At 46.0% G+C, this 572340-nt stretch overlaps 9 protein-coding genes, 2 long non-coding RNA genes, 1 other non-coding gene and 1 pseudogene across 40 annotated transcripts; 8 read left to right on the forward strand and 5 right to left on the reverse strand.

The window, feature by feature from the left end:
- The first annotated feature begins 25250 nt into the window (after positions 1 to 25250).
- On the forward strand, positions 25251 to 42931 carry RHEX (regulator of hemoglobinization and erythroid cell expansion). Its single transcript, XM_032318965.1, has 6 exons — positions 25251 to 25343; positions 38484 to 38744; positions 38954 to 39054; positions 40138 to 40275; positions 41550 to 41620; positions 42156 to 42931. Exons 1-6 carry the CDS (start codon positions 25324 to 25326, stop codon positions 42354 to 42356), a joined length of 792 nt encoding a protein of 263 aa, XP_032174856.1. The 5' UTR covers positions 25251 to 25323; the 3' UTR covers positions 42357 to 42931.
- A 6143-nt stretch (positions 42932 to 49074) lies between these two features.
- On the reverse strand, positions 49075 to 54032 carry AVPR1B (arginine vasopressin receptor 1B). The gene is made up of 2 exons (XM_032317560.1): positions 53093 to 54032; positions 49075 to 49400 (listed from the first exon to the last, which is right to left on the reverse strand). The coding sequence occupies exons 1-2, from the start codon at positions 54030 to 54032 to the stop codon at positions 49075 to 49077; spliced, it is 1266 nt and encodes a 421-aa protein (XP_032173451.1).
- Positions 54033 to 101509: 47477 nt separating this feature from the next.
- FAM72A (family with sequence similarity 72 member A) lies at positions 101510 to 114298 on the reverse strand. The gene is made up of 4 exons (XM_032318991.1): positions 112737 to 114298; positions 110183 to 110260; positions 106647 to 106771; positions 101510 to 102618 (listed from the first exon to the last, which is right to left on the reverse strand). The coding sequence occupies exons 1-4, from the start codon at positions 112886 to 112888 to the stop codon at positions 102524 to 102526; spliced, it is 450 nt and encodes a 149-aa protein (XP_032174882.1). The 5' UTR covers positions 112889 to 114298; the 3' UTR covers positions 101510 to 102523.
- A 33-nt stretch (positions 114299 to 114331) lies between these two features.
- Positions 114332 to 344877, forward strand: SRGAP2 (SLIT-ROBO Rho GTPase activating protein 2). 11 transcript variants are annotated; one of them, XM_032318985.1, is made up of 25 exons: positions 114332 to 114487; positions 116257 to 116869; positions 202376 to 202568; positions 228431 to 228593; positions 266573 to 266635; positions 273789 to 274004; positions 274582 to 274710; positions 282744 to 282968; positions 286661 to 286762; positions 287792 to 287989; positions 296673 to 296757; positions 299472 to 299499; positions 301249 to 301273; positions 308763 to 308823; positions 315245 to 315322; positions 316209 to 316343; positions 318535 to 318640; positions 327309 to 327533; positions 331443 to 331522; positions 333801 to 333981; positions 335532 to 335678; positions 338854 to 338892; positions 339109 to 339433; positions 340056 to 340150; positions 341494 to 341584. In XM_032318985.1, exons 2-24 carry the CDS (start codon positions 116803 to 116805, stop codon positions 340143 to 340145), a joined length of 2961 nt encoding a protein of 986 aa, XP_032174876.1. In that variant the 5' UTR covers positions 114332 to 114487; positions 116257 to 116802; the 3' UTR covers positions 340146 to 340150; positions 341494 to 341584. The 11 variants fall into 11 exon arrangements, with proteins under 11 accessions (XP_032174876.1, XP_032174870.1, XP_032174871.1 ...); XM_032318979.1 differs by lacking the exon at positions 340056 to 340150 and having other exon boundaries at positions 341494 to 344877; XM_032318980.1 differs by lacking the exon at positions 340056 to 340150 and having other exon boundaries at positions 282747 to 282968; positions 341494 to 344877.
- LOC116576585 lies at positions 171892 to 173618 on the forward strand. Its single transcript, XR_004280212.1, has 2 exons — positions 171892 to 172458; positions 172516 to 173618. It is a non-coding gene; the product is annotated as an uncharacterized LOC116576585 (long non-coding RNA).
- Positions 344878 to 351016: 6139 nt separating the features above from the next.
- Positions 351017 to 373504, forward strand: IKBKE (inhibitor of nuclear factor kappa B kinase subunit epsilon). 12 transcript variants are annotated; one of them, XM_032318021.1, is made up of 21 exons: positions 351017 to 351100; positions 352917 to 353026; positions 353712 to 353852; positions 354235 to 354364; positions 354899 to 355185; positions 355723 to 355883; positions 356693 to 356803; positions 357100 to 357279; positions 357892 to 358088; positions 358758 to 358822; positions 358912 to 359003; positions 359149 to 359235; positions 362944 to 363019; positions 363145 to 363257; positions 365328 to 365404; positions 367839 to 367878; positions 368609 to 368713; positions 369978 to 370074; positions 370774 to 370886; positions 371082 to 371153; positions 372741 to 373504. In XM_032318021.1, the coding sequence occupies exons 2-21, from the start codon at positions 352940 to 352942 to the stop codon at positions 372772 to 372774; spliced, it is 2265 nt and encodes a 754-aa protein (XP_032173912.1). In that variant the 5' UTR covers positions 351017 to 351100; positions 352917 to 352939; the 3' UTR covers positions 372775 to 373504. The 12 variants fall into 12 exon arrangements, with proteins under 12 accessions (XP_032173912.1, XP_032173915.1, XP_032173913.1 ...); XM_032318024.1 differs by having other exon boundaries at positions 368621 to 368713; XM_032318022.1 differs by having other exon boundaries at positions 362950 to 363019.
- Positions 373505 to 380735: 7231 nt separating this feature from the next.
- On the reverse strand, positions 380736 to 382715 carry LOC116576099 (translation initiation factor IF-2-like). 2 transcript variants are annotated; one of them, XM_032317912.1, is made up of 3 exons: positions 382312 to 382715; positions 381960 to 382080; positions 380736 to 381825 (listed from the first exon to the last, which is right to left on the reverse strand). In XM_032317912.1, the coding sequence occupies exons 1-3, from the start codon at positions 382696 to 382698 to the stop codon at positions 381722 to 381724; spliced, it is 612 nt and encodes a 203-aa protein (XP_032173803.1). In that variant the 5' UTR covers positions 382699 to 382715; the 3' UTR covers positions 380736 to 381721. The 2 variants fall into 2 exon arrangements, with proteins under 2 accessions (XP_032173803.1, XP_032173802.1); XM_032317911.1 differs by having other exon boundaries at positions 381960 to 382715.
- On the forward strand, positions 382659 to 447754 carry RASSF5 (Ras association domain family member 5). 2 transcript variants are annotated; one of them, XM_032317906.1, is made up of 6 exons: positions 382659 to 383129; positions 407140 to 407261; positions 441558 to 441671; positions 442798 to 443095; positions 443563 to 443678; positions 445331 to 447754. In XM_032317906.1, exons 1-6 carry the CDS (start codon positions 382676 to 382678, stop codon positions 445481 to 445483), a joined length of 1257 nt encoding a protein of 418 aa, XP_032173797.1. In that variant the 5' UTR covers positions 382659 to 382675; the 3' UTR covers positions 445484 to 447754. The 2 variants fall into 2 exon arrangements, with proteins under 2 accessions (XP_032173797.1, XP_032173798.1); XM_032317907.1 differs by lacking the exons at positions 382659 to 383129; positions 407140 to 407261 and adding an exon at positions 418784 to 419737.
- Positions 447755 to 450523: 2769 nt separating this feature from the next.
- On the reverse strand, positions 450524 to 468975 carry EIF2D (eukaryotic translation initiation factor 2D). 3 transcript variants are annotated; one of them, XM_032317904.1, is made up of 15 exons: positions 468711 to 468975; positions 467639 to 467829; positions 466542 to 466625; positions 465946 to 466036; positions 462645 to 462752; positions 460878 to 461137; positions 460256 to 460373; positions 458595 to 458640; positions 457923 to 458026; positions 457648 to 457797; positions 457170 to 457259; positions 456359 to 456454; positions 455196 to 455316; positions 452191 to 452365; positions 450524 to 450726 (listed from the first exon to the last, which is right to left on the reverse strand). In XM_032317904.1, exons 1-15 carry the CDS (start codon positions 468764 to 468766, stop codon positions 450656 to 450658), a joined length of 1761 nt encoding a protein of 586 aa, XP_032173795.1. In that variant the 5' UTR covers positions 468767 to 468975; the 3' UTR covers positions 450524 to 450655. The 3 variants fall into 3 exon arrangements, with proteins under 3 accessions (XP_032173795.1, XP_032173793.1, XP_032173794.1); XM_032317902.1 differs by lacking the exon at positions 468711 to 468975 and adding an exon at positions 468331 to 468401; XM_032317903.1 differs by lacking the exons at positions 466542 to 466625; positions 468711 to 468975 and adding an exon at positions 468331 to 468401.
- A 5169-nt stretch (positions 468976 to 474144) lies between these two features.
- On the reverse strand, positions 474145 to 550789 carry LOC116576090 (complement factor H-like). 4 transcript variants are annotated; one of them, XM_032317896.1, is made up of 22 exons: positions 550511 to 550787; positions 531059 to 531244; positions 530613 to 530718; positions 526967 to 527043; positions 525172 to 525363; positions 523294 to 523464; positions 520608 to 520781; positions 514784 to 514978; positions 514189 to 514365; positions 498017 to 498199; positions 496048 to 496221; positions 493073 to 493249; positions 492137 to 492319; positions 491848 to 492030; positions 489300 to 489470; positions 485825 to 486007; positions 485148 to 485357; positions 480946 to 481122; positions 480044 to 480220; positions 478880 to 479053; positions 474992 to 475174; positions 474145 to 474560 (listed from the first exon to the last, which is right to left on the reverse strand). In XM_032317896.1, exons 1-22 carry the CDS (start codon positions 550566 to 550568, stop codon positions 474364 to 474366), a joined length of 3708 nt encoding a protein of 1235 aa, XP_032173787.1. In that variant the 5' UTR covers positions 550569 to 550787; the 3' UTR covers positions 474145 to 474363. The 4 variants fall into 4 exon arrangements, with proteins under 4 accessions (XP_032173787.1, XP_032173788.1, XP_032173789.1 ...); XM_032317897.1 differs by lacking the exon at positions 496048 to 496221; XM_032317898.1 differs by lacking the exons at positions 489300 to 489470; positions 491848 to 492030 and having other exon boundaries at positions 550511 to 550788.
- Positions 483137 to 484171, forward strand: LOC116576097 (annotated as a pseudogene).
- LOC116576104 lies at positions 510568 to 517797 on the forward strand. Its single transcript, XR_004280047.1, has 3 exons — positions 510568 to 510737; positions 513200 to 513201; positions 517763 to 517797. It is a non-coding gene; the product is annotated as an uncharacterized LOC116576104 (long non-coding RNA).
- Positions 525598 to 525704, forward strand: LOC116576857. Its single transcript, XR_004280316.1, has one exon. It is a non-coding gene; the product is annotated as a U6 spliceosomal RNA (small nuclear RNA).
- Positions 550790 to 572340: the final 21551 nt, after the last annotated feature.

Raw genomic sequence — 572340 nt, forward strand, 5'->3', positions numbered from 1 at the left:
AAGTGTGCGGTGGTATCTCACTGTGGTTTTGAATTGCATTTCCCAGATGATGAGTGATGTTAAGCATCTTTTCATGTGTCCGTTGGCCATCTGTATGTTTCCTTTGGAAAAATGTCTATTCAAGTCCTCTGCCCATTTTTAATCAGATTCTTTCTTTTTCTTTTCTTTTCTTTCTTTCCTTTTGTTGTTGAGTTGCGTAAGTTCTTTATATATTATAGGTGTTAACCCCCTTATCAGGTATATTATTTGCAAATATCCTTCTCCCATTCAGTACATTGTCTTTGCTGTGTAAAATCTTCTAATTTTGGTTTAGTCCCAATAATTTATTTTTGCTTTTGCTTTCCTTGTCCAAAGAGACATATCTAGAAAAATGCTCCTACACCTGATGTCAAAGAAATTATTGCCTACATTTTCTTCTAGGAGTTTTGTGGCTTCAGGTCTTACATTTAGGTCTTTAATCCATTTTGAGTTTAGTTTTGTGTGTGGTGTAGGAAAGTGGTCCAGTTTCATTCCTTTGCATCTTGCTGTCCAGTTTTCCCAACAGCACTTGTTGAGGAAGAGACTTTCCCCATTGTATATTCTTCCTTCCTTGCTCATAGATTAACTGACCATGCAAGCGTTGGTTTATACCTGGACTCTGTATTCTGTTCCATTGTCTACTTTTGTGCTGGTCCCACACTGTTTTGATTATTACAGCTTGGTATTGTATCTTGAAGTTTGGAATTGTGATGCCTCCTGCTTCATCCTCCCTTCTCAAGATTGCATTGGCTATTCAGGGTTTTGAACCTGTTTCTTTCTTGAGTGTGCTTATCAGCATCAAGTTCCTGTCACTCAACACATTCCGTGACTACTAACTAATCAAGGACCGTTGCTCGAAACTGGGTAGCTGCAAATAAAAAGAGGGAAACATTTCATATGAACGAAAGCCCTGTTAAGTTACTTCTGGAAAACGACCTCTTTTGAAGATCTTTCAACCTGTCAGGGTGCCTGGGTGGCTCAGTGGGTTAAGCCTCTGCCTTCAGCTCAGGTCATGATCCCAGAGTCATGGGATGGAGCCCTGCATCGGGCTCCCTGCTCATAGGGGAGCCTCCTTCTCCTTTTCTCTCTGCCCCTCTTCTCCACTTGTGCGCTCTCTCTCTCTCTTTCAAATAAATAAATAAGATCTTTAAAAAAAAATCTTTTAACATGTCACCAATGAAGATCAAGATATATGTTACCCTTGAATTAATTTTTTTTTTCTGTGAAAATCCGGAAGTAAAGAATCTGTTGGTCAACTTTGCAGGCAGCAGCTCTGATGGGGAGGAAAAGACAGTGATGTTGTTCCGCTTTGCTAAAGCCCGTTATCTATATCCTCCTAAAAGATCATAACCTTCAGACTGTATCTCAAAACAAACAAATAAACCAACAAAACTCCAAAGGAAAAGGACAAGGCTCACTATTAACATGGCTACCAGGACATGTCATCCACGGCACAGTGTGGCACTTTCAAATTTACGTGTGCTTTTAACTGGGTTGAGAGCCTTCCAAGGCAGGGAGCACACAGTAGGCACTCAATAGATGCTGAATAATCAGGATGTGGTAGGGAGCCAGCCCTTGGCTGATTTGTCATTCTTGAGGCTCTTGCTGGTTCCTGGAGCTGCTTCTGAAGCACCCCGCATCCTCTAAATCACAGAAGGGAGTGAGGTGCATTCAGGTTCCTTCCTCACAGTGACATCCCCATTTAGATGCAAGTCTTGAGATCCTTGGCAGTGCTGCCCAGGGCATCCCTGGGCGGGGACGGAGATGAGAGAGGGAGGGAGGAAGGGTGTTGGAAGGAGCGCTGTTCGGGCGCGGCGCGGGTGGTGGCTGATGGTGCTCTGGACGGGCCTGGAAGGCTTCTGAGGGACAAGGTCATGTTCCTCCTCCCTCTGGGCCATCCAGCAAGTCCTTCCTACTAGTAGCACAGACAGAGAAAGACGAAGGCAGACTGGCCTCCGGTGGGGGACGGAGGGATGGGTCAGACAGGAGGGTGGGAGGCAGGAGAATCTGGGACTAAACGGGGCGGTCCCTGTGGATTCTTCCCGGGCCTCCGGCCACGCTCTCCTGCTCCCTCTTTCACAGCGGGGCCCCTGTCTTACTTATTTAGCATCTACTCTGCCGGCAGCTCTGGATTTCAAAATGAGCTAAATGTAAAGTGACTCCAGCGAGGTTCAGGCACCGGGTGCACCTGATGAAGGTGACGTTTACTGGAATGTTTTAAAATAGGGTCTCAGGAACCTGGAGATCGTCCAACCCTCGCTCATCACGTATCAAAATCGATACACGGCAACAAACAAACAAAACAGCCAACAACCCAGGTTCACTGCGCAGCTGCATCACTGACCTACATTAAGAGCAGGCAGTACTAGAAGGAGGTCAGAGCCGCACGTGCATCCGGGCTTCACCAGAGGCAAGAAGGGGAGATGCTCTGTGCGCAGAAGGGGAAACCCAGGGTTGTTGAAAGACCCTTGACCCTCACGAGAAATTTTTATTCTCCTCCAGGCGCTGGGTTTGCAGGCAGCTTCAAGGATGCCCGGGCTGCTTCTGGCAATTCCATTCGCCTCTGAATCCTTCTTGTTAAAAACAGTCTTCACTTTCCAACGCTTCTGTTCCATCAGAAGTGGCCTCTTAGGGTTCTCGACTCAGGCACCTCACACCGGCTTCCTCTCCTTTATCTTGATTCCCTCCCTTTTTTGAGGCTCACTGCCCCTTCATCTCCAGCCTGATGGGGGGAGGCCAGCTCTCTCCCCACCTTGCCCTCTCTCCTTTGCTCTTTTCCCCTCTCCTCTTTCTTGGTCCCCTTCCCCTTTTTTTAAAAAAATATTTTATTTATGTATTTGACAGACAGAGATCACAAGTAGGCAGAGAGGCAGGCAGAGAGAGAGGGGGAAACAGGCTCCCTGCTGAGCAGAGAGCCCTTTGCGGGGCTCGATCCCAGGACCCTGAGATCATGACCTGAGCCGAAGGCAGAGGCTTTACCCCACTGAGCCACCCAGGCTCCCCCCCCCCACTCTCTTTTAACATGGTAAATGCTCACTGCAGAAGAATTGAAAAACATGGAGAAGTAAGAAAGAAGAAAAGGAAACTCACCAGAAACCTCACCACCCCAAGATAATTATTGCTAACATTTGGGTACTTACTTTTCCCTTATGTGGACTGGAAAGATGGCCATAATATGTGGCCAAGTGGGGGAAAAAGTATACTCAGGGCACACATGCACAGACACACATGCGTCTGGCGTATTGATTTTAATGGGACATATCTGACATTCTGCTGTGTTATCTGTCTTTTATGGACTTGACACAAGGGTGTAAGCCTCTTCCCCCGTTAATAAATGAGTTTTTATAGATCACTTTAATGGTCAAATGTTATTTCACTTCATGGATGTCCTACAATCCATTTCTCGGTATTAAAGACATGTCTCAACTGCTGCCGTTGTAAATGACTTAACAGTCATAGTCTGACACCCAATGTTTGCATATCGTTAGAAAACAAAATTCAAGGGGTGCTTGGGTGGCTCAGTTGGTTAAGTGTCCAACTCTTGATTTTGGCTCAGGTCATGATCTCAGGGTCCTGGGAGCATTTCCTGCGTGGGGAACTGGCATGGAGCCTGTGTAAGATTCTCTCCCCTCTCCCTCTCCCTCTGCGCCTCCCTCCTGCTCTCTCTCCCTCCCCCGTCCCCTCCCCTTACACACACACACACACACACACACACACACACACACACACATTCCAAGTGAGTAAATCTGAAGATCTAATTAGCTTTATTCAGTGATTCATGAACTGGGCAGCATCTCTTCTAGCAAGTAGAGGGGAGCTCCAAAGTGTTACAGAAAGGGAAAGGTTTTTAAAGGCAGAACAAAGAAGTCATAAATAGAAAAAAAAAAAAATGAGTTCAGGAGAGGTCACTTTCATGTGGGGATAAAAGGGTATTAAAAGGTAGATTAGTTGATCTTCCTTTGGGGGAGGGAGAGAACCGATGTGACAGTTTGTCTTCTTGGTCTTGACGGGAAAACTCTGACTGGTTGAGACTAGATTTCTGGGGCAGATGGAAACTGCAGTTCCAGTAGGCTTCAAGTCCCCGTTTGGAGACTTGGCCTTAGGGACACTATTCTGGGTCTGTGGTTTTCTTTCGAACAACCCACATTCTTGGCTATTTTCTTAGGATAAATTCCTTTCAGTGAAGTTGCTGGGCCAAAGAAATAGGGTCATCTGTAGAGTCTTCTGATATACACCACTGAATTTCCCTTCACAAAGATTCTAACAACTGACTTCCTGCCAGAGTGTCCAACCCTAGAACATTTGCCAGGACTGAGCCTTTTCCTTCTTAAAAACAAAACAAAAACAAGACAAAACAAACAAACAGAAAAACGGTTTTCAGTTGTCTTAATTTAACTGCTTTGCTTCTGACTGAGTTATACCTTCTTTCATAGATGTTTTATAGATGGATCTGGCCATTTGCATGTCTTTGTCCAGACATATCTTGAACATGGGTTCAGCGCTGGAGACTGGGAAATAGGGCAGCGTGCAACGATTCATGAGACACGGCTGGTCTTAGAATTCATGGTTGAGATGACTCTTCTCTTTCCTTTTTCTACAATTTTTTCTTTTGGAGAAGTTGTTATCAATGTCAAGAGACTACAGTTTTTTTAGATTCATATTCAAACTCTATGTCATGTGTTTGGGTTCTTTGCATTTTTTCCTAATTCTTCTTGGAATCTGTCAGTTATGGTTGACAATGGGGCCAAAAGGTAATTTCACATCCTGCTCACATTTCTGTTGAGAGACTCATGCAACCAACGTTAGTGTGCTCTTTTATTACTTTTTTCGACTTTTACCTCTTTCTCCCCACTTTTATTCAAAAATTCAAAGCATTTCGTTTCTTCTATAGGCAGCTTTTCATTTCCCATTTATCATTCAATACCTTTTTTTTTCTACTCCAATATCTTAGAAAAGCAGCATATGAACCTAGTATTTAATTTTGATATTTGTAACTTTAAAAAATAGTATGTAGCAAGCTATGACATTTAATAGCAATTAATTTTTATCTTGAAGAAATTTCCTTTTACAACCCATAAATAATAGCTGTGCTTTTTTTTTTTTTTAAAGATCTTATTTATTTAATTGACAGAGAGAGACAGCACAAGCAGGGGGAGTGAGAGAGGGAAAAGCAGGCTCACCACTGAGCAAGGAGCCCGATGTGGGACTCGATCCCAGGACCCTGGGGTCATGACCTGAGCCAAAGGCAGATGCTTAACAGCCGAGCCACCCAGGTGCCCAAAAGCTGTGCTTTAATTCGCAGTCCATTATATAGACACTTCTAATGTATGGTAATTAAAATTAAAAGAATAATATTAAAATCAAGATACTAATGTTAAAAAGAAATGAAATACTAAAAATAATTAAAGTAATTATTTTACGGAGACAAAATAAAATGAGCATTAGTTGTTACAAACATGAGTTATGGTATAATGAAAGCTGATAGATTATCATTCAGAGCTCCAAGCTACCATTCAGGCATCCATTTGAATTTTAGTGCAGAATTTCAAATTTACTGATACACCAATACTAATAGAGGATTTATTTATTTATTACTATTTTTTTTAGTTGAGGTAAAAATCAAAATAGCCGTGGGAAAAGCAGCTCTTGTTTTGAAACAGTTAATGTAGATGTCTCAGATCAGCGAGCTCTTTATCAACTCATTCTGCTTCATTGTGTGAAGTAAGTAAATGTCAACACTGTTAGTGTTTTTATTTCCACTGTAAAAGTTTTTATTTCCATGTGTCAGAAACTTATCATAATAAATGGATTTGGTTAGATTTTAGACTTTTTTTTTTGTTGTTATCCGCCAGAAAATTAATAAGAATATAAACACCTCGGGCACCCATGTGGTGCAGTTGGTTGACCAGAGAATTCTTGGTTTCTGCTCAGGTCCTGATTTTGGGGTCTTGAGCTCGGTCACTGGTTCAGGCTCTATGCTCAGTGCAGAGTGTGGTTGGGGTTCTCTCTCCCTCTCCTTTGCCTCCTCCCCTGGGCTCTCTCTCTCTCAAGTAAATAAATAAATCTTAAAAATATATATAATAATATATAGTAATATAATATATTATACTATATATATTTATATCTAGTATATAGGTATAGGTGTATATATACTCCTACCTATGGAATGAGCAGTTAAATAAAAATGTGAAAAAATTTCAAAATTATAAGGATGTTTCTGAAGTCGGTAGTTGTCTTAGATGCCATGCGCTTGAGCAATAAGCAACTTGAACAACCGTGCTTCGCTACTCTAGACATTTATGTGGCCATTACAGGGAATACAGTGTTCCCACGTGCATAGAAACAGCCCACATAGGAAATGCAGGAGTGACTACGGGATCGTGATGCCAGTCACCCTGTTTGCTGTGACCTTGGGCAGTTCACTCACTACTCCCTAGGAAACCTTAGTCACCCCATCTACAGATGAGAGTAAGTACTATCAGCCAAGAAGCTGATATTCTGATTTTCTTAGGAAGCGAAGGTTAAGGCAATTGTCGGAGGCTTGCGAATAAGCCACCGTGCAAACTGAAAGCCTAAAGATCTTTAAAGCAGCCTCCAACCAATAAATGGCCTTGTCACAAACCTCAAGAACACACGGGTTTCTATTCTGAGAAATGAAATTTGGCAAAAACAACCTGAAAACAACAGTCAAAGTCCCAGAAATGGTGAGAGTATTTACTTCAGAGGAAACCAGGAGGAAATGGGCTTAAATGTCTTTCCCCCGCCATCTCCGGGCCCTGTCTGCGCTGCTGACCCCGCTCTATGACAGTGACACGTGTGTGTCCTTGGCCATCCCGGGGAAAAGGAATGTGTCCAAGGTTCCAGCGCTTCGTCAAGCGCTCACCGTGGCCGGCTCCGTTCCAGGCGCTGGCCTAGCCCTGGGGCAGATAAATCAAGTCAGACAGGACCTCGGTCCGCGCGGGCGGGGCTCTTGAAGTCGAGGTTGTGAATGGTCTTTCCTTCACCCTGTCCTGCTGGGTTCTGTCCCTCCTTCCTTCCACTCTCCAAGGCCGCAGGTTCCCTCCCTCCCTCAGGAGTTCGGCGCTCCTTCTTTCAGTGTCGCTTGTAGCTCTCTGGCATGTCGTGACCCCAGCACCGCCCAGTTATCTTGCCATTGTCCAGCCCCAGCACGAACGCCACCTCCCCCGACCCCACGCCAGCCTTGCCTTGTCACCCAAGCTGGAAAGGAACCGTCTTTCCTCTCTGACGCAAGAGCCGTTTGTCTGTGTGTCACTCTCACACTGACCCACACCTGCCCTTGGTTACAGCTGTTGGAGTCCCCGTCTCTCTTCCCTGGGGTGGGAGGGGGGATCTGGGAGCTCCCTGTCTGTGCCAGGGCCATGTCCAGCTCCTCCCTGACTCTGCCCGGAATTAGCTCGATTACGTCCTTCTGTGGGAGGCTCTCTGCCCTCCTGAGTCCAGGCATGGCTCTTATGGCTTATTCATGTATTATTGTTTGGTCTCCTATATTGCCGCATGCCCGTTCCCTCCCACTCAACCACCCCACTCCCACCATTGTTTTATTAATAAAAGCACAACCTCTAATCTATCTAAACAACCATAAAGTTATTTACACGTTTGTGTCAGCTTGAATGACTCTTGATGTTGTTTTGGAGTGAATTTGCCTATTGACTAAGGGAATGAAACACCGCCTTGGAATTTCAGGCACCGGTAGCCGCCCAGGAAGGGTTCCGGGCAGGGCAGGTGACCCTGGGAATTTCAGTGGGAGGCGGTCAGCAGCTTAGCCTGGTGTGTGCCTCTTTTCCTCCCCAGACTTCCTAGACTTCAGAGCCGTGTTTCCCCCACCCCTGGTGTCTACCCGCTCTAGCGGGGCTGTCTACACGCCTGCCGCATTGTCAGCCAGGAGGCTTGGAGAGTTTTCTGTTCCAAGAGATTCTGTCCTTGACATATATAGCCTTTCGAGGACAGCTAAGTCTGACTCTCCTGTGGCTTGTGGTTTGCACCGCTTGCAGAAATGCCCCCCTCCCACTCTCTGGTGCAAATACACCATGAGTCCCCCAGACCAGAGGTTCTCAAACTTTTTGTCTCAAGGTCCCTCTATTCTCTTAAACATTATTATTATTTTTTAAAGGTTTTGTTTATTTATTCGAGAGAGAGACAGTGAGAGAGAGCATGAGAGGGAGAAGGTCAGAGGGAGAAGCAGACTCCCTGTGGAGCTGGGAGCCCAATGCGGGACTCGATCCTGGGACTCTGGGATCATGACCTGAGCCGAACATTATTAAGGAACCCAAAAAGCTATTGTTTATGCAGGTTATATCTATCTATAGTTTCCATTTTAGAGATGAAAACCAAGAATATTTTTTCAAAGATTTTATTTATTTGACAGCGAGTGAGCACAAGTGAGGGAGCAGCCGGGAGAGGGAGAGGGAGAGGGAGAAGCAGGCTCCCTGCTGAGCAGAGAGCCCGATGCGGGTGTCCATCTCAGGACCCTGGGATCATGATCTGAGCTGATGGCAGACGCTCAATCGACTGAGCCACCCAGGTGCCCACCAAGAACATATTTAACTATTTAATTTAATAAAAAATAATACTAAAACTATTTTGTATTAATATAAATAACATAGTTTTATGAAAAAATTTACCTCATTTCCCAAGATATGAAAACTGCAGTGAGAAGAGAGGCATTGATTTACGTTTTTGCCAATCTCATTATTAATATCTGGCTTGATCATTGGGAGCTAGATTCTCAGATACGTTTCTGCATTCAGTCTGTTGCCCAATCACATGGCATGCAGCCTTGGGAAATTACACTTGAGTACAAAGGACTCTCAACAGTTGAGAAAGGCAACCAGCATCTTAGTACTGCTATGGGTATAGTTTTGACTTCACCAACCCTCTGAAAAGATCTCTGGAACCCCCAGGGAGTCCCCGGACTCTACTTTGAGAACTGTCTGCTGCTTGATACCATTGGTTTCTTGATGGCAAGGCCACCTTTTTTCATCCTTATAGTCTGGGTTTTAAGCAAATTATGGTGATGACTCAGTAAATCTTGTTTGAAATACTTGGAAATATCCGTGACATTGGGGGAACCCCCCCTTCCCCCGCCATGGCAGTAGCCCAACAGGGGAAATACTGCGCTTATTTAGGTGATGTTACAGAGGCCGACAGCATTTGGATTCTTTGGGGGGCCAGCCTCAAGAGGCGCCGGCAGTTCTGTTTTGTACTCTCTGTGCTCTCAGATCTCTGTGTTTTGAGAAGCATTTTGATTTGGGGGAACAGCCAAAGGCCATGTAGAGTGAAATCTGGCTAATAATATGCGTAGCCAATTGGGTAACACTACATTTTGGATTTCGACTCCTTACAATTTGGATTGCAAGTCTACCTTAATAGCCATCCGCCGGGTCTACACCAATGTTTATATGTGTGCAAAGCGAGGTTCGAGCATGTTTGAGAATTGTGCCATCATTTGGAGAGCAGACATTGGAAACTATCTCCATGTCTACTACCAGAGACCCGTTTAATAAATGGTGGGCATCCGTGGAATAGAACACTCAGCAGCTGAAAGAAAGAAAGTTCTGGAACTTGTTGATAATAAGTTAACTCCAGGATATATTCAGTGAAATAGCAGAGGCAGAACAACAGATACAGCATGCTATCACCTGGCGGAAAAAAACTGTTTTGCTTGTGTGTGTCTGTATGTCTGCGTGTGTCTGTCTGTCTGCTTATGTATACACAAGCTGTACGCTAAACTGGAAATGCTGGTTACCTCCAGGGAGGGGAACAGGCTGACTGGGGTGAAAGGTGTGGGGAAGCAGTGTTTCAGAGACTCTCCTTTTGTAACTTTTAAATTCTGAATGATCTGAAAGCTCCCTGATGAAACAGGAACTTTTCACCGATAAATAAATAAATAAATAAATAAATAAATAAAATAAGTAACATAAAAACTTTGAAAGAAGCCCCAAACCGAAAAGATGAAGTATGTTTCCTCCTCCCTTCAAAATTAAAAATAAAACGATTCCTAACTCTTAGAAAGGCTATTCTCCAAAGAGTCCTCAGTACTACGTGAGTGGTGGGACTATGAGAAGGAATGTATAATGTGCATGGGGCCATGTGCAGAGGGGACACGAGAAGGAGGCAAGGACATGCGTTGGTGACAAGAACCGGCTATCTCTGCAGTGGTGCCTTAATCTCGTCACCCTGGCCCCGTTTCACAAATAGGGCGATGGAGTCCAGGCAGGCTCCGTGACTCACCCCCATCACCTGGGCTTTTGGTTCTAAATCTTGCCTTATTAAGGGATTTCCCTTCTACTTCTGCAGGTCTTTGGGGGGGGGGGGATTGTGGGGGACAGAAGGGGACAGATCCTCTTTTATTTGGTCTTAAACCTACTCTGTCCTCGCCTCAAACCCTGAACACGGGCTGAGCAGCTGCAATGGCGCCCGGTGGCCTGCGTCTGTCTGACTCTACCCCACGCCCAGGAAGGGCGTCCTCCTGCAGGTGCCTCCAGGACACCGCTCTCGGTGTGTGGTAGGCTCAGCTCCCCTGTTTCCCAAACCGGCATTCCCCACTTTATCACTTTGCCACGCCCATCTCTACTTTATCACTCGGTTTGGTTGTTTCGGGGGGACTTGGGGTGGTTTCAAATCAACTTCTCTTTCAAAAGGTAAAGATCTGCCAGCAACAAGGGAGGAGGCTCACCCCGGCTTCAATCGTTGGAGGCTCCGGGTGCTAGAGAGCCATCTCTGGCTTCTGTTTGTTGGTTGGACAGATACATACGGAGGCTGTTGGGTGCAAAGGCACTGCGGGAGGCCCTGGGGCTGGAGGGGGGGTGGATGGACAGCAGTTAAATCCCAGATATGCCAGTGAGACAAATCCATACACTAGCAGATCAGAGGGTGCCATCACAGGGGGAGGCTGGGGGGTGCACTCCAGGCCGCACGTTTGCCAAAGGCCTAGCTGAAGATGCTTTGCTTCAGAAAGAAATGTTCTTGCAATGCTTTTGGGGGTTCTCCCCTGCAGCAGGGAGATGCTGATGTCCGCCCCACCCCGCGGGCTCCCGAGATGGAATGAGAAAAGTGGAGAAGAGAGGGGTACCCTGGGGTTCCGTGTCTGCCAGCTGCTGCTAAATACCTCTGAGAAACTCTGTTTCCAGCTAAAGGAGACCACCTGTCAGGACCCGGCCCAGGAACAGGCTGGGTGGACTTCCTGGCAAAATGAATTGGACCAACTGTAGGTTCCAGAACACCAGAGCCAGCAGCAATGCCTTCCTGGATGAACCCATACCACGGCTCTGCTCCGGTAAGACCAGCTGAAAACCAGCCCGAGGCCAAGGCGCTATGATTCACTGTTAAACCATATAGTCAGAACACCTAGTTCTCAACCCTGTACGTGGGTATTCTAACTATGCCCATTTCACAGATGAAGAAAATGAGGCTCAGTGACTGTGCTAAGATCACACAGTTAGGAAGTGCCCCGAAGCCCTAGAGCTCAGGCTCATTCATGACCCTCTTCATGCTGGTCCTCCTCACCTCCACTGACCCTCCTCTGCCTTCCCAGCTATGTCCTTGCCTTCTTAACCCTCTGCTCTCTGTCCTCCTCATTACAAACAAGGGTGCTCTATCCCAGCCAGCCCCCCCACCCCAACTGGTGCCCCCGGCTCCCCTCTCACAGCTCCAGGCTTACGTGTGACTTCTCACCCCCCCATCCCCCACACCAAGCCCTATGGCTTGGTTCCTCATCTTCAGTGTTGGTGTCACAGGCACAGGGAAGATCTGGTTTCCGAATCCCCTCCCTACCCCTCACTCGGAAGGTGGGCAGGAGCTTGTCAAAGAGAAACTTGGTGAGGTCAACTGTCTTACTCAAAAGGGGGACAGAAGGAAAGGCAGAGGGGAAGTGGACCATTAAGGTGCGTGATGCAATTCTGTTTGGCTGTAGAGCCCCAAGAGGCTGGGATGCTTAATGGGTCCGCTCCTAGGTGACCCTAGCGGACATCGGGTCATCCTAGGGATGCCTTAGGTTCCCTTCGCCCAACCTGTGGGTGTATGCAAGCCAGCTCCCACGGTGTGTCTGGAGAGGTGCTCCCTGCCTTCGGGGCTGGATTGGACAGCCCCACTTTATGGGGGGAAGGAAGTGGAGGGACCTAAGTGCACACAAAGAGAGCTTTGGGTTTGGAGTCCAAGACTCAGTCCACGGCTCCAGCCCCTGTGTGAGCCACGTGGCTCGTGCTGAAGCTTCTCACATGCGTGGTGGGAGGGTTTGACGGGGTATGTTTTAAGATCCCTTCTAACTCTTGAGAATCCAGGGATGGGCTGTGTCTGGAGAGGGGATGGACCTGGTGTCTCCATCCCTTGATGCGGGAGAAATGGTATCATAGTGTGGAGAATAGCACACCCTCCCCGCCCCCCCCCCGCCCTGAATTTGGGAAAGCTCTCACATAACACCCTCTAGTTCCATCCATGTCACTACAAATGGCAAGATTTCATTTTTGATGGCCGAGTAGTATTCCGTGATAGATATTAGATAGGTGGATGGTTAGATAGAGAGATAGATGGTTACAGAGAGATACAGCTAGATACAGACACAGATCTCTATATCTATCTGTCTGTCCCATACATCTTCTTGATCCTTTCATCTGTGGATGGACATCTAGGTTCTCTCCATAGTTTGGCTATTATGGGCATTGCTGCTATAAATATTGGGGTACAGGTGCCCCTTCACCTGCTACCTCCACCCAGTATCAGCCTACCTTTCCAGGGTCCTGACCCCTTCCTGTCCCACCACATGGTCCTCTCTGGGTACCCCTCATTTGCCTTGTTTTGGTTATCTTTTTTCTGGACATCCTGTCATATCTGGTGTCCCTTAATCCTTTGTAAGGGGGCGAACATGAGAGTGAAATAACCACATAAAGACAACAAAGGGTAACATGCATACACACACAATTTAAAGTCCAAGACATGTGGGTTCAAGTCCCAACACTGCCCCTCACTTGTACTGAGACCTTGAGCAAGTGTGATCTGTGTCTGAACTGGTTTTTTTTACTAACAATTGCTCCTGTCTCATTGTCTGTTTATGAAGACTGGCAGAGATACTGAATGTGCCTGGCATATGTTAAGTCCCAGTAAACGGTAACTGATAAGACATTGATGTCCTGTAGAGCTCACTTGCAATGTGTGCTGTGAGTCCTTTCGGACTGCTCTGACAAATGACCGTAGACTGGGTGGCTGGTAAGCAACAGAAATTTGTTTCTTAGAGTTCTAGATGCTGGTAGATCCAAGATCAAGGCACTAGCACATTCAGTGTCTGGTGAGAGCCCACTTCCTGGTTCATAAATAGTAACCATCTCCCCCCTCCCTCATGTCCTCACATGGTGGAAGGGGTCAGGGGGCTTTATGGGGGTCTCTTTCATCAGGGCACTAATCCTATTCACGAGGGTTCTACCTCATGACCTACTTACCTCCCCAAGGCCCCATTTCCTAAAACCATCACCCTGGGGCTTAGCAGTTAACATACGAATTTTGGCAGGACACAAACATTCAGTCTGTAACATGTGTGTAAAAGTCTTCTCAGATTTCCTTTCCGTTTCTTTTCTGCAGAGAACTTCACAACCCTGAAGCCAGAGGCTAAATCTGATGAGCTTAGCAGGTAGGTGAGAGGAGGGCTGGACCCGTGGGTGAGACGTACTGGGGACTGGGGAGGAGGGGTCTGCCTGGCTTGGGTGCGGGGACTTGGGTGTGGGACCATGGCTCTCTGGAGGTTGGGGCAGAGGAGAGAGGCTCAAAATGGAGGCAGGAAATGGGTAGGAATTGGATACATGGAAGCCCGGAGATGGAAGAACTCCTCCAAGTGTCGGAGGCCCCAGGGCAATTCTGTGGGTGGTCACAGACCCTGGGTCAAGCAGCTGGAACACCTTCATTTCTCCCATTTGCTTCTCCCAGCTTGGGCACCGTGGCCACAGCCATTTCTGGCTCCGTCGGTGTTGTGGCTCTCATCTTGCTCCTGGTGGGTCTCTTGTCCATGACCCTGAAGAAGTGGAGACATGAGAGTGAGTTGAACAAGCTGGCCCTGGAACTGGGGGGTGGAGATGGGGGTGTCTCTCCCAGGGGCCGGCCTTGGGGGACGGCAGGAGACGGGGAGCTATGGCCTCTGTGGCTCAGACCTACCAGACAGACTCTGCATAGAGCAACAGATTTATTTATGGTGCAAATTCTTTATGCTGAGAGTCATAGAGAAGCAATCTGCATATATACTTATGGTTTATAACATCAATGAAAAGAAATATTGATGCCACATAACCTCATCAAAGTAATAACCCGGATTATGAAGTTTACCAATAGTGCGCACTCTCCCATCGCATTCCGGGCATTTTGCTTCCTCTCAGGAGCCCTGTGGGTTCAATACAGTGAACTTGACATTTCAAGCAGAAGTCCAGCAATCAACCAAATCAAGATGGTTACTGTGTCCACTCAAGCTGACTCTGAATGTATTTGTTTTTCTAGGACTGTTTCAGAAACAACTGAGGCACCAGACCGACTTTCTCCATAAAACTTCGGTAAGGAGATCGTCATCGTACCTAGAGGAGTGTCTGGTCACCTCCGCCACAATTCCAGGCTGTTTCCTATGTAGATGCCATGGAGGGAGTAGTGGGATGAGGCAGAAAACAGCCCTAAAAGAAGATAGAAGGAAATCTGAGTTTGTTCGGCAAAAACCCAATACTCCACTTGCAGTTCTGCAGGGGGCCAGTAGCTGGGGTATCATGTCTGGAAGTCTCCAGTGCGTAGGTCTCTGTGTCTAACTGGGGTCCTGTCTCTGAAGGAGCTTTCCTGCCATGCTGATGCCATATATTCCAACGTGATCAACCTGGATCCCTGGAAAGAGGACAATTTTGCTGTCTATGGCAACGTGCCCCCTTTCGATCGCCCCAGGAAGACGTCCCCAGACCGAGTGGAATATGCCTCCATTGTATTCCGCTGATGGGAGACTGGCGACATGCTTCAGGTGGAGTGTCAGACCCACACCCCAGCGGGATCCTGAGTCAGCTTGTGCTTCAGATGGGTGATGTGTGTGTGTGTGTGTGTGTACGCATGCGCACGCGTGTGTGTTTAGAAATATGCATAAAACATATTCTAATGGCTGTAAATGGCTGGTATTTCTTCTAATTTATTGGAAATAAAATGCAGTTCTAATGGAAAGGAGTGGCATACGAGAGACAAGGACATGCTGGTCCAAGCCACCTCGGCCCCAGAAGTAGATTCCTGAGACAGACGGGCCAACAAAGAAGACTTCTCTAGTTCTTGCCTTTCTTGAGGCAGGGTTCATACTAGTCAGGGCTCAGCTTCTGGTTTGTGTCTCTCTTATTCTGCCTTGTCAAGAATGAACACCTTGCTGGCGTCTGTGGAGATGTGAATGGTTGCCTACCTTGTACTCCTGCCCAACAGAACCGCTGGGCAGTATAGCAAGAGTGGGGGGGGGGGTGCAGCGGAGGCCTGGTGAGTGCCCGCAGGCAGGGAGGGCCCTCCGGGGAAAGGAGTGTGGAAGGAATGTCACACTGTCACCACTGACCAGGGACAGCTCTGCGGGAACTTTGGAAGATGTCCGGAATTACGATTGAGTGTCTCCTTTTCTTCGTTTAAAAACATGTATTAAGGTGGCGCCTGGGTGGCTCAGTGGGTTAAAGCCTCTGCCTTCGGCTCAGGTCGTGATCCCAGGGTCCTGGGATCGAACTCCACATTGGGCTCTCTGCTCAGCAGGGAGCCTGCTTTCTCCTTTCTCTCTGCCTGCCTGCCTCTCTGCTACTTGTGATCTCTGTCTGTCAAATAAATAAATAAAATCTTTAAAAAAAAAATGTATTAAACCTCCCATGTTCTAGACTCTGGGAATCTAGCTGTGACCTCCAAAAGACAAAACCTTGTCCTCACAGAGCTTACCTTCTAGAAGGGGGAAATAGTCAATGAACAATTGAGCACATATGCAAACTGTCCGATGGGGCTGTATGCTGTGGGGAAAAATAAAGCAAATCGTGAAACATAGGCAAGGCCAGGTGGCTGTGGGGTGCTGTTTTGCGTTGGATGACCAGGGGAGGCCTCACCATTGCTTGACCTAAAGGTAGTGACAGTAAATAGGGAAGAACATTCTGGGAAGAAGGATTATCAAGTGCAAAGGCCCTGGGGTGGAAGGACACCGTACATGGTCAGAGAATAGCAAGGAGGTGAGTGTGTTTGTAGCGAAAGGGAAACAGAGTGAGGAGATGAGGTTTGGGCAACAAATCAGCCCCTAAGTTTGGGAATTAGGGATCCAAGGCAGCATTTCCCATAGCATCTTCCATGGGATGTTAGTTCGGAGCAGCCTGGTTTGGGAGGGATTGTGCCTCTGGCTGTATGTACCACTCTCTGTATTCCCATTCCTCTTCTCTGTGGATCTCCAGCATTCTCCTCACTTACAGGGGGACCCCTGGACCCCAGGCCTGATCTGCATGTCACCCTAACCCTGTCGTCACCCAAGGTGATTTAAGTGGCAAAGTAGACAGTCCTCCCTGCCTCTGAGCTCAGAGTCCCCCACAGTGTGTCCTTCTAGTAACAGGAAACACATATCGATGTAGGGATAAAGAGATTAAACAAGATCTAGGACCCAATAAGTTTGGGAAATAATGAATAAGCAAAGAGTAGTGGCAAAAAAGAAAGTTCCACTTAAAACCAAAGCTGATGAAAGCCACGGCTTGTCTTCAGAGCGGGGAGGCGGCCTGGTTTATGTCAATGACACCATGTCCTATGCCTCCATTCCATTCATAAGGAAGGAGGAGTGGAGGAGGTAGAGAGGAAGCACTGATATTTCCAACCCTCTGCCACCTTTTCTGTGTCAGTCAAGGGCAAGTCCAGGAGCAGACAGCCCTTTGTTTCAGCAGAGACAGTATGCTTATCACGTGCCCTGGTGGGCTGGGGATTTTCCTAGCATACACCCGCTGTCCCAGCGACATTTCTATGAGATCCCCTTTCGTTCTGAAATATTGTAGTTTGTATGGGACAGTATGCGGAGACCCATTAACAAGACAAAAGTGCAAAGAAGGTCTAAGGCCAAGTAAGGAGGGGAAAGTCAAGATGGTTTGCACCATTAAGAAAGAGTGAGTTGGGTGGGGGTGGAGGAGCCTGGGAGAATCATGAGTTAGGGGGGATAATGGGGAAAGTTTTGAGGGGAAGGTGGGGCTAAAGTCAGATAAAAGACTTCTACCACTACAGACCTCAGGAAAGCCTGCTGAACACACCAATGCCTGGTGTAGGTGTTTTGGGGAAGGGGAAAGGGGACTGAAATGCGCCTCTTGGTCAGCACAGAGCAGAAATAAGAGGGAAGTGGTAAAAGGTGCTCTATGAATGAGCTGGACAAGTCGGTGGGGAGGCTGAACTCAGAGCTGGAAGTGAGAACACAAACCCTCTGGAAACTCTCAGAAATCTCGGGGAGGGCCCCAGAGTTTCCAAAGAACCAACAGCTAGAATATTGAGTGAGTAGTATTTAAATCTTAATGGGTAGATTGACCCCCTACATCAATCTGGCTTGTAAAATTTAAACAGGATTCTTTATTGCAGGACTTCTCAGAGCCTTCAATATGTAATGTATTCTGTGAATGGCCATGTAGTGGCCTTTAAACTCCTTTTCATTCCCCAAGGAGCATCCCATAGGACAGCAAATATTCCTTATAGCACCTGTGGGAAGAGTTGGTGGCAGTGTCACAGAGAGACCCCAGGGACCAGGCTAATTCTGCTTCTGCCCAGGGAGGGTGCACAGTAGCCATTAGACTTTCATGGTGGCAAATGGAGTGTCTGCTCAGCCTGAAGCCAGGATACCCCCTCTACCAGCCTTGGTCTGTGACAACAACTCCAAATTCTTAGTGAAGCAGCATGAGACATCTCTCTATGGTAGTAGCTCTCAGCTGGGAGAAAATTCACTTCCCCTTCCAGGGGACATTTGAAATATCTGAAGACATTTTTGATGGTTACAATGAGGTGGGGTGTGTGTGTTACTGGCATACATTGGGTAGAGGCCAGGATGCTGTGGAACATCCTATGATGCATTGCCCCCCCCTTCCCCCCAACTAGAATTATCCTTCAGCAGCACTGCTCTTCAGAAATCCTACTCTAAGGTCTTCCTGGAGCCCATGTGCAAGCCCATCCCCCCCCCCACCCCCCACCCCCCCCGTGCTGGCTCCTATAGCTCTCTAAACTGAAGATACTGCTTTGCTTTCTCTGACCCAATCTTGGGGCCCATGGTGATTTTAACACCAGTAAAACGAACACTTAATAGTCATTAAGAAATGTTAGCACCTGGAATGAAGCATCCCAATTTGCTGGGGACTGTCCTAGTCCCCTAGCCCCGCTGAGAATTCTAGGTTCCAGGAAACCTCTCAGGTATGGGCTAATAGCTGGGACTCCAGTACTAAATCAACCTTTGTGACTTTGGAGGAAATGGCTGCCCTACCCAGTTTGGATGGGAGAATTCTGGATATCTCCAGCTAAAGCCTGGAGGGCAAATGAGTTAGTTATGTGCTCTAAGAAGGTCCAGATCTTGGGCATTAAGACAAAGTCCTCCAACTCCAGCTCATCCTCAGAAGAAGTTGTCCGCAGCTCAACAGCCTTCCTCTCTTTGCCCTCCACCCGCACCCATGACTCCTGCCCGTCTCTGAGGAGCTGCTCAGAGCATTTTGCTGAGTGACTGAATGGATGCTGATCTTCTAGAAGATTCTTGGGAAATTCTGTTAAGTAGGTTGAGTAGCTTCTAGACGTTGTGGCAACTGTTCTTTCTTTTGGAAAAGCATAATCCTGCAGGGCTCTGAAAACCCTCAAAGAAAGTGTATCTGTTTTAACAAGGACAGGGATTTAGAACATGAAATACTTTGCGAAGTCCTAAGAGAAATCTCTCTGTGACCGGACATGAGGCTTACTTCCTCTCTTAATGTTTTATGACAGGAAAGAAAAGGCCAGAATTACTGGTGCATGGTGATAATAAAAAATAGGTCGCCTTTTGTTTTATTTTATTGTTCTATTTATTTATTATTATTGTTTTATTATTTATTTGTTTGTTTATTGTTTTATCGTATTGTATTGTATTTGTTTTATTGTTTTGAAATCCTCTATAGACAACGCAGCCTTCTAATGCCTGCTTCGGGGATAGACGCTCCCACGGCCACCCGCACCACCCCCTTGGGTCACCACTGTCGGCTCTCCATCTCAGCCCTTCGGTTACTGTGCTCAGCCTTTGCCAAATAAACTAATTTCCCTGAGTCCAGGCTTTCTCATCTGTAAAACGGAAATACTAATGGCTACTTCAACAGGTGCCGTCTGATGATGTTACATGAAAATATTCTATAAACTAAAAGATGCTACAGAATATGTGAATTACCAACTGGTTATTACAATTGATTATGTTATCAGAAGTTGTTTCTCATTGATTAGTTGAGTGAACTAGATTGGCGGGACTGTGTTGCCATCATGAGAAGGGACTGGCCATTATCCATTAACACATATTCCTTTGTTTTGAAAACGTACCTCAACTATCATTCAGCAGCAGCTCCTCATAAGCAGGAAATCAGCAAATAAATAAATCGCATGATTCCCAATTTTTCACTTCCTTAGGAGCTGATCATCTAAGTGGGGAGCTAAAATAGACACAAAACAGTGGAAGAAAATTCATGTGCAAGGTAGGCTAGCCCAGATGGAGGAAAGAACACAACATACAAAGATCCAAACTTAACAAGGAATGTCCTTAATTTTCAAAGGATTCTTGTTTTAGAAAAGGATGTACTTCGGGCTTTGCAAAAAAATGTGTACTGTACTAATACACTCTGAAAATATGTTCCTGGGCATGGAATGTTGAAAACTAGATCTAGTAAATTCATCGACACCTGGAAACACACCAGCTGGGGCAATCCTGATTGCACAAGGAAAGTGGGGGGACAGCTGGGGGTTCCGACATGTTGAATGGATGTTCCTTGAGGCCTGGTGTCTGTGCACTCCCGTTCCTTTCCTGCTATGTCTTCACTGTGCTTTTGGGATCTCTTGGTCAGGCTCCACCTGATATTGGAGCCCCTGGGGCCTCTCTCTCAGGACCTTTGTCCTTTCGCTTTACTCCCAGAGGCTTCAGGAACATTGGCCTGCTCGCCATGGAAGTCTGCCTCTCTAACGGCAGACAGAAGCTGGGGATTCTCTGACCAGAGACTGTGATAAGCCCCTCAGTTGCCTGTTCCCTGCCCCCTTTTAACTTTCCAGAACACAGCATTCATCACATCTTTATGTGATTTCTTTTTATCTATCTATCTATCTATCTATCTATCTATCTATCTATCTATTTATTTATATTTTTTGAGAAAGGTGGGGCTGAGGGAGAGGGTGAGAGAGAATTTTAAGTGGGCTCAGGATTTGAGCTCAAGATCCTGAGGTCCTGAGGTCATGACCAGAGATGAAATCAAGAGTCGGATGCCTAAGCAACTGAGCCACCCAGGAGCCCCCTTCTGTGCGATTTCTTCTCTGACATCCATGGTCCCAATCACATGAGGGCGAGGACCATGTCTGTCTTCTTCACTCCGTATCCCAAGTGCTTGGCACGGGGCCAGGCACATCACAGACCATCCAGAAATAACCCGCAGAATGAATGAATGGCAGAGCCGTTTGGAAGGAAATGACACAGTGGCCATCGTAGGAAAGCCCTCAGTCTTCCAGAATTCTTTTTTAATGGCACTTTCTTGGGGTAGAATTCACATACCATACAATTCACTCGTTAACACGCACGAGGTTTTTGGTGTATCCACAGAGATGTGAAACTAGTACCACAATCCATTTTAGAACATTTTGCATCATCCCGGCCCCTGGCAGCTGGCGCTCTCCATTTCCTTGCAGGTTATTTTTGAAAGATGATGCAGCTTGGGATGGAGTCCCAGATCGGGACTCCGCGCCCATCGGGGAGACTGCCTGAGATTCTCTTCCTCTCCCTCTGCCCCTCCCCTTCTCCCACGAGCTCTTTCTCTCTAAAATAAATTTAAAAATCTTTTAGAAAGCAAGGGGGTGGGGAGGATAATACAACCTACCATTTGCAGAGTGTTTTGTCGTTCATAGAGTACATTGCATGGACTCGTTGATTCTTGGACAACTCTATAAGGCGGGCATTTTAGGGCATCTGTCCCTGAGGTTAAGCTTCAGGTTTTGGAATGAGACCACCAGTCAACAAAAAGTTGCAGCTGGAAGGGAGGACAGGGGTGGTGGTGGCGGGGCGGCTGGGGGCAGGAAGCTCCTGGCGGTGGACTGCGGACTCTGGAAAGGCCTGGGGCTGGGTGCTTCGTATGCTCGGTCATGTGAACGTAGGGCTGTGCACTGCACCCTGCTCGTGGTGCACTGACCTACTCCCCGATGCACAAAGGCCATTAGGGCATAGAGAAGGCACACAAATATTGCATAAAGCAAATGGATTTTGAAATCATAGAAGATGTGAATGTGAAACCTGGTTCTGCTTCTTACAACGATCCTAAAGTTGAGAGCCTCCCCAGTTTTCAGTTTCTTTATTTTAAAACGGGATCCTCTGTATAAGTTTGTTGTGAGGATTAAATGAATTCATGTATGGGAAGCAACTGGTACAGTTGCTGGCGCTCAATAAATACCAAAACATTTTTTTACTAGTGGTGAGAAGATTTGAAAAAAATAAAACCCTTGTGGCAGTAACACTATCATTACTGAAAAATGATAATTCATGGCTCTCCAGATTGTAGATAAATGGACACGCTCAAATATTGCTAGTGGAACTTATCTTCTAAAAGCAGAAGGTCAATATGATGCAAGAACTGTAAGCACTTTCCTTGGACTTAGATATTCACTTCCAGAACTTAATCCTAAGGAAATAGTCTGAAATAAGGGGGGAAAAAAAGTCTGTGTGTACAAAGTTATCCATAACGGTGATGGTGTTATCTGCACTAGTAAAAACATTGGAAACAACTGAGTAGATGACCCAGGGGATGGTTTGAGATTTAGGGTTAGACCAGCAAGGTGGACTATTAGGTAGCCATTAAAAATGCAGTGAAGGGGCGCCTGGGTGGCTCAGTGGGTTAAGCCTCTGCCTTCGGCTCAGGTCATGAAATCAGGGTCCTGGGATCGAGCCCTGCATTGGGCTCTCTGCTCGTCAGGGAGCCTGCCTCTCCTCTCTCTGTGCCTGCCTCTCTGCCTACTTGTGATTTCTGTCTGTCAAATAAATAAAAAAAATCTTTTTTAAAAAAATGCAGTGAAGGGGCACCTGGTTGCCTCAGTTGGTAAGCATGCAACTCTTGATCTCAGGGTTGTGAGTTCAAGCCCCACACTGGGTGTAGAGATTACTTAAAAATAAAATCTTTTTTAAAAAAATAGCACAAGGGGCGCCTGGGTGGCTCAGTGGGTTAAAGCCTCTGCTTTCGGCTCAGGTCATGGTCCTGGGATCGAGCCCCACATCGGGTTCTCTGCTCAGCGGGGAGCCTGCTTCCTCCTCTCTCTGCCTGCCTCTCAGCCTACTTGTGATCTCTACCTGTCAAATAAATAAATAAAATCTTAAAAAAAAAAAAAAAAAGCAAGTAGGCAGGGGGAGTAGTAGGGGAAAGTGTATTAGGGTGATTGCCTAGCGAGCAAGGTGTTTTCCCTTTGCCAGAACATTCCCTACTCCTGTTGACACACCATTTTCCTCCCTTCAAGATGGAGAGAGAAAACAGTTTCTCCTGCAGAGAGTAGCTGTGTTCTCTGGGACACCTTGTATCCCGCAGCCGTTGGAGGCATTGCATGGGGAAAGGGCTTTGGAAGGGATGCGGTCTTATGAACCCCGGGGAGGGTAGGGGAAAGTGTGTTATCGACGTCCATCAGCCTCTCCAGCAGGTGATAAACTATCAAAAATAGCTTCCTGTTGCTGTTACAGATGTTATGACTTCTTTTATCACCGTTCTGATCTCCCCTCAGATCCTGCCTTTGGGGCTGGAGTTCGTCGAGCTCAAAGTAGAAAGAGGAGGGCCATATCATGTGGGGTTTAGCAAACGTGCCCTGGACGGGGGACCATGTGAGGAACCCATTCCCAGTGGCCTCGGGCAGGAGCAGGCTAAGTGCCCTTGTGGGTGAATCCTCAGCTTCTCTTCGGCAGGTGTCTGCCGTCAGGTGAGGGGGTGTGTGAGCTGCTGGTGTATCCCGGGCACGTGTAACAGAGCACTTGGCTTTAGTCCCTCTCTTCTCCATGCCACCAACCTACTAAAGCACAGGGGCAGAAGGAGCTCTGGCCGCCCAGGACACAGAGACCCTCAATAAATCGTACTTGGCTCCGTAAAGCCCAGTCATGTGTGATCTAGTCAAAACTCCCTCCAATTCTGTATGAGAAAAATGCAGTCCAGAGAAGTCAAATGCCTCGAATCTCTAGGGCACTAACTTCCAAGTCAAGTGGATTTTCTATGGTTCTTTCACTGTCTAGTGAAAATGCACACACAGAAGACCCCGAATATGTCCCGTTCAAACAAAGATCCTTAATAACGACACGGCACTCTGAGCCTCAGAGTGGTATCATGGAAGGTTCTGGTCCAAAAGTGGTCCACACAGAAGCACAGAGCTGCGTGAAGCTTACACAGCTCTGGCTGCCGCCGTAGCTACACCAGGTTCACGCCCAAGGGTAATCGCAGAGTCAAGACTCCCCTTGATCCCCGTAAGTTAACTGTAGCTCAAGTTCATTACTTAGAGGTCGCGGCAGAGACGGGAGGGGAGAGGAGTGTTTTTGACACTGGCAGGTGAACTGGGAGGGTGTGGAGAGCCTCATTAGGAAATCACTCTTGTGGGCTCTTCAATCTTGACTGATAACAGGGCTCGATGTTCTTAACACAACTCATGCGAAAGGGAAGAAACGGCAGCTCCAGCCACAGATGTATTTCCACGGTGAGCCAAGGACACATCAAGGACCATAAAACACTGAGCAGGACTCAGCCTAAGGGAAGGCTTTCTAACCTTTTTAGAGAATATAAAGATAGATCACTGCCATTTGTTGTTTACCCCAGAAAGGAGCTTCTGTTAAGTGTTTTGCCTATTTATTTGTATTCTTTAACTTTAAACAAAGTTATGAGGTTTTTTTTTTCCCAAAAAATTGGGTATATATATATATATTTTAAAAGATTTTATTTACTTATTTGACAGAGATCACAAGTAGGCAGAGAGGCAGGCAGAGAGAGAGGAGGAAGCAGGCTCCCCGCTGAGCAGAGAGCCCGATGGGGGACTCGATCCCAGGACTCTGGGATCATGACCTGAGCTGAAGGCAGAGGCTTTAACCCACTGAGCCACCCAGGCGCCCCAATTGGGTATATATTATTAACCCAATTTTACAAGTAAAAAAACTGAGGATCAGAGAGGTTTAACAACTTCCCTCAAGTCACACAGCTACCAAGTAGTGTAGCAGGGTTTAAATCTGAATATATCTGATTCTGAAGCCATGATTCTACGGTGATTAATCTGTCGTGAACAGAGAGGTGACATCCCAGAGACCTATAAAATTCTGCTTTCTTTGTTTGACAGTTTAAGATCATTTCACCCTCATGTCTTCTCCACTACCAAATCTCAAGGGGTTTAGCTTGTGACCTACCAAAAGCCTGCGACTGACCTTCCTTGCCTTCCTGGTATGATCACAGAAACCGCAACAAGCGTCTTAGGTTGGTGTCATTTAAGGCTTAACAGCAAAGAAATTGTTCTTGCAAAATGGTCCTCATTCGTTGACCTCTATCCTATCCACAATCCCTTAATCTAGGGCCACATCACACACAGATTCAAAGATGGGCCAGGCTGGAAGGACCTTTGCCAATATTTAGAGACCTGCTTCTTCATTTTCTAGAAGAAGAGCAGGAGTTACCTGATGGGAACGTGGGTTGTCAGAACTCATGCAGCAAGTGAAAGCTCGAGGTGGGACTCGAACCCAGGTCTCTGGATTACCCTACCAGTGCTCTTTCCATGCTAGCAGGCCTCGTGCGTATTTGTGGTATTTAAATACGAGTTCACATGGAGATAAAGAAACTACTAATCTCCTCCATCTACGTAAACCGTCTGCAGAGAGGAGCAGGGTAGAGCCCTGCAGAGAAAGATAGAAGGTGCTATCTGCTGCTTCACTCCGCTCTCCACAACTGAGCTAGATGATAATCTCTGAGCAGCTTGCCCCCGCCCGGTTGGAAATGGTGAAACATTTGTGACTGACCTCCAATGACCAAGAAGCTTCTGGGTGGGGCTGGCGCGCGAGGTTGGGGGGGGGGGTTGGTGGGGACGCTGTTTCCATTAGGACGGTGCCGAAACACAAGCTGGGGTCAGATGTTGCTTGTGGTCCTGCGGTAAGTAGCCTCTGGGGAGGTGGATTTTTAAATTAGTTGGAAGAGTGTGTGTCTGTGAACATAGAGTGCGGAGTTCTCGGAGGGGATTCTATGCCTGTGTGCTGGGATTGCAGAGTGTGGAATTCACTTGTATTTGTCTTGGAGTGGACCTAAGATTGAACGGTTTGTACTAGATAGACATTAGTCTCTTATTCCCGAGACCTAAGATGCGTGTGTGGTAACAGCTGTGGCAATCAGAGCTCCAGCTAGAAGCTGCGTAGACCTTGGATCCAGTCAGAGCTAGATCCAAGGAACTCTGCTAAACCTGTGTAAGCCTCAGTTTCTCCATCTGTAAAATGGGTGTACAACCACCTACCTTCCACCGTTGCTCTGAGGATAACAGACAAGTAGTACATTTGATGCCTAGTGAAGCAGTCAGTCAATAATAGCTATTAATTAATCCTTCTTGTTAAGTCAATGGGGAACTCGATCCCAGAGAATGTCGCCCTGCGGGAGAACTGTCTTTAAGATTTGTTCCAAGTTGCAAAAGACTGGCATATGTGGAGGGAAGGGACTGGGGTGGCAATTTGAACACGATATGAGTGGGAGTCAGAGACTGCACACCGTCACAAGGAAAGTTGTGGAACAACGGCAAAGAGTGATACGTGACCCTTACGTAGAGTTTATCCTGCACCCAGAACCGTCCTAAGAGCTTTACATAGACTAATTCATTTTGTCCACAGAGCAGCCCTGAAGATGCTGGTGCTATTAACAGCTTCTCTTACAGTTAAGGCAACTGAGGCACAGAGGAGTTAAGTGACTTGACTGAAGTCAAACAGGGAAAGAAAATCTTCTGGAGAACATTAGTGTCCAAGAGCGTGCTTAGAGCCGTCCTCTGGGAGTTCAGGAGGCGCAGCGCTCACGAGTGCCCATGAGGCTCTCACAGAGGACTTGGTGATGGGACAATCTGTTTCTCACTCTGTATACTGACCTTGTTGTTTGAGCTGCGGCAACTCTGCTCAAAACGATACAGTGAGTGGAATAGGCTGTGCAATTGGCGGGACCCAGGGCAAATGAAAATCTGGGGTTCCTTGTTAAAAAATGATTAAGGATCTAGAGATGGCAAGAGCAGAGTCATAAACCAATCCAGGGACCCTCGCCCAGCTAGACTACATAGGTGGCAGGCCCTGAGACCCAACTGTGAGGCAGAAACAGTGGAAGCTTCCACAGTCTCACTTACCCCCTGTGATAAACTCTAGGAGGGAGACATTTGACTTCCCAATTAGCAGGGGGGAAACTGAGACTCAGGGACGTTGAGTGGCTCCTGCAAGCCTAAATAGTGTTTCTTCTAGATAAATGGCTTGAATTGCAGTGTGTACAGAATGACAAAACGCGACAGAATGATTTGGCCCTTTCACTTTACCAGGAGCTTTGTGGGGCCAGCAAAACAAATCTATGAATACTGCTGAAGTTGCTTGCGATTCCCCGGGTACTTGCTGATTTAGGCTTAGAACTAAGTCGCATTCAGGTTGCATTGATCTCAAGTAATTGCTGATAGAAAATGCCTTCCCCCAGACTACGAATTAGAGATTTTGAGTAATCTGTTTTCCTTCTTAAAACTTGGCTGTGCCTGTCCCTATAAATGTGTACTACCAGAGATGCGGCAAATCTGGTGAAACTCAGACTTGCTATTTCTGGTTGATTTGAGTCTCTCATCATTTATGTCCATGTTACACTCAGGGAATTCTAGAACAACAACACATCGGAACTGGATCTATTTAGCACACCAACCCCCCTCGGTTTTAGACAGAGAAACTGAGGCTCAGAAAGAAGTGACATGCCCAAGGCGGCTGAATTTGCAAAGTCACCAAGCTGGACAGTTGGTTGGGGTTTTCCTTTCTCATTCCAGATTATGTCCCAGCCTCCTGGGGTGAGACCCCTGCCATGGTAACCAGCGCTGGAGGGAATCCAGAGAAGATCTTTCTGACGCCCAGGACAAAGGTGATGCCTTACTCTCTGTTGTCCCCTTCCCCACGGTGTCTTGCAGACCTCACTCCTCCCTTCTCACTGTTGGGTACTTTGGCCTTCTCTGTCCGCTGGTGCATGGACATGGCAATAGTCATGGGAGTAGGGACTGTTTAGGACTAAGGACTTCCCAGGACCATATGGCTTTGTATCTTTGGTTGCTTTTAACTCTCATTTAAAAATCATGGGTGAAGGGCGCCTGGGTGGCTCAGTCGGCTAAAGCCTCTGCCTTCAGCTCAGGTCATGATCCCAGGGTCCTGGGATCAAGCCCCCCATTGGGCTCTCTGCTCAGCATGGAGCCTGCTTCTACTCACCCCCCGCACCTGCCTCTCTGCCTACTTGTGATCTCTAATAAATAAATAAAATCTCTAAAAAAATTTTTTTAAAAAGTAAAAATCATGGGGGAGCCCTGTTTTCTTACAGGGCCCATTAGAAATGGGTGCATTGTAATAGGTAAGCCGGTTTGTGTTCAATCCTCTGTTTGGCTCTGAGGATCCCTCCCTGTTGAGCACCTCTACATGCAGCACTTGACTAACCTTCTTAAATATTGCGTGCAGTACGGTAAAGGCTCTGGCCCCAAAATAGCGTTTGAAATCTGTCCTCTCCTTGGGGGATGAAAGTCCGGTTTTCTCATATGTAAAATTGGGACAACAACAGTAGCTACCTTGTAAGTTTGTTATCCTGATGTTTAAGCAAGATAATTTATAGGGCCATCTGGCTGGCTCATCTGGCTGGCTCGTGACTCTCAATCTGGGGTCCTGAGTTCGAGCCCCACATTGGGCACAGAGCCTCCTTTACAAAAATTCAAAAAATAAAAAACAGTAAGATAATTTATGCCAAGTGTTTTTGCATGATGCCAGCATATAACAAGCCCCCATAACGTGTGTGAGTTAAGAAAATGAAGCAGGTGCTGTCCCCATTTTTCAGATAGAACACTGAGGCCCAGGGAGAGAAAGCAGCTCATAGCGAGGAAGGTCAGAGCTTAAATTCCAAACCGAAGCCATCTAGCCACCACCGTCTGCCTGTACCTACCCGTAAGGCTGCCTTGCAGTGAGTGCATCCAGCTTCCTCCCACAGTATCTTATTTACGTGCGGCCAAATCTGTGTGGAAGCCTGCGGAAGACAGCAGCTTCCCCTGCAGTCAGGGCTGACAGGCGCATTTCGCCGGACTGCTCCGTCCCTCCTTCTCCGTCACCCATTGCCTGTTCTTCGAAGTTCCCACTCGGACTCCTCTCTGAGTGTTCTGTGCAGGGGGGATCAATTTTTCCTCCAAGACAGTACATAAAAATTACAGACATCAGGCCTTCCTCCAACTTTGTTGTGACGTCTCTTCTGCTTTTCGATTTTTTTGTATGTTAATGTCTTGGTTTTTCAGGTACAATGAGAGCTTTTGAATGTTCAGATGGCGTTCTCCCGTTCGTCCTGTCCGTCAGACTACTTCACACAGAGCCACACACCTAGACCACTCACTATATATTTAATTGGAACTCACACACGGAGCTGATCTCTCAATGTTTTATTAACACAGTAAGATACAATTTATGTAAATAAACTTTTTATGTAGATAAATTTAGTACTAGGCTAATTGAGGGACTCAGAGTTTCTGGACTTATTTCAATATTCTTATTTTTTTTCCTGGGGCGCCTCAGTGGCTAAGCCGTTAAGCATATGCCTTCGGCTCAGGTCATGATCTCAGGGTCCTGGGATTGAGCCCCACTTCCGGCTCCCTGCTTAGCAGGAAGCCTGCTTCTCCCTCTCCCACTCCCCCTGCTTGTGTTCCCTCTCTCGCTGTGTCTCTCTCTGTCAAATAAATAAATGTAAGTAAAATCTTTTTTTAAAAAGTATTCTTTTTCTGATTAGAAAAAAGATACGTTAACTACCGAAAACTTTGACAGTGACAGATAGTATAAAGAGTTAAATAAAACATCACCCACAATACCCAGTTTTGTTAACATTTAAGTATATTTTCTTCTACTTCCCCTTTTCGAACAAAGTACATTTAAATGAAATCCCTGATTCAATTTCCATAAGTTTATATTTGTGAACAAATCTATATTTGATATGCAAAATTACTGTCAATGAACTATTCTGGATTTGATGAACCGAATCAGGTGACTGGGGCTATTACTAAACTAATGTAAAAGACAAAAGAGTTGAATGACCCCAAATGTTCTTTTTTGTACAAGGTTTTATTCTTTTAATATTTTTAATATGTTTTGTATGTAGCTAAATATAAGTGCATGATATATCTTCATGGAACAGACTCCTTTCCCAGATTAATTTTTTCTCAATGTAATTTTAAATGTTGGTGTAACATTCCATTCTGTACCTTCACTGTGATTTATTTAATCTTTGTTTTTCAATGAAATAGTTTCCCATTTTCACTTTTATAATTGGTAGTGGTAAGACTACGTTGTAATAGCAGCTTTGGTCCCATTCCGGATTGTTTGTAAATTGTTCCATGCCTTTTACCCATTTACCAATTGGAGGTGTAAGGGTTTTTCTTAAGAATTTTTGGGAAGAAAAATCTGAAACCTTTTAAAGTTATACATAGTACACGCTCGTTCTAGTGTTTTTATCATCTATTTGCCTTTAAATTTATTTGACTTAAACATATGAAGTTTTAATATTTTCGAGTCAAATCTATTTTTCCTGTTTCTTTGTGATTTCTTCCATTGCATATAAGCTGAGAAAGTTTTCTCTCATGTAGGATTTAAGAACTATTACTGAATTTGTGAACATCCAACCTATTTCCTTCTAGTTAATGTCTACTTGAAAATATTTACTTCTTTAATTCCTTTGGAATTATTTTGTTACATCCCATCTGGATGCAAGCTATTCTTTGTTTTTCTTATAGGTAGCTAATTCATTATTCTGTGTGTGACATTTCTAAATGACGCTTTCCTTTCCTCCCAGTGCTTTGTGAGCCACTTTTGTGATTTATTTATTATACATCCTAGCAAAGTTTTTTCAAGTCTATACCACCCTTTAAAAGTGGTATGTTAGGGGCACCTGGGTGACTCAGTGGGTTAGGCCCCTGCCTTCAGCTCGGGTCATGATCTCGGGGTCTTGGGATCAAGTCCCACATCGGGCTCTCTGCTCAGCAGGGAGCCTGCTTCCCTCTCTCTCTCTCTCTCTGCCTGCCTCTCTATCTACTTGTGATCTCTCTCTGTCAAATAAATAAATAAATAATCTTTAAAAAAAAAAAAAATAAAGGTGGTATGTTAGGAGGTTCCTGGGTGGCTCAGGCCTTAGGCATCTGTCTTCGGCTCAGGTCATGATCCCAGGGTACTGGGATAGAGCCCCGTGTCGGGCTCCGTGCTCAGTGTGAAGCCTCCTCTGTCTCTCCCACTCCTTCTACTTCTGTTCCGTCTCTTGCTATCTCTCTCTCTCTGTGTCAGATAAATAAATAAAATCTTTAAAAAATAAAAAAAAATTTTTTTTTAAGTGGTATGTCACGGGGCACCCGGGAGATGCAGTTGACTGAGCGACCAGCTCTTGGTTTGGGCTCAGGTCATGATCTCAGGGTGGCGAGATGGAGCTCCATGAGTTTCTCTCTCTCTCTCTGTTCCCCCTGCGCTGTCTCTCTCTCTCTCTCTCTCTCTTTCACACACTCAGATAAATAAATAAATCTTTTTTTTAAAAAAGTAGTATGTCAGGAACCTGCCTGGTCACAATTCCTTTTCACATATGTTTTAGCTCTTCTCAACTGTTATTCTTTCCCCTGGGAAAATTTGAGATTTCGTTTGGAGTTGTAAAAAATTCTCACTGTAGTTTTGATTGGAGTTATTCAGAACCAACAAATTCATTTCCAAGTGATCTTTTTCAGTCTTCTGGATTCCTGATCTGAAATATCATGTGTCTATTAGTTTATGTCTTTTTTAATTTTTTATTTCTTTTTTTTAAAGACTTTATTTTTAAGTTTCTGCACCCAACGTGGGGCTCAAACTCACAACCCTGAGCTTAAGAGTCTTGTGTTCCCCTGAATGAGCCAGTCGGATGCCCCAATTTTTAGATATCTCAGTACATTTTTATTACTTTCTTCAAATTATTCTTCAAATTATTCTCAGCTCTATCTGGTGTGAGGGCTGCTGAGGCTCCTGGTTCTCCCTCCCTGCAATTCCATTTCCTAACTGGTTATGGCTGATCTAATAGGGAGAAGAACTGATAATTTTAGAATATTACCATGCCCGGGTGCGCCTGGGTGGCTCAGCGGGTTAAAGCCTCTGCCTTCAGCTCAGGTCATGATCCCAGGGTCTTGGGATCAAGCCCCACATCGGGCTCTCTGCTCGGCGGGGAGCCTGCTTCCTCCTCTCTCTGCCTGTCTCTCTGCCTACTTGTGATTTCTGTCTGTCAAATAAATAAAATAAAATCTTTAAAAAAAAAAAAGAATATTACCATGCCCTCAGGACTTTCTCATGTACTCTCATCAATTCCACTACTTTTTCAATCAGTTCTTTGGGGATTTCTAGGTATATAACCATGTCTTTTGCAAATAAGAATGAATTTGACTTGCCTTTGCCCCAAACCATGACTTTATTGCTTTCATGTATCAGTTAATAGCTCAGCTGCAGCACGAGCCTGCCTGGGCACCAAGCCCTGTTACCTCTTCTTATAGTCTTGAGCAAGTTATTTAACCTCTCCTTGTCTTCGTTTTGCCCTCTGTAAAACAGAAATAATAATTATACCTGAATTTTTTTAAAAAGAAAAGGAAAAGGAAAAATAGTACCTCCCTCTTCGGTGGCTGTGAGAATTAGACGAATGTTATATAGAAAAGTGTCCCCAAGCCTGCCCAGTAACTATTCCAGACCCTTATGATTACTGGAGGTTGGAGGCTGGAAGGACTTCCTACTTCCCAGAGTTATAATCGCGAGGATTAATTTTTTAAAATGGTTACAGTAGATATCCTTGTTCTCAAATAACCACTAAAACATTTTACCGCTTGGTAAGATGTTGATTATTGGTATAGAAGAGATAGTCTTTATTATGGCAAGAAATAAGTCTCATATTCTTATTTTATCAACTTATGAAAAAAGAAACGAGTATCTGACTTCATCCGACGATGGTGTTTGCATATTATGGAGATCATCATTGCAAAAACTCCATTTACTGCATTACTCTTTGTATTCTGTAACAGGCAGTTCCCTGTAATGACTGAGAGCTGAGCTTGGTTTGCTGTTTGGCTCTTCCAGCAGCGGGGGAGGGGGTGTGGGGAAGCGGGGTGGGGACCAGGGAAAATTGCTCACCCTTCCCAAGCCTTTTATGGTCCCGTTAGGAAATCGGGATCATGTCTATTCTTGCAGAGCGAGAGCTCAAAAGAGCATGGTAAATACTCAACACCAGTTTTCATTATTGTCATAGTTGACTTCCTGGATGTCCCTGGAGTAACTTCTTGATATTATCTTGTATTTACTTCTGTATTCTTAAGTGATATGATCCAGCAGAGTTTTCCATCTTTTTCTGTGCCCTGGAACTGTATAATAGCACGGAAATTACATGTTCCTTAGAAGTTTAAAATAACTCTGGGGCACCTGGGTGGCTCAGTGGGTTAAGGCCTCTGCTTTCAGCTCAGGTCATGATCTCAAGGTCCTGGGATTGAGTCCCGCATCGGGCTTTCTGCTCAGTGGGGGGAGCTTGCTTCCCGCCCGCCCCTGCCTGCCTCTCTGCCTACTTGTGATCTCTATCTAATAAATAGACAAAATCTTTAAAAAATAAAAAAGAAGTTTAAAATAACTTATTTTCTAATACTATTTGGACACAAATTTTGAGTCGATTAATTGCAATAATGCTTTTATTTTCTAGAGTCATTTATTGCATGCTTATTATTATTATGTGACAAAAGCTATAATAAGTACTTCACGTAGCTCCTCTTGTCATCCTCAGAAGCAAGTATCATTTATATTTGTCTTACTGAAACCTGGGAACTAGTTATTATTGGTCCCATCATACAGATAAGAAAACTGAGGCTTTGAAGAGTTCAAGAACTAGACCAAGTTCATGCAGGAATGAGCGGGGACGTGAACCCAAGCTGACTGCTGTTCTGTGCTTTTTGTGGCTAAATAGCACGCTGCCTGCAGAAGTCTTTCTTGTTACTTTGTTTTGATTTTGGTCTCTAAGTTTCCTGTGCCTTATGGAATCAATTTTTCTAATTTATATTTTTCTAGGAAATCATTATTTTTATTGATATTTCATTTTTAAAAACACCTTAGTAGCCTCATAATTTTTGATCTCCTCTGTTTCTGTGGCTTTATTCATAATGAGTTTGGCTTATATATGTTACCTCCTTTTCTTGATTATTTCAAAGTGCATTTTAAGTTAGGGGATTAAAGTCTAGTAATGTGAAGGAGAATGGATGATATTATAAAATGGAAACAGATTTTTTTCTTTTAAAATATCCCATTTCCATCCAAATTTGTTTCTCTTCCCCGCTTCCTTACTTCAGTCTTTTTTTTTTTTTTTTTTTAAGATTTCATTAACTTATTTGACAGATAGAACACAAGGAAGGAGCGTGGCAGGCAAAGTGAGAAGCAGGCTCCCCACTGAGCAGGGAGGCTAATGTGGGGCTCGATCCCAGGACCCTGGGATCATGATCTGAGCTGAAGGCAGACGCTTAGCTGACGGAGCCACTTAGGCACCCCTTACTTCAGTCTTTAAAAAAACAGAATACTTGGATCTCAAAAGAGCCCGAGGAGGACTTTCGAGTGTCCGGCCGTTCATTCGCCAGGGCCTAGAAAGGATGTCTACTTGTCTCAGCTCCACAGTGAGGGAGCGGCAGGGCTGGGAGAAGCAGCTCGGCTCTCATCTCTTTGGCTTTGTTCTCTCTCCACACCATTCAGCTATGCCATGGCTCAAAATTTTAATTTTAAAAATAAGCTAATGAAGATTGCAGAAAAAGTCTTTTTAAGGGATGCCTGGGTGGGTCAGTCAGTTAAGTGTCTGCCTTTTGCTCTGGTCATGATCCCAGGATCCTGGGATCGAGTCCCCGGGCATTGGGCTCTGCTCAGTGGAGACACTGCTTCCTCCTCTCCCTCTGCCTGTTGCTTCCCCAGCTTCTGCTCATTCTCTCTCTCTGTCAAAAAAAAAAAAAAGAAATCAATAAAGCCCTAACTATATTGATAGCAATTATTGATTATTGCAATCTGTGTGGTTTTCATAGAAATCTTCTATTGTGCTCTTGTTTTAAACCACTCTTCATAGAGTGACTCTCTCCAAAGAAAGCATGTCAGGCAGGAACGCAGTGTGTCCCTACTATTTCACGTCAATGTTGGGTTGTACCAACTAAAGGCTCCTCTATCATTAGAAAGGGGAAGCAGAAAGATGGGATCCAGGTGTACCCGGAAGTCTTGGGATTTCCAGGCGGGCCTGAAGTGAACAGAGGAAATGCTTCCAGCACTCTTCTGGACTGTGGTTGGCAGGTCCTTGGCTGGATGCTGCATTAGTGTTGGTTCATGTGTCAAAACTCAGCAGGTCAAAGAGGGCAAGACAGTCCCAATCTCGATGATGGGATGAGCCAGTGGCAAACTCTCTCATGGTCCAGGCACTGTTTTTCACAACCTAATTACCCTAATTTGCTCATTTCCTGGTTATTTGGTATGTGTGTGGGGGGGAGGTGCAAATGAGCAGAAGCTTTTGCCCACTGTCTGATCAGCAAATCTGCAATTAGACCCCAAGGAACAACCTGTTCATTGTGGTTAGGGGCCATTAGTCACTTAAATAATGACATCTGTCATCATTTTTGTACCTCATCCTGTCCCAGTTCTTATCTTCAAACTATACTCAACATGAGTGCCTGAGTTTCCTCAAATAGACCGGCTCAATTCTAATAGCTCTACTCTAGGTGCCATCTTGGTGAAGTGTTTCAGATCTTCCTCCATTTACAGTGGGGTTAGGTCCCGATAATCCCACTGCAAATTGAAAGCGTCTGAAGCCTGAACTGCATTTACTCTACCTAACCTATCAAACATGGCTTCGCCTTGCTCATCTTAAACAAGCTCAGAACACTATGGTTGGGCAAAGATCATCCAACACAGAGCCTATTGTATAATAAAGTGTTGAATATCTCATGTAGCTTATTGAACCCAGCACTGAAAGCAAACAACAGAATGCGTATGGGGGTGTGGAAGGGTCGTGAGTGTATCGGTTGTTGACCCTTGTGATGGCACAGCTGACAGGGTACCGCACCGTGCCTGGCCAGCCCGCAAACAGATCCAGATGCAAAATTCCAAGAACAATTTCTACTGAGTGGGTGTCTTTTCCACCACTGTCACGTCTAAAAGCCAAGTCAAATTGTCAAGAGTGCCCAACCATAATCACTGAGTGCTTCCCCCATGCCTGGCATTGTATACCGGTCTTTAGAAATAGCATAACGCACCGAGTGCACACAAGAACTCGGTGAGGCAGAGGCTGTCATTCTCCCCATCTCACAGGTACAGAGGCTGAGGTACTGAGAAGTTTAATAATTCCCAGTTGGAAGGGAAGAGAACTTGGACTCTATCCGACATCTGTTGGACTTTAGGCTTGATCCTCGCACAGGTACAGTGTGTCATTTGGCTGGTAAGATGTTTGTAATATATGAAAACGATGGAAGGAAGTAGAGGCACTATAATTTAATAAAAGAGCCTAAAGAAGGTATCGGTTTCAAAACAATGGAACATTGATTTAATGCAGTGATTCTCAACTGGGGGCAAGAGTTGCTGCCTCGGGGTGGGGCTTTTGGAAATGTGTAGGGCCTTTCTCAGTCATTTTGGTTGTCCCATTAACCTATTAGGATGGTGGTCTCTTGGGATGTCAAAATGTCCAGCACAGCGGAAAAGAGTTCTAGACAACAATGAAAGATCTATTGGAGCTAGATCTCAGAAAAAGTGCTCAGAAATACTGATAAAGAGGAATAGTAGTAACTCACAATGATGCCATCAAACTCAAGGGTAGCACACTCAAATGGCTTCAGGGGTCAATCAGGGCCTCCAAATCCAACTCTTGACAAAACCTCATCAAACAGAATCACCGAGGCACCAAATTTGGTCTGTGGGCCTCCAGTTTGGAGCTTTGTAATGGAGGTTTTTCTGATCTGGAAACATGTTTACGATACATTCAGTGACAAGGAAAAGCTGCCGATCAGTACGATGCTGTGTTTAGAAAAGACTGTATACGTGTACACATGTATTTACACGTGCACATAGAAAGAGTACCTATAGTTATGAGAATATGTAGAAAATGTTACAGAATAAAATGCGGGTGATTTTGTGAAATGTTTTGCTTATTTGCATTTTAAATTCCACCACAAATGTCCGTTGGTTGTTTAATTTTTAATAAATAAGGAGAGAAAGGAGCCTTAAAAAAATATTAAAATTCAAGTGTGGTTTCAGAACACAGCCCTTAGTGGCTTTCTGGCCATTCCCTCCGATGAAAGAAAAAGAATAATTTCTGTGATTAAGGACAAATGAGACATTGAAGATGAGGTAATCAATACTAAAGCACCAGAGCGCCTTTGAAACTGGAACAACACTGTTGGTTTCCCAGACACACTGTCTTGGCTTCTAGCTCCTTCCTGTGATGTTCACGTCTTTTGTGATTCAGTAAAGCTCTTCTGTCAAAGTCCAATCTCCCTTTTGCCACTGCCCCAGAAATCAATACTGGAATTGGCTTCAGAAATCAATACCTGTCAAAATTTTAGGCGGGCTTATCCAAAATAAGTCAAGAGCAAGGCATTAAAACTCTCATCTGTGCCTTTTTTCAAATCAAGTGGCCCCCACCCCTTGAAGATCATTGTTTTTTCCTGAAAAACCCCCATTTTGCTTCATCTCCACCGTTTTTGTGTTTTGTGGTTTTGTTTTGTTTTTTTTCCAGCTCTGTAAATTTTATTTTGTGCACAAGTCACTTTTAACTGAGCTTTCTTTCTGGAGTTTGCTGATCACTGGGGGCAGGGGGTGGGGGCGATACTGGATTTTCTACGCACTTGTCTATGGACTTTGGGAACTGCCTGGAGTGTTTTCTCACCTGCCCGTCTGGGTTGTGTCTACTTCCCGCTCCCCTGAACCCCTTCTAACCAGCGCATGATACTCATAAGGCAACCCACCGCGTTCAACTTGAAAAGCAAAGGGTAATATTAGGTGCTCTCGGGAGAAGTAGCTAGAACTTATTATATAGGAAACGGGATGGGTTAAGGACGTAGGATGAATAAATTGGATATGTGTTGTTTCCAACATTTTGATCTTGTGAAGTCACGGCCAAGGACTAGCTTGATACTGTGTGAAAGAAGATGGTGGTATTTTTCTCTCTGGAAACTTCCAACTGGCCAACACCCACAGCCCTGGAGAGGCCTTCGTGGCAAACCCCACACATCTTCCTGCCCAACACGGCCTTCTCTCTCTTTTGACTCTTGGTCCCAGTTCTGATCTTAGAAAGCCCCTGTGTGAGAACCACAATCAAAACAAAAGTTTTCAGGACTTTCCACAGCACCCTTAGCCCTTGGAAATCTCAATGACAGTAAAAGTCTTGTAAAGGTTTACAGTGTACAGCAGGACAACTCGGGGGTTGTGCCCCTCATCTCAGGACAGTGTAAGTAAGTATCCTTTCAAAAGTTTTGAAGTTGCCCTGCCTTTGTCTTAGAGTAAACACCATATTCAGCAAAATGCTGATGAAATCCATACGCTGATTTTTTAAAATCCGCATATCTGTGGGCATACATCCAGAGTCTTGGTCCTAAAACGCCACAAAGCCGCACCCGGTGTGCGTGTGAGTGTGTGTGCGTATGTGTGTGTATTTAAGATTTGGGTTTCTTCCATGACTCCCTCTCATTGCATTTGCTTGAGTGGAACCCTTGGCACTTCCAGCAGCAGGCTCCCCGGGAGCCGGGACCAGTGGTGGGACTTGTAGGCTTGAGTTTAGAGCCCAAAGCTAGGCCCGGCCGCGTACTGGCTGCGTGACCTCAGCTGTGTCCCTCTGCTCTCTGAATCCCACAAGTTTGTTATGGGGGGGGGGGGTCTCACAATCTCTCAGCCCTGGGCCGCGTGAAAGAGGTAGGAGGGGGCTCAGCGCTGTGGCCGGCATCGAGTGGCTGCCCCATGACCTCCACCCCGCCACCCGCTGTTGGGTACAAATACCTAACGACTAGTTACTCCTTCTTTGTATATTCAGAAACTGCAATCTGGGGAGAGGAAAGCCAGTGCTCCCCCGCCCCCAGCAGCCAAGTTTGCCTGAGTGGAGCTGGGGGGTAGAGCCCCCGAGTCCTAGCAGCCGCCTTGCCTCCTGTGTTTCTCCTGGACGGTCCTGTGGGTGCCCTGCGTGCAAACCAGGTGCCCAGCCTGGTGCCCCGCACGTCTCCTCCTTCTGCCCCTGGAAGAGCCCGAGTCTCACTGGCGACCCGCGGCCGCCCTGCAAGCCCATCATGCTGACAGAGTGAGTGGGGTTTTCCAATCAGACTCACAGGTGTAGCTGACTTCTGAGCACGCACACCACCCTCCCTGGCTGCCCAGAGAGGCAAAGGCACCAGCTCTGAGACACACAGCATCAACTGAGGGCTGTCTCTGGCTGGGAGCCGGGATGGGTGTGTGGCTCTATGAGAATCTCTGCAGCCTCTGACTCCGACCCTTCTCCTGTCCCAACAGAGACATGAAGCTCTGGCACGGCTTAGTGATTGCAGTGGTGTCCCTCATCCTACAGGCCTGCCTCTTTGCGGCCATCAGCTACCTGCTCAGCAGGCACATGGGTAGGTGGCCTTGCATTCCCTTCTCTCCTAGCCACTTGCAGGGACCATACCCGAGCCTCCAGCAAGACAAGCCCCTGAACACCCCTGGAATACCTATTTGAGAATCCACTGGCCAGATCACCCCTTCCTGGGGAATCCCCACTCTGACCCGACCTGTTTCTGGTTGGGGATGGCGGCCCACAGTCCTTCCACTATCCAGACCTTCTACCCAGAGACCAGCTCCTGCAGTGCTCTCGGGGGTGGGCGCATTCAGCCGGGGTCTGACTCATCTTCTTCATCGCCGCGGAAGGACTCAAGGGCGAAGACATGGCTCTGGGTATGACTGGACTAAGAGAGTGGCTTGCATTCTTGAAGTGATTCTCGATGGAAAATAGAGAAGTTCTGTTCTGGGATGGCATTATAATTAGGGAAAGTAAAATAAAGGCAGTCTAGAATAAAGAAATAAAGGAAGTAAATAATGAAAGGCTTTTCAAGCCATCCATCCCAGCCATCCATCCCAGCCGGCCAACCAGCCATTCGTTCATTCATCACAACAGGGAACAAAACAAAATTCCCCGTCCTTCTATAACTTGCATTCATGGGGGGAACAGACAACAAACCAGATAAACAGGTAATACACACGCGTGTTGGATTATGGTGAATGCTAGGGAAGAAGACGATGAAGCAAGGCCAGGAGATAGGAAAGGGATGATGGCCAGCATCACTGACACTGACATGCCGACATTTGCATATAAATCTCTGGAAGTGAGGGATCCGAGATGCATCTGCAAAGGCCCTGAGACAGCGAGATGCGTCTGCAAAGGCCCTGAGGCAGAAAGGTGTTTGGTAGCGAACAGCAGGAGCAGAGAGGCCAAGGTGGCTGGAACTGAGAGGGATAGTGACGCCATGGAGGTCCTTGGAGGCTGGGACTTCAGCTTGTACTCTGAGCTAGGCGAGGGCTGCTGCAGGGTTTTGAATGGAGGCCTGAACTTTGAAGAGGTCCCTCCAAATGTTTTTGCCCTATTGAGGGCAGTGCTCAGAGACAGTGTGTGCTTGCTTGACCTAGAGAGCTGCCACTGTTGACCCTTGCCTTGTCCCCTTTAGCCAAGGAGAGTGAGCGGCTACTGAAAGGGGCCAGGCTCCAGGCCCCGAACCCCAGCCCTGCCCACCATCAGCCACTTGCTGCCAAGGAGGAGACTCCCAGCAACTCTGTGTCTGAGCCCCATTATAGGCGTTATAGGCGTGAGTAATGGGGAGGAAGAAGCGGGGGTGGGAGGGAGCGAACTTGTCCTAAAGCTTCTTCTGCTCTGTCTGGGCGCCCAGGGAGCCGCCCTACAGTGGCCCTGCTCTGTCCCCGTCTGCCCAAGGAGGATTTCTTGCACCCACCTCAGGGAAGGCCTTGCCAAGCCTACCTTTTGCAGTAAGCTGCTCTTCCTATCACACGGGGCGCATCTCGCTGGGTTTGTGTGGATCTGGGTTTGGTCCAGTGTAAGCCACTGCAGAAGGGGTTTGGGGCTGTCTCTGTTCTGTCTCTGTAATACTATGGCGCCGGTCAGTGGGGCGGCCAAGATATCAACCGCCTCTGGCCATGGGATCCGGGTGTTTTAATAAACACGAGTCTTGGTGATGGTTCAAATCCCCATTCCCCACGGGCGAGTGAACCAACAGGGACACCACCCTCTTGCTTTCTCTCAGGGCTGGGGAGATGCACCAGGCCACCGTTCACACCAGTGGAAATGGCTGCTTCCACAGCAAGACCACAGCCCCGCTCTACTCACTCCCCAGAGATCACACTGTTTCTTATGGTTTATCGCTTGGCTGATTTGCATTTGCTCCATCTAATTTTAGTTTTTCAGTTGGAGGGATCTGGTGGTCAGGCTTCCCCCCGGCGCTGAGATAAGAGCCTGTGGGGACCAGAAGAGAGCACTCATGTGAACTGAGTGTTTCTGTGGGAGCGAAGGGGCCCTGGTGTCACTGGGACCCTGGCCGGAGAGCTTCACTGGAGCCCTGGCCAGAGACTCAGCGACACTTTGGCTCTTAGGGACCTGGGAGGTGTCATCCAACCCTCTTGCTTCACGGAAAGCAAAACCAGACACAAAGAGGGATGTCACCTGCCTAGAGCTAGCGGTGGGTCTAGATCAAAGCCTGCGCCGGTGAGGTCACCACGGAGGCCCCCGAGCTGTTTGCCAGGGGCTGCTCTGTGTCCGTGTGTCTCTGCTTGCCCCTCCCAACACAGCCCAGCCCCAGGGTGTCAGCTACTGGTTTTAGATGGAACTGGACAGAGCAGTGGTGCCGGGACTCCTGGGCGCATTCCTGACTATTTTGGGGGACCCTTTCTCCTCCCCCTTTCTTCAGTTCCTTTTTTCTCTTTTAGGGGGGCTCTGTATTTCTCTTCCCCGCTCGGCTTCGCGAGGCTGGCTCTGCCTGTCTTTGTTTCCTTCTCCCTTCCATTGTGTCCATCCCCCCCACAACACTCCCTGGATCTCCCTGGAAGAACAGTTTCTATTTCTCCCTAGATGACAGCAACACATCCTCCGGTAGCTCTGACAGCTCGAACAGCTCAGGCAGCTCGTCTCCAACCTGTCAGGTAACAGACGCCCCCAGCAAGCCCAGCCCATCCTTTGCCATTAGGGTCCTTGTTGCACAAGACTTAGCACCACCCAGGCTGCCCCAGCTACAGAGATGGGAGCAGGGCAGGCAGGCTTCTTGAACATCCTTAGGGGATGGGTGGGGGGGGGGGGGTGCGGGCAGGCTTACAGCAACGCAGATCTTCCACACAAAAGGGGGTCTGAGTGGGTAAAAAGGCAAGTGCAAATGGGTCACCTCCTCCTCCCCGTACCCCAGTCACTGAGCCAAAGTCCCCTTTGAGTCCTGACCTCACTGGGATTCAGTTTCCACATCTTTGCTTAAACCCATGAATCCCCTACAGACAGGAGGCACGAGCCCCGGGCAGCCCTCCCCATCTCCCCCTTCCCTGCTCTCCAACCCGGGCGCCTTTCCCTTGCAGCTTGAGCTTGGGGAGCCAAGCCTCCTTGAGTGAGAGTTCTGTCCTGGGGTTCTCCCCTCCTCTGACCTTGGTAGGAATCTTGACTCCCATGCCTCTGCTTTTTCTTCCCTCTAAGGCCACGAAGAATATGAATTATGCACAAGTGGTCTTTTCCGCCACCAAAGGACTAAAAAGTGAATCTTCCCTGGACTATGAGAACATCAAGGAAACCACAGATTATGTGAACGTCAATCCAAAAAGCCACAAACCCAATTTCTGGGCTTTTGCGAAGCCTGATGACTCTGAGCCGGTGGAGTACACGCAGGTGGCCCTGTGAGGTCTAGGTCTTTAAGGGGGTGCTGTTCTCCAGAAATTCTCGCACTCACCTTGCAGGGGAATGACTTTTTTTTTTTTTTTAGCTCACTCAGCAAGAAAGAGCCAGATCAGCTATCAGGAAGAACTTCCACGATCAGTATGGACGAGGGGAGATATCAGTAGAGAAAGCAGGAACGTCTTTCTCCATAGAAAAGTGTGAAAAAAAATTTTTTTAGTCAACTGTACTGGAGTTCTGTTTGGCAATCTTACCATTAAATGACTCTTGGAGCTCTTTACTGTTTGGCAACAAGCAACTTCCTTAAAAGTTTTAAATAAAATGGTCTTGGTTTCCTCTTGCCCAACCCGGCGAGCGGCCCCCTTCCAGAGCTGCATCTTGCTGAGTCGTGCTACCCTGCCCTCAGCACTTTAAAGTAGGTCACTTAGAAAGCTCCCCATCATTCAACCTTTGAATTCCCCGTTTCTTAGGAACGAAAGCTGACAGGGCCTTGGTAAATACCAACTAGCAGCCCAATCTGTGATTCCAGGGGACAAAAAATTCTCCCCCAATTCAACCCAATAAAGTGCAATCTTCTTTTCTGGTTTGTTGTTTTTGTTTGTATTAAAACAATGAGGAATAAAAAGGCACTTTCTTAACTGCGTGAAGCCCAGCTTGTCTCAAATCAGCCGACGCCGTGGTATTTATGGGTAAGGTCCTAGACACAGTTTGACTGAGTCATGAATGGAGTAAAAGTGTCCACAAGCCTGTCATTTCCTTCCTCTGACACTGCCTAGAAGTTCTCATCGGTGAAACATCAGAGTCAACAAAAATAAGGACTGTCCCTGTTGGAAAGGAGGATAAAATTCGTCATCATTTGTAGCTACAAAACCTCAGAGGATTTACCTCACATGTTCTAAAATTGATGATGAGATACACATACCATATACTTTTTCCAACAGGCAATTAAGCCACAAAGTGAAATTTTTTTTTTTTTTTGCTCACAACAGCTAAACATCTCAAACAGTGGACGCCCCAGGACCTCCCCTAACCAAATTCACCAACCCCGGAGGAGGGGCATGCAGGACTTCGAGAGGACTCTATCGGTACCTGTGCCCCACCTGCTGGCAGCAAACGACCCTTTGCGTCCTGGCACGGAGCGCAGTGGGCCGCTTTCATCTTCCCAGGCTCCTGGTCCCCAAGATGATCTGAAGACGGGGGTTCTGGTTTGCGTTTCTGGGGCCGCGCAGTTCTGCCTGTTCATACATCCCTCCACCGCTTGGCTCTCATTGCGGTTCCTCTCCCGCTCCAATTCGGATGTCTGTGCCCCCTTAAATTCCTATGTCGAAATCGTAACCCCCACGGTGGTGGCATTAAGGGTGAGGCCTCTGGGTGCGATTCGATGGGGAGGGTGGTGCTCTCCTGGATGGAATTAGTGCTTTTGTCAAAAAAAGACCCCGCAGAACTCCTTAGCTCCTTTTGCTTTGTGAGAATACAACCCACCTGACGGCTTCCACCCAGAAGACAGTCGTCACTCTGCCTCGCTGACACCCTGATTTTGGACTTCCAGCCTCCAAAGCTGAGAGAAAGAAAGTTCTGTTCTTTATAAGCCCCCCAGTTTGTGGCATTTTTTTTATGGTAACCGGAATGGATGAAGACATCTGCTTAGAGCGCTTTTCTTAGTGGGAAAAAGAATTTTTATTGATCAGAGGGGCAGAATGAGGAAGAAACACCAACAACATCACCACCAGCAACACTGTCTTTGTATCTAGAACTGAAACTCCACTTCTTATTGATCTCTTTTTAAAAAAGAAAATAAAAAAGAGAATTTAAGGGTGTGCGGAAGAGGTTCAGATGAGTTATCATACACCCAAGGGAGGCTGGGCAGGCCCACCGCGGAGACAGGTCCCACACCAGGAGAGGGGACAAATGAAATAGTGCAGGTAGAGGGCCTCCTTTCTGCAGGATTCTGGAAGGGCCCCGGAATCCAGAGAACCACACATTAAAAGAACACTTGAACATCTGGGTGGGTGAGGTCAAAGCACTTAGACCCAGCTGTGGGGACAGGTAAGAGCTTGTACCAAACATGTGACAGAAGGAAATGAACACAGAGCAATGAAAACAGACCTTATAAATGTTTGGGCAGATTGGGTATGGAATGTTGAAATCAGACATCGTCAGCAAAAATATCCCAGAGAAGGGTGACTTCTGACCTCAGTTTAGAATGAAGGCTGAAAAGTCAATTGAAGGGAGAAGAGGCAGAAGGAAAGGTAGCAGGCCTGCCCAGCGCTGGCTTTCCATAAATGCTCCAGGAACTGACCTGTCCTGAACCACAGGAGTCTGTGCCAGGGCCGCCTGGAGCGGGGAGCTGATGTCAGTGAACACAGAGACCTGAATGCCACTGACCATCTCATTAAGGTCTGTAAGGAACTCTGTTATGACTGGCTTCCAAGGTATGATACTTGTAGCAAATAAATATATCCTGGAGGTTAATTAGCCCCCGCCCCCATTGCTGGTCCATTCTCGGAGGGTCCTGTCTCTAACTAGGGAGGAACGTGAGACTGCCCAGTGACTAATGGAGATTGGTGCCCATCGATGGTGCAGATGATTTCTCAGATGCCCTGATAAGGGAAGAGGAGGGCTGATTTCCCGTCCTAAGGAGTTTGGGCCAACACGCTGATGGCTGAGGCCAGCTAACAATGTGAAGTGACCCACAAGTTCATTATACCATGTTGCGGGAAATACAGTGTCCTTTTTACCCCCGTGAACTTGGAAAGTCAGCTATGTAAATGTGTACGAACGGTCGCCTGTATGAGTAATCACCTTTTGAGGAGCTCAGTGTTCAGCAAAACGAAGTCACTTTCTTCCATGTCATACACTAGCCATCCAAGAACGACCATGCCGCCCCACTCTGGATTCCCCCGCGAGTGTGGACCGAATTAAAAATCTCTTCAACTTTCTCTTACAAGATACAGAGAAACTGATCTGCTACCGGCAACGAGTGGTTGATGACATGCCAGTTATGAACTGGGACTCTCTAGTGGACCAGAATTAACATGACCTGTCATCAACAGAGGTTGGTCTAACGGAGCTAGCATCCTAATGCCCACTACAACCACAGCCGAACTCCATGAGCGATGCTGTGTTCCCGGCCAACGAGACCCACTAGGGTGAGGAGGTGTTTTATGCCCACCATCAGTGGGCTTTTTGCTCCTGGGATCAGGATGCATTTCTGGGCTCAGGGGACTCTCAAAAGGCCTCCTACCCCAAGGCCCAGCCTCTAAACTGAGCACATTATAATAACTTCAGCTCCTCTGTGTTTTTGAGGTCCCATTCGCTCTCTCAAGCACTCATCTTCTCAGGCAACAGTCTCTACACGCAGTCCCTCCCCGTGACCTTGTTCTTCGTCCTTTCTTTTTGTTGTTGTTGTTTAGAAGATTTTATTTATTTATTTACTTATTTATTTAAGAGAGAGGTCAGCGGGGGAAGCAGAATCCCGGCTGAGCAGGGAGCCCGATGTCGGCCTCGATGTCAGACTCGATCCCGGGACTCCAGGATCATGCCCTGAGCCAAAGGCAGTCGCTTAACCAACTGAGCCACCCAGGCGCCCTTCTTTGTGCTTTCTTGACAAATACATCCTCCATGAACTCAGAAGCATGTGTCCAGGTTATCTCCGGAGAACTGGGTGAAATGGAGGAGACAAAACTCCAGAACTTGTAGAGAAAGGTAACAGGTATGAGAGCAGAGAGGCAGGCTTCCCTGTGGGTCGGGTCAACTTCGGACTCACTTTCAGCTCCATACTGCCACCTTGTGATCCACAGGGCAAATCCCAGGACACTCATGTTTTCCTCTTAAGTGGGTGAAGATCCCTCCCCAGCCCCTCAAACTCTCTTCCCCATCGCCACCCGACTCAAGGGGAGCAAATCTTATTTCAGCTTGAATATCCCGTTGTCCCCGCTCCTAGGAAACAAACACGCCCAGAAACATCCTGGTTATGGAGTTTCATGGGCCACTTGTAACCCCATCTCCAGATTCCTGACCCAGCAGTAAGCTACTGCAGCCTGGGCTGAGTCTAGAGCCCCTTGATAAACAAAAGATCCATTTACATACAAAACACAGACCTGGACATCCGGAAACTCACTGGCCTATAAAAAACCATTCTGAGAAACCTTCAATCAACCAATTCCCTCTTGCCATTCTCCGCCCTGCCAACCCCTTACCTCCCTGCTTCCATGCAGGTTCTCTGGGACTGAGCACTATACTCCAGAGTCCACAGGAAGGCATAAACACTTCATCAAAGTGCCCAGCCCAGAGACAGCATGGTTCTATCTCTCCCGGGGTTTGCTGTCAAAGTGAGACTAACCCCAGACGACAGAGACCCTCTTTCATGCTTCCCATAGGAGGTTACTCACCAGGAGCAATCTGGAGCCGGGCCGTCATTATCCCCCCTGTAGAGTGTTCTACTGTCTACTGTCTTACAGCCCACCCTCCCCTCCCCCGGAAAGGTAGGCATTGTTGTTTCTAGTTGATATGGAACCCGTGGCTCAGAGATATTTGAGGACCTGCCCAAGATTATACAGATAGAAGAGGAACAAGAGCAGCACTCGAACCCAGGTCTTTGGAGTACAAAGGTGGTGTCCCTCCTACCTCCCAGTCATCACGATGAGCAACAGTTTACCCGGTATTGACTTGGGCACGAGGGACCGGACCTGTGGTGTGAAGAGGGGGGTGGCTTACACGCACAGGCAGGAGAAACTTCTGCCGCACTTGCTGGTGTGGGAAGCTCCTAAGCCCAGCTCCACCAGGACAGTTGGACAAGGAAGAAGAGGCTGGGTGTCAGGGACTGACATGGGCGACAGAACGTGGTGAAGAGAGACTGTGGGCCCTCACCTCTGCCTTGAGCCTTGGTCCCATTAGGTCTAGGTCCCATTAGGTCTAGGTCCCACTGCCCGGTTGTTTAGTACTGAAGGCTAGGGACACTTTGCTCATTTACAACACAGTTCAGGGTCTTTTTAAGGAAGCCGAAGGAAGCTTCTCAGAGCTGAGAGACCTCTTAAAGCTCAAAGTTACAGCCATTTCCTGCAGTTCCCTAGGAATAGAGGGCAGTCAACCTGGTCGCTGGGGCTGTTCTCAGGAGCTTTTCATTGCATCAGCAGCCCTGTCTTCTAGCAGAGAGCTCCTGGGTCTACCAACCACTTTTACACCCACAGTCCTATTTGACCCTCATAACAGAGATGAAGGATTAACCAGCATTCTCCCCACGGTGGCCATCAGTGGTGGCAGAACCGAGACACGGTTCTCCTGACTTTCCATCTGATGCTCTTTCCATCTCTTAGATTAGAACCGAAATTTGGGAGGGGAAGTCACCCCGGGGTCTCAATCCCACTGGAGATAATGAGGAGGAACAGGGCAAAGCCCCAGAGTCCACGTGCTTGGCTGCGGCTCCTAGTTTCAACATCACAGAACTGAGAGCAAAAGTAGACAGCACGGCCACGGCAGGACCCACAGTCACCAGAATTGAGTCCAAGGGTATAAATGTCATTGTCATGAAAATCCAGCAATTCTTCTTCTAGAGCCTGGTGGTTAGAAAAGGCTCTACTGTAGCCCCACGCCCAGTCTTGCAAAGTCATGACAGGGTAGAGATGGAAAAGATGAAGGCACATGATGATGCAAGTTGATCATCTCTGTCCTAACGGGCGAGAAGACAGAGGCCCGGAGAAGGGAGGGGACTTGCCCGGGGACACACAGGCACCTGAAGGCAGAGCTGAGTCTCAAACCCTGGGCTCCCGACTTCATCACGGCAGGCATGGCTCGCAGTAAAGCTGTGAAAAGCCTCAGGGAAATCCAGAGCATAGATCCAGCCAGACTTTCTGTAAGGATGTCTCCTCTGGGTGTCCCAGAGGAAGGCGCCGTGTGGGTCCGTTGGGGGAGGAAGGAGACTCAGCAAGCCATGCTGCCTCAGAGAAACTTCATCCACTCTCTTACTGGGCTCATTTTTTTCTTCTTTCCTCCCACTCTCACCGGCTCTCTCCCAACGTGCCCCACCCCTGAGGGTCTGCTTTGCCCTGGCACCCATCCTATAAAGGTGAATGATGGGGGGCGGGGAGAGAAACACTAGCATCCATGGATTTTTCCTAGCTACAGGTGCTGCACTAAGCCCCCCATCCCCCTTCAGCAGACAGGCCGGCACAGCGGGCAAAGCTGGTGCACCTGCCGTACCCCTCCTCCTCATTGGTTTCCTTCCTGAAAGAAGCCTCCCCGTAGAAAACAAACAAATCCAGGATCTGGGTAGAGAAATAGGACCCTTCCCGGGGGTTTTCACTTCTCCCCACTCCTGGTTGCACCAAGTGTGCTCTTCAGGGTAGGAGGGGGACAAAGGGTCAAGGCGGGAGACCAGCCAGAGTCCTTGCCCCCTGCTGGACCCCCTCTTGCCGTCCTAAGCCTGCCTGAGACCTGGGGCACCACGTGGACCACATGGGTGGGTTCCCAGGCACGCTGTGAATGCGCAGGGTCAGGGAAGCAGAAGCTTTGACTCTCCCCGATTCCCAAGGTGTGAGACTAGGAGCAAACGAGGGTCTGCCCGCATACCAGAGGCACCAGTAACACCAAAGGTAGGGCAGCCATTCTGGTCCCCTGACCCTGCCTCAAAGTGGGCTCCCCCTAACTCCAACCCGGGCCCTCCTAGCTTTTACAGCCAGTGCTGACACAGGCAGAGATCCTCGCTAGCCCCTCGGGCGACGGTTCCCTAAAAGGCGATGGTCTCAGTGGAGGCTTTGCCATGCACCTGCACTGAGCCCTTCCGGGAGCCTTCGGACCCGGGGCCCCCACGGAGCCTGGGGCTGAGCGTCAGGGTGGGCAGGCCGCTGGAGCAGGTCAGCAGCGTGGTGTGGCGTCCCGAGGGGCTGTCGCTGGAGAGCTGCGGGCAGGGCCGGGGCCGGGGTCCGCAGCAGGCCAGGCGGCGCAGGGGGCGCGGTCGCAGGTGACTGTTGAAACCCATGTAGACCCAGGGGTTGCAACAGCTGCTCAGGTTGCCCAGGAGCATGGAGATGGTGAAGGCCACGTTGGTTGAATCTGCAGAAGGAGAAACACAAGAAGCCTGAGAATTACCAAGCTGGGTGGGACCTGGGAGACATTCCAAGCCCCCACTGTGCAGAACTGAGTTCCCAGAGGGGAGAAAGGACTCCCTCGGGTTCTGGAAGCAGAAAGGAGCACAGCGGGACTTGGAGCTGGGACTCCGGCTCCAGACGCAGATGTCACTGGATCTCATCTGGGACCACAGGGTAAGGGTATGAGCTAAGGTTGCTCCAAGGTTGACTTTTGAGGTGTACACAGAGTCAGGGACAGGACTAGTCCAAACAGGAGACGGTGTCATTGTTCCAAAACCCAGAAGTTGCCTCACTTAATGGAAAATAACTATGATTTTAGAGCAAGTTCAGGCCCCTTTGACCCACATTCTCATTTATGTCGAAGATATGGGTGCACACTGTCTTGCGCTGTTCATCCTGCCATTCAGGAGTAGGGCACGGGAGCCCTGACAGTGCCAGGCCTCTGCTGGGGGCCTGGGAGGGCAATCAACCTCATGGGCCGCCGTGCAGGTCCCACGGCCTCATCTCTGACTGCAGTGGAGGGGCAGCTGCTAGGAACGGGGCCCCCAAGCATCCCGTTCCAGACGAATACTTGCTCGTATCCTCAGGGATTGTACCCAAGGAATGCACTGTCCTGCAGGGAAAAACTCATTTTTCTCTTGGACAGTCAAAATGGGAGCGTGCATACTGATAAGATCTCTCCCAGACACGAAATTCGTTCTGATGACCACATGGAGCCCCACAGGCCAGTGGGACGTCTTCCGGGAGGGGCTCTGACTGCCTGTGGGTTGCCCTACGTCCTGACCGTGGCACAGGTTGCACACTGCGGAACCTTCTGCAGAGGCTATGGAATCACTGAAAGCAAGGTCAAAGCTCTACAGAATCTTAGGGGTTGTGGCACAGACGTGAAGCCGACCGACCCCACCGACTCCAAGGCAGCCAACCTGCACTCTTGTGCAGTTTCAGCCAACAAACTCAAAGGCAAAACTCAACTGCCTACTCTGTAAAGCACGATGAGACCTTCAGAGACTCTGGTTCCTTGGGCACCTGGCCCATAGCTGTGTTCCGGGGTATGGTCCCAGCAAAGGGAAGGTGCGGGGTCAGGACGCTGGGGTGAAGACATAAAGCACAATGGTGAGAAGCTAAAGGCATCTGGGCCTGGATTGACCCATGTAGGGCAGAGAGTCAAGGGCAGCAGGGAGCACCTAGACGTGCAGGAGGGACCAACAACGAACGGAGCCTCCTTCATTTTCCCTACATTGGGGCCTGCTCCCCAGCTTACAACACCAGAAGCTGCAGAAGATGTGGGAAGTTGCTTTGGCTAAGGGGGTGGTGTTCACCCTATCCCTGCTCTCTTTGAGGACAGGGACTGAGGGTTTCCATGAGTGCCTTCACCTGGGAAACATCTGTTTGACCGGGCCCCCTCGGAGCCAGGCCCAGTGCAGGAGCTGGAAATGGGGCCCGAGCACCAGGGTCTGCAGAGCGTCCACCACTCAGGCCTAGAGGGCAGACCCGGACTGACCCGGACTGCTTCCTGGCAGGACCTCAGCAGACAGTCGGGGGCAGAGCAAGGGCAAGCAGATGGGCTCCAACCAGAGACTCACAGACAGGAGGCCAGGAAGCCGGAATGCTTTGGAAAGGAACTGGGTGTCCTGGAAAGCATGTTTAAAGTAATGGCGGATCTCAGCCCAACTAGAAGGGCCTCAAAGGGTTTCCAGTTTCCAGAGAGAGCACGTTGCCTTGTAAGGTAACACACTGTTCCTGCCCTCCCTGCTCAGAGCAACTCTGGGTTAGTGGTTAAGTCACTAGGCAGGTGAGGCGTGTAGGGACGTACTGAGGGGCAGGCTCAGGGGTAGTGACATGGGGGGCAAGTAGGGAAGCCCACACCGACGGGGTGGCAGGGTTTCCATCTTCTGGGAGGTTCTTCGATGAAGGGACAAATGACTCTCCACCACACCCACACCCCCACTGCCATTGGCTAAGCTGAATTGTTGGAAGTCAAGCCAGGTCTTGGCTAATGCTCGGACCATAATGACCTCGGTTCGGGTCCCGGCACCATGTCTTACTAGCAGTGGCACTATGGATGAGTTATTTCACCTCCTTGAGTCTCAGGTTACTCAGACATAAAGCAGAGAAGGCCTCCGGTAAGCACCGAGGACCAAATGTGTTTGGCACTATTCTTCTTTCTTCTATTCTGTGCTTGACTAGAGTGGGGGTGGGTGGGTTTCCTATGGTCAGTTAGAATCAATGCATTCATTGCTTAAAGGGTAATTTGCAAATAGCCTCCTGTCTGGAGGGATGTCCAAAAGAGGGAACAAATTGGGACCGTAATGGTTGGTGTTGTTTTCACACTTCTCTTGCGGGCTTGTGTTCAATTCTTGAACAGTCTGGCCCTTATTTAGTCTCTCCAGAAAAACAAAGTATTTGTCTTGAGTGTGTCCTAAGATGAGCAAAATGAGATTAGAAACAAAAGCACACCGCAATGGGGATCCACTGAGAGCTGGTAGGAATTGGTAGCCTGGGTCTGCTGGTCAGCAAACTCTCAGGAAGCTTCTGGAAGAACCTGTGCTTATGACCTCTCTTGGGAGGGTTACATATGCACCCATTATACATCCCGGGCCATGCACATGACTCGCACTGCATAGAAGCCAGACACCCCCATTCACAAACACGCAGACGAGTTAACTTGCTCTTGTCCCCACATCCCACTCTTCTTAGGGGAGCAGGAAGGGACGTCTTTGAACACTGTCTTCAACATTTAAGCTTCCCACACATAGCCCTACCTCCCAGAGTACACACTCATCCTCAGAAGGCTGGACTGTCCTGCAGTGTCTAAACCTCAGGAGGTTTCCCTCAACCTCACGCCAGAAAAATTACAGTAGCAAGGCCTCCTTTGTGCCCACTAGAACATGGTCTTCATGGAAGATCCCAGGAACCCATTTTGTTTTTCACGTAGGAAGAAGTCCTCGCTGCTCGCCATGTCCAGATCCAGGATTATGAGCAGAGCAGGAGGTGAGGGAAAAAAGACACAAGGGGATAGCAGGCCTACTTCCAACTTTTCACTTTGCTACCCCATGGCTATGTCCTGGGGGGTCCTGTGTCCTGGGCAAGTCACCTTTCCCCTCTGAGCCTCTCTGCCCTTTAGCAAAATGAAAGGGTTGAACTTGAAATTTCAGGGTTGTCATGTGCCAACAGGATAATTAATTGGAAGCGGTTGCTGAGAAGGAGTTCAAAGTCATGCCCAGTCTCGGGAGGGGAGAGTGCTAAGAGACACAGCTCTCGGCCGTGCTCGCCAATCGTCATCCCGGACAATTTGAAAATTTCAACCCAGTGATTCTCTGATTCTAATGCTCTTCTTTGAAACTGGAGGTACTTGGTTGGCCAAATCTGCCAACAGTCAGATTTTGCTAAGACCACGTAATATTTTAAAATGTTTAAATAGGTTCCCAAAATTTAAACTATGGAAATTTTACATAAAAGATATTCACAGACATCCGAGGGCTGGATGGGAGTTGTAGCCGCCCCTTTGTGCAGGGGACAGGCATCACCTTTGATAATTCCTTCGCTCATCTGTTACCGGCCAGGCCCTGGGAAGCTTGAGAAGAACCCGGTCCTAAGCCTGCCGTTCTCCCTTCCCTGTTCTTTTCCACTCCCCCTCCCCCACCAACACACACTTGCCTTCATCAGGGGCATTCTTGTCCCACACGGACCACATCTGGACGCTGAAGAAGGGCGCCCAGCAGGCGATGTACGCCAGCACGATGACAAAAGTCATTTTCACGGTTTGGATCTTGGCCCTGGAGATGGTGTTGATGCTGCTGACTCGGGATGGCAGCCCCCGTGTGGCCACAGCTGGGCCAGAAGGTGAGGTCCTGTCCCACGTCCTCCAGCCCCTTCCTTCCACCTTCCGGGCCTGTGTCTTGACTTTGAGGTTCTTACAGATCTCACGGTAGATGAGGCTGTAGCAGGCCGTGAGCATGGCCACGGGCAGGACAAAGATGGCCAGGGTGGTCCAGGTGATGTAGACGCGAGGCCCCCAAGGGACACGGAAGTGTGCCCAGCAGTCCAGCACCCCGGTGCCCTGGATCACCTCTCGCAGAGAAAAGATGAAGACTTGAGGCAGGCTGAAGACGGCAGCCAGCAGCCAGGGGGCGGCGATGAGTGGGTAGGCGGACTGGCTGGGCTGCTGGAGGCTGCGCAGCGGGTGACAAACCGCCAGGTAGCGGTCCAGCGTCATGGCCAGCAGCATGTAGGTGGAGGCAAACATGCTGAGCACCTGCAGGTACTTGACGGCCCGGCAGAGGAGGTCAGGGCCCTGGAAGCGGTAGGTGATGTCCCACAGCAGCTGGGGCAGCACCTGGAAGAGCGCCACGCCCAGGTCGGTCAGGGCCAGGTGCAGAACAAACAGGTGCATGCGGGAGCGCTTGCGGCTTCGCTGTCCCAGGGTCAGCAGCACGGTCAGATTGCCCCCTGTCGCCAGCACCAGGACGGTGGCCAGGACTCCGATCTCCGCCTTGGCCAGCTCCTCATCCCGGCCCAGCCAGGGTGTGGTGGCATTGGGGGCAGACAAGGTGCCCCGGGGAGTGGGGTTGGCAGCCCAGGCAGGCCCAGAATCCATGGTTGACTTTGCTGGGAGGGATGGGGAGGGGAAGAGAGAGGGGTGGACAGTGTGGGGGCAAGTGGAGGGGTTTGATGGGTGAAATGGAGTGGGAAGGGGAAGGTTTCCGTTGGCGAGAAAGCAGAAGGGGGAATGACAGGGAGAAGGTGAGAATAGGGAGAAATAGATACAGGGAGATAAGGAAGGAGAAGATGTTGATCACACAATGGGGGCAAGCTTAGGAGCAAAGGGCAAGAGGGATCAGGGAGGGAGACAGGCTGTCAGGAAATGAGGCTGTGTGCAGTGTGAGACTCGGGGAAGGGAAGGAGCTGCCACCGCTTCCCAATCCACCCCAAATTCACTTTCTCCCAACTTTTCTGGAAGCGGAAAGTAATGTCCGTAAGCCTGCTTGGAGGCTAGGTCGAGGCCAGCGGCGCCGCCCTCTGGACTGCAAGCCCCAGGGAAAACCGCGCCTGGTCAGGTACCCAGCGCAGCGGCTGGAGCCAAGCGGGTTTTATGCGCTTGCAGCGGGAGCCCCGCGGCCCCTCCGCGCTGGTTGGCTCCTGCAGAGGAGGGCGGAGTGAGGATCCCGGCACTCAGCCGGCAGGAGGACCGAGAGGCTGGGAAGAGGGGCGGGGCTGGGGCGACAGAAGGGACAGCGAGGCAGCGACAGAGCGAGAGAAGCAGAAGACAAGCACTCACAGGCCTGCCAGACCCTCGGGCCGTAGAGACTTTGCTTGCACCCCGGAGCCCCTCGGACAGGTGCACATGCAGCGGGGGGGGGGGGGGGGGGGGGTGTCACTCCGGAGGCGGGGCCCTAAGGCTGGCAGCGCTGTTAGAGGTGTCCCCGACCCAGGCTTCCTGTTAGCTCACGAAGGGTCCAGAATCTGCAGGGGTGGCCGGGTGGGCGAGTTGGCATCCCTAGACGGAGCCCTCAAGCCTTGGCCGGAGGCCTGACCGCAGCCACTGGTGGGAAACTTGGAGCCATAAGGCAGGAAGGAAGAGGGAGGACGCGTGTGGAGAGGGAGCGGTGGTGGGCATAGGACAGGCGCGCGGGGTGAAGGGGCTGGACCTGGAGGCCTGGGGCGCTGGGTGGGAGCAGCCCACGGGAGGAATTCCTGTGTGTGTCCCCAGAAGTCTTTTTTTTTTTTTTTTAAGATTTTATTTACTTATTTGAGAGACAATGAGAGAGAGCATGAGCAAGGAGAAGGTCAGAGAGAGAAGCAGACTCCCCGTGGAGCCGGAAGCCCCATGCGGAGCTCCATCCCAGGACTCCAGGATCATGACCTGAGCCAAAGGCAGTCGTCCAACCAACTGAGCCACCCAGGCGTCCCTGTCCCCAGAAGTCTTAACCCGCGGCCTCCCCAACAGTGCTTCATGGGCAAAATCACAAACGCAGTTAACCACCCTGAGGGGGAAGAAAACAGGCCTAGAGAAGCGGTGGGACTTGCTCTAGAAGGTTCCGGAACCAGAAGATCACAGAGGCAGGACTAACCTGAGCCCTGTGCCTTTCCCAGAGTGGACCTAACACCCAGTATGTGACAGGCACTGGTGCCCAGGGACAAATACACGTGGTAGATTATCGGGATTCTCTCTGGAACAGATTCCAAGTTCTTTGGGAGTGACAGCAGCGTAGTCTGCCACCCTCCGAGAGCACGGGGAGCATCCTTGGTCAGAGGTCCTCTTGTCCCTCTCTTGAATCAAACCAGATGCCCTTTTAGAGTGTCACCCACCCACGCAGTTAGCATCACCTCTTAAAGACCCCCCTCCTAGACACCTACAAACTCCACTTCGCCCCACTGCCATCGCTCAAACACCATCTCTCCCCAAAATACTGTGGGGTTCTCTCGTGGACTTCAGCCCAGGATCCACCTTCTCCAGGACTTTGGTCTCTGTGAATGATAATTTTAAGTCTCTTTACTGGTTCGTCTCTGTCTGCAGACAAACAAGCTCTAGTGTTGTTCATTAAAAAACAAGTCATAGGGCGCCTGGTGGCTCAGTTGGTTAAGCCACTGCCTTCAGCTCAGGTCATGATCCCAGAGTGCTGGGATCGAGTCCTGCATCAGGCTCCCTGCTCCATGGGGAGTCTGCTCCCTCTGACCTTCTCCCCTCTCATGCTCTCTCTCACTGTCTCTCTCTCAAATAAATAAATAAAATCTTTAAAAAAAAAAACAAAAAAAACAAGTCATAACCCTCCTCAGACACTATACCCCCACCCCTCGCTATAATTGTCTTTCCCCTTCACAGCAAAATTTTTATAAAGGGCTGCCTAGCTGGTCTCCATTTTCTTGTTCCCATTTTTTCTTTGATATATGCATTGATGTTACATATATTTACACGTTTTTAAAACATTATGTATTATATAACTGATACCATACTAGAAATACCACGCTAGAACACACTTTTTAAATTCTAGTTGATTTTTGAGATCTGTCCATGATCATACATAGGACAGATCTAGTTCATTTGGCTTAATTACTGCATGGTATTCAAGCACGTGAACTTAATACATTTTATTTTTCCTGAACCCTATTTTTATCATTGAGTTTCATTCCAGCTCCTTTTTTTTTTTTGCAATTTTTTTTTACAATATGTGTATTTATTTTTTTACAGATTTTATTTATTTTTTTGACAGAAAGAGATCAAAAGTAGGCAGAGAGGCAGGCAGAGAGAAGGGGGAGCAGGCTCTGAGCAGAGAGCCCGAAGTGGGGCTCGATCCCAGGACCCTGGAATCATGACCTGAGCCGAAGGCAGAGGCTTTAACCCACTAAGCCACCCAGGCGCCCTTTTTTGCAATTTTTTTAAAAATGCTACAACGAATATTCTTATGTATGCCTCCTTGTATCCGTATATGAGAATTTTCTGGGGTGTACTTCCAGAAGTGTATGCTGGGCATTGGTAGTCTTGGGTCATACAAAGTACGAATTTTCAATTAGGTGAGATATATCCTAACTTTTATCTCTAAATTCATTGTATTGATTTATTCTCCCACTGGCTACACGCAGCTTTCCTGACAGACTCACAGTCAGACTTCTTCATTTTCACGAATCTGATTGGTGTAAAACAGAATCTCATTTTGCTTTTATTTTTTCTCTGATTCCTGATTATTGGGGTGTCTTTCCATATATTTATTTGCAGTGTGGGTTTCCTCTTCTGTGAATTGTTCTTATTCTCTGCATCATTTTTGATCAGGATATTTTTCATACTTATGTGCAGGACATTTTACACATTCTGATATGAACTCTTATGTATTCTGGTAAGTCACAGATATTTTCTTCTATTTGCCATTTATCTTTTAACTTTGTTTAAGAGGTCATTTGTGACCCAGAAAATTTCGATTTTAATGTCATCAATACTTTCTTTAATCATTCCTGCTTTACTGGTTTGTGTTCCCTATCTTGATAACAGAGATATGCCCTCTATATTTCTTTCTAACATGTTTAACATTTGTTTTTCATATTTAGGTCTTTAATCCACCAGGAACTTATTTTTGTGTATGTGTCAGGTAAAACCCAACTTCATTTTTTCTCCCACATGGCAAAGCGATTTCTTCATTGATTGAGTTGTACATCATTTCTCAATTATTACCTGTATAATAAATATATCGAGTTCAAAATATGTGTGAGCTTATCCTGGGATCTCTGTTCTGTGCCATTGGTTTATTTTTTATCCCTGCTCTAACTATTTCATTATTTTATTACTAAGGCTTTATAATAAACCTTAATATATGATAAAAACAAGCCTTCCTCTTTTTCTTATTTTCAAAATGCTTTTCACGGTCTTAAAAGCTGTGAAATTGATATCAGCTTTTCTAGTTCCACAAAAAGTTCTGTTAAGCTTTTGGTTGGAAGTATTGAGTTTAGAAAATAATTTGGGGAGAATTCATGTTTTTTATTTTAATCAGATCTATTATTATGTCCTTCTATAATGTTTCATAATTTTCTTTGTAGATGTCCCATCTTTTGATAGAGCTCTTTCTCTATACCTAACAGTTTCTGTTGCCATTATATACAGAGTTTTGTTTTATCACATTTTCTGATTAGTTATGGGAACAATACTGATATTTGTCTCTTGCTCTTATGTTCAGCAATTTTGTCACACACTTTTATAAGTAAATTATTTTGAATTATCTGTGCATTTAATATTGTCTGCAAACAATGATCATTCTTGGTCTTTTATTTCCAGTCCATTTCCTTTTCTTGTCTTATTGTGATGGCTAAGACTCTACTACAAAGTTGAAAAGCAGGCATCATTGATATTTCTGACTTTAATGAGACTGCTTTTAAAGTTTCACCATTAAGTATTGTGTTTATGGTAGTCTTCTTCACTTTTAATTTTTAAATATACTTATTTTTACACATACATAGTATAAAGAGTCAAATAATTCTACAGTGGTTATGAAAAAAAGCAATCCCCCCCCAGAACTACTCTATTTTTTAACTCCTAGAGGTAGTAATTCTCTATTTTTAAAGATTTTTATTAAAAATTTTTAAACCATATACAAAAGTAGAGAGAATAGAACTTCACAGGAGAACATAGTTGTTCCTCTTTCCTTTTTGCAATTGCTTGTCACTCCAATTTGTGGATTTACCAAACTCTAGGCATTGAATCCCCTTTGATGGGGATTTTTGTTGAATCCAGTTTTGCTATTACAAATAGTGCTTCAATAAATTGCCTTGTATATTTCCTTCTATACTTTGCCAGTATATCTTTGTTGTAGGCTTCTAGAAATGAGATTGCTGGGTTAAAGGGTATTTACATTAACAGCTTTACTATATACTGTCAAATTCTATTCTCTAGGAGGTGGACCAGTTGCATTCTCACTAGGAATGTATGAGGGTACCCATTTCCCCATAGTGTTGCCAACACTGTGTTATTAAATTTTGGATTTTTTGACAATCTGGTAAGATAAAAACAGTATCTCAGTATTTTGTGTGCCTTTTATTATGAGTGAAGTTGAGTGTCTTAATGTCAAGAGCCATTCTTTTTTTAAGATTTATTTTATTTTAAAAAGGGAAAGACAGAGAGAGAGAGAGTGAGCATGGACAAGCAAGGGGAAAGGACAGAGGGAGAAGGAGAGAAGCAGGCTCCCCACTGCCTCACAACTCTGAGATCACGACCTGTGCTGAAATCAAGAGTTAGATGCACCACTGACTGAGCCACCAAGGTGTCCCTGTCAAGAGCCATTCTTATTTCTTTTTCTAATAGTTATTGATATCTCTAGTGAATTTTTCTGTGATTGTTGATCTTTTTATTTTCTCTTTTGGAAACTTTATATACTTCATTAATGAACCCTCGTCTGACATTCAAATTGCAAATATTTTTTCTTGTTTTGTCATTGATTTTTTTACTTGATTAATGGTATTTCTTGACAGAGGTCACCTTTTATTTTATGTTTTGTTTTGTTTTGCTTTATTAATTATTTTTATTAACATATAATGTTTTATTTGCCCCAGGGGTACAGGTCTGTGAATCGTCAGGCTTACACATTTCACAGCACTCACCATAGCACATAGCCTCTTCAATGTCCATCACCCAACCACCCTCTCCCTGTCCCCCTCCCCCCAACAACCCTCAGTTTATTTTGTGAGATTAAGAGTCTCTTATGGTTTGTCTCCCTCCCAATCCCATCTTGTAGAGGCTACCTTTTAAAACTCATCATTAGCTATATTTGCTATCAACGTCCATATTTCTAAGTAACAAACATACATTGCAATTTTTTCAGTTTTGCTTTTTAAGCATTACCTTCTGGCCTTCTGTTTGGTAGGTGAGCATATAGTAATCTCTCAAAACAGACCTACAACCCACCTACATACTTCCTGTATCCTCATCTTCCCAATGTAGTAATGAGAACAGTGACTTATGGGTCCCCACTGGAAACTGACCTTGTATAAATTGAAAGTTGAATCTTTAGGGAATAATAAAGTTTTGTAAAACCTTTCACCAAAACTATTTTAAAATTTGAAAAAGAGATGACTTCTCAAATAATTAAATCTAATCCTTTACAAAAGGATTTGCTTCCTAGGATTTAAATGTCCGTTTCTACATTACTGACTAGTAGACTAAGATGCAGAGAAATCAGAATCAAAATTGATAGGTGCCACTTCAATTAAAGAAGAAAGAAATGTTCCATTTCCACACATTCAACTTAAACACAGTGTTTTCAGGAATAGAGCTATCATGAAAAATGAAAATTTTCTTTATATATATATATATATTTTTTAAAGATTTTATTTATTTATTTGACAGAGAGAAATCACAAGTAGATGGAGAGGCAGGGAGAGAGAGAGAGGGAGGGAAGCAGGCTCCCTGCTGAGCAGAGAGCCCGATGCGGGGCTCGATCCCAGGACCCTGAGATCATGACCTGAGCCGAAGGCAGCGGCTTAACCCACTGAGCCACCCAGGTGCCCCGAAAATTTTCTTTATATATTTAAAAATATTTCTTCTCTTAATAATCTTCCATTTTGGCCAAAAGGGTGAACTCAAAATCCTTCCTGCATTATTACTAGCCAGCAAAGAGAGGAGTGTATGTCTCTCTTACGCCACAGCATAACCTGGATGGAAGAAAGTGGATAAGGACATTTTTCTCTCACAACCTCTGGGTGCCTGGCCTGCAGGGGTCTCTTCTTGGTTGTGACTCAGAACACGTTGAGTTAATTGCTAGAGCTGGGATTTCACAGAGAGGCCTGGTCCCTTCTTGTCCTACTCATCATCCATCAGGCACTGGCCTTTCTGCCTACCCGGGTAACCCTTGATTCACAGTCCCATAAACGTCTAGATGGAGGAAGTGGTCTGGGGAAGATGGGCCATTACTGGGACTAATGCATCTTTTACAGCCGGGAATGGGCCTTGCTGTTGCCACCATCTTCTGTTAAGTTGGTTTAACTCCAAGATTTATGGAAAGCCAATGAGTAAAAGGGGCGGATGTAGAGGACAGGAGCGTAGACTAATCAGTGTTGATTTCAGGGACTCCCAGAAAGTCTCTATTTATTCCCCTTGCCGTAAAATAGCTGGTATAGTCACAGAATGTTGGTGCTGAAAGGGACTTATTCTTTTGGTTCAGACCAAGAGGCTGAGGAGCAATGGAAAGGACCTCAGGGACAATCAAGTTCCATTCTCTCACTTTCCAGAAGGAAGTCCAACCTGAAAACCAGAGACACAAATGAGGTTCTCAACATCACATGGATATCGGAGGTGAGAGTCAGGACCCAAGCCCACCCATGTACGCTCTTCCCCATCACCCTCTCAGGGTGGTGGCTCTCCACTCCGGCCGTATGTGGGAATCTCCCGATCAAAGTGTAAATGCTCAGGGCTCATCCCAAAGATCTCATCCACTGCTGAGAAGCAAAAGATCCAGCCCTGAAGCTGATAAGGCCAACTCAGTGTTTGGTGTATAATAGAAGCTCAATAAACTTTTGTCAAATATGAATCACAATTTAATGGGCACAAATGAGTAAATGAAATATCTCTGCTGGTTAATGTTCCTTCATTTTTTTTCAACTTTTTTGCAGAAAATTTGAAATATCCCCTAGAGTAGAAAAAGGAGTATAAATGATGTGCATAGTATATAATCTGCCTTTTGACGTTTTCTGGAGAGTAGACGGAAGGAGTGACTCTAATGCCACTAAGAATTCCAACAGCCCCACTAGGCCAGGCTCTTTGGGAACCTCTCAGACCACATCTCCCTGAACATGTGGCTGTGCAAAGTACAGGTGAGGACATCCAGTGTCCAGACATCCGGGTATCAAGAAACATAGCAGGCAGCTAAAAATGAGTGACCCTTCATAAGGTCTGGTGTTCCCTTTGCCCAGCCCCAGGGCGGAGCACAGCTCCAAGTTAGTGCTGGACAATGTCACTGGTGCTGGGATTAAGTAAGTCTCCAAGGCCTGCTTAGCATTCTGGCATGGCTTCTTAGAACAGGAGATGACTCTATTACACTCAAATAACACCACCGTTGACTCCCTCTGCAGGACGGTTGAAACTTCTCCTATTTGTTATCATGAGTTCATGAGAAAATTTTAGCTTTTCTTTTAAGCTCATTGTAGCTATCAGATCTCATTAAGTGTTCTTGAAATTTAATAAAATGATGGCAATGACTCCCAGAGAATCAAGTGCACAACATAGCTTCCTAGTTTCTGGGAAAGCTGGTCCCCCGCTGACTTAGTGGGTTTGACTGTTTGAGGCTAGGAGCTGTGGAGAGAGTGGCCCTGGGGTGGGGACAGAAGTTAGGAGGGACACAGCTGCTGAGCCCAAGGTGGGGAATGGTGGGGGACAACTGTCAAGTTCCATTTTCTCCTCCAGGGATCCCCTTCCCCATCCCCAGAGAAGTAGTTTCAAGATGAATCCTTAGGAAGGCCCGTGTACCTGCCCACCACCTGCTTCATCTTATATGCAAGGTGTGGGGCCAGGGCGGAGGTTGTTCTCAGGGCCCTCACAAGCCTGTTTCCAGAGATCTGTCCTCTTTTTCCCTTCCTTCTTGCCCCACCCTCCCTCTACATTCCCAGTGTACTAACGTCATACCCGGCAGCCCAGGGACCCCCACGGCTTTACTGCCCAGGTTGGGCTGGTGGATGGGTAGACAGTAGTACACATTAGAGACACTCCTCTCCATTTATCTTCTCACTCATCAACACGTCCCTATTCTGTGCCCCACTGGTAGGTGGGCAATGGAGAGAGTTTGTTCATATTTCCAACGTGTACAGGTAGGCAGCACGAAATGACCAAAGGGGTCTATTTCTCGCCCTTGATAATAGCATCCCCAGCTCTTACCATGGTTCTTGGCACATGGTGGGTTCTCCATAAACACTTGTTGGAAAGATGGATCAAGAAAGATCATTGGCTCTGAAGCTGGGAAACCCACTCTTCCCTTGTTAGCATCAGTAGTTCGGTATGTCCGTGATGAGGTCCCCTCTTCACTCTGGCCTCAACTTCCTCTCATGTAAGCCGGGGTGGTTGGACTTGGTTGAGCTCTCAGGTACCTGCAGTGCCTCTTTTATGATTCCCTGGTGGAACAACTCCTCCCTATCCTGACCCATGTTGAGCCATTAAAGCCAAATGCTACCCCTCTTGGGAGGTAGCTTATATTTGAAACAGGCCACTTGAGAAAGAGGACCTAACCCAAGAAATAGCTCTGATTCTGAACATTCAGAGTCAAGAGGGCTAAAAATTCAAAGTCATGGGGCCAGATGAGCCTCAGTCCCAATCAGTGGCTGGTCTTGGCAGCTGACCCTCAGAGGACATTAGCATGTCACACGAGGGACGAGACCGCAGGGTATTGTGGGAACGTGAGGTGACAGAGCTCATCCTGAAAGGCCATGCCCATCTGTAAGACACCTCCCACCCTGGCTCTCACCCATATCCCCTGCCCAGGGCCAGACCTAAATTCACGCCTGAACTGAACATATTTTATTTTGGTCACCGTAGAGGCCGAGCTGAAGACGTGGAATGAGCTGTGGGCCAGAACTCCACCATGAAGCCAGGCTGCCCGGGGTTGAGCAAGGGCTTCTGGACGTCACACAGTGTGTGGGCTCAGCATTCAGGCAACCTTCTCCAGACCCCGAGGAGCACATGCTTCAGCTGCTCGCAAACTAAGTACAGAAGTCCCGAGCAGATCTCTTGGCCTCTGAAGGCCCCTCAAATGACGCCACGTTTTCTGCTGCCTGATTTCCTATCCCACTGTTCCCATCACAACCCTTCCCTGTGCATGTAGCCACATGGTTTTCTGCCTTTAAAAAATTTTTTTTTTAATTATTTATTTGATAGACAGAGATCACAAGTAGGCAGACAGGCAGGCAGAGAGAGAGGAGGAAGCAGGCTCCCCGCTGAGCAGAGAGCCTGATGCGGGGCTCGATCCCAGGACCCTGGGATCATGACCTGAGCTGAAGGCAGAGGCTTTAACCCACTAAGCCACCCAAGCGCCCTGGTTTTCTGCTGATTAAGTCACATGAAATTTCTCAAGCCTGGCCTCTGACACTGTTGTTCACGAAGTTTCTGCTTTCCCCAGGCTGGCCTCCTGTGGCTCTCCTGTCCACATGGCCGCCTTCATCCCCACGCCTTTGCTCTGATGCTCTCCTTACCTGAAAACACTGTCTCCCTGCCCCCCGACTTATCTGAGCCCTACCAGCTTTCAAGGCTCCCCTCATCCCCAGCCGTGAACTGCAGAAAAGTCTCTCCTTTCCAGCCGAACTGTGCAGGTTAACGGGTCTTGCCAGGAATTTGGTCCTGCTCGGTCGCCCATGCCTCCCCACCCGAGCAGTAAATGCAGCAGTAGCTGCAGAGAGCTGCTGATAGCTGTCTTGTGTGGCTTAACTAACTAAAGGCCACATGTCCCAGGCTTTCTGAGACATACTCAAATTTAAATGGTCTGCTTCTTAGATCACGCATCCTAATTTAGGATTCAGAGAACATAGGCTGTGTGCTAGCAGTGCAACTCAGTAAGTATACAGCAAGGGACACATTTGTATGCCCATGACCAATCTGGGCTGAGTGGCCTGGGTGTGGAATGGTAGGCTGGAGGCTCTGTTTGCTGGGGACCTTCACGGAGCGTTAATGGCTAGACCCACTGGGACTGATGGCTATTTGCAAGACTCAGACCCCGAGATGCTGGGGATCGATGACCTTTCCCAAGCTCCCAGACATTGTCCCCCATGGGAAGGAACTCCTCAAAGGAGGAAAGAGTGGCAGTCAATGCATGTGTATGAGCCTCTCGGAGCAGCACAGCAGAGTGGGCCCCAAAGCCAGCTGGGCAGGCAGGGATCCTCGGGAGATGAATATTTATGAAATCAAAGAGTAAGTTAAATGGAAGAGCCCTACCGCCAGACATGCTAGAGAACACAGAGCAGAGGCCACTCTGGCTGGGCACCTCGTGACAGATCCTAGCACTCAGGGGGTCACTCTGGAAGCCAAACAGGGAAGTGAACATGTCCACTTGGAGGCATGAGTGACATCCTTGTCATGCAACTGAGCATGTCAGTCCTGTGACAGGAGAGCCCAGGGTGGGGTGAGGCATGGAGGGGAGAAGGAGTGGGAAGGGTAGGAGGAGACGCCAGGAAGCATCTGGGAGCCACCAGGTGAGTATGGGGAACCCCAGAGAGGGAACCTCACCAGGTGGCCAAAAAGACGACAGCTCAGAAGTATAGGTGAGGAGGACGCCCCAAGATGAGCAGAGATTTCAAGCCTGAGATGACAGAAATTCTGCAGATGGCTGGTCTGAGCCAGAGAGGTATTTTTATTCCTGAGATACAGAAACTTGATCGGTTAAATGGAATCAGGGCCTGAGGCAGGGCCAGTACCTTTAATAACTCGTCTTTGGCTGGTGATAAATAGAACAGACTACAGAGCCCCCAACACGTCCACTCCTTTTGGGGGATATGGGTACATATGCAAGAAAAAGTCAGTCGGTGAACACTTAGGAACAGAAGGGCCATTTCCTACCTGTTTAGGAAGTACCTTGAGACTGAGTTTTTCCTCCCTCTTTTGGCCCTTTCCTTTTGGAGCTTCATGACAGACGTGCCTAAGGGTTGACTCTGGAATACGAGGATATGTCTTTATGCCGTTTTTTTTGTTTGGTTGGTTTTTGGGGTTTTTTTCCTAACTGCCCTTGCTTGAGTCATTGTGATGTCGTGGAAGGTAAGCAGGCAGTTTCTTTATCTATGCATTGGGGACACTTAATACCCCCTTGCAAGTTATTGTGAAGATTAAAGATTATGCGTGCGCGGTGCTTACCAGAGCGTAGTACATAGTAAGTCCTCAGTGAAAATGCCCAGTGCTGCTCTCTGCAGTTCCTTCTGGCTCTGGCTTTCTTTTCTCTTTTTAAAAAGTGAACATTCAGATGGAAGATTAGGGCCTAAAATATATTTCCACAAACTATAGCTACTTTTGGAATTGTGCAGTGGAGGGACAAATGGTGACGGGGCAAGCAGAGACGGGAGGGACTTACAGCTGGATGTCACAGATACCATGTGTCTCCCAAGTGTCACCTCACTACACCCCAGGGGTGCAGGGAAAGCCACGGAGATGCCCCCTTCCTCCTCTTCCCTTCTCCGAATATTTTAAAAAATCACTTCAGCACGAGATTAATCAACACTCTACCAGATGCTGGGGAGAAGGAAATGGGGACAAATAATCCTTTTGAGGCACCTGGGTGGCTCAGTTGGTTGAGCTGCCTTTGGCTCAGGTCATGATCTCAGGGTCCTGGGATCGAGCCCCGCATCGGGCTCTCTGCTGAGTGGCTGCTCCCTCTGCCCTTCCTCTAGCTTGTGCTTTCTCTCTCTCTCTCTCTCTCTCTCTCTCTGTGTGTGTCTCATAAATAAGTATTTTAAGAAAGGAAATAAAATCTTTTCAGGGCAGATAAAGTGAATTAATTTCAGAACAACTCAACTCAACTTCTATCCATTACCTATGTCCTGACCAGATTTCCAAGAAAACAGTTCTCAGCTTGTAGTCCATAGACCTCCAGCACCATGACTGCTGCAGGCACCAGCCTGGAAATCCAAGGCAGCGTCCTGACTTCAGCCTGGTCTCATCTGCGAGCGTCTCTGGAGACGAGAACCAGGTGGTCACATTTGAAGTAAGCTCCCCTCTGAAGTCTGAGCGTCACCAGGACCTTGGAAACACAGAGAAGTGTAGCTTATGTCTTAGGCAGCCTGCCACGCAGGTGGAAATGACCCCAAAGCAGGAAGGTAATATAATTACTGTGTGTTTTAGGAAGATGACTCGGGCAGCTGTGCCCAGGACGGCCTCGCGAGGGACGCTGGGAACAGGAAGTCATTCAGCGGTGTTGGCACTACGCCTGGCCGGAGGTAAGGGTAGGGACGCCGCACGGGAGGGACAGATGCCACATGGCAGTCCCCGTCATAGATGTGTTTTCTTTTATGGGAGGCTGTCACCAATTCCTTGTGGACGCTGGAAAGCTGTAGATGACAAACAAATAAAAATAGTCCAAAAATAGCGATTCCATTTACACTGGCAGAGGCCCCAAGCCCTGAAAAGAAGATGGATGGTCTGCCTTCTCCGCGTATAATCCAAAATAAACAACACTGAAGGTTCATGTGGATGTCGACGTTTAAAAAACTTCTTTCCAGATTCTACAGTTGAAGTTTTCGGGATACGTTCACCAGAGCTGTGCTTTCCTTATCTTTTTGGTTTCTGCGTTGCGGGGCCCTCCGTACGGGCTTAGCCTTTCTGGGAGGTTATCAGAACCAGCGAGTGAGGCCGGGCGGGTGGAAGGAAGTCAGGAGGTGCTTTGGGAGGGGGTGGGAGTGATGAGATTTGAGGCAGATTTGACATGGGATGATGAACTTGGGATAAAAGCAAGAAGGAAGGAAGTCCTTGTGGGAGGGAAGACTGACTGGGGAAAAGGAACTGCAGCTTCTGGATGGAGACGAATTGTTCTAGAACCTAAAAAATTGAGCTGGGTAAGAAATGGGAGCATCCCTCCAGAAGGGGGACAGGCGGTCTCTGACCTTGAGTTCCAATGCTGTCAGCATGGGTGCACAGCCTCTGAGACGTCAGAAAAATGTACCCCTTGACTCCGGGGAGAGGTCAGAAAGAGCCAGAGACGAACATGAAGCCAGAAGAGCAACTGAAAGTGGACACTCTTGGCCATCTTTAGACACTCATTTTGGACCATGCAATGAGACTGAGTTGGAGAACCAAATAGACATCAGTATCTATCAGTATTTACCTATCTTATCAATATCTAAAAGGTCCTGTTAAGTTCTTTAAAAAAACTTTTTTTAAAGATTTTATTTATTTATTTGAGAGCCAGAGAGAGCCAGAACATGAGCAGGGGGTGAGCCGCAGAGAGAGAAGCAGACTCCGTGCTGAGCAGGGAGCCCACGCAGGGCTCAATCCCAGGATCCCAGGAATCAAGACCCAAGCTGAAGGCAGAAGCTTAACCGACTAAGCTCCCCACTTGAAGGGCCCTGTGAAGTCCTATCATGAAACACCATCAAAAATCTGCTTGGTTTTTGCTGCTTATTTTACTTTTTTAAGCCAGCACTTTCTAAAACATGTCATCGTGGGATGACATGAGGCCACACGAGGCCCAAGTTTCAACTTGACTGACTGACAGAATCTAGCCCCGGCACGCTTACGGCAAAGTTGTAACCTTTCCAAAGGCTGTTATGTGGCTAACAAATGAATAGGTGTTCAGAAAGAAACTTTATCATGAAAAGAGTCGGCTCGAAGTGTTCTAGGTGTGGGGGGGCCTGAGCGGGGCTCCTCCTCTGTCTCTTCACAGAGTAAAACCTCCTTCTCTGTCCGCCCCCTCTTTGGGCTGATTCTGGGCTCACCAAGCAACGTCCTGGTTATAAATTCCATTCCAGCAAATGGGTGTCTCGGAAGGCAGGTGTGAATATCCTGGTTACCGGCCAGCCGTGCTCCTTCGTTACTCAGTTGCAAATTGGCCTCCGGCACCCCTGCTTCTTGGGAGGTGTGAGCAGCCCAGGCCTGTATCCCCAGAGACCTGAGCTCCTGACCTTGGACAGCTACGGAGCGGGATATTGACGAGCAGAATCCTCACAGAAGGGCAGAGTCACCTGCCAGCCCCCACCTCACCCTGCAGGGAGATGGGCCCGTCTGGGGTGACACCAGCCAGCCGCAGAGAGACGCGCCTGCTGGGGGTGTCACCTGTCAGCCGCAGGTCTGCAGCTGGAGGCCAGGGCTTCTAAGTGTCCCTGGTTGCAGGAGTCACTTGGACATTTCCTCCTGAGTTCTCACTGTCCCTGGGAGATACTACTGGCCTCCGACCCTGGGGAGCGCCCTGTGCTGTGCCCGACACAGAGAAACACCCTCTAAATGTCTGTGGGAAGGATTTCAAAAGGAAACATTTTGGCGGAAGTCGGTGAAGCCGGGTGAATCCCGCGCCCTCCCAGCCCCCATCAGCGACGCCCCGGGGGACTCTTGCTCTGCTTGGGAAGCTGTATTTCTTGCTTCCACAAGGCCCTTTCCTCTCAGGCTCTACAAGTCGGCTCCTAGGCTGACGACAGCAGAGTGCGGGGCGAGGAGAATCGGGAATAGCACTGGCTCCGGCCGGCGGCCGTCCAAGGGGAGTCTCTGAAGGGAAAGGGCAGTCTGGTCCCAGCAGGCCTCTGGAAGCTCCCTGGTGACAAGAGCCGCTCTCCTCGGATCCCTGGATACCCAGGAGATGAAGAAAAGCCAGACGGTGATCACGCAGCTCTCCTGTGGGTTCTCAGATGCCTGGTGAGAGCAGGGCGCCCAGGGGCTCCTGCCGACTCAGAGGAGACGGGCAGGAGAGGCCCACGGCCAACAAGGACGCTCCTGGGGCTCAGTACTTCGTGTTAACCAATGCTGTGCATCCTTTACCTCAGGAGAGCTTCAGGACGTCGTCTGGTGTCCTGCCAACACTGCGGGCAGTGAGTGGCTGGAGGGGATGCCAGACCACCGCCCCCCCCCTCACCCCACATGGCCTCTGGGCACTGCTCTGCTCCTGGCCTCTGAGGCCTCAGAGGAGAACTCAGTGGGTAACCTCTTCCTTCCTTCTGTGATGCCCATGTCTGGCATAGCCAAAAAGATCACTTTCGTGTTTTTCGGAAAGAATATTATGATAGTACCACCTGGTTGTAACATTATTTTCATGTTTCCACGTTTACTTCTTCTATGCAAACCCCAGACATCATGATAGGAATCTTTAAAAAAATAAGGACATTTCTCCCATAACTAGGATACCAATGACTTTCTCACAAAGCCATACCACCGTATCGTACCCAAGACAACGAGCAGTAAGTCCTTTGTTTCATCTAATGCCCAGTCTACATCCCAGTTTCCCTGATGGTCCCACAAATGAGTTTGTGTGGTTGGTTTGTTGGCAGCAGAGCCTTTTCAACGTGTTCCCAGCGTCCTCCGGCTTCTGCCCAAATATCTCAGAGACCAGCCCCAGCAAAGTAAGCATGAGGGGAAGGCCCAGGCCCCCTGGCCTGTTTTGGCCAGAGCAGGTTTTATTATTAGGAACAAAAGGGGTTTTCTGTTAAGACAAAAAACAAAAAAAAATTTTGAAAATCATTTCCATGAGGTATCACTTCTCTTGTACATTCAAAGAGAATGCCTATTGCCATAATTGCCTTAAATCAAAGGGACATTGGACACCCCAGGGGTGGGATCGTGGGAACTCAGGATTGGGGCAGGGAGGTTTGGCAGAGTCAAACAGTTATAGAAGGAGAGAGATTTTATTCCCATTGGACATGAACCTGGACTCACAACGTGGAATTTTCCAGAACCTGGAATACATTGTGTCCACTTGGTCGTTTCTCCCCTAGGTACTCACACACCTAACACTGTCACTCTTTCCTATCCAGGTACCTAGATCCTGCTCTGTGCACCCCACCTCATTCTGGCTTATTCCTAGGGCAGACTGGCCTGTTCAGAGCCAATGAATTTTGAAACCTCCCCTGCTCAGGTCATACTTCTGCTTGTTCTAGGTGAACTCTAAAGCACATGACCTCAGAGGAATGGCCTTCCAGAATTTTCATCATTACAGTTTGGCGTTACCAGAACAAGAGGACCACAGGCAGCTGCACCACAGCCCTGTCAGTAGCAAAGCAAGAGCCGTTCTGACCCAGAGGCAGCCTATGTGCAAGCAGAAGACGCTTTGTCACAGGAGCCTGAGCAGCGCAAGCCCATGTGAGAAGCACTAGGACCTTTTCAGGGAACCTTAATCATCATAGCTATCGAGAATAGCTTGAGCCCTTTCTCCTCTTCCAGGACAGGAGCCCAGATGAACCTGCCAAAATGTGCTTTTGAGTTCTTGAAGTTATTCTCCAAATGAGGATATTTGTTTGTCTTGTCTGTCCTGCTCGACTGCAGAATCGTAATCTCCACGCAGAGGGGAGGGGATATACACAAATATCTGCAAGGGCATGTTTATCCACTAATATGTGAATCAGACACAAATAAACCTAGTTTGGGTAGAGGAAAACTAAGGAACATTTGAAAGGAGTCATTCTTGGAGTGCCTGGTGGCTCAGTGGGTTAAAGCCTCTGCCGTCAGCTCAGGTCATAATCCCAGAGTCCTGGGATCGAGCCCCGCATCAGGCTTTCTGCTCAGCATCCCTTCCTCTCTCTCTGCCTGCCCCTCTGTCTACTTGTGATCTCTGTCTGTCAAATGAATAAATAAAATCTTTAAAAAAAAAAAGCAGTCATCCTTTCCCACCAGTAATATTTTTTTAATTTTTCAGTTAAAGTCTTTTAATATCTTAGCTTGCCTTTGAATCCAACTAATTTTTATGGCTATCTACTAAGTACCAAGTTCCCCAGGGCACCTGAGTGGTGCAGTCGATGAGCATCCAACTCTTGGTTTCAGCTCAGATTGTGATCTCAGGGTGATGAGATCAAGCCCCATGGTGGGCTCCACACTCAGTGCGGAGCGTGCTTCAGTTTTTCTGTTCCTCTCCCTCTGCCTCTCTCTCTCTCTCTCGTGCTCTCTCTCCCTCTCTAAAATACACAAATAAATCTTTTTTTAAAACTACCTTAGTTACCTTTGAATATAAGAGATGCATGAACCAAAGCCCCCTCCCTAGGATGTTCGCGATTCAGTTGGTGACACAAACTTGCCCATCAGAAAGATGAAACCATGTAGGACAGTAGACACTCTCCCCTCCTTGCCTGTTCAACACGGTCCTGGCCGGTCACCATGTCCAGATCAAATCTTCCCTTCACACTAAGCATTCCTCTACCCAGCCAGCCTCTATGCAGGACCTACTGATGGTCAAGAACAGTATTGAAACCAGAGGTAGAGCAGTGAAGGAAACAGCTGTGCCTCCTAGTCTAGGACTTAAACCGATCTTGAAAAGTGACCTGTCACATAGGTAGGCACACTTGTTACTATTTCAGTGGTTAGCTCCCACAGGGTGACGATGCTATCATCCACCCTTCTGTCATCCCCTCACTAGTTAGAATTTGGTCACAGAATTTACTAAATAAAGTTTGAAAGGTTGGGTTGTACAGAATTCTCAGGAAACATGAAAAGCTATAAATCAATAGCAAAATCTTAACGCAGGGGAATTGCAAAACACTAAGAACTTCCACTCACCCTTTAAAACACAGCTCTGAAGTTACCTCCTCCATGACGCCTGCCTTCACTTACTCAGGCGGACTTAAGTCCTAATTTCTCTCCGAGTCCGTACTACTTGGTGAAGACCTCTATAGATAAAATTCAGCGTAGTAACCGTAAGTATAAGTTGACCTGGTCTCCCCTGAGACAAGCACCTGAGTGTGTTGGGGAAGGGGAAGGAGAGCCCATACCCTGTCCAGAGAGACCGCTCCTCCGTGTCTCGGCGGATGGAGGGAGCATAGAGGATACACGGCTCTGGCAGGCGTTTTCCTGACAGGATGACAGATGTGCAAATAAACATTTGCAAACTTCCCCCTCCACGTAAATATGTCGCAGTCCTGCCGTCTCTCTTTCCTGAGAATATAAAGAAGAGGCGTTCTGAGGGGAAAGGAAGTGGGAGGTAAGCGGTCAAGTGTACCGAGTTTCAGCTACGCAAGATGAAGGAGACCTAGAGATCTACTGTACAGCATTGAGACGAGAGTTAGCAAGACTGTGTTGGAGACCTCAACTTTGGCCAAGAGGGTAGGTCTTAGTGAAGTATAATATAATAAGAGTAATAACAATGATACTAATAAAGAGGGTGGGAGGGAACTTTTGGAGAAGATACACTTCATTGTATCTCAATGAAGTGGTTTAAAGAAGAAGGGGGGGAGGGGGAGGGGGAAGGGGAGGAGCAGGAGAAGAAGAAGAAGAAGAAGAAGAGAGTTCCAGGCCTTTGAAAGAGAGAAAAAAAAGAGATGATCTAACCAGAGGCTGTAGATTTTGAGGTTGTGCTCACCCAACCAGAATGAAGGAAGGACACTTGGGACAGTGCTTACTCAGTTTTTCCAAAACAAGGAAGATGGTGGTAGTAAATAACACTGGCTGTCGCGAGAAGGGGGCGACATCTCCAAAGAATCTGATAGTAAGGGCCCCGGAAAAATTTTACCTGAGAAGGTGGGTGTCTGAGCAGGAGAGGTCTGGGAGCCACAGACATTGGTTTAGCGGACAAGGCCTGCGGAGGGGGAGGGGAGGCCATGGGCTGAGGGTCAGGAGGTAGAGGCAGGGACTTCCTTTTAACTTGGAGTTAAAAGGAAGCTTGAGATTCTCTCTTTCACTTCCTTGGACATTGAGGTTTTAAACTCATTTGTAAATGTTGGTTTGAGAGGAAATCTGGACTAGATGATGATCACAGGCTTGTGACTTTCACCTGAAGCCAAATTTCAAGGTTTTCTTGTACCCTGCCCAGTTAACTGGAAAATTTGAAAGTAAATACATTTTGAAGAGAGAAAAAAAAAAAAAAAAGATGTGAGCTGTGAGCTCCCACTGCTTCCTAGGAAGGCTTTGCAACCTGGGAGTTATGTCATTGTTTTGTTGCCTGTGAGAGAGCTGGATGGAAAGTTCTGTTTCCACTTTTTCCCAAAGCATTTATGTGTCCAGGAAGGTGGTCGTGGATCTCCAGGAATTGTTCCTTAACTGCCTTGGTGCCCTCCTTTGGAAAATGAAGGCACATTATCCAAGTAGAGCACTCAGCAAGGTGGCTCTGGGCACTGCCCCGCAGTGTTTGCTTTCTGCGGACATCAGGAGTGGGAGTCATGGTGACCGAGCATTTCTGACAGTCACACGTCTATGCCCCAGGACCTAGGGAGCCATCACATGGGTGCTGGATCAAACGAACATTTCAAAGCCCGCTAATGCACTCATCACAACGTATCCAACTTGTCTGACGGATCTGGTGTTTGAGTCGAAGGGGAGCGGACGCCTGCCCTACTGTTGGAACTGAGGGATTTCCTGGGACGTGGGAGTAAAACCAGGATAGTATCCCACAAACTGGGCTGGTGGCCACCCTACTATAGAGCACCCCTCTTTCCTACCATCAATGCCAAGAGAAGACCCAACGGAAGAGGAGAGACGCATATCCCTGCTCCTGTCAGACGGGAGCGTTTCTGGAGAGACAGTGCCAGGCCAGCCCGGCCAGGCACCCCGAGCAGGGCCTCCCAGGCCCCGGGGACGAGCTAGGGTCGTCATCCAAGTACAATGGCAAGCCACTGGGGCGGGGGGACATTACTGTTTGCGTTTTTATATATGTTTAAAATATTTTGGTGACTGTTGTGTGGAAATGGAGGTAGAAAGCATCTGGCTCAGGTCCTTCACCAAGGACACGTGAGAGTGAAGGGTTCAGGCACTGAGAAATCACAAGAACGTGTCCCCCGCGGGCAGCTGAGGCTCCGGAGGGGCTGCAGCTCTATGCGGAGGGGGGATGTCACCGCCCATCACACGGAGTCAAGGTGGCTGGGCTCGCATCTCCTTTGTGCCCCGCGTGGGCTAATTCCCCAGATATTGGGTTACGTACATTGGTTTCACACCTCTGCCTCTTCTCGGTGTGGACTGGGGCTAGAGGCCGTTCTAATGAGGGGGCAGCTTTGCAGTTCCCTGCTAGATGAGCTGGGCAGTCTGGGGCCGCCGGCCAAGCAGGGAAGTCCAAAGCCAGGCCCCGTGGCCCGGGGACTCGGGGGTCCCAGGTGCACGGCCATCTGCCGTCGCCCTTGGCCTTGTGTGGGGATTTGTCATCTATTGCCCAGATGGAGGGTTGCGTGAAATGGTTCTGGCAGGTATCCAGAGACCTGAGGTGGGGGGGCAGCAACATGGACAATCTGTGGAAAAGCCTGTCCTGAGCCAGCAGGTGCCGATGCCCTCAGGGCAAGAGAAGGTGGCCATCTCTCGATGCACCCATTTACTCTTTGTCACTCGAAAATCATTGCAGAATGTATATGAGCTGAGAGTAATGCTTCTTCTTCTTCTTCTTCTTCAGTAAATGAATATACCTCTTGTGGCCTTCCGTGGCCAAAACCTTAACCTTGTGTTTGTGGACTAAACCGGGATAGTGTCCCACATGCAAGGGAAGGAGAGAAGTCAGGGGCTGGCTCCGAGGAGGGCAGGCCTGCTTAGGCTTGCAGAGCAAGAGCTGAGATCAGGGGCCCGGGCTGCCCGTCCCCGGCACACTGCTTCCCTGTCGATGATGGGTCTATAAGGGAGGACTTTGTGCTAGGGGCTTTAGCCGGGGACACTTTGGAGCCTGAAGGAGGCAGAACTGGGGTGAAATGTGTGAAGATGGGTCCCGGTGAGGTATTCAGTAAACATTCACTAGCGGTGCTGGGGTAGGTGCTGGGAACAAGAGAAGCCCTGCCCCCTGCAAGGGAAAGAGATGCACTACCTACTTGCGTTGTCTCAACAGGAGACTCGGCCTCCACCTCTGGGAAGAAAGGCATGAGGTCCAGTAGGTGAGATGATGGGGGCACCTGGGTGGCTCAGTGGATTAAGCATCAGACTCTTGCTTTCGGCTCAGGTCATGACCTCTGGGCCCCCACGGTGGGTTCTGTGCTCGGCGGGGGGTCTGCTTGAAGATTCTCTCCCTCTGCCCCCCGCCCCCATGTGCCGTCTTGCTCTCTAAAATAAATATCTTTGGGGGAAAAAAAAAGAATAAGGGAGATGATGACGATTTGGGGAAAAAAAAAAAAAAGAGAGGTGAGGATAAAGAAAAAAAATGCAGAAACTCAGGAGGGAAAAAAACTAGAGAAAATGTAATCAGAGCACATTCCATGTCCTGGGGTCAGCAATCTTTCAGGGTCATAAAAACCTAACACTATGGCAGAAGCCAGAGAGAAGCTGGGAATGTGTAAGTGTGGGAAAGACTCATCTACCACCGCCGGAAATATATCATGTCCAAGTATGGAAGTTCCTCAAAAAATTAAAACTAGAATTATCATAGATCCAGTAATCTCACTACTGGGTATTTACCCAAAGAAAACACTAATTCAACCTATATTTACTGCAGCATTACTGACAATAGCCAAACTGTGGAAGCAGCCCAAGGGTCCATTGATAGGTGAATAGATAAAGAAGATGGGGCAGATATATACAATAAAGTACTATTCAGCCATAAAAAAGAATGAAATCCTGCTGTTTGCAACAACATGGATGGAGTTGGAGAGTCTAATGCTAAGCAAAACAAGCCAGTCAGAGAAAGATACTCCTATGTGGAATTTAAGAAACAAAACAGGGCGCCTGGGTGGCTCAGTAGGTTAAGTCTCTGCCTTTGGCTCCGGTCATGATCTCAGGGTCCTGGGATCGAGCCCCACATCGGGCTCTCTGCACAGCGGGGAGCCTACTTCCCCTCTCTCTCTGCTTGCCTTATGATCTCTCTCTCTGTGTTGAATAAATAAATAAAATCTTTGAGAAAAAAAAAAAAAAAAAAAAAAAAAAAAAAAAAAAAAAAAAAAAAGAAACAAAACAAATGAACAAAGGGGGAAAGAAAAAAAGAGACAAACCAAAACCAAAAACCAAAAAATCCTCCCCCACAAACCAGGCTGTTAACTATAGAGAACAAACAGATGTTTGTCAGAGGGGAGGCGGTGGGGGTGGGGTGGGGGACGTGAACCAGGTGATGGGGACTAAGAACACACTTAATCTTGATGAACACTGGGGAATATACGGAATTGCTGAATCACTGTATTTTGCACCTGAAATGAATACAACGCTGTATGTTAACACACCGGGATTCATTTTTTAAAAATAAGACGTCTAAAATTGAAAAATCCACACAAAGCATCAGACATTTATTTGTCAGATATATGAAGGACAAAGAGTTCAAATTGGCTGCCCTTGGGGAAAAGGACAGGAGATGCTCTAAAGACGTCCTCCAGCCCTGGGTTAGTCAACCGGGCCTGCAACTCTCCTCTGCTCACACCCAGGCAGCAGCCGGGTCTGAGTCCCCTGGCAACCAAGCCCTGTTACTGAAACAGAAGAGGCAAGAGCAGAGCTGTAAAATGGAGAACAAGGCAGGCCTTTGACTAGGAAGAGATCTTGAGGCACCCCAGGCAGCTGCAAGGCTAACTTCCAAAGCCGAGGCCTGTTAAAATGATACTTGATTTTCTAGGTTGAATGGGAAACGTCAAGTAAAAAAAAAATATATCTTCCTTGGGTAACAGCTAAAATAAGGGAGGAAGCCACAGGAGGTAGAAGGGGTCGGGTCATGTTCAAAGCCAGTCTTCAGGTTGCTCCTCGCTCAGATGGCCCAGTTTGCCCTGGATTAATTGGGCCTCACAGAGCCTGAAGACAAGGGGAAGAGGCTCTTATTAGACCGAAGCACAAAATGGGGGCAGGGAAGAGAATGCCAGGGCTGGAACCGTCTCTGCGACCATCTTTGCATGAAATGGAGGGTGGGAACATTCTGTGGTTGAGCAATCGCCAAGGACACAGAGGCAGATGGGCAGAGCCGCTGACACTGGGTGTTCTGACCCTTGTCTAGTTCTCTTTTCCTTTCCACACCACCGCAGAGAGAGCACTGTAAGCAGAACGATGGTCTGGTGCAGCGAGCCCTGCCTGGAAATCTGCAGACGGGCTCGAGGTGCGGATCCAACGAAAACCAATTGCTAAAACTTGGGCAAGCCGCTTAACTTTAAGCCTGGATTTTCTCATTTGTGGACTAGATGACATTTTATGAGGTTCTGATTTCACTCCCAGGTCAATTTCTAGCTTGGAGAAAGATGGTCCATACTCATGTCAAGCCTGGAAAGTCTAATTCCATATCTAGCAGGCCCCTACGCATCCAGGCCCAGATCCCACAACGAGAGAGCCAGATTCTAGGCCTGTAAGACAAGAATTCACATCGGGAGAAACTTTTCATGCCTAGAAAGTCAGATTTCATAGTTGGAGGGCCAAACTTTATGTCTACAAGGCCAGGTTTTGTGTGAAGGACCAGATCATATGCATGAAAAGGCAGAATCCACACATTAAAAAATCTAAACCAAGCCCGGAAGTTCAGATTTCCTACACAGAGCTCAGGTTCCACGCCCTTGGAACCTCCCTCCATAACTCATACACCAGCTTCCGTGTGTGGAGTGCCAGGCACCACACCTTTTAGGTCATTTTTCATGATGAGACATTGATTTCCACACAAAAAGTGCCAGATTCCCAGCTTGTAGATTAAGATTTTGCATATCTACAATAAGATTTTGCATATCTTGCATATAGAATACCAACTTTCCTGCTAATAGGGCAAGGTTTAATTTTCTTGAGAAGCAAACTTCTATTCTTGAATTCCCATGTGTCATACCTAAAGTGACAATAGCCCACATATATCAAGACACGTTCCGGAATTGGAGGTTCAGACTCTACCCATGGGGTGCCAGTTTCCATGTTGGTAGGGCTGTGCTCAATTTTTACAGACTAAGATCCCATACATGGATCACTAGTTTCCAGCTTTGGAGGATAAGTTCCACATCTTGGACTTTTAAATTTTTTTAAATTTTTTATTATTTTTTAAAATCTTTTTTATTTTAGGATTTTATTTATTTATTTGACAGGCAGAGATCACAAGTAGGCAGAGAGACAGGCAGAGAGAGAGGGGGAAGCAGATTCCCTGCCTAGCAGAGAACCCAATGCGGGGCTCAATCCCAGGACCCTGAGATCATGACCTGAGCAGAAGGCAGAGGCCCAACCCACTGAGCCACCCAGGCACCCCTAAAAGTGCTCCTTCTTAAGATTAATCTGCCTTCCAGTGCATCTGAAGTCAAGGTGCCACACTGGCTTACCTCGCTTGTAATTACTATTTTCCATTTTATTGAAACAGAATGACTGAATTGATGAATGAATGAGTGAGTGACTAACACTCCTCCTGAACTGAATTTGGAGCATTGCACTGAGGGGAATAAACTCCAGCGTAGTAGCAGAAAACTCAGCATATCGTACTTAGGGAAGGCTCCTTGATCCAAGACTGTCATCCTACCCCTAGCGCTGTGTATCTTTTTCTGTCTTATCCATATTTGTGAGGAGGGCGATAAGGGCATAGTGTAGAAAGGAGGTATTTTGGGATGTCCCAAATTCAGGTATGTTATAGAATGAAGTGGCAGGAAGGACAGCAAGTTTTCTTTGATGATCTTGCCTTTTCCACCCCTTGGTTGTTGTCAAAGAAGGCAATCCTACTAGAGTTCTAAGAGAGCAAAACTGAGAGGGTCAAACTATTGAACTTACCAGAGCCTTTTCATTCAGGTAACAAACTCATGGCAAGGCAATCCACCCCTCCCCCCCTCCCTCCCGTCCCCTCTTCCTAACTCTTGTCTGTCTTCCTATGCATCTTAGAATTAAGACATCAGAATGTATTTATTTCTCCAGCTACGTTGGAGAACAGGCGTATGCGGCAGCGTATGCGGCAAAATGTCACCAGCATTCGACCACACCTTAGTTGAACACTTTGTGTCATGTCCAAGAGGAGAAGACGAGAAGCCCCACATTTACTTTCCATGTGTCAGCATTAGATCTTCAAGTTGGGAAAGGACTGGAAATTAAGTAGAGGCACTCTGTATTTCCTTAAACACTCAGTGAGACTTGTGGAAAAAAAATTTTTTATTTATTTTGGCCAAAAGATTACTGATCTCATAGACCCACGTTCCGCTTTCACTTGGGTGAAAAATCTCCCACTATCCCTTATCAACCACTGCTCTGCTGGGCCAGGCGTCTGGACTATGTAAGAATTGGACTTAGATGAACTTGATGGAGATACATTGTGAATTCAACTGTAAATAATGCACTTAAAATAAGAATTAGTATGTCTTTTGTAAGCACCACGCTTATCAGTGGCTTAAAACCTTCTTTTCCTTTTGCTGTTTATTTCCGCGAGGTAGATTAGCCTGCACTCTTAACAGCAGAATGTTTACTTATGTAGAATAAAACGTTCCTAAAATGCATCTAACATGTAATGACCTGAGCACTTTAAAAAACCAGCTTCATTACATTTATTTTGGAAGTACATAAATTAAAATACTTAAAGACCATTACCTTAGAGACTATGAGGTCCTTTGCTTGGTCTCAAGGAGAAAGAGAGAGAGATAGGAAACCAAGCTCAGAGTGTGGGCAGCCAGAACTTATCTTGCTGCTGTTGTCCCCACCACTGGACAGGCCGAATGCCGGGCAGTGACAGGCTCCCAAACCCCTGCATCTACTTGGTCTGGAGGCCTGATGTCTCTGCCACCCCTACCCTCTCTCCTGCATGGGTCCCCCTCTTGGCCCCATCTTCATGACATTGTCTTCCACACTGAAGTCCCACACAGGAGCACCGATGGGGGGAGCCTGTGCCCATGCCTACACCTTGCTTTAAGGGAAGCTGGGGAAACTTGGCCTCTATTTTCTTTTTTTTTTTTTTTTAAGACTTTATTTATTTGACAGAGAGAGATCACAAGTAGGCAGAGAGGCAGGCAGAGAGAGAGAGAGAGAGAGATGGGGAAGCAGGCTCCCTACTGAGCAGACAGCCCAATGTGGGGCTCGATCCCAGGACCCTGAGATCATGACCTGAGCGGAAGGCAGAGACTTTAACCCACTGAGCCAACCAGGCACCTCAATTTGCTTCTATTTTCAAAAAACGGACTCACTACATGGGGGAGTTCCCAAGTATAGAGTTCCCAAAGCATGTAGATGCCTGAAAGGAATGATATATGTTACTACTCAAAGTATGTAATAACGACATGATTTTAAATACGAGTATTTAAATCAGCACATGATTGAGGATTGCAATTTAATGTTCATTTTACCACAACGCTTTATTGTAACAATGTCCTGCTTTTCCTCATTCCACAAATGATGTGTGCTTCTTAATTTACTTTAAATTAATTGCAGTAAAGGGAATGATTAGTCAACAAAGAAATCTTTAAACAAAGACCTGCTTTATAGTGTGTGGTCTGGGGCGTGCCTGTTAAAATACACATGGAAATTCAAGGCTTGCAATTTTATTCTCCCATTCTACATTTGAGAAACTCATCAACCTTTACAGAATTTTTTAAAAAATGAAGTTGATACCAATCCCACTTTAAGTATGGAAAGCCCTTGGGAGAACATAACAAACCTGGCAGGTGTCAGAAGCCACTGGTCAGGAAACACTGCTTTGCTCTTCTCTGGATGACGCGTGAATTTTAACCTCTCATAGCGTACTGAATCGGCCTGTGACATCATCACAGCTGGAATGGTGATAGCTAATCCCAGACCCACCCGCTCCTGAGATCCAGCTAAGTCACGCTTCCACCCTGTCTTCGCTTGCTTGATGTTTAAATCCCATCACATGCTTGAACTGACCAACCAATGGATCGCCAGGTTCATGTTGAGTGGCTGCCTTCTAACCCCCCCTCCCCCAAAACAACATGAAATGACCCAAACCAAGAAACCAGAGGCCTCTGCTGATGAAGAAATCCAGAGTGGACTAGAGCGCCCCTTACAGCCTGGAAATGGAACCTTAGAACCTGTCCTGCAGGGTCATGGGCAAGCAGTCCCGGGTGGACCTTACGATAGCCTATCCCATTTGGCTTTTCATTTCCTGGGAATGAAGACTCTTTATACCCAGGACGTGTTATTTGCTGAAAAGTACTTATAAATAGCAGCCTGTCATCTTTCATCATATTTGTTCATTTAGAAACAAAACGGTTGGGGCCTTATCTTTAGCTAATGCATATGGTATTCCGGTTGTAACCAGCGACCTTTTAGTTAAAAGAAAGTGACAGCAGCTTTTGCTTTCAACCAACCCATAAAACAGAGATGAGGAAACAGATTAAATGTTAAAACAGGGGCCTCATCCCTTAGCAGCCCGGTGGGAGTGAGAACGGAGACGTTCACTATGGAATAGACAGACCCCTCTTGGAAGTCACGCAAAACCCATGTTAGCAAGAATCCCATCTTATGGGCCACTTCTCCTTGAAGGACCCCCAGCCCAGAGTAGCCAGAGGCTGTGGTCGTGTAGACAGTGCCTAGAGAAGTGTGCCCTGAGCCTTCCATCCAGAGCCCAGCGCAAGTGTGGCTCCAGGATCTCTGAAGGCTTCCGGGCTATGCCCATCTATGTTGTGCTCACCTCTTACAATTCCTGCTTACCAGCCAGATCCACCATTCTGCCTTCATCAATGTGCCTTGTGCCATAGATTGCGTCACCTGTGTATGTCTCACGTCTCTTTAAGAGCGGTGTATGGTTGCTCTATTATGCTGATTATTGTCATATTAAATGATTGTCCTGCTGTGCACTGGTAATGGGTGGGTACTGGTTAAAAAGAAAAGCCACAGGGCCTGGGGCTCCTGGCCGGCTCAGGTGGTAGAGCGTGTGACTCCAGATGTCGGGGTCATGGGTTCGAACCCCAATCTGGGTGTGAAGATTACTAAAAAGAAACCTAAACCACAGACCCAAGAGGGTGTCACGTAAGCCAAGTTTCAACTCCTGCCCCCCTGAAATGCAGTCTTAACCGGGTCGGTCAGGAATCGTCTGATTAGCATGTATCGGTCTCGCATGATCTAGAGTCTTCCTACCTTTCTGGTTTTATCTTCTGCAGCTGCAACCACAATGCAGCGACCATTGATTCACGGTGAGCTTTTTCGAATCTCATCTGAGGTGTACGGCTACTCCTCCCTGGGACAAACTCATCCTTAGGCTTCAGGTTATAGTTTATGTTGCCTCTTCAAGGAAAATGTCCATGAGAGCATCTCAGTTTTCATTTCCTGCCATTCCTCTGGGGTCCCATTGTCCTAAGCTTCCCTCTTCTTGGCACTTACCACTCTGGGCTATAAACACCCGTTTGGCCGCCTGCCTCCCTCACTGGACTGGAAGCGTCTAGAGGCAGAACCAGCAGGTTTTTATCCTGTTATCCTTCTCAAGCCTCGGACAGTGCCTGGGATGCACAATGGGAACTCAGGTATCATCTACTGGCTGGAAGATTGAATGAATGATGCACGAGATTTCTGAATGGAGCCCGAGGCAGGCAATTTTGGGGTCTTTATAACACTTGGGCCCAAAGAAGACCAAGAGGAAAGTGCAGGTGTGGTGCACTGTGTTTCCCCATGGCCTGGGGAGACAGGGTTGCCAGCTGGCTGGCCAGCTTGGGGGGCAGCAGGCCTCTTTCACAGAACAGCCTGTGAAAACTGGAGTGAGTACTTGGCCTGAGGCCCCTGAGACTTTGCACATCCTGCTGTGGGGAGTTGACCTCAACTCCCTTTAGGTCCTGTTTCATAGATAAAATTCATGAAGTCACTTCTTCAGGGTTTGCTTAACAGGATCCCATTGGGGAACCAGATTCGAAAGGTTACAAAGAATATGGGGCATTGGGCTTCTTTAGCACTTCTTTGCTGGGTGACCCTAGGCAAGTCACCCATGTACTCTCCGGGCTTCAATGTCCCCGTGTACATGCCAGCCGAGTGTCCCTGGGCTTCCCACGCATGGATACCCGTGAGGTCACATTAACATCAGTGCTAGAACATGCTGACCTCTTGGTTCCAGCCGTTTAATAGCAGAGCCCGAGTGCCATGTTTTCCATTGCCTCCGTTATTTCTGGAGTCGAGAGGAAATCTCTCCCATATGTTCATGCTCTGCTGACAAATTATCTGCGGAGGATCCTTGGCCACTGTCACTGCTGCCAGGCCTGAGGTCTGATTTAAAAAGCAAGAAGTTTGGGGGCTCCTGGGTGGCTCAGTCGGTGAAGCATCTGCCTTCAGCTTGGATCATGGTCTCAGGGTCCTAGGATGGAGTCCCGCATTGGGCTCCCCGCTCAGCGGGGAGTCTGCTTCTCTTTCTCCCTCTGCTCCTCCCCACTACCGTCCTCTCTCTCTCAAATAAATAAGTAAAATCTTTAAAAATAAATAAATAAAAAATAAAAAGTTTGTATGAACTTTTCTTACTGACAAAACTTCAGAGAAACCCTCTTATGATGCATTTTCAAGGAACCAGACAAGATGTAGAAAACATGAAAACAGGGTCACCAAGAAGACACCTAAACCTATAAGCATAGCCCCAGGGAAACTCTTATGAGGACTGGAACTCTTGCCTGCTGAACCATGTTCAAAATGACGCCTCATCTTTTCCAAAGTTGTTTCTGGCTTAAGGACAGCAGGTGGCAGCAAAATCAAGCTTTTTGGTAGCAGAAACTTCTGGAGCTTCAATGGGTTCTCAGAAGGAGGAGCCGTTGCTTTCAGTGAAAACCTTTCATCTAAGAATCTACATTCAGCACAAGAACAAAAGCAAAACAGAGAGAACGGGCCACAATCAGCCTTAGTCTCTTCAGATCCCAAAGTCATTCCCTGCCGGCCACCCACAGAGCCACACCTTGTCCCTCCAAGGAATTCTGGGATGTCTGTGGACCCTGGCCAGGAGAGGAGCCCCAGGGTCCATCTCTCCTGGACTAGATATTGCATGGGATTCCAGTCCTGATGGTGCCCTTGTCATATGTTGAAGCTGGTTCACCAGGAAACAGACTGTGGTCAGGGTTGGGCTCCCTGGAGAGGTCAGCCCAAATTCAGAACTAATTTGTGTGTGAAGGAAGGTGTGTTTTTGTTTTTTAAGAAATTCTGTAGGCAATAAAAAGAAATAAAGTAAAGAGAATGTGCTACAACATGGATGAACCCCAAAGACATACATCATGCCGAGTGAGAAAGACAGTCGTAGAAGACCGCACAGTGCATGATGCCATTTAGAGGAAATGTCCACAATAGGCAAATCTAGAGAGAAAAAATAGATTAGTGGTTGTCTAGGGCTGGGAAGGTGGTGCTTGCAGAATGACTTCTAATGAGGACAAGGTTTCTTTTGGGGGTGTTGAAAGTGTTCTGAAATTAAGATATGGTGATGATTGCATAAATCACCAAAAATATACTATCAAATTATACACTTTAAATGGGTAAATTTTATGGGATATAAATGATCTCAGTAGAACTGCTTAAAAAAAGAAGAGGAAGGGGAAGTATACCTTGATCACTTATATATTTCAAGTGAAAATAAGCCTCAACTCACTATCCAAGAATGGAAAATTAGGTCAATAATAATATCAGGAGGAGGGGTCCCCTCTCCCTGGCTTCCTGAAGCACAAACCAGAGTGAGTTAGACGTCACTAACCTGGACAACAACAGTGGGATGGAAACACTGCTCCCACCAACACTACAGGTTTCAAGTTAGAGAATTTAAGGCATTATTGTCAAAAATATATCTAAAATGATGGAATATTAGGATACGATGTCAACGTGTTAGCCAGCATTGTGCTTTAAATTCATGTAAGTTATTAACTCCTCAGGCTTCTGACTAATTGGGGGTGGGCACGGTAAATTACACTGTTCATGGCATAATGGATAAGAAACTGGGCTTAGATCCCAGGCTGTGTCATTTCAAAACTTGGCTCTGTCTTCTGTGAAACCAGGTCAATTGAGGGAATAATCTTACCTACCTTCGAAGGTTTTTGTAAGGATTCTACATATTAATGTAAAGTGCTTGGCACATAGAAAGCACTCACTAAATGCATTAATTCAACAAATGTTTATTGAATACAGTGGAGGTTTAATACGTGACATTGCGTTAGATGTTGGGAACCCTAAGATCAATAAGACAGATTCAGTCCTTGTTCTCATGGAGCTTACTTCCTGGTGGGAAGTGGCAAACAGGAACAAACATTACATATATATTGCTATGTACTGAATTGTGTCTTCTTCCCCAATTCATATGTTGAAGCTCTAACCCACGGTGCAATGGTATTTACATGAGAAGCCTCTGGGAAGTAGTTATGGTTAGATGAGGTCATGAGGTTAGGGCCCTTATGGTAGCATTAGTGCCCTTGTAAGAAAAGGAAGAGATACCAGAGTGCTCTTTCCATCACATGAGGACACAACAAGAAGGTGGCCATCTATAAAATAAGAAGAGAGTCTTACCAGGAGCCAAATCTGCTGCCATCTTGATCCTGGACTTCCAACCTCCATGAAGAAAATAAATCTCCATGAGAAATAAATATCCATTGTTTAACCATCCAATCTATGTTATTTTGTTATAGCAGCCTGAGCGGACTCATACAGATGTGTATATTAATATATATTTGATATAGAAACCTTGTATGAGGGTGTGACTGGTTTTACTGATAGAGAGAGCCATATACTGACCCATGGTGAGGGCCCTGCTTTCCCATTTTAGCAATGACACCTGCTTTCTACAGTGTAGCCTTGGAGAAGGCACTGGGGGGCTCCTACGTCAGATTCCTGCATCTATATGTTGATGAACTGAAGGATCCTTGAAATGTTTGGTCCTGTCCATGTCGCAGTTGGAATAACAATTCACCCTTTAGACAAATCACACACCCGGGTATGCCAATACTCAGAGTGACAGAGAGGGTGCCTTTAGATTCAAATGTACTCTTTAGTGGAAGATTAATTAAATCCCTAAATTTGGATTTGACTTCCTAGTTAACAATGTTTCCTTTCTGGAAAATAAATAGTGTGTGTCAGACAGAACAGCTCCTTGGACCATTTTCCCCCTCTTCCTTGGATTGTTGTGAGCTCTGACTGTGTCGTTCTTCTGGAGTGTCTTCCTTCCCAGATAACAGCGGAGAGAACAGAGCTCATGGTTTCCCTGACGTGTTTTGTGTTTTAATAAACGACCGACATCTGATTGATCCATTCTCATCTCACTTGTTACTTGCACGAAAAAAACTGTAAGAAGTGTAATGGCACAAAAGAATCATTTTAAAGTTATTCAGACATGGGGCGTCTGCGGCTCAGGTCGAAGTGGGATCGAGCCCCACGCCGGGCTCCTTGCTCAGCGGGAAGCCTGCTTCTCCCTCTCCCTCTGCCCCTCTCCTGCTTGTGTTCTCTCTTTCTCTTGCTCTCTCTCAAATAAATAAATAAAATCTTCAAAAAATACTTTAAAATAGTTATAAAATTTTATTTTTCTGCTGCTCTCCCTTCTGAACACGTTCCGTGGGGTGTCTTGAATGTAAAAGATTTGCTTAGATTCTTTTGCTCTTGGATAATCCAGGTTCTCGGAGCAGGTGACAGCCTGTAGGAACCTTTCCAAGGAAGCATCTTATCATTTCCATCCACCGACCCCTGGGAAGCTTCCGCCACCAAATACACTGAAGGAAACCAAAGTCTTCTCCTGTTGTCGCTGGTGCAGTGGAATTGAGGGACAGCCACCAAGAATTCTGAGTATACAGGTAGCCCCTGCTTTTTAAAAGTTCCTCTCACACCACTTTGCCTTTATGAAAGATTGATGTTAGTACCTGTTTTGGCCAACTGAAAGAAATCCAAAGAGGACTTTTGGTTTTATAAAAAATGCTGGAAAGTGAAAATAACATTTCACTGGGAGCCCTTACAGAGGCAGTGGGCATCCCGGAAACAGCACTGAGGGGGTCCTGGCTCACTCCTTTCCCCTGGAACGATGTTCAGCACGTCAGCGTCCAGCCATTGGAGTTCTAAACTGGGTCTGTGAGTATCCCTGCCTTATCTCCATTTATTTTGTGCCTCCGTTAGCAAGATGTATGTCAAGGTATCAGAAAACCCTAAAGCTGGTTATTTTGGGGGTCTGAAAATGCTCAAAATTTTTTCCATATAAATTAACAGTAATTACATCTTTGCTTTACCCCATTTCAGGTTACAAAAGGTTTTGTAAGAAAGCTCTGTTTCAGATAGTGGGGGAAGCCTGTTTATTTCTACCTGTTTATTTCACAAGGTAGATTGTGATGGCAGAAATAATTTTTTTCTGGAGATTAGGCTAAAGGATCTTTGTAAAACAAGCATATGCATTATTTTTGCTCCTGAACAATCCATTTGATCATTGACTGTTTCTGAAAAAGGAACTAGAAGTGAGATTTTTAAAATATAAAAATATGCTTAATCTCTTAAGTGCAAACAAAAATTATAAGCGGATGTTTGGTGGATTGGCAAAAAAAAGGGGGGGGGGAATGAACAACCTCCTCTGTGGGCATTTCCACACAAAGGTTGTGGGTGTATCATTGTGTAGGGAGGGCAATTTGACAGTATCTACTACCAAATTTTATAGTGCCCAAAGCCTTGGATTCAGTGATTCCACTTTTAGAAATTTATTCCACAGATGTTCCAGATGTGCTCAAAGATGTAGGGATAAAGTTATTTATTGCAGAATTATTTATGAGAGCAAAACAAACAATCAAGCCCATAAACAAACACAGAAAAAAAAAATCCCTTCATGAAGAAGTTTGGTTAAATGAGACAGTAAGCTAGAGTGCATTCACACGATGGGATATTACTAAACAATGACCCTCCACCATGTATTGCTGAGGGGGGAAATGGTACAGAGACATTTGTTGGGAACCACATTTGTTTAATACACAGAAATTACTGGTGCAGGCTGCATATGGGGAGGGAAATTAGAAAACTGTTTTTCATTTACATCTTTATCTTTCATTTATGCCTTTTTTAGACATTTGGATTTCGTACCATTTGTATGTAGTGTATCTTCAAAGATAGTTAAAATTTCAACAGCCACAATAGTGACACAGAAATTCCATAGGAATAATATCTTACATTCATTGAATTTTGCTAGATGTCAGGTACTGATTTTCTAACACTTAGCATACATTTTTTTATTTGATTCAACCACAACCTTGTAAGGTGGATTTTATTTGTTTATTTGTTTGTTTTTTTAAGAGTGAGTGAGTGGGGAGGGGCAGAGGGAGAGGGAGAGGGAGAATCCCAAGCAGGCTCCACAACAAGTGCGGATCTCAGGATCCTGAGATAATGATCTGAGACAAAACCAGAAGTCAGATGCTTAGCTGACTGAGCCACCCAGGCACTCCAAATGGGTACTATTATCTGCATTTCACAGAGGAGGAAAATTGTGGTAGAGAGGGACTGAGTAACTTGCCCAAGAATTCACACCTTGTCAGTTGTTGAGCTTATGTGAACCCAGGCATTCTGGTTCCAGAGACCAGTCTCTTAGCCACTAGACTCCTGTATAATCTCAGACCTCCATAATGAACTCTTAATTATAGTGCAGCCAGTATAAAACTAAGATAACATGCTCAGAGGTGCAAGAAATACTCACTTCTTTATTTTCTTTGAATCAACTTACATCTGATTCTTAGTTCCCATCCACCTTTATTGGCAAAAAATATAATCTCAGTCATTCCTAGGGGCTCCTCCCTCCAAGGGTTATGCAAGGTCTTGAGGTCTTACTGGGCAGCAAGGCCTGGCAAAGACCCTGCCAGTAGTCAACCCTCAGTGATGACCCCAAAGATATCCACCAACCCAGACCAACACTCTCCAGCCACAGAATGGAGTCCTGCCCACTCTCCTGCCCAAGCTGCAAACATCTTTATATTCTCAGGAAATTGGTTCCTTTTCTTTCCCCACAGCCTTCAAAGGCATGAAGAACACTGTCTTCAATGAGCTCAGGTTTTATCTAAAGACAGCAAGATCATTCTGCAAAACATCTGTATGGTGACAAATTACTCAGGGCCTCTCTAACTTGCTTAGACAAAAGGGGAAGAGAAAAATTGGGAAAGAAATTCAAGAAATTCATATGTCAATAAATTATCCTGCCACAGAGTCATAGTCATGAAAAAACAATACTTTTGAATTGGGAGTTCATCTCTCTCATCATTTCCATCTTCAGGTGTTTGAACTTGTGTCGTTCTGGAATGATGACTGTAGTGGATCAATAAAACTATGTTCTCCCATTGGCACAAATTTAGACTGAGACATGAGACAGTTAGTACTCACAGTATGAATGCAAAGGCACACAGAGTATACTTTGCAGAAGGGACAAAAACCTAAATGGAAATGAGGATAGTTCCCCTTTACACCTTGAATATCCTCAAATAAAAATTAGATAGGTTCCCAGCCTCTGCTCAGCTAACCAGCCTCTAAGTGCAAAAAAGAAGACAAGATTGGAATCCAAAGCAGGAAGTGTTAGAATCCATGGGCCTGGAATCAAAGAAACAATGTTTAAATAGAAACCAGGTTGATAGAATTTTAACAGGGTTATAGCAGGCAGGAAAAGGAAGATGTATGATCTGAGCATAGGATCTTTTGACTGCAGGAGCCTGGGTGAGAGGTCTGCCCCAAATTCCATCTGCCACCAATGAAAGCAGAAAGGAAATGTGTAGAGAGAGAGCCAAGCCATGGGGAAAGTCTCCAAGATGGGTGTGCCTCGTGTGTGTTAAGTAATCATGTCCAACTCAGCAAATCCGAGTTTCTTTATTCTTTGGGCTACTTTCCATTTTAATGAGCAGGGAACATTTGATCTTAAGCAGTTTCCGCTACCCAGTTTTACCGTAGCCTTTGTAGAGGAGAAGAAATGGCTGCAGTGCTGGTCATATTTGCTTGTGAAGGCTCCTGGTCAGCTAATCCGCGGTCCTCTGCTCCACCTAGTGGATTTCCAGGTTAGAGAGGATTTGGAAAGAGACCACTGATTGGAAGAACATACCCTTGCTGATAAATCTGGACTTCTGTCAGGTTCTTTAGGGACGAGACCCTGTTCTACCCCCCCATCTGTCCTTGTTCATGTTGAATGAGCTCTTTTATTTGTTTCCATTCAAGCTGTGAGTCAGCAGAATCTAATGCATTCCTTTTCTCTCATATATATATATATATATATATATAATCGTACAGCATTATAGGAACAGAAGGCTCGTCAGCACAGAAGAACATATTCTACTCATAATTATATCCCCCAATGGCCAAACTCAATCAAACCTCCACAGGGTCACTTAATTAAATAATGGCCTACCTACTTGTTAATCCCCATGGGGTTCCTTTGAACAATAATTAGTTAAATAAGGTTTTTTTTTTTGAGAAGTTTCACATTCAATTATAAAAACAGATGAACGAATATTATAAAGCTTGGGAAAGTTAAAGATTTCAGATAGAAAGGGAGTCAGAGCTGACTCTTTACAAAAATCCATATATGGAGACAAAGGTAAGTACACTCTGTAGACTTAAATCATTAGTGTATACAAAATAAATTCAACAATCTATACTTATTTGCTAGCCTACCCTGCCCGTCAGTCACCAGCCTTAAAATCAATCAAGTCTTTGTTCTTTATTTCTTACATATAGTTGATGTTTAATTGCTGTTATGGATCGTATTGTGTCCCCTCAAATATTCGTGTGCTGGAGTCCTAACCTCCAGTACCTGAATGTGACCTCATTTGGAGATAAAGTCTTTACAGAGGTAATCAAGTAAAAAAATGAGGCCATCAGAGTGGGCCCAATGCCAAAATGACTGGTGTCCTTATGAAAGGGGGTATTTGGAGACAGACATGCATAAAAGGAAGAACACCATGTGAAGACAAAGATGGCCCTCTACAAGCCAAGGAGAGAGGTCTGGAACAGATCCTTCCCTCCTGGCCCTCAGAAGGAATCAACCTTCTCAACATCTTGCTTTTGGACTTCTAGTCTCCAGAACCACGAGACAATAAATTTCTATTGTTTACGCTACACAGTTTGTGGTACCTTGTTATGGCAGACCAAGCAAACTAGTAGAATTACCTCTGATAAATGATTAAAGAGCTCTCTGCAAAAAACAAACTTAATCCATAGAATGCCAGAAGCGGAAGGGATCTCTGAGAACATATTGCTTGACCCTCTTGCTCCGAAATGAGATGCCTGTGGTCACACAGCAAGTTGGTGACTGAGTCACCTTTTTAGTCCAACTTTAGTTGGTCATGTTCTGTCAGAGCCTGCCGGCCATTTCAAAGATGGCGGCAAGATCAGCCTATGATGGTGATTGGGCTAAAGCTTTGTTGGGAAGAACTTCCTGGGGGATACTACACAAGCTTTGACCTTTCCTAAGAATTGGCTAATGGAAGCTTGTGCTGAGTAGATGAATTAATTGCTGGTTGGATGCCAGCGAGAACACTGATACCCCGTGGAACAGTGAGACAGGTAACTTGACCTCTGGCTGGGCTGATAGGATCCATCCTCCCTTTTCAGGCAGGCCCTTGATGGTGAAGGCCTGGCTCTGGCTGGAAGGCTCCCCCCACCCCAACGAGCATGATTCACCAGAGTGACTTAATCATCTATGGGTCAGAAGCTCAGGTTCATGTGAGCAGGGTGGGGGCTGGGGAAATGGAGGCTGATGGAGGCTGAGTAATGCTTCGCAGTGGGTGTGGAGACTTGTTACAATGCTAAGCATGCTGTTGATTAAAGCACATGACACAAGTAATTGCTAGAGATCCCAAAACAGCTATCACCTAGGATTATGGAGATCTGATCTAATGTCAGACAGAAAGCCCAGTTTCGACTCTGCAGCAGAGGCCTTTGAAAAGTGTCCAGGAGTAATTGGCATTTAATCAATGCAATCATTATCACAGCACGTGGCTCTGGCCGCTTCAGGACCCCTTGCAACCACTGAACTGCAGAGGGTGGCTATGTCCACGCAATTTTTACCAGCAACAGCATTTGAGTCCCAGTCCCAGACGAGGTTCAAGTGGAAATGTATTCATATCTTTATATTTGAGAAACACAGGTTCACCGTCTGTAAGAATTCAGTCTGATATCAATGACGCTATAAACAGGAATGGTTACTCTCTTCTGTAGAGAGGCTTAATCAGCCTTAATTTGGATAGACAGGAGAGGAAAAGCTAGAGCAGGCTGCTAAGCATTTGCTTTTCATCCAATCTTCTCTAAACCTGCCAGGAAACACCGGGAAGAGTAGGACGGCTGGGCCCTCCCTGAGATATGGAAGGAGTCTAGACGACTTGTAATTGTAGACAAAGAGATACTGACTCTGCTCTCATCAACTGCTCTTTGCTTTATGAAGTGTTACTACTGGGCATCAGACTGGGTATTTAAAGGACAGTCTGCTCCTTTGGGAGGGAAGACACTATGCTCAGGCCTTACCCTCTCTCCTTTCCCTGGCAGGAGTTTATGGTTCACTCCCTACCCCCCTCCCCACCACCCTCTTACAAAAGGGGTTTAGAAAAAAGAGAAGGTCCAACTTCCCCTGTGAGCATCTAACAAGTCTATGCATGACTGATGAGAGGAAGTGGGGAGAAAGAAAAGAAGTATCCTTGAACTTAAGGACCCATAAGAGGTTTCCTAAGATGATCGTAATCTATTTCAGTGTTTTTCAAAGAGCACTTCCGAATTACCCATTTCAGAATGACCTACAGATTTTGCCAGTAATGCAGACTGCCAGGCCTCCTTATGTGCTCAAATCAGAATTGGAGGGAGTAGGATCCTGGAATTCACACTGTTAACCAGGGTCCCCAGGGACTCCCAGATATACTCAAATGGATTCTACTCCTCTTCCCCATCTCACTGTGCTGCGCTCCAAGTCTCAACCCCTTCTCTATCCACACTCATTCCCTTGATTACATCAAGTCTCATGCCTTTAAATGTTTTGATATGCAAATGGATCTCAGATTTATCTGCAGCCCACAGCTCTTCCCCCAAGCTCCAGAATTCTATATCTCATTGCCAAACTGATGTCTAATAGGCGCATCCAAAAACAAACTCTTGCATTTTCTCTCTGAACTTGTTCTTCCTCATCTCAGTAAATAGCACCACAACGCATGCCAGAACCTTGGAGTCATTCCTGACTCCATGCCTGGTATCTTCCTCACTTTCTCTTCTACTCACTTCCAGTCCATCAGAGTCCCTTGAGCTCTGCCAGGTCCTTCTCTGCCCTGTGGGCTACTTGGTCTCTCTGCTGGTTTTCTAGATCTGTCAGAGTTCAGTGGCAATAGCAGAAGCCATTCTAAGGGTTTGAAACAGAAAGGGATTTAATGCAGTTGTCGTAGATGGATGCTACAGTGGTCCTTTCCATCCACGTGCCTTTTCGGCAGTGTGGCTTTGCCACAACCCCCCAAAAGAAATGAAGTCTGATCTTCCCTTCTCTTGACCGTGGACCAGCCCTCTGGTTGACCACCAGAATGATGCAGCTGTGATGCTGTATGACCCCCAAGCCCTCAGACCTAGCCATAAAGAGGCTCTTGCCAGGCCTTTTTACCCTCTTGGAAGGCAGCCTTCATAGAAAGCAGCTCAGCTAGACAATCGAGTGACGAGAGACCTCATGGAGAGATAGGGCTCTGACTTAGGCATCCGTGCAAGATCCCAGACATGGGAAGGAGGCCATCTAGGACCTTCCAGCCTGGCATCGCTGACAGTCAAATGCACCCACATATGTGAGCCCAGAGGAGATCAGCAGAATATTAGGCCCAGCCAAGCTAAGTTTTTTGGTGGGGGGAAGGGGGTATTCATGACACAGCAATGGATACCTGAAATGTCAGCCAAGTTAGGGCTTGCAAAACCTTTGGAGCACTATAGGGGCAGGCTCTAGGCTAGGCCTCCCAGGGTATCTTCTAGAATGATACCGCAGAACTGGCCTGCCAGACATGTCGCTACTTCTGCCATAATCTAGAAGCTAATGGTCAGGAAGCCACCCACCGCTTTCTGGCACCAGAAACACACCGCCTCTGTTATGATCTGGACCTCAGGAAATCATCAGAAGATCTGCCAGCTGCAGAGCCGTACCATGGTCACGCCACGTTAGCAGAATGGAGAGTTCAGGTGCTGTCACCACTGTTCCCTTGTTTAAGCTAGTTCTGAATTCATCAGACTTAGGTGAGCGCATCAGATTGGCAAATGGTAAATCCTGTCTGAACTTTTGGTGGTGAGAGGATCTGGAAAAAATACTTCCTAGCTTTTTAGCCTGTGCACTGCTGAAAAGCACAGAAGGAAGGATTTTTAAAGATGTTTTGTTCACTATTATAGCACCTAATGCAAAATCTGCACCTAAGAGATGCTCACTGGGGCGCCTGGGTGGCTCAGTGGGTTAAGCCTCTGCCTTCAGCTCAGGTCATGGTCCTGGGGTCCTGGGATGGAGCCCTGCCTCGGGCAGGGAGCCTGCTTCCCTTCCTCTCTGCCTGCCTCTCGGCCTACTTGTGATCTCTCTCTGTCAAATAAATAAATAAAATCTTAAAAAAAAAAAGAGATGCTCATTAAATGTTTGTTACATGATCAAACTAAAGTCTGATAAAGGAAAGGCACAATTTAGAGATGATTGTCTCTAGTTAGCCCAGAGAATATTATTCTGTAGGTCTAGAACCCTGACTCTGTCATTCCCCTTTTTGACTACATCCTGGAATATAGAGAAAGATGTAGAACTCAAAAGACTTTTGGGTGCATGTGGGTGACTCAGTTGGTTAAGCATGAGTCTCTTGATTTGGGCTCAGGTCATGATCTCACGATTGTGAGATCGAGCCGTACTTGAAGAGTCTCTCCCTCTGCCTCTTCCCCGACTTGCACGTGCATACGCATGTACTCCCTCTCTCTAAAATAAATGAAAATAAAGAGAAAACGCAAATAGAATTTAAGCTGTCTTTCAGCTTAATACTTGCTCCCTTACCGTTACTGTAGAACCATCTTGAATCAGACACACTGAGCCCTTTTTTTGGTAATGAATTTTCATTTAAAAAGATAAATTTGGGAGGGTGGGAAGAAATCCTTGAAGGGCAATCTCTTCCATCATTCCGGCTTCCCATGGCTTTGGCCATCTCTCTTTGAGGGCTGTTCTTCAGGATACTGACAGCTTGATTTCTCTGGGTAACATCGTGCAAAGGAAATTAGCTCAGTGTGTCTTCTCCTGAATTCCATCTGTAGCTCAATGTTTTAAGGTATTTGTGAACAAGGCTGCACAGCGATTTCGATAAGACAAGGCAGCGTTCCAGTCTCTGAGAATATTTCTTCCGAAAAACCTTTTTTTTTAATGAAATACCACTGAGCAGCCTGAAAATCCACCCACACATGAGCAATCTCCTGCGATATACAGAAAGCCTTTCAGGTGTCACGGCCATAATAGCAGGTGGTTCTTTTGGGTAGAAAAATCATGGCAAGGATGTAGAGACAGAAAGCAAACTGTTTTGATATTCTGGGTACAGCTTTCCCCAAGTGAATCATTCCCATATGCCTTCTTTTACCATAGGCCCTTTTCCAGAGGAAGTGGGTTGTGTGAATAGAGGTGTAGAGATGGACTGTGGTGGGCAAACTTCTATGGTGCCCATATCTGGCAGGTCCAATTAATCTTTTGATATTTGTCATCCCACTCTTACACAAGTTAAGGCAAAACTCGAATATGGATTTTTTAAAAAAGATTTTATTTATTTATTTGACAGGCAGAGATCACAAGTAGGCAGAGTGGCAGGCAGAGAGAGAGAGGGGGAAGCAGGCTCCCTGCTGAGCAGAAAGCCCGACACGGGGCTCGATCCCAGGACCCTGGGATCATGACCTGAGCTGAAGGCAGAGGCTTAACCCACTGAGCCATAGGTGACCCTCGAATATGGATTTAATATCCGTTTTAATACCCTCAAAATAAATACCCAATCTCATTACAAAGATTCAGTAGTGCTAATCAGAGGCAACGCTGCTTCTGAAATTCCGTATAAATAGATATTTAAGACGAACTTTTAAGGAAGGTGGAAGCTGGAGCCATTTGTACAGATGATCATTTAATTCACTTTTTTATTATGAAATATTTGAGACATACAGAAAGTTTAAAGAACAGGTATATACTCCTTAGTGAACATTTGTTGCTTTTAAGATAAAAATCTGAATTAGTGAAAAAGACTTCATTTCCAGGTAGAAGTGCAGCAAAGCTGAAAATTGAGTTTTGCCTAAGATTTTTCCCCCCCTTTTTCCAGATTGTATAAGACTAGCATTCTTATCATGTACTGGCACACCAAGTCTCCCTTACCAAGAAGGGAGATATCATTTTAATTAAAAGGAAAAAAAGAAACCAAACCAGCAGCTAAGGTCTAACAGGGAAAGATGTGTATAGGAAGCTTGCTAATGGAAAACTTGACGTTTCTGAGGGGCACCTGGGTGGCTCAGTGGGTTAAGCCTCTGCCTTTGGCACAGGTCATGATCTCAGGGTCCTGGGATCGAGCCCCACATCAGGCTCTCTGCTGAGCAGGGAGCCTGTTTCGCCCTCTCTCTGCCTGCCTCTCTGCCTACTTGTGATCTCTGTCTGTCAAATAAATAAATAAAATCTTAAAAAAAAAAAAAAAGAAAACTTGACGTTTTTGGATGGAAGACAAGTACATTGAAGACCAGAAAGGACACATGGTCATTAAGCTCATTAATTCTAGGCCCTTCAAATCTTAGAGTGTCAGTTACTAGCTGTGTGACAATGGTCCAGCTCCTTAACCTCTCTGTACCTTAGTTTCATGAACTGTGTGGTGAATAGAGTAATAGAATTTGCCTCTTATGTTGTTACATGTCAAGCCCTTAGAATAGTAAGCCCTCAGCAAATGTTACCTCACTTTCTTTGTCCTCCTCGAAGGAAAGTTAACGTCACAGGAAAGCAAGAGCTGTCTTATTTAGATTCTGTGACCTTGGCTTCTATTTTTCCCACAGTGGGTGCTCATTAAACATTAGGAGGATGGATTAATTAATGACAACAGCTAGGCTTTGAGGCTGAACGTCAAACAGAATTTGTCCAACCTTTTATAGCTAGCAAGGGGGAAAATGGATGTTGGGTTTAGAATAATCTAGGGAAAGAGGAAAGAACCCTAAACTAAGATTAGAAGAACCGCATTCAAGTTTAAATTCTTAAAATTGTATTTTTATTAAAAAACATTTTTTTAAAGATTTTTTTTTTGTTTATTTGAGATGGGGAGGGCACAAGCAGGGTGGGAAGGGGCAGAGGGAGAGGAAGAAGCAGACTCCCCACTGAGCAGGGAGCCCTGTGTGGGGCTTGAGCCCCAGGAACCTGGGATCATGACCTAAGTCAAAAGGCAGATGCTTAACTGACTGAGCCACCCGGGCGCCCCTCCAGTTTAAATTCTTTCAGCTCGGGGCACCCGGGTGGCTCAGTGGGTTAAAGCCTCTGCCTTCGGCTCAGGTCATGATCCCAGGGTCCTGGGATCGAGCCCCACATCGGGCTCTCTGCTCAGACGGGAGCTGCTTCCCTTCCTCTCTACCTCTGCTGCCTGTCTGCCTACTTGTAATCTCTGCAAATAAATAAAATCTTAAAAAAATTTTTTTAATTAAAAGAAAATAAATTCTTTCAGCTCTTTGGGTGTTGAGATTAAGATTTTCTTTCTTAATTTGTAAAATGGGAATAATTCCCAAGGTTATTCTGAGGATTACGTCAAGGTGTATGTGAAAGCTCACAATAAATTATAAAGGGATAGACAAACACATGATATTATTAATTTTTATCTCAGTACGTTTACCCATTGGATGACAATAAAATGATTCTATGAGAGTCTTGGAAGAAAAAAGCTTTAGCTAACGATGTAAGTACTAAAAATATTCAACCCCAGAGGTACCACAGACATAGACTAATTTTTTCCATCTGTGCAGTTTAGGGTAGATTTGGCATACGCTCCATACCAGGCAAGAAAGAAACTATGGTTAGGCTGCTTTGAAAGTAAAGAAAAAAAAAAAAGCAGAAAAGGAAACTATTTCCTTTTATAAGCATGAATGTTAAAATAGGGAAAGCCCTCACCGAATAATTTACCCCTGAAGCAGGACTGTTGGAGCCATATCCTCACTTTCCCCACTCCCCACTTACGTTCTAATTAGTTCTCTCATACATCACGATTTATAGATTATGGTCACTTCCTCCTCACCGAGGAAAAACAACATAGATTACTCTTTATCAGTCATGGGTGACTCAGAGGTCAAAAGAGCAATTCTTTGTAGGGTACTCTCCCTAGATTAGTAGTATTGGAAGACCAGGGATTATTTAAAATATTAGGGCTTTGGGGCGCCTGGGTGGCTCAGTGGGTTGGGCCGCTGCCTTCGGCTCAGGTCATGATCTCAGGGTCCTGGTATCGAGTCCCACATCGGGCTCTCTGCTCAGCAGGGAGCCTGCTTCCTCCTCTCTCTCTCTGCCTGCCTCTCTGCCTACTTGTGATCTCTCTCTGTCAAATAAATAAATAAAATCTTAAAAAATAAAATATTAGGGCTTTGGGCGCTTGGGTGGCTCAGTGGGTTAAGCATCTGCCTTCGGCTCAGGTCATGATCTCAGGGTCCTGGGATTGACCCCCGCCCCCTCCGTCGGGCTCTCTGCTCAGCAGGGAGCCTGCCTCCCCCCTCTCTCCCTCTGCCTGCCTCTCTGTCTACTTGTGATTTCTGTCTATCAAATAAATAAATAAAATCTTTTAAAAAAGAAAAAAAAAGAAAAGAATAAAATAAAATATTATGGCTTTAAGATTAGGCCCCACCCAAGATGCCTCAACAGAGCCTGAGTTTGAGGTTGAGAAACTGACATGAGGAAAAAGATAGAGGAGCAAAAACAAACAAAAAAAAGCCATAGCGGGTGAGCTGATGAGTCACTGTCCCTTCCTTGAACTTTAGGAACGACAGGATGGAAGAGGGAAAAAAGAGGCGGTGCCCACTGCAGACCAGATGTTCCATGAAAGTCAAGAACTTCGGGGAACTTAATGAACTTCTTAGGGTAAAGGCAATAAATATAATTTCCATGGCTGAGTTGTTAATTGTATCCAGGAAAGGACACCAGGAGAACTAAGCTTGACTTCGCTTCATGCTCAGAGCGATCATCTTAAATCTCATCACTTTATTCTCTTGCTCAAAACCTTAATCACTCCACAGTGCTCCTGGAGTAAGTCTAAACCGAGCAATGGTGTAGACTATTCTTCACGACATCATCTCAACCTTCCTTGGTAGCTTCTTCTGTCAATTTCTTCTTCTTCTCCTCTTCCTCTTCCTCCTCCTCCTCCTTCGTTCCACACCCATGTGGAGCCCTGCATGGGGATTGAACTAACTACCCTGAGATCAAGATCTGAGCAGAGGGCGCCTGGGTGGCTCAGTGGGTTAAGCCGCTGCCTTTGGCTCAGGTCATGATCTCAGGGTCCTGGGATCGAGTCCCGCATCGGGCTCTCTGCTCAGCAGGGAGCCTGCTTCCCTCTCTCTCTGCCTGCCTCTCCATCTACTTGTGATTTCTCTCTGTCAAGTAAATAAATAAAAAAATCTTTAAAAAAAAAAAAAAAGATCTGAGCAGAGATCAAGAGTTGGACGCTTAACCGACTGAGCGACCCAGGTGCCCCCCCCTTGATTAATTCTTATCATATATCTTGGAACGTAGAGGGAACTACTTATAATTTACCAAATAAAGCCAGATACTTTTAAGTGCTGGTGCATTTGTTTATATATTCTCTCATCCCAGCTGGCAAACCCTTAACTGTACTTCAAAGCCTGGCAAAAGTATCATTTCTTGTCTGTAGCTTTCTCAACTCCCACTCTCTCCTACTACTCAGGATGATTGTTCTTTCATCTATGGTGTCATTGCACTCTGAGCATGTATCTGTTAAATCACTTACCCTGACGCATTAGGTAGATGCATCAGGTTTATCCTCTTCCCAACTCACTGCGTTCTCCAGGAACGCAAGTGTGAGCCCATCATTGTTCAATTCTTGGCACACCGTACAAACACAAGACAGATTTGTTGAACTGAATTAAAAATTAGAAGAGGGCAGAAATGGATTTTCTAGGCCTACGAATTATGCTAGGACTAGGAACTAGGACTAGGAACTATGTACTAATTCTTCATGTATGATTCTGCTTTTGGTCTTATCAGAGTGCATGTAACTTGCTTTTGTTAAGAAACAGTGTCAAAAATAAAAACCAGTGTCATGACTATGTTTCTTCAGATAAAACACTATTAATTCATTTATAGCTTAGAATTGCCCTTCCTATGACCCACTTAGCTAAAAGGTAGCTGAATAATTTGAAATATTCTCCAGCTGGAATGGGATTACGTTTGGGGTTTGCTTTCATCAGTGCACCCTCACCTTGTTTTTGCTCTTCAAAGAGCCCCCTTCAAAAGCAGGAACACAGTGGAAACTGGATGAACTCTGCCGAATTTCAAACTTGCCACTTTCTTTCTAGCATTAAACTTTTCTTCTCTAATTGAACAAGTTAACTTGTTTTTATATATATATATAAATTAATGTATATAATGTAGTATCAGTTTATTTTTTCACCTTGTTCCAAAAAATCCTTAAGAGAGGTTAAAGGAAAAAAAAAAAATCCAAATCCAAAACCAAGTTGTTCCACATCTGGTCCACATTCACCCACAGCATCCCAGGGCTGACCATTAGTCGGTGTGAAAGACATTCGGAAAAATTTTCCAAGTACTAGTAATAGCATTTCCTGAAGTTGGATGTTTGTTCACAGCAAAGGATTGTGTTGATGCCCACAGGTCGCTTCTACCTTATGACCCAGTATGAGTTTGTTCAACCTTGAAATCAGCCATGGAGGCCCCCTCCCAGGGTACATAACGAGGCCGTTGTTACCCAGCAGGCATTGCGGCTAAATAAAATTGTAGCTGACTCACGTCTGAAGGGGCATATGGGGTAGAGCATAAAGAGTAAGACCAGGAGTTCTGGAGTCAGTCTCTCTGTCTGTGTTTGAATCTGGCCACACCCCTGACTGGTGATGTGACCTTGGACAAGCTGTTTTAACTTCTCTATGCCTCAGCTGTGTCATCAATGAAAGCGGAATATTAAAATCTACCTTGTGGGTTTGTGGTGTGGGATAAGTGAATTAAATCTGTCAAGAGTTTAGAAGGGTGTCTGGTACATGGTGAGCACTCAGTGTTAGCTCTTGGGTTCTTTACTTTTCCATTTGGAGGTAAGAGAAGTGGGTACATTGAAAAATGAAAGGAAGGCTGGTATTTTTACAACAAAACTTTATTTACAGAAACGCAACTTAGACTGTTTTGGTATCGCTATTAACAAAATGCCTACAGCTGAGGTATTGCTAAAATCACAATCCAACACCATCCCTTTCTGTGTGGCTCTGAATGCAGCTTAAAACAAAAACAAAATTCTCTTTATAACATACAATGGCTTAAGAAAAGCCTTCTTTAGTTTTTTTCTATTTAAGAGTTGGAACAGAGACTGCTCATTTAAAATTTGCTATTTACAGAGAAAGTCCGAGAGAAGAGAATAATTTTAAGATGGAGGTTTAGTTGATCTGCTTTTATAACACAATAACCTTATGACTCTAGAAGAATGTAAATAATGTTGGTATACATACTGTTTACATACTGTTACATACTGTTGTGCCGAATTCATTTATCTAACATCGTGCTGAGGAATGAAGAGGATTTCTCCATAGATTTTCAACTTTCATCTTATTCTATTTGCTGATTCACAAAGTCTTGCTCTATTTTAAGGGGTTTTCACCAGTATAACACAGGAGAACCAGTATCTATGGAAACCTAACAGCTTGGTTCCTTTAAAAAAAATATGTATGCATGGTAATACCCATAGATATATGCTTGGTTGACATATACACATGAATATGTACGAACGCCCCTTATTCAAGAATGTAAAATTAAGAGTATCTGGTATCTAGTTGTAAGAAAAATTCCCCAAGATTGTGAGGTAGTTGAGTGACACATGTAATAATCTTTTCCAGTCTGAATTTAAGAATACACCTTTACTGCATGGAGAGTTGTATAGAGGAAGAGGAATCAATAGAAGAAAAGAATTACAGTGGCTCAAATTAAATTCAGGTAATGAGTCTGAGATAGTAAATAAATAAATCAACAGATGTCTCATTTTTCCCCCCAAAAGAGAAATCAGTAATAAATCCTTACTAATACTTCTAAAGTCAATCCATTAATATGTATTTTAAATAGGAAAAAGTCTGAATATTACACATGTCATTATCCCTCCCCTTCATCGAATCCAGTCCTCCGCTGAGATATCTAACGAGTCTTCGTCTGCGTTCTCCTCTATCTCTGGTAAGTTGCCCCACAGTAGGAAGTTTACACCTGAAAAGAAAAATCATAAAATTACTTAGTGCTGATTGCTATCACACCTCAGAACATGCTGTAGGAAACCTTATAGGTTAACATTCTTGTATGAAACCATAGTGTTAACAGTAAAAAGATATTAAAAAATATACCTCAGATTTAAAAAATTATCTAATATCATTCACCTAGGACATAAACATTTTTTAGGTCCTTTGAAGAAAGGGCTTGAATTCTAGAAACTTTGAATTCCAAAGGATCTTAAGAGTCCATTTTCTTAAACACTGCCCCCAGCTATATTATTGCATAATCACTCTACACTAATAATTTCCAAATCTATTTTAATGATTTTTAAGGATGGAGATCTCATAAGATTATTTTAGATCAAGTGTCTCTTTGGAGGGTCCAGGGAAAAGGCTTGAAATAAGTCTCTTCATTTCTTCAACCAGGATGGAAGTAGCTGGTGGCTTTTTCATGATTAAAAAGAAGCAAGGTTTTGAAGCCAGTTATCATCTGAACTGCAATCCTCACAACAGGTGGGTTTTGGTTTCGGGGGTATGAAGGTAGAACTTTGGGACCAGGTTGTAGCTGCCAACACAATAAACAAAACAACAATCTAGGGCGCCTGGGTGGCTCAGTGGGTTAAGCCGCTGCCTTCGGCTCAGGTCATGATCTCAGGGTCCTGGGATTGAGTCCCGCATCGGGCTCTCTGCTTGGCAGGGAGCCTGCTTCCTCCTCTCTCTCTCTCTGCCTGCCTCTCTGCCTACTTGTGATCTCTCTCTGTCAAATAAATAAATAAAATCTTTAAAAAAAAAACAACAACAATCTAAAGCCTCATAATGAAAGGACAGTCAGATTTCCTACTGAAGAACCTAACGTAGGTATGTAGTAAAATGACAGGAGCATGAGATGGTTTATTCTGGGCATGTACTCTATCATATAACTTGAAAGCCTAAATTGGGAAGAATACTATTATCAGTTGACTTCTAGGAGAGCCAATGGAGTCCAACAAGGAAATGGCCACACGGTAGAATGGAATGAGCCAGTATTTGGAGATTTGGTTTGGATCTAGTCACTGGTAGTAGCCACTACTACCAGGATACCATGGATGTTTTTGCTACCTCTACAACAAATATATGCAACTGCAGACAATATATATTACTTTTTGGGTGTATTTAAAATTTTTTATAGTGTGGCATTATCTGTATCCTTTCTAACTTGCTATTTTCATTTAACATTATGTTTTTGAGATTTACCTATATCCTTGTGTATAGATTTAGCTCATTTCTTTTTATTTCTGTATCCTGTTCTGTGAATTAAATGTGTATTTAGCAAATATATACATATATAGCAAATAGAGCGCATCTCTCATTGCTTCCTAACTTCCCATACTGCATAGGAATTCAAGGAGACATGTACAGTGAGGTGTACTGTTGCATTGTTGAAACAGTGGAAACAATCAACTGTCTCTCTTGGTTGAGATATTAGAATCTAATCAGGCAAGAAGTTAGCATCTCTTTCATGCTGGGGGGTGGATACAGATGTCTCTCATATTTTCTGTAATTTGTGTATGTGTGTTTGCGCTGTTTATAATAAAAAATATTTCCCCTCCAAGAATGAATGGCATTCTGCTTCTGGTAATATGGTGTTGATGAGATAACAAGATAATAAGGAATTACCAGGCCAAAACTTAAGGGATCGTTAGAACCCATAAGGGTAAATGAAGGCTGTAGTCAACTTGCCTTTGAGAACATTTGTCATTCCCAGGGAATTCGAACTGAGTTCTCTCAAGCATCCCCAGGAGAGCTTTGGGAAATCAGGTCAACATGTGAAGCCTAGTCTAGAACATAGACTTGGGGCCCTTTCAGTCTAAATATTCTAGAATTTCATAAAGCTTGTGTACGCACTCCTTTGATGCTGCTGATTCAGGTGATTCAAGGACAGTCCCAACATCATGAGGAACCCTGTTTTATACCAAGCCTCTAGAAGGTTTTACTTTAAATCACAATATTAGGGTTACAAAGGAGAAGTTTGATATTTCTGGAGTGAATACTCAAGAGACATGAGTAGCTTGGCACAATTGGTTCAAAGGAGAAAAAATAAACTAAGAGATTGGATCTGACAGAAGGAGCACCTTCCTTTCTCTGTTAAGGGAGGAAGGAAATCCTGTGATACATCTGTTCTCATGGATTAGATTCAATGCAAATGGAAGAATGCAGGGCTTTTATCTTTGAAAAATTGACCAATATTAAAAAGTAAATCAAAATGGAAAAATCTCCACCCTGTGTTTTGAATTCTGTGAAGCAGGAAAAATAGTATCAAAGCAGAAACTTCCTTTAATGTGTCCCATGATCAACACAAATATAAAACTGGAAGCCCAAGCTAGGAGCCCATATGGCAGGGGAATTCAGATAACTCCTTCCTCAAAAATGGCCCTCTTAACATCCCAGAGTCTGAAATTAAGACTTGCAAATGATGGGTTGAGAACTGCAATTGAACGCCAGGTGATTAAAAAAAAAAATCTGAGTCTATAAAAACCTAAGCATAATTGGTGGGTTTGAAGACCCTGAGAACCTAGCTTACAGTTCATGATCTTTAATCTGGGATGGCAAATCACCCTTAAGAAAAGAAATATGTTTTAGGTTGTGAAGAAGATTAAAACATACATCTAAAAATCTGAGAGTGTTAGTGCCAACCTGGATTGCTGAGTTCTTTATATTTGTTCTGCAAACTTTAGTTGCCACTAAAAAAATCCCACTCAGAGTCAACCTGGTCTGTTGTGTAAATAGATACCAGACAGAGAAAACTTGTGTCCTACAACAAAACCACATGGCTCTAGACAAGATAAAATGTATCATGTAAATATCCTTTAAGAATTGGTTGTATGCCGGCTCCTGGGTAGCTCAGTGGGTTAAAGCCTCTGCTTCAGCTTGGGTCATGACTCAGGGTCCTGGGATCGAGCCCCACATCGGGCTCTCTGCTCAGTGGGGAGCCTGCTTCCCCCTTTCTCTCTGCCCACCTCTCTGCCTTCTTGAGATCTCTCTCTGTCAAATAAATAAATAAAATCTTAAAAAAAAAAAAAAGAATTGGTTGTATGTTACCTAATTAGGACAACATACTGGTATTAAATATTTCCCTTTAATAATATTCCATCGTAATTTATTGCTATAGATGTCAAAATGTCTGTTTTTATCCTGGAGCAACATCACCAAATACAAGGATTACCCAGTCATCTTCCCTCCCACCTCCCCACTGTCCCAGCCTCCCCTCCCCGCTTTCTTACACACACACACACACACACACACGCACGCACAATTGACTATCAAATCTAAAATCTTCCAAAATTCTCTGGAGTTATAATATGTATCAAGGCAACATTTTAGTGCAACTAAAATATTAATTTAGGGGCACCTGGGTGGCTCAGTGGTTTAAGGCCTCTGCCTTAAATTTGCGGATCAAACCCCGCATTGGGCTCTCTGCTTGGCAGGGAGCCTGCTTCCCCCTCTCTCTCTGCCTACTTGTGAACTCTGTCTGTCAAATAAATAAATAAAATCTTTAAAAAATATATATATTAATTTAAAAAGATCTAGAAGAGGGGCGTCTGGGTGGCTCAGTCGTTAAGCTTCTGCCTTCGGCTCACGTCATGATCCCAGGGTCCTGGGATGGAGCCCCATATTGGGCTCCCTGCTCAGTGGAAGCTTGCTTCTGCCTCTCTCACTCCCCCTGCTTGTGTTCCCTCTCTCGCTGTGTCTCTCTCTGTCAAATAAATAAATAAAATCTAAAAAAAAAAACCAAAAAAACAAAACAAAAAAAAACCGAGAAGAGCCATGTTTGAGGCCTGATATACAATGATGACAATAGAAATGGCAATGAAGTTTGGCTAGTAGTTTCCCTAACTGAATGCTTGGGATCAAAGGACTCGAGTTTCACTCTTTCAACCCAGGTAAGAGGGTTTCAGAGGGAATCCTAAAACGATCTATTGGGAGTTTCACTCAGGTATTGATAGACAAATAAATGTTAGGGGAATTTCTAAGTCAGCTGTTTCTTACCGGTAGAGTCTAGTCTGTTAATATCATAAACTGCTTGGCTGTGAAACATCCAGAAGTGTCCGTTGTTGCAGGAAAGAAGGCAGGAACAACATGGAACGATCACATGATAACCTACAATGTTCCCACTGAGACAGAAAGTAAATACCAGTTAGATACTCCCTAATAACTGGCCATATAAGCATTTTATGTGCTAAAGTAAGTAGACAGACCATATGAAGACCTCATTTCCTCCTAACAACCTCCACTGCTAGGACCTTTGGGACAGGAGTCCCCCGGCAATGTTAAATTTGACAGTGCTACTGCCAAATGGGAAAATGGTCTTCCAGGTGAGTAAAACAATACTAACATATTCTCCATTTCTTTCCTGGGATTCCTTTAGGCATTCTCCTTAAGCTAGTTTCTAGATGCCAGGCCCTAGGGTCGTGATGTGCTCTGTAAAGCACCCACAGTTGATGTGTTATGCGGACATGAGACATGAGATCAACTCAGCTCTGTGGGTAAAAGGTTTTTGCTGGTCCCAGGACCGTGGCAGGTTGGGTTCTTCTATGTTCTAGTTCAGTGCCAGCACCTAAAAACTGTCTCAACAGATGGAGGAGTAGGAAGACAGCATGAGCCCCTGTAAACCAAACACAGGCTGGCTGCTCTAATTTTAGTTTTGGTGTTTTTGAAGGAATTCAGAAATAAAGCAAATCCATAGCTTCTTGAAAAAGTTGCAAAAGTTTTGACTGTCTTGTTCAAGAGTATCCATCTGATTATAAGTACCTCAGTTTCCACAGATATTTTTCTTCTATGTGGTCACTATTACATAGAGTGAATATAGAGGGAATGTCTTAGCTAGTGCTTAAAAAACATGACAACACAAGCTACTTATACCTTGGGTTGTAAAAATTCTTATTATAGCTTGTTCCCATCCTGGGAGATGTGGGAGTCAGTCATTTTTGTGAGGCCCTATAAAAAAAATACTATAAAAGGTACCAGCCTACCTAAAATATGGATTCTAATCATAATCTGCTTGAAAGGCAAACAAATGAAAGCAAGTTGTTCTTGGACCAGGACTGACAGTTATTTGTAAGACTATATTGCAAGAGTAAATTCTATGGCTTTAATCATCATCTATATTCATTCACTCATTCAGCTCATGTTTATTGAACATCTACTATGTGCCAAGTACTGTTGTAGGTACTGGGAATCCAACAGTAGACAAAGTCCTTATACTCACGGAACTAATATTCTAGTAGGGACACATCAGACCATTTTGCTCCCGTATTAAAACCTCTTCAGTGGTTTCCCATTGGCCAAAAATCAAAACAAAAAACCCCTTCATGGCAAGGTCTAGATCTGTGCTAATCCAAAATGTGGCTGTTAAGAACTTGAAGTTTGGCTAGACTGAATTGAAGTGTGTGTAAATAGAAAACATACACAAGATTTTAAAGACTATGAAGAAAAAAATAGAATGTAAAATATTGCATTAATAATTTTTTATGTTGGTTACATGTTGAAATAATATTTTGGTTATACTGGGTTAAATAGAACATACAACTTAAATTCATTTCCCTTGTTCCTTTTTTACTTTTTAAAATGTGGTTATTATTAGATTTTATTTATTCACTTATTATTTTTTAAAGAAGATTTTAAATTAGATATATGACTTGTAGATTTCTTTTTTTAACATTAAAGTTTTTTAATTTTATTAACATATAGTGTATTATTTGCTTCAGGGGTACAGGTCTGTGAATCATCAGTCTTACACAATTCACAGCATTCACCATAGCACATATCCTCCCCAATGTCCATAACCCAGCTACCCTTGTAGATTTCTATTGGATAGCGCTCATCTAGATTATCTGGATTCTGACTGTATCTCTAATTTACTCATACAACTCTTCCTTGATGTTCACAATGTCTTAGCCACTCGCCATTCTCTTCTTATTCCTTGAACATGTTAAGCTTCTTCTTGCCTTGGGTTCTCTACACTTGATGTTCCATCTGCCTAGAACATTTCCCCTTGGGGTCCTTCTCATCCTTTTGGATTCAACTCCAATGTTACCTTCTCATGAGAAGGCTTCCCTAAGCAAGCTTCCTCAAAGAGTTGTTGGTGTTTTTTTTTTTTTTTTTACCTCAAAGAGCTTTTACCTACTCCCCCAAACTCTACTATTCTCTATCATTTATTATAATAATTATATATATATAATATATATATAATATTATAATAATGATTTCCTTTGGAACACTTTCCACCCTATGATTTATTTTTTTTTTTAAGAAGTCTCCACACTCAGTGCAGGGCTTGAATTCACAACCCTGAGACCAAGAGTCGCATGCTCCACTGACTAAGCCAGCCGCGTACCCCAAACTTTATCTATCTATCTATCTATCTATCTACTTATTTATTTATTTAAAGGAGGCTCCACCTCCAACATGGGGTTTGAACTCACAACCCTGAGATCTAGAGTTGTGTGCTCTACTGACCGAGCCAGCTGGTATCCCTCATACTCTATTCAATATCTTATTTATTTAAATATCTGATTAACTGATTGTCTTCCCACTAGAATATAATGTCAGTGATTTTTGTCTATCTATTGCTGTGTTTCTAGCCCCCATATCAGTGGCTAGCACATAGTAGAACTTCAATAGATAGTTTGAATGAATGAAAGAATGAATTTAAATCATCATTAACACATAAGAATTTGAATTATTAGGATTATAATTTATAACCCAAACCCCATTTAAGTGTAAAAATAATCTCAGCTTTCTTCTCTCTAAAATGGGACTAATAATGCTCAAGTTTCCCTGCCTTTCAAAAAATAATAGTAATAGTTTTCATCTGTGTTATAATTCATGATCTAGGGGCGCCTGAGTGGCTCAGTGGGTTAAATCTCTACTTTTGGCTCAGCTCATGATCTCAGGGTCCTGGGATCGAGCCCTGCATCGGGTTTTCTGCTCAGCAGGGAGCCTGCACCCCTTCCGCCCGCCTTCTGCTCTGCCTACTCGTGATCTCTCTCTCTCTGTCAAATGAATAAATAAAATCTTTAAAAGAAATAATTTATGACCTATTAAGCCTTTTAACATTCATAACACTCCATAACGTAAACACAAAAGATATTTAAATTTCTATCTTCTTAAGTTAGAAGATAGTTTCTGTCTTCTAAAGATATAAATTAGACAAGGAAACAGAGGTTCAGGGGTTTCGATGTTTAAGGAGTTTACGTGAGATCACATTGAGAGTAAGTGTAGGACCAGAGCTCAAACCTGATTTGTTATGATTGTAACTGTGTTTTTCCCTCCTAAACTATCTTGCTTTTTTCTGAAAATGGAACCAGAGATTTGTCAATGTACTCTGAAAAATGATAAAATCATATACAAATGTGCCACAAGACCCTTCTAAAAAATTATTCTAAATAACAAATGGGTTTTCAATGGCTCATTGCATGGGTTATAACCAGTGCTTGATGCGGTCCACTGAAGCTTTCTCTGTGTTGTGGTGTTAACATCCATCTTCCAAATTCAGGGCTATCTAGAATCTTGCCAAAAATTACCATTTTAAGCATGCGATGTCCTTCAGTTTACATTTGCAGATTTCAGTGAAATAGCATCTTCCAATGAAGTCCACTGCACTGGAGAGAGAAACGTGCAGAAATAGTCAAGGTACGTTGAAAAAGATTGCTGTAAAAAATGCACATAATGTAAAATTTACCAATTTAGTCATTTTTTTAAGTGTACAGTTCCGAAGTGTTAAGTGTTGAGCAATGTTCTTCATTGTTGAGCAATGAACCTCCAGGCCATTTTCATATTGCAAAACTGAAACTCTCTACCCATTAAACAACTCCCCATTTCCCTCTGCAACCACCATCTACTTTCTGTTTCTATGAATCTATTTTATATAGCACATATAAGTGAAAGCACACAGTATTTGTCTTTTCGTGACTGGCTGATTCCATTTAGCATAATGTTCTCAAGGTCCATCCATGCTGTAGCAAGCAGCGGGATAGCCCTCCTTAATAAGGCTGAATAATACTATACTGTATGCATATACCACATTTTATTCATTCATCTGTTGATGAACATTTAGCATTTTTGTTTCCATCTCTCCATTACTGTGAATTATACTGTTGAGAACATGTGCATGCAAATATACCTTTTAAATCCTGCAATGAATTTTTTGGGATAGATATAACTAAATATAAGCACACACTCAGATATATACACACACCCAGAAGTGGGATTCCTGGATCATATGGTAATTCTATTTTCAGTTTCTCAGGAACTTCCATGCAATTTTCCATAGCAGCAGCACTATTCTATGTTCCTACCAGTGGTGCACAAGGGTTCCAATTTTTTCATATCCTTATCATTAAGTTACTTTTGCTTGTGATTTTGCATGAATTTTGTAGGCCCAAAGAGCTGAAAGAAACTCTGGAGTAGAACAATAGTAGATTTTAGGGGCACCTGGGTGGCTCAGTGGGTTAAAGCCTCTGCCTTCGGCTCAGGTCATGATCCCAGGGTCCCCGAGATCAAGCCCCACATCAGGCTCTCTGCTCAGCAGGGAGCCTGCTTCCTCCTCTCTCTGCCTGCCTCTCTGCCCGCTTGTGATCTGTCTGTCAAATAAATAAATAAAATACTTAAAAAAAAAAAAAGAATAATAGTATATTTTGTAAGAGTCAGTTAATACTTGTGAGCTTACATAAATACAACAAAACTTTCATTTTAAAAAATCTCATGTGTTCATTAATCATACATATCTTAGCATGTTAATCCATTACAGTCATAAACCCTTCAAGAAGAGCAGACAATAGAAAAAAACCTGGTTCCATTCTCAACTCTGGTTTTACCTCTAACAGTTCACATACCTGAGCCCTCATCTTACTGTTTACTACAGCCATTGCAAAGATGAATGGGTTAATATCTTAAATTTGTGTGCATCTGTGTGGATGCACTACAAAAAGGAAAAGCACTAGACAACAACTCATAGGATGTATGCAATAGTAGGTTCTAGATTTATTGTCTAGTTCTTTTTCTTTTTGCAACACACACACACACACACACACACACACACACACACGTATTCAAACTAGTAACCCAAATATCTTTGTATGACTACACTTAAACCACCTCAGAAAAGATTTCAAGAAAGGAAGAGTTTTACAGCTTGGAGTACGTTTTTTAAATGTTCAAGTTTCTATCATTGAAAAGTTCATTTTAAAGTGTTACGATTATTGGCCTGCTTCCTCTGGGTCTGTGTCCAAAGAATAGCTGTTTACCTGTATTTTGGATAATTACTCTTTCACTTTAATGATAAAGACCCAAATTTTGAAAATTATGTAAGGGCATATATATATGCTGACTATGGAAAGAGAAAGTACCTTTTAGAGCCCGAAATGGTACATTTGAGTCAAATAAAATCGCTATTCATCCAAATAGGTAGCAAATTCTTAAGGACTCTACCAACAAAAGTGGGTAGTGTCCGAAAACAGAATTTAAGAGGACTTAATTATGCAAATGGATAGTATCTGAAACAGTGAACAAGGATTGTTTCAGGGCGAAGTCTCTATTTCATCTCATACAAATTTATTTCTCGCTCACCAGGAGAGAGATTTTTGAGAAAAGAACACTGACTCACACGGACAATGAATCTGAATCAGCCTGCCAATTGCAAATAATGGCAGAAAATTATGAACATTTTTTGGCCTAAAACCTTATGGATAAAAATGAAAAACCTAGTGGCCTCTTCTTTCTCACAGTACGGAATATCTTGCCAGACTTTACCTAGAGTCTACGGTCTAAGTCCTGGCCTGGATCCAGTGAGATTAGGATGGTTGGGCAGGGCACAGCGCCAGGGATTCAGGTTCAGGGATGTGGTCACATGACTGTCATTGAACGAGAAGCATGACATCAGGACTGACCACTCTGGCTAAACCACAGACTTTGTCCAGACAGTCTGCCCACTTAGTTATACTCCAAAGGGATCATCAGACTCTTGGGAGTGGCTGGAACACCAAAATGATAACCTCCTTGTTGACTCCCCGAGGTCCAAACCATACACTTTTCCCATTTAGTTAAAGGCTACCGTTGCCCGCCACTAGCATGACTTACTTGGTAGGAGGGATGTCTGTAGAGAAAAGGTCTATTTCAGTATCAGCCAGCAAAACAGCCTTCATTCCCCTAGAGCTGAGCACTTGTTTACAGAATTTGCAACACAGGATGGACACGCACCGGTCCTTGAAACTACAGGTGCTGGTAGACATGGCGTCCCGGGAAGGATGCGGGGTGGGATTTTGAAAGAGGAGAGACAAGAGCAGCCCCTTTGCTCGTTTGATTCCCCCGGGGTCGACAATTAGATCGCGAGGTCTAGAGCTCTTCTAAGCTTCTAGTTGGGAAGGAAATGAGTTCTTTTCTGTTTCCCGTGGGAAGGTGAAAAGTAATATTTATTGAGGAGGCGCTCGGGGAAGGGAGTGGGGTTTGAAGCTGGGGAGGCGCGAGCTGCAAGGGGCCTCGGGAACTTCTCTACGGCCGGCTCCCCAGCCGCGAGGCTAAAAGGCTCCTCCACGCTTCAGCCCCCGCCCCTTGGAGCAATTCCCTAAGCTTTCCCCAGCCGCGCCTTCCGGAGAAAGCTCCCCTCCTAAGCCCCTCCCTCGGAGCTCTCCAAGTCCTCCTGCTCGGACCGCCGGCCAAGCGTCCCTGCTACCCACGCCTCGTCTTTGGAAGTCCTTCTCCTCTTCCCAGGATCCAGAAATCCCCTCAGCTTTTCCCAGGACCCCTGGTTGTCCTCAGTCCTCCCGGGAGCCTCCCCCGCTCTGCTCGCTCGCGAGCTCCCGCTTCTCTTCTCTCCAGGCAGCCCCCAGCCCTCAGCGTGCAGACGGGCTCTCGCGCCGTTTCTCTCGGTCCCCAGTCCCTCAGCTCTGCCTCGCGCCCCCCGCGGTCCCCTTAGGTCTCCCTCCGGGCGGCCGCTCCGGAGCGCGCGGTGGGGTTGGCGGGACGGGGCAGAGATCGCTTTGGGGGCTCAGCCGGCGTTGGGGTCTCTGTCACCGAACGCGTCGTTTTTTTGCTCCTTCTTCCGCTCTCTCTGCCTTTCCAACCGGCTGTCAGTTTGAATTGCCGGCGCCGCGCACCGATTGGGAGAACCAGAGTTCGCCCGCGTCCCGCATTGGAAGGCTCGGGAGCCTTCCCCTGCTGAGCTCTTAGTGGCTTGGAGACCGTACGCCCCGCCTCAGTAACGGTGCCGAGATCTGTTCAGCTTTCTGGTTGGTGGAGTTTGGCTCCGCCTCCGCTCTCATTGGCCGGTCCCTGGAGGCTTGGGCAAATCCTACTCCTGCCCCAGTGAAAGCGTCAAGGCACGCCCTTCGCGCTTCTTATTGGAAGATTTTCTACAGTCCCCGCCAGACTCTACTCTCTATTGGCTAAAATTCTCCGCAACGCCCCTCTTTTCTACCCCGGTCCAATTGGTCGTGCTTTCTCTCAAGAGTTTGTGTTTGGCTGTTAGTTCCATTTTAACCCCGCCCACTAATTCTACTTTAGGGTTAGGCAACCCTGGGAGGAGCTTACTTTGTGACCACGCCTCGGTGGTGCTAGTCACACCTCCGAGTTTCGCCAGCTCCTCCTCCTCATTCCTGTCCTCTCGGGATCAGCTATTCCTATTGGCTGTGGGCCCCATCGGTCGATAGACTACGGGCTGTGATTGGTAAGGGGGTGGGCTCTGCTTCCCGGCGGGGTCCTGCGGAGTTGGCGGAGGCTCCTCAGGGGACTAGGGGACCGATCTGCGTAGAAGCGGGTGGCGGGGAAGAGGGGTGGAGATCTCTGAGTGGGAAGCGGAGCCGGGGGCCCGGGACCCGTCGCGTCAGAGCCAGGTAAAGGCTCCTTCCCTCTCCCCTTTCCTCTTCCCGGCCGCCGGAGCCCTGTCTGAACAAACTCCGGCAGGGGCGGGAAGGAGAGGGCGCGGATGCTGCTTGCGGCATCGCCTAGCAGTGCCGCCCGGAATCCTTCAGACCCCCTCCCCCCCGACCCTCTCCAAAGCTTCCAGTACAGCCCATAATACTTCTCAAGACTGCATCTCTCTCTGCCGTTCACCGCACAGCCTGGGACTCTGCCCTGGGACTCTGCCGCCGCGAAGCCCTCGCCCAGCCCCCTCCCCAAGTCCTCTTCACACGGGCACCCTTGGTCCACTTTTGGGTAACCGTCGCTGGCATCACCCGTTACCATCGGCTACCGTCTTCCCCTGTCTCCAAGCCCTGGTAGACAGCCGGGTTACAGCCCAGGACCCAGGATAGTTGTTCGCCCTGCTTCCGGGGCTCTTGCCCTGTCCCAGTCCCCGGCCCGCCTGGAATGGCTCCTTTTATGCACCCCCGTTCCTAGACTCATAGCGGGTCCCCCAAGTTGCTAACATCCTTACGCACCATGTAACATCGTGGCCCGCGGCAGTCTCCTCACCCCCACTCCCTCCCTAGGTAATCTTCCCTGTGCCCTCTCTCTCCACCTCCCAAGCGCGTGCGGAGGCTCCAGTTATCCCCGGCTCCCGTGCAGCCTCTGGACCCCACCTCACATCCCCCTCCCCGCTTCCTGCCCGCCTGAACCACCACGCCGCCTGGGCTCCCTCTTCCTCCCGGCGCGGGAAGTGGGAGACACCGGCGGGAGCCCGCCCCCCTCACCCCCCAGCGGCCTCCTGACAAGGAGAGGGTAAGGGGCGACCAGGGAGGGAGGGTAGTCGCGGCGGCATGGTGGGGAGCGAGACGCCCGACTCTGCGCTCCGGCTGCTTCCCTCCCGCCTCCCGGGCCTGGGCCGGGGCGGGATTTCCTCCGGCACCTCCCGGTGCGAGGAGTCGGGACTGCGACCCTCCCGACCTCTCCTCCCCCAGCCAGGGTCTGGGTGCGGTATCGAGATACCGTGGGCATGGGTGACAAAAAAATATCTGGGGTGGTATTTAAGAGTCACTCTGGTCCCCGGCTTGGGGGAGGCGGTGGCTGCCTTCCGTCCCCCGCCCCCGGGTTTTCCCGACTCCGACCCTAGCCTCTAACCCGTTTCCTGCTTCTGTCGACCACATTGTTTTCCTGGATGTGCCCCGTGCCGAGCAGGCTTTTTCCTGCAGGTCTCCCCCCACCCCCGCAAACATTTTGCTGCCAAGAGAAGCTAGTAACCAAAAACAAAACAACTGGGAGGAGGGGCGGGAGGGGAAGAAAAGTTGTGCCCGGGTGGCTTGTCCCTCCCTGGCTTTGATCCCTTTTGAGGTCCAGGGAGTTGCCCCAGCCGGGGGTCAGGGGCCGCGTCGGAGCCACTGCCGAGAGTGCTGCTTTCGGCTGGCAGCTGCCCAGTGCTGGCGGGGCTCGGAGGCCGCCGAGGTGCCGCAGTCCCCGCCCGGAGCCCCGCGTTCCCGCCGCAGTCCCCACCCGAAGCCCGCGCAGGCGGCTGCTCCAAAGTGTTTTCTTCCAGCCTTAAAACAAAATCCGGAGGGAGCTTCCTTCCTCCGCACCTCGCCGCGCCGGGCTTTGTGGGCCGGGCGGTGTTTGGCCGAGATGAATGGGCCCTGGCCGGGCTTGGAACGACGTCCCCTACCCCACCCCCGCCGCGATTAGGATCTACGCTGGGGCTGATCGCCCCCTCCCCTTTTCCTTGCATTTACAGGCAAGTGAACCGGAGCAAACGACTTCCGATCCAGTCTGCGCTGCTGCGGCTCCCGTTTGGGATTTGATTTGCAGCATCTTCGAGCCTGTGCAACAAAAAAACCGCGAAGCACGCCCAGCCCTCCCCGGCACCCTGTTACGCACCCACTCCCTCCCGGGGACACAGCTGGGCGCGTCCACACCCCCGCACCCCCCACACCATGTTGTACGGAAGGACTTCCACTCCCTGCCTCTGTCGTTGATGTCAGACCCCAGGCCAGCCTCCGGGCGCTGCAGTTCTCCCGGCTAATGCTGAGGCTGCGGCTCCGGCTCTAGCACAGGAACCAGCCGCAGCTGCCGCGCCCGGCCCCAGCGTCCACCGTCTGCATGTGCCCGCCGTAGCCTTCTGCCCAGCCCGCAACCCGCGCTCCCCGGAGCGCTGGAGACCACCGCGGGGGGCCCCTTCTGCCCTTGGGAGAAGCGGTGTTGGAGGTATTGATCTCGGTGGTTGGATTTTTCTCGTGGATCTATCAGTTCACAATTTGAATTTGGAAGAAAGAAGGAAAACATGACGTCTCCGGCCAAATTCAAAAAGGATAAGGAGATCATAGCAGAGTACGATACTCAGGTCAAAGGTAAGGGCTTTGAAAAATAGCATAATGCATATGTTCTGTGGGCCATTGAGGCTTGCATTTCCATCCTGATTTGCAGGCTGTTCATTTCTTTGGGTGGAGCAGGTGGGGACAGGCTGAGCCCAGAGGTGGTTTCATAGGTGGGTTTGAGCCTCCGAGGGATGGACTGTGCCAGGGGCCACAGGCTCTGGAAAGGAATTTTTAGAGTGGGCTTTAGGTTTGCTCCTGGAGGGCTGGCCCTGATTTTGGCAGCCCTATCCCCCAAGCCTAGATCGGGTGGGGGGAGGGGCAAGAGGTTCTTGGAGAGAGAAAGGCTGCAGTTTGCCTCTGGGTCTCTGGGTCAGGTTTCCTTGAAGGACAACTGGAATCTGACAGGTGTTTGGGAATTTATTTCTGAGGTTGAAGAGGAGTGCAGGTAGAGAAAGGCAACCTTGAGAAGGTGTACTATTTGGGGAGACCCAGGAGAGGCAGGGGTTTTTTTTTTTTTTTTTTTTCCTGATGCACTATATCAAAAGGTGACATTTGCTGTGGCATCGGTTGCAGAAAGTCTCCAGCCACCTTGGGTGCTCCTTGTACCCGCCAGGTCTCCGGTTGCCTTGCATTCTGTCCGAGATGAGAGGACAGAAAGAATAAGGTCATTTCACACCCTGTCTCCGCCCTCACCTAAACATGAATGGAGTTGGCATGTTAGGGTTGCTGGGTGGTGCTGATTCTGGAGAATGGGAAGACATAATTGTTTAACCCTTCTGGGTTGTCACCCTCTGCTCCAGAATGCGTGCTTGTTAAAGGACCACTTCCCTCTGCAAAAATGCGAAGGGTAAAGCAGAAAGTGGACCCAGAGAAACCAGCTGAGCTGTCTGCAGGTTTAGTTGACTACCTGACTTGGTGCATGAATCCGAGCCCCTTCCCAGACAACCTTTTTTTAACCAGTCAATCCCACAGGAGGGGTTCCCGCCTGTTACAGAGCCCCAGGATGTGTTTGTGCAAGGCACTGTCCCTTCCTGGCCAGCTACTGGGAAGAGCCATGTGCTCCAGCCCATTGAGACTTCAGCTGGGGAGTGGGAGAGGTGGGTGGCCTTGAATGTTACACCACATGGTTGGAGCTCTGGGTTTTCCTTTGTTTCAGAGTACAGAGGGAGGGGCCCCTCCTTCTTTCCCTGCACCAATGCAAGGAGACCTTTTCCTATCATAGAGGACTTGGGAAGGGCCATGTCTCCCTTCTAATGATTGCCCGGGGTGGGGATAGTGTAGAGCTTGACATGGGCAGCTGCCTTATCTCTTGGAAGGTTGGAATGTAGTTTGAAGTCCCCATTTTGCCTGTAGGGTCTTTTTAATGTCTTCAGCTTGGTCATTGCTGGAGGTGCCCTGAGGGGCCTTCTATCCACTTGGCTGCAGATATTGGTGGGTTTATTACAGAGATGGGGGAGTTGATTGATTGATGGCTTCAGTTGAACAGGGATTGGGAAAGGTGTGGTTGTGAGTTATAATTGAGGTCTTGGCCTCTTGTCACTGTTCATAATCTGGGCCCGTTTTTGTAAACAATAGGCCACTGGCCTCTGTGTCCTGTCCAGATGACTGTATTCTGCTCCTGGAGTCCCCTTGCCATTTTAACCAGATATGTCACTCTATTTTTTTTTTTACATATCCTATTCTTAACTGTTGCCATAGGGAGCGTTAATAACTTTGACTTTCCCAGATTTCTCTCGAGAAGCACGCTATTTGACTAAGGTGCAAAGTGATTTTACACATTTATTTTTCAGAAGGTTCAGGGCTGATAGGTGTTAATAGAACCTTGTCTGCTGATTCCTATTGGTGAAAGATTTCTCACGAGTGTCTCAAAATTGAACAGTTGTGTATTTACAAACATTGCTCATTGAGATGATGTAATGCAGTTGGCTATTTGGGGTTTCTCTTCAACCTTGCCGCAAGCAGGAGGCTGTTTTGCTCTGCTCTGACATTTTCCATTGACACTCTTCAGAATCATAGAATTTTATAGGTGGCCGAGCATGATGTCTTACCCAGAGAAGGTGCCTGATAAAAAACTGATTTAAATGATTTAGTCCCTCATTTGATAGCGGAGGAGAGTACAGAGAAATTGAGAGGCTTGTCCAAGGTCACACAGCTAGGTGGTGGTAGTTGAAATGAGAAGGAGGTGACCGACTTCCCATTCTCTGCTTTATTCTATTCCTATGTACAATGAAACATCATCTGACCAGAACAGGAAACAAGAAATCCTTAAGAAGCCCAAATCTGTCAATGAATAATAGTAGTAGTGATAATAGTAATGGGTTACATTTTGGATGCCCATGATGTTCGAGCCTGTCTGAAGTGCTTTAATATATAAGTTGTCTTGTTTAATTCCCACATCAACCGGGAAGGTAGATACTATTTTACCCTCATTCACTGCATGAAGAAACAGGCTTAGAGAGGGTGAGAAACCTTCCCAAGGTCACACAGCTAAACCCTGCCAACTTGACTCCATTGCTCTATTCGTCAGCTCTTTATTTAGTGCCTTCTGTGTGTTCCAGGGACTGGCCATAGAGCAGTGAACAAGACAAAGACCCCCTCCCTTACGGAGCTAACATTCTAGAACCCAAGTTCTTCGTGGAAGAGCATCGAAATCGGAGACAAAGGACCCGGGTTCTAGGTTGGCTCTGCTCTCCCACTAGGTAGAAGCCGTCGGTCAGAATTCCGACTTTCAGGTTTTTCTGTGTTACACAGGAGTGGTACTGCTGCTCATCTTCTCTCCCAGATGCCAAGATAAAAAAGAAAATTGCTCTTTTGGTCTGGTGGCTGAGAGCACTGGTTTTTGAGTCGAAGGGACCGAGATTTCAAATCTTGGTTCAGTTGCTCTTTGGGCAAGTTCTGTGACTTGTCTGAGCCTTAGTTTCCTCTCCGGAAAATAAGCAAAATCCCGTGCATTTCCTATGGCAGGTGTTAGGAGTCAGTGGGATGGTGTAAGAAAAACCTTGAGCGTGGTGTGTGCTCACTAGTAGCGCGGGCTACCCCCCTGTTAGTGGGCCTCGCTTCCTGCTGCACTGGGCTAACCGGAAGGCCACACTGCCCATTCACCCCCAAAGTGCCAGCGGTTCCATGGGGGGACACAAGTCTGGGAATGAAACTTGAGTTCTAGTTTAGGTTCCTCCAGTCGTGGTGAAAGGTATCTTAAACCCTGTAGACCTCAGTTTCCCTTTGTGAACAGGTAGACTAATTGTTGGCCGCCGTTGCCTTATATTCTCTGACCTCCTGGGTTTTGCCTTTTTTGGTCAGAAACGGTTTGAATCCAGTGAACTCGAAATGGACTCTGTGGGACCTCGTCTACCTGTGGCTTTTGCCTCCCTTTCAACCACCTGCTTGCATGTGCCCCGAAGGGCTTCTGAGGCTGCAGCCCCAACCCTCCCCCAGCCGGCGTTTATGAGGGGCGTGCCTCCTTAGTCAGCCTGCCCTGTAGCCGCCTTCTTCAAAACCATCATTGTTTCTGGTTTGTGGGTGTTCAGATTCCTTTGAAAGTTCATGCCTCTCAATGTCTGACTCGAAAGCAATAATATTCTTAATGCTTTTACATCGCGCTTTCCAATTAATGAAACGCTTTCATACATATGAATGTGTGGAAATTCTCGACAACCCTGGTCAGGTTCACGGTCATAACCGGAGGCCTTTTGGCCTGTAGCCTGTTGGCTTCTTTCAAGACTGGAGCAGCACAAGGTGGTAGAGCGCAAGGCCTGGTTATTGGCGGCGGTTTCCCATCCCTGCGGGGTCTCCCGGCTCGCTGTCGACCTCTCCTTATTCAGGACCCCTTTGCTTTACCCTCCCATACCTTGAGTTTTTCTAGTGGCCCAGAAAGCTTGAGATTGACAGTTAGTGCACATATTCCAGGAGGAATCCTCTGAAACAGAGTGACACTGTGTGCTGAGCAAATTTTCTTTCTTGAGAACATTGGGGGGCTTGTCCTTTTTTTTTTTTTTTTTTTTTTTAAATGTCTTAGAAGGGCAATATGTGCACAGCCCAGAGCTGAGAAGTGAAATTCTGTAATTTCCATCTGGAGCATTTTGATAGAAAAGCCTCAGGCCTCCGCCTGGAACAATTTAACCCTTTTAGGACCCTTTCCGAGCAGGAGATGAAATTTCAAACTCAAACTCCGCACACATTGTGTGTGCACACGCACACTTGGGAATGTGGATTGCTGGTATTTAAACAAGCTCGTTCCCCTGGGAGGCCGGAGCGCTTCTTCACTCGTGCCAACAAAGGTCTTCTCCGAAGCCTCTTTCCTCCCAGCCCCCACTCCCCAAGGGAGCTTTAAATATAATCAGTTTGTGAAAAGCTGCAGTAAAACATCTCCTTGGAATCCCCAAGCAGATGCTATCATCTTCCTGCGAGATGATGGAAGGTTTCTCTTCCCTTGCTCAGGGAAAATAGGACTCTGCTGTCAGCCGAGCTTCTGGAAGGAAAGGAGGCTCTGGGAAGACCGGGAGGAAGGTGGTGGGCGAGGAGCTGGGGATGCCGTGTGCTGTGCGAAGCAGCAGCGTCAGGAGAGTGTCTGCGACGAGCTTTTTTGCAATTTCAGGCCTCCTCTTAGGGCTCGGGAACAGAAATGCCTTCGGAGAAGCCCAACTGGTGGTTATGACCACAAGGTCATGAACCGTCCAGGTTGAAGGCCAGGATGAGGCCCAATCATTTCTCTGCTATGAGGTTTACACAGTGGGACCTGGCCCTGATCCGTAGGGTCCACACCCTCTTAAATCAGCAGGTGCCCCGCTCCTGACTCACATGCTCCTCATTGTTCCCTCCCGATAAACACGGGCTGCCCCGGGTACCTGTAGAGCCCTTCTTCCAGAAGAGACCTTTTCTGCACGGGAATTGTGCCTACCTGCCACCCTAGGCCTCCGAGGGCTTTGTTAGGAAAGTATTAGGTCATGTGGCAGGTAAAAAGAAGTCAACGTGTAGATCTCTACTGGTAATAAAATGCAAGTAAACAGTGTCAGCTTTCAGACCTGGCCTTTGAGGGGATCTCAGAAAGTTACCTCAGAAGTTGTTTGATTGAAATAGCAAGGGGTGGGGTGCCTGGGTGGCTCAGTGGGTTAAAGCCTTTGCCTTCGGCTCGGGTCATGATCGCAGGGTCCTGGGATCGAGCCCCGCATCGGGCTCTCTGCTCAGCAGGGAGCCTACTCCCTCCTCTCTCTCTCTGCCTGCCTCTCTGCCTACTTGTGATCTCTGCCTATCAAATAAATAAATAAAATCTTAAAAAATAAAAAAGATAGCAAGTGGAACACTCAAAAAACCTTTTTAAGGGGGCCCCTGGTGGCTCAGTGGATTAAAGCCTCTGCCTTTGTCTCGGGTCATGATCTCAGGGTCCTGGAATCGAGCCCCAAGTCGGGCTCTCTGCTCAGTGGGGGGACCTGCTTCCCTCACCTCCCTACCTGCCTCTCTGCCTACTTGTGATCTCTGTCAAATGAATAAATAAAATCTTTAAAAAAAAAAAAAAACACCTTTTTAAGAATTACAAAATAACACCTTTACTGATTTTACAGTAATGTGTAGGAACTTTCCTCTCTTTTCGTGGTGGGAAATTTAAAATGTACTCTGTGAGCCATGCTTTAGTGGACAGATGGGGCGGTTAGAACATGCCCGTTGTGCAAACCAGCGCTACCGTCCGTCTCCAGAACTCTGCATCTTGCCTAGTTGAACTCTGTCCCCATCCAAACAGTCCCCGCTCGCCCTCCACCCTGTATCTAGGTCCCACATGTAAGTGGAATCAGGCTGTATTTGTCCTTTTGTAATTGGCTTATTTTACTCAGCGTAAGTCTTCAGGGCTCCTCCATGTGGTAGCATTTGTCAGAATTTTACTTCCTTTTTAAGGCTGTTGTATGTGTGTGCCACATTTTGTTTACGCATTTGTCTTTCTATGGACACTTGGGTGATGTCTACCTTTTAGCTATTACAAGTACTGCTGCTATGAACAGTACGATGTATCTCTATTTACCCTCTACCCAAGTTTTATAAACCTGTATATGCATTTCCCTATAATCTTGTGTCCTGATAAATCTTTTTAGAGTTAAGATTTAAATATACATGTTCACATTTTCATGTTATGAATGTATATTTATGTTCATGATATGAACCTTGTATGTGGATAGCAATTTTATACCTTTTAATAATTACATGGATTATTAAATTTTTATTGTATTTTTTTAACAGCTTTATTGAGGTTTAATTGACATGTAATAACCCACACATGTTTAAGGTGTACATTTAGATAAGCTTTGACATATGTTATACACCCATGAAATCATCGCGATCAAGATAAGTGAGCAGAACCGTCATCACCAAGAATGTCTTCATTATGATATATTATTAAATGAGTGATATAATAACCATATTATAGAAATGACATTAACTTAAAAATAAATCAGTAAAAGCCAGGTATTACCAGATTTAAAAACTATTTAAATAAATAGTGATCCAAGCAATCCAGATTGGTTCCTGGAAATTTATTTATTTATTGCCTTAGTGAATAAAGATAAACAGCCTCCCAGAGAAGTTGGATTAGTAACCGTGCCTCAGCCTGTAGTGTGTGTTTGTGGGGGGAAGGTACAGGGTAGAGGGAGAGAGAAAAGACAAAAAAATCTTGGACACGTTAGGCGTTGACGAGTGACAGGATCTGTTTTTCCTAAAGACCCTGCTTGAACCAGTCCCTAGGGCGTCGCACTTCTTCTGAAAGGGTCACAAGCGAGCCAGATGCCAAGGGGTGGGGCTGGGGGCTCCCCTGGGAGATCTCAGAATGCCCTGAATATGACTTATTTCCTGTCATGACTGATTGCCTGCTGAGAAGAGACCAACCTGCAGGTAAACATGAACTTGGTCCTCAGTCTGAGTCTCACTTGTATCATCAACCATCTTTCTCATTTCACTGTAAGAGAGGACTGGAGGCCTATTGGCACTCTTTGCCCTACTTGAACACATCTACTATTAGCTACTGTTCTGCTTGTTCGGGGACTTACCATGTACTTGTGCTAAATACTTGACACAGATTGTTCCTAACCCTCACACTAACCATAGGAGGAATACACTGCTCTTATCCCATTTCGCTGATGAATAAATTGAGGCGCAGGCAAATCAGTGACTCGCCCAGGGGCTGCTGCTGGTGAGTGATGGGACAGGAATTAGGACCTGGGCTGTTCCCAGAGTCTGAGTTTGAGTGCTGTTCCTGGGGTGCTCCTCTCTCCCCACCCAGTTCCACATCTTCACCTACTGAAATCTCACCCTGCTGGGTGCCTTCCTCCGTCGCCCTGACTAGAGAGGACCCTTCTCTCTGGGATGACTCACACAACGCTGTGGCACTCAACTCATACCGCCTGAAGTTCAAATATGTGTCTTTCAGCCTTCCCTCATCTCGACTTTGGGGGGAATGTTTGGAAGTTGTGTAGTGCCACGCAAAGAACCCAGGCTTTTGGGGATAGGCCCTCAGGGGGAACCTTGTCACCGTCACCTCCTTCCCCTGTGGCCTTGTTCATGTTACGCAGCTTTTCCTCCAAGCGTGCTCTCCTGGGACATGGAGATAGCCAGACCTACCTGGCTGGCTGATTGTGAATGTGTGTCAAGTATATGGCAAATTGTAAATGCTAAAGACATAGCTCTTATTATAGGGGACCCTTCAGGTAGGAGCGTGTTTAGAACAAGAGCCCTAAGTGGTGGCTCTTGGTGAACATTATCAGATAGAATGATGAATGCATAAGTACATGACCTGGAACTAGTACAAATGATTTATTTTTATTTTTATTTTTTTAAAGATTTTATTTATTTATTTGACAGAGAGAGATCACAAGTAGGCAGAGAGGCAGGCAGAGAGAAAGGGAGGAAGCAGGCTCCCTGCTGAGCAGAGAGCCTGATGCGGGGCTCGAGCCCAGGACCCTGGGATTACGACCTGAGCCGAAGGCAGAGGCTTTAATCCACTGAGCCACCCAGGTGCCCCTTTTTTTTTGATTTTTAAAAGATAGTTTCTTAATTTGATCTTGGCAGTCTATCTTATACAATACCACCAAGGTGACTTAAAACACACACACACACACACACACACACACACACACACACACACACACTCTATTATACTAAGATCATAGCATAGAAGACTATTTATACCCATCACTTGGCTCTGACCCTGCTTACGTTTTATACCATCACAAAGTGGAATTGTCTCCAGTTTCCTTCCCATATTACATTATTCTGTGCTTCTTGCTTTATCCATGTTGTCTCCCGTCTTTGGAATGGATCCTTTCCCTTGAACCTGGAAAGCTCAGTCGTCCTTTAAAAGCCAGCCCAGATGCCACCACCTCCAGAAAGTCTTCCCAACTTGTCCCTTCTCACTGCATGGAGATCCTGTGCGCAGGCTGCCTGGCGGGATTCCTCTGCATCTCCTCCTTGCTTTCTGCACAGGGTTAATCAGCGCACCCTGAGCACTTCCTCAGCAGTGTCCTCCTGGAGCTTCCATTACTGCATTCATTCTATTACATTGTAATCTCTTTGTTTACATCTTTTTATTTACAACTCACTGAGCACCTTGGGAATAGACCTATCTTATTCACTGCCATGTGTCCAGCTTCTGGCACAAAGAAACACAAAAAAATGCTTGTAAATAGAACCAGACGTTTTTTGAGTCGAGGTGGGATGTGACCCAGCCGTGCTTCTGCCTTTCTCCCCCTATTCCAGTAAAAAGCCTTCTCCTTATGTTACTGTTGTTTGAAATTCAGAGTGGATCAGAACATGGTGAAGATTGTCATTATGGAAGGGCAAGTACACAGTGTATAGCCTGTGAAGGCTCCCCAGTGTGGGGTGGTGGTGTTTTTCTTGATTTACATCGCCTCTACCCTCTTTAAAAATCACTGCCCTAAAGCTCTATTGAGTTGATCAGATTTCGTCAGTCATATTTCTTGCCTCAGAAACCGGGAAAAATATTAACTCTTAAATTGCAGAGCGTCAAACAAAGGTAGGGTTTTCTGTAATTGAAGCAAAACAAATTCTACATTTGTCCAGGATTCATTTGTTATTTTAAACAGATATTTGAGGTCCAAGGTTGAGGAAGTTGAGGTCCATTTTAAAACAGAGTTGATTCCACAAGGGGACTGTTGCATTACTTTTTTGAAGCGTGGGTTTGGAGAGAGCTATTGGCTCTTTGAAAGCATCTGTCTAATCTATGGAAAACAGGGAGGAAAGGTCCAAAGGGAGAAGCAGGGAGACCTCCCTCCCCTGACTTCAAGTCGTTGGGTATTCAGTAGCCTTGACCTTATTTATACATTATGAATGAATGGTTCTGAACTTGAAATTTATATTCGTGAGGAAGGCAAAACAGCTGGGGAGTGCGCCTTCTCCATTTCTGTGGGTATTTTAGGATGCCATCTGTTAGGGAGAAGGCAGTCTTTTAAAATAACCTTTTCTTCTGAAAATGCGCTAATCAGCGGGCAGGTGACCCGAGAGGCATGATGAAAGTTGGGACCTTATCCCAGATCCTGCTCTCTGATCCCAGATCCTGCATCTCAAATCATAGCTTGGCGGGCAGGGTCTGAGTGCTCTCCCTGGAGAGGATGACCTCACCAGCCATGGGCGTCCGGGTGGCCAGGGCTCCACAGGAAGACGAGGCACAGAATACAAAGGGATCCAAGAGCATGAGCTGGCCATGACTTGACATGCCATGAGCTTTTAAGAAATACATTCTGCTTCTAAAGGGTTGGCAACAGTTTCTCCTTGGGAGAGAGTTGGGCTCCTTCAGAGATCTCCGTTTTCCAGTTGTCTCTCTCCTGTGTTTTGATTGATTGATCGATTGTTGGGGTGGAGAGTATCGGGTCAGATCTTGTCGGATGAGTAGGCTGCTCTTTGGGGAGGCCTCCTGATGGGGTACCTATTTTGGAGCAGCCCTCCCTTTTGGTCATCACAAATTGAACTACATAGGATTCTGTGCAGGGAGAGTGGTTCCAAGGGAAGGAGTGCCATTTGGAGGCAGAAAGTTGGGTTTTAGTTTGGCTTTGCCATTTACCACTGTGATTTGGGGGCTAACTCACCTCAGGTCTCCAACCCCGTCGTGTCCTCATCTATGAAGTGGGGACAGTCATTCTTGGCCCTAGTTAACAACTGACGACGATGATGGTGGCTAACATTTACTGAGCGCTCCTTATGTTTAAGCTCTAAATGCTTTACGTACATTAACTCATGAATCTCCCAACAGCCCTATGAGGTAGCTGCTTTTATGATCCCCATTTCACAGATGAGGCATGGGGAGGCTGCCCAAGTTACTCCAAAGCACACAGCTGGTGAACGAGAGATGGAGAACGAACCCAAGGCGACTTGACCCTGTTCTAGTCCATAGTTCTCATTTCCTAGGATCATGATGCAAAATGGAGTTCAGGCCGTGTTCTAAATGTCTTTCCGGGACACACCGACTCCCCCCCCCCCCCCCCCCCCCCCCCGCCTTGGTTTTCTCATCTAGGAAATTAGGGCTTGAATCAGAATATTGCTAATGCCCTCCCAGCTTTCATGCTTATTCTTATTCTTGCTTACTTAAGATCTTGAAGATTTGCCCCTATTAAGCCGGCACACTCGTAAGAACAAAACCCGCTATGATCTCTGAAGTTTGCTTTCCCTGGTTCTAGAGCTTTGCTGCGTCTGCCTGGCTGCTGCTGCACGTATATGGGGCAGAAGGAAAAAGGAAGTGTGGGTTATTGTCTTTAGTTATGATTTAAGAAATAGGGAAATGGGAGGCTTTTAAATCCCTGACATCTGGGCTGGGACAAACTAAGGGGAGGCCGTGTGGATGTGGAACTGGGATAGGGTTAACGTAGACATCTGGGCCGTGGGGCCCAGGACTCCAGGCTCTCTGAGGATGTAGGATGGCCTCTTGCCACTTGTACCGCTCTTCCCGGGTTAGACCCTTTGTCCACCAAGGGGTTTTTGTGGGGATTGTGATGAGGTACGCTTTAACGTGGACTTGAAATGTTTTCGCTTTGATGTTTGTTTTCTTTTCACCTAATGAATAGGCTAAGAAACAGTCTGTTGTTTTTAAGTGAGTACTATTAATAATAATGACAGCTCATATTTTTATCATTACGGCACTTAAAAAAGATCATTCGCAGGGAGGCAGGGAAGGTTGTAGGATAATGGAGGACTGGCTGCATAATGTTGGACAAGCCCTTCCACCTTTGGTATTCCCATCTCAGTGGGAAGGTAGAAAGATGGGTCACTAGTTCTTTGCTTCATCATTTTTAGGGCCTGGGACCAAAAACTGGTTATTATAAAGAGAGTTGCTGGGTAGCGTTTCCGTGTTGATTATTGTCCCGAGGGACGGATAGAAACCAGAGAATAGATCCCATAGATTCTTTCTGCTCATCTCTCATACTCCTGGCTTAAAGTTTTATCTTTAAATGACATTAATAGGCTTTGTGTGTTAGTCACTGTTGGAGTCAGTTGTGCTGTATCTCTTGATCTCTCTCATTTATTCCATGATTTGTGGTGATGTAACTTATCTCAACTCTTTGCTGTCAGCAATTTTCAACCAAACATGGAAGCATTTTGGGTAGATGGTGTCTGTTGCCTTGATTCATGAGGTTCTCGATCTGGATATTTTAAGGTGGTTAACGACACAATTTAAACACATGTAATATTCCTTAAAAACTTCAGTAGCACTCCCCCTGCCAAAGCCTGAAACTGATTCGTACCACTTACCTCTTTTCAAGAGTCAGATGTGGGTGTGTGTGTGAGCTCTTATTTGCTCTTTTGAAGGGGGAGCAGGACTGCTAGTCCAGAAATGCCAGCTCTTCTGTGTTTAGCAGCAAGAAGAGTTAATCATTATCTAGGTAGAAACAGAACTCTCCCAAGTTTTTAACCTGATATGGCCTCACACCTCCTCCTCACTGCTCCTAGAAGACCAGGCTCTCATGGGTGCAGGCGTGTACACAAACACACACACACATGCACACACACACACTTTCTCTCTTTCTCTCTCTCTGTCACACATGCACACACACACAACTTAATGTAAAACGATGTCATGTTTATGAGAGCTGGAATTCCTTGGGAGGGATACTTGGGTTCGGTAGGCTCAGTGGACACGATGTGAAAGCAGGCCTATCTAGCCTTGGAGTTTCCAGATAAGAGAGTGATATGTAATTGAGTAAGAATTTGAAAAATTATCCGATAACATTAGAAGCAACAGAGTACTCACTTGTGTTTCTTTTTCTTTCTTTTATTTTCTCTTTCTTTCTTTCTTTCTCTCTTTCTTTTTTTGCTCAAAAACTATTCAGAAGAGGCGTAAGGAGCTAGCATCGTTTTCAGGGTGTGGGCACCCCCTCCCCACCCCACAAATCAAATATGTTTGCCCTGGCAGAGAGTGTGAGGTCTCCGAGAGATCTCGATAGATCGTGTAGTACATTCTTCTGCACCCTCTGGGCAAGTCTTCAGTCTAATCATAGGAAAAGAGCTGTCAGCTAACTTTTTAAAAATCTTTTCCAGAAGAGTACACCGCAGTCTACCTTCCCATCTTATTCCAGTGACCCAAAGTATAAGTGGTCTGTTCCTTCATTTGCAGAGCTTGAAACAGGATAAAAAGGAAGGCCTGATGAATTGAACTTGTGTTTTTGCTGCTGCCGCCACACCCTCTGTACGGACCTTTGCTTCGTTTGGGTTCTTGGGTTTGGGGAAGGAAGAGGCCACTGATGAAACTCTCCAGGCGTTGGCTTAGGCTTCTGGGGTGTTCTTTCCAGTTCCCTCCTCTCCTCACGTCTACCAGTGTGGGGATACTTTGTATTAAACACGGAAATCAGGAACTTGTTCCCACCAGCACCCATTATCTGGCACCTACTCTGCGGTTCTGTGCTAGGTTGTGGGCACAGAGAGATACAGAACAAGGTTTTGGCTTTCAGGAAGCTCCAGAGTATTAAAAGGGATGGGCAGATTGCACCAGTACAATGAAGGACTGCGGTAGAGGGCTGTGAAAGCCCGGTGACGAGAGAACGGTCTGACAGTGAGCAGTGGTTGGGGTGGAAGATGGTGATTGTACCTAGTATTAACCTTGAGCTTGGTGGTCTGCGAAGTGCCTTTCCATACTTTATGTCATTTAACCTCTGAATGGTGTGACAGCAGGACAGGGTGATGTTAGGCCTTTGACAAATTTTGGGGTATTTTTGAAATATTTTATTTTGGGATAATTACACATCCCTATGCAGTTGGAAGAAACAATAGATGGCAATACCCTTTACTTAGTTTCCCCCCATGGTTAAAGTCTTTCAACACCATAGTACACCAGGACACTGACGCTGATACAGTCAAAATACTGAACAGCCTCATTACTGCTGGGATCCCTCATGTTGATCTTTTATAATCCTGTCTCCCGCCCCATTATCCCCTCATCCCACCTCCCTTAATCCTTAGTCCTTAACTCCCGGAGCTGTCAGTCTGTTCTCATGACTATAGCCTTGTCATTTCCAGAATATCATATATGGAATCATATAGTATGTAGCCTTTTAGGATTGACTTTTTCTCACTCAGGGTTATTCTCTGGGGATTCATCTAAGTTGTTGGGGTATCACTAATTCCTTCCTTTTTATTATTGGCTAGAATCGCATGATAGGGATGGACATGGGTTTGCTAACCATTGACCGATTGAAGGACAGATGGGTTATTTCCAGTTTGGGGTTATTATGAATAAAGCTGCTATGAACATTCATGTATAGAATTTTGTGTGAACACGTATTTTCCTTTTAAAGTGGAGGCAGTTTCTTGTGTTTTTTAATGGAAAGATTATGGATTAGAAGGTAGAAAATCTAGGTTTTGCTTCTCACTAGGAAGTGCTGGATATCAGTCCCTGAATTTATCATTTGCCTTCTTGAGTCTCAATTTCCTTGTCAATAAAATGTTATACTATATGTTCTGCCTACATCCCAGGGTGGTGGTTAGATAAATTGAGATAGTAATATGATAACAAGTTTATAAGTAGTAATATAAACATATAGAAGTGGGATAAGATGCCGCGTCACTGTGTTTCTGTTCTTTACATTCTGGGAGAAGATGGGCTGGAACCTTCCCCAGAGTAGTTCTTGAACCACAATCTAGAGATGGCTCTTTTAGGTTCTTTTTCCTTTTCTTATTGCTTTATATGTATTTCTTATGTATCCTGGTTACCCTTCCTTTATTGGTGATACACAGAAGGGTTACTTACACCTCTCCCAGAGCTGGCTTATCTTTTCACTTTTTACTGGATTCTCTGATGTATAGGAAGTTTGGTTGTAAGATACTCACATCTATCTGGCTTTTTTTTTTTTAATTGTTTTAACTTTTTTTTTTTTTAACACATACATCCTTTTCTGTCCTGAAATTATAAGAATATTCGCCTGTATTTCTTCTAAAGGTTTTTAAGTTTTGCTTCTCACATATCTGTCTTGATTTAAATGAGGAATTTATTTTTGTGAATGGTGAGGTAGGGACCTAACTTTATTTTATATTCCGTATGGCTAGCCATTTCTAGTTTCACTTATTGAAAGGGTCCATCTCTTTCCCCATTAATTTGTAATGTCACATTAGTATGAATGTCAAGTTTGCACGCATTTATGGGCCAGACGAACCCTCCATCGAGCAGTAGAGGTATTAACACTGTGCCACCTGGGATGAGAACTTTCTCGTGCAAAAAATTTCCTAAGGCTTAAAACAACAATTTTAGCAAATTATGTTTTAAAAAATTTTTGGAGATGCTCAGGGGTCTTCTCCGTCATCTTGGGCTGGACACGGCGATACCTCTGTGGAAGCCAGGACCTCGCAGTGAGGAGGAGAGCAGGTGTTTGGCACTGTTAAAAGAATACAGATTTTGCGATTGTCCTTATTTCCAGATATATCACCTGTGCCACAAATAATTACTGTGTAGGTTCCGTGAGAGATTTAAGGGTGTCTGGAGTCTAGTCTTTATCCTCTCCAGCCATATAAACTGGTGGAGAAAAAAGTCAGCGTATACGAAAAGTATTAAAAAAAAATGAACCGACAGCAACACAAGAGATGATGTCAGCCAGTGGATGACTGCAAATGAGTAATGTTGATAAGAACTTGAGGAATTCCGAGATGGAGAGGTGTGGGCCCGCGTGAATAAGACCTTGACTGATGGAGTTGGCTTTGGCCGACTCCAGAGTAGGAGGGAAGAACAGAGGCAGTGTGTGCGCCTCCCCGGTGGTGTTCCCACAGCCCCCGCCATGCTGACCAGTCCCGTATCACCTCCTACACCCGAATACAAGGATGGTTTTATCCATCCTCCAACCCACCTCAAGCCCCTTTCCCCGGAAACACGCTCCCTACCAAAGGGACGCTTGTGAGCTCCTGAGGGTGGACAGCCCCTCACGGCCCTTTCCCGGCATCTGGTGCCATGTTTGCTTGTGGTCGGCGCCCGGGAAATGTTTGCTGAGTGAGTGAGCAGACGGACTCTGGTTGGAGCAGAGGAGGCTGAGACAGAGGAGGAGGATGGGGCTGGATGGTTCTGGATGATCTTAAAGGTCAGCCCGAGTCTGGCTCTGCGCTGAGGCCCGCAGCCAGGGGCAGTCTGATGGAGGCCTAGTGGGATGCGGTGGTGCTTCAGAGAGACTGCCTAGTGGGTCTAGGCGGGCAAGGGAGGCCTGCTCCTGGCCACGCAGTGGACGCTCGGGGGGTGCTGCAAGGGTGTTGCTAAAGGTGGCCAGTTCGTAGAGCCACCAGTGAGGGAAGCACAAATCTCCGTTAACTGAACTAGACAGTTTGATCCAAGGGGACTGGTGTCTCGGCCCAGGTCTCAGGCCTTTGATCAAGGGCACTCGGGCCTAGGTCTTTGTGGCTCCAAAGTCAGCTTGTTCCTTTACCCGCGGTCCGTGCTTGACCACACTGGAGTCCAGAGGTACTACTAAGACGGGGAGCTGAGCTGCAGAGATGGGCGTGGGAGCCACGGGTGAGCTGGGAGTCAGGCGGGCCTGAGGTTCCTAGCTCCAGGCCCCGGGGGGAGAAGGCTGGTGGCTATGGCAGAAATAGTCATGGAGAAGTCAGGAGAAGATGCTGTGCTTGGCAAGAGAGTGAGGGTTATTTTCGACTCCTGAGTTTAAGGTGACAGTTCCATTCAAGGAGGAATTTTATCAGGTAAGTGACAGTGCCAGCCCTTCCCCCCCCACCCTTCATTAAATCTGTCATTTTCCTTTCTTCTAAATTGGGAACACTGCAGAGAAACTGGGAGATAAATGGCACCTCGGTGTACATGCCAAATACCTGACCTCGTTTGCAGCTTTTTTACATTTCAGTTTGAGAAATGTTCCCCCCTCCTTCAAGGGGACTCACTGTTTGTGTTTGAGAATTAATAGCATTTTCTTTCCTCACACCCTGTAGGGGATGAGCCCTGGCGAAACAAGGAAAGCAAAAATTTGAGTTCTGAGCCTCTCTGCTCTGCTGATGAGCATCTCTCCTGCTCTGAGAAATAGAGAAAAGTGGATTGAAGCCCCCCCCCCCCACACCCCCTCCGCCCCCTCTAACTCCCATGGTTGACAGAGAGCTGGCTAATGAATAAGTTATTTTAAAAGCATCCCAGGGAGTGTGGGAGAGGCCGAGTTCAGCAAAACATGACTGGGTGGTGCAGGTGCTGTTTCGTTTCGAGGTGTGGAGTGGCTAATCACCTTAATTTGAATAGCTTTGGGATGGTGAGATAGCTCCTGGGTAGAGTTTCATTGGAGATTGTGATGTGGGATTTGTTGCGAGAGGGGATCAAGCTAAAGCTATTTATCGGCAAATATATTTTAGATATTGGCAGTAGCACTGAATGTATCCCATCATCACCTCCGAAGGCTTTGAATTTTTAGTGTTATTTCTATTCTGAACAGAATGGCCTGTGATTTACTGTCATCCAGTGTGTTGGGTCTAGCGAGACTGGAGGAATTACTGTCCTCCTTTTTATCTTTTCTTTCTAAGTAACAGACATGACCGACAGTTGGCTTGGGAATTTTAAGTCCCAATTTGGTAGAATGAAACACCCAACTGGAGATCGGAAGGCTTGAGTACCAGACCCAGCTCTGACCCGTGCCATTAATTGCGTACCCTACATAATTCCCTAAACTCTTCTGGCCTCAGCTTCTTCAGATAAAAGACGACCATATAATACTTAGAACTGAGGGTTGCTGTGTTGATTAAATGAGATAACCATTTCATAAATGCTTTGTAAATGACACAGCCCAAACAAATATAAACCAAGATTGCAGTTGCTGCGACAGGAGGTGGACAGTCTCTCGGACTTTGTTTTCATGGTACTAACCTACATAACATTGACTCAAGCGTGTTTGTTAGAGTGAATCACCTGCTGCTCTCTGGGCCACACTTGAAAGGACATGCTATCTATGGTGAACCCTTCTAGCACCACCCCAAGTTCAGGTTGCTCTTACACAATCTGGGCGAGATTTATGCACACACATTCTTCCCTCTTGGAAGCAAAACAGCGACTTGGGCAGGGTAGACATCAGGAAAGTGACTTAGCCAGCAAATATGTGATTAATAACATAGATTTGGCCTCCGTGTTGGTGTGAGGCTCTGTACACGGATGGGTAAACGATAAATAGCTAGTCTGCCAAATAGAGCGTGTTGGGGGAATCCACTGGGCTCTGTTTATGCTGGAAGCCTACTGTGCCAGGGCTGTGGTCGGTACTGAACTAAAGAAATTCATACCAGTCAGCTGTTCCGCATTTATTTATTTGTACACATCTTTCTTGCCTGCTCAGCTGTGAGCTCCTTAAAGGCGGGGACCATCCCCGCGTACCTTTGTTTTTCTGGCATCTAGTGTGGTGCTTGGCGCTTAGTGTTTCCTGGGTTGTCGGATGGAGGGATGAGACTCTTTGCACTTTTATTCAGTTAGAGGGATTTTTGCGGAAGTCACAGACGTGTGATTATTTGTGTGGTCCTCTGATAACGTTGTAGATGTCTTCTCAACCGTCGACCATCACTGAGTGGGGGAGACCGTATTCCTGCATAGCTGGGTCCTGCCTGCCCCCGCCTCCTGCTTCGGCTGCCTTGGCCTGATGGTGCAGTGGTGAGGGCTGACCGAACGCTCTTCCGCATGGACTCTACTGGAACTGTGCCCTCCCTCAGCCCCCAGCCCCCTCTGCCTCTCTGCCTAGGCTGGCAGCTCCGCTCATTCTCCATCAGGCAGTCTTGCTCATATGCATGTCCATCGTCTTCCTCACCCTCCTCTTTTCCAGGGCTTACCTAGCTATCAAGAGACTGTTCTCAGATCCTTCTGGATGGCATATTCCCCTTCATAGGTAAAACCCACACCAATCACTGGCAGGTGAACTTGAAGACGTGAAGACAGCCTGAAAGGGGGAACAGGCTCTCTGTGAGGTTGGCAGTGAAATGAAAACAATAAAAGCCCCAGGGCTGTCATGGTCTAGGGCTTCTACAGTGCCTCTGAGCCTCCTTTTGAATCACCAGAAGTTTCCCTTTACCTCCTCACCTTTCTCAAATGAAATTTCTTCTTTCTCAGATACCGGTCTTAAACAACAAAGCAAACAAAACACTCCACACCTATTTCTCATTCAGTTTGGTGCCAGTGGGTAGAGAACAGGATTTGTCACTGGAGCCTTGTGACTTTGAAGCAGTTTCAAGGCCTGTGCCTCAGTTTCCTCAGCCACTGGAGACGTTATCATTGTTCTACGAAACACCACCCATCCACAGTATCATGGTGACGTTTATGTATATGAGAAACTCGGTAACTAACAAAATACCGTTCGCACATTAGAAATTTCTGGTGCTAGGCCAGTTTTCTGGATCAGGTTTCACTGGCACACACTCACTATTTCAGTTACATTGTGGGCTAAGTCGGTTCTCTACCCACCTGAGAACTGAAACTGGTGAAGTATGTTTGAAATTACAAATACTCTTATTATGTAACAAATTCTGTTGGTAAATTAATTGAGGGCTATCTCTAGATTGTTAGGTGTGGATGATAAGGATTCTATTTTATACTTCTTTGGTACCCATCACTGGTGTTTAACGCAGTGCTGGGCATTGCAGGTGATCGTGACATACTGTGGTTGATTGTTTGAAAGCATCTTAATCATGACCGTGAGTCATTCTTATTTACAGCAATCTCAGTGTCTTGACCTAATGTTAAACAAAATTTATTTCACTGCTGAGAATGGACCATTGGAGGACCTTATAGATCTGTTTTGGTATTGCAAGCTCCAAAATTGGATAAATTTGAGTAAAGAAAATCAAATCTGTTTGCAAAAATGTTGCACAAAAAAGTGGTATGTGTCTGCCAGTACCTGTCAGGGCCTTTATTTTTTCTTTTTCTTTATTTTTTAAGAAATAAAAAAAATATTCTTCTTCTTTATTTAAGAAATGTGCCCACTCTATGCCCACCGTGGAGCCCAATGTGGGGCTTGAAATCAGGAGCCTGAGATCAAGACCTGAGCTGAGATCAGAGTTGGATGCTCAAGTGACTGAGCCACCTAGGTGCCCCCCCGCTTTTTTCTTCTGAAAGATGACATTCCTTCTCAATTACCCCAGGGAGCCATTTTCCCCACCTCTTATCTTATCGGGGTGTTTTAGAAAAAGACATACCAAGTGTGAGAACCTGGAAGCTTGGAGTTCATTAATCCGCTTAAAACCAGTTTTCCTTCAAATAGGTGATCTCGAAGGCAACTATTGTAGTTTTGTCCACGGGGACCAACTCAGGTTTGGTCCTGTCCTCAGGAAGAGGTTGAGAGGCAGGGTCAACATCAGGCAGAGACCCGGTGTTTGCCAAACAACAGGACGAAAGTATGAAGGAAGGCTGTTGAATAGTCTGTTCTGGAGACTTTAGAGAAGAGAAGAGAAGAGGTTGCTTTTTAAGGAAGGGTATGGTGGGCTTCTTCGGGGACGGAGGCCTAGGATCTTGAAGCCTTTGTTTCTTTTTAGAAGCTTTCTAAGTGTGTGCCAGGGTTGTATAATGGAATGGATTCTTGGTTAGGTTCCTTTTGCCTTATCTTGCAAGCATATCACTGTGCATACTTAAATCATTAACGACTCATTAAAACTCTTGGCCATTTTCATTTTCTACCCAGCTGAAGCCTGGGTGTGGTGGAAACCTGTGCTGGCCTGCTTGGCCCCGGCGCACCTGAGTGCCCGAGCAGTTCCCAGCACTCGGGCCGTCAAAGGCCACTGAGTCAACAGGCTGTTGCAGAGGGAGGCTGATCAGTGCGGATCCTTGAAAAGAAGAGCTAGGTGGCCGCGAGAAGCAGAGGGGGAGTCAAGGGTGGCTCTCCTCAGCCTGAAGGGCTCTTCAGCAATGAACACCTTGACTCTCTCTTTATGCAACATCCCCTCCCCCTACCCTTAGACACTGTATTTCTACTTGTCCCCCCCACCCCCCCCTTAAGGATCTCTATAGTTTATTTCTTTTAGGGTCTCAAAGTGCTCTTAGTTCTGTTAACTCATTTGTTCTCTGTAGGGTGAGGATTGAAGGTGTTGTTGGAGGTGCCTTCCTGGCCTTGGGGTTAATGTCCCACAGGCTTTGCAGTAGGATATTGACGTGCTGTTAGTTACTTTTGTCTAATTTATAGATACATACATCTGTAGGTAAATATGTTGTGTACTAATACATATACACACGTGTATACATCTTACCTTATTCCAAAGAAAAGGGCGACGGTGTCACAGTTTAGTGTCTCCTAAAAGAAAATTTTAAGTATTAGTAATTTTCTGTATTTTCAATATCTTGCTTAAGTCTTGTAAGGAAAGAAAGGAGAGACTTCCTGCCTCTGACTTAAGTTGTTGAGCTATTTGTCCCTTGGTAAGCTGATCAATTGCCACTTGGGTTGTGAGAAAGATGGGCAATCAATCAAAATATTTCTGCTACATTGGCATGCTTTGTAATGGAAATGAAAATGACAGCATGTTTTTGTCAGCTTAAATGAATAGGTTTCCTTCGGATCGATGTCAGAGTTGGAGTTATAGATATCACAGACGATGAGTGTCAATGATTAATTAGGGAGATGCCTGATGGAGGCACATGATCTCACCTCCCATCTTATAGATAGATTTTCCTGTTGGTAAAGTGTGTGCCAGTGTTGGCTTTCCTTGGGAGCATAGGCATGACCAAGGACGCTGTCTCTGTGGGCCCCACGAGAGGGCTTTACCCGATCTTGAAAGACCTTCTGTTCAGTTTGTATAAAAAATATTCGTTCATTCATTTTTTTTCATTCAGGTAGCCTACTGTGTGCCAGGCTCTGTCCTGGTGCTAGAGATAGAGTGAGCAGCAAGATGGGACGGCTCTGCTTTCGGGGAGCTGTCATCTTAGTGGGAGAAATATCCAGAAAACAGATGCATAAGCAGGGAAATTCAGGCAGTTGAGTGTAGTGAAGGAAATAAAAAGTAAGGCAGTGTGTTCAGCTTGGGGGGGGCGTGGGGGCAGGGCATGGCTTACTTAACCCACGTGTGGTCCCAGAAAGCCTGTTGGAGGTAACATCTGAGCTGCCCAGGGGATGGGAAGAAAGAATCAGCCGATGGCAGGTCTGGGGGCCGAGGGAGCAGCAGGTGCTAAGGTCTGAAGGTGCACAGATCTGTGCAAGTGTGAGGAGCAGAAATGTGTGCTCTTCTAGAAGGCAGAGAGAGCAAGCAGAGGGTCCGGAGGGAGGTGGAGCCAGCAGTCAGGGTCAGACCACACCGAGCCTAGAGAGCATGGCCAGGACTGTGCATTTGATTCCCAGGGCAGTGGGAAGCCACTGGAGGGCCATAAGCAGGGGAGTAACACATCTGATTTGTTTTTTTAAAGATCACACTTCTTGCTGTGGGGGAAATAGACGTTAGTGGGTAAAAACTGGAAAGAAGATGCCAGTTACAAGACTCTTGCAGGCAGGAATCAAGCGAGAGATGACGGTGGCTTTGACTAGGTCAAAAGTGGACCAAGAGACTTGCTTCCTCTCTTCACCCGGTGAAACCAGAGTGAATGGTATTCTGAAGACATGGATTTTAAGGGAGCATAGGCAAGGAGGGATGGCAGGGTGTGTCTGGAGCTCTGATTTCCATTTAGGCAAGACGAGTAACACACCTTTTCGTGGGACGGTGCTACCGCTTACAGCACAGGCTCTAGAAGATAAGGCGAGCTTGTGGTTAAGACCTGAGCTCTGCAGGCCCACTTGAGCTTCTTTGTTAGCCCACTTGAACTTATCTGGACAAGTTTCAAGCTTTTGTTCTCTATTTGCCTAAGGCTGGATAAAAAACCAGCTCCTGGATCTGATTTGGGGGCTGTTGTCAGGGCCCCTGCGTGAGGGTGGGCTGAAGAGATCTCTTGCACTCTTAACTTGACCTATTGAAAAATGGTCCCTTCCCTCATCTTACTCAAAAGTGCTATTTGTTTTTTTATACTTTAGTGTGAGGTCACATTTGTTTCCTGTAAGAGCTGTGGATAAGGGTCTAAGGCTATTAGCTGCCGGAGTGGAGAAAGACAGGATCTTAGGGAAAGTGACTGTAAATTGGGGGAGGTGGTTGTGGAAGGGTTGAAGCACCTGCATTGGAACAAATTTTGCTTAGCCTTGAACTTTTGTCCTCGCAGAGAAAAACCTAGGTGGTTTTTTTTGTTTGTTTGTTTTGTTTTGTTTTTAAATGAAGGAGCTGGATTAGATCATCTCAGTCCCTTTTAGCTATCCTTTCCAGCTGGATAGATTTGTACCCAACTGCCCAGGCTTCTGTGTTTTTTCCCCATTTTGTCGTTCAACGAGGAGCTCTCTGTAGCAATGCATAAAATGCCAACTCACTAGTTTCCCCAGAAAGGGAAGAGTCCTCAGTTTCAGAATGGTATCAGCCGTGGCGTCTGCGTTCTGGTCAAGCGGCTGTGTTCAGAGGTCTGTGCTCCCGTGTTGGGGTACTTCTTTGTGGGAGCTAGAAGGGCCTGTGCACCCACAGTCGGTCCCATTTACATAGGGAAGAGGTGGGCAAGCAGATAGCCAGGAGAAAGAATTCTCAGGTCAAGGTTTTCCAAGGGAAAGATTTCTGAACCATCAGCGATTAAATAGATCCAAATTTCGCCTCCAGACCCTAAGATGAGCAGGAAATACACTGCAAGGGATGTCCCAAGTGTTGTAGAACGAACATTAACTACAAGTACCTCATATTTGTTTAGCATCTTGTGCTTTGTGACGTAAATTTGCATATATGATGTCATTTGACCTCTAAAATCCTGTGAAGTGAGCAGGGCAAAAATTATTAACCATGTTTAACAGGTGGGAAAACTGAGGCATTAGGTAGACTAAGTGACTTGTCCAAGGTCGCACGGTTAATAAGGACAGAATTAGAATTTAGAATGCAGATTTTTTAATTTTTAAAACTTTATGGAGGTGTAATTTCTATACTATAAAATGCACCCATTTTAAACTTACAGCCCTGTTGAGTTCTGACCAGTGTGCATACTTGTATAACCACAGTCATAATCAGCATATTGAACATTTCTGTACTCAAAAGTTCCTTCATGTTCCTTTGCATTAATCAACCCCCCACCAAAATCTTTTGATGTGTAGTCCAATGCTCTTTTGCTGTCCCACACTCCAATTTGACAGCCTTTTTAGCTGTGTCCTTTTAGGGAGAATACTGGCTGGCAGGCAGCCAGCCAGCCTCATCATGTTGAGTTATGAGAATGAATGGGAAGTTGGTGGGTTGGTTACTCCATTGTTAGTTCCTTCCTTCCCTTCTTTTACCAGCTCCAGGCTATAGAAAGATAGTGTGGGCTTTCCTTGCCAGGAGAGCTTGAAGAACCAGACGCCCGCTCACCTGTCTGTACTGGCTTCCCTATAGTGTGCAAGGGGTAGGCGGGAGGTGATGGGCTGCTGGAGGGGACGACCTCTAGAGGAGGCCCTACTCCTGCATCATCTGCTCAGTCTCCTCCTTGGAAACCAGCTCTCCTGGTGTTTAGTTGTAATCCCCTAAGGCCTTAACCAGCCTGAACCCCGTATCTCAGGACTGGATCCCGAAGGTGTTGAAGGTCCCAGCTCTGAAAAATGAGCAGACCCTGGATTTTGTAGCTACGTCGAACAGGTCCTGGATAGAGCCACCCATTTGCACCTGAGTTAGGTTCTGTTCCCAAGTCCTGGATTTTGACCACAGTGTCCAGCATATTCCAGAGAATTAAGGTTTCTGGCCAGGTGTTGTGTGGCGTCCAGCAAAACCAGGGAGGGAGCCTGGGGCCTCTGAATGGCTCAGCTGCTTAGACACCAACTCTTTGATTTTGGCTCAGGTCCTGATCTCAAGGTCGTGAGTTCGAGCCCCATGCTGGGCTCCACACTGGCATGGAGCCTGCCTAAGATTCTCGCTCTCTCTCTAAAAAAAGAGGGGGGTGGTGAGCCTGATCCTTTTCATTGATGGCTTTGTCCCCAGACCAGCGGATAGAAGATGGTGTCCTAGCCAAGAGTGGCCGTGGGAGATGACTCGGAATGCGGTCTCTGCTTTTCTTGGTGGCATTGCTCCCATTTAGCCCCTTAGTGTGCAGACGGCCCGTGTGCTACTAGCTCTGATGATAGTCGCTTTGATTTGTTTTGGGCTCCATGGATTTATGGGACCCTTTCCTATCTCCTTGTTCTTCTTTGGTACCTTCTGTGAGGGTAAAAGCCTCTTCTCATCTGACCTAGGACAGCTGCAAGGACAGAACAGACTCGGATTTCTCTTCTGCCAAAGCTCATCTTAAATCTGGGGCCCTGCCGTATTGATTTTCTTCTGGTTATCTTTGCAAGTTTCCCTGGCTTTGCTGAAGGGGAGAAAATTCACCAGGCTGCATGCTTGAGCTTCAGGTTTCTCCTCAGCTGGCAACCCTGGGCAGAGAAAATTCTTTTTTTAAAGAATCGAACCCCAAGCACTGGACTCTCTTCCGTCTGGCTCCCCGCAGCTGGAGACCATCCCTCCGCTCTGAGTGTGCTGCCTACCTCAGCTCAGTGAGCCCCTGATCGCTGCCGTCTTTCCCCTCACAGGGGCCTCTTGCACTGTGTGGGCTTGGAAAACAGTGGGCTTCCTGTGTTTTGTCTACCAGCAAAGCTGGTTACCCCAAGGCCCATGTTGACAGCGCCACGTGTCTGACTCCAGGGTGCTGTGGGAAGACACTATGTGCGGAACAAAGACTTAGTTGAAAGCCCCAAATGTGGACATTTGAGGTGGTTGCACAGAGATGGGGGTCAAAGGGCTGCTCGTGTCTTCAGGGAGAGGGACAATTCCAGTTTTGCCGAGGTTACAGGCCATAGCAATGCTGTCTCTTGCATTTCCCATGGGGGTTAGGTGTTTAAAGGTCCGTGGAGGTTTTGTTCCTTTTCATGCCCCAAGAGAGCTTTCCATAGCAATGAAAGAAGTGCAGGAAATGGGTGGGATTATGGAGGGCCCAGGAAACAAAAGGACTGCATTTTAAAAGAAAACTTTGTGGACTTGTTCGGTAGGTGCTGCTGGTTACCTGGGAAGATCTTGGATTTATTTGACAATTCCGATCTTTCACTTTGGCTATATGTATACACTCTTTTGGGAACTAGGGAGGGGAATAACACCCTCCCCAAGGATCTGTGGCTGAGCTCCCAGTCCCCAGGACCAAATGGAGCTGCTACAGCTAAGAAGCAAATTGGCTCCATTCTCCCAGCAGAGCTCTGGGCTGTGTGGTTATTTCCTATCTTTTTCCCGCAGTATTTTCCTCTTTGCAGCCCTTGTCTTCTCTTTGGCACGGGAAGTCTCAGCTGCCTTGTCCACAGCCTCACCTGGGCCCAAATGGACTTCTGCTTCCTTCCCTTTTTCCTCATCCACTTTGTCACTTCTGGGTCGGAGACCCCCCCCCCCCCCCCCCCCCCCCCCCGGGAGGGAAGCAGGGTTTTGTTTTGTCACCCGCCTCCTGGAAGGGCTGCACCCCAGCAGGACAGATGGCTGCCTGGGCTATTTTTAACTGTCTCTAGGGAAGAAGATTCCACAGCCTATTTTGGAACCTGTTTCCCTGATTGACAGCTCTCAAATTAGGAATTTCTTGCTGATACCTGACTTAAAATTCAACAGCTGTAATTGAAACTCTCTCTCTCTCTCTTTTTTTTTTTTTCTTTTATTCCTTTGGAAGGAGAGAAATCCTGGAGGTCATCTAGGCTTACCCCTAATGAAGACAAGGCGACCCGCAGATTTTCTCACTCCAAATTGAACTGGAAACTAGCTCCTCATCCTCTCACTGGGGATCCCATCAGTTTTGGGATCTGCCTTTGAAAGTACACATTTGGGGGCCATTCTGTGAGACTCAATTTAATTTTCTCGGGGAAAAGCAAGTGATACTGGAGTTGGAAATTAGAGATAGAGAATGCAAGGCATTAACTGACTTCCTCTGTTTTGTTTCTAGGGAGAAAGTTAAATGATGCTTATAGAATTACCTTGCCTCTGTTGGCAGCGAGAGTAAAAATAAACTCAGCTCACAATGTACAAAGGTTCCCCCAGTGCTTTTCCCTCTTCTCCTACCAATCTCTTGTCTTTAAAGCAAAGAGAAGGGGGAGGGGTGGGGGGGTGGTATTTTTCTGTCTCCATCAGTGGGATTCTCTATATGTTAAATATCTCTTTTAAGAATGTCTGAGGATGGGCGCCTGGGTGGCTCAGTGGGTTAAAGCCTCTGCCTTTGGCTCAGGTCATGAACCCAAGGTTCTGGGATCGAGCCCCACATCTGCTCGGCAGGGAGCCTGCTTCTCCTTCTCTCTCTCTGCCTGCCTCTCTGCCTACTTGTGATCTCTGTCTGTCAAATAAGTAAATAAAAAATAAAAAAATCTTAAAAAAGAAAAAAAAGAATGTCTGAGGTCACTGAAACTGCTGGAGCCTCTGTTTTTCCCTTGCTCTGTGCTGGTGCAGAGTGCCCTCGGCAGGAGGCCCCGCACAGCCTCTCTTGACAGACTGCATCTGGACGGCATAAAGCTCCAGTGGGAAGTTGATCACGGCCCTTCAGTTTCAGTGTCTGGAATTGTCATGTGGCATAGAACGCTATGCAAATGAACGGAAACATACTAGACTGGTGGTCAAGGGGTCCTGGGATGGGATCTCACCCCTTGACACTCCTTGATACTTGGTATTGGTGCCTTTTCTCCATAAATCATCACGTGAGACATTGTCTCCTTGCAGAGATGGCATCCCAGGCCGGGCTGGAACAGCAGGTGTTGAATTAACCGATAGGCTGTGTCCAGACCTGCGGTCAAAGATGAGCTGGCCCTTGGGGACATCCCTCATCTCTCGGCCCATGCTTCAGACTACGAGTAGTCTGTATGGCTCATGCTTACCAGGATCAGCATCTCAGGGCTCTGGAAATAAGGCTAACACTCAGTATTCAACCCACCACACGTTTTCTGTATGGGAGGTATTTAACAGGTCAGTTCTATAAAATCCCAGGCCAATTTTCTCTGCTCCCTACTTAGATTGCACCAAGGGAACATAAACTCATTTTGCTATCGACCCAAGAGAAACAGGCAGGTAACAGAGGGAGCACCTTCTTATCTGGGGCAGTTGGACAAGTCGTTGGTCAGTCGATCTCAAAAGCCAGTGAAATCAGAGAATCTTAAAAACAAAATAGATACCGTTCCTAAGCGTTTTAACCTAAAAATATTTAAATGTACACACATTTCCAAATCTCTTGATGTGGGCCGGGGTTTTTTCTTCAAAAGTGGGTCTTCTGAATGGAGTTCTTTTGACTTTCTTTCATAAAGTACATCCTTAATACATTACCTGTGACTTCCAATTTCAGTTTCTCTAAGCGAAGTGCGTTCTTAAATACATTGAGAAATAAAATGCCGACTTTTTAAGCTCCACCACTCCAGTTTTTTACCATTGCCTCGCTCACGCCTAATTAACCCATCAAACAGTTTGTTTTTGGCAACTTGTCTTCATCAAGTCTTTCCAAAGCTTTCAACTTGTTTTTCGTAGAAATGCTTTTTTGGTACTCCTATTTAATCAGTTTAAGTGATGATTTAATATGTAATCCAAACGGAAAGTAATGTCTGTTCTGAACAGACTACTGACCCGGGAAAACACCTAGCCTGACGGCTCCCATCAGTCAGGCTCAGTATGGGGGCGGATACACAAGGTAAGGGCCTGCTAGCAACCCAACCTGTGTAGTGCAGAGTAAGTGAAGGCCAGGTCTTATTTATCTGTATGTCTCTAGTGCCTAGGGTAGTGCCTGGCTGCTAGGAGGTGCTCCAAAGTGTTAAAGTGTGTGTGTGTGTGTGTGTGTGTGTGTGTGTGTGTGATGTGTGTAGTGTGTACACAGAGTTGGTGCTAAACTGTTCTTTCTAGATAGACGGATCTATGTGTGTATCCCTGCACATAGTGTACTCCAAACCAAATAAGAATCTTTATTGTTTAGGGTGGGTTTTTTTTGTCATACTAGTTTTTTGTTTGCCTGAGAAACTGAAAACTGACTGTGGGATGTTTATACTTGGTTAGAATGACATGCCTTTTAGGAAGAGTTTTCTTTTCTCCTTTCTCTTTCTTTTTCTTGGTGGTTTTTATTTGATTTTTTTTTTTTTTTTTGGAGATGCAATAATAAATACATCTCATTTTTAGAATAATAAAACTGATCTCAATGATAACTACCTTATTGAGTTCAACCGATGTGCCGGGCAGGGTGCTAAGTTAACCAGCCCGCTCTGAAAGCAGACACAATGAAGCACGTGGCTGTTATTCCTCCTCAGGGTCAAGGAGCGTTGCGGGGCTGGTGAGGATGTGGGAGAAGGCCTCCTCTTTGAACAGTTGAGTAACGAGTAGTTGGTTTCCAGGGCGCTGCTTCTTATTGGAGGGATCATGGGTCCGTCTAGGGGGCGTGGAAAGGAGCTCTTGAATCTAAAGAGGCTGCCTGGAGGGAGAAACTGATACTTGCTTTTGGCTTTCTGGGAACCAGAGCCACTCAGAGCGTTTGAATAGCTTCTGGTAGGTGGTGAAGCGAAGCCAAAGCGGCAGTGGAAACCAGCTACTGTGGGATAGGAGATCCCGCCTGTCCCTTTCCTCCCGGGCCCCTCGCTTATTGGAGGGCCCTTCTGAACTCTCTCGTTCTCGTGGTCTGGATGTGTGCGAACAGGCTGCTTACAGGGGCCAATACAAACAGCAGTGTGGGTCCCGGGGGCCTGGGCTGGGAGCTGGGCAGAGCGGGGAGGGGCCCCGTTTTGGAGCAGCGATGGCGGAAGTAATTTTCCAAGCTGCTGGCATGGCTTTGGGTCCGGGCTGAACTTGAGAGAGAGAGAGGGAGTTGTGCTCTTTTGTCTTTCCACAGGTTGGGGATCCAGCAGATACCACAAACCTTGTCTTGACAGATTCACTCCGAGACAGAAATGAATTTGAAAAAGCCCGAGTCTGTGGGCCTCTTGTTCAGGAGGGTGGGGCCAGCAGCAAGGGCAACAAACAGACAGAGACACCCAGGGGCTGGCAAACAGAAGTGCTCTGCAGGGCAAAGTCTGCATGTCACACTCATCCCTCTTTTTTTTTTTTTGGGTTGGAAGAAGAGAGCGTTTAGAAGTCACCTTCTCTAATCCCCCTTCTCAAAAGAAAAGCGGTAGCTAATTTTGTGGTTAGCTTTAAATTAATCTAGACACCGTGGCCTAGATGTTAAATGAAAGAATTCTGAATGTATTTTTCAGCCAAAGGGATTTTCTGCTGCTGTGCGGCCGTTTTTCCTACTTGTCTGCAGCAGTTATAATTTTTGACAGATGTCTTGACAAGAGTGTAGATTTTGATTGAAGAGGGCGATTTTATTTAATAGCAATGCTGATTTCATGTTAGAGTGAATTCTCTGGATCCTTCTTGGATTCCTTTATGTTCTTTGAGAAGAGAGACATTGACTGGGCTTGGCAGTCTTTGGGTTTTTATCCTGAGTGGAATAGAGTTGGCTAACTCAGGAATTCTACAGTAGGGAATTTTGCAGTGGTGTGGATCACGGCTGTGGGAATGTGCCGTGTCCCTTATGGTGGATGGCTTCTCCAGTTTGGCTCCCTGAAATGCACACAGGCGGAAATTGTCCATGCCCAGGTTGAATCTAGATGTCTCCTCTTCTTCAGTTTCGTAGTTGGTTAGAATAAACTCATACAGCCCTCACAAAGCCACTGGCCTTAGCAGCTCCCCCAAAACATAATCCCCACAAGAGCCTTGGAAGGTGGATATTGATGTTTTTATCCTCATTTTACAAAGAGGAACCCGAGGCTCAGAGAAGTCACATGCCCGAGGACACATAGATCCTAGGAACTCGGAGATTTCAGGATTCCAAAGTCTGAGTTAAAGCCTGTGCTTTCCCCACAGGGATTTTGAACTTGACTTCAACCCTTTGCCATTTATGTTGCCTTTTGCATTCCTTGGAAGTAATGGACTGAAATGGGTTTGAGAGAAAAAAAGACAGAGAGAAACCTCACTGTGAGTGTTCAGTTAGGTGCTTGTGGAGGACCCTCGTTATCAGCCCGGAGCAGCCAACCCTGTCATTTTCATTGATGCTGACAGACTCATTCCTCCTCTGCTGGTGGCCAGGGGTGCCGAGCAGGGGAGAGAAGCTAAATGTGGCTTCCTGTGATTTACATAATAAAATAAGAATCTCCCTAGTGGTCTTTTCCTGTCTGCTGGTGGCTGTGGTGGACTGGGCCACCCTGGGGACAGCCTCAGTTAAGAGCCTCCCTGGGTCATCAGTCCCACAGAGGATCTTGGGATCAAATGTGCAGTTAAATTGATGAGAGCAATTCATTAGGATAAAGACTCCCTCTACTTCCAAAGCAGCATGGGGCTCGGGCCAGTCTCTCTCCTTTAGAAGTCAGCCTGAGATTTCATACCAGGAAGATATCTGTGCTGCCTTTTTCCACAGCTTTGATTATGTGACGGGAGGGAAAGATTTCGGGCAACATCAAAATATTCAACTTTGAAAGAAGAAATTTTGTTTTGAGGCTAGTTATCTACCTGCTCTTTCTTTCAGAAATGATTGCTCTGTAGGTTCAAAAGGTGACACAAGTGGCTTTTTTAAGTCTGGGAGGCGTTTTGCAGACTGTGTTTGTGTGTGTGTGTGTGTGTTTTACCTCCTTCAACTGCGACCGCCTGACAGCTGGCCTAATCTCTCCCCGGCTCTTGATCCTTTAATTCAACATTTAATTACCTATTTTGGTGCCCATATGAGGTTGGGTTTTTTTTTTTTTTTTTGGCTTTTTTTTGAACTCATAAAAGGCACCCCAGCCCCCAGAGGGAATAATGCCGCCCCTACTGCCCCTCCAGTGGACCCTCCTTTGCAAAAGACAAATGGGAGAGTGGTTTGGGTTTGTCTTCTTTGCTTCAGTTCACAAAACACCTTTCATTTCCTTTAGTCTTGATGGTCTTATACTTGTAAGGAAAATCAATTGAAATCAAAAGATGTTAAATTGAGAGAAAAAAAGATGTGGCCACACTCCCAGCTAGAGGCTGACTTCATAATTTCAGACTCATTTTGATTATAAAGCTTAGTGCCCTCCCTCCCTTTTTTATTCTGCTTTTCTTTCTAGTTCTATAATGAGAAGTCTGCTATCCTCTTTCTACTGCTATAATTAGTAGTCTGGTCTAAAATATAAGAACCTTAAAAGTTCTTAACAGAAATACCGGTAACTCACCTCATTTTACAGAACTCACTTCGCCTCTAAGGGTCATTCAGTCATTCAACAAACACCACTGAGCGCTGACTGTATGCATAAACTCTGCTGGGTGCTGGGGATTCAAAGACAAAGAGAACATGGTTCCTGCCCCCGAGTGTTGCAGTGTCTGATTGTGAGGCCTGCCTACGAACAACCAGGCGTATTCAGAGTGGGAATTGTTGTAATTGAGCTACATACAGAATTCTGATTTTGCACATGTCCATGGTGTAGCGGTTTCCATAGTGTGTTGTATTTGCCTGTTCACTTTCTTGTTCCTCTGTGAGCTCTCGAGGGCTAGGAATGGCTATGGATATGCATCGGGCTATGGCCTGAATGAGTGAAAGGTTATCTATTACCAATGTCAGGCCTGTCTTACAAGGTGCTCCATAGGTTTTAACGTTCCTGCAAAATGTTTTAGTTACTAAAGATGAAGTGGAAGTGGTCTTGGGATGGAGCCACCTGGGAGATAATGGCTTTTGCATTCTTTCTTTAGCAGAATGTCTGATTTGCTTTTTTTTTTTTTTTAAAGATTCTATTTATTTATTTATTTATTTATTTGACAGACAGAGATCACAAGTAGGCAGAGAGGCAGGCAGAGAGAGAGGGGGAAGCAGGCTCCCTGCCGAGCAGAGAGGCTGATGCAGGGCTTGATCCCAGGACCCTGGGATCATGACCTGAGCTGAAGGCAGAGGCTTAACCCACTGAGCCACCCATGTACCCCTGTCTGATTTGCTTTTTAGGATCCTTTTTGGTTAAATCTCATGGAATTGTCAGTTTGCAGGTAGTTTCATGCGGTTCAGATTAATATAAAGAGACCATTTTTGCGGCCTTCTGGTCTTTACGTTTAGGCCATGCACTGAGGTGAGGTTCTGGGCAGGGACTGGACATCCTAAACATGTCACTGCGGGGTTAGTATTTCTGAGTGTGTCTCCACTTGGAGCTTGAGAGAGGAAGCCTGTGCACCAGCTCTTCCTGTGACCCTCAGCTCGTGAGCGGAATTCCTCCAGGCAGTGCCTTTTTGCAGACTGGACAGGGAATGAAACTTTCTTTCTGTGCCTCTTTAAAAACATTTCCATTTACCTTGGAGAACGTACAAGAACAGGGTTTCCTGCATATAGGAGGGGACACAGCAAGTGAAAAGGGTGGGTAAGTACACAACAGCGTGTATGGACTGCTCTTCTTAGCTGGGGCTCTAACTGAGACAAGAACAGGACACCAGGTGCTTCTGATTGTGGATTCTGGTGGCTGTGGGTGAGAGCCGAGAGGCTTCAGGTCACAGGGGGACTCGTGACAGCTACTGGTGTCCTCTAGACTTTCCTTTTGTTGTAGAACATTTTTACATTCTCTGTGTCTTGGACTGAGACAGAGGAGGGGTGGCTCTCGCTTCCCAGGGGGTGTGGAGAGAAAGAGTAGGTCAAGTCTGGGGAAGCGGACTTCCCACTGCTTTCCTTCTGCCGCAGGGATGGTCTGGGTCTCCTTGGAATGTGGAGCAGCTCCTCTCGTTCTGAGAGCTTTAGCTCCTGAGAAGGAGAGGGGTGCCTTGGCCGACTGGACTAAACCTTCTTTGGCAGTTTAAGAATTCTTGGATTTGTCATTCTGTCTTTCGTGTTGGGGTTGAACCTGATTTGCTTTTGAAGCTTAAAGACCAGGAAGAGAAATGCTGGCCACTTTCTAGTTGCTCAGTGGCCACTGACTGATTGGAGTATATCAATGTCTGGAAGTTGGACCGATCCCAGCTTCCCTCTCTGAGCGTGTGAGTGATAGGGAGGGCTTTTCCCACAGCATTGGGGTGGTGATGGGATTAGTAGCCAGGCTCTGTGTTGTCACTGTCACAATCCCGGAATGATCTTTATCATGCACTTACTGAGGCTGGGTATATATAGTGAGGTGACATACATCTAGCCCCCATCTTATGTGCTTGTTGTCTAGCATTGACAATAGCTACAAGTCAGCATTTACGACAAAGGGCATGTCGTTACTTATTTATTTTTCTATTTATTTGTTTTTTTAAGTAAGTTCTATGCCTAACGTGATGCTCGAACTCACAACTTGGAGACCAAGAGTCATGTGCTCTGCTGGCTGAGCCAGCCAGGCACCCCCAAAGGGCTTATTTTTATTTTTATTTTTTTCCAAAGTCTTACTTTTAATTAGAGCCTGATATGAGATTTCTTTAAGAAGGGCCTGAAATTGTGGCATCACCGCCAAGCAGTCTCTCTGAAAGGGATGGGGTCTGTCTATAAACCATTTTACTTCCTCATTTCTCTAAACAGCAAAAAAAATCAACAAAAAAAAAACAACAAAAAAAACCCCAAAACTCATTTCCTTTCTTTATTTCCTACTCAGAGCACCAAGTCCATTCAGCCACCTCAGGAGACATGATAGCCAGGGCATGCCTCTTAGAAGTGAGGCTTTTTCTTCCTAGAGAGGGATGCATAGGAACCTCTCATTCTCCTTTGACTTCTCTCCTGATCTGGTTAAGATTTGAGTGAAATGAATGTTGGGAAGATATGGACTGCAGACAACTGCGAATCTGGGTAACAGCATGTTCCTCTTCGTGGTAACTATGTGCTCCGACTATGTGAGGTCCCCGTATTTTCCAGTTGTCACGCTATGTCACAGCTTCAGTCGTCTCCGTAGAGAAGACAGATACCGGTTAGCTGTCTTCATCTGATGGAGAGCTGGGTGGGAGAGGACAACTACTGTCAGCTTCTCCACGGAAGTGGTAACCATGTCAGAGCCAGGCCCTGGAGCCCTGGCTTGGAAAAGCACCGAAGTTCCTGCCAAGAGCCCCTGTAGACCCCTAGACCTGACCTTCTCAGTGCTGAGTTCCATGAGTCGTTTAGACTTGAGGTAAAGTCATTTCCCAGTAACTGGGAGAACCTGCCCAGTTTGGTGTGGACTGTATCACATTTACTTTCTCTGGCTTGTATTTGCTACTGAATTTTTTTTTTCTTTTCAAGAGTTTATTTATTTGTTTGACACAGAGAGAGAGAGAGAGACAGTGAGAGAGGGAGCACAAGCAGGGGGAGTGGGAGAGGGAGAACAGGCTTCCCGCTGAGCAGAGAGCCCGATGCAGGGCTCGATCCTAGAACCTTGGGATCATGACCTGAGCTGAAGGCAGATGCTTAACGACTGAGCCACCCAGGCACCCATTGGTACTGAATTTTTGTGTGAGACTTTTCCCCTGACTGCCGTCAGTGATGTCAGTGGCACCAAAGATTCCACTGAAGATAATTTTCTGTAAGTGCCATGGAAACAAGAGGGTGAGAGAATGAATCTTGCCCCGCTAGGTCATTGTCTCTGTGGGTGCAGAGTGTGTAAAGCCATCTGAAGTGAAGGCTGTCGGGACAGAAGAAATGATGTCTTTATTGGAGGCTGAAGGTCTCCTGATCTTCAGTAGCCATTCCTCCGCTGTGGGATGTATTTTGTCTAGCTAATTGGAAGTATGATCTGGTTGCTGTCGCGAGAGACACGGCTGTTGGCCTTGGACTACTTAACTCTCTTTGCTCACCAAATTGATGACATCAGTCATAAGGCATGAGATCTAACGTTTGGAGTATGTTTTGGGATTCTAGGTTCCTTGCTGAGTGGAGGGAGCTGGGGTGAGGTGGTATGGAGTAAGTAGAAACAAACGAAACCCTGGGGTCAGGTCCTGCCTGGCTGCATAAGGTGTATCGCTTTGGGTAAATTGCATCATCTCTCCGAACCTTAGTGTTCTCATTGCAAAATGTGAACAAAATGATTGGCTGCCTTTGGGGAGGGTGTGAGGTTAGTGAAGTGCCTGGTAAAGGCCTGGCATGTGGGAACACACGTCAGTTCTGGCCGTTTCTGTTATTAGCCACAGAGTTAGCCGTGCACATCTGTCCCTGCAGGCCTCCCCCTCTTCCATTTGTGAAATGAACTTGACATTCCTTACTCGGTGGTTGATAGGGAGCCAAGGGAGATATCTGAGCTGGTGGGGATGCATCCTGGAACCCTCAGTTGGGGCTCTCTACGTTGCCGAGTATTTTTAAGTTGAAGGACTCTATTAAAAACACAGCCTGCCTCTTCCCCCTTCTCAGCCTCCCATCCAGAGGGGGCTTGCTGGCTTTGTGCTTTAAATAGTCCTATAACTTGGAGAGTAGATATGCACAGTCCTTGTGAGTCCCATTTGCCCTGCGCTTGGATGCTCTATTCTTAGACCACAATCACCGGAATAGAAAGCCTGTGACCCGACATCCCACTGGAGCCATGTGTGCCTGGTTGTGGATTCTTTGGGAAGCAGGGACAAAGAACAGGGTCTGCTTCTGTCATTGAGTAGGCCGGGTCTTGGGCGGTCCCTTCCAAGCCAGTCTCCTCCTACTCGCTTACCTGCGACATCCCAACATTATGACCCTCATTAAAGTTCAGCCTGTTTACCCTGCTCCAGCCGAGAGGTTATAGGAAAAGAAAGACAGATAAGATATATACGGGTGAACCCTTTTCTGTTTCTTGTTTCTCTGGATCTGTGATTAAAGGATTGGCATTTACTGAGTAGAGCTCCGGGAGGGATCCTGGCTTTAGCTCTTATTTTGCTCCTTCTGTGAGCCCAGGGCTGTGCCGGCCACGTTTCGCGTGGTCCTTCATTTAAGCCTCAGGGTCTTGAGCCCCATAATATGGAGGTAATAATTGAGGGTCAGGACTTGCCCGGGGGTTCATGATCATGGCTCTTTACTACTTCATACCTTGCACGCCATCTCCTAATAGGCAACCCTGTGATCGTGTCGGGAAGATACTGGTGATTTAAAAGCATCACTGACTGTTTATGAGACATCTGAATGTAGCTATTATATATGTGAGATTGGGTTCACACATGGGGCTCCGGACGTTATCTGCAAATATGCTGGCTCTGACCCCGCGTTTGGCACCTTTTTGGTCACCCAACTCCAGAGGCTTGGCGCTGGGGAGTCTCCGTAATGTGGGACTGTTTCTAACAGCAGTCTGACCCTTTAATTATCTTACTAAAGACATTGTCTGCTGTTCGTGGAGTGTCTTTCTCCAGAAAACCCCTGGAGCTTCCAGAGACATGATCTCAGCTTCATAATATCCTTGTTAAGACCGGAGGGGCCTGGAATCATTTGCTGTCCTTTACAGTGAGCGGGAGACTCAGGCACAGATGGGAGACAGCGGCACAGGAGTTAAATAATTAGTCTGAGGTCACATCGAATGATTTCCGATTCAGCTGACAAATCCGTCCAGGACACGGTCTCCCAAATGTCACAGTTTCCCTTACGGTGTCGTTTGGTCTGCACCACGTTACATGTCTTCTCTTTCTTACTTCTTTTTCTAATTTGGTAAATAAGATGTTTTTCACACCTACTGCCTGATTAATGTTGGGTTTTAATTTAGCCTTTCAAGATGATCAATGACTTCATCGAGAAAACTGCTGCCAGAACGTGGTTTATAAAACACCTTTGTCGTTATTTCTCCCTGATGCAGAATTTTCTGCTCTTTAATTTTGCACACTGTCAGTCTCTGTGGGTTAAGAGCCTTGGGACTCTCAAGGACTCTCAGAGAGTCCTTGACAGAGAAGCTTCTAGAGTTGGGAATTGACACCCTTTTTTTCAGAGCAGTGGTATCGGGGCAGGGGGAGGGGCGAATGTAGGAATTCCTTAACTCGGCTTTACAGAGGAAGGGGAGCAGGTCAAGGGCAGCCTACCTGCTTGTCTCATAGGAATAGCACAGATTTGCCTTGTGTTTGCCTCGCTTGTTAAATAATAATATTACTATTCATAATTATACCTTCCTAGTTACCCTCATGACTCAGTATTCATAAAAACATGAGATTACTCATGAAACGTTTCTCCCTGTATTTTAGGTGGGAGTTGCTGAGGTGGTGTGAGGTTTGAAGAATACACATGGTCCCGTAGGGAAATGTCCAAGTTGTTCAGATGCTCAGCTGCCTTGTGTGAAGTTTTGGGTCGACTTTACTCCTTACTACTGTGAAGTAAATTATAAAGGGGAACTTTTTATAAAAAGAGAGTCCCCCAAGGGTGGGGGCTCCTTTGTAAACTATGGCTAGTTCCGAATGCTTTTGTCTCTGCATGACTTATGAAACTGCACATCTTGGCTTGGCTTTATAATATATTTTATTCTGAATTCATTCATTCAGCATTTTCTGCATACACATTATGTGTGAGGTAGCCTGTCAGACAACAGATGACAGAGGTAAAAACCCCTGAATCTTAGGATCTCACAGTGGATGTTGGCATTTAGTGTCGCTTGACTTCATTAGCTTCTGCAGTAGTTCCAAGATTTTTCCAGATCCTGTCCCCCACTGGCCTGTTGACCCTATTTCAGAGGGTGTCTTAGCCTCCTGAGTGTCTAAGACAGCAGCCACTCTGGGCCCATCTGCCATCATCTCTTACCTGCATGGTCCCAGTAACCTCCTATCTGGTTTCCCATGTTCACTCTTGTCTTCTTTGGGCTGTTCTCAGTACAGCAGCTAGCAGCAGCCTTTTAAAAATGGAGTTTTAGATCCTATTTTACTCCTCTGTTCAAACCACCAGTGGTTTTGCATTCCCTACATGCTCAGGCCCCACTGGCTGTCTGACCTTGCCTTGTGCTACTCCCCGCTCTGACTGGATTGGAGGGAATCTGAGAGACGGTTAGGCCCACTTCTGTCTTACTGATGTGAGAATAAGAGTCGAGAGGAAGTAGGGGAGTTACCCAGGGTCATAAAGCTGGTTAGGGGGGTCAATCTGAAATTAGGCCTTTGACATCTGGTTCCATTGTCCTTACTACATCTAGTCTCCCCTGGCTGAGAGAGTTCACAGGCTTTCCGATTTGATGGTTTTCTCTCTAGACTACAAAAAGGAGCTGAGATTTTTATCTGGATATTCTGGGTTAGTGTTAGACGGATGGTGACCCTGTAATATGTGGAAAATTCCAAAGATTGACCAGCGTGAATGGGAACTCCCTGAGACGTGCCAAGAACACCCCAGGCACGCTCACTCTTCCATTGGCAGGAGGATGTAGGGTGGAAAGGAAACCAACATCAAGATTCTTTGCCGCTCTAGTTGTTTTATTACATGTCACAGTCAGAACGTGTCTTCCATTTAAATTCAGAGTTTTTGATGAATGGCCAGACCAGCTGCAAGCCCTTTAGGCCTTGATCTCGCCAACTGTTCATTTTCTTGATGGACTTCCTTATTTCGGGCGCTCGTGTCTAGCTAGTCTATTGTGGACTTGTCAGAGGGGTGTAGAGCCCTCTCTTTGGGATAGTCAGTCCCCCCATGCAGCATGTGTCCTGAAGCTGGCTTGCCTCCATCCTCTTTTTAAGTGCGTGTGGTCTTTTGTTAAGTAGGGTGAAGTGAGAGAGGACTCTTAAGGAGAGGAAAAAAAAAAAAAACCCTCCTCCAGCATTTGCTAGAACATGTTTGCGAGCTGACAGAGCCGTAATTGGGATGGCAGAAAAAAAAGACTTAAATTTATTAATTTCTTGCCATCTGTTTTGTGATATAAGGTGCCCTGATTTGAGTTTAGGAGGCACTTAGATCAGACATGAAGTGTGTGTCGTTTTTAATTCTATGCAGTGTGACCTCTTTGATGCAATCATGCAAAAAGCCCATGTTCTTGCTGCATCTAGTTTTGCCCAAACAAAGGCTCTAGATTTTCTTCATTTATGTCAGTGTACTTCCAGTTTTCATACGAAATGGACTCTGGGGATGCTGATTTCCAGGTGGCTATTTTGGTGTCAAAGGAAGGTTAGTATCCTGAGTTCCAGTAGCCATACTACCTGGAGGGTTTCATTTTGGTTTGGTCACAAAATTTATTTTAGCTTCGTTTTCTTACATGAGGTGGGCAAAATAATAAAGGCTAGGAAGTTTAGGGCTGTGCCCTAAGATGCACAGCAAAATAATAAAACCTAGAATTAGGAATCAGGAGTTACTTTACTTGTAGATATTTTTCTTTTCAGGTTGGGGTAGTGGAGCTTCTGAGCACCACAATTCAATTCCCTTTTTACATCTTCAGATTTTGTAAGGTTACCTTTTAGCCCTCTGGGATTTAGGCAGTGCCTAGGTCCCGATCGCAGTCAGTCACGGGAGCCCAGGATGTGTACAAGGTGAACCTTGAGTAGTTGATTTCACACAACAAGGGAGACAAGCGAGGCTTTACTCCTGATTATGCACATATTCTTACCAAGGAGCTAGAGGAGCAATCTCAAGGTCAGGAGGACTCCCCCACAAGTTTTGGGTTGTTGGGGATTACACTGGATTCAGACTTGGGTTCTGTCATCAGATGCAGAATGCCCGGATCCTCAGACACAGAGGCAGCCTGTGGGGTCAGTGACCAGGAAATGGAATTCTTACCAATTCTTGTTTTCTATGCTAAAAGTTCTGCTTTGAAATTTGGGACCGTTTGCTTGCTTGCTTGCTTCCTACCTTCCTTTTCTTTTTTTGCAACAGTTTTAAATTGTCTATTCATTTAGACAAAGCAAGAGGATATTAACCCAACCTTGGATATAAACCCATAGAGTCTTTTCCCAGCTTTTCCTCTCCCCCACCCCCCATCTTGGTAGGAAGTTAATTGTATTTCCTCTCTCAACCTTCCCCCCTCCCCCATTTCTTTGGCAGACATTACTTGTCTTGGAAGAGCAGATGAAGAGCTGTTTTAGGACTTTTTGTAAGGGGACACAGTACAGATGACAGCCTCAGCTAATGGTAACCAGAGCCCGGGAGCTGGGCTTGGCCTTCGCAAAGCACTGAGTCTCAGTGGCAGCAATGCAGGTGACCACAGAGTGTTAAGCACATCTGGAAAGGGGTTCTGACATCCTCCCCGGCATCTGTGGGGAATACACACAGCCCGTAGACCCATTCCTCTTTGACCCTATAAGGATTCTTTAAAGAGTGATGCCCTGAGTGGTTTTCTGGCCAGCTTGCCTGCTCGTTTATCTTTGAGGAGATGGAAGGAGACAGCCTGCCTGTGCAGTTCCACGGGCCCCAGAGGTGAATGGATTCTGCATTGGAAATTGCTGAAGCTGAGAGACTGGATCTTAGGGGACCCCAAGGGATCTGCTTTTCCTCTGCTCATTGTCCCTGCAAAACTTTCCTGGCAGCCGGCATTGCTGTTTAGAAGGGCCGTTCTCTGCTGCTTCAGTTGTTTGGCAGCGGTGTATCAGGATGCGGGTTTTCTGAATGCTTTCCCAGCTGGTTGCTTGAGCGGTGGTTAGGGTGGGGCGTCCCGACCTGCCCAGGCTGGCTCCTGTCTGGATGCTCACAGGGGGACCCATGGGGACTACGCCTCCGTCCTCCGTCTTCATTCGGCTGCCTGGTTGCCCGTTTGGTGGTGCTGGCGGGTGGCCTTGAGATGCAGAGAAGGGGGAGTTTGGGGAATGATGAGGTCTATTTTGGTTTCTTTTGGTGAAGTAATCACCAATTCAGTGTGACTTTTACCCTTATTCTTGGCAGTCTGCGCTAGCCCTTGCCCCCTTCCTCGTGCCTTTAATTTTCCCGGCTCCTCTTGGTTGAACTTGTATGAAGCCTCCATTTTCAAGACTTTTTAGTTCCTAAGCCACTCAGGACTGAAAAGTGAGCTCTAGAAGCAGCCTCAGATTCTCCACCTGCAAACCGTGGACCCACCAACCTGAAATCTGGGGTTCCAGGTCAAGTGCTGGGCACCAGCCATGATGCCTCTGTGCCTTGGCCTCTCACGATATCCTTCCAGTTGGCTCAGCCCAGCAGGGCTAAAATTTCCCCTTATATCCTAGTCCCTCTCATAGGCAGAGGTCTTGCCTAAACCTTAAGGTCGTGATGTCAGTGGTGCGGTTTTCTATATACACAAAAGAAATAAAAGGAACCTCTATTTACCGAGCACCCAGATAAAGCAGTTATCCCATTTTGCCAGATTTGTTCAATCTTTTCCTAGCCCCCTGAACATTTACTTTTTCTTTTTTTTTTTTTAAAGATTTTATTTATTTATTTGTCAGAGAGAGTGGGCACAGGCAGACAGAGTGGCCGGCAGAGGCAGAGGGAGAAGCAGGCTCTCTGCTGAGCAAGGAGCCCGATGTGGGACTCCATCCCAGGACGCTAGGATCATGACCTGAGCTGAAAGCAGCCACTTAGCCAACTGAGCCACCCAGGCGTCCCTGAACATTTACTTTTATACAGGGAAGACTGGATAAATAAATAAATAACCGGATAAATTTCCCACCTTCTTTTAAAATCATTTTTCAGAACAGTGAATTAGTAACCTAGTAATCTCCAATGGTGACCAACACTTTTTTTTGTTTTTGTTTTTTCTAAATACCATTACGAACTCATAGATTTATTGTGTATTTCATGTGTTTCTACCCATTGCAGTCATTATTTATTAACTGTTTTGGGTGCTCACTATGTCTCATCTTAAGTCAGATGGCATCCCTTCAAGTTGACTCCTGTGTTCTTTTGACATGACCCTGTTTAACTTTGACAACTTTCTTGCTTTCTGGCACAGCACCATCTTCCAGACTCTGTATTCTGCAGCAGATGTGGAATCAGCCATTTCTTTGCCAGCCTTGATTCCTTTTAGTAGAGAACTCAGTCTAGGCTCTAGGGCTGAATTACATTTGTGATGCCCTCCCCCAATACACACACAGCCGACATCCTGCTCTGCTCATAGTCAGCATGACATTTTTGCTGGGAATGAAAGATCAACAATCAACCACTATGAATCTCTGGTAAAGATTCATCTCTGAGAATCTTGTGCTCTACCCCTGGTTCTGACACTTCTACTTCGATTCCCCCTGAATTTTGCTCGCCCTGTGTATGCCGTGCCTTCCCTGGTTAGAATAGTAATCCCAGCCCATGCTTCATACCCCATAAGAAAGGTTCTGTCTTGGCTCAGCTTAACTTCTGCCCTTTTGGGTCCTGTGTTCTGCCAGTTCCTAACATTTCATTTATCTCAGACTGTCCTTGTCCTCCTCAAAATCATATCCGGTCTTTCAAGATTTACTGCTGAAGAACCAGCTCCGGAGTTCCTGTTTCAGTCTGAGAACCTGTGGGTCTGTCTCATCAGTTTAGTATCAACCTCCCGAGGATCAGGCAGGGCTGGGGGGCGGGTTAGAGTGTGCTGTTGGCTCAGCATGTCGCTGGCCGACTTCTTCTTAACCTTTTCTTTCCTCTTGTAATCCACGGATTTAAGCATCTTCGGAGTGGTGTTTTATAGGTTATCCTGTTGATTTTCTGCCAGGGAGGAGCAGAGGGCTTTAAGGATAGGTAATGGGCTACCGTTTCGTTAAATGGAACAATAGGAGAAGATGGCCCTGTGAATGGACTTAGCAGCCGGGCTCATTTGAACGGTTGGTTCTTGGCTCCTGTGTTGGCACATCCTTGACAGGAATTTTGAATGGTCCCAGACCTGACAAATCACTGGTTCTTTCTTCAGAGGCAAGTCAGTAAGTCACCCTCAAGGTTGATTGTCTGACTGTCTTGAGTGTTAGTTTTGTGGATCTCTGGAGGTCCTGTCTATAAGGCTTAATTATTTAATCACCTTAGTTTAGCTTGCTTAGCTTCTTTACGTGGGACTAATAAATGTGGAAGAGAAGCAGACATTAAGGTTGGAAAACCCGGAGCCTTATTGCCCCCTCCCCTCTTTGGGTTGGGTGATTGGACCTCTCCGTAGCTGAGCGATGAAGAGCTAGGATCAAAATGAAGTCATCCCAGATCTAGGTCTGCTCTGTGCTTGCTCCAGTCCGCCAGATGGATTTGCTTGGAGGAGCACGTAGAGCCTCACTCAGGGCTGTGCTAATTTGCACTTCATTATATCACATGGGAGACCCGGTAATTTATAGCCTATCATTTTTGGAGACTGGAGATGGCTTAGCTTAGGCTTTGCTGAAACAGATTCTATTACATTAGAAGAGAACCTCGCTGGCTACACCCAAGATGCTAAGTGAGGAGGCCACGCAAAGGGAATAAAATCATGCTGGAACTCAATCCCCCACCTGAGAAGGAGAGTAATAACATTCTGGCTTGGCCTCTTTTCATTTCCCTTTGATTCTGAGTAATATATTCTCTCCCTACGTCCCACCTGAACGATTTGGGAGTCTGTATTCCCTAGAAAGACTCTATTCTTGCACCCATCAGACTGAATTAGGTGCCAACTCCTTGGCCTTAATGAATGTTGAAGGATTTCAAAGGGCTAATAGAAATTCTTCTAGAAGTAACAATTTCCATTCTATTGGTAAGGCAGTTCTGCAGAAATTCCCTGAATGCCTTGGGTTATTTTAGACAGCAAAACAGCTAGCGTTGGGTGTTTTTTGCTAATAGATGACAGAATGTGGACATTTGGAGTTCATGGAGAATCCCTAAGCTGCATCGTAGCCCGAGCTCTTTTTCCCTAACCCCTTACCAGAGCTGCTCACAGAGAAAGACCTAGAGAGATTGAATTTACTTCTCTCCCTGCTTCTCTCCCTACTTCTCTCCCACTGTTCTTTTAGAGTAGGGTGAGTAGCTGGCTGCCTGCCAGGTAGAAGCCAGGACAATATCTAAAGCCAGATTCAGAATTACAAGCATAGCCCCTGCCCAGGTTGCTTACAAAGCATGGAAAGGAAAGCAAAATCTTGCGTCGTTGGCTTTAAATTTGGTATTCACCAAGTTATCAATTCTAATTTAGCATTGTGCAAGTTGCTTTACCCCTGTTGATTGATCAATTTCGTTCAGTGTTTATGGAGCACCTATAGTGTTCCTGGCACTGTGCTGGGCACTTGAGGAGGAAAGATGAACAAGACGTGGTCCTTGCTGCCCTGAGGCCACAGTCTGCTGGGAGAGCATCAGAAAGTGTGATAAGAGCTATCCTGGCCGGATTGCATCATTGGCATTTGTATCCTAAAGCCAGTGGGGGGCCGCAGACCTATCCTGTGCAGGGGGCGTGACATGATCCAATTTGTATTTTAGAATGAGGATGCCAGTGACTTAGAGGTGGTCACATTTCAGATTGGAGCCTCTGCTTAGTGCTGGGCACAGTTCTAGGTGCTGGGAGCCTAGGGGCGAACGAATCACATTCTAGAGGTCATGTGAGGTTGGGTAGACAGACAATATACATGCGACAAATGGTGTTTTTCAGATGGTGATAAATAATTTGAAGAAAATAAATAGAGCCTTGGGAGTTAGAATGGGCGCTGGGGTGGGTGCTGACATATTGGCATAGTTTCAGTGAGGGCCCTTTTGGGGAAGTGACATTCAAACTGAGGCAACTATGGGGCGATCAGGGAGGAGTGGTCCGAATGGGGACAACAGCAAGTGCAGCAACCCTGGGAGGGGAATGCACTTGGCATAGTGTTTGAGTGCCGCAAAGAAGGTCGGGTGGTTGGAGGAGAGAGGGCAGGCGGTATTGAGATGAGGTTGGAGGGCCTGTGGGCCATGGGAAGGAATTCGGATTAATTCCGAAGGAGTGAGAAGCTGCCGTTAATTAAATCAGGGGTTGGCAAACTGCGGCCCCTGGGTCAAGTCTGGCCTGCTGCCTATTTTGGTAAATAAAGCATACTGGAACACAAGCACGCCCATTGGTTTACGTATCACCCGTGGCTGTTTTTACATTGGAAGAGCGAGTTAAGTAGTTGTGACAGAGAACATATGGCCTAGAAGCCTTAGATATTTACTTGCCGGCCCTTTATAGAAAGAGTTTGCTGACCTCTGAATTAAATGATCTATTTAATTTTTTGAGAAGCTACTCCTGGTGCTGTATAGAGAATGGTAGGAGACAAGAGTGTATGTAAATAGTCCAGAGAAGCCCCAACACCAGAAAGCTAGGAGCATACTGCTTTTCTTCTGTTGAAAAGTACCTAGCTATGACCTACGCACAGCAAATATGGTTGAATGAATGACGAGATACTGAGTAAGGCAGTGACCGTGAAAATGAAGAGAAAGCAAGGTCTGCAGAGATATTTAGGAGCTAAAAAGTCAGTACAGCTGATCATTGAGTGAGTGGATTGAAGTGGGGGCAAACAGAAGAAGTGTCAGAATTTGGTTTAGGTATTTCGGTGCCTGGCCGTATCATTAACCGAGACAGGGAAAGTAGAGCTAGAAAGAGCTTATGTTACCAGGGAGAAGGCTCTTGGGACATGGGACACCCAGCACATCCTGGAAGTGGTGTCAAAGGGTAGTTGAAACAGGTCTGGAGCTTAGTGGCATTAGCCCAGGCTGCTGTGGGGAGGGATTTTTTTTTAGTAAGATTTTATTTGTTTATTCTACAGAGGGAGATCACAAGCAGGCAGAGAGGCAGGGGGAGGCAGGCTCCCCACGGAGCAGAAAGCCCGATGTTGGGGCTCAATCCCAGGACCGTGGGATCATGACCTGAGCCGAACACAGAGGCTTTAACCCACTGAGCCACCCAGGCGCCCCTGCGGGGAGGGATCTTGAAGCGATCAGCTCATGCTTGCTCTCCCAGTAAGAGGGCAAGGGTAGATCTCACAGAGCATTTATTTCCTATACAGATTTGGATCTAGGTGGGAGGCAAAGCTAAAGTAACCGCCTGGGCAGTTTGTGTCAGTTAGTCATATTTTTTCTGTGGAGGCTGGTGGGCTCCCGTGAAGGCCTGTTTCACGTGCTCTTCTGGATGCCATCCTGCTTCTCCCCCGGTGGGGCTACTGGGGCAGCTCTGGGGACTCTTCCTTACCAGACTCCCTGCTAACACTGGCCTTTTGACTCTGCTCCTGATTCATGCGTGCATTTATATCTACTCGAGGGTGTGGATTGCTAGGAGTCTTTGTTGTCCCAGGAGTTTCACTGGAGCCAGAATTCTCTGATACTCGGGTTAGACAGTTGCCTTAATATCATTCATTTAGTGCCCCCATCTTAACTCACGAAGCTAGATAAACCTCCGACGTGCCCCTCTTCTTCTGTCTTTGTTTTTGTCTGGGGAAGGGGAGCCATGTAAATGGTTTATTAAAAAAATCACTTGTGCTGAAAGTAGCCTTAAGATAGTTGTAATTCTAGACATGGATGTAAATCTTCCGTTTTCACCAAAGTCCCTTATGAAACCCCAAGAATAAAAGCAAAATTGTAAAGGGAGGAGGAGGGCCGCTCTACCTGTTCTCTGCCACCCGCACCATAATTAGTGCAGTGTCACAATTCTGCTGGTTGCACATTTTTAGAAGGCCGGGTTAACCTCGTCTTACAGTGTTCAGATTTTATGTGCCCTTATGTGTGATCAGTTTCTCCTTCCCTAAGGAAACAGTCAAGTCACAGTCTTGACACTTTCCTGACCTAAAGTCAGAAAGTCAGAAGAAGAATGCTTTCCTGACCTAAAGTGTTACTGTCCTGTGGTTAGTGACTTCTAGCAGGCCGAGGTAAGAAGTCTGAAGGTTGATCACTTGGTCCCCAAAGTGATGGCAACAAAACCCCTCCCAGCCCCCCCACTAATGAAGTAGGTTGTAAAGAGAAATTAAAAACATGAAAAAATTGGGGTGCCTGGGTGGCTCAGTAGGTTAAAGCCTCTGCCTTCTGCTCAGGTCATGATCCCAGGGTCCTGGGATTGAGCCCCACATTGGGCTCTCTGCTCAGCGTGGAGCCTGCTTCCCTTCCTCTCTCTCTGCCTGCTTCTCTGCCTCCTTGTGATCTCTGTCTGTCAAAGAAATAAATAAAATCTTTAAAAAATAAAAAATAAAAACATGAAACAATTATTTTTGAAATGTGTGTTTTGAGAAGTGTTACTTCCTTCTCAGTTCTGGTCCACCTCCTAGATCTCCTATCCCTTATTATATGCCTCTCAGTAGTTCCTTACACAACTCTCTAGAGTTTCTTTATGTAAATACAAGCAAATGTGAATATGTGTTCTTATTCCTCCCACAACTCTCTCTCTCTCTCTCTTTTTTTTTTTTTTTAAAGATTTTATTTATTTGAGAGAGAGGGTGAGCGAGTCCGAGCAGGGGAAAAGGCAGAGGGAGAGGGAGAAGCAGGCTCTCCGCCGAGCGAGGAACCCAATGCGGGACTCGATCCTAGGACTCTGGGATCATGACCTGAGCCGAAGGCAGACGCTTAGCCTACTGAGCCACCCAGGCACCCACTCTTGCTACTCTTTTTTTATACAAAAGGCTGCGCATTATATACCCCGTTCTGTAGCTTGCTTTCTGTCCTTAGTGGTAAGTTCTAGGGATTGTTCCGTGGTGGTACAGAGAGTGTCGTGCTTCTTTTCTCAGAGCTGCATAGTATTCCGTTGTGTGGACGAGGGCCTCCTGGCTTACTGAACCAGTCCCTTCGAAGGACGCTTGCGCTGCTGCCAAGATTTGCCGTGATGAGCAATCCCTCCGTGAACAAAGGCAGCTTTGTAGAGAGTTATTCCTCGTTCTTAGAATGCTGGTTGGTTTTATTGGTTGATAAATTCCCAATTACTGGGATTCGTGAGTGCGGCATCGATGACGGGACCGACGTCCCTTCATCACTCGAGAGTCATTAGTACGACTGCCCCATGGCCACACTGCTCCTTCTCAGGTTTATTTTAATAATAAAACCTTTGGAAATTTTAATAATGAAACCTACTTAGGGCCCTGTGCTCAAGAAGTCTGAATCACTGATCACCGCAATTACTGCCGTGGCAGCTGTAGAGCAATTTAACAGGATAATAGTGAATAAGATAAATTACACTTCAGATTCTTAATGGATTGATGTGCAGAAGTATGTGAGGGAAGGTGGGGGCGGGGAGGAGTGCCTTTCCCATGGCTGCACATGGCTGTGTGAAGTAGGGAACTGGGCCACCGTAGCTACTACTTGGAGTGAGTCATTCCGTGCCAACCTCTGGGCTCTGTGGTGGGTAGAGCGTCCTGTTTACTCCAGACAACAAACTGCGTGAATTGTCTTGTTTGTGTGCCTCTGTGGAGTGGGTGGAAATTCTAGGTGACTTGCTAATTGTCTTATTTCAAGGACTCTCTAGTATTTCTACTAGAGAAATACTATCTTTGGTGTGAAAACGGGGAGACCGACCAGTTTTACAAACAGCTGCTGGCCAGGGGAATAGCAGTTCCTGCCAGGTGAGTGGTTAAAAAAAGGCAGACTGGAAAAAATCACTGTGGGATGGTAAGTGTTCTGCCCTTGTTTACAAAGCTCCCATAGTCTGCCTGTGTGTTGGGCATGGGGGGAGGGATAGATCAGTTAAGAAGTAAGTACAGTGCTGGCTTTGTATGCCCCTCAATTTGTGTTTAGGGGAGAATAGTAAGGATGTGGGTCACGTGGCGGGGGAGGGGCTCTCAAAGGGGCCAAAGGAAGCAAATCCAGAAGACTTGGCTGCCGTTCCAGCCGTACAGACATTCCTTGGCACCTCGTCACATCGTGGGTGCCACAACATCTGCGGGGTATTGATCTCGTACCTTTGCTCTGAGTACAAAACACTTAACACCCATTATCTTGTTCATCCTCACCAAAGCCCTGGGAACACAGGAGACGAGAGCAGAAAAATGAAGCCTTTTCTTTCTTAATGTTTAATCAGTATTAACACACCTTGAAGTGCTATTGGATTTGGAGTAGTGTTGTGTTAATATTCAAGCAAACTCAGTGGTCTTGAAATACGAAAAGTCTTCTTGGACAAAGGAGCAGGGTTAAGCTGAGAGAACGGGATAGGTAAAAGTGCTCTGTGCTCCTGTGAGCTGGAAAATCCTTGTGCCCAGGGAGGATGCCTCAGACAATATGGTCAGAGAATTTGGTGTTCAACTCTTAGCCCTGCCTCTTGTCTAGTTCTATAACATCTGATTTGCAATTATTTTAATCTGTAAAATAAGGAGAATGATCTCTACTGTGCAGAGTCTTAAAAATGATTCAGTGAGATTGAGAGATACCAAGGAGGGTCTTATAGGTGGTAGCTGGTACTATTATTAGCAGAGAATCTTCCAGAGGGGCTCATTTATAGATTTGGCGAGAAAGAAGGTGCTTGCTCTTGCAAGAGGAGACTGGTACTTCTGGCAGTAGATCAAGAGGGCTGCCTTGAAGATTCGGAAACATATTGACAGTTTGGAGGAAGGTGTTAGTTACCATGGCAACTTGGGAATTCATTTGGTGGGAGAGTTGTAACTGGAGGTGATCTCACTGTAAGAGACTGACGATGGAGGTGAAAAAAAGGCCCATCTAGCAGGAATGAAATCAACGTTTTATATCTGCAGGAAATACCAAGAGACATGCTCTAGAGAAAGTTCTGTACATGGTTCAGGCCTTCTTCAGTAGTAGGGGATGTGTCATAGTGGGCCCAAATGCTGCTGCTGGTTAATTGCTTTTGTTCATGTGTAGTGGGTAGAAAAAATAAATGTATGAATGGATTTTCAATTTTTTTTTTTTTAAACATCTGAAAACATGACATCAAACTGTTGCACGTTTTCCTACAGTTGGTTACTAGTTCCCAAGAGGGTTTCAGTTACAAAGAGCGTGTGTACTGAATGCACGGTAATCATTTAGTTTGTTCCTAAGGTAAATGACATAGTGAATACTGGTATTTCCTCTTGATTGGGCAATTAAGATGTATTTTCTTTTTATAAGGCTCTTGTAGTAATATCACTCAATTACTGATTTTGAAAAGCTTTTTGGTATGATGTATATAACGTCCATTTTTGGTTTGATGCATTAGTACATCTGCTGTTGCCTGTTACCTTTTGTTAATTGCAACCTTGCCCAGACATGGAGGAATGAACCAAATGAAAGCCTTTATAACAGCATGATTCTAGATTTGCTCTTTGATTCTCCATGGGCCTCCAGTGCACATCACATCCACTTCTCTTTGGATATTCCCTTTGCAGTTGCTTCTGCCCAGAAGGACCACATATGGCCCCATTTTGATGGCCCAAAAGCAAGTCACGTGGCCCTTCTGGGCAGAAGCAACTGCCAGTAGGAGACAACATAGCGTTCTCTTTTCCTGCCTTGGTAATGTGAAAGTTTGTAACTAGGTAGAGCCTCTGTCAACCTGGGTCCTTAAACAGCAATGATGGACATATTCTCCCCTCTTTACGCCTGTTGGTCACATATAATAAGGAAGAAATGAGCTTTTGTTGTGTTAAACCACTGAAATTTGGGGGATGTTTCTTACTGCAGCAGAACCCAGCTCATCCTCTCTACTTCAGCAGACATTTATTGAGTATTTATTACATGCTGGGCATTGTTAGGTTAGGGTATAACACTGAATAAGACAGATAAAACCTCTCTCCTTATAGAACGTTAAGATTCTATAAGAGGAGACAGACGACAGTAAATAAACAAATGAATAAAGATGATTACAAAGTGAGATAAGTGCTCTTAAGAAACAAGTTCATGTGATAAGCAAATATCCAAAGAGCAAAGAGGTCGTGAGAAGAAAATGACAGTCTCCTAGGATCCTTGTCACTGTCCTTTAACAGTTCCTGATATGTCTGAAGACTCTGGGTGCTTCTAGAGTAGTTTCTTTTGCCTTGGAAATAAGAGAGCACTAGAGGTAAGAGAGAAATGTGTTGCATTACTGGCGGCATTGTGACAAAATTAAGTAGCTGGTACATTTCAAAATAAAATGACAGCCGAGAATGAGATCAGTTTGCTTTTTTATCTTTGAAAACTCATTAGCATCCCACTGGGTTTACTGGAGATGAAATCTGAGTTTTGTTTATGTGTTGTGTGAAGTCTCTCCTGGAGAGCACCCATTTCTAGCTGCCAGCCTGTCCTGACATCTGCTTGCTTGGTGGATACTGGTCCAGTTTAGTGGTGTTAACCTGGCTCTTCAACTAAGGGGAAGTAGAACCGAAATAGACACAAATCCTTTTGCCTTATCTAAGATGATTTTGGAAGCAAAGAGAATGATGAAATATTTCCTTAAATTTTCCATAAATGTCCCCAGGAAAAATCTATGGACTGACTATACATTTTCTGAAAGAAGCTTAGGGATAGAGCTCAGGTCTGTTAGAGACATTGATTCCATTGCCTGGTGGCAGTGATTTGCTTCGTGGGACCGTGAGATGGTAAGAGGTCTCTTGGTACGAGAGTGGACAATACCTATTCTGGGAAGAAGTGGGAAGAAGTGAGAAAAGTGGTGCTTGGAGTTGCAATGGGGAGAGGGAGTTTTATCTGCTTTTCTTTTCGCTCTTTTCTTTGGGGCAAACCAGAGGATTGAGACTGGGAGAAGGTCAGGAGAGGAGGCATGTTTAAATGAGAGTTAAAAGGAGAACCGACTCATTCAAAGACTGGGTATTAGGAGAGGTGTGGACTGCTGAATTCTGTGTGCAAATTCAGAAAAATGCTTTTGTGACCACACTGAAAAGGACAGTAGAGGCTCCTGCATGCTGAAGTTTGCCCTTCATCAGTCAAACCAGTCTCTTGATCACCATCTTCAGAGGTAGATTAAGAATCTGTAAGCTGGAGCCTAGACCTTTTTTTCCCCCGTCTTGAATGTTTTAGTCATCTCATGTTGGCAAATGCTCTGAAAATCCCATCTGGGTGAAACTTCAGGGAAGTCGGAGAATGGATAAAATTAAGAACTACCCAGCATCAAAGATCTATATGTCCATGCAAATACATGGCTATGTTGATGTAGTGTAAATTTTCGTGCCAGGACACATGCCAATAATTTAATGATGTATATAGCAAAGTTCCTTGTTAGCCCCATTCAGAAACCCAAAAATGAATTGCAATACTGAAAGTATTGAAGCTGAAGGCCAAAAACAATGATCATGTTACCTAGGGTCTCATGAATAATTCAGCTGACTTTAATACTTTTTCCATGGTGAAAATAAAGCTGAAATATTTGGCATAATGCAGGCAAATTTTAACCTCTTTCGGGGGAGGAGATTTTTGGTTATGAGGAATGTGAGGAAGGGTGGAGAAAAATAAGGAATCTTTTCATATTTCTTTTAACCAAATATATGGAATCTCTCAACATTCCATGTCTAAAGAATATATAAAAATTCAAGTTGGGAGTTTAAAGGTGTTTCCTTTGAAAGCTCATTAATAGTGAAAGATTTTGTTTAGGCGTAAGAAACACTGAGAAAATTGCTCCTAAAGTCATAGAAGGGTAGTCATAGAAGGGTACCAAGAGAGAAGGAGTGCCTGATATACTTGGTGATATACAAGCCAAGAGTGTTGGGCTGTTTCAGGAAAATAATAATAAAGTAATAGTCCTTGGACATGAACAAAAAGAACTTACAGATGTTCTTGAAGGTGTGTGCAAATTGGGTTACTATAAATTGAATCATAATTGAATGAGTCTTTTTAGGAAGACATTATAACAAGGCATGCCAGAGATTAGAATTATTTTTTGTAAAGTGAACATGTTTTCTTCTCTCTAACTTTAAATCTCCAGAATTTTTCTCCAGACTTTTAAATCTAGATTTTAACTTAAATCGTGACTTTTGCTATCCTGAGGATAAAAGAGCTGGACATTCTGTATCTTCAGAGTCTAGTTCTTATCTCTTAAACAAATATATGAATTGTCCCATTTTTTTCCCTAACTTTCATCCTAAAAATAATGAGAAGACAAGTGAGTTAATAGACTCTTAAGAATGTTCTGGCTAAAGTAGCTTAGAGGTCATCTAGTGCAAGCCACTCACCTGACAGAAACTGAGGCCTAGAGAGGTTATGTGACTTGTCCAGAGTCTCCTCTTACCGTAGGGAAGGTGACTTCTTATGAATAGGGCAAAATAATTCAAAGGAAAAAATACCCAATTTACTAAAAAATATATGGAAAAGGGAATAGACGTGGTTGACATGGTCCATTTCTTTCATCCTCCATACTTTTTATTGCTTGGCTATGATGTGATGCCTGGAATTTCAGTTGCCATTTTGTGATATAATGTGTTATGCTAATTCACTAAAGAAGAACAGATGGTGCCCTGAATCCCTGATGACAACATCAAGGTGCTTAACCAGCTTTGCACTTCCTGCCTCCAGGCTTCTCTTTGAATTTCTTCTTTGAATATCATGGACAAGGTAATTCCACAGAGAAAACCAACAAATAGGACACAGCTTTTGAAAATCTGTTTGAAGTCATTGGAGAGCTAACAAAGCAATAAGATATGACGGGGCCAAGATTCTAGAGAACAAGGAAATGCAGAGTTGCATGGGGGCAACTTTCCCCCCTAGGGCATCTGTTGATTCTAGAAGAGGCAGCTGAGAGGATAGAAACTTTCAAACACTCGTGGGCTGAGGGGTAAAAAATTGTATTCAGAACCTGGCAGAAAGAGTGGGCTACAGTAAATGTCCTGAGCTTTGGGTTGGTACCTCTGTAGGGCTGAACTTTAGTATTAAGCATAACTGGAAATTGGCTAGTCTTCCCAAGGACTGAGGCTCGGCTTCATCTTTTCTCATTCCTTGATTGGATCAAGGATTTTGAATGGATGATCAGTTTCCCTGAATCCTCCTGTTTGGAGGAAAATAATGTCATTCTGTGTCTTATCTTATTATATAATCTTTTCATATAAAATGTTCAGGATACAATGAAAAATAACCAGACATACGAGATGATATGATGCCATGATTTGAAACCAAGAGAAAAAATAGGCAATAGAAACAGATCTACAGAGGATCTAGGTAATGGAGCTGTTGGACATGGATTAAGAGTAAGAAAAAAACCAAAATGAGTAATTCTGGCAGAGATCTGAAAACTAAAAAACCGATATGACAATTAGAAAAATAAAAAAATATGATAAATGAAAGTAAGAAGGTACTGACTGTGTCACACAGTTGAGAATAAGAAGAATTTGTAAGCTAATAATAGTAAAAGGAATAACAGACACCAAAAGTTTTTAAAAATATAAAAAAGATACTAGAGATACAAGAAATCTCCCATAGAAATGATCTAACACACTTAGCAATTGGGAGGCCTAGAACAAGAGAACAGAGACCAGGATAGAAACAATATTTAAACACATAATGCTGCATTGTTTTCCCAAACTACTAAGTATATCAAACTACAGATTCAAGAGGTATTTTGAATCATGCAGAATAAATCAAGAAAACCACACCATAGGCAATCATAGTAAAACTGACTAAGAAACAAAGACAATAAGAAAATCTTAAGAGCAACCAAAAGGAAAACAAAGATCTATTATTATCCTCAATGGAGAATCAATAAGACTGACAGCCGAATTTTCTATAGGGGTAGGTGGGGGAAGGAAACCATACAAAAGCAAGTTGATGTCTTCAAAGTGTTCATAGACTATTTTAAGATAGATTCAAAACAAAAACATGGGTAGGGATAAGAGGAGAAGAGTAATATATATAAATTGTCTATGTTCTGACAAATAGAAATAAAAATGAGAGTAGAAGAGGGGGAGGATATAGAAAAGAGAGAGAATAGAGTCAGACTGCCACAGAATTAATGCACAGGTGTCAAAAGAGTCCTTGAAAGCTGACAAGCCAAATAGAGGGAGATTAAGTAAGGAAAAAAGGGAGCTATGGATATTATAAAAGTATTAGTGTAAAGATAACCCCTAGAACAAAGTCTATACTCTTCCAAATAGGAAAAAAAAAAAAAAAAAGGCAAAAAAAAAAAAAAAAGGACAACTATAGAATGAATATAGCATAATGAAACAGCAAAAATAACATAAAATGTTGGAGTTGAGACTGAATGTATCAATCAGATACAAGTATAAATGAGCCAAAATTCACCTAAATAAAAGAAAAATATTTTCAGGTGGTTCTCCAGCAGAACACACCTCTACCGTATACAAGAGATATACCTAAAACCAAAGGATTCAGAATGGCTGAAGTTATCAGTAGACTGAAAAACATATACAAGGATGTTTTTAGTCACCAGAATGCCCATCAGAGGCGGAGTAGATAACAAGAGATTGTGGGTTAGTCGCACAGAGGAATGCTACGTCTGTACCCTAAGAATATATGAAGTGTGAGTACATACAACAACATGGATGTACTTCATGATCATGATTACGAGCAAAAGAAACATGAAACAAGAGTACGGGGTATATGATTTCACTGAAGAAGTTTTCTACTTTATTTATGTGTGTTTCATCTTTATTGAGGTAACCATTGACATATATAAAGTTGTATGATATTTGAAGTGTACACCATGGTGATTTGATATTTGATATTTGTGTAGATGGTTACTTAACACATTTATCACCTCACATAATTTGTCTTTTGGGGGGGAGAAGGGAAGCACATTTAAGTCCTATTTTCTTAGTGAATCATAATTATATAATACAGTGTTATATGTGATTATAATGACCATAGATTCCTTCTGCCCGTTTTTAAAATTTCACATTGATTCCATTTATATGAAGTTCATAAACAGGCAGGCAGAAGGCATCTGTGGCAATAGTCATCAGGATTGGGGGAGGATGATGGGAAAGGGGCCACAAAAGGGCTTCTAGAACCACCAGAGGACTCTTTCTTGATCTAGGTGCCGGTTGCATGATCTTGTTAACTGTGCTGAAAAAATTTTAAGCTGGATACCGAAGAGTTCTGTCTTTTCTTATATGTATGTTACATTTTAATAGCAGGTTTACATTTAAAAACATGAACTGTTTACAAGCAAAAAACAAAGCAATGGGTAAAGTCCCATGGACTATTGTATTTAGAGTCATTGGAGAGAGTGATTTTTAATTGCAACTTATATGAATACTGTCTTTAGGCTCTTGAAGGCCATATCCTTTTTCTTACCATACCTCAGGGTTGCTCCCTGAATTTGTTCTTGCCACCTTCACATTAAAAATAGAGCCCAGAAAAATAGCATAGAGAATTCAGAAGTCGATCTAAATCCATACAGGAATTTAGTGTCGAGTAAGAGCGTATTATTTCAAATTGTTGGGATAGGAGAGAAGAATGGATTTTTTAATAACTAGTTTTGAGACAACTGGGTAGCCGTTTAGAAAAATTTAAATTGGATCCTTATCTTCATCTTTAAATGAAAGTAAATTTTAGATGGGTTGAAATATACATGTAGTAAAACCGTAAAAATAGAAAAAACATGGGAGAATTTTTTGTTTGTTTGTTTGGGAGAACGTTTTTTTGTAAGACCAGTTTTCTAACTCCTGAGCTATGGAGCTGTCCCTTGTGAGAATGTTTTCTAAAACCATGGTGTATAATCTAAACAGGACAGAAAATTTAGAAACTATATGAGTAAAGATCGATACATTTTAAAAGTTCTTAATGATTAAATATATAGTAAAAATATGAAGTGGGAAATCTATTTGTAGCATATGGCAGAGCGCTCATTTCTTTTATGGATAAAGTGCTCACACAGTCAACAAAAGTTAAGGAGAAAAAAAAAAAGACCAGTAATCCAAAAGAAACTAGGAATAAAAAGCATAAACTGTTGTTTCAAAGAAACAAACAAAACACCGCGGCCGTATTGCAACATACAAGCATACCAATGTAGGAAAAGATGCCTGGATCTCACTCAGAGAAAAATACAAATTTAATTACACCTATAGTACTTAGTCATTTTGTACATATTAGATAAAAATATCTGCTAATACAGTGTGTTCTCAGGGTACAGGGCAGCAAGCAGTAGCGATCTCACTCACTGGTTGGGTAACATCTGAAAACATTTGAAATGCATACACCCTTTGACTGCAGTTCCCTTCCAAGACTTTATTCTCTGCATATACTCATGTGTGCCTTCAAAACAAAGATCTTATGATAGCAAAAAATGGGGGAACAATGGCAGGGACCATCCAAAGGGGACTGGTTGTATAAATGAGAGCATAGCTGTCCAGTGGAGTGCTGTGCAGCCCGTGGAAAGAAGGAGCAGACGGATGTGTGAAATGGAAAGAAACCTGGTGGAGAGCCGCATTTTAAAGAGGCGAGATGATGCCTGTACACCGATGCTTGTTTGTACACAGAAAATTTCTGGAAAGATACATAAGGAAATAATACCAGTGTTTGCTCAGAGGTATAGAACTTTGAGGCAGGGTGTGGGGAAGGAGAGGAACCTACTTCTTGTTTACTCCGAAAATGGCCTGTCCCTGTCCCTCTCTCCGCCCAGTGCATGTTATACCCATTCAGGAAAGCATAAGACAAGGCCACTTCTGTCCATGGCGATTCTTAGCAGAAATACTGTTGTCCTTCGGGGTTCTACTGTATTCCTATCCCTTCGAACTAAATGCCGGTAGCACTTCCCTCGTCATTGTGCAACCCTACAAGGCCCCTGTGGGTTCCTGAGCATCCCAGGCCATGGGTTGGCGGGGCGGGGGGGTGGTGCTGTCTGAGTTAAGAATCTAACTTCTCGGGGTGCCAGGGTGGTTCAGGGGGTTAAAGCCTCTGCCTTCGGCTCAGGTCATAATCCCAGGGTCCTGGGATTGAGCCCCACATCGGGCTCCTTGCTCAGCAGAGAGCCTGATTCCTCCTCTCTCTCTGCCTGCCATTTGCCTACTTGTGATCTCTGTCTGTCAAATAAATAAATAAAATCTTAAAAAAAAAAAAAAATCTAACTTCTCTTCAGGGTTTCTCAGGTCCCAGGTCTGTTGGCCTACCAAGGTCTCCATGTGGGCAGCTGTGGACGTTTACCTGAAGAAGAACCTCAGGAAATGTCCTTTCTGGAACTCAGGCTTTTCAGCCAGTAGCAGTGGACTGGTTAGGGAGCTCTAACTAGGCAGAATTACACCTTCACGAGGGAGAAGGGTAGTGCTCAGGCTTTGGTAATAATGGGCAGGAGTTTAGGAAGCAGGATTTTGGTTCTCTTCTCTTAAAAGGTATGGAGGATTGGTTGTATCCTGATAGGATTGGTTGATTTTTCCTGTGGTGCGCTTGGTAGCTTTCCTATAACAACAACAACAGAAATCCTCCCACACTGTTCTGTGCCAACAGTTTGCTGAGCTGGAAGGGACCGAGGTTGCAGTTGGGAAATTGGCATGTGTCTCGCCCTTCACTGTGGTGGATGCTTCCTCCAAGCCCAGGCCCATGAAACCTTGAATTAACATGATGTTTCTCGTGAGACTCATGGCGAAGAACTTGTCCGACTCTGGCCTTGCCGGAGTCCATAGGAAGAGCAAAGATGGAGGGTGGGCGGCAGCCTCCCCCAACAAGCGGGAATGGTGCTCCTGCCTTGTCCGCTTCACAGTGGCCAAGGGATGTTTCTGGCCCAGGAGGTGAGCTTTTGAGACACCAGAGACACCCTAAGCCTTTGGGGTTCTATTGTCTATCAGGGTCTTTCAGCCCAGTCATGTGCAGGGGTAAAACCATGTATTCTCAGAACATACCCAGAAATAGTGATTCTTTATTTTGAGGACTTTCTTGGGCAGTACATTGATCAGATGCCTTCGTTAGAATATATTTTCTCTCTAAGTGGCCCACTAAATCATAGGAAATTCCCACCTTTTCCCAGCTCCCTCCCCCCGATTTTCTCCTGTTTTAAAAAACTGGATTTTCTTTCATTCTTTCTCTTCCAGCGTCCCATCCCCTGCCTCCCCTCTCTCCACCAGCACCCATCACGCCTGCTCCAGGGTTGGGGCGCTGCCAGACCCCTGCCTCAGAGCATTGTGGGCCTCGTGCTTATACTGATTGTTAAAAACATTTTAAGTCACATGTATTGCTTTTTTTTTTCCTGATTGGAAAAGCAACATTTTTATCCTAGACAATTTAGAAAATACAGGAAAGCGAAATGAAGAAAATAATTATCAAGGAAGTCAGTACCCTTTTTCTTTTAAAGCATTGTTTTCTCTCCCTTTTTGCAGTCCAGACTCCTTCCCTGCTCATTTTAGATCTTTGAGCGTTTGGGAATTGGCGCAGAGTTGGAGGTCCCTGGAACTCTGTGTTATAATTGTACCGGGCTGTCACAGGCGGCCCCTGGCTGTCTCTGAAGCTTTGCAGAATGCAAGAGGACATTGCACGCCGGAGGACATTTGGCTTGTCACCTTCTAAAGAGAGTGGCTTCTGGAAGGGAGGAATGAGCGGAAGTAGTGGGTGCGCTAGACCATGCCGCACTTTTCCTTCTTGATACCTGGTCAGCTTTTGCTCTTGGGCAGGGAAAAGAGGGTGTCTGGGGATTTGTGTTTTCTACTAGAATTCAAAACTCTGTCACCCAGGCTCTAACTCTGTGTCCTTTCATTTTTACGGCAGAACCTTTTTGTTGTGAAATACTGCTTTTTCATGCTTTTGAATTTTTCAGGGAAGAACTGGGATCCAGGATGGGAACCCTTCTGCTGGAGGGCTCTGGACTGTTGTGCTTGGCTCATTCCCTGCAACGACGGGGAGGACTGGGTGGACTAATTGGCAGAGACGTCTGATGTCCCTTCAGTTTCAGACTGCCCCAGGCCCCAGAGCCCCTCTTGAGGACGGCAGTGTGAACGATCAAAAGAGATGTGCCCCTCACGTAGAGTTAAGGCTCCTGGGAGAACGTCTCTCCCTTCTGTGAGTAGTCATTATGTTTCGAGGTGGCAATTTACAAGCTTTTCCAGATGATGCCATTGCTATGGTGTCAGTTTCCACTGTTAGGTATTGACCTGAGGAGTGTAGGACATCGGGCCGGCAGCCTTGCAGAGTTCCTTTGCTTCCAAATGCTTTATTTTTTCCCGCCCTTTCCCCCAGTCGATTCTGATACCTTAGCATCCTTTCCTATACTGAATCGGGAGGTTATTTTTACTCCTTATTCTCTCTCTGAAAATTCTGTAACTTTCGGAACAGGGGAAAAGGGAAGCAAACAGGCTTCTTAGTAACTATGGTGGTTTGGAAAAAAAAAAAAAAGGTTGCAGATTCTAATTTTTCAGAGACGAATGTGATGTCAAGATTCTCTCTGCCACCCTTCCTGCCAGACGGCTTATCAGAAGTATACATTCCTGAGCACGCTGGCGGCCATCTGAGTTCTCTCTCCACTTTGGTCTGTCATTCTTTAACTTTCTTCTTGGTCTCTTCTGGGATGGGGCGGCACATGAATCCAGGAAGCTGTTAAGACAGTGGCCTTTAGCTGGGCCCAACTTCTTTACTATGTATCTCTAATTGAGAGCTTTGACTGCATTTCCCCAGAAGTCCTCTCTTGGCGTGTGGCTAGGAACCCACTGTGGTTTTGACTGATCAGGGCTCTGACCAATCACTTCTTGTCTTTCTCCACAGGGCAGAGTAGTAGGTGCTCAATCAAGAGTTATTGGATTAGAATTAAATCTGACTTGTATGTAATTTTATATTCAAATGAATCTGTTCCCAGTCTAAGTTACTTTTATAGATTGCTGCTCTGAAGATTGTCATTTCCCGAATTATCCTTTCTTGGTTCCTTTTCACCCGTTTGCTTCCACTGTTCCAAATTTAGGCATCTTGGAAGTGAGATTAGGTGGGTGTGGAAGGAACTTTGTGGAATTAAAACGTTCAGTTAGAGGGAAATACGGGAAATGGCTCAAACCATCAGAATCTTTTGTCTGGGTTTTAGGGTCAGAAAGTGGGAACCGTGTTGGAGCAAAGGTGACCGGAATACCTTGCTTTGCTTTAAATCCCAGTTTGCCTTAGAGCGTCCATTTGCCCCACGGTGACTGCAGACTTTCCAGAGTCCTTGAATTTACCCCCCACAGGCAACAGCAGCTCCTGTGGAATGGGTGGGGTGGGGACTACTGTTCCCTTCCATGGGGCCTTCCAGAGCCTTCTAGGCCTACCCTGGCCCCTTTTTCCTCCCCTTCAGCTCTTGGCCCTTGGTTTCCCACGTCCAGTCTGCACACACCTGCCCCATGAAAGTGAGGTAAAAAAGCCCTTATCTGTTTGCCCTGCTTTCAGTCCTCTTCCCAAGGTAGCAGGAAATACAATCCCAGGCCCTTTTCAGCCCCTTCTATGTGGGTTGTTAGACTGAGCGTTTAACTTCTCCTTCTTATGAAAATGCACATTAGCTATTCAGAGACTTAATCTCCTAATGATTTGTGTACATTGGTAAAGAGGAAAAGCCATCATCCCTGCCTGGTACACTCAGATGTTCCCTTTGGTACACTGATGGCAGGATTTCAGAAGCGAAGGACCATTTAATTTAATTTTGCAGATGGCAGGAGCTCCTGCAGGAAGCTTGGTCACAATATGCCCCTCCCAGGAGAGGAGCTCCGGCAAATTCAGGTTGCCTGAGGGCCTTGGCTATCCGGAATCTAACCCTCTGACTTAATTTCGCCTCCCCTCCATTATAAAAATCTGTTCTGGAGGAGAGGGAAGGGGAGGAGAAAAAATTGTCCCGGTTGAAAAGCCGGTGACTGCTGTGGGATTGCTATTTGTAGCGATGCTGTTCTGGACATATGGATTATGACCAGCTACAGATTACCCCTTTAACTGTTTTATGGCCTCGTCTTTCTGAAATTGCCCCCTCGTGGCCTGAAATCCTTCCTGGGGTTTTCCTTGGTCTGGGGACTGTGCTTGCCATTGAGAAATAAATCTCCCCTTTTCCTGGGCACTAGGTCCTCACTGACACGGAGGAGAGGACCAATGGGGAATGTTCTTTTCACTCTTAATTTTATTTTTAGGGGATGTCTTCCCATAGAGAAGCAGGCTCAGGCTCCTGAGTTGGTACAGCAAGCAGTGCTGCCCAGTCCTCTTAATGTGTCGGGAGTGGAAGTCCCAAGCTGTTGGGACAGCCCCCAAAATGTGTTTGTATGTCACCCTTGGGGCCAACAGACACACCCAGGATCTTGGTGGTTTTCTCGGGCTGGCCATTGGATAAATCTGATTTCAAACCTTGCCTGAGAGAGGTGTTTCTCTTCATGTTTCAGAGCCCTGAGGCTCTGTGAAGAAATCCGCATTGGAGAGCCACAAACCTTTTTCTTCATAGATCATTCTAGATGTGGCTATATGCATTCAGAGACTTGAACAAAAATATCTTCCTAAAACTTGTTTGTTCCTCTCTAGGAGAAGGTAAACATAAATAGCTCAAGAGTAAGTTGTGAGCTGTTAAAAGTTCTTGGTTTCTTGGAAACTTCTTTCCTTTCTTTGCTCTTTTCTCTTCATTTGTTGTGGCTGCCGTTCCCACCTGCAGAAAACTACGTGCGAACAGAGGAGGATCTGGTAGTATTAATTTCTACTTTTGGCTTAACCAGTATGGCCAAGGGTAACTGAACATTTGTACTTCAGTCACTGATTGATCTCCATGTGTGACAAGGAGCCCAGTTCTCATTTTAGCCATCACCAAGTAGGCGATGGGAGAGTAGTAATCTGTGCTATAGATTTATTCGTTTCTTTATTCCCTCGTGCATCTGTCCATTCAACAGGTAGTTATTGATCATCTATCATACCAGACACTACTGAGATGCATCATTTTATAAAACCAAGATCTCTGAGAGTAAACTTTTCTGCAGGGGAAGTAGGGGATAAACAGCACACATGATGAATATGTAAATTACTTAGTATTTAGAAGGTAATACGTACAATCAGGAGGGTCAGGATTGCTGGGTAGTGGGGTCAGGTTGCATTTTTAAATGGGGGTGTGGGAAGCTTTTAGGGGAGGCCTTATAAAGCAGGGCACATTTGTGCTAGGATTTGTGCAAAGATTTGAAGGAGGTGAGAGGGTGTAAGTGGATACTGGGGAGAACATTCCAGGTAGAGGCAGCAGCCAGTGAAAGGACCTGGGGGAGGGCCCCAAGGCTCAGGTGTGCTCGCTGTATTTGAGAAATAACAAGGAAGCCACTGTGGCTGAGCAGAGCGGTCTGGAAGGGAAGCGAGGACATAGCAGGAGGTGACAGCAGACGGTGGGGGGTGGATATAGAGGGGAAGGACATGTTTGATCATGTTACGCCATGTAGGCCTTTGGCTTTTACTCTGTAAATATCTTGTATATATCTGTATCTCTCCATCCACATTTATATCTGTATCCCTATCATTCTTGGTGTCATTAGATCTTACAGCTTTCCATCTCTTCCATATTTTTAACTCCATACCATCAGGTGTCTCTTAGGAGTTGGGGGTGGAGGGGAGTTTGATGATGAGGGGGAGGGTGTAGGAAGGCTTGCATTCAGACTTGCTGGAGACCTGGAACCTGTGCTTTTCTGACACTTGGCAAACTCATGAATCCCTCCCTTCCCCTTCCCTGACCCACAGAGCAGGAGGACTGCGTGGCTTTCTCTTCATCCAGCCTCTCCCCTTCTTCTGTTTCAAGAATCTCAACTATGATTTCTGGCATATCTGGCATAATTTTAGTCGCTTTCTCAAGGTGTTTCCCTGCTGTTAGCCCTTTTACCCCAGAGAGCATCCCGAAACACTTTTCCTTCTCCACCACCTATGCAATACTTTCTCATTCTCCTTTCCTGACAGCGAAGAAGTGAGGAAGTGGAAGCGAAAACACCCCGAAACTCCCAACTCCGGGAAGCGACGGGCTGGCGGCGTCACTCTTCCTTACGCACGTGCACGCCCACGGAAGCATAGTCAGAGGCTTAGTCATGAGGCGTTTCATTAGGGGAATGAGTTCTCTCTTGGCCTCACTGGGTGGCTGGTGGACGGGTCTGGGTCCAGTGTAGCGCCCGCCTTTTAACCAAGTTCCCCCTATTTCTTTGTGCTAAGAAGCGCAGGCGTGGTGTGGTTTTCCACGGGAGGATACGGAATGATTTATTCTAGGAGAGAATTTCATCTTGTGTCCCTGATTTTCTGTTTGTTTTCTTTTGAAAAGCTCTTGTGTTAACTGCCTGAAGTCTCCAAATGGTTCTTGAGAACACTGACCAGAGCCCTGTCCGTAGAGTGTTTTTCCAACTGCTGATTGTGACCCCTTTGCTGAATGGGTGGTGAAACCAATTTAATCCACCCTTACTAGCTTCTTTGAAAACGTAAATAGAATAGGAGGGGGAAAAAAGGATAGAAAATATCAAAGTGAATTGAATGTAGAAAAGATAAATGTTGCATCAGACTTAGGGATGTGTGTGTGTGTATGTGTGTGTGTGTGTGTGTGTGTGTGTGTGTGTGTGTGTCTGTGTGTGAGTGCACGTGCGTGTTTATACTGGAATCACAATGTAACGTGCATTGCTCGCTATGGGCCATAGTCAGCAAAAGTTAAACACTGTCTTAGGGTATCCAGAAGTCTTGTTTGCTTCATATGTGACTGGCGAGGATAAGATGAGCAGTGAGTTCTTCAGAATGTTCTATCTCCATGAGATAAAAGTAGAAGTTCAAATGACAGTTTTTCACTAGAAAAACAACCCAGATTAGGTTCATTACTCCTTTGTGAAGGTAGAATGTTATGCAGAATATTATGCTGTTCAGGTCAACAGGAACTAAGCTTGTTGTTTCTCTCTGCACAAAGAATTGTGCAATTTCCAGGGGAAACTCCCCTCTGGAGGTGGAGAGGGAAGGGGAAGGAAGAGCGGAGAAAGGAGGCAGTGAGGCAGGAATCTTCATTGTGAGTCAGGTTGACCAAGGATCTGCACATAGTTAACTTGAAGGCTTTGTTCGAATCTGCCAGAGATTCATTGTTGAAGACAGGGAAAGCACAACTCATTTCCATTTATTTCAATTCAACATTTATGCCAGCTCTGTGCTAGGTGCTGGGATGTAACAAAGAATAAGACATGGTCTTGGACTTGTGGCGCTCCTAGCCTGGCAGGGAAGACAGATGTAAATTGCTAATTACTGTACATTGTGCTGCGTGTCATAATAGTGAGTGTGTATAAAATGCTCCGGGATAGAGTTTATAAATTAGAGGAACTATGCTTTCAGGCTTTCTTTCTGAGAAATGTGCCGTTTAATAATAAAGAACTGGAATAGGGATTTCTTATCAGAAAGTTGGAGAAGACTCTCCACTGGAAAGGAAAATGAAATTTCTGATAGAATCACATTCGTCCAGTCAGGCTACTGTGTTATTTTGTGTCTTTTACTCTGAACATATTTTGATGTTTTAAAAAATTACTTTATTATTTTTTTTAAAGATTTTATTTATTTATTTAACAGAGATCACAAGTAGGCAGAGAGGCAGGGAGAGAGAGAGAGAGAGAGGAGGAAGCAGGCTCCCTGCTGAGCAGAGAGCCTGATGCGGGACTTGATCCCAGGACCCTGAGAGCATGACCTGAGCTGAAGGCAGAGGCTTAACCCACTGAGCCACCCAGGCGCCCTAAAAAATTACTTTATAATACATTTAGATGTAATCCCTGTCTGGAAAGTCTGGAGACACATAAAATAATTTATACAATGTCCTTAAAAAACACTGGCAAACATAACAGATAGGAACTTGAGTTCTTCCTCTGATGGAACCCACAGAGGTTTGTTTTCCTTTTCTCATTGATGTTTAAAATCAATAGTAACTTTTCGGGACATGTAACGTCATGACTAATTCTACATGAGAAATAAGAAGTCACAGAGTGTGTTCAAGGTCTAGAACGCGGGTCTTCCAAATCCAGGCTAATTTACTTCTATCAACTGCGTGTGGCCCATGACTGCAGAACCAGATTGAGTCAAGAGCTGAGTCTTAAGGTCTTTTATTTAATTTTTATTTTATGAAGTTTCAGTGGTGTTTGTTTTTATTTATTTATTTTTAAAGATTTGTTTATTTTCGGGAGGGGAGTGCAGAAGGAGAGAGCGAATCCCAAGCAGACTCTGTGCCCAGCTCTGAGCCCAACGTGGGGCTCGATCTCACGACCCTGAGATTACAACCTGAGCCGAAACCAAGCATTTCTAACTGACTGGGCCACCCAAGCACCCCTGTTTTTGTTTTTATTTTTATTTTTCAATTGTCCGCTGACTTCCCTGTGAATTTTGTTCCTGCTGACAAATTCTGAATACACCGATCTATGGATCTGAACAGCGGAGTATTTTTTTTCCCCGAGGTGTGGAGTGATTGGGCAGCCTCGTCGCTGTAGACATACTGTATATTCTGAAGCATTTTCTTCTTCTTGTTTCTTTCTGGGACTGAGTAAAAGCAGCTGGTAAAATCCTTTCCACTTACATCGTTGGAGACACGGCCTTCAAGTGGTGGGGTGGGTGGGCAGAAGATGAAGACTTAGCACAGTTTTTGGATGAGGAAAGTGAAACCCAGAGACCCGAATCTTCTGACTCGTGCAGATATCCTGCTGCGGTCTCTAAATGTCTAAAGGATGGCACTGCTCTACCCGTAAGATCCGAGCTTGTGTTGTTTTTGTTGTGGTCGTTTCGTTTTGTGTTGTGATCGTGTTTGGAAGCACTGGTCTTTCTGTGTCTTGGGAGGTCTTTGCATTTTACTTTATTTGGAAAATTCAGTTTGAGGCAATCATTATAAGAAGAGTTTTGGAAGCCTTGAACTCTCTGAAAATAAAAAGTCTCCCATTTCCCCTCTGCTTTGGCTCTCTGCTGGAGGAGAGCACTTATGTCACTAAAAACACTGTGGTTTGCTTATCTAATTTCTGCCCTGTGTTCATATTAATGGATTCCCATTGCTCTTAGCAAAAAATGCCCTTCTTCTTCAGACTATTTGCAGTACTCTCCAGGCTTCACCCCTGCCTCTCTCTTTAATCAGTCTTGTCTTTTTTCATTCTCCCACTTAAACTCTATGTTCCAGCTACTTTGAATTTCTTAGATTATTTCAATTCCTTGCATGTGTGTGGCTTCTTTTCTCTTGCTTCAGGGCCTTTGAACATGCTGTTCCCTTTGGGTTAGAACACTTTTCCTGCCATCTTCCTCTGGCTCACTGCAGTCCTCCATGTCTTCTGGGAGCCCTAGACTGTCCATTCCCACAGTGTCTGCTTTTCCTTTGTTAATGGGCTCATCTCATTGAAGTTTCTTTTTATAGTCTGTCTTTTCTGATAGACTAGTTTCCTTGGGAAGGCAGGCCTACCGTCAAGAGAAAGGAAACAAGTTAAAATTACTGTAGTCTGATTAAAAAGACTTTTATATTAGACTGGCATTGCACAACATTTTAAAATTTATGAAGTCCTTTCAGTGTAATATAATTTTGTGAACCCCCTCAGGAGTTTAAAAAATAATGGTGTCATTTTTATAAACTATGATAAAGAGGTGAATTTAGGTAAAACATTTTCTTTTATATCAACATTATTAAAATTATATTGCACAGTTTATTTTAATAGAGACTTAAATTTTTAATAGCTTCCATTGTATAGAAGGTAATTTTTTTCTTTCCTCACTGAACAAATGATGTGTACTTTTAAATTTTTTAGCATAAATGATGTAACAAAGACTGTGATTTGCCAAAAATAAATTTTAAAATAAAATATTGTGCTTCGTTTGGGACTAAATACGCATGAAAGGATAGTTGGAAATTTAATGACCTGTGAATACATTTTTTTAAAAAAATAAGAGAAACTTCTTCTTTTTTTTTTTTTTGACCTTGTGGTTAGAACTTTTGTATTTTGCACTCTATTTAAAAACAGCTTCTTGGGGCGCCTGGGTGGCTCAGTGGGTTAAGCCTCTGCCTTCGGCTCAGGTAGTGATCTCAGGGTCTTGGGATCGAGTCCCTGCATTGGGCTCTCTGCTCAGCAGGGAGCCTGCTTCCTCCTCTCTCTCTGCCTGCCTCTCTGCCTACTTGAGATGTCTCTCTGTCAAATAAATAAATAAAATCTTTAAAAAAAATGACTTCTTATATATAATTTTCAAGTTTTGTTTCTAAATGGTGGGATACCAAAAATGGTTCCAACTGTGTATCTGCAAGGCGGTAACACATTATAGGTAGGGAATGCCTTTCTTCCAGAACTGAAAAGCCAGTAAACTGTAGCATGCTCAAAAAGCACCTTGGCCTGAATGGAGTTTGCTAGGGGTTGGGGGGAGGGGAGAATGGGGAGTTGGTGTTTAATGGGGACAGAGTTTCAGCTGGGGAAGAGGCACACATTCTGGAGATGGATGGTGGTGACAGTCGCACGGCAGATGTGAATATATTTAATGCCACTGAACTGAACGCTTAAAAAATGGTTAAAATGGTAAAATTTATATTGTGTAAATTTTACCACAGGAAAAAACCACCTTGGCCTAGTTAGTGATGTTTGACTCATCACTCCCAACCGTTGTGTGCACTCACGTGATATACAGAGGCTCTAAACTGTCCAATTTTAAAAGGAAGATTGGGAAAACATTCCTGTTACTGATTTTTTAAAAAGACAATGGAGCAGCAGCCATTGGCTGTGTGAAGGCTTTGGAAGACATGTGTCCACTGCTGGGCATTCACAATCTACTGCTTGGTCGACAGCCTTAGCGAATGTCGGTGGAAGTATCAGGAGACCAGGTTTTGAGGTCTACCCAGAGATGGATGTCCTCTACGGTAAGCCCCATGATGCTAGGCTACTAGACCACTTTTCCAGAGAGGACAGGCTATTGCTGCTTCCTTCCTAATCATGAAAAGAGCGGAAGATATAGGTAATAGGGGACTGGATACGAAGGAGAGACACTGAAACCATGGCCTAGCTTTGTGTGCCACTCATACCTCCTATTTGCCATTGGCCGTCACTCATCAGTGACTGGGGATGGTCCTGTGCTCCCCTCCTTTCCCTGGGCCTCTTGGAGCGAGGAGGAAGCAGATCCTGCCACTTGCTAACTGACTCTGTGGGTGTTGCTGTGGGTCGGTGGAAGGGACAGGGACATGAACATTTCCTGGTGGTTATGTGTGTCACTAGGGTTCACAGGGGCCTTCTGTAATCTTCTCACGGGCCTGTGTGATCTTTGTAATTCTGTAACCCTGGTTGTTGATGTTTAGAAAGCGTGAGCTTATTGGAAAGCGATAGTCTTATCTTCTATGTAAGTATTACCAAAGACCATCACACCTTTTCATTTGTAGTATGCTTACAGATTCTGGCATCTGGATTATGGAATAATCCATATTCAGCAATACTGAAAAAAAGATTGCAAATGGGAAGTGATATTTAGGAAAACCCTGCCAATTCACATTCTCACAGGGGAGCCCTGTGTTCACCTTCTGGTCAGCCCTGGGCAATTAAAACTTTTGTTCCTGTAAAGTTTCCCCCTAAAAAGGTTTCATTGTGAAAAATGCCCTGTGGGCATTACATTGTGAACTCTTTTGTGGCTATCATAAATAATGGGGCAAAAACACTTGTCAGAATATGGTAGAGCTGATTAGATAATGCATCTCTCCTTTTAAATTTTTGGTTAGCTTTCTGTTTTCATTTTTAAAGGAATAGCTATTGCTTTCTTACAGAATGAGAAATGCTCATTATAAAAAATCTAAGCGAAACTGGGAAGTACAAAGAAATGAGCAATAAATTGTTACACCTCGCATTACACCAAGAGTTCTTTTTTTTTTCTTTTAAAGATTTTATTTATTTATTTGTCAGAGAGAGAGAGAGAGAGCACAGGCAGAGGCAGAGGGAGAAGCAGGCTCCCTGCCGAGCAAGGAGCCCGATGTGGGACTCGATCCCAGGATGCTGGAATCATGACCGGGGTTGAAGGCAGCGGCTTAACCAACTGAGCCACCTGGGCATCCCTACACCAAGAGTTCTTCATTCATTCATTTAATGAGTATTCCTTGAGTGCTCCCTATGTGTTAGGGACCAGGGATCAGCAAGGAATAAAGCGAAGTCCTTGCTATCATGGGGCTTCTGTTCCAGTGGAAGGATGAGATGATAAATAAATACCTAAATAGATTTATAAATGTCTTGAAGAAAAATATAATTGGGTAAGGACATAGAGGAGCTCTTTCAGGTGGGATGGCGCAAAGGCTACTTCAGAAGGTGACATCTGGGCTGAGAACAGAGTGAAGTTAGGGAGCTAACCATGTGAATGTTGGGGAAGCATGCTTCAAACCAAGGAAAGCATATGCAAAGGCCCTGAGGTGAGATTGTACTTGGAATGTTCTATGAACAGAGAGGCCAGTGTGGTTGGAGACCAGTGAGTAAGAGTGAATATAATGGAGAAACTGGTGAGACAGTCAGGGACTAGACCATGTCAGGCTTTAGAAATCCTTCAGCTTTTTTTCTCCAATGAGAAGCTGTTGGAGGGTGATGAGCAGGGGATAGGCTACAGGGGAGTGAAGGTGGCAGCAGCAGGACCCTTAAGAAGCTCCCACCGTAATCCAGAACAAAATGATGCTGATTTAGATTTAGTTGGGAATGGTGGGATTGGTGGAGGGGATAAGACACAATTGGATGCTGGACACATTTTGAAGGTAGAGCTAATTAAGGATTTGTTCTTGAATTAGATTGGGAGTTTGAGAGAGAGAAAAGAGTCAGTACTGACTCCTAAGTTTTTTGGTCTGACAGGTGAATGGGGGTGCTCTTAGTGAGATGGAGAATCAGGATGAGTATTGAGAGCTGAGTTTGGGCATGTTTAGTTCTAAGTACCTGTTAGCCATCCGAGAGGAACTAACTATTAAGGCATTTATAGGAGGCAGGAGTTCAGGAAGCGGTCTAGACTAGGGATTCAAATTGGGAAATTACCAGACACAGAACTGGAAGAGATCTACAGAGAGCAATTAGAGATGGAAGTGAGGTCCTAGAACTGAGCTCAGGGAGCAGTGAGAGGTTGGAAGGAATGGGGGAAGGTCCAGCCAAGGAGACTGAGAATGTGTCTTCAGGGGCATATTAGGAGAGGATGGTGTCCCAGGACCAGGGAGTGAGCCCCTCTCTCCGGTCTGGTGGCGTGGAGGAAGCCACATCCTGAGACTCGGCATTGTGTAGGTCATTCCTGTCACCACCACTGAGAGTGGACAAACACTGGCTCCAGTGAGCTAAAGAGAAAAAAGGAAGAGAGAAGGTGGAAGCAGAGAGTATGGACAACCATTTTGAGTTTTCTTGTAAGGAGAAGGCAAGATGGAAAAAGCTGAAAAGGAGCAGGGAGATCAAGGGAAATTGTGTGTGTGTGTGTGTGTGTGTGTGTGTGTATACACGGTTGTGTTTAATAAGATGGGGCAAATAGAGCCTGCTTGTTTGCTTATGGGAATGATCCAGTAGAGGGAAAAATGATGATATTAAACACAAGCATATGATTTTAGTGAGCAAGAACTAATTTTATAAGAATGGCATTAGGCCATATGTGCTTTAAAAATAAAAACAATTGAATTTAATTTTGCTTGAATTTAGAAGAAAAAAGAAATTGAAGTGAAGGTTAAGGACTTGCTGACCACCTCGTACATGTTTCTGTGCCTCAGAAGATCATAGCTCTTACAAGCTCTCCAAAGGCTAAGAAAATGATTAGGAAGATCTTGAGGAGGCTGAGGTCATTGTTAATATTTTAAACCATATTTTTAGCTCAGTCTTCACTTTGAGACAGATTGGCTGATTCCTTGCCTGGCAGGATTAGGTGATTCATATCCTTACACTTTCTTGTACCTCTCTTCCCCATCTCCTAATTTTTAGAGCTTATCTGGATTTTTTCTTTTTTTTCCTTGCTTGGCAGTATTGCTAACATTTACATTCTGCCCTGCACACTCTCCTGTTTGTTCTTGGCACTGTGTCTCCTGCCTCTTCTTTTACCACGGTGTCTCTCTGCTTGTGGTTTTATTTTGATTTATCTATTGGGTGCAGGATTTCTGTTTCACAGGAGGGGTTCATGGGTCTATATAGGCTGAGATCTTTCAAGTCTGCAGATGTTGGAGTCTTTTACACTTGACTCAGCTTGCCGTACTATTCTTGGATCACAGTTATTTTCCCTGATAACTTTTTTAGAACATGGCGCCATCATTTTCAGGCCTCTGTCATTGCTTTGGAGAAATCTGACCCCTGTTTTGTTAGGAATGTTGCTTTATTCTCCATTGATTCTTAAATGATTCTTTCTTTATCCTTGAGGTTAAAAAATGTAAACATCATATGTCCTGATATTGACAGTTTATGTACATTTCCTGGTCTACAGTATGCTTCTTCTACCTGCAGATTTAGTTCTTTCATTTTAAGGAAATAGATCTGTGTTCTCTATCTGGTTATTTGTTCTGTCCTATTGTCTTCTTTGGGTTTATGTATCTTAAGCTCCCCCCTTTTAAAAACATGCCATTAATTAGATTTTAAAAACCCTTTAATTGTGAAAAATTCTAAACATATAGAAACGTAGGTAGAATAGTGTTATTGACCCCCATGTACCCATCACCTTGCTCAGCTCACCGCAGGCCTGTTTTGTCTATATCCCCTCATCCCTCCCACTCCCTTCCATCACTTTGAAGCAAATACCAGACATTATTGATCCTTGAATATTTCAGTACTTGTCTCTAAGAGAAAAGAACTTTTTTTTTTAAACTTAACCACTAACAAAGTTCATCTCTTCTGTTTATAATTCATTTATTGTATATATAATGACATTACTCTGTTTTGTTAGATCAGCAGTATTTTTTTTTTCTTTTTTCCCTCCAAAGATATGATGGGTGACTGTAGTTGCTGGGCCTCAAAATCAGGAAGGCGAAACCAAGGGAACGAGCCAGGGAACACTCTCTCTGGTACAGATGGCACATCCGATCAGGCAGTCACAGAAGTTGTAGAGACGGGAAGTGCCTGCTGGTTCCTTGGTGGTCTACGAATTTCTAGTGTTCACGTGAACTGTGGAGGGAATGGGAGGAGGACCCAGAATGTACAGTTTCTTTTCCAGCAGGAAGTGAAACTTAGGCCTTTTCTGACTCAGTAATAACCGTGAAGAAGGAGCTGAGTGGTTTGAAGACTGTGTTCTAGTTCTGTTTTTCGTGGTCATGTGGTTTATTCTAGAGCTTTTTAATCTGTAGGTCGAGAAATCAGCAGGTCATGAAATGAAATTAGTGGGCTGTAGCTAGCATTTAAAAAGGCATGGAAGAGCGCCTGGGTGGCTCAGTTGGTTAAGCCTCTGCCTTCCGCTCAGATCATGGTCCTGGGGTCCTGGAATGAACCCGGCGTCAGGCTTCTTGCTCAGCAGGGAGTCTGCTTCTCCCTCTCCCTCTGCCTGCTGTTCCCTGTGCTTGTGCTTGCTCTTTTTATCAAATAATAAATGAAATCTTTTTTTAAAAAAAAGACATGGGGGTGCGCCTGGGTAGCTCAGTGGGTTAATAAGCCTCTGACTTCGGCTCAGGTCATGATCTCAGGGTCCTCGGATCGAGCCCTACATCGGGCTCTCTGCTCAGTGGGGAGTCAGCTTCCCCCCCCCCCACCTGCCTCTCTGCCTACTTGTGATCTCTCTGTCAAATAAATAAATAAAATCTTAAAAAAAAAAAAGACATGGAAAATATGAATTTATAGCATGTAGTAAGGATACATAGTTCATGAAACTTCTGAGGTGTGTGTGTGTGTGTGTGTGTGTGTGTGTGTGTGTGTTGTCTTGTAAAAGTTTGGAAGCCATTAATTTATTCTATTTGATACCTATGACTTTATGTACTTTCTTGTCTAGAGAGTTATAGGATTGCACAGCCCATGAGGCAGAGTTGGTTTGTGTGTTTAACAGAAATATATATAGTACAATGTACTTGGAACTGTTCTGATGAGTTTACAAATATTAACTCATTAAATCTCTAAGAGGGTATCATTATTGTGGAACTTTTACACATGGAGACATTTGGGCACAGAGCAGTTAACTAATTTGCCCAGAATCCCACAGCTAGTAAGTGGTAGAGCTGGCGTTTTGAGCCCAGCCAGACTGGTTTCCAAGTGGATTTTGCTCTGTGCCTCTCCAGTTGAAAGCATCTCTAGGTGGGGGCATGGACTTTTCCCTTTTGCCTTCAAGAGGAAATGAAAAAAGTTGTTTTCCTCCTCCTCCCTCTGCAATATACTTAAACATTCATAGCTGAGATAGTGCGAATGAGGACTTTTATTTATTCATTTATTTTTAAAAGAATTTTTATTTATTTGTCAGAGAGAGAGCGAGCACAAGCAGATGGAGTAGTAGGCAGAGGGAGAGGGAGAAGAAAGCTCCCTGCTGAGCCAGGAGCCGGACCCAGGGCTCGATCCCAGTTACTGGATCATGACCTCAGCGGAAGGCAGACGCTTAACTGACTGAGCCACCCAGGCGCCCCAGGACTTTTATTTGTTAAATTGAAGAAATTCAGAAGTTATTAACCAATCAACATTGCCAACTGGGAACTGAAGGGTTCCAGTGTGAAAGAGAACCAGACGAGTCCGTATCTCAGCTTAATACACAGAGGCAGGGGAGTGGTGAAGAGTGCGGCTTTTAGAAGTAAACATATCTGGTTCAAATCCTGTTGTGATCTTTAACTGTCTGGGTGACCTCGGGCAGTCCACTAATCTCTGAACCTCTGTGGTCCTTCATCTGTAAAAGTGGGAGGAGTCAAAGTTGACTTTTAATGGGGACTCACAGGGCACCCGGCACATAGTCAGCCCTTCATCTCTTCAGTTTTCGTAACAACCCACGGGTACGGCTGCTGTTACAAGCTCCATTTTATAGATAGTGAAACAGATTGACAGAGATTAAGCATTTAAAAAAATTTTTTTTAAAGATTTTATTTATTTATTTTACAGAGATCACAAGTAGGCAGAGAGGCAGGCAGAGAGAATGGGGGAAACAGGCTCCCTGCTGAGCAGAGAGCCTGACACGGGGCTCGATCCCAGGACCCTGAGATCATGACCTGAGCCAAAGGCAGAGGCTTAACCCACTGAGCCACCCAGGTGCCCCGAGATTAAGCATTTTATCCAGGGATGCACAGCTAGCTCTCGGCAGAGCCAGAGTCGAAGCTCTGGTCCCTCCGAATGCAGAGTCTGCACTCTTTAACCACTCGGCTTTCCTGCAAGCTTACCCCATTGGGATGTTTTAAGGATTAAATGAGATCATGTACCTTTACACTTGAATGGTGACTCGACTTTCTGTGAGCTTGTTTGGCTCATAGTAAGTACTTAATAAGTGGTTTCTATGATCCCTGTTGAATACCGTCTTATACAAGACAGTGCCTGTCCGTAACTTCAGTGGAGGCAGTTTTCCTTTCGAGAGAAAATAAGCTGTAGTCGACGACATTAGTTCTTATAACCAACCCATCGCTTGATGTATATGTTGACTTCTTGAAAAATAATCAGTTAGCAATTCTCAAGGATCTGCTTAGCAGAAGAGACGGTCTATGCAGCATCGAGAACAGTGCCTGGTACATGGTAAGTGTCTTCGTCTGGGTTTCTTAGAAAATAGAGCCAAACACACAGGCTTACACTTTCTTTGGGAGAGCCATCCCGGGGAAGCAGGAATGCGGAGGCAAGGGAAGTGATAAGTGGCAGGGAAAGAGAGCAAACGGAAGGGACCGCTTGTAAACTGGCGACAGCTTCACCAGAGTCTGATGGTTTGTCTCACGGGACATCTTCAGAGAAACTAGGGGAAGCTCCTGCGTCTCTGAGCCGTTCCTTGGGGCAAGGAGAGAGAAGATTCCATTTGCCCACTCCCATCTGTTGGTTAAGGGTTGACTTCATGGAGTTTCAGCTCTCCTGTGCTTCTTGGTCGCATGGCTGGTGGCTGGGGCAGTCTGTCCAAACCTCAGGCCTCCGTGGCAATGAGGAGTCCCTGGGGCGGGACGTGAGAGGCCTGCTGCACGGGTGCGGGGCCAGGCGCTGTCCGGCTTGAAGGCCAAGGCCCAGCCGCAGTAGCTGGAGCGGCATGAGCGGTTCCAGCCGGGCGGTTGTGCTGGTCTTGGGTGATGTATACACGGGGTCTGCCTAGCATGTTCTTGGTAGTGATTGACTGCTCTAACCACCCACGTTAGCAAACTGCCCGGCTCTCTTATTTAAGTGCTTTGCAGTTACTGACACTTGTAGATCTGTCTTTCATGCTCAGTCTACTTTCCCATCTCCTCTTCCTTTGCTTTCCACCTAAATGGAGGTGTCCGTAGGCCTAGGCTTACTTCTCGTTCATTCTGTATGCTTTCTGTGGGCAACTGTGTTCACTTTTATCGTTAACGTCATACTTCTGTCTATTTGCTGATGGCTCCCAAGTGCCTGTGTCCAGACTTGACCTTCTCCTGGGAGCTCCAGACTGGAAAATAAAGCTGCCTTTTCCAACAGGAAGTTCCACAGGCACTTCAAAGGCCAAGTGAATGTCTCGGTCCTCTGTAATCATCGTGGTTCCTCTCCCTGCCCCACAACGAGTGGGTGCTCAGTCCATGCTAGTTGAACTACACCTGGAATAACCTGTCGACCCCTCCTGCCAAGCTAGATCCTGTGCAGAAGGAGATAAGCCTTCCAGAGCCAGTTCTCTAGGAATTTAGGGTCTGGATTTTAATACTCATCTGGTTTGTATTTAGTTTGGCGGGAATCTTGAGCAGCCTACAGTTTACTGTTGTCCCTTACTATAGTGGACACGTTTGAAATTGACATTTTTTCTTTCGAAGCATTGTTCGATTGGAGATCGCTTGGGTTTGGACTCTGCTTGTGCCATCCTCTTGCTCTTCGAGACCCTTGCTTTATTTGCGGTTTACGGAGCCTTTATGAACTGCGTTTGTATCTGACCTGCATCTTGCTTTTCTGTTCCGCTCCTTGCCCCGCGATCCCATACTCTTCTGACCCAGAAGTGCTACTCAGAGCCTCCCGAGCCAGATCTGCCCAGTTCTGCCTCCTTGCCTTTGCCTTAGTAGCCACAGCCCTCCTTCCTTTGGCACCTTTATATCTCCGTAATCCTCCCCAGCTTGAGGCCCCAAGACTAACGCAGGTCCATGCTGGTTTATATTGATCTCGTCTCTGAGCATCTCAAACATTGTTTTGGTGCTTAGCACGCACAGGCTTATGCTGTTGAATACTATTGCATTTAGTCCTCCTCCCCCCCCCCCCCCCCCCCAGTTGGATGGTAAACTCCTTGAGAGTAAGACAGTGTGTTATATTTTCTTGTGTGGTCCTGTGATTCATTAGTCGGACCTTTGCACAGGGACAGTGCAAGATAAATATTTGTTGGATTTGTTGGTTGATTACTGTGGTCCTGGGGAACCGACTTCCAGTTGGCCTCCAGCACCGAAATGAGGGCCATCAGGTGACATTTCCCAGAGGAGCTGTTGGTCATGTCATTGGAGATCTTTAGTTTGTAATACAAGTTAATTCTAGACTTTGGACTTTGGGAATTTTGTTTCTTAAACATCTCAGGCAAGGCCTAGGAGCTAAAATTACTACTTTGGCATTTGATGTAGCAGCCTGTTCATTTGGGAACCTTTTTGTCTTTGACTTTCTGTTGAATCACTTGAAAGACCCAAGGCAGCTTGCCAGAGCAATTGCGATGATTCAAGTTCATTGAGATATTCCCCTTTGCACCCTCCTCCCCCTTGGCTTTACGAGGTTGCTTTCTGTGTTCACTGGGGGGCTTGCAAGTTAATGGATGACAGAGTGTCCTTTGGAAACTCCTAGGGCCATTTTTCTCCTCTTCCTTCCCATGGTCTGGTTTCCCTTTGTCTCCAGAGCGTGTGTGTTGTTTTTAGATGGTGTGAAGTTAATGCAAGGAGAAGAGAGGTTCTTTTTTCATAACTTTGGGATAATCTACTGCTCAGGCAGACAGTTAGGAAGATGGCCAAACTTAAAAGTACAACAGAAAGAACCGTGGTGAAAAGGGAAGCCAGGGGGACCAGAACTTCACTCCTGCCTTCCTCCTGCCAAGATCACTGTCTTACCTTTAGACCCAAAGATCTCTCTGACCTGTCCCCTCTGCTCACCACCGCCTAGGGAGGGATAGTTTAGAATCCCTAGCTTTAGGACCACTGGCTCTAAAGCGTGTATTATTACTAATAGTTAGAGCTGGTGTGGGCAGGGATTTTCCACTCATGGAATTCTCCTGCTCATGGTGACTTCTGTACCGTTCAGCCTGGATTGCACATTAATGCTCACTCCATCTCTTAATTTAGAAGGCCTAGGAACCCATCCAGCAGACCTCCTCTGATCTTCCTTCGGCTCTTTTTCATCATGACACACACTTTGACCAGCTCCATTTCTGGCTGCATGAAATCCAGACTCCTCTGTTAGCTTTTGAGCTGCTCCTCCCCACGTTACCCTTATCTCTGACCAGGCCTCAAGGTACCCTTTGTTCTAGCTCAACCATCCTCCTCACTACCTCACAGAAAGGCCATGTTCAAACATTCCCATTTCTTGGCTTAGGTCTTAATCTTCCTCTGGAATATGGCCTCTTCACCTTTCCACTTACTGAAATTCTACCCATCCTAGGAATACCAGTTCAGACTTCTGTGTCCTCCCTTCTTCTCTGCCTCTTTCTCCCCCCTCCCTTCTTCCCTCCACAAATTTGACAGCCTGCCAGATATTGCTCTGGGTCCCAGCGGTATGTTGGTGAACTGGAGAGACAAATTCTTCCTCTCAAGGACTTTAGTTTTCATCAAGAAGCCTTGCTTTAGTCATGTTAGTCCTCGCTACACTTTCTGAGTCCTCAAAACTTTTACTAGTAGTATTTATTCCTAAATTCAAGTATACATATACAGCACACACCATATAGTATACAATAACATGAAAATTTATGTAATACAGCTATCTAGCCCAAATATCTGTTAAATAAATACCGGGCATAATTTATGTAACATAATATCTAGCATAACTTAGGTAGTACATTAGTACATAAATTTCAAAAATGTATATTTTGATTCCGTCTTCACAATTAGATTATTAGTTCCTTGAGCATAGGGAACTTAATGATGCTTCCGAGCACTTTAGAATCCTTCACTTTATTCATGAGGACTCCTTTGTTTCTAAGGAACCAAAAATCCAATGCAAACTATTTTAAGCAAAAAAGTGAGTGAGTTGGCTTATGATGCTAAAGGGGCCAGGGATAAGCCTGGCATCTGGCCATGACTTGGTTCAAGGGCTTGCGTTTCCTTTTCCCAACTCTCAGCTCTGTTTTCTCCGGGTCAGCTCCATTCTCAAACCGGCTTTCCAGTCACGGTGGCAAAATGGCGGCCGCAGTCTCAGATTCTCATTGTCTTCAGCTCTTGGCCTGTAGGTAATATCCACCATCTTTGGAGAGGGCAGAGGTGGAATCCGCTTTACCAAAACGACATGGACTAAGAGTTGAGGAGGCTCTAGATGCAGAGAAGGAGAAAAGATAATTATCTATCACATCCCCTGTTCTGGAAGCTTCGTAGCTATTGTTGTTTGGTTGTTGGATTAACTCATGTCTAGTTCTATGTTGTGTTTAATAGGGTAAAGTAACGATGATAAAGGCCATCAGTCACTCTTCGAGGAGGAATATTTGCTGTTTTCTACTTTATCAAAAGTAGCTTGGTGATGGCCTTTTCTTGGAACAGTGACAACTCAGCCATAAGTGATAGTATCAGGCATTGAAAGAAGGGGTATGGCAGGTGGACTGAAGCTGATATATGTCTCCTTTTCCTCTATTACTGTGAGCATACCTTGTTTATTTCTACTATTATTTCTCCTTGTTTGATATAGGCTTTTTCACTGATTTCTTCGCTAGTGTTGTGCTAATTTGGAGTGAGGACTGCTGTCTTTCTATTCTTGGTGCACCCGTCAGGTGCACAAATACATTTTTATGATAAGAGTAGGTAAGAAAGGACAGTGGCTTGGGAACCCAATGACCTGGGTTTCAGTCTGACATCCACAGCTAAATAGCTATGTGATCTTTGGCAGTTCCTCTCCTTTCTCTGGGCTTAGGTTCTGTCATCTGTCCAACAAGGATTTTGGAAGACCCTCCCATTACTGAGTTTGTAGAAGAGCAAACCAGTAGGGTGAAGAGCCAGACTTGGCAGGGCATCCGAGCATTTTGTTTCCTGGGGAACAGTTTTGATAGGGGCTGATTACCCTTGAGATAAGAGGTCTTGGTAAGAGATACGCAGGGTAGAGCCTGATGAAAGCTTCAATTGTCTTCTTATATAACACTTGCTGGAAAGGTACTAGGAATTAATATTCCTGAGGTGGCTGAGGTGACATCATGTGTTTGTGAAAGGGCTAAAAGCAGGTAAGGCAGATTCTGTGGAAAAAGACTGGCAGTCAGTCCCAGTTCCAGTAGGGTACATGGACTGATCTCATGCCCTGTGTTCCAAACAGAACCTGTGGAAGTTGCAGCTCCTCTCCCTTAGGTGCCGGATCATCAAGGAGAAGGCGAGGGCCTGCCTGTGTAACCCTCCTGTGAGATTACATTTTTCTCCTGACCTACCCACCCACCCTCATTTTCTCCTCAGAAATGTGGGGCTCCTAGGAGGGGATTTTGTGTGACTTCATCAGAAAATTCCTGAAGAAGGAATTTTGAAAGAGGGGAAGAAAGGGACTAATATCTCTGGATTGAAAGCAACAGACTGAACAAAATTCTCCTCTGCTCTGCTGACTGGTGAAGTCCCTGGGTGTTCTCTGAAGTGAGGACAGTTTTCAGAGGACTGTGTTGCCTGTGTTGGCAGGTGTTCTGTAATTTAGCATCTACATGATTAGAAGTGTGGCAAGGCCCTGTTTTTATTAAATGATCAGTATCCTGTTAGGGCTAATTTTTCTTCTAATTTCATCCTTCTTGTGATCTTTCACCCTCTTTCCAAAATGGAAATGAGCCTCCTTCTAACTCCCAGGACAGGTGTACTTAGGATCTCAGCTGTGGCCAAGTGTGGACAAGGAGTCAGCACCTGCCGGGGGAAGGCTTGCTGAGTATGTCTGCCGATCCTATATTTGAACTCATGCATAAAAGCATTCCTTGCTGGTTTTAATCTGACACCGTTCGGAAATGATGGAACGATGGTCTGCCCGTGGAGTTCAATGTCATGGACAAGCTTTCCAGCCAGAGGGGCAGCTTCTGGTATAGGCTTTAAGAATATTCAGTGCAGAACTGAGATTCAGCCCATGCAAATGGAGAAATGGAAACCAAGAATTCCTTCCTCTTTTTGGTGCCACTTTGTTGGGCCATTTTCCCCTTAGCTGGCAGGATGGCGCTCAAAAGAACATGATTTTGGGGGGCGTTAAATTTTGTAAATGAGATGTAATTCACATACCACAAAATTCACCCTTTTAAAAGTACACGAATTCAGTGGGGTTGTTTTTCAGTGTGTGCACAAGCTTGTACAGTGATCACCACTGTCTAATTCCACAACGGTGGCATTAAATTTTGACTTGAATCTTTGAATGAAGTATCAACCAAAGGTCAACTCTGATGTTCAGGAAACTAGTTTTAAAACTTTTGTTCTTTTTTTCAAAGGAAACTACAGAAATGTCATTAAAAAAAAAGAAAAAAGTAATAGAAAAAAGAGCCAGAGGATGTTGAATTTTTCTTAGGCTTGTTTTTTTTTTTTGGTTTCTTTTGTCTCCTACTGATGATTTTTTTTCGTCCTTGGTCTTTGGGTTGGGACTTACTCCCGTGACTTTGCTATAATAACCAGTATTAAAAGTAAAAGCAATAAGACTGTCCTTGCTTTCTTTTCCTCTCTTTCTTTGTCAAGCCAGGCTTCGTTAGGGCAGGGCACAGGGTTGTTTCATTCATCCCCGCCATCACCTAGCTCAGGCTCTACTGTACAACAGGACTCAGTAAAGATTTAGTGAATAAATGGGCTGTGTTTGGTGCCCAGGGGAGGTCGTTTTGGCATGTATCACTCAAGGCTCATGGTGACCTTGTACTTGGGCTTTGTGGATGACCATGGAATTCATTTGCATCCCTTGAGGTACAGCTGCCTCTAGAAAATGAGAGCTTGACTTCTTCAAGTTCTAGGAACCGAACCTACAAGGACCCCATCACCTGCAGTTCCCAGGGACGCTCATCCAAACTGGACCTCACATGCCTCCCTGAGTGGATATGGTGAAGCACAGTGTGGGTGGTGCGAGTGTGTTTCTGAGTGTACACCCCGTGCACATGCGTACTCGTGTGAGCACACGATGGGATTGGAAGGAATTCCTCCGTGTTTTTATAAATTGCCCCTTTCTTCTTTCTGCCCCTGTAGTTTATTGGTAGGCCAGGGAACAGAGGGGCCTCCAGCCTGGGCACATGGCCCAGGCGAGCTGGCATTCAGTGGCCTATTGTTTCCTGCCCCTTCTGTGCATGGACAGAGGACTGGGGCTGGCACAGCTGCCTTCTTGGGGACCATTGTTTGTCTTTGCAGTAGCAGCAGCAGCAGCAGCAGCAGCAAAAGTCTGCACATTTTGTGCCGGACAGAGCAGCCATTCTGTCCTGGAGCTGCAGGCCTAGAGGTGGGGGTGGTTGGAGGCCCCCTTACATGTCGTGTGGGCATCCTGAGGCCAGCAGCCAGGGAGGTTTCTCCTTCTAGGCAGGTTGTGTGTGTGGGGGGAGATGCTCAGTGGAGGGGATCAGGAATCCACCGCAGTTGGAATCTAGTAGCAGAGACTCTACTTTTCCTGGATCAGGTAGGGGTGTCATTGCTTCCTCACTTTCTCTGCCCTCTGGGCATCCTGGCAGACCTCAGGGTGTGCTCCCAGGACAAAAAAAAAAAAAAAAAAAACCACTTTCTCCAAAGCTGCCCTGTAGAGTAGATGGAAGAAGCAGGGAAGGGGCCCAGACCAGTCGTGAGCTAGTCGGAACGAGGCTCGCTGTCGAGTCAGTGGGCCAGTCCAGACTTGATTCTGAATGATTTCTCAGCTAGAAGGTGGAAAAGGGGATGTTTCATAGGTGGGAGCTATAGAAACTGTAATTTACCCAGAAATACTTCCAGAGCCTCCAGGCTTATATTCTCTGTCTCTTGTTTCCCTGGTCCACAGTCAAGCTCTTTGGCAAGTTAGACCTTCATTTAGCTTCAGCCTCACTTGCCCCTGGTGGTATGACCCCTTGGTAAGTGACTTAACAGGTCTTCACTTTTCTTACCTGTGCTGTCAGGATAATTGGGGATACCTGATGGGCTAGTTGTGGAGATGAGGTGAGATGATGCATTTAAAGCCCCATGAAGGGTCCTCAGTAACCCTTCTTCCTCTCAGAGTCCCCTTGGGGATGCCCGAGAGTGGGGTGTACTTTGTATTACGCTGGCCACTTGAGGCACCCAGGAAAGGCAGGGGCATGTCTGTGTTGGCTGGATGTGCCTGGGTCCTTCTTAGATTGGTTCACATCTTTCAGAGGCCGCCTAGGAAGTGCTGGTTCCTTGGCCAGGGCAATCCTGGAGGGTTCTACCTCTGGAACTTCATGGGTATCTTGGGAATGTGCCTACACCCCTCTTTTTTTGTTGGAGCGTGATGCATAGTATGTTGTACTGTGTTCCTTTCTGCCCTCCTGGTTAGTGAGATTACTGAGGCCAAGTCTTAGGTGAATTTTAGGTGACTCCGAGGGGGCGGACAGACCCATTTCCCACCTACATCCTCTAGCAAATCTGAAACTGACTGGGTACCTGGAGAGCCTTTTGGCCCCACGATGCTCTGATTTTTCCCTAATGGGCAAGTTGTAAGTAATATCAGTGAGCAGCATGAATGCGCTCTCCACCCCCAGTCTGCCCATCCAGGGGCTACTACTGCCACGTTCTACTTCTGTCTACCAATAGGTAGAAGGGGGACAGATGCCTCTAGGAATAGTCTTGACAAGGGCTGTTCCCTTTAAGAGGCCCAGAAATCTCTGGCAAGAGCTAGATGCCTGACATTGCCCTCTGCACATCTTTCCCCAACACCCTTGTAATCAGACTCCCAAAAAACACAGAACAAGGGAGCTTTGATGAGTGATGAGGTAGGCGGCTTTTCAGCTCAGCCTTCTGTCTGCTTGAAACCATCCTCTGGGGCTCACTTTCAGTTCAGGTGAGGTTCCCGTAGGCCTGATTGGCATTGACGGTTGGCAAGGGGGAGGCATGGGGACGAAGAGGGCGAGAACTGCACTTACAGATCCCCCGAGATCACCCATAAAGAACCAGATACTTGTGCTACATTCTGATATGGGTGAAAACAGAGACAAAAATGAAGATAAGGATAGATTATAGACGCCCAGTCACTTCAAGGCGAAGCTAAAGGCACCATTTGCCCCTTGTCATTGCTTCCTAAGAGTGGTGGGCAAACCTTTCAGCCTCATAGCTCTGATCCTGGACTTGCCCCTGATTTATCCAGAGCTCAGATGAAAAGGCTAGATTTCCCTACCACCCTACCCCCTGCATTACATGGCATAGATAGAAAGCTTTGTTATGACTCCATGATTTGGGAATGACTTTGGGGCACGCCTAAGGAAAGGCATAATTACATAGGTGCTCTTTTCCCCTGGGATTGGAACCACCGTCCCAGCCTAACGCACTGGAGCTGAGCAGGCTTGCAGGGGAAAGGTGTGAAAGGATGGCTCCACTGCGACGGGACCGGGGGTTGGAACGTAGCTTCCGCAGCATGCGCACTGCGGGCCTTCTCTGAGCCGAAAGCAGTCTGGTTTTGGCAAGCTGCTCCCCGTGGGTGCCAGGGCTCTTGTCAGTAACAAATGCTGTGTCGTATTTGACACAGCTCTGGTTGCATCTGGAGCTGCGTTGCTGTGGTTCCAGAGAGGGTGTTGGCTAACCCTGGGTGAGGACTCTTGGCTAGGCAGAAATCCGCAAGCTAGGGCTTAGCCCGAAGTATTTCTAGCTTTGACACAAAAGAGGCTCTGAGCATCCTGAAGATGAAGCGACAGCAGTGTGAGTGGTTATTTCTTAGTGAAAAAAAAATCAGCTCCTTGAAGACTGGTTTACATTCTGTGAGATTGGAAACTATGAAATCTGATCGATGCTCAGAGGTTTGCTTGGCTAGAAGTCTGGTGCTTGTTGCGTTCTTGATCCCCACTGTTTGATCTGGGGCAGGACCCTGTGTATCTCCATTAAAATATCCCGACGGTCACTCACCCTCCTTCATGAAGATGCAGAAATACATCTTGAAACCATGGGAGAAAGTATAAAAAGTAGGAGCTTGGGCTCTAGAGTCAGTCTTTCTGGGTTTGGATCCCAGCTGCACTACATTAGCAGCTTGACTTCCTTAAGAGTCAGTTTTCTCATCTTTAAAATGGGGATGAAAGTAGTGCCTACGGAACAGGATGGCTGAGTAGTGCCTACGGAACAGGATGGCTGAGAGGTGAATCATTAGGCTTTCAGCCAAAAGAGAGCTCAAGTTCTGGCACTATGCCAGAAACACAGTAAGGTGCTCAGGACATGGTAACCCAAGAGCAGATGCCTGATAAGCAGTTTCTCTTAAATGATTCAGCAGATCCTGGTTCCAGTTTCTTAGTGGTCTCAGAAGGGTTGGTGGAATTTTTGGAGGTGCCTCATATCCTATGGCCATGTTAAGCTTGAGCCCCCCACCTTTTTTTTTAAATTAAAGGCTTTAAGTTCCTAACTAAATAAAAGGGGTAAATGTGGGTATGTATGTTTCTGTTTTGTTGTGTCTTGACTTTAGGGATCGCCGTCTGACGGTCTAGCCTTGCTTATGTTGCAGAGATCCGCGCCCAGCTCACGGAGCAGATGAAATGCCTGGATCAGCAGTGTGAGCTCCGGGTGCAGCTTCTCCAGGACCTCCAGGACTTCTTCCGGAAGAAGGCGGAGATCGAGATGGACTACTCCCGCAACCTGGAGAAGCTGGCCGAGCGCTTCCTGGCCAAGACGCGCAGCACCAAGGACCAGCAGTTCAAGTAGGGACCTTGGGAATGGGGCCGGGGAGGGGGTGAGGCGGGGTGTGACACCTAGATCCGTGCGCATTCTCGAAAGGTGCGCCAGGGACTTCTGACTGGCTAAAGGTAGAGAGCCCTTTGAAGGATGTCTTTCCGTATGGGTCGGATATGCAGGTCAGGATCCTAGAGGGGTCAGAAGAGATGGTGAACCGTGCTAATAATGACAGCACACACTTTCAGAGCGCTTCCTGTGTGCTAAGCGTGGTTCTAAGAGTATTATGTATTTAATTTAATGTATGTATTTAATTTAATCGTTTAATCTCCACAAGTTTGTGCATTGATTGTTGTTATATCCCCAATTTACGGATGAGGAAACCGTGTCATAAAGAAGTTAAGGAGGTTGCTTAAGATATCTCTGTCTCTTTCTCTCTCTCTCTCTCTCTCTCTCTCTCTCTCTCACACACACACACACACACACACACACCCCTCTAGTAAATCAATAGCAGAGCTGGGATTCAAACCCAGGCAGTCCGGCTCCAGAGTCTGTGTTCTTAACAAATGACCAAACTGTCTTCAATCGGAAGAAATGAATGGTGCTGTCGCCGTATGTCTGACTCACTGCCCACATGGTCTGTTCCTTGGGTAGCATTTCATGCAAGTGACCCTTTCACTCTGTCCTCACTGCCATGGCCCTCGTTTAGATCATCACCCCTGTTGTCTGAATGATTGCATTACTCATTATTATCCACAGCAGAGATTCTCGACTCTGCTTTCACATTAGAATTCTCTGGAGTACTTTTTTAAAATGCTGAAATCTGGGCCTCATTCCAGAGCAGTTAAGTCAGAATCTCTGGGAGCGGGGCCTGGGTAACGGCATGGTGTAAAAGCTTTGCAGGTGATTGTGACAAACAACTAGCGTCGGGGTCCACAGTGTATGGCTTCTCCCCATTCCGGTCTGCCCAACCCGCTCTTAGCAGATTTAGCCTTCCTGGAACACACTGGAAATTGGGTGGGTTCTCTGTGCAATGGCTTCCCACTGTCTATGTTCTTGATGCCCAGGGTGTGGTCTCCCGATATCGACACCACCTAGGATGTTGGAAATGTAGAATCTCTGGTCCCGTCCCCAGACCTACCCTGACAAGAGACTCCCGTGATTGGTATGCACTTTAAAGTTTGAGAAGTTCTGCTCTAGGCACAGAGGTATACACACCTGGGCTTTTTCTTCAAACCCCTCTACATCTGGCCCTGACTGGCTTTCCAACCTTACTTCTTGTTCTGCTTTGGTTTTTTTTCCCTCTACTGTACCTTAGCCAAATAAAACATCAGCTCCAACGGGCCTTTGCCCATCCTGTTATTTGAACTTAGGTCCCCATTCTTTATATCTCTGCATGTCAAAGACATACCTGAGATGTATGTCAGACATACCTGTGCTTTGAGACCCATCTCAGATGCATCATGGTCCAAGAAACTTTCTTGATTCTCCCAAAGGAAAGAATGCTCTCCCTTTTCTGATTTTTATAGCATTTTATTTGTTCTTTTATTGGGGCATTCTGGACTGTCTGCCTTTCATTTTCTTCCCTTCATGGATGGTGTAAGCATTTTCTGATTCATTTTTCAGCCTCCCACAGTGCCTGGTGCAGTATGTGGTGTATAATAGATGCTCATTAAACATTGTTGAATGAGTAAATGAATGAATGAATGTAGGAACTAATGCCAAGTATATCTTGTTTTCCCCCATTCTCTATTTTTATTTATCACTCTAATAATTTGGGACACAAATTTTCTTTTACGAACCAGCTTTGAGCAATGAATATAGAGGCTAAGTTTAAGGAGAACAGATGACACTCTCAGTATAAGCCAGAATGAGAATTTCCTCCAGATGTTTTGTCCTCAGAGCTCCTTATCTTTCCCAAGTCCTGTTCTCTTTATAATAAGCAATCCGGAGAGAATAAAATGTTATTTTAGTATATGATAAATGAAGATTTGGGAGAGAAATCATTTGCTTTAGAAAAATGACTCAATGTTGGATTTATTCTGTTGGTAAGCTACTCCTAAGTTTAAAATAGCATTTGATTTTTAGTACTATCATATTTTCAGCTTAAAGACATATTTACTATAAATTAAAGTACAGATGTGCTAATCTCTAAGTCAGCTGAATTGCTCTGATTAAGATCACATACAAGGGATAGGGTGTTTTGGAAGAATTGATTTCCCTTCTGATAAAGCTGGTACCTGGCTTCATCCCACTGCTCCCCCCAAACAACCAGTGAGTATTTAGTAAGAGCTGTCTGTGTACTCCGTATTGTACAGGCACTGGAAGATACAAGAGAATTTTATTTTGTGTCTCCACAGGGGGCCATATCTGGCTGGGGAGAAAAGATTTTTAATACAGGAAGCAACCAGAGAGCAAAGCAATACTGATCTCATTAAGAAATCATTGGTTTTGTGTGGAATATAGATGTGATAAGAGGTCAGAGAGAAATCATCAGAGATAGATAAAGGATCTGAACAGTCAGGAGAGTTTTCAGGAAGCAAGTGGGACTTGGGCAAGGTTTTGAGGGTAGATTTGTGTAGCAGAGAACAGCGCGTGTCCTTGAGAGGAAGCAGAAGCGTTTGCTGCGGAGGGGGTCCGGGGTACAGGGACGTGGGAGGGATCCACCTTCATTAGAAGGAAGTTTCTTTTCCATTCCTTCAACAAATATCCATTACACATTCCTTGAACTCCTTCAAGCCAGACACTATGCCATGGGTATAGCTGTGAACAAGCGCCGCGTCTAGCGTAGGACACTTCTAGCAGGATGAGGAAACGGACATTAAACAAATCACAGTTAGATGAGTTGAGGTAAGTGTTGCGGAACGGAAGTACAAGGTGCTCTAAGAGCTTGTAAGAGGGGACTTCACTCCTTTTGCTGTCCCTTGATGGGTAATTTACTTTAATAGCTTCCTATCTGATCTTATCCTGAGCAACAATCTACTTGCCCACCAACCCCCCTTTAAGTACCTGCTGGGTGCTGCGCTCTGTGCCGATTCCTCTGGAGGCTGAGGTAAGCTCTGGAACCCTCGCTAACAGGCAAGAGAGACGTGGAAACAATGTAACGTGAAAGGGGCTTCGGTGGAGGTCTGAGCAAAATATTACGAGATTTCAGATATTTTCAAAAGCAGTGAAAAATAAGGTTAGGGAAGTGGAGCAGACCCCAAATGACGGCACCTTGGCAGGCGGGCAGAGAGAGGAGCTCAGGTTTGATGCGACAGCGTGGTAGTGAGCCCTCTGGGTTCTTGCGTGGGGAGACCAGAAGGTAGAGTTTCTATTCATATAGGAGAAGAGGAAACATAGTAGGGGACTGTTTGCAGCCTTGCCACGGCATCTGTGAAAGACCATGTCCACCCTTCCATACAAAGCGCCATAAGTGCATAGGGAATAGACATCTCTTCTGGTTGCAGACTGGGCGGGGCTTCACGAAGGTGAAGGTCAGCGGATGGGAAATGGGAAAACACAAGTGCAGGTGCTAGGTACTGGTCCTGTGAGCTGAATTCAGTGGCGACAAGGCGGAAGTTGTAGAAGGAGGATAGACGGATGGGTGAAGGAAGCACTTCAGGCAGAAGAAACAGGGTAGGTGAAGGCACAGAGTTGCAAACACAAGACTTGTGGGTACCTCATCTGGAGGAATGGAATAATAAGTGCAATCGTGAAACAAGCTTGGAAAAGTTGGAAGGGGCCTGATCCTAGTAGCGCGGGACTGCCAGGCGACAGGGTTTATTCTACAAGCGTGGGGAGCCATTGATAGTTTTTGAGCAAGGAACCTAAATATGGCCGTGCTTCAGGACGGTAACTATGGCAACACCACAGAAGATCAGTCTCAGAGAAAGCCCGGGAAGCCCGAGGCCTGTTAAGAAGGTGTGGCGGGGAGCCGGAGCCGAAGGTTAACCTGGGCCTGACCCGAAGTCGTGCCCTCAGAAGTAGAGGCGTGAGGGCATGAAGCACTCCAGGCCAGAGAGGCTGGGCCAGAAGAAGGGCTGTGGGTTTCCTGGCTCTCGGGAGCGGCAGTTGTACTGTATTTTCATTCAGCCGGTGGAGTGTAGCCTCGATTTTGCTGACTCTAGGGCTGATCCCGAGAATAGTTCATTCTCTGCCCAGAGCGTCTCAGCGGGCACTCGTCGCCTCCCCCGGAGCTGTAGCAGCTGTTGGCCCAGCAATGCCATGGATTTGGCTCTCTGCGCTGCCAGGAGAGCAGCTGCCAACGGCAGCTCCGGGCAGACGCGGCTCAGGGCGGTGGAGACTCTCCAGGTCCGGCTGGGGCAGGGTGGCCGGGGCCGAGGTCCGTCTACAGGGACCCGCCCCGCCCTTTTCCAGGCCAGTTTCTCAGCCTGGCTCCATTTCAGCCTGTCGCACTCAGTTCGGTTGGGTATTCGGTTAGGGTTTTAAGTGACTGCATTTAGGGACAAACATTGCTGAGCTGCTTTTTTCTTCTTTTGGACAACTTCTTACCCAGGAAGCCATTAGGCTGTCACTCTTCGGCTTTGCTTCCCGTTCGACTTTGCTCCTGCTCACCTTTTGTCCTCTCCCGCACTGTGCTCCGAGCCAACATCCTCATTAAAGCCCTCCCAGCTCTGACTCCTTTGCAGAGGCTGACCCTGCGGTCCCATCACGCTCCTTCTCTTCCCCTCCCCCCGCAGAAAGAATGAGAGATGCTGCGGATGGAACTACATAGCGTTTATTTGATTCTACCGTATTCTGCTTTGTTTAAGAAGGGAACATGGCTTCCGCCTTCCCTTTGAATGGTGGGTGAACCTGCTCCTGTCTGAAATTCTATCCGCCTGGTTTGATTAAGAGCAGAGATAAAATACTATGTGAGGGTAGGAAGTCTTCCTAGGGAAGATGTTCTTGCATTTTCTTTGGCTCCTTGAAGAGTATAAATGTATTCCTACTTGCTGCTAAGCCTTTGATTGTCTCTTTTAAGTGGAATCTGTGTTAATATTGCCCAGCAGGACTCTAATTGATAATGCTTTGGCTGTGGCTGTGTTTTTTTTTTTTTTTTAACATAGACTTGTTGTAAATTACCTTTCAGTCATAGCTCACTTGGTTTTGATCTCCTACTTTTAATAGCTCAGTTCTTTCCTTCCTTTTTTTTTTTTTTTTTTTGGCCTGTCGAATCTTTAGAGGAATCCTCCTACATCTCTATCCTGCTGTGTTCTTTGCAGAGACCTTATGCTACTGTAAAACCCACTGCCAACATCTTTTCTTTCTTCCAGCTTTTCTTTTTCCTTAACAACAAATATTTGTTGAATATTTTTGAGATATTGTTCTAGACTCTTAGAGGAGGGAGATCCAAAGAAGTAGAAGGAGTGGTTCTTTCCCAAATGAATTTATTGTCCGGTTGGGGAGAAATTCTACCTGAATACTATAACACATCTTCAGTATAAGGCAACATGTGTGTGCTGCGGAAGGGAAGCAGCACAGTTGGCGTGATCAGGAGACTTCAGGGAAGAAATGGAATTTGAACCAGACATTGAAGAAAATAGGTAGGATTTTGATCGATGGAGAGAGGGGATGTTGTAGGCACGGAGGGGCACAGCAGGAGGAAAGTACAAAGTGCTTTTCAGGACGCAGCAAGTGGACTAGTTTGGCTGGTTAACAACGGTGTGTGGAGGAGTTGGGCAAAGGTAGATAGGGCCATATTGTGGAGGGCCTTGACTTTCGACAGAGATTTGGCACTATGCAATAGACACTGGAAACCTACAGGTTTGAACAGCTAGGATCCAAGCTGAGGTCTGAGTTCTGCTTACCAAAGCTTAACCTTAACCTTAATGGTGGTGTTTGACTAAAGGACTGGAAACTCGAGATAGTGAAACCCGTTGCCACAGCAGATAATGAGGATCTAAATTAGGGTGGGATGGTAGGAATGAAAAGGACAGAAATTGATCTCTCAGACCATTTAGCAAGTATGTATAGTGCTCTTCCCATGTGACTGACACATGCCAGGCAAAAGGAAAACTGTCCCCCTACAATCCTGGAGCTTCCACTCTAGAGACAGATGGAAAACACCTGGTGCAGGAAGAATCTACAGGAATTGCTGACAGATGGGATTCAGGTTTCAAGTGAACTTGGAAACACAAAAGAAGGAGGGCTGTTGAAGGTTCTATTGGACTTGGGTGACTGGTAGATTAATGGTGCCTTTAATAGAAATACCAAAGGTCGGAAGAGTTGTTTTTGAAGGGGTACAGTACGAGAAATTTGGCTTTTGGATGTTAAGTTTAAGATGCTAGAAGGATATTGAAGCTGAAATTTTCAGTAATTGAGAGAAAATCAATGGCTGTATTCAGGGCTAAAGGTCTGGGTTTGTGTTCAGGGCTGAAGTCTGGGTTTTGGGTAGATATTTGGGCATGTTCATAGCAAGGTGATGATCGAGGCTGTGGCAGTGTCTGATTTCCAACATTAAGGGTTTAGGAGGAAAAAAGAGGGAAACAGCCTTTGTATTGTCTGTGGTACTCAGATTGCAGAGAATGAAAAGTGATTTAAAAGATACATTTATTTGTGCATTCGTTCAGTACACATTTTGAGGACCGGGCATTGTGCTAGGTTGGGGATAGGAAGAAGACAATATCCTATTCTCACTAACATGAAATTAGCAGGACATTAAAGAGATACACTTGGGAGTTGTGCAACTCTGGGAAGGGAGGTGAGGGAGCAAGGGCCCAGTATCTCAGGAATCTCGCAGACATTCAACCTGCAATATGCCTTTCAGTGGGAGGTTAGATACACAATTAATTAGAGAGACATTCTTGTAGAGTCCATGTTCTTGGCCTCGGGCCCAGTATTTGATTGTGTACTGTCTCTGCAGTTACGTCACCTACCATCGATGGATTTTTCCTCTGGAGTTAACTTCAGAGCTGTTCCTCAGCCTGACAGGATAGCAGGGGGTTGAAAAGCAGAGTCAGTTGGCCATCGAGGTTGTTACAGCTGTGATTGCAAATCAGAAAAGGGTGGCGAACCAGAAAGTTCCTTCTTGAGTAGTGATGACTTTGAGGACGGAGGTAGGAGGAGGCCTGAAGCTGCCGGAAAGGAAGAACCCCTCACTTCCTGGGAGCAGTGTGTCACTCCTTCATTTTGGACATATTTGGGAGCTGTTTGTTCCCTTGGGGAAGTTTTTGCCCAGATGTAGCATCTGGTATTGAGCAAGGGTTGGCTTCTCTTTGCCATGGCTCAAGCTGTAATCTTTATTTAGAAACTAACAAAAGGTCCCCTGATGAGTGTCTTGTTGGCCTAGTCCATACAGAATTAGGTGGTGCTTGGGTCCTTTTTGGAAGACTTGGGAAGTCTCCTCACACATGGACAAAAGCAGGATAGAAGAGACACACGAAGGCAGTTTTGGGAGGGCAGGATGGAGGTCAGCAGGACAGGGTGCTGGCCAGTCTTTGGAACAAAGACAAAATTCATTCGAAAGCTCTTTGGTAGAGCTTAGTAGTAAAATGACTTAGTAGTAAAAGCTGAGAGCTTCATTATTATTTTTTATTTAATTTATTTTTTTTTAAGTTGAGAGCTTTAGTCCAGACACATTTGGGTCTGAGTCCTGTCTCTTCCACTGACAGCCCTGTGACCTTGAGCAAGTCGCTTAACCCCTTTTAGCTTCAGTTCACTCATCTGCGAAATGTAGAGACTAATAGTCACCTTGAAGTGTTGTTTAAGGATTAGATATAATACATACGAAGCACTATCGTAGTGCCTCTAACTTACAGATGCTCAAAAAAAAAAAGGTAGCTGATGTAATTATCACGACCACAGAAGGAGGATAACATGGCGGTCAAGATCACCAATTCTGGAAGCATATTTCCTGGGTTTGCAATCCTGGATTTCTCACTTACCAGCTGGGTGATTGTAGTGAAGGTTCTTGGTTGCCTCAGTTTCCTTGTCTGTAAATTCAGGGTCCTACCAGTGCCTGCCTCATGGAGCTGTTCTGCTGAGTAAGAGAATTAATGTACATGAAGCCCTTAGGACAGCACTTAGCACATGGAAATACAAGGGCTGCTCTTGTCCTCAGGAGATGGGATTGAACATACTTATCCCAGGTAAGACCTTGGTGGATTAGATTCCCTATTTATTCCCTGTGTGGAGTGAAGCATTCCTAAGCCTGGCCCCAGGCAGCATCATTTCCGTCTCCCTTTTCCTCAGTGACCCCTGTGTGTGGGCCCTTGTGAATGACCAAACTCATCCTCCTTCGTGATTTTTGTGATACGGCTGCACTGGGCGGGAACTATGCAATTATGTGACTCTCTATAATTGTACGTCCAGTTCCTATAAAAAGCAGTTGCACGTTTTGTCTTATAAGCTGTCATGTTCACAAGGGGTCATGAGCTACGTTGAACCAGGTAGTTAAGCCTGGTATGTTCCTTTTAGACCCAGGCTCATAATCATCAAAAGGAGGGCATTTGTCTTCCCTCTGATGTCTAATGGGCAAATCGTGGGTTTCCATAAATATGTGCTGAGGTCCTGATTGCAAGCCGGGTGGATGAAAGCACGCCAGGCCTGATCAGGTCTACCAGCAGCCTCAGTCGTGAGCATCTCAGATTGTGGTCTACTGGATTGGCTTATGAGGTCAAACAGAAGCTGCTACGTTTCTGCAACCATGGCTTTGTAGCATCCTTTTGGGGTATGGAATGATAGAGGGCATTTGGGAGCAAAACATGCTTTAATGAGCAGTTGGGACGATGCTGGGGCTTCCGGTGCCTCCGAGGCTCTGCCGTTGGAATGCTAGCAGGACACACCTCAGGCTTTCAGCTTGCCGGAGCCAGCCGCTGCTGATCGTGCCCCTTAACAACAGTGCTGGGGTGCAGGAAACTTTCAGTATTTGTTTTCTCGGCTGTCGTAAGTCCCATAATAATTCTGCGGTAGACACAGGAAGCAATGTGCGTCTGGTTCGAAGGATCTTTAATTTTCAGGAATTCGCAGCCAATTAAATGAATTGACTTTGATCCAGTTCCCTTTTAAAGGCAAAAGCCATGTCATCTTTATTGGGAGCTGACTGCGTTAAGTGGGAGGGTTTACAAGATAAGAAGAAAAGACAGTCTCTGCCATAAGGACTTTTCATAATTGAAATGGGGAACATCAGACGGGCTGACAGAGAATAATAAGAGCACATATGCGCATGGGCACATGATTCTAAAAATAGGACCCTGTCTGTGGCAGGTTCTAGTAGTCACCAGGAAGGGAAGGAAGGTGGATTACTCAGGAGGGACTTGTGCTTGGCTTAGGCAGGAAAAGGTAAAAGATAGCAGTTATGTTCTCAATTAGGTTTGGCCCCAAGTTAATTGAAGTAAAGACTTTAATATCCAGTTCCTTCGCTGTGCTGAGGCATCGTGCTGGGAAGAGACACAGAGTCATATGGGAAGAGCTCAGTGTTAATGAAGGATTTAGGGAGAATGAGAAAAAAAGGAGGGTTTGGATTTTTCAGAGTTGAAAAAGGATCATCTTTCCTGCTACCTCCTGGCCTTTTACACTGCCACCAATCACTGGATCATTGCCCCCTCGGGTTTTCAACTCAGGGAAGATCAATAAGCAGAGCTCTGCTTCTTAACATATTTTGGGTACAGCTGGTTAAAGAACCAGGATTAGAAAATGAATCGAACAAAGTAGGATTATCTTCAACGGTAGGATGCTGAGCTGTGTTTGCCAATTTCTACTTAAGCGGTCGAGACAAGGCATCCTTGCATGGAGTTTAGACATCCCTCCCTAGCAGCCTCTGTCTTCAAGGAGAGGTTGTGGAACAAGTCTGGCAGCTCTCAGCCTGCGCCCTTGTAAACAACAGATGTTCAGAACTACTGTGTTCCGGGGGTAGGGGCGGGGGTTTCTGTTGGTGCTTGAAATTCTTTGAATTTACAGGCAGCATCTTGAGGATTTAGCAAAAGGAGGAAGTCAGACGGACTTGATTCCACGGCATACAGGTGGAAATGATTCCTGAGACAGTTCCTTTGGAAAACAGAGCCCACGCTCCTGAGTAGACTCTGACAGAGAGCCGGGGAAGCCAGGCTGGCAGGCCCCATAAAGAAGGATCCGGCTTCTTTGGTGTATTGACTTTCTGCACTCCTCCCCGCCCTTCTTCCTATATAGATGCTCGACTGGTCAGCCCCCTCCTTGCTTCTGTTTTGTCTGGTCATGGGTGGAAACGTGTGCCCTTCCCAGCCACAGAGTCCCACGTACACACACATACAGACATTCAGGTGGGCGTGCCACAGAGACTTTTCCATTAGCACCTCCGGAGGCCGTTCGGGTTCTCGGAACGTGCGGATTACATGGTATTGTTAGGGCCTTTATCTTGGCTGCTAACTTAATTCATGTACATTTTCAGTGTTGGTTTTGCCAGGTCTCCGTACTGGAAAGTGAGTGAGGGTAATGTTCCCTGTAGAGAATTCAGCTAGACATCTTTTCTCCCCACCCCATTCCCAGCCCTGAAACTCACATACTGAGTTTCCTGCTAGCCGGCTAGGCTTTAGGACACCTTCCTTATGGCATAGTTCAGGGAAGCCACAAGGAAAAAAGATACATAATACATCTTTCTTTCTTTCTTTCTTTCTTTCTTTCTTTCTTTCTTTCTTTCTTTCTTTCTTTCTTTCTTTCAAGATCTGTGTGGGGGGCTTGAACTCACGAACCTGAGATCAAAAGTTTACCCTCTATTGGCTGTGCTAGCCAGGCGCCCCTATAATACATCTTTAGTAGGCTTTCTTGGTTCCAAATTAGAGAAGACTTTAGAAACATTCTCACCTTTAACCAAATGGAAAAAGCAATTTTTCAGGTCTGGGCCAGTTTTCAAGTCACTCTCATCAGTAAGTATTGGCTTGAAAATCTTTGATAAGCTCCTTATTATGTTGGGGACTTAAGAACATCCTTGTGCTTTTCTTTCTTCTGGAAAACAAGTCCATTCCTGGCCCTTTTGTTCATTAACACAGAAAGTTTTGGCGAACACCAGTCATGGTAAGTGAGGTTCACCTGTACACTTCAACAACATTTTTTCAGTGCTCAGTCTACACCAAGGGCGAATTAAATCCACACAGAATAAGCCACTGTTCTCATGGAGGTTCCCATTTAATGTGAAATATATTAAGGTTGTGTGTGTGTGTGTGTTCTGAGAAGGTGCAGAGTTCAAGGTTGAGGAATCAGCACTGTTGAGTGACCCTTTCAGTCACCCGTATTATATGTGATTCAGTCATAACACTTGGCTTCATCTTTATCCTCAGCCCTGACTAATGGGTTCTGGCAGGTACCTGGGGTCCCAGAGCCGTGTAGAACCCAGCTTCTGCCCTCAGGAGGCTCATTGTCTCATGTGGAAGACAGGAGGTTTATATGAAAAAAAGATAACACAAAGTCACATATATTTAGTGCCAAAGGCGAGATGGAGAAAGGGTTTCTTTTCACTTTTCTCCAGAATGGGATCTTTATAAACATTGTTTTTGGTATCATTTTAGATTTACAGAAAAGTTGCAGGAATGGCGGGAGAATTTCTGGCATTTACCAGATTGTCCGGAAATGTTAGCATATTACTGCATTTGCTTTCTACTTCTTTTTCTCTCCAGACACAGCTCATGCACGTGCATGTTTTTTTCCTGAAACACTTGAGCATAATTTGTAGACACGATGCCCCTTGACCTCCGTATACTCCAGTATATAGTCACTTACAGTAAGGTTGTACTATGACATAAGGACCAGTACAGTGACCAAAATCAGGGTATAAATATTGATAGAATAATATTGTATAATCCACAGATATTCAGGTTTACCATTTGTTCCCCCAGTTTTCTTTTTGGCCAAAGAGATTATGCATTTCATTCAGTTGGCTTGTCTCTTTAGTTGCCTTTGATGTGGAATGGTTTCCAGGTCTTTCATTGTAGTTCATGCCCTTGCTATTTCTGGGAGCATTCAGCTCAGTTATTTTGTAGAATGTCTCTTAACTTGGTGTCTCTGATACTGTCTGGTATTTCTTTATGATTATCTTTAGGTTATGTGCTTTGGGCAGAAATACCATGGGAGCGATGTTTTATTCTCAGCACCTAATATCAGGAGTCACTGGCTGATGATTTCCCACTACTGGTGATGTTAACTTTGATCATTTGCTTAGAGTGGTGTCTGCCGGATTTCTCTACCATAAAGTTATTCTAGTTTATGCTTTGTAATTAATGCATTTTGGAGAGATATTTTGAGACCATGTAAATATCATGTTGCTTTTCAAAACTTCCACTTATCGGTTGTAGCATGCGGTGATGACTCTTGCTTGAATCAATTATTATGATGATGGTCACCAAACGGTAATTATCCTAGTTTCCATATCATTTTTTTCTACATTTATCAGTTGGGATGCTACTGTAAGGAAGAACTTCTCCATCCCCCCCTCCCCCAGATATTTGTCTAGCTATTTCTGTATATCAGTTTAGACTCACGGATTCTGCTTTTATTCAATAGGTTATAATCCTTTTTTGAAAAAACAAGGTTTTATTTATTTGAGAGAGTGAGTGAGAGGGCAGGGAAGGAGGCTGGGGAGGGGAGGCAGAAGCGGACCCCCAGCTGAGCAGGGAGCCCACCATGGGGCTCCAGCCAGGGACTCCAGGATGATGACTGGAGCCAAAGGCAGATGCTTATCCGACTGAGCCCTCCAGGTGCCCCTAGCAGGTTTTCACGTCGTCCTTTACTGTCTTTATTTATTTTAATGTTCATTCCAGGCTGGTTCCTGTATCCTTTTGACATGTTCCCACCGTTCAGCTTTCTGGCCCAAAGTGATGTTCTAGCCTCAAATTGTCCTTTCCTTGCTTCACCTCAGGAGCCCTTTCTTCCAGGAGCCCTGGATCCTGTTCATGGCGAATGGTATTTAGAAACCGGGGATGCTAGATGTGCTCCTCGTTACTGAACTCCTACTGTTTGTGGTCCCTCTTGGCAGACAGAGGCAGTTGAACGGGTATGTGTGTGCACACATGCACATACCCACACACTTCTCTGGGTTATGTCTCTATCTATGGACTTATCTCTATTAAAGCCATAAGTCTCATCCATATCTTCCAATTCTAATCCAGCCCCACATGTTTTAGTCTATTTTCTCCCTTTCCACATCTATAACCCTGTTCTCTGAACAGTGAGAAATCTGGCACCCATTATCTGTAATGTGTGTATCTAATTGCCCAGTCCTAATATATCCACAAAATCGTTTCAGAACCGCTAACCCATGCCTCTGAAAAAGAAGATGACTAACTAGAATTTAATACTGCTTTAGAGGGTTTTGTTTGTCTGTTTGTTTATTTCCAGCCTTAAGGACCAAAACACGGTGTTCAAAAAGTTGAGTGCTAATTCCTTCTCTTCCAACCTCCAGACCTTCGGTGTGATTTCAGTAGTTATTTGGAATACCATTTGGTTTATTTCTTTCTGCTTGTATTTTATTTTTTCCCCTTCCAAATGAAGTCTTGATGAACATTTATCACCACCCAATCTTTTCTCTCAAGTTGAGACTGAGCAGCCGTGGGAGAAGTAAGAGACCTGCCTATCCATAGATGTACTTAGGGCATTGTCGGAAGTCAGTGCCGGGGCCTTAGACCGGACACAGGGCAGACCCTGAGGACCATCCTGAGGTCATTTCCCCCTCACTGCTGGGCCCATCGTGACTGTGGGAAAGCCACCGGATGGCTTATGACCCTCGCCACTTTCTCTCAATTCCCGCAGCTGTTCTCCATGAGCACCTTTCTCGTGTCTAGGAATCAAAAGTCCAGCTCTCATTGCAGGTCTAGGCTGACTGTGAAGTCCTTTACCAGCAACTCACGTAATATGCTTGACACTGTACCTTGAATGATCTTGGTCTGGTCCCTCAGAGGTGAGGCTGCAGGGTACTGCTCAGTGACATCCAGACTTGCGGAATTTGGGGCCCTGTTGCTGGCCTGTTTGCTGGCGCCCTGTTCTCACTCCCCCATTGTTTCTCTTTGGCATTCTGTGCTCAGATGCATAGAAAAAGTTCTTTTGCGTCAATTCCGACCTGGCCATTGTCTCCTCTCTGCCTGGGGATGGCTTCCAGATCCCCCTTCCTTTGCCCCATGTAACCCTTCACACTTACCCTACTCCTCTCCTTCCTCCAGACACATAAAACATGGTCAGTGCTGCTGATTCCAGCTGTTCTGAGTCTTGTCTGCAGCTTAAGTTCAAAAACAGATGGACCCAAAGCATCCTCGATGCTGTGCCAGTTTCCACCGCAGGAAAACAAGTTACTGAAAAGCATCAGGAAATTTAAGATAGTCTTGAAGTTTGATGCTCTGTCTTCTTAATAGTCCTGCCTGCCCGACTTCGCCATCTTTCCTGACCCTTCTCCACGTCACAGGTGCCGCATCGGACAAGGGCTGGCTTCTAAAGCCTTTGCTCCCAATTTCACCCTCACTTTGTGCGGCTCAGTCAGCCATTAGCATGAGACCATGTAGGGGATCAAGCTGGGCTGCTGCTCCTTTTCTCATGGTTTTCGCCTCTTCTGAATCTCCCATCCAGGGCTGAAGAATTTCTGTCCTTTTGGGCATAGGGAGAAGATGAGGCTGGGTCTCTGTGTTTATAAATGTGTGTGCATTTACTGGTCAAAGAAGTCACTAACTTGGGAATAAGCATGTTCTTCTGCTGACATTACCAGTAGGGATGCAGAAAGGCGCCAGTCCCACAGCCGACCCTTGCAGTGCTAGGGACAGGGAGCATGTTCCTTGGGGGAACACTGATGTTGTGACCACGCTACTGCTCCCCTCATTCTTGCCATTTGCTAATAGCTTTCTCCCAGTGTTCTGAGGGACACTGTTGATCTTCAACATTTCAAGTCACCCTGAATCTGAGAGAAAGAGAATCAACATGGTGAGGCCACTTAGGCAGATACTAGCAGTCATTTACCGAGCTTCCAGAGAAAGTCATTGAGACAGTCCGGAAATTATCAGGTGCGCACTGTGACCAGAGGACTAGGCTGCTGTCAGGAGTGTCCTCAAGAGAAGTCCTTAAGGCTGGAGCTTCTCAAAGTTTAGGGACCAATGACTCATACCTTATGGTGTGTGTGTGCGTAACACCTCCTCCCTCTCTCTCTCCTTCTCTCCTTCCTTTGGAGAATACTTGGAAGAGAATTCTTAGTTTCTCCAAAAGGATCTGGGGTAAGTAATCACCCCCAAAAAGATTTTATAAAAATATTTTGTAGTACAAGCTGGAATGCACACATGTATAGACATTTCACGGTGTATTTTTAATTAACTGAGAACAGCATTTTTGTAAAACAATCCCTATACGTCTTTGCTCTGTGTGTTGTACTCTGCTATTTTCTGCTTGGTTCTGTGTTATTATGTCCCACTGTTTTCTCTTTCATTTTTTTAAGAAATGCTGGGTGGTAACCTGCTAAATTGATTTATTAACCCTACTAATGGGTTGTATCCCAGTTTAAAAAACATTGCTTTAAGAGCATTGGTTCTTAACATTTTGGTGTGTATGATATTCCCTGGAGTGTGTATTTAAAATGCAGATTCCTGGGGTGCCTGGCTCACTCAGTCAGGAGTGTGTAACTCTTGATCTCGGGGTTATGAGTTCGAGCCCCATGTTGAGTATAGAGATTACTTAAATAAATAAAACTTTCAGTAAAATAAAATGCAGATTCCTGAGCATCACTCCACCCCTAGTAAAGCAGAAACTGGCAGAAGAGCACAGGAAACCGTACTTTTAAAAAAAAGCACCACAGGTGACTCTGATGCACAGTGATTTGGGGTCCTGAGGACTCACTCTTAGAGAAGCTGTGCTCAGACTTGGGAGCCTGGCTGCTCAAGGCTCCGGGCCCCATGCGCCTTGGAGACGGCAGATACTAGCGGCTCTCATCTGAATCCACACTGAGAATCTTGCCATGGATTGTTCCCTCTTGGATCTTGATTGCCCTGCGTAGTTCCCCAGTTCTAAGAACTGCTTTGACCCTGGTGGAAGCAGAGAAGGAGTTAACTCGAGGCCACAGAGCAGAGAGGGAAGGAACTCCAGGGTCATTTTACAGAGCGGCTAGGGTGTGGCCCGGGGCTTCAGTAGGTGCCCAGAGCCAGTCCCAAATTAGAATGGGGTGGGATTCAAAACTGCTTTTCCTAGTCACTTGCCTTTCATGTGTAACCACATGCAGCGTGTCAACATGCTTTCCGGCGCCGTCAGGCACCAGCAGTTTTGCTCCCTCCGGGTTCACGGACCCTTGGTATTCCGGTTATGTGCTGTCTTGGAATAGCTCTGTGCTCCGGGGCTCCGGCAGCTGAGCATTGTCCATTAACTCTTTCAGCACCAGGAATCCGCAGGTTTAGTGGAAATAGAGCAAATGTCACCATGAAATGAGGAAATGATGGCTATTCAGGAGAACTGAGTTCTCGCCCTGTTCCATTATTGGAGCCTCGGTTTCCTCGTTTAGAAAATGATGTTAGGTCTAGACTCTAGACCACCTAGAAAGTCTCTTCTAGATCTGAAGCTCTGTGATGTTACTTTTCGTACCCTCTGGCTTTTCTCTCTGCACTTGAACAAGTCTTTCTTCTCAATTCTCTTCTAGGTTGGACATAGGAGAGTCACTGAGTTGGGAAGTTTCCAGAGAAGCAGGATGAGAAGTTAATAACAACAGAATGTATTTTTTTCTTTAGTGTGCGCCAATGAAGTATCAAATTGATAAAGCCAAGTTCATTGCAAACTTGGGTATTAAGGCCTGGGAATTTTGAGACATCTTTGTCTTTTCAGACATGACTTAGCCACTTTGTTTTGTGGGTGTGAACCCATTGCATGGACTGTCAAGTGATAATAATAGTTATAACAGTGATAATAAACAATGACAATACTGATTCGTAGGAGTAGAGCGCTTTAGTGTTTGTGAGCTTTTTTAATGGGCATCACCTTGTTTGACTTGATCTTTATAATAGCCATGTGAGTTAGGCAGGGCGGGTCTGCTGTCCCTATTTATTCAGTTAAGTGGCTAAAGAAATGTTGAGGTCCAGAGTGCTTCTGTGGCTGATGCACGATTACCCTGCTCTAGCAAGTGCCAGAGTAAGACTAGACTCCAGGTCAGAGACATGGTTCAAGGTCTTTGCAGAGTGTACCGCCTCTCTGGGATGGGGTACTGTTGTTCATCCGTATTACTTACAGACCTGTAGAACTCAATCACCTGCTAACTGGAAATTGACCAGGGCATCTCTTACGCCACCCCAACCTGTAAAATTTTGCCAGAATAGTATCGGCCTGGTTAATAATATGCTGTCACTTAGAGCACACAGCCAGTGGGCGTGCAGACTCAGTCACTCAGTGACCGCCCAGATACATGGGACAGGGGTTGTTTGGCACGATTGATGGAGGTGGGTGATACTAACTATTCATTAAATGAGCTGTTTTACTGTGCTCAACATTTGCAAGATTTTTGTGACTGTGGCATCTGTCATTAGTCAGTGCTAATTAGGTACCTGCCCATTTCTTGGTGATAGATGTTCATTGACTATTCCAAAATATACCCTGTCCTCAAGAGCATTCCTTCCAGTCAGGCAAGATAAATACCAAAACAACACATGAGAGGGATGCCTGGGTGGTTCAGCCGATTAAATGTCTGCCTTCGGTTTGGGTCATGATCCCGGCGTCCTGGGATCGAGTCCCATGTCCGGGGAGCCCGCTTCTCCTCTGCCTCTGCCTCTCTTCTCTCTGTCTCTCATAAATAAATACATAAGAGCTTAAAACAAAAACAAAAACAAAACAAAACATGGGAACTGAGAGCGATGCATGTGCTGATCTGATGACTTTAGTCTGTTTAGCTCTGTAGTTTCAAAGAATCAAGTGCTGCTTCTTTATTCCTCCTTCTTCATTGTTGTCGTGAGCCGTGGAAGGGAGCTCATGGTCCCGTTCACAGGTATGCAGGAAAGGGAGGTCTGGAACTTAGGGATACCCTTTTTTCCCAGGTAGCCTGTTGGTACTTGGCATGCTTTGGCCAAGGCGGGAGTTACTGGCTGTAGGTCAAGGTTCTCCGCTTGTGACTGGTGCCGGGAAAATGCCTGCTCCCAAGGTAGTGGTTACTGCTTTGAAAATAAGTGTGTGGATTTTGGGGTGACGTCATTCCAGTTTGGCACAGACAGGTATTCTGTGGAATGAACTAGTAGGGAGGGGTGAGCCAGGCTGTCTGTCTCAGTCATCTCCCAAGATTTCATTCATTCAAAAAATCTGTTAACACATCTGCGTGTATTTTTTTTTTCGTATGTTTGTCTTGTGCTGTAATTACTTATGGGGTTTCTGGTGACATCTTAATTAACTAAAGAAGAAAAAACTAAAGATATACTTATAGAGTTATTCACAGATCATTCTATGGAATTATTATATAAGAGATATGTGTTAACTGTATTGTAGATGGTCATAAAATCTTTTTAAACGGCGCCTGAGTGGCTCAGTTGGTTAAGCATCTGCCTTCGGCTCAGGTCATGATCCCAGAGTCCTGGGATAGAGCCCCATGTCAGGCTTCCTGCTCTGCGGGAGCCTGCTTCTCCCTCTCCCTGTACTCTTTCTTGTACTCTTTCTCTCTCTCTCTCTCTCTGTGTCAAATAAATAAATAAAATCTTAAAAAAAACCTTTTTAATCTGAGAAACATATTTTTGTTCCTTGCACATCGGTCATACCTTTGTTATATCTTTTGCTTTTGCCGTGATGTTTTATTTTAAGTGAGTTAGCTCACACCTTTTGATATGATCACAGCCTATTTTGGGGGACTTTCAGGATGGAAATGTGATACATAAATGAATTTCTAGGCCTTTGGGTTTGTGGATTACACGGGGGGTGGGGTGCATAGTGTTTGTTCTCTAGTATTTAGAAAATGCCCAGAGGATGCAGAGGGAATTTACTAGCTCTTTGTTTATACCTCCCTACAGTTCTGAGAACGCTAGTGGCAAGACAGTATAAACAAAGGGAAGGTCCCAGGTCTGCAGAAGCCCTGGAAGGCTGCTGGGCAGGCAGATCTACGTCAGCAAAACCAGGGTTCCACAATGGGTCAGTGTCTACACGAGCATCAAGACTAGGATAATATGTGGGTTGTGGCTCGTGGAAGGTTCAGGAGCAAGAAGACCATGTGTTAGATCCAGGAGGTTCTGCAAATGTGGGAGAAGCTGGTCAGAAACAAGAAACGTTATCTCTGGTGCCCACGATAGTACCTGGCAGCTGGTAGGTGTTCAGTCAGTATTAGTTGAATGAATGAAATAAGAAGACTTTAGAGAAAGGACCTGACAATAAGATGTCAGAAACCTAGGCAAGAATCCTGAATGACAGAGATTTGAATCTTGTGTAGACACTCTCCATTGCTGCCGGGTCTGGTCTCATGGGGTCTGCAGAGCTGTCTTGAGTGATTAAACGAATCTCCAGCCTCCCTCTCCCTGCCGTGAGCACGGGCTGGGGTGGGGATGGTTGCAGGGAAAGCAAGGTGTCTTGCCTGTCATAAATTGATGGAGATATCTCCAGTTAGGGTCTGCGATGGCTTAGATTTGAGAACCCCTCCCAGTTCTCTGACCTAACCCAGGGGGAACGTTGGTCCTGTAATCATTCAGGAAATAGTTATTAAGATGTCAGACACGATGCCAGTTCTCAACTTCAAAGCAGACTCTTAAGCTCTCAGCTCGTGGACATGCCATGATCCCAGGGGTGTGGCTGGGCTCAGTGGAAGTAATCCAGAGCCACAAGAATTCCATTTCCATACAGTGCTTCCCCCAAACCTGATTATAGGGGACAATTGAGACTATTTTGAGGAAGGTGGGTACACCACTGCTTGAATCCTTTCTAATCATCTGTCTAGGCTCCCGAAGACAATTTGTGGGATGAACTTGTCCCTGAAAATGTGAAAGCTGGTTTCTCCATACATAGAATATACATTTTTGCCTTTGGCCCTTTTTCTGTCTCAGAGCTCTCCTACTCTGATCTCACTGCTGGCAAAGCTGAAGCGGAGCTGTGATAAGCCCCCAGAAGTGTGACTGCCCCCTCCCTCCCTGCCTGCTGTCTTTGAAAGATGCCTCCAGGCTGCCCCCCGCACTCCTGGGTCGTACAACCAGCGACCACCATTACAAGGAGAATCTTTTTCAAGTTGCTTCCCACCTTGGTGATTTTTTTTTTTCTCTCCCCTCCTTCTTTTAACATCTTCCCCAGCAAATCCCATCCATCCTCTGGCTTATCTGGGTCAGCAAGGGTCTGATTTTATGCATGGCGCTGTCAAACCATAAATCCGCCACAGCTTTCCCTCTCCATCCAGCCCGTCTGCTTCTGTCAGCATCAGCAAAATGCATAATAGAGAAAATAAGCCAGAAAGGCTAATAACATTCATCTGAATAAAATAATCTCTTTGGCTGCCTCAGTTCATTTCATTTTAATCAAGGTGCCAGGAGGGAATTTAGGCTTAAAAATCGGACTCCCTGCTTGTCACGAGTTCCCTGTCCGACTGTCACTAAATGATCTCTTTTATTAAGCAGGTACCTTTTTTTTTTTTGTCTTTTTATATCCTCTTCTTAGTTGGCTGCTCAAGAACATATATCGTATGTATTTAACTCATTTTGGGTTTCATCACTCATCACATATGTGTCTATTTTCGAATGTGAGGAATGCTGTTTTTCTTAGATAGATTGATATTTGCCATCCCCGTGGACAGAGTGGCACATTTGATAGGAATTCCAAGAAAGAGAGGCTCAGAGGAAGTTGAAGCATCTTGGGCTCTGGTGATCTGAGCTCCCTTTGGCTTCCTTCCTGTCTCCTGCAGCACACAGTTCCCCATGTGGAATGCACGACTGATTGTTCCACCCTGGCCCTCAGGGGAAGGACAGTGGAAGATTAAAAAGTCTGCTCTCCCGTTGGTATCTCTCACACGTCTTCCCAGAGACGTACAGCTGCTTGGTTAGTTGCCGATTGCTGCTGTCTTATCCCCACCGTTCTTGGCCAAGGGCTGTGCAATTGCAGCAGGCTGCCCTCTTGGCCCTGACCCAGGGCCGGGTGAGGAGCCTGTTGGAAATTGACGAAAGCTGATCCCAGTTTGTTTGGAAATGAAAATAATAATATTTCTTCACATTTGTTCGGTGCTTTACTGTTGATGTAATTCTTGTGCATTCGGCATCTCATTTTAACTGCACAACAGCCCCATAGGTGGGTGGGTCGGGGGCCATTGGCCCAAAAGGAAACGTACCTCTGTAGAATTAGTGAAGAAGCTCCAGCCCTCTGGTAATGCCAAGCTCGTGTCACGCGTCCCATCTGCAGAGCTGGGAGCACAGCAGTTCTTCCTTAAATGGCACCTTCGGCCAGAAGGCCTCCTGGGATTTTACAGTGAGGCTGGGCAGATCTTTAAGGAGTGAGACGGTACACCGACAGGGCGCGTGTCCATTTTATGGGGGCGACAACTGAAACGGAACAGAGGGGATACGGCAAAAAAGGGAAGTGTCATAGAGGCCAACTTGGACCTTTCTTGAGTTCTCTCTTTACCCGACGTGTTGTAGAGAAATCCCTTGGAGCATTTGCTGCTACATTTTCTTGAATTGTCCATGAATAGTCTGAAGTTGAAGTAGAAAAACCGGCCTAATGGATTTGAAATGAATGATTCCGCTGTGCAGGTTGATCTTTCAGTGCATTTAGAATGATGATCTCGTCTGTGGTTCTGCGGGGGCATGGCCAGCTTGTGACTTTATGGGCCTCCTCTCTTTCTCTTTTTTTCTTTTTTTTTTTTTTGGACTCCAGAGTAATTCCCTCTCAAGTGCCGTATTATGTTTTCTTGATCTGCCTCCTGAAAAAAAAAATTTAAGTAAGAAAAATACTTCTGGATATTTTGTCTGCTTTTTAGGGATTAGTGTTTGAGGAGGTTTGCAGCTGTTCAGTATATTTCTAAAGGGATACAGACCCTTTTCTTTAAATGCCCAAGTATTACACAACCTGACTCCAGGGGCAGGGAAAGTAAAGAAGCTGTACAAACAAATGATAGATGGAAAAGATATAAAGACAAATTTCAATCTCCTAACCAAACGAAGTTCCCTTGGCTCTGGGCAGCCCCACGTAAAATAATGGCTGCAAAGTTGCTGAAGCAGGAAACCACTCTAGCAGAACCTGAAAGCGCTCCCTATGAAATCACGTCTCGTTGACTTGCTTATTTTCCAGCCTGAAGTGTGTTTCATCTTTGTTCGTGTTGGCCGGGAAAATTGTCTCTATGATATATTTGTGTTCCCCTCCTACTACATGCCCTTCGCCTCTCCCGCTCTGCCGCTGCCCCAAAATAAATACATGCATTAATTAAAACCCCTCAGTTGAAAGGAGGAATATGTCCAAGAAAGCATACAAACTCAAAGAACTTAAAATATTGCCTGAGAAACTTCAGTAATAGTAAAAGAGACTAGGGACCCATAGGAGAAGCAAACGACAGAGTTTAATACTATCTTGAAAGGATTTTTTTTAAAGTAAAAATCGTGCATGGAACCCCCATGTGTGCAGCTGATCCAAAGCAGTGTTTTATTGGTGTAAATCCACTTTTAAAGTGCAGGTTTACGATGTGTACGCCATCACAGGGTCAGTCAGTGGGAGCAAGGAAGCTGTGTTCATGACCCCAAAATATTGAAATTGGGATTATAAATCAGAGTTGTAGTTTTATATCAGTTTCAGCATTTGGGTTATTTCTGGTTCTGATTTGGGTTGCCCAGTATCAAGAAAATCCTGATTCACACAGATGAATTATAATCTTGAGATAGTTTTAAATTGAAAAAGGATATTTTTGTTTTGAAGTTGAATCACTAACATTACCTAGCAGGTGTTCCATCCCCCATCATAAGTATTATTCGGTAAGCCCAAAAATGCATAACAAGCAAAAAAAATTGATAATGATGGGATGGTATTGAGCATTCTCACCACCCAGCCATTGTCTAACCTAAGCCCAGTCTAGGGCTCTGAGCCTTCTGTGGCATGTAATTGAACTTGGCCACTGTGTGTCAAATCATGTGCCCACCTGCACAGCTTTAACTAAGGAGGCACACAGGCTTGAATTAAAAATGAAACCTACGCAGAGCAACATCCGTTCTAACCAACAGCACAGTTTTCAGAAGTTCAAATACATGCCTCTGTTCCTTATTCCAAAGTTTGCACAGAACGAAGCTTGCCTAGTGGCCGGTGAGACATTGTGATAGCATCAACCGCAGGGAATCTGGATGCCTTACACGTTTCGCTGGGGTTGCTCATTTGAATGGATGTGTCACAGTTGTTTGAAATTGAAATGTGTTCCTCTAATTCTGGGGTTTCTCAGAACACACTTTGAAAACTGCTGCTCACTGAAACCAATCATAGTCACCCCACCACTGGATGGTAGTGTATGTGTTAAAAGTATGTTACCACCCTCGAACTTCCTGGATTAATTATAAATATATAATTCTGACTGCATTTACAAATTTATTGGTTTGAAGGCGTAAGGCTTTTTATTTTAAAAGATGCCCACTTCTGCCCATTCTTTTTATTAACTCATCTTTGTTTATTCATCCTTTCTTTTGAAGGTCCCCTGGGGATTTATGCTCTGAATCCTCTTCCATGGTATCCGATTGGTTTTGCCTCTCCTCCCTGCACTTGTGATCTGCCGTGTATGTTTGCAGGCTAGCTGGCCCTTTGTTCCTACCTCTGATGCTCTGCTGTGTTACAGGTCTTTCTTTCTCTCTCACACTGCTCTATGTTACCAGCACTTTTACAACTAAAAGCCCCTAATACTGTACTTTGTTCATTTCAGATACAAATGTTTACACACGTTTATGCATTTGTGAAACTGAGTTGTAGTATCATTGTTACATGTATGAGCCCTCTAGGGAAAGATCTAATAGAGGCCACCAAACCCAGGTCCACACATAAGCAGACCAAGCAGTCATCAAGCTCAGATCTTGTGAGATCTGCTCTTTTAAAAAAGCAAGTGTAATTGCCTGATCTATTCCATGCTTACTGAGGACATGGATACTTTGCCACCCAACAAAAATGTAAATTTGATTACTTAGGATTTGGTAACTGAAACTGATTTGGAATGCATTAGAAAGTTTTCTTGCACTGGAAACACCAAAGGTCACTGAACGCGTGTGTTCAACTTTGTGTTTAGGATTGTTTCTTATTCACTTTTTTTGGTTTGTTTTTCAGAGACTAAATATCTCTCTCTCTCTCTCTCTCTCTCTCTGGGCTAGTGTGTGTGTGTGTGTGTGTGTGTGTGTGTGTTTCCACAGAAATCTTTCAATTTCTCTAGAAAAGTAAGAGGACATAATACTGCTGAGGCAGTCTGAGCAGAAGTGTTTGGTGTTCTGCCTGCAGAGGTGTCATGCCTGGAGCAGAGGTGGCGGTCAGGAGAAGATAGAGAACAGCTTCAGTTTGGACTCTAACATTCATTGGTTTGAAGAAGCTGCTTAGTGCTGGCTAGACAGATATTTGATGTAATGGTCTGGTGTGTTCTGAAGCCAGAGGAAGTGATGAGTTGGGAATCATCACCTTACTACAGAATTGGAAAAGCCCCTTCTAAAGCTGAATTCCGTGCTCTACAAATCACAGCTGCCCGACGGCTTCCAGCTCTGAATGCAGGCAGTGCTGACTCAAGAACCAAGCCACTGTCCACTCATCTTCCTTTGCATTTAAGAGTCTGACTGTAGAGAGGGAAGGAGGGGAAGAGAAGTGAACAGGTTGTGATTCTTTGCAATGATTAAGACCCTTCTCTACACTTAACAGGACTTGGTTTTGAATTCCAGCTTTGCTACTTTTTAGCTATGTGACCTTGAAGAAGATATTTAACTTTTCTCAGTCAACTTCCCACATCTGCTGAATGTGGTTAATAATAGGCCCTTTACATCAGGTTGTTTTAGGGTTCAAGTTAAGTAATGTGAGTATAGGGCCCGACCATGTGCCAAGTGCACAGTAAGCCCTTGATAAGAAGTGTAACAAACACCCCCTACTTTCAGTTTCTCTTTTTAAAGAAATCCAGCTCGCAGTTGCAGAACTTTCTGGTGCTTAAATTGGTGCTTCGAACTGTGTAGATCACCAGTTGATTCTCTTGGATCACAGTGTTTTCATTACAAATGAACACCCAGGTTTGGCACTTAACTGCCCTGCTCAGACTGTGAAGTTTTAAGGATACACGTGTTCAGGTATGGTTTGTGCTTGGTTGTATGGGGCAAGACATAAGGGGTCAACCAGGGAGCTCAGCACCTCCTTACAGGGGTTCTGTGGGCCTGAGGAGGTTTTAGGGACTTTTTTTTTCATGGCATGGGCCTCAAAAGTTGTTGTCCTACTGAATCCTAATATGAATAATGTGTAGGGATGTGGTCTGTAGTGCTTTCATGATTTTTGTCTCTAGGACCTCTAAATTGTGTCTCCAAACCCAGACACAAACCAAATGTCTCAGTGGCTAAGGTTATGGATTTGGAGTCAGACAGCCTAGACCTGTCCTAGTCAGATGACGCAGAGCTGTCGCTCTAGTCCCTGACGCCCTCTTACTGTCTCTGTGACTTCTTACTAGTCGTGGGCAAGTGAGAACTTCTCCGAGTTTCAGTTTTCTGATTAGTAAAATGGGGATAACAGTAGTTCTTCTCTTACAGGGAAATGATGAAACTTTTGGGATAATACATATAAAACCTTCACCAAGTTCCTAGAACATAATGCATGCTCAGCAGATAATCTTGCTTTTCCTCTTTCTTCTCCTCTTTTCCTCTTCCTCTCTCCTCCCTCCTCTTCTCATGATTCTTATTTTCTCCACTGAGTTTTTAAATAAGAGAAAACTAGAAATGTAGGCTTCAGGAAAGATACCTGTTTCTGCCTTGCCTTTGATCACTGTGATTTTATGACACGGACTATATTCATAGCTGTTGAACCTGGCTACTCACCGACACTGATTTTTTTTTTTCTTGCTGTTTCTCTGCAGGAAGGATCAGAATGTTCTCTCTCCTGTCAACTGCTGGAATCTCCTCTTAAACCAGGTGAAGCGGGAGAGCAGGGACCATACCACCCTGAGTGACATCTACCTGAATAACATCATTCCTCGATTTGTCCAAGTCAGCGAGGACTCAGGAAGACTCTTTAAAAAGGTATATAGCTATTTCCGGGCACAGAAATACTTGGGTGGAGCAAATACTACCATCTTGTAAATAAGAGAAAGGCTACTGTTATTGGCCTAGTTAAAAGGCTTTCCACTGGTCATTCCTTACCCCGGTCTCATGGAGAAAAAATACTGACTAGTCATTCTTTTCTTCCTTTCTGAGTTGAATTAATAGTAGGCCTGGGAGAGGAACCATTTGCAAGGTACAACCCCACCCCTGGAAATACAATTCATAATCTGCATGTTTTAGTGATGATGGTGTTTGCTTGATTGATTTCCTTAAGTGATTTGTAAAGGCGTTGAGATTTGGGGTCCGTCAGTGTCATTTCAGGTTTTCCTCTTCTAGTTCATGTATGCTTGTGTGTTAGATTAGTTTTCTTCCTAAGTGCTCATCTTGGCCAAGGTGAACACATGAATTTAGTTATTCTTATCATGACATATCTTGGTCTTTGGGTCCCTGAATGCTTTTTGAAGCTCAGTTGTTTTTCACAATTCCTTGGATGTAAGTTGAAAAGTCTGACCAAGGGAAAAACTCAAAATTAATTGTGGTAATCTTAAGAAACTTCTGCAAAATGGACCTTACCTGTTAGTGGTGGAAATCATCTCTGGGAACTAAGGAAACGCTCTTCTAAGCTCTCTCAGCCTGAGCTCTCAATGGAGTCATCCATTCATGACTTTTAGTGACAATTGATGGCAAAAGCCCCAACCATTGTACATAATGTACCGTGTCTAACATCCAAGCTCTGATATCCCCCGAAGACTTTTCAGAAGGCAAATAATCCTCCCACAAGTTCTAGGTATAACGAGGGTGTGTAGGGCTATTTTTTTGGTTTCAAATAAAGGAAATTCATTGGTTTTCATTGAACAAAATCCAGTGTTGAAATCCGAGGCTGGTAGAGAAAGGACTTCAGTGAACAGGACTGTGGTCAGTCGTAGCTAGTATGCCAATTCCTAACATTAGGAAGTTTTCCAGATTTCAGTAGGTCTGGAATTAGAACCCAGTCTCTTCTGTTTACACCAGCATGAAAAAAAGAACTGATTTAGAATATCCCATCAACATAATGCATCTGTGTAGGGGCTTTTCCTGTGTCTTAGAGACAGGATATGAAGAGTAAAAAGCATCTGACAATGAAAAGAAGGAAGAGAAAGAGAGCTCCTCCCGGAGTTCATGGACTATTTTTAGTGGCCTGGCTCTGCTGCGGTTGGGGCTGTACTTCACTTAGGGGTGAAGGTGCTTTTCACCATTTCCTCATGGTTTCCAGCATCTGCTCTAGCTTCCTTATCATTCATCTGAATGATTCTGCAGCACTTGGTGATGTATGGGTGTGGCTAAAAAGAACGACTGTAGCTAAAACTGTCCTGAATGCTGGAAATATGCCAGGGAGTAGATTTCATGTGCTCTTTTCACACACACATGCAGGTAACTGTGAGGTGGTATGTGAGTTGGCTTGGCTGTAGTGATCTCTGCACTATGTACACATCTGTATCCAATCGTAATGTCGTACTCCATGGGGCGCCTAGGTAGGTCAGTGGGTTAAGCCTCTGCCCTCGGCTCGGGTCATCATCCCAGGGTCCTGGGATCAAGCCCCACATTGGGCTCTCTGCTCAACAGGGTGCCTGCTTGCTCCCCCCCCACCCCCCGCCCCCGCCGCCTACTGCTCTGTTTACTTATGATCTCTGTCTGTCAAATAAATAAATAAAATCTTAAAAATAAAATAATGCCATACTCCTTAAATATATAGCTTTTACTAGAAAAAAAATTAAACCTTTTTAGGTAGATGTAAGACAGATGCCACTTCAGCTCTTCTCTGTGACCTTGACAGCTACTTCAGTTATCTCTAGAAGGACGGGGCTAACTGATCATTTCCTCCTTCATTTTCTCTGTTCATCTATGAGGGACGTTCAGCTCTCTCGACCTCACCCAAGCCCCTCCATTCCCTTCACTCCCAACTTAAGAAGGTTAGAGAGGAGCCACGCTGGAAGAGTATTACGGCCCCTCCAGATCTCTGAGAGTGTGCACTGAAGGCAGTTGCTTACCAAAGCCATGGATGCTTCTGCTTCCTCAAGTACCTTTCATGTCTCACCAAGAGCCCAAGTGCATGGCTCATAGAGAAGATATGGGGTCTTTGCCCTTCAGAAGGAGAATTTGCCCGCGAATGATATTCCTAGCCATGGTCTCAAGAGTTGACCTCCATACACTGTGCATTGCTTTGCTGAGGGTGTAGGGAAGAACTTCTCATTCCTCATAGGACTATTTATATTTTATATTTCCCTGAAGAAAGAGGCACATTTCATGGGCTTAGAGCTACTTGCATTTTTACAAACCGAACACACCTAGTAACTAGAGCCCAGATCAAGAAACAGATGATTTCGCTGCCCTAGAAACTCTGCTTGGGCTTCCTCCCAGTCCTTGCGGGGTTGGGGGGGGGATTGGGGGGGGTTCAGAGGGGTGGTCCCAACCCCCAAGGATATACAAGTGTCCTGACTTTTAACAGCAGAGATGGGTTTTACTTGATTTCATACTTTATATAAATAGAACCATACAGTGTGTCCTCTTTTGTGTCTGGTTTCTGTCATTCAACATATGTTTGTGAGACTTACTCATATTGTATATGGTTGGAGCTCATAGGACTTTCTCTTGATCTTTGTAACATTTCATCAGTTAAATTATAGTTATTATGAGAGATATGCATGGGATTGCTGAATAGCCAATGTTTACTATCCCGCTGTGTGAATAATCTCTTTTCTCTCTCCCCTGGGGTCCATTGTAGTCTGAGTGTTCTAAGGTAGAAGCTGGCTTGGCTGATCACAAGTGTAAATTAATTCTGTTTTGGCTGGGAGAGAGCCTTTCTTGCTTTCTAGTAATGGACACAGAAGCATTTTGTCTCCATAACTTAATTTTTTTGTTCCCTTTTGTTTAAAGTGTGTTTCACATGAAGAATTAGAATCCCACTGGTTAAGATAGAGTAATCAGATAAGAGAACTAAGGAATGAGCCTGGCCTCGCTGTCAGTTAAGTGAAGCTTCCCAGGGCTTGCTTTGCTGTATCAAAGCAAAGGTCTCTTCCAAATGACCCTTTCTCTTGGGCTCAACTCTGGTAGCAGCTCTGAAACCTTGGACACTTACTTCTTTCTATGCCTTAGTTTCCTAAAGTTAAAAAAGTGCTTAACCTATCTGATCTTCATGCTGCCTTCAAAATTTAATATGTTATAATTCTGTGGTGAATTCTGTGATACCCAATATAGGGTATCCTGAGTTGGGGGCTTCCTTCTGGTGGTTGGGTGACCTTTGTTAAATTGTGATAAGGAAACTAGAATCCTCAAGACACAGACAAACAAAAGTGGGTGTGGGTATGGAGAGGGGGCTAGCTAGCTTAGGCAATTAAAGACCAAATTTCTTGAGGAATGAACCATTTTTTCAGATTCTTTTATCTATAATGGCCAGCAACCAAGATATGCCAAACAGGAATCCAAGTGTATAGAATAGTTAAACCTTTTGTTTTACCTGTAAATTTGGTGCCAGCCGCAAAAGGCAAATCCATATTTCTTTGGAGACACAGGCTTTAGGAACGATACCTTTATTTCTGGTTCAGCTATGGACACCTTTGAAAATTCACCTGAGCTTTATGTGAATTTGGATCTATTTCTCCCTGGCAAAAGTCATGGGTTTTCCTCCTTTTTACATTCTTTTTAAAAAAAACTCTATAAAACTTAATGATTCACTAGCAAAGGTTATGATAAAAAAAAACTCACATTTTTAGAACCCTTATGTGCTAGGTACAGTGCTAAACACTTTATATGCCTAATCTTTACAATAATTCCATGAAGTAGTTGCTATTAAGAACCCTATTTTATGAAGGAGGAAACTGAACCTTAGGGACATTAATCAAAAAAGGAGGTGAGGGGCGCCTGGGTGGCTCAGTGGGTTAAGCCGCTGCCTTCAGCTCAGATCATGATCAGGATCCTGTGATCGAGCCTCGCATGGGGCTCTCTGCTCAGCAAGGAGCCTGCTTCCCCCTTTCTCTCTGCCTGCCTCTCTGCCTACTTGTGATCTCTATCTGTCAAATAAATAAATAAAATCTTAAAAAAAAAAAAAAAAAAGGAGGTGAGGCTAGTAGTTAAATCCATTCATCTCCCTCTGGAACCTGAGATTTCCTCCTACATGCTGTGTTAGGTTAGGACTCTGGTTCTGGTGTGCCGAGTGGAGGGTATTCTGGATTTTCTTACTCTTTTCTGTTGAACCCAGATATTTCACTTAGTTCCAGAATTGACCTCACCTTTTCTCTTACACACAAACCTTCTAAAACTTTGGAGGTGTTAAACATCAACGTTGGGTTGTTTCTCCTACCTGGCGTCTGGGCAAGGCGCTGGAAGTTGACAGTGAAATAAATAGGACAGCAGGGTTTTCTCCCCAGGGGCAGGATCTCTAGTAAGGGGGAAACAAAGATTCATTAAATGCGAGAACTGGCCAGAAATCTGGCTCACAGATAACTCAGCTAATTTGGGGATGTCAGGGTGGCTGCACAATTGGCCCGTCTGTACTACTGAACCCCCTTCAGGGATGCTCCTTGCCGGCCCTCTGGCTTGTGGTTTTGTCTGCTGGGACATACTTTACATTTTGCATGAAGCCATAGTGGAGATTCCTTTAGCTAAATATAACATCTAGAGAAAGTAACCTCCTGTCCACAGCTTAGAAACAGACCCACTTTGTCTAGGACTCCGGGGGAAATGGAGCCCATTTGGGATTCCTGACATCTCCTTTCACGTAATGAAAGCTCAGTCTGTCTCACCCCTGTTGGAACCGAGGTTTAGGCAAATATTATTGCTGCCACCTTCATTTGTTTAATGCGGTAGCTTCAAAACCAGGAGCCAACCCTGCCAAGTTTGACTTCCAGCTCCACATCGTCTCTGTGAGAGATGTGTTCTACAGAATCTCACCAGGAGGAGAAATCATTTTCCCTACTTTTTCATTTGAACCAAAGTAAACTTGGGTGTGCTTTTTCCCACAGGGGAGAGGACAATCCTGTTCTCTCTTCTTCCTTTCACTTAGCTGGAACACACAGAAAGTACCTCGGACCTTGCTTTTCAGCTCACTGTTTCTAGCCCTTAGTTGCTCATGCGTTAGCCTTGGAAGCTGGTCAATTCAGATAGTCCCAAGGCTCTCAGTTTGCACTTTTTCTTCTTCTTTTTTTAACAGTATTTCAGTTGACTGTACTTTTTGTTTTGCCTTTAGTAACCTAAGTTCCATGGTAGAAAGGTTAAATTGAGCAAGTTAGGTCAGATTCCTGGTAGACCAGTAGTTCAGTAGTTCTCATCTTGGCCTGTGTGTGAGAGTCATTGGGGGAAGTTTAAAAAAAAAAAAAAAAAAAAAACTTTGTGACCTTGAAGAGACAGATTTCTTAGGATATAAAAAGCATGAACAGTAAAAGAAAAAAGATAAATTGGATACCATCAATTTTTGGACTTTTGCTCTTACAAAGACATTGTTAAGAAAATGAAAGACAAATCTCAGACTGTGAGAATATATTTGTGATACACAGAACTCAATAATCAGAAGACAAACTGCCCAAATTTTTTAAAAATAGGCAAAAGATTTTTAATAAACACTTCACTGAGAAGATATATAAATGACCAATAAACACATGAAGAGATGCTCATCATTAATCATTAAGAAAATGCAAATTAAAGCAGTAACAAGTGTGCTACATACTCACTAGAATGGTCAGAATTAAAAAGACTAAGAGCAACAAGTGTTAGTAAGGATGGTTGGAATTCTCATATGTTGTTGGTGAGAATATAGAATGGTACAACCACTTTGGAAAATAGTTTGGTAGTTTCTAATAAAGTATATGTACTAACCACATGACCTAGCAACTCCATGGATAGGTTACCCAAAGGATATAAAAGTACATATCTTGGGGCGCCTGGGAGGCTCAGTCGGTTAAACGTCTGCCTTTGGCTCAGGTCATGATCTTGGGGTCCTGGGATCGAGCCCCACATTGGGTTCCCTGCTCAGTGGGGAGCCTGCTTCTCCCCTTCTCTTTCTCCCAGTCTCTCATGAATAAATGAATAAAAAATATTTTTTAAAAATTTAAAAGTATTTTTTAAAAAATACTTTTTAAAAAAGTATATATATATATTTTAAAGATTTTATTTATTTATTTGATAGAGAGAGAGATGCAGAGAGAGAGGGAGGGAACCCAAGTAGGAGGAGGGAGAGAGGGAGAAGCATGCTTCCTGTCAAGCAGGGATGCCCCATGCAGGGCTTGATCCCAGGACCCTGAGATCATAAGCAGAAAACAGACGCTTAACCGACTGAGCCACCCAGGTGCCCCTAAAAGTATATATCCACACAAAGACGTGTATCTGATTTTTCATAATAGCTTTTGTTGTAGGCTGAGTAATGGTCCCCCTCCCAAAATATCCATGTCCTAATCCCTGGAACCCATGAACTTACTTGTCCATTTAAAGACTTTGCATTACGGCAAATTTGAGGATCTTGTAATAAGGATATTTTTTACTACCTAAGTGGGCTGTAATGCAATCATGAATGTCTTATCAGAGGGAGGTACAAGGAAAGTACAGACAAAAGAGAAGAAGGCCATGTGATGGAAGATGAGGAAAGCAGAGTCACAGAGAGAAGGTGGTAGGCCACTGGCTTTGAGGTTGAAGGAAGAGGCCATGAGCCAAGGAATGCAGCTCTAGAAGCGGGAAAATGCAAGGAAATGGATTCTGCCCGAAAGCATCCAGAGGGAACACAGCCCTGTTGACACCTTGGTTTTGTCCCGGTGAAACTGGTTTTGGACTTCTGACTTCTGACCTCCAGAACTATAAGAGATTAGAAATTGAAAATAGAACTATCATATGATCCAGCAATTCCACTTCTGGCGTGTCTATCCAAAGAAAACAAAAACACGAATTCCAAAAGATAGATGCATCCCTATGTTTATTGTAGCATGATTTGCAGTAGCCAAGATATGGAAGCCACATTAGTGTCCATCATTGGGTGAATGGATTGAGAAATTGTGTGTGTGTGTGTGTGTGGTGTGTCTGTGTGTGTGTGTATCTATATCTATAGATATAGATATAATGGATTATGATTCAGGCATAAAAATGAATGAGATCCTGCCACTTGCAACAACATGGGTGGGCCTTGAGGCCATTATGCCAAGTGGAATAAGACAGAGAAGGACAAATACCATGTGATTTTTTTTTTTCTTACAGGTAGAATCAACAAAAACAAAAAACCCTAAGCTTACAGATATAGAGAACAAATTGCTGGTTGCAAGAGGCAGGGGGATGGGGGTGTGGGAGATATGGGTGAAGTGGGTTTTTTTTGTTCATTTAGTTTAAGTAAATTGAATGCAAACTAAAAAAAAATGTTTTTTTAAGATTTTATTTATTTATTTTAGAGAGCGAGAGAGAGAGCAAGAAGGGGAGGAGTAGGGTAGGGAGAGAGGTGGGGGAAAGGATCCCAAGCAGGCTCTGCACTGAGTGTGGAGCCTGAAGTGGAGCTTCATCTCAACCAACAATCTTGAGGTCATGACCTGAGCTGAAACCAAGAGTCTGATGCTTAAACCAACTGAGCTACCCAGGTGACTGCAAATTTAAAAAAAAAGAGAATAAATTCATGTTGCTTTAAGTCACCAGCTTTGCAGTACTTTGTTATAACTGCCTTAGGAGATTCATACTGTATTCATCCTAGTCAAAACTGGAAACCACTCAAATATCCATCAACAGATGAATGGAAAAACATTGTGGTATATCCATATATGAATATAACTCAATAATAAGAAGAAAGGAAATGCTGATACATAAGATAATGTAGACAAACCCCAGAAACGTTATACTAAATAAAAGAAGCCAGACGTAATGAATACATTCTGTATGATTCTATATAGATGAAATTTTAGGAAAGTATAGCTGTTGAAAACAAATCAGTGATTTGCACTGGGGCCAGGGTGGGATAAGGGGTTGACTGCAAAAGGGACACAAGGGAGCTTGAGGGATTGTGGCAATGTCATACAGTCTTAATTATGATGACGGTTACATGAATGTGTGAATTTGTCAAAGCTTGTACATTTAAAATGCATACATTTTATTGCATGTAAATTAAGCCTCAATAAAGTTGATTTTTAAAAAAATTTTAAAAATAGCATCCTGGGCAATTGAATCAGAATCCATGGGACAGGGCCTAGGTGATTCTTGCATATGGCCAGGGTTGAGAACCATTGTTGTACGTATTCTGGTTCCTGTCTTGGGGAAACCCGAGACCACAGAGGACATCTGAGTCACAAGATCCTGTCTTTCTGTAACTGAGCCACATTTGCCCTGTAACAATGTTGACACATCAAGGCTAGTTTACCTAGGTAACCCATTGTGGCTTCCCTGAGGGTGACAAAAGTTAAGTTTGAATTCAGATAAATAAGTTACACTGCAGAAAGTGGGAGATACAAGAAGGATGCTGAGGAAGAAATGTAATAGGGCACAATTAATTCTTTCCTCTAGGGTCTTCAGATGTCCTTTCCCATTGGTTGATCAGTTACAAGAGACTTGTCATGACCACTCAGATTTCCGGTGGCACCAACGAAATGGGTCTGGCAGCAGAAGGATAAAGGGGGTTTCAAACTAAAAGCAGTACATGTTATCTGCCTACCTGTTTATCCCCAGTAGACAGGGACAGGATTTCCTAGAGTCTTTGAGGCCAGCAGCTTCCCATATGTGAAAAGACTGGATTTTATAAGGAGGCGCTTTTTGCGGTGGTGGTGTCATAATACAAAGTGATCCACAATGCCTGTATAGTTGAATGTCCCTGGTGGGTAGTGTTGATTGAATGAATGGAGAAAGAATGGCCTTCCATCCGTTGTGTTCTGCCCTTCCGAGAAAGAGTTTAACCTGGAGACATCTTTGGGAGAAGGAGTAGCTAGCTGACTGATTTACCCCAGCCTCTCTCCCCGAGTCCACGCAGCACCTCCTTGCAGTGGAACCCAGTATCTGCGATCGATTGGATATCCTCCGCGTTCTAACATGATCACGAACAACGTGGTGATCAGCTTTACAGACAGCTGGTCCCGTTGCCCAATTTGTCTTGGTGGTAGCAAAAATCTGTTCTCATTAATTGAGCTTTATTCTCTCATATCTGATGAAGAGATCCTCTTTGGAGAAAAGAATAGGATGGGAAGCTGAGCGTATTGGAGTAAGGGATGGAAGGCTGCCAGCTACTTCAAAGGTATCTCTGCAGATAAGGGGTGTCAGGTTCGCTGCCAAAGCCAACACGGAGGGGAGCTTTGCAGCTAGTGCCGTTGGTGCTGTTTAGCTTTGGTTTCTGTGACACTTAGGTCAGCAGCATCTGTATCCTCTCCCTTGGGGCCTCTCTCTGGGTGGTCCAGGCTTTTTTAGACGTAGGAAGATTCAGCTCAGAGGGAGCGTATGCCTCAAAGATGCCTGCACTCTTCTGCTTCAGTTTATGTGTTTGCCTTTTTGGTGTCTCAGTTCTCAGACATCTGTCTGCCTTTTTGGAAAGAGCCCAAGGTGTTTTATGTGGAACATTCGAAGGTGTAATGGTACTGCCATCCTCGTAAGTCAAGGAATGGCTAGGAGTAATTGCGTAAGGACAATTGCAAAATGGAGAGGGGAAGGTAGACAGTGCAGTGGATAGAAACAAGTGTCCAAATGCAACCTTGGTTCTGAATTCTATTCTAAACTGGGAAGGCATGCAGTCAATAAGTGTTTTAACAAAGACTATAAACACAGCACTGTGCAGGCTAAAAAGAGCTTAAAATGAAATTGATGGGGAAGGTTTGCCCCCAGGGAGCATAGGGTTCTCAGTCCCGCTCTTCAGAGGGCTTAGCTCTCCCCAGACTTTCTGTGGGATGATGATAATAAGACCAATAATAACATGCTTATAGGAAATGCCTGCTATCACTATTATACACTGTAGTAGGCCCTAAATGTATAATTTTCCTATATTTTGTGAGGGTTTTTTTTCCCCTTGGCTTTTTGCAGAAGTTTAAAATGCTTAGAAGAGTGCACATATTGGAAAGTGCTCAATGAATCTTTACAAACTGAAAATAGCTATGTAATGAGCACCCAGATAACGAAAAAGTGTTACCAGTGTCCCAGGAGCCGCACTCTAGTCCCCTTCCCTTCGTTTCCCCCTGAAAAGTAGTTACTATCCTGACTTCTGACACAATGGAAGCATTTGCCTGCCTTAAAAAAAACAAAACCTTGTATAAATGGAATCATAAAATATTCTTTCAGCAATTTTAATATGTCATTCTTTTGTTTCCTGGCTTCTGGGGCTTCTGATGAGAAGTCGGCTGTGTGATGCTAATTGTTTTTCCCTGTATGTAATGTTTTGGGGATTTCAGGGGCTGCTTTTTTTTTTTTTTAGTTGAAATACAATATTATATTAGTTTCAGTTACATAGTGTAGTGATTTGACAATCCTATACATTACAAAATGCTCACTATGGTAAGTGTCATTACCATGTGAAATTATTACAATATTATTGACTGTATTTTTGAGGCTGTACTTTTAATCCCTATAATTTATATATTTTATAACTGGAAGTTTGTATCTCTTAATCTTGAGGGCTGCATTAATTTTTTTTAAGATTGACTTATTTATTTGAGAGAGAGAGGGGAAGTGTGAGCCTGAGGGGAGGGGGAGAGGAGAGAATCCTCAAGCAGACTCCCCACTGAGAGTGGAACCTGATATGGGGTCCAGTCTCACAGACCATGAGACCAGGACCTGTGCTGAAACCAAGGGTCAGACACTTTTTTCTTTTTTAAGTTTATTTACAATCTCTACACCCTTGTGGGGCTTGAACTCACAACCCTGAGATCAAGAATTGTATGCTCTTCCTACTGAGCCAGCAAGACACCCCAATATTTTTTCTTCAGCACTTTGGGTATGATGAGTCTAAATATAGTTCCACTGTATTTCTTTGGCTTAGATAAGTGCAATATCTAAATATTCTGGATCTGTGGGTAGTAGTTTTCCTCAAGTTGAGGAAGTTTCTGGCAAATAAATACCCTTTTCCATCTCATTTTCTCTTCTTGCCTTGACTCCAACTGCACGTTCTTTAGACTGCTGGATATAGTCCCACAGGTCACTGAGGCATGCCTTTTTTTTTTTTTTTTTTTTTCCTATGTGCTACAGTTTAGATAATTTCTAAAGTTAACCAATCCTTTCTTTGTTGTGTACAATCTGCTAATAACACTATCCAATGAATTTTTTATTTTACATATTATATACTTTAGTTTTATGATTTCCACTTGGTTCTTTTTTTCAGTGTCCATGTACCTTCTGAAATTTCTCTTGTTGTCTTCAAAACATATGTGGCAATACTTAAAAATTGTTATCTGCTATTTTCAACACCCATATTATCTGTGGTTCTGTTTCTGTTTACTGGCTTTTCTCTTGACCATGAACTCATTTCTTTATTTTTTTCATGTTTATCAATTTTTGATGACATATTGGATGTTGTAGCTGATACATTATAGAGATTCTAGATGTCCTTATCTTCCTCTGAAAAGTGGAAAGTTTTGTTCTAGCAGCTAGTTAAATTACTGGTTGGTCACCTTGAACTTATGGGGAATTCATTTTATGCTTTGTTAAAGTGGGTCTAGTTTTGTTTTGTTTTTAGTTTTGGAACATATTCTGTATACTTAGGGCGTGACCTTTCTAGGGTTTCCATGGAAAGCAGGCCTTGAACTCCAAATGCTATTTTCTCTGCAGTGGGCAGCAACTAGGATAACCAGTAGTTCCAGTTTGCCTGGGGTTGATGGGGTTCCTGGGACATGAAACTTTCAGTTTTATCCATTCTACAGTTGATGGCATTTGTGAGTTTCCAGTCCTTGACTAGTATGGATCATGCTGCTCTGAACATTATATTGGAAGGTTATTTTTCTTCATTTTAGAGTTGAAAACATTAAAGCTCACATTGGTAAAATACTCTTTTGTAAGAGCCACAAAAAGATGACAATGGAATTTGAACTCCCTAGCTCTTTCTGCTATATCCCACTACCACCCATGTTTCGGGATTGATAGGTGGTATCTTAAGAAGATAGTTATTGGCACATTGTTGAGGATCAAAATCTGAGCTTTAAGAATAGTGAATTCAAAACCTGCTTCTCTCTTCACCCTACCCTCTCCCCTTCTACTCTTCCCCAATTTCCTCTCCCTCTCTCCTTCCACTCCTCCTGCCTTCCCTCTCCCCCTTTTATTCTTCCCCCTTTCTTCTGCCTCTTCTCTTTCCACTCCTCCTCACCTCTCTCCCCCTCCTTCTTTCTCTCTCTTTTTTCCTTTCTCTCTTCCTGCTCTCTATTTTGAATAATCTTTTCAAACATTATAGGATGTGTACACTGTAGGAAATATAAGAAGCAAATGTATGATAATGAAAAACCAAGTTCTAGTCTACAATTATTTTAGTCAAGCTTTTCACATTTCCAGGGTATCTGGCTGATTTAATTGGTAGAACTCAGGGTCATGAATTCGAGCCCCACACTGCGTGTGGAGCCAACTTAAAAAAAAAAAAATTACAAAAAAATAAAGATTAGCCACCTGGGTGGTGCACTTGGTTGAGTGTCCGACTCTTGGTTTCAGCTCAGGTCGTGATCTCATGGGTCATGGAATCTGCCCCTTGTGGGGTTCCACACTCAGCAGGGAGCTACCTCTCCCCACTGCGCATGCACTCTCTCTCTCTCTCTTTCTCTCTCTCAAATAAATAAATAAATAAATAATAAATATTTAAATTAGGAAAAAAAAGATCCTCACTTTCCCATTTTATCTCATCTTTATTTTCATCTCTGCTAATGGCCAGTCCATATATTTATCTAAGGATCTGAAGAATGTCCTTGAAACTGGTTTGTCCAAGCCAGTATCTCATGCACACTCATTTTTTTGTCCCTTAAGACTCCTTTAATTTAACGCTGTTCCTTTTCCAGGACACTGATTTGTTGAATTGATCAGGCCAGTTGTCTTGCAGCTTGCCCCACCTTCTAGATTTGTCCGGTTGCTTCCTTGTGTTGTTGCTTAACTTCTTCCTGTATCTTGTATTTCCTATAAATTGGAGGTTGATTCCATTGGCCAAATCTATTCAAGTTATACATTTTCGGCTAGGATGCATAACGGGCAATGTTATAACGTAATACTTACATTGTATTGCATTAGGAAATATATAATATCTGGTTAGCCGGCCGATGGTGATGCCAACATTGACCCTTCAGATTAGGGTGGCAACAGTTTGAACCTTTTGCACTCAGATTTTTTCCTCACATGATAAAAAAGCCATTGTATGGTGTTATATGTGACGCCATCATACAAAGGTCGGGGGTTAATTCAGTCATTCATCCAAGGGCTTTAACATCAGTGATAATTCCAGCCAAGTCACTTTAATATCATCTCCGTACTTCTTATGCTTGACTGTAAGATGCCTCTGTGAGAAAAGGAGTGGGTTATTAATACAACTCATCAGGCACCATGCAAATAGATAGTAGTTTATAAAAACTTAATACTCCCAAGAGAAATCCCACTAATGGTGTGGAAGCTGACTAGGTACCAATATTTTTTTTATTGTAAGAGTCACAGCAATAATAAAAATAATAGTAATTATAACATACTAAATGAATGCTCACTGTGCCCAGGGACTGTGCTAAGTACTTTATAGGTATTAACGTATTTAATCATCACAACAACCCTTCAAGATGGTTTCATCGTCTCCATTTGTAGGTAGACACAGAGCAGAGGGGCTAAGCTTTGACTCAGGGTTATGGAACTGGATAGGGGCAGAATTGGGAATCCATGTGTAGGCAGCCCGTTTCCCCGGAATCATCTCTTCATGTCACCACGCTCTTGCTGCCTACCCAGTAGCCTGGGGGCAGTGACTGGTCAATTGTGGGCCAGGGTTTGGGCAAGGAAATAAGAGCTTGTGCATTCTGTATTTAGATGCTCCTGCCAGGCCAGACTTCCTGTGGTGCTGTTCTGATTCTGCTTCTCGCCCAGCTTGTCCAGAGAAAGAGAGAGAAGCGTCTTTGATTTCAGCCTCCCTTCTTGCAGGACTGGCTTCTTTTGATTTTCCTATTTATCTGTGTCAAGAGTTTTCCTCTGAATTTTTCCCTGCTTGTCTGAGTGTGATTTTTGTATAAAATGGGGGGAAAAATAAATTCTCCTTCTCTTGAGATGACATCTTTAGTTTTCCCATTCTCATTTTCTTCTTTGGATATGAGAGTGGATTGTTTTCTGATCTCTTGGTTGTTTTACCTGATCCTACCTTTCTTTGCTTTTCAGCCTAGCTCTTAGGGTCCCCCCCCCCCGCCGCTTCTTTAACCCTGTGCTCTAGAAATCATTTCAGTCTGTTTCCAGCTTTTCCTAATATTTACTCATTATGAAATTGCCACTTACAGGTTAATTTTAATTGTCTGCACAAATTCTTGTCTTTAAGAGACCATTTGGAACCTGGGAGCATCCCTCCTCATGGTCTCAAGAGCTCTCGGAATCATCCTCTTGTTGAGCTAAGAAGTTATTGTTGAGACCTAGGGACAGGACTGTGAAGTCACAACAAAATAACAATTCTTTTTTTTCTGTCTCCTTTGATTTCTAAGCAGACAAAACCCCCCTGTAGCTTAGTTTTCTTTTTGCTTTTTACAGATTTTATTTATTTTTATTTTATTTAATTAAGTAAGTAAGTAAGTAATTTTTAGGGACAGAGTAAGAGAGAGCGAGCCATGGGGAGGGGCAGAGGGAGAGGGAGAGAAAGAATCTCAAGCAGACCCCCTGCTGCGTACAGACCCAGTACAGGGCTTGATCCCATGACCTGAGCTGAAATCAAGCCTCCAACATTTAACCAGCTATGCCACTGAGTCACCCCAGTTGGTTTTTTTTTTTTTTTTTTCAATTGTAAAAGTAATTAATACATCTTTTTTCAAGACATTGCAGGGAAACAAAAATAATAAAAAGAAAATAATGGGGATGCCAGGGGTGGCTCAGTTGGTTTAGAGTCTGCCTTTGCTCGGGTCATGATCCCAGAGTCCCTAGACCAAGCCTGCGTCAGGCTCCCCCTGCTCATACTCTCTATCTTTCTCTCAAATAAATAAATAAGATCTTTTTTAAAAATTAAAAAAAAAGAAAATAATGATTACCAGGAATCATTTATTCCAGTATTCTTTCTGTGTGCCTTTTTCTTTAGAAAATTAGGATTATATTGGATATTAAGTTTTGTGTACTTCTTTTCATTTAACATTTTAAGTGAGTACTATGTCTATGTCGTTGTGCCTTCTTTCAAAATACTGTTTTTGATGACTATGCAGGAGGCCATTCCCTGGCTATTCATAGCTCTTCATATATTTTCCTTATGGTTCTTTGGTTGTTTGGTTTTGACTCCACTGGACCATGTTCTGGTACATCTAGGAGAAATCCAAGATCGCCTGTGTTCTCCTTTGGAAATCCCCTACTTCTGATCTGAAACAAGGAGAGGGGGTTTCCCCCATTTCTTTCCCTTTGTCTTCCTCTTATACCTTCCTCATCGTCTCTGAGCTCTGCTGGGAATCTAAATCTCAGAGCTATGTCCGAGCCTGGGCCCTGGCTGGCTCAGTGGAGTACTTTTGCCGTGCTAAGTTTCAGTTTCCTTATCTCTACACTGCAGAAAGTGCTCATACCCTCACCCTGCCTTCCCAGAACGTCAGAAGAATCAGTAAAACCTGGGAAGCAAGGGCTCTGCCATTGTCAAAAAGACAAGAGATAACAAATGTTGGTGAGGACATGGACAGAAGGTTATACCCTGTTGGTGTGAATGCAAATTGGTGCAACCACTATGGAAAACAGTATAGTAGTTCCTCAGAAAATTATAAACTGAGCTATGATGTGATTCAGCACTTCCATTCCTGGGTGTGTATCTGAAGGGATTGAAGTCAGTATCCAAAAATATATCTGCACCCCCGTTCACTGCAGCGTTACTCACAGTAGCCAAGATAAGGAGATGAGCTACATGTCTTTTGACGGATGAACATGTAAAGCGAATGTGGTATGTATATATGCAATGGAATATTACTCAGTCATAAAAAAGAAGAAAACCCTGCCATTTGTGATAACATGGATGATTCTGAAGGGCATTATCCTAGGTGAAATAAGCCAGGCAGAGAAAGACAAATACTGCATGGTATTACTTATATAGATAATTTTTTAAAAATCCAATTTCATAGAAACAGAATCCAGGGGCTGTGGGAGGAATAAATGGGGTGATGTAGGTCAAAGGGCATGGATTTTTAGCTGTCAAAGTAAGTTCTGCAGGTCTAGGGTACAGCATACAGTTGATGACATAGTAAAACGCACTTGAAAGTTACAGAGAGTAGATCTTAAGCTTTCTCACCACACAGTCAAAGAGCTGACCGTGGGAAGTGATGGATGTGTTGATTATTTTGATCTCGGCAATCCTTCCACAATGTATGTGCATATCAGATCATCACGGTGTACACACTAAACGTGTACAATTCTATTTGCCGATTGTTCCTCGATTCAAGTTAAGATAAAAAGAAAGTGCTCTGTGAGGCTTGGTTCTGCTCACACAAGAGAGGGTGCCCTGTGCCTTCTCCGTGCTAGGGTGGGTCTCTGTGTCTCTAAGCTAATCTTTGTCAGCAGCGTGTTCTCCTAGAGGGTAGAGAGGAAAAAGAGAGGGCAAACTGGGAGACCCATTCTCTAGCTTTAGTCATCTCCTCTCCAAAGCCAAGATAATCCAAGCCTTCTGCCCACATAAGCATCGCTTCCCTTCCCACTTTGCCTCTCCCATGACCTTGTTTTCCTTTTGATGTTCATTTTGAGGGTGGAGAGTAGAAAAAAAAGCCTTCTCTTTTCGTAGCTGTCTGAGTCAGTGGCCTCCCTGGGCCTTTTGAGTTCTCAGGCAGGGAAACTACACAGCCCACCTGATTCTTCTTACAGGGACCTTAAAAGGGACGAGCGCTGCTTTATTTAAATCCTGGAGCACAAGTATCACTACTAGTTCATTCAGTCCAATGTAATAACTACTATTTGATTGTCTGTAATTGCTCAGTATTCAACTTGCCACTAGAGAAGTACGGTAGAGCAAGCTTTAAAACATGGTCAGGATCTTAGATTTTTTAATGTTTTAGCTGGATGGACAGGCCAGAGACTGCCGAAGCAGGTTATGACTTAAGACATCAATTTAAAGAGTGGTGCAGATAATGAGCTGTCGATAGGAGCTTGGAAAAGGAACAGATTCATGAGAGGTGATGGGACAAGTTTCAGAGAGGAGGAAGAGTTGGGCTGATGCTCTCTTAATTACATGCTGCCGGAATTCATAATTATTCATCCATTTCTTATGGAAGTATCTTCTGAATATTTCCATATTATCTAGTGCCAACTTCCTCTCCTACTCCTTTCCCCCTGTTAGAGATGCTCCCCGTAATACAGCAACAGAAGCTTCCTGTTGGCCAGGAAGGGGAGAAGTAGTGGGATGAGTTTGGAGCCTCATGCTTTGAAGGCCAACTCAAGGCAATTCAGCTACAGGTCAAAGAGAGCCATTGTTCATTCTAAGTAGGGCAATGGGATATTGAAGACCATGGTGTCTGCAGTGTTCAGTGTGGTTTAGGGTAGAAGAAAACTATTTGGGAGCCTACTGCAGTAATTCAGGGAGTAATGGAAGCCAGTTCTTGGGTCATGGCAGTGGGAACTAGAAGAATGGGACATACTAAAAGAGAGAGCAAAGAAATTATAGGTGGGAGTGAGTGACCTGACATGAGGTGGGAGGGGGTAAGTGCTAGAGAAGACTCAACATTCATTTAATCATTCAGCAGATAGGTATAGTGTGCCGCCCGTGTTCCAGGACAGCGATGGGCACTGTAATACAGCAGGTGACAGAGCGGAAAAGGTCTCTGCCTACGCTCTAGTTGGAGAAACACGCCATGTACAGATGAACCAGTGAATGGATCATGGGCCCCATGATGATAAAATAAAGCAGGGCAGGAGCATGGCGGTGCTGGGGTATTGCTGTTTTACAGAGGGTGGTCAGGGAAGGCTTCCCTGATCATTTGGCCTTTGAACTGCTCCTTAATGCAATTAGGGCTTTACTCTCTGAGGAAGGTCTTTCAGGCCAAGGGAACATGTCTAAGGCCATGAGAGGGGACTGTGGGCAGAGAAGCAACGAGGCCTTGTGTGCTGGAGGGAAGGGAAAGAGTGATAGACGTGGCTTGGGGGTAGGGGCTGGCTGCATCAGGAAGGGCCTCGGAGACCGCTGGAGAGGCCTATAAGGATCTGAAACAAAAAGGAATGATACAATCCGACTCCTGTTTCAGGAGGATTATTCTGGCTTCTGTGTGAAGACTGAGGGAGGAGCAAGGTGGGAGCGGAATAGGAGGAGCCGTTCCAGAGGCTTCTGTAAAGTCAGGCAGGAGGCGATGGCGGGTTGGAACAGAGTGGTGGCCGTGGAGGCTGGGAAAAGTGGTCAGATTCTGGGATGTCTTTTGAACCTGGAGCCAGTGGGAGCTGCTGCTGAACTGAACGTGCATGGGACCCCAAAAAAGCATCAAAGGTAACTGTTAGCATTTTCACCTAAGCCGTCCGAAGTTGGGGTGGCCATTTATTGGGGGAAGTATGTGAAAGAGCCGTTGATTCTAGTCCTGCCCTGTGATGAGCGAAGAGTGTAAGAGCCAGGAGGTAGTGACTTGCGTGAGGTCACCCAGGCAGGTGGTAGTAGAGCTGGGGCCAGACCTCCATGATGGGTCCCCAGGCCTCCTGGGTTCAGCGTCACACACGGCCCCGGGAGCGGGCAGCGAGGATGGGGGCCGGAAGGGAGAGCTGAACTCTGAGCACGTACTAAACTGATAGGTGAAGCCATGAAAGCAGAGAGGGCAGCTGAGGCCTAGAGAAAGGACGGGGGACCCAGCAAGGAGGACAGGCGAGCCTATTAAAATGGGGGGGGGGAGGAAAATGAGTAACACGGCTCGTAGAAGCCAGGGAAGAAGAAGCCGGCTCAGGGAGGGCCACTCTGAAGGGGTTTAGAAGAAAGGGATCTGAGCAGATGTCACTGGGTTTGGGTTTTGGAGCCCTGGGGCGCTGTGCTGTCCTCAGTAGGACCTCCACTGAGCATTGAACATTTTTCTTACCCTTTCTGCTAATGGTGAGAAGGATTACAATAGTGTAAGCCTGAGACAGGGAGTTCAGACCAAACCAAAAATCTCTTCCGACTCGAGCATTACCTTCTTGTGAGCCCTTACACAAGAATGTGGCCTTCCCAGACCTCTGTAAATGAAGGAGAGAGCATGCTCCTTGCCCACTCGGCCTCCTGGAAATGGTGTGAGGTTCAAGAAGACAAAGGCTATGAAACTCCTTTGGAAGAGGAACGTTACCCAAGTCAAGAAATCCTTTTTCTGGTTGATTTTTAGCGAGTTCTTAGTTCAAGAAAACTCTGATTCCAGCGTAAAAGAAACTTTGCATTCGGAATGTATTAAATGCCGAACACATTGACCAATAAAATAGCGATTCCTCCTTGAAACAACATAAAATATGTCCGTATCATTTTGATTAAATCTTGCTTAATTACTGTGTCCATTAGACTCCTATCAAATCCTGCCTGGGCTTTTTAATTTAATTTAATTCAATTCTGTAGTCACTGTTACCCAACCACAAAAGAATTAGCCTTGCCCCCAAGGCCACAGAGGTCTGGCAGGCACTGGGAGGGTTAGCATCGGTCCCTCCGAGGGAACACGGGGCGAGGCTGGCCATGCTGAGTTCTGAGCTGTCTGCCTCCTTCTCAGCTGCGGGCTGCAGCCCCAATGGAGTTTAATTTTGTCCTTCCAGTCCCCTTCACATAACAGTATATGAGGAGCAGGAATGGGAATTAATTGTACCTGCTGGCATTATTAAAGTTATCAGTGCATATCCTCTCCTGGGCCAGGAAGATTAAAAAGGGTGTTGTAATCAGAGCAGATGATTTCTGACACATGGGATGGGTTTCCTCCCCAGGTTAGATGTAAGGACCCGATGCGAGCTTGTTGCCTCTGGCCTGACAGTACGTAGCTCGGGGCTATGTAGAGGTCTGCCTCGTTCTCCCGCTAGCCTCCTCCTCTCCCTGGATCAGAGGTCGTTTCAGGAGGAAATCGGGCCTTCTCACCGCAGATGAATGTACTCCCTGCTGAACCTTCCTGACCACCAGCTACGGTCCGATGTCTTGGTTCAGCCAGGCCCGAGAGTCACACCTAGTTCAGTTAAGGCATCCTGTGGCTGCTCCCTGGTGATTCAGTTCATTTTAGCAAGCACTGATTAACTGCTCTCTGCCCTTACCCAGAACCTAGAGCCATAGGCTGTCTCAGGATTTGACGGGATTGGGAAAGCATTTTTTTTTTTTTAATCAGCTTTTCTGGAAAAGAGAAATTTTTGGCAAGTTGGCCAAAAGAAGGAGGGGGATGGGCAGAGAGCCAAATCTTACCTTAAGAAGCAGAAGAGGAGAGATGCTTATTTGAGAAGAGGGTAAGTGAACTTTCTGAGTACGGCTTTGCAAAGGAGTCGAAAAGCTTTTTAGGTTTTTTTTGTTTTGTTTTTGTTTTTGTTTTTGTTTTTTGACAAGGAGCTTACGTGGGTTTGTAGAATTCCATGAGAACTCTGGGATTAGCCTGAGCCTTCAGGGTTGTCCCGATCTCAGGCCACTTGCCTACTTGAGCCAGGCAGAAAGAGCTGGTATTAAGCTCCAGGTTCTTTTTGCTCCAAAAGCTCGGAAGGTGAACCCTTCTTACAGTCTGGAGTCCTGCGTGCTGGGTTTCTGCAAACCCCCTCATGGGCCGGGAAACAATAGCCCTTTGACTGCATTTCTATCCGTGGTGACGTGAGCTGATGAAACTGGCAAGCAGATAATGGAGGGAATGGGTTAGATGTCCTAGGCGGGAGCTCGTGGCAAAATGGATCAGTGGTTGACGAGAGGAATTTCAACACATATCCTAATCAGTTCTGCAGATAGGTTGTCTGAGATGCCCTGCCTCCTACCTTCCTTGAATCCTTCTGGTCCACAAGACTCGGGCTTCAGAGGTTCAGCAGGGCGTTTGCAAATCAGCCCAGCCAGTGGCAATGAGCAGTGAGGCTCTCTTTGGGAGACGCCACAGCACAGGGAAAGAACATGAGACTGGGAATCAGGTAGCCTGGGTGGGGACCAAGGGCTCCAGATGGCTTCTTTGTTTATTTTTTCTTATTGCTTTAATTCCCTACCACAATTTTGAGATTCTCTAGAGGTTGGCTGTGGCCAGAGAAGCAAATCTGAATAAAAATCTGGTTCTTAGATAGGACAGACTTCTCAGATTCTGCAAAATCACCATGAGTGGAAGGGAGACGGGGAGGAAGAGCAGGCAGCAAGCTCTGACTGTGGCAACAAGCTCTCTTCTAGTTCTGCATTCTAGAAACAGCCCTGATGAATTCTTTTTTTTTTTTTTTCTTTGCTCTTCCCCCCTTTGGCTTCTGAATGTCTGTGCACTTGCCCAAGAAAACATTTCTCAACCTCTTCAGAATATTTAGAATTAAATACAAATTATAAGAATATGTCACAACTTAGTGTACTCTTTATGGTTTGGGTTTACACAAAAAGTTGACCTGCTCTGGCTTGGAGACCCTGACCTCAGCTCTTCAACCTGCTGTCTTCGGCCCCACATATTTTGCTTCAAACCCCTAAGGCACGAAGAATGCGGAACTGACAAGTCCACCCCGACTACAGCTAGGACATCTTGATAAATTAGTGCGTGTGGAGGGGGGGTGGGGGTGTGCGGTGGAGAGAAAGGCACAGTGACACAAAGGGCGTTTTGAGGAGCCCGGTAGTGCTGTGGAGAATGAATGTTCTTGGTAAATATGGCCATGACCTGTAGGTCCACACATGCCAGAGACACAGCTCAGTTGTCCCCAGGTAGTTGGGGGCTGGGGATGATCAGGGGAAGAGGCCCGTCTGCAACCACACTCCCCATCCCCGAGTGGAGAGGGCAGCCCAGCATGGAAAGGCAGGAATGCCGGAAGGCCCACTGTTGCTTTCTTTTTTCTATAACTTTTACGGCAAGCGATTCTTTGATCATGGTCCTTGTTTGGGGTTTGGATCAAAAAGAGCCTTCCTTTTCCTTCCCTCTGCTTCTCAGTTCCCCACTGGGCAGTAAGGGAACTCCTGAAAGCATCCTTTGTTTCATGCCTCTTTCCACTCCCTTCCTGGGGGCTCCCCAAGAAGATGGGTGCCTGAACTCTGTAGGGCAGTGCCCCCAGGACAGTGCTCACCCTTGTCACGTACCACCGTCTTCATCCTATTCATCCTAAAGTCCCAAGACCAAAGGGAAGAACCGGTGGACCGGTGGACCATTGAAGGCTTCCACGCTGGCCGCCACGTAAGTGGAAGCACGGTTGTGGGTCAACCCCAGCTCAGCTCCATCCGCCCTGTGGTCAGGGTGCTCCTCAAAACGTGCGTGTGTCGTTTGCCCTTTGAACTTCCAGCCATCCAGATTCAGCAGAATGGTTTCTTTAAAAGCTGATTACGTTTTTGGATTCACTCACTGAGCATGGAGCCCAACACGGGGCTTGATCCCAGGACCCGAGATCACGACCTGAGCCGAACCGAGAGTCAGCCGCTGAACCACCCAGACGCCCCTCCCTTGCTTTTCTTAAATTACAGCTTCTAGTTAGTCACCTCTAAACAGCGTAATTTAATTTTGTGTCTTGCTTCTTTCGTTTGCCAAGTTTGTGCGTTCCACCCACGCTTTACCTTGTCTCTTTTCATTGCTGTAGGGGCCCATTTATGAATGTACCACAATTTACTTATCAATGTGCATTTTGTTATCAATGGGCCTTGGATTGTTTTGCTGGGGGACTATCGCAAACTGTGCTGCTGTGAACATTCTTATATGTGCACACCCGTGTCCACGTGGCCGGATTTCTAGGGTGTATGCCTAGTAATGGAATTGCTGAGTGAAAAAATAAACATATCTCCTTCTTTACTACGTAATGCCCAACTGTCTTCCATAACGTCAATAGTCACTTTCACCCCCACCAACAATGTATGAGTTTCATTTTTCTACATCCTTGCCAACATTTAGTCTGGTCAGATTTTTAATTTTAGCTCTAGTTTTATCTTTAACTGTTTCAATGTTAGCTCTTGTCAGATTAGTTTTAGTTTGCATTGTTCTGATTATTGCGATCAAGGGTCTTTCCTTATTTTTACTGACCATGTTAGATATATTCTCTAGTGAAGTACTAATATCCTGAATACTAGTCATTTTCCTGATTATATGTGGTAGACATATATTCTCCTACACTGTGACTTACCTGTTGTTGTTGTCTTTTTTAATATTTTCTACTGATTAGTAAACGTTCTTAATTTTAGTGTGGTTGCTCCCATTTTCTTTTATGGTTATTGCTACCATGTCGAAGAGAACGTTTCCTACCCTAAGGTCTTGAAGACACTCCATTGTATTATCTTCTATAAGTCATAGTTTTGTCTTTCACATTATGGTCTAAAGCCATGCCCATGAAACCAGTTTTTATATATAGTATGATCTATACTATATATATATGTGTGTGTGTGTGTGTGTGTGTGTGTGTGTGTATAATATTATATATACTAATATATATTGCAAGGTAGGGCACAATTTAATTTAAAAAATGTATGTAATTTCCCTATGATCATTGACTGAAAATTATATCCCTCCTCCCCCACAACTACACACTTGCCTTTTTTTTTTTCTTTAAGATTTTTTATATTTATTTGACGGAGAGAGAGCAAGAGCGAGCACAGGCAGGGGGAGTGGCGGCAGAGGGAGAGGGAGAAGCAGGCTCTCCGTGGAGCAGGGAGCCTGATGCAGGGCTTGATGCTGGGACTTGGGATCATGACTTGAGCCGAAGGCGGCAGACTCTTAACTGACTGAGCACCCAGGTGTCCCCCACACACTTGCTTTTCTAAAAAAGTTGTGTCGAAAATTTACCCCATGCCAGGCATGGTCCTAAATGCTTTCCATGCAGAAAGCAGAGAGGTGACATTTGAGCTGGATTTCTAGTGAATGAATAGGATTTTGTAATTAGAGATGGAAAAGGAAGGTGTTTGTGAGACTGTGTGGGGTGGGGAGAGTGGGGGAGCAGAGTGAAGGGACCTTCCATGTGGAAGGAACCAGCTTCAGGACAAAAGAGCACAGGCAGGAGGGAAGATTCTCCAGAGGGTGGTGAGTACAAGAGTTTAGCTAAATCGGAGTATTTATGAGGAAAGTAGTTGAAACAAAGCTGAGAAGAGCCCTGAATGCCCAATGAAGGAGTCTGAACTTTTTTCTGGAGAGCATTTAGGTACCGTGGAAGGTTTATTCATAGGAAAATGACATAATAGAGCCGCCGTTCAGCGGGCCTCTAATCCAGGCGCAGGGGAAGCAGTGCCAAGAGGGATGAAAAGGAGACAGACGTCAGATGTGTCATGAAGGAAAAGTCAACAGCTGATGGCCACTTATTGGAAAGAGAATTGGAAGTCAATGATTACTTCTTTCTGTTTTTATGCTACTGTCACAGAGTAAAGGCCAGTGTGGTGTTAAGGAATTTAGGATAGCTGGTGAGCCTGACATTGTCACATATGTCCCAGGAACTAGACGGCCAGACCTTCCTTGGAGCCCCACATGGCCCATTACAGGTGCTCATTTTTAGAACTTCATGTGAAGTTCCTCCATTCTGCGGACTCTGGGTCACCAGAGAATGCCCAAGGTGTGAACCTGGATTCTGAATCACTATGGCAAATTTTATAGGTTCCCTTCATGTGAGGTAGAGTGAGCCCCCTCCTGCCCTTGGGTGGACTGTGGTTTTTGAAAAGCCCCTAAGGAAGTAATGAGGAACCATATTTAAAACCTCAGATTTGCTTCTCTTTTGTTTTACCAGAATATTTTGGTCACCATGTCCTGGGAAATGGATAATTTTAAAACATAAATGTGGTAAGCCTTCATGTTCCCCAGTATCTGTGCATTCTTTCATACAGAACATATTTCGGTACTTGTTCCGAATCCAGTATTGCACTGGACCTGGTGAGGGCTACATGCAAACATAACATAATCTCTGTTTTCAGAGTTTAGACTTTGGGTTGTACTTCTAGAAATAGCAGTTTATGTAATTCAGACCAACCTTATGCTTCTTTGGAGCTGTTTTTCCCCAGGAGGCATCTACTATTCTAGAGAAGACCACTGAGGGCCAAGAAGCTGAGCAGAGCTTTCATTGCCTTGTAGGGCTAACAGGACAGAAACTGGAATACAAGGCCAAGGAAGGGGGACCCCTGGTAAACTTCTCAGGCTTTAGGATCCCACAGGTCTATAGCTTAGAAGTGAGGGGGAACCAGAAATAAGACTTCAGCCGTCTTATAGGACTGAAGCCTAGCTTCAAATTATCTTAATCTCTAATTGGATTAAGGTGATCTAGGACAGTAGTCACTAGAGGCAGATGTAAATCTTCTCTAGTGGAAGGTCCTATCCTCCTAGGTCTAACAGTTCCCACTCATCATTTTGTATGTCTAGTGCTGCTAAGGAAAACAATATACCCACAGGAGATCCATGTAATGGTTTTCAGACAAACCTTAAATTAACTATGTTTAATACATTCATGATATCAAATAATAGTAAGAAACTGGAAATTATAAAAAAGAATCAACTTAAAATGGAACAAAGATGTAACTCTAAGAGCTTAAACTCTTAGAGGAAAGCAGGCATAAATCTTTGACCTTGGATTAGGTAACATTTCTTAGATCTGACACCAAACACAAGCAGTAAAAGAAAAAAATACATAAATTGAACTTCATCAACATTATAAACTTGTGTGCATCAAAAGACACTGTCAAAGAGATTAAAAAGACGACCTATAGACTCAGAGAAATATATCTGATAAGGATCTAGAATTCAGAATATATAAGGAACCCTTAGAGCTCAACAACAAGAGGACAAACAACCCAATTTTGCAAAAGGTGAAAGGCTTACGTAGACATTTCTACGAAGAAGGTATCCAAATGGCCAATAAACAGAAGAAGATGCTCAGCAATGGTAGTCATTACGGAAGAGCAAATCAAAACCACAGTGAAATACCACTTCGTACCCACTGGGATGGCTGTCATGAAAGAAAATAAGAAAAGGAGGAGTTAGAGATGTTGGAACCTTCATATGTTGCTGGTGGGATTGTTAACTGGTGCAGATGCTGTGAAAAACAATTGGGCAGTTCTTCAAAAATGTCACCAAAAACTTATGCAAAAACATAGGAGTGACCCTATGACCCAGCAGTTCTGTTTCCCTACATCTATACCCAAGGAAATTGAAGACAGGCTCACTGAAGAACTTGTACATAAATGTTTATAGTGGCATTATTCATAATCACCCCCAAACGAAAACAATCCAAATATTCATCAGCTGATTAGTGGCTAAAAATAATGTGGCATATCCATGCACTGGAATATTTCTCACCCACAAAAAAGAAATAAGTACTGATACCAGCATGGAGGGACCTTGGAAACAATATGCCAGTTGAAAGAAGTCAGCCACATATTGTATGATTCCATTTGATAGGAAATATGGTCAAACCCAGAGAGACATTAGATTAGTGGTTATCAGGAGCTGAGGGGAAGAGGTGGTGGTGCTGGGAGTGAATACTAACAGGTATGAGTTTTCTGTTTGGGGTGATGGAATGTTCTGGAATTAGAGGGAAGTGATTATTGCACAACCTTGTGAATATCCTAAAAACCACTGAATCGTACACTGTATTTATTTATTTTCTTACTTAGATTTTATTTATTTATTTGACAAATGAAGATCACAAGTAGGCAGAGAAGCAGGCAGAGAGAGAGGAGGAAGCAGGCTCCCCGCTAAGCAGAGAGCCCGATGTAGGGCTCGATCCCAGGGATTGACTCTGGGATCATGACCTGAGCTGAAGGCAGAGGCCCTAGCCCACTGAGCCACCCTCGCACCCCTACTTTTTTATTTTTTAATTGTGCACTTTTATTTTATTGTTTGGTATGTGAATTTTATCTCTATTTAAAAAAGGAAGACTCCAGCAGAAATTTTAGTACTAAAAATGCACAGTAACTAAAATAGAGAGCTCAGTGTGTAAATTGAACGGATTAGATGAAGAGTAGAGAATTAGACAAAGAATAAAGAATTAATGAACAGAAAGGTAGGTCAGAATAAATAGATCTACTGAAGCTTAGAGAGATAAAAGGATGGGAAATACAAAAGAGAGCATAGAAGAATTATGGATATGGCAAATGGGCCTAACATGCATACACGTAAAGTTCCAGAAGAAGGGAGCAGAGAGAATGGGTAGAAACAATATTTGAAGAGGAAATGGTGGTGAATTGTCCAAACTAGAGAAAGATCTCAAGTTGTAGGTTGAAGAAGCATTATGAACCCCATGTAGGGTAAACAAAGAAAATTACCTGTGGGCACATGATATTAAAATTATCTCTCTCTGACAGAGAGAATCTAAAATTTTAAGACAGCTAGAGATAGTGAGGGAAAAAAGGCATATTACCTTCAAAGGAACAATAGGTTGACAGCTGAGTTCTCAGTAGAAATAGTGGAAAACAGGAGACAGTGGAATGAAAAGCTGAAAGAAATATCTTTAAAAAATGAAGGTGAACTAGGCATTTTTAGGCAAGAAAAAGGAGGAGACTTTATCACCAGCAGCCCTGCACTCAAAGGAAACTGAGTGGTATTCTTTATGCAGAAAGAAAATGACCCCAGATAGAAGCCTTGAGATGCCGGAAAAGAAACAGTGTCCACCTAAACGAATAGTGACTGTTTAAAAAAAAAATTTCATATGAGGTGTTAAGCACATATAAAATGAATGAAAATGGCAGCAATAGAGCCTATCTTTAGGTGGGGGTGGGGAAATAGGTTTAACAGTGTTGTGGAAAAAGCGGTAAGTATATTAATTTATTATTAGCCTTCGGCAAGTCAGGCATATACATTGTAATTTAGTTAGGGTTACCAGTAGAGAAATAGGATCTCTACCAATCTAAGAGAGGAGGAAACTCAGTTAATAAGAAATGGCCCCCCAGAAGATAAGGATGATTCTGGTAAAGGCAAAAGTGTTAGGACATGGGACACAGTGGTGGCTTCCAGGGCTTAAGGGTGGAAGAGTATGGAGGGGGGCAGCATGAGAGAATTTTTTTGGTAGATGATGGAACTGTCCTGTGTCTTAACTGTGGTGGATTTCACCAAACACACAGAATATGCCAGAAGAGTGACTCTCTATTTTTTAAAAATGGAAGAGAAAAAGAAAATAATAAATAAGAGGAAAGGAGGCTCTAGGGACAGTTAGAACAAATGGAATATAGCCGTTTGGTGGATTTGAATGTATCATCAATTAATTATAAGGATAAATCAACTCCTGTAAAATTAAAAGGTAGATTGTCAAACAGATTTTAAGGAAAACCAAAGTGTATGTTGCTTACAAGAGAAGACACATGACTTAAGTATAAGCATGTAGAAGGATTTAAAGCAGAATGATGGGAAAAGAAAGCTCGATAAGATCAGACCAACTAGATTTTAATTAAAAAATTATTATTAGAGATAAAGGGAGACATTTTATAATAATTGGAGATTTAAAGTTACCAGGAAGTAGTATATACTTAATAACGTAACCGTAAAATACATTAAGTCAAAAACAGACTATTAAAAGAAGGAACAGACAAACATCAACCCCAATGGGAGATTTAATAATACACATGTCTTGATGAGTGATTAAACAATTAGACCAAAAACAATTCAGTAAAGATGTCGAGAGTTGAAAACCAGTTAAACTGCCTAAATGGCATATATGGGCATGGTGCCTAACTGTAGGCAGACACACATTCTTTTCAAGCGTACCTGGAGCTTTTGTAAAGCCTGAATCAAATAGAAACATTGAAGCACTTGGTGAAAAATCAGAGCTGGAGATTGGAAATTGCCGATTTCCAAACTCTGGACATTTTCCTTCTTAGAGTTCAATGATTTTTCATCGGTACTGAGGTACTGGCAAGAGGGAAGGTGCCCTCTTCCAAGGATACAGGTTTTTTTTGTGTGTCTGAGTACCAGGCCGGATGGGAGTGGCAGTGGGGACGCAGTGCTGATGAAGACAAAAAGATCGCACACCCCCTCCTCCGTATCAGAACAGAGTTGTCCCAACCCAGGTCTCCACCCCAGCTCCAGGGAAGTGCGTTCTAGTTCTCTGCCAACAACGAGCTCTACTTGTCTCCTAGGGTTGGCCTTAGGTGACTCATGGGTCCAGCTCGGGCACCTGGAATGCCAAGAAAATGGTCTCTCCACTCTTGGACCTCCAGGAGCCTTTTCTCCTCGCTCGATGGTGGGATCTGAGGCAACTCCAGAAGCACTAAAACTACACAGATCCTTCAATGAATTGGCTTGGCTGCTGGGTTCCTCTTTCTCAAAGTATTTAATCAGCGATTTTCCCAGTGCCCCAGGCATTTCCTGTACGGGCGCTGCTGACTTTTACTTCCTACCAGGCCGCCCTCCTCTCTGTGTTCACGCTGCCAGCTTTCAGATGAGCTCTATTAACTCCTCTTCTCCCTGCCTTTCCCCAGCCATCTGGGAGCCACGCAGGCCTTCTTCCCATCCCCCAGCTCCTGGAATTCCTTATTGTGGGAGGACATATGTTTGCAAGCACCTTATCATTCTGCCTTTCCTCCCTCCCTCCTCCTTGCCCAGTTCCAAGCCATTGATTGTTTTTTCTCCAGCGTTCATTTTACAGTTGCTGAGAGATTTGTACTCTCATGTTGCCTGTTTGCCTTTGTGTCTTTTGTCCCCTGTGTCCTGGTCTCTCCAGGGCACTACAGTTACCTAGATACCATTTCTATGCCTTTAGTGTCCTGCCTTGGAGATCTTCAGTATGACCTCAAGAAATGCTTTGGCACTGGAGATCAGAGCCTGAAGACATTATTACACTCCTGCTAACATCTTTATCCAGAAGAGTTAAAGGTGGAAATGTGCCAAGAAAAGGATCACAGTGGTGATTTAAGAAATGAAGCCTCAGACTTGGTAGTCTCTTCCCTTTTAAGGGATGTTGCTTTCAGCTTATTTTCTTAGTATGAGAAGGGGACCTTCTCAGAGACGGAAACAACCATAGAGGAACATTCAGGTTGTTATAAGTCTGTGCCATCCGAGGTCCTAGGAGAGCAGGGGGCCTTCAGCTTCTTCCTGGCCCCCAGCCCCATCCCTGGCCCTGCCCCAGTCCAGTGGGATTCAGTCTTGTCTGAATTATGTGTTTCCATGGCAGGAGGTTCGGTTCCTTGTAACAGAGCAGATCAAGCATCTGAGGAAGGTAGGAGCTGAATCCGCAGAGTTCACTGTCATGCCAGAGAATGGATATTCTCCCAGGGCCACTAGTATTACTGCGGTTATTAAGTCTGGCGAGTCATACGTTTCGGAACTTTTGGGTGGAAAAGCCTTAAGGAAATGGCTTTCAGAAACAAGTGCCCTAGAGGAGAAAGCCCCTGGATTTCATTAAACCAGAACTTGGTAATGGGCAGTCTTTGATTTTTCTGACCTAGGCAGTAGGGAGCTCCTACCTTTGGACATTTAATTATGATACCCATTGAACGAAGTCCCAGTTGTGCAGTTGAGAAGGATTTTTTTTCTGTTTAATCTTCCTGAAGGGATAGAACGTAATTCTATCCTCCTTATTTTCCTTCTACATTACCTCCCTCCGCTCCCAGTTTCCTCCTTTCTGCTAAACACCTACTCCCCCCTCCTTGGGAAAAGTGCATATTTCTTAAGGAGTCATTGTTACTCTGGTTCTTACTGAAACTGAGGAGGAGAATGGATTGTGCAGCAGGGGGCATAGGGAAAAGCAAAGATTCTTCTTCCCCGTGGGTTGATAGAGCCCTTCCATCAGAGGGAGTTAGCTACAGTCCTGCCTGGTGATTGGCTTCTGGGACCTTCCCAGTTCCACCTAACACAGCTGTTATTGTATTGTGAGGGCCCAGAAGGAGGAGCACAGTGTGGTGGAGAGAGCGCTCAGGTGGGTGTTAGAGAGGGCTGGATTCTAATATCGTAATACCAAACCGTTACTGAACATACTCGGTGCCACATTTTGTTTCAAGGACTTTACATGGAGTATTATCTCCTTACTAACCCTATTTTGCAGATGTGGACACTAAGATATGGAGCAGTTAAGTAATTTACCCGAGGTCCTGTGATCAGGTAGTGGAAGCAGGATTCAAACCCTGCTCTATCCCGAGCCTGGATGTCTCTTCGCCCACCTCCAGGACTGCAGTCGTCCCAGGCAGGGTGCTGAAGAGCTGCATGACCCTGGAAAAGTCATTTCACCTTTTGTGGCTCATCTGTGAACTGTGACCTGAGGGAGTTTATGTGGGCAACTTCTGATGCAGTTTCCACTTTGAATAATTTGTACGCAGAAAAGGCAACTATGTTATTTTATTCTCGTGGTTAGGTGAAAGCACAGTGTTTTAAGTCTAAACTAAAATTTGATCTAATTGATTCAACAACTGATTACTTCCCAGTTCCTGTGCACAAAGCCGTGGGCTGGGCACTGTGGGAGACAGAAGGGGGCTTTTAAAGTTATACTCTGGGGTGCCTGGGTGGCTCAGTCAGTTAAGTGTCTGCGTTCAGCTCAGGTCATGATGTCAGAGTCCAGGGATCCAGCCCTACATAGGGCTCCCTGCTCCATGGGGAGTCTGCTTCTCCCTCTGCCCTTCTTCCTACTCATTCTCTCTCTCTCTCTCTCTCAAATAATAAATAAAATTAGAAAAAATAAAAGTTATAATCTGTTCTGTTGTTTAGGCTAAGAAATTCAGATAATTAAATAAGGATCTCATTGAGAAACCTGTTGCGTTAGAAGGTGAATTCCGAGACAGGTATTTTGGGTCTCAGACTGTAACCGGTTTTGGACATTTTCTTTTAAGTTATGACTCCTGTCACCAGGAGTGCTTAACTACACGCATTCACTTCTGAGTGAAGGAGCTACTGGTGAGATTAGTTTTTACAGTGCTGACAAGCTCAAGAGGTTCTTTAAAAGTGAAACATGCCTGCTTGGGGAGTCGCTGATACTGAAGCAATGTCATTATAACCTGAAATTTCTATCCTCATTTAGAAAGGCAAATTCAAAGAAAAAGGATATGTTGTAGAATACTTAGATTTTTTTGAAGTCGGATTTCTGTTTCTGGGCATGCTGGGTTCCCCATCTAACTTGCTCTGGGGTTAGGTTAAAGTGCAGAATCCTCATAGCTGAAATAGAAAAAAAAAAAAAAAAAAGATGGACCTCAAATAGAAAACTAGCTTGAGACTGTTCCCTTTCTAGTAAGGCCTTTGAGCCCAAAAGAATTGTGTTCTGATAGGCTTGGACATCAGGGTAATGTCGATCTTTCTCGGTGGCTTGTAAATGTTAAACTCTTCCGTGTTCTGCTATATTCCCAGTCAGACCACAAGTGCTTGACACATAATAGGCATTCCGTAAATATTTGCCAACAGACTCCTTGCTCACTCCTTGAAACCCAGCATTTCCCCCTTGCCAAGATCTAGGAGTTCAACCTGCTTCCAGACATCGGATTCCCCACCTTGAACGCAAGTCATTTAGCATCTTAGTTGGTGGGCTCTAGTCCCTAGCCCGCTATTTTCTTTATTAATTCCACAAGTTCAGCATACCCAGTCTTTTTAAACCTGTGCATAAAGATTCATTAATGGGTTATAAAATGAACTTAGTGAGTTATGACTAATATTAAAAAAAAAAGAAGAGAAGAGAAAAGAATAGGAAATAGCAGAATGCAGTGTGCCTAATAAGTACTTTCATTTAGACACACCATAATATATTGGATTGCAGTTCGAAAAATGTGTGATTCTGAAATCCCAGTCTCCCCTGTCTTTAGAAGGTAAAAGCACTTTAGGTGTCACTCTCACGGCAGCTCCCAGCCCACTTCTGTGTAAGTCTTGCAATTCAGTATATTTGTATTTTACCACTGGCCTGGGCTCCCCAGAGTATGAGGTCGCAACTGGAGCACAGCCTTGCTAGAACCATCACGTGGTACCCTAATGCGTGCACACCGACTAGAGACAGTCCCTCTGCATATACGTGAGCTGCGTAGCCGAGGGGACATGGAGAAGTGGTGTCTGAGCTCTGACCTCCAGGATCACCACCCGCAACTTCTGATGGGCCGAGGTGGGCTGGGGAAGGGCCAGACACGGAGTCTGCCATCCTGGAGCACCAGCCCTGCCGCCAAACACCCACTCCTTTTCCTCCTGTCCTCCCCACCAAAAAGCATTGTAGGCAGAGCGCCAGCTCATGAAACGGGGTCTCTTTGAAGTGCTGAATGAGTGTCCCTGCAGCTGTCACTCTACATCTGGTGGTGCTTCTCCTGCCAGAGCTTCATAGAGGCTTTGCATCCCTTTACTCAGAAAGCTCTACGTGTAAATTCAATTTTATTTTATTTTATTATTATTTTTAAATTTTAATTTATTTATTTGAGAGAGAGAGAAGTAGGGACAGTGAACCCAAGCAGGGGGAGAGGCAGGCAGAGGGAGAGAGAAGCAGACTCCCCACCAAGCAGGATGTCCGATGTGGGGCTTGGTCCCAGGACCCCAGGACCACGACCTGAGCCGAAGGCAGATGCCCAACCGACTGAGCCACCCAGGCACCCCGCAAATTCAGTTTTCTTTTCTTTCTTTTTTTTTTTTTTTTAAAGATTTTATTTATTTATCAGACAGAGAGAGGGGGAGAGAGCAAGCACAGGCAGACAGAATGGCAGGCAGAGGCAGAGGGAGAAGCAGGCTCCCTGCCGAGCAAGGAGCCCGATGTGGGACTCGATCCCAGGACGCTGGGATCATGACCTGAGCCGAAGGCAGCTGCTTAACCAACTGAGCCATCCAGGCGTCCCGCAAATTCAGTTTTCAACTGGATTTTTAACAGTTGGTCTCAGGAGTGTCTTTGGGGCTGGGGGGTGCTGGCGCTGGTGGAGGGAGACACATGCCCTTGAAAATTGGATTCTTTTTTGGAAAACTGCTGGCACGGGCTCATCGGCAGGGAACTAAATGAACCACTGTTTCTACCTGCTGACAAGCTAAGCCTTGGGACGGCGCTGAGATTAGCTCTCATCACATGGCCAATGCGTGCCTTCCTCTCTTCTTCCTTTCATACAGCCCGGGTAATTTTGTGCCTGTCAAATAATACAGCTTTGTAGTATAAATGCGTGTAAACAACAGCCCACCCACCCCACTAGTGCTGAGCAAAAGCACTAGAGGATAAATTAAAAGGTGGTCTTCCTGATGATGGCTGGTTTTAAAACCCTTTCGTAATCTGTGTTCTTTGGGAAATGCCGATAGATGAACACATGAACCCATCTGAGCTCTGGAGATGGAGCCATCCAGAGAACAGGGGCAACCCAGTACCGGGCGGCCTAGAGCACGTGGCCTCTTGCACTTCAGCGGCTCTGGTCTTCCTCTGTGGGAGGAGGCTTTGGCAGGTTACGGTCTGGGGGAAACAAGGCTGTGCATTTTCATTTCTGTCGTCCAGTGCTGCTATCTGTTGGAAGAGGAGGATTCCCTGCCCATTTGGTAAACGCACAGCTGGCAGGAGCTGTAGCAACCTCCGTAGGAGCAGGCCCGCCCCAGTGGCCTGGTGGAGTGCCCCCCCCAATCTCCCCCACCTTTCCCCACCTCCCCCCTACCTCCCTATCCCCCCCCAAACACACTCTGACCACAGGGTTGTGGGGAGCTTCAAAATAAAAGATCCCCGCCTGTCCCAGAGACCCGGCATTGTTCACTGTGCCACATTTCTATTCTAAATTTAGGCATCTTTTTTTTTTTCCAGGCAAAGATTACTATGCAAACATTTAAGAGAAAAAAAACTTTGCCCAAAGTAATTTTTTCCCTCGACTTCTATTTGGTTTCCTGCAATGTTTAGATGACTCATTCTCTTCCAAGAAATTTTAAAGAAAAGAGATGCAGGCTGTGTGATAGCGTACAAAGACTGCTCTGTAAATTCTTATGCCTCCCTGCCTAGAAAACCCATTGCATTTTTTTTTTTTTTTAAAAAGCAGGGAACGGAAAGGCCCTGCAGACTTCATTGTCATGTACTCGGCCTCTTCAGGTTTTGTTGTTCCCGGGATTAAATGTCCCTTTTGTGTTTGGGTGGGGTCCCCTTGTAGCTTCCCAGCTCTGACAGCCCTTCCTGGCTTGCTGCTGGGGCCACTCTTGCCCCCAGAGGCGCATAGTTAAGGTTTCTGAAACAGAGAACCGTGGCCTTTTAGCATCCGTGAGTGGAGAGGGAGGCACTGGCCATTTCCTGCCTCTCCTGGTGGCAGCATTGTTCCTGTTTGCTGGGGGCTTGGTGGGGCCACTGTAGCTGGGAGAGCTTCTCGTGTGTTCCCCGGCCCAGCCCTCAGCCACAGGGAGCCGTAAGTCAGAATCGCTTCAGCAGCCTGTTCAAATAAACAGGGATAATAGTTGAGTCGGTCCTTTTCCAGCTAATCGGTACACGAAAGGAAACATCTGCCTGGGCTTAATTGCTTTTTTATTGGTTATGCTTTTTCTCCTTCTCCTTTCCCCTTCCCCCCCCTCCTGTGGCTAAGTTATTTAAGTCCTGGGTAAGCAACAGGGTAGAGGAATGGAAGCCTTCTTCCAGCACCTCCACCATTAAACACGAGGAGGTGGTAAGGGAGGGAGGGAGGCTGGCAGGGGAGTTGGGACCTGGAGGGAGGGTCGGGTGTTTGGAGGGCAGGACACTTGGAAGTGATACTCGTGGTCACTTCCTGGCCTCCGTTGCTGACTCTGGGGCTGGATGGTGAGTCATTTTGCCTCACTTCACCTCCTTGGATCTCTCTGCTTCGGTGGACCTCAGCTCTCCCCCCATGATGGGAAGGAGAAGCCGGTATGTGAGAGTCTAGATGAAAGGCATTTCCTCTTGTGGCTCTTCCAGTGGTTGAGGCTATTGAATGAGAGACATTTAGAATGATAAATTTAAGACGGGCAAGCTACCCTGAAGCCTTCCATTTTGTAGAGCATCTCAGTCCCCGAGGAGAACTTGCTCATTATCTTCTGCTTTGGGAAGTGAAGCCGACCAGCCGTACGCAGAAGTGGGTGGAGGGTGCATCTAATACGGACTCAAGAGGCCAGGCAAAATATCATGAAGGATCCTGGAATGGCAGAGGTTGGGAGGGGCCTTGGAGTACGCTAGCCTTTCATTTTACGGAAAAGAAAACAGAGGCCCAGAGAGAGGAATCGATCGCATTGTTCAAAGTTATCTTCTTGATGGTGGAGGAGCCAAGAATAGGAAACTCGTGTGATGGCTTCTTCAAGGCTCTTCCCGCCGACTTCCACCCCACCAGGTGTAAAGAGTCTGTCTCCACACAACAAAGGTCACACAGATGTTGTGTTCCATAATTAATTCCTTAACAGAAAAAGGCAAAGCATTCAAGAGACACGAGAATGCTGAAAGAACATGTAAAAAAGAGAAAGTTCAAACTCACTACAGTCAAAGGACCGCAGGTCATGAGAAGGTACCTGCTGAATCATCAAGAAAAAAGGCTTCTGGTAGTGTTTTTCATTGGTACAGTTTTTCTCAAGGGCAGTGTAATGGCATGAATGAATAGTCTTTGACTCAGCAATGTGACTTCTGGGACAAAATGATGAAAGGTGTGTGCATAGGTGATGCAACAAATAATTTAATGGAGCATGTTTTATCATAAAAATTTGTAAGCAAAATGGATATCCAAGAATAGGAGCTGCGGCAATATCATCTTCCATAATGTTCTAGAAGAAGAATATGGGGGGAACTGTTCACAAACTTTTGTTTGGGTAAGTTGCAGAGTGTATAATGCAACCCCGATTTCATGAAAATCTTATGGAAGAAACTAGAAAAATAGATAAAGTCTCAAGTGGTGATTTCTTAGTGGTAGGAATTAAAAGTTGCTTTTCCTTTTTGCCCATCTTCTTGAGTTTTGGCTTTTTTGTTTTGTTTTTCTTTTTCCAGTCTTCTTATTAATTACAATAAACATATATTCCTTTTAGAATCAGAGAAAATAGTTTTAAAGTCATACGTCTTGAATAAAGCAAGATTGCAAATGATTATGCTTCGGACATGCAAGACCTCTTTCTTTCTTCCCCTGGGAGTGGAGCCACACCAGGGGTAGTATCTACCTGCTGTTAGAAGGGCATTGATGGTATCTGATGGGTAGGAAAGAACTAGAAGGAACTGGCAGAAGATAAAAGAGGGCTTCCCCTCTTGATGACCCAGTGATGCCAATTAGTTTTATCCCCTGCTCTCTTGGGCTCGGCATAGAACGCTCAGTACAGAAGGCATGGCTCTTTCCTCCTTCGTGCTTCTTCATCCTTCTTTATTTCTACTATTTTGTCTATGTCATTAGATGCCCGAGAACCACTACTACTTAGTACAGACAGGTTGGAGACCCCTTCACATGTATTATCCGAATCGGGTACCATGAGCTGATCTCCAAAGCAGTTATTACTGGGGTACCACTGCGCTGGGAGTTTGGGGCAGAAATAAATCAAGTAAGACCTATACTTCCTTCCTCCTTGGACATACCTATTTGGTGAGGTGCTTCGGAGCCCTTGGATGTTTATGTCCTTCTTTCTGTGGCGTCCTATTTCACATCTTTCTTCCACAATTCTCAAGAAGGCTCAAGTTCAAGTGTCCCAGAAGACTTACTCTGCCTAACAACAGTTGCTAGGTCAGATGTGGCTTTCAAGCCGGCTCTTCGGGGACCCACTGAAAAATCAAATCCTACACCCATTTGCCCTCCACACGACTGCCTTAACTAGGCTATAGAAGGGGCGCACTTCATTTTATTAAAACTCTTTGCGTAATCTGACCATAATTGAGTCTGATCGGAGTGGTTATCTGATTTGCTGGATTAAATAATGGGCCTTAATTGAGTCTGTGTTAGTTGTAGAGCCCATAATGCTGTTCTTGCTTTGTCGCCCCCTCCTCCCCCTTCTGGTTCCCAATTAACCTCTGTTCCTCTTTCCTTGCAGAGTAAAGAAGTCGGCCAGCAGCTCCAAGATGATCTGATGAAGGTCCTGAATGAGCTCTACTCGGTAAGTCAGATGGTGCCTGGCTCTTTAACAAGCAGGGAAAGCAGCATTTGGCAGCCTGCAGCTGAGTTCCCATCAGCGGCAGCACGGAGCTGAGCTTGAGGACGCTGCGTGGTCCCCACTGGGGGTGACTCCACCCATTTCTTTTCCTCACACTCTTATTTTCAAATCTGAACAAGCTCAAGCCCAAAAATCTCAAAATGAGCTCCCTAATCAGCTACACAAACTAACCGTGACCTTGTGGGGGCATAACCGCCGGAGACCGGCCAAGGCCTTCATCGGCACAACTGACCCCCGGTAGCAGCAAGCTGGGGACCCCAAAGCTAATGGCGAGGAACACAGCCTGCATTGAGCCATTAGTATGTGCCGGCCGGGAAGGACTTCATGTTCAGGGTTGTGCATCAGTTCCTGGCTCCATCTACGCATTTGCCACGAAAGCGGGTGCCCTAGAGGGCAGTCCAGGGTCCAAAATGCCCCTCATCGCAGGGGCTGATTCAGGCAGAGACTGGGCATCGACTCCCTGGGTTTTTAAAAGGCCTTTCAGGGCCCCCGTCTTCAGCGGGTCTGTGCCCAGCCTTTGTGTCATTGTCTAGGTTTGTACCATTCTGTCCTGGAGGTGAAATTGATTTCCTATGTTTACCGTGTTTATTCACTGTGTTTCCTCCCTTTCTTCCTTCCTCTCTCTCTCTTTCTTCCTTTCTTTCTTCACAGGAAGACAGGCAGTGGTGACATTCATCACAGCCATTTGGGATCAGAGAATTCCATGTTCTTGATCCAAAAGCCTAGGTGTGGCTCTTTTGTCATAGCAACTGTTAAGCAAGAAAATAGGGTAGAGTAGTCATCAGACTGGCCTCCAGTGACGCTCAGCTTGTTTGGACTTCTGCTCTGTGACTCTTCTGCTCCGAAGCCAAGCAGATAGACGGGACTCTTTAGTTCGACTCCCAAGTTCTCATTTCTTTCAAGTGCAGTTAAGGCTTTTTTATAAAAATAGAAGCCTGTTGATGTGAATCATTTACAGACTAGATGCATTTTCCTGAGCCCTGTTGTCTTTTTAATGTTTTACGTCTGCATTTTATTTTTAGAGCATCTTCTAGGCACCAAGAAGAGCTATTACTCCCTTTTCCTGGCAAAGAATTCACCAAGATAGAATATGACACATGAAGTCATTATATGAATCCTTTTATTTTCTCGTAAGCATCATGGGCCTCTGCTGTTTGCTCTTTCTGGGGAGGAGTAGGATGGATAGCCAGCAAACCCCAAACCAGCTCAAAACCAGGTTGCCACTTCTGCAGTGGGACTAGAGGGAACAACGAAAGAACAGTGCCCAGGGATCTGTTAGCTCTGCCTTGTGTCCGAGATCTCCCAATACGCTATGATTTTTTAAAAAGAAATAAGTGAAAGGGTATAGTTCGTGCAGGAATGAAGAAGAAAACTATGGAACTTGTTGCTCTGGTTTGAAGAGGCTAAACTGGCCAGTTGGACTGCAGTCTTCACACAGTCCAACATCAGCCAGTGCTTCCGTGCTGACGCAGAGCGCGGAATCTTCCCGCTGGCATACAGACTGAGAATTGGGTGGGCATGGAGTTTCCTGCCAGGAGGTGAATGGGTATACACTATTTTTATTTCTACTTCATTTTATTGTCATGTAGTTGACACCCAGTGTTACGATGGTTTCAGGCGTACAACACAGTAATTCAACAAGCGCTCACGAGTGCGCCTACCATTCGCTCCATACAATGCTATTATGACACCACTGTGTTCCCTGTGCTGTATCTTTTATCCCTGGATACACACTCGTTTAATTTGTCCAAGGCCAAAATACAAATTTGACTCAGGTCTCCACATACTTCGTGTCTCTCCAGTCACACTTCCTAAAATATCCGACAGTAGTTAAGGGTCAAGTGAGTTTGCAGATCCTGTAGGCCATTAGAAAGTTCAGAGGACAGAATTGAGTTGTTTCTTCTGTAGGGTGAGATGAGTGTAGGACTGGCTTCAGGAAGGCACCATGGCATTAGGGTCCCTGACTGTCCCAATTTGCCTAGAACTGAAGGGTTTTGGGGACATGAGACTTTGAGTGCTACACCTAGGAGAGCCCTTTGGTAAGCAAGGACAGTTGGTCACTCGACATTTGACAGTGCTTTCAATAAGGAAGAACTTGGCAGTCATATAATAGTGGCTTTGGGAAGCTACTTGCTGAATGTTCTCCTTCTCTCTCTTCAGAGGAGTTAAGAAGAGAACAAGGGAGACCTTTTTATAGAGAGCTCTCACCTTATTTGCTTTTTGGGAAGGCAAGAGGGCCTTTTGCTTCAGTGACCCCCATGAGCAGTGGAAGTTATTCGTGGGCCATGGGATAAAGGAAACCAAGGATATAAGGAACCCACCATGTTCAGTGCTCTCCTTGGCTTGTATCTCCCCTAATGCTCAAAATATTTCTTTTTGGGAGACTGATTACCCAAGGGTTGATAATTTAAGTACTTTTGAATCTTGTTGATCCAAGGGGCAGAGTCTCGGTGTTCCCAAATAAGGATGCCTTTGGGCAGGAGGCCCAGACTCATACCATAAGTGGCCAGCTGCCCCTCTGTACCTTCCTCTTTTCTGCCTGAAGGACCTTTGAATTTCCTGACTTGGCATTCTGTGCCAGGGGCTGCTTCCCACAGCTGCCATTCATAGAGCAGCCCTAGTGAGCTTTCTCCTCCATGTGTGTCTCCCCCCATATTGAGCTGGCTAGTTGGGAGGCTATGGTCATAAGCGGTTTTCATTTTCCAACTGGTGACCCAGGGATGCCTCTGAGGTTGGAGCATACTGCTTCCTGAAGAACTCTGGAATTCTCTGCCTCAGTTGTACTCACAGTTTGTATCTGAAAAAGTCCAGCAAGTACCCAAAGGAAGGAGGGTCTGTAGGGGCACAGAAGCCACATGGATTGGCTAAGTAAGAAGAGTCAAATAAGCCCTAGAATTGAGAAAGGAAGGAGAGGTGTTGTAATGCTGGGGTGTGGTTGCCCTAGAAGTTTCATGCTTCTATACTCCCCTTGAATATATGGCTGCTTGATCTGGTGCAGTAGCTGTCTGCTGGCCCAGCTGCCGCAGACTGGTACTGGGCACCTGCTCCCAGGAGACAGTGTCAGTGAATAGACAACCAGCTCTGCTTGCCTGTTTGTCCCCAGTACTAGGCACTAGAGATACAGACACAAATAAGAGATGTCCCTGAACTCAAGGCATTTAGTTTCAAGAGAAGAGACAGAAAAGTAAAGCAGCAAGTAAAGTATGAGGTGATGATATTTACATGAAGTCAGGCTTCTTAGAGAGAGATTTGAATTGAATCTTAATTGCCAAGAGGTCTTTTATTATTCCCCAAATGTTCCTTTTTGGTTGTATTCTGTTCTTGTTTCATGATGTCTTTTTGTTTTTCATTGACCTCTCTGGGGATATTATTGATTGCTTTTGAAGTTTTCTTCTTTCTGTATACTTTCTGTTCTCTCTTAATTGCTTGTTTTGGTCTTGGCCTTTCATAGTAGATATTTTCCTTAAATTTTTGGTACTCCTTAGCTGCCTTTTCTTATTCTAAAGTGAGGCATTGAAAAGCCGGTTGAAAGATTTGTGCTATCTGTGGTCTTTAGTGTAGGGTGATCTGACTGGTGTTTCCTTGGGGAAGCCCTGATAGTCACTAGTTCTAGGTCTTTTATCTTGGACAGTCAGATTCCCCAGACAAGGCTCTTTTGACTTCCTGCCTGTGTCTGGGGCCTGAGTTGTGTAAGAGGCCAGGGCCATCACAATGTTCAGTGTAGAATTTTCTGTTGATCTTCCTATTTTAAGTTCAGTACCCCTATTCTCAGCTTAGCCTGGTGTTCCCAATGTATAGGCCCTCTATAAGAGAAGGTGCCTCTAGTCTTCCCTGGAGGGGGAGAGGATGGGGTCTGGTAGTCCAGCAATTCTAGGCTTTCGGTAATTTCTCTTGTTTTAACTCCCATCTTCATCCCACTGCCACCAGTTCCTCTTAGGGCTTCAGTGATGTAAGTCAGCTTGCTTCTTGGCTCTGCCTTCATTTGGTTTAGGGTTTGGTGGATCATTCACTACTTGCCTCCCCGCTTTTTATGTGCTGTTTTCATTCTTTTTATTTTCCTCAGTTTATATCTAAGAAATAATAAAAACTCTTTTCTGTTATTTTAGTGTGGCTTGGGGAGAGATCAGGGCTAATGGCATAAATTAAGAATTTGTTTTTTGAAGTAAAGTGAATTCTCTTTGTATAACTGAGAATTTAGACTTCTGAGTTTTCCCCCTAGTTTATATTTGCCTCTCTCTCTCTCTATATATATATATATAAATATATATATATGTATGTATATAAATATATACACACACACATATATATATGTATATATGTCTATTTCTCCAAGTTTTGTCTTGACTTCCCTATTTTTCCCAATTGTTTTGGTATCACTTATTTAAGCTTTGACCCCTGGGTACCTCAGTTTTTCCTTGAGTTGAAGGATACTAGCTATACTTCTTCCATATTTCCATAGAGGACAGATTTGGTGTCATTAAGTCAAAGTCTTTCAGGCAACCACATTGATTGTAAAATTGTCAACTGTGGACATGACACATTTCCCAACTGTGGAGAAGAGAAGAAAACACAAAAGAGGAAGTGATGCTTACCTTTTGGAACTCATAGTTTCCTGGACTAGGTGGTGTTTTACTCTTTCACAGAGAGTTCTTTAGTGGAAAGGAGCAATATAAATCACTAAGTTTCATTACTTCATTGTTGTCTTCTTGGCATTATTCCTTTGAGTCCTTTTTTGACTTATATTCATTCATAGTGTTTCTTGTATCATTGTGAAATGAAAATTCACTTTTTTAAAAATCATTTTTTCAACTATTCATTCAAGCTTTTGAATCATATTCAGGTGAAAAGAAAGAAAAAGTAGTCTACCCTTCTTCAGCCTGGATAATACGTGCCTCTTCCTCACTTTCTAGTCACTCTGGAATCTAGGGGACGGTTTGAATTACTTAGAAAAGTTTTTAATGATACCAGTTACTAAATATCATTTCACCAGTATAGAAGAGTGGAGAGTTGATCTTATACTTACGGCAAATGATGTCAGGTTGAAAATAAGGTGAAGAGTAGATTTTAAAAGTTCTGTAGCCAAAATGAGACATTTAAACTGTAATGAACTTTGATTTTGTCGATGGCCTGATATTCTTTATTCTTTCCACCACTTCTTGCTGACCCATAAGGTCAATCCAGGATTTCTCAACCTCAGCACCATGGATGTTTTGGGCAGACAGTTTTGTGGTGGGTTGTCCCGTACCCTGGGTGGTTAGCAGCCTCCCTGGACTCTGTCCAGCAGATGCCAGTAGTAAACTCCCAAGTTGTGACAATCAAAAATGTCTCCAGGGGGCGCCTGGGTGGCTCAGTGGGTTAAAGTCTCTGCCTTCGGCTCAGGTCATGATCTCAGGGTCCTGAGACTGAGCCCCGCATCAGGCTCTCTGCTCAGCGGGGAGCCTGCTTCCACCGCCTCTCGCTCTGCCTGCCTCTCTGCCTACTTGTGATCTCTCTGTGTTAAATAAATAAAAATCTTTATTTAAAAAAAAAGTCTCCAGATTAGCCCCCCACTTAGGACCACTTCTCTAACACAAAGCCCTAATAAAACCAGCTCTTCTTTTCAACCCGGTCTTGATTAAACTAACCTTTCCTCCTAGCTAACCCAGCTCTGGTCCTGTTAAGAGGAAGATACTGGTGCCTAGTGGCTCAGAATGTGGACTTTGTGGTCTGACAGACCTGAGTTTGAATCCTGATTTTGCCATGTATGAGTGGTGTGACATTGTGTGGGATAGTTTAATCTCTTTGTGTCTCAGTTTCCCCATAGTTAAAAGTGGAGATAATCACATGTCTTTAATGGAGGAGTTGTGAGGGTTCAGTGAGACAGCTCACATAAAGCCTCTGACACGCAGCACGTACTAGGTAAGCAGTGGATATCATTGTCAGTATTACACCCTTACTCCCCGTTGTTCGGTCTGCACCCTGGGCTCCCACACTCTTTCTCCCTGTCAAAGAAATGAAAATGTCAGCACTCTCGAACTTGAGCTCGCTTGGTTGTAATCAGCATTTTTAATTCCCAGATAGAAGCCAGAGGCTCCCTGTGTAGAAACAGAGAGCTCCAGCAGGGATGAGCAGGCATCTTGTGGCTGGATGTACCTTTGGGAGGAAGCATGCACGAGTTCTAGCCTTCCCTGCCTCCTCTGTAAGAAAAGAGATTGGACCCCCAGACAGTGGCTTTGGTGGGAAATGTGAAAATTATTCTTTTCTCCTTTAATACTACTTCCTTCTTATGGCAGCTCTAGCTTTACCCGATGTGGGTTTTATTTCTTCTTGGGCTCTCACCTGAATTGCTGTGTGGGTTAACAGTCTTCATAGGTTGTTTTCTAGATCCCGGGGTCACTGTAAGGATGAAATGAGAAAATGTGTGTGTAGCACTTGGCACAAAGCCAAGCATATACTACATGCTCAAGAAACAAGAACTACCATTGTTCTTGCCCTTGCTGTCCTAATTAGCTCCCGTGAGGGAGGGTGCTTGACCCACATGAAGTGGGCCAGACGGATCCTTAGAATGCTAGGCCACTAGAAGGAGCTTTGGGAGCCTTTCTTCTTCCCCGTTTTGTATCTGAAAGGTCCCGAAAGTATTGACTGCTCCGTCTGTGTCTGTGCTGGACACTGGAGACTCCATCCCTCTCTGTGCTTTTTCCTCTCAGGGTTCCTGATCTGCCCCGGAAGGGCTTTGCTCTTGGGATCCAAGTGGTGGTGACGTACATATCCTGTGTACTTGACCTTGTGAGCTGGCTAAGCGATGGAAATCACTTAACTGATATAAGAGTCATGATTACAGGTGTTGATAAATAGAAGTAAATAACACATGATGGAAGATGTAAAGTCCTTTTAATAAGAAGACATTGGCTCCGTTCAAATGCTGCTTTCCTGTGCTTTGGGGTGGTCTTTAATATGCAGTGTTGGCTGAGCGGAACACTTAAGAACCTTTCCCTTAAGAGGGTGAGGATGTTGCTTCCTTCCTATGGCACAGGTCAGCTGAATCTGGTAGTCTGTAAAGCGGAGAATTGACCCTATTGGCTTGACCTCTGGGGGTGGGGGCGGGGGTGTCTTGCAGGTCATGAAGACCTATCACATGTACAATGCCGACAGCATCAGTGCTCAGAGCAAGCTAAAGGAGGCAGAGAAGCAGGAGGAGAAGCAATTTGGAAAATCGGTAAAGCAGGAAGACCGGCAGACCCCACGCTCCCCCGACTCCTCGTCCAATGTCCGCATTGAAGAGAAGCACGTCCGGAGGAGCTCGGTGAAGAAGATTGAGAAGATGAAGGAGAAGGTATGTATGCGTCCGCAACTGTAGGGGCTGGGGAGGAACACTGTGGAAGTCAGGACCAAGAGTTTTCCAGTAGGTGCTAGGAAGAGCGGAACAAAGAAACTCATTCCTTTAGTGCCTGATGGCCAAAAGTGAGTCCTTGCTATCTGCCCTGGAAGACATTGTAGGTACCAGAAGAACTTGGGTGTAGGGGCTCCAAGCTTTTGCCTGTAGCACATTCATAAGGATCAGAAGAAAGGCTTGGGAGAGGGACCACAAGACCTAGGGCTGGGCTTCAGCTGTGCCGTACTCAGGGGCAGATGTAGGGACCCCTTCTTCCAGCTGGTGGTAAAGGATGGAGAACAGTGTTTGCCGACAGAACCAAAGTGGGACATGCATCTAAAGTAGGGAGCCTCATTAACCTTTCCTGGATTGATCTACATTATGCCCTCATTAAACAGAATTAGAACCCAATTTAAGGCAGACGCGCACAGGGAGTAGCCGCACTATTGTGGTTCTCAAATGTACTGTACTTTCATCTTTTAGAGCACAATCTCCCCTTTTAAAAAAAAGTAGAATTGAACTTTTGTTCTGTTTTCAGCGCCAAGCCAAGTACACAGAGAATAAGTTGAAGGCCATTAAAGCCCGGAATGAGTACTTACTGGCTCTGGAAGCAACCAATGCATCTGTCTTCAAATACTACATCCACGACCTGTCTGACCTTATTGATGTAAGTGCTTCAAGCTGGGGGCTCAGGGGCGCCTTTTTCCTGGGTTTGGAGAACTGGTCAGGTGTTGCCCAGTTCTGTTGCTCGGCCTCTTGGAGCATTTTGAGAAGAATTATGACAACAGTAGCTGTGGTCCATTAGGGGCTTGCCATGTACCAGGCAAGAAGAGGTGAAGCCCTTTTTACTTTATCTTATTCAGTTCTTACTACAATTCTGGGAGAGGGCACTCTTTTCTTCGTTTTTACAGTTTAAAATTCAGAGTTTAGATGAGTTTACCCACAGTCAGCTAATAAGTGACAGAGGCAAGATTTGTCCCTAGGTCTGATGACGAACTCAATGCTCGTAGCTGCAGTGCACTTCTGTCTCTCAGAAACCGTTCCCTTAGGTCACTGCTTGCACACAGATGTGAATGGTTAGAGTTACAGAGGTAGAAAAGATCATGCCTTTCATTTAGCTGGTACTTGACGTCTCTTAGTATTACTTCATTTGACTATCCTGTCACCCTCTGGATCAGTGCTACTGTCTCCAATTTGAAGATTAGGAATCTATGGCTCAAGAAGGTTACCTGCCCGCAGTTACACTGCTCTCGAAGGTCCTGGTCAATAAGGTAGCTAGATGCCCTTGACCTATGGCCCGTGCTTTCTGATTTGTGACGCAAAGATGATGAGAGAAGCCGGTAAATAGGCACATGTGTTTTGCACGCATTAGGCACAAGGGATATGCTTTTTGTCTTTTGCCTTATGGGTCAACCTTGGCCTTGCTTCTCCTGCTGCTTTTCTTCAAACTTTACATTGAGTCTTACAGACGCCCACCTTGCCCTGTTCCTGAGCCAGCCCTGACTATAGCTGCAGGAATACACCTTTCCTTCTAGTCTTCAAGTGGGGGGCCGGGAGCCAGCTGACTCAGGTGTACCCGGGCTGGTCTCCTCTCTGAAGCCTGATATTGGCCTCTAGCTGTCTGCAGGTAGCCACTGGGCTTTAAAAGCTTCTGGCCAGACCTGGCACACCTGCCTGACTTGGTTTCTCAGTGAGTGAGCCTGCCACAATTCGCAACAGCATTTGGGGTCTGGTGTAAGATTCAGGTTCTCTGGGGCTGGTTACTGACCTGTTTTGGAACTCTGCCGTGCTGCCCTCTCCCCCACCTCTCTCTCCGGCAAACAGAGGAACTGGACTTGATCTTGGTGCTGAAATCTGGCTTCACATGCTTGGGGAACTTTTCCAAACTAGTTCCTCCAGCCAGGGACTTTTGATTTGGTAGACTTCTGCCTGTTCATGTCCTGGGTGTCGTGGTCCCACCCGGTAAGGGGAACCCTTAGGCCTATTCCAGGCACGACTTTCTCCTCTTTGCTTATTGATGCCAGTCTCAGCACCGTCCTTCGGTGGAAGTCAGAGCGCTAAACAGGATCCTTTCTCCTCAGGAGGGGAATGGCTCTTCACTGTCGGGAGCGACGCCTGTTCTCAGCACAAGAAAGAGAATCAGTTCTTTCTTATGTTCCATTTCTGCTATATATCTCACATTTGGTTAAAAAAAAAAAAGAATCAGGGGCATCTGGGTGGCTCAGTGGGTTAAAGCCTCTGCTTTCGGCTCAGGTCATGGTCTCAGGGTCCTGGGATTGAGCCCTGTGTCGGGCTCTCTGCTCAGCGGGGAACCTGCCTCCGCCTGCCTCTCTGCCTAGTTGTGATCTCTGTCTGTCAAATATATAAAATCTTTAAAAAAAAAAAAAAATCAGGCCATGCAGTCCATCACACCTCTTTGCCCCCAGAACAACAACTTGCCTGCCCCTTTTACCAGAATACTGACCTCAGACGGAGACAGGGGCTACAGCTGTGTCAGTCATCACCTTTGCAGTCCGAAGACCCTCCATCAGATGTGCGTGGGTGTTTTAAAATCAGTCCAAGAAGTAAGGTATTTTGCACCTTATTCTCAGTTAAAAAGAAAGATATTAGGGCCCATCTTCATGTATATGGTACAAAGTTTCATGAAAAAGCATCTTCTCGGCCTCCTTAGAGCTCAGCTCGGCTGTGGGTATAGGTTACTGTGGGCGGGTCCATGTTAGTAGCGTTCCAGGCCACTCAGACGGCCGAATCACTCTTGATGTGTTTGTTGTTTATTTTGTTTTCATTTTTCCTGAAGTGAGGACAGATTGATTTCTCTTTTTCCTTTTTAAAGCTGATAACATTATGTGGCTAAGTAAATATTTATTTGGAATGACGCTATGTGCTTAGCACCAAGGGTACAAAATGTATAAAATCATTTTTGCCCTAGAGGTGTTCATAGACCTACAAAAAGATAATTTCTGTGAAACTGGCTAACTGCAATGCTGAGGGAAGCCCGGGGGGCCCTAGGATTGTGTTCTTCAAACCATAGATCATGTTCCATTAGGGGGAGTCATGAAATCACTTTTATGCATTTGACTTGTTTGTTTGTTTTTTTAAATGAATAAACTAGAATAGAACAGAACAGACTAGAATAGAATGAGAAGGAAATTAGAATATCTAAGGTATATCATACTTAGATTAAGTTTTATTTTGTGAAACTGTCAGGTGTGGGGGGGGTGGTGTGTGACAAGATGTATTTCTTATTGGAAGCTGGAAGTAAAAAAAAGTTTGACTGACTGCACTAGGAACAGAGGAATGTTTCTTAGTGTCTGTATGCTCCATGAAGACGGGAACCAAGTCTTCTCTTTACCTTAATATAGAAACTGGGTCACCTGGCTGGCTCAGTTGGGAGAGCATACGACTCTTGATCTCGGGGTTGTGAGTTCAAGCCTCATGTTGGGCATAGAGATTTTATACACACACACACACACACACACACACACACACACACACTTTATATACTAAGGTTTCTCTTTTATTTATTTATTCATTAGAGATTTTATTTATTTGACAGAGAGAGAGAGAGATCACAAGTAGGCAGAGAAGCAGGCAGAGAGAGAGAGAGGGGGAAGCAGGCTCCCCGCTGAGCAGAGGGCCCTATACGGGGCTTGATCCCAGGACCCTGGGATCATGACCTGAGCCGAAGGCAGAGGCTTAACCCACTGAGCCACCCAGGCGCCCCTTCTCTTTTTTTTAAACATACACACAGTGCTTAATACACAGCTGACCACATAGTATATTCACTGAAGGAAGACAGGAGTAAAAGGAGTGGGAAGAAGGTCATTTCCTAAGGCAAGACTTTTTTTTTTCCTTTTGGTGTCTTTTAATACTGCCTAGAGATATAATTTATATACACCGCCTAAGAGTAAGTGTTACAGTTTCAAAAGTTAGGATAAATTCAGACACGCTTGTAACCTACATCTCTGTCAAGACTGAGAATATCTCCATTGCCTCAGAAAGTTCTTCTTTTCTCTTCCCAGTCAGTCCTCCCCCACCCAAAGCAACCACTGTTCTGATTTCTCTCACCATAGATTCGTTTCGCCCGTTGCAGGACGTCACAAAGATGGGGTTTTGTAGCACGTGCTCTTCAAACCTGGCCTTTTTTGTGCAGCCTGATGTCTCTGGTCGGCACCCCTGCTAGTGCCCGTATCAGTGGTTTCGGGATGATCAAGGCAATACAAACGGCCAAAGGACACCTGGGCCACACAGCAGCAGTGGGGGCAGGAGTGAGTGGGAGCCTGGGTACCTTGCCGTTCTGATCGTGACAGGATCCAGAACTTGCTTTAGGACAGGGGATGAATCTTGTGCCCGTCTGTTGCCCTCTGCGTGACGGACACCATGCTGCCTCCCTCCTCGTGGTGTGCAAGGGCGGTGTGTGTGAAGGCAGTGAGGTTGAGTGAAAAGTTACTTTTGTCGGTGCCAGGACACTGACACGAGGACTCGCCTTTGACTTCATTTTATAATATAACAAGATTGAAACTTGGACTGTAGAAACCCGCATGAGGCATCTGACACGTACCAGGAAACCTTGACTTCAGGCCAGAAAGACACTCTGAGCTGACTTAATGGAGTCTGAGAGCTGTAGGCTCGTTGGAATGTGGCTTTCCTCCCCCGTCCTCCTGTGGCTTTCCCAACCCAGGAGCAGATGGATGAATGAAGAACAGGGCATTGTCCTCAAGCATAGCTGGGGGCTTGTGAGGGCTCCGCGCTTGGGGAGAGAATCCGTGACACCACGAGCACCCAAGCCGGCCATGAAGGAATGCAGCTTCATAGGAAACTTACAAAGGGCATTTATTTTTCCCTTCTGTGTGAACTAGAAGTAGATCTTATGAAACACCCATGTTTCTTTTCTAGGCCTTCTCCAGAGTCTCTGGGTGAGGACGTGAGCTAGTAAAGGGTTAAGGAGCCGTCAACTCAAGTCCTCACACATCTGGATGGGCTATCATTAAATTCTTATAAAAATTTGATTTCCCCTGAGAGAGTTTTCATCAAACATTTATATAACCCAGAAATGGCCAGGGGAGCTCGGCATGGCCACGGAACTCATCAGAAGCCACTGAAAACGTACCTTGTCCCCATTGTGAGGGAAAATAATGTGCTGCCTCCACTCACTAGGATTCTCTTGGGAACAGAGATGAAATATTCAAATTCCGTTTACCTAACCTTGCCAGAAATTGCTTCTTTGCTAAGGCCTGTGTCCGGCTATCGTGCTTGCGGAAATCTGTGGATAGCCAAGGCTCTGTAAAACCTATCCTGGGTCTCCCTAGTTGGCTGGAGGCACAGAGGAGCCAGAGGCACACTGTGAGTCAGGCCCCCACTCAGTGGCACAGAGAAGCTACAGAACAGCTAGATCAAAGAGGCAGCAGGCAGCTGGAGAAGGCTCCCTACCTTCCATAGGCCGCACAGAGTGAGTGACACAAGGGGCTTTGGTGGCCACTCGTCCCTCTACTGATGTGTATGAAATGCCTACTACGAGCAAGGCCTTCTTGGGGTGGTGGAGGCTACCATGAAGGAATGACGCTGGCCAGGCCCTTTTTGAGGCTTGTCTTCTGGTGGGATAGAAAATGGTAAGTCTCAGAGTGAGGGAGTGTGTCCTGTGTCACGTGAGGGCTGGTGTGGTGTGGTCCTGAGTAGAGGCTAAGTTCAATGGATGCCAGGGTTGTAGGGCTGGCTGGCTTTCCAGAGGCTGGGGATTTGATTTGGATTTTGAAGATGGGGTCCATTTCCAACAAGAGAGAAGAGCGGGAAATACGTCAAGAAGGGAGGATGCTGGGTAAAGGGCAGTGGTCAGTGGATTTGGGGATCTTGGGGACTGATGTGGAAGTGTCTGCATGATGCCAGATGTGCCTCAGGACATTGCCTGTTACCAGCCTCATGACAACCGGTGAGGCCGGTGTTGTCCTCAGGGGAGGCTGAGAGAGGTTAAATTGCTCGCTCCGGGTGGTGCAGCTGACTTGAGGCCTGCTGCTGTCCCATACTCTGCCCTAAGCGGGAGCATGTCCTTGGTTAGAGCCTGAGGAAGGGAACGGAGGGAGATGGTATCGATGGTCAGACCGCAAGACAGATGAGAATTAGTTCTGGCTGGTGACCTCGCCTCACCGTTCTGGTCTGGGAAATGAAGATAATACCAGCCTCGCTGGGATTAGTATGAGGATTCAGACGTAGAACGTACATAAAGCACTTAGCACACGTCGGGCAGACGGTAAGCATACCGAGTAAAAAAAAAAAAAAGAGGTATTTTTAAATTCCCAAACTGAGCAAGGTTTGAACGCTAAAAGCTTCTGTAGGTTCTTCAGCAGGGGAATGGCCTAACAAAAGCCATCTTTGAAGACAGTGAAGCAGACAGCTCTGGTGTGGGATACGGGTCTGAATCGGGGCAGAGGTGCAGAGAATGGAGTCACCAGAAGTACAAAGGTGAGGAAGGGCGCCCCGCCCCCACCCCCCATTCTCTCCTGCACTAAAGAGCTCCCCACTCGCTCAGCCCTGCGCGCTGCCTTACTTCTGTTCACAGACTCGCAGGCACCCAGCTCATCATCAGCGTCTGCGCAGGGCTCGTCAGGAAGGTTTCCAAGTTCAAGGGCAGCCTGGCTAGCCCAGCAGCGCCTTTCAGAGGAGGAAGGGCTCCTGCACATGAAGTCTCCCAATCAGCTGCTTTTGTCTCGCTTCCATTTGCTCTTCCCTCCCAACTGGATTTGATGTCTTTCCATCCTCCGCCTCTAGTTAAGCTGTAACTGCTGTTCTTCCACGGCCGCCAGGCACCTGCCAGCGCCTGTTGGCAGCGACCCAGAGCCCAGCCCGACAGGCGCTCTGTCGCTGAGCTTCTTGTCAGATGCTCGGAGGAGGAGGCACGCCACGTGCTTTTTCTTCCCCAATCGTGGCTGCTCCCGATGTGAACATGATGAGGGGAGAGGCGGGGGGAAGTGAATGTGATGCCTGCCTGTGGAATGAAATAGCAGTCCGGCAGATGGTCTGACTCTACCCATGGATTCTTCTCTGACGTTTCTTCTCGGGTTCTGGATCCCAGAGCTGCTTGGGCAATAGAGGGGATAATGGATGGCCAAGGAATTTGGATCTCAGGGTCCTTTGGGAGGGTTGGGGAATATGGTCATAGAGTTACCAAATGCCACTGCTGAGGAAGGGCCGTAGAGATTATAATTAGTACAAGTATTTTCAGACTTTTTCTCGAGCAGAATTCTTTCTTCACATCAGACCTTACATAGAGCCCCAATCTACTGGGCGCCTGGGTGGCTCAGTCACTTAAGCGTCTGCCTTTGGCTCAGGTCATGATCCTGGAGTCCTGAGATTGAGTCCTGCATCGGGCTCTCTGCTCAGTGAGGAGCCTGCTTCTCCCACTACCCCTCCCCCAACTCATACTCTTTCTTTCTTTCTCTCTCAAAAATAACTAAATAAAGTCTGAAATTAAAAAGGATCCCAATCTGTTATGTAGATAAAAAAGCAGAGCTGGTTTGGTTGAACAGATAGGAGGCTCCAAGTCCTACTGGTTGCTGCCCTTTTACCCCCTTCTCGAGGGCAGCCTAAGCACTGGCATAGAACCTCAGAGCTCTCGGGGCACCTGGGTGACTCAGTGGGTTAAGGCCTCTGCGTTTGGCTCCGGTCATGATCCCTGGTTCTTGGGATCTAGCCCCATGTGGGGCTCTCTGCTCAGCGGGGAGCCTGCTTCCTCCTCTCTCTCTGCCTGCTTCTCTGCCTAGTTATAATCTCTATCTGTCAAATGAATAAATAAAATCTTTTTAAAAAAAATGCAATCTTTAAAAAACAAAAAACAAAAAACCTCAGAGCTCTCATCTGCAGCCTGAAAACCACCGACCTGGCCAAATCTGTTCATTTTGCAGCTGAGGGTACAGGTTCAGGGTTGGGGACTGGCTTTCCCAAGGTTGCTTGACTTCCTGTCAGTGCCCTTTTTTTTTTTTTTTTGGATACTATTGCCTTTCTCATACCTTTTTTTTTTTTTTTTCATTTTGCTTTAGAAAATCAGAATCCTTTACATGATCTGAATTTGCCCAGTTAAGACACTTAAAGAAGTTTTCCATCTTTTAAATGCTAAATCCGAATCTGCTGCTAAGGCCTGTCCTAGAACAGTGGGAGTGATGACAGACGACAGGGTCTCCTCTCCTCCCACTGGGGTTCAGTGTTGGTGTAAGTGAACTGCTCTTGGGAGATTTGTGAGTTGTGAACCTTAAATGCTGAGGTGGCCTGGTTTGGTTCATATGTCGTGACTTGACCACAGTGACCCTCGGGGAGTGGCAGGCTATATTTTCATTGTTGAATTTTGTTATAATGGTATCCCCAGTGAAACCCTAAGGTGGAAGAGGATTCCCTTCAACCCTCAGCTCTTCTGAGGGTTATTACTGGATAACCCTCATTGGATAGCCCTGTGCAGCGTGTGATGAAATAGTTTCCTTCTGTCCTGTTGAGTGCTCTCCTTCCCAGTCAGCCTGTAGTCCCCTGAGGTGTGTCTTCCACTGAATTGGGAGTAGAAACCAGAAATCTCACCTGGATTTTGGAAGTCAGGATGTCAGCCTTCTGGCTGCACAGCCAGTCGCTCTGATATGGTCAGAGATGTCCGGGGGCCACGTCCCTTCCTGCCAAGCCTTGGGACTGTCTATGGTTTGCTCATGTGCCTTCTCCGTCCCACAGCAGTGTTGTGACTTAGGCTACCATGCCAGCCTGAACCGGGCGCTACGCACCTTCCTCTCCGCTGAGCTGAATCTGGAGCAGTCAAAGCACGAGGGTCTGGATGCCATCGAGAATGCCGTAGAGAACCTGGATGCCACCAGTGACAAGCAGCGCCTCATGGAGATGTACAACAATGTCTTCTGCCCACCTATGAAGTTTGAGTTCCAGCCCCACATGGGGGACATGGTGAGGTCTTCTTCCCATCACCACACTCCCTAAGGAGCTTGAGCTCACTTGTGCCTGGATTCATACACTGAGGCCACATTATTCTGGGGAGAGCAAGGCCTGGGCTGGCTTCCTGTCAGGTGGGTGAGGAGCATTCCACTCATTCGGCAAATAGCTACGGAGCAGCAGGTAGCGACCGAGCACCTGCTGGGATTGACCGTGGACATGGGGATTAGGGCCCTCAGGGAGATTCCAGTCTAGTGTGTGGAGAGAGAGTTGGAAATATGCATAGGGAGGGGCACCCAGGGGGTCCAGCAGGATCAGAAGAGGTGAAAGACAGCAGGTGTATAAAAACCAACTGTTCAGTATGGGAAGAGGGAAAGATTTGGAGAAGGCCTCCAAATGGTGAGTCTGGAGGAAGGGCTAACATGGGGAAGATACTCGCAGCTTTTGACAGGGACGGAGGGCTAAGTGCGGCAGTAGTGATGTCATCCTTCGTCACTTGGCAGAGATCTAAAGGATCTCATTCTCTTGATATTCGAAGACTGCAATAAAAGGTGTAGCTTTGCTTGGGTATTGAACAAAAAAGAACGGCTAAGACGGACAAGAAGGAGCTAAGATGTCATCCCAGAGGCCTGATGCTGTCTGCCCAGGCTGGGGAACAGGAACATGGGGGCCCTGTTTTGAACTTTTCTCCTCCGAGACTGAAACAAGAAGGGCGTAAACCAAGTGAGAGGAACAAGAAGCTCTTTGGTTTTAATTACTCTGAATCTTTTAGTTCCACTTGGGGTGGTTTTGCATGCATATCGGAGTGAACCCTACTCCGGTCTATAGAAGCTACCCTTTACCTTCCGGGCTAAACCGGAAGGAGGATGTGTAGGCTTACATAATAGAAAGATCTTCAGGCATGGTTGGATTTAGGAGTCGGAAGTTATCAAGACTCCGATTTTTTTTTTTCTTTCTCTCGGCGTCACATCTTGTATCTTGGCTCTATTCTCAGGTAGGCTCTCCTCCCGTAAGGCCAAAATGACTATATTTCCAGCTGAATCTTCTTGTACATCCAAACCCAGTAGAAGGAGTATCTGCTTCCCTCCTAGAAACCCCCACAAAAGTCTCACTGTGTCTTCTTCGTTCTGATTGGCTGATGTGTTTATCCCTGAGCCACTGATCGTGGCTGCGGGTCTGCAGTTGGCTGATTGGCTAATGCCTAAGTCACGTGCTCCACCCCCGAGTCGGGGAGAGCCTCTTCCGAAATGCCTGACCTGAGCTGTGGGGTGGGAGGTTCCCCCAGAAGCTAGTCAGGCCCGAATTGCCAGAAGAAGGAGGAAGGGATGTGTGGTGACTGAGAAACAACCATGTCCTCTCAACAAGGGAATAGTATATCCAACAGGATTAGTATCCAGATGCTTTTTAGAAAACCCTGTCCCAGAATGACAACTGTTGGCAGTGTCACTAGAGGATTCGCTGTCATCGATAGTCCACAGTGGAGTATGGGACATTTCTATCGTAAAGACAAAAATGTAGAGATGATTTCTTTCCCCTCCTCAGGGAAAACCAAACCCTGCACAGTTTGTTTCCATTTCTGTGACTTAGGAAATGTCAGTGTCTGAACAGATGGGAAAGTGAAATGGCAGAGTGTGCAGTCAGAGGTGGGGGGGTGGGGGGGTGCCACCGAGCCCCAGGAAGCCCCATTCCTCACCTGCCCTGGCTTCTGGTCCAGCTTGTCTTCCAGTCCCCTCCTCCGGCTGCCACTGACATTCCTTCCCAAAAATCAGTGGAACTCTGGGACCAGCTGAGCAGAGTGATACATTTTTCTGGTGTTGACTGAGTCGCCTTCGGAGCCAAACAGCTTGTCTCCATAAAGGGAGAATGCGAATGCTGGGTGCTTGGGCCCCCTCGTAGCCTTGTCAGTGCCTCGGTTTCCTACCGCGGAGCACAGCTGGAACACATTACCGTGCACCCCGGTAGAGGACCTCGGCCAAGGCATGCATCAGCAGCCGTGCTGCTTCTTAAAGGCATAGGCATGGAGGTCCGTTTTGCGTACGTGGGTCCTCCCTGCTAGGTCTAGGTTGCTTTAAAATCAGTAGTTCACTCTCTGGCTTTGGCCCTCCTTCCCTGTGATACAGCTGACCAGCCACAGAGCCAGGCAGGGGCCAGGGTCAGCCCTAGATCTTGCAAAGGTTCTGCGTTCCAGCCCCGCCTTCCTAGGAATAGAAAAGAAAAAGAGATGAGAAGGCAAGTTTCTCTTGGTCCCCACAGCCTGTCTGTCCCCACCGGTGTGGGCTGTCTGTAGACTATGGAGGCAACAAGAGGGAACTGCCTGGAAGTCCTTGAATTAGGGCCAAGGTTCGGGTGGCATTTTGACCGGAAGCCCTGAAATTGGCCAAGGCCCCACACTGACGGGTGTTCGGGGGTGCTCGGCACATGAGTGGATGCCAAGCACTCTCAGATGTACTAGGAGGAGGCGCTTGGCTCTACCCTTGGTGCCCCCAGAGGCTTGTGGGGCTCTGGATGCCTGACCAGTGACATCAGGCAGCCAGAGAGTTTCACTCTTGGCTCTAACCCATCCTGGCCACTGAGCTCTCTCCATTGTGTCTGCTTATCCAAGAGCCAGAGTGAAGTCAGCTCTCTTCAGATCTGAGAGCTGGCTCAGGCCAGCCCCTCAGCTGGGGGAGGAGGTCAAGTCCGTTGGGAGCTTAAAAGCCAATGGAGGAAAAGGTCAAGTCCCAGCCCCCTCCATTTGAAGAGAGGTTTTGTCTTCCCAGCAAGAGAATGGTCTGTGGGCATGTGAATGTGCCCACTCATTGCTGAGGAAGAGGGAGACCAGTTCTATCCAGATGTCTCTCTGCAGACGAGAGGCGAAGGGACACGTGGTGGCAAGGTGACAGGAGCTGCCTCCATGTGGGTCCTGCCTCCTAATCTGCCAGCCTTCTGTTCCTCATCTGTCATCCTGGAGACTGTGGGTGATCTCGTGCCCATGCCACAGCCATGCCCCCATCGGGAGATGGTGGCTCGGCCATCTTGTCAGAGAAGGAAAAGCTCGTGGACTGCAGTCCTTAGGGGAAGGGCAGACTCCTCTCCTACACAGATCTGGTACGAACCTGGGGCAGAAGGTTGGCTCTTGGAAAGTGCCAAGTTTACCAGATTCTGTGCCCTCTGGGGCCCTCAAGCACAGCCCGTGGACTTGCTCCTGGCTTTACACTTTCTCTCGTTGAGTCAGAGCTCTCATGCATGGCCCAGATTTATAAACACATGCTGGCTGCCAGCAGCGGCAAGCTAGCCTCCTGACCCACTTCTCTGCTGCTTTCACTCTCGGACATGAAGGGGAATGAAGGAGGGGCCGGAGAGGTGGCCACTCGGACTCCTGGCAGGAAACCCTCCCTGCCAAAGCATTGTGTCTGTGGCGCTGGAGCACCCTGCGCTGGTCCTGCGCTGGCTTTTGCGGAGCCACAGAGCCCACCAGGCACTAGCCTGGGGATGGGCCCCCTATGGAGGGACCTGGTCTTTCCAAACAGGTCCCACTTCTCATTCCCTTCTTGTGCTGTTTGGTCCTGGCAGAGGTTCACACATGCTGCCTTGGGGTTTTTGTTTTCACAGAGAAACTGTGAGGCTTCCAGCTTGAACATGAGTACTTTTATTAGTAGTAATGGGACTCTGGAACCTCCAGAAGAACTGTGTCCTCTTCCTGACCTGGTGTTGCTTTCTTTTGGCAGGCTTCCCAGCTCTGTGCCCAGCAGCCTGTCCAGAGTGAGCTGGTTCAGCGATGCCAGCAACTGCAGTCCCGCCTGTCCACCCTGAAGATTGAGAACGAAGAGGTGAGTTTCCTGCTTAGGAGACTCGGAGCCCGCCTCCGAGTTTCCCCGTGGAACCTCTTTCTTGCTGCCCATCTGGGAGCAGGTGGAAGGAGCATGCAGAGAATGTCCGGGCTGCCGCAAGCGTTTCCTAGCCAAGCGTAGCCTTGGATTTTCCCCCTCTGCTACATCCTGCCCTTGAACTCCAGGAAGTTGCTCTTGCATTGCCAAAGGTTGAGCTCTATTTTGAGCTTTTGCAAAATGCTTTTTTTTTTTTTCCCCCTCTACACATTTAATCAAAATGGCACTTGGCAGCTGTGTGAACAATATTGTGTCTCTGAAACCACCCCCTCATGCCTGGCTTTTTCCAGCATTTTCAAACAAACAGAGGCCTTTGACTTTGACACTTAAAACATCTCCATCCTCTTAGAAAAGGGGGACTTTCTTCTGCACCCAGCGTCCTTGCTTTAAACAGCTAGTTCAAAAGGGCAGCATGATTAATTGTCCAGCTTCTTTCTTTTGTGCTCAGGAGACTTCTTACCTGGCATCTCAGTCTTACTCTTCCCAGGAGGATCAGGAAGGACCGGGTTGGGTGGGGGGGGGGGTGTCACTTCATTGGCCAATGGGGCAGCCAATCCACTGATTTGCTGAAGGTCATGAAACAGCATGGGGTGTGGTGGGACCAGGCCAATCTCACATTTTAACCAGCTCTTTACATCATGAGGTTGGTTTGGATTTGTTTTATTCTCCCCGTTAGCACTTCCATTGTAGCCCAGAGCTAATATTAAACTTAAAAAGTCAACATTAAATAAAAGAGCTGGGTCATATCACAGAGCCTGAGGAGGGGGATGGTTTTAGGTCTTCTGTAAAAAGAGAAGCACTGTAGAACAGAGTCCGTGTGATGGTGGTCACTCTCTCAGCACCGTCCGATGGGAAGCAGAGCTGCACCTTCTGACAGCAGCTCCCCAGTCCCCTCCAGCCCCTTCTCTCCCACTCCTCCCAACTTCTCCCTTACCTGCCCCTCACACGTTACATTGGCCCTTGTCGTGGCAGGTAAAGAAGACGATGGAAGCCACTCTCCAGACCATCCAGGACATTGTGACTGTTGAGGATTTTGACGTGTCCGACTGCTTCCAGTACAGCAACTCTATGGAATCCGTCAAGTCCACGGTCTCAGAAACCTTCATGAGCAAGCCCAGCATCGCTAAGAGGAGAGCCAACCAGCAAGAGACCGAGCAATTCTATTTCACGGTGAGGGGGCTTGATGGCTCTCAAGGAGCACCTGCAGCCCACAGGGAGACTTGGAACCCAGAGTCCTGGTCGAGTCTTGGAAGGGCAGACTTTGAATACTTTAATTTGGATCTGGGCATATTCAGAGACCATTCCTCAGCTTCAGTTAAGACACAGATATCTCTAAGTTGTAGGTATCAAACAGGGATCCCCCAAGAGAAAGGTGCTCCCAAGTACACTGCCAGGAAGATTTCTTTTCCTTTTTTTCCTTGCCCCGGAAGACTTTTCTTTTCTTTTCTTTTTCTTTTCTCTTCTTTTTTAAAGAATTTTTATTAACCAGCTAGTAGGCTTCTGTTGGAAAGTTTCCTTATCGGCCACGGGGAATCACGAAAGGAGATCTTTATTTCTTAGTTCTTGGGAATTATATCCAATGTATTCTGGCTAACACGTATCTTATTTCTGAAGTTGATAATCTCTTCTAGGTGATGCGATGACATTATTTTATAATTTTTGCTGATGGAAAATTATCTTTCATAAAAATGACTAAAATTCAAAAGGACAGGTCATGTGCAGTGTCATTGGTTTCCAGAGGATTCCAAAACACTGTATTTTCTTATCTGTGTATATCCTACTCTTCTGTTAGACAAACAGACCCGATTATTTTCAGGTTGTGTTAACAGTCCTTTGGAAGGTTGCTGGCTGGTCTTTGGTGCTGCTTTTTTAATAATTAAGTTATTTTGAGCTTGCCAAGTAGGATTCATTGCCTGGACTAAAATTTATTTTCTCATCTTCTGACAACCAAGAAAGGAGAAATTAAATTTGCAGATGTGAGATGAAATGTAGCTGGTGAATGTGCAAACTGATTCTGAATGAGAGGGATTAACTTGTTTTTTAGTCAAGAAACACAATCTGCATGCAGTAAATTGAATTTTTCCTCCCAACTGGAACAATTTGTTTAATTCTTCTTTGAACATTGTCCTTTTTCCATTAAGAACTAGTGATTTGCTATGTTTTCTAAAAAAAGAAATCTGGTTTTTTTTACTTAAAATTAAGAATTCTTCAGATTTTTTTTTTTTAAATCTTGGAGGAGACTTTGAAAAGGAGTGATTTAACAGTGTTATTCTTTTAAAATGACTTTTTTCTTGTTATATGAAGTAAAACATCCATATGATATTAGTTTAGAAACAAAAAGGAAGAAAGTAAGAATCATCCGTAATCGCACTACCTTGAGATAACAGTATTAGGGCGTATTCCCTTCCTGGTGTTTTTCTCTGCGCAGACAAACATCTCTGTGAATATGTATTTAGAATGTGTTACAAAAAGTGGGATGTTGGCTATGCACGCTGTTTTATGATCTGCTTTCATTTAACAAATGATTAGTATTTTCCCATTTCATTTCATCATAACATTCTTGAATATTTTATGAGTGAAATACTAAAATCTACACAGAGAAATAACGGAATGATATTTTGTCCCATTCATCCTTTTTGTAAAATATTTCGCACACTGCCTGGTCTGTACAGAGTGCTCATTAAGTGCTGAAAATTTATTGTCACTACAGTCATTATTAACTTATTCATTAATCATTATTGAATTACTCATCAGTAACTTATCAAGGATCTTCTTTGTGCTAAACATGGTGCCAAAGCTCGGAATACTGGGAGTGCAGAGTGCAGAGGGGAATGATGGGATTAGGCATCCGAAGGGAGAACCTCCATTTTCACTTTGTATGTTTCAAAACAGTTACAGTAAGTTGATTTTTGCAATCAAAAAAATAAGTATGAAAATTTTCAGCTACGTGCACAGGCACATGAATGGTGGCCAGGATGGGTGGAGTTGGCGAAACATCTCATACAAAGTGACTTTTGTGCTTGACCTTGAAGGATGAGTGAACCAGGCAGTGAATCAAGCAGAGAATGACATTCCTTGAGAAAAGAGCAGTCTGTACAAAGCATAAAGGCATGCAAAGCCCGGGCTAGACAGAACGAGAACTTCTTGTCTATCATGAGGGCTGTCTCACCACCCCAAGCTTTCTTATCTCAGGAGGTTGTTGAACACTCTAAAGGCTTTTAATAATAGGATTGTTTGGCTGGTCTGTCTGCACTGCTTAGATATAACACTACTTAATGACCCAATCTCATTACATTGCAGCAGATTTCCATTTTTCTTATTAAATAAGAAATTTTGACATAAAAATCTGTATTTAAGACTGTCAGAATTACTTTCTGGCTTTCAGCAAAGCAATGACATGCGTTCAAAGTTGACCCTTAGTAAGAGCAGGGATGACCATATCCAAACCGATGACCTCAAATCCTGCCCACCCTTTCGCTCCTAGTCCACTTCCTGTCTTTTGTGGCCGGAGGGCCTACTTACCAAAATTATGTCCAAATTTTCATGGCTAACAGGAGCACTTTTTTTGTCTGGGCTTCTGTAGTAATCGATGTATAAGAGAGTTCATCATTTTTGTAACTAGTGCTGGGAATGCACCAAATAATTCATTTCATGATAAAAGGGCTTTTTGGGGGGTAGCAAAATAGACATTTAAATAAGGGGGGGTGTGCATATTAGCATGACTACCTGTGTTTGCCACACTGTACGAAGCCCACAGAACTGTAGATGTGCTTTTCCTCGTCTGCTGCCTCCACAGACGTCGCCCCTGGTTTTTTCTGTGTCCTTCAGAAACATCAGAGTAGAGCATCCTAGAAGCTCCCCTCCCTTGGAAAGTTGGGAAGAGGTCCCCTACCATGGCTTTGACTTGTAGGTAGTGTGCCTAGCAACCCACAGGGCTGCTAGAAAGCTGTCTAGCCATTGTCGGCTGTCATCAAATTGATCTGCCAAGAGGACATCGATTGGAAATTTAAGCATGTTCTATAAAGGTCGGTCATTTGCAGGAGTCTCAAGAAAGTAAACATGGAATTTAAAAGCTTATAGTGATTTTTAGAAATCATCTAATCACATTCTCATTTGAAAGATGAAAAAACAAAACAAAACAAAACCAAAACCCCTCAATCCGGAGAAGTTGGGTAGCTGTTCCAAGGGACTCAGCAAGAGCTGAAGCTAGAACTTGGCCGAGTGCCTGGGTGGCTTACGTTGGTTAAGTGTCCAACTTTTGATTTCAGCTCAGGTCCTGATCTCAGGGTCACGGGATTAAGCCCCTTGACAGGCTCCACGCTGAGTGTGAAGCCTCTTTAGGATTCTTTCCCTCTGCACCACTGGCTGCCCCCCCCCACACCTCCCCCACCACACACGCACATGTTCTCTAAATAGGTAAATAAATAAAACTAAAACTCTGGTCAGCTGGTCTCAGGCCATTGGCTTCTTTCTGTCCTCTCTGCTGAAGAAGCTGAGGTGAAAGAAAGGCTCAGAAACAGGCCAGCTTTCTCCTCTCTCTTGCCCTAAGTGAGGTGATGTTTCCTGATCTTCTGGGCTGTGCATCTCTCATCTTTTGTAACACACAGCCCAGCAGTGTCTACTTTTTATCTCATTGCTTTTTTTTTACTGTGATTGTTAAAAATAAGGAAATTAAAAATATATATAGAATATATATAAATAAAATATAATATATAAATATATTAAAATATATATTTATCTATATAAATATATAAAATATATATAAATAAAATATATATATAAAATATATGTATTTGGGGAGATGCAAAGAGTTCAAAACAGTATACACAACAGGTCATGCTTCCTCCCCTTCTCGGGCCCTCACTTCCTCTCCCATCTTCCAGGGATTGAAACTGGTTTCTTCTGTGTTCTTCCAGAGATAGTCTCTGTGTAGACAACCATTGACTTTTCCTTTAATGCAATAGAATTACATTAGAAATACAATGAAATCAAATAAAGAGAAGTATAAATAGAAGTAGCCCAATTCATACTGTTCTTCACTTTGCTTTTTTCACTTAATTTTTTTCATATTAGTCCAAAGAGCTCTGCCTCCTTTTTAGATCGCTGCACAGAATTCCACTGTATGAATGGGTTCACCATCATTTTTATTTAACCAGTTCCCAGCTCATGGGAAGTAACACTCCCTGTTTAGCCCAGGACTGTCAAAGCCTTATAAGGCTGGCATTTCTCCTAAGTATTTCCCTGTATGGGGGTTGTTACGGGGTTCTTATATGGGGGAAGGAGTGAAGAAGGAGTTAAAGGTCATGGCTGATAAAGATAAACTGCCTGAATTCTTGGGTACAAAATTGGTAAGAACACAGGGGAGAAGATGATATCTTGGCCATTGGGGCAGTGCTCTAGACCTAGATCTGGTGTGGTCCAAGATCTTCTTTTTTTATCTTGGTCCTCTCCTAAAGGCACTCAGGAAATGTGTGCTAAGTAGGTCCCTACTGAGCCCCTACCCTGTCAGTTTAAGAGGGAGATGCCTGCCGTTTTACAGGTCTCCTCTGTTACGGATTCTGTCTGACAGCCGTTTCCGGCTTTACAAACTGACGAAGAGGAGAGAAACGTCAGGGTGCCTGGATGGCGGGGACGCAGCCACCCCATAATGACATTCATGTGTCTCTGTGCATGGGGCGGGCTCAACACGGCTCCCTCCTCCACCCACCGCACCCCTTTGTAGCAGTGGGTGCTTATGGCCTTCAGTTCACACAGATTAAATGCAAGGCGGAGGGCCACCTGGGTGGCTCAGTCGGTAAGCATCTGTCTTCGGCTCAGGTCAGGATCTCGGGGTCCTGGGATCAAGTCCTACATTGGCTCCTTGCTCGACAGGGGGTCTGCCTCTCCCTCTCTTCCCTGCTCATGCGCTCTCTCTCTCTCTCTCTCAAATAAATAAATAAATAATATATTTTTTTAAACAATCCAAGGTATCGACAGGGTCCATGAGATTTATACTTCCATCATACTAAAGGGAAGAGGTATTTTAAATTAATTGGAACAACATTCTTGGTGCCTCTTACTTTTTTGTTCTGAAGATCAGAAACCCGTTTTGATTCCACTGTCTTATATATTAGCACAAAGCAAAGAGGTTTGGGGAAGTTGTGTTTTTAGGCTATCTGAGCGGGTGATTCAGATACAAGGAAGGGATACTCCTGACTGCCGGATGATTGGGTTGTGAGCTATAATCATGGCCACGCTTGTCATCCTGTGCTGTCTGCTAACAGCCTTGGGGGACAGGTACATTATCCCGGTTTTTCCGATGGGGGGGGTAAGTGACTCGCCCAAGGTAAGCGGTAGGACTCCAGTTTCTCAACTAAGGCTCTTTCATCTTGCTGCAACAAAGTGTCTGTCAGGGAGGAAGGGCCCTGAGAGAAAAACTGTTCCACTAATACTTTTCAATAAATAAAATTCATCACCAGCAGTTAAGAATCAGTTAGGAATTGTTAAGAAGTAAATTAATGAGATCATAAAACTGAATTGAAGGCTTCTAGTGGCAAACAGCACCAAACCACTCAGTAGACTCTTGGCTCCCCTTCCTACTGTTTTTTTTTTTTTTTTAAGATTTTATTTATTTAGGGGCGCCTGGGGGGCTCAGTGGGTGAAGCCGCTGCCTTCGGCTCAGGTCGTGATCTCGGGGTCCTGGGATCGAGCCCCGCATCCGGCTCTCTGCTCAGCAGGGAGCCTGCTTCCCCCCGCCCCCTGCCTGCCTCTCTGTCTACTGTGATCTCTCTCTGTCAAATAAATAAATAAAATCTTTTTTAAAAAGATTATTTATTTGAAAGAGAATAAGAGAGAGAGAACCTGAGATGGGGGAGGGTCAGAGGGAGAAGCAGACTCCCCGCTGGGTGGGGAGCCTGATGTGGCACTCAGTGCTGGGACTCCAGGACCATGACCTGAGCCGAAGGCAGTTGGTTAACCAACTGAGCCACCCAGGCGCCCCAGCAGTTCTTTTCATAGCCTGCTGGTCTCCAGAAGTCATCAGAAAGCCGTTTATGCCTTCCTTGCCTTCAGCTGCCCTGGCTCCTTTCTATCCAGTCAGCAACCGAGGTCTTCTGCCAGCAAAGGCCAGGTCGTTTCTCCCAGCTTCTGTTTCATACAGACCAGGGCCGACTAACAGGAGGGAGAGGGAGGTGACAATATGCCTGTGAACTCCGGGACGGCTTTTCCCTCCCACCGCCTGCTTACCTACATGGAAAAACTTCTAACCAGTATTTCTGCTCTTAGGGATGCAGGTCAACCTCAGCATAGTGTTTGAACCTTCAGGATTTCAGGGGACCTGGAAAGGTGACCCATCATACATCTTTATCAGATTATTATTTATTTTAATGGTTCGCCAAGTGACAGCCAGAGTTAATTCTCAAACAGTGATGTGAATGAAAAATTCATTTCCGGAATCACAAGTAGAAACATGAGTGAGAGGAAGGAATTTGCATCCATCTTCTTTGAGAATATTGGCTGTTTTCTGAGCAGTCTGGTCTTGTCTTAAGGGTTACAGTTTTCTTGGTGAGGTTTTTTTTCCTCATTAGGAAACCGTTAGAGTTTCCTGGGGTGACCTGCCGAAGAGGGGCCTTTGAGGGTTGAGATGTTAGCAATAGATGTTTCCTGAATGTTTTCCACCTCTGGGTCCTGCCGTGCTGTTCCCAGCCCCACAGTGAGGCACTGGGTGGGGATTAGGCTGTCACCCAGGAAGGACCGACAGCAGGTGAGCAGGCAGCTGGAGCAGATGGAAAGGGGAAGGTGACAAGGGAGTCTTCTTGTCACACAGATGTTCTCGTGCACAGACACAAAGGAGCAGAGGGAACAGGTCAGAAGTAAAGCAACAGAAATGATTTGGCATAGGGTTTGTTTTTGTTTGCTTTAGACTTAATTGAGAGAGTAGGGCTACACTTGAGGGCTTGGATTGTGACGACTGAGGAAGGTTCTCTCAGAGGAGAATGAGACTGTTCGTGTCTTTCCTCATTCTTCAAGCATTTATTGAATGTCTCCTGTTAGCTGGGCATGGTACTAAGCATCAGGGATGCAAAGAATAATGACTTTCACCTTAGGGAAAAGGCAGTCTGGAGAGGAAGACACATGACTTGGAAGCTCTCTGTGCCCGGGCCATGTGCAGTTTGCAGAGGTACATGCAGGGGCACCCGGGGAACATGGGAAAGCCAGGATGTGCATCCCCGAGAAAGCAGGCTTTTTCTTTGTTTTTGCGTGAGAAAGAGAGAGAAGAAATACACACTCTTGGTTAAAATTTTACACTGTACAGAAAGGTACAGAGTAAAAGTAACTCCTATTTTTTTTCACCTTTCTTTCCTGCCTTCATCCTATGTGGTAATAGCCATAAAATCAGACACTTGATTATTGCTTAATACATCGAAAGAAGGACAGAAGTATTACAATTTGAAATGTTTTATCCAGTTTCCCTCCTCCACTATGTCGTGTGTCCCCAATGAGTCACGGATCATACCCAGGGCAACACTGCCAATTTGCGTCTGAGTTTAGACGTGGGCAGATGACCCCCAGCCCAGCAGACGCAAGCCATTGTATAAGGAGACAACCAGGGTGAACGATGGTCCCTGTGAACGGCTGCAGGGTAGTGTAGACAGACACCGTGTCAAGGCTCAAAATGGCCTGGCACTCCCATTTCCTAGCTGGCAGCGACCTGCAGTTCAGCCGCCGTCTCCCAAGGTCATCTTCTCATCTGTAGCATCTGTAGCAAGCAGCCAGCGATGTTGTCTTCCCTAACGTGCTCTGCAGAGTCACGTGGGTAATATGTGCTAAGGGGCTCTGAAAACTCCTGAACTGCTCCGCGTATATAAAGAATTAATACTCTGAAGTTTTGTTCTGCTCCTCCTTCTGCCAGGCACCCTGACGGACGGAGTGTGCTGTCTTGTCGGTTGAGCGCACGCCCCGAATTGTCAAACGACCTGTGTCTGGAAACTGACTCCACCGCTCACTCACTGTTTGACCTTGAGCAACCTGTTTAATCTCTCCAAATCTTGGTGCCCTCATCCGTAAAATGGGGATGTGCTTAATCCGAGTTCGTAGGGTTATTTTGAAGATTTGATGAATTGTCCAGGGAAATCGAGTCCCTCCCGGGGCAGATAAGGGCTGAGAGAGGTCAGATCAGAAAATGCTGCACAGCGATGGTGTTTTGACGGGTGGAACAGCTGGGAGTGTGTTTCCGTCACCTTGTCTTGTGTTGAGAACTGCCTTTACATGTATATGCGGGGCGGGGGGCCGCAGCCCCTCTCTCCAAATGCTCAGAAATCCCGAGCTCTCTGCCAAGACTCCGTGCAGAAGAGAGGAAGGAGCCGAGTAAGAGAGAGCTCAGACGGAGATGCTGTGCGTGCTGGGTCGCAGCCCTTGGCATTCGTCGTGATGTGCTGGAATGCACCCCAGAGAGGGGCCAGGGTGTGGCAGGATATCAGCGGAGGTGACAAGTGGCAGGTGTGTGTCCTCACACCAAGAGGATCTGGGCTCAGTGAGTCCCTCCACTCCACACCTGGCCCCTTGTTCTTCGGGGGAACCAGAAGGGATGGCTGAGGGGCTCTGAGAGATGGTTTGGGACTGGCCAGCATGGCGCTCGCTCCCCAGAGAACACAAAGGAGGAGACTCAGGCATCCTGGAAATCAGCAGCCGTCTAGATGCTCAGGGCCTGAGTAGAAACAAAGAGATAAAAAAGGCACCTAGTAGAAATCGGGTCAGAAACGAAATGCTCTCTTGTAAAAAGGAAATTGTACAGCTGAGCATCTGTGATATTTTTTCCCCCTCCTGCTGCTGCTTCTTCAGGAGTCTGACTGCTCCTTTTCTTCCTCCCTTACAGAAAATGAAGGAGTACCTGGAGGGCAGGAACCTCATCACCAAGCTACAAGCCAAGCACGACCTTCTCCAGAAAACCCTGGGAGAAAGTGAGTGTGGGAATTCGGCTGGAGGTTTGGCGATGAGGGGAAGGCCAGGCCCCGAGCTACCTGGCTGAGCCTCCATCCTGAGCCCCACGGGCCTGATCTTGTTATGTGAATGCATTGCTTTTCCTAGCCTGTTTGATGGGAAGTCGCTGCCCCAGTGACTACTTGAGTAATGGGAGGAGGCCGATGCTTAATGAAGCGCTGGTGTGCACCATCCATTGGTTTAAATGGCGCGTGCTTGCTCTCCCCCGGCCCCTTCTCTGCCACAGCTGGGGCACAGGAGCCGATGGGCCCCTTACTCTCCAGACACTTTGTGGAAACTCTCAGCTCCTCTGTAGCGGGACCGAGGCGGCAGCCGGCGGGCAGGGCCGGCGAGCCTGGTGAGCAGCGGCTCCGAGGAGAAGAGAGGCTTCTCGAAGGCAGGCCTGACCCCCAGACGCCTGTGTAGAGCAGCGCTTTCTTTCCGATTGGGAGGGTCCTGCGGCTCAGCGGCAGCCCTGTCCGCGTGGCCGCGCTGAGGCCGTGGTACTGAACGGCCTGTCTCGTCCAGGAATCAAGGATGATTTTACCCAGACCCTGGAAAGTAGCAGAGCAGGGGACTGGACTGGCACTCTGGACTTTGTCTCCTCAGCTGTCAAACAGAAGGCGAAGGCTGAGAGAGAAGCTTCCCTGGGGTTTTGGGCACCCTGCCCGGGTCCTGCCTAGCTCTCAGCATCCCATGGCTAATGGGGTTCCCAGGTTGGGGGTGCCTCTGAGTGCCCCCCCCACCCCGCCCTGCTCATCTCTCCACTCCGAGACGGGGCGAGGAGGCGACAGCAGTGTATGGCAGCACTGGCGGGAGGCAGACCAGCAGAGAAGGCACTCATAAAAGGAACCCTTGAGCGCTTTTCAGACAAACTGCAGAGTGAAGAGAAGCATGGGGGGTACTTGCTGGATCATTGGCATCAGGAATGAGAGCCACACTTGTCACACCGGAGCTCCCTCCCGCTCGTCCCATCCGATCCTCCTCCCGTGCTGGACGGTTCCCCCAGATGCTGAATTCTTTTTATCTCTGATATCTTTGATCCTGTGATTGTAGAGGCATTTTTTTTTTAATGTGAAGAATGCCTGTGAGGTCACTCCTGTTCTCTTTCCTCCCTGCCACCCAAGGGACTGAGGCTGAACAGGTTTGGGTGTTGGGAGCCCAGCTTTTCTTACAGAAAAATCTTCACTCTTGGGTTATCAGATGCTTCATAGGGTATCAGAGAAAAGAAAGCCCAGAACTATTTGAAGCAAGTTCTAACCTTTTTTTTTTTTTTTTTTGGCTAAAACAATCTGAACATAGCTCATAAGTGAAATGGGGAACAGGACCTTGGGAGTGTGTGTGTGTGTGTGTGTGTGAGTGTGAGTGGGTCTGCGCACACACAAACATGTACCAGATTTGCTGCTGCGGAGGGGCGAAGGTTGGCGTCCATTCATTAATGCTGCAAATTGCCTTCATCTAAAGATGACAAGCTCGAGCAGTAAGGAAAGAAATAGCCGCAGACCTTCCTGTGTGTAAGTCATCGCGGCCCGCCTTCTGAATGTATTTGTCACCGTAACGCGAGAGCCCCTTGTTCTTGCCACAGAGGGATAATTGATGTGTATGAGTATTCCAGAATGGAAATGGGACAGATGTTGAAAATAATGGCTCGGAATAATATTTTCGCAGATGAAAGCGGAGCCGTTAGTAATGAGAGGCTGTTAGGGGAGGGGGAGGATGTTGCTCAGGATGTGCCGAAGTGTAATCGACAATTAGCAACCTTTAACGGCAAACAGAAGCCCTTCCTCACACCCCCCACCCCGCGCCGGTCCTTGGAGTTGTTTTTCCAGGAGCGTGGAGGAGGCTGGTGGGGCGTGATCTCCCAGCTCAGCGCCGGCTGGCGTTGCCCTGGTTTATCGAACGCAGACCACGCTTGGTGAACTGAAAGCAAGCACATCACATCGTGGCCCATGTGCATATGCCTATGTATTTTTTTTTTTAAACATAAGAATTCTTAGAAACTTGAAGAGTTTCCTTTTTTTAAAGATGGCTGTGATCCATTAAACTTAGTATTAGGGCCTGCTATTGGATTGAGAACCACAAATTTGATAGCAATTAAATCTCATTTCTCCCTTGTCACCCCCAGCCAACCTAAGAGAATTTCATATGGATTGAAAACTAGAAGGTTCTTATCTGCTCCCTCCTCCCCGCAAACAATTCTTCCTTCTTCCTTCTTTCCTTGCCACTCTCACACCATGTGTATAGTGTGTGTGTGTGTGTGTGTGTGTGTGTGTGTGTGTCCGTTACTCTGGAGCAAGCAGACTCGTCCCTCCCTCGTCACACACACATCCACACACACAGAAGAGAAGCTGATTTCACCCCTGGGAAGACTTCTAGTAATTTGTTCTCTAAAACACAGTCCGCCTTGCTGTTGTTCCCCTACAGCCAGCCCGTTTTCCCTTTGGGGAGCGGGGCTGGCACACCTCAGCGTCAGGGACATAGCAGCAGCGCTGGGAACAAGCATGAGAACCAGCATTTGCCCAGGAAGAGGCTCTGGGCGTCTCTCTTCTTTTCTTCCTGGAAGGCCAGTCACTCCGTGAGGCTAGTGGCTTCCTGGGGAGAAGGGGAGGGCATTTCAGTCAACTCCTGGGAGTGAGTCTTCGTCTCTCTCTCCTTCTGCTTCCACGTGAGCTTTTTGCCTTTGTCTTTCCAACAGGTCAGCGGACAGATTGCAGTCTGGCAAGGTAGGTGTGGCCTGGGTCAGCCCGTGGGAGGGATGAAGAGAGGCCCATGGGGGTAGAGTGGTCCCACGGTGGGAAGGAGCGGAGGAGTTGAAGTGCAGAGGCGTTGGGTTTCTGTGCAAAGGAGGGGACTAGGGCGGGGACTGCTTCCTTTCCTTTGCCTTGCTGAACCCATCTGGCCTCAGATGGAAAAGGGGGTCTGCTGTGACTTGGGGCGAGAGCTGAACAGAATGGGATGAAGGGAGTTGTCATTTGCTGAAGTAGTTTCAGAGCTTCCCCAAAGCCATCCAGTCTGCAAGGAAAAGAAGTGTTTGGCTCTGGAAGAACCTGGTAACCTACCCTTAGCTGCTGGATGTCAGCATGTGGTTTGGGGATATCTCTGACCCAGAGAAGGAAGATCAGAAGATAGTGTTTGACCCGAGATTTTCTGCGTGGAAAAGATGACAGCACCTCACTGTTGCTGGATAATGAAATACTACTTTGCACTGGCTTGCCAGACAGCATTGGTAGAAATCCACGCCTGATGTACAAGTTTGCAGCCCTCCCAGTCTTTCCCCACCTCCCCCTCCCTCCCCGACCCCAGCCAAATATTTCCCTCCCAGTCATGTAGCTGCTCTGAGAAAACTCGTGAGCTGGCGGAGAGCAAGGCATGCATCCAGGCAGCGGTTCTCAGATGCCTAAAAATGTGCTGATTTAACTGGGGAGAGAGCTTTAATGGGCTGGACTCCTGAGAGACCCTGGGTTAGCCCATTATATCAACCACTTATATCTGCCAACACACACACAATAATCATGAGGCCATTTACAATTATAGGCTCATTATTTAGAAATAGCTTCATTTGGCTTTCATCGTTTTGTCACTGTGGATTATGGTAAAGATCCCATTAATATACCAGTCTTGTTGACTAGAGGGAACCAGGATAATGGAATCCCATGGAATGAATATCGTCTTGGTGATAGAGTCTTAATGTAAGTTCACCTGAAGCCCCATATCTGGGGAAGGCTCTGTGGGAGTGAATAAAAGCTGAGCTGAATTCCCTTATGGTGGGTGACCGTGGGCTGCTCTTTTCCCCGCTTCGAACTCCAGTTTCCTCCTCTATGAGACAAGAAAGAGCATTCCACTAGATCCGAGGAGCTCTGGGATTCCAAAGAGGTTCCTCAGGAGCGGCCTGGCAGAAGGGGCGGAGGGAGCCCAGCAGCCAGACTCTGGGCCTTCATGTCACCAAAGGCGGGGCTGCGCTGCTATCCTTGCTTGGGGAGATTGTGTCTGAGTCCCAGTCCCTTTGAGAAGAGGTGTCTAAAGTTCCATGCAGCTTTGCAAGACAGTCACACGAAGGATTGCCAAGGTTCCTTCCAGTCTGCTACTTTGTCCTTGAAACTCTAGGAAAATTGCTCCCTAAAGATTTCCAAGAGAAAGAAAACTGTAGCTTCCTTTGATGTTTCCTTGGGTCTCCTGCAAACAGAGAATCTTACTGTCCAACGCAGATACATGTTCCTGCACCTTGAACTAGTTCCTTCCTAGTCTGGTTTTGAATGGTGGCAGGTAGTAAGTACAGAGACCTCTGTTCTGAAGGAGCCTTATTGGGCTTAATTTGGAAAGTAACTCGGTAAGTCTCTTAGCTGGTTCTGACACTGAACTGAATAATACTGCTTGCTTCATTAATTAACACACAGATTGTTTTTAATCCCGTTTTCTCTTTTTTCTCCCTGGTGCTGGTCCGTTCCTCTCTGATTTGGCGGGATCAACCACAGGCGTAGCTCCACCGTGAGGAAGCAGGTAAGGGCCCAGCAAGAACCAGGCTGATCGGGTATGATGATCACATCGCATAGGTGTTTATGGAACCCTGCTGTGGGCAGGACAGACTTTCCTGACTTCTCGCCTGCATTTGGAAGATACCGTTCAGTCAGAGTACGCTTAACCGTACAGCGACTTCACTGATGTAGCCGGCTCAGCTGGATGGAGTCTTCCTGACATTCCTCCCTCTCTAGTCGTGCCTCCTCCTCCTCGTTGCTGGAGATTTGGTTTGACTTGGCAAATGCCCATGCTGTCGCTTCTCTAGGACACCGTGAAAAGGGCCTCACATTTTATAGTTAAGTTCCAAATGTGAGTAGCTCTCAGAAGCTGGTCACCTAGGTCAGACATCTACACCAGATGGCTGTAGGTGTGCAAATTTTTTTTTTGTTCTACTGGAGTTGTGGTCATCCTGGTTGCATCTCTTAGACATGCTAAAAATGCGAAGCTAAATCTGGCCCGAGAATGACTGGCCACCTGATGCTCAGCTCTGTGCTTTTGTGCGTGATCTTTGGGGTCGTACTAAAACCTGACGCTGGTCAGCCAGCTCTCGTTGCCAATCTCAGGGCAGCATCTTGGAAGGCAGGGCCAGGTAGTGCACATCAGTGGACAGTCTAAATAGTACTTGTGACTGTGCAAAAGAAAAAAATAATAATTACAGTATTTTCTGCAACAGCAAATTTTACTTCCTAATTATATTTTATCACAAATACTGAAATGATTTTGGGTCCCCGAAGCTCACACCAGCTATGTAGCAGGCCGTTAAGCAGGGAGGAGGGGGAGAGCGCTCCGCAGTGTCTTTTGTGTCTGCTGGGGGTGGGGAGAACTGATCCAGGCTTTAAAAAATCATTGTGGGTAATTCACAGTGGCGGTAGCCGCAGGGAGGTAATCGAATGTAGAGGGCACATGGTTTCTGTTGTGTCAGCGGCCCCGACAGCGTCTTCAGGCCCTGTGACGGCTCCACCAGCTGGGCACCCCCGCCAGATACTCGGATGGCAGTGTTCTCCCTTGTCCTAGCTTTTCTGTCACTGCTTTTTCCGCGTCCCTGCTTTGGATTTCATTGTAGTGATATAATTATACATTTTAAAATTTATAATTAAATATAATTACGTATAAATGTAATCAGATATAATTATACATTTTTTAATTTATACAAATTTTATTGCATCTTTTCTTCCTCTGGTTCCTCTGTTTCTTTCTTCTGCCCCTTCTCCCATCATTTCATTTAAAACTAGAGAAGAATGGGGGCACCAGGGTAGCTCAGTTGGCTAAGTATCCGACTCGGGTCAGGCTCTCAGGGTCACGAGATGGAGCTCCACGTTGGGGTCCATGCTCAGCTTGGAGTCTGCTTGAGATCCTCTCCCTCTCCCTCTCCTCCCGCTTCCCTGCTCACACACTCTCTCTCAAATGAATAAATAAATAAAATCTTTTTTTAAAAAAAAATCCCTAGAGAAGAATGGAGTGCCTTCCAAGGATAATCTTTTGCATTTAAAACTAATAGGTGGACACGGGAGCGCCTGGGTGGCTCAGTGGGTTAAGCCGCTGCCTTCGGCTCAGGTCATGATCCCAGGGTCCTGGGATCGAGCCCCGCATCGGGCTCTCTGCTCAGCAGGGAGCCTGCTTCCTCCTCTCTCTGCCTGCTTGTGATCTCTCTCTGTCAAATAAATAAATAAAATCTTCAAAAAAAAAAACAAACTAATAGGTGGACAGGTTTCAGCTCAAGTCATGATCTGAGCACTGTGGGATCGAGCCCCGCATCAGGCTCTATGCTCAGCAGGGAGTCTGCTTAAAGATCCCTCTCCCTCTGCCCCTCCCCCCACTTGCGGCGCGCGCGCGCGCACACACACACACACACACACACACTAGCATGCATGCTTTCTTTCTCTAAAACAAACAAATCTTCAAAAAAAATAAAATTAGTAGATGGATATTTTAAAGAGGGAGCTGGCTTTTTTCCCTTTGACACCAAGGATAGGGCTGAACTTAGCAATTGTTCGTTTCAGTTCCTGGGCTGAAACTGAGCATCCTGCATCTGGCTGGAACAGAGGTACGAGGTGTGGGGGCCTCCCAGCCTCCCCTGTGGCCATGGACGTGCGGGAGACCACGGTTAGGCGGGCAGTAGGCGGCCCTGGCCCGGCGCGCTGTCAGAGGGGAGCAGCGCCCATCCGGTGCCATCCTGCCACGTCTACACAGCGGCAGGCAGAGCACATGTGCCTGGTGCTGGGTTTGCGTAAGAGCTTCAGGATGCACCCAAAACCCAATCAGATAAAGACCTGTTTCCATTCTGCTGTCCCAGTTTCTCTCCAGCAGCTAAGATTTTTATTAAATTTTATTTTATTATTTTTTAATGAAAATATAATGTAGTATTTGTTCCAGGGTAGGGGCCTGTGAACCATCAGTCATACACATTTCTCAGCACTCAGCATAGCTCACACCCTCCCTGGTGTCCAGCCCCCAGCCACCCCAGCCCAGCAGCGGCTCAGATCTCATGGTGGGTCGGCAAAGAGTTGTTCTACACTCTGCAGGCAGGTGAATAGTCGTCTGGAAGATGAGCAGTCTTGTATAAGGAAATAAATAATTGTTTGTTTTTTTATGGCAAGTCAGCCAAACAAGACAAAGAATCTGGTAGCTTTTGAGGGTCCCTTGTGGGTTCCAGTTTTGACCCTAGCAAAGCCTGGGTTCAAACCACCCCAGCCTTTTCTTTTTTTTTTTTTTAAAGACTTTATTTATTTATTTGACAGAGATCACAAGTAGGCATAGAGGCATAGAGGCATAGAGGCAGGCAGAGAGAGAGAGGAGGAAGCAGGCTCCCCGCCAAGCAGAGAGCCCGATGTGGGACTTGATCCCAGGACCCTGAGATCATGACCTGAGCCGAAGGCAGTGGCTTAACCCACTGAGCCACCCAGGCGCCCCCACCCCAGCCTTTTCTGTCTCAGCTGCCTCTTCCCAGCTTTCCCTGCTACCCTCCAGCCCAGCATTTTCTCTTTCCCATCACTTTCGCCTCTTCCTTGTCATCTTTCCCCATTTCTCTAAGGGTAGGTTCACTCCCGAGGTTTGATGCCGTTTTGACTTTTATCCATATTCTTTCCCTTCTCGCTTCATTCCCTTAGAGGAACCTTCCTCTCCTAACTCAAGTGTCCATTGTTCTGAGTCTTTGGATCGAATGTCGAACTGATCGGCGGGACATGAGCTTGGGAGCTGAGATAGCGCTTCCTCCCCAGAGCATCCGTCTCACCTGCCCCCGCCCCATTCTAACTCCCTTAGCACATCCCCTAACTTCTCTGTTTCTCCTGATGGTGGAGGGGGGGCTCTCTGTTCCTCACATTCCCAAAGCCCTGGATATTATCTGTGACGCCTCTTTCTTTCCCATCACCCACATCTAATCAGTCGAATAGACTTGTATTTTCTCCCCTGGTAAAGTGGAAATCTAACAAATGTAATAGAGATCAGTCCCCGGCAAAAATCCTAACTCTCAACCTCAGGAGAAATTATGCCAAACCATAGCTTATTTAGGAACCATCTGGCCACATTCCTGATTGTTCTCTCCTACAAATCACAGGACCCCTGCTTTACTGTTTTCCAAGGGATGCCTGCTACCTTTCTCCCTCTGCCTTTGGTTGAAATGACGCTTAATCTGGTCCAATGGAGATTTGGCCCAATTGTCCTTAAAGGCCCCTTCCAGCCCAGGATTATACCACCACATATATCGCAAACTGAAGAATTAAACATTAGATTCTAACATTGGAGAAGAGAAGGAGAGAGGAAGAAGGGGAGAGACAGACCCAGGAAGAGAGCACACACGACGCTGCTAGGGGCAGAATCCGTGGTGTGCAGAATCAGTGGTGAAGGGAGGGTCTTCGGGGCCCCATGGGAGCACACAGGCACATCCTGGGGAAACGAATTCAGTCAGAGCTCAGAAGTATTACAAGGAGAGGGGTGGGCAGTAGGAGGGTTTGAGGCCTTCATGACATTGTCCAGTTTTTGCTCCCACTAGACTCTGTCTTGGGCTCCACTGGAGCAGTGGAGACTAGAAAAATAATGTTGTGTGGTGGGGCCGGTCTCTAGCCCACTCTTATCTGCCACTGATTGACCCTCTGGGCTACTTGCGACGTACCGCTGGTAACCGCGGACAGGCAGGCTTGTGTCTTGCTCTCTGCAGTGCTGCTTCCCTTGACTGTCACTGCTCCATTTCCTGCAAGTCTAGGCAGCACTGGGCAGTCCCATAACTTGCTGAAGCCAGTAACCCATGAGCTTCCCAAACTACCTCCTCTGGGTCTCTAAATACAAAGCTGGGGCCAGAAAACCTCTACAGACCCTCATATCACTAACCTCATTATCACTCTGACTACTCTTTAGAAGTGAAAACTGCAATAACGGGACACCTGAGTGGTGCCGTCAGTTAAGCGTCTGCCTTGGGCTCGGTCCTGGGATCAAGTCCCACGTCGGGCTCCCTGCTCAGTGGGGAGTCTGCTTTTCCTCTCCCTCTGCTTCTCTGCTCAGCTCCTGCTCTCTTTCTGTCTCAAATAAATAAATAAACTCTTTAAAAAAAAAAGAAAAGAAAAATGTAATAACAGTGTTGGTAAACATAAAAAGACCTCCAAAAAATGGAGATTGATTGATGGGTTGATTGATTTTTAATGGTGGAACCCAGTTTCTTCATCAGAGTATGGAAGGGCTGACGAAGATTCTTCCTCTCAGATCGCCCTGGACTGACTGGTGGAAGTCAGGGGTGGCAACAAGAGGGCAGATACCAGCTGCTATGGTGGGAAAACTGGAGGAGGCAGATGGGTTGGGGGTCATGACGACGAGCATTTGGGCCCCTGAGACCTTCCTGAGCCTTGCTGTACCTCGGCATCCTCACACCTTCCTTTGGCAGCAGTCCCAGTAAGCCTGGGAGTAAGAGGCCACAACACGCTTTCGGCAGCCTAATTTCTTCATGAAATCCAGCTCCTTCCCTGATCTTGGCCAAACCCCAGGGCCACAGCTGGAAACTTGAGGATGTAAGCAAACCTGTGAAAGGGGCAGAAGCCACAGGACCCATACCACTTAAGAACCAGTCTCTGTCCTAATCTTTTTATTTATTTTTTTTTTTTTAAGATTTTGTTTTGCTTGGGGGGCACCTGGGTGGCTCAGTCAATTAAGTGTTTTACTCTGGACTCTGGCTTGGTGTGAAGCATGCTTAATATTCTCTCTCCCTCTCTTTCCCTCTCTCTCTCCCCACTCCCTCTAAAATAATAATAAAAAATGAAACTAAGATTTTATTCTTTTTAAGTAATCTCTATATCCAACGTGGGGCTTGAACCCAAACCCCAAGATCAAGAGGCGCACTCTCCACCAATTGAATCAGCTAGGTGGCCGTGTCCTGAACTTCTACAGCCCTTTTTAGCTAGGTTTAGGGCCCTTTTTTTTTTTTATGTTTTTCTTCCCCATAGCTGAAATGTTTTGTGTTTAGCTATATTATAAAACCCTGCTGGTTTTTAGTAATGGCTTGGCATGCATATTGGGTAGTGTTTGCTGAGCTCCAGGGATGCAGGCTGGGTATACACACTTGACAGTGTGTAGGGGTGTAGGCTAGGTAACAGCGAGATGTGCAATTTCAGAGGGAGACTGCCTGTGTTTGATCCTGGCCCTGCCACTTACCGCCTGTGTCACTATAAGCAGCTGTTTCACCTTGCTAAGCCTTCATCTCCTCTTTTGTCCAATGAGAGTAACAATACACACCCGATGCGACTGTTACCAGGACTGATCCATCTAAAGCCCCTAGTATATCGCCCACCACCTCTATAAATTCCTCTGTAAATGGTAAGCACTAAGGTTCATGTGCCAGTAGGAAATACTACTCTCCTCACCACCCATCCCTCCCCAACTGGCAGACATCAAATTGGGGCCCAAAGAAGTTGAGTAAGGGGGCGCCTGGGTGGCTCCGTGGGTTAAGCCGCTGCCTTCGGCTCAGGTCATGATCTCGGGGTCCTGGGATCGAGCCCCGCATCGGGCTCTCTGCTCAGTGCAGAGCCTGCTTCTCTCTCTGCCTCTCTGCCTACTTGTGATCTCTGTCTCTCTCTCTGTCAAATAAATAAATAAATAAGTAAAATCTTAAAAAAAAAAAAAAAAGAAGTTAATTAAGTGGCAGGGACATGTAGGAAAATGGCAGAGCAAAGGTTGATATCCGGGAGGCCTGCTTCTTAGTTTAGTACCAATTAGTTCCCACAGTTTCTAAGAATTGGGTTTTTTTCTTTTTACCTTTTATGCCAAGTAAACCCCATTTCTTTTTTTCTTTTTCTTTTTCTTTTTTTCAAAGATTTTATTTATTTATTTGACAGAGAGAGAGATCACAAGTAGGCAGAGAGGCAGGCAGAGAGAGTGGGGGAAGCAGGCTCCCTGCTGAGCAGAGAGCCCGATGTGGGGCTCCATCCCAGGACCCCGAGATCATGACCTGAGCCGAAGGCAGAGGCTTAACCCACTGAGCCACCCAGCCACCTTGTAAACCCCATTTCTGATGTGCCCCTTGGTTCATTGTGCTATCCTCAACTGATATTAATCAGCACCTACCTTGTGAGAATATCATGGCCAGTCGTGGAGAGCCAAGAATTGACAGGATCTGCCCTGTGAAGCGTGAGCTATAGCGGTGGCAAATGCAAACAAGATATTTATACTCACACTATTAAATCACCATCAGGGTAGTGAGAGCCAAGCACAAGGTGCTGAGATCCTGTAGACAGGGGCCCTGATCTCATCTGGGAAGTCTAGCAAAGCATTCCTAAGAAAGTGATACTTGCACTGAGACCCTGAGGGGTGGGATCCCAGGGTGAGGAGAGCATTCTGGAAGCAGGAGCAGCTCATGCAAAGCCATGGACAAAGAACTGATCTAAGGAATGGAAAGAAAGTCGGTGTGGCTGAAACAGAGGGACTAGAGGAAGAGCAGAAGGGGATGAAGCCGGAGGCAAAGGCAGGACCCTGGACATGCAGGGCTGTGTAAAGACACTAACGGGAAGTCTTTGAGAGAAGTTAGCCTAGAAAGTGCGCAGTGGGTTGTGCGCGCTTTCAGAGATAACCTAGCCGCCACGGGAAGGAAGGATAACGTGGTCGGGAGAACGGCGAGGGTGGGAATTGAGATTCTGCTCTACGGACCGGATTGCTGGCAGTAGAGATGGAGAGAAGGAAGTGGACTTGAGCGGTATTTAGGAGGCAGACTTGACAGGACATAGTGATTGATGGATTTTGGGTGGCTGAGGGTGGGAAGCTGATTAGGGATGAAAGGTGATCAGCCGCATTTAGGATGTGCTGAGTTTACGGCATCCATGTGGCATTCCGAGGGGGTGGCCGTGGACGTGCTTTGGAACTTGGAGGACAGACCAGACGCTTCTTTGAGGACTGGCCGCTGAGCAGTCGAGACGAGTCCCGCACGGTCTGGCCCATTTTTTTCTGGCTGTGCTGTTTAAAGATTCTGATGTTATGTTTCTCTTTGGCTTTTCAGGATTCCAGCCAGGCAATTCCTCTGGTGGTAGAAAGCTGTATCCGGTTTATCAGCAGACACGGTAAGCAGGATTACAGTCTTGCCCATATTTGTGCAGAGTGGGGAAGAACTTCCAGGAATTCTTTGCAGAGTAAGAATAGTGATCGGCTCTTCATCCTGACATGCTCAGAAACGGAATAAAAGTCTTACTGGTTCACATAATGTTTGTTACCTCAGAATGGCCACAACTAGACATTGAGAGAAAGGCTTCACATGTTTTGACCCCAGCTGCCTCAGCCACTTACCACACTCCCTTTTCTAGCCCAAGAGTGACTTTTAAATTACGACCATGATGTGAGTACAGCCGGTAGGATGTGATGGTGGTTTCGCCATTACTCACCATCTTTACGTGTGTCCGTCTCCCACCACACAGCCTGAGTCCTTATGTCACACTGGCTTTCTGCATTAGACTGTTCTGAGAACTACTCCTTTCGTGATGTTGCACCGATTCCTAATAACATCCGGGTTTTGTTCTGGTTTGATCTCACTGGATACAACATCAACTGGGGCTCGGTGAGGAGTGGTTGGTCTTCGAGTTGTGACCAACAGATGAGAGTCTTTGGGGCCTGGCTCGTCCTCTGCCTAAGCTTGGATCACACTCTCTGCTCCTACATGAAGCGGGCTTTCATAAATCCATTCTTCACCAGCTCTCAGGCTGCTGGCACAGAATCTAGCGATGGAGAGGAACCGCCAGAGAATCAAGCTTCTAATTGTCAAGAGCGTGTAGGAGGCACAGATATCTGAGCAAGCAGCGTGAAGATTTCTAGGAACTGGACATCAGAAATTGTTTTTGGTTGCCGTCTTATCTGGTTATAGGAAAAGGGACAGAAAGACCTTCTTGCAGCTAGAGAGGTACAGAGATGATCCTTGGAGTCTGTGCAGGGGCAGACATTTTCTCTCCCTTCCTCCCAGTAGGCTGACACATCGCTTGGGTTCATTTTTGGAATAGTAATTATTTTAGCACGCTTACAGCTTATCTCATTCTAATCAGCTACAATTTTTTCATCTTGTCCCTATTTGCCTGAAGTAACAGCATCATATATCAACAGTCAACAAATATTTATCAAGCCCCTGATCAGTGCTGGGCGCTGTGCATTGTGAAACGGGAAAACAAAATACAGGGATTGTGCACTGTTCCTGTCTCTGTTTGATCTTATGATGCAGTTGGGAGAAAATAAATACTCAGTGGGAGAGCTAAATAAAAAGAGATAAGCAGTAGCCATTCAGAATGGCAGTATAAGAAATTTTACAAGAGAGTAATGATTAATGATCAGGCAATTGGCAAAGATAAGTCCTCCTGAGTACTGGGGAGGAAAATTATTTGTGTCTTAAGGACAGTAAGAAGAAGAGAGTCTGAACTCCTGTTCTTTCTGCTGTGCGGTCTCTTCGGTCATCCAGCAAATTTATAGAGAGAAAGAGATTGCTCATTGTGTGCCAAGAAAAAGTTTCTGCCTCTGTGAACCTTATATTCTACCGAAGGCCAGATAAATAGATGATCAGCTGGTCAGCTAATAAATAAACACAGTAACGTACTTTGTGTCTGGTGATGGTGAGTGTCCCTAAGAAAAACCAGGCAAAGAGCTAGAGAATGGACAGGGGACATGGTCTAGGTGGGTTGGTCAGGGAAAGGCCCTAAGGTCACCTTGGAGGGTGACATTGGAGTAGAGTCCTGAAGAAAAGTGAGGAAGTGAGCCACGTGGTATTTCAGAGAGAGGGAACATCAAGTGCAGAGATCCTTGGCAAATGCAGGGGCTGGCATGCAGGAGGCCCAGGAGGCCAGAGCAGAGAGAGGGGAGGGGGAGGGGCAGCAGACCAAGCCAGAGGCCAGATTCCTAGGGCTTCCTCACCTAAGGGAGGTGTTCAGATTTTATTCTGAGTGAGGCGGGAAGCTCCTGGAGAATTCTGAACAAAAAGAGCTCTTTAAAAAGAGCTGCTGGGGCACCTGGGTGGCTCAGTGGGTTAAACCTCTGCCTTCAGCTCAGGTCATGATCTCAGGGTCCTGGGATCGAGTCCCGCATCGGGCTCTCTGCTTAGCAGGGAGCCTGCGTCCCCCTCTGTCTCTGCCTACTTGTGATCTCTCTCTGTCAAATAAATAAATAAAATCTCTTAAAAAAAAAAAAAAAACAGCTGCTGGATAGAGACAAGGCCATGGGAGGAAAGAGGTGGCTGCAGCTTCCCAGGGAAGACACAACATGACTGTGGCCAGACCCAAAAGGGTAGTTCTGGAGGAGCCCAGGAGGGGACGCTTCCAGATCCTATGGCTCCAACGTTCCCGTCTCTGCCCTGCACATGCGCGGTGCATGCAGGGGCATTTCTGTGGTGTGGCTCTGGGGAAACAGGTGTGTTCCCACATTGCTGGTGGAGCTACAGACTAGTACAACCCTTCCAGAGGGGAATCTGGCGATACCTAATAGAACTACAGATGCATTTATCTTCTGATCCAGCAGTCCTTGTAGGAATTTACTCTGAAGATAGACCTCCGACACTATAAAGATCCATATGCTGGAGGTGATTTGTTGCAACTCATTTGTAGAAAATATAAAGAACAACCTCAGTACCGTCACACAGAAGAGTGGTTACATCAGCTCGACTCTACCTGAATAGGAGGCAGTTAGGAAAAAATAATGAGCATGATCTCCATGAAATTATGTGGAGGGATTTCCGGAACATGTTATCAAGCAAAAAAACAAAAAAAAAAAACCAGCAAAGTGGGAAAGAATATCTAGAGCATGCTACCTTCTTTGTAGAAAGAAGAAGATGAAAGAATGCACATGTGTCTTCTCACTTTGGCAAGAAGAAATGCAGGAAGGATGAGTCTGAAAACGAATACCCGATTGTTCCTGCACAGGACACGGGTGCAAGATGGGGTGCAAAGGAGGGGGGGCGGTGGGAGTGGGAGGGAAGTGACATTTCTCTGGACATCGTTTTTTGTGTAATTGTGACGTTTAGAACTGCATACGTGTTTCCCGTATTTGAGACATAGATACACAGATAAATAAAACAAGGATGTGGGTGAAACCCCAGGTGGAAAACAAAGACTAACAAATAAACCCAACGGCAGAACAAATGACTAGCATAGCCACACTGAGGAGAGGAGGAAGCAAGGAATCGAAGTAACTTTTTTTTTTTTTTTTAAAGATTTTATTTATTTATTTGACAGAGAGAAATCACAAGTACACTGAGAGGCAGGCAGAGAGAGAGAGAGAGAGAGAGGGAAGCAGGCTCCCCGCCGAGCAGAGAGCCCGATGCGGGACTCGATCCCAGGACCCTGAGACCATGACCTGAGCCGAAGGCAGCGGCTTAACCCACTGAGCCACCCAGGCGCCCCTGAAGTAACTTTTGAAAGCAGTGTTGTGATACTCTGCTGTAAGTCTAAAGACAAAAAGAGCTATAAACGGATTTAAAAAAAATTTTTTTTTTAGATTTTTATTTATTTGACAGACAGAGATCACAAGTAGGCAGAAAGGTAGGCGGAGGGTTAGGGGGGAAGCAGGCTCCTTGCTGAGCAGAGAGCCTGATGTGGAGCTTGATCCCAGGACCCTGGGATCATGACCTGAGCCGAAGGCAGAGGCTTTAACCCACTGAGCCACCCAGGTGCTCCTGTAAACAGATTTTTTATCACAAGGATATGTGCTATCAATTCTGAAGCCATCTTATGTGTATTCTAGACTGAACAAATAGATAAACATATTGTCGATTAAAAAAAAAAAAAAAAGCCCTCATACATAGTAGGTGTTCAAAAACCTTTATTCAGCTAAATTGAATTTTCCCCCCAAATAGGGACTCAGGGGATTCCTGAAATCCCTGTAAGTCAGGGTTAAAAATTGTTGTACACATGCATGCAGTGGAGATAGGTTCCATAACTCGGTTCCAAAAGGGTCTGTGACCCACCGGTGGCTGGAATGTGTCCATCGTTACTCTTCGTGTTCCCTGAGAGGTAGATGTTACTGTTCCCATTGTAGAGACGGGAAAGCTGAGGCTCAGCTGTAGGTGGTGGGTCGGGGTGACCTAGAGGGCTGCAGGGAATGACAGACTGCAGTAGGAGGGGAAGACCCCGCCTCGCTTGTGCGGAAGGGAGCCAAGTCCCGCCAGGCAGTATTAGAACAACCATTTCAAGAGTTGTGTCCGAGAGCACCTAGGGCAACAGCCGGGGCCAGGGCAGAAGGGAAGGTTTCGTGCCACCTCCGAGTAACTTAGCTGCATCCGACTGTTTTTTTGCTTTATGGTAGCGTGCACAGAGAGCAGATCCAAAACTTCGCAATGTGTTGGGTTAGTCATGTGGGGCCTTCCCTGCGTTCTAATAAAATGGCCCCACTTTTCCCCTTTACTTCTGGAACCCAACCGTTTATCAGTGCTCCTACTCTCAGAGTCATTAGATTAGACACTAAAGATTCTGTCTGCTGAGGGGCTCAGTGGGTTAAAGCCTCTGCCTTCAGCTCAGGTCATGATCTCAGTATCCTGGGATCGAGCCCCGCATCGGGCTCTCTGCTTGGCGGGAAGCCTGCTTCCCCCTCTCTCTCTGCCTGCTCTGCCTACTTGTGACCTCTCTCTCTCAAATAAATAAATAAATAAATAAATAAATAAATAAATAAATAAAATCTTTAAAAAAAAAAAATTCTGTCTGCTGAGCAAGAATATCATGATCCTTGTAAAGTGTAGGTTCTCGAAGAGAAATGGGAAGCGCCAGCCCGAGGGGGTCTCAGTGTGTGTTGAGCCTGCTGCCTGACTTCTAGTTAGCTCTTCTCTGTTCGCTTCCCATCCTGGGTCTGTGGGCCAAGGTGGCTTTTCGTTAATGGTCTAATCTACTATGAAGGACTGATGTGATCCTTTCTCAGCAAACTGTTGGCTTCCCCAAGGACACTGAGTAGGCTGGTCCCTAAGATGACATTTCCTTAGACTCTGCTGTGTTTTTGACAAGTAACAGGGCACATGACTGTTTCTGTCAGAACACTTGCTGTTTGCATTCTGTGTTTAAATGACATTATTTGGCTGTTACATCCCATTGGTAACTAATGCGGTATTATTACATTGGTACTAATGGGGTTTTAACGTTGCCTGCCATTCTCTGAGGAATATTCTGGAGATTCCCTTAGAGGAGCAGACAACTTAAGTCCTGTTACAAGCCAGGTAATTAAATTCCCCCTGCTTGCTTCTTAATATTGCTTCAATTGGATTCAAGATTGTAGTCCCGGTCTGCGTGATTTACCTTCTCCATTAGACCTTTGAGAATCCAGTCACCTCCTCACCAAGAGGATAGCCCAAAGACAGTGGGCAGTTCTATTTTCTTAAAAAGTAATTTGTTTGAGATTTCCCTGATAGGTCAAAGTTTTTGATGAATCACGCCATTACACAGGAACTTGGACAAGATGCCCAAGACGGGGACACAGGGATCCTGAGAAAGGCTGGCAAGCCCGATGTGGCTACAGATGCTAGTTCAGTCTGACCCCTGGGCCAACAGCATGTTTCCTGGATCTCCGGCTACCTCTGCGGCTCCCCATATGGGGTTGTGAGCCATATCCGTGTTCAGACTAACAAGCAGGTTCCTGCCTTCTCTGTACTTTGCCTCTGGCAGGCCCCACAAGTCTGGTGTCGAGGAGTGAGTACATGATTGCAAACAGAAGGCATGGGCTGACCTCCTGGCTCTTGTTCTTGTCACCTCTATAACCTAAGGCTGGTCAGCACCCATCACTTCCTTTACCTGGGAGTGGATGTGCTGGTGACCCCTCCCTTAGCAGCTGTTGTGAGAACCAATGGATTTATTTCTATGAAAGCATTTCTTAGCGGCAGTCACTGCACATGCATTGTATTTTTATGATTGTTTGTACTTTAACAAAACCCAAAGGGACTAGGTTTTCCTGCCCATTATCATGTCCAGGCACATTTGGGATGAAGGCCGCAGTCAAGGACCAGTGACTGGCACTTTTCCTTTACTGTCTTCTGATCACTTGCCTTTTCCTGTTCTCTCTCTTTCCTAAGGGTTCAAAACAGTGTGCCCTGGAAAGAGCCAAACGGTATTCGAAAAGCCAGAGCAATCACTCAGATCCCGGTCTCAGACCCGGGACTCATCCGATGGTATCTGATGGCCGGCCTGCTATGCCCCTACTTCCTGTTCCCAGCCCTGGGTGACCAGGTGCCAGGGGTCACTCCTGTCACTTTACAGATGGGAACAGAGAGGCAAAGGCAGGGGAAGGAACCAGCTTCCTAGTCTTCCTCGGAATCAGAAGACCTCTTTCCCCTTAAGCCTCTGACTCAGTGCTTTCTTATACCTCCTATCCGTTCTGGTGACTTCTCTAGCAGCCCTGCACGTACTTTCTCCTTCGGCCTGAAGAAGACGGGTGCTTACCTGTACACTGGCTGGAGGACATAGACGTTCAGCGAAGCTTGGAGCTGTGCTTGTGACTTGGTTTCTTCTTCTCCTTGATCACTTTTCCTTGTCTTTCCAGGACTACAGCATGAAGGAATTTTCCGGGTGTCGGGATCCCAGGTGGAAGTGAATGACATCAAAAACGCCTTTGAGAGAGGTAAGGAAACGGGCTTGGAGATCAGACCAGATGTGTGCCAGCCTCCGGGGCTAGTGGCTGCGCCCATTCCTGGCTAAGAGGTACCCAGAGGCTAGCAAACCACTCTTACTCCTGACGCCTTCTCCCTTGTAGACAGTCCTCCCCAAGTCCTCCTCAGCCCCATTCATCCTACCTCTGTCCTGCGGATGATCTGCCGAGACCCAAGAAGTTAACTAGGATACTGGGCGGTTTATGGCTTCATCCAGAACCCTCGGTGGCAGTTAATATCAAGGCTAATGCGCCTGTTCATCGTAGCCCATTTATTATCTTGTGGGCTATTAAGGTAATGGGCAAGCTTTGGCAATTTCCGTCACTGTAATGGATATATATAGTTTCAATTTGAGGTTGGTCCTATCATTAAATCTAATTACATCTGATATGAAATTTTCCATAGGGAGCTCCAGCGTGATTGTTCTCCTGTAAGTAGGTGTCCTTTGTTGCGAGCCAGGAGGAGTGAGGGCCAGTCAGAGGGGTGAGCCTCCTTGGCCCCATTTTCCTCCCCCAGAGGCTCAGTCCCAGCCTGGCTTCGTGATTCTTATGAGAGGGCCGGTTGCAGTGGCCCATTCCGGCCCCTACGGAATATCGCTGAGCTGGTCTAGCAGAAGCGAATTTATCCTAGTGGACCCTTGTGCCCTCCTCTAGCCGTGGGGCCCCTGGGTCTAAGTAGTCTTGGCTTTATCTAGTCTCTGGTCTGCCCTACTTATGGCCACCGTGCTGGGCAGAGAGCTGATGGACTCTGATGAGGACTGGGACAGGTCACCCCTTCCCCACCACTTCTGCTTTGTCCTGTGTGTTTTTACCTCTCTCACTCTCTCTTTCCTTTTTTGGGGGGGCTGCTTATCCTCAGGAGAGGACCCCCTGGCTGGAGACCAGAATGACCACGACATGGACTCCATTGCTGGCGTCCTGAAGCTTTACTTCCGGGGCCTAGAACATCCTCTCTTCCCCAAGGACATCTTCCACGACCTGATGGCTTGTGTCAGTAAGTACATCCTGACCTCAGCCAGGCTTCGGCAAGGACACCTTGTCACGACAGATAAGAAATGTCGTGGGGTCTTTTTTTCCCCATAAGCTTCTCAATAATATTTTTTCTTTTTCCTTTTTCTCTGTGAAGTTTCTCCTCCTCGCCCTCTGTCCTGCACCCCTGGTGGGAGGGAAGAAAGATGGCTTTTCTGTGAGAGTCTAGGACCACAAGTCAGAACCCCTGGCTTTTTCTTTCTGATTCGCCTTAAACTCCTTGCCTTGCTGGGCTTTATTTTTCTTTAGTAAAATATATTTCTATTTATATATGAGATACAGTGCTTTTCAGCTATTGGGAGCTCATGCATTAGTGCCTATGCTTTTTATGATATAAAGGGGAAATAGTTTCTACTTTGTTGCTTTATTTCTTTTATAATTAAGGTTCAAATGAATCTTTTATAAGATTGATTTTTTTTTTTATTTATTTATCTGACAGAGATCACAAGCAGGCAGAGAGGCAGGAGGGGAGGTGCGAGGGGGGGAAGCAGGCTCCCTGCTGAGCAGAGAGCCCGATGCGGGGCTTGATCCCAGGACTCTGGGATCATGACCTGAGCTGAAGGCAGAGGCTTTAACCCTCTGAGCCACCCAGGCGCCCCTATAAGATTGATTTTTAAGTGGAGGGGGCAGGACAGAGGGAGAGAGAGAATCGTAAGCAGGCTCCACACCCTACAACCCTGAGATCATGACCAGAGCCAAAATCCAGAGTCAGACCCCGAACCAACTGAGCCACCCAGGTGCCCCTGCTTGTTGCTTTAAACGTGATGTGCCTTACCTGCTAGATGTGGTAATATGTGTTCTTTTAGGAATAAGAGCCCTCTGCACATTTAAATGTCGCAGTATGGTGTTTTCCTAGAAAGAGATATAGTCTCTACTTCATCCTTTACTACACCCATCTACTTCATTCTTTATCCTTATGGGTTCCTGCCTTTTACTCTCAAATCTGGGGCTTGAAAAACTATGCTTAGCCATGTATTTTAGCTGGTTATCCTGAAACGTCCTCTCTCTTGTTTTCCATGGAAAACAATGCATGGAAATTTAGATTAATATCAGGTCATCCTGGAAGTAGACCCCCTTGGAATGATGGCTCCAGAGGTTGGAGAAGGCAGTGACTTTGAAATGGGGGAACTAGTCTTCTTTCCGGATACACCAGGGTCTTCATAGCCCCCAAGTCTCCAGCTGTCCTCAGTGTATGCCCTGAGCATTGTCCCACTCTGCTGTTGTAAGAGAGAAAGGTGCCAGGGCATTCAGTAAGCTCTCTTGTTGTATTTGTCGACCCACTCTTTGTGGAACTCTAGTGGAAATCAGTTCGGTGCCTATTAAATATAGGCACCCCTCCTGTCTTCACATCTTGTTCTAGGACTGAGCTTAGATGTCTTCTGTGGACTGGGGCTACCAAGACCATTCAAGATACCCTGGCTGTCCAGTTCTCGCCTTGAGATGTGCTCCTGATCTACTGCTTTCCACTTCTTTTTCACAGAAAGGCATTCTTAGAAAATAACAGTATCCACGTAGCCCCCTAGTGGGGAGGCTGGCGGTGATGGAGGCCACCAGCCTAGGGCCTCACCTGTAACTGGTCTGTGCACAACACAAGAAACAGGAAACCTCGGGTCTTCTTCCCCAGATATCATGACTTATACAGGGATCTGCCTTCTCTGGCCTCTGACCACTTTCTGCCCAACTACCCTGCAGATCAGAGAGGGGGTAGATAAGCCAGACCTGTCCAGAGGGTGAGATGATGTATATGTAGAGTGGGCGGGACAGGAGCTACACAGCCTGTCTCCCTCTGCACGCACGTCGATCCTCCAAGGCTGGAGGTCAAGTCTGCGGTCATAGCGATTTGGGGACAGTTCCTTGTCTGTGGTTGCTTTAATAAGAGAGCAGCAGGTGCTTGGGGAATATCCCCAACCCCTTCTGAGCCCAGGGAGCATAGCCCTTCAGTCCTGCATCAGGACGCGTCTGGAGCCCAGCAGGTGCCCTGTGGCAGCAGTCCTGCCCCAAGGAGCCACAGGGTTGGAACTCCCTACATGGCACACCAGTGCTGCGTGGATGTGGCTGCTGTCTCTGCAGCACCTGCTGGTGGTGCCGGCCCTCACGCCGTTACTCCGAGGGATCTCAGTTGCGATGGACAATAATGCATGGCTGTCTTCTTTCAGCGATGGACAACCTGCAGGAGAGAGCTCTGCACATCCGGAAAGTTCTCCTGGTCCTGCCCAAAACCACTCTGATTATCATGAGATACCTCTTTGCCTTCCTCAATCAGTGAGTAGACTTCCCAGTGAACAATGGGATCAGGCCTGGGCTTCGGCCCCCGAAGCTTACCTGTAGAGCTGTGTCAGTTCCCCCAGCCCCGGGCATGTTTGTGGGGGCACCGACGGTGTGCGGGGCACAGTTGTAGGCTGTGCGAGTACATTGCGAAGCAAGAGACAAGAGCCCTGATACCATTAAACTTACCTTCCAGGGTAGGAGACAGACAGATAACAGATATGTCAGGTGGGAAAGGGTGCTTAGATGAAGAATAAAGAAGCGTAAGTACAGAGATAGAGTGTGGGAGGGTCGGAATGGGGGTGGGGGGGGAGAGGGAGAGCCGCTGTAGAGGGGAGGTCAGCAGAGGCCTCTCTGAGGAGACTGCGTGAGAGCAGCAGCCCAAATGGAGTCACTGAAGGAGCCACAAAGGGTGTTGAAGGCTGTCAAGGCCCAAGAGTCATGGTCATAATGGGTTTGGATTTGGGAAGCCACTGGAATCTTTTAAGCAGGAGAGTGATAAGATCTGATCTGTATATATGCTTTAAGCCCAACAACTTTGAGGAGAAGTTACCATCCAGGACTGTGAGGAGATGCAGGGGCCCCTATGCAGAGGTTAACGTGAGGTCTCAGCCACAGGCACTAGGGGCTTCAACAGGGGGACGGAGGGTGAGTCATGAGGGAGGGTGATGAAGTGGGTTGGGTTTGAGCACAGCACTGATGAGGTGTGGAGAACAGAATCGAGCGAGACAAGGCACCCATGTGGCCATGTTCATCTGAGGTGCCTGTCAGGCCTCCAAGCGGAATTTCTGACTGGGCAGTGGGACATAGGAATCTGACACTCGGAAGAAACCCAGAGTAGAGATACGAGTCTGGAGTGATCATGTACTGATGTTTTAGCTGGTTACCCAGGGAGTGAGCCTAGCTAGAAGAAAGGTCTGAGGGCCAGAGGGGCCCTGGGCTTGGATGGGGCATGGCTTCCTGTGCGAGCAGTGTCCTTGCTGAGGGTGGGCGTTGGGTCCCCGCAGGACAGCAAGGACATGTGGTGTTTGCCCCATGGGCACTTCTGTCTTCATGTTGCTCCCTCAACAGCCTGGAGCACAGGCTGTACGTGGGCAACAGCAAAGCCAGGTAAGGCCCTGGAGGTGTTTCCTTTCAGTCTGCTGAGTCTTAAAAACATTGAAACATTTAAATATTAAGAAATTTTACTTAAAATACCTCAGTTTCTAGCTTCTCTTGAAATCCCATTAAACCTGTCACTGATGTCCTCGCCTTCTGCAAGGAAGCCGTTCCGTGTGGAGTCAGGGCTGCTGCGGGGGGAGGCCGGCCCCCCGACTCCCCATACCTTGCCCTTCGTCTTCACTTTTGCTTCCTGGGCTTTCCTCTTGTGGAGAGACAGTTCTCTAGATCCATGAGTCTGTCAAAAGAGAAAACAAAATTTCTTCATCTTCCTGGTCAGTTTGGCCTTTGCTTCCGAGGAGAACAAACTTAGTGGCCATCTCATGAGCAGGGCTTGCCTACAGTTCACGGTCAGCCCGGCCCTCTGGGGGTCTAGGCTAGCAGCCCTGCCGGGGGCCTTGTCGAGGCACCCACGCCGTCCTTCAGCCTGGCTGCAGCCTGCCTCCTCCACGTGGCCATGTCTGCGCCTTCCCTTAGCCGAGCCCTGACTCAGCACCGCTGCTGCCCGCACTCAGCAGCCCTCACGACCCACAGACGGTGTTCACACGCCATGCCTCGAAGGCTGCCGGAATTGGAAACCCCGTACTGACTCTTGAGCCAGTCAGCCCCTCGGGACCACCAGTCCTTGTCTCCCCTCATTGACAGACACCTGCCCACACCAAAGGAGCCTGGTCTGGCCCCCCCAGAGTGGGAGTGTGAAGAGGTGGGGGGGCAGACAGGTCCCAGGGCAGCTGCGTGCGGAAGCACCATGGCCTCACTCTCCTCCCTGAGTCTTCTTCCTGCTGAGTGAAGGTGGCAGGGAGCTCGCGAGACAGGGGGAGCGAGAGAGGGAGCCTCTGGCAGAGGTGGACATGGTGGCCACTGTCGTAGGAAGCATGGGAATTACACCAGTGTAACATTACTTTTCTTTTGTTTTCCTTGTCTGGTTACAAAAAGGTGTATATGCTCATCAAAGTATTTCGTGGGAAAGGTGCAGCATTAATAACCACAGTGTTTCCTAAAATAAAGGATGGCATTCAGGACACAGGTGCTAGAGAATACCACCTCTGGGGGAAGATGGCGGGTCGGAAGTGTACTCTTATCAACAGATGTGGCGACTGGTGACAGGGAGCTCCTGAGGGAGACTCTGCTGGGCCCCAACTTCAGGACCGCTCTCCTTTGTTGTTCTGCGTCCTGGGGTGTGTGTATTTTACTTCTGACTACAGTCTTTCTCTCGGGTTGTACACCTCCTCAATCTCAAGGAGCCAGAAAACTAGTATGTGTGTAAATGTGTGTGGGACTCCTTATCGTGCAGCAGTGCTGTGCGGACTTGTCCTGGTTCCATACGTGTATGTAGCTGGTGTCTTCTGGGGTGCCCGGCCCACTGAATGAACGTGGGCCTGTCCAGCAGGCCTTGTTAATCATTAACATTATCTTTTCTAGCATCTACGTTAACTACCTATTGCCGTGTAACAAATTACCCTAAAACTTAGCGACTTAAACCAAAAAGCAGTTTCTGGGGGTCAGGAATCCCTAGTGTAGGTGCAATGTCACAGGGTGGCCTCTGGCTCTAGCTTCCTTGAGGCTGCCGTGAGGGTGTGGAGGCAGGGCCGTCGTCTCCTAATGGCTCCACTGGGGGGGCATCCGCTTTCCAAGCCCACTTGTGTGGTATTGGCGGGATTCAGTTCCTCGCAGGTTGTTGGACTGAGGACCTTCCTTCCTGGCTGACTGTTGGCCAGAGGCCTTCGTCAGTGCTTCACCTTGCAGGCCTCACCACAGAGCTGTTCACTCCATGGCAGCTGCCTTCCTTCCAAGCATGTGAATGAGAGAACACCCAAGACAGAAAGCATAGTCCTTGGTAACCTAATCTCAGAAGTGACGTCCCATGCCTTCTGCCATTTTCCATTCACCAGAAGTGAGTCACTAAATCTAGTCCACACTTCAGAGGGAGAACATTACAGCAGGGTGTGAAAACCGGTAGGCAGGGATCATGGGGGCCATTTAGAGGCTGCCTACCACAGCCCGTGTGCTGCCCAGGACTTTTTGGCCCCCAACAGTGTCCTTAGCTCCCCCTCACTGCAGCCGACTCTGTTTTTTGCCTTTTGAAACATGCTTTCTTCAGATGTCAAACAATATAGTCTTTTAGGCTCTTTTTGGTCAGGTGAGGTCCACGGACCATCATTTGGAAGACGGTTAAAAATGCCGCGTCTCAGCCCTTCCCGCTCAAAGACCAGTGAATCCGAATCTGTGTTTTAACCAGGTCCCCTGCTAAGTCTCATGCTCATGAAAGTCCGAGAAACACTGCTGTAGATCCTCAAAGGCTCAGGTCCTCTTTTTCATCTGAATGAGAGAGTGAACCGGGGGTGCTTTTCGCCCTATTAAGGTGCCCCGGTGTCTCCAGAAAAGCTGAATCTTCCTCAAAATCTCACCAATCTCCAGGTGCCTCCCTGTTTGGAAGGATTCTGGGCAGTTCTTCTGACTTTCACAAGGAGCGTTTTGGCTTCCACACGCAGATGGACAAGTAGAGTTGTGGTTAGGGTGTCTTGGAGTGCCCACAGCTGCTCGTGGGCTTATCTGTTCCCTTATTTAACACATATTTATTAAGCATCCACTGTGGGCCAGGCCCTGTTCTCGGTGCTAAGCACCTAAGAGTGTACCGAACAGTCCAGGTGTCCCATGGGATCCCTTTGGGGTTCATGTTCTATGGAAGAAGACAGAGCAAACGCTTGAGTACACATACCCTGTATCAGAGGAAGAGCGCTCTAGAGAAAAGGAAGCAGGTCAGGGAACTGGCGAGTGCAGGGGACAGGGCAAAAGTTTGCTCTTTAAGAGACAGTGGTCAGCAGGAGACCGTGAGCCGTGAGGTAGGAGGAGGACCTAGAGAGAATGGTGTCCCAGTAGCCATGTAGAGGAAGAGGGAGTGAAACCAGAGGTAAAGGGGATGGCAAGCCTGCTGAGGAAAGGACTCAGAAACAGGTTAGCAGTGGGGAGGGCACTGGTGACCCTAAGGAGTGTTGTCCTGATGGAGTGGAAGGGGCCAGACCCAGATGGTGTCAGGTCGGGAGAGAAGGGCTGCCGCTGATGGCTAAATCACATGTGGTAGGTCCCTACAGCGGACCTACCTGTCTGGCCCTACAGTGGCATGCTGCAGCGTGGATGCACCTGGAAAACATCCTCCTGGAGGAAAAAAGCCAGACACAGAAGCCTGCGTGGGGCCAGGGTCCATTCATCTGCTGTGTCCGGAACAGGCAAATCAGCAGTGACAGCAGATCCGTGGAGCCAGGGACTTGGGGGAGGGGAGGATGGTGGGGGTGGGGCGTGACTGCCAATGGACATGGGGTTTCCTTTCTTGTGACGAAAGTGTCCTAGAACCTAGACAGTGGTGACGGTGGCACAACATTGTGAATATGCTAAATGGCACTGAATTAGACACTTTAAAATGGTGAAAATGGTCGATTTTGTGGTATGTAGATTTTACCACAATAAAGTTGGGGAAGGGCAAGAGAGATGGCCCATGTGTCTGCTCGGGCTGCTGTAGCAAAGTGACTAGGTGACTTCAACAACAGAAATTCATTTTCTCGTGGTTCGGGAGTCTAGAAATCCAAGATTAAGGTGCCGGCAGGGGCAGTACGTTGGCTTGTAAGTGGCGGTCTTCCCTCTGCCTCCCCCTGTGGCTCTCCTCTGTGCACGGAGGGAGAGCTCTGGGGTCTTTGACTCTTCCTAGAAGGACAGCAGTCCTCTTGGCTTCAGCTCTCTCCCTTAGGATCTCATTGAACCTTCATTATCTCCTTAAAGATCCTTTCTCCAAATGCGGTCCCATGGGAGGGGGGTAGGTAGGGTTTCATCACAGGAGTCCGGGGAGGGGGGACACAATTCAATCCATAGCAGAAGGGGTGGGGATGAATCGGAGAATCACAGACAACAGGTACAGATAAGTCCCAGAAAGTTTTCTAAGAAATGGGTCAGTAATGTGGTCTGGACATGGGGTTTAGAGGGGATTCTTTTTCATGGGGCCAGTATTCCTGCATGTTTGTATGCTGGTGGGAATGGCCCAGTGGAGAGGAAAACTGATGGTGCAGTTGCTGGACTGATACTCTTGCTGGAGAGAGAGGATGGAGTTCACTGCAGGGGAAGGAAGGCGGGACATGAGGGCATAGAGGCAAGTCCCTTAGTAGATGCGGGGAGCACGAGGAAGCCGACCCTTGGCATCGGAGGTGAGAGAATGACAAGGCGAGTGACAAGATGCGTTTGAAGGACCATCAGGAAACATCAGCCAGAATTACACCGGACTTCTTACCTCTTAGCCTTTTGGGGACGTCGGGGAACGCTGTTAAATCATGGATTTAGGGAGGGAAGTTGTAGTGTCTTCTGTTGGAAAAGCTTTTAAAGGCCTGATGGATTCTCAGCCCCATGACTTGCCTGGGGCCATGGTGAATAATACAATTTCTCTTCATCTCTTTCAAACCTAAAATCAAATCCGATGCTTTAATATCTTACCCATAGTCTGTTGGTTGTTGCCAAATCAAACCCCTGGGGCCAGTGAAGCTGAAGGTTTTTAAGTGAAATGTCACATATTTAAAACAGTCTGTCCGAAGCTTGGTGTTCTCCCCGAGGATTTAAGGTTTCGATTTTGGGATCTAGAGTCCTCAGTTTGATGATGTCTGTCGGGAAAGGAAGATGGCTAGCCCTCTATAAATCAATTGCTGGCACATGTTGACAGCCCTGCTTCCCATTCCCTGACTAGAATCGAGGGTCCTGTATCAAGAAGCAATTTGGATATTATAATTATAGAAAATAGGGATGGAGCACCACCTGTGTGCAAGGCACGGGGCTCAGTGCTCTGCGTGTGACGCCCATTCAAGCTTTTTTTTTTTTTAAAGATCTTATTTATTTATTTGACAGACAGAGATCACAAGTAGGCAGAGAGGCAGGCAGAGAGAGGGGGAAGCAGGCTCCCTGCTGAGCAGAGAGCCTGATGTGGGGCTCGATCCCAGGACCCTGGGATCATGACCTGAGCCGAAGGCAGAGGCTTTAACCCACTGAGCCACCCAGGTGCCCCCCGATTCAAGCTTTAAAACAGCCCCGCTAAGGAGGGGAACTTAGGAAGAGATTTAGAAATCAGAATGCTCTCCTGGAACTCGTACATGATGGGACCAGGACTCAAAAGCAGGTCTCATTGACTCTAAAATTTGGGGGATGTTTTGTTTTTCTTTTTTAAATTTAATCAAAGGGACAAATGTGCATCATTAAAGGGTAAAAAGTCCAGAGAAGTGCATCATAAAAACAAGTTTCCCACCTCAATCCTGATTTTCTCATCCCTCCCCAAAGCCTGTGTTCCCAGTCCCTATCCTGAAACTTGTTAAGACGCACGGAAGATGAGTTTGAATCAATTAGAAGAATTTACTAATATTATGGATAGAAGTTCTAGAAATCTAGCCCAGTTCTGAGAAGAGATGGTATTATACAAGTTGTTACCAAAAAAAATTTTAAAAGAGGGACCTGTTACCAGTGTTTTCCATTGTAAGTATTTCTTTAAAAATAAAAATCCAGTATTTAAATTCTTATACTGGGCACAGACTTGAGGGCCTTCAAGGATTATTAGCACCATTATATTGCATATGAAATGACATGCATTTGTATGTGTACATGTATGAATTTTTGGGGAAAGGATCTCTAGGTTTTGTCAAATTCTTGAAGGAGGCTGTGACCCCCAAATAGTTGAGAACCATGGCTCTAACCCCTCCGTCTAGGTGTTCCCATTGTAGATTGGAAGAGAGGACCTTGGTGTATAATTTAATGGGAGTAAGAAATGGAACTGGCCCATGAGACTCCAGTCCACGAAGATGTGTCCCCCTCAAGCCCCTGGTCGTTGCAGCTGCCTGTGAATCAAACAGCCCTTCCCTTAGGAGGCTTGGCCAGGCTGCTCCTCTCTTACGGGCCTTCGACTGGGACTCTCAGGGCTAGACTTCGTTTCCCTCTAACGGCCAGGCTTCTCAGAAATGACTGGTTTTCTTCCATGTTTGCGAATGTCATCAGATTGCACTAAAGAGACAGGGCCGTCCTCCTCCTGGTCCCTGCTGAGGTTACCGAGTTAATTATCTCTCTTGTCTCCAGTGTTTGTTTGACCAAGAAGTAGACTTGGAAATTTCTCCCCATCTTTTCTGAATCTCGGCTCTCTTTTAACTCAGGAGCAGCGGGGAGGCTTATGCAATTCAAACTTTCAGATCTTCTGTGAAGCAGCCCCACCCCTGAGACCCATAACCTCACCCATGGCTGGCCTCCCTGCATTTGACTAGGTCCTGGAGAAGAGTGACTCTCAACCGCGACCATTTTCTCCCCAGAACAGCTGTTTGCATCCATGGTACTGCTTCTGCAAGGTGGACAGGGGATGTATGCGAATCTGCAGTAGAGGAGAGAACCACTGGGTTAGAGAGAGGCCAGCTTGGTAATTGGAATCTGGGGGGCGGGATCCGCTAGAAATGAACTCTGTCCAGTTCTGAACAACACCCATGCAGATGAAGGCAGCGGGGCCTCGGGCCTCTGGTTCAGCATCAGAGGGCTTTGGGTTCTCCTCAGATCTGTCAGAATCAGGTGCTGGGGACCGCCTGCTGTGAGGCCCATGGAGGAGGCAGAACTCCTTAGCAGAGCTCACAGCTCTACAACCTGGGGCTGGGGGCTGGGGGTGCACGTATGGAGCTGATCAAGCCTTCCACCTGGGTGAACAGAGACCAGTGGGGGCCAGTGAGGCCCAGCAGCTCACTGAAGGGCTCGGGTCCTTGGCCAAGGTTGGAGGTGTGGCCAGAGCAGCTGCTGCCTGGGAAGGGCCAGTTGCCCGGCGAAATAGCCAATAACGAAGTCAGACTGCATCCAGAGGAGGTCTGAGCAGACACCGAGCGTCATGCTGACCTTTTCCTGAATAAATCCTGATTGTAATAGTAAAGGATATTATGGAAATGAAAAACAATTACATTAGCTTCCAGAAAGAAATTCCCTTGCTTAATGGAATACAAAAGCTAATCGGTTGGCGAATTTTTTTAATAAGTCTAGCGCTCAGAATGGAAGATCCCTAGTAATCTGATTATTTTGCTCTGCAGGAAGGTACACAGCGCACGACGCCTGCGTCTTCTGACCGTGTCATTATGAGGGCAGCCTGAGGGTCTCCATCTGCTCTGGCAGCTTAGTGGGTTGGTGTGTGGGAGTCGTCCCCGCTCTATGGAGTGGTGTGTTCTCAAGGCGGGGAGAGCTGGCCGAGAAGGTGTGGAGCGAGGGTGGCGGTGGGCTGGCAAGTAGAATTTGAACGAGGAGCTGGTGAGAGAGGAGAGGTGAGTGAGGCCCGCCAGGAGGTGGCTCCTGAATGACCGGTCACCGTCTTCTCCCTGTGGGCTTTCTAGAAGGGCTCCGATGCCCAGAAAAGCAGGTGGCAATTTGTGGAACTTCTGCTCTTGCTCTTGGCAGTGCCTCCCCTGATTGTGTTCTCTGGGCATTCATGCGAGTGCTTTCCAACTTGCCCCTTTCCCTTCTCCTCCAGTTTATCACAGTTCAGTGAAGAGAACATGATGGACCCCTACAACCTCGCCATCTGCTTCGGGCCCTCACTGATGTCAGTGCCCGAGGGCCACGACCAGGTGTCCTGCCAAGCCCACGTGAACGAGCTGATCAAAACCACCATCATCCAGCATGAGAACATCTTCCCAACCCCCAGGGAGCTGGAGGGCCCCGTCTACAGCAGAGGAGGAAGCACGGAGGACTACTGGTAGGGGGCTGTGGGCTGGAGGCGGTGTGGGGGGTATCCCTGGTGCACCCTGGGTATGGGGGCCAGATGGCCAAGCAAGACCCAAGGGAAACACCCGGAGCCTCTCAGCCTCCCACTTCAAGCTGCCGGGATCTGGGGAGTGGGGTGGTTCGGGCAGTGCCCTGCCTCAGCCCGACGTGTGGAGTAAGTGCTGTTTGGTGCCACCTCCCTGTTTCTTATGCGTTCTCAGTGGTGAGGAACCATTCTGGAAAATAATGACAGCAATAATAGGAATGTTAATAATCTCCAGGAGAGGAAAATTTGTAAAGTTGTATTTAGAACAGCTGCTCATCAGTCAGCAATGTCTCTCAGGCTCCTGCTCTGGGCTGTGTGTCGTGAGAGACACAACCCCAGGTCCCAGAAAGAAGAATTTCTTTCTTATGCCTCATGCCTATAAGGTATGAGGCATCGTTCCCTCACTGTGAGTTTATACAACGATAATTTAGAATGATTGCAGAAATTTGTGAAGAGAAGGGGTGAGCTCTGTTTTTGGCAGATTAGGCATACTTCCACCCTAAAGCGAGATTAAATCCTGCGGGGCGAGGTTTTTCATGACCGAGGCTGGGAACAGAGATGTAAAAGGAATCCCTAGGGCACATCTTTACTAGATCCTTCTGTTAGACAATTACCAAATTACTCTTACCATATTACAGATAGAGTCACTGTAGCCCAGAGAGGCCAGTGACAATCTTTCAGGCCACTTTAGGGGTGGGGATTCCAACCTTGACACGTCTTAGTACAGGACACCATCCAGGACCCCACACTAAACCCCGGGGGTACTACTGACAGTGTCATTTTCCCATCTCACACAAAGGCAACCGCCTCTGTCTTTCACTCCTTAACATCCCTCCCCTCCCCCCACCCCCTCGCATGTTCCCCATCAAATGGTGCTTCAGCCTGAGCTAAAAGCATGAGCCAGCGCAAATCGGATTCCGCCTGAACGCAACATCTGGAAACAGTTCAGCAGCCCCATTGCTACCCACTGAGGCAAGAGGAGGAGGGGGAGTTTGTTGACTTCATTAGAGGCCAGTGGGCCCATGCTTCTCTCTGATCACCACGGAACAGCCTCCTGCCTGAGTGAAGAACGTGATATTCACGTGTCCGTGAATGTAAAAATACCACTGACACCCCGGCTTTGGTCTTGTCGGCTGTCGCGCAGATCCCAGCACCCGGGTCCGAGCTGGAGAAGCCCACATTCGCCAGCTCGGAGAGAAAGCTTTCCGTCACTGACCGATGCTTGCTGGGGACGGGGGCAGTTGTTCAGGTCTCAACCTACAAGCTGATGAGCTCCAGGGAGCTGTCCCTGGGCATGTGACTTGGAGCATCGGGTTCTCTCGCAGGAGGGTTGAAAAGCTGTGGAAGTAGTGCTCCCGGCGCCTGCTTTATCTTCCTTCCAAAGAGTGCCCTCACGTCTCAAATATCTCAGGGCCGATCCCTGGACACAGAGCCCCCCCCCCAAGCCCTGTTCCCCCAGTCCCAGCCCAGGGGAGCAGACAGAGTCACTGCAGGGGTGACTCACAGGGAACAGCCCCTCTGCCCGCCCCCACCCTCCACTGTTGTGCATCCCACTATCATTAGCAGCCTCTGGACAAACCGCAAGATCAGTGAGGGGATGTTACTACCGCAGACTGGGTGGGAGGCAAAGCACCCGAGGACCAAGAGGAGGTCACCTTGGGTAAGAAGGACCATCTGACCGCTGGACTCACCCACTCAGAAGGCTCCCAGACTCTCTTCTTTAAGAGGAGAAAGAAGTGCTGGGGAAGCGAGCTAAGATGGATGAAGGGTCGGGCGGCGGAGAGGGGAGTGGTGGAAGGGGTCTAGAGCCTGAGAATCCTGGAGAGTGGCCCGGAGACCGGAAGAGCCAGGGAGAGGGACCTGCTGGCCACTTGGCCTCCCCGTAGCTGTGAAGAGGAGAGGGCAGTCCCCCTTCACCTCGCTTACCAAGCCCTGCAGCTAGAATCCAGTTCCCTGGGACTGCCTGCTGTTCGGCCTGCGGGGCCTCTGCAGACCGCAGGTGTCCGCGGACTTGCGATGTGGCCAGCATGTGGATGTGGAGTCAAGCATAGAATTCCAGAGCTACCAGGGGCCTAGTAAAGGCATCATCTCGCCTTTCTGTTAGAGCAGTGGTTTTCCAAGCGGAGTCTTTGGACCAACAACACCTACGTGACACAGCACTGGCTAGGAATACAGACATTCCAGCTCCGCCCGGCCCTCGAGACTTAGAAACTCTGGGGGTGAGCTAGTGCACTTGTAACAAGCTGTCCAGGACTCCCTGAAGTTGGAGAATTGCTGCCTTCGTGGATGGCCACGTAACTACACTTGCAACTCTGGAGGAAACTGAGCCTTTGTCCTGTATGCTCGAAGGCTTCTAGATATCATGAATCTCATCAGAGTTTTTGGCCCAGTAAACAGTGAAAAATTGTGCCCACATTTACTGATAAGGAGGACTCTCTGGGTCTTCTTTCCTTCCTCCCTTCTTTCATTCCCACACTCATCTGCCACATCCTACTTTGTGGTCTCAGGAAAATTACATCGCTGCTCTGTGGCTTAGTTTCCACATCTATAGAATGGGAAACCAAGATTACCTGTCTCATAGGGTTGTTGTAATGAACAAATTAGTTCACGTAATGCACTTGGAGCAGTGCCTTGCTGGTAGTTAAGTGCTCAGGAAATGGTTAAAAATTTTTAAAAAAATAAAAATAAAAAAGGAGGAATCCTATTGATGCTCTCCCAGAAAGTTCTCTGGATTCTGGAGAGCCTCCTTGGAACTGACTTCTGAACTGGTCCCCTGGTCTTTGAGGAACCTTCTGGAGTGAAAGACCTGTCCCTGTTCCAAGGGGAGGGAAAGGCTATAGGCTCAAAGGTAGGAATCGTGAAGCCAGGGGGTGGGTAGAGGAGGTGGTAATTAATGCTTCCATAGAATTGCCTGGAAAGGCTCTCTTGTTACTACCAACTGCCAGAGGAAGAAGCTTTAGCAATGAATGGGAGTTTGGTCTGTTTCTCAGGAAGTTAGAATTTCCTGGTGCCCATCTCCATCCACTCTAATGTCCACAAGGCAGGAGACCAGGAGTGGAAATGGTTTTCCCGGGAGCTTCCCTGACCAGTCTCCTTTCTCAACCCTGGATGATTTTAGACTCCATAAACCGTTGAAGAACCTGACCGGCTTCCATGCCCTGCCCTCTCGCAGAGTCCGGCCCACAGCAGACCCTTCGTCTCCCTCTGACTCACCTCCCACTCTCTCACCCACGCAAGACCAAACCACAAAGCCTAGAGACAAGCAAAATGAGAAAGAAGGAAAGGAAGACCACTTACGGACCACTGTGTCAGGTCTCAGTGAATCTTCTGGCGACGCTGTGACATTTTACAGACCACTAGCCTCAGACCATCAACCTTAGGTGGCTGAGGCTTAAAGAGATTCCGTCCCTTGCCCAGGGTCCCACAGCTACCGAGTGTCAGGGCTGGTTTTCAGGTCCTGTCGTGTCCCAGGCAAAAGCCTAGTGTTTTCTTCCATGGGCTACCTCCAGGGACTGGTTCACCCAAAACAGCCCTTGAGGGGTTGAATTGCTCTGTATTTGAAAATACAGAGCAAAAGACTTATTCTGTAAGAGCAAAAAGACTTATTCTGTAAGTTCAAAAGGGTTCCCTCTGTCTCAGGATATTCTAAACCCCAGGCAGTCTCAAATAGTTTTTGCAGGAGTGACTAGAGAACCTCGGGAGCCTTGTGTTTTACCATCATCATCGGGAGCAGTCCAGAGGTGGAAAGCGTGAGACAGCTTCCATGCCCTTGCTCCAAGGAAGCTGCGTGAAGGAGAAGACAAGAGTTTGGTCAGCGAGGGGCTGAGGTCCCCATGTCTCTTGCTTCTGTTGCAGTGACAGCCCTCATGGAGAGACCACCTCGGCTGAGGACTCAACCCAGGACGTGACCACAGAGCACCACACGAGCGATGACGGTAGGGGGCGCTAATTCCAGGACAGCTGGGCCACGGGATTGTGGCAACCGGGGTGGGGCAGGGGGTGGGGGTGTGGGGGGGAGATGAGGACGGTGAAGTGGAAGGAAAGGATTATATAGCCTGTGCTCCCAGTGCACCTTGCTGCTCAGCAGCCCCCTGAAGACAGGCAGGGGGCTCTCCTGTCTAGTTTTCATTCCTTCCCTTTCCTGGAGCGACAGCCCACGTTCTCAAAAATGGTCTCTGTGCTAAAGCGGAGATGGAGTGCTGGACCTTGCAGAGCCTTTAAAGCTTCTCGCCCCTTCTCGCTGCCCCTCACCCACCTTCAGGCTCCTTGTCTCGCCTGCCTGCCTCCCAGGCGTGGTGTTGGTCCCCCAGCTTAGACTCTGGCCAGGCAGCTGGAGACCAAAGTCAAGGAGAGCTCATTTGAGAAAACCATAGGCCTGGGGAATAGAGAAGCTGGTGCCAAGAGCCCAACAGAAGCAAGCCAGAGGGGAGTGGGACTCAGGATGCAGAAACCACACGCTTTCATGCCTGCCGACTGGAAAAATTGACCCTTTCCAAAGTACAGACATGTGAGCGCTGAGCAGCCTGGCGGTGTGCATCATGAGGTGGGATGTGCAGCTGTCACCGCCGGCTCCTCGGCAGCGCCCATGATTTATTAGGGTCTGTCCAGCCAGCACGCCGTCCCTCCTTCCAACAGTTCCACGCCTTCATTTCTGGACCCCTTGGGCTCTTGGAAGACTCAACAGCTGACAAGGGGCCTCAGAATTTTCTGGGCACAAGAATGAAATGGCACAGTCTTTGGAGCCTTCCCTGCTTTCTGCCTCGCTGTGAATTCTACAATCCTAGGCCAGCTTTTTAGAGGAGAAGGAAAAAAATTAGGGCTGCTTATTTGGATGCCGAAGTCAGATGGATCAGTATGATAATCTTCCCCATTACAGGAGGGGAGCAGGTAAGGGAGGGAAATTTGTCCCTGCTAGAAGCTTTGTAGGCCTTATCTCTTAATTCTAGTGAAATAGAGCCACCCGCTATTATAGCTGAGCAGACAGAGGCCAAAGAGGTCAAGTGATATGCCCAAGGCTGTACAGAACTGAGATGGGATATTTAGCTAGGCCTTCTCTGGTGGGCCTCTTGGAGAGAAACCTCCAGGCCTGCCTCTCCTGGAGCAGGCCCACCGATCACGCTGGCTGGGCCTGGGCCTGCCTATAGGCAGTCTTCTGTCCACACCTCGGAATACCGGCTTTAACCTCAGGGTCCAGGTTTCTGGAAGCCTTCTTTCTCTCTGACCTTACCCCTGCCGCTCAGCGCAGATGATGGTAATGATGACACACTAAGAATCAGGGCTAATGTGTGCGCCACCCGCGCTCACTGTAGACCTGCCCCGTTCTTAGTGCTTTTACAAATTGCTGATTAATGACTCCTCCTAACAAGCTCATGAAAAAGGTACTTTTTTTATGCAGAGGAGACCGAAGCTCACCCAAAAATAAAAAGTCACTGCCTTTGTAAACCCCTTTTTAATTTTCAAATTACTTTTATGTCCATTTTCCCCTGTATTAGCTACAAAATATATTTCTGTATTCTGTATTTTGCTGGAAAATAGATTGTTTGAGTTATTTTCTCCTTACACAGACTAAAAGCTCATGGTCTGCTAGGGGGAATGGATAGTATAAATAAAATTGATTGTATTGAGAGTACAGTATGATAAATGTTCTGCAATTAATGGAGTTATTTTATGATCAGAAAAGAGCTTATAAATGCAGCAGGACAAGGTCAGCGATAGGGTTTGGCGTTATGAGCTGTGGACGCACCAAAGAAGTTCCCATTTGCCCTGAGCGAGGCTCAGCCTGTTGGGCAGCGTGACACGCTCTCCCAGGAGACACACTGTGTCCAAGCAGGACGAGACTCCCGCCACGCACGTGTGGTTCGTTTTTGCACGGAAAACTGCCGAGAGAATAAAGTATTCTTTGTATTGTTTTGGGTCTTAATGCTGCTGTTTCAGTTGTGACTCAGTGTGCTTCGTCAGGAGGATGAGAGAGGAGGAGCTTCCGGGTGGGGGGAGCAGCATGCCCAAAGGCAGGAAAGGGCGCACACGTGCTTTCGGGGTGACTGTGCAGTCCGCACGGGGATCCCAGCCTCAGCCGTCGGGCCTCCGTGGCTTAGTTCTCACACCGGGTTATCTTCCCACCTGTGTAAGTTCAGCTAAGTGGGCTTTTCCGCCCAGTTTCCTGAGCCTCTGGGTCCCAACAACATGTGTTTCCTTCTTTTCTGCCCTTCTCAGAGTGTGAGCCCATCGAGGCCATTGCCAAGTTTGACTACGTGGGCCGGACAGCCCGAGAATTGTCCTTCAAGAAGGGGGCATCCCTGCTGCTTTACCAGCGGGCTTCTGATGACTGGTGGGAAGGCCGGCACAATGGCATCGACGGACTCATCCCCCATCAGTACATCGTGGTCCAAGACACGTACGTTGGGTCCCCTGCCCCTCTAGGCATCCCCGGCTGCGCCGTGGGAGGGAGACTTTATTTCTGGCTCCGGAGGAGGGTGAGAGAGACCGACCCTCAGGGGAAGCCCACCCCATCCCTGAAGGACCCCACGCAGACTCCGTGGAGGACTGTTTCTCTCATCTCTTCCCCCTGCGAGTCGCTCGCTACCCACCCACCACCCTGCTAGTCATTTTGGAAACTTCCCAGCCCTCCTGCTCATCCACACTTAAACCTGATGAGTGATAATGAGGGGTTATTGTTTGACCACTTACATTTCCGTTCTGGAAAGCTCAGAGTGGGAAAACATTTGTACTTCTTTTCTTTTTAAAAACAAAACAAAACAAAAAACCCAAAACTAGGCTCATCCCAACCAGTTGGGCCGCTGATGGCGCTTTTCCCCTTGCAAATGAAAATGATGCATTGCTTTTCTAGGAGAGATCTAGCTCAAGCGGCCTGGTGGAAACGAGCCTGTTCCTTTAACCCAGATGAGGCTGACGTGGGGAAAAACAGGGAGAGGAGGGGAAAGGACTTCGGGGAGCAAAGGGCATGTGAACCGGGCCCAGAGAGACTTCATCAGCTGGGCTGTCGGGTGGCTCCCCGCTCTTTAAAGCAAAGTCTCTGAGGCAGGAGCACTTTTACCCCCTCCGCCCCCGTGATCCCCCCGCCCCCTCCGCCAGCCCCAGCCTGCCTCCTTGCCCCTTTGCCCTGCCTCTGCCCCCGACTCCCTGCCCTTGGATGTGATGCTGATACTGTCAGTGTTTTTAGTCCTTCCCTTAATATTATTTTTTAAAGGTTGATATCCTGAGTGAGTCTGCACCCTCCCAGCCTCTCCCCGGCTCGTTCTGCAGGGAGATCCTCCCTCTGTTGATAACATCGCAAACCTGGTGGCCATCTGTGCGTGGACAGGACCCTCCCAAATTTAGCATTTTGACTTCACTACGGGACCGAGAGAAGATGAATTGTGGGGGAGAAGGGGCTTTCCTTGTCATCAGTAGCCAGAGGGGCCGGGAGAGCAGTGGAATGACCTGGGAGCGGCTTGGACGCTATAAGCGGGGCTCGATGCGCGACGACCGAGTGTGGTGGTGTCCTGCCTCAACGCCGGCATCTCCAGGGCCAGCGCAGAGCAGCCTGTCCTGGCCCTCAGTGCTTGGGACCTCAACAGATAAACCGCACTCTGGACTGGCAGCCTCCTTCTCCAGGAGGTTGCCCCGGCACAGCCGTCCCGGGAAAGCAGCGAGGGGTCGAAGGCAGATGCCTCGAATCCCGGTGTCCTCTAGCTCAGCCTTGTGGCGGCCGCACAGCATCCCACAGAACGCAGCGGGATTATTTATATTTATTTAATGACCCTCCGAAGGCCTTTAGCTTTCTTGCCTCTGCGCGCAGAACTAGCCCAGCCAGGTGTCCCTGCTGCCTCAGAGCTGTCGCGGGGGTCGCGTGTGTGTTGGGGGGCCATCTCGCCGATTTAACACTGCTTTTTGTGTTGTTGTTGTTTCCCCCTCCTCCCTGCCTGCCTGCCCCTTCTCCCTCAGCGAGGACGGTGTCGTGGAGAGGTCCAGCCCCAAGTCTGACATTGAGGTCATTTCTGAGCCACCTGAAGAAAAGGTGACAGCCAGAGCGGGGGCCAGCTGTCCCAGTGGGGGTCATGTAGCCGATATTTATCTTGCAAACATCAACAAGTAAGCTCTGCTTTTCATTTTCTGCTCCCCTGAATGCCTTGTGACCCCTAGCCTCACCCTCCGGCCTCATGCCCCTCTCCAAGCCTGTGCCGCACCTCCCTGCCCCCCTAACACTGCATGTGCTCACCGCTGCTGCAGGGCGGACAGGGCTGAGGAAGCTTCCCCAGGCCCTGCCTGCAGATCCCAGGCTCCTGCTGTGGAAGGCCGCCCCACCCTGGGCTCATGCAGTGTCCCTCAGCTCGGTAGGGCCCCGGCTGATGATGAAAACTTGACCAAAACTTTGGTCCCTTTATGCAACTTGGTTTTGCACTGTTTCTCAGAGGTGCCTTCTCTTTTCCAATACTTCCCCAAATACTAGTCTTTGATGTCTTCCTGGCCCTTCCTTTTCTGTCCAAAGATCCAACTTCGTGTGCGTCTTCCACTAGGCTCACGTGACCCCAGAGGGGTTTACTGAGAGACCCCGTGTCTGTTTCCTGCTCTGTCAGGCATTCGCTCCGTCAAGGAAAGGAGACCACTCTGCCCGCCCCCGCCCCCCAAGGAAAGCTTTGTCCTGAGCTCTTTCATCATTGCCTAACCCCCAGCTCCTTTCTGCCCTTTCATACCAGTAGAAGTAATTGTCCGTGTTTTCCCTGTCGCTTTAGCCCTGTGTCATTGTCCCCTGTTAGTCCCTTTGCAGATTCCCATTCCTGTCCGGCAGGCTCTTAACTCTGGCCCCAGCTTTCATTGCGGCTGTGAGCCCCATCCCAGGGTCTTAACTCCACCCACACCCGATCTGGCCGGCTAGAGGGATTCCACGCCCGTGCGCTGCTGCCTCCCCTAGAGACTTTCAGGTTATTGGAGAACTAATCTCATCTCAAGGGGCCAGACACCAAGTCCCAAAGCCTGCAGACCTCTTTCCGCCAGACCCTGAAACTTGGCCCAGTGCCAGCGGGATGACAAGCCCCAGGGCCTTCCTGATGAATACGGATTGCAGATGATGTACAGTTTTTATTCCCCTCTGGCTTTGGAGGAATGAAATGATTTGCACATTGGAAACCTGTTAACCATAGCCTCTGGACACTGAAACTGGAAGGAGAATAAAAGATGCTTGTTGTGTTTAAACTGCACCAGCTCGCCCAGATCTCTTGGCTTTCTTCCAACCAGCCGGTAGCAGGGGGAGTGGTTGGGGCACGTGGCTCTTTTCCATCTTTGGCCCTCAAGTTAGTGAAGTCGCTGATTCAGCTCACTTAGCATAGGTATGATTTAAGGCAGACCAGTAAAAAAGAACGGGGAATTTATTTATTTCCCTCCAGCCCAGTACCCTGCTGGGAGGGCCGAGCTAGTAAAAAAAATGGACTAATCACATTTTCTTATTTATTTACAAGTCTGTGTTAATTATAAGCCTATCATCATAAGGTGGTAAGCCTCTAATGAACCCAGAAACCAAGGCGGGGTTGGTGAGGGAGAGTTAAATAATTAGTTAGGTACATGTTTCTAAGCCATCAGATATTGATGCCATCTATACCAAGAAATTGTACAGGATAATAGCTGAAGTAGTCAAAAGATGAACACCAGGTGGAAAGTCAGGGTGGTTCCCTTGAGCTCCTTACCTGGTGACGTCAGGATGGGGTTCTCGGAGGACACGGGCTCCCCGGACACCAGCTAGTCGGTGGGCCAGTGGCAGCCCCCGGCTGTGCTTGCCCTGAGGAGTGACTCCGCTCTGCCAGGCCTCCCTGCCTGCCCCACACGTCCCTCCTTTCCCAGGCCCCGGGTTCTCTCACACCCCTGGACCTTTGCATCTGCTGCCCCCTTCCTCCCGGATCAGCTCCTCCTCTCTCTTCAAGTCGTAGGACCTCTTTGGGGAAAGCCATCTGCCACCCCCAAGGTCCTCGGGACCTGAGTTAGGTGCCCGAGTCCTGTCCTCCCACAGCAGTTTTAGTCTCTCCCAGGACCGACGCCGCACTCGGATAACCCACCAGGCTGAGCATCTTGAAACCAGGAACTCTGCCTTCCTCTCCTCCTGTCCCCGGGGCCTGGCCAGAGACCTGGCCCACACCGGCCGCTCCATAAGCTGCCTCCTCAGCAGTCTGAGCTCTGTGAGTCAGCGACCCTCAAGTGGAAAAAGGAAATCAGCGAAGAGTTATTTGGGTGTGGCGTTCGATTTAGTTTCACACATTGAGTGAGGGCTCCCTGTCGGACCGAGCGCCCGTGCTGGTTTTTCAGAGATGAGTAAGGGGGTACTGGGCCTCGGCGCTCAGTCCGGCAAAGGAAAGGCTGTATGGACAGGTGACTAAAAAGCAGCACCATCAGAAGCCCCGAAGGAACAGAGGAACAGAAGAGGGAGTGATTGCTTCTGCCTGCCCTTGGACTTGGGGTACCCGGGAAGAGCCGTTTCGGCCGGGCCTTATAAGACTCTGAGAACATCCTCTTTCTGCTCAAGAGTGGCTGACGCCCAGGGCTTAATGGCCCGAGCGGGCAGCTGCAGGGAGCGCATGGAGAAGAAATGACCCGTGAACGGGACCAGGACTGGCTTAGGACACTGACTCGGCCACATAGACCAGCACCCCACCTTCAGTCCTACCCTTCCCTTCCTCCACCTCAGCTCCTGCCTCGGCCTTCGTGGTCCTTAGTGGTTTCGAGATCAGAGCTGCCCAGCTGCCAGCCCAAACCAGAAGTCGGATTTCTTCTTAGATTAGATCCTTGTGAACCTGATTCCAAGGGAAAAAAATGAAATTATTCGGCAGTAGGCAACACCCATGCTACTAGGATTCTGCCAGGCCATCTTGTGGGAGAGTCTCAGCGGGCTGAAGGAAGCTCGCGCAGAGCCAGGGTTCAGCCCAGTACTGGGTGATTTAGGGTCACATAGATGTATTTCCACCCTAAGAAAAGGCACAAACTTGGCCCTGACCCTGCCACACTGCAGCCTCCTGAAAAGTACTCTCTTCCATGTCTGCCCAAGAAGCAACAACGGCCTCTTGCCTGAGTCCAAAATGATCACAATCTTGTGCTTGGACTAAGAAAATGCTAGAATTTGGAAAAACCAGTTCTCCTCTTGCCTTCTTGGTGATGGTGAGAATTTTTCTCCTACCTGGGTAGGTTTCTTAGGTTTCTGTTCAAAACAGGTAATGGAGGGGGCCTTTCTGTGAATCTGTCTTCCATTAGAAACTTTAACTTAATCAGACATTTTTCCTGGCAGCACCTTACATCTCCAGAACTCAAAGCTCAAGACCACCAAGTAAGTATCTGTTTCTGCTTTGCCCAGGTTGGGGGTGGCAGGGGAACAGAGACACATAGAAAGCAAGGGAAGGTGAGGCCAAGGAGAGAACGTGCCGTGTGTGCCTCTTCTCCCAGAAGTCGTGGAGGTCAACACCTGCTCTTCTCTCACTCCTGACCTAGCTTCCTCGGGGACAGAAATCCCTGATCACGCTGCCCTTTCTGTTTGTGATTGAAGGCAAAGGAAGAGGCCAGAATCTGGGAGTATCCGGAAAACATTTCGGAGTGACAGCCATGGGCTGAGCGGTTCCCTGACTGACTCGGCCACCCCGGGGGTGGGGGCTAGCTGCCGCCCATCTTCCCAGCCCATCATGAGCCAGAGTCTCCCCAAGGAAGGGCCAGATAAGTGTTCTATCAGTGGGCATGGGAGCCTCAACTCCATCAGCCGCCACTCGTCCCTGAAGAATCGGCTGGACAGTCCACAGATCCGGAAGACAGTGACAGCAGGGAGGTCAAAGAGCTTCAATAACCATCGGCCCGTGGACCCTGAGGTCATTGCACAGGTAAGGTGGGGTGGGGCTTCTGGACGCCCGGCTAGCACATCTCCGTTTGTTGCGCCCACGTAGCGCCACGTTAATTACGTTAATTACGACGGGCCTTGAAACCGCGGAAGTCTGTGCATCATATACCAAGTTCAGAGGCTGCTAGACGTCTGGACCCGAGAAGGCAGCTCTCTACGCAATTCGTCTATCCCACTCTCCCCAAGAATTCGAAGACAGAATAAAAGAATTCGGACTTTTTATTCACGTACAGGCTCTCGAGGCTTGTACTTTTTAAAGCAACACATTAGAGTCTTTTGATAGAGTCCATTCTGCCCAAGTTTCGGGTTTCGAGAGCCTGGTAGGCTTTCGTGAAGCTGTGCGAGTGTTGAGGCTCAGATGTAGTGCTGGCCATGTTTTTCTGTCAACCCGCCCACGCCCCAGTCCCGCTCCCTGCGGCTGATCCCTGGTCCCTAATGGGAGGAGGAAGACCACCAACAGCTCCTGGGTTCATGGGGGGGCGCAGGTAATGGAAGGGTTTCCAGCCCCAGTCCCTAGGCGCAGTGGCGGTGAGCTCCCTGGTTATGGGGTCTTCCTTCCGCGTAAGCACCACACTGACAAGTCTCTGTTTTCCGTGGACTATTAGCGATCCAGCCCCACCTCTAGAAGTCCGACTTCTGGGGTCGCTGCAGGCAGTTCATTCAGACGCTTCTCCCAACTCTATAATTTTCGTTAGACCAGGTAGGAGCGAAGGGCTCCCCGCTGTCCTCCTATGTTTCAACTGAGTTGAGATTCTTCTTGCCCCGTCTTCCAGGGGGCAATAGAGGCTGCGTCCGGTCTCTATTGGCTTAATTGGGATGCTCTGCTTAGGGAAGGTGTACCCGGCAAGCATAGTATTAAGCAGCGGGCCTGCGATGTCTTGCTTTGCTAGCCCTCTCCTCCTGCGCGTCTGCTGAAGCTCGTGGCTGCGATCTGCCTTGCACCGTGGGAATCCTCCCAGCTCCCTCCTGAGCCAGGTGTTAAGACGAAGCTAGAATACATTCTCGGGACAGACTCTACTACAGAGCAGGACTGAGGAGATGATGGGATTCTTCCTGAGCATTTTTATGGTTTGAGAACAATCATAGGGATGAGTGAAGATCACCGTCAACAGAAAGCATAGCTCACCCTGTAAGGGCCTTAACCAGGGCCTTGGCTTGGGACATGTCGTCTTGACGTGTGAGCCTGATTCCGAGGAGGAGCCCTGTGGTGGTTTGGGGGTGCCCGACACAAGTGTGTGGAGAGGTGGGGAGGGAGCTGGGAGGTCTCCCTGAGGGGCAGCTGGCTGCGGACAGAGGGTCTTTGGTTCTGCTGTTTCCTGAGAGCTGGGTGGTTCCACTGTGGCTCCCGGGAGGTGATTCACCTGTGCGGGCTCTGGCTCCCCCTCCTGGTCGCTCTTCCGTCCCCTCTGGTGGTAATGGGTAGAGGGAAATGGCTTCCTCAAATTGGGCTCTCTGGTGGGGTAGGGGTGGGCGTGGGGGGGGGGGGGAGGTGTCCTGATGAATCTTCAGGGCGAGGGTTCTGGAACCTTTCCTCAGCCCGTGACCCTTCTTGACCTTTGGCTTTGAAGCTAAGAAAACAAAGATCATACTTAGTCTCCACCACTTAGTGAGAAATAGTTTATTATGTACAATACCAAGCATACACAAAAGTAGAGAGAATTGGATAATAAATCCCACATACTTGTGACCAGACTCCTGGCCACTCTTACTTCAGCAATCCCCCCCCGCCCCCGCACTGGATTATATGTCATTTCACCCAGAATTATTTCAGTGCATATCTCTAAAACCTGAGGACTCGATTTAAAATAACATCTCCACCATTCTTTTCTAAAGGAAGAAAAAAGAAATCTCCTGATAATGAAAATCCCTTTTTTCCCCTTCCCCACATTCTGAACATTCATATGTTTAAGGATTTCGGCCAAGTAAAATAATCTGCACATCTCCCTCCAGTTGGTTTCTTCGTGATTTGGCCTATGCTGTTGAAATAGGATCCTTGGGGACTTCGCCTTCCACCGGCCTCACCTCCTCTTTCCTGTTTTGCAGGATATTGAGGCAACTATGAACTCTGCCCTGAACGAGCTGCGGGAGCTCGAGCGGCAGAGCAGTGTCAAGCACACTCCTGATGTGGTTCTGGACACCTTGGAGCCCCTCAAAACCTCCCCAGTGGTGGCCCCCACGTCGGAGCCCTCCAGCCCGCTGCACACCCAGCTCCTCAAGGACCCCGAGCCCGCCTTCCAGCGCAGTGCCAGCACTGCCGGGGACATCGCGTGCGCCTTCCGGCCTGTCAAGTCAGTCAAGATGGCTGCCCCTGTCAAGCCGCCAGCCACACGACCCAAGCCCACGGTCTTCCCCAAAACAAACGCCACTAGCCCTGGTGTCAACTCATCATCTTCCCCACAGTCCACTGACAAGTCTTGTACTGTCTGAGGGGTGTAATTTAATTGTTCTAGACAAGGGGACTGGAGGGACTGACTGTTATTAAAAAAAATCTTCCTATTTAACTAGCTTGGGGACTTCAGTTGAAAATTAGATTCTAAGTTGTTCTTGCAGGAATTAGCCTTCCCGTCACCCAAAACCTTGAGAATGAAGCCCTCGTTACCACCCAGCCCTGCCCTTCCCACTGCCCTCTGCTTCTCCCCGTCGTCGTAATCCAGCCAGCCGCAGTACACACTGTTAGGTTAGCCAGAGATAGGTTTTTCCATTATCAGGTCACTGTGAAATCTGGCACGGCGAGTCACGAGGACACGGGCTCACGTCTCCGTCCCCTCAGACACAGGGGATGCCTGACCAGATGGTTGGCTGCTGAAAGCCAGCTCTCAGTGGCATCTTGTTTTGGGTACTGACTATAGAGAACCATATATAGTCCATTCTTCGTTTTACAAAGACACACACACACACACACACACACACACACACGTTTTTTTTCTAGTCTCTGGCATGTGGAACCTCTCCTGGTCCCAGACCAGTCTCTTTGTAACTTATTGTGGCAGTTCACACAAGAGCCACCAGGGGTCTCTGTTTCTGTTCCAAATCTTGTTCTGTCTGGGCCAGAGAACCTAACCTTTGAAATCTCTCCATCATAAAAAATTGAGCAGGATGGAACTGGATCCTGTAATCTGTCTGGGGTTGGGGGCTTTCTCTCTGTCTTCTTTCTGTTGGTGTGAACTGGTCATTGGTGTTTGCTTTTGCTCTCCTCCATCCTCTAGGAATACAACCCAGTCTTTTTATAGAACTTCTGAAGTTTTTCTGAATGTATAGACATTTCTCGGGTTCCTGTCTTTGTCTCTGATGGGCCATTTTCCATTTAAGACACTTTCCTGTATAAGACAGTTTTATAGCTGGTTCCTTTTAGGGTAAAGAGTCTTAAGAGAGTTTCACTTGTGTTTATGGCAGGTTTGGAAAAGCTGAGAAATAGGTCCTTCTTCCTCCCACTGTTTTTGGGCATTTAAGACAAAATTCATTATCTTATTCAAAAATTAAATTCAGCTTTGCTAACCCCCCAAATTGTTCCCGAATGAAAATGTAACCTAAAGTTCACCTCTCTAGTTTGGTTATTCTGTAAGATCTCTCTTCAGGGACCAACAGGGGCTTGGAGAGCCCTAGTTAGATTAAAGAGAGACATTACTCCTTAAACCTGCGGGGTGTTCTTGTTTTTGTTTTTTTTCCAAAAAAGAACAACTAAGAGAGCTTTGGCCCTGTGGGCTCTAAAGTCCTCCCGAGACCGGAATCTAACAAAATAAAAAATTGGATACTGAATATTTTGGCCTTCTGTTGGCCTTTTTTCTGATTCTCCTCCCAAAAAAGCAGAAATGATGCCCTTGCCTACTTTAATCTGGTCTCTAAAACTGGTGCCCCTGGTCCCGGCTTCCCTGGCTTCACGCTGTCCTGGCAGTACCAGGGCTGGGGACTGCCCCACCCCCTGTTTCATGAGTCTCAGACAACTCCTTCAGTTAAAGCTGAAGCTCATTCCTTTTTATCTCCTGGCTTTAAAGCTATGCTTTTAGCCTTATTTTCTATAGATCAAGAGAGGTGGAGGGTTGCCATTCAGATAGGAAAATCTGAGTTTCCTTATGTTTAGCCTAGAAGATCCTTTTTGGATCTTCTGAAGTTGGCAGTTGGTGCTGTGGAAAGTGGAAGGATTTTCCTCATTCTGGGTGAAGGAAAGAGCAGCTTTGGGGGTGGGGGGGCATCGCTAATCACTACAGGCTAACCTGGCTCACCAGGGCGACCACCCCAAGAGCTAGAAAGGAGGAAGGAAGAACTTGTCAGTCGAGTGCGTCAGCCTAGGAGAAGTGACCCGCAGGCCTCTGGTTCTTGGCTTTTGTTGCTCTGTTCGCTGGCCTGTCGTCATCTGTCACACGGACTTGCACAGGTCTTGAGCCAACAGGGGCTTTCAGACCGAAGGATGTTTCCTTAATGAAAACGGAAGCCCTCCCCTTCACTTTACATTCCTTTTGCTCCAACCAATCAACACTGGGACCCACACCTGCCCTTTCCCCCTCCTCCCAGCAAACTCCTTTCTGAGAAAGTCAAAGCAAAGCTTTCTGAATGACAACGCTTTGGGCCCCTTTGGTTGTTCCTGCCTTATTTCTCTCGCGGCCCTTGTACATGACTTGTGTCCACCATCCCCTTGGTCAGTGTCCCTCTGCTGATTTGCCTCATGAACTGGACAGTGTGTGAGCAGCCACCTACTTCCCCCAGCTCTGGGAGCCACGTTGTCTTCCCCTCTCTGGTGCTCCTGATACCTGCGAGATCGACCTGTCGAGGGGACTAGGAACCCACAGAAGGAGAGTCCTTCTCGGCAGAGCTCCTGCGGCCAACTGGAATTCAGGCTGCACACTGTGATCTTTACACCGAAGAGCCAAAAGGAGCTGGCCACCCAGGGCCTAGGGAGACCAGTCTTCCTCAGATCTGCTTGCCTCAACCAGCATGATGCTTCAGAGAGCCCCACTCCGCCCCTTGAGGCATGGATCCTTCTCTTGGTGCAGACTCGGGTCAGTCTTTGGGGGATCGGAGGCGGGGTGGGGCTACCAGCATCCCAATCTGGAAGAGAGGAGTTTGCAGCCAGCAGCCCGTCAGCTGGAAACACTGGTCTCAGCCAACCTCCTCAGGGCGCCCTGGTTTCTCCCCAAGGAGATGAGGAGAGATGACGCCAGCAACAGGATGAACAGACCACCGGAAGGGCTGGTGTGTGTGTACCCCACGTGCAGAAGAGAAGCTTAGATCTTCCAGGGAATTGCAATGTTGTGGCGTCTGACTTGTATGTCACGTTTGTGTAAAATGGTATATTCTTTAAAATAGTGTTGATAACTGGAATATTGTATGTATGCTTGGAGATGCTTTGTGTGAACCTAAGACTGTCACTCAACAGATGTTGGATTGGGGAAAATCCAAAGCACAACTTCGAAATAAAATACGTTTTTAGGTTTCGATGCTGCCAGTTCATATCCCCTTTCTGCCCCCTGAGATCTCCAACCCAGGAGTCCAGCTGCCCAGGAGGGATTGTGATTGGTCTGTGGTGAGAGAGCCCTGCTGGCAACAGGAGAAATGTGACCTCAGGAGCCAACCACCCTCCCCCTCCCAGCAAGGCACGGCACAAGTGCATCTAGAATGTGCATTTCCCCCCACAGCTTTTCCAGTCACTGCAAGTGTGAAACCTACGAGGTTTTGTAGAAAGTCTTCTAGCTCCCCATTGGGCAGTCTGTTGCCATGAGAACCATTTCCTCCACAGAATGCACCCACCCTGTTTTCAGGGAGGACCGTTCTCGTTTCTGTCGCTGGTCAGATTTCCCCACTTGGGAGAGTGGGGCCTGTCCGGTTGCTGGCAGGTTTTGCCAGCCGCAACCAAGGGTGACTGAAGGTTGTATTTCCTCCACAAGCCAAGCCCTGAGTCGTCCTGCCTTTGGATGCCCCCTGCCTCTGGGAGAAGAGCTGAGCTCTACGCTTGTGCTGTTGGTGTTGAGTGGGGGGCGGGGTGGGGGAGACACAGGAAATGCTTTCTTGCCTATAGATTTTGATTCTAGCAGATCATAAGTTCAAGGGTGAAGCTATTCAAAGGTAGCAACTGATAACGCATCCGAGGGCTTATGCTTATTTTTACTGGGCTTTTTCTAATACCAGAAGCCCCAGGTTGGGATCAGATCTCTCCTCTCCAAGGGGTCGCCCGGTGTTCAATGGTAATACGAGGAATCCTACCCCAAGCCCCACACCAGACACCATGCCCTAAAGTCCAACCCTTCCATCTGTCTCATGCCTTTCCAACCTGTCCTCTCTTCCCCCTCCTTCATTTTAGTAGTAGAGCTCCATCTTGAGCTTCAATTGCTGGCCCCTTGGTCTTGGAGAAGTCAAAGGTGAGGCCGTCCTGCCCCCTGTGCTCTGGGGGAGTTCCCCATCCCTGAGTGTAGGTGCTGACCTGGCAGATGGAGATGGTTTATAAGCTGTGGGCAGAGGACCAACGAGCCTTTTCAGAGAGCCTAAAGGCAAGGGCAGGCTACCGTGGAGGGTCATTTTCTATATTCAGAGGACAGCTTGATGGAAGTGAGTGACAATGAACACAGTTGAAAACAGCAACCCCAAAAGGAGACCGGGGGATCTGAATTTAGGAAATGGCCTTAATGAGAATCTACTCTAAATGTTTCTCTTGATACAAGAAGCTTTTTATATTCTGGAGTTAGCCACCCTGGCACAGTGCATGTGCCAAAGACTCATTCATCAGTCAGTCAACAAACTCTAAGGCTCACTGTGTGCCAAGCGCTGTTGTACAGGAGGAAGCAGGAGAAACAGATAATGGAGCTTTCTGGTGTGAGGGAGAACAGATAAGCCAAACAGGACTTGGAAAGTGAAACAATGTAATAATAGGTCCTTAGTGCCTGAGGGAGGAGTAGGACAGTTCATCAAGAATTCGGTAAAGTGGAAATGACTGGATGTCCAAATAGAAATATCAAATAGACTCTTGAATATATGAATATGGGGGTTTAGGGACAGATCATACCTGCAAAGAAACTCAGGATCTCTTTTATTATGTATATATTCAAACCACGAAATTCCCAGGAAGAATGTGCAAATGGAAAAAAGCAGGTCCCAGTAATTAGAAGTCCAGTAGCGAGGAAGGAGCCAGCACAGACAGAGGGAGAGGTGACACAGACACCAGGGAGAGCTGTCACAGACACCAACCGAAAGATGTTCGGGAAGGAGGGAAGCTCAGGTGTCTGGTGCCAGCGGGTAAGAGGAGGCCAGCTAGAGGCGCTCATTCTCTGGTGACGTGGAGCTTTCAGTATATGGGAAGTGGGTTGGATTGGAGTGGGTTGGGTGGTCTCTGCAGGGCAGTCAGGAAGTCCTGGCAGCTTATGCAAAGGCATGGTTTTGAGGGGAGCATCAGGAGGGAGCAAGGGGCCAGGTGTTTGTTTTTTAGATGGGCCCTGGGGCACCTGGGTGGTTTAATCCTTGGACGTCTGCCTTTGGCTCAGGTCATGATCCCAGGATTCTGGGACCCAGCCCAGCATCAGGCTCCCTGCTCAGCAGGAAGCCTGCTTCTCCCTCTCCCCCTCCCCCAGCTTGTGTTCCCGCTCTCGCTGTGTCAAATAAAATCTTTTAAAAATTCTTTTAAAAATAAATAAATAAATAAATAAATAAATAAATAAATAAAATGGGACTCTCTTTTTTTTAAAAAAAAAGATTTTATTTATTTGACAGACAGAGATCACAAGTAGGCAGAGAGAGAGGAGGAAGCTCTGCTTGGCAGGGAGCCTGATGCAGGGGTCGATCCCAGGACCCTGAGATCATGACCGGAGCCAAAGGCAGAGGCTTTAACCCACTGAGCCATCCAGGCGCCCCTATATAAAATGGGTCTCTTGAGGCATATTCGCTCACAAACAGGAGCCAGTAGGATGGGAAGAAGGAATGTGCCGGAGAGGGTGAATCAGAGAACAGAAATGGAAGGGCTGGCCATGGCGGCAGAAGAAGATGCTTCCGACTCAGGGGAGGGAAAGCAGCTTTGAGGCAAGGCAGGCAGAGGATGTAGGGGGAGAAGATGATGGGGTTCCCTTTCGATGGCTTCTTGTATGTCAGTAAAGCTTACGGCAGAGGCTGGGAGAGTCTAGAGAATGAGGGAAGTGTTTTCCACACCAAGAAAGACAAACGCTTGGTGGCACAGTGCTGTTTCCCTCAGTGGCTCGGGGCTGCTCCCGTGGCTCCTCTCCCCAGTCCTTAGGGGGGATAGTGCCAGGTCTGGCTGCCGAGTGTGTCCCTCCTTCCCCACCCAACGCTCCTGGCTAGAGCTGACTGGTGACGGCGGCGAGAAGCAGGGCTCTGAGACCTGGTCTCTCAGCCCCTCACCGATGGGGGAGCATGGGGAGTACACCCACCCGCCCTCGCCCATCTTTCCTTTGCGGCGCGGACACGTGAGGCAGCCGTGACAGACAGGCTCAAGCACGCAGGGACAGGAGAAGCAACAAGGATGTGTTCAGGGCCCACCTGGTAGCGGGTACTGAATCTCATTTGGCTCTTACACCAACTGTCTGAGAAAGGTCAGGTGACCAGCTCAAGGTTGGGAAAAAGGAACTTGCAGGAAAGGGGGACTTGCAGAGCAGAGATGGAAGGCTGGCCGTGCAGGTCATGCAGAGCAGGGGCAGAGTGGGGACTCCCACCCCCCTGATGGTCAGTTTCTGTCCTTCTCACCACACACGCGGCCCCGCTTTGTAGAAGGTGGACGTGAGCTTTCTCCTCGAGAGCTGCCATCAAAGACCTGCTCCTCCCACCTTTGGCCCTTGTCCTGCCTTTGGATTGCCACTTCTGTTTCTAGGACTCCTCAGAGCCACTCAGGAAAATGTGCTGTGGCCTCTTCCAGGCTTCCTCTTCCCCTCAGGAGCCCGCCAGGCTCCCGTGCCGCCCCACAATGAAACAAGGGCTGTGCTGTCCAGCTGGGACTAGAGTGTGTCTGCACAGAGGATGTGACCTCATGGAGGGTGGCCAAAGAAACTTTATCTGTCACCACACAGGGCTTCAGGCCACCAACCCGCGCTTCTCTAGCCTGATCCCTGGTGGGGTCCTCTCCTCATACCTCTGGCCCTCTGCACCTGTTCCCCGGGAACGGCTTGCCGCTGACTCCCAATTCTCTGCCTCCCTCCCTCACCTCCGAAGCCTGGTTGAGCGTGCTTTCTCCTGGCAAGCACTCCTGGAGACCACCCCGCGTCTGCTGTCCTGCCTTGTTTCCGGTTCAGGTCACCACCAGCTGCAGTATGCCTCCCCCAGCGTTCACCACGGGGGCTGAACCCTAGCTCTAGGGGGAAGCCTGGGTCTTAACCCTCGTGTCCTCAGCACACAATGCCCGCCCACTTCCCAGCAGCTGCTAGACACAGGTTCGTTGTGTTTGAGGGTGTCAGATCCTGGGAAAGACCGGCTGGGCTTGCTGGAGAAAGAAAAGCACGTGCTGGTGAAGACTGAGCAAGTTCATCAGGGAAAAATGAGACTTTTAGGGAGAGTCTGTGTTCCGTTGCTAACCTCTGGCAGACGACAACAAAGGTCGGTTTCTCATCAAAGGTCCATGTCCCTTGTGGGCCAGCAGGGGGCTCTGCTCTTGATGGTCACGCTGGGATGAGAAGGGCAGTCCCCAAGTCTGACAGAATCACAGGGTCAGAGGGCAGGTGCCGTGGGTGGGCTCTTTGGTTGGGCCCAGCTCAGCAGAGGGTGCCAAGGAAGTGCACTTTTCCCACCGCTGGGTGGGTGGGAAGCTGGGAATCCTGGGTGGGGAGCCCGAGGGTCAGGGACAGCTTTTGCTGGCCCTGCTGTGAGAGGCTACGGCCTGGCACCTGGAACCCCACCACCTGCCAGCAGCAATGCCTCGGGCTCCGTTATCAGCAGGTAGACATCAATTGAGTGCCGAGGCAGTCCTCCGCCAGCTCCTGTTCTGGTGTCACTGTGCTAGGGGTGGGGCCGCCAGAGGAAACCACCAGGTGTTGCCATGGGAAAGTCCCTGCAACATTCTCTAGAAACACGGAATTTCCTGGTTTTAACCATTTCTTATCCAACCGCTATCTCAGGGTTGACCTGAACAGGGAGGGCCTCTCCATTCTCCTGGGACATCGGGTGTGGGGCGTGGAGTCCTGAATGGGAAGTCGGCACACCTGGGTTCCAGCCCCAGCAGTCTCTGAAGATCACGGGCAAATGTCTAAAGGAGTGTGGGCCTCCGTGCCTTCCAAGTCTGCAAAACGCTTTCTTTCCTGTCTCCCTAGCGTTTCCATACTTAGTGTTCCAAGTCATCCACCGTACCAGTGAGAAAGGTCACTAACCTTGGATGAGAAACACCGGGAAGGGATGTGGGCTCTGCTCAAGGTCACCAGGTGGGCACAGTTTGGGTTCCAGGGTTTACTCCTGGGCCTCTTCAGGCTCCCTGGGAAGAGTCAGACCCAACTTCTGGAGTGGCTAGGTCTAGGTCCGGGACCTCGCTGGGGCTCTGGGCGTGGGAACTCCGCCTTCCCAGGAGGCTCTCCACTTGGTTAACTTGCCCAACCTGCTAGGTTGACTGTGGGCCCAGTCCTGGACTTCCGTGCTCCCAGGGACGGCAGATGCCCAAAGGGCACGCCGCTGCCGCCGCCGCCCAGGTTCGGGTCCCGGCCTCTCTGTGGCTCGGACTCTGGTCCCGTCACCTCCACTTAGGAACTCAGAGCATCCTTTCGCCTTCCTGTCGGGTGGCGGCTGCCGCCCCGAGGCCTCTGTCCCTTTAAGAGAGAGAACGAACACAATCAGGAAGTGTGCGAGCGCGGAGCCGGCTCGGAGCCCAGCAGTGCCTGCTCGCGGGGAGCCGGGGAGGAAACCCTCTGCTGCAGCCCCCCCAGCTCCAGCGGTGGCACGGCCCCGCCGGCCCGCCCAGCCTCGGGGTCCCTGGGGCCGTGGCCTCCAGGATGCTGTGCGCCCGGCCCGTGGATGACTGCGAGCTCTGAAAGCTCGGCGGGTGCCACGCGCTCCCACCAGCCTGCCAGTCCCCCAGCGGAGATGGGGTGAGTGTGCGCAGCGGGCAGCGGGGGCTGGGTCGGGGCGGCCCGCGAGGGGCGGCGGCGGGGCCGCTCTCCGCGGAGTGCCGGGCTGCGGGCGCCGATCCGGAGCTCTCCCGGCCCCGCGGCGCCTCCCCCTGCCGCTTCTGGGGGCCCCGGCAGTGCCCCGCGCGCCGCCTGCGGTCGTCACGCCTGCAGAGGGCTGCGACGGAGAGAGGCGGGGAGGGCTGTGGCAGGGAGGAGAGCGGCCACCCGCCCACCACGCTCCTTTTCTGCGCTCGGCGTCACGTCCAGCTTCTGCCTCCGTCCTTTCCTCCTGCCCGGCTCCGGGGGCACGGAGGACTGCCCTCACCCCACCTGGGGTCTTTGTCCCCGGCGCCAGGCCCGGGGAGTGGGGAGGAAAGTCTCCCGGAGCCGCTGGGGAGATGGAAACCCCCCAGCGCTGGGGGAGGGTGACAGACAGGAAAGGGTTAAAGGGCTGGGGCCGGTGGCCTCCGACCGAGCCTGAGAAGCGCACAGCACCATCAAACAGCACCGAGGGGTGCCTCTCCGCCCTCCTCTTTCCGGTGTAGCTCAGCTCCTGGACTTGCCACAGACGGAAAGCATAACAGACACTCGCCCGGGAGAGTCTCTGCCTGATCCGCGGCTGCTCGGAGCGCGGGGTAAGTGCGCTTGGCCGAGGGAGAGTACCCGGGAGGGGGAGGAGGAGTGGCGGTGGTGGGTGGGGCCGCGGGTGCCCTGGTCCCAATGCTCACCCTCCTTCAGCCAGCCGCCCCTCAAGGAGAGCAGCCTTCCCTGCACGGGGCACCCACTCAACGTGCCCCCCTCCAGCTCCTAGGCACGGCCCTGGCAGGACCAGGAGCAGCACCCAGGACCTGCGGTCCTTCCAGGGCTGGGCCTTTTGCACAACCCTGTGCATACCCGGGTCTGCCACTGCGCCCTGCCCCCAACACCAGGCCCGGGGGTGGGGGTGGGGGTGGAGGGGATTGAGGGGTGGGGGTGGGGAGAAGACCAGCCTTGGGAAGGATTATGAAGGGGATGGAATATGCTGTCCGCGGGCTCCCCAGACTGGACCTCTTCCCTGGCCTTGATTTCAGGTCTCCCTGTCAGGCTTCACATCTCCAGGCCTGCTGGCATCCTGATTCTTCCTCAGCCTCTGGGATGAGGGGGTGGGGGACTTATCTGATCAACTCATTCAAACCGAGTTGTTATATTATCTTCAGGGAGTCTCTCTGTATCTCAGCTGCTTCTGGAGAATGCAAACACGAATACATTTTCTGAAACTAGGACTTAGCCTCGGAGTCTCTTCAAGTGGCTGCTGGCTCAAGGAATTGACATTCTCAAGATCTGCATTTTAAAAAAGATTATAGAAAGAAGGCTCAAAGAAAGCTAGGGAACTGTAGGGTTCCAGGTGTGGTGACCATGCGTTGAGAACCCAGCAGACAGATGTTAGAGCCTAGTCCAACGTTACTGGAGCGTATTTGAGAGGCAGCCACCCTTCTCAAGCTCCTTCTCCCAGTCATCCCATTAAGACCAGCCCTGACCCTATTTTTCAGAGAGGATTTGAGTTTACTTTCCGGGGCTACACTCTCCGGAGCCAGTTGCTTTATCGGAACTGGCCTTTGGGGAGAAGAGGATGAGGGCAAAGATGGAGAGTGGAGTTGTAGAGGTTTCAGATTCTCCCCAGGGGGTTCCTGGGCCCTTGGATTTGATGGTGTCCTACCCCCACCCCAAGCCCTCCACAGGCACTCGCGGGCACACGCACGTGTTCACACTCTCTCACATACTCACACATACACTCATGCACACACACATTCAGACACAGGCACACTATCTCGCACACACTCACACGCACACTCTCTCACACACACACACGTACACACACTCACACTCCCTGCGACACCGTGTGCGATCCTTTCCAGAGCAGCGCTGACCTGGCCACACTGGCCACCCGTGCAGCTGTTCGCTCACAGCAGCAGGAAGTGGTGGGCCCAGGCGAGTGGGTGGGGAAGGGCTCCAGGCTCGTGTTGCAATCCTGGAGATTTGTGGTGGTGTGGTTGACACTGCCTGACCTGGGGCCCTTCCTTCAAGCGCTGTTTCTGCTTCCTGGGACAATCCCAGGCCTGGATGCCAAAAATCCAGAATTCTCTGTGCTTGGGAGAGGTAACAGAGAAAAAGGTCTGTCTTGGCAGAGTGACCTCTGGGGAAGGGGTTGGAGAAGACTGGGAGTGAGGACAGGTAGAGTGCCCTGTGGCGGGACAGGTACGGGCTGTGGGCTGAGGGCCCCAGTGGCTGCACTTCTTGTTGGAGAAGTTTCTTAGCTTTTCTGCGCTTCTCACTTCCTCCATCCCCTCACCTTGGGAATGGCCACACTGGAACCGTCTGTGGGATGGTCTTGGACGCAGCTCCCTGTCAGGCCACCTGTGTCCACCCTAGGTCAGGAATGGAATCCTAGACCCCAGTGTGTTGTTTTTCTAGGCCCAGGGCGGCCGGCCAGCCAGATGCAGAGCACCGTCAATTACCTCTGGCACACGGACGACCTGCTGGGGCAGGGGGCCACTGCCAGCGTGTACAAGGCCCGAAACAAGGTAAGACACAGTCCTGCCCAGGCCCCTCAGGCCCGGAAAGTTCTTGGCCCTCTCAGCCCCTGGTGGGCAGCAAGGGTGGTGTGTGGTGAGGCAGAGGCTCACTCTGGAGTGAGGGAGATGCTCAGGCTTTGGGAAGAGGTATGGGGAACTGTGAAGGGCTCCTTGGGATGCTGCGTCTGTCAGGCACAGTTTGGGGCTGGAGAGAGAGAGAGAGAGGAAGACACAAAGCCATCAACCTGGGATGAGGACAGCAGATCTACGAATAGCAGAGCTGGGCAGTGGGACTCGTTTGGATTTTCCTAGCCTTTGTCGCAGCTCTGTCCTGTGAGACCTGGTGCAGTCTTGTCTCCAGAGCCAGGGCCAGAACAGGTTCCCGTCCTGGCTTCGCTGCAGCCCTAGGGGGCGATAGGCGCTTACGTGGTTGGTGCCAGTAGAAAACAGGAACACCAAGCCATCCCTGCACCTGCACCATCTGGTGCCCCATGTCCTCGGCCCCTCCCAGGGCTGGACCAGCCCCTGTTCCCTCTGAGTGCAGGGAGGAGCTGAGGGGGGAGCCCCCAGCCCCAACCCGGGCATCTTCGCTCACGTCTGGTGTTGGGCAGGTGGGAGACGTTCCATGGAGGCCTGGGGGAGGAGGTGTGCTCCCTGGGGCGAGAGGGGGAACTGACATTCTCCCCCACGGCAGAAATCTGGGGAGCTGGTTGCCGTGAAGGTCTTCAACACGGCCAGCTACCTGCGACCCCGCGAGGTGCAGGTGAGGGAGTTCGAGGTCCTGCGGAAGCTGAACCACCAGAACATCGTCAAGCTCTTTGCGGTGGAGGAGACGGTGGGTCCAGTGCTTGGTCGGAGGGAGGTGGTCTTGTCCTTGACCCTCACAGGCTGGAAGAAGCGGGTCACATAATAATGGCGGTCAGCGGGTCAGCCAGAGCAGCAACCCGGAGGACAGAATGCCAGGGGGTGGGGGGTAGTACCTGGGGAAGTAAAGATGGGAAGTAGGGCCTGATCAAAGAGGGCTGCCTGGAGAAAGTGACCTTGGGCTCAGGTGCGTGTGGTCACCGTAAGGAAGGAAGGCCAGGCCGGAAGCTGGGACCTCGAGAATGGGGCTGCTGGCTCTAGGCTGAGTCACCCCCTCTGGAGAAAGCCATCGTGACGGAAGGGCAGGAGATGTGCCTTCCAGCCAAGCCTCCCTCTCTCTGTCCCACGCGCAGGGGGGCAGCCGGCAGAAGGTGCTGGTGATGGAGTACTGCTCTAGCGGGAGCCTGCTCAGCGTGCTCGAGAGCCCCGAGAACGCCTTCGGGCTGCCCGAGGAGGAGTTTCTGGTGGTGCTGCGCTGTGTGGGTGAGCCCCTCCCTGACCCCCACCAGGACGCCCCCTTCCCTGACGGACCCACCACACACCCTGCCCTCAGTGGGAGGCAAAGTCCCGGAGGGGCCGACATTTCTGAAACAATCACCCAAACACTGAAGACATTCTGTCCCTCAGAGGCTCTGCCTTCACGGACATAGGACAGAGACAAGAGAACGGACGGAATCCGAGCGTCTGATTCCTGCTAATCAGCTGTTTAAAACCCTGGCTTAAAGAAAGATATTTATTTATTTATTTTAAAGATTATTTATTTATTTATTTGATAGACAGAGGGCACAAGTAGTCAGAGAGGCAGGCAGAGAGAGAGGAGGAAGCAGGCTCCCCTGAGCAGAGAGCCTGATGTGGGGCTCGATCCCAGGACCCTGGGATCATGACCTGAGCCGAAGGCAGAGACCTCAACCCACTGTCTTAGAGAATCCCGGTGGAACCTCCACACCATGTCTTTGGGAACCCCCTCCTTTGTCCTGTGCCCATCTCTCTTCTCCTGCATGTCCTGTGACCTGTCAGCCCGTGTGAACACTCTCTCTGGATCCAAGGACAGACTTCCGCCCAAAGTAAGCCCCAGGCACGAAGCTGTCCCTGGCCAGAGAACTAGCAGCCCGCTCTCCGCAGTGGCCGGCATGAACCACCTGCGGGAGAATGGCATCGTCCACCGAGACATCAAGCCTGGAAACATCCTGCGCCTCCTGGGGGAGGAGGGGCAGAGCATCTACAAGCTGACGGACTTCGGGGCCGCCCGGGAGCTGGATGATGATGAGAAGTTCGTCTCTGTCTATGGCACTGAGGAGTACCTGGTGAGGGGGAGGTTGGGGACTGACTGCCCAAGCTGGGGGCCCGCCCTGACAGCTAGTTGCCCCTCTACTAGTGACTGTCCCAGAGCGCCGCCCCCCCCCCACCCCCGCCAGCCAGCCAAGGGACTCTGTTCAATCCCACTGCGTGTGGCAGGGCATACGTCCCCTCTGGCCCCCCAACCAGAAGATTGTAGTCTGTTCTCCAAGATGGAAAGGGTGACGCTGCAGCCTGCCTGGGCCTCCCCGCTGCCGTGTCCCTGCCTGTCCCCCTGCCTGGACCTCCCTTGTGCGGTTCATTCCCTGCTACGATCCCCACCAGGCAGGGAGCACCCCTGGTCACTACTTTCCCCAGGGCAGAGGCTGGCCAGATAGACACGCGCTCCGTGGGCTAAGTCCACACCAGTTTTTGAGGTGACGAAGGAGCTGGTTCTGATCGTTCTGTTTTCCCCGGAAGGTGGCGGAAGGAGGTCTGCTGGGGGGGGCTCGGGCCCGTGCCCACCCACCCCCTCCATGGCGGCTCACTGGTTCTCTCTCCCACAGCACCCTGACATGTATGAGCGGGCCGTGCTTCGCAAGCCCCAGCAGAAGACTTTCGGGGTGACTGTGGATCTCTGGAGCATTGGGGTCACCCTGTACCATGCGGCCACGGGCAGCCTGCCCTTCATCCCCTACGGGGGGCCACGGCGCAACAAGGAGATGATGTATGCATACAGTGGGCCCCCGGCAAGGCGGGAGACGGGTCAGACCCTGGGCCTTCCCCACAGGTCCCTGCTGTGTGTCTGCTTCCTCCGCTCCCTCTGTGGTCCTCCTCGGGCCATCTCCATCATCAGCCAGTCCCACAAGAAGCTGAGGCCTGCCCTGACTGGGAGAGCAGTCCTTTATCTTAGCTCAGGGCGCCCTGTTAGCGCTCCCTTCGTGCGCGTGTGGCCCGCCCAAGTTGGTGGAGGCTCTAAAAGAGACCTGCCCAACATGGCAGAGTCTGCCAGGGACAGGGGTGGGGAACAGGACGAGGACCCAGCCTCCTGACCCCAGGTGCGAAGGCTTCCCCGGTTTCCTGCGGTCTGGTCCAGAGGTAGTTGGGGACGGTGGCTGCTCCCACCAAGGGCACGGCCCGGAGCAGGGAAGGTGGAAGGTGGATTGTGGCACGGTCGAAACCCTCACCCTCAGCTCAGGAGTCCGGCTGTGGAACCTGCATTAGGTTAGGGGAAGGGGAAGGAGACAGACAAGGCAGAGGCTGGCAGGGAAGGCTGGACTTTGCAGAGAGGGGAGGGTTAGTGGAGTGGGGCACAGTGAGGGCAAAGGTGCAGGGGCAGGCCAGACTGGGGGGAGGTGCGGGAAGGGGCAGAGGAAGTGGGCTGTGGAAAGGAGCAGAAAGCTTGACATTTCCAGGCTAATGGGGAGGGGCTGGCTGGTGTGAACCAGGGCTCTGAGAGCCCTCCGTGCTGAGTTTGCTATCCCTTGAGATGCGATGGGCCAGGGGTCCTGCTGACCAGGTCCCACCTCGGCCCAGGTACCGGATTACCACGGAGAAGCCAGCCGGGGCCATCGCGGGCACTCAGAAGCAGGAGAACGGGCCCCTGGAGTGGAGCTACACCCTCCCCGTCACCTGCCGACTGTCCTTGTGAGTAGACACAGACCCGAGTCTGGGCTGGCTTCCTTGTCCCCCGCCCAGAGTCGGGCCCTACTTCAGAAGCCCCCTTGTGCCCGGGCGGCTCAGGTAGCCCACGTTCCCAGTCAGGCCTCAGTCTTCCCATCCGGATGCTGGAACGAGTTCATCCAGCTCTCCCTCCCCATCCGGCCCTGACCCACCGCCTGGGTCCAAGCTCTTCAAGACATTGTCATGTGACGCCCCCGACCCACTCAGGGAGGATGAGTCTGGGCCCTGGTGCCTGACCCTCTCTGCGTCCTGGGGTCTAGGGGGCTGCAGAGCCAGCTGGTGCCCATCCTGGCCAACATCTTGGAGGTGGAGCAGGCCAAGTGCTGGGGCTTCGACCAGTTCTTCGCGGAGACCAGCGACATCCTGCAGCGAGTCGTGGTGCACGTGTTCTCCCTGTCCCAGGCCGTCCTGCACCACGTCTACATCCACGCCCACAACACGTGAGTGCGCGGGAGCCGGGGGCCCATGCGCGAGAGCCTTCCCTACCCAGGCAGAAGGGTGCATCCTAGGCAGTGCTCTGTGGGCTCTTTAGAGAGAAAAGCATCCGGGTCCGACCTTAGTTTGGAAAATACTAGTTGCACAAATTTAAAGTTAAACCATTCTTCCTGCTGCTGGACTCCAGCAGGAAGAAGCCCCCCACCTCACCCCCAGCCAATGCAACACGCATTAGGCTTCTGAGGGGTGTGTGTGCGCGTGTGTGTTGGCGACGTGTTCCCCAAATATATTGCTCAGAGGACCCTTTTTCTCTAAAATTCTAGGTGAATTTTAGTGGGAGTGTTGCCAGAAGGGCTGTGAAGGCAGAGACTGGGTACTGGGGTTCCTGCATTCGGTTCCTACTCTGTCCTCATCCACTCCATTAAGGCCCGAGCTCTAACCTTTGTCTCTTCACCCTTGATAAAACAGGCAAAACCCAGTCCCTCCCTTGGCAACGCGGAGTCCTCTCCGTGGATGAAGACTGAGGTGGGGTTTGGGTCACCTGGACCCTATATCTTGCTCACACTTCCCGTCCTGTCTCTTTCTCCCCCATCCCCGGAACCCCTTTGTGTGTCTAGGATAGCCATCTTCCTGGAGGCCGTGTATGAGCAGACCAGGGTGGCCCCACAACACCAGAAGTTCCTCTTCGAGGGTCACTTCTGGGTCCTCGAGCCCAACCTGTCAGCACAACACATTGCCCACACGACCGCAAGCAGCCCCCTAACCCTGTTAAGCACAGCCAGTGAGACCCCCATGGGGCTGGCCTTCAAGGACCGTGAGTGGGGCCCACAGGCGGGATCTTTTCTCCTTCTCACGTTCTATAAGGGGCAGGGGCTTATGATCCAGGATATTGATTAGTATCTTTTGTGGGTATATCTTGGGGCTCCTGGGGTGCAGAAGCAGATCTGGTCTCTGATCCTCCCACACCTCTGCAATGCCACGTGACTCAGGCTTCGCAATGTCCACCGAGCTGGGGAAGAAACTCCAGTCGAAACGGGGAGATCTGGAATTAAGAGGATTTCCACAATCTCTGTGATGGGTGGGGAAAGCCTCAGGAGCCCAGAGAGAAGGGAAGTTTTCCAGGGGTCCAGAGTTTTATCTTCCAAGTTCTAGAAAAAGTATCATTTCTTCTCCCTCCTTCTCAGGGTCTCCGATGCTGGGAAGGGGGATTAACCTTGAAATTCCTGGGTATGAGGGTGGTTTTAGACTTTGGGCTGAGGCTGTATGTAGTTCTCCAAAGAGGACACAAGGGGGCAGTGAGGGACTGCAGTTGTAAAGCACAGCGCGTGCATTTCTGTAGGCTTAGGGGGCCGCTCTGCGCCAGGTGGGAAGCTGGGGGTGGTAGACTGGGAGAGAGGGGTGTGAGTAAGGAATAAGGAAAGGTGAACTTAGGGTTCCTCCAGGTCACACAGGCAGCCCTCTCAGACAGGGTCTTTGTCTGCAGCTGCTCAGGATATCCCCAAGTTCTTCCCCAAAGTGGACCTGCAGGCAGATTACACCACCGCCAAGGTGAGAGGGGGCCCAAGGGGGGGCAGGGAGGGGTTGCACAAGGCGGGGAGCGGGATTCCTAACCCCGCCCCCCCCCCCATGTGTCCCAGAGCGTCCTGGGCGCTGGCTACCAGGCCCTGTGGCTGGCGCGGACCCTGCTGGCCGGGCAGGAGCTCATGCTTCGGGGGCTGCACTGGTGTGTGTGAGTACCCCCGAGGGCTAGACCGGCTGGACGGGCAGGGCAGGCGGGGTGGACCTCTCCCGCGCAGCCCCGCGGCTGTTCCCTCAGGCACAGTTCCCTGGGCCCCCTGGCAGAAGGGAACTCCGACTCAGTCCCCCGTTTGCAGGGAGACACTCCAGGCTACGTGCAGGCGGACGCTGGAGGTCACGCGGATGGCCCTCCTCTTCCTCAGCAGCAGCCTGGGCACTGAGAGGTGGGTGTCTTGCCTGGAGCAGGGGGGCTGCGGCCAGTGCGAGGCTGGCTCAGACCCTTAGCCCTTCTCCATCTGCCTGTTCCTCACCCCCAATATTTCCAACAATGGCCCTCGCCTCCCCCTACCCAGAGCTCCCACCTGCCCTGCCCTTCAGGAATACAGGACAGCCCCACCTGTCCCTCATCCCCGCCCCCCGCCTGGTGACTGTACCTCCCTCCCCCCTCCACCACCCAGTCACCGCAGGGGGAACGGGGCCACAGGGACACTGTCCCAGCAGGTAGGAAGGCCCAGAGCAGCGCTCTAGGGAAAGCCCCCTTCGCCTCACCCAGCCCCCCGGGCCTGACAGGATGGGGATCCAGGCCGACCCTTCCTCCACGCTCTTCCTTCCGTGGCTCACACTGTCCTCACCTTCCTCACCTTTCCTGGCCCTGCCTCGGGGCTCCATGCCCGCCACTCAGCTGACTTAAACTGAGCAGGTGTGACAGGCCAGGCAGAGGGAAAGACTGGGAAGAAAGGAACCAAGCTGGAGGGTCTGGAGATGAGAAGCAGGAAGACTCAATTGGCCATGGCATTTCCGAGCCGTGGGCACAGCCCCCCACCCCCCAAATCTTGGAAGGCAGCGGCCGTGGTACAGGGGAGAGGAGGAAGCTCTGCAGCTCAGGGAAGCTGATGGCGGCTGGAACCTTCCCCACTGGGAGGAGATGAGGGGTGGCAGAGGGCAGAGACTGTGCTGAAAGTGCTTGATGTCCCTCCCCTTCACATCGCCTGACCTTCTCCCTAGGAAGGTTCTGGGAGTTTCCCAGGAGCGCAGCAGCCACTAAGAGGAGGGGACAGATGGGGTGACAGAGATGTGGGAAGAGGCAGAGGAGAGTCTCCAGATGACAGGGGCAGAGTCCCTGGCCTGGCTGAGCCCCCTTCGAATGGTGACAGAAATGAAGGTCTGCAGGGGCACAGCATGGCTTGTCACGAGGAGCTCTGTCCGGGGCACAGAAAGGGGGTCCAGGGACAGATGTGGGAGAACATCCACATTCCCCTGGAGGAGATAGCCCTTCCAGGCACGAAAGATAATAGGATGGTTGGGAAAAGGAAGACTAGAGATAAGAAGAGGCAATCATGGAGGTCTTCCTGGAAGAGGTGAGGCTTTTAAGGCCACAGTGAAAGAGAAGACCTCGAGTTGGGAGGTCCTGTGCAGAGACAGAAAAGGAGGCCGTGACTGGGGAGATTGTGGGAGGGGGTTCTGGTGAGGTCTGTTGAAGCCACAGTTAAAATGGAAAATACCCCAGAGTGAAGGTGGAGTGGGACAGAGGATGGAAAGGGGAGGAGAGAACGCACGGAGATCCTGGCCAGTCTAGTCGGCAGATTGAACCCAACAAGAGGACCAGCGGAGTTCTAAGTGCTACTGTACGTTCTTGAACAGGAAAGATGTGTGTCGAGAAAGCATTTGGGATATTTGTCTGCCCGTTTGCCCCGGACTGAAGACACTGGAGAAGGGACAGGCCAGCCCTGGGACTGGAGTCCTGGGCCTGCTGGCCACTGTTTTTCCCTTTCTGGATCCCAGGCCCCCCCTGGAGGGATAGTATATCTAGAGAGCTTGGGCTCAGAGGAGGGCCTGCTTCGAAGCATAGTTCAGCCTCCCTCCTGCCAAAGAGGAGCACAGAGCCGAGACTCAGAGGCCCAGTCCAAGCTCTTCACTTGGGACCTCAGGCCACTGTTCTCTCTTCTGACCTGAGCCACTATTTCCTCGTTTTCAAAATGAGGGAACTGGCTGATCTCTGAGGCTTCCTGCCTCCGCCACGTTGCAATTCCTTCCTTTTTTGAACATCCTCAGACACGTTGATTCTGGAATCTGAGATAATTTAATGAACACTAGGCATAAAGTGGCTGCCATTGCCCAGCCTGGTGACTCACCTCTCCCATAGCGTCCTCCTCCTGCTTCAGGCTCCCCAAGCCAGGCTCCCTTGGCGGAGTGTCTTTGCCTCTGTTCTGAAGCTCCCTGGTCCTCGCAGCATGTGGTGGCAGTGTATAGGCAGCCGGAACTGGCTCAGGAACCCCCATGCCTCCCCCACCACCGCCAAGTGTGTGTCCATACTCTCTAGCCAAGCGCCTTAGCTCTGAGGTCCTCTTTGATGCCCACAAATACGGAGATTCATCTCTGTTATGTACACAAAGGTCTGAGTCTGGCAGAGCTGAAGTGACTGACCCCAGATCCCGCAAGACGGGCGAGGGGGCAGCTAGGACTGGCACTCAGACCCATGTCCCCGGCCTCCCTGCCCAGCTGGACTAGTCTGCTTCAGCTGCTTCTGCCAGCCAAGCATTGCATGCGCCAAAATCCATTTGTACGTTCACTAATTCATTCAACAACCATGTATGGAGGAAGTACCGTGTGCTGAACACTTCACGAGCTACTGAGGATATAATGGAGAACTCCTGCCTTCACGGAGCTTCCCCTGCAGTCCTGATTCTCCCCCCTTCTCTCACCTTCACCTCCCCCTATGCCAACTCTACTCCCAAGCACAGAGGATTCTTTCCCGATCATGATTGTGATAGAAATAGTATATGCTAATTGTAGAAAGCTGGAAAATACAGATAGGCAAAAATGAAATAAAAAATACCGTGTCCTTGCCATCCAGAGCTAGGTCATGACACGGTAGTAATAGACGTTCTTCTAGGTAGTTTTCAGCGATGTGTCTTTAAGTATATATATTGACGGACATGAGATCTGATGCTACTTGTGCTCCTCTAACCTGCTGTTCTCAGCTCATGAGCCCTCCTGCCTCATGTCCATACCTTGTCATCTGCTCTAAAATCAGCCATACACAAAGTTCTCTAGCTAGCTCCTGCCTTTCCTTTTCTCACTGGTTTTATCCAAACCAGGCTCCAACGCAAGACCACACTTTGCATCTAGTTGTTTCGTTCCTTAAGTCTTTTTTAATCTTGACAGACTGCCTCTCTCCAAACCCCCTCCTGATCCTGGCGTTTTGGGGGAGACAATGCCCGTTGTCTCACTTTCTGGACTCTAGGGATTCCTCTGTATCCTCTGGGTTTTTTTTTTTTTTTTTCTTCCTTCCCAGCATTTCTTATAAACTGAAAGTTCTGAAGGCTAGACGGATTCAAGTGGAATGTTTTTTGGATAAATATATCACAGATGACACCAAGTACACTTCTTTCCCTCCCGCCACTGGGTGGGGACAGCTGATTCCTCAATCGTGTGGTCACATTTTCCCTGTCCAGGCCTGCATTAGTCACCAGGGATTTGGCATCGTGCCCAAGCGAGTCACTTCACTTTGCTGGGGCCATGGGATGCTAACAATCCGGGTCCCAGAGCATTATTGGTAATATTCTAGGAAATACATCTTTTCCCTCATTAGGAAGCTATTGCTTATCCTGATGGATAGTTTCGACTGGGAAGGCACTTGGGTCTTTTCCTTTAGTTATAAATATTCCTAGTAAGGGGTCCATAACGGCCGCCTCACTGTACGGACTCATCGATGTTCATAGCTTCACGTTGTTTCCATCTACCCCATCTTTAGTCTCTGCGGTGCTCAACAAAGGTACAACTTTGAGGTTGGTTTCTCCGATCCAACCGCAGTTCTCCCCAGATACCCCCGAAGGCAGCAAGGATGTCCCAAAGATGTCATACCCCTCCTGTGGTCATGGGGTTCTGCCTCCCAACCCCCCAGCTGTGTCCTTTCTCTGTCCTTCCCTGAGGTTCAGCAGTGTGGCCGGGATGACTGAAATGCAGGAGCTGAAGAAGGTCACGGAGCTGAGGTCCAGGCTGCGGGCTGTGAGTGAGGCGGGTGTGGGGGTGCTGTAAGAGCAGAGCTGGGGGGCCGTGGTCCAGCGGGGCTGCTGTCAGAACACTAAGCTGAGGACCCCCGGGGGGGTCTGCCTTTTTTTTCTGTCCTCCAGTTGGCAGAGGCCCTCTCCAGATGTTCCCACAGTATCACAGAGTCCCAGACAAGCCTAAGCAACCTAAGGTCTGAGCTGCTGAAGAACCGGGATCAGGTACATGCGGACAGAAGGTCTGTGGGATTTTCCTTCTTGGTGGGGTGGGCACAGGGACGCACAGCTTGGAAGGTCCAGTAGCCGTTTTAGGCATCAGTCTGCTTTCTCCGTTATCTTGGCCAGGGTGCTGGGGTATGGGGTAGTGGTGTGGGATCCAAGAATGAGTAAGACCCTCCCCTGAGACTGGCCAGATGGAGAAAAGCATCTGGGGTCCTGTCCCCTTTTGGGCATTTAGAGAGAGAATTAAAAATCCTAGCAGGTGCAATAGTTCTAAACAAAAGAATAATTTTGTTCCCTTCCTCTTCTGAACCCTTGCTCTGCTCATTCCCTGGATTGGCCCTCCTACTTCTATCATCTTATTTAATCCCTAGAATGCCACTGCTGCTAGTACGCCCCTTTTGTGGCTGGGGAAGCTCACTCTGGGAGTTTAATGTGCCCTGGGACACAGACGGTCCATGACACATGACAGTGGTGGGACTTGACGTCACGTTTGCCCACCTCCAAGGCCTATGTTCTTGGCCTGCACCAGGGATTTACAGCTTCGAGAGCCTCATTCAACATATATAAGAATGCCTGCCCGTCCCCTCACAGCCTGGTGAGCGGACCCTGCCCTGACCACACAGCCCGTTCTTGGTACCCACTCTGCTCAGTGCTGACGGGAATTCCCTAACCCGGTCCCCCAGATCCGAAATCAAAGAGCTCCAAAAACTGTGGGGTTTTCTTTGTTTGTTTTGGCTGCCAACCCTGACCTCAGTCTTTTGCTGCGAGTCGTCTTTTAGTCTGTGTTTCCCTCTTAGAGTGGATACTCTTACTGTTCCTTAAAGGCAGAAGGTATTGGACCCCAGACCCAGACCCCAGACCCCACTCAGGCTGTCCTACAACATAACCTATGTCTGCTGGATTGCCTTTCTAGCATCAGAAGACAATTCTGAATTTGGGATGTATCTGGCCCGAGTCTTTTGGATAAAGACTGGATTTGAGGTCTCATCCACCCCAAGTTCTCCAAAGGACGGGTGCTTGGATCCAGCTTGGGTCCAGTCCAGAGTTCAGCTCCAGGAGTAGCTGAGATGGGGTCACTGGGAAGAGCTACAGGAGGGAAGTGGAGCTAAACAGGCCCAAGGGTGGGGAAGAACACCCCCTCCCCCCAGAGACACACACATTCAACATCTCCACTGTCTGTATCCAGCCCGAAGAGGGAAAGGAAGAAACACTACTGACCTTAAACCCCAGCAGGCGAAGGTCCTTGAGAGGTCATCTCGCACATCCGTCTGCCTCCAGGCAGGACTGTGGACTGAGGACTGTGGACTCATCCGTGTTTTATTTCATTTTATTTTTTTAAAAGATTTTATGTATTTATTTAACAGAGAGAGAGAGAATGAGCACAAGCAGGGGGAGCAGGAGAGGGAGAAGCAGGCTCTCCACTGACCCGGGAGCCCGACTCAGGGCTCGATCTCAGCACCCTGGGATCACGACCTGAGTCAAAGGCAGACGCTGAACCAACTGAGCCCCCCTGGCGCCCCTCACCTGTGTTTTAAACAAGGGTTGTCGGTTCATGACTTAAGCACCTTCCATGTGCCGGGTGTGGGATAGACCATGAGGCCCCGACTTCTGCTCTGCCCAGGCCACCAGGAGAAAGGCTTCTGCTGCCCTGCTGTCCTCAGCGGGCCCTGCCGGACTCACAGGGTCCTGACTCCTGCCTGGATCCTGTTCTCAAACCTTCCAGTGTAGCAAAGGCCATCTTCCTGTGGCCTCTCCTGCTTGGCTTTCTGTCTGTCTGGTCTTTGATGAAATACCTCGAGTGTGTGTGAGAGAGAGAGAGAGACAGACAGAAAGAAAGAATAAACATGTGACTCAGAGGTGGCTGGCTGGCCCCACGGCACCTCAGACAAGCTTAGGGACAGGAGAGTCACCCCCACTCCCAGACTGGCCCCCCAGACTGTGGCGATGAGGCTCCTTCTGCAGGCGGACAGCTCCTCTGCTCCCTCGGCCACCGACCTTCTTCCCGCCCAGCCACGTCATCCCCCCCTTCCCTTTTACTCTGTGCTATTTGATTCTCCCCTTGCCTGGTCCCCATCTCCTGCCCACAGCGTCCAGCAGATTCAGTATTGTTTGGACAAGATGAACCTCATCTACAAACAGTTCAAGAAATCCAGAATGAGGCCAGGTGAGCCGTGGGGAGAGCAAACTGCCCTGCTTCCCTCCCTTCCTCCTTCCTGCCCTCTGCTTCTCCGGCTGTTCCATGCCATCCCTGTGGCTGCTGGGGTGCCGCTGGCCTAGGGCAGGGTCCCCGCTTCTAAGCTGCCTGTGGACAGTGAGGGACAGGGGGCCTATGACTGTTGCCCTGTGAGAGGCGTGGACGGCATGCGTGGGGGGCTCAGATGGCCGGAGCCTGGCTGTGCTAGGAGAGGTGGCCCTTGGAAGAGAGCCCTCACCTCTGCAGAGCACTTTACAGTTTGAGGAATGTTTCCCGAGCCGTCGTGTCTTTGGCTCATCGAAATAGCCAGGATTTCCAAATGAGGGAGGGTCTGAAGACATATCCTGTACTCACTGGCCTGCTCCTTCCCCGGCACTCTCTGCTTGTCCTCACAGGGGACCTCCGGGGGCACAGGCAGCTCATTTCCAGGCTTAGGAACAGGCGGCTGCTTGTCCACGGTGACCGCCATCATGGGGCATGAAAGGCTGGAACCCAGGGGCAGGCTGGGGCCGGGGGTTGGTCCTGGGAGACCCCAGCTGACTCTTGGGGTTGAGGAGCTCACAGACAAGGACCCAACCCTCTTCTTCCCTGGCCGTGCCTCAAAGCTTCTCCTGACATGTGGACTGCAGGCCTTGGGCTCGAGGGCCAAATTCTCCTCCAGCTCTAGGATTATCTAAGAGCACTGTTTCCTAGAAACTGGATGCCAGCAATGCACCAAACTTTGAGTTCTCCAGTAGCGAAAATTTTAAAAGTAGAAACCAACAGGTGAAATTAATTTTTGTAAGACGTTTTACTTAACCCAATATATCCAAATTGTCATTTCCACCTATAATCAATTTTTAAAAATTATATTAAGGAGATGGTTTACATTCTTTTTTTTTTTTTTTTGTGAGTTTGCTAAGTCCTTTTAATCCTATGTATATTTGACACTCACAACACATCTTTCTCCAGAAGCTAATCTTTTAGCAGACGGAACTGTCATTCTTACCAAAGCAGTAAGGTTGTGTTCATTGATACAACAATATTTTCCACCTCTCCAGCTTTAAAGTTTTAGTTAATTGAATTAATGAAATTAAGATAAAAATTATTTTCCTCAGGCGCGCTAGTCACCGGCAAGGTGCTCAGTAGCCACGTGCGTCTGGTGGCCACTGGCTTGGACCTACAGATCTCTCTAGATGATCGTCTGTTCCCGGGAGCCTCAGTGCTGCCTCTGGGGTCTGGCCAGGGAGGGGAAGGGGAAAGCAGCCCAGGAGTGGGGAGGGGCGGGGCGAGGGGAACGGATGGACAGAGACTTTCCCATTTCTGATGCGCCACTGGACTGTTTGGCTGTGATTTTCGGAGAACTTCAGGGGCTTTTCTGCCTCCCTCCCTTGGACTCTGCCCTCCGAGCCTCCCCCACTTCTGAGCCCCTCCCATGCATCCGACACCATCCTCTGGGCTCTTTGGGATCCTCCTTTATTTCATGCCTGTAGGAACTCTGGACGGCACCCCCCTCCCCTGTTTATAGATAAGGAAACCGAGACCCCGGGAGGTGCAGTAGCCCAAGCTGTCCTGGTCTTGGGGGTGTTTAACCCCTTATGGCTCACAGTTTTGTTCCTTTTGGTTGCAAGAGTCCTTCATGAAGATTAAACGTGAAAGGGAGAATAACCCTTGACAGCTAACCCCTGGAATCCTGAAAAACGCCCCTCTGTCGAAGGCTTCCTGGTTTTCTCTCTCCCCCTGCACCTGCCCTGAGGAAGCCGATTCTGTGCTGCAAAATCCCGAGTCTGCAGCTTCCTGCCACTTGGAAGCCAGTCTGGGACTTGCAGCGGGGACTCAGCTCAGTGCGCAGCTGGCTGAGAGCAGGACCCCAGATGAAATGCCCAGGGAGGGGGTTCTGCTGTTAGGGAACTGGGAAACCTCTAGCTGGGAGGCCATTCCCTGCAACCCCAGCAGGGGGCAGCATCTCCCTAGCTGGTGAGCATCCTCCCGCAGTGGCCAAGGGACAGAACTAGAACTTCATGCGCAAGTGGCTGGTCCGTGAAGGGGAGGCGGAGGGTGAAGGAGAGGTGCACGGTGGTGGCCTGGCTTATCCAGCTTCTGGCTCCAGAGCCCCCAGCTGGCTTTGCCCACACCTTGAATGGTCGGGAATGGGACCCGCAGGCTGCAGGCAACCACCTCTGGGAGGGGTGTTGGATGAGCGGCTGGGGCTGACCACGTATCCTTCCAGGCCCCCTCATCCACCACTTTCCTCCTGAAGCGTTCCCCAAGTACTCATCTCTCCACCTTCCTGGCTCCACGAGGCTGTGAGCTCCCCAGGGCCAGGCTGAGCTCTCTGCATCCTTGTAGTCGTCCCCAAGCCTTGTGGCATTCTGTTTTGTTGACCGACTGGACTGGCGACATCATTCCTCCTTGTTTCCTCCAGGGCTTGGCTACAACGAGGAGCAGATTCACAAGCTGGATAAGTGAGTAGCCCGTGGCAGGTGGGTGAGCAGTAGGGTGGGGGTTCCCCGGGCCGAGCCAGCCTCTGCTTGACAAAGGGTCCTGCTCCCAGGCCGTAGCTGGGCAGAAGCAAAGCGGGTCACTGTGTCTGGGGCAGGTTATCTGGGGCCGTGGGGGCAGACTGGGTAGCTGGCTCAGACAGAGCTTTCTACTAAGCAGGCTTGATGTCCCTGGATTTATTTCCAGCATGAACACGATCGTGTGTAGTATTTCTTTCCCTAACTGTCTTCCCTGATTTACCGCTTCCTGCTTCCTACTCCTGACCTTCCCTGTGCTTCTCTCTGCCCCTCTGTTCCCTAGACACTCATCTTCCCGGAGGCCCTCCCTGATTTAAATGGTTGTTTGGAGACTCACTCCCCCAGTTCCACACCCACCCCTGACCCTCACGCACTCTCTCTCCCCCTCTCAGTCTCTGAAACCATCTCGCCTTCGTGAGGACTCGCCTTGAGTGTGTCTGTTCCCTGAGATCCCCTGGTCCTTCTATGCCTCTCTGTCCCTGGGTTCTGCGTCCCAGTGCACTGACCTCCCCAGTTCACGTGTATGAGCCTCAGTCCCTCCTTGTGTGGACACATAGCCCCGCTGGGGATGCCACCCTTGGAGGAGGTCTCCTTGCTGGAGACACAGGGACGCTATGCATGAGTGCGGGCGAGTCCAGCTGCTTCTCTCCGCATCTCAATGTCCCTGTCTTTTCAGGGTGAATTTTAGTCGTTTAGCCAAAAGGCTCCTCCTGCAGCTGTTCCAGGAGACGTGTGTGCAGAAGTATCAGACGTCCCTGGTCACGCATGGCAGGTGGATGAGGTAACAGTCGGGCCCTCCCTCCTGGGGTCACGGACCTGGAGGCCCTTCCTGGCCTGGCCCTTCAGGCTTCAGAGAACCCTGGGGTTTGCAGAGCCCTGATTGAGGGGAGGTGGTCGTAAAGGAACAAAGGAAAAAAAAAAAAAGGGTGGTTTTGTGCACGGGGGTGATTTCTGTACATTAGCTTCTTTAACCCCACAATGTGGACCCCATGCAGTAGACACTATCAGCCCCCATCACAGATGAGGAAACTGAGGCTCAGAACACGGGTCTCATTCTCAGTGCTACACAGCCAGTAAGTAGCAGACCCACGACTAGTACTGGTTCTGTCTCTAAAATCTGAGTTCTTTCCACATTCCCAGGTGGGTGTGCTGGGAAACCCCTTCTCGGGGGAGAACACAGGATCCCCCCTGAATGAGGCCAGGCAGGCTTACAGACTTCCGATGGTCGGGGAGGCAGGGTTAAATAGAACCCACTCACACTGTCCCCTGGAGGGGATTTGGGTTTTTCCTTCTCACCTGAGCCCCTCCCCGCTTCCTCTGTCTGTTGGAACGTTGGCCCCTCCCGAGAAAAGAAGGCAGGTTCTCAGGCCTGTAGGACCCGTGGGCTCATTATGCGGCTGCGACCCAGGCACTCACCCAGCCCCCTCACATTAGAATATGGCTTCTCCACCCCTAACCCGCCCCAAATTCTGATTTAATTGGTTTGAAGTCAGGCTTGCATATCAGCATTTTAAAAGCACCTCCAGGTCATTCTACTGTACAGGTCGGAATGAGAATCGACCACCCGCTTGTCTGTGCTTGGATTGGTTTCCTTGTTGTGCAATGGAGACAATGTTCCTGGCCCCTCCCTCCACTCAGAGAAAAAGAGAATTCCTAGAGGATCCTGACCTTGCTCTGCTCTGGCAATGGGGCAGTTCCCAGGGCACGTGCACTGGCTGGGCTGTCCTCTGCCTCTCAGGGGCTGACCCTGGCCCTGAGCTCCCCCTCAGCAGCATGGGTGCTGCACCCCAGCCACGTGTGGTTTTGCTCCCTGTCGTTCTGACGGGACCATCAGCAGCCTCGGTCACAAGTGTCATCGGTCTTACCCCAGTGGGACAGGGGAGGGTTGAGGGCATACCTGGGGGGACAGAGACAGTGAGGGAAGTGCATTCTCAGAACCCCTCAGGTCCTGCTGTCCCCCATGTCTGTGTGGTGACCTTGACAGCTGGAGGGGCCACGGGAAGAGCCAGCAAACCCAGCTCGGACTTTTTATCTGCTCTCTCCAGGGAGGTGCACGAGACCAGGAACCATTTGCGCATGGTCAGCTGTTCCGTGGCTGCCTATAACACGGAAGCCCAGGGGGCCCAGGAGGGTCTCAGCCAGGTGCGCGATGGTCAGGTGCATGGGCGCCGCGGAAAGGAGCCAGGCTGGTCTGGCACCCTGGGGACATGGGGCTGTTTCCTGGCTCTGGGCAGGCCTGCCCTTGGCCAAGTCCAAGCAAACTGTGGCTAAGGAGGTCTCTGACAAGCAAATGTGCACTTTCTGGTGACCTCAGACTGTGGGTCACTGCAAGGACAGAGCTTCCAGAATGCTGGGACATTGTCCTCATGCCTCGTGTAGCCGGGGAGGTTCCAGGCTACTCCAGAGAGACACAGAGTGAACCCTCCTCTGTCTTCTGGTCTGGTCTCTGGGAAGAGACTAATACAGGGAGCTCTGAGAAGGCTGCTCAGGTCCCTGGCCCGTAGCCCCTGCAGCAGCCCCATTCCTCAAGAGGCTGGCGGGCTGCCCTGCCCCTTCCCCTCGCTCCTGGCTCGTGCTGGGCCATCAAGCTCCAGAGGAGAACGTGGCTGTCTGGACCATTACATCCAAGCACAGACAAGTGCGGGTGGCTGTGTCAGCTGTGCTTGCGTGGGAAGGAAGGGCCTGCGGGAAAGGCTCCGGCATTCTGGGTTCTCCAGGGATGCAGGCTGGGTGCCATTTTGTTACGTTTTTCTTATCCTTACTCAGACCTCTCTTGCATAAAAACACAAAGAAACACATCCATGGCCCATCCCACCTGACTAACGTGTGGCTTCCCTTCAGATCCTTGACCGGGTCTCTCACCAGCTCCTTCAGGACAGAACAAAGGAGGCTCAGGTCTCCCCACCCCTGACAGCCCCCTATCCCAGCCCTGCACTGACGGACCTGGTTCTTCAGTAAGTGCTGGAGAGAGGGGTGTGTGGGGTGGTGGGGTGGGAGAGGGGTGTAGGGAGCAGATGTCAGAGCCCGAAGGGTTCTCCCTCAGGCCCTCAGGAATAAAGAGTCGGGGTGGCGGGCTTCTCGGGGAAGGGGTCTGGCGGGACGACATCGGCCTCAGCCACAGACGCCTCTCTTGCCTCTGCCCCGCGCAGGATGCAGGAGCTCTGTGAGGAGATGAAGCTGCTGGCCTTTGACCTTCAGGACAACAATCGCGTCATTGAAGGGTGAGAAGCTCCCACTGTGTGCAGGAGGGGCTGATGACAGTCCTTTCAGAGCTCTGGCCTGTCCGCAGGCCGGTCGCCATCCTTGTGAGGATGTGAGCCTCAGGGCAGTCCGAGAGGGGGGCTTGGGGGCCCATGGAACTATGGCCACGTCCTGCTCCCTGTGATTGTGGACTCTGCCCCACGCCTCCCCCAGACCCACTCCTGCCCGCTTGGCCCCCGTCCGCGGACTGCTGCTCTTCATCTCCGTGTCACATGCCAGGAAACGGCAGCACCGAGCTTGGCGTGACTGCCCGAGGCCTGGGTTTCTCCGGCCTTGCTGGGCTCCGGCCTCACACCCAGGCTCCCAGGGCGGCCCGGCTGCAGGCCCAGCCTCCCCGACTCTGCATCACGCCCCGGTTAGACTCCCCTCCTCGGGGGAATGAGGGGTCCTGGAGAGGGTGCAGGGAGAGTATCTCAGCACTCAGACTTTGGGATTTTTTGCCACCAGTAAAATTCACAAAAGCGAGCTGGGAAATAACAGAGGGACCAACTTCTCATATAAGGAAGCAGATTTGAAAGGGAAAATCCTGCCATCTAGTCGTCGTGTTCTATAAAGCACGTTTTCTAACCCCAGAGAGAAGGAAGGACATGATCTCAGCGTCAGGGATGGTCCTCGCCCTGAAGCTCCGTGGCCTGTTTCCATACATACACACTTGGGGTGCGTGTGCCCATATCCCCCCCACAGCTTCCCCACTGCCCTGTGTCTGTCACCTCCCCACGGGAGGACCAGTGGCACAGTGGAAGGAGTCTGCAGACTCCCATAGGGTTTGCATGACCCTGGGAGGTTTTGCTTGGCTCTGGGCCTCAGTTTCCTCCCCTGTGAATTAGGAATAATGATCCCAAGCTTTCTGGTGGGAGCTAAGGGTGAACTGGGATGAGATAGGCCACGTGCTGGGGAGGGGAGGGGGCACAGAGGGCGGGCCCACTAAATGCTAAGTGTTCCTCGGAGGCCAGGCCAGTCTGGAACCTGGAATTGGGATGGCGGGCAGGGGTGCTGGGAGCAGAGCCTGTGGTTGTCCCCAGAGTTGGGGAGTGTCCCTGGGCTGAGGGGGCATCCCCTCCAGGTCCCAGCTTCTTAAATACCCTCAAGGAGGAGATTCTTTCCAAAACAAGCCCTCAGGGGCAGGAAGTTCTAATTTTAGTGCCATAAATTTTTCTCGCTGTGATACAGAGTCTATTTACAGATAGCTCAAAACTTTATTTTAGTGAATTTTTACTTCCTTATTCAGAGCGGTAGCCAAAGAGCCTGCAGAAGCCATCTGAATTCCTGTTCCCTCCTCTTGACCTTTTGGCTGCCCCGGATTCACCAGGGGAACTTTTAAGAGTGCAGCGCCAGACTTTGTCTCCAGAGACTCCGGTGCTGACAGGGGTGGGGGATTTTATAAACCTCCCCCCAGGGATTCTAATGTGTAGTCAGGGGTCAAAGACTTGATGAGGGGACAGCTGAAGACTTGAATGGCTCGGTGCTCCCTATAGCTGATGGGTCCTGACCCGGCCCTCGGGCTTCTCCCCTGCATGGGAGAAACTAATCTGCACCTTTCCTTACAGGTTAAGTTGGCCCCCGTCGGCTCCTGACTCCTGATCTCTGAGCTGTGGGCCACCCGCCATCCTGAAGCATTAGAATCATCCGAACACTGCTCTCCTGCCTGCAGTGTGGGGCCTGCCAGGGGACGCCGTCTGGTCCCCTCTCGTCAGCCTACCTCCCTCCTGGCCGACAGCTGGGAGACGTCACCAGCATTACCTTCCACTGCCTCTCTGCCCAAAGCGGCATGGCAGGACTTGGGGCGGCAGGTGCTCTGTCAGGACCCCTTGCCTGGGCTGACCTTGGGGCCTCGTGCAGGCTCAGGTCACCTCTGGCGGGCCGCAGAGAGAAGAGGCTCCCATCGGCCTGCCTGCCCACCTCCTCTGGGCTGTAGGGCTTCGCGTCTCAGGGAACAGAAGGGGAGGCTGCTGGGGGTTTCCCTAGGATGCTGGGTCAAAAGGCCTCATTTCAGTCTTCCCTCATCTTAAGGGGTTTTATGGTGAACATGCAGCCCTGCCCTCTCCTGTGACTTCTGAGGGTTCCCGCTCTCCGCCCCAGGCAGGGCAGAGCCTGACTCTCCCTCTACTCTGGGTCTGGCAGAGCCTGGGAGGAGAGAAGGGGGGGGTCCGGGCCAGGTGCTCGGGCCTCGGGCACCCTCACCTTCCTCTCTCCCCGAGGCCTGGCCGGGCGCCGGGAGCCACAGCCGCCGTCCGCCGTGAGCACAGGCCTGCAGGTCCAGATAAGAGGCCTGCGCCTTTGAGAAGGGGAATAAATGTGGCCTTCTTTTCTACTTCTGAGTGGCTCCCGCTGGGCTGCGTCTGTGAGGCAGGGGAGGGCTCTTGGCAGAGTGCGCTTGGCCTCCCAGCAAGCGCTGGGTGGGGATCTGTGAGGACAGGATTGGGAAATGCAGGAGGGACCGGTCACTTCCTGATCCCTGCCTTTCCCTTAAATGGGCCCTCATTTCAGGGAAGATCCTGCTGGGAAGGCTTGTCTTCCCATTCCTTCTCCTGCCCCCAGCCATTTGGGGGAGCTGTCTAGGGGGGAGAAAGGACATCTCTCTTTTCTCCCCCCTAAATCCACCATCGAAGTGCTTACTCCTTTCCCCCAGCAGCCCCCCAACCCCGCCACTCTTCAAAACCTAGGCTGTGTCCTAAATACTGAGCTTGAGCACTACTGTGGGTCATTTTGAGTTCCCCTCATTTTGCCTAGAAGCTAGAACGGTGCCTGGACATTCAGATTCGGACAGATTTGTCTTTCCCCGGAACTCCATCCAGCCTCCCCTTCACCGCGCTGCGCTCCCCACCTGGCCTAGTGCGTGGGCGAGAATGCAGTGAAGTGGCCCTCTGAGGGGAAGGGGGGAGCTGGGAAGCCCCATTTGTGCACCGAAGCATGAAAACAACATTGTGCTTGACTCTAGATAACCCTAGAAACCTTTCCTGCCCATCTTCCTGAAGCCTCCATGTCCTCAGAGGCTGCACTGCCTCATGACCCAGAAGTGAGGAAGCCCAGGTCCTCGACTCTGATGCCTTCCCTGCTGCTTCTCTATGGAAAAGACCAGCAGCCTCTAAAGACCCAGGAGAGGGTTGCTGGGGCAGGGGTTCCTAGCACTGAGCCTAAGCGGCCTTATGTATGCCATTTGGGGTGTGTGTGTGTGTGTGTCCCCATGGGGGTCATTTAAACCCAGTGGGTTCCAATTCTGGGGCCCCTGGAGCCAGTTGCTACCTTGTGCCCCTGGGTCATCTCGGGCCTTCTCCGCCTGCATGAAGCTGGGGCGGACCCTTCTAGCTCATCAGGATCCCCACAGGGACATCCCAGGATGGATTTTCCCTGGCAGCTGTGGCTGCCTCTGGCTCACACACACTTGGTGGGGCTCAGCAAAAGAGCCTGGGATCCCTGAGAGCCAAGCACAGATTTTTGGGGGATGACAGGATCCAGACTCTGTGCGCTCACGAGGAAAGCCCAGCAGAGAGAAACTCGAAGGCTTCGGTTTGTTCCCGTGCGGGACAGAGGCCCCGTCGTGGATGCCTACCCCCATTTCAACTTCACCGAGGAAGTGGACCAAGGCCCGTGGTGCACTCGGCTCCTCAGACTTGACCTGAGCACCCGCAGGGTGCCAGGCGCTGTTACTGGTGGCCCAACCGTGGAGGTGACCGCTATGGCTTGTCTGCCCCCCGCCAGGAGCTCACTGGGAGGTGGGAGGGGGGCAGTTCAGTGTCAGGAGGAGAGGGGCCGGGCCAGCGACGCACGGCTCAACAGCAGCGTGACCTCCCTGTCTCACGGGGCTGTGCTGAGGTCAGCCTGGGAGGGTGTCAGAGAAGGACTTGGGGACGCGTAGACTCCGGGGTGTGGCCTCCGCAGAATTACCTAGCAAAGAAGGCACGGCAGGCATCCCTGGCAGTGGGGACAGCACAGGCCGTGGCGTGGAAGGAACTGTAGGTATGTGTGTCCCTGAGAGGAAGCTCCGTGGGAAGTCGGTGTTGAGGAAAGGGAGAAGCCAGACCCAAAAGGTCCTTGTGGGCCACGATAAGGAGCTTGAGCTTTGTCTCAGGGAACCACAGGTGCAGGTTGATGTCAAGTCCAACTGGGATTTTAAAGACCGGACTCTTCAGTGGAGGGTGTGTTGAAACACTGCGTGTCGGTCTCCTGGGCTGTCAAAGGGTGGTGATGGCCGTCCAAGGGACCCGTAGGAATAGGTCAGGTATTTCCACACGGGGCCTGAAACACCATGGGAGTTGTCGGCACATTCTGCCTGCCCTGACCTCACATGGCTGTGAGGCCCCTGAGCAGGGGAGGGTCAAGAAACAGATTCTCTTGTCTCACTGGGCCGGGCCAGGCAGTGGCTCAGTTCTGTCACTCAGGTCTGGGAAGGACCCACATGGCATTCAGATTCACATGGAGCATCCTCTTAAAACAGGCTGGGCTGGTTAAAAATGGGCCTCCCTAGGAGGACATGGGGGCGCGTCCCAGCTCCCCACGCGAGAAGGGCAGGCCGCCTGGTACCTCCCTCCGTGCCCTGGCGCCGCAGGGCCCACGGTCTCTCAGGAGCTCCTCACTGTCCTCTTTAGAGGCTGTCCTGGTTCAAAACAGAGCTTCTGAGACCCACCCACAGGATTCCCGTCAGCCCAGGGTGTGGCCCAGGAACCCGCATTGTTGATGAGCTTCCCTATGATTCTCGCACAAGCTAATGCTGGCGAACCCTGAGGCAGAGTGTGCAAACCCCCTGCAGAGGACACGTGAACGGCCCCCAAAGGGCAGGAGGCAGTAGACGCCTGACTAGACGCCCCCCCCCACCCACTTCCATCCCCAGCTGACCGCTGAGGCCAAGGGAGCCAGACTAGGGGACAGCAGAGACCCCCACAAGGGCCCCACTGCTCTCCCACCGCACCCCACCATTTGCTGTCACGGGGCTGCCTCACTTCAGCGGGGGGCCTCCGAGGGTTTCCACAAGGAGCCCTTCGGGGTTCACTTCCGAGCTGCCTCAGGGATTTTGCCCAGGATGGCATTCCCGGCTTCTTTTTCCTTTTCCTTGCAGAGAACCTTTAGGCAAGTGGCGCCAAGGGCAGGGGGGCTGGGAGGGGGGTTGGGGAGGGGGACTCAACTGCTTGAAGGAGCTTCCAAGGGAAATAATTCGAGGCTACTTCCGATTTTTTCCCTTGGGGAGCTCCTTCAAGCAGTTGGGTCCTTTCCCTGCCCGTTTGCAGAGAGACATGGCGTGTGTGTGGTGGGTGGGAGACTCGGGATGGGACTGAGGACAGGAGAGGGGGCGGGAGGGAGCACGGAGAGGGAGCACGGAGAGGAATGGAGTGACAAAGAGATGGAAGAGGAGGAGGATGGGGGGGAGGGGACAGAAATGAGGGGAACCAGATAGAGACCCGGAAGGAATGGGGTGGGGCGTGTGCGGGCATGGGGGTACTGCGGTGAGAGCAGGGCTAGCCTGGAAGGCCACCCAGGCCACTGTGCTCGTACTGGTCTGTCCCAGTCCCGGTCCCGGTCCCTGGCTTCCCGCCACAGTGATGGGCCCTGAGCAGGCTTAGTGCTGGAATGTAAGTGGCTGTGGCTTGGAGCCTCCCCTCTGGCGGAGGGGGAAAAGCTGCTGACAAATCCGCCTGGAACAGCTGAGTTTTTCCACATGGAAAGAAGAAACGTATGCACCACCGGGCTTATCATAAGCCTGGCGGAGTGACTTGGGATGGAAAAATTCCGTAATTGAGAGGCGGACGGGGGAGGCACCACTGAATCCTGGCCAACACCCCCACCCCCCCACCCGGCATGGGGACACCTTTCCAGGAGCCCTCACATCCCTGCTGAATCCCCACCCTCGTTTGTCCTCTTGTCCTAAGTACTGTCAAGGACCTACGTAGCTGTTCCCCGTGGGAGCACGAGCACTCGGTGACCAAGAGAAAACCCAACACCTGAAGTGGGGATGGGGTCCTACCAACCTTCACCCGTGGCCCAGGAGGCCAGAAATCCATGCCAGTGACCATCAACTTGGGAGGATGCACGTGAGTCTTAGAGTTCCCGACACCACCACTGCCACCCAGCCCCAGCAGGTCACTGGGTGCCTTCCGTTCTCATTGGGCCAGGCAATTCCTGGTCTCCTCACCCTGCAGGGGCCATGGCCTAAAGGGTGTTGAGAGATGAGTTCGGAATCAGGTACCGGTGGGAGCTGACAGCTGAACTCATTTTATTCAACACTGAACAAGCACCTCTTAACTTTCCCTGGACTGTGTGATCAGAGAGGCCAGCAAGACCCAAGTGGGGAAGGCAAAATGTACAATGTAACTGTGACTCAAATCAGGATGATGTGAGGGTTAGAGACACAAGCGACTTGAAGGGACCCAGAAGAAAGAGTGAGGGGTTGGGTCTGGGCAACTCTGCCAAAACTCCATGGCATTTGGGTTGGACCTCAAAGGTTGAACAGGATTTCAACAGGGAAAGAAAAATGGGGAAGTATTTTGCTGATTCTTTAAACTCCATCTGCAAACTGAGATTGGAGATGTTTAAACACGGCCCTTTATACCATACCAGCTGGGTCGGGCAAGCCCAAAATCATGCGTTTGAGTCCAGACCATGACACCTTTTGGGGCCGGTCACATGACTTCTCTGAGCCTCAGTTTTCTTACCTGTAAAATGGGAATGTCAGCCATTTCACAGAGCTGCCTGGAGAGCAAGTCAATCAAGCCCAAAGTGCCAGCCCATGGTAAGCCCTGGATGCATATTTTTTGAGTAAATATGTATAACACATAGCATTTGATCAGAGACTTTTACAAACAATTTAATTCTCCAACAATATTTTATTATGGTCCCAGCTCACAGTCTAGCAACAGAAGGTGTTACTAATCCCCATTACTTGGACCCCGTGACTCCCCACTTCCGTGGGGGGCTGAGCGCTGGGTCCAACAGGCTGCCCAACGAGGGAAGGAAGTCGAGGGCCAAGCTTGAACCCTGCGCTCAACAAGGGTGAGAGCATTTCCCCTCAGATGTCTACATCAGGGCGCACGATCCCAGCTACCCCTCTGCTCCAGTTTTCAGAGTGGGGTCGGTGAGGCACTTTATTCAACTCCTAGAAAACACAGCCAGTACCCAGATTTCTTGGATCTCTGGAAGTGAAGACTGGGGATACATATTTGGAACAAACTCCTGTTCTTAAGGAACCGGAAAGTTCGGGGCTGTTGTTGCCTTAGCCTGTCCCGCCCTTGCTCAGGCAGATGCAGGGCTTCCTCCATTCGGGTCTGCTCCTCAGAGGGGTCTCTCCTGGCCCTCGAACCTAAGAGTTGTCCCTGCCTTTTTCTGTCCTCTTAACGTGCTTTACTTTTCACTCTAAAGTACTCAGGACCCGACATTACCAACATTATGTCTGCACGGTTATAATCTGGCTCTCCCACCAAATGGAAGCTTCAGGAACATGTCCATTTCGCTCCTGGACCTTTAGCACCGACAGCAGCGCTCGGTCACTTAGCTACTTGTTTAAGTGAAGAACTGCTCTGTGCCCCTGAAGCTTTGCCTTCGGTGCTGTTTGCCAGATACTTCAGCTCTTTCCCCATTCTGAGCACAGGACGGCATTGCGCTTCTTGCTCCCCTTGTGGGGCTGGCTCAATGCATAGGAGCCTCCGGGGTCTCTTGGCTTCCCTCCGGCCCCAAGGCTGGCAACGTGAGATGTGGTGGCCGCTACATCAGCACGGGGCCCTGAGTGGCTTTGGGGAAGAGCCTCCCTGCCAGCTGGCAGAGGACATGTCATAGGAGTGAGAAAGAAGTTTCTGGTTTAAAGGCAGTGAGGTTTGCAGGCTGTTTATTACCGCAGCATAACCTAACCTGTCCTGACTGGCCCGGCCAGCCCATGCAAACAGCTGGTCTTTCAGAATCACTGGGAGGTCCCCTACATGCTTTGGGGATTTCAGCGGCTTCAGATGCCTCAAAGCCAAACAAAACCAAAAACTTCCCCTTCAGAAAGTCAGGATGCATTCTGTTCTTCCCCTTTCCTTCCTACTGGGAAGCTCAGCGGTGGTGGTTGGGGGTGGGGGGGACAGCCCTGACACAGCTTGCCAGCCCCCTCCCCCCATGGAGGAACCAGCACGCTCTGGACCACATCTGAAGTGACCTCACACACTGACCACACACTCAAACGACTGTCATAATCCTTCCCCTTGGTCCAAAATAAAAACAGCACACCTACTCCTCGGGGAGTGAGTCACACACAGAAAAAAAGTCGATGGCTATGAGCCAAAAGGATCTGCGAACATGGGAAAATCTGCCAGTGGAGGTGTCTCGGCAGACATTGTGGTCTTTCCCTGGTGGCCTGCCTGACCGAAGAGCATCCAAACAATTCTGAAGCTCAAGCATCAACTCTCCACCACGCCAGGCATCGTCCTGACCCTCCAGTGAGACTGGAGTTTATTTAGTACTTCCTCTCTGGGGAAGGAGGACTGACTCGTGAGAGAGAGAGAGAGAGAGTGTGTGTGTGTGTGTGTGTGTGTGTGTGTTGTGGGACGGGCTGCTCCTTCAGGGAAGAAGGGGACTGGGCTGGGAAAGATGGGTATCAGAGGACTCAAGGAGCCTCCTGCTGGGGGTCAGGGGTGGCAACTACCTCTCCCGACTTCAATTTCTTGGCTCAGGCACATGAACCTTAAGATAAACTTGATAAACTTTTTGGGTTGGTTACATGAACTTACATTATCTCCCTCTTCATCTCCGTTCCCATCCCAGAAGCCAAGTGTAGGGCTTTGGCTGGGCACAATCTCCTCCACCATTCCTGGCTGAGAGCAGCCACCCCCATTCCTGCATATCAGAGCTATAGCAGGAAGGGAAAGTCAGTTTTTCTGTGCAGCTCAGGCAACTGGGTGGGGGTTTACATCTGGTTGTTCTAGATGGTCCTCAGTGTCCCAGGGCTCAAGGAGACACTCATTCCATAAGACCCTCTATCTGGGGGATCTGGGCTGGGCTGCCCAAACTCATGCTTGCGGGGGGCAAGGAGAGGAACAGAGGACAGAGATGGCAATTGTTGGTAATTATTTCACAAATGGCATTTCAGAACTGGCCTTTCAGTGATGTGCTCATTGCCAGGTCTTTTCTTCTTGCCAAGCTGTCACCCAGAGCTCAGGCTGGGTCCACACCCTGGACCCCACCCAGCTCCCCGCCTCCTGGGAGGCAGTGATCTCCTCCAATGAGCCTCAAGCCTGTGGTGATGGATGGATAACAGAGGGGTGGGTACAAGCAGATCTTTATATGCAAGGCAGGTTTCTGCAACAGCCCCGAGAAAGCGGTTTGCAGAAAAAAAGTGGAAGAGGTGGGAATAAGAGACCAAAAAGGCAAACTGTACTTTCCTGCATGAACATGCAGCAGAAGGCATTCAGGGATCGCAAACTCCTCTCCTAATGAGTTTTTCTCAAAGTGTCCACTGAAGCTCACCTGCCCCATGGGGGGAAAATGGTGAAGCCCACCTTATCACCACCTTAGATCTAGAGTAGTGGGCTCCTTGGGCACAAGGTAGCAGCAGCAACACCACTTGGAAATCTGTTAAAAATGCAACATCTCAAACCTCAGCCCTAAACTCCTACTGACTCAGAAACTCCGGCCGTGGAGCCAGTAATTTGGGATTTAACAAGCCCTCCAGCGGATTGCCCGCCAAAGTTGGAAACCACTGATGAGAGGGAAAGCAAGGTTCAGAGGGAGAAGCAGAAAGGTGGGGGAGGGGAGTAAAAGGGGTGGTTCATCGTGCACCCTCCCTCATCTCAGTTCCTTCTGCTCTGGAGCACTGTGAGGTTGGCTCTTTTCCCTTGTGCCCGGAAATCACCTCCTCAGGTGAGAAGCACCAGCCTCTGGTGAGACCTGGGGACCCAGCACATGTCCTCCACTACAAATGAGGACCACTCTCTGACTGCCGCCACCACGGAGGAAAAGCCATGGACCGAAGCGGTCTGGGAATTCCCTGACCACTTGATTCTTGAAATTTCAGGAATTACCTAAAAATTATCTCCAAGGTGAAAGAAAAAGCAAAAGTGGAGATTCCCCTGCCAGACACTAGGGGGAGTCCCATCCCTGGCCTGGGAAGAAGAGGATGCGTCTCAGGTCGAGAGGAATTTAGCTTATTTCCAAAGTTGGTGGCTGGCGACCTCTGTTAAATCAACCAAACTGAACCCCAAGTTGTAAAAGGATAGTCCGTGATCACCCGTGATCATTTGGGGCTTGTCTTCCCAGCCCCAAACTAATTTACAGGCAAAAAACCCCCCACAAAACCCCAAAAAACAACAACAACAAAAACCAAACAAAAACAAACAAACAAACAACTGTAGAGGCCGGAGAGGGCCCCGGATCAAGCACCTGGCCTGTTTAAAGACCCAGCAGTCCTGTTCTCCGCCCACGTGAGACGATCAGGACCTGCTGCGTAATTTGTGGGACCCAGTGTAAAGAAAAAATGCTGGAAATTATTGAAATGTTATTAATTTTTGAATAATAATTCAAAAATTATTAAGACTTTCAAGATGGTGAAATCAGAGCATTCAAATGGAAGCTATGAAGCCGGCTCTGGCTCTAGCAGAAGGAGTCCGTCACAACTGAGCTGTCCGTCCCTAAGGCAGCGTGGGGCTTTCGGGGCTGGCGTTTCCACAGTGGTTCCTGGAGCAGCCATGGGAAGAGGCAGGTTTGACTTGGGAAGGCAAGCTGTCCCAAGCCACGGGGCGAGGGAGCGCTCTCACGATCCAGGGCCCAGGATCATGTAAGCCCCGTTTTCCGGGAAAGGAATATCCTACCAGGCAGGGCCGCCCAGGGAGGGGAAATCCAGCAAGAGTGAAAGTCGCAGGCTGACAGCCTAGCCGGCCGCGGAGGCGGCTTCCCGCGGTCAGCCTCGGAAGCGTCCCCGGTCGCGCGTCCCTAGGAGTCACGCGACTCGGCGCTGCTGCGGGAGCCGGAGCGCCGGCCAGGCCTGCCCGACCCACGCGCGGCCGGCTGGCCTGGAGGCGGCGGCGAAGGGGCGCCAGGGCGCACACCCTCCTGTGGGCAGGAGAAGCGGGAGGGGGGCGCGCGGACACCTGGCCCGGGGACCTCTCCATAGACCCATCCCCAGCTAGTTCCCAAGCCCTTCCCTGCCGCCCGCTCCCTCACCTGGGCGTGTTGGGGTGCGGGGGTGCGGTGGAGGCGGGGACCTAGTGATGGAGGTGGTGGGAGAGCGAAGGAGGAAGGGCTGAAGGCTGACGGTCCCGACAGCAACTCCTCTTGAGCTGCCCCAGTCGTCGGGTCTGCTTCCCGCAGACACCCCGAAACCCGCGCTCGCCCGGGCTCCCCGCCGCTCGGCGGATCGGTAGTTCCCCCGGCGCCTTCCTGCAGCGCGCCGGTCTCCCCGCCCCCGCCCGCCTCGCCCCGCCCTGCAGCTGCGGTCCCTTTAAAGGCGCGCTCGTGCGGGGCCGCCCTTCTCTCGAGGCTGACTCGGGAGCCGCGCCACTGCTGCGAGCCGCCGCGCTCGGCCGGCATGACCATGGCGTCCCCGGCCATCGGGCAGCGTCCCTACCGGCTGCTCCTGGACCCGGAACCGCCGCGCTATCTGCAGAGCCTGAGCGGCCCCGAGCCGCCGCCGCCCCCCGGCCGCTCCTCGCGCCGCTGCGCCCCCGCGCCCCTCTCCACCGCGCCCGGGGCGCACGAGGGGCGCGGCGCCCGGAGGGCGGCCCGGGGGGACCCGGAGCCCCAACCGCGGGCCTCGCGACCCGCTCGCCCTCTCCGGCCTGGTCTGCAGCAGAGACTAAGGCGGCGGCCTGGGGCGCCCCGGCCCCGCGACGTGCGGAGCATCTTCGAGCAGCCGCAGGATCCCCGCGTCCCGGTGGAGCGAGGCGAGGGTCACAGCTTCGCCGACCTGGCGCTGCGGAGCGGCCGGGGCTGGTGCGACCTGTGCGGACGAGAGGTGCTGCGGCAGGCGCTGCGCTGCGCTAGTGAGTGTGAGGGGCAGGGCAGGGGAGGGGCGCGCGGGAGGCCCGCAGTCCGAGCCCGGGAGCTGCCACGGAGCTGGCGCGGGGGACTGGCATTGCCCTTCTCCACTTCAGCCAAGGGAGACAGGCCCGGGAGACTCTGCTCTTAGCCCCCTGGCGGGTATGCTTTAGTGACTACCTACCGCCCAGGTATGGTGGTGCTGTGTTTAACAAATACCCCTTTCCCTGACAGGTGCATACCTCGCCCCGACACGCACACGCGCGCGCGTGCGCGCGCGCGCACACACACACACACACACACACACACACACACACACAGGCTGGGGATGATGACCACCGTGGCAAGGTCATTCCGTTGTCTCACACGCACTCTCTTACTTTTGTTGAAGCTTCTTGACAGTGGGTCATGAGACTGGTATTGATATGGCCATTTGACCCCTGCTTATTAGCGTTAATGGGAATATGGCTTGTTTGTCGCCGGTGGTACAGGCCCTTGGCACATGCCCCCCTGTGGTACACCTCTCCTTTAGGGCACACTGATGGGACAAGAAAGAGTCCTGGTTAGCCTTTGAATGGAAATGGACTGTAAGGTTGACGTGAGCTTGAGGTCACCCTGGGCCTGTGCCCCGCCCCCGTTGCCTTTCACCTCTGACCCTCAAACCTTTGGACTCTGCTCTAAATATTTGGCAATGCCCTGTCTCCCCTCCTCCTCCTCTTCCCCCTCCATCTCCTCCTCCTCCTCCTCCTGGGTTACTGCACCAGTCCTCAGGCTTTAAAATTCCCCAACTTCCTGTCCAGTACTTTCCTCCCCAGAGCTCTCAGGCCTCTCCAGCCTCCTTCAGAGTCAGACTCTTCTCAAAGCTGGACTGTGGACCACTAGACACCCAGGGTGTAGACTTACTGAGCAAATTTGCAGTCTTTTTGGAGGTTGGGGTTATTTTCAAGTGTGTGTATTTCTTTAAGGGGTGCCTTCCCCCCACCCCCATATTTGTGGTTGCCATATTTGGTGGAGGATATCTATATCCATGTGTTTATGTGTTTATAGAGATAGTTTAAATATCAGAAGTACAAAGCACAGAGGAGGGCAGAGCCCCTAACAAGCGTCTCTGGAAAAGGTGTGTGGGTTGTATCTGTCAGCAAAGGCCCTTCCCCCTTGCCCAAAGGCCGGGGGCTCCCATCTGACTGCAGCAGCCACTTCCCTATCAGGAAAACCCTACCCCCCCCCCCCCCCCCCCCCCCCCGCCCCAGTTCACAGCAGAGGCTGGGCAGGGTGCCTCCTAGCTTCAGGGAAGGAAAGTTCACATTCTAAGCCAGTGTCAAGTGGAAGGGAAAGATTGGAGGGAAAGATTGCAGGGAAAGGAGGTGGTGCTCTTTCCACCACCAGAACTCACGGTTTAGGTGCTAAGACAAAAGGAAAGAGCAACCTTTAGAGAGACGTGTGTTGTGGGTGGAGGGCTGCTGTCACTCCATAAAGGCTCCTGACCTTATAGTAGAATCACATGAAACTTGCCGGTGGATGTCTTGGCAACGGTCGCTCTCTCAAGGGTCGAGTCTACTTTACCATGTCCACTGATTCTCTAAACACAGACAGAGGCGTTATTCTCACTGTCCTGGATTTGGTTGTGCTGGAACCCTGGCAAATCCAGTTCACTGGAATTCTAGTCTGTAGTAAGGCATTTGGGGACTCCATCAAGCAGGGATATCTGAATGCCAGAGAGGGAGCAGAGCTGGTGTTTGTCATTATTAATATTTAACTGCATGTGGACCCGTGGCTGGATGGGAACAGTTGAGACACGTTCTGAGGTGCAGATGAGCCTCGGGCAGGTGGAGACACAGCTGGCCAGAATCACTGAGCATCTTTCTTTAAGTTGAAAATCTAATTCCGTGGTGGGCTTGATGTGTTTTATCTTTGTTTCAAAAAGCAAGGTTCAGAAATATGACTTTAAAAAGACAGCAGCAGACAGCGATTAAGAGAACAGACTGAAACCAGAAGACCTGAGTTCAAATCCTTACTCTGCCACTTAATCTCTGTGTCATGCTGGGCCTCTCTGTGCTCTGCTTCCTTGTTATAAAAAAGTGGGGATAAAAATGTTACCTGCTTCACTGTGTTAATGTGAGAATTAAGTGAATTAATGTATGTAAAGTGTTTAACAGAGTGCCTGGCAAAAGGCGTTATCAACGTTAAATGCAATATGAATGTTAGTGTTACCCCCTCCCATCCAACAGCTGTCACAATTTGTCTGGGCTCGTGACACCTCTGAGGTCACTTTTCCAAGCAGTGAGTATAGTTCTCAAACCCTGCGTGGCTGAACTAAGAAGAGAAGTGAGTGCCGTGAGCATCCCAGAATGAGTGGGTTTGAATTGTCCTCCAGAAACACTTCTGCTTCCTGTGGCTGAGGAGTGTCCCTGCTGAATGCCAGTGGCTTCGAGAGCACTGGGACATTGGCGCCTTGTCTTTGTATCACTTGCCTCCAGCAGAGTGCCAGGCACAGAGCAGCGTCAGTAAGTAGCATTTGGTGAAGGTAGTGGCTTGTTTTTCCTCCTAAATCTCTCTGTTCTTGGAAACAAGCAGACACTCAATGGTACAGGAAGGACCTCTGTCTGGGCAGGAGGCTGACAATGGATGAGAGCTATGTTAGCAAGATGGACTTTTAATAAGGAAAATTTTAGAAAGCTGTCTTCCCACTGCCTGCCTGCCTCTGCAGTGAAAGACCTTCCAACCTAGCCTAACCCCTATGTCCAGGTCTGTAACTGACTCTGGGTAAGGCTGGATTCACCTGTCAGGAGGTTCAGAGTTAATGTTAATTGCCAGGATTAAAAAATCGTGTTTAGTAGATAGGGGAAGAACTCCAGTGGGGACTGGAGGAGAGAGAGAGATACTGAGAGACAGAGAGAGAGAGAGATTCTGTGGGGGCATGTGTGTTTTGGGGTGGGGGCAATCGCAGTGGTGAGGGCCCACTTCCAGCACTCCGGGGATGCAGGGCCAGCAGCAAACACCCTGCAGAGTTACCCGCTGCCCTTTGGCTTTGCGATCAGGAAACACCCGTTAGAGGTTTTGGACCCTTTCTTCTATAGAAGGCACAGAGTTGACCTTTTACCATTCATCTCGTTTTGTGGATACGCGAGCCATCCTGGACCAGAGAAAGTCTGGAAAATGGGGAAACTGAAGTCCAACTCCACGGGCAAGGAGGGATGCTTAGACACACCTTGCATGAGGCTAGTGAATGCTCACGGGCTTCTCCGGAGCCGTCGTCCCTCGTTCAGGACTCTGAGGTGTTATGGGATTGGAATTATAGGGTTGAAAGGGGAACCCTGGGGCTCCTTATCCTACCCCCTACTTGATAGATGTGTAATTATGATGTGAAGAGGAGGTGCTCTCCATGAACCTCAGGGACAGGGGACTTCCTGGGGTGAGACTGATGTCCCACAGGGCCCCCCTGGCCAACTCCCAGCTCTGCCTTGTCACTTCATTGATGGCTGGGCTCAGCCCACCTCTCTGTGAAGACTGGAACCGCCCATGCAACAGCCATGGGATCCTGGGGAGGCCCCTCCTGCCATGATTTCTTTGTGGAAGAGGTTACTGGACATTGACCCTGAGTTACCCTACAACAGACCCGAGAACTCTTGGGCACCTGGAAAGTATTTTATTTGTCTAGTATGCCCGGCAGCTTTGAAGTGTGTGACTTGAAGTCTTCTCACGGGCCGTGGTTTGGCTGGGGAGGTTAGGGAAAAGGACGCTGAGCTTTTAAAGAGAGTGGAACCCCGTCTCCAGTTCCCTCTTGCCCTGGGCTCTAATTGGGGTTTTTCTTCTAGAAAAAAGAGTCCTAGTGGAATGAGTGTGTGTGTGTGTGTGTGTATATGGGGACAGAGAACAGATCTGGAATGCTTTGAGGGAGGCCTCCTGAGGTCCCCAAGCTGTATCTTGTTTCCTGTCCTCCCTGCTTCCTGTCTTCTGGAGAGATGAAAGTGAAAGCATTAAATGTGGGCTTAATTGTCCCCCCCACTTCATCAGAGCATGAAATTTTCTGATTATGGAGGAAGGGGGCTTGAATCCCAGGTACAGTCAAAAATGATTAATGCCACTTGTCTGCCAGCCTCATTAGACTTGGTAATGAACGTGTGTGTTCGCCTGCTGATCCTGCGGAGTTGTTAGGGGGCAGTGAGTTGGCATCTGCCCTCAGCTGCGGCTTTGGTCTGGGATCCTCTCTCTCCCCTCCCAAGTTTATCAGTCACTCAGGCTGGGCCCAGCCCTGTGCAGATCGGCCCAGAGTGACAGGGAAAGGACCGCCCCCTGCCTGTCTCCCAGGGCTGGCTCGTGGGGGACAGGAAAGAGTGTGAGGACAGGGGCGGGAGGTGCAGGCTGCGCCCAGCCCGCCTCCGCGTACAGGAAGGATTCTTCACAGGCCAGTAGTGCCTTTTCCCTGAAGAGCCCAAAGGATTTCCATGCTTGCGTCTGCATTCATCCTTGGAATGGCTTCCTGAGGTCAGAGCGCAGGGATGCTGCTGCCCAGGGCAGTGCCCGTCCACCCGGCTGGGGGCAGGACGAGGTTAGAGCCTCTCAGGTGGGGCAAACCTGGCTGGCTTCGAAGGCCGTGGGGCTAGCTCAGGCTGTCGGGTCCTTTCCCTCCTTCAGGCCATGCCCAGCATTTATGAGTCAGCAATCATGCCCCTGGGGGCTCTTCTGTGGAGACCTCTCTGGCTCCCAGCCCGTTCCTCAGTTTCCCCATGGAAGGAGCGGCTAGCCATTCTTGCTCTGCCCAGGGTACTATGACGGCTGACGAGGAAGCTGTAAATACTCCTCTGGCCTTATCAGAGGCCCTTCCTGTTCGCATTCCTCAGATGACAAGGTGAATATTCTTGGGCAGGTGAATATTTGTGGGTGCGCAGAGCACGCGAATGGAATGTACCCCCCAGCCCCAGCCAAGCTTCCGTCGGCAGCCAGCCTTCCCTCTCACTCGGAGATCTGCTGTGCTGGGGGCTGGGGGCTGGGTGCTCTCTGCCCCCCAGACCACCCACCGGCTCGGCTGGGTCCCGGCTCTCTGCTGCCTGGGTCGGGGAGGGCGGGCGGCGCTGAGGCTGGGAAGGCCAGTCCTGACGGGGGAGATGGCTGGGCATTTAGTCATCTGTGGGTTTTTTTTCCAAGAGACTTTGGCAAGCTTCTCGCCACATGCTCGGGGCAGAATCTTGGGGTTGGGAGGGGAGCTGAGCCAGCTTTTCGACTTTGGGGAGAGAGCAAGGAGGCCAAGGTGGTGATGTCAGACAGGGCAGCGGGCTCTGTTTCCCGGGGGCTCTGGTTTAAGTGGAATCACATCCTCCTGGGGGACTCGCTGTGGGGGCCCCGTCCCGAGGTTAAGACTATCTTGACTCAGGCCTGGGGGCGGGGGTGATGTTTGGGTGCTCTCTGCAGCACCCCACACACGATGCAGAGGAGACCTGGGCCGAGCCCAGCGCACCCCGAGAACGCTCCATGGTGTGGTCATTGGCTAGAGTGGCTGACGAGTTCATGTGGGGCTTGTTGCCGCCTGCCTGTGGTTCTTGGCATAGAGAAAGTTCTTGAGAGACGCACCCACAGAACAAGCAGGGATGTTGGCTTCCTATTTTGCCCCCTTGGGACAGGAAGGAAGAAGAACAGCAGGGATCTGTCCCGGCAAGGAGCCAGGCGGCCTCCCTGTGGAGCCTCTCCTGACCTGACTGAGGGGTCTGGTGCCTGCTCGTTTCTGTACGACATCCCAGGTTTTCTTCAGGATTTTCCTACCCACCCACGCCGTCCGCTTTGACTTCATGGAGGGCATCAAGGAGAAAAGCTCGAGCTCACGTGGTACCGAGGGGTTTGTAGGAAGGTGGTGCTGGAGAGTCCGGTGTGTTCACTCCTGCCTGTCACTGGGAGGCAGGGAGCCGGGTCTGTCACTCAGCTGTGACCACAGCGGGGCTGGCTCATGTTTACTCTGCCGGAGAGGGCCTGCACCCCACCTTCGGCTCCCCCTCCCTGTTTCTTGAACAAACATTTCCAGGGCAGGGCAGGTCTTACCCAGATGTCTGCAGTGGCTGCTAGAGAATGAAACCTTGGCTTACATGGACCTTTAAGAAGTTGTCCCTAAAGGTCAGAGAGAAGCAGACTCCCTGCTGAGCAGGGACCCAGAGGCAGGACTTGATCTCTGGACCCTGGGATCATGACCTGAGTCGAAGGCAGAGACTAAACTGACTGAGCCACCCAGGTGCCCTGGGGTTCTTGTTTTTTTTTTTTTTTTTAAATCCTTTTGTATTTTGTCCCCCTTTTATTGACTTTTAAATCCTTTCATGTTTTGTTTCTACTGAATGCTGGTTCTGGAAAAGAATTATCCTCACGTTTGCTGTAGATACAAATTGGTGTCCCATGAGCCTCCTAGGATGGGAGTATTTACATGAAACAGAGTGAGTTGAGAATGACAAGAATTATGGGAGTGGAGGTGGCCTGGCCCCATCTGAAGCCTTTTCTTTCTTTCTTTCTTTCTTTTTTTTTTTTTTTTTGATTTTATTTATTTATTTGACAGAGAGAGAGAGAGAGAGAGACAGTGAGAGTGGGAACACAAGTAGGGGACAGTGGGAGAGGGAGAAGTAGGCTCCCCGCTGAGCAGGGAGCCCGATGTGGGGTTTGATCCCAGATGACTTGAGCCAAAGGCAGACGCTTAATGACTGAGCCACCCAGGGGCCCCTGAAGCCTTCTCTTGGCTTGCACAGTGGGCTGGAGCTGGTGGGATCATGGCCCTCTCACAGGGGAGAAAACGCAGCATTTAAGGAGGCGAAGGATTGCTCTAAGATGACCCAGATGGGAAGCAGCAAAACCAGCACCAGAACCCAACACAGCATCTTGCCTTATAAGCCAATGTCATTCGAACACACAAGTTCATTGAGTCCTCCTCCTTCGTCGGCCCCCCTTCCACCAACGAATGCTGAAATGTCCATAAAAAGAGGTACAGAACAAAAAAAGAGGGTGAGCCAATGGGTCGATGAGCCGCGTGCCAGCTAGACGGTCAGCCAGTGCCTGGATAATCGACAATTGGCTGCACTTAAGCTGTTTCCAGCGTGTGGTTTCTAAATAGATTTTCAGCATGCGTAAATCATGAGATCTTTGAACAAAAGGTGAAGTTTTTCTACGTCCCAAGTTAAAAGAAGAAAGAGTCTTTCTCTGGCCCTGCCTCACCCCCACTGGTGATCGGAGTATGTACAGTTGACGTGGAAATACAGGTAGGAGGTCTTTTCCTGTTCCATGCCTCCTCCTTGCCCTGACCTAGGGTCAGAGTTCATGACCAGGAACCACAGCAAAATCAGGTTGCATCTCAGAAGGGACAGCTAGGGTGAAGAACGGCTGGTTAGGGGCTTTAATATAAATCGAGGTTTGCCTCACGGACCTCTGGCCCTATCCCAGGTGGTGGTGTGGCCACATGGGGACCCGCGAATCTGGGGAACCCCCTGCCCCAACTCTTCTCCTATCTCTGACCTTCTCTGTTTCTCCAGGTCAGTCTTACGTGTGGGTGTCATTGCTTACTCGCCTGGCTGACTTGGAGGAAGCTGTTTTTTCCATTCAAAGCTGAATGGAGGCTGGAGGTTTTGTGGTTTCTGTTGAAACAATTGTGTCCTTTCTGCAAGGGAGGAAAGGATTTAAAGGAAAACAAAACCCCTCATAGATCCCTTACTATCCAAGGGAACAACAGATCCCAGCTGTAACTTGATTTGTGAGAGAAAGGGATGGAGAAACGGTTCATAAATGCATATTCGGGTGACAAATATTTTCAAGAGTGATCTGGAGATCCCCTTATGGGAATGGGGCATTTCAAGGTAAGAATGTATTGTAGCCCCCGCTTTTGAGATAGGGAAGGCTGTTTCTCCCAGTTGTGCTGGGCCTTGGCTGGACTCCCTCCCCAGCACGCACGTCATCTGGTCCGTGCTTAGACGCTGGGTTATGAGAGTTCACCGCATAAAGCCCCCAGCCCCAAGACAACGCTCCTCCTAGATCCTCCCTACAGTTTTCTATCTGTCCAGCTTTCACAGGGTCAGGAAGGAAGATTCTAGAGCCTCCTAAAGCTCATCCGCCCATGTCTGTCCGTTCTCTCCTGCTGGCTCCTCCGATGGCTTAACCTCTCAAAGGACAGCTCTGTGATGAGGAGAAAGGAGAAGTGAGATCAGTAAATCCTCGAGCCCAAAGGGGGACCTTCAGGAGGGGCTTTTCCCGCCTTCACTGTGACTCTTAGTAGAAGTCCTCTAGCATGCGTGTTGCCTTCCCTGAGAGTGGGAATGGGAACGCCACCCCATCCGGGGCTCACCCAGGCAGGAGTTCTAGAACCTCTGGGGACCTCCCAACCCTTGCTTGATGGCTCCAAGTATCGTTTTTTGACCAGCCTCTTCTCTGCAGAAGCTGCTGGGTAAACTAGAGGGCAGCCCTGGGCAGCCCAGTCTCCCTGAGGAAGAACGAGGGAGAAGGAACCAATGTCCAGCCTGAGGAAGGGTGCCATTTTAGGGCATTTCTGTCTTAAATGAAGGACTTGCAAAAAATGGGCTTTTATTGTCAAGCGTACAAACAAGTTTTTATTGTTCCTGCACCACGTACTGAGGCCCTCAGCCATGGTGGGTGATCTAACAGGGGGACCCTCTACCCGGATTTCCTAGGAGGAAGGCAGATGATGGGGGTCCAGTTTGGAGGAACAGAGTGTTGCTTGGGTTTTTCTGCCACTTCTCTAAGTGGGCCGGAGGACATGGCCTTTGGCTCAGATGCCGCTCCGTGTTCTCTGTGACCTGGGGACAAACAAAGGCACAGGGGAGTGGACCCTGGATGGCGGTTGCAGGAGGTCTAGCAGAGCTCACACCTGAACCCACAGGTGTTGACTTCTGGATCTAACACCTGGGGACTGGAGCATAGATGTGTAAATGCACCTTTATTTCTATGCACACCTGAGTCCTCTGCAGGCCAGGACAAGTGGCCCTCCCTTGTCTGAAACTGGCCTCATCTGGCAGTTGGCAGATGAGTTCTGGAATCTCTGGCTTTCCTTTTCTGGAATCCCCAGTGGCTTTCCTGGAAGGCTTTGCAGCCGGTCTGGTGCTGGTTGCCCAGCTCAGCCTGGGTGACAGGGCTTCTGGGAACTTCCCCGCTAAGGACTTGGTGGCTTCTGGGAGTCAGTGTTGAGGGATGCCCAGTGAGCATCATTCTGAGGCCAGAGAACATTTCTATCCTATTTATGAGAGACTCTGTTCTTCTCTTCTTTTCTCTTTCTTCCCCCTTTTCACTGCTTACCTCTCTCTGCTCACCGGCTCCTTCCCAGCCCAGATGGCTGAAAGCCGACACTCTTCCCCACCCCTGGGCTTAGCGTGGGAGAATGTGAATTAGCCCCCTCATTCCCCCAGGAGCCTATATAGCTGGTAAAGCATTATTAATCCGCCATCCCCAAAGAAATCCATTAATGAGCTCCTGGGTCGGGCTCACGGTGTGAGATAACCGGTCACTTCTGCTGTCTGCTGAAACTTTGGAGACATTGATTTTCAGGCTCACAGGCAGCACTGAGCAGTGAAGCTTGGGGCAGGCTCTTTCCTGCAGCCTGTTTGGTGGGGGCATTTTTATCTTATCAAGCTAAAAGCCCCAGGAATAGAAAGTTTTCCATTGGGGGAGGTGGTGGGAAGGGACCTCAGCTGCGCAGGAGAAAGGCGCTGTGCAGGCTGAGCCGGTACCCGGGCCCCACGTCCCAGGTGCCTGGGACTCCCTTTGGGAAGAGGAGCTGGGCTGGGCTGATTGGAGCAAAGCCCCAGTCACGGGAGCCCCCAGACTCTCCATTCATCACTCCATCCCCGCTGGCCCGGAGAGAAGCCGCGGATCCCCCACAGCGGGATGACCGAGGGCTGCTGGGATGACGAGGCGGCTCCTGCCTGCTTCCGAACAGTCCTGGCGAGGCTCCAGCGGCTCTTCCGCAGGCTCCCCAGGAGCCGTTCGGGATCACAGAGGCTCCAAGCCCTGCAGCGGTTCTGCCATGAGGCCCGGCTGGCTCGCGGTAGGTCCAAGTGCCCTAGCTAGGGGCCTTCGGGGGGTTCTTGGGGTCCGAGGCCTTGGCCAAGTGGCCTTCCCCATGGGGAAGGGAGTGCAGGAGCCAAATGGTGGCCTGGGATTTGCTGCTGAGCTCAGCAGCCCTCCAGGGGCCAAAGCTCAGGTGCTGACACCCTGCCAGCTTTAGGTGGAAGGGCAGGTCTAAAAGCACATGTGCAGAGGCCCAGGCTGCCTGTGGGTCTGAACGGCTTTTCGCTGGCTGAGAACGAGGGCTGAGCAGTCATCTTAATCTGGGCCCCTGAGCTGGAGAAAGACGGACACTTGGATGACACTGTTTTCCACTCTGCTCTGCTGGAGCTCTGAGGGGTGTGAGACCTTGTCACAGTGTGGAGTCAGCTTCCCAAGGACCCAGGCGCAGTGACATTTCCTAGGCAGGGCGTTTCTCACCTGGAAGCTTCTCTTTCTATAGTGCCCTTCTGACAAAGAGCTGAAGCACTTATGTTTGGTTGTTTACTTTCAATATCAGGTACTCCCTCCAGACCCCTGCGCAGGGGGAGTGGGAAGGGGGTTTGGTTATTTTACAGATGCAGCAGCTCAGAGAAGTAAGGCCCCTTGCTAGGGACCAGAGCAGCACAGCCAGGCCTGGAACCCCTTGCCTTGGGTTCTAGTCCCCTTACTGACCATCTACCACTTCTCGCTGATGGTTGGATCTTGGGAGCACGAAAGCTTCCTCGAGGTTTCCTGTCCCACTTGTCTCCACGCTGTTCTTGAACCCATTCAGGCATGGGTGGATGTCCAGTGGGTCACAACACTGACTTCTAGAAATGGAACGAAACCAAACAATCCTCTCTGGGCTGAGATTTCGGAAGCAGAGTTAAAAAAGATGACATGGTCTTGACTCTGGAAAATATGATTTTTTCTGATCTAGGTTTTACCTCTTAAGAAGTGGGAATTGTAATTCAACTAGACCTAATCCCCACTTGGAGACAAATACTCTTAGCCAGCCTGCATAATTTATCCTCCTCAATGGCCTAATACACACTGCGGCCCTCACTGAGAAGACAGCTGGATGCTGAGTTTCTCAATTTAAATGCTCACTCGTGCCTTTGTGTTCCTCCTCCCCCGCTGCAAGAATTATTCAACAGATCATTCCCTTGCTCCTTTGCTATTCAGCCCAAGGAGTTATAGATTTAAGAAAATCAATCAGACCTGGAGTGGCAGCATTAAGGTCTAGGCGAATGCTGCATTGCCTCGAAGACTCGCGGGCTCGTTTAGCTTGTGTTAGCATTTAGACTTAATGGATCGGAAGAGGGGAGACAGCGCGCTCAAAGATGATGGCAGCGGTAGACAGTGGACTGCAGATTTCTTGAAGAGCTCATCTTACTTGCGGGAATCTATCAGCAACCTATAGGAGGGCATGCAGGAACACCGGCTTCTTCGAGCCGAGCTGAGTGGAGTCCGGATCTTGGATTCTTGGCGGGAGGGCCTTCCTCATACAGAGGAACCTCTCTGAGCCTCGGTTACTCTCAGTGTAAACTGGGCAAAGAATCTCGATCTCAGGCTGCTGTCATTTAAGTTAAATGTGACATCGGATGTAAACCAGTTGACACGGTGCTTGTCACATAGCAGGTCCCTTCTTGGCAGCTGTTCTAATTTACTGACTTCTAGTAATGGCTTCTGGTAGGTCACCTGTGCGAGCCCCCTCTCCGCCCCCGCCCCGACCCCCGCTGCATCGGGTTGCCTGTTCTTCCATCATACCTGCGCAAGGGTGGGCTAGCCGCCGGTATCTTCGTGAAAGAGACAGGGTTTGAAGATTGCCCGGGGAACAAGTGGGGGAGGGGCACGAAACTCACACATCTTCTCTGGAAAAATTCCTATCATTGAGTTTGCCACACCGCTTAATGAACGAGGAAGGCTAGATGAGCCCACGGGGCATCATTCGAGCTGAGCAAGCATGTCGCCAAGGAGCAAGTCATGTATCATCTGAAGAGGCTGCTGGGGGTCACTGGGAAACAGTCTGGGTCTGTCCAGAAACCTCAGGTGGTCTTGGCTCTATAGGGACACAGCTGTAAAGTTGCCTTTGTGAGTCTCCTGCAGACGTCATCTATTTACTTTTCTTTTCAGGCAGAAAGTCTTTCACCCAGTTGGTTGGTGATTGGCACTTTGAGGGCAAGTGACATCAGCGCAGGTGTGGAAAAACCAGCTGGAGGCAGCAGCCTGGCTGTCCCCTAGAGGATGGCCTCTGGGTGCACCCGGGCTCCTGGGGCCTCCTGGCCCTGATGGGCATACCTGTGTGCATACACCTGTGTGCGCCCTCAGATCTGCACGTCTGTCTCAACTTCCCCTGCCGCCTTGCAGGCTGCAGACACCTGGGCAGAGCTTCTTGCAAACTCGTTTAGCTGTTCTTCTCCTTGGTGTCCGTGGGACACTGCCAAAAATATAACCGTAGGCACACGAGAGGCTAGACTGCCCTTTGCCCCTGCTCAGAGATGGTGTCTGCTTTAAAAGCACTAAGACGGGGCCCCTGGGTGGCTCTGTCGGTTAAGCGTCCAACACCTGGTTTCAGCTCAGGTCACGATCTCAGGGGTCGTGAGATCGAGCCCCATGTTGGGCTCTGGGCACTGAGCAGAGTCGGCCTGAGAGCCTCTCGCTCTTCTGCTGCCCCTTCCCCTGCTCATGCAAGCACACGGTCTCTCTAAAATAAACCTTTGAAAATAATAAGAACAATAAAACAGAAGCAAAGCAAAAAACAAACCAAAAATCCCTCCTTAAGCTCTTCGTTCTGTATCTGTCCCTTATTACTAGGGATCGTGTCCTTTCTTTATCAGCTACCCAGACTCCTGGTGTCTTTGCAGGGGCCCAGGGACGAGTGGAGAGGAACCTGAGCCCCTGGGGGTGGGGGACCCCACCTGCTTTGTCTCTCTTACACCCCGAGCATAGTGACACATGCCTGGGGTGGGGGGGCAGAGGCCCTTCCTGTGCAGGCCTGAAGCCGAGAGGGCATCTGGCAGCCCCACACTGGCCTCGGATACCGTGAGCTTGTTACTATTTGTACAACTCCCTTAAACCCAGCTGCCTACAGCGTTTTAAAGTATTTTTTTTTTCTTTTCTTAATGTGCTCTGGCAATAGTATTTATTTTTTTTCCATGGTGGTAATCAAAAGTGTGTGTGTGTGTGTGTGTGTGTGTGTGTGTGTAGTGTCATATATATATATATATATATATATATACCTAATTTTTTCTTTTGTCCACTTGTTCCTATTGTGGAAAGTCTTTGGGTATAAATGCTATCCTTTAGAACAGTGGCTCACCTTGAAGGCCCTCAAAAAATACATGTGGGATGAATGTATACCTGCATACACGGGAAACTGACTAATAACTAGGTTTCTGTAGAAAGACAGGGGCAGAACTGTATGAAAAGGGAATGTTCTCTCTGTGCCTCTCTGAGCACACATGTCCTGATGGAGACTGGGGGCACAAGCTCTAATTGCCCCTCTTGAAAAATGGTGCCGTATCTTTGCATGTCTGTCTGTCTGGCCATGTCCTAACTTGAACTTCTTTGGATGTGGAGTCAGCTGGTCCTGCCGACAAGCCCACAGACCCTTGCACACAAAGGATGAGATCTGTTTGGCTTTGCCATCCTGGGGCCCCACCTGAAATCATGAACTTTAACATTTCCCCCCAAATGTATTGCCTCTTTCTATTCTTGTCCAAGGGTGTGACGGCGGGGGCTTCTCAGAGATGCTCTGGGATACCACACTGAGGGCCTGCAGACTCGCCCGCTTCTCTTTCCTTCACCCACAGCCCCTCCCCACTACCGCTGTCACCCAGTAACCGCCGTGGAAGCCACCGTACCGCGGCGCAGCTTCTGCAGCAGGGGCGCCGCTCTCCCAGACGCTGGAAGCATGGTTGGGAAACAGAGTACATGTGGAAATATGCCAAAAAATGTCCGTCAACCAGAAGATTAATTAGAATAAATGAAAAATAGTGTCGCTCTTGTAAAAAAGACTGAATCGATTTAAAAGTAGAACGAACGACAGATGACTGTGGGAATTACAGCTACAAGAGGGTGTCAAAGTTACAAATATCGGAAGTGTAAATAATAGGAAAAACCAGGGGGTGGGGGCCCAAGAGCCGGAGGGAGCGTGCTGGAGTCGTCCCAGCGGGGGGCCAGTTAGTACCAGCTGTGGCTGAAGCATGCGCTGCTACAAATGGCTCAACCCTATAAAGCGTGTTTATATATATATATATATATTTTTTTTTTTTTTAAAGATTTTATTTATTTATTTGACAGGCAGAGATCACAAGTAGGCAGAGGCAGGCAGAGAGGAGGAAGCAGGCTCCCCGCAGAGCAGAGAGCTCGATGTGGGGCTCGATCCCAGGACCCTGAGATCACGACCTGAGCCGAAGGCAGTGGCTTAACCCACTGAGCCACCCAGGCGCCCCAGCGTGTTTATATTTTTAAACATATATACGTGTATGCACGGGACAGGGGGCATGCAAATGTGGTTCAGGATCAGCACCCCCAAAGACTGACATGGCACGAAACAGACCGTGTAGAAAGGTGTCCTGTGGCCCCCTCCTGCCCCCGCTCCAGGGAGGGCACCGTCTGCGGCCTTCCTCACTTCCTGCATTGTCTGTCTGAACTTGTGAACTGTCCTGCCCTCTTTTGCCACACCTGCCCCTCCTCAAATACCACCCCACCCCCCCCAGCTCACATCCCCAGCCCTGCCTGGCCACAGCGCCTTCCTTTTGTGGCTGCTTTTGGCCTCAGGATGTGTGGTTGTCTTGGAGGTAGATGATTAATGGGCCTGCCCGAGAGGCACACCCCCCCACACACACCCGCCCACACGGGGCAGGACTGGGCCTCTGCAGGCCAGCCTGGGCACCCAGGGTCTACACCCAGAGTCAGCCAGGCTGGTAGGGGACGAGTCACGGGAGAAGCCAGGCTCAGGCATTAACAACTTACACCTGATGCCTAGCAACCAAGGTCTCAGAAAGAATCTTATAATCTGCTTTGGTCCCTGAGCAACAGGGCGGGACCCTTTGCCCTTCCTTTCAGCACAGACATTGTCACTCAAAAGCGCTTGTCCAACCCCACCCAGGCCTGCCACATGCTGGACCTCTCCGGTCGCTTTGGGAGAGGATGAAGACCAGGATCTTGGGGTGGCCTCATGGCCTCAGTTTAGCTGAGGCGTTCCAGAATCACCCCACCTCTGGGGCACTCTCTCTGCTCAGCACACCTGACCTGGGGGAGCCTGCTTCCCGTAAAGCCTGCCCACCCCAGCCCTCTGTTTTACGTGGGAACTGAAAGTCCGATCCGACTGGGGCGTGTTCAGACGCATCTCCTCTTGGCGCTTCCCACAGAGACCGAGGCCTCCCTGTGCCCAGCGGCCCACCTTCCCTGTCTGTGGGAGGGACCTGCCTACAGTCTCTGCCTTGGGATGTGGGGCCTGGCTTCCAGGTTGTTCCCCTGCCACTACGACGGCTTTTGCTGTTGGCTTCCTGGCCTGCTTTCTGGTCCATTCCATGGGCTGTGTGTGTGTGCTGGATGGCGTTGTGCAGTGGGGGTGGGGAGCAGTGCTGCGTCTCCAGACCGTCCAGCCTAGGGCAAGGGGGTGCTGAGTACCCTCGGGGGTGGTCTGGCCTCCGAAACAAGAAATTACAGTATGTGGTCTCAGCAGGGCTGGGGTTTGCAGGCCTTCCTGGAAGCACAGAGATGCAGATGTCCCGACCCGACTGGCTGACCTACGAGGCAGACAGGGGTGCCTCTCCGAAGTAGGGAAGGGTCACCCCTCACCAGGCTAGCTCTGTGTCCACGTGGCACCTCACTCATGCAGGGAGCTGAGCCCTAGCGCCTCCCTTCTTGGAGAATAGGGGTTCAGCGGAGGTCTGCCCTTGCTTGCCCCACCCTCACTCCGAAGTTAGCCAGGAGTATGACAAATGTATAGATGGTGTTGTGCTGGCAGTTGCTGCAAACCTCCAAGCCTGACAAACCATAGCCTTTACCTTTCCACCCTCCAACACAACTCCCCGCTCACATCCCTGGCTTCTCCTCTGGACGCATCAGTGGCAACAGGTCGGAGGAGCTCCCTGGGCAGTCGCATGGTTCTTCTCCCTGCAACAGTCTGGGAGAGGGCCCCGAAGGAGAGGGGCCAGCACCACACCCTGGGGCCAGGCCACCCAGACGCAGGAATCCCAACGTGTAGAAGGTGATGACTCCCCTTAATTGAGCACCTACTATGTGCCAGGCAGTGTTGGATGCTCTACCTCTATTCTCTTTAATTTTGGCAACAAATCTGCTGGCCAGGAAGATAGGACTGCTTCCATTTTGCAGATGAAGTCTTCGAGGCTAAATAAATTCTCTATTTTACTGAGGTTAGGTAAATTGCCCAGGCATCTCATACCCCATTAGAAGCAGAGTTTGGGTTCAAACCCAGATGTGTGGGACTCTGGAGGCTGGATTCTGTGCATTCCCCAGCTCCCGATGAGGGGCTCCATCCCCTGAACCTCTTCGCAAAGACCTCCTCATGCCCAGCACACAGCGCGCCTTCAGGTACCCCATGGTCTAAGGACTTCTGATTCGCAGCTGCTGAGTGGGGCTACTTGGTGCCTCTGTGAGGCAGGTGGTGCTGAGAGCCATGTTTAGAGAGTCAGGCCAGAGCAAGCAGACAGGATGGTTGGGGTCTGGAGCTCCCAGGCTGAGGGTTTTGATTGGGCTGGGACTGGAAATGTGAATGGACGCTTCCCAGGACGCGGTGGGGACCTCAGGGAGGAATGCTGTGGCCATGACCTGCGGGGGCAGAGGGAAAAAGCACTCGCTACTCAAATGCCATTGGCTCACACTATTTTCTGGGCTTGGACCAGCCACCCTGTCCCCCAGCCTCGATGACGCCACCCGACCCGGCCTCAAGTAGTGAAGGGTAGGGGAGACAGGACCGAGTGAAGAGGATGTCTCTGAGGAACAGCTTCGCAGAAAACAGGGCTAGTGAGAAGGAGTCAGTTATGGTGGATTTTCTCGTCAGCTCTGCTGCTGACTCGCTGGGAGGCTCTCACCCCTCCAAGTCTCGGTATGCACATCCCTAAACTTGGAGTAGACCAAAGGATCTGGAAACCTATGTCCACACAAAACCCCACAGGTAGACATTTATAGTAGACTTGCTCATAGCTTCCTGGAAGCAGCCAAGATGTCTTTTGGTAGGTGAAAATGGAGAGAGAAGCTCTGGTCCCTCCATACGATGGAATGCTTCTGTTCAGCACTCCATGAGCTTTCAAGCCATGAAAAGCCACGGAGGAACTTTAAATGCGGTTCCGAAGTAAAAGAAGCTGATCCCAAAATGCCAACAAGATGACATTCTGGGGAAGGCAAAGCTCCAGAGGCAGGAGAAAGATCAGTGGTTTCCAGGGGTGAGGGGGTGGGAGGGATGAACAGGGGGAGCACAGAGGATTTTTAGGGCAATCAGGCTACTCTGCACGACAAATAATTGTGGGTACATATCGTTACATACTTGTCCAAACTCACTGGATTTACACCACCACCATCACTAAACCTGAAGATAAACAGGGGCTCTGGAGAGTGACATGCTAGCATAGGTTCATGAGTTGTAACAAATGTGCCCCTGGCAGAGGGCGGGGCGGGGGGCCGGACGGGGATAATGGGAATTGACTAGGAGGCAGCCGGAAGTACATGGAGGGGCTCTCTATACTTGTGGTCAGTTTTGCTTCAAACCTAAAACTGCTCTAAAAAATAAAATCTATTTTTAAAAATAGGGAAAGCAACATGTCCTACAGGCATAGTATTGACTTTGTGAAATCTTGTATACAAAGCATCTGGCATGCATACAGCGAGTGTAGAAAGGCTCTTTGCTGTTACTGCAGTGTAGGTTACGTGAGTTTTCTTCGTTCCTTTTCTGTAGCATTTTTTTTCCTGTTAGCAAAGAATGTATCTTCATTGTGGAAATTTAGCAACGATGCAGAGAGGTAAAACACTTGAAATCCCATCCTCTGAGCAAACATGTCCCCTTCCTTCCAGGTAGCTCTCCGAACAAGGTGTCTAGCCACATGTGTATTTTTATATAATTAGAACTATAGAACATGACCTTTTTTTTTTTTTTCAAGTGATATGTTTGTGGACATTTTCCCAAGTTGACCAGTATCAATCTGCCTCATCTTATATAACGGCTAAGTAGTATGTATTTAAAAAAAAGAGCCTAACTGTAGCTGGCCACCTATAGGTGGGTATGGGTATTTCTAGCAATTTTGTTGTCATAAACAACCATGAGACGAACAGTTTAGTGAAGAGATATTTAGATACAAATAGATACACACTCAGGATGAATTATTGTAGGAGATTAGTATCTGAGACGTAAGGACCTTCTCATTTATCCATATCCCCTGAATATGGGACAGTATCTACTTGGTTAACAATTTTCTTTTCTGAAACCTGAGTAAGACTGTAGAAGTTCAAATATTGGAGGGGAGAGGGGAGGAGGGAAGGGAAGGGAGCCATCCGGGGGCAGACAGGGGTGCCTCTCCGAAGTGGGGAAGGGTCACCCCTCACCAGGCTAGCTCTGTGTCCACGTGGCACCTCACTCAGGCAGGGAGCTGAGCCCTAGGGCCTCCCTTCTTGGAGAATAGGGGTTCAGCAGAGGTCTGAGGGTGCCTCGGGACCTTTTGCATCATGACTTAGTGGAGGTCTGGAGGAAGGTCAGTGGGTCTGGGCAGGATATGCACAGACAGGCTTCTGGAATGATGATGCTACCTTGGGTTTTGGCCAGTTAATAAGAAGAGTTAATACGTATTGAACTCTTTGTATCAGATCTTGTGTGACTTTTACCTGAGTATCTCATTCCATTCTCACGGCAACCCTGCGAGGCCAATACTACTATCCCTCCACTTCACAGAGAGGAAACTGAGGCACAGGGGACAGTAGCCTGAGATCAGGTCAGCACTCAGACTCTGGCCTCTGCTTTGGTAAAAGGGAGAGCACCCGTCCTCACTCTGGTCACCTACCTGGTTCACACCAAACCCCTTCTGAATGTTTAGTAGTGTCAGGTCCTCTCACATACTGAGCAGGGCCCAGAGCAAGGCTCGAAACTTGGAGGGCAGTGTTGCTGAGGGTCCATTAACCCGTGGGTCCTTTGCAAGAGGGCCTGAGGTCTGAGGGGAAATCTTGGGGTGACATAGAGAGGGTGCTCACTGGCCAGGACAGCAGGCAGGCTGGAGGCTGCAGGGTAACGGTGTGGGGGTGGGTGCGTGCAGTGGGGGAAGCAGGCCGGTGGCTGGACAGACAGGTGCAGGGGTGTTGGAGGCGATCTGGGTGGTCTCTGAGTGGCCACAGCTGGTCCAGCCCAGAGAGTTGTGTGGAGGGACTCCCAGTGCAAGAATGGGAATCCCTTGAAGTGTCCTGAGAAGGTCTGAGAAGGGACCCCTGACATTGGGGATTGTCCCCACTGACTTGCTCTGGAGGACCAGGACAACCCTGACTTCTGCTTCTTATGTTATGTTAACTTAGGTTAATACTGCATTTTCTAGCACCAGTTTGTTTTTGTTTTGCTTTGGCCTGTACAGTCTTAGAACCAAATAACTCTACAACTAAAGCCACCTGTGTGTTGCTTTGAAATGACTAGCTGGAGGAAGGTTGGTGAGACCAACCGCAGATCACCACCAGGAGCTGAGCTGAGGCATCTGCCTGGCAGGGCAGGGCTGGGGCACAGGGGTGGAACGCTGACCGAGGGCCCTGGTGCAGTGCTGTGCATCAAGACCCCACCCCGAACCCTCATGGTAGCCCTGTGAGCTGGCTCGTTCCCCTTTCAGAACTGAGATTAATGCTCAGAGAAGTTCAATAACTTACCCAAGGTCATGTTGCTGGTAGAGTGACTGAAGGCCAGGTCTACCTCTAAGTGCATCCTCTTGCCATCAGACCACAGTATGGGCCGGGTCCCTGAAGGCAGAAAGGGGGAAATAAGAAGGTTCGTTTTCAAGCTGACCTTCACCAAGGCGGCCTGGGGTACCCAGAGAATGGGCTTAGGCTCTTAGATTCAGAGGTTGTCATGCTTCCTCCTTGGGCCTCAGAAGTGGCTTTGGCCATACGGGGCAAGAAGCTGGTCTTCACCGAGCCCAGAGTGACTGTGAGAGTGGCCTGAGGCCTCGCTGCAGACCCAGAGGTTATCCTGGGTGCAAGCCTCGCCCTCCTCCCATGCCTTGGCCTCAGAGGGAGTTAAGCAGAGAGCTCCATCTTGTCGTGGGGTCTGGTGTGCAACTCTGGGGTGAAAGGGCTCGACGTTTCCTTATCAGACTCACTTGACATTTCCTTATCCAAATCCAAACAAATGTCTGTTTTAAGTCACTAGCTCATGGTGCTTTGTTACAGGAAAACTGGGGAACTAATGTCATCTGGGTGCTGAGGGCAGGCCCTAGCTGCTCCTGTCCATCCTGGCTCAGGGGTCCCTCCTCGGACAAGGAGCCCTTTTGTGATTTGTCTCCATTATTTCTCCTTAGGGTTGGCCCCTCTGTTTCCATAGGCTCCTCTTCCAGGAGCTGGAGGCACATTCATTTTCTCCAAAGCAGCCCCTGGGAAGGGGGCCAGGGGTTAGAGCTGCAAGGGAAGGGCAGAGCCCGGAAGGAAGGGATAATAATTCTATTTTATAGATGACAACACAAGGGTCAAGAAATGCCAGTTCTCCCTAAGATACTCCGATTAGAACGTAGGAATGTTGCTCCCTGATCTCTGCTGCCTCTGGACGGGGAGATCCTCATCCTATCTGTTCTGTGATGTCGGAGCTCCCTGCCCCTTCTTGGCCCTGTGACATGGGAATACGCGTCTCCGGCAATCTGGTCCTCTCTTCCAGCTCCCCAGACCCTGCCTCACCCAGAAAACTTCCCAGACTGCTGTGGCTGGGAGGGGCTGCTGTGCCCTGAGCAGGCAGGCTTCCTGGAACTGTTGGGCAGTCAGGCCCTTCCCTGTGCTGTCCTACTCGTTAGTTATCTTCAGGCATGTGTGTCCGGTCTGCCCAGGCAGCCTGACTTCCCCAGGGGTCCTGTCTCATTCCTCATCACCCTCAAGTGTAGGGAGGTCTGTGTGTAAGACATTGGAGTTGTTGCCAAAGATGGCAGTGCTGGCTGTGCAGGGACGACTGAGCCGTTCCCAGGTGCCTCTGTGGCTCTGTGCCCCCCAGGGGACCTCTCCCTTTCTGTGTCCAGACTGAACACCAGCTGAAGCCTGGAGAAGGCAATGGATACCAAGGAGTTATCTTGGTAGCCGTCATGGTGAGCTGTCTTGGGGGAAAGATGGCCTGCGGCGGTCACCCACCTAGTCCCAGGGGAACGCAGCCCTGCCTCTGGAACCTCCTGGATCTCTCCAGCGGAGTATGTCAGGCCTGCAGGCTTGTGGGCCAGTGGGGCTTGCTTCTGTGTTTGGATCAGGGCATGGGGCTCTGACTTCATCTCTGCTGTCCTAAAAGCCCTGGGCTTAGCATTTCCAGGGGCCTGCAAGTATCAAGACATGCTCCCGTGGTTTTGCTACAGTCTGTGATTACACGGTCTGATGGAACAACGTCGTTGGTGCTCAAATGTGCTTTTTATAAAACCCCCGATACTCTTCCTGGAGTCTTCTGTTCCCTGGCTCTGTCCAGCGCGGCGTCAGGACTGTAAAAAGGAAAAAAAAAAAATCTTCCTGAGGTTTTCGTGCTGTTTTCGGGGGCATGTGTGTGTTTATGTGTGTCAGAGAGACAGACAGATGGATAGACAGAATGTGAGAGAACTGGACGCACAGAGGGACCTACAGAGCCTGTGTCAGCAGTACCAGGAGTTCAAAGAAGAGACTAGAAGACCTTCTCCTGTCTTGAGTCGCTTCCCCATTTGTGAGCTGGCGACAGCTCTTGCCTGCTGTAGAGTTAGGAGAGCTTCTAGTCCTTCCTTCTCTTCCTTGTTTCCCCTGCTTGGCATCCCCGTGGCATTCTTCACCGCTCAGTGCGCTGCCAGAGGTGGTACAGGTGCGTCCCAGGAGCGGAGTCCCAGAACAATGCTCCTCTGTGTGGACTCTGGCCTCGGCTGTTCACCCCACTAGGCGTGAGGCTGTCTTTGTGCGGGGCAGGGATCTCCTACAGGGGCAGGAGGCCAGAAAGGCATGTGGGCACTTGGAGGCATGGGGTGCCCCTCAGACAACGGCTTCGCCATTCCGTCCCCAGGTGAGGGGAAGGCTTCTATGAAGGAGAGTCAGGAAGGCTTAGACAGGGGTGGGGTCTGAAGGAATAGATGTTGGCGGCCTTTGGCAGGAGGCCTGTAAGTCCGAGAGCTTCGAACTGCCATCCTGGAAAGACGGCCGGGGGCTTCAGACCATTGAGTGAGATGGTTACGGGGTTCTGGAATCTGCGTGTCTCTGCATTTGTGTGCTCTCTGGCAGACGTTCATGGCAAAACCTGTGGGAGGAATGTGGCCCAGGTGCTCACCTTTGGCGGCGGGGGGGCGGGGGTTAAAGGGAGAGGGAAGCTGGGGAGAGTGGGGGCCTCCCTTCCAAACTCCCCAGAAGAGTGGGAGAGGAGGGGACCCACCCCTGGCCCAAGATGGAGGGTGCTACAGTGGCTTTCGAAGGAAAAGTCCAAATGGGCTGGTTTCCGGAACTTGTTATAAGGAAGGAACAGAGTGTCAGGAGCCTGAATTCTTTTTTTTTTAAATTTTTTTTAAGGTGTTATTTATTTATATGAGAGAGAGAGCATAAGCAGGGGGAGGGGCAGGCAGAGGGAGAAGCAGGCTTTCCCTCTGAGCAGAGAGCCCGATGCGAGCAGAGATCCCAGCACCCTGGGATCACGACCTGAGCTGAAGGCAGACACCAACCAACTGAGCCGCCCAGGCATCCCAGAACCGGAGCTCTTACCAGCCAGAAGTGGTTCCCAGGTTATCCAAATGAGGGCGGGCTCTCTTACCGCCTGCCACGAACCCTGCCCACACCCGCCCATCCCCACACACCCGGCTGCAAAGTCAGGAAGCCAGCCCCCAAGAGTGACTTCACACCCAAGCTGGAGGGTCTTCTGGCTGAGCTGTGGCACCTCTAGGACAAGTGAGCCCAGGAGGCTCAGCAGCTCTCTGTGGGGGCCCCACTGAAACCGGAGCAAGTCCGAACATTTCACCTGCTGGTGGGCATGTGTGGGTGTCTTTAGCGGCCACCGGTCGCTTCACAGCTGCCCTCTGCAGTACCGGCCGCCTGGCCGAGCCTCGCTGGTCCCAGCAGAGGCTGAGCTGGGTGTCACTGGGCAAACTCACTCACCCCTCTGAGCCCCGGTCTCCCCATCTCCAGAGTAGTTCCCAAGGCTCTTTTCAACCCTGGAAATTAAGTCCCGCCTCCATGGAAATGAATATTGTCTATGAGACGTATGCTCTTCCATGGGGCACCTATGGGGGATGTTCACCGTAGACCCTTTTATCTGGGTTAGAGAAGCCACCTCCACATTTTGAGCTGGGTAGGGTTGGAGACAGGCAACAGCCCTTCCTGTGGATGAAATGCCTCTGTCCCTGGAGGCACTTTTAATTTGTTAAGACCTGTTCTCCCCTGGAACCAGAAACTTCCTTGTGCACCAGGCAGGGAAGCTATTACCTGTATTTTACAGATTGGCAGAATGAGGCCCAGAAAAGTGAAGTCTTTCTCTGGGGGATCCATGACCCCCCGGTGATTAATATAAATTAGTAGAAAGAGCACCAGCCTGAAGTCAGACAATCTGACCTTGAGAAAATCCCTAAGGTCCCTAGACCCCAATTTCCTGTCTGTGAAGTGGCAGTAATCATGACTGCAAGGTTACACAAAATAATGGAGGTGGAAACAGTTTGCCAATGTGTAAAACACGCGTTAACTCTCAGCATCTCTGCTGGCCCCGGGCTCTTCTCCCAGCTGCCGCTTCTCTCCTGCACGTTCTTCCTTCCTGGAGCTAAATGCAGTCTCCTGGGGTGTTTCTCTGGGTGGAAGTGGGCAGGATCCTACCTGACTCCTAACCTCCCGGTGGTTCTTTCCTTCCAGACTGTAAATTCACCTGCCACCCGGAGTGCCGTCACCTGATCCAGCTGGATTGCAGTCGGCAGGAAGGCCCATCCCGGGACAGACCCTCTCCAGAAAGCACCCTCACGCCGATCTTCAGCCAGGTAGGGAGCAGAGCTCCAGGACCGGGCGGGGAATGGCTTCTGCTGGTAGCCTAGGCTCCACGTTCTTTGCCCAGGAGCTCTGGTCAGCATGCATTCCATGCAACCTGGATGCTGGGGTCCCCTTCTGGCCAGACACACCCCTTTTCAAGGGAACAGCAAGATGGAACAGGAACAGTGACCCCGAGAAGTATGTAGATATTCAGAAATCCTCATTAGGTCTCTCCAAGTACAGGGCCTGCTTTGACCTAGGATTCTAAGCCAGAGGTGCAGGTGTAGTGAGGATTGAAAGGAGAGAGGGCTCCTGAAGGTCCCTTGAAGCCTTGTGGCCCTGGGGCAGTGGGGACTTTGGGGCTGAGGCTCTTCAAGCATATCATGCCGTGGGCCAATCAGGCAGCCAGTCTAGATTCAACCTCAGAAGGGCCAGGCAGATATTCTTTCCTTGTGTTAAAGAACCAGGGAATTGATGTGTCTAAACTTTGATGTCTAGGATTTGGAGTGGAGATGGGAGAACATTTTCTGATTCTTGCACTGAACAAGGATTTATTGAGTGTCCCCTGTGTGCCGAGCACTGGGGAGAGCGGGGATCGTAAATGATACATCATTGCAGTTCTTACCCACAGAGAGCTTACATTCTGGCAGGGGAGGCAGAATACAACCAAGTAGTGTATACCATGATGCATGTTGCAATGGAAAGTATGAATCAAGTGTTCTGAGTACAGGAGGCAATTGGTTCTGTTGGGAGAAATCAGGGAAGGCTTCCCAGAGGAGGTGACATTTGATCTGATCCCTAATGTATGAGTCCATGGTTGCTAGTCAAGGATGTAAGGAGGGTCCCTAGATACCATTCATTCTTTCATTTAGCAAATATGTTTTGAAGGTTGACTGTATGCAAGGCCCAGAGATGCCAAGGACTTAGTGATGAAGGGAGCAGACATGGCCCCTGGCCTCTTTGGGCTGGCAGCAGCATCGGGGAACGAGATAATCAAATAAGCACCATGTTTATGAGGAAAATGCTCAGAGTGTTGTGAGAGACGATATAGGTGCTGAACGACTGGTTATTTCCTGAAGAGAATACCAGTGGCCCTGGGAAATCCCAGGTCGGCCCCAAATCCCGAGATTAGCTGACCGCAGTAATCACCACCCCCCACCTCTTTTCTCCCACGAAGAAAGCATTGCTAGAAAGCAAATATGATGTATGTTTTTATACGAGTGAGATTGAACTGACTCTAAGCTCAGTATTTTAAAAACTCTTTGCCTTTTCCACACACTTTGGAATTGTAACTATTTATGGTGTAGCCTGAAGGTAGCCAGGCCTCCCGGGAGGGCCTTGCCCCATGAGGGGTGAGGAGGAAAAGGACCTCCTCAGGGACCTCCCGAACCCTGGTGACTGCTGCAGAATTTTGCTGAAGGTTTGCCTTATGAGAAGGAGGAGGGTGGTTACACAGCACACCGTGTGGCAACGTTTCCTAAAAATGTCAGTTTCTGGAGACATTTTTTGTTGTCACAACTGGGGTGATGCTACTGGAGTCTGATGGGGGAGGCTAGGGAAGCTGCTGACCGCCCTCCACGACACAGGACAGGTCCCCACAACAAAGCATCGCCTGACCCTGAATGTCCACAGTGTGGAGGTTGAGAAAGCCTGGCCTGGAACAGGTTAGCCTGGCAGGTGAGGGGGGCGGAAGGCCCCAGGGCAGGCCCTGGAGTTTGCTCTATACCTCGTCTCCTGCTTGGGATGCCAGCAGCACACGAGGCCTTCCAAGTCTGAGTCTTTGGAAGCAGAGTGGCCCCTTCTCCTCTGTTGGGAAGAGGACGCCACCTCAGAACCCTCTGGAAGCTGAATCGAGGACGTGTCTAGAGTAGATCCCCCACTGAATTATAGAAGGAGCCATACAGAACCACGTGGGGGGATCCAAGTGTCCCGCATGGGTGCCGAGCGGCCCCCAGCCACCGACGGCCTGGAGTGGGGTTTGCTCCCGGCTGGGTCAGGCTGTTCTGTTTGCCTTGGCCAGGCCTGGCCGCCTGCTTCAGCACAGCGAGGGCAGGACCGAGCCTTCTATCAATAAAACCCGGGCCGTGCTCCAGGCTCACTCCCCTTCTCTAAAAAGCTTGTTTGTGCTGATTTCCGCCTTGAGTTGATTTTCAGTTAAATACCAGGATGGAGCTTTCTTTCACCTTGACACAGTCACCTGGGCTGACCTAGCTTCATGCACCAGCGCCGTCTTCCCGGGGGGCATTTGCTGTGGCCCCGTCTGAACTCAGCTAGTTTGGGGGCCGTATGGCTGCTGGGGGGCGGGGTCTCAATGTCATGTCCTTTCTCCTCTCCACTCTTTAAGGAAAAGAAAAATCACTGATTTTCCTCCAACCGGAGGAGATGCTGTTGGTTAACTTTTTTATATTTTCCTCCCGTACGTTCATACATTTTTCAAAACATGGTTGAGATCACCCTGTAGATACGTTTTTGGCATCCCCCGTTGGAAAGCAGTAATCCCAAGGTTCCAGCTGTCTTCTCTCTGCCTTGCCGCCTCCTGCACGGAGGGAGGGAGGGGGGCAGGAGTGTGTGTGTGGGGGGGAGGCAGAGGTGGACTCAGAGCCCTGGCTGCAAGCTGACAGGGCCATGTGGAAGACACCCAGGGCCAGCAGAGGAAGGGCAGCTGCCTGCCTATGCCTTCTCCACCACGACACTGTTGCTTTTAGAGTCTTTCCTTAGAGGTCTCCAAGGTCTGACACATGCGATTTTTCCTTAAGCACCTAGCAAATTTCCTTCATGTGCACCCCAGATCCCTTCTTCATCTGAAGCCTGATTCCTTTTTTTTTTTTAAAGCCTGATTCCTAGAGAACATCGTTGGCCTTGGCCAAACAGCACAACAAATTGCCAGTATGGCTGTAGCATCCCAAAGACCTTATGCTTCATGTGTTCTTAAAGTTGCTCCTCTGGTGGAAAAACAAAACAAAACAAAACAAAAAAAACAAAAAAAACACAACCAAAAAACCCAACCCTCAGGGACTCCCCAGTACCCTCACGATGGCGTGTGAGTTTGCCAGTTTGGTCCGTGCCTTTCATTGCCTTCAGGGAAGCAACCCCCAGAGTGGAAGTTTCTGGCCTCAACTGTTGATTCTTATAACCCATGGCAGGCCAGGGTGTTCCTGGCAACCTCTCTCTTGTCTCAGTACATCGGATGAGCTGAAAACATAACCACTCTTCCTTCCACTCAAATCACAGCGGGTTGACATCTGCCGGGCGTGGGTTCCCTCCCCTGCCCCTGCCCCTTCAGGAGCGGGAGCGGCCCCTGGAAGCCAGCCTCCCGGCTCCTGGCCGCACAGCCCGGCCCCTCCCTCGGGAGCTCCCAAACCTTGCTCAGGTACTTTCCTCACTTGGAAGCCAGCCATAGCCATGTTCCACCTGTGCTACTATTTACCCAATATTTCTCTTTAAATAGATTCATTTCATTAAACTTAAATAAAGCGTGTGTTAAAGGAAATTTAGAAAACCCTCAAATCACTGGTTTGATGTACGGAGGATTTTTTCCCCCTGACATGTGTTCAATTAATACTTACTCTCTGAAATGAAAAGAACAGTGTGTTTCTAGGGACGACCTCAGATTATGTCCACGTTTGTCTAGCCGGGCATGACCTTCCGGATGCCATCAGTGGGACACGCCGCAAACAGAGGATAGTGTCTTAGGTCATTGGCTCTTTGATGACCAGGGCCCTGGGTCCAGCTGCTGCCTAAGGGGCACTGTAAGCAGCGGAGACAGCCTGGGTAGCTGGGAAGAAAGTTCCAGCTGTCCAAGCCAATTCTAAGGCATGCATCCGAAGGAGAGCTCAGTCCATACGTACTGTGGGGAATAGTGCAAAGCAAGAACGAGTGCCTACCCCGCCCCCCCCCCCCCCACAGGACAAGCCTATCTGTATTTTGCACACATATGTCTGTGTGTGTTAGTGTAGAGTGAGGGCTTGGACACCACCCGGCAAACCACTGAAGAGGTTTCACCTTGGGGGTGGGTAAGAGTCCCAAGGGGGTAGAGTTAGATTCCTTTCAGCTTTTGCTGCTTGCATCAGTGCTGCTTGAATAACTGATGCTTTCATCTGTTTCCAGGGTGGAAATTTTTTTTAAAGCAATAAATATTTTCTTAAAGAAAGCAACGAGCTTCACAGTGGCAGAAGAGCTAGGTTCTGATCCAGACTGTGTAGACAGCACACTTGCTATGTGGCCCGGGGCCAGCCTCCTAGTTCTCTGGGCCTTGGGTTTCTCCCCTGAGGACTGGGTGGTGTGCTGGGTGGTGAGGGTCGGGGGGGAAGATGTGTGCGAGGGCGTGTGCAGACCAAGGCCTGCGAATCTGCAGGTAACGTGGGAGGGCTGTCTCTGCTGCCTCCAGTAACCCAACGGGAGGGTCGGTCCTGTCCTCCCCATGATGAAAACCCGTGGTGGCTTCCCACGGCCCTTGAAATCAACCCGAATCTGCACTAGGGCAGAAATCCTTCATGGTCTGGCTCTGCTAGCTCTCCAAAATGCCAGAAAGATGGGTTACTGTCCTGGACCTACAACCAGGACACTATGACTCTATAACGGTCCGCATAGTCTATAACTCTGACTCTATAACGGTCCGCAGCCCGTTTGCTTCAAGAATAAGAGTTGCCTGTTGCTCCCCTCTATAGACCAAGACGTACACACCAAAGGGACAGCCAGGCGGCTTCCCAAGCTCCAGGGTGGATCAGTCGCACGGGATGCCGTTCTGTCACCACCCTCCAACCCCCACCCTCTGCAGTCGCTGCGTGGTGGTGACTCAGCTGGCGTGGAGAGCCCAGTTTCCTGGCTCCTGGCCCTGTGCTCCCCTCCCACAGGCATGCCACCATCTCTCTCTCTCCCCGAGGCTCTGCCTTTCCAGAACCCTGGTCACTCCTGCCCCAACCCTCTGCCGGAAGGCCCCGTGCTGAACCCAGAACTACCACACGGGGGAGCCAGAAGCAAGTCGGGAGAAACTGGGAGGCGGGGGTTTGTCCCTGCGGGGCGGCGCCTGAACACACACTATGGAGGGACACCTGCAGGCACCTCCTCGTGTTCTGGGTCCTAGGTCTCCTCAGAAATGCTTCCCAAGGGTGTATCACATTGGATTGTGACCGGTAACAACTTTGTTAAGGCACACCTGTGCCCTGTCTACTTGTTTTATCCGTTATTGAAGGAGAGGGACTGAAATGTCCAAATATAATTGTGCCTAAATATATATATATTATTATATATATTATATTATATATAAGCATATATATAGATATATATCTATATAGGTTAGGTATATAGATTTATCAATATCTACAGATATCTATATCTATATCTATATCTATATCTATAGCCTATTTCTCCTTAGGCTTCTATCTTGCTAAATTTTGAAGCTCCATTATTCATTACATAAACATTTAAGATTATGTTCTCTTGATTAATTGACCTCGTCTCATGATGAAATAACCTTCTTTATCCCTGGTAATATTCTTTTTTTTTTTTTTTAAAGATTTTGTTTATTTATTTGACAGACAGAAATCACAAGTAGGCAGAGAGGCAGGCAGAGAGAAGGAAGCAGACTCCCTGCGGAGCAGAGAGCCCAACTTGGGGCTCGATGCCAGGACCCTGGGATCATGACCCGAGCCGAAGGCAGAGGCTTAACCCTCTGAGCCACCCACGCGCCCCTCCCTGGTAATATTCTTGACTCTGAAATCTACTTTGTCTGATTTCAATACAGGCCACTCCAGCTTTCTTTTGATTACTAGGAGCATGATATTTATAAATCCATCCTTTCACTTTTAGGCTAGGTTTGTCTTTATATTTAAAACTCATTTCCTGTAGACAGCAAATAGTTGGATCTTGTTTGTTTTAAAATCCAATTGGATAATCTCTGCCCTTTAATTGGGTTATTTAGATCATTTGCATTTAATGTGATTATTGATATAATTAGATTTTAAGTCTATCAGCTTTCTATTTTTTTCTCTGTCCTTTCTGTTCTGTGTTCCTTCTCCCTCCTCCCCTACCCCCATCTTATTTTGGATTAATTGAATATATTTTATGACCCCATTGTATTTCATTTGTTGTCAGCCCATCCACATGTGCCAAAGGCAGGGCCAGTCCCCAGCTGTCCTGTTCCACTCTGGCTACATTTGAGACAGCTTCTCCACCTTCCACAGACTTCCTTCCACGCTCTAGAAGCCAGAAGTGCTGGCCCAGGCTGTCAGTGATTCATCTCCGCTAGACAGCTGCCTCTCACAGGAGCTGCCCCAAGGCCTATCTGCCTCAGGCCAACCCACAGAGCTTGCTTCCAGTCTGGCAGAGCGGAAAGTCTTCCCAACCTGAGATCCTGGCTCTGAGGAGGGGCAGAGCTCTAGAACTTATTTCTCTAGAAATCCTTAAGTTTTGGAGACCTTTCCTAGGTGTTCATCACAGCCCCACCTCCTCCTTCTACCTGTGAAACAGTGGCTGCCTGAGATGTCCTCTGGCTGGGCCAGGTCAGTCCCGAGTTTCTGAGGAGGCAGCTTTATATGTGTCACGGTGAGAGAGTTGTTTGTGTCTTACCCTGGAGACCACACTGCCCTGGGTAACTGGTCTTGCCTGGAGAGGGGCAGATGAGAGATGGGGATTGTGGGTCAGAATCATCTTTTGTGATTCTCTAGTCTGATGAGAAGGGGGACAGTTAGAAGGTAGACTCCCCGGTGGCTGAGTCAAACCTGGCAGGAGCTGTTTAGGACCCGTGCCTCTTGGTCTGGGCTAATTTCACTGCATTCAGTGTTTTTAAGTGGAAGGGCCCTGTCAAAGCTCTTAGGCTAGCAGCCAAACAACAGAAGTGCTGTGTGGGCTAGGACCCGCGAGAAAGCAAATCTCCTGTGAGCCCACCCTAAGAGGTGTGTAGCCGCTCACCTTTTATGACAGGAAGTCGTCTGGGGAGAAATTGAGCTCTTCGCTCTGCACAGCTGGTTTAATGCTGTAAAACGAAGCTCTCGGGATGGAGAGTGGAATTCTTAAGGTTCAACACCCCCCCACCACCACCACCAAGAGGACATCTGGGAAAGGTTGCTTCTGACAAACGTGGAGAAGGTGGAGGCCGTCCTGTCGGGATTGGTGAACATGTGTCAGGAAGAGGGGAGGACCCGGGGGGTTTTGACAGGCAGAGAAAACAGCAAAACAAACCACAAGAGGGCAGGGCAGCTGCCAGGAATGTGAAACAAATTCCGCACAGCTTAAGGAGGGAGGCTGTCTTGTGGCTAGAGGTGGGTGTGAATGGACTGCTGGCTGGCCATGGGTCCGGAAGGGCCTTGAAGGGCCTTGAAGACCTGCTCCAGAGTTTGGAACCTCCCGGCAGGCACTGGAGAGTTGTTGGATGAAGGACAAAGATTGTCGTGGAAAGCTGTCGGACATAGGCGCTCTGGGTTTGAAATCAGATCCTACCCTTTACTTGCTCTGTCACCTTGGGCAAATGAACCACTCTGAGCCTCAGTTTACTCATCTGCAAAATATCTCCTTGCAGGGTTGTGCCAATCTGGTGAGATCAGAAAATGTATAAGAACTTGGCAATTTTTTTTTTTTTAATAAATTTCTCTTGTTTTTTTTTTTTTTAAGAATTTATTTATTTGACAGAGAAAGATCACAAGTAGGCAGAGAGGCAGGCAGAGAGAGAGAGAGAGAGAGAGGAGGAAGCAGGCTTTCTGCAGAGCAGAGAGCCCGATGTGGGACTCGATCCCAGGACCCTGAGATCATGACCTGAGCTGAAGGCAGTGTCTTAACCCACTGAGCCACCCAGGCGCCCCAAGAACTTGGCAATTCTAATATAACTTCTTATTTCCTGCCGTTCTATTAGACTGTGTGGTGAGAGGCAGAAACGATGTCTTATCCAGGCCTCAGTCCGAACTCCTAGTTTAGTACTTGTCATGTAGAAGGTGCCTGGTAAATATTTCTTAAATGAAAGGATGAAAGAATAAGCGACTAGAGCTGGGCACAGAGTAAGGAGTATAGTGCGGTGATATTCAGTAACTATTAGTTGAAATTTGAATAGAAGGTTTTATAATAGAATAGCCCTGATCAGATCTTAGTACAGAAGGGTGACTTTGGCCACAAGGAGGCGGGGAGTTTGGAGAAGGCTGAGAGGGAAACAAAGGAAACTTCTAGAAAGCTTTGCAATAATCTACATTCATGGCATTCGTTGAGCGAGGACCTACTCATGGTGAAGGAGCAGGGGGAGGGGAAGCAGGGAATAACGAGCTCAGTTTCGGACTTGTCGCCCGCGAGGCTTCAGAGGGGAGCCCCGGGTACTCGGTGAGCTGTGGCTGGAGCTAGATGTAGCTCCACCTGGGGCTACCTGGAGGGAGAGGGTTCTGAGGCACGAGTCTGTGAGGTAGGATGGACACCACTGGCAGACATCAGACTAAGCTCCTGGGCTGGGGGTGCGGGGTGCCAGGACCAGAAGACTCAGTGGCTGGACCCTGGAAAATCCCAACAAGCTGACGGGAAGACAAGACATAGGTAGGCTGGGAAAGCAGGTCCTGCGTGGTTTGTGATGGCCTGTGATTTCAGGCAGGAAGGTACTACGGGAGCAATCACGTACTATTACGGAGTGTTCCAGAACTGGGTTCTGAGGTCAGACCCGCTGGGTTCATTTGGCTCCACCATGAACCAGCATGTACGACTATGTGCAGATTGCTTAACCTGCCCAAACCTCCTCCTCCTTTCTGTAAGAGAGAGATAAGAACTGTAGCTTCCTCATCAGTTGGTTGTAGGGAATTAAATGAAAGGATACACACGAAGCTAGCCGTACGAGGCCTGCACGTACCGGCTAAGAATAATTTCAAACTCTGTTTCAGGGATCGAGGGGCACGTCACCCTGGTTTTCAGCCTCTGAATGTGTTGGTAGGTCACAAGGCCCCCCCCATCTGACCTCTACCCCGACACCCTGCAGCGGGACAGCGGGGGAATCCTCGGGTGCTGAGCGGCTCCAGACGCCGAATCAAGCCGGAGTTGGAGCTGGGATAGAGTAGCAGCTCCCGGCTCCCGGTCTTGTGATACTGCTTTTCTGGAACACGCAGAACCACGCGGTGGATCAAATGAGGGGATCTGGGCACATGTCAGGATCACATCTGAGAAAGGAAGAAAGCTTAAAATAGTGTCTTTCATCATCTGAAACTTTGAGCCAGGAAAGTCACCCACTTCACCATCTCAGTGGGGCTTCCGGAACCCCAGCACGATGCCTTGGATTTAAGGCTCCCGAGGCTTAGGCTGCAGCCGGAGGTCCAGACGTCTCTTCCCCGGCTCAGGGACAAGAACAGCCAGTCCCTGTTTTTTGCATGTTCCCCGCCAGTGGCTCTTGCGTTCCCCTGCCCCTTCTCCCCCTCTCCCAGGTTCTCAGTGCTGATTACTCATAGGGAAGAGGTGCTGACGGGGTCATTAGACACTGAAAGGAATCCAGTCTTCCTCTCTTAAGGCCCCTGGAGCTTCAGTCTAGACTTTTCCTCCTAGAGGCTGGCCAACTTTATTGTGTTTGATCTTTGCAGATTTCTTCGAATCCCAGGGTCCTCACCAACACAGTCTCTGTGTTGCTGACTTCTTACTCATGGCTCCCTTGCAGGCCTGGAGTCATAGGCAGGTGGAGCGGGGTGGGGGAAGGACACTAACTTGGAGGGAAGAGACTTGGGAAGCAGGAGCTGTGATGGAACCTGTTATGTCCCTCACTTTCCTACCTGTGAAATGGGTATAACAACCTGCTCTCAAGGTTCTAGAGCTGGCCAAGCAGTGAATGGTAAAAAGGCTTACAGAAGCCCTATTCAGACAGCAGCAAATATGCATAATATTTGGAATGGCATGTAGCTGCACCCTAAAAGAACACAGTGTCACTTAGAACTTCTCCTAACCAGGTCTCACAGCTGGCGTGTTGCGCACAAGAAGAGAGGCATGCCAACTCCTGGGGCACTTTGGTTTGGGGTTCAAAGAGGTTGTCACCTGCTGTCTCTTAGGATTGTGCCTTTTGAATGCGTGGCATTGCAATTGCTTTGCAGAGGTCCCTGCGTGACTCCAAGGACACAGTGTGGCCACAAAGAATCTGGGCCCATTTTTTCCTTAAATATTGGATTCCCACAGAGCCAGGAGGTTCCTTTGATAAAGAGAAGTGTATTTCTTTGCTGGCTGGACAAAACAGGCTACTGAGGGCCCGAGGCTCATGCAGGGGCCCCCTCCCTGCAGCGTTCATCAGTCAGCATTGGATTTGGAGGTACTGGTGAGGCTGACACGATTCTTTTGCCTGAACTGCTGTCTCTGGGGACATCTCTCCCTCACCCCCAAGAAACTAGCACTAAAATACTCATTTGAAGGAAAGATTGTTCCAGACCAAGCCAGAGGTTCTTCAACCCTATGAGCGGTGAGCTCTTCCTCCCAAAACACCCAGTAGCTCACTGTAGCCCACCCCCCAGCTGCTCACCTGCACTTGCTGCTGGTGTGGACCGATCTCCTGAGCCCAGGGCGGTGGGCAGCTTTCAGCTGTCTTGTGCTCCTACCTGCCAGGCGCTCACAGGCTTCTGGGAGAAAGACTGTGTTGGAGGATGGAGCCAAACTGGGCTGCAGTTTGAAACCCTCCTGAGCACTGACAGATTTGGCTAAGGTGGGGGAGGGAGGGAGTTCCTCATAAAAATAACGATAGCTTAAAATGGAGTGGGCAGCTTGGTATCTGGGGGCTGAGTCTAGCCCTCTGGCCAGCTTGTGCTTCCCCCGGATTGGAGTGTTCCAGACCTGCAAGGAAGAGCCGTGCAAACCCGGAGAGAGTCCTGATCGCCCCTCTTAGCCACTCTCTGGGACACACCAGTGTTCTCAGGCTCTGAGAACGGTGCCCCTGGCCTTGCCTTGCTGGTCATGGGACTCCAGGCCCCACTCTACTGAAAGATGGCAGAGTGCACACCAGAACAGTCCCATTTCTGTGGAGAGACTGTAGATCCAAGAGGCTAAAAGCATGGGCCCTGGAGTTGCACAGGCCTGGGTCTGAGTCCCAGGACACATATCTTCCTTGTAGGACTCTGAGCCTCAGTTTCCTCATCCATAAAATGGGAATAATATTCTCTACCTCAAGGCGCTGGGGAAGTTTACTCACCAGGCACAGGAGTTATGCAAGCAAGGGTACCTCTAACTGCTATTGCTGTGCAGACCTGGGCCGAAAGGTTATGGGAGTATCACCCTAATTGCTTGGAGGGCTAAACCCTGGTTGAGGAAGATGTTCCTTCATCCAGTCTGATGGGGACATGTAATGATCCGTCTTTGATAGGAATGACAGGAACTGGCAAAGACCCCCTCCTGGCCAGACTGTCAGGAAAATGTATAGATAACTTGGGTTATTTGGTGTGTGGAGGCTCCTTTGGTATCCTGAGTCTTCCGGGGGGCCAAGTGCTGCGCGTGGGAGGAAGGGGAGGCTTGCGCTCCAGGTTGCCATAACTTTGCATACGATTTGCATATGTTTGTGGGGCCCCTGCAGTTTCTTCTCGCATTTCCAAGTTAAAATACTGCTGCTTCTCCAGGCAGACCAGATATTGATTTTCTTCTTCTCCGGTTACTTCTCCAACCACTCTGATTGACCGGGCTCCTGGTGAATGGGGGATGTGAGAGTGGATGAGGAGGAGGGTGGGAGGAAGGGAGGGGAGCCGGCGAGGACCTTAGAGCCCTTTCTACTCCTTGAACATGAGCCATCATGGGTGACGAGAAGGAGCTGTTTCCAGAGGCATGAAGAAAGGCCATAGGGAATTTTCTCCCTCGCGCGCGTCCCGGTCTGTTCCTTCCCGGCATCCCTAACCTGACCTCTGGTGCCCCGGGCCCACCTGTCCCGGGGATCCAGGGCCACCGAGGGAGGCGGGGAGGCGCAGGCCAGGGGCGGGCGGGGGGAGGGGCGCCGCGACAGCCCAGCCGGGCTTTGGGGAACCTTGCGAGAGGAAGTGGCTTCCGACTCCTCTGCGCGCAGGGCGAGGGGCAGGAAAGGCGCGGGCAGGCGGGGGAGGTGTCGAGATGGCGCTCTGCGCGCGGGGCGGAGGGGACGAAACCGCAGATGCCGAGTGAGCCGGCGAGCGCCGCGCGCGAGGCGGGCGCCCACGTCCCACCCCGGAGCTTGCAGCCCGGGCGGCGCGCGGAGAAGGGCGCAGGTTACCCCCCCACCGGAGCCGCTCGGGGCCCAGCCTGAGAGCCCAGGCGGCGGGTGGGCTGTGCCTAGCCGGGCGACAGCACCCCCCACCCCAGCCCGCTGCGAGGCTGGGAGCTCGCGCCGGTAGATCTTGGGGCGGGGATCCCCTCCTCCCTGGGCCGCCGCAGGAGCCCGGCCGGTGACACGCGCCCTGTGCCTCGCGGGGCCCCGGGCTAGATGACGGTGGACAGCAGCATGAGTAGTGGGTACTGCAGCCTGGAGGAGGAACTGGAGGATTGCTTCTTCACTGCCAAGACCACCTTCTTCAGAAATGTGCAGAGCAAACATCCTTCCAAGGTAAACATCACGATCCAATGCAAAAGCCTTTGACTGCGGGCTTAGGGGGTAGGGGCCAGAGAGAATCACTTCCGTGGTCCAGGAGGGAAACCTGCATCCTGGCCAACAGGCAAGGCCATGTGTTATCAGAAGGGGTGGCCAGTTGCCCTGGGACCCTCTTGAACTTGTGGGCTAAGTGGACCAAAGGTTGGATCTGGAGCCCTTCCAGGACCACCAGCAAACACTCTTCTCTTTTTAATGCCCTTTTCAGTATTTCCTGGCCCTGGACCTTTTCAAAACGGCTCTCTATGACTGGGTGACAGTGCTTGGCTCAGTCTGGTGACATGATCACCTGTGCCTGGGAAGGTGACAGGCCAACTGTTCTGTGTCAACCCCCACGCCCCCCCCCAAACCTGAGCTTTGAAGCTCTGGGTGGAAAATGGATGGCACCCAGTAGGGTAAACACTCACAGGTCGACACTTCCGTATTGTGAGTGGCCAGAAACCATCTTAAAACACAGTTGTACTGACTTTGCAGAAGTGTAGGGAGTTTTTAGAAGCAAACTAAACCTTCTCTAAGTCTCTGTCTTGCTACCATTTTAACTTACTGACTTTGTTGGGCTCACCTGAAGGGGGTCGTATGTGCTTCCTGTAGCAACTCTGGGCACCCCGCGCGCCCCAGTCCCCTGGCCACACCCTCCCGGCTGCTACGGATCACGGATCTGCCACATCCTTGGTGGGAGCGGCAGAAGAGCTCTGTTTGTTTGTTTGTTGTGCTATTTAGATGAGAGGCTTCCAAGCCAAGGGGAGAGATTGCCTAACAGGGACTGCTCACAGACAGAAGTGAGCTGCTAAGTTTCACAGGTTTGTGCACACTCATCAGTTTAGCGGTCCTACATGGGCAGATTCACCAGAAACTTCCCCAGGCCTAACTCTGGGGCCTCCTTCCTGACTAATTCATATTGCCCGTAGACACTGCACTTCCCGGATTCTGACATTACACCAATGTACTGGACCTTTCGGTTGTGAGAGGATGCCCAAGAACCAAAGGAAAGTTTTGATATTGGTGTTTGAAGGAATCAACTAAAACGACCCCTGGAACCAGCGCCTGCTATCTGGGGCACCCTGTGATGAGGCTGGGGAGCAGGGCCGGTACTGGGGGGCTGGGGAGCAGGAGTAGGTAGGGCATGGCTGCCAAGGGGTGGTGCCCTGCTCTCTGTTGGGGTTCTTGCCTCATGGTGTGGACAGCCCCTCACCCCTCACCCCACAGGCACTCTGGCTGTCTGGGGTCTTTAGACCGGTGGTTCTCAGCCTTAGCTGCACCCTAGAATTAGCCGGGGAGCTTTAGAAAATGTGGGTACCTGTCCAGAAGTAGAGAGTCTGACTTACTTTGGCTTAGGGTATGGCCTGAGCATCAGGATTTTGAAAAGCTCCGCGCGTCCTTCTGATATGCAACTAAGGTCAGACCATGGCTCTAGAGAGTTTTGCTGCTGCCTGGGGAGGAAATGGTTCCTGTTTTGAAAAGGGGGTTTAGCTGCGGTGCTTACTGCCAGCCAGGCTGCGAGCCCTTGGTCCCAGAAGGTGGGCTTTTGGCAGGATGGGGCGCACGAAAGGGCCCTGCAAAGCTGGGGTTTCTTTTCCTTGGCAAAGGAAAGCGGTAGCTGTGTCTGGTACTTCTTGGGAGAGATAGAAATATCTTGTAAGAAAATATTCCCGGGGTGGGGTTGGGGATGGTGGGTGACTTGTTCCTTGGCCCAGACAGCCTTCTGTCCTCCTCCTCGCCTCCCAAAGCGTCGCTCCTGAAAATACTCCTTTGGTTTGGCGCCCACGTCAGCTCTTTCTTTACTCTGTCTAGATCTTGAATCCATGCCCTGAGGTGAGGTCTCTGCATACCTCATTTGCCCCAGCACAGAAGCCCTCAACGGGGCAGGAATCCCTTCCAAGAAACTTGTCTGTTGGACCCTGCACGGGGGTGATGAGGCTGAGTGCTCCTGAAGGGAAAGGATGGTGGGCATAGCCCCTCTGAGCTTGGCCTTTGCCGAGCCCCTGGCTGAGGAGATCCCGGGCCGGACAGCAGTGCTTCTCAGCCCAGGCTTGCTTTCAGCGCCGCCCAGTCCGGGGAGTGAGGCCTGTGGGGTGAAGGGGTGTGTGCCTGACTCGGGAGCTGGGGAAGCTTCATCCAAATGTTTCTGTCTTTCGTCCTTTGAAGGGTCGTTCTGCCTTTAATCACATTTTCAGTTCCGTCTTCTCCCCTGCAGCCGCTACTGGAGGGGGGTTTCAGAGAAACCTCCTGTGCTATCACGATCCCTTTCTGATCCCTAAGAAGGCTGCTTCCTTCCTCCCCGAAGACAGGTCACGTCCGAGCTCCTAAGGGAATTCCTCTTTCCTGTCTCCAAGGAAAGGCGTCTGTGTGTTTCCCAGTCACGGAGAGACTAGGGCCCTCATCCCAGCAACATCGTCAAGACGGTGGCTATAAATAGCCTTGTCAGAACGACCTGTATCTGCCTCAGGCCTGTGCCTGGTGGGGCCCAAGCTGCTCTTCCTGGTGCCGCCACCTGGGAGCTGTCACTGGCCCTGCCTCCAAGGAGTTCCCCTCTCCAGCCCCTTCGGTGGGAGGTTTGGGGGTGAGAAAGGAGGTTCCAGAAAGTGAGGAGCTGGCAGCGGAGAAGGGGCACTGCGCCCTGGGCCCTTACAGAAAGTGACAGATGTGTGTGGTCCTGTGGCTTGTCTGAGGTGACAGGGACAGCAGGAGGCTTCAGGGGGCTGAGGCAGCGCTGGCTTCACGTGAGGGCACTTATATCACATTGCCGTGGGTTCCTGTGTCCAAACGGGGCTCCTGGGGGCCTGGGGGAGAACGGACCTGCATGGCTGGTGATGTTGTTGGGGCTGCAACCCAGCAGGCTGGGGCAGCCCAGGCGGGGGGGTCTGTCCCAGGTCACGCGGCAAGTTTAGGATGGAGCCAGGGTTAGAATCCACACCGCTTGCCTCCTGACCCAGAGATTTTTCTGGGTTAGTCCGGCTAAAGGCAGCATGTGGTGTTTAGGAGGGCTGGTGACAGTGAGGCCACGCCCTCTGGCCATCCCCACCATCTGCTTCTTTATTCCTGTCTGGGGTCTGTGGGGTCCTGTCTGTGGCCCCATTGGTCTTCCCAATGCCCTCAGGTGGTGGCAGCTTGGGTTTTGGCCTCTGAGCTCTCCTCGTGTCTCCAGGAGCCCCAGACTCTGGAGCCACCCAGAGCTTCAGGGTGGCTGAGCTTCCTGAGAACACAGGATGCCTGCTTCTTGCAGAATGTCAGAGCTGAAAAGGATCCGTTTGGTCTAGTGCCCTCCTCTGCAGATGGAGAAACTGAGGCCCAGAGAGGTGGGAAGGCTGCACCAGGCCACATGGGCATCAGGCGGAGCCAGGACTCACCCCCTTCTTGGGCTTCTTGTCACATGCTCTTCTTGGTCCTCTTCACCCAGTGGGTGACCCCGGACCAGCCATGGTCCTTGTCCTCCCAGAGCCTTCTACAGAATGGAAAGACCCAGACAACTTCAGGCTCCGTTCCATAAGGCACGGTAGTCAAGGACACACTGACTCTCCATTTAACTAGCAGGGGGTTCCCTGTCATTAGTTCCCAAATCTTACAATTTCAGTCGTTTAAAAAGTTCTTTTGGGTGTTTAGCCCTAAATCCCACTTGCTGGATATTCCTCCTCGTGGATGTTTTCTTTGTGGATACGGAGGACAGAAGGTTGGCTCTCTCTGTGGTTAAACATCCTTCAGCGCACGTGGATCACGCTCGCATCCCCCTGCACTCCCGCTCCCAGGTTTTTCTCTGTGCTGACACCATGGATTCTTGAAAAACTCGAGACAGATGCAAAGAGAAAGAGGGTCTCAGGGGTCAGAATAGAAGCCACCTCTGGTTCTGTTCCTGCACGTGTCTGGCCTTTAGCCCCTCCCTGGCAGGGCCTCTGTGGCACGACGGGGTTGTCAGCCCACCATGACGGCCCCGGGACCAGTCAGGGAAATCCCGTCTCTCCCCCGAAGCAGGCACACCCGGGCCTCAGGCACAGCTCCTGCCCCTGCCCTTCTAGGCCAGAGAGAAAAGCATACTAAAAAGACATGAGTTCCAAATTTGGGCAGTAGAAATAACTTAAGAATCTTCGGAAGTGTTGGGATAGCTCACATTTTTAGGCGTTATCTCAGGAGCCTGCACAGACCAAGATTAACGTCCAAAGATGCTTCGTGCCGGCCCAGACCCAGGATGGCCTTCCTTTTAGGCGGCAGCCTGTCTCCCCCTCCCGTGGCGTTCACCGCCCATCCCCGGCTCTGGCCCTCCCTGGGGTTGGCTTTTCTCTAGTGCAGACGGGAAACCCGGGAAGACACAACACGCATCCCCTTTGGGTGCTACACGGCACCAACACTGGGTTCAAAAGCAGACTTGCGAGTGCAGGTTGGCTGTAGTGGCTCTGTCTTCTCTCTCGCATCTTGTATCATCAGGATGGATGAGAGGTTATGGCCAACAGCCCCCTTTTTTCCGTCCTGGCACATAAGAGCAAGTTATTTCCCCCTTTAAGTCAAGTTACATTGGCAGGTGGGGGGCTCCGGTTAACACATGGGAGGTTTCTGTGGGCCAGCCCTGAAATGGAGTCTTCTATAGCCGCACGCCATTGGCCAGAACTGGGTCACGTGGTCACACCTCACCACAAGGGAGGTTGGGAGATGCAGTGCAGCTGTGAGCCCAGGTGGCCGAGGAAGCAGGTTGCGGTGAGGGCGTTTCTCTGGCGCTGTCACGAAGCCTTCCTGCCCGCTTCTTTGCCCGACACCCACTTTTGGAAGCTCTGCTCATACTTTCTTGGAAATGGGCCGAAACTCTCCTCCGTGGGTCACCGAGCATCTGGCGCTCCCGGGATGAGGTCCCGTCTTCCCCAGCCACACTGGCAGCTCCTTGAGCACAGACGCTCGCCTCACTCGGCCCTTCTCGGTGCCTCCGTAGCATCTGAAGCCTCCAGCGATGCGGCAGGTGGTCCAGCCTCCTCCTTCAGACGCACCCTCGGGATCACTGTTTGAAAAGGGAGACTCGGGGACCCTGTCTCAGACTTGCTGGGTCCTGCACCTTTGGAGGTCGGACCCTCAAATATTTAATTTGGGCTAAAGTCAGGGAAACCCCTGTTTAGAAATACTTAATAATTTCCATTAAAATACGAGATGGCATTTGTCACGGATTCCAGACGGGTTCCTAGGCTGGAAGTTGAAGCCAGAAGCTACAGAGATTTGTCCTTGCTCACACAGCTCAGTAGAGACAGAACCGAAGCCTCAGGGCCCCTGGGTCCCTGTTATCCTCACCATGACCCGCTGAGTGAGGCTGTCGGAGTGGCGGCCCTTTGCCACGGTGAGCAGCCTATGGTGTGGAAGCACCAGATCTGCGAGCCGAGACCTGGCCGGTCACGGCAGCTGGAGCTGTTAACTGAGGGGCCGTGGTCTAGCCGCGTCATCTCTCCAGACTGGGGTCACCATCGTCCTTTCAGCAAGAACACTTGTGAGAGGAGCCTGCCTCGATTTTCTTCCCTGAGGATCCCTCCTCTGTGGGAGCAGATCCTTCTCACCACCTTTTCATGGAGCTAATGGAGAGTTTAGATACAGTCTACTGGGTTCTAAGCTGTAAGGATTTCCGCAGGGAGGGGTCAGGAGGAGGACCTGCCTGGCTGGCACACGTCCCCTTCTCTAGGACTATTTGGGACTTAACTCAAAACACCGCTGTGTTCCAGAAACCTCCCCTTCAAACCTCCCCTCCCTGTTCCACCAGGCTAGGCCATTTATCCTGACGTAGCTGGATTTTCCCTATAAAGCAATTCCAGTTACAGTTTGGGGCACATGCAACATCTATCCCCCCAAGTAGTTTAAGGAGAAAGGAAGAAAGATCCCACCCTAGAAGCAAAGCCTGGATTCCAGCTCTTAGTTCACAATACCAGGTTGGACTCTGGATCCAGCTCCCAGCCCATGAGCTGGAAAGGGTGACCCCACTGGCTCAGCCTGGGTGCCCAGGAGCCTGGGTTCCCCTCTCTCTTCCGCCCCAACTCTCCAGGTAACCCACATCTGTGCATCTGGCTTTGGGATCCTTCTGTATGGAGGACCCAGATCCGTCCCCCTCCAGAGCCTCAGTTTCCTCTTCTCGATGGCTCAATCTACCCATAAAAGAACATGGGGACATTGGCCTGACCTAGCATATTCCCTGGGGATGAGAGGATGAGCTAAATTTGCCAGGAATCAGGAGCACTACATTTCTAGGGCCAGGAGGAAGAAGGGAGCTGTAGTGGCAGAAAACCTTGAATCACAGGGGCTGTGGCTTCTATGCACGGTGCCGTCCTGACCCCCCCTTCTCTTCTCCCACCCCCACCCTGCTTAGCTTATGGCCCCCATCCTACCTCACTTCCTGGCTCTAGAATGAAATTCTCTGTAGCCTATTGGAGGTCTTGTATGCCCCTCAGATGGCTAAAATTTAGGACGTCCAGAACCAACTCAGTCAGAGTTTCTGCCTGCAAGTGATTTCTTGCTGTGTTTCTGGCCCTCCTAGTCCCCCGTCCTTGAAGCCTCATGGGTCTCCCCTCTTCCCTTCACCCAGCCCGTCACTGTGGGCTCGGTCTCCTGTGCTGCGGAGGTCAGGCTCTCCTTTGTGCTCCCCCCAGCCCCCGCCCTGCCCTCTGTGGGGTGTTCATCACCTCTCACCTGTACACGTCAGGAAGTCACCCAACTGGCTTCCGTCCTGTTTCTCCCCCTCTTGCACATCCTGCTCATGAGTGCCAGGGGCCTATCATTCCAGTATCACAAAGCCCCTAGAGCCTTCCCTCTGCTTCCAGAGCGAAGCCCACCCTTGGTCCCTGTTCCTTATACAGCATCCCCAACCCTGCAGTACAAGCAAGCCATTGGCCTCAAGCAAGCCATTGTGTTTTTAGCTTTCTTGTAGCCCTGAGGACCGGGGGGTGGGGTGACAGACAGATAATAGTACATCTCAGTGCTTACAGACCTGAGGCCCCAGCTATGTTGGGCCACAGACCTTCGTTGCTCCCCTCCCCATTCGTGGAGGATTTGGATGCGGGTGGCTGGGCGGAGGGACATCCCGGTGGAAGATGCGGTCTCTGCCTGGCAGCCACGTGGCTTTCATCAGGATGTGGCGGCATTCATTCTCTCCATCCTCCTCCAACCCGGTTTCCAGTCCTTCCTTGTCTGGGGGGCTGTGGTGTGTTGGATCTCCACCTGGTTGGATCCCCGCTCCGGGGGGTGCCTCGAAAGTCAGGAGGCTACTGAGAGCCTCTGACTGACCACACAGGCAGAATCGCCCTTGCTATCAAGCCGAAAGATGGGCACACTCAATGAGGTCGTATGCAAAAGAGGGTTAGTCAAGGGCGAGGCCCTCGCCCCACGTTTGTCCAACTCCAAAACACATGTTCTTTCCACTGCACACATGGCACCTTGGGTGAGAGTCAAGTTTGAAAATCTCCAGAGGAGCTCCAGCCTCCTGCCTCAAGCGCTGGTGACTGGCTCTAGGCAGCGGGGGTTCTCATTCAGCCTGCTCCCTGGTGCTGAAATCCAGGTCCCTTTTCCTGCTCTGGTCTGGGGAAATCTGGGCCCCCAGCCTCACCATTGCATCAGCTTCCAGCTGGGGAGCCCCTCCTCGTCTTTCTCATCGCCTGGCTGTCGCTGGTGTGGAGAGTGGCATTGGGTGGCCCCCAGGCTGTGGTGGGGTTGGCGGGCACGCAGGTGTGCCGGGCACTGGCCTTGCCTCGGGGCTCGAGAGGCAGGTCCTCTGTTGACAGGAACATGCGGAGAGGCGGTAGGCGTGGCCGATCACCACATTCACACACGGCGGGGAAAGTGTGGGTTCCTGAGGCCAGAGTGGCAGCTGGTGGATCTGGGGTGTCTGGAGATCATGTCCACATGCGCTCACTTCTCTGCGCGCCCCAAACGCCAGTGTGTCTTTCCCATCCCTCATGCTGATGGGCTGAAATGTTCCAGACGAGGGGCCACATCTTGGTCATCATTGTGTCCTTGGCACGGAGGAGGGACATGAAGCAGGTTTGATAAAGGAAGAGCGGGCTTGGAGCTTCCCTGCAAACAGAGCATCCTGAGAAGCCGCAGGGACTCACCGCGGGGCACAGGCACAAGCTCCTCAGAGCACACGGTGTGTGAAAGCTGATCTCCGGACTGTTCTAAAGGGAAGCTGGCTAAGATTCCGGACGTGGAATCAATGGATTTTTCCAGTAACTCTGAAAAGAAAAATCTCACTGAGTGAGCAGAAAATGCAAGGACAACTTTCCAAACATAGAGCAGCTCTCTCTTCCCATCTGTGATTGCTCAGCTGTTTGCCCTGGAGGATGAGGGCAGGCAGGACTGGGTCACTAAGCAACGGAGCCCTGGCACCTGCCGGCAGGATTTGGCCTGGTCCTTCCTCAAGAGGGGCCTGGCGGCAGCAGGGACAGAAGCTCATGCCCAGGGGCTCGTGTGAGGAGGCAGGAGAGCCTCCTATGACAGGTTTCTCCGGCTGCCTTTCCGCCATGGAGAGGGGCAGGTTCAGGGGGAGGAGCAAACACACTTCTTGTTTGTCTTCATTTCCCAGTTAAATTCTGAGCAGGGCCCCGGTTGGACAGTCCCAGTAGTCTGCGCATCCTCTGTGGGCCCAGGTGGAGTGGGAAGGGGGCGTGCTGCTCAAGGGACCCAGGCCCTTAAGTGAGCCCATTATGGGGCCTGGGAACCCAGACCACGAGCCTTCGCCATATGTACCTCGGGAAGAATGCTCACTGCTCCAGGACTCACTCTCTCCTTCTGGGATAATAAAGGCCATTTCGAGAAATGCAGATGGGTGCTGAATTTTGATGTGGCGAAGTGGGGTTCATGATTAGGGCATGTTGAAGCATAAAGCTGGGGTCTGCTGGGAAATGGTCAGAATGTATAATAGTGGCAGTGAATTATCGGGCCTTGACGTGTGGCAGGCCCTGTCCTAAGTGCTTTCCATCGAATAATGGGGAAACTGAGGATTCAGGATTTGGGCCCAACTCTGATGCCAAAACTCCTAGCCCCTAAGCCGTACTGCTTTTCTGAAAGCTCTTTCCAGAATTTTCCTAGCTGAAACTCTGGCCATGAGGCTCGGAGTTGCCCACCAACGCAACCCTGCGTCGGCAGTGTCCATCCTGGAGGCTCTGAGGATGGTGCCCTTTGCCAGGCTGTTTGGGAGCCGGAGGAAACCAAATGTCCCTGCCCCTGAGTCTTTGTGACACAGCCAGAGGACACACACTGGAGAAGACTCAGAGTTACCTAACAACCCACTGAGACATGTTTCAACGTTCCCTGTTGGTCCCCAGGCAGCAGCGTGGGGTGGGGTTCACAGGGCAGGCAGCACTGTGACAAGAGGACGTGTGTGGGCTGCTGCAGAAGCCCCAACATCCCTCCCCCTACCCTGGGCTTGCAAAGCCCAGGGCACAGGTGGGGTTTCCAGGGAGAGGGAGCCAGGGTGACTGCCCTCCTTTCTATAGGGCAATGCAGGCCGGTGTCCTGGCTGCTGGCACAAGTCCCTGTGAGGGTGGGCAGCACGGCTGTTCTGGGCCCTGGGTACCAGCTCCCTGGGTCGCTCTCCACTGCTGAGTCAGATGAGTCCTCTGGGGAGCTCTGCAGGGAGCTCCAGCCCAGCTGAAGCTGGCCCGTGGAGGGGGATCCTGCAGCCCGGGTGCCCACATCCCCGGCAGTCCAGGAGAGGCCCTGGAGTTAGAGCACACGAGCTGGGCTTCTAAAGCCACCCCCTCTCACGGCCTTGGGACACTGCTGCTTTGACTCTGTGCTCTCAGAGCACATGGGATTGTTCACGAAGCTGAGGAAGCCTTCTTCAGAGTGTTCTTGTGCAGGGAGGTCCAGTTTGTGAGAGGGAGGACGCAGTTTGGGGGTGGGGATGGGTGCCCTGAAGGCCAGCCTGTTCCCAGCTCCCAGCTGGGGGACTTCGAGAGAGTGCCATGGCTCTGCAGCCTGCAGAAGAAAGAAGACACGGAAAGAAAGAAGTGTTTCCCCAAATCTTACTTTTGCGGATGCATCCGTTTCCCGATGGGGGTGGGGGTGGGGGGGGAGAAGCTGGAAAGCCAGACGTGGTTCCTTGACCTTGACCGTGGCTCCATGCCAGGTTGGAGGGAGGGTGCCTGAGGCAGGCTTGGGCGTCCCCAGGCGTTGAGTCATCTAACAACTCTGGTTGCTCCAGAATGCGGCTGCCTGGGCCACTCCATCTCCCCTTCTAGATCTCTGAACCCAGGCTTCCGGGTGCCTGAGCCCCTCTCTGGAGAGGCCCTTGGGAAGCTCTGAGACCCTTCCCTTGCTGTAGAGCTCCTCTGAGTTGGGCTGGGCTGTTCAGGTCGGCCTGAGGATCCAGTGACTTCTTCGTGCGTGCAGGACAGTGGCCGGGGCCCAGGAAAAGAGCCGACTCCTGGAGGATAAGGGCCCACCTTGCTCTCAAGTAGGCTGGACTGCTCACTTGCCTGGAAGACAGAAATTACGGGACACCCCAGCTATACTGGAACCAGATGAAGCCAGCTGGCTACGAGGCCTCCTGTTGCCCTGCCCTTGGAATCCTCTTTTTCTTTAATTCTGATAAAATATACCTTACAGAACATTTACTGTTTTAACCCCTTTTAAGTATAGAGATAGATCTGTGACGTTAAGTACATTGCCTGTGCTGTGTGGCTAATCCCACCACCATCTCCAGAATATTTCCATCTTCTCCGCCAAAGCTCTGTCCCCATTAGCAGCACCTCCCCACCCCCTCTCCCCATAGCCAGCCCCAGTCTACTTTCTGCCCCTGGGAATTTGACGACTCGAGGGACCTCCTCTAATTAGAATCATACAGTCTGTCCTTTGGTGCCTGGCTTATTTCCCTCAGTGTGATGTCTTCAGGGTTCCTCCCTGTAGCAGGTGCCACGGTTTCCTTCTTTTTAGGGGTGCATGATATTCCATTGCCTGTCTACACCACACTTGGTTCACCTATCCATCCATCGGGGCTTGCTTCCATCTTTCGGTTATTGTGAAGTATGCTGCTGTCAGCAGGAATGTGCAAATACCCGTCGGAGTCTTCGTTCTTACTTCTTGTAGGTATCAGCCCAGAAGTAGCCTTGCTGGATAATCTGGTGATTCTTCCCGTTCAGTCTTTCGAGGACTTGGTGGTCCGTTTACGAGGTGGCTTTGCCATTTCACCAGCAATGCCCAGGGCTCCAGTTGTCTCCGTGATCTTGCCCATGCCTGCTGTTTTCTTTGTTTTTGATGACGGCCATCCCAATAAGTACGAGGTGGCCTCTCATTGTGGTTTTGATTTGCATATCCCTAATGATGAGTGATGTTGAGCCTCTTTCCGTGTGCTTACTGGCCATCTTTTTATCTTTGGAGAAATGTCTATTCCAGTCTTTTGTCCATTTCTAAAATGGGGTCTCTTTGTTGTTTTTGTTGGATTGCTGGGATTCTTTATATATTCTGGCTAGTGATCCTTTGTCAGACATGTGGTTTACAGTGGAATCCTCTTTAAATTGGTTCTGAAAGAGCAGCATTCAGGCTTCAGAGAGACTGGAGCCTGGCACGGGGTTTTGGACCCACTCTGTCGTGCTGCCCACCATCATTCCTGACTCACCCCACAGTGCTCTCGGGTTCTGGGTGCCCTGGGGACACAGAGATGGGAAAGGTACAATCCCTGGTTTTGGAGTCAAACTAAGGGGTCAGGGAGATGGAAAGGGGGCTGACCTATGTGAGGCTGGGTGAGGGGAGAGGGACTAGGATGGAAATCCCATGAGGAGAACTGACCTGGAGAAAGAACTTCACGTGCCCTAGAAACTCTCAGAGCATCAGAAAATGCCCCAAGGGCAAAGTTCTGTGGCCGTTACAGTAGAACAGGTTGGTGTCACCTGGATTCACAGTTGAGACCTCTGAGCTGGGAGGAAGCTTCCACAAGTCTCAGGGGAGGGAGAGCAGAAAAGGAAGAGGTTTGCATCACCTGCTCTCAGAAACAGGACAGGAGTCTTCCTCTGGTTTCTAGCTGTTGTCTCAGAAGTCGATAGGTGCCGTGGACCAGAAACCCTATAGGAGGAGCCTTATACGATTCTAGAATCTTTTACTCTTCCTGTATTTATTTTGGGCTTTTATGTGCATGTGTCTATATGTGTGTATATGTGCGTATATATGTATGTATTTATGTTCATGTGTATATATGTGTGTATATACGTGTGCATGTGTGTATGTCTTATTACTCCTTTATGTTTTATTCAGTTCATTAGGCAAATGGTTGATGAGCTCCTCATGTCTGCCAGGCACTGTTTTCGGCACTGCTGCCGTGATCAGGGCAGGCCCTGTCCGCAGGGAGTCTGCATTCCGTGATCGAGCGGGTCAGCAGAGGCCACCAGGGCCATGTGTCTAGTCCACAGCCAGGCTGTGGGGAATGGGGGTCCGGGGGGAGCGTCAGAATGCATGTACAGCTTTCTAGAGAGTGGACGAGCAAACAGTGTCCCTGGGGCCCACAGTCATGAGCTGTGAAGGACAGCGAGGGCCTCCATCTAGGCCTGCGAGGGGTTCCCAGGACTAGGGTACCAAATCGCTGGTTTGCCCAGGACTGTCCTGACTCTAGCACTGAAGGTCCTGGGTCATAAGAAAACTTTCAGTCCCTGGTCAGCCTGGGACTCAGGAGCTGAGAGCATTGCTGACTTATCCCGAGGCACAGTGGTCTTGGTGTCTGAGGGGCCCACAGTTCCTCATGCATCCACAAAAATGGCTTAATTTCTTTTGAAATCAGGAGGGAGAAAAATGAACTCTTGGGTTGAAGAAGTTGCTTTCTTCTGTGTTATATATATATATATGTGTATATATATATATATATATATATATACACATATATATATATATATTTTATATCAATGCTATCATAAAGTAACATTTCCCATCTTTTTTTTTTTTTTTTTAATGGAGGAAGAGGGGCCCAGGGCCCTGACGACAGAAGTACTTAGGACACACAGAGTCGTAACGTGGCTCTGGCTGAAGGGCCTGTCAGAAATCAAGGTGAAGGCAGAGGGATCCCATGTTGAGCCAGCCCAGCCCTACCAACCCGCCATTCCTCAGCCTCACTGGAGAGCTGCCTACTGATGGCGATGGCGGCCACAGTGAAGGTTCACTGGCTACTGTTTATTGGGTGCCCGCTGTGTACGTGCACTAGCTGTTGATTGAGTGCTGGGTGTGTGTGCACTAGTTACTGTTTATTGAGTGCCTGCTGTGTACATGTACTAACTTTATTGAGTGCATGCTGTGTACATTCACTAGCTGTTTATTGAGTGCTTGCTGTGTACGTGCACTGGCTATTATTTATTGAGTGCTAGCTGTTTATTGAGTGCCTGCTGTGTATGTGCACTAGCTACTGTTTATTGAGTGCGTGCTGTGTACATGCACTAGCTGTTTATTGAGTGCCTGCTGTGTACGTGCATTAGCTGTTTATTGACTGCCAGCTGTGTACGTGCACTAGCTGTTTATTAAGTGCCTGCTGTGTATGTGCAGTGTGCTAAGCACTTCCAGATGTTTGAACTCATTTCATCTCTGTGACAAACATGTAAAGAAATCCTGTTGTCTGCACTTCATAGACAAATCGGAGCCTTGGGGGGACCGACTCGCGTGCATGCACAGACTGAGGTCATGCAGCGGTGCGGGCATTGGGGTCTGGGGATGAGGGGCTGAATCATTTCAGGGACTAAAAGGGATTGTGACTTGTGAGGTGCTGGTCTATTGGTGACTTTATCATGATCCTGAGGCCCTGTAGGGCTGGAACCTGAGTCACCGCCGCTCCAAGGGCAAGGGGCTCTCCCAGCCTCCCTGCAGATGGCTGGTGTTCTTTGCCCCAACTCACCCCCGCTGACCTGCCCCTGCTTGTGGGAGGGAGGGACCATGCGCAGGCTCTGGGCCACGCTGGCCCCCTGGGGAGCCCGCTGGTGCACGGCCTTCATCGCACCCCTACATGCGGAGATGACGTGGCTGCCTGGAAAGCACCGAGGCTCCGTCAGCCCCATGCTGCCCTGTGCTTCTTAACAGGCCTGTGCCTCTGCCTTCCCTCTGCAGGTGGTCTGTGCACTCCCATGGACCATGGCCCACTGGCTTCCTGTCCCAAGGTGACTTTCACAGCCTCACCCGTGGGCAACTCAATCAGTTACTGTTGACTGACTGTCTGCATGGACCATCTGCTCTAGGGTTTTGTCTTCAGCTTCTTTCCAGTTTCTCAAATCCCACCCCCTTTTTTTTTCCTGCTCCTCTGTTTCCCACTCCTCCCCCAGAGCAGCTCAAATCCCGAATCCTGCAAGGTTATGCTCGTTCGCATGGCTCCCTGCTGAAACTCCTTCCTTCCTTGCTCTGCTGGGAATAGCCTCCTGGAGAACATACTTGAGGAGTTTCCAACCCTTATTATTTCTGGGATGTTGGCTGGAGCCAGAGAAGAATCTGGAGGAATAAATCCCTTCCCTACCCAGGGTGTGGCTGGGCAGCCATTCCAGAAGACAGGCCCTTCTGCACCTGGGGGAGGGCCCTACAGTGAGGACCCAAGGGGCTTCCTCCTTCCCATCTGCTTGAGGCCATCGCGAAGGGACCAGTGAGCCTTGCATGTGGTCTGGGGGTTGAACAGGGCATTTGGTACCCAGCCCAGGCAGAGGGCTGTCCGCCCCTTTGGTTCGGAAGTTCCCAGGTAGGAGGGGAACGTGCGAGGCATCAGGTGTGTGGCGCCCCTGCCGCTCGAGGCCAGCAGGCTATCCTGGAAGGTGTCTGCGGATGGTCCTTCGCTCGCAGCAGAGCCTGAGGCTCTCGCCCCTGACATAGGCCTGGAGGTGCTTTCTGTCCAAGGGGCAAAAGAATGGCTGCTGAGAGATTTGCTAAGAGCTGAGAAAGAGGAAATGCAGCAAAGGCTCATGGACACTGGCTTCCGGGGTAGTATTTGTTTTGTTTTCTTGAGTGGTGTGAGTTAGGAAGGTGTAGACCTCCTTGAGCCTTGGGAACGATTGGAGAAAGCAAGCAGCCAGTACTGAGACAAGTCAGGCCACCAACGTGGCTTCCTGATACTGTCTCAGGCCAGTTCTCACCCCTGTGATTCAGACAAGCCAGCTGTCCTCTGAGGGCCCCAACCCCCACCCCACCCCCAATTCTCTGAAATAGAAGAGGAAGCAGTGATGAAAGAAACCACCCTCTGCTCGAGGTAAACTCATAGAGCTGCAAAGGCGTCTCACTTCATGATTTCACAGAGGAGGAAACTGAGGCCCTCAGATGGGAAGTGACTTGCGGGAGGTCACAGGTCAGGACGGTCTTGCATTCATTCTGATCAGGAAGCTGCAAAGAGCTGAGCAGGGCTGGCCGCCAATCGGGAGCCAGCAGCCTGTGCCTTCACGTCAGCCCCTTGGGGTGTGGGTCCGTGGGAGCGGCTCCTGGACCTGCCTGCAGTCCGTGGTGGGGCTCTGGGCTGGGCGCCACCCAGGCTGCCTCACCCTGGCCTGGCCACCTCCTTGGAGGTTACAGAGAGCTTGACAGAGCCTCGAAGGGGGTACGAAAGAGGCACAACCATCAGCCATCATGTCTGTCTCTCTCCAGGGAACATCTAATTGGGAAGATGGGACTAACACATGTGCCATAAGAATGAAACCAGAAAAGGCAGGTCCAGGTAGATCCAGCTGCTGCCGTACAGGCTGCGAGGACACCTCCACGGGCTTGTGGGGTGGACGTGTAGGCCAGCAGGTGCAGAGGTCTATGCTACATGGTAATTGGCAGCTTGGCCACGAGAGGAGCCTGAGGCACTGGGGCCACGGGGCTGGGGTTTGGGAGTCCGTCCCCGAGCCGGTGAGTGAGCCTGGCCTCCCAGCTGCGTCCCTTCCTCAGCCAGCTTGTCGCCTCCCCCGCCGGGAGCTGGGCGCTGGGAGGAAAGCAGGCCCAGGTCCGCTGAAGCCATGAAGCCTCTGGCGACTTGTGCAAGGAGTCCATGACAGAGCGAAGTACAGAAGGCCGGTCGCTGGGGACATGCAGGGACAACACGGCTGTTGATGGGACTCTCCCTCAGGGGCAGGCGGCGCCCAGCACAAAGCTCCGTATTGGCCTTTCTCAGCTTGGGAACTGAAATGGCAGGAATCTCCTGCTTGAGAGCAGAGAAGGAGGAGATCGCCATGGGCCGGGGAAACCTCACGATGCCGGGGAGATGGCGCTCGGGGAGGTGGGGGCTCCGCACCCCGAGCGGGAGGGGGCAGACTACGGGTCATGCGCCAGGCACCATAGATGACGTGCTACCGACCCCCGGCCGCGCTCATCCCGGGGCTGCTTCAAGCCATGATGGCAGAGGGATGTAGTTGTAGCCAGGACTGTACGGTCAGCAAAGCCTCGGGTGTTTGCTCCCTGGCGCTGGACGGGAAAAGCGTGCCAGCTGCTAGTGTAGAGTGTGCCACGCTCTGGGGCACGGCGGCCAATCCTGATGGAGTTCTCAAGGAGAGTGAGGCGTGGGCTTGGCTCCTAGGCGTCAGGCTTTGTAGGCCCGGGAGCACAGTCACAGTGTGTGCCTTTGGGTGGCTTTGAGGATGTCCGCAATGTGTTTGCCCCATGATCTCATTTGGTCTTACTATCTTCGCGTGAATTCTATTAGGCAATGAAGGATTTGTATTTCAAATCGATAGCTGGAACTGAGGAGAGTCTGAGGCTTGAAGAGGTTATCAGATTTCCGCAAGATCACTTAGTTAGTCTTGGGGGCCAGGCCTCAAACACAGGCTTGTGTTCATCCTGTAGGTGTTTCCTGAGCCTCTTGGGCTCTAGGATGCCACGACAGGTAAGACAGGCGCAGGTGTGTCTCCCACAGAACTCAGTCCATGCTGATATCCGAGGCTCACTGCACTGCAATTCCTAGGAAAAAAATAAGTTCTTTCTCCTCCCGCCCCTTCCTTGTAGGCAATGGGGAGCCACTGGAGGTTCCTGAGCAAGTGTCTATTGTTTACTTCGTGCTCGGTATGGACATAAGAAGAAACAGAAGTATGGTACAGGTTATTAAGAAAATTCACTCTAGTTGGGAAGACAACTCAAGATAGATAGTCTACTTGGAGGTTAATACAAATAGATGCATATTTAAGTGCCAGGCAGTATAGTGCTAGCTTTACATGTGGGTAGCTTTAACCTTGCTGGGGCTTGGTTTCCCCATCTGTGAAATGGGCATTCGCATGGACTTGTGGTGAGGATGACACGGACTGAGACAGATCATCATCACCATTGTTCAGGGCAGGAGTGGCCAGAGAGGCCGGGACAGAGAGCAGGACCTCAGGTGGGCAGATGGGAGCAATATGATGAAAGCATCAGGAAAGAAGAAGCAGCTGAGCAGTTTAAGAAGAGGGAGAGTAAAATTTTCAGCAAAAATGAGGTTTGTTTGATTTGGGTCAAAAGACAATGGGCACAAAGTTATCTGAGGTATCAGAGTGTCCGATTCTCCTCAACCTGCTCCTCCCCTGCCCCCGACCCCCATTGCTGCCCTGGGTCCACCTGGGGATACTAGGAACCACAGGACTCATTCGGACCTGCTTCTTCCACCGTGACCATGTGTCCTTGGTTCGGATGCACAATTTACCAATGTTTGGGTTTCTTCATAAAGTAAAATTCAGCTTGAGGTAAATCGGCTCTGAGGTAGGCCCCAGAGCACATGGGATGGTCCTCTTCATTTTGTTGTTAGGGATATATATGTATATGTTTTAATTAATTAATTAATTAATTGAGAGAGAGAGAGAGCGGGCACGTGCACATATGACTGGCAAGGTGGGGTAGACAGAGGGAGGCGGGGAGTCCCCGTACTGAGCGCAGAGCCTGATACGGGGCTCAGTTTGGGGCTTGATCTTATGGACCTGGAGATCCTGACCTGAGCCCAAATCAAGAGTCGATGCTTAAGGGACACAGCTACGCGGGAGCCCCAAAGATATTTTTAATAGAGAAGTTTGGGGCTCACTCTCAGGGGAGCTTGGACTCCTAGCACCCAGGCTCTTCACGTGGCTGTATCCTAATACCCTTGAGCCCCGAGAGGCAACACAGCCCCTTCCGTAGCTCCGGATGGCGGAGCACACACCTCTTTTCCACCAGCACCCTGATTTGCCAGCCGCCATGGGCACAGCTAGACCATCTGGCACCAGTGCTGGGGGCTCAGAGCAGGTGTGTTCCATGCCAGGTGCCCTGAGAGACATAGACCTCCGAGGAGAGACACATCCATGGCCAAGGCCAGTGTTTGTGAAACCCTAACAGAGTGAGTTCCCTGTTCTTTCTCCATCTCGGGCCACCCTGAGAGATACAACTCTATGTTTCTGGCTCTGTACCCATGGACAGAAACAAATCTTTCACTTTGAGGACGTGAAAATCTGACAGGTGAATAAGAATTGAGGTCTTTGCCTTACACGCTGAAGATGGCTCTATTGGTGTTGATCTTGTTCAGCCTAAACCTTGGCGGAACCCTACACCACACATCAGAAGCTCGGAGACGGAGCCCAAGCAGGGTTTCTAGAGATCCCCTAGATGATTCCATGTGGAGCTGAGTTGAAGAACCACTGGCCTAGATTTTGTGCCATCCCTGGGAGGGGAAAGGATTAGTGGGCGCTTGTGACTGACTCGCTGGCTGACTGGCTGGCCCACTTTGCAGGTGATTCATGCAATCCACCCGTCAGATCTTGTCTGCCAGAGGTGGTGTGGGCAGCAGCCATGTCAGCCCTGGGGGCTGACGTTCCAGCCTGGGGGACTTTGCCTGTTGGCCACACAGGGCTCCTGGCACCCCCAGATGGGGTGGTGGAATCAGGACAGCCATCTTCTGCGTCAGTCCTGGCAGGGGTGGCCTCAGATGTTCGCGTCACTTCCCCAGGTTTGTGGTGGGCAAGGGGGAGGAACAGATGAGTTATCTGCTGAAGAGAAGGGGAACAGGAAGAAGAAACCTCTAGTTACAGCCGCTGTGACTCTTGCTGTATACAAACCCAGGCCTGGAATAACCGAATTTTGAAAGCCGTGAACCAGCTGCCTTTTCTTATAGGGAAATGGCTGTAGCTCACTTGGAAACTATGAGAGGAGAACTTCCCAGAACTTCTAGAGTTTCCTGTCCATCATTTATTTTATTTATTAATTTGTTTAGTAGATGATTATGAGAAAGCTGTCAGCCCCTGAGGAGGGGAGAGCCTGTGTGTCTCAGAGATGGATAGGATGGACCACAGAGTAGGAACCAGATAACTAGTCTGTGTGACTGGCAGCTCCCACGGTTGGGCCACGGCCAGGCACACGTGGTCCCACAGAGATGGTCCAGATATGGGGAAGGGCAGGGTTGGGAGGGCTTCTGGGGAGGTACGTGTCTCTGGGAATGGACTGTGGGAACGGATGAGCTCCCTCTGAGGCTCCCCGGATTGATGCTTTGCCAGTGAATGAAGACACTGCCTGAGGCTCACATCTGTTGTTGCTTACCTCAGGCAAGCAGGAGAACCCCTGGGCTGTGTGCTGCCCCTTGGGGCACTTAGATGGAATCAAGGTCCGCTTCTAGGGCCCGAAGGGCATGCAGGGAAAGGATGGCTCCCTCATGCCACCGTAGAGAGTAGAAGGCCATCCTTGATGGCTTTGTTGGTGACATGGTACCCTGGGTCCTGCGTTCTTTGGGGGCCTGACCCATTGATCTGATAAACCATGGATGAATGCTTCACAGGTTCCATAATTTATGGGCCTTCGTTTGGCAGCTGCAACCCTGGCCCTCATGGACTGGCATGGGATTTCAGTGATCGTTATGGGAGTGGCAGAAGCGCCGTCCTAGAGTGCCCGGTGGTGGACTGAGAAAAACATGGGCTCCACACTTGGATGGACTCTGTTTCAGGCTCTACTCAGAGGCTTACTAGCAGTGGGACCACAAGTGTGTTCCGTAACCTCTCTAGGCTTCAGCTTTGTAATCTGTGAAATGGGAGTGACGGAGGTGGTACGCGAGACAGGGTATGTGAAAGCACGGAGCGCAGCGCTGGTCCCTCAGATCTCTGAGGAAGAGGACGGGAGCAGACAGGCCAAGGCAAGAGGCTGGGTTGGAAAAGGGGTGTCGGCTTATCTCCATGCAGAGGGGTTGGGGGTGGGCGTTGGGAGGCCACACCAGCTCTCTGTGGCAGCCTCAGAGTCTGCCACGTTATCTGCTGTGTGAGGTCGGAAAGTGAGAGGAGGCAGCTCAGGCATCGTGCTGAGCGTGCCCTCTCCTCCCCCGGCTTGCTGACTGCTGATGGGAGGCACTGCAGGGACAGGTTCCAGTTGGCGGGGGGGGGGGGGGGGGGGGGGGTGCTTTGTGTTCCACTGGGTGCTGGTGTCCTGACAGGACGACAGTGAAATCCTCCAGCCGAGCCACACCCCTCCAGGAAGGTGCGGGGTGGTGGCAGGGAGGCAGCCAGAAGAACCCAGGGGCCCCGCCTCTCTGGGCCTCAGTTTCCTCATTTGCCAAAGGAGAATCCTGACTCGAGTCTTGAGTCTGCTCGATTTCTAAAATCAGATGAATTCTGGGCAGGTTTTTACCAACTTTTTTGTTGGCCCAAACCATGGCTTCCGCGCCCCCCCCCCCCCCCCCCCCGCCCACACACGGGCAGCCTGAAGACATCATCAGGAAGGTTGGGCGGTGGTGAAGAGGAGGGAAAGGCAAGGAACTGATCAGGGGACAGAGTCGCTTAGACCCCAGAACTCACCCTGCAGCACGAAGAACAATGACCTCCATCCCCTTCCGCAGCCTTCTTCCCTCACGCTTCCCTGGGGTTGGCGGCGGGCACAGGAGAACCCCTGGGAAGAACACAGCCCAGCAGTCTGGAATTTCCTTGTAGGTCTGCACCTGCAGACTCAGGGCTTTAGGCAAGTTACTGAGCTCCTCTGAGTCCCGGTCGTCTCACCTGAAAATGCAGGTAATAATCTCCACCTCACAGCGTCTTGGTTCGTGAGGATTAAAGGAGACGGTGCGTGCCATATTCTGGCACAGAGGAGGTGCTGAGTGGAGGCTGCTTGTCCCCATTCCGCGGGAGGGGAGGCCGAGTCTCTCAGTTATTGTAGAAGGACGACCCCTGGCTCCTTCCGGTTCACTCATGCATTTGACAAATACATAAAGTTGACCCCTTGAGCAACTTGGGGGTTGGGGGCTCTGACCCCCTGCACAGTCAAAAATCTGAGGCTAGTTTTTGACAGCTCCCAGACTTGACCGCTAATAACGGTCTGCTGTTGCCCAGAAGACTTACGAATAACACGAACAGTCGATGAACACAACTTTGCGTGTCATACGCGTTATATGCTGCGCTCTTACACTAAAGTAAGCTAGAGAAAAGAAAATGTTATTAAGAAAATCATAAGGAGGGGCACCTGGGTGGCCCAGTTGGTTGAGCGTCCAACTCTTGATTTCGGCTCAGGTCATGATCTCGAGGTGGCAGGATTGAGCCCTGAGCCTGGCAGTTCTCTATTCCCACAGCATCTAAATGCAGTCTTGTCCCTAGTAACCCTAAATAAGCAAATGCTGTTCTGCTGATGGACCGAATTCGTCATCCGTGCTTGCGCGCTGGGCACGTTCATATTAGTCTCTCAGCGAGCCCGAGGGGTAGGCCTTGTTCCCATTTCACAGGTGGGGAGACTTGGAGATTTAAGTCACTGACCCAGAGCCGCTGGGCTTCCCAGGGGCACCACTGGGATTTGATCTCTGATTCTTCTCACCCTGCACCCAGGAGATTAGTTTTCACTGTGGGACTGGTGCTCCCTTCTTCTTGGTCAGGGAGGTCTTTGGGAGGGTGTGGTCCTCCCCTTTCTCATAATGAGCACCGCTGCGTACCCACTCTCACTTCTGCGTCTGTTCCAGAATGTCTGTAAACCCGCCGAGGAGGCCACGCAGCGGCCGCCCACACTGCAGGAGATCAAGCAGAAGATTGACAGCTACAACACCCGGGAGAAGAACTGCCTGGGCATGAAGCTGGTGCGTGCGTGGGGCCTGCCCGCCTGCCTGCCTGCCCCCACCCGGCCCCCGCCACCTCTTCCACTGGGGCTCCTCTGTTCTCCCTCTGGATTCTGGGGCGGCCCCTCCCCTTTCTTCTGTCCTGGGGAGGCCTAGGGGCTTGTGGGAGGCTGTCGGGGACCCCCCCCCACCGCCCCCGTGTGCTGCAGGGAAACAGAATGGACTTTAGATAAGATCCAGGTCCATCTCTGGCTCTTCCCCTTTTTCTGCTTTGGGAAACCCTTTTAACCTCCCTGGGCTTTGGAGTAAAATAGTGGTCAGAGCTGTTGTGGGAATTAAGTAAGGTACAAAGACCTCAATAACTGGTATCGCTTGGCCCCCAGGAAGGCTTCATAAGAGGGAGTTCCCAGCTCCTGTCCTCTCCCTTTTCTTGTCTGTGTCCTGGGGAAGCTTCCGGAGACTGCGGAGCTCTGAGAGGGGAGGCACCAACTCTGCGGGGCTCCCAAAGGCCGTTGGCAGCCGGAAAGGGAGAATGTAGAAGATCCCTGCCCCCTGCTGGTCGCTGCTAGCAACTGGCTCTCTGGGGCTTCAGCCCAATGGGGCACTAGAAAACCCAGTCTCCCCTGGTCCTGGGCTTAAGCCTTGCAGACTGCTGGGTTTTGGAAAGAGATGCAGAAGGAAATGCAGTGGGCTCATTTTCCAAGGACCTCATTACGGAGCTTTCCTGCTCCTCCCTGGTTTGGAGGGACAAACTAGAGAGGCCACTCCAGACCCTGCCTCCTAGGAACAGGGACTCAGAAAAGGTAGGGGACTTGGGCAGGGAGCCTGAGCCCTGCGAGGGCAAGCTAGAGTAGCTCCTCCTGTCCTCTTGGATTGCTGGATACTGCAAGCCTTTTCCTGGCCCTATGCAGGGTGGGCAGGGGGACATTGTCTCTGCCCTCCAGCACACCCAGGTCAGCAGAGACAGGAACAACTTGGGGAGACAGGTCAGGGACTGACTGGGATGGCACTGCTATTAGGAAAGGCCTCTGCAACCGTGCCTCCCTCACCCCCGCCCTGACCCAGCCTGCGGCAGTGGCTCAGAGTGGCAGATGGGATCATGCAAGATAGACCCGAGCTGACCCATAGCTCATCCCCTGGTCCGCAGAGTGAAGATGGCACCTACACGGGTTTCATCAAAGTGCATTTGAAACTCCGGCGGCCGGTGACGGTGCCTGCTGGCATCCGGCCCCAGTCTATCTATGACGCCATCAAGGAAGTGGACCTGGCGGCCACCACAGACAAGCGGACGTCCTTCTACCTGCCGCTCGATGCCATCAAGCAGCTACACATCAGCAGCACCACCACGGTCAGCGAGGTCATCCAGGGGCTGCTCAAGAAGTTCATGGTTGTGGACAATCCCCAGAAGTTTGCACTTTTTAAGCGGATACACAAGGACGGGCAAGGTACGCAAAGGCGAGCTCCCGGTCCGAAACCATCTCCCCCGCTAAAGGCCTGGCAGACTTGGTGCAGAGGAGGACTGGGCTTCCCTGGGGCGCCACTGTCCAGCCACGCGGCAGAGAGCTGGCCGGGAAGCTCATGCCTGTCCCCGCGCCCCTCACTTTATATGTGACTACAGGAAAACCACACCCTGGGTTCCCACTTCCTTATCTGTGGAAGGGGAGAGAAACCGCCCACCGTTCCTAATCTTTGGGGGAGATGATGCGAATGGAAACACGCTTCAAACTCTGGGAAGACACCAAAGATAAAAGGGCATTCCCTATTCATGTCAGGTTCATCTCATTAGGTTGAAAGGATGGTTACTTCCGGTCATGACCTTCCCGTGTCTGCATTTCCGCGTCTGTCCCACCCACACTGAGTCCCTGACCCTCTTTTCCGAGACGCGCCTCCAGGTCCCTCTCTTGCTTTGCAGTGCTCTTCCAGAAACTCTCTATTGCCGATTGCCCTCTCTACCTGCGCTTGCTCGCCGGGCCTGACAATGACGTCCTCAGCTTCGTGCTCAAGGAGAATGAAACTGGAGAGGTGGAGGTGGGTCTGGGCCCCTTTGCGTGGTGCAAAAGCCCAGCCCTCAGGGCACCCTGGCTGGGTGCTGGCGGGCGTCGTCCTCACCACCGGCATGGGTGGGGGCCTTGTGGCAGCTGGGAAAATGTCCTGGGGAAGTTGAGCCAGGAGCAGTGCCGGGCTGCGGAGTTCAGCGTCTAAAGCCGGGATTGTAAGCGTCCTGGGGGAGCAAGTCAGGGCCTGTGTCTGGCAAGGCCTGTGGAAAGAAAGGATTTCGTGTGCTTTTTTTTTTTTTTTTTTTTTTTTCTGAAAAGCCGGGGTGGAGGGACACTGAGAAAGGCCCATGTCCCGGCTGGGGTTGTTTTGCTCCAGGATGGTTTGAGGTCCAGCCAGCTCCATCTCTGGCCTCCACTGGATACAGAGATTTTGGAGCCATTTGTCTCTTCCTGGTGCGTAAAAACTGGCCCTTTTCCTCAAAGCGCCGCTCACTGGAGTCCGGTCCAGTGGCACGGAATCGGGTGAAATCAGGCTGGTGCTCCCTGTGGCCTGGGATCCTGGGGCTCAGGAGTCACGGAGGAGTGACTGAGGCCAGGTGTTTGCCACTCTGTGGTCAGCGGAGGCCTAGGGTTTGGGGCAGCAATCTCGCAGGTCACTCGGCGGTCTGGGGGATCCAGGCAGTTCGGGGCCCTGTGCCTTCTCCCTGCTTCAGTCAGACAGCTCTGCTTCATCTGATTTACACGTTAGAGTGTGTAAGAGTTTGTTCGGGAAAAAGTACTCTGCTGACAGTGTTTGGACACTGCTGGCCCAGTGCAGACCTCTGGGGCCTGGGAGTTTAGAGACCAGGCCCTAATTCCCTTTCTGCTGCCGCCAGCTCTGTAGCCACAGCTGTACCTCCTCCATTATGGAATGGAGTGGACTTCAGTCTTCTCCATTATGCAATGGGGGGGATTAAACTAGATAAACCTTAATATCCTTTTGTGCTCAAAATCCCTGGCTCCAGGGGTGGTGGGGGAATTGGTGAGGGGTGGGGGCGAGGGGTGGGGGCTCTGCTCCTGGGTCAGTCTGAGAGTGGTCAGGTCCCACTTGGGCAGGCCAGGGCCAACAGGGCTGTCTGGAGCTTTCTGGGTTCTCGGATCCCATTATCTGCTCTGCCAGCCAAGGGAGGCAGGGACCCTCATTCCGTGGCAGATGAGCTAACCAGACAGAAGGGCACAGTGATGTGCCCAAGGTCACGTGGTGCTGTTGGGCTGAAACCCCGTCTCTGGAGGCCAAGCCCAGCTCTCCTCCACCTGCCTGTTGAGGGCCTGCACACTGAGAGCCTTTCGCTCAGCACCCCCAAAATGGACATCCGGACAGGCCAGCAGGGGCCTGAGTGGCCCCAGTATCACTGTTCAGACCTTAGCTGCCACACAGAAAATATCAGATGGTTGATTCTCCAAATAAAACACCACTCATGGAGGGGTACCTCTGGGTCATGAGATGTCAGGATTTGAAATCTGGTGGCTGGTAACACGGGAAACCCAAGCTACCTCCACGGCAGTGGTCTACTCGGTAGTAAGCCCTGTGTAAGCTGTGCGCAGATGGAGGCAGCGGGGGCTGGGGGCCCCTCAGGTCGTGCGGCTTCTGACCTGTCTCCTGTTCCTTTCTCCCCCATCGCCCTCGCCCTGGTTGGCTCACAGTGGGACGCCTTCTCCATCCCCGAGCTCCAGAACTTCCTAACGATACTGGAAAAGGAGGAGCAGGACAAAATCCAACAAGTTCAGAAGAAGTATGACAAGTTTAGGCAGAAACTGGAGGAGGCCTTAAGAGAATCCCAAGGCAAACCTGGCTAACCGGTCCTGCTTCCTCTTCTTCTGGTGCCCATGGATTTCTTTTTATTATTAATTATTATTTTGCAACAGACACTTTTTCTCAGGACACCTGTGGCGGGTGCATCTGTGCCCCCCTCCCCGGCCGGGCAGTTCCAGATGTGGCACGAAACCTCTGAGGGACACGTGTGCTCGCAGGCTTGGCCCCACCTGCCACACGCTGCCAAGGAGCGGGACCCCTTGGGGAGAGAAGAGCCTCGGACCTCAGCGCGGTCCTCGTGCTCTTCCTAAGGCAACCAGCTGCCTCTCTCATCACCAAACTGGAACTGTTTGCACTAGCCGGCAAAGGAAAGAAGAAAGGTTTTAGAGCTGTATGTTCTTTCTCTGGCTTTCATTCTTCCTCAATCTCTTATTTGCCACTCATAGACCTTTATTTATGAGTCAAAAATTATAGTATGTTCCTTGAGCAGGTCTGGGCTAAGCCCCCGAAAGTAAGAGAATGCTCGTAAGAGGATCGCCCTTCACTGTCCCAAGGTGCCCGCTGTTCATGCTCAAGGGAAGGTCGTAAAGCCACTGGCCCCAGATGCTCAGGTAGGGAGCCCTAAAGCTGAGGCTGGCTCAGAGATTTCCAGAGAAGCTGCAGCCTGCCTCAGCCCTCATCGCTCAAGTCTGCACCCATGGAAACCCAAAGGCATATCTATTTGCGCGTGTGTGATGCCTCGTCACGTCTTTGTCAACAAGTGTTTGTTTTTGAGTTACAACTTGGAGTTCATATGGCCTTCATCCTCATGTGTTTCCACAAAGGGAAACCAATTTACCAATTTTAATGTCTCCTGAGGAGTACGGAAATCAGGCAGTCGGAGAAAGCCAAAAAGCGTTGCAGAGAAATGTGTCCACCTTGTCCTCGGCCTTCCCCCAGCTCGAGAGCCGGGGAGGGCCTGGCTGCCCTGCTTTGCCCGCTCGGCCTTCCTCACTGCCTGTTCCCTCCCCCGGGGCATGCTGGGGTCTCCAGGTGCTGTGGAGGAGCTGCCCTGAGGACAGATGGGGGAACCTCCCAACTCAGCCCATGTGGAGTCCTTTGTGCTCTGAAGCCCAGGCCAGCCCAAAGCGTTGTGCAATGTGAGCTTGCGGGCTGACCTCCGGCTGATCTCAGTGCCTTTTTGTTTTCAGAGAGAGACAGGAGCAGGGTGTACTTGCTTTGCTGCCGGCTTGCTCCTGCCAGGAAGGGGACGGTGGTGGTGTGGGAGGCGAGGCCAGGAGAGCCCTCCCGCCGAGAACGGGGCAAGAGTCACAGACCTCCTTCCCCTCTAAGGTCTTGGGCTTTGACTCCCAGGAAGTGATGTTAAACCACATGGATGGGGTGGATGAGGTCCCCAGCCTACATCTGTACCGGCTCTTGTTCGGGTGCAAAATGAAAAATAAACTCGCCAAGCAACTGAAGCAAGTGGCCAGGCTGCAGACAGTCCCTTGAGACGGAGGAGGACTTTTCACTGTCAAAGCAGGGCCGGCTTTCCAGTCCAGCCTCGGAGAGATCCCTTCTTCACTCTCCTCTGCCTTCCCAGGTCCTTCTTGGGTTGGGTTGAGCCCCAGCTTCTTCGTGTAGCCTCAGAAGTCCCTTCCCTGACCCTTGCTGTGTCCACACTGCCCCCGATCCCAGAAGGAATGCTGACCCCAAGTCATACAAACTGTGTGTAGTCTTTAGAGCTGCAAAACCAAGACAAGCTAGCAGCTCAAAGAGTGTTTAGGTTCCCCAGAACCCTGGTTCTCTGCCATCTCATGCTCAGCCTTATTGCTTCCCTCCCTGAAAAAACCTCTCTCTCCCTGCTGTGTATTAAAGGGAGCGGGGGGAGAGTCCTTTTCCTTCATGCTGCATGTCTTTAACATTAAAGGAAGGCACGGCTCCTGCTGCAGCCCCCGTGAATGCTGCTGAGAACCTCCCTCGGATGGGGGCGGCTATTTTTATTTTTGAGAAGGAAAATAAAGTCATGTATATATATACATAAAGGCATATAGCTATATATAAAGAGATAAGGGTGTTCATGAAATGAGAAAATTCTGGGAAAATTCTGACTTTATCTAAAGCACAGTTAGACCCAGGACCCATGCTGAGGTCCGAGCCTCGGCGAACAGTCTGTATAAAGTATCCCTTCCCCCAGAGGTGGGTATGACTGCTGGTAGTGCCTTCTATCCTTGTGTTGCCCTGTGTGTACGTGTTTGTTTTGAGGATATTTTCCTTTTACATGTCTTTCTTATATGGATTTTAAAAAAAGTAATAAAAGCTTGTTGCAAAAATGACCCAGTCTGGAGACCTCTTCTTTGTCCTTTTACCATCTCCTGGAAATTGGGAGCCAGGGGAGAGCGTGGGAACGGAGAAGAGCATGTACTTCTGGGGAAAGTCAGATCTTCTTCTGCCAGCGAACAGAGGAATGAAGGCTGCTCTTCAAAGAATCTTGAGAAAACTGTCCAAGTGCACGGGCTGAAGGGCGCTGCCCAGGTGCTTGGCTGCTGTGCTGCCCCACAGAGCAGGAGAGGAAAGGGCATGTATTCTAGAAGGGGATCCTGAGTGAGAAAAGAGGAGGGGCTTTCTGGAGCTAAGCATCGGGACAGACTATTGAGGTAGATGATGATTCTTCTACTTCGGAAATTATTTATCTGTGAAAATTTAAGGTCATCTAACCTAGAGGAGGAAGGTTAGATGAGGCGAGTCAAACAGTCCTTTCACATTAGCATTATTTAACTTCCATCAGGGGCAGCGCTCTGTCATCACGGAAATAACCACACAGGGTTATTAAGAAGAAACTGCTGCCCTCCTTCTGGTAGGGACCACACATAATGCACTGAACGAGGGCCCTCGGGCCACAGAGGCTGGTCAGAGGGAGACAGCTCACTCCCTACCTCCCTGGCAGAGAGAACATTCCATCCAATAGACATCCCTAAAATTATCTGAGCACGGGGCACCTCTGTAACATCTGTTCACCTAGACCTCCAAGAAGTAGGTCTTTCAATAACTTCGCCAAAACCTGGACATGAACCGGTTTCTGCTTTTCATTGCAACCCATTTGGTAACATTATGGGAGTAAGTTCAAAGTTCCGAATTTGACTTTGAAAGAGACTGCTGGGCCTTGCAGAGAAAAAAAAAAAAAATCCATTCAACGGCCTAACCTTCGCCAGCCTTCTTACACATGCCTATGGTGCTCCGAGGAGGAGAGGGAAGGTGAGTCAGCGCAAATGGGTAATTGTTACTGGAAAAACCATTCAAAACACAGGCCCTGACAGCATGGTCATAGCAGGACTCTGAGTTAAACCACAGCCAGGAGTGAAAGTGCATTTTAGACCCACCCAGCCATTTACTGGCTTTGTGTCTTTAACAGAGATCAACAGGACGGGACACAACCTCTCTGAGCCTCCAATCCCACCAAGACTGGGCAAGTTAGACGATGTTTGTGAAAGAACCTTATGAAATCCTACACGTTATCTGTGTTCACATAAGGACCGTGTTCCATTATACTATACATACCACACTCCCTCAGATCAAACTGTCTGTCCAAAGGTTCTGTTGTCATAGAATCTTGTTTGGGGTCAATTTCCAAAAATTCCTTCCTCGGTTCCATAGGCTCATGCTGGCAGAGAGAGGATTAGTAAAATTAAGGCATTTCCTTACAGTGAGTCACAAGTGATAGGGACTTTTATTTTGGGTCTAATAGGGACACGTAGGAAGCAACACACACATACTCCCCTTCATACCCATCCCTTTCTTCCTTTCTAGCTCCAGAGGGGTGATTTGTGAATATTGTGGATATTTTCAAATCTTTCTTACCCTGATTTAAAAAAAAAAAAAAAAGGATACGAAAGGGAAAAAAAAAGTAAATTAAACTTTGTTTTTTGAGGGTAAAACCAAAGACCTCTGGAATTCAGGTCAGCTCTCACCCCATCCTTTTGTACAAGGAGCACTTTGTGGTCACAGAAGCGACTCCTGGGAACTAACCAGGGACCAAAGCAGTGGTTCTGAACCTTTCTGGCAGCCAGTGACTCCGCTGGGTATGTGACAAAGACACAGGAACCCGAGGAAAATGAGCGCACAAAATTCTGCGTACCATTTCAGGGGGTTCGCCGACTCTCAGATGACCAACTGAAGATCTCTTCCGTGAGCCCCCAGTGTTGTACCCGAGTTTCTGCGTCCGAGAGACCACCGAGGGGCCGACACCGATGCAATCACACACGAGGGTTTATTCGACAAGCTTAAGCTTGGGCCCAAGTATACCCAACAGTGGAGTTGGGACTTGGACCCCGAGCTTAGTTAAGGCAGGGGTATTTATGGGTTCCTGTTACTAAAGCAGGGTGGGGGTCTCTAGAACCAAAGCAGGCTTGGGGTTGTTACTAAAGCAGGGTGGGGGTCTTTAGAACTAAAGTAAAGTAGGGGAAAGTTCAGCCCTTGGGCACAGGGGTCTGAGATGGCTGTACTTATGCTAAGGCTAAACCTGAGGTGGGATGGCCTTTATTTTTCTCGGCCTCCACACCCAGCAGCATCTGCTGGATAAGACTTTCCTGTGACAAAGCCACATCTGGAAGCCACACCACGACTTACCACAGCCGGCGGCAGCGTGCCGGTGCTGGGACGGTTATCGCTTTTGCAGGCGATCCAGATGCTTTCAGGACTTCTGATTTCTGTCCCGCCGGGACGGTGCTGCCCACTTAGAGCCAAGCCTCTCTTCTTTGGCCTGGCATGATGGCAGAGAGTGGCTTGAGGGCCGCTTCTGTGTGACTAACCCTTTCGAGATGTGAGGGGACTCTTCTGGGGCTAGGAGATTAATTCGGTGGTGGGAACAGATGGGCCAGACGCTGTGGACCACTTGCTAGAGGGGCTTTAAAAACAGAAGGCCCTACCTGCCCGAGCTTAGGAAGAGCCACCCAGTGCTGATAGCAGGAAAGGGACTAAAACCACTGAAATCACATGAATAGAAAAGGTACTCCACGGCCACTGTTCCTGTCCACATAAACTGACGTATGACTTGGAAATTTAGTCCAATATTCTAGCTAAGTGGAGGAAACGAGAGGAAAATCAGATTTAGATTAGAATAAAAATTTATTTTGGTAAAGAATTATATTTTTTCATTTGCAAAAGTTGAAAATGCTCATATAAATGACCAGCCCAGAGCTCGGATCTCCACCGGATTGATCACATGAAACAGGAGTCTGTTACTTCTTCTTGCTGGGTTTGGGGGCCTTTTCTAGGCCTTGGATGTATTTTCGAGGAAGGTGATAGTCTTCTACAATCCAAAAAGCAGAAACTCCTCAGTGGGGCATACCATCTCCGCCACCGCCTGCGCTTTGTGTTATAACGTCCCTCCTTGGCCCCGACCCCAGGGAGCCCCGACCCACACCGCTACCTGCCCCCCCACCCCCGCCCCACTGTGCTTATCCCTGGAGTCAACTTCTCCCCAGTCAACCTGCACCACGTGACCTGCTCTTCCACACGCAGCTCGAGCCCAGCTGCTCTGCGTAGTGGACGGGCCATTTATCCTTACATCTCACGACTAATGTGTATATTTTGGCGATTTTTACACCGAGAGCCACTTTCTAGGTATACTTGAGGTATTCTGAATTTTCTCAGGAGAGAGAACATGTGCGTCTGTGTTCAGTCATGTGCTTGTCTATTTTCCTCTATATTCCTTCTTAGCACCTCCTACTGGGCTCTTCACTTAAAGGGGTTAACTCCCAAAGTTTACTACTGAGGCCCTAAAATATATTTGCTTATCGAGCATTTACTATGTGCCAGGCCCCGAGCGTGAAAAACGGATAGAAGGCAAGGTCTCTGAATTAAGTTGCTCAGTCTAGCAGGGGGGTTCAGACATGAGAAAAAACTGGCTAAGTGGCAGACACGAACCAGAAAAATTAATATAAGCAGAAAGTGCCATGCTGGCCATTTCTGAAATGCTAATTTAAGGACAGAAAAAACTGGGACATGCTCTGAGACAGGCTTCCCATGCCCCGAGCTGGGCCGATGAGGCCCTCCGGTCGGGCAGACGTGGGCTGTGGGAGGGCGCGCTGGGTGAGGGATCAGGGACGCGAGCACCACGTATGTGTGGGCGGCAGCGAGGACAGTAGCGCGGCCGAGGCCTGGGGTTGGGGCGCGGGAGCTGCCAGAGAGCCCGAGGGAGGTGGGATTTGGATGGGGAGGGTCTTAGGTATTGAGCAAAGGGGTTTATTCCGAAGGCACTGACGCGGCACAAGGAGTGTTTTGAGGAGCGTGATGGAAAGCCGACTCAGGCAGTTTTCAAATCAAAGTGACCCGGAGTTGGGAGAAAGACGAAGCCAAGTCAGGGGCCCAGCCGCAGCACCGAGCAGCTGACTACCGAGGGCGAGGGACTGAGCCTCGCTGAACCTCGGCTTCCCCAGCGGCCGAACACAAACACTTCTGCTGATTGTTAGATGAGGAGAAATGGGGCCTGCGAGAAGCCCAGCAAAGTACCCAGCACGGCCGGGGTGGTCCACGGATGTCTTAGGGAAAACCAGGAACAAAAGTACTCCAGTCGTCTGATGGAGACAGCCCTGGATGTGGGGGCCACAGCATCTGGCTCAAGTACCAGCTCTGTCCCTTGCTGGCCACTACACACTGTGTGGCCACACACACACACACACACACGGCTGTGGTGACTAGAGGGGCTTGAATCCGTGGGAAGATTCTAGCCAAGTTAGACCCAGGCTCCTGCGTCTTCAGAGGGGATGCTCACCAAGCAACAGCCGGCTGAGGTGATGGATCTGGTTTCCCTGGACCTGGACCTGCAGGCTGTCCTTGGCCCCGGGGGCGGGAGTGACCGTCGTGCTAGCCTGGCACCGCTGCTGGAGGACGGCAGCCACCGAGCACGGGTCCAGACCATAGGCCTCCAAGTTCCGGACCACCGTCACCTGAGAGGACAGAAGACTGGTGGCGGGGGGGAGCCACACGCCCTCCCGTCCACAGGGCCCGGAGCCTCTGCGGCCTCTTCACCCGCCACGTTCACCATCCCTACGACCACGGGCCCTTCCCATCCACGTCGCTTGTTTTATACTTACTGATTCTTTCTGTCCCATCTAGTACATGTGCTATATCCTTAGTGGAATACTCTCTAGCCCACATGTAACATATACTTTTTACAAAGGCTTTTTATTATAGAGAATTAAAAACATAAATAAAAGTAGAATTGAATACTGTGCACCTATGTTCCCATCACCAGTTTCAACAACTATCGACTCACGACCAACCTCAATTCACCTATATCCCTGTCCATATTGCTTTAAAGCAAATCTTCCTAAACATTAGATCATTTTATCTACAAATGCTTTAGTACGTATCTCTAAAAGGTAAGGATTCTTTTAAACATAAAGACAAAACCATCCCCAAACCTAAAAATAAATGAACAACAATTCCTTAATATCAAGCATCTCATCAAGAACATATATATTTTTCTATTATTTATCAAATGCACAAATGACATATATGATTTTGAGAGTTAAAAAATAACTGGCACTTAAAAAAAAAAAATCACAATTTTCCTGTTTTTGAAACGAGTTCTCCTGCATTCATGACTAGAGATGGTAGAGTGTGTTACCATCAGGAATGGGTTGGTAAGGGCTGCTTTCAATAAAGTCCTCGGTTCCAAATAACCCAGGCTTGTGCGGGGACTCCAGCCCCTGAGAACCTTGGAATTGAGAAGGCATTAGAGGTCACACCTCTTCCAGCCCCCACCCGATGCACACACCCTTGACAACATCTTCCCCCAACACGGGGTCACCCAAGCGATGCCTGGAGACCTCTAGACAGTAACTCCCTTTTTTGGAGAGCACCAGTTTTAGTTTTGGACAATTCTAATTGTTACCATTAATATTAATAGTGTTTCAATAAGTTGATACAAATGTCCCCTGCTTTTTCAAAGTTCATGGTATGCTGCTTCGCGCTTATGGAAAGACCTACATCAGTCCTTTTTTTTTTTTTTTTTTGCTAACTGAAAGAAATCCATAGGTTTTCACTTTTACACAAAAGGTGAAAAGTGAATGTAGTGCTCAGCACTGGTTTTACAGAGAGCCCTAAGAGGCAGTGTGTACCCCCAAAACAGCACCGGTTGGTGGGGAATCGCCTACTTCCTGCCCCTGGAACTACGCTCAGCACCTCAGTGTCCAGCTGCCGGAGCTCTGAACTGGGTCTGTGAATATCTGTGCCTTATCTCAGTTTATCTTGTGTATCCATTAGCAAGATGTGGCCTGAGGTATCAAAAAAGTCTACAAGAGTTCTTTTTGGGGTCTGGGAATGCTCAAAAATTTTTTCATATAAATTCACTGTGTAATTGCTTCTTTGTTTTACCCCATCTCAGCTTACGGAAGGTTTCATAGGAATGCTCCACTTTTAGCTAGCGGGGGAAACCTGTACATACAGAAATTGCTTAGTACAGTGTCTGGCACATAATTACACGCCTAAGAAATAGTGGCTATTGCTGGTTATTCCTGAGGTTATCATAACTGATTCTCATTTACTGACTGCTTAAATGCCAAGTACTAGTCTAAGTGCTTCACCCATACACTTCCTTCATTTGGCCCTCATGGTGCCTCATATGGTAGGTATATTATTCTCATTTTTCACATAAGAAAACTCAGGCAAAAAAACACTGATTTTTCTCAAGGACAAGCAGCAAGGCAAAGGTTACATTTGAACACATATCTCTAAGGCCAAAGCCCGCTCACATAACCCATACACCAGGAAGTTCTTTATCTGGAACCTAAGTCTGTCTTCTTGGGATTTGCATCCAATAATCCTATTTTTGTCTTCTCAAGGTATCTCGGCATCAAGTGCACTCCTTCTCCCAAGGACAGCTTTTCACGAACTTGAGGCTAGACAGAATTCGCTCCCTAGGACTCTGTGTCACCAGGCTACGCCACTCACTTCCTTCAGCAATTCTTTCTAAGCTGTTTTTCCCTGAACAAGAAGGCCCAAGAGGTAACAGAATAAGTAAGAGCTGAAAGCCCTTAACAGGTCTAAGAAAAAAATAAAAATAAAATCTTGTTTACCTTTGGAACTAGGCTCTAGCAAGTATCTTAGCACAAAATCCTAGAGGGTTGGGGGTAAGAGGGTCAGCTTTGCCTGTTTTATACCAGCCCACTCACACAATCATGGCTCTTTCATAAATAATCTTTGTGGTATCTGAGGCCCAATTCTAAAAACCTCCAATCATAGGGCACCTGGGTGGCTCAGTTGGTTAACTGTCTGCCTTTGGCTCAGGTCATGATCCTAGGGTACTGGGATCAAGCCCTGTGTGGGGCTTCACGTTTAGCAGAAAGTCAACTTCTCCCTCTCCCTCTCTAGCTCCCCTGCTTGTGTACTCCTTCTTGTTTACTCTCTAATAAATAAAAGCTTTAGAAATAAATAAATACATACATACAGATACCTCCAATCACATTAGAGAGACCAAAACTTAGCAGGGACATTACATAATCACCATCTTCCAACACTGTGTTTTTTTGTTTGTTTGTTTGTTTTTAAGATTTTATTTATGTGAGAGTGTGTGTGCAAGAGGGAGGGAGAGAAAGAGAGTGAGTGAGCAAGCAAGGGTGCATGAGCAGGGGGAGAAGCAGATTCCCTGCTGAACAGAGAACCCAGCGTGGGGATCAATCCTAGGACCCCAGGACCATGAACTGGGCAGAAGGCGGAGGCTTAAGCAACTGAACCACCCAGGTGCCTCTCAACACCGTGTCTTTTTAAAATTACCTTTTTGTTAGATGCTCTCTGCGCTAGGGTGATGTCAACTGGGCAGATTTTGCCTTTCTTCACAATGGGCTCTTGTCCTGGAAAGGTCACTTGATAGGCAGGCTGTAACCTTTCCAAACACCTGCAACAGGAGTTCGTGAGCTACAGATTGATAAAACGAAGAGAAATCATCTCCTCATTCCCCACTGCTATTGGGCAGCTCAGGGGGAGCCAGTGTCGCAGGCACTGGTTCGCTCCAGGTTACACAGAGAATCACTGACGTCATCTAGGGGCTGCCCCCAAGGCCAATTAAATCAGAAGCTCCAATTAGGCATATATGGTTTTTAAAGATCCGTGAAGTATGGCCAAAGTCAAGGCCCATGGATTCAGGGAAGGGATTCCCCAGTGACTGGAGTCCCTGGAAACCGTCCAGTGGCCTGGTCTTCTGACAATCTGCCCAGGCTGCCTTGTGGAATTTACTTCCTGTCTTAAGCCGCTCATGTACACGTCCCCAGCCTGGTAAATTGCTGCTTCACATCTGTGACATGTTCCAGTCCATCTTCTAGAGAAAGCGTAACCACAAAGAATGTCTACCTTTCATCTAACCAGATTTTCTTTTGGTACCATATATACTAGGATTGAACAAATGTTCTATAAAGGGCCAGACAGCAAATATTCTAGGCTTTAAGGGCCGCTGGGTCTGTGCAACCCAACTCTGCCACTGTAGCCCGAAAGCTACCCACAGACAATGATCAAGTGGGTGTGGTTTATTGACGTCAACAGGCAGCAGGCCGGATGGGCTGTCCTTTGCAAACTCCTGATATAAATTATTTTCAGTTTTGTTCTGTGGAAAAGAAAGAGCATAGAATCTTCCCTTTGATGATTTTAAGACAATTCCTCCCAGCCTCTTTCTGGCTTCTAAATCTTTTTGAAGTTCTTATTTTTAATTAATTGTTCTTTTTCTTTCTCCCTTTTAAGTTCTCCTCTACTGTGTTGGCTCCAATCATTCCAAGGCTCGTCCACCTCAGAATTACTGAGCCTGTATTCATGTAGACTACTTATCAGTTGAATTGTGGAGAGAAAGTCAAAGCCTAAGACAGGGATGATTCTAAAGTCCACAGGACAGACATTATGGGGAGGGGATAGAAAAGCTGGAGAGGGGACTGACTGCCAATCCCCACTACCTGGTCAGGAGACTGTCCCATGGAAGCTTCATGACTGTGTGCTGTTCGTTCTTCTCTAAGATGCAGTCACATAGAATGGGATCTAATTTCACGAGGCTAAAGGGAAAGAAGAGGCAATAGAGAAATGTCAGCCCCACCCCTTCTGACCCAAGGGCCAGCTCAGGATTCACCTCTTATATGTCCTTTGTAGTCATTCAGGACCATGAGAACCAATTCAGGGAGCAGAGCACAGGAAGCAGCGTGCCCCGTGGATGGGGGGTGCGGCAGGTTTCCCAGGCCAAGGGAGGAGCCGGTGGCAGAGGGGAGAGTGGGATAAATCCGAAGATCAGGATTCTTGGCCCAGTTCTGCTAACTAAACGTGACTGCACTGTTAGTTCCCAATTTTTTGTTCATGGGGATATCTTTTGAAAGTAAAAAAGAAAAATGGTAATGGAATGGTCTTCATTTAGTAGATTACCTTTTGTACTACCTTCCTAAGAAAATAGAGGATATCAAAAAGCCACAATGACATCAGTAAAATTTTTCTAAGCTGCATTTTCTTCCTCACAGGGGCATGTGGACTTGAAAACCAGTTCTGGATGTCTACGAGCTACCACGTACCCAGGCTATGGCTGCTGCCGACCCTCCCATGTGGAGCTGAGCACCCTGGACGAGTCTAGGTGTCCACGGCCCACGGTTTGAAACCACTGGTCTTGATTCTTTCTAAAAGGCCGTGAGCTGCTCTGTTCCCCTCTAGCCCGGACATGCTCCACAGTGTGTCCCAAGTCTGCGCTGTCGGGCTGATCTTCAGCAGAGCTCCCCGGCCACTCACTTTTTGTTGTCCGCATCGACCAGGTCATTCTTCTTGGCATAGTTGATGATGATGGTCCGGACCTCCCCACCCTCGAGAACGCTCCCCTTCCTAGGTCAGAAGTGATGCGGGTGGGGGGTGAGGTTGGGAAGCGGGGGGTTAGTTCGTGCTGTGCCAGGGGAACAAACCACAGGCACCAAGACTCACTCTCTGCTCGGCAGGCTGCTTTCCTTGGCTTTTTGAGCTTGATTCTTCCCTTTCCTGACTGAGGTGAGCAGGACCTCGTGAAGAATAGTTACAGAGAGAAAGGGAGACGCCTACTCTGGTTCATTTAGTCAGAGACACTTCCCAGGGGAAAGAGGCTTGAAGCTGGATGTGGGAGAAGGAGGGAACTGGGGCGCAGCAGGTTCTGCCCGTCACAGAGGAAGGCTACTCAGCTTGAGAGGAAACAGGCCAGAACACCAAGCAGGCAGAGGAGGGCTGCTCTCCAAAAACTCACTTGTGGCCAGACTCCTGGAAGAGCAGGGTCATGCTGGCTGGGACACAGTAGAGGGGTTTTATATCTGGAGGGTGATAGGGCTGTTCCCTGCTACCCTCCTGGATAGTCAGGGAGGTCGGGGAGGGCTCGGGTATGACGAAAGATGTGATCCTAAAACCCAGCAGAAGGAAAGAAAAAACACATTTTATACTACCGTCTGGGCAGTTCCCGGCCCGGGGCCCAGGTGCCCTGGCGCCAGCTGAGCTATGGCGAGCAGGCCCCCGGCACTCACTCACCTCGGGTGCCTCCAGTCCACAGCCACAATGCTCTCCACCCCTCTGCTCAGCTCCTCCACCTGTATCATCTGCTCCTGCTGCATGTGCCGCAGGAACTTAGAGAGCTAAGGGAGAGAGGGCCAGGGCTAGGGACTCCATGGATTCCACGCCCATCCTGAGCTCTTGATGTGCCACACACTGAGCGACGCTGCTCCTGGGAACGGACGCTTGACAGTCCCTGCTCCCGTCAAACCGGGAACGGGGAGGCCCCCACCCTGAGGCTCAGGGAGTGAGAAGCTGCTACCGGCGGACTGGTGAAGGCTGTCAGAGCTCCGGTCAGAGAGGAACGGGTGGAAGGGAGGGAGGGGGGCGGGTGCTCGCCCAGCTGCCTTGACCTGGAAGAGTTTTCCAACCCCTACCCCCCATACCTAGAACCAAAAAGCTTAATTCTAGCCTGAGCCCTACAGATGGGTATTCCCCAGTGTGCATCCAGCTCATGGCACAGGAAACCGCACACAACTCTCTGTGTGGGAGTGCAGAGAAGGTACCTCTTACTTTTTTTTTTTTTTTTAATTTATTTTCAGCATAACAGTATTCATTATTTTTGCACCACACCCAGTGCTCCATGCAATCCGTGCCCCTCTAATACCCACCACCTGGTTCCCCCAACCTCCCACCCCCCCCACCTCTTACCTTTTTGTAGCTTGATTTCTTTATGTCCAGCTGTCGTCCTTCAGGGCTGGTGGCAGACGGAAAAAGCAAGTTAAGCTAATGAAGCAGTGGTGGTGGGACCTGCCTGCCGCTGAGAGGAGGGCATTTCTTCCTCAGCCTTCCTCTTCCGTGTTCAGAAAGAAGCTGATATTCCAGAACCCTCTGCCCAGCGGTGGCATCAGAGAGGGATACCAACCTTAGGATACTCTGGAGCACCGCTGTACAACAGCCCTTTCTGTAAATACGGACTGTTCTCTGTCTGTTCTCCAATATGGTAGCCACTATTCACACGTGGCTACTAAGCACTTGACACACAACTAATGTGACTGAGGAACTAAATTCTATTTAATTTTAATTAGTTTAAATTTAAATAGCCACATGTGACTAGTGGCTACTGTACTGGATATAGCTCTAGAGTCTTCTCAAGCTAGACCACCTTCTGTGGCCTCCAAAGTTCTGCCTCAAGGTGAATCTTTCCAACACCAAGCTCACTGAAGCCGCTGGGCCAAGGGCAGGACTGGCAAACCTAAGGGATCTTAGGCTCTGCGACAGAGACTCACTGTCTAGCTCTTGAGAGGAAGAGTTTGCGGACCCCTATCCTACCACCGTTAGTTTATTTTTTATTTTCTTTCTTTCAGCTGTTAGTTTTTTGGGGGAGGTTCCTATGAAAGCTGTAATCAGTCCCTCTACTCAGAACTTATGTCTTTTCTCAAAATGTGACAAGTAACAGGCTTGGGATTCATAGAAAGTCCTTCTAGAACCTGACGCAGGTTAAGAACCTCTAGCCTAGAGGAAATTCTAGGATCTTTCCTAGTTACTTATATCCCAGCAGGGTCAAGACAAATTATCAAGTATCCCGCCACATGCTCCAGACCCTACACTATACAGGATGCCTTAAAGGAGTCCACATGTAAACAGGAAGAGAATTACATCAAAACCACTTTTTAAAAAAATGGAACTAAATTCTCAAAAAGACAAAAGTTGAGTTGTGTTGTACAAATCAAGAAGCAAAGCTTCTGACAGCGTATTTCCTGGGGGCTTATTAAATGTGAGGCTAGTGAATCTTGACAACAATCCTACAAGTGCTGGAAATTTGGGTTCAGAGAAGCTCAGTAACAAGTTCAAATTCACCTTGCTCCAAAACCCTAGGGAACTGCATCCAGATGACTGCTTCCAAAGCCCAGGTTCTACATACATGTAATACTGTCTCTTCTGGTGGCCTGTGTTTGCGGTATGGGGTTCACACTGACTGTTCCTCCTGATACCACTTAATGTGGCCCACCTACTTTGCAGGGAAAGTGTGAAGGGGTTGAATATTCCAGAAGAAGCCTCTTGACAAAGAGGCTTTGTCAAGGATGCTTCTGGACGGGACGTGCTGCCTAATTCATGAGCCAGCCCAGAATCACCTCAGCAGAGACAGTGCTCAGAGAACCTTGGGAATTTTAACCTTCATTTTTTCAACAACCCTTCAATGGCTAAAATTTACGTTTTTGAAACTCAGGACCTGATTTAGTTGCCAGATCAACCCTCCACTCCACTCTTTCCATAGTATGTCCCTCAGCTAACCCCCCCATCACACACCTGTCCTGACATACCACCAAGGTACCAGAGAAAGCCCTGTGGCCCACACCTGCCTCCCGTACCAGCAGGAGAACATGTGGCTGCCAAGGAATGTGCTGGTGAGTAAAGGCAGGTCAGCTTTTTTGACGTGGCACTTTAAGGCGTGTAAGAAGCATCGCTGTAAGAGTTCATCCATTTGCTCTGCAAAGGAAACACAAGAACCATACTTTTTTGAAGGATACAGAATGGCTGGTGCAGTACAAGTAAACACCCCGCTCAGCTCCACCCCTGGGTCACCCCCTTCACTCTGGAAGGAGCTCATTCCCGGGTCCCAAAGCTCCCAGACTCTCTTAAGCACTGAGCCTTTAAAGAGGGCTGACTCCAGAGAAGGGGTCCAGCCCACTGAGGCCCACTCAGCCAGGAGCACATGCTGCCGGGACAGAGAAGTCAGAGCCGGAAGAAACCATAGAGGCCTCTGAAGCTGGAAGCACTCCAAACTCCAGGGCAGATCGGCATCCAGGGAAATAGGACTTATGTGGCAAAGACCCCCGGTGAGATGGCAAAGGGCTGCTGGTCGTACCACCCTCACCAAAAATACGGACTTTCCCATTCTCCTAGAGCTTCGGCACCACTCTGGTCAGAAGCAGAGTAGAGCACGTTTCCTCCATTGAGAGGAGATGGGTCCTTCTACTCCCAGACCTATACCTTGAAGGGTCTTGCTGTCTGTGGGTTCTGGGTTCAGGTCCCTGACACTGGGATCTTCTGTGGCTTCTGACAGGGACTTCTCCCCACACAGCTGCTGCTGAACCTCCCCATTCTCCTTGTCCTCTCCCTCCAGGGTCAGGCGCTTCATGTCTCCCTGCAGGGCCGGCTCTGCCTGGACAGACCCCTTCTCTTCGTTGACATCTGGGGTATCTTGGGCCGGTGGAGCCAAAGACGGCGGAGAAGACTTGTCTCCAGATCGCCTGGAAAAACTGCATGTCAGAAATGCCAAGCAGCAGCCACAGCATTCTCTAATCCTGGTCGAGGTCAGCTGGGAGTCCGGAAAGAATGAGATGCACAGGCAGGGATTGTCCAGAAGAGGGCAGAGAGCTCGGGCTCTCACCTAAACCCCATTTCCAATTCGGGGCCCAGAAAAATCTCTCAGCATCCTCATCTCTGAAATGGGGACAGTAATTCTTGCCTCCTCCCTACCCTATCCAAAGGGATAGTATCACTCATCCACATCTGGGGACAAAAAATGATGAGTGAAAAATCAGTTCGAGGAGGCCCCAGAAGGATTCCCGTCACATGAAATAAAAATAAAACCATTTTGAATTAAATAACAAAAGTCAGGTGGCAGGTGCATCTGTTGTACCAGTTTGGTGAGACCCGAAGTCCGAGGCTCAGAGTACGTGGTAAGTACAAGCACCTGGGCGGCTCCGGGACCGCAAGCCAGTTGCTTCTATGTTCTAGCAGGAGGCACTCGAACCCGCAGCCCAGTGATGCCCTGCTTTCATGCCACTAAGCCTTAGGAGGACAGGAGACAAGAAAGCGACGCCGCATACAGGGAATGTCAAACCAAGTCTTCACTAACGGTTGCAGCAAAGAGGCCAGACTATGTGTTTAAGCGATTCTGATAAGTACACAAATATTTTTAAAAGCTGGGGATAGGGGGAATGGAAGCAGCCACTGGTGGAACAATTTAGGCAACAGGACCTTGCCAGCCATTGTGCAGACTGACAGAAAGCGAGGTGCCTGGAGAAAATCGGTAAGCAGCCCTCAAGTGTCTGCCGAGACACAGGCTGCGGCTGGACCTCCAGCAAAGCGGGGTTTGGCCAGTCCTCATTAAAAAACTCCAAGGCGGGGCTAGAAATACTGACAGGCCACGACACTTGGCCAAAAGACCAGCTATACCACTTTCAAGGAAACCCTATTTACGGTTTTGGTAGAATGACAAGAAAATAACCAGAGAATAAACTAGTATATGGTTTTAGAAAGCAACTATCACCGTGCGAAGACGTGGCTTCTGTAATGGGGAGGAGATCTGATGGCGCCTGAGGATCTCCTCTGCTTTGATCTGGGTTCAGAAGTGAGAATTCCCGAGCTCTCACCACAGGGCAAGAAGATGCCTAAATGTGGGTGACAGATAAGGTAGCATCGCCCGGAGCCATAAGAATAAAGACTATCACAGTGCAGAGAGGCACAGAAGAAGTCCCCCAGGTCTTCTTCTAGGCCTAGGATTCTACAGTTCACCTAGAAAAGAATCAAAGTTCTCTGTAATTTCTTCCCCAAATAAGAAAAAAAAAAAAATTTCGACCAACCAATCCATCCATCCATCTTTTCCTCCACAATTAGTGAAGAAAAGAATGTCTGGAATCAGCAACTTGCCTATGGACATGGCAGGGACCCTAACTCTCACTTGTGAATCCAGGCCCCATCCCCTCTCCACCCACCCAGCTCTCTGTAAAACAGGAGAGACAGAGGACCCACCACAAGTGGTCCTGGTAGGTGTGTAGCACGGAGAAGCCCCTTCCTTTCAGGCCCGAGGTCAGCATCTCAGTTGTGGACATGGCAGCGACTCCGACGGCGACAGGGGCTCTGAGGAGAAGGAAGCCAGAGACATGGGTTGGGGAAAGCCTTCTAGGAGGACACACATCAGGGGTACCTTTCCACTCACGTGTGAAAAGCACCGCGTTTGTCAATCTGAAGCAACTGCCTGCAGCACAAAACGAAACTCAGTCCCGCCTCAGTTTTCTTCAGATTACCTATAAATATGACTTTCAAAAATCCCTTGACCAAACATTCCCCTTTGGTATAAGTAATCTCTGTGAGGACGTTATCACTGCTTTTATTCCTATTATGAATCAAACCCAGGCAGGTCTTGCAAGGATATTTAAAGTTCCCTTTATTGAATTTCAAAATTATAAATGACCTCCCCTACCTTAAAGACCTAGCCATCCTATGCAGAGGTTCAAAAGGTAGGCCATTCGTATGCCACAAGCCACAAATGAGGCTGAGGGATACTACAGGGGAAGAGGGAAGAGATAAACAGTGGCACTGACTCGACATGTTCCTTCTGAGTTGGCTCTTTGTAACTCTCTGTGTTAGAGGCCTCACTCTGTGTGATGATCAGTTGAAGAACTGGGTGTGTCCAGAAGATGGAAAACAATCCCTTTAAAGTAACTACAAAACCTTCCAAAGCCCAAATGAGAAAACTCTTTCCACCCAGTGTTACTCAAGCATTGCCCACACACTGCCCATAAGGACGGGTGACCAACTGGGTAATAGCGAGGGGACGTACAAGCCTGGCAGGGTCACCTGGGTACAAGGGAGAAGACTCAAGGGCAGAGTTTCCAATACCTGAACTTGAGAAAGATGCTTGCTAACCTGGTGTCTCCACTGACTGTGCCCAGAGGTCAACTCCCGCCAGGGAGTTTCTTTCTCAGTTCCTAAAAGAGGATCTTTTCCTTCCATCCCTGGAAGGGTCAGTGGTTCAGAAACCAGTCTCGAACATGGTTTGGATTATTAAAAAACCACCTTGTACCCTTATTCTGGGCCACAAACCACTCTCAAGATACAGTCTAAGAGCCAAACCTTTAAGCAGGCCAAAGATTACTGTAGTTTTCTCCTGTTCTGGAGAGAATACCAGGAAAACACAGTGACACCACCAACTTTTTCAACTGCAAGTTGTGCCACAGTTCAACAAGGAAGGAAACATTTCTAGGTGCTTAGTTGCCAAAGGTTCAAGGAAAACAGGAGAATACGAGTAGCAACATTAAGATCTTTGAACACTGACCCTTCCCGTACCACAGTCTCTCTCTCTCAAAGCAGCAATGAGCAAAATAATGAGATATCATTTCTCAGTCAGGATGACACAAACGAAAACTACCCATTGTATCCAGTGTTGGCAGAGTGTAGGGAAACAGGCTCCATATACCCTGGAGGTGGGAGTGAAAATGGAAATGGCTTTCTTTTGGGGCAGCAGAAAGATATACCCGGTCTTCAGCCTGACAGTTCTGCTTTTTCGTATCCACTCTGGAAAAATACTGGCCCAAGTGTCCCTAGAGGTATCAGTAAGAGACTGTTCATGACGAAAACAAACTAGAGGCAACCATAAGGTCCATTAAGAGAGGACCTCTTTCATCACCACATAGCAGGCAAGAAGACTCAGCATAACTGAGTCTTGCTGATGTGGAAAATGTCCTCTTGATCTTTTTTTTTTTTTTTATGATTTTATTTATTTATTTGACAGACAGAAAGGCAGGCAGAGAGAGAGGAGGAAGCAGGCTCCCCGCTGAGCAGAGAGCCCGATGTGGGGCTTGATCCCAGGACCTGAGATCATGACCTGAGCCAAAGGCAGAGGCTTTAACCCACTGAGCCACCCAGGCGCCCTTGTCCTCTTGATCTTAAGTGAAAAAACAATTATCGATAAAGTATAATTCTGTTTATTTGCATTTTTAAACATACATACCCAAACGTACATTTTCATACACACACGTATACATGCATTTAAGAAGGCTGGCAAGATGATAATGGTTACTTCCAGCAGCAAAGGGCTGTGGGGTGAGGGCGCTTTGATTTTTCAGAACTGTTTATACTATTACTTCCTAATTAATTTTTTATAGATTTTTATTTATTTATTTGACAAACAAAGATCACAAGTAGGCAGAGAGGCAGGCAAAGAGAGGAGGAAGCAGGCTCCCTGCTGAGCAAAGAGCCCAATGCGGGGCTCGACCCCAGGACCCTGGGATCATGACTTGAGCCAAAGGCAGAGGCTTTAACCCACTGAACCACCCAGTGGTTCATAATTAAAAAATTAATTAATTAACCCCTAATTAATTTTTAAAAAGAAGCTGTGCAATGATGGCCAAACAGCTCTGTAAAATCACAAATCACTGAACTATACAAGTGAAATAGGTGAATTTTAAAGTATGTAAACCACATTTGAATAACTCTTAAAATAATTTTAAAAGAAGGATGATGGGGGTGCCCAGGTGGTTCATTTGGTTAAGCGTCTGCCTTCAGCTCAGGTCATGATCCCAGATTCCCGGGATTGAGCCCCACATCAGGTTCCCTGCTCAGCATGGAGTCTGCTTCTTCCTCTGCCTCTCACCCTGATTGTGCTCTGTCTCTCTCAAAAAAAAAAAAAACTTAAAAAAAAAAAAGGATGATGATGTGGATGATGGAGAAAAAAGTGTTAAGTCCATGAAAAACAAGGGAAGACCAAAAAAATGTCATAGACAAGAGACTAAGAAGACACAACAACTAAATGCAATGTACTGTCCTAGATCGGATGCTTGAGTAGAAAAAAAGACGTTTTGTGGAAAAGCTGGAGGGATATGAATAAAGTATACAATTCTACTAATACGACTGTACCAATGTTAATTCCACAGTCTGGACCACAGTTTGGGTAACCGTGCTATGGTTGTACAAAACATTATCATGACAGGAAGCTGGGTAAGAACTCTATACTATCTTTGAAACTCTCCTATAAACATAAAATTAGTAAGAAGGAAAGAAAGAAAAGAAAAGAAAAAAGAAAAGGAGAGAAGGAAGGAAGAGCGAGCAATATCGGCAGCAGCAGCAAACACACTTGGCTGAGATACGCATACGCCCACACAGGCTCACCGCCATTCTCCCATGGCCCACTCTCTGCTTCTGGAAGAAGGCTCTGTTTTTGTTTTTTTTTTTTAATCCTTTATCCATAAGCTTTGGAAGTTGTTCTTTCCCACTCCCCTCCCCAGTTTTACCTAAGTTTTTCCCCTAAAGGCACAGGGGACTGGCACAGTACCTGTTCCCCACCAAGGCAATGGCACAGAGGTCACCCTTCTGTACCTGAGGCAGACCAGCAGGGGGCACCACAAGGCCGGGCAGCATCAAATCTGTAGGAAACAAGACAAAGGCATCACAACCCCCATTCTGCCTTTAAGCAATTCCAAGTTTTACTTCAACACTAATTCATTCACTCAACCAACAAACACTTATTAATTATCAACTAGGTTATTCATAATGAAAATTAAGAAATGCAACCCGAGTATCAGACCTTTTCCCATCAGGGGCTAGTGGTCAAACTGAAGCACCAAGCTGAGGGTCAGGTTCCATGATCTCTTATTCTGCTTTTCCTAACTTTAGCTTATTGATGTAAAGCAGAGCATATGGTCGTTCACAGAGTATTTTCTGGACAAAGTATGAAGCTTATTGAAGCCTTTCAATGGGGTCGTAGAGGCCCAGGGACCTTATGGAAGCAGCCAGGTGAGGGAGGAAACACACATGCGTGAAAAATTCCATTTTTCAATGGTATGAACCCAGGAAATGGGTGCATTTATTCAAGCAGCTGGCCCTTACTAAGTTTCAGCCAATAGCCAGAATACAGGAAAATCCTCTTACCTGCCCCCCCAACCAGTTTTTCGAGCACCAGAGGCCATGTTGTGAACGTTGGGAGAAGATCAGGATGGGACCACAAGGTGTACACTGCTCAAAAAGAGACACAGGAAGACTTACTGCCAAAATGTCAAACTCTGAGGGAACTGGGTAAGTCAAATACTAAGGTCACTTGAATTAAGAAACAGAAAAGAACGTCAACTTGAAGCTAGATAGGAGGCTGTGAGGCCCTAAGAGGTTTCCTTCTTAAAGCAGGCAGATTCTTAAAAAATGGGATGTTGCTTGAGACTGGGAGGCCCCTGTGATTCCACCTGGATGCAGCAGCAGCCACAGGCACAGGCGATAGAAGCGGGGACAGAGACCCAACAAGGATTCCATCTGGGACCTCAGAAGCAAGTTAAGTGAAGAACAGGGAACCAGCCTGTAGGACATCTTGAACTACCCCATGTTTACTCCTTTTATTCTCCCTGTGTTCCCAGTGACTAGCAGTAAAACCTTAGATTGAAAAGGGCCTGTGTCTGCATAGCCACAAAGTGGGCTGGGGGCAGAGGTAACCTAAGGAGACCCCACTGCACTGCTGCAGCCAAGCTGGGGGAAGAAGAGCCCAAGTGACAAAGACAGAAAGCAAAGATCGCGAGAGCCAGGCAGAGCCTAAGAAAGAATCCCTGTGAGATATCTGCACTGAAGGACATCACTGGACAGCTGGGTATGTAGTTCCATTAACCCAGCTTCCTTCCTATTCAGTTTCTTAAGAAAATCCTGCTACTGCTAATTTTAAGAATATCTTTTACATGTCCTGAAATTCCACCCTTTTTAAGACCTCTCCTCCATCCCTACTTAACCCACAATGAACTATTATTCCTTCATCTCAGACCATCCCTACCCAACTACCTGTGTTAGCCCTTTTATTCTCCCTCCTACATCAGTTTTTTGATCTTTAAAGTCCCAATTCTAGCGATGCTGGGTCCAAAAAGATCCTTAGGGATGATATTGGGAGATTCTGTACTTCCCGTTTTAAGTAAGGCAGGTTAATGAAAGAAAGGAGGAGAAACAGAGGTTAGGCAAGGATTACAGTAACGGTCCTCTCCATCCTACTGGCATACCTGTTGGGTATAGATTTTTCTCCAGTTCAAACAGGATGGGGTTACCAGCACACACATACACAGTCACCGCATCCCCCCTGTGAGCATATAACTTCACAACGTTGAGCTCTTCCTTTCCAGGTACTAAGGCAGAGACCTGATCTGTTCCAAGAGTGGGGAAAGCAGCCGCCACATCAGCCCGAAGCTTTCTCCTGCAGAAAGCAAACCAACAGGTGGCATGAATCTTGCCTGGATGGATTTTAATAAATTCAAAGGACTCTGGAGGACCTACTATAAAATCACAGGGGCCAAGGAAAACTGGTTTATGATGCCCTATATATGGTATATGATGCCCTACTCTTCCAAAACATCCTATCCTCTTTCTCATTCAATGTCTCATCTAGTTTCACATATTCCTGGGGGCAAGTCTTTCCATTTCACAAAGGAGGAAAACTGAGATCTAGTGAGTAACCAAGTTAGCCTGACTAGAAACTCAGTCTTGCCCTCCGCCCCACTCCTTTCTCTTATCTGCCTCGCAAATCTGTCAGCTTGTGGTCAAAAAGCTATAAGAAGGTACCAAGAGTGACAACTAGGGAACACTGGTCCCAAACTTCGCAACGTGGTACCAGCATCAGCAACACTGTGTAGACACAGCAACACTGTGTAACAGACGCAGTTCTTAAAACGCGTCCCTTGGTTCTCTCCCACCTCACCCTCCATCCGTCTCTCCTGCGAGAAGTAGATCCCTTTTCTCCTGTAGTCGTAGTTTTCGGTGTCCCATCGGATTTTTGTGGAGGGCGGGCCCTGTCATTGTTCGTGTTTGCACCGCCCACACCTTATCTAGCCGCAGTCAGGAAGCGCAGACTGGATTACGTTTTCCTTTACTAGCCTGGGAGGCACACTAGGTCTGTGCTCCGTCTTCGCCCTCAAAACGTGTCTAACCCACCCTGGCTCTCCGGGGTCCCATCCTGGCTGGACTTTCCCCGGCCTCCACCCAGGGCGGCGGACCCAGCTCAGAGAGGGCTGTGGGCCAGCCTGCACTGGGAGATGTCTGGGTGCCTGGTGGGCGGAGCGGGCCCCTTCTCTCCCTCACCTGTCCGACCCCTTGATGGCCGTGTTGGACTTGACCCGAAAGGCCTTGGCAAACATGTCTGCTGAAGTGACCTGGGGAAGGCAAGGCGCGCACAGAAGCCGGGGGCTGTCAGGAAAACCAGAACGCGGCGACTTCCCGACTCGCAGCCCTGTGCGCAGCCATGTTGGGGCCCAGCTGGAAAATAGGCTCGGCTGGAAACCCGGACCACTCAGCTTCGCAGCTACAGGCGCTGCGAGGACCGCGGCCGCCCCTAGTGGCAATGCCGGGAACTGAATCTGGGTGGGCGGGGCCTGGGGAAGGCGGGGCGGATTCCCGCTCCATCGTCTTCCCTCGGCCGGGCTTTGCGCTTGCGCGAACTGCAGGCACGCCCTCGGGTCTCAGTGACCCGGCAGTGGCGACCCTGATGATTTAGCTTCTGCTCCGTCGGTGTTGCGTTCTGCCAGACCTCAACCGCTCTTGTTCCATTCAGTTTCAGTTCCACAGAATTAATTGAACTCTTGTGTTCTATTAGGGTTTCAGGCCTCTGAGTAATTTTCTTAAGGGCTTTTGTTTATTAAAGTCTTATTTTATTTTATTATTTAATAAATAATTCTATTAAATAAATATTTAATAAAATATTTTATTGCACGCTAGAGGTCCCAGGATTTTCTCATTGTTTTAATTTATGTGGCGTGACAGTAACAGTAACAAAGAACGCTCCTTTGTCCCAGGTTTGCCCCGCATGTTCTGAGGAGAAAACTACAAATGATCTTCAAAATCTATTTTAAAATATTTTTGGCCACTTTGAGATAAAATTTTCAAAGCTTTATTGCTTTTTGAGTTCAGGCGTTATTTGGAGAGGGGAGTTTCCAATAGTAATGAAATAACGTTGCTTATTTAAAAAAAAAATCTGTGAGGCAAATTAGTTTCCAATTATGGTTTGGCTTCTCCCTATGGATGTCACGTGCCAATGGCTTTTCTTACTGAAACTCTTGCATTCTCTGGAAGATGTGGAGGTAATACCTACGTCATAGGGTTTCCATTAGAAACGATTGAGGTAATGTATGTGATAGGTTACACAGTCCTTTACAAATTTCCAGTAATATATTTAAAAACTCTAGAACAGCGTTGAGAGAGAGTGATGGTTTCCTGGTAGGGGGCTGCTGTGCACACCTGGGGTCCTGGCCCCTAATAAATCAAATTTTGCATATCAAAAGTTAAGGGCAGAGTATCCATCCACCAAGAAAAAAATAATCCTAATTATTTCTTTGGATGGCACAGTTATACAAAGAAAAATTCCACATTGGCTGTGCAAAGATGAGGCCTTCCACAGTATCTGCCCACCACCACCAATTGGAGAGACCCGGAATCCCACCTAGGAGCGCCCTGCAAGTTGGGCTGCTCCTACCCTTCGGACCCACCAGACCTTTATTCTGAAGCATCCCAGCCACAAGGCCAAAGTTGGAAGAGCCCAAAGGAGGACAATGCCCCAGAACCTTCTCCCTTTAGACCCTGACCCCAGCAACAATTGGGTGTGGGATGATGCCAGACTGTGTTGTTGACTAGGTCCATTGCAGCACAGCTACTGAGGTAGCCTCTGCCCAGGGAGCTGAGGAAGATTATTCAAGGGACTATTAGAAATAGATACTAAAAATAAATAAATCATAAGTAAATACAAAAATGGCAACGTACAAAGGTGTAAAAAAAGGAGATTAATGAACACTGGAAAGATGTCAGAAACCAATAAAAATAGAAATTTACGAAATGAGAGGACAGATATGATGAAAGTAAGACTACTCTGCATACTTCTCATATTACTTTGACTTTTGAAGCATGCAGGTGTTTGGGGCACCTAGTGCCTCAGTTTGCTTAAGCATGTGAATCTTGGTTTTCAGCTCAGATGATACTCTCTGGGTGGTTAAATTGGGTCCCACATCAGGATGGTCCTTGGCATGGAGTCTGCTTGAGTTTCTCTTTCTCTCTCTGCCCCTCCCTCCTTTCTCTCTCTCTGAAATAAAGAAATAAAATCTTTTTAAAAATGTAAATTTTTAAATATTTTTTTAAAAAAGTTTAGCTTAAAAGAGAAAAGTGAAATCTAAAATAAAAAAAAAATACTAATGCAAATAAATGTAAAACTCTATTAATTTGGTAAGTGAACCAATCAGAGGTAAGGATTATTTCAAGTCATTTCTAAAAAAGATTTTATGTATTTATTTGACAGAGAGGGAGATCACAAGTAGGCAGAGAGGCAGGCAGAGAGAGAGGGGAAGCAGGTTCCCTTCTGTGTAGAGAGGCCGATGGTGGGCTCCATCCCATATCCCTGGGATCATGACCTGAGCCAAAGGCAGAGGCTTAACCCACTGAGCCTCTATTTCAAGTCATTTTTGAGGAGAGTACTTAAACTCGAGTCAAACCTCCAGGGACAAAATAAATGCAAAGGCATTTTAACCTTCATTCAGTAGTTTAACTGCTAATAGTAATGTTTGCATTATTATTTTTTTAAAAATATTGAAATATAAGAATAAAGAGAAAAGACAGAAAATGTATTTAAAAGTTTCTTATTCCTGCATTATTTATAATACTGAATTGTAAGATCCAATAGGAGCCAATGAATTTTAAATTTCTACTTCAGATTTCTCACAAGTAAAAAGATATTTAAAGACATTTCAACAGGATTGAACATTCCCATGTAGTACCAATAACACAATTCTTGTGTTTTAAACAGTATTTCCCATTTAAAAGAATCAGACCTTTTTGGAAAGCTGTATGGGTATTGGTCAGGGAGGTATACACTGAGGTATACACTGAGACTATAGCATTGTGTTGTGCTAAAAAGAAATGACTAGTGTGTATAACAAAGCAATCAGGAAGACTGAGTTCAAGAGGCACTCAGTAGTCACATTTGAGATAATTTGAGCTTCAAAGAATAATGACCATAATTATTTGTGACCAATTGAATAAATAAAAATTCCATGCTGATAGATGTTGGAAAAAAAAAAAAAAGAAAAAATCTTTAAAGCCATCACTGGTCACTATCATCAAGTTCTTACTCTAAATATTAGAAATTAAAGAGCATAAATTTACACCCATCTTCACACAAGAATGACAATTAGTTAGTACAGAAAAAGAATAGGATTCATTTTAAAATCACTGTTTTGTAGCTAACAATGAAAACGATTAATTATACGCTATATTGATTACAGGTTAAGTGTCATAAATAGATTCCACAAGCATTAGGTGAAAAGTTTTGGAGAAATAGTATATATATATACCAATATTAACAGCAAAGATAACTTGCCAATTGTAACAATGTTCCTTTCAATGTGAGAAAACTGGCTGTCGTTTGTGTTTCAGATTTAGATAAATTGACTCCATTGGAGACAGCCAGTTTCTCATTCTAAGAATGCCACTGGATTTGATGCAAAATGAAGTAATAAGATATCACCTTGAAGTATTTTTACCTTAATTATATATTTATTTTCATCTTAAAGTTTTCATGGTTTTGTAGAAGATAAAAATGTTCACAGTCAACTGATCTCAACTAATTATGTTGTTTGAAATGTATGAACATAAAAATCATATTTCAGACTCTTGTTGTTGAATGATTCCAAAACCCCCTTGAGCAGCAAAATCACGAGGATATCATTAGATTTGAAGATCATTGTCAAAGAGGTCCTCATAATTCTCCAAATATACCATCTTACTTTTAATATATTCTTATTTTATTTTAATTTTAAAATGATTTATTTATATATTTAAGTAACCTCTACAGCCAACGTGGGGCTCAAACTCACAACCTTGAGATTGAGGGCACACTCCACTGGTTGAGCCAGCCAGGCACCCAAATAAAATAACCACCTTTATTGTAGTTCAAAGGTGATACAAAGATAGAAAACATGGAAAATACAGGTGAGCATTAAGGACTTAAACACCAACTCTTTTTTTTTTAAATTTTTACTTATTTTTTAAATTTCTTTTCAGTGTTCCAGAATTCATTGTTCATGAACCATACCCAGTACTCCATGCAATAGGTGCCTTCCTTAATACCCACCACGAGGCTCACTCAACTCCCCACCCCATGCCCTTCCCAAATGCTCAGTTTGTTTCTCAGAGTCCTCAGTCTCTCCCCCTTCTGGTTGCCCAACTCCTTTCTCCTCTCCATCTCCCAATGTCCTTCATATTATTACTCATGCTCCACAAATAAGCAAAACCATATGATAATTCTCTCTCTGCTTGACTTATTTCACTCAGCATAATCTCCTCCAGTTCCGTCCATATTGATACAAAAGTTGGGTATTCATTCTTTCTGATGGAGGCACAATACTCCATAATATATATAGATCATATCTTCTTTATCCATTCATCTGTTGAAGGGTCTCTTGGCTCTTTCCATAGTTTAGTGACTGTGGCCATTGCTGCTATGAACATTCAGGCACAGATGGCCTTTCTTTTTACTACATCAGTATCTTCGGGGTAAATACCCAGTAGTACAATAGCAGGGTCATAGGGAAGCTCTATTTTTAATTTCTTAAAAAATCTCCACACTGTTTTCCAAAGTGGCTGCACCAACTTTCATTCCTACCAACAGTGTAAGAGGGTTCCCCCTTCTCCACATCCTATCCAACACATGTTGTTTATGGTCTTGTTAATTCTGGCCATTCTAACTGTGTAAGGTGGTATCTCAGTGTGGTTTTGATTTGAATCTCCCTGATGGCTAGTGATGATGAACATTTTTTCATGTGTCTGTTAGCCATCTGTATGTCTTCTTTGGAGAAGTGTCTGTTCATGCCTTCTGCTGATTTTTTGACATGATTATCTGTTTTGTGTGTGTTGAATTTGAGGAATTCTTTATAGATCTTTATAGATCTGCACTGTCACTTGTAAATATTTTCTCCCATTCCATGGTTAACCACCAACTCTTACCCCTAATATTTCTGAATTCAACTATAATTATTATAAATATTTTATTGTACTTCCTAGAAATCTTTGTTCTATAAACATTTATGCAGGATCAAATTATACTCTGTGTGTGTGTGTTTATACTTGATATAGGAATTTTTGGTCATTTTCATGTTATAGTATGCCAGTTACGTACCCAATTAGATTCTAATTTCTCTTTATGATTTGTTCAAATTTTTATGTGTGCTAGATATCTATCTTGTAGAAGATCTTGCATTTCATCATTTGGTAGATAAGCAAAAGTAGATAATAACTACTTACATCTTATTACTAGTGTAGGTATGACATAGTTAGGCCTTTATTTTTGAAGTGAAATAACCTTAAAGATGGAGAAAAGCATTTTCTCCCATTTCCTCTGAACAGAGAGTCTCAGACAGTCCCAGAAGTTATGGAAGAAGCTTTGAAAAAGTTAGAGGGAAAGATGGACAAAAGTAGGCACTGGAGTGATTGAATCTAGTTTCTTGCTTTAAGTATTTTATGAATAGGACATGAAGCATTTTGGTTGGCCAAGTTTTAATGAGGTGCTTTTAAGAAGTGATTTATTCATTCCTCTGATTATCATCACATCATGCATATAATATTCAATACAAATTCTGATTTAAATACAAATGAGTTACACAATACTTGAAAAAATAAACTGAGAATTGGATTGATAATGAAAAATTCTGAGTAAATGTACATATTTTAATTTTAGGACTGCATCTTAATCATTGTTTTATCCACATTCAGGATATAACAGTTTCCCATCCTGACATATGGCTCGGAATGTACGCTCTGGTGTCTTTTTACGATATCCACGAAGACATTCAAATTCAATCACATCCCCTGTTGGAGAATATATTTTTTTCTTATAAGACCATCGAAATGTTATATTATGTCTTCTCATGGTTTCTTCTGATGCTGTACAGGGCTCTAATATATAAAAAAAAGAACATAAAACATTGAAAACAGAATTTCAGACTTTCAAGTAGAATCTTCTACACTGGTCCAGGGCTTCATTTTCAAAACCTTTTCAAACCAATTCATTGAAAGACCATTGAGTCCATTTTAATCACTTTAAATGATTAATGATGTAAAATGAGGTACTATGTTTAAGCTGTGATAATTAAATGTTGTAAGCAAAGATTCACAGTATCAATTTTAAAAAGAAGAAATCAAGTTCTTTCATTAAAGGATCTTTTGCTTGAACAGCTGGTTTTTTCCCAACTTTATTTCATTACACATTAGTATTTGGTAGTTAGCATTCAACAAATGTTTGTTAACCCATGACAAGTCTATTAATAATAGCAAAGCATCTATTATACTGATTTTCCCAGGATCCATGAGAATAGTGAAATATTTACCTAAGCATTTTGGTGGTGATGACCACTTTCCATTTCTGCATGTTACGGTCCTGGGTCCCTGAAGTACATAGTAGGCCTGACATTTGTACTCTACTGACGATCCCAGAGCATATGCTGCTAGTGGGAATGAGGTAATGTCTCCATTGTCAACAGATGGAGGAGACAAACATTTTCCACTAGGTTCTAAAAAAAAAAAATTTGATTTATTGAAAGACCAAAGAAAAACAGGTTAAAACAAAGCAAATAAAAAAGCAATATCAAGACTTGTGATTTCTGCTGACAGAAATGATTCATTTAAGAAATTTTATTTTATTTTTTAAAAAATATTTTATGAATTTATTGAGAGAGAGAGTGAGAGTCAGGGAGACAGAGAGAGCAGAAGCCAAGTAGGGGGAGGCAGGGAGCCTCCCTGGGCAGGGAGCCTGATGAGGGGCTCCATCCCAGGACCCCAAGTTCATGACCTGAGTAGAGGCATACACTTAAACAATAAACAATGGTTAAGATGCAGTCCTAACATTAAGATATGTCACATTACATATGTTATAAAAATATGTAACATTAAAATAACCAACTGATCCACCAGGCACCCCTGTTGAAGAAATTTTAAACACTTAAACTGAGAATCACACTTTTAAACCTTTCCTTTATAGATCATATTTTATGCCACATAAAAGCATACATAAAGCATTAACATATATGTCTGCTTTACCATATTCTGGTGTTAAAAAGTGTTTTTCCTCCTGAATCAGTACTGGGCAGATGGATAGGTAATAGGAACAAGGAAACTTTCTTGTTACATACAACGTACTGCAGTTTCTATTGGATCTCTAGTCCTTGTTTATTGATTGTCATTTCTATTACAAAAGGAACATCGACTTTGTTAATTAAAGTGAAAGAATTACACATTTGTGTAATGGGAAAGGGAATTGCTGGCTTGCTGTTCTGGACAGAATGAGGTAGGAAACTTTGTGCTTATTCCTTCTTCTCAATATCACTAAAAATCCTGAACATGTTATAAAGACCAACAAAAGAGATTGTGAAGGATGCAGAGAAGACGTCGATCTGATCTGAGGCCTTGGTATTCAAGGAATTATACTGCAGTGAGTTGTTTGGGTTTTCATGTTGTCGCCTATGGATCCTGGACTGGGCACTGAAGAAGACTGGAAGCTGCAATGAGATCAAGTTCAGGGGAAAAAAAGTCCCAAGAATTGCCTGCTGTCTTTAGCCAAAGGCTCAGGAAAGGAGTATTCTAGCAAGACAGATTTTTTTTTTTTTTTAACAATACTTGAATTACTCCTGAAGAAACTCCTACAAGAAACCTCGACCAGCCCTCTCCCCATGTTGATCAGAGGTCAAAGGTTCCAGACACAGTCAGGGAACAAGATACCTCACTGCTTTCCATGGTGTCAGTGGAGGCCAAGTGGGAACCCTGGAGTTGCACTCTGCAGTTATGGAGGCCTGATAAATAAGATATTTCAATAAAATCCAGAGTCTTAAAATACAGCACCCAAAATTCTAAAATATATTTGAAAATCATTCATCATAGCAAGGACCTGGAAAAATTTCAGAAGAGAAAAGATAATCAACAGATCACAACACTGAGATGGCACAGCATTTGATGATGGTTTTCAAAAATCTAGTGGGAATAATAGAACTGAAAAATATAATAGTGGAATTAAAAAAAACCTCACTGGATGGACTCAATTATGGATTACAGATGACAGAAGGCTAAATAAACTTGACTATAGAATATAAATGACTCACTTTGAAAATAGATTGAAAACAAAACCAAAAAAAATTTCAAAAATATGGACAGAAAATTTCCCAAATTTTTACAAGGCATAAACATTCATATTGAAAAAGCCAAACAGGACAAACCCAAAGAAAATCTTGCCAACATACACCATAATTAAACTGAGGAAAAGTAAAGGAAAAGAAAAAATCTCAAAAGCAGCTACATAGAAACTATGCAAACTAATAAGGGAGAAAGAATTCAAATGTCAGTGGGGTCCTCATCTGTGACCTTCAAAGCAGAAAGAAGTGATAACATTTTTCAAGTGCTAGAAGACAAGAACTGTCAGCCCTGAATGCTATATCCCGTCATTGTATCCTTTGGGGTTTAAGGGAGAGAAGAAGATATTCTGAGACAAAGGGAAACAGAGCATTTATCTCCAGCAGATTCGTCTTTAAAGAACTGCTAAAGGAATTCTTCAGATATCAGGAAAAAGATAACAGAGTAAAGATTGAGACTTCACTAAGGAAGAAAAAACAACAGACTGAAAAAATAAGGGTAAATATGATGGACTTTCTTTTTCCTAAGGAGTTTGTTAGGTTTGGTGTTTGTGTGACATTATATCATTTGATATGGGGCTCCATATATGTACAAGAAATACTCCAGACACTTACATTTGAACTGTGGGGAACATATGGGTGCCTGGGAGGCTCAGTCAGTTGGTTAAGTGTCCACTCTTGACTTTAGCTCAGGTCATGATGTCAGGGTTGTGAAATTGAGCCCTGTGTCAGGCTCCAAGCTGGGTGTGGAGTCTGCTGAATATTTTCTCTCTCCTCCCTCTACCACTCCAATCCCTTTCTCTTTCTCTCCCAATAAATTAAAAATAAAATAAAATAAAATAAAATAAAATAAAATAAAATAAAATAAAATGTGGGGAGGGTGAATGGACTTAAGTGGAAGTACGGTTTCCTCATTTCACCTGAAGTGATAAAATGTCAAAACCAGGGGGAAAGTGACAAGCTATATATTTGCATCTTAATACCTTGCGCAACCATGGATAAAACTATACAAAGAGATAGGCTTCAAAATAACAAAAGCATATCAAAATAAAATTATTTGAAAATGTTCCAAAAATCCACAGGGATGGGAAAAAAAAAAAAAGAAATGGGAGTGAGAAACAGAGGAAAGAAACTCAAGGCAAATAACAAAATGGCTGACCCAGCCCCTAATCTATCAATAATTACTTTAAGTGTAAATGGTTTAAATTCTTCAGTTAAAAGACTGAAAGTGGCAGAGTGGACATGCGAACAAGAGACGACTATATGACAACTAAAAAAAACTAACTTCAATGTGAAAACATAAGTGGGCTCAAAGTAAAAGACTGGAAACTATATATGCCAGGCAAAATTTGATTTGAAAAATAAGCAGCTATTATATCTCCTCCTATAATATTTCCTAAACTCTAAATACTTCAGTGTCCTATAACCAAGTTCTCAGAGTTTTTTTTCTATATATACAAATTCTCTGGTTGAGCTCAGCTAGAAACCTACCTTTTTATAGTCCACATGCTGAAGAAGCCCAAATTTATATCACATTCCATGATCATGCCCCAGCTGCTGATCGATTGTGTGTCTCAAAGTGAAGTAGCCCCCACCCCCAACATATGTTTAGTACATTTATTCCTCAGGAAATAACTGAGCTTCTTAACACTTAAGATAGAGAATTTTCTGGGCGCCTGAGTGGCTCAGTCGATTAAACGTCTGACTCTTGATTTCTGCTCTGGTCATACTCTCAGGGTCATAAGATACAGTGTTGGGCTCCATGCTCAGTGTGGCATCTGCTAAAGATTCTCTCTCTCCCTCCCCTCTGCTCTTCCCCTCACTGCTTACACGCATATGCTCTCTCTCTCTAAAAGAAGAGAGAGAGAAAATTTTCCATGATTCCAACGGTCCTAATGTGGCCAAGTATTTCATAAAATAAATATATATTATCACTATGCAGTCCACAAAAAGAAAAAATCGGATTTTAAGCACCATCATTTTATTTGAGATTAAAAAAAAAGAGTTCATAAGAACTATGTCACTATATTTATTCATATTGACATATTTAGTCCCTAATATATTCTCTAAAACCCAAGGTGAAATAAGATACTTCACCTGCACACTGAGGTGGTTGTGACCAGTTCCCATTAAAACATGACACTTCTACTTCCCCAAACAGTTCAAAAGGTTCGGTGCATTCATAACGTGCAGTCTGACCAGGTAGATACCTAGGCTTCTCATCTAGGATAATAGCATTTTCCACTTTGGGTGGATTCTCACAGGAATTATCTGAATAGAAAGAAAAAAATAGCATCTCTAACGTAATGATCATTTTGAGTAGCAAGTCAATGAATGGGATAAGGGAGATTTAAAATCAACACTTAATCTGTCATGAAAGAGTGCCAATTTAGGAAATTTACATATAAGATTGAAGAAAAGGAGATAAATATTTTTTGGTAAGATTTAAGCTTGTATGAAAATGAGAGTTTTTCTGGACATTTCCCATTTTTAGTAAAATCAATATTACAAAATATATAAATTCAATATGAATTTGTAAACCACAAGAAAATAATAATAAAAAAATCATTTGATGTCATATTTTGGCTTGCAATCATCCTGTTTATGAATGTGATTTTAGGCCCTTAGAAAAATAAACACAGTAAGCACCTCCTTAGACAATAAATGAAGAATTAACACACTTTGAAGAGTACTAGATTTGAAGGGAGAAGATGATTAACCGAGGATTCAAACAGGAGATGAAGAAAAGAACAGAAAAATACATGTTTAATTTCTAAAAGCACTCTTCAATTATAATTATTATTATTTTTTTTGCAAATGCTTAAGGACATTTCAATGAGAATTCAAAGTGTAATTCACTGGTGAGATTTGGGTGGGTGTAAAGAATAATAGGCCACAGCTACAGTTCCTAAACTGGAGCACACATTGAATCCCTTGGGAATTGTTGAGACACTTACAGGGTTGCAGCCCCAGAGCTTTTGACACGACAGGTCTGAGTGAGCCAGTGAATTACATCTGCATTTCTAACAATTGTCCAGAAGATGCTGATGGGGCTATTCCAGGGACCATAGTTTGAGAACCACTGGGCTCAGACTAACCAATGAGTACACAGTTTCATTCCTTTATGTTAAAGCATAAACCTTCTTTGACCTGGCCTCAAACAATCATCTACATCCATTGTTTAAATGACATTAGAGGGAATTGTATCTTATATTACTTAAGACATTTTGATAAATAGATTCTAAAATTTTATCGAAGTACCTTTGCATTTTGGCTCTCCTATCCATTGGCCCTTAATGCACTGTATAAAATTGGGTCCATCCAATTGGTAAATCTTTGGACACACAAAAGTTACTTTTTCTTCTGACCTATATAAGTCCTTCTTCGGGCCTATGGGTATGGCAATACCAAAGTCAGGTAAGCCAAAACAATCCGTTTCTGAAAGAAAAGAACATGTACTTCTTTGGTAAATCTTTTAAAACACATAATGACCAATAACTAGAATGTAGAATAATAAGTACACATCAAACCAGTGGGAACTAACACAATTTTTATAAGTTGAAAAACTGTGTTAGAAGTCTTTTGACTTAATTATATTGAATTGTCCTATGTTTATCAAAAGTAAAATATGGGGATGATGATAAGGGAAGTCTGAAAAGGTAGAAATACATGTAATGCTTGATATCACATTTCTTCCACTGAAATTCTTTTTTGCTCATATGAGCCACCTACATTATGTATGTATTTGTATTTTTTGCTTCTGTCAAAATCTGTTACTTTTAATTATGTTAAATATCTTAGAAAAGTATAGACTTATAAGGAGATAACTGATAAACTAACACTACATTGAATAATGATATTATTACATCATAATAATGCTGAGCAGGGACCAGCTGTGATCCAGGCACAGAGAGGAGTCGTCTGTGGACGTGTATCAGAGGATGTCGAATGTGCGCATGAAGTGACGTGAAAGTGAAATAATTTGGGCTCATGCTTTCATACTTTTATTATTAGTAGTGTTATTAATTCTCTACCAGACTCCACAAGTTTCCAGAGATACCTTGTTAAATTCTAGAATTACTGCCTGGTTTTATATTTGTACCCATTTATGCTCTGAATTAAGAATATTGATCAACTTTAGAGTAAAATTAAATACACTGTACTTATGCATTCTGGTGGATGAGACCATTTTCCTCCTAAACACTTTATAGATGCAGATCCATTAGTCCCAAAACCTTCTTCACATTTGTATACTATTTCTTCTCCATCCTGGTAAGTGTCTGATTTGTGAAGAGGAAGACTATGTGGAACCACATATTCTGGTGGTGCACAAGGAAGCCCTAAAAAAAAAAAAAGAAAAAGAAAAAGAAAGAAAGAAAGAATGACTCCATATTTCATTAACTCTGAAATTTCATTTTAGGTACTGGTTGCCATATTTGGCAGTCTAATTAGAAAGGAAGTGGTAACACAGGAGCTACGATCATAACACAGAGAAGGTGTACAAATGCTTCGTAAAACCACCACTCTGATGTGTGTCCAGCTGGCAACCTGAGCAAGAGCTGGAAACTAAAAAAATCAGTATATTATCAGCTGTAGCAGCTTCTTTCTAGATATGTCTCCTGAGGCAAGGGAAACTAAGGCAAAAATAAGCTATTGGGACTACATCAAAATAAAAAGCTTCTGCACAGTGAAGGAAATAATAAAACTAGAAGGTAGCCTACAGAACAGGAAAAGATATTTGCAAATGACATATCTGATAAAGGGTTAGTATCCAAATATGGAAAGAACTTATAAAACTCAGCACCGAAAAAGTGAATGATCCAATTAAAAATGGGCAGAAGTCATGAACAGAAAGTCTTCCAAAGAAGAGTACAGATGGCCAACATACACGGAAAGATGCTCGTTATCACTCATCATCAGGGAAATACAAATCAAAACTATAATGAGATACCACCTCACACCCGTCAGAATGGCTAAAATTAAAAAAAAAAAAAAACCCACAAGAAACAACAGATGCTTGTAAGTATGTGGAGAGAGAGAAACCCTCTTGCACCGTTGATGGGAATGCAAATTGGTGCAGCCACTCTGGAGAACAGTATGGAGATTCCTCAAAAAGTTAAAAATAGAGCTACCCTGTGAACCAGCATTTGCACCAGTAGGTATTTACCCCAAACAAACAAAAGTCTAATTCAAAGGGATACATGTACCCTGATACTTATAGCAGAATTATTTATAATAGCTAAGATATGGAAATGGCCCAAATGTCCACTGATAAATGAATGGATAAAGAAGAGGTAGTAAAGAGGAGGTAGTATTATGCCTCCATCAGAAAGGATGAACACCCAACTTTTGTATCAACATGGACGGGACTGGAAGAGATTATGCTGAGTGAAAGAAGTCAAGCAGAGAGAGTCAATTATCGTATGGTTTCACTTATTTGTGGAGCATAAGGAATAACACAGAGGGCATTGGGAGATGGAGAGGAGAAGGGATATGGGGAAACTGGAGGGGGAGACAAACCATGAGAGACTGTGGACTCTGAGAAACAAACTGAAGGTTTTGGAGAAGAGGGTGGTGGGGGGATGGGTGAGCCTGGTGGTGGGTTTTAAGGAAGGCACGTATTGCATGGAGCACCACGTATTGCATGGAGCACCACGTGTGCTGCATAAACAATGAATTTTGGAACACTGAAAAAAAATTAAATTAAATTACAAAAAAAGGAAAAGAAAAGGTAGTATGTATATTACTCAGTTGTAAAAAAGAATGAAATCTTGCCAATGGCAATAACACAGATGGAGCTAGAGACTATAATACTAAGTAAAATAAACCAGAGAAAGACAAATACCATATTCCAGTTAGGCAACATACAGTGTAATATTAGTTTCAGGGTTATAATGATTAAGTGATTAATCAGTTCCATAGAACAATCAGTGCTCATCAAAGGGCCCTCCTCAATCCCCTTGACTAACTGGAATTTTAGTGAAAACTTTAAAAAATAATAAAATAAAAAATAAAAATGTCAACATATTTATGAAAGAGACTGTTAGTGCTTCTTAAACCATTATAGTGGATAGCAAAAAGAAAGCATTGAGAATTAATCATCTTACGATTAGTACCATATATTGTAAGAAGTCAGGAAGAAAGTGATAGGAAAAGCAACAAGAACACAAAGCTGATGGCAAAGCAAAGCAAAAGTTATATACAACTTACATAAATAGGTAGGAATATGAATAGTCATACCTATATGAATAGGTAGGTTTAATTACACTACACACCTAGTCCTAGTTTTAATTAAAAAATTGTCATCATTGAAAGTGATTCTAGGTGCAGGAATTGAAACCGCGCTGCTGCCAACAAGAACTTGAAAGCTGCAAATTTTCAGCCTAGGAGGGGACCATGGTGGGGCCTGTGAGGCATAAGAAACCAATCAATTACTCACAATTGGAGAATTCTGACAGCGGTGATGTCTGTTTCTGCGACCGCACCTTTAAATAAGAAACCCAGAACAACACCAAAGGAGTTAAAACTAGAAACAAGGAAATCTAAGCTGAAGAATCTCCAGAAAGAAGATATCCTACTACAAGAGAAAACACTTAAAAAAAAAAAAAAAGGATGGCTTTAGATGACAAGCTGTACCAGCGAGATTTAGAAGTCCCACTAGCTTTATCCATGAAGGAACTTCCAAAAGTCACCACTGATGTAGAAGAGGCTCAAGATAACAGCATCGAAAAATGTGGCAGCAGTGGAATCAGAACAGTGACTAAGTCTCCCCATATCTCCAATTGCAGTGTGGCCGGTGATTATTTAGATTTGGGTGAGATTACTGAGGAAGATGATTTGCACGGTGTTCAAGGGAAAAGAAAAGCAGCATCAAAAGCTGTGGTACAACAGAGGAAGATCCCTTCGGAAGGCGGTGAGGACGACAGTGCTAATGACCGAACCAGACTCTGCAACTGGTGGAGAATCTGAGGATGACTCTGCTTTTAGTGAGAGTGAAGACGATGATGAAGACTTCACCATGGGAAAAAATAAAGTGAAAGAAGTTAAAAAGAAAGAAGTGAAGGTAGAATCCCCAGTTGAGAAAAAGAAGAAACCTAAATCCGGATGTGATATTTTGGTGACTTGAGAGATTCTGCTCCAGCTGCTGTGAAATCAGAATCTCAGCCTTCACCAAAAAAGGTTTCTCTTTCATCTTCCATTACAAATACGCAGCCGTTCACTGAAAGCAGAAAACCTAAGTGGGTCCCACCAGCGACATCTGGAAGCAGCAACAGCAACAGGAGCCCACTGGCAGGGGTGTCTGTTAAGTCTCCAAATCAGAGTCTCCGCCTTGGCTTGTCCAGATTGGCACGAGTTAAACCTTTGCATCCAAATGCTGCTCATAGCTGAGTGTGGCAGTAAACAAATGTTTGATTAAGAGAATCAGAGTTTTACAATGTGTTTCTATTTGAATTGTGTTTCTAGTTAAGGAGAGTGTCACAATATAAAGGAATCCTTTAATGTCATGTGAATTGCCTCTGCCTGTTTTGTGAAGATGTTCTCTGAAGCTGTTCAAGACTTCAAGAAGAAGATTGTTTATAAGAATTATCTTGTGGTATCATTTCCTCCTGAAGAATGTATTCTCTTTTTCCTGTATATATAATAAGTCATTGTCATTACGTGGTTGTCTGTTTGACAAGGAGGAAGTTCATGTTGCATACTGCTCTTTTCTAGTAAGATGATTTTGCTTTCTAGCTTTGGCACCTTCTATGGCACCTTAAGTTTCACTGTTGAAAATTTATCTGGTGAACGGAAACATTCCCATTTTTCCCAGGAGTCATTTCTGAAATCTTAAGTTGCGTGATCAGTTTTACTGCAAGGATGTTTCATATTTTAGCCAGTATTTCATAGTAAGAATCAGAATTATTTTACATATTAAAATGGTTGCTGTAATATGGCATATGTCTCCTACTCAGAAGTAGGTGTTTATTGGAGAGCCAATAGAATATCATGAGATTTTATGAAGCTCTCATTGTCAAAACCTGTAATAAAAGAGGAAGAGTCTCGGTGTGCTCTTTTCCTTGATACCGTTACATCCGTCTATCTCTGATTGTCTACATTTCACTATTAAATGAATGTTTTGAGCAAAAAAAAAAAAAAAGTGATTGTATAACGAATCAATAAAATTACCAAAAATGGGATAGATTTGGTTATGCAAAAATTGGTAAAGTACATGATTATATAAATGATTTTAGATATTCAGATATAAATGATTTTAGATACTTAGAAACCTAACAGACTCTTTCTCATGACTTTGATGACAATATTGTTTATTGGATTGTACTGAAAATTAAAAGTAGAATTTTAGTTTGTATACTGCCCTCACCTATACACCGGGGTAGAGAACTCCATTTTCCCATTTCGCATGTTATCTCCTCTTTTTCAGATATCCTGAAACCATCCTCACAAGTGTAACTTAGTTTGCTGCCATGTGGGTAAAGCTTAGGTTTCAACGTTTCTTTTATTTCTTCTGAAAATTCAGATGATTTAATGGTTCCATGTTCTATACGAGGTGGTTGAGGACAACCGAGTTTTTCTGTATGAAGAACAGAGATCAAAGGGTCAAGTATAGATACAATGTAGAAGTTGAAAAATGCAATCAAATACCATTTGGCATTTTAAAATAAGGATAACTTGAACAAATTAAATTACTGAAAAACTGAAAAACATTTGAAACTTGCAAGCATATGTATCTCCATAAAATCTGTGCTATTATCTACTTGTTTGCTACGCCCCTTCATTCTTATCCTGTTCATTATGAGGAGTAAAATAGGTGTAAATAGAAATTTTCTATGGTATTTACACAATAACTCAAAGTTGTCTAATCATTTCACAGAAGTGAAAGAGTTCTGCTTGTTGTGTATACTAGTTTGTAATTTACTGCTTCGAGGTAAAGTGAAACAGATCTAGAGAAAGGTCTTCATCTTGTTCATTTACACAGAGCACAGAGAAGTGTTAACCTCATTTGGAAGAATGTTATAAAGCAGGTTATGGGCTACTGACCAGCACAGCGTGGTATTGACTGCCAGCTTCCATTTCGGCACACAATTTCTTCTGCATCCTGAATTATATAATTGTCTTGACAGACAACAGATACTTTTTCTCCATCCTGATAATTCACTGTCGTTGCCATATTTTGAGCATTGGGAATCTGAGGTGGTGGGGGGCACGGCTGCCTGATAACTTCTAAAAATATTAAAATTAGATTTCTTGATTAAAAATCATAAGTTAAACACATTAATAAGATAATTAAACAAACTCAATAGCAATATATCATTAATGATCAAATAATGACATTATGGTCTATATTTAAAAATACTCTTCAGCTTGTAGAGAGAGCACTTTAATATATCACATGTGGCTTATATTCTCACCGTCTTATTTGTAGTATCTTCATTTTATTCTTTCTGTGATAAATCTTGCATAATTTATGTTAAAACTTATTTTAAAGATTTCTTTTTTTTTTTTTAATCATTTATTTATTTATTTGACAAGCGAGGAGTGGGAGAGGGAGAAGCAGGTTTCCCGCCCAGCAGGCAGCCTGATGAGGACTCTGGGATCATGACTGAGCCGAAGGCAGACACTTAATGACTGAGCCACCCAGGTGCCTCTCTTCCAACAATTTCTCTTTCTTTCTTTCCTTCTTTCTTTCTTTTTCTTTTTTTTTTTTTAAGATTTTATTTATTCACTTGACAGACAGAGATCACAAGTAGGCAGAGAGGCAGGCAGAGAGAGAGAGGAGGAAGCAGGCTCCCCACTGAGCAGAGAGCCCGGTGCGGGGCTCAATCCCAGGACCCTGAGATCAAGACCTGAGCCGAAGGCAGAGGCTTAACCCACTGAGCCACCCAGGTGCCCCTCTTTCTTTCTTTTTTTAAAGATTTTATTTACTTATTTGACAGACAGATACCACAAGTAGGCAGAGAGGCAGGCAGAGAAAGAGGAAGAAGCGGGCTTTCAGCTGAGCAGAGAGCCCGAAATGGGGCTCGATCCCAGGATGCTGGGATCATGACCTGAGCCGAAGGCAGAGGCTTTAGCTCACTGAGCCACCGAGGTGCCCCTCTTTTAATGTTTCTAACCATTTGGAGATTCTAGTAAGTAAGTAAGTAGTAAGAGGCACTACGTAAATACTGAGTGGACAATTCAGTTAGAACTTGAACTTAATGACTGAGCCACACAGGCACCCCAAAAGAGAGATATTTCTTCAAAAATACAGCTTCCTTGCATTGAGAAAAGATAGTAAGAAAATCTGAATATTTCACTACTTATTAAAGAAATTGAATTCTTCATCAAGAAAAACTTCCAAAAAAAGCAAATCATATATCAGATGACTTTGTAGGTGAAGTCTACCAATCATGCAAGGTAGAATAATAACATGATAATATGCATAATAATAATATCACTTAAATACTTTCAGAAAACAGAGAAGCAGAGAACAGTTCTCAATTTGTTTTATAAGGCCACAATAATCCTAATAACAAAACTTGGGAGATGCATTTAAGAAAAAGTAACTATGGATTTATATTCCCCATGAATATAGATGCTAAACTCCTTAAAAATATATCAGCAAATTGAGTACATGAAAATATAGAAAGAATAACATCTCATCACCTAGTAGAGTTAACTCTGGGAAGGAGAGATTTGTTCAACATTCCAAAATTTATGTATATAACTCACTGTATTAACAGAATTAAGGGAGTCATCATATCAAGAGATACATTAAAAGCATTTAAAAACATTCAGCGTTGATTGATCATAAAATTTCTCACTCAGTTAAGTGAGAATAGAAGGCAATTTCCTTAAGCTGATAAGGGGCATTTACAGAAATCCTTAACTGACATTATACTTGTGGTGAAGTGTTGAATACCCTCTCCCAGTGATCAGGAATTGGACAAAGATGTATGCTCTTATCTCTTCCTTTCAACAGTTTAGCAGAGGTCCTAGTCAGTAAATAAACATGAACAGGCAAAATTAAAATCTTGTATTTTCAGTGATAAAATTGCTTACAGAAATTGCAACAGATCTACAAATAGTACTTAAAATGAATAATGCAACTGGCATAGTGTCAGAGTATAAAATCAATGTGCACAATTCAAGTGGGACCAATGCATAGGAAGAAACTGACCTCACCTCCTCCCAGCGACTCACAGGTGTATATGGAACAATTTCCTCTGAAAACTAGCTGGATATCTCCTTCACAACTAACAGTGAAAGGGCCACTTCCAGGTAGGCAGGAGAGTCAAGACCCAGTAGGGACAGAAACCCCACCCCTGGCAGGGCCACACACAGTCAGGTGTTCTCCCACACAGAGCTACTCCCTGAGGAGAGAGAGGTTCATATCCCACATCAGCACCCCAAACTCTGGGACCTGAAAAAGCAAGATGAGCCCCCAAAACTCCTGGCTTTGAAAACCCAAGGGTCTCACATCCAGGAGACCCACTGGGCTGCAGAGAACAGAGATTTTTTTTTTTTAAGATTTTATTTATTTATTTGACAGAGAGAGAGAGAGAGGGAGAGCGAGCACAAGCAAGGCAAGCAGCAGGCAGAAGGAGAGGGAGAAGCAGACTCCCTGTTTAGCAGAAAGCCTGATGTGGGGCTCGATCCCATGACTTTTGAGATCATGACCCAATTGGAAGGTAGTCACTTAACCCACCGAGTCACGCAGGCGCTATGGTCCCTCAGGGGACCCACCTGAAAAGAAGACTTGGAGAAACACCTAGACATATGAGAAGGAGATTCATTTGTTGATCTTAAAACATCTACCTGAGGGGCAGGGGTCTGTTGGGACTCTTTCCCCCATGGAGATGCTGACACTTTTCACCTTGGTAACACCTGCGGGTGCACTCCAGCCCAGGGCTCTCCTGGGGCCCCAGCCCTGTCTTCTCCTGCTGCCTCGCTAAAGCTGGCAAGCCTGCTCAGCGCAAGAAGGGGACGCTCCCTGATTTCCTGGCTCTCCTGGCCAGAGGGGCTTGCCTTTCTGGGTCCCACAGGACTGTAACACTGGAGAGGTTATTCGTGGCAGGCTACCACCTCCAGGGCACTCCACAGACAGCGGGACTGACACACGCCCCCAGGCTTGCTGTGACAAAGCCTATTTACGCGTCCCGGAACCTTAGCTCCAGGGGCACTTCGGATTTGCGGCACATCTGGAGGCTTCTCCGGGGACGGGAACTTTAGGGGGACGAGGGGGACGCCAACTTTGTGCTCTCTTCAGCCTCAAAGAAAACCCAGACACTAATTCTTAAAGCTACCTGATGGGATGTTAATTTAAGGCCACCACGTTTCTGGGTTTTGTTTTATAGCCGACTAAGGCACTGATGCAATTAATACTTAGGAATAGTGTTTGGGCTAGTTTTTGAATTTCCTTCCAGCTGAAAAATTATGTGTAGTGATACATAAGCAAAAAATTTTAAAAGATGCAAAAATACTAAAATTACAAGTTAGGAAGAAATAGAGTAAATTTTTGAAAACAAGAGCTTACCTGTGCAGCTTAGTTCGGGGTTCCATCGCCCATTTATGCATGTTGAGAGTTTTGACTTTGTTGATCCTTTGCATTTATAACTTACAGTCTTGTTATGATCATATACAGTCTCACCTAATGGTTGTGTCTGTTTGGTCAAGTTGAATTTACATTTTTCAAGTTCATTGGTTGCTATAAAATGAAGATAATCCCTTGAAAAGACTAATAAGAATCAAAGCAACTACTACAAAAAAAAATCTTAGAGTCAATAGTATAATGAAATTAGCATCTGAGCCCATAAATCCCACCAACCAATCTACTCCTGACCATATGGCATGAGATGGGCTCTTATGTATGAACACAAGTCTCATGTCCAGTCCTGGAGATTTCTTGGAAAATGTCCATCATAAATACCTTCTGCACATTGGGGATTAGAAAAGTGTAAGAGGCTCACTTTTTAGGATCATCTACATACTGAACAGTGATCGCCTTGACTTCATTTGGTCCCACATTTATCTGTGGAATTAGAATGTATGAAATTGCTAGCTTAAATATATTTTTTCAATAAAGGTAATACAATAAGAAAAGTAAAGCTAAGATGTCTCATACAGAATGTGAATATTTAAGTAGATCTTCAGCATGATCACTAAAAAATAAGAACAGATTCTTGGAATTAGAAGCCGATTTTAGTTTTACTGACTCTGAGTTAAATATACCAACTGTTTATATAGCTACATATTCGAAAAATTCAATGCAGATTGAAGTAAGTACAGATTGATATAGAGGTCTTTGTTAATGATTTGTTAATGTTGGCCAAAGTAAGTAAGTAAGTAAGTACAGATTGATATAGAGGTATTTGTTAAAGATTTGTTAATGTTGGCCAAAGAAGTAATGATTTTGTAATAAAAAATAAAACAAAGGAGACTAATTCAAAACACACTAGAGGCTGAGAATTAGTCCTGTTTTTAAGGCTTGTCCACAATGTTGAGTGAGACAAAACAAGGTGTTCAGGTGATGGTAACTGAGGGACAAAAGGAGTGGTGGTGGTTGTTCTCATTGCGCTATGAGATTGGTTTCTGAAAGAATTTCTTTGTTTATTAGGAGAAAATAAACATTGGGAGAAGAGTGAACAGCTAGACTAGCTGGAGGTACGATATTAATACTGAATGAAGAAAATTGGAGTAAGGGCTATGATAGGTGTAAGGGGATTATGTTAAGCTGAATATAGGTAGAAGATTAACCTTTGGAAGGCCAACTCTGAGATCAGAAGAGAATTATAATTGAAACAGGTATTTTAGAATAAGAATGAAAAGTTGAACGTTTTCATGCCTGTTATAACTTTGGGTTTTTCCCTGATGTGAAGCAAGGGGTGATCATTTGTGGAGATAGAAGAGGACAAAGATGAGGTTTGGTCTTGAAGGACTGACAGTACGTCCAATGGGAATGTGTTTAGCAAAAACATAAGGATTAATAAACAACAAAACTTATGATTCATTCAACAAACTCCTGTTTAATGTGTGCTGTATGTCTGCCAGTCTTTTGGGTATTGGGAATACATCATGAACAAAAGAGGTAGTAAATCTCTGCTCTCATGGATGGTGTGCCTAAGCCCTGCCTTCTCCTTGGAACAATTAATGCCTAGAAATCTGATGAATAAGTAAGACGGGACACTCAGAGCTCTCTTTGAATGTAGGACTTAGGAAAACTCTGGGAAAGAACTCATTCCAAGAGAAAAATGAAAAGGGTCCCCAATATTTTCCATGTTAGTCATAAATGACGTGGTCATCCAAAGGTCAGGATGATTTACATACATCAACCTGAGTGAAGTCATCCATCAGATTGGTTTCCTGGCCTAACCCTGACTGCCTCTTTTGACGGAGTTCTTTGTCAATCTACTGATAGAGACGGCCTGCGGCCCACCCACCCTCAGCACATTAACTTGTTGCATTTGAAACAGATTGGGAAATTGTTAGAGAGTTCGAGAAAGGCAAGATTCCTACAGGAATGTAGCCAGTGGGTATTAACTTCCTTTTTCCAGGGTTTGAAATTAAGAGTACTACCTAAAAACAAAAGTGTTCTATTTTCCTGGAAATTAGTACTCATATTTAAATCATATGAATAACCATAAGTAAAATTTAGCTTCATACTTATAAACAGTGTTAATATCAGGGACAGAAATATTGATAAAATTCTATTGTAATTTGTAGACATAAAATGAACTATAAGCAATGTCTGCTTTCATTATAATTGAAGAACCGGCTTTTTAAAAATAAGGTTTTATTTACGCATTTGAGAGAGAGAGAGAGAGAGCATGAGAAGGAGGGTCAGAGGGAGAGAGAGAAGCAAACTCCCTGCTGAGCAGGAAGTCTGATGTGGGGGTCCAATCCCAGGATCCTGAGATCACGAGGTGAGTGGAAGGCAGACACTTAACTGACTGAGCCACCCAGATCCCCCTGCAATGGGACATTTTCGAGAATATATTTAAATTTCAAAAATATGTTAGCAAATATAGCTTTTAAAATAAAATGTTAAATTTCATTGACTGTCAATTTGAGAAGTGTCTTCTCACCGATGCACTGAGGAAGTGGGGTCCACATTCCATTAAGACATGTAATTGACTTGTGTCCAATCATTGTAAAGTCCTCCATGCAATTGAACTCTACCGAATCTCCATGGTGATAGGGAGGGGCAGAAGACTCAACAACAGAGCCGTAATGAAGTTCAGGGATATCTCTACATGTACTCTCCACCTCTGCGAAAATTTCACAAAAATATGTTTACTTACAAAATGCAATTTATGTGTTTATATGAATACAGTGTTGATTTCTGTTTAAATACGAATACTTTTTATACATTACCAATACATATAGGCAAGTCTGTCCATTGTCCGTCAACACACTGAATTTTTTTAAAACCCTTCATCAGAAATCTAGTATTGCAAACATATTCCACCAAATCCTTGTGTTCATAGATTTCTTTTTGTGTTTCTTTAACTTCCCCATTGAGGAGTTGAGGAGGTGGAGCACACTGTTTTGTTTGCTCTAGAAGAGAAATACTGTGTAAATAATGGTTAAATTATCTATCTATTCTACGACTTAAAAATCCATAAAATAGAGAGTTTTAAAAATTAATTAATGTAATTTACAATATAATTTTTATAGCATTCTCAAACAACGGCATTACATCAGAAACATGTTTCCCAGTTCTATTACTTACACTGAACAAGGGTATTGGAAGTATATTTAAGCCCAGAAAATATGTTTAATAATCTAGATATTCTAAAGATGTGTGCAAACCAATTAATAAATGTGGTTGTGTAAATTACAGCAATATTCATATTTCATGGAAACATTTTATCAAAAGTGTTGGAGAAAATGCCATGATTTGAGAAAAGCATTTGATCAAGATGTTTTAACTTTGATTAAGCATACATATGATTGAATTGATAATAAGTTGCTTGAATATTATTTAGACACAATGAAACTTGAGGAAAGGCCCATGCTATACAAAGTGTCCAATATTATTGCTGAAACTGTAGACAAGGAAAAACAACAAAAGGAATGTGAGACATCATATGTGTATCTATGCATACTTCCACTACATATTTCAAGAAACAATTGGAGATTAATTGCTTAACTAAGGGAGTCTGAAGGATCTACCCACCCAGTACATGTCCTGGTTTAATGCACTAGATTATAGACACACTCAAAGCCAACAGAAAATTAAGATGTAAAAAAAAGGCTGATATCCAAATCCTAATTCTTATTTTAGCAATTGTTAAGATAGATATTCACCTTTACATGTTGGAAGTTTAGGGGACCATCCAAAGTGGTAACATTGAACTGAATCTGGTCCAACTCTTTTAAGTCTTGGTTTGCAGGAGAATTTCAACATGTCTCCAACTCTATATTTGTTCTTTCTGGGATTAACAATTAAGTTTTCTTCTACTTCTGGAACCTTGCATTCTATTTCTATAAAAAAATGTCAAACAATTTAGTGAGAATATTTAATCAATCATCACCGAAGTAAATTTTATGTGTCTTATAAAAATGAGGATTTGAATACTGCATATACAGAGGGGCATCAGATAAATCCTCCTCCCCAAAATATTCCATATTAGATTTTACACACCTAAATTCATAGAGGACTAAGGAATATTAAGGCATTGAATAGCAGTATATGTATCCTGAAAATTTATTTGTAATGTCAACTTGCTTATTTTGGATCTAATTTTATAACTGCCATTTATTTATAAAATATAAGTGATATTGTTTTGTACTCTCAAAACAGGAAAGTATTCTCTTGCATTAAAAAAAGTGATGCTATAATTTTAAAATTGCACTCAAAAAAGAATTGGTATTTTAATTTAATGTAAATATAATTGGAGAACCAGAACACACTTAAGGCATTTCTAATGTGGCTTAAAAACACTATTAAAATTGCTTAATTTATATTATATTATATAATATAAATATAATAAATATATAATATATAAATATTATATAATATAAATTATATATTATATAATAATTATATAATAATTAACAATTAATATGATTATATTATATAATTATATTAGTAAAGAAATAAAACTGAACCATAAACTGAAACATGAAACAAAGTAAAGAAACATGTTCAAGGTCACATAACTAGGCATATTATAGGTGTCCTGAGTATTTATATAATATGCAACTATCTATTTTTATTGAACCTCTAATTTATATCATCTGTTAATAAACTGTTGATTATTCTGATTCAATTTAAGAATATGAAAATTAGGGGCGCCTGGGTGGCTCAATGGGTTAAAGGCTCTGCCTTCGGCTCGGGTCTTGATCTCAGGGTCCTGGGATCGAGCCCCATGTGGGGCTCTCTGCTCAGCGGGGAGCCTGCTTCCCTTCCTCTCTCCCTCTGCCTGCCTCTCTGCCTTCTTGTGATCTATGTCAAATAAATAAAATCTTAAAAAAAAAGAATATGAAAATTATCCCTTTAAATTTGTCGAATTTGTGACATTTATGACATTCCTAAATATTATAAAAATGCATTTTTCAAATTTGGAACCCTCCTATCTTGCTAATTAATTTGCAAAATTAAAAACTGGGATTTAAATATTAGAATCATACTAAAATGAAAAACAATCCTTTGACATAGCAGAGAATTTGTAATTATTAAAACATTTTACAGATGAAGAAGAGTGAACAAAGCTCCAAATAAGCTTGGTTATTGCCCTAGGATACATGTTTAGTCAACAATGGAATTAGAATTTAGTCAATGACGGAATTGGAATTGACTTGGCTGACTCCACAGGATTCACTTCCTTATCCTTTAATCACTTCCTTCTCTCCATATCTATGAGAACAGCCATTCCAAATGTTTTTTTCTCCCTGTTCTCTGGGTCCTCCTTTTTTCTAGCTACTTTGCCACCCACTTCTCTTCTGCCTGACACCTAAACTTTGGAATGCTTCAGGGCTCAGTCTTGAGCTCTCTTCCCTTTTTATTCTGTATTCTTTTCCAGTTTGCTGTCATCATTTATTGGGTGACGATTCTAAATATATCTTTCTTAGTTAGACTCATATATTCAGCTCTGTAGTTTACATATCCAATTTTGACTGTCCATGGGCAACTCAATCATAACGTGCTCAAGTCAAAAGCTGTGATGTTCCTCCCAAAGTGCTCTTTCTTCTGTCAGCACCATCTCATAGAAAAGCATTGCCATTTAGCCGCTTGCTTATGAAAAAAATTTAAAACAAGCATGTGAATCCCTTGACCATTACTCTGTCTTGCATCCAATATTTAGTAAACATCAGCTGTGTTTTCTACCAAGAAAGTAGATCTCGCATGTGTTCTGCTTTGCAGCTCGTCAGCCATCTCCTTATCCCATTCCCCACACTTACTCATCCTGCAAAAATTCCTGAATCTTCTCTTGCCCACCACAAGTACAACATATAGAAAAAAAAAAACTTTTAAAAAAATCTAAATAAATTTATATTCTTTTTTCCTTAAGACTTCTTTATGGGTTCTTATCAATGAAAAAATTAATCTAAAGGCTGACATGCCTTGAAAATAACCTGAATAATCCTTTTTTGCTTCCTATCCCTCCTCAGTTCATAACTCTCCCAAATCTTGAGTAGAATCTACTGACCCTGATTTTTCCCAAATATTGTTTTGTTGTCAAGGTTTTGCATATACTGTTCCTTTGGTTTGGAACACCACAAATCCACTCTAGTTTCCCAGATTCAAGTCTTACTCCTACTCTTAGAAAATAGTGGATTCTCAAACACGAAAGAGAGTCATGTAATAATTGTCCATGGAACTTGTCCAAGTCAGAAAAGAAAGAGCTTTGGGACCTACAGAAATTAACACTCGAGGTAGAAGGTGTAAAAGCTGAAACTCCAAGAGCAAAATAGCTGAGGAAATTGTTAGAAGCTATAATTTTGGTTTTCTTATGCCATACACTAAAAGAACCCCATTTAAAATAATATGAAAGACTGCATTTGGATTAAGAAACATTATTATACTTTATTTACAAATCTATCATGTATATGGCCCATAGGAAACATTAATATACCGTGTTAAAGATTAATTATTGTATTTGGGCTTTAAAACATTCTGTTCTCCCAGTTTCCATTAAATCAGGAGACACCTGATTTTAGTCATTCTCTCTTAAAAATGACGTTAAATAATGCAAATTTGTTCAAAACGGAACATTTTAAACACGTTTTGTTGATTTTGTTAATCTTGAAAAAAGAATACCTGAAGAAACAGCACTTACCATAACATGCTGGTTTATGAGACCAACCGTCATTATCACACACTATGGAACCTGCACGCCCATCTCTGCTTTCATATCCGTCAAAGCATTCATAGTCCAACGTGTCATTGACTTTAAACCACTGGCTATTGTTTCTGATTCTGGCATTCTCCAATACTGGCAGGTCACAAGATTCTAATGCATAATAGAATCCAAGGTTTCATTTCTAATATCATTTAATGTACAGTGTAATTAAGCCTCATCCCAAGGAGGTCAAAAAAGCTTTATCAATTAGTATGTGCCAATAAATTAAGTATCCATATTAAAAGAATCTAATACCAGTGATAAATCATTGTCCTGAAAAAGTTAATCAAAAAGAAAAAAATATGTTTCTACACAGAGTTTTTCTTATCACTGTGAAAAATTTATTCTAAGAACACTTTTCTCATTTATACTTATATGTTTATCCCATGTTTATAATAAAATAGGCTGTTACAGGTGTATCAATACTTTAGCGAAGTGGAAGAGCATTTTGTGAATTAAGATGCCAAACTCATTAGCAGTGTGACAAATAGGCCAGATTGGTTGATTCAAGATTAATTTTCAACAGTGCGAGTAATAAACATCCTATAAAACTGTACTTTACAACATAATAATTTCCAAAGCTCATAAGCTTATTTTCTTTCCCCAATATATTCCTAATGGCTGTGTATTCTTTAAAACTTACCAAGATTGAATAGAGAGCTAACTCAACTTTTTAAAATTCGTTATAAGGAAGTAAAGTGTTAAAAGTGTCAATTTTTGCTAACACAGTAGTAGAATGATGTTAATAAAGGTTGTAAATAATTCATCTCAAATGTTATACTGTATTATGTAGGCAGCTAGAAAGCAAAGCTATACTAGTGAAAAATGAGAGAGAGATTTTTTCTTCCATAATAAGAGTGTTTTAATGGATAACTGATTGCAATTTAGTATAAAATGAGTTCGATATGGGAAAAACTTTATCATTTTTCCCCCTGTGGCTAGTGCCCATAGTAAACATGGAAATGGAAAGAAATATGGAAATGAAAACAGTAGAAATGGATATTCAAATATCCACTTTACTCTAAGTGAATATGCTACATATCAGTTCAGACTATCACTGTGTAGCTTTGGAGGATAAGATAAACTGAACAAATTGTTCTTAGAAAATCTTCATAAATATCTAAGGACAGGGAAATCTTTCAACACAACTGCATTTGGTATTATCTAGAAACATTTCTGTCTTTAATAAATAGATATTTATGCAGATTTCCTAAGGGAGAGGATTTTTTAGAAGTGGATTTACCCTGGATTATCAAACATGTAAATTCTATAGGTTAAATTGAAATTATGCACTATGGACCCAGGTCTTCACTTAAAAATGTAACTTTTAGGGGTGCCTCGGTGGCTCAGTGGGTTAAAGCCTCTGCCTTTGGCTCAGGTCATGATCCCAGAGTCCTGGGATTGAGCCCCGCATCAGGCTCTCTGCTCAGCAGGGAGCTTGCTTCCTCCTCTCTCTCTGCCTGCCTCTCTGTCTACTTGTGATCTCTGTCAAATAAATAAATAAAATCTTTGAAAAAATGTAACTTTTATGTCTGGGAACAAAGAATGACATAAAGTTTAATCACCTTAAAACAGGTACAGTAGGCACAAGGATGTCAGCTAAAAATAAATGAGTTTATAGAAGAATACATATAAGCCTCGCTATCTAGTTTCCAAATCACAGGATGTTTTATTTTAATTAATTAATTAATTAAATCAGAAGAAGTTTTAAAGTGGAAGAAAACTTGAACTGAAAGATGGACTGATATGCCACCTTACAAGTGATTAAAGAGTAAAAAAATATATTTTTTACTTATCTTTTTAAATGAGAACCATGTCAGCCCTTGCCTGCAGAGAAGAATTAAGTTAAAGTAAACTTTTGCACAACAATCATCAGGATAATGAATATGAACATAAAATTACTCACTAATACATGTGGGTTGACGAGACCATCCACTTTCCAGACATGTAATTGATCCTGAAGTTTTACCATCTGGTGTTACATATCCTGGTTTACACTGATATTTTGTTTCTTTATTCAAGGAATATTCACGTTCAGATTCAGAAAAAAATCCATTTTCAATTGTTATCTCTGATTTTAAACATCTTTCTGAAAGGGAGAAAGTACAAGGAAAAGATAAGCATGTAAATATTTTTATGAAGGCTGAAATAATGTAGCAATATAAAAAATAAGGAGTCATTTATAGATGAAAACCCAGAAAATCCAAATCATCCAAATTCTTGAGACAGAGAAAATAAGCTATGTGTTTCCAAAGACATTAAATCAGGATAGTTCATTAAAAAAAATTTTTTTTTGTTCATGTCCTCTGCCCATTTCTTGATTGGATTATTTGTTCTTTGGGTGTTGAGTTTGCTAAGTTCTTTATACATGTTTAAAAAAAATAAAAAAAAATTAAAAAAAAATTTTTTTGGAATAAAGAAGCAAAATTTAGTATACTCAGAATCCCTTCTAGGAAAATATTAGAAATTTGTCTAATTCATCTGGAATCCTACAGCATTCCAGAATTATACTGGCAATGGATCCTCTCCAGGAACTTGTTTTAAATATTGTGTGCTTAGCATCTCTTTAGCAACACCAGCATTCAGTTAACTAATTGAGATATCTCAATCTGGTGGTGATCTCAGAGAATCTGCCACCATAGCTACTACAATTCTGAGAATTTGAAGTGTTTGTCATCATAACTGTGTGCTTGAAACCACATGGATAAATGGAGTTTGATGAGTATGACACAGATTAACACATTACATTCATTTATCTTCTAATACCAAAATGATGATCCTCAAATTATGTATAACTTCACTTGAAACAATAAAGAAGACTTCTGTCAGTTACCAGGTCTCTTCACAAAATTCAGCTTTATTTATTGACTAGCCCATGGATAAAGAAGAAATCAAAGGAGAAGACATGGAGTACATATTTTTTCATAATTGATAATTTTATTCCTTCATGTGGGACACCTAACACTCAGGATATGGAATTAAAGTACATAATTTTTTTTTTTTTTTAAAGACAAGCAGTGCCTGTGTGGCTCAGTTGGTTGAACATCTGACTCTTGTTCTCAGCTCAGGTCTTGAGCTCAGGGCTGTGAGTTCAAGCCCAGTGTTGGAATCCAAGCTGGGCATGGAGCTTACTTAAAAAAATACATTAAAAAAGACATTAAGTCTTTTCAATTGAATGATAAGAAAAACATTTTAAATAAAATTTTGTGAGATGGTACTAAAGTAGCACTGAGAGGGAAATTTTACCATTATATAACTATGACAGAAAAGAGTAGACAGCCTATTGACTCATTGTTTCTGCTTTAAGAAATTAGAAAAAAAAAACGAAAGAGAACCCAACATATACATAAATTTGAAAATACAGACTGTTTTTAGGGAGATGGTAGAATAGGGTGCTTTATTATTTTCTATTTGATTTATTTGTGCTCTAATTTTTATTATTTCCTCCCTCTGATTTTGGGCTTATTTTGTTTTTCCTTTGTTTCTTGAGGTATAAAGTTGGGTTGTTTATATAAGATCTTCTATTTTAATGTAGGCATTTTTCATTAAAAACTTCCCTCTTCCCATTGATTTTGCAGCATTTCTAAATTTTGTTACATTGTGTTTTTATTTTCATTTGTCTCAAGATTTTTTTTAAAAAAAGATTTTATTTTTGTGGGGCACCTGGGTGGCTCAGTGGGTTAAAGCCTCTGCCTTCAGCTCAGGTCATGATCCCAGGGTCCTGGGATCGAGCCCCGCATTGGGCTCTCTGCTCAGCCGAGAGCCTGCTTCCTCCTCTCTCTCTGCCTGCCTCTCCATGTACTTGTGATCTCTGCCTGTCAAATACAAAAATAAAATCTTTATTAAAAAAAAAAGATTTTATTTTTGTATTTGACAGAGAGAGGAGACACAGCCAGAGAGGGAACACAAGCAAGGGGAATGAGGGAGGGAGAAGCAAGCTCCCCACTGAGCAAGGAGCCCAATGTAGGACTCGATCCCAGGACCTTGGGTTCATGACCCGAGCCAAAGGTAGATTCTTTTTTTTTTTTTTTTTTAAAGATTTTTTATTTATTTATTTGACAGAGAGAGATCACAAGCAGGCAGAGAGGCAGGCAGAGAGAGAGAGGAGGAAGCAGGCTCCCTGCTGAGCAGAGAGCCTGATGTGGGACTCGATCTTAGGACCCTGAGATCATGACCCGAGCCGAAGGCAGCGACTTAACTCACTGAGCTACCCAGGCGCCCCCAAAGGTATATTCTTAACAACTGAGCCACCCGGCCATCCCTTGTCTTAGGATATTTTTAAAAATTCTCTTGCACTTTCTTCTTTGACCCAATTGATGTTTGAGAGTGTGCTGTTTTCTTTCCATTTGTGAATTTTCCCATTCTTTTTGGTGCTACTGATTTCTAGTTTTACTCCACTGTGGTTGAAAAAGATACTGTATAGAATCTTTCATGTGCAGTTGAGGAGAATGCACTCTTCCACTGTTGGGTGAAAAATTCCATATATATCTATTAGGTCCATTTTGTTTATATTGTTGTTCAAATCTAGAACTTCTTTCTTGAATTTATGTCTGGGTTTGCTATCTATTATTCAAAGTGGGGTATTGAAATCTCCTAATATTATTGTGTTGCTATCAATCTCCTTTTTAGATCTGTCAATATTTGCTTTACATATTTAGGAGTTCCAATGTTGCATCCACAATGTTGAAAATTGCCATGTTGAAAATAGCTACATCTTCTAGTTTAGACGCAAAGTCAATTTTTAATTTTTTAAAAAAGATTTATTTATTTGGCAGACAGAAATCACAAGTAGGCAGAGAGGCAGGCAGAGAGAGAAGGAAACAGACCCCACTGAGCAGAGAGCCTGATGCGGGGCTCGATCCCAGTGTTGGGTTCCCCGATGTTGGGTCCCCCAATAATGGGTCCATGATAAAAGGAGTGAGATTGATACAAAGTGAAAGTCAAGCAAAGTTTTATTTCATGCCAAGCATCGAGAATCAAACTGACCATTCGGGACAGTCTCTTACAGAGAGGGTGACCCCTCCCTGCCTCACAGGCTAACTTTTATAGAGCAAAGGCCATGTGGCCTTTTATAGAGCCTGGCCACACACATGTGGCCAATAAGATTGCAATACACAGAGAAAGCTGCACAGTCATGCTAGGTCACACATGGGTGGCCAATTGAACTACAATTCGCCCCATAGTAGCTATTTGAACTAGCCTATCACCTTAGTCAGAATAGGTGCCCAAAAGACACCCAAAGGACAGGGCCCATACTCCTTGGTAGCTAGGGGACAGTATGCTTCCCCCACTGATTGAATGTCTCCACCTGACCTGACTCATCCTTGTATTTGGGCTTTGTTACCTGGGACTGGTTTCCTGGACTTGCTTTTAAGTATGTCCCCCTGGGGGGAGCAGGGCCAATTTAGGTTCTACTGCATAAACAACAAAATTGCAGTTCAACCAGGGCAGGGCTGCTCTGGCTGAATAGGCCCTTACACCAGGACCCCAGGACCATGACCCAAACTGAAGGCAGAGGCTCTAACCCACTGAGCCACCCAGGTGCCCCAATTTAAAATTTTTCTGATAGAAGTATAGCCACTCCAACTTTCTTTGGTTGCCATTTACATGAAATGCCTTCTTCCATTCCTTTACTTTTAGCCTATTGTGTCTTTAAATCTAAAGTGAGTTCTTGTTTTTTACTTATTCAGGTACTATATTCCTTTTAATAGGTAAGTTTAATCCATTTACATTTAAAGGAATTATTGATAGATGAACACTCACTAGTTACCTTTGGCTAATTGTCTTCTGTTTTGCAATTGCTTTTTTCAATATCTTCCACTTATAATGACTTTCTTTGCCTTATAGTTATTTACTTTTTCTTATCTCCTTATCTTTTGTGTGTCTATTATAGGTTTTCCTTCCTACTTTGTTGAAATATAATTGAAAAAATTGTATTTATAAAGTGTACAATAAGATGATTTGATACACATATACATTTGGGTATGATTTTAAAAATCACATTAATCACCTCACATACTTATTATTATTATTATTATTTTGTAGTTGGAATGCTTAATATCTACTCTTTTAGCAAATTTCAGCTATTCAATACATTATTACTAACTACAGTCATCATACTGTACCTTAGATCTTCAGAATTATTCATCTTATAACTGAAGGCTTACAGCCTTGGACAAGCGTCTCATTTCCCTCAACTTCAAGCCCCTGATAATTACCATTCTACTCTCTACTTCTATGATTTTGAACTTTTCTTTCTTCTTTTTTGATTTTATCTACAAGTTTAATCATGAAGTATTTGTCTATCTCTGGCTTATTACGTTTAACATATTGTCCTCTAAGTTCGACCATGTTGTTGTCAATAGCAAGATTCTCTTTTATCTCGTCTTGAATAATATTCCATTGTACATATATATATATATCTATATATCACATCTTCCTTATCCATTCAACAGCAATGGACACTTAGGTTGTTTCTATATGTTGGCTATTATGAATAAAGCTATAATGAACACAAGGGCACAGATATTTCTTCAAGACACTGATTTCATTTCCTTCAGATATATACCCAGAGATGAGAATGCTGTATTATATGGCAGTTCTATTAACTTCTTGGGGAATTCCATACTGTTTTCCATATGCCTATAACATATTGCATTCCCACACAGAGTATACAAGTATTCCCTTTACTCCACATTCTCACCAACATTTGTTATCTCTTGTCTTTTTGGTAAAAGCCATTTTGACAGGTATGAGGGGATAGTTCATTGTGGTTTTGATCTCAATATGTGGTTTTGATACACACACACACACACACACACACACATACATATACTCAGATCTATGGTTTGCAAATATTTTCTCCCATTCCATTGGTTGCCTTTTCATTCTTTTGATTTGCTGAGTACAAACCTTTTCATTTGATATAGCTTTATTTATTTCAGCTTTGCTGTCTGTACTTTGATATCATGTTCAAAAAATATCATTGCCAAAACCAATGTCAAGAAGATATGTATCTTCTAGGTCTTCTATAGTTTCAAGTCATGTTTAAGTCTTTAATTCATCTAGAGTTAATTTTCATTAGTGTTTTAATATTGTGTTTTCTTTCTTTCTTTTTTTCTTTGGCTGTGGATATCCAGCTTTCCCAACACTATTTACTGAAGATTTTACTTTCTTCATGTGTGTTCTTGGTTCTCTTATCAAATTTTAATTAAGGATATATCTGTGAGTTTATTTCTGGCTTCTATTTTTATTCTGTTGATCAGCCAATAAGATATCATTTTATTTTAATCACTTTATAATATAGTTTTAAATTAGGAAGCATAATGCTTTCAGCTTTGCTCTTCATTTCCTTCAGCTTAGGTCTTCTTTCTCAAGATTGCTTTGGCTCTTTGGGAGTCTTTGTGGTTCCATGTAAATTTTAGGATTATTTATTCTACTTCTGTGAAAAATGCCAGTGCTATCTTGACAAGAATTGTGTCTATTAATAGCTTTGGGTAGTATGCATATTTTAACAATATTAATTCTTCCAATCCATGAACATAGACTATCTTTCCATTTATTTATATCTTCTTCAACTTATTTTATCATTGTCTTATTGTTTTCAGGATACAAGTCTTTCATCTCTTTAGACAGATTATTCCTAGGTATCTTATTATTTTTATGCTATTGTAAATAGTGCTTTAAAAAAAAGATTTTACTTATTTATTTGACAGAGAGAAAGAGATCACAAGTAGGCAGAGAGGCAGACAGAGAGAGAGAGGAGGAAGCAGGCTCCCCGCTGAGCAGAGAGCGCAATGTGGGGTTCGATTCCATGACCCTGGGATCATAACCCAAGCCAAAGGCAGAGGCTTTAACCCACTGAGCCACCCTGGTGCCCCGTAAATGCTACTGTTTTTAAAATTTCTTTCCGATAGTTCATTATTCGTTACACAACAGATTTTTGTGTATCGATTTTGTATCCTGCAAATTTATTGACTTCATTTATTAATTCTTACTTTTTCTTTTTTTGGTGGAGTCTTTGGGTTTTCTCTATATATGTCATCTACAAACAGAGATAATTCTACTTCTTTATGTTTTATTTGGATATCTTTCATTTCCCTTTATTCTACAGTGATGAAAATGTGTATCCTTGTTTTTTCCCTTATCCTTGAGCAAAAGTCTTCAGCGTTTCACCATTAAATATGATGTTAGTTATAGGCTTCTTATTTATGGCCTTTATTATGTTGAGGTACATTTCTTCAATACCTAATTGTTGAGAGTTTTTATCATAAATGGATTGTGAATTGTGTCATATGCTTTTTCTTCTTCTATTGGGATGACTATATGATTTTAACCCACTGAGCCACCCAGGTGCCCCTAAGGGATGACTATATGATTTTAATCCTTTGTATTGTTAATAGGGTTTGTGATACTGATTTTCATCTGTTGAACTATTTTTAAGGTCCATGGATAAACCCAACTTCATTATGGTGTATGAATCTTTTAATATGCTGTTGAATTCACTTTGCTAATATTTTGTTGAGCATTTCTGTATCTGTGTTTATCAGTGATACTGCCTCTAATTTTTTTTTCTTTTAGTGTCCTCATCTAACTTTGGTATTAAAGTAATGCTGATCTTGTAAAGTAGTTTTGGAAGTGCCCCTTGCCCTCAAATTTTTGGAATGGTTTGAGAAGAATTGTTATTAATTCTTTAAATTACAATAAAAACTTTGATTCCAGAACTTTCTTTGCAGAGATATTTCAAATTAATGATTCAGACTTGTTCCTTGTTATTGGTTTGTTCAGATTTTCTATTTCTTATTGATTTGTTTTGGCAAGTTTTGAATTTCTAGGAATTTATCCATTTCTTCTATGTTATCCAACTTATTGGTAAGTGTTTATTGGTGTCTCTTATGAACATTTGTATTTCTGTGGCATCAGTCGACTATCTCCACTTACATTTCTCATTGTGTTTTATTTGATCTTTTTTTTCTTAATCAGATTTAAATTTGTCAATTTTCTTTATCTTTTTAAATAGGTAGGTATTAATTTTGTTGATTATTTTTTGGTCTTTATTTCACAAATTTCTTCTTTGATTTCTGTTATTTCCTTGCTTGTGCTAATTTTAGGCTTAGTTTGTTATTCTTTTTCTCATTTTTTTGATGCATAAGGTTGGTTGAATATTTGAAATCATTTCTTTTTCTTAGTGTAGGTATTTATCACTATTAACACCTCTCATAGAACTGCCTTTATATATGAGGCATTTTTTTTTTTCCCCTCTTGCTGCTTTAGAAATTCTCTCTGTCTTTGGTTTAGGCAGTTTTATTGTAAGGTGACTTGGAGATTATTTCTTTGGGTTGAATATGTTTGGGGACTTATGAGCTTCTTGATTTTGATAGTCTATATCTCTTCCTCGATTTATAAATTCTCAGCTTTTATTTCTTTAAGTAAACTTTCCCTTTCTCCATCTCTTCTCCTTTGGGACTTCCACAATGCCTAAAATGTTTCCTCTGATAGTCTCCTGTAATTCATATGGGCTCTCTCTACTCTAATTCTTCTTCATTTGTTCTCCTCTACTAGAAAATTTCAAATGCCTTCTCTTCACAGATTCTTTATTCTGCTTCATAAAGTCTGCTGTTGATGCCCTCTGTTGTATTTTTAATTTCATTCATTGTATTCTTCAGTTCCAGAATTTATGTTTGGTTCCTTTCATGATTTCTATTTCATCATTTTCCTGATTTCTTTGAATTCTCTTTCTGTGTTTTCTTATAGCTCACTGAGCTTCCTTAAAACTACTACTTTGAATTCTTTATCAGAAAAAATCATAGACCTTCATTTTGGGGGGTAAGTTACTGGAATATTATTGTGTTCCTTTGGTGGTGTCATGCTTCCTTGATTTTTCATGTCCTTTCAATTCTTGCCTTGCTGTCTTCATCTTTGAAGAAGCTCCTACTCCCTCTAGTCTTTTCTGGAACTAGAGAGACTTGGGAGAGAAATACTGTCACACCTGTTAGGGATCTGAGGCTTTTTAAAGAACATTTTAATGGATACATCTGCTCCCTATGTTTAGCTACAATTTGTGTGTGTGTGTATGTGGGGGGATTCTTAGATTGCCTGCCTTCTTTCAACCCTGCAAAGCCAGTCAGGGTCCTGACAGCTTCGTGTTTGCTGGGTGCAAAGCTGAATGCTCAACTATGTGCTTTCTGCCATTCCTGTGGGGTCAGTTTGGCTTTCTAGGTATGCTCACTAGGCATCTAAAAATTGCTGCCTTCACTACCTTTGGGGCATACACAAGGAGCTGACCAATGGATAGTGGGTGTGCAGAATGTTGGGGGTGCTATTAGGTGAGGAGGATCAGCAGGCCAGTCATCCCCAGTGGTTAGTGTGAAGAAGTTAATAGGATCTTTGTCCCTTGATGACTTCTGAGGCTTGATTGCTGTGCTCCAAGCCTTCCCCAATCCCATCAGTCATGAAGATCACCTGAGTATTCTGGATGTGGTGAGAAAGAAATGGGCCTTTTGGTCAGAGACCCACACAGCTGAGAAAGCCAGACTCTAACTCATACACTCTTTGCCCCAGTGGAGAAGTTGCAGGCTGAGTGGGTCTTTCCTGGCACTGAACTGTGCCACTTTTGGGGGAGGAGTGACTCAGATCATTAAAACTGTTCCTCTCACCCACTTCAACGCACCCACTCTTGGATCTTCTTGCCCTACCAGTGTGCTGAAACTTCTGCTAGATTCCAAAATTCCCAGAAAGATGTTGTTGTCTGTGTGTGATTGTCAAAATTGGTGTTCTTTGACTGGAAAAATAGAAATTTGTATTCTGGCATCTTGCTGGTGTCACTCTATTTTTTTTCTAGATTGAATGTATGTATGTATTTAAGTTTTTATTTTAATGTCAGTTGGTTAACATACAGTGTTATATGAGCTTCAGGTGTATGATATAGTGATTCCACAATTCCATACATCACCCAGTACTCTTTGTGATGAGTGCAATCCTTAATCCCCATCACCTATTTTACCCATCTCCCCTGCCCCCTGCCACCTCTCTCCCCTCTGGTAACTATCACATTGTTCTTTACAGTTAGAGTCCTTTTTCATGTTTTGTTTTGTTTTATTTTGGTTTGTCTCTCTCTCTCTCTACCCCCTCCTTGCCTTTACTCATTTGTTTTGTTTCTTAAATTCCACATATGAGTGAGACCATATGGTTTTTGTCTTTCTCTGACTTATTTCACTTAACATTACACTCTCTAGCTTCATCCATGTTGTTGCAAATGGTAAGATTTCATTCTTTTTATGGTTGAGTAATATTCCATTTTATAACATCTCTTCTTTATCCATTCATCAATCAATAGATACTTAGGCTGCTTCCATATCTTGGCTATTCTATATAATGCTTCTATAAATATAGGGGTGCATGGATCCCTTTGGATTTGTGTTTTTGTTCTTTGAGTAAATACCAACTAGTGTAATTGCTGGGTCATATGGAAATTCTATTTTTAACTTTTTGAGGAACCTCCATACTGTTTTCCAGACTGGTTGCACCAGTTTGCACTCCCACCAACAGTGCAAGAGGGCTCCCCTTTCTCCACATCCTGTCAACATCTGTGGTTTCCTGTGTTGTTGATTTTAGACATTCTGACAGGTGTGAGGTGATATTGCATTGTAGTTTTGATGTGCATTTCCTTGATGATAAGTGATGAAGAGTATCTTTTTGTAAGTCTGTTGGCCATCTGTGTGTCTTCTTTGGATAAATGTCTGTTCATGTCTTCTGGCCATTTTTAAATTGGTTTATCTTGTTTTTGAGGGTTGAGTTTTATAAGTTCTTTATATATTTTGGATACTAACCCCTTAAAGTGTGTCATTTGCAAATACCTTCTCCCATTCCAAAAGTTGTCTTTTAGTTTTGTTGATTGTTTCCTTTGCTGTGCAGAAGCTTATTATTTTGATGTAGTACCAATAAGCTCTTTTTTTCCCTTTTCCCTTTTGTTTCCTTTGTCTCAGGGATCTATTTAGAAAGTTGCTGTGGCTGATGTCAGAGAAGTTACTGCTTGTGCTTTCTTCTAAGATTTTTATGGTTTCATGTCTCACATTTAGATCTTTCATCCATTTTGCATTCATTTTTGTAAATGGCATAAGAAAGTGGTCCAATTTCATTCTTTTGCATGTTGCTGTCCAGTTTTCCCAACACCATTGGGTAAAGAGACTGTCTTTTTCCTATTGAATTTTGTTTCCTGCTTTGTCAAAGATTATCTGACCATATAATTGTGGGTTTATTTCTGGGTTTCCTATTCTGTTCTATTGATCTGTGTGTCTACTTTTGTGCCAGTATCATATTGTCTTGGTCACTACAGCTTTGTAATATGACTTGAAATCTGGAATTGTTTTTCTTTTTTAAGCTTGTTTTTCCTTTTTAGCTTTGTTTTTCTTTTTCAAGGCTTGCTTTGGCTGTTCAGGGTCTTTTGTGGTTCCACATAAATTTTAAGATTGTTTGTTCTCAGTCTGTGAAGAATGCTGTTGGTGTTTTGATAGGGATTGCATTTAATGTGTATATTGCTTTGAGTGGTGTAAACATTTTAACAATATTTGTTCTCCCAATCTATGAGCAAGGACTGTCTTTCCATTGCATTATAACATCTTCAATTTTTTTTAATCAGTATTTTACAGTTGTCAAAGTGCAGTGCTTTTTGGTTGGTTTACTCTTATGTATTTTATTATCTTTGGTGCAATTGGAAATGGGACAATTTTCTTAATTTTTCTTTCTGCTGCTTTATTATAGTTGTACAGAAAGACAATAGATTTCTGTACTATGATTTTGTAACCTACAAATTGAATTCGTCGATCAGTTCTAGTAGGTTTTGATGGAGTCTTTTGGATTTTCTATATAGAATACCATGTCATCTGCAAATAGTGACAATTTTACTTTTTCCTTACTTATTTGGATGTATTTTATTTCCTTTTGTTTTCTGATTGCTGTGGGTAGGCCTTCTGGTACTATGTTGAATAAAAGTGGTGGGATAGGGGCACCTGGGTGGCTCAGTGGGTTAGGCCGCTGCCTTTGGCTCAGGTCATGGTCTCAGGGTCTTGGGATTGAGCCCCGCATCGGGCTCTCTGCTCAGCAGGGAGTCTGCTTCCATCTCTCTCTTTCTGCCTGCCTCTCTGCCTACTTGTGATCTCTCTCTGTCGGGTGGATAGGTAAAATCTTTAAAAGAAAAAAAAAAAGTGGTGGGATATCCTTGTTTTGTTCCTGACCTTAGGGAAAAAGCAGTTTTAGGGGAAACTCAGTTTTACCCCATTATGGGAGATGTTAGTTGTGGGTTTTTCATATGTGGCCTCTATTATGTTGAGGTATGTTCCCTCTAAACCTACTTTGTTGAGGGCTTTTATCATGAATGGATGTTGTACTTTATCAAATGCTTTTTGTCAAAAAAGCAATTTCTGTTGAGATGATCTTATAGTTCTTATCCTTTCTTTTAATGATGTGATATATCATGTTGATGGATCTGTGAATATTGAACTGCCCTTGAAACCCAGTGATAAATTCCACTTGATTGTGGGGACTATTTTTAAAAAATGTATGTTGGATTGAGTTTGTTAATATCTTGTTATGGATTTTTGTGTCCATGTGACATTTTTGTGTCTTTTGTGTCATCAAAAATATTGACCTCTAGTTCTCTTTTTTGTGGTGTCTTTATTTGGTTTTGGTATCAGGGTAGTGCTGGCCTCATAAAATGGATTTGGAAGCTTTCCTTCCTTTTTTATTTTTTGGAATAGTTTAAGAAGAATAGGTATTAACTTTTCCCTAAATGTTTGGTAGAGGGGTGCTTGGTTGACTCAGTCAGTTAAGCGTCCGACTCTTGATTTCAGCTCAGGTCATGATCTCCGTGTCATGAGATCCAGCTCTGTATCAGGCTCTAGAGCTCAGCAGGGAGTCTGCTTGGATTCTCTCTGAGTTCCCCTCTGCCCTTCCATCCCCACCCACTCTCAAAACATAAAAGTAAATCTTAAAAGAAAATGTTTGGTTAGTTCATCTGTGAAGCCATCTGATCTTGGACTTTTGCTTATTGGGTTTTTTGATTACTGATTCAATTTTTTTTTTTTTCTGCTGGTAATTGGTTGGCTCAAATGTTCTGTTTCTTCCTGTTTCAATCTTGGTTTATAGGTTTATATTTCTGAGAATTTAGTAATTTCTTCTAGGTTGTCCAATTTGTTAGCATGCAGTTTTTCAGAATATTCTCTTATAATCATTTGTGTTTTTGTGGTATTGGTTGTTATTTCTCACCTCTCATTTGTGATTTTATTTATTTGGTTCCTTTTTCTTTTTGATAACTTTGACTAGGGGTTTATCAAATTTATTAATTTTTTCAAAGAATGAGTACCTGGTTTCACATTCTCATCTATTATTTTTCTAGTTTCTGAATCATTTATTTCTGCTCTAATCTTTATTATTTCCTTCCTTCTGCTGGTTTTAGGTTTTGTTTCTTGTTGTTTTTCCAGCTCCTTTAGATGTAAGTTTAGATTGTTTAGTTGACGTTTTTCTTGCTTCTTGAACTAGGCCTGTATTGGTATAAACTTTCCCCTTGGAACCAGTTTTGCTGAATCCCAAATTTTTTGAACTGTTGTGTTTTCATTTTCATTTGTTTCCATGTACTTTTTAATTTCTTCTTTTATTTCCTTGGGCCCATTCAATGTTTAGCAGCATGTTACTTAACTTCCACGTATTTGTGGACTTTTTGTTTTTTTTTCTTGTGGTTGATATCTAGTTTCATACTATTGTGGTCAGAAAAGATGCATGGTATGACTTTGACCTTTTTGGATCTGTTCAAGTTTCTTTTGTGGTATAATATGTGTTCTATTCTATGTGCACTTGAAAAGAGTGTGTATTCTGAAGTTTTATGATAGAATGTTCTGAATGTATAAATCCATCTGGTTCAGTGTGTCATTCAAAGTCATTGTTTCCTTGCTGGTTTTCTATTCAGATGATCTGTCCATTGATGTAAGTGGGGTGTTAAAGTCCCCTACTATTATTGTATTATTACTGATTAGTTTCTTTATGTTTGTTATTAACAGTTTTATGTATCTGGGAGCTCCCATGTCAGTTGCATAAATATTTACCATTGTTGTATCTTCTTGTTGCATTATCCCCTCTATCATTATATGTTGTCCTTCTTTGTCTTTTGTTACAGTCTTTGTTTCAACATCTATTTTGTTCAATATAAGCACTGATACCCCAGCTTTCTTTTGACACCCATTTGCAGTGATAAATATTCTCCATATCCTCAGATTCAATCTTCAGGTGACTTTTGTTCCAAAATGAGTTTTGTAGGCAGCATATAGATGGGTCTTGTTTTATTTATTCAGTCAACTTATGTCTTGATTGGAGCATTTAGCCCATTTCTGTTCAAAGTAATTATTCCCATTCAAAGTATTTATTGCCATTTTATTACCTGTTTTGTGGTTGTTTCTGAAGATTTTCTATGATCCTTTTTTGTCTTTCTCTCTTTTTTGGTTTACTGGTTTTCTTTAGTGACATATTAGATTTCTTTCCCTTTATTCTCTGTATATTTATTAGTGGTTTTTGGTTTGTGGTTACCATTAGGTTTGTATGTAAATTTCTGCACATAGCAATCTATATTAAGTTGATGGTCATTTAAGTTCGAACCCATTATTACTCCTCTCTTTCCCAGGTATATGGTGTCATATTTTATATCCTTTTATTTTTTGAATTCATTGACTGATTTTTTTACATAAATATTCATTTTTATTGCTTCGTATTACTTATGTTCATACTGTCACTTTTGCTGTCTTCTCACTTGGAGTCCCCTTTAATATTTCTAGCATGGCTGGTTTAGTGGTCATGAACTCCATTAATTTTTGATTGTCTGGGAAATTATTTTTCCTTCTATTCTGAATAATGGACTTTCTGGTTAGAATATTCCTGGCTGCAGATTTTTTGCATTCAGGACTTTGAATTTATCATGCCACTCTCTTCTGACTTGGAAAATTTCTGCTGAAAATCCCATGGTAGCCTTCTGGGTTTTCTCTTATATGTTACTGTCTTTTTGTTTGTTTTGTTTTGTTTTTGTCTTGCTGCTTTAAAATTTTTTTCTATATAACTATGTTTTGCCAATTTAATTATAATATGTCTTGGTATGGGTCTGCTTTTGTCGATTTTGCGGGGTTCTCAATACCTCCTGTATCTGGATATCAGTTTCCTCCCCAAGACAATGGATGTTTTCTGCTATTATTTCTTCAAATAAATTTTCTGCCCCTCTTTTCCTCTATTTTTCTTCTGGGAAGCCTATAATATGAGTGTTGTTTTGTTTGATACAGTCACTGAGTTCCGTATGTCTATTTTTATTTTGCATAATTCTTTTTTCTTTCTTTTGTTCAGTGTGATTACTTTCTGTTACTGTCTTCTAGGTCATTAATTAATTCCTCTGCTTCTTCCAGTGTGCTGTTCATTCCATCAAGTGTGTTTCTCATTTTGTTTATTGAGCCCCTGATCTCTGCTATGTTATTCTTTATCTCTGTGTTAAAGGTCTCACTCAGGTCTTTGACTTTTTTCACAAGTCCAGTGAGTATCTTTATAATCATTACTTTAAATGATCTATCAGGCATAATGCTAATATATATTTTACTTACATTTCTGGCTGGGGTCTTGTATTGTCCTTTTATTTGGGACAAATTCTTCTTTTTTTTTTTCCCCCTAAATTTCTGTGCATACTTTTTTGTTCAGAAAGTCAGCTACTTCTCCTGTTCTTGAGGGTAATGGCCTTATGAAGAAGAGGTTCTATAGGGCCCTGCAGTGTTTTGACCTCTGTGTCCCAGGGCCTGACACTTTAGGATATTCTCCAGTGTGTGCTGTATGCACACTGCTGTTGTGTCCTGACTGCTTTATCCTTTAGGCCAGTCATCTGCAGACGTCCTCTTTCTATATTGTGGTCAGTATTTGGTCCCTGACCTGACTGTGGTGAGTTTTAACTAGGTGTTTGTGGTCTGCTTGTGAAATGAGACCTCTTATCACCATTCCTGGAATCAAGGGTCTCCAAACTCCCAGGCTGGGAGATGGGGTGGGGGCAGGGGTTTGGGTCGGTCTCCCGAGGGAGGAGTCTGGCTGCTCAGGGACTGAGGCACACATGACTGGAAGGGTGTTTCCACTGGAGCACAGGGAGTTGGGACTTGGTACAAACAAGTTAGGTAGTGAGTGCTGGCCCTGTGCTGGTTCCCACAGGTGGCTCTGTGTTTATGTTGAAGGGTCAGGGGTCGGGGAAGGCATCTGCTAGTTCCTTTGTTCCCAAAGGGGTCTCTCTGGAGTAACTGCCTTTTTGCAACACACTCCTCACTGTGTGCCCCGGGTGCTCTTCAGATTGCTCTTCCCAGCTATATGTTCTCAGGCTGTTTGTTATCTTTTCTCCAAGTCCCAATGCCCATTGAGCTGTCCCAGAGCCAAACACACTGACCTTTAGGACCCTAGCCTTTAAATCCCACTGGTTATAAAAATTATGAAATTTGGGCTCTCTCACTTTCCAAGACAATTACCATGGTGATTCATTTCCCCATGTGCTGCCTTGTGTGTTAATCTGTCCCTTGCCTTCCTCTCTGACCATGGCTTTCTCCCCACCTCAGTGGCCACAATCCATTCCTTTCAAACTGTGTCTCTATACATCTTACTTCTTCAATGTGGTCTCTCCATGACCTTTAGTTGTCGGATTTGTTCTGTCAGTCTTCAGGCCGATTTCTGAAGAATTTAGGATGATCTGATGGTTATCTCAGTGTATTCACGGGACAAGGCAAGCTTAGGTTCCTCCTACTCCACTGCCATCTTTTTTTCTCCACTTCTGGTGTCACTCTATTATTATAGGTTTCTTCTTTGTCTTTCTTTTACTGTTTTCTTGACTAATACCTATCAGTAAACATTTATTTTGCTATATATGTATCAAGAAATTTGTATATCTATTCATACATACTTGGAAAAAATAAGGATGAGTATATGCATTGGCAGAAATCAGAAAGTTGATATAAACATTTTGCTACAGTTAATAAAAATGTGGGTTAGAAAACCATAAATAACTGGGATCTCAGCCCATGTACTTACTGAGAGAAATACATTCGGGAGGAGGGAACCAGTCATTCTCTGTACATGTCATTATAGTCTGCTTATCTTGAAGACTGTAACCAGAATTGCATTGAACTCTCACAGATTGACCTTGGGAATATTTTTCTGCATACCTTGGATACTTTCCATTTTTCAAATAATTGAAAGTACATTGTCCTAAAAACCATAAAACCCATAAAAACATTTAAAATAATAAGTTAAAAACTATTTGTACAATATTTCAGCTATAACATCTAAGTATCCAAAAGTAACATGCAGCTCAAGAAAAACTAAAGCTACTATCAAATGTGTAAAAAGATAAATCAATATTTGATATTATTTATCTTCAGTTTTTATAATTAAAATGCATATGAATGATATGGGTGTTTTTGAAAAGCTTCTATCTTTATCTGTAAAGTGATTTTTATGAAGAGCTCCTTATAAAAAGAAAAGCGTGTATGGGTCTTTTTGCTCATAAAACTCATCCTTTGGCCTTATTTTGTCATACAAGGCTTAATGGTACTCACTTATGCAATTTTCTCCCTCTACTATTTGAAATATTTACAGATACACAATTGGAAAAAGGTTTACTTACTCTGGCATGGTTCTGCTGGGTCCCATCCTTTCTGTGTGCAAGTAATGTATCCCCGACTATGTTTTGAAGGAGTCACAAAATTGGTGTCACAGGTATAGTAAAAATATTCCCCTAACTCTGCTGGAAAGGGTGATCTATACGTATATCCAATCTGTAACTGTCCATGTTTTATTTCTGGAACATCACAGCTCTTCGCTGGCAATACAAAGAAAAGAAACAAGAACAGTATAAATAATGTTTTACCTTAATTAAAAAATCAAATTAGAAATTAATTGTTTCATTTCTTAAGGAATCTCCATGCTGTTTTCCAAAGTGGCTGCACCAATTTGCATTCCCATCAACAGTGTAAAATGGTTCCCGTTTCTCTACATTCTCTCTAACACTTGTTGTCTACTGGGTATTTACCCCAAAGATAGAGATGTAGTGAAAAGAAGGGCTATCTGTACCCCAGTGTTCATAGCAGCAATGGCCACAGTCGCCAAACTGTGGAAAGAGCCAAGATGCCCTTCCACAGATGAATGGATAAAGAAGATATGATCCATACATGCAATGGAATATTATGCCTCCATCAGAAAAGATGAATACCCAACTTTTGTATCAAGATGGCTGGGAATGGAGGAGATCATGCTGATGAAATAAGTCAAGCAGAGAGAGTCAATTATCATGTGGTCTCACTTACTTATGGAGCATAAGGAATAACATGGAGGACATTGGGAGTAGGAGAGGAGAAGGGGGTTCGGAGAAATCGGAGGGGGATATGAACCATGAAAGACTGTGGACTCTGAGAAACAAACTGAGGGTTTTGGAGGGGTGGGGGTTGGGAGGTTGGGTGAGCCAGGTGGTGGGTATTATGGAGGGCATGTATTGCATGGAGCACTGGGTGTGGTGCATAAACAATGAATCTTGGAACATTGAAAAAATAAAGTTTAAATAAAAAAAAACTTAATCTCTCGAAACAAACTGAGGGCTGCTGGGAGGTGGGGGGTTGGGAGGTAGCTGGGTTATAGACACTGGGGAGGGTTTGTGCTATGGTGAGTGCTGTGAAATGTGTAAGCCTGATAATTCACAGACCTGTACCCCTGGGGCAAATAATACATTATATGTTAATTAAAACAACCTTATGATGTACTAAAAAAATATATATGAATTTCATGTAAATATAAAAATAAATAAAAAATGAAAAAAGTTGTTTCTTTGGTGAATTATATCCTCTTATTAGTATAATTTCACTCATGACAACAGTATTTCTAGGACAAGAAAAGTTGCAAAATTCAGACGACAGGGATATGTGATGAAGTTATTGTTAATGAAGTTAAAATTATATCTTGTGAGTGATACGATATATAAACTTGTAGGAAGACTCTTTTTTTAAAAATATTTTTTAAGATTTTATTTATTTGACAGACAGAGATCACAATCAGCAGAGAGAGAGAGGAGGAAGCAGGCTTCCCACTGAGCAGAGAGCCCAATGTGGGTGTCAATCCCAGGACCCTGGAATCATGACCTGAGCTGAAGGCAGAGGCTTTAACCCACTGAGCCACCCAGGTGCCCCTGTAGGAAGACTCTTGAGGAATAAGACAGTACAGACCTATTTAATGAATTCCCCTTGAGTCTGTATATCCTAGCCCTGATTGATTAAATGAGCATCTTGGTTGAGAGATGAAAATACTGATTTTATTGTCCACATCATCTATCTTCTTTTCCATTCTTTTCTGTTCTCAATGGAAAATCGGGGCCCTGTCTTTCTTCTCAAACCAACTCAATGTAGGGAGATAGTGTTTTTTTTTTTTTTTTTTGTAAGTTAACATTCATAACTTATTTTTCTATTTATTGTAAATGGTGTAAGAAATACAGAGAAACACAAAAATTTTCCATTTGCCACATTATACAGAAAAATAATGCCTGAAACCAGTCACTGAGGCAAGTTTTCCTCTTTTTATTTAACCAGAGAAATGGAGTAAAATATTTCTTTTTTTAAAAAAAGTATTATTTATTTATTTGACAGAGACTGACAAATCACAAGTAGGCAGAGAGTAGGGGAGCAGGCTCCACGCTAAGCAGAGAGCCTGATGTGGGGCTTGATCCCAGGACCCTGAGACCATGACCTAAGCTGAAGGCAGAGGCTTAACCCACTGAGCCACCCAGGTGTCCCTAAAAATATTTCTTAATATCTAAATAGTTAATTAAGATTATAGTAAAAATTTGATTATTACTAACCTTAATTGGTGAATGAGATATTGTAAAATGTCATACATATGTCATAATATATATGACATATATCATACATATGGCATATTTAAAAATGTCATACAGAATATGTCATATTATATGTGGTATATTAGATACATATATTACATATATATCATATATAATGTGACACACATGTCATAGTATATATATATAGTGTATGTGAGGTGTTTAAAATGTCCTAATTACATAGTATGTCATATATACCATATATAGGAGATGTTTTCAAACATGTCATATGTCATAATATGTATATTTTAGGAGAAAAGTGAATATTTGATGCCACGATAGTTCAATTCTTTTAAAACACAATAAAAGTGTCCTATTTTTATTGAGGTATAATATAATTATATTTTATTGAGTTATTCTTATTTATTGAATATTTCTGAAGTGTTCTGTTGTTTACAAGGCATTTATATATAATATTTTCTAGAAAATTTTTTCCTTTTTGTTGGATGATTTAGAGATAATCTAGTACTTTTAATACCAGAGTAAGATTAGGTGTTTTTTTCCCATAAAATGATTTGATTGCAAGGAATCTTGACCAACACATGAACAAAATTTCCAACACATGCACACAAAGTATTCATTATCATCTTTATATACTTAAGTTCACCGATCCATTTTCTTTTTTGTTTAATTAGAGAAATTTTCTAGTAGTCTCTGCAGACTTGTTATTTGGATTATACACTTTGAATCCTTTGCATATACTAATGTTTTTCTTCAATAAAGATTTTTAAAAAGATTTTATTATTTATTTGAGAGAGAAAGAGAGAGAGCATAAGGGGGGTGGATGGACACAGAGAAAAGCAGACTCCCGGCTGAGCAGGAACTAGGGATCATGACCTGAGCCAAAGGCAGAGGGTTAACCAACTGAGCCATCCAGGTGCCCCTTTAATAAGTATTTGTAAATGATACCTTTTCTAGGTATAGATTCTTGGCCTACAGTCCATACCTCTCATTGCTAGATTCCCCCTCCATCTCTTTTCAAGCTTCCAATGTTGAGATTAAGATACTCATTTACTCTTAGTTCCTTTTAAGTAAACTTTTAGGGTTTTTTCCTACTATTTTTGGAAGATTTAGATTATTTTCTCTCTATCCTTGAATGAATTTCATCATGATACATCAAGATATGTTTCATTTAACAATAATTCTACCTTGTGCAAGCTTCAGTCTTTGGATTTGCAAGAACTGAGTCTTAAAGAATTCGACTAAATTAGCTGTGAAAGTGTAAAGGAGAGATTTGAATCCTGGTGGTATGATTTCAGAACAATTATGGTTATCTACCTATTATGGTGTTTCAAAGGATGTCAATTAAAGAAAACAGCCTGATGAGATTTCTTCTCAAAAGCTATACAAAGGGGATAAAATTAAAAGTAAGTATTGGCTTGAACCTCTTTACTATATTCCTCTTTCATCTGGGCACACTTAAATATGTTTTTATACTCTGACATGATCATCTCTGAAGCAAATATAATATTTCATATTTAGTCTGATCAGCACTGACATTGGCAAGACTGACCCACAGAAACTTGGAAATGATAAAAGTTTGTTGTTTGAAGACAATGTATTTTGAGGGGAATTTGTTACACCGAAATAAATAATACATTCTAGTCTTACCAAATGTTTTAGTTCAGATGTTAAAATTACTTTAGAGAAATTTATGTTCATACACAGCATATTTAACATATTAACAGCCTCATTCTATCTTAGACTTCTATCAGTGCAGGTTGTGGTCCCATTATACTGGTGACTATGTCATAGTTTTGACTGAAGCTAGCCTCAAAATTAAAATATTCATGATTTTTTTTTAAAGTAGGCTCCACACCCAGAATGGGGCCCAGTGTGGAGTCTGAACTCATGACACTGAGATCAAGCCCTGAGCTGAAATAATGAGTCAGACACTTAACCAACTGAGGCCCCTTAGACACCCCAAATAATTACTAATTTTAAAAGTATTTCTCATCTGTCTGTACTTGTACTTTGACCTAAGTCCAGGATATTATAGGAGAATACATACAACTGATATCAGAAAAATATAAAGGCTCATAAAAGACTACTATGAATGATTATACAACATAGAAGAGATGGGTAAATTCCTAGAGCTATACAACATACCAAGACTGAATCATAAAGAAACAGAAAATCTGAAAGACCAATTATTAACAAAGAGATTAAATCAGTAATCAAAAACTTCCCAAAAAACAGAAGTCCAAGAGCAGATGGCTTCACCAGTGAATTCTACCAACACTTAAAAAAGATTAATGCCAATCCTTTTCTAACTCTTCAGAAATATAGAAAACTAGGGAACACTTCCAAAGTCATATTATGAGGCCAGCATTACCCTGACACCAAAACCAGAGAAAGACACCAGAAGAAAAGAAAATTACAGGCCAATACCTGAAAAAATTAGGTGTAACAATCTTCAACAAAGTATTAGCAAACTGAATTCAACAATACATTAAATGGATAATACACTTGGATCAAGTAGGATTCATTTCAGGGGTACAAGGATGGTTCAATATCCACAAATCAATGTGATACACCACATTAACAAAATGAAGGATAAAAATCCTATGATTATCTTAATAGCTGCACAAAAAGCATTTGATACATTCAACAACTTTTATGATGAAACTCTTAACAAAGTGTACATGGTATAGAGGTAACATACCTCTCAGTGTATAAAACCTATATATGACCAGTTCACACCAACCTTATATTCAATAGCAAAAGCTTTTCCTCTAAGGTCAGGAGCAAGATAAGAATGCTCACTCTCACAACTTTTTTTGAACATAGTGTTAGAAGTCTTAGCTAGAATAATTCGGCAAGAAAAAGAAATAAAAGGCACCCACTTAGAAAAGAAGATGTAAAACTTTCACTATTTTCAGACACTCCCTTCTAGAGACCAGATATGGTTAAAGGGACAATGTTCATAAATGGTATGAGGGTTCCATCTCTCAGATCATGAGCTCTGGAGAAAGTTACTTGTTGTTCAAGTAGACTATGGGGATGACCAAGTGGTAAGGTATTGAGGCTTCCTGCCAAAAACCTGATGAGTAAGCCATCTTGAAGGCAGATCCTCTAGCCCAGCCAAGCCATGAGGTGACCGTAGCTGAGGTCAACATTCTGACTACAACACAAGAAGCGTCTGGCTCAGAAGTAGCTATCTAAGCCACTCCCAAATTCCTGACCCATAGAAACTTGGAAATGATAAAAGTTTGTTGTTTGAAGACAATGTATTTTGAGGGGAATTTGTTACACCGAAATAAATAATACATTCTAGTCTTACCAAATGTTTTAGTTCAGATGTTAAAATTACTTTAGAGAAATTTATGTTCATACACAGCATATTTAACATTAAATAGCAAAAAGAAAGAATTTATAATATTAAATACCATGTTCTTGATCCTGCTTAGAATTGTCTACTTTGAAGAGAGAAGAATATCTCTGAAGCCTCTGCTTTACATACAAGGTAAGGCAAATATTTGGATTTATTGTGTCCCCATTTTTGTTGTTGTTTAAGAGACAGTAATTTCAGAATTAAAAAGTAGGTCAAGGTATGAATGGAACTTACGAGAACATTTTGGAGGAGGGTCCCAGTGTTTACCATAACATATTGCTATATTTTTTATACCAGTTGGATAAAAGTCCTTATTACAGAAATATGTGATTTTATCTCCATGTCTGTATTGGATGGCTTTTGGTGTGTAGTCACCATTTCGAATAGAAGGAGGACCACATACTACTTCTGAAAAAGAAATAAGGACATGTGGATAATGCTGAAATCACCACCCATTAAAATAATCACATACATAAAAATAAAGAAAGCTGGATTTTTTTTTTGTCCATGTCACAGCACAAAAGGGATTAAAATAGTCTCATATTCTTCCCACCATATCACTCATGTCCCACCACTATATCTCTCATCTGATGTATCTGTACCCCTTGAACTTTTCGCTCTCTCTCTCTCTTTTATGATTTTATTTATTTGAGAATGACACAGTAAGAGAGAGAAAGCACGAGAGAGGGGAGGGTCAGAGGGAATAGCAGATTCTCTGCTGCATGGGGATCTCGATTTAGGACTCCATCCTGGGACTCCAGAATCATGACCTGAGCCAAAGGAGATGCTTAACCAACCGAGCCATGCAGACTCTTGAAACCTCTTTCTCCAAGTCACCACATACATCATGATATTTCATATGTGGCAATAAATTCATGACATATCACTTTGACTATTCTTTCCAACTGTTCTTCAACTGCCTTGACATATGTGGTTCTCATTCAGACTCTTAAAAAATATTCCAGGACTCTCCTTTCCAGACGCTTAGTAAGACTGCATATTCCTATCCATTTGAAATAGACATGGCCCTATGATTTGCATAGGACAATGAAATAAGTGTAAAGTATCATGTTTCCCTTCAGGGAGGAAGTTTAAAAAGCCATTCTGTATTTTTTTTTTCCTTAATGTTCTCTTCTCCATAGCTGCATTGATTAGGGAAAGCCATGGAAAGATGATGTCTCTATCCGTTGGTTTGTACAATGAATATAATGAAGAGAATCCCTTCAGACCTACATTGGAAATGAGCATAAATAGGAAATTAACTTATGTCAAAATAAACTTGGACTCAGATTCTGAGGTCTTACTTTAAAGTAGGTAACTTCATTGAAACCTGGAATGATGATTTAGTCTAATGTTCTTTGACACCTGGAATGATGATTTATTCTAATATTTATAAAGGACAAGAGGACTCATCCAAAGTAAGTGGTTTATAAATTATATTTTGATGACTGGATAGATAACTTAAGTATTTAATATTTTGGTGCGGCTCTGGAAGTAAAACATGTGACAAAAGTTAATGCCAGAGGATTTGTGCACCCATGTTCTTTGTGTAGGAACCATGAATGCCATGAAGACCCATGGACCCCACACACCAACAGCTGAACATGGATCTAATGTGAGTGATTATTGTTCTGTGTTCATTAACCTCTTCATAAAATATTTTCTTAATAATGCCTGAAAATGGAGGTCGCTCAATTGTAGGAGGGTATATTTTCCAAGGAGCTGTTTGTGAACTCAACCATTTTTTTTTCCCTTGTGGGGGAGGGGGTTCCTGGCTGGTTCAGTCAGCAGAGCATGTGATACTTGATCTCAGGGTTGTGAGTTCAAGCCCCATATTGGGTGTAGAACTTACTTAAAATTAGAAAAAGTCAACTAAATATTTTTTTAAAGAATAAAATCAACTCAGAAGCTAACTAGTTTTTGCAGAAGAGGATCATTGAACAAGGTGTACATGTAATTATGAATCATATGATTAAAAGTTCAGAGGGCTCTTAAAAATTCAACTCTTCTTACCATCTCCCCACCCATCCTGGCCCACATATGACAATATATGTAAAACTCACCCTTTTAGAAAGGCACTCAACCTCTGATTTTATGTTTCTTGTTTCACTCACTTCTGCAGCTCTCAACAGAAGTTGACTCACTCTTTTCCATATATGTGTGCAAATATCTCAACACAGTTGTTACCATGCTAAGCTGTATCTTCTTGCTCTTCTTCTCATGATATGATTTCTTAAACTCAACTATCTACATTCTCTCTTTTAGGTCATGGTTTTGAAACCACCTCTTTTAAAATGAGGTAGGCTAAGCAGAACACAATATTCCAGACATAACTTTTGGTGGGCACTAAACACAGTTGAGAAGGATTCTAGCTCTGTACAACATCCTTCCATTCTGAAGCCTAAAAGAGTTTTTGTTTTTGTTTTTCCCCCCCAATAGCATCATCACTGTTGATTCATATTAGGTCTATGGTTAATGAAATCTCCAGTTACTTCCACTTAATGCCATTTTGTCAATGAAGGGTTTCCTCATCTGGTATTAATAAAATTTACTTTTTAAAGCAAAATTCTTGGGTTTACAAGAACAATCTGGGAGGTGTATATAGCTGGGAATTAGGAAGCCCATTACAACACTGGCTCTGCTCTAGACTTGCTTTTTGACCACAGACCAACTACTTAATGAGCTATTGAATGTCTCTCATCCTTTTATCTCTGTCTTGAGAATGAGAGAATTATACTAATTGATCTCAAAATGGGCACTGCACACAAAGTGTTAAGTATATTGTCTTTATAATCGCTGATTTCTATAAACATTAATACTCCACTGTAAAAAAAAAAAACCTGCTTAACTACAAGGAGTATATGCATGAAAACAACTTACAAACTATACGGTAAAATGTATGGAAAAAATATAACATCACCTTTACATGAAGGACTTGGAGTCCACCCAGATTTAGTACATACAGCATCTCCTCTATCACTGTATTCATAACCACTGTTACATTTATATTGAAGTCGTTCATTTTCCTTGTAAACTTGCTTCGGAGAAGAAGACTGTCCATTTGCAATTTCTGGCTTTTGGCAGGAAATTTCTAAATGGAAGGGATTAAGTTCCAAAATGTTTGTTATATATTAAATGATCTTGTCAAAGACATAGTTATATTTAGACACAAATTATGTTTCCATTAGGCAAATCAGGCAACCAATCAAAATTTCTAACATTATTGAAAAGTAACTGACTTGTTTTTTGCGGCATCACTATCAATTCAAATTTTCTTTCTAAAAAACCACCCAAAAACAATAAAACAAAAACTGGCCATCATCTTTGACCCCATCTTCTCTCAAACATTTCCCCCTGGGATTATAGCAACAGTAACTAATTTTCCAAATCCAATTTTCCCATCTTTCTGTTTTCCTGTTTGTAACTTAATGGCCTTTTTCTTGTCCCTTCATTGCTCCATTTAAAATCCTCCATTGATTCCCAATTCAGTCTGAGTAAAAGCCAAACTTTTCAGCATGACATGGAGCACTTTAGAACCTTCTACTGGCCTATCTTCAGTTCCATCACTGACTTACCCTTACTTGCATCCTACATGTCCCCCAAGCACATGAGAACAGGGGAGACTCATAGTCACAAAAGGGTCCTTGTATTTGTACTTTCCTCTCTGTGTGTTCCCATGACTGGTATGCGTTCCCTTCCTCAACTTCATTTGAATAATATACCTCAGTTATTCCAGGAAAGTTTCACTAACCACAGAAGTTAAGTTTTAAGAAGGAAACCCTGTCTGTGAACCTCTAGAACATACAGTATTTGCTGTGCTGAATATAAATAGGTTTACCATCTCTGATTTGAGGAACTAGTTTTGTTAGAAAGAGTTTTGAAGAAGAGGATGATTTTCTCTGCATCTCACTGTTGGATAGCTAGACTAAGACAGTGAAAATAATCAAGAGATTTTAGATAATGTTAAATGGCAGAAATTTCTTTTGCACAAGTACTGGTAAAATGAAGTATGGCACTTTTAAATAAATTGACCATATGTTTCATTACAAAACCCCCAGTCATCAAACTGGTCATGATAGACCAGTTAGCAGTATCATAACTAAAGAAATCTTGACTTACAGTTTACTATAGAACTTTTTTTAAAAGGCAAAAATTTATTTAGTGGATGCAATTCAGTTCCACATACTTATTTAAACCTGCAGTGTATATAGAAGCCAGGACCCTTTTCTAGAAGAATTATTCAAGCACAGAAGGTCATTGCGATTCCTCAGTAGAAATAAATAATGATTTTTTCACTTTTCAAATGAAAAGAAAGTCTATTCTATAGGCCAATATAAAAAATTGCTGACCAGGAGGACCTTATTAAATTTTATTAATATTATTAATTAATATTAAAAATTGCCCTCCTGTATTTGTGCAGACCACTCTTCTATTTGAGCATGAAAACCAATCATAATTTAATTATGGTTAAGACCACAGACTTTGGTTTCAGATGATCAAGGTTTGACTCTTAACTCTGCCATTTATGCCATGATAACCTTGGTCATGGGATTTAACTTTTTTGCACCACAATTTCCTTGATTATAAAACAGAGTTTAGTGCATAAATCACAGACATTTTGAAAGTAACGTGGAATGATATATGTAAAGAACTTGGATCAATTACTGGCAAATAGTAAGTGCTCAATAAATATTAGGTATTAGTGTTATTCATATTCTTAAGGATGCACAATATATGAGAATGCATATTTTCATGAGAAAAACTAAAATCAATCCCATGAACAGTAAATGTATCTTACCCACACATTTTGGTGTTTCTCCACTCCAAACACCATTTGCTGAGCAATGAATTTCTGCAGGTCCATCAAGCTTGTAGCCTGAGTTACAGTGAAAATGTACTACATGTCCAAAAGTATAGTCTTGGTCTTGTTCCAATGCAGTACTGGTAAGTCTCCCATTCTCTGGTTCTGTCACTGGTAAACACTTAACAACTGAAAAAATAAATAAAATTTTTCCCAATAGAATTTAACAACTTTACTACGAAATGTATGTATATATTCATATAGATGGATAAAATCATCAGCAAAGTAAGATTGGGGAAATTACTTAATTCTTTAAAAGAAGCATTTGATAAAACTGTTGGATATAAAGGCTAGTAAGTTAAAAAAAACAATAAGCTTCTCTCATTCTTTTCTGTGAGAGTGGACAAAGAAAATTACTTCTTTGTGCTCGCTTCGGCAGCACATATACTAAAATTGGAACGATACAGAGAAGATTAGCATGGCCCCTGCGCAAGGATGACACGCAAATTCGTGAAGCGTTCCATATTTTTTAAAATAAAAAAAAAAAGAAAATTACTTCTTTGAATGACAGTTTACATTGTTATAGTTAACAAACAAGTGTTTCTTAAATAATTGAAAAATATAAAGCTTGGGATAATTAAACAAAAATTTTCACCTAAACTCCAGAATAATATAATGCTGTATTCCTAAAAGGTATAGAAGCAAACTTTCTGATTCTATTTACTTCAATAGACAAATAGTACTTAATTTTCCTTCCTTTTCCATGTCAGTGCTCAAAGTAATTTGAGTAATGCTTTTGATTTTACTTAATATTTTCCAATATCTCTTAGGTTATGCCATTTTAACTTGATTTTATAGTGGGATCATCCAGGGTAGAATTAAAATGGAAATTCTATGGTTATCTCCCTGTCTCCCTGCCCTATTACCCAAGGGATACTGGTTTAGTAGGTTTTTAGTAACCAAAATTTTCAGCTTTAAATAAACACCTCAGGTGATTCCAGCTTAGAAATTTCTTAAAGCATTTAGATCTTCATTCCACATTTCCATAGATGAAAGATCTTTCATTCTCTTCTTTAGATAACAGGATTTTTGAGTGGTCCCGTTTCTTCTTCCTCCTCCTGCCCTCCTCCTCCCCCTCTCCCTCTCCACCTCTTCCTTCCTATCTCCTTTCCTCTGTTACTCCTCCTTCCCTTTCCCTCTTGACTTATTCCTCAGCATGGAACTAAGAAATACTATTCTGACTCATTTCTCTTATTTCCATGATGACTGGGGAGTGGGATTACTAGCTCAAAATTTGGAGACAGGATCTACATTTCCTCACTCTCATTCTTGGATTTATGAGTCACTAAGAAAAAGCAGAGCTCTCCCTCACTTCCCGTCTCTTTTCAATAATGCTAAGACCACAGGAAAATCTTCCTTGTCACACAAGAGGGGAGAAACGTCTAAATCATGTTCTTCACTTCAGCTGTTATCAGAGATCCTTTCATTAATAAAGCTGAAATTCTGATACTCATGTTTTCTTTCTAGTGGTTAGAATCAAAAAGGAAAAGAAAATAGGTTTTAGATTCCCCAAGTTCAAATACTTAGACTATTAGATCAGATGAGTCTGTATTCATATTTGGTTAATGAAACACAAAATAACGCCTAGGTATCCATTCTGTACTATATTAGAAGCAACAAAAATACTTTAAGTAAAAAAATTTAATTACAAATTTTAAGAATATTTTAATGTAGGACATCCAAAAAAAATCTTTGACATTTGAATATATTGATAAATCAATTTTACATATACCTTCACAAAGAGGAACATCATTGGACCATCCATTTGGTTCACACTCACGGAAATTAATCCTACCTAGCAACTGATATCTGAAAATAAAAAATAACAGAGTGGTGAGCTAATGTGTATTTATATGCAATTTTGATACCATTCTGAATGTCCAGAAACTCCATTTCAGAGACAATTAACAGCATATGCATTTCCTTTCTTCCTTCCTTTCTTCCTTTTTCCTTCCTTCCTTCCTCCCTTCCATCTTCCCACTCTCCTTCCCCTCCTCTTTCTTTTCCTTTTCTTTCTTTCTTTTTCTTAAATTTCTTTTCTTTCTTTCTTTAGCTTTTTTCACTTAAGAAAGGCCCTCAAGTCCTCAGGCACATGGACTTGGAATAATCATAATCCTTGGTTCATAACGCAAACTCATTATGATTTTGTGCACAATATCCTTTTATCTTTTCACTGAGTCAGTCAGTTAGTTACACTGAATAATGTTATAATCTCCTTGAACCCAAACCCCAAACCAGAAACATGGTAGCAATCAAGAGCTAACAATATGTTACCCTTCCTCCAGTTTTGTTCTATACTCCTACCCTCCACAATTATGATATTTGTGAAACGTTTTGGACTTTTAACATAATCAAGGATAGCACTAGCCCAAATTTCTTAGCATGTGGTTTATTTTTTATTTTAAAATTTTTATTACTTCTAATTAACTTTTTCCAGAGTGTAAGTCATCGAGACAAGTCTGTATATATAACACATTCAATGTCAAATTTATCTAACTGTGGTAACACATTAACCTATCCTTAAAAATCTACAATGCTTTACTTGAATGAGATATCCTTGGAACAGATGCAAAATGTACAATCATTACCAGATGCTTTAGATCAAGGTAAAGCATCCTTCTTAATATTATAGTGAACAGTCAGAGGTAAAAACTTTTTCTCAAAAACAAAATAATGGACAGCATTTTAATAAATCCAAGAGAGATACTTTTGAGAACAGAATTTTTATAAACTTCTAGATAATTATACCTAGACAATTATTTCCTTTATCTGCATATAAGGATTGTTTCACCCATTACACAAGAAAAGAAATGCTTTCTGCCTCAAAAAACAAGCTTTATTTGAATGTTATTGGTTTGTTCCTAACTTTCTAAAGGAAGAAAACATTTCAATAGATTCAATGAGAGTCACAGAACTTGAAGTCAAACATTTACTCTATGACTCTGTTATATAAAGGAAAAACAATTGGCTATTAAAATTCCTTCTCTGTCTCCTCTCCTTGTAACCCCTTCCAACATGGAAAGTATATTTCCAGAAACCCATCCATTTCCCCAAAGCTCTTTCAGGAATTCTGCAAAATGCTACACAAAACTGCCTAAGGCATATATATATATAAAGAGGGAAGAAAAAGAGATTGTCCACATTGGTTGGGGAAAAGTAACAGCTCATGTTTCTGCAATCCCGGCCAGGCAAAATACCAGAAAAACTTTTTGTAGAATCCTTCCTTAAAACTACCCACCTCTAGGATACTGAAACTGGATATCCATGTTGAATATCCTGGTAAGTGGCTAGTATTCAGTTAAATTGGTACTCAGAAGAGAAAACTGCATGAGGACAAGGGGTCAAAAGAGGGTCAGTTGACTGGCAGAACAATAGGCACAGTAAAGTCATTCTACACTGATTCCACAGCTGGGTCAAAAGAGTTAAGTCCTTCAGATAGGTAAAATCATCCCTCAGAAATATAAAAATAGCATAAAATAATGATGCTTGCTTATTTGTAAGGTCCAAGAACTTTTAATTCACTGATGAATATCTAGTCCTTTTTGGAGGCTCAAGGTGAGCAGTGGAGATTGTTACTCTTAGTCTCTAGCAGAGTTTACCCATAATTTACATAAGCAGAAGGAAGCAAAGATGAATTAAGCAGAGTCAGAGTCAGAGGTTAATATGTGGAAAATTTCTTTTATCAAATTATAAGTATTTTTTATTACTGAGATTTAGGGAATCTAGTAGAAAGAGTCTATGAGTTTTGACCCTTTCTTTTTTTCTTTTTGAAGATTTTATTTATTTACCAGAAAGAGAGAGAGGAAGAGAGAAATAGAGAGCGTGAGAGCATGAGCAGGGTCTACGGTAGGCAGAGGGGGAAGCTGGCTCCTTGCTGAAGAGGGAGTCCCACTTGGGGCTGGGATCCCAGGACCCTGGGATCATGACCTAAGTGGGTAGGTAGAGGCTTAAACGACTGAGCCATCCAGGTGTCCCGAGTTTTGATCCCTTTTTCCAGGTCAAATGTGGAACCTAAAGGTGCCAGACTAGCCTGGATTGAGAGGGTTATTTCAGAGGTGAAGAGTGAGGCAATTGGAAATCTATTTCGTCATGTGTAATTAAAGCCAGCAGTAATAATTGAAAGTTGGGCTGAAAAAGTCTTGGAAATATCTCCCTCAGGTAGTGGCCAAGGAGAGTCTAATTCATAAGAACTAAGACTTATTGGGTAACAATATCTTAGGCACTCTTCAAAGGGCTTCAGTGTGTGTCATATTTATTTCTTAGACCAGTACTATGATGCACCTACTGTGTTTCTATTTCTAGAATTGAGAAAATGGGAGTTAAGAGTCATTAAAATGATAATACAGTTACTGAGTTGTGGAGTTTTGGAATGCAGGCTTACTCCAAAGCCTAAGCTTTAAAATATTATATTTTATTGCCTCAAACCAAGAAATAAATGAAAATAATTAGAATCAATTCATAATTTCCTTTTTAAAAATGTATTTATTTATTTATTTGAAAGCGAGATCGAGAGAGCAAAAAGAAGGGGCAGAGAGGGAAGGAGAAGCAGACTTCCTGCTGAGCAGGGAGCCCCACACTGGGCTCAATCCCAGGAACCTGGGAGCATGACCTGAACTGAAGGCAGACCCTTACTTAATTGAATAAACCACCCAGGAGGCCTCAGTTTGTAATTTTTTGATCCTATTTATATTTATGTATCATAAAATTGTACTGATATTGTTTTTCTCATGTATGAAACTTTCTTCAAAACAATTTTTGATCTGCCTAGGAATAACAGAAATCAAGAACACTGAAGAGGTATCATAGTGTTAAGATTAGTCATGAACATCTAGTTGGTGGTTAGAGAACAGAGAGTTGATGACTATGAATGTAGTAGCATTTTTGGTCCATATGACAAGAATAATTTGCAGACCATGGAGACCTAAAGAATGGTATTTACTATTATATCAGTGTAAAATATTTGCTTCTTCTACATTTTATAAGCTTTTATTAAAGGAGGTGTGTAATCTGATTTTGTTATCATTCCCTCTGTCCAGGATATATTGAACTCCCATATACTCTGCACATAATAGAATGTAGTCAGGACTTGCTGGAATAAACTCTTATCTATATGTATATTATTTTCTAGCCCTCTTATAACTACACTCAACCTGAGTAATTATAATTCATTTTAATTTTTCAATGTTGAGGAGGTAACTTGGTATCCAAATATAATCATTTCCATTATAGTTTAATTTTTCAGACTACTTATATGGTACTTATAAAAATGCTCATAGAAAAATAAAGTAACTTCAAAAATACTAATTAGTACAGTTCTTATTTGCTACCTAAATTATAACTGTTTCAATTATAAACCTCTTTTAATATTGACTACATACCCCTCATTACATGTGTAAACAACCTTTGCACCATATACAAACTCTTCTCCTCTTTCAAGTTGGAAAGAACCAAAAGGAGTATCTCCAGGATGTCCACAGGGCCTTTCTAAAATGAAAAAAATAATGATATTATTATGTAACATGGGGAAACACATTTTATGTAGGAGTTCAAGAAAAATTACATTTGATATTATATCAGTGAACATAATTGAAGATGTGCAAAAGTGAAAAATGTCAATTATCATTTTAAAATTAAACTTATCTGTATGGTTGTTTTTTTTAAATTTTAGAAGATTACAACACCTTATTAAGAATAATGATGGCATATGATTTTGTCTTTAAATGACAGTTGTGATATAATTCAGCTGATACTGCTACAATATCAAACACTCAGGATTTTCATGACTAAAGTTTTTACAAATTTCACAAATGTATGAATTATTTACCCCGACATATCCTCAATGGATTAAGAGACTCCCATTGTCCATTCTTGCATTCCATTATAATAGCTCCAAGAGTTCTAAATCCAGGTCGGCATTTATAGGTAGCCCGAGTGCCCTCTGGATATGTTTGTGCAGTCCAGGCACCTGACAACACCTCAGTTTGTTTTCTTGGAGGGGGTTCTTTGCAATCTATAAACAATAAAAACAAAGTAAGTGCTTAAAGTGCTTATTTAAATTTACAATATATTTAAGTTACTTTTGCTTTTAAAAATACCTATGGTGTTACAGGTCCATCCAAAATTATGTCTTAAAATATATAACATATATATTTTTACCTTACAGAAATTGAAACATTATAAGTTTGTAAAAAAAAAACTTTCCAAAGAAATTGTTTTCCTTTTCTATATTTTTAATCAAAATATTCTATTTAATATTTTATCACTACATTAGACATAAAAATAAAGTGAAAAGCTGCAACTGCATGCCACTTCATGAAGATTATGGAATAACAGAGACATCCACTGTAGAAAGTTAAAAGTGACTTCCTTTGGGAATGCAAGTCCAACACACACAAAAGTCATCAAAGGTGAGATTATTGGCAATATCTGCCAGCTGAAATTTATGTACAAATGGAAAGTTTTAAAATGAACATAAGGAAACATTTCCTACCTCTGACCTCGTAGCCAGGGAGTTTGGGGGAGATAGTGTATACATTATTCTTTTTTTAAAAAATTTATTTTTTATTTATTTTCAGCATAACAGTATTCATTGCTTTTGCACCACACCCAGTGCTCCATGCAATCTGTGCCCTCTATAATACCCACCACCTGGTACCCCGACCTCCTACCCTCCCCCCCTCGCCCCTTCAAAACCTCAGATTGTTTTTCAGAGTCTATAGTCTCTCATGGTTCACCTCCCCTTCCAATTTCCTCCAACTCCCTTCTCCTCTCTAACTCCCCATGTCCTCCATGCTATTTGTTATTATACATTATTCTTATTGCTGCACTGCATTCTACTATCCATTCATTGATTTGGAAAATACGTACTAGGCACTATTCTAAGTTCTGAAGATAAAACAATAAATTTTAAAAGAGACAAAATACCTGTTTTCAAGTTTTTCCATTCTACTAGGGAAGTTATTTATTAAATAAGTAAATAAATAAATGTATAATATACATTGCAGGTAGATAAATTCTATTTAGAAAAATAAAGCTTGGCAAGATGATACAAACTTGAATGGGAACATTCCAAGGACGATGGAATAGGATGGAACAGAACAACATTCCTACTGCAAATTGGAAAAACAACAAACTCGTGTGTGTGTGTGTGTGTGTGTGTGTGTGTGTGTTGAAAGGAACTGGAAATTGTGAGGAGAAAAGGGATTAAATGAACTAAACCAAAGTGGGAAGAGCCCGTTTTATGCAAACATAAAGTTTTCGGCCATTTCTTAACTGGTCATGTTTGCCAGGCTTTGCCTGAACAGAGGAATGTGATAGGAAAAGAAAAGAGACAAACTTTTGGAAGCATGTCTAACATGAAAAATTCTGAAACCCTGCAGAATGAGGGTGCTCTGCTGGAGCATAAGTTATTTCTTAAGAGTGGAATGGAAGTTCCTATAGTCTCATAGAAAAAGTCCTGGTAAGAAAAGAATCTTACTTCAAATACACAACTGAATCCTCATCAAAACAGTTGACATATTTCAAAGTCACTCGGGGTGAGATTTAAGAGCAGAGATCGAAACATCAGAAAAGCAGGATCAATCTCTCAGAGTGTTCTGGGATGGTGGAAGAGGAGACCAACCAGGTACTTCATAAAAACCCAAGAAGGTCTCTACCTTGAGACTTTTGAAACCAGAAGTGGACTAACTCAACATAGAAGTGCAACCCCAACCCATCTGAGTTCACTTCTTGATTAGATCAAGAGCAAGCACTTGTCAATGGGAGGCAAATAATATAAACATTATCATTACATTTATTTTATATAAAATGTATAGCTTTGGATAAAAATTAAAAGACACGTAAAGAAGTAAAAACATGTGATCAAGAAATAAAGCAAAAATAAATGGCTCATAGGAGCAGACACTCAGATCCAGATGTTGAAATTAGTGTCAAGATTTCTTTAAAATAGCTGTTTTAAGAACGTTAAAGGAAATACAGGAAAATAACAGATGAAAGGAGTAAAAAGACAAAGATATCCAAAAGAAAATTGATGCTCTAAAAATAATCATGTGTTATACTAAAATTACAAAACAAATATCCAAAATTAGGATGCATTGGATGGTCTTAAGAATGAAATGGAGATAGCAGAACAAAAACATATTAAATCTGAAGAATATTGATATAGAACTATCCAAAATGAATACAGAAAGATAGAAGTATAGAAAACACCAATAATAAATAAAGGAGAGTACAAGAAATGTGTGGAGCAGAGTCCAGTGATAGGTGTATGTCTAAATAAAATTCCAAAACTAGAGAAGAGAAAAGGCAGAAATATTTGAAGAAAGAATAGCTCAAAGGTTTCTAAAATTGATGAAAAAAATCAACTCTCAGATTCAAAAGCTCAAAAACAGAACAAAACAAGAAAAACAAACAAACAAACAAACAAAAACAAATAACCCACAACAAATCAAAAGGTAAATACGAAGAAAGACTATACAGAGGCTTTGCAGAAAACCAAAGATAAAGGCAAAATCTTAAAAGCAGACAGAGAAAGGAACACATATTTCTTTTAGGAGAACAACAAAAATAGCAGTATGTTTGTAACAGTAACAACTGAGGCATGAAGACAATGTTCTGTCATTACAAAACTGCTGAAAAATAAATGGCAACAGAGAACTGAACCCAGGGAAAACATAGTATGAAATGAAGGAGAATAGAAACACATTCTCAAACAAACCAAAAAGAGAGAGAATTCAACAATAGCAGACTGACACAACAATAAGCCCCACTAAAACTTTCTAGACTGAAGGAGAATGATCCCATAAGTAAACAAAGGGTATTAGGGCACGGATTGCATGGAGCACTGGGTGTGGTGAAAGAATGATGAATACTGTTTTTCTGAAATTAAATAAATTAATTTAATAAGAAAAAGGGTAACAGTAAATGAGCAGACCTGAAGAAAATAAACATATGGATTAATAAAAAGACTACTGATAAATAATAAAAAATGTGCTATGTATATTTTAACAAAATTTTAAAAAGCCTTCGTTTAAAATCAATAACAATGTTTTAGAGTGTTAGCAAAAAGTTTCAGGAGTATAATACGTAAAAATAATAACAAAAATGCCAAGAGATAACAAATGAAGTTAAATGGATTTAATGTTTCCATAGTTTAGAATGTAGTGAAAGTATCGATTAAGGGTGAACTGTAATAATTTGAGTATGCTTATTGTAAAACATCAAGAGTTATATAGCTAATGGAAATGATACAGTGAGGTAGTAAAGAATATTTGATTAACATTTTTAAAAGGCAGGAGAGGTGGAATAGAAGAACAAAGACATGACGTAAAAAATAAATAGCAGTATGTTCGACTTGAGCTTAACTGTATTAGTAATTACAATAACTGTAAATGGATTACCACCCCCGTTAGGGTATAAATTAATTGGAGGTATAAACTAATTGACTGGAGAAAAACAGAAAATAAAACTGAAGTATATGCTGATTACTTTTAATAAAATGGAACCTGGGCTCATGGGTGGCTCTGTTGGTCAAGCATCTGACTTGGATTCAGCTCAGAACCTGATCTCATGGCTCCTGGGGACCAGCCTCCTGCTGGGCTTCCTGCTCAGCAGGAGTCTGCCTGGATATTCTCTCCCTTTGTCCCTTCCCCTGCTAGGGTTCTCTTTCTCATATAAATAAATAAATCCTTAAAAAATAGGACAGATAATTTGAAAGTAAATGATGGAAACTAATACTCTATGAAAATGTTAGCCAAAAAAGAGAGGGTTATTATATAATTTCAGGCAAATAATAATTTAAGGCAGAATGTATTGATAGATAAAAGAGGGGTTTTTCACAATAATAAAAGAACCATTTGAACAGAAAGATGCAATAATTCTAAATGTGTATGAACATTTAGAATGATTGCTGGAGTTGGCTCATACCAACTCACAGGAGATAATTATAAACATCTCTTCCCAATGAAGAATTGAGTGGTATCACATTGATAACTTGAAATTGACCATATCATGTGTATTAACACATTGAGTGCTGGAAAATTTTACAAATCAAGACTCTTTTTTACATAGTTGATTGTTATATACTTGCCAGCATACCCCTGTACATAAACCTAGTAATATGTCTTCAAGATAGAACAGAAGTAAGAAAAGTAACAAATCTCATAGCTTGAGATTTAAATACACGTCTCCAAGTATTTGATAGACAAGGAGATAGACAAATAAGGATATGAACTTTTTTTTTTTTTTTTTTTTTTTTTTGTTACACGAGGGAGAAGAAGAGCGAGAGTGAGTGGAAGGGGGAGGGGAGAGAGAAAAAGAATTCTAAGCAAGAATCCTAAGCAAGCTACACACTCAGCACGGTATCTTATGTGGAGCTCAATCTCATGACCCTGAGATCATGACCTGAGCTGAAATCAAGAGTCAGACACTTAACCAACAGAGCCACCCAGGCACCCCAAATATATGAACATTATCAGCCAAATCGACCTTTTTTTTTTTTAAGATTTTATTTATTTATTTGACAGAGAGAAATCACAAGTAGACGGAGAGGCAGGCAGAGAGAGAGAGAGAGGGAAGCAGGCTCCCCGCTGAGCAGAGAGCCCGATGTGGGACTCGATCCCAGGACCCGGAGATCATGACCTGAGCCGAAGGCAGCGGCTTAACCCACTGAGCCACCCAGGTGCCCCCAAATCGACCTTTTACATATGGATAGAATGCACCCTTCATCAGCTGCAGCTACAGATTCATTCCAAGTGCACATGCAAGGCTCAACAAATTTCAAAAGATTGAAATCACCCTAAGAGCACACCTTATACAGAAAATAACTGGAATAATCTCATAAGTTTTTAAGTTAAGGAACTCTTCTAAATCACTCTTGGGTTAAGAAGAAATCACAATACATACTAGACTACAACTTGCACTAAACAATATTGAAAATATGATATATATCAAAATTTGTGGGGTGAAACTGAAGCAGAATTCCTGAACTTTCCATCCAGGAGCCCTGTCCACAAAAGCCCTGCACTATGACCTCAGGTAGTGCAGGAAGGGGTCTGGCTCTGGACAGATTTTCAGTCCTTCCCCTGAGTGGGTAGAAGCGGCAATCTTTCAGGAGGGAGGATATCGCTGTTGTCAGGAGATTTCAAAAACCTTGAGTCCTGGTTCGGTTTGTAGGGCATGTGACTCCTGATCTTGGGGTTGTAGGTTCAAGCCCTACATTGTGTGTAGAGATTACTTAAAAATAAAATCTTTAGAACAAAACAAAACAAACCTTAACAGTCCCATAACAAAAATATGTCAAAACCCCCCTCTAGGCTCAGTTTGGAGAACTAGTTGGCTTCCCCAGCCATTTCCATACAACATGCAAGGAGAAACAAACTTGCTATTAATACCTGAAAAAGTTAGGGGGAAAAAAGGATAATGGTGAAGGATCTAAACAAGTATTTCTCCAATGAGAAAATGCAAGTGATCAGTAAACTGATGAAAAATTGCTCAAACTGAAAATGAAAATGAAAACCGTAATAAACCATGAATAAAACAACATGACATTGGTTTAGAAAGTCTAAAAATCCCACTATTTGAAAATAATGTGGAGCATTAGGAACTACTGGTCCAAAGGAAAATGGGAACCAGCACAACAGCAAAGAGTTTAGCAACTTGCAGTGAAGTTGAAAACATGCATTGGTTATTACTTAGCAGTTTTACTTCTAGGAATATGTCACTGAGAGCACATGTCACATATAGCACACATGCCAACCAGGTTTCATGTGTGATGGTATTTATAGAATATGATTTTTTAATAGCTAAAAGTGAAAACACTTCACAGTATCTATCAATAGTTGAGTGGATAAAAAATTATGATGTATTTGTGCAATGGAATAGTACACCAATGCTACAAAATGACATGAAGCGATAAAACAATGATCACATGCACTAAAACGGCACATAGGTACATTGATATTATAGGATGATTTCACCTATATAAAATTCAAGAATAAACATATATATTAGGGATGTGTCCATGGGCTGTGAAGCTATTAAAGAAGAACAAAAGTGTAATTACCAGAAGTATTAAGAAAATGTTTTCTTCTAGAGGAAAGTTAGGGCTACTGACATAATAGAAAGCCACTGGGATTTTCTGGGATACTGGGAATGTTCTATTTGTTGATATGGGTGATATGTTATATTTGTAACACAGTACCTTCATATTTTATTCACTCTTACATCTTATATCTCACAATAAATGTATTAAACTAACAGAATCTGCATATAGAGTATGATTCTTATTTTGCAAAAATTAACTGACATATAAAGAGATCACAGGATGTTAATAGGAAGCTCATGCCTACTGAGTGTAACTGCTAATATTTTTAATACTTCCTGCTGTTGAATTTGGGTATAAGTACCCTTGCTACTAGAATGACGACAGGAAGAGCTAAAATGGCAGGGTGGTAGGAAGACCCTAGGCTTGCCTCATCCCTTACACACAGCTGGAGAAATGTCAAATCATTCTGAACACCCACAAAATCGACCTGTGTATTGATAAACTGCACAACTAGGGAGAGAAGGGGCCACATCAGGGAAGGTAGGTGGTGCGGAGACTGGATTTAGGGGAGAAATGGATCACAAGTGCTGTGGAGGGGAGCCCTGGTCATGGAGAGAGGCAGGAGAAAGAAAGAGGGAATGAGAGAGAGAGGAGTACACAGGGGAGTGCACAAGGAAAACACATCCCCAAAGGCATTGACTGGGAAAAAGAGAGGGGCTGATTTTTGTGAGTTTTTACAACCAGTGGGTTCAAAGACTAGAGTTTTAGAAGTCTGCAGCATGGCCAGTGCTGAGCCCTGAGGGCCCTGCAGTGGTCCTGCGGAGGAGGGCAGATAGTCTGGGGGCAGAAGATGCAATCTGAGGATCCGCTGGGATGTCCTGGGAGAGACTGTTCCCTCCTCTTGAAGCACATCTGGGAGAGGTGCCGTTCATTGTCTCTCTGGGAGAAAAAACAGGCACCATTTCCCAAGACACCCGCTGAGAGCAGCTAACCCAAACACTGGTTCTTTGACACACTTGTCTCCAAACTACCATGCCCTTGTGCTTTGGTGTGACTGCCCTTCTGGGATAAACGTGCATCAGTCCCTGCATGGTGAGACCTTCCTGCAGAGGACCAGCATGGGTCTGCACCATGCCAGGTCGCTAAAGTTTTGAGTTCTAAAACTCAGCTGGCCTGTCTTGGATAGAACACAGGTGCACTGTGCTGCTGGGCAGGCAGACAGCCCAGATACAGTCAGGGTCAAGACAGGATCTGAGGGAAATCTGGAACACATAAGGGGAGACTGTTCCCTCTTTTGTGAGGGCTTCCCAGGCAGCAGTGAGCACGAACTCCCCTTTCCAGGGACAAGGGAGAGGGCTGGCAGCATTTCCTGCCCCCATGACTTTTCTTGTTCTTTCTTTTGGGATGAATTCCTCCTCAGTCCTGGCATTTTTGTCTAAAAATAAACATTTGACAAATTAGAGTAACCATTCTTGATAAATATCCTCAATAAAGTAGGGATACAGGGAATGTATTGCAACATCATAAAGCCTGAATATGAAAACCCACGTGTAATATAATTCTCAATGGGGAAAACTGAGAGCTTTTCCTCTACCACCAGGAGCAATACAGGGATATCCATTCTCACCATTGTTATTCAACATAGTACTAGAAGTCATAGCTTTCAGCAATCAGAAAACAACAACTAAAAGGGAATTCACATGGGGAAGGAAGAAGTCAAATTTTCACTATTTGCAGATGACATGATACTCCATGTAGAAACCCTTAAGACGCCACTAAAAAATTGCTAGAAATGATACACGATTCACAGAAGTTGCAGGAGACAAAGTCAACATACAGAAATCTCTTGCATTTTAATACACCCATAATGAGGTAGCAGAAAGAGAAATCAAAGAATTGATCCCATTTATAATGGCACCAAACCCCATCTGATACCTAGGAATAAACTTTACCAAAGAGGTGAAAGATCTGTACTCTGAAAACTATAGAACACTGATGAAAGAACCTGAAGATGACACAACAATTTGGAAAAACATTTCATGCTCATGGATCGGAAAAACAAATACCGTTAAGATGTCTCTACTACTCAAAGCAGTCTACACATTTAAAGCAATCCCTATCAAAATACCACCAGCATTTTTCACAGAGCTAGGACAACCTATCCTAAAGTTTGCGTGGAAGCACAAAAGACCCCACATAGCCAAAGGAATTTTAAAAAAGAAAAGCAAAGCTGGAGGCGTCACAATTCTGGACTTCAAGCTGTATTACAAACCGGTAGCCATCCATACAGATTAGTACTGGTACAAAAACAGATACATAGATCAATCAATGGAACAAAATAAAACTCCCCAAATGGGCCCACAACTATAAGGTCCACTAATCTTTAACAAAGCAGAAAAGAATATCCAGTGGAAAAACGACAGTATCTTCAACAAATGGTGTTGGGAACACTGGACAGCCACATGCAAAAGAGTAAAACTGGACCATTTCCTTACACCACACACAGAAATAAATTCAAAATAGATGAAAGACCTAAGTGTGAGACAGGAAACCACCAAAATGCTAGAGGAGACAACAGACAACAACCTCTTTGACCTAGCAAATTCTTACTAGACAGATCTCCAGAGGAAAGGGAAACAATAGAAAAAATGAAATATTGCGACTTCATCAGATAAAAAACTTTTGCACAGTGAAGGAAACAATCAAAATTAAAAGGCAACCTTCAGAATGGGAAAAGTTATGTGCAAATAACACCTCTGGAAAAGGGTTAGCATCCAAAATATATAAAGAACTTATCAAACCCAACACCCAAGGAACAAATAATCCATCGAGAAATGAGCAGGAGACATGAAGAAGCATTTTTCCAAAGAAGACGTACAGATGGCTATGAGACACTTAAAAAGATGCTCAACATCACTCGTCATCAGGGAAATACAAATCAAAACCACAATGAGATATCATCTCACACCTGTCAGAATGGCTAAGATTAACAACACAGGAAACAACGGTGTTGGTGAGGATGTGGAGAAAGGGAACCCTCATGCACTGTTGGTGGGAATGCAAGCTGGTGCAGCCACTGTGGAAAACGGATGGAGGGTCCTTAAAAAGTTGAAGATAGAGCAACCCTAGGACCCAGCATTTGCACTACGGGTTATTTAACCCCAAAATACAGATGTAGTGAAAAGAAGGGACACCTGCACCCCAGTGTTCATAGCAGCAATGTCCACAATGGCCGATCTGTGGAAGGAGCCGAGATGTCCTTCAACAGATGAATGGATAAAGAAGATATGGTTTATATATGCATGGGATACTACTCAGCCACCAGAAAGGATGAATACCTACCACGTGTACTGACATGGATGCAACTGGAGGGTATTACCCTAAGTGAAATAAGTCAATCAGAGAAAGATTATTATCATATAGTTTCATTCATACGTGGAACATAAGGAACAGTGCAGGGGACCATGGGGGAAGGGAGGGAAAACTGAATGGGAAAGAGTCAGAGAGGGAAAAAAAAAAACACGAGAGGCTCTTAGACTCTTGGAAACAAATTGGGGGTTACAGAAGGGAGGTGGGATGGGGTACATGGGTAATGGGCATTAAGGAGGGCACGTGATGTGATGATCATTGGCTGCTTTATGCAACTGATGAATCATTGAACACTGATGATGTACTGTATGTTGGCTGATTGAATTTAAATAAAAAATAAAAATGGGAAATTCAATAATACTGATCACCATACATATTTATTAGCATTACTTTAATTGCTAAAGTCCTTTCTCTACTTGGTTTTATGACAATGGCTTAACGGTCCATTCTAGAATTTCTTTTTAAAAGGCAAGGGGCAAATAACCAACCGAGCTGAATCCCATCATGGAACACATTCATTGTGAAAATGTTTATCCTTTCATAGAAGCTCCATATAAAACTATATTTTGTGTCGTAAATAATACCTGTGTTGGTTTTCATATATATTCATTTTTCTTTGATGTTTTAGCAAATTTTTAGCACATTTATGTTAGGGAACTTTTAATAAATGATTCCACAGTATAGTTTTGATTTTTAGATTTAGGTAAACATACTTTTTCTCCACTAGATGGTGCTGATGCCCTATTATAAAACAATGCAAACCCCATCTTCTGCGTTTCTGCCCCTCCAGCCAGATCTTTGTTGTTGTTGTTTGTTTTAAATTTAGTGTTCATGTTTTGATATGAAAATTTTATGCTTGGCTACAGGCTAATATGTGTGCTTTTCAGTTTAGAAATTCAGATCCACCTCATGGCATAAAGATTACTGGAAAAATAAATTAGTTAAATTTCAAATATGATGCTATATTGTGCATACAGAAATATTTTTCATTAGTATATTAACATTTTGATAGAATTAGTTCCTATCCTACTAAGTTAATGCAAGGAAAGAGTAATAAAGTTTTTTTATCAATTAATTTACTCAACTTAAATTATTATTATTTTTTAAAGGATTTATTTATTTGATAGAGAAAGCAAAGGAGCACAGGCTTGCATGGGGTGGGGAGGAGGTGGGATGGGGAAGGGGGAAGGGCTGAGGAAGTGAAGGACAGAGTGTTAACCTGACTTTATGCTGAGCTCTGAACTCCACAGAGGGCTTGATCTCAGGACCCTGAGATGATGACCCGAGTCCAAATCAACAGTGAGGCGCTTAATGGGCTGTGCCACGCAGGTTCCTCTTATTTTTTTTTTTTAAAGTAACGCATCTACCAAAGGCATAATCCAACCACAAAACAGCAATCAATACACAGACACATACACATGGGGTCAGCCCATTAGCTAGCCTGAGGCAAATGCATTCCCTCTTGGTTGTATTTCAAGATAATTCTTGATTTTTCAATTTTATTAATTTCAACTTTATTAACTGCTTTTAGCAACCAGATATAAAAGACAGGGACATATCTCTTTGATGTCGTCTTCCTACCACCTTCTCATGGTATTTACTGTTATGTATGTATAGAGGAAGAGTTCTCCTATGGATTAGTCTTTTTACTTCAAGTAATTCGTAAGAATTTCCATGAATTTTAAATGGCAGCTCTTGACTGTAAGAAAACGGTATCACCACCCCCTACTCTATTTGTCCATCCTTCTACTGCCATCTCCAGAATCTCAGCTCTGATTATGATCCTTTGCCACCTTGACTGGGAAACAGCCTGCTAACCAGTCTCCAAGCCTCCATCCTCCCATTCTCCACAGGGCTACACAGGAGTTACTGCAAAATTGGTCACACCGCTCCTGTGTTTAAAATTCTTTGGTGACTTCCCCTTTAACGTGTAAGACATTCCAAACTCCTTACTCTGCCCTGGGAACCGCCTATCTGGCTCTTTCCATTCTCTCTGGGATCATCTTGTTTCCTCTACCACATATTCACTGTGCCAAAGCCTCCCTGGTTTCTTCATGTTTTGTCCAGCATCTCAAATGTATTTTTTTCCTGTACGTCTTTTGGTTGTTTTCTCTCTTGCAACACGTGCACCGGAGACTTTTGGTGGTTGCCTTTATCGCATCTTTCAGGTTCTGCTCAAATATTATTTCTTCAAAGTGACCCAGTTCAGACCAGCCCAGCCAAAGGCTCTTACCCCACTACCCCATCTCTGTTTTCCCTCAGCCCCTACTTTATTTCCTTCCCAACATAGTTCACGATTCATAATTATTATTCATAATGTTTTTATAAGGATTTCATCTATCCTGCCATCAAAATGTAAGCTCCCTGAGAAGAACGACCATCTCCATCCTGTTTTACAGAAGGATCAATTCTCAATAATACTCAGATCCTCTAACTTCAAATTCACCTCCTGTCTGCTTTGGTTCTAATCTTCAATACACTGAGCATTATCAGTTCATGTCATAACGAGCTGATAATGATTCACTATCTTGTGTTCTAACAAGAATTAGGCAAAGGGGGCCTGGGTGGCTCAGTGGGTTAAGCCTCTGCCTTGGGTTCAGGTCATGATCCCAGCATCGTGGGATCCAGCCCCGCATGGGGCTCTCTGCTCAGTGGGGAGCCTGCTTCCCCCTCTCTCTCGCCTGCCTCTCTGCCTACTTATGATCTCTCAGTCTCTGTCAAATAAATAAATAAACTCTTTAAAAAGAAGAATTAAGTGAATCTTACAACATAATTTTTGTTTGAATTGATAAAAAAGCGTTCAAGTTCAGTTAAACCGTGTTCTCAAAAAAATTTTTTAAGGAGACAAAAAGAGTAATTTCAGTCTGTGTAGTCAAACTGTTGGCATGAACGTGTGGTAACCACATTTGCTTGAACTAAATTGGCAGTTTTTGAAGAGAAGGGCAGGAAGCTTATTAAATAAGTAACATAAACATATTTCAAAGGCATACAAGCATTTTAAGGAAGACTTGGCTGGTGATTCTATTTTTTTTTTTTTGTCTGAATAGCATCTCGCTTCTCAAGTTCTAAGTTAATGAGTGAACTAAGTTTTCTAAAGTCTTAGGTTTAAACAACAAATATTTCAACTTATGTGTTTATGTAGTCACTTAAATGACAGTATAATTAAAAAAAATTTATAAAGCACTACCTGGATGTACTTTTTATCCTTTTGGTCTGATTTTGTAATTTAAAATTATTCTGTCCATAAATAAGAGTGTGAATGGTTTTGGCTATTGGATAGGAATAGCATTCACTTTGCTTTTATTTGAGAGACATAGTTATAAAAAATTGCTTAAAGTTAAAAACAATTATCCTTGATAATTTAATACTTATCATTTATTTAATTTTTCCAATTTCAAATTTTTTTTTTTAAATTTTATTTGACAGAGAAGAAGAGACATCTAGAGAGGGAATACAAGTGGGGAGTGGGAGAGGGAGAAGCAGGCTTCCCGCTGAGCCAGGAGCCCGATGCGGGGCTCGATCCCAGGACCCTGGATCATGACCTGAGCTGAAGGCAGATGCTTAACAACTGAGCCACTCAGGCGCCCCTCCAATTTCAAATTTTAAAAGGATATTATTAACATATAACAAGAGTTAATTACTTGTTTTTAAATTGGTGTACCTATAAGCTGTTATTTGATAAGTATTCTTAATCAAGTGAAATAAATCATAATAAAATTATATATTTTAAAAAACGTTTATCAAATGTGTACCAGATTGCTTTGGTAGACTAAAGTTGTTCTCTTCATACAATTATTCTGTTTTTCTAAAATAATTTTGGGAAAAAAATAACAGGAGATACTATATTTCAGCTAGCCTAATTTTAAATTTAGTAAATATTGGAATATATTATAGAAGAAAACCAAAAATCAATTTAGGAAATACAAATCAAATAGACAAAATGGAAATAGCAAAAGTAGATATTTTATGTTAAATTTCTTTCCCAACTTCTTATTGGTTTATATGCATATTAGTTATATTTGCATATATATATATGACTAGCTTTTCAAAATAGAACATATTCAAAGTATTTTACAAGTAACATGAAAATAATTAAAGGTATTTGGCAAATATATATACTTGTATAAAGAAAACGTCAATTGCAATAAAGTTTTTATTTTTTATTTTAATTTTTAAAAAGATTTTATTTATTTATTTGTTGAGAGAGAGAGAGAGGGAGCACACATGTGTGCACATGTGAGCTGGGGTGGGGAGTTGTCGGGAAAGGGTAGAGGGAAGAGAGCATCTCAGGCCCTCTGTACTGACTGCAGAGCACTGTTCAGGGTTTGATCCCATGATCCTGAGATCATGACCTGAGCTGAAATCAAGAGGTGGTTGCTTAACTGACTGAGCCACTCAGGTTCGCACAAATGGAGTTTTAAAAAATAACTCTAGAGAAAACAGAAATTATTTTGCATTATTAAAGCATTTGAAGAAGTAAAGTGATATGTTTAAAATTTGGAAGTATGATTATGCAATTTCTTCTTCAAATTTTAACAGTGTAAATACCATGAAGATAATTCCAGGGTTATGAAAAGCAAATGGAAGAACAGATAATAGCTAAAAGAAATCAGGTAGAAAACCAGTATGTGATAAAGACGGTTGAAACAAGCTACTCTCAGGATACAACTTGAATACATCACTGAAATCAAGTTTCTTGGAATGTGTAGTGTTTGGGTCACTAAAACAATGCCAATTATTGTTCAAGTCAAAATGGTAGCTTCTTAAAATAGTTAGTCTATACCGACGGGTTGCTGTAAAGTGGAGTTGGGTCAGAGGGTGACATCATTCAAAAAACTGTGTAGCAGGAATGATTTGCATCTGAATAATACTCATGATGATCTCGAAGGATAAGTATTGAAAAAGAAAAAGAAGAAAAACAACACACACTATACCCAGCACTTGTGGAAATGCCATTGATGGAGGATTTAGAAATGTGGGGGCTGATCTCGATCCTCCATTTTTGCAGATCTACTGTTAGTCTGTTGTACACCAATTGATGTTTCTTCAGTCTTAAATGTCCTCCTTCCTATCACAATTATCTGATTAACTCCTATTCAACCTACAAAGCCTACCCAAGATGCCATCGTGGCCCTGACCTATTTCCCTCTCTCCATTCGGGCTCTTACAAATCAACTCCTCAACCCTATCCCACTCCATCCTCTCATTGCTCTTTGGGTTTCTTGCCTCCTCTAAGTAATCCTATACTCTCTCTCTCTCTCTCTTTTTTTTTTGCTTATCTCCATCACAATACCTTATATGATAAAATACAGCATGTTAATAAAATCCAAAGCCATTCCTTTTGTTTTCCCCACTAAAAATGGTCTTTTGGAAAATGCTGATCATAGGGCCTGGCACTTAACAGTCACTCAAAAAATGATCATTGGATGAACAAAGAAATGAAATAAAAAAATGAGTGGAAGACTAGAGAATTCTCATGGAGCCTTTCCATTACATCTGCAGATTGTAGACAACCTCAGGAAAGAGCATAGTGGGTGGTAGCAAATGTAATAGATAAGACTTGGGAACAAACGTTTAGTGATTTTAAAGCCGTACTGCATGAATTCAAGAAACTCTGATATCTGTAATTCCATTGTATGTCTTGTCCACATGTCCTAAATTTTAATTTATAATTCTGAAGTCAGGAATGATTTTAGGTCAGTTCAAAAAATAAAAACTTGGGGCGCCTGAGTGGCTCAGTGGGTTAAGCCGCTGCCTTCGGCTCAGGTCATGATCTCAGGATCCTGGGATCGAGTCCCGCATCGGGCTCTCTGCTCAGCAGGGAGCCTGCTTCCCTCTCTCTCTCTCTCTCTGCCTGCCTCTCCGCCTACTTGTGATCTCTCTGTCAAATAAATAAATAAAATCTTTAAAATGCAAACTATTTAAAAAATAAAAAAATAAAAACTTTTGGGAGCTATGAAGTGAACATTTCAGTAACAACTTTTCTATCTATTACATTTTTGGTCAACAAGGTTTGAGAAACTTGTGCACTGAGTTAAAATGCCAAAGCAAATAGAAGTGTTCTAACAAATATTTTTACCCCTTTCCTTCTGTTATTTTTGTGATTTTTTTTCTCTGTTCTATTACAATAATTTCTTTGAGCCATTTTTATAATGTTTTCTTATAATTTTGAGCTGAAATGTTAACACTTTTTCCTGCCTGATTACTTCATGACCTTTCTATGCACGGTATCTGAAACCAGTTAAAGTTGTTAAATGGGTAAAGTGAGCACAGGAAAGATCAGCTGGCAAGAATCTCACAGGTCTGGGCAGGTGGGGGATGGTGTGTGGGGTGAGGAGGGGGAGGCATTGCTGGGAAGAAGGAAAAGTGCAAAGGCTGTACTACAATCAGGGATTGAGCAAAGAAATGTGAATTGATTTAGACTTTGGCTCAAGCCCTAGCAATCAAAGGCCAAAAATGAAGACTTTTACTAATTTGTGTGTCATTTGGGAACTTACTTCTGGCTAAGAATAATTTCAGCGATACTCAATAATTCAGTTGTAGTTGAACATTACGTGCAGGCAGAAGAGTAGCATGCGTGTTCTCTGGACATGCCTACCCTTAAAATAAACAAGGTTTGCTTCGGCTGACCTCCCCCTCTCATGACATTCTGGGGCATCTGCTCTGACCCTTCTCATGGGGCTCTTCTCCTCAGATCTCCCCTCCTCAGGAATACCCCACGTGCCAGACTTGCTTAGTCCAGTTCTTCACCCTCATCTTCCCTTTCTACCTTTCCTCACTAAAATGCTCCAGAGAACTTACCAACTTTGATAATTCACAGTGAACTGCAGTGAGGAACACTAGCTTTCACTCTTCTAAAGTATTTGTTCCGAGTATTTGTCATTCCACATAAACTTCAGGTTTGCTGAATCTGGTGATATCAAATTTTTGAAGAAGAGAGGATACTAGAGACAGTTGGGTCAATGCACAGCTTTAAATCACACTCTATGGGTAAACACCACACAACTATCTCTGAAAATGGGGGGTTTTGGTGAAGAAAGAAGGAGAAATCTTATTTTTTATTTCTTATTGGAATTGAAACAGAATTTTGGATTAAAATTTTTGGATTAAAAATTTTAATCCAAAAATATTTAATCCAAAATATTTGTTATTTTTGGATTATTTTTGGATTAAAAATTTTGGATTAAAAACCTCTACCTTAAGTTTTCTGGATTAGTTAACTGTGTATTCACATATAAACTCATAAAAGAAGATATTTTAGAATTAATTCTTATGATTTATAATGTCAATTATTTTTTCCTTTTTAGGGTTAACTCAAATTTGAAACCTTCTTGTACTTGAAACAATACATAATTTTTTTCCTTCTCTTTCTAATAGAAGAGAATCTCTCTTCCTTTGACCTATAATATATTTAAAGCCCCGAAAGAACTTTTTTGACCTTAAACATCCCGAATTAGAAAATACATATATCTCCACACAAAATAGCCAGTGTGTACTTGGACATTTTTCAGTGGGTTTTACTTTATTCACAGGAATTTCTGGGCTTTCTCTGTTTGTCAAATAAATAAAGTCAGGAATTTCTGGACTGTGGCTAATTTCAAAGAGTATGTTTAAGGGAACATTATTCTCAACTTTGTCCTGTAAATCTGACCAGATTCTTAGCAGCCTGTGGGGACTCCTGCAAACACAATGTTTTATAAGGAAGTAACTCATATTTCTACACAAATGGAATGGGAATGCAGAGAGCCTATTGTATTAAAGCAGAACTAGTTGGTCTCTGAGAATTTGGGCCAATAAATTCTTCTTATCGCTGTTATTTCTCTTTAATGGTGACTAATATTTTTTGAAGAATGTTCACTTTAAACAGAGCAGAGGCCGTTTATGAAATGCTAAAATGTCAAACCTGGTTGAGTAAAGCAGATTGTGAAAATATTCAAACCTGTATTCAACCAGCAGAAACTGATATCACATTTAAACACATTTTGATGAAATATAAAATACAGATGAATCAGCTGGAATCAATTACATAAGGAGTTTAAATCACTACGATTTCATTTTTATTACATACTTTGTAGCACCCAATTTTAATATTTCTAATTCCATTTTGTAATCACTTAAAAAGTTTAATTAAACTTGCCCTCTATTCTTGAGTTTTGAACATCAACTAGAAATAAAATAAGTCTTCTTTATATGACAAATGGTATCTGCATAAAGCCTCAGCAAACGATATGTAAATATTGAGACACTGAAATTATTCCTGTTAAAGGAAAGACAAAAAAACACTTATGTAAAGAAAAAGATGTTTGTGGGGCGCCTGGTTATGCATTTGCCTTCTGCACAAGGCATGATCCCAGAGGACTGGGATCCAGTCCCACACTGGGCTCCCTGTTTACCCTGGAGCTTGCTTCTCCCTCTCCCCCTGCCACTCCCCCTGCTTGTGCTCTTTCTCTCTGTCAAATACATAAATAAAACCTTAGTAAAAAAAAAAAAGAAAGATATTTGCTACGATTGATAGCATTAACAGGGTTCTGAAACTCTTTGTCAATACAATAATATTTTACTAATTGTAATATTTATGTGTGCAGGGAATAATGGAATATCTAGGTTTGGATATAAGATTTCCAAGCTAAAAATAAAGCAGTAGCATATTAGAATGAGAAACTGAAAAAAAAAATCTCTATCCTAGAAAAAAATTAAACACATTTAAATCAACCTTACAAAAATGACTAAAGGATATAATTAAAGAGATATCTTTACTTTGATTTTCTAGATTGAAAGATGCTCAAGGAGAGAGATTTTATGTTATTTGCTAACATTTCTCAATGCTTAGAGGCTGACATGAAGTAAGCATTTAATCAAAATTTGTTGACCTAGTGAAAAGTTTTGGAAATTTATGGATGATAGGTAACTGATTTGGTTTAAAAATGCCAGTCAAATATTATCACGTAATTTAGTTGCCTATCATGAATTAGAAACAAAATTTCCTCCAAAGAAACTTCTTAATCTATTGAGAAGCAGTGTTATAATTAAAATTTAATATAAATCTAGTAATTTTCTTACTGATACCAGAAAGAAAACTTCTACATTCATATTCACTACTCTAAAGACTGGTCTTCTAGAATATATCTCAAATACACTATCGGAAAAAACCCGTTAGAATAACTTAGATGTTACAAACACTGCATGTTCAAGTTTTTCACACTTACGTGATATTTTCATTCTAATGACAAGCAAGTAATGCTTGCTTGTCTACAAGACTTCTAATTTTTGTTCTGGTTCTACATATGTTCATATGCTTCTTAACACTTTCATACAAAACATTTTGGTGAAAATTTTAAACAAACAAAATAAGTTATGATGATTTGAAGGGAAATTATTATGATATAGTACAGTTTTCAAAACATTTATTAAAACATTTTTTGAGGGCACCTAGGAGGTTCAGATGGTTAAGCGTCTGACTTTGGCTTAGGTCATGATCTCCAGGTCCTGGGATGGAGCCCCAGAGGGTGGGGGTGGGGGTGGGGGTGAGGGTAGGGGGGTTCCAGCTCAGCAGAGTCTGCTTCTCCCTCTCCCTCTGCCTCTCCCCCTGCTTGTCCTCTACTTCTCTCTCTCTCTCAAGTGAATGAATAAACTCTTTAAAAAACCCTTTTTTGAGTGTGTACATTAAATAAAACCATGATAAATAATAATATCACTTAAATAAACTACTTACATTTTTTAAAACTTAATGTCAAAGGCTAGTCACACACAAATCTATAGAACAGTAATTAAATCACATTTTCTAGACAAAATTCCTGTTACCACTGTGAAAAGCATGTTAGCAAATGTCTCATAATATAGAAAAAAGCCTTTTTTTACTCTTACCTTGTGCAACACAAACCGCCCACAATATAAGCCAAACGATCTCCCCTAGAAATCTCATTCTGAGGTCTTTTAGGGGTACATTTAATTGCTGAGAGTGCTCACACGATGTCAAGTTCTCTTCCTCTACGAAATCTGATTAGTGCAGGAAAGCACTTGCTCAAAAGGAAATTGAAACACAACTCAGGAATTAAAGGGAGTACCAGATGCTCCGCCCCTCAGAAATTTTGCAAGGTAGAAGAGAAAATTCAACCCCAAACCCCAGCAGTGTCAGAGTTTGAATCTGATTCTTCCTGCATTCCCACGGAATGTTAATGCTGTGACTTGCTTTTCATTTGTTTTCATAAACCCAGGCATGTTCTCTGCTGGAACACGTTCAAGTTCTTGGAATGTGCAAAGCAGTAACTGCTGATATCCTCAGGATTTCATAAACCCTCAAAAGGAGCTTAAAAGAAGCTCTTTTAAAAATCGTTTATGATTCACCGACCAGTACCCCTGGGCCAAATAATACATTATATGTTAATAAAAATAATTCATAAAAATGAAAAAAATCATTTACAGAACTGGGAGTGAGTCAATGCTTCCACAAATAAGACTCATAAAATGTGGGTAAACGTTGCCAAGAATGTAGTGCTGGCCTGCTTTTCCCACAATCCAGGAAATTACTCTTTTAAAGCCTTCTTATATATGTGTGTGAAGCAACAGGATCACTCTCCTTGGTCATAACTGTGTTTAATAATTCAAAAATCAAGAAATTTGAACACTGAGTTTTTAAACCTTTTATTGAAACATAATATGCATAGGGAACATTTAAACAAGTGGGTTAATGAATATTGAGATGGTGGAGACATGTATGAACCCAGCACCAAGTTTAGTTCACTGAAGAGCACTCGCTCTCCAGGAAGCCCCAGCTGTCCCTTTCGGTGAGCCCCTCTCAACCTCTCCCTCACCACACACAGAGGGACCAGTGTCCTGATCTCTAAGAATATGGAATCCATTCGTCTATTTTGTATTTTACATAAATTGAAAAATATTTACTTTTTTAGTGTGTAGAGCCTTTCATGAAAATTTATGCTTGTTATTCAACCACACTGCTGTGTTTAATTATAGATTACTAATTCTTATTGCTGTGTAATATTCAATTCTGTGAATGTACCACATTTCATTTGTGCGTCTGTTCGTGGGCATCTGAGTAGATTCTAGTTTGGAGCTGATAGAAAAAGGGCTGCTGTTGTGAGGGTTTTGACAAAGACATGTCCTCATTTCTGATGAGTGCACACCTGGGGGGGAACGGTAGGACAGAACGATGAACATGTCTAGGTGTAACAGGTCGCATCAGAAAGTCTTCTGAAAGGATTATGCGAGTTGGTGTTCCCATCAGCAGTGAATGAACTGCTCCAAATCCTCAACACACTTGATGTTTTCAATCTGTGTAATTTTAGCCATTCTGGTGAACACAGAGCTGTAATTCTCTGGGACTTTAGTATGCATTTTCCTGAGGACAAATGAAGTTGAGCGACTTTCATGTCGTGATTGGTCATTTAGAGATTTTCTGGTGAACTATGCATTCAAGTCTTCTGCGTATATATACACATATATTTTCTATTGAGTTATCTATCTTCTACTTATCTCATTGTAGGAATTCTTTTTATATTCATAGACATTCCTGGACATATTTATTATGAACATCTTAATGTTCAGTCAGTGGGTTGTCATTTTGTTCAGTGTTTTTTACTTTTATTTATTTATTTTTCAAAGGATTTTATTTATTTATTTGACACAGAGAGAGAGAGATCACAATTAGGCAGAGAGGCAGGCAGAGGGAGTGGGGGAAAGCTCCCTGCTGAGCAGAGAGCCCAATGCGGGGCTTGATCCCAGGGTCCTGGGATCATGACCTGAGCCAAGGCAGAGGCCCAACCCACTGTGCCACCCAGGTGCCCTGCTCAGCGTTTCTTAATGGGTAGAATTTCTGCATTCTAATTGAACAATTAAATGTTTTGTTTGCATAATTGTGCTTAACTCCCATTTTTTCAAACACATTCTTGAAGAGTCCAACTGACAAAGATAGCCTGCTTTTGAAGGTGGATGGTTTTTCAGAGGGTTCAAATTGCAAAGTCATTCTGAATTCACTGCCATGTTTAAGCAGAAAAAAAATTGTGGGTCACTAAGGTCCCTTGCATGTTTATTGTTCTAACTACAGGAGAGCATTTCCTTGTAAATATCACAGGATATAACAATTGCAATGGAAAAAAAATGCTTGAGACTTAAGAAGAAAAGACATTTTAAAAATTTTAAAATAGAACAAATTTTCTACTGGGGTTTTTTTTTCTACTGGGGTTAGTGCATTTTGTGTCCTTTTTAAGGATTTCTTGCCTACTCCTAGGATACAATGATGCTTTCCTCTAAAAGCATTGTTTTCTCTTTCACATTTAAGACTGCATTTGACATCTGTGTATGGTATAATGAAGGGCAACAGATATATTTTTAAAATACTGTGATCCAACTCTTCTGGCACTACTTACTGAAAATATCATCTCTTTCCTAGGACACTGCTTTTCTCTGACTTTCATCATAAATCAGACAACTGGATATGTGTGAGTCCATTTCCTAATTGCTTCTCTAGGCTTAGTGAATTCACACAGCAATATCTACAAGTCCCACTTTAATTTTTGTAAAAAATTCTGACGAAGTGTCAATATCTGGGAACTTGGGGATTTTCTAGTTATCTTTTAAGTTGATTTCTTATAAAGGGACAAATACTGTATGATTTCACTTATATGGGGAATTTGAGAAACATAACAGACGAACATGGGGGAGAAAAGAGAGAGGAAAACCATAAAAGAGACTCATAACTATAGAGAATAAACTGAGGGTGGCTGGAGGGGTGGTGGGTAGGAGGTATGGGTTAAATGGGTGATGGGTATGAGGATGGGCACCTGTGATGAACACTGGGTATTCTATGTAAGCGATGAACGCCAAATCCTACACCTGAAACTAATATTACACTGTATGTTAACTAACTGGCATTTAAATAAGAACTTGGAAGAAAAAATTTCAAAAAAGTTGTTTTCTTGTTTAATTCTGTTGTGATCTAAAGATGTACTCTCAGTAATTCTATTCTTTCAAAATTTGACTAGATTAATATCCAAAATATATAAAAACTTATCAAACTCCTCATCCCCAAAATGGATAATTCAATTAAAAAATGTACAAAAGGCTTGAATAGACACTTTTCCAAGGAAGACATGTTGAAGGCCAACAGGCAAATGAAAAGATGGACAACATCACTTATCATCAGGGAAATACACATCAAAACCACAATGAGATGTTACCTCAGGATGTCAGAATGGTTAAAGTCAACAACACAAGAAACAACTGGTGTTGACAAGAATCAGAGAAAGGGGAACTCTCTTGCCCTGTTGGTGGGAATGCAAAGTGGTACAGCCACTCTGGAAAACAGTATGGAGGTTCCTCAAGAAGTTAAAAATAGAACTACCCAATGATCCAGCAACTGTACTACTAGATATTTATCTGAGGAAAGCAAAAATACTAATTCAAAGGTTACATATGCCCAATACTTATAGCCATATTATCAACAATAGCCAAATTATGCATACAGCCCAAATGTCCATTGATTGATGAGTGGATAAATAAAAGGTGGTGTGAATATACAATGGAATATTACTCAGCTCTTGCTGAGTTGGCTGAGAATGAAATCTTACCAAATGCAATGACATGGGTGGAGCTAGAATATAAGCCAAGGGAAATAAGCCTTTCAGAGAAAGACAAATACCATATAATTGAACTCAAATGTGGAATTTAAGAAACAAAACAAACAAGCAAACGGGGGAAAAAGAGGGAGAGAAGCAAACCAAGAAAGATTCTTAACTATAGAGAAAAAACTAATGGTTTCCAAGCGGGAGGTGAATGAGGGGATGGGTTAAATGGGGGATTAGGGGATTAAGAAGTGCACTTGTTGGGGCGCCTGGGTGGCTCAGTGGGTTAAAGCCTTTGCTTTCGGCTCAGGTCATGATCCCAGGGTCCTGGGATTGAGCCCCACATCGGGCTCTCTGCTCAGCAGGGAGCCTGCTTTCCTTTCCTTCCTCTCTCTCTGCCTGCCTCTCTGCCTACTTGTGATCTCTGTCTGTCAAATAAATTAAAAAAAAAAAGTGCACTTGTGATGAACACCGGGAGGTGTATGGAAGTGTTGGATCACTATATTCTACTCTTGAAACTATTATTATACTGTATGTTAATTGATTTTTAAATAATGAAGAAAATGTGATGAGATTTTATTTATTGCCATTATATGGTCAATATTCTACCTGTGTTAGTAGGTGAAGTTTAACATTCCATTGTTCAAATCTTTTATATTTTTACTATGTCTTAATCTGTTTATTCTATTAGGTATTAGAAAGATGTGTTAAATACTCTATGGTGAGTGTGGATTTGTCTATTTTTCAGTTTACATCAATCTTTTTAATATATTTTAAAGCTATGATGATGTCTGCATATTTATATAAAATCATGATTGCCTTCTTTTGCATTGATCATTTTATCATCAGATGTCCCTACTTACATTTAATTTTGCTTACAGTATGATTTTCTGGTTTATTTCTTTTCTTTTTGTTTGTGTATTCAAAAATTTGGTACACGGAACCAAACTTGTCTTTTATTTTGAGAAAAATAAGAAATTAAATAGTATATGTGGAAAATCAAGCAAATATGAATTTTCAGCTGTGAAAGTTGAATTTCATTTAACTGGTGGTATACAAATTAACAGCATAGATTTAAACATCCTCTTTATTTTTTTCCTAGATTTTATCTCTCTGAGTATGAATCCAAATATCTTGCATTATTTAGATTTCTAGTAGTTCTTGTCTAATAACAATACTAACTTAACACTTAAAGAATACTTTAGAATGTTATCATGATTAACACTAGTGAATTCCAACTGTATAGCAAACACGGATCTAAGCACACTTAGCAACACTGTACTTATAACAATATAATTAAATAGAAGACTATTCCTATCTTCAATGTATAGATGAGTGAACTGAGCTGTAGAACATTAAAGCAATTTTGTCAAAGTCACGAGATATAGATAGGACCAGGTATCAAACCCAGAGATGATCTCCTGAATCTTACTTTTTAACTTATGCAGATATGCCTCTCAAATAATTTAGTTCTGATGTTACTAATTTTACATAAATTTAGCTGTCGATAAATAACTCCTTTATATAATTAAAATATTATAAAATATTTACGTATATATTCTAGCATATGCATCATAGTTACCTATGTATTTTATAATTATACATGCATATTATTATAAAGATTTTTTAACATATACACACATTTATGACAAATTTAAAGTATGCTTAGGGGTGAATTTACTATACAATTTTTCTTTTACTTGAAATTGTTGAATGTCAGATGCCACTACATTACTGAAGTGCAAATAATTGAATTAATTTTGATAATATCTTTTAGCAGCATTATTTTTACTGTTTTTTCCTCTTTCATGTGATTCAAAGATCAATAGATAAGGTATTAATTGGGGTGCCTCGGTGGTGCAGTTGGTTCAGTATCTGACTTGGTTGCGGTTCAGGTTGTGATTTCAGGGCTGTGGAATGGAGCCCAGCATCAGGCTCTGAGCTCAGCATGGAGTCTGCTTAAGATTCTCTCCCTCTCCTTTCCCCTGTCCCCCACACTCTCTCTCTAAACTAAATAAGTAAATCTTTTTAAAAAAGATAAGGTGTTATTTGAATGCTATTGTTGTCTTTTTAGTCTTCATCAATTCTTTAAAAAAAAAACAACAAATGTTTATTTAAAAGACATTTAGAAGAACATAAGAAAAGTACCAACATGTTATTATTTAATAACATAAAGTTGTTAGGTAGTACTAGATTACCATTAACAATGACAGACAACAAATAGTTAACTTAATACTAAGAGAGTTGTAAATTTGTGTTAGAGAAAAATCTCATATTGTTCAAACTAGAAGTATGTAACATCTATGCTTAGTGAAAAATGACTGGTGTGGTCAATATGTACCATAGAAGTTAGGAGAAAGGAGAAATTACTTTCCCAAAAGGCTTTATATGGGATGATCTCAAGAATATTGGGTTATTAAATTGTAGTTTAAGGGACAAGTACACCTGAGCAAGGGTTCTTAGGTAAAGGAAAGTGAAGAGAGTGTTCTAGAATTAATGAGAAGACTAACACCAGAGCTGTGGTTTTGCAAAAGGAAGATGTGGAAGAAAGAAGAGGAGCTTTGAAGGAGAAGAGGTTTGAATTTTGCAAAAAGGATTTCCATATTATTTTATAGGCAATATGTAATCTTTAACAGATCTAATCAAGGAAAAGAATGTAGGATATGCAGTATTTTAATGTTGTTTTGGCAGTTGCATTACAATGGCTGGAGGGAAAAGGACTTAGAAGAATGGATACAAATTAAGCAGATGACTGAATGAATTCATCATGAAACAATTATATGGAAGCCCAATGAGAAGAATAGGGCCCCAAACTGAAGAATACAGTCAGAGCTTGATTTCCTTTGAGGCCAATGAAGTATAAGCTTTAGGCCTTTTCATTTGAACAAATACCATTGAGGACATGGGAGGGATCTTTCTTTCTTTCTTGTAAAAATTTAAAATTGTACCTTAATTGCAAGAAATAAAGTATTGTCTTTTTCTATTCTGATTTCCCCTTCATCATACTTCCACTGAGTTAGTTGACATCAGAGAATTACAGGCTTTGGAGGACTCAATCAAGAAGTCAAGGAGACAGTATATTCAGTTTGATATCAGAGAGATACACTCTTGAATATAATTTGGTTACTGATGGCCATCTAAGTTTATGAATGGCTTCTAGAAATACTCTTATCACTCCTGTGCCAAATTGATTGGCTTCAGGATGCAAAGATGCAGGATGAAAGACACAGCACATATGGATGGATATGTGGCATAATGCCTGGCACCAGAAGGATATGGCTATTAAGGGAAAAATATTTATGAAAGTATGGAGACAATCATAGCATGTGTACAGTTTTAAATAGATGATTCAATTCTCATTGCTGCCTAATGAAAATGGAAGTTTGCTTCTGCCACACATGATATATTAACATCAGTAGAAATACCATAACTCTTATGTCTCTATAATGAGGACATTGAGAGCAAACTAATTTATAATACCTCACTCAATTCAACCCAATATTTATAATAATAATATAATTATATATAATATAATATAATGTAATAACATTATTATAAATATTTATAATATAAATATTATAAATAAATAAAATATTATATTATAATATAATAATCCAATATTTAATATTAATGATAACACAAAACTCTAAATGCCCTGAAATCTTATAGTTCATTATATCAGGGAAACTTGACAGAGGTTTTCCAAAACTTGACAACAATCTTAAAAATTTATAGAACATTACAAAGCATGAGTTATGAACCTGAAAGAACTTTTCTAATATTTCAATAACAATACTATATTTAAATCAAACACGCTAAAGGAAAGACTGAATTATTTTTCTACTTTTTTAAATTTGAAAATATTAGAAAATTATGTCATGTGAGGATATATTATCTCCAAGAGTAGTCAGTCACAAGTGTAAGAATTTAAGGTATCATAGAATTGTACAAGACAATATACATACTATGTTAACTTTCTGGTTTTTATGATGTCTGTGGTATTTGTCAACTTCTTTAGCTTTTAATTTGTAATAATTCATTTTTAATTTTAATTACTTTTTTATTTCTAATTAAAAAAAACTTTACTTTTAAGCTCAATTTTTGTTTTCGGTTTGTGGTCTTTTCCTTAGGGACATCCATCCAAATTGCATGTTACATTAAAAAAACTGGGTCTTTCCATGTATAAAAACAGAGAACAGACTGGTGGTTGCCAGAGGGGATGGGGGAAATGGGGTGATGAGAAAAATGGTGAAGAGAAGTGGCAGATACAAGGTTCCAGTTATGCAGTGATAAGTCATGTGAATCAAAGTCACAGCTTAGAGGATATACTTAATGATATCGTAAATAGCACTGTGTGGTGACAGTGTGGTGACAAAATCTGTGAGCACATTAGTTAAAAGTTGCATTCTAGAAGATGGCAGCAGAGTTGGGGGACCTCGTTTCATCTGGTCCCTTGAAGTTAGCTGGATATCTATGAAACCATTCTGAACACACATGAATTCAGCCTTAGATGTAAGAAAATAGATCTGGAACTGTACAAGTAGTAAAATGACTGCTTTTTCAAGATAGGAGGTACAGAATCATGAATCTCTGGGAAATCTCAAAAGATAAACAGAGGGGGAAGGGAGCCTCCATAAGTTGGCTCCTGAGAAGTGATATAACACCAGAACCTTAGGAATCTGTTCCAGTGAGAGACAGTGAGAGACATCTCTTTCTGAAAGGGGCACAGAGAATGAAATAGCAGAATTCTAGGTGGGTCATTATGGGCTCATGATCCTAAGAGACACAGAAAAAATGGGGGTGCTTTTACCAATAGAGTGCCCAAGCAGTGGAGCAGAGACCCTGGTTATGATCAGAGAGCCCAGAAGGGACTCTCAGCCCAGGTCATCATAAACCTCAAGCTGGGTCAGTAGGAAGACTGCTCTTTTCTTGAGCACCCTCAGAAGGACTGGAACTTGCGGGTCATTTAATATCCCTTGGGAAAGATGAAATAGTTATGTCCATGACTGATTAACAGTCCTCAGGTTGGTGAAGGTCCCAGAAAGTACAGTAGGATGCCACCCAGCATGACCTGGGAGCAGCAGAGCAAGGATACAAAATGCAGGGATGTTCATGGGCCCCTGGAACTTCCCTCAGGAGGACTGAAGAGGGGTCAAACCTTGATATTCTGAGGAGTGGCTCACACAGAGGCTGCACCCATGACTGGGTAATAGCTCTCAGGGCAGTGGTCACTCTAGAAAGAACAGTAAGATGGCCCCCAGCTGTGACCTAAGTGGAGTGGATCATGGTGCTCATGTGAACCCACAGTACACCCGGTCACAAAGACACAAAGTGAAGTGTTCCTCACAGCTGTGGGGACTCCCCTGGGAGTACCGCTGTGGGGGTGAATCTTGGGAGTCTGCAGTTTTGGTGCACACAGAAGTGGAGAAGTTTTGACCTAGGGAGTTTATGAAGGAGAGGGACAGAGGTCTTGTGGCCCAGGCATTTTTGCTCTGACCTTCTGAAAACGTGCAGGAAGCAATCAGGGAACAAAAGCCACAGAGACAATCAGCTCACCTTGAACCCATCCCCCTAACGAGGGGTGGGGCAACTTCACCCAGGCAGAGATACCTGAGAAGCAAAACAGCAGGCTCGTCCCCCAGAAGACAGACTAGAAGAATAGGGGAATGACAAGGTTACAGATCCCACAGGATGGGAAAACTTCAATCCCACTGGAGAATAGTATATTGAGCTCCAGATTTTCCCACAAGACTCATTTAATCTTCAGTTTAAAATTTAACATTTCTTTTTTTCCCCCAATTTTTCCTGTTTCGACTAGATTCATATTTTACCAGCTTATGTTTTTAAGTTAGTTTTTAACTTTTTCTCATTTTACATTCTATATATCTTTATAGATTTTCTCATCTACATTTTATAGATTTATGCCTCATTTTAGTCATATATATATATATATATATATATATATATATATATATATCAAAGCTTTGCTTTACTTGCAATTTTGGGGTGTAGTATCTTCTAACACAGAGACCAAATTTCAATCAGGAACAAGAAGATCACCATGCTTTGTCCACCCTGTGAGATTATAGTGTCTCTCCACCCCCACCCCCCTTTTTATTGTTTGGACTCATGCTGGCTTTGTTTGCTTTTCTGTGGTGACTTATGACCACTTTCTGACCAGTTTGGATTTTTTCTAGGGCACATTTTGCTTGGGCAATGGTTGATATTTTGGACTCTGTTCATTTGCTTACCCATCCTTCCTTGGGCAGAATGAATAGAAGGAGGATCTCACAACAAAGGAAATAACCAGAGGCAATATTCTTCACCATAGAGCTAATCAATATGGATATAAGCAAGAAGTCAGAGATTCAGGATAGCAATTACAAAGATAATAGCTAGGCGTGGATAAAGCATAAATGCCTATACAGAATTTTTAAGCATGGAAATGAGATATAATCTGGCTGAACTTAAAAATGCTATGAAGGAAATCCAATCTAATTGGATGTTCTAACAGCTAGGATCAATGAGGCAGAAGAAAGAATAAGTGATCTAGAGGACAGGCTGATGGAAAGGAAGGAAGTTGAGGAAAAGAGAGAAAAACAACTAATAGCCCATGAAGAAAGTCTTCAAGAATTTAATGATGCATTGAAAAGACCACTGTAAAAATCATCAGGATCTAAGAGGGGGTGGAAAGAGAGAAACGGGTAGACGGTATATTTGAGCAAACTAAGAACTTTCCTAATCTGGAGAAGGAAATGAACATTTATGTCCAAGAGGCAGAGAGGACCCTTCCCAAAATCAATAAAAACAGATAAACACCCTGAGATATAATAGTGAAGCTTGAAAATCTTAGAGTCAAAGAAGTTATCCTGAGAGCAGTTAGGAAGAGGAGATTCCTTACCTCAGAGGAAGGAACTTCAGAATAACATCAGACCTATGCATAGAAACCTGGCAGGCCAGAAAGGGCTGGCAGGTTATATTCAGGATACAAAATGAGAAGAACATGCAGCCAAGAATACTTTATCCAGCAAGGCTGTCATTCAGAATGGAAGGAGAGAGAGAGAGTTTCCAAGACAGGCAGAAACTGAGAGAATATGTGACCAAGCCAGCCCTGCCAGAAATATTAAGGAGGATACGTTAGCAAAGAGAGATCCCAAGAGTCACATAGACCAGAAAGTAACAGAGACAATCTACAGAAACAGGGACTTTGCAGGAAATATACTATCACTAAATTCATATCTTTTTTTTTTAAAGATTTTATTTATTTATTTGACAGAGAGTTCACAAGTAGGCAGAGAGGCAGACAGAGAGTGAGGGGGAAGCAGGCTCCCTGCTGAGCAGAGAGCCTGATGTGGGGCTCAATCCCAGGACCCTGAGATCATGACCTGAGTTGAAGGCAGTGTCTTAACCCACTCAGCCATCCAGGCACCCCTAAATTCATATCTTTTAATAGTCTGAATGTAGATGGGCTGAATGTTCCCAACAAGACACAGAGGATCAGACTGGATAAAAAAGCAGGTCCCATCCATATACTATCTACAAGAGACTCATTTTGAACTTAAAGACATCTCCAGATTGAAGGTGAAGTGATGGAGAACAATTTATCATCCTAGTGGACATCAAAAGAAAGCTGGGGTAGCAACCTCATATCAGACAAATTAGATTTTAAATCAAAGACTGTACTAAGAGATATAGAGGGACACTATATCATACCCAAGGGGCCTATCCAACAAGAATATCTAACAATTGTAAATATTTATGCCCCTAATGCAGGAGCAGCCAATTATACAAACCAATTAATATCCAAAGTAAAAAAACATATTGATAATAACACGTTAATAGTAAGAGGCTTCAACACCCCACTCGCAATAATGGACAGATATTCTAAGCAGAAGATCAACAAAGAAATGAGGGCTTTGAATGACACACTGGACCAGATGGACTTCAAAGATATAGACAGAACATTCCATCTAAAACAATAGAATACTCATTTTTCTTGAGTACACATGGAGCTTTCTCCAGACTATATAGTATACTGGGTCATAAATCAGGTCTCAACTGACACCAAAACATTAAGATCCTTCCTTGCATATTTTCGGACCACAATGCTTTCAAACTGGAACTCAATCACAAGAAGAAATGTGGAAGGATCTCAAACCCTTGAAGGTTAAATAACATCCTGCTAAAGAATGAATGGGCCAATCAGGAAATTAAAGAAGAACTTACACAATTCATGCAAACTAATGAAAATGAAAGCACATCGATTCAAAACTTATGGCATACTGCAAAGGCAGTCCCAAGAAGGAAGTACAAAGCAGTGCAAGCATTCTCAAAAAAATTATAAAAGTCTCAAATACACAAGCTAAGTTTATCCTTAAAGGAGTTGGAGAAAGAACATCAAATAAAGCCCAATCCAAACAAGAGAAGGGAAATAATAAAGATTAGAGCAGAAATCAATAAAATAGAAATCAGAAGAACCATAGAACAGATCAATGAAACTAGAAGCTTGTTCTTTGATAGAATCAATGAGATCAATAAACCTCTGGTCCGACTTACCAAAAGAAAAGAGAAAGGACCCAAATAAAATCATGAATTAAATGGGAGAGATCACAACCAATACCAAGGAAATATAGGTAATTGTTAGAACATATTATGAGCAACTATATGCCAACAAATTTGGCAACATGGAAGAAATGGATACATCCCAGAAACTTACAAATTACCAGACTGACACAGGATTTGGGGAAAAAGTAGAACATCTGAACAAACCAATAACCAGTAAGGAATTTAAACAGTAATAAAAAACCTCCTGAAAAACAAGATTCCAGGGCCAGATGGCTTCCCAAGTGAATGCTACCAGACATCTAAGAAGAAATAATACCTATCCTACTGAAGTTCTTCCAAAAAATAGAAATAGAAGGAAAATTTCCAAACTCAGCTATGAGGCCAGCCTTATCTGGATCGCAAAAACCACACAAAGACCTCATCAAAAGGAGAATTACAGACTAATATCCCTGATGAACATGGATGCCAAAATACTCACCAAGATCTTAGCCAATAGGATCCAACAGTGCATTAAAATGTTTATTCACCATGACCAGGTGCAATTTATTCCTGGGATGTAAGGGTGGCTCAACATTTGCAAATCAATCAGTGTAATAGAGCACATGAATAAAAGAAAAGACAAGAACCATATGATCCTCTCAGTTGATGCAGAAAAAGCATTTGACAAAATACGACATCATTTCTTGATGAAAACTCTTCAAAGTATAGGGATATAGAGACCTACCTCAATATCATTAAATCCATCTATGAAAATCCTACAGCAAATATCATTCTCAATGGGAAAAGTTGAGAGCTTTTCCCTTAAAGTCAGGAACAGGACACTGATGGCCACTCTCACCACTTTTGTTCAACATAGTACTACAAGTCCTACCCTTACGAATCAGACGGCAAAAAGAAGTAAAAGTCATGTAAATTGGAAAGGAAGTAGTTGTCGTTACATTTCATGTGGAAAACCCAAAAGACTCCACCCCAAATTTTCTAGAACTCTAAAAACAAGTAACATGGCAGGATACAAAATCAATGCACAGAAATCAGTTACATTTCTATTCATTAACAGTGTGTCTGAAGAATGAGGTATTAAGGAATTGATCCCATTTACAATTACACCAAAATCCATAAGATACCTAGGAATAAACCCAACAGAAGAGGTAAAGGATCTATACTTAAAACTTAAAGTTATATTACAAAGCGGTGATCATCTAGACAGCATGGTACTGGCACAAAAACAGACACATAGGTTAATGGAACAGAATAGAAAGTCCAGAACTGGACACTCAACTCTATGGTCAACCAATCTTCAACAAAGCAGGGAAGAATATCCAATGGAAAAAAGACAGGGTCTTCAATAAATGATATTGGGAAAATTGGACGACCATTCTTCTACACCATACACAAAGTTAAACTCAAAGTGGATGAAAGATGTCAATGTGAGACAGGAGTCTATCAAAATACTTGAGTAGAACACAGGCAGTAACCTCTTTGACCTTGGCCCAGCAACTTCCTACAAGACACATCACTAAAGGCAAGGGAAAGAAGAACAAAAATTAACTACTCGTACTCCATCAAGACAAAAAGCTTCTGCATAGCAAAGGAAACAATCAACAATACGAAAAGACAACCCATGGAATGGGAGAAGATATTTACAAATGATATTACAGATGAAGGGCTGGTATCCAATATCTATAAAGAACTTCTCAAACTCAACACCCAAAAAACTAATAATCCAGTTAATAAATAGGCAGAAGACATGAACAGACACTTCACCAAAGAAGACACAAATGGCCAACAGACACATGAAAATATGCTCCATATCACTTGCCAGCAGGGAAGTGCAGATCAAAACCAAAATGAGATACCACCTTACACCACTTAGAATGGCCAAATAACACGACAGGGAACAACACATGTTGGCAAGGATGCAGAGAAAGGGGAACCCTCTTCCACTGTTGGTGGGAATGCAAGTTGGTACAGCCACTCTGGAAAACAGTATGGAGGTTCCTTAAGACGTTAAAAATAGAGCTACACTGCCACCCAGCAATTGCACTACTGGCCCAAAGATATAGGTGAAGTGAAAAGGAGTACCTGCACCCCAATATTCATAGCAGCAATGCCCACAATGACCAAACTGTGAAAGAAGTTGAGATGTCCTTCAGCAGATGAATGGATAAGGAAGATATGGTTCAGACATAAAATGGAGTATTACTATACCATCAGAAAGGGTGACTACCTACCATTTATATCAACATGGATTGAACTGGAAGGTATCATGCTGAGTGAAATAAGTCAATCAGAGAAAGACAATTGTCATATGGTTTTACTCATATATGGAACATAAGGAATAGTGCAGACTATAGGAGAAAGGAGGGAAAACTGAATGGGAAGAAATCAGAGAGGGAGACAAACCTAGAGAGATTCTTGGTGCTGGGAAGCAAATTGAGGGTTGCTGAAGCGGGGGGATGGGATAACTGGGTGATAGGCATTAAGGAAGGCGTGTGATCTAACGAGCACTGGGTTAATATGCAACCAATGAGTTACTGAATACTACATCAAAACCTTTTGATATACTATATGGTGGCTAATTGAACATAATAAAAAAAAGATCTGTGAGCAAAGTCTCTTGTTTGGCCCTGCAGTGACACTGTTTCAACTTTCCAAACTCTACTGATCTAATGATAATTGCTGGTTAATGATTATTTTTTGTGTGTCAGGTGCTGTATTAAATGTACTATTTGCTTTTATTCCCTTATAAACCTTGTAGGATAGTTCTATCATTCCCTTTTGCACATAAAGAAGGATGAATTTCAGAGGGAATTATGTAGATTCCTCAAGTAGACTAGAAGCCAGGCTGCCTGGTATCATATTTGAAAATTTACCACTAGGGTAACCATTTTTCTGACTTCTAGTATATACAGAGTAGTCCCCTCTTAGCCATAGTTTCAGTCACCCATGGTCACCCCCAATCTGGCAGCAGGTGATCCTCCTTCTGACATGTCATCAGAAGGTCTGTAGTAGCCTAATGTTAGATCACAATGTCTCATCATTCACCTCACTTCATCTCACTATGTAGGCATTTTATCATCTCACATCATCACAAGAAGAATGGTGAGTATAGTGCTGTAAGATGTTTTGAGAGAGAGAGAGGTAGACCACATTCACATAATTTTTATCACAGTATAGTGTTATAATTATTCTATTTCATGGTTTGTTATTGTTTTTAGTCTCTTATTATACTTTTTTTGTTGTAAACTAAACTTTATCATATTTTTTATCATTTGTTTTTGTAAACTAAACTTTATCATAGTGATATATGTATGTATGTGCAGGAAAAACATCAAATATAGGGTCCAATACTGTTGGGGAACTAACTGCAAGCTGACACAGTCCTTCAGTCAAGGGAGTCTTGCCAAGGGCTAGCTCCCACAATCCCTGCATTTCACTCACCACTTGATTTGGCTCACTCACGAGATCAGTCTGGGTCATGCTGACACAGTTCTTGAGCTCCTCTGTAAATATGCTTGAGAAAACTCTCTTGTTTTGAAGCAAGGTGGTCATGTGGGACTTGTGGTCCTCCGACCTCAAGCTCCTTGATAAACATTCTTGTTATTGAATTATAAAATAAAGTCCCTTAGGCATGTTTTGGCTTCACTGGGTCATCTGCCCACAGAGACCTCCTGATCCCAGCTTTCAGTCTCTTGTTTTTCTTAATTCCCTACCATTCACTCTCAGTCTTTCCTGGGACTTCTTGCACTGGTTTGTGACACAATACTATCTGCAATTTCAGGCATCCACTGGGAATCTTGTAATGTATCCCCTACAGATAAGTGGGGGGTTACCCTATTCCCAAACTCTGTTACCAGTTTTTGCTCTGGGCTGAGGAAACTCTTACAATTAATCTTTTTCTTGTCTTTAAAGAAGACTTACAGGAACACAATGTAAGATTTTGTGTAATGATACTAAGCTGTATTTTGTAGAATTTAGTTTCTTTTTGCAAGTTACCTTTCTAGAAATATCCATTAAATTATGTACTGCAAGAGGGAAGTGAATATTTCTTGGGAAAATAAAATAAGTCTTGCCTATGATGTGTAGTTAGTTGAAAGTAAATGGTTAATAGCCCAGTTAATACAGCCAGTTAAGTCAGCTTATATGTCATCACTTAAATGAAATTCAAACATAAAATGATATCTGAGAATTTCTGTTTGGTTCAGTTTTGACAGGTATTTAAAAATCAAAGGGAATAAAACATATGTAAAAGTCAGGCTGCATACATGACCAAATTTTAGTAGATTAGATATAAGGTTCTATTTATATTTTAAAAATGTGGTTGCTTCCAGTTCCACTGTTAAGGTTTATATTCTGTTAAGAAATCTTGTTAATTAGTAATTAAACATCATGCTGTAATATTTCTAATGTCACTAGTAAATCAACAAAAAATACAATTGATTATAAACAGAGATTTTTTTTCTTTTAGGTATTGTGGGAGAATAAAATTCCATTCGTAAAGTATTTTTCAAGAGTTAATTTATAGTAATCATCTCCAAAATTTAATTTGTAGAAATGCCATAATTTAAAAACCAGCCCATAGCACAGTTTCAATAAACAAAAAGATGGAACATACTTTCAATTCCTTGGGCTCCTCCTTAATGGTATTCCAGCTTTTATTTTTCTCTGTAATGAAATGATTAGAAATAAACTGAAATGATCAGAAATAAATCTGAAGGCCAAGGTTATAAAGATCCCTTTAGATTGTATATAAAAATCAATTTTTAAATTATTCACAGATTAAAATTGTCATTTCCTGAAGGGTGTAACTCTGGGAACTTATATATGAAAAATAGTTGAACTGTTGAATAAAATAGTCAGCCATCCTTCTCTCATTTGTTATCTTTAGTCCTGTTATCCTCAGTTGTGGTATAAACTGAGGCTTACTGCAGTGTTCTGTTTCATGTGCCATGAAGGAAGAATGACTGTTCTAATACTGACATCCTGAAATGGTTACAGCATTTAATTTTAAAAAGCATTAAAAGTGGGGAAAAACTGGCTAAACCCAGCAGCTTTATGATAAGATTTGCTGGAGGGGAGGGGGCAGGGCGATGGGTTAATTGGGTGATGGGCATTAAAGAAGGCAATTGCTGTGATGAGCACTTCATGTTTTAAGTGATGAATCGCTAAGTTTTATTCCTGAAACCAATACTACAGTATTAGGTAGCTAACTTGAATTTAAATAAAAACTTTGAAAAAAAAATGTTATGTAATCAATAACTTTCTGTAGTTCTTAAAAACAATGGTCAAAATTGGTTGAAGTCTATCCTTAATGAAAAAAATGGCTGCTGCTAGCTTGGATATAATCTCTCTAACAGCAGTACCTAGTTGATGGCAAACACAGTAGAGGATTCTGGGTTAGTGGAGCTAAAAAGAAGTATTCTTTTATTCTTTATAGTATTTTAAGATTGAATTACATATTGACCTTAGTAACAAGAAATGAAATGGTATCCTGGTCTTTCCTCATAGAACTGGCTACGAATAAAAGTTGAATCAGATTACACAGTAGGGAAAGAAAGGAAAGAGAGAAAAAGAAAGAGATACGTCTTACTTCATTATGAATTTAACTGTGAACATTGATTATGTATTATTGACTAAAATAAATTTAGGATGGAAATTTCTAAAATGAGAATAGATTTGTGAAGTTACAGATGCTATGAATTTTTATGTTAAAATCTCTTTACATTGTTGTTCAAGAATGTCATCCGATTTCCCAATACCCTAATAACACATTAAAACATGTTGTTAAGGATTTTGATAACCTGGCAAAATTGTTTAATATAAAAATTTTAAATAATTATTATAAATGAAAAATTTATAATAAAAATTTATAATAAAAATTTAATTTTGTTTTGATGAATTCAAAAATTTTGAAGTGATGGTTTTTGATTATGAAATTAATTTCCTCACCACTCATGAGCTTCCCAGCTACTTGTAAATTTGGTTTCTGTCTCCCATCTAAAACAGTTTTCTTGGAGTGCTCCCAGTGAGCTTCCTAATCATTTATTTAGTCCTTTTCAGTTTATTGTTTTTTTTTTAAGGCTACTACAATAGATTACCACAAATTGGGTGGTTTAGAAAAGAAATTTGTTTCCTCATAGTTCCATAGATCAGAAGTTGGATGTGAAGGTGTTGGCAGGGCCTCACTATTTCCAGAGATACTAGAGAATATCTTTCTATGATCTTCCTAGCTTCTGATGGTTGTTGTCATTCTTGTAGTTCCTTGCTTTGCAGTGGCATCACTCCAATCTCTGCCTCCATTGTCAGGTGGCCTTCCTCTTCATTTGGTCTCTCCATATTTCTGTGTATAAATCTCCCTCTTTCTTTTACAAGAACACCAATCACTGATTATGGACCCTAATCTAGTGTGACCTAATCTTACCTCGATTATATCTGCAAAGGTACTATTTCCAAATAAAGTCACATTCAAAGTTATGGGAGGTAGGACTTGAACATACTATTTTGGGGGACATAATTCAACCAATAACACTTAATCTTATTAAAATTCCTGATAACCTCTTTGATGCCTTTGACATTTTGATTTTTTTTTCTTTGACACTCCTTCGTCTTGTCTTTCATGATACTCAATTTTTCTTGTTCTTAGTCTTCTCTAACTTTGTTCAGTTATGTTTTCTTGATTGTTTCATTTTCTGGTTGTTGTTTCCATATGGCATTCCTTTATTGTTGTTTTTAGGTCTTTCTTTTCCATAGTCTCAATCTCCATGCATTAATAAGGACATACTGGTAACTACATGTACTTATGTTAGCTGGATGATGACCATGAACAGAAAAATAATGATAGTCCTACTTGGGAACTTATGGTAAAACAGAGGGACAGAGGTAAACATACCAATATGTGTAACACTGAGTAGAAAAGGAACATAAGTCATGCAGTCATGCAATAGGGAATCCTTCAAAATAGAGAACATAAGGGTGGAAGCAAGATGGCAGAGGAGCAGTAAACTGAAATATCATTAGGTCCCAGGAATTTAACTAGATCATTATCAAACCATTCAGAACACCTACAAACTCAACAGGAGATAGAAGAGAAGAAGAGCAGCAACTCTAAGAACAGAAAATCAACCACTTTCTGGAAGGTAGGACATGTGGAGAAGTGAATCTGAAGAGAAAGGAATATAGATTGTGGCCAGCTCCCAGCAAGTGATGGAGCAGGGGAGTGCAAAATCAGAAATTTTAGAAGTCTGCTCCACTGAGGGACATCACTCCAGAGGTTAAGTGGCAGTGGAGCCCTCATGGGAGCAGGTGGTCTCAGGACCCACAGGGTCACAGAAAGACCTGGGCTGTCTGAGTGTGGCGGAGCTCCCAGGTACTGGAGTGGGGAAATTGGCTAAAGTGACAGAGCTGAGAAGTGAGATCTCAGCTCTGGGTTACCTTAAACTGTGATCCAAGGCATAGTAGGGCCTCTGCTCTTTGAGCAGGGACCCTTCAAGAAGCAGATCAAGAGAAATCCCCTATTTCCTCCTCTTGGAGGAGTGGCACAGTAACATGCTGCAGGAATCTGTTGGGTTTGGAGACTCCAATCAGGGCCCATGAGCCAGAGATAGAAACGCTCAGATACAGGCTGGTTTGCATGGAGCATTGCCAGAAACCAGGGAGATGGGAGGGATTGACTGCTTTTCTTTGAGGTCTTGACTGCTTTTCTCTGAGGGCGCACTGAGGAGTGGGACCCTGAGCTCTAAGCTCCACCTGGCCGGAGATTGGGAGGCCGCCATTTTCATTCCATCCTCCAGACCCCTACAGAAAGCTTTCAGGGCACAGACACCGGAGAAGATTACTTAGCCTGGGCCCCTGGCAAGGGTGGTGCAATTCTGCCTCAGGTAAAGCCATTTGATACTCACTGCAACAGACCCCTCGCCAAGAAGATCAGCAAGAACATCCAGTCAAGACCAAGTTCTCCAATCAGTGAAAACAGCAAAACTCCAGAGCTAGGGGATAGTAACACATAGTATTCATGGCTTCCCCTCACCCCCATGATTAGTCTTGCAAAGTCAAATTTTTTTTAATTTTATTTTTTTCTTATTCTATTTTTTAACTTTTTTCTCTTTTAATATTTTAAAACTATTTTAACAAGTCATTAAAAAAACATTTTCCAATGTTAATTGTTATAGTCATTTTATCCCTTCATTGTATATAACCTTGTTTTTTTGTTACATGTAAGTTTTTTATTTTCTTTAAAATTTTGGGATACAATTTCTTCTAATAGATAAAAATATACCCTAAATCTAGCACATGGATTTGTTTTAATTTCCAGCCTGATCACATTCTCTCCTCTTTCCAACTTATCTTATCAATTATTTTTTTAGAATCTTTTTAAAATTTTCATCTTTACAATCGTATTCCATCCCTTCATCATGTTACCCTTATTTTTGTATATATATAAGCATTTCTCACTTTAAAGTTATGGGAGGTAGGTTTCTAGGAGACCATAATACACCCAAAATCAATCCCCCCCCTTTTCTCTCCCCCTGGTTTCATGTCTCTTCTGATTTGGTAAATGTATATTTTTCTGGACTCTTTGCACATTTTAGTATTTTATTCTTTTGTTTATATATTCCAAACTGGATAAAATGACAAAAATGGTGAAAAAAATGGGACCTAATCAACATGGACATTGGTAATATGTCGACCTAGAGTTCAGAAAAATGATTATCAATGTGCTAGCTCGGATTGAAAAAGGCATGGAAGATATGAGAGCATCCCCTTCTGGAGAAATAAAATCCCTTTCTGGAGAAAAAAAGAACTAAAATCTAACCAAGTTGAAATTAAAAAAGCTATTAATGAGGTGCAATAAAAAATGAAGGCTCTTACTTCTAGAATAAATGAAGCAGAAGAGAGAATAATTTACATAAAAGACCAAAGGACAGAGAATAAAGAAGTTGAGCAAAAGAGAGACAAACAACTACTGGACCATGAGGGGAGAATTAGAGAGATAAGTGATACCATAAGATGAAACAATATTAGGATAATTGGGATTCCAGAAGAAGAAAGAGAGAGGGGGCAGAATGTATACTGGAGCAAATTATAGTAGAGAATTTCCTTAATATGGCAAAGGGAACAAGCATCAAAATCCAGAAGGCACAGAGAACCCCCCCTCAATATCAATAAAAATAGGTCATCTAATAGTAACTTACAAGCATTAGTGACAAAGAGAAAATCCTGAAAGAAGCTTGGGACATGAAGTCTGTAACATACAATGGTAAAAACACTAGATTGTCAGCAGACTGATTGGCAGCAGACTAGATTGGCAGGGGAATTCTGGAATGCCAGAAAGGACTGGCATGATATATTCAGAGCACTGAATGAGAAAAATATGCAGCCAAGCATACTATATCCAGCTAGGCTGTTAGTGAAAATAGGAGAGGTTAAAAGCCTCCAGGACAAAAAAAAAAAAAAAAAAAAAAAAAAAACCCAAAAAACAAAAACAAACTAAAAGAATTTGTAAACACCAAATGACCCCTCAGGAAATATTGAAAAGGGTTCTCTAAACAAAGA

This window comes from Mustela erminea, chromosome 17, assembly GCF_009829155.1.
Source record: "Mustela erminea isolate mMusErm1 chromosome 17, mMusErm1.Pri, whole genome shotgun sequence".
NCBI lineage: Eukaryota > Metazoa > Chordata > Mammalia > Carnivora > Mustelidae > Mustela > Mustela erminea.

What these genes read in the sequence shown, in the direction of transcription:
- RASSF5 (XM_032317906.1), top strand. Translation starts at nt 382,676, where the DNA reads ATGACCATGGCGTCCCCGGCCATCGGGCAGCGTCCCTACCGGCTGCTC. An exon ending in TCACGCCGATCTTCAGCCAG is followed by an intron (nt 407,262 to 441,557) that starts GTAGGGAGCAGA and finishes CGTCTGTTCCAG; the next exon opens with AATGTCTGTAAACCCGCCGA. An exon ending in GATACACAAGGACGGGCAAG is followed by an intron (nt 443,096 to 443,562) that starts GTACGCAAAGGC and finishes CTTGCTTTGCAG; the next exon opens with TGCTCTTCCAGAAACTCTCT.
- IKBKE (XM_032318021.1), top strand. Translation starts at nt 352,940, where the DNA reads ATGCAGAGCACCGTCAATTACCTCTGGCACACGGACGACCTGCTGGGG. An exon ending in CAGGTACATGCGGACAGAAG is followed by an intron (nt 363,258 to 365,327) that starts GTCTGTGGGATT and finishes TCCTGCCCACAG; the next exon opens with CGTCCAGCAGATTCAGTATT. An exon ending in CAGATTCACAAGCTGGATAA is followed by an intron (nt 367,879 to 368,608) that starts GTGAGTAGCCCG and finishes CTGTCTTTTCAG; the next exon opens with GGTGAATTTTAGTCGTTTAG.
- EIF2D (XM_032317902.1), bottom strand. Translation starts at nt 468,398, where the DNA reads ATGGGACACCGAAAACTACGACTACAGGAGAAAAGGGATCTACTTCTC. An exon ending in AGACAGCAAGACCCTTCAAG is followed by an intron (nt 460,374 to 460,877) that starts GTATAGGTCTGG and finishes TTTCCTTTGCAG; the next exon opens with AGCAAATGGATGAACTCTTA. An exon ending in CCTCAGCCGGCTGTTGCTTG is followed by an intron (nt 450,727 to 452,190) that starts GTGAGCATCCCC and finishes TTTGGATTGTAG; the next exon opens with AAGACTATCACCTTCCTCGA.
- SRGAP2 (XM_032318979.1), top strand. Translation starts at nt 116,803, where the DNA reads ATGACGTCTCCGGCCAAATTCAAAAAGGATAAGGAGATCATAGCAGAG. An exon ending in GCTCCACCGTGAGGAAGCAG is followed by an intron (nt 301,274 to 308,762) that starts GTAAGGGCCCAG and finishes TTGGCTTTTCAG; the next exon opens with GATTCCAGCCAGGCAATTCC. An exon ending in TACATCGTGGTCCAAGACAC is followed by an intron (nt 333,982 to 335,531) that starts GTACGTTGGGTC and finishes CTTCTCCCTCAG; the next exon opens with CGAGGACGGTGTCGTGGAGA.
- LOC116576099 (XM_032317911.1), bottom strand. Translation starts at nt 382,698, where the DNA reads ATGGCCGGGGACGCCATGGTCATGCCGGCCGAGCGCGGCGGCTCGCAG.
- FAM72A (XM_032318991.1), bottom strand. Translation starts at nt 112,888, where the DNA reads ATGTCTACCAGCACCTGTAGTTTCAAGGACCGGTGCGTGTCCATCCTG. An exon ending in GACATCGCATGCTTAAAATG is followed by an intron (nt 106,772 to 110,182) that starts GTAATTTTTGGC and finishes TTTCTGTCTCAG; the next exon opens with TGGGAACATTGTAGGTTATC. An exon ending in TAACAGACTAGACTCTACCG is followed by an intron (nt 102,619 to 106,646) that starts GTAAGAAACAGC and finishes TTTTCTTTTCAG; the next exon opens with GTGTAAACTTCCTACTGTGG.
- AVPR1B (XM_032317560.1), bottom strand. Translation starts at nt 54,032, where the DNA reads ATGGATTCTGGGCCTGCCTGGGCTGCCAACCCCACTCCCCGGGGCACC. An exon ending in CAAGAATGCCCCTGATGAAG is followed by an intron (nt 49,401 to 53,092) that starts GCAAGTGTGTGT and finishes CTCCTTCTGCAG; the next exon opens with ATTCAACCAACGTGGCCTTC.
- LOC116576090 (XM_032317896.1), bottom strand. Translation starts at nt 550,568, where the DNA reads ATGAGATTTCTAGGGGAGATCGTTTGGCTTATATTGTGGGCGGTTTGT. An exon ending in CCCAGCAGAACCATGCCAGA is followed by an intron (nt 514,366 to 514,783) that starts GTAAGTAAACCT and finishes TATGGTTTTTAG; the next exon opens with GACAATGTACTTTCAATTAT. An exon ending in CCCCGAACTAAGCTGCACAG is followed by an intron (nt 486,008 to 489,299) that starts GTAAGCTCTTGT and finishes TAATATTTTTAG; the next exon opens with AAGTTATCAGGCAGCCGTGC.
- RHEX (XM_032318965.1), top strand. Translation starts at nt 25,324, where the DNA reads ATGTTGCTTGTGGTCCTGCG. An exon ending in AAGCCCATCATGCTGACAGA is followed by an intron (nt 38,745 to 38,953) that starts GTGAGTGGGGTT and finishes CTGTCCCAACAG; the next exon opens with AGACATGAAGCTCTGGCACG. An exon ending in GCTCGTCTCCAACCTGTCAG is followed by an intron (nt 41,621 to 42,155) that starts GTAACAGACGCC and finishes CTTCCCTCTAAG; the next exon opens with GCCACGAAGAATATGAATTA.